The following is a 576,716-nucleotide window of genomic DNA, read 5'->3' as shown; positions in this document are numbered from 1 at the left end:
CTCCCCCCCCCACCCTTGGTAACCACCACACTCTTGTCCATGTCTCTTAGTCTCATTTTTATGTTCCACCAATGTATGGAATCATGTAGTTCTTGTTTTTTTCTGATTTACTTATTTCACTCCTTATAATGTTATCAAGATCCCACCATTTTGCTGTAAATGATCTGATGTCATCATTTCTTATGGCTGAGTAGTATTCCATAGTGTATATGTGCCACATCTTCTTTATCCAGTCTTCTATTGAAGGGCTTTTTGGTTGTTTCCATGTCTTGGCCACTGTGAACAGTGCTGCAATGAACATGGAGCTACATGTGTCTTCACGTATCAATGTTTCTGAGGTTTTGGGGTATATACCCAGTAGAGGGATTGCTGGGTCATAAGGTAGTTCTATTTGCAGTTTTTTGAGGAACCACCATACTTTCCTCCATAATGGTTGTACTACTTTACAGTCCCACCAACAGTGAATGAGGGTTCCTTTTTCTCCACAGCCTCTCCAACATTTGCTATTACCCATCTTGTTGATAATAGCTAATCTAACAGGAGTGAGGTGGTATCTCATTGTAGTTTTGATTTGCATTTCTCTAATAACTAATGAAGCTGAGCATCTTTTCATATATCTGTTGGCCATTTGTATCTCTTCCTGGGAGAAGTGTCTGTTCATGTCCTCTTCCCATTTTTTTATTGGATTGCTTGTTTGTTTGTTGTTGAGTTTTATGAGTTCTTTGTAAATTTTGGATATTAGGCCCTTATCTGAGCTGTCGTTTGAAAATATCAGTTCCCATATAGTTGGCTGTCTGTTTATTTTGATATCAGTTTCTCTTGCTGAGCAAAAACTTTTAATTCTGATGTAGTCCCATTCATTTATCTTTGCCTTCACTTCTCTTGCCATTGGAGTCAAGTTCATAAAATGTTCTTTAAAACCCAGGTCCATGATTTTAGTACCTATGTCTTCTTCTATGTACTTTATTATTTCAGGTCTTATATTTAGGTCTTTGATCCATTTTGAATTAATTTTAGTACACGGGGACAGGCTGTAGTCGAGTTTCATTCTTTTGCATGTGGCTTTCCAGTTTTCCCAACACCATTTGTTGAAGAGGCTTTCTTTTCTCCATTGTGTGTTGTTGGCCCCTTTATCAAAGATTATTTGACCATATATATGTGGTTTTATTTCTGAGCTTTCTATTCTGTTCCATTGGTCTGAGTGTCTATTTTTTTGCCAATACCATGCTGTTTTGATTATCGTGGCCCTATAATATAGTTTAAAGTCAGGTATTGTAATGCCCCCAGCTTCATTCTTTTTTCTTAGGATTGTTTTGGCTATTCGGGGTTTTTTATAGTTCCATATAAATCTGATGATTTTTTGTTCCATTTCTTTAAAAAATCTCATAGGGATTTTGATGGGAATTGCATTAAATTTGTATATTGCTTTGGGTAATATGGCCATTTTGATTATATTTATTCTTCCTATCCAAGAACAAGGAATATTTTTCCATCTCATTGTATCTTTTTCGATTTCCCTTAACAGAGCAGAAGTTATTTTATGAAAAGCCGAGGGACTATATAAAGAAAAGAATGCCTGATAATTAACATAAAAAATTAAGCCACCCATGTCTAGGTTTCTTATTTTTAAAAATTCTATGAAAATATCTAACACCTGTACATAAGCTCTAAATTTCCCTGCTCTTCTTAAGAACCTAGCATAACTTTTCAGGCACCAGGTGTGGCTTCCTATCCTCCCCCTTTCTCTGCCTGCCTCTCAGTCATGTATTCTCTGGGTACTGGTTTTTTTTATTTTGTTTGTTTTTTTAATTCATTTTTAGGGAGGTCAGGTTATGGGTGCCACCTTCTTTCCTGGTACAGGGAAACTGGCCCAGCAGATATATTGTGTTCCATGTAAGGACAAACTCCAGTTTCATTAAAACTCAACCTTCTAGAACCTCTTACTAGCCTCTCATTTTCTTCTAATACATGCTAGTATAAGGGCACTCCTAGTTCACAGCAGAGCAGCTGGATAAAACTTAAGCCCACCCTACAGAGCCTTTGGCTCTGTCTGCTTTAGAAACATTCTGTGATGATTCACTCGAGTGAGTCCCTACACACAAAGAAAGGTCTTGTAAAAATTTCCCTGTTACAGTCTCACAACATGATAATAACCACACAGTAAGCATTCCATTTATATAGTTGAATTAGTACATTTATAGTATTGAGGAAGGTCATCCTCATTTATGAGATGGTAAAATCTTGCTTGCAGGGTACATGTTGAGTAAGCTTGGGAGTAGCTTTGTCTGTAAGCAGGTGAAAGCTTGAGATACTGTTTCAAGTTTTTCTCTCAACAAGATGGTTTAAAGATTTAAAAATACAATTGTGTGACTGTCACCCTAATAAATTTTTTTTTTTTGTATTTTTCTGAAGCTGGAATCGGGGAGAGACAGTCAGACAGACTCCCGCATGCGCCCTACCAGGATCCACCCGGCACGCCCACCAGGGGCGACGCTCTGCCCACCAGGGGGAGATGCTCTGCCCCTCCGGGGTGTCGCTCTGCTGCGACCAGAGCCACTCTAGCGCCTGGGGCAGAGGCCAAGGAACCATCCCCAGCGCCCGGGCCATCTTTGCTCCAATGGAGCCTTGGCTGCGGAGGGGAAGAGAGAGACAGAGAGGAAGGAGGGGGCGGGGAGGAGGGGGCAGGGGTGGAGAAGCAAATGGGCGCCTCTCCTATGTGCCCTGGCTGGGAATCGAACCCGGGTCCCCCGCACACCAGGCCGACGCTCTACCGCTGAGCCAACCGGCCAGGGCCTAATAAATTATTTTAAAACCAATTGTACCTATGTTGAACTCAGCATAAGAATCTTTGAAAAATCCAACTCAAAGTGTAAGTAATTTAAACTCCTTTGGTTAAAATACTAATTACTGTTTATAATAGGTTCTAGGGGTAATTCAATTTGTATGAGATTGAGGGTGCTTTTTGTGTAGCCTTCTCTAAGGTAAGGGTCTATATCAGGTGTTGTCTCAGCTCTGTGCCTTTGTTCAGTTCTATGATTCTGACATTACAGTCTTTGAGCTTCTGTTAAGGGAGACCCTTAGGAAATCCCTTATGGGCCTGAGACCCCCTAACACTACCAAGAAATGATTGTACCTTCTTGTGGGAGGCATAGAAAATGAATAAATTCATAATTATATATTTATTTTACAAACTGTTTTATAGTGCTTACTATGCATTTGGTATTGTATGAGTAGTAACTCATGTCAGCCTTCTAACAGCAAGTCCGAGGTAGAACAATAATTAGTCCCTTATAGTTGAGACACAGAGAGGTTGCAGGATATACCTAAAGTCCCAGAGTTCATAAGTGGCAGAGCCAGGATTTGAACCCAGTCAGTCCAGTGAGGCTTCAGAGTCTATGTTCTTTCAACAACATGTTATGGCACTCATCTATCATAATCACGATATATGAAAACTTAAGATCTGAATGCTCTTCTCAGAAGATAGGCTGATAGTTGCAATAACAGAAGAGAACTAACAATGCCTACGAATGTCCTGTTAAAGTAGCTCTTTGTGTAGAAATCATACATGCTCTTAAAAAATTTTTAGAATAGGGAAGCACATCCTTACAGGCCCCATGTGGTATGAGAGTTGTGATGGGCTGTCACCATCGGAGGACAGTTCGGCTGAGGAAATGAGTCAATAGGGCAGGACCATCCCTGGCTGACAGAGGCCCGACCACGGGCAGGGCTGTCTCCTTGTCCTCAGTCCCAGTCCCAGTGAGCCGCAGTGTTGGGGCCAAGGACCATTGAGATAACGGAAGTACCTCACCCTTGGGCTGAGGATGGGAATAGTGTGAATATTGCTTAGTGCTGTATTTAATAGGAAATAAAGGCAAAGTAGAATTTTTCCAGTCAGTCTTTGTCTTAAGGTTCTATAATATCTATTTCATTGCTCTACATGGGAGTGGAAGTGCCATCTAGGCCAGAGGATAGATTGCCCCTAATTTTGCCCGTCCTTAAAAAAGCCTCCCTCAGCTTTGCATACATATTTTGAAACTTGGAAAAAAATTTGTATTATGTGGTGGTATACTCAAGTACTAGGGTCTGTCTGGAATATATTTAAGACACTGTTTTGAACGTAGAGAGTCATAGTTTTGCCTTCCTATCACGTCTTGCTAGAGAAATAACACGTATGTATTAAATGCAGTTATTGATACTGCTTCTGTTGTAAAGGTTTTTCTGTGAATGCACAGTTATCTTCGCCTGTTGTCCTTGCCACTGTTCGGAGGACAGGTTTCAGAGCAGAGGAGTTAGTTTTTATTTGAGAGATTGAATTAGAGTTTTGAACGGCACTTGATGCAGATGAAAGTAGAAGAAAAGCATGAGCTCTGAATGGTTTTGCTGACTACGACTCGGGTCAGGTGCGTGCTCAGGGACATCTGTTCACTGTGTCGCCGCTATGCAGTCCCTCACGCCGACCGGCCCATAGGCAATAGACGCCTGGCGCTCCCCTGGCATCGGCAGAGATGGCTGAAGAAGCAGCTCCCAGAGGACCCCACACTGAGTTTCCTAGAAGGAGATATTCTCAGAAGGGGCTACCTATCCAAGGGCAGAGGAGAGGCTCTCGAGGGCCCGCTTTGAGGACAACCAGGAAAAAGGAAAGATTTTCTCAGTAACTGTGGCTGAAAAGGTAGAGCTGGGGGTTAAATTCTCCAGGTTGTAGAATGACACTCGGCCCCCTGTGTAGGTAAGACATTCAAATCTTTCTGGGTCTGCCTTTAGGATGTCAATGAGAGTCCGGTAGTGACTTTGGAAGAGCCCTGGGGCCCGGGTGTCCTCTGGGTCCAGTGTAAACACGCAGGTTCTTCAGCCATGCTGAGCCCCCAGTTACCGCCTCCACCCACGTTGCAGTAGCATCCGCCTGATGAGACCCAGGGCCAGGGCCCGGCACACAGGAGGAGTAGGACAGCCTCTCTGGGTCGGGAGGCACAGACAGGCCCACCTGTGTTTGTTCTGCGCAGGTTACCTGCAGCGTGGAGGTACGCACTGGCAGTTTCTGGACTCTCGTTGTCTGAGGAGAGAAGGGAAGCGGGAGTGTTGGGAGGGCAGCTGAGGGCAGGCAGGAGGTCAGTTTGGGAAGTGGCCTTGAGTCCTGACAAGGCTGTGGCAGGCTGGGCTGCCCTCCCCAACTCTCCCAGGGCAAGGCCCGAGCCAGGCCTGCTCCAGCTCAGGGTGAACTACTGGCTGACAGAGAAACCCTTACTTTATTTTATTTTTTAATTGGTTTTAGAGAGAGAGGGAGGGGAAGGCAGAGAGAAATGAGAGAGATGGAGAGTGATATAAAAAGAAAGACAGTGATTTGTTGTTCCACTTTTTAATGCATTAATTGGCTGATTCTTGTATGTGCCCTGACTGGGGATTGAACCCGCAATCTTGGTGTATCGGGAAGATGCTCAAACCAACTGAGCCACCTGGTTGGGGCAAGATACTTCTAGCTGGCCTTGCTTTTCCTCTCTTAAGAGAAGGAAACCCTGGGAAACCCAGGTGTGGCTCAGTTGCTAGTGGGGGTGTAGTCAGCATAGGACCCTCAGGCTACCTGCTGGATCAGTAGGGCCAGGATGAGGGCAGGCTAGCAGTGCCTATGGCAGTGAGTTTAAGGAGGTGTTCCCTCTTAGGGTCTGGCAGGTGCCCCATTCCTGAAGTTCTGGCCCCTCTCCCCAACACTGCGCTGAGTAGTCAGGAGAAAATTTATCGGGCTTGAGCTTTACTGCCATTCTGAGGCCACTGGCCAAGCTCAGCCTGACAGCTCTTCCAGATCCTCTGCTCCCTCCTCCCTCCTCCCTCTGCTCCCTCCTCCCTCTGCTCCCTCCTCTCTCTGCTCCCTCCTCCCTCTGTTCCCTCCTCCCTCCTCCCTTTTCTCCCTCCTCCCTCTGCTCCCTCCTCCCTCTGCTCCCTCCTCCCTCCTCCCTCCTCCCTCCTTCCTCTGCTCCCTCCTCCCTCCTTCCTCTGCTCCCTCCTCCCTCCTCCCAGGCCGGATTCCCTTCCGTCCTCCCTCTCCACCATGAACGTCAACAACCTTAGCTAGGTGTTTTCCTTAAGAGTCTTGAGACACTTGAGGACGACAGGATTGTGAGAGGAGCCCTGCCTGGCGCCCCCTCTGCAGGCTCATGGCAGCCAATGGCCGTCAAACCTGTCCCCAGATCTGCTGGGCTTGTCAGAGCTTCTATCCCTGCTCCCTTCTAGAAGTAACATGGCCGGTGCCTATTGAGATCGCCTCACCGGACTTGTTATTCTGAGCAACTCACCTCCCGTTTCCTCCAGGGTGGTCCAGTTCTCCAGGGACAGAAAAAGGAAAATGCTTTGAGCTTTCAGCCAACAGGTGCTTCCCACATATACTTTCCTTTTGAGCTAAAAAAAAAAAATTAAAAAATGTCAGGGCTGCTTCTCAGCTGCCAGAAGAAGCCTGGCCTCCCACCTGTTTCTAGATCAACGTTGACCAGCAGAGAAAGCTGGACTTTCCATTACCTTTGAGCTCACGTAGGATAGGACTGAGCTGTTTACCCCTCCTGGAGAAAACATGGATTCTCTTGACCAGTTTAGTTCACTTGAGGACTAATGGTTTAGCTTTAATGTTTTCAGCCCTAGGAAGAAACGCAGGTCTCTGCAAATCAAAGACGACTTGGTTGACTTCTTAGGTAGCAGACAGAAGGGAGCAGACTGAACGCTGCCCCCCAGAAGCAGCACGTGGGCAAGAGGGATGTGACCTAGGATCTAGCCCTGCCCACACACCGGCAGGGCCTGGGGCCAGAGAACAGATGGAGTCCCGCACGCCTCGTGCCTACATCATTTAAAAAAAATTAATTAATTTAAAAATATTTTATTTATTGATTTTAGAGAGAGGAGGGGGGAGGAGCAGGAAGCTCCAACTCATAGTAGTTGCTTCTCACATGTGCCTTGACTGGGCAAGCCTGGGGTTTTGAACCTGCGACCTCAGCATTCCAGGTCAATGCCCTATCCACTGCGCCACCACAGCTCAGGCCTACCTGTGTACATCTTTAAAAGTTACACATCAAGCCAGCACACTGCTTAATAAAACAAGTTGTATCCTCCTACCTTGACATGTATACTTTTATAACAACTTAGAAGGCCAGGTTCAGACAGAGAATTCTTGGACTTCCTGGGGTTCTGCACAGGCACATGGCCACCCAGGGAGTGTCTGCCCCAGACCCCGCCCAGCCTTTTCCTTCCCGTCCTGGCTCTATGCACGGCCAGAGGCCTGTGCACAGCAGTGTAGATGTCCCAGTCCGCATGTCCCAGCTCCATCCATATGTTGCCCCTTGGTCACCCCTTGGATTTTGGAAACATTTACTTCTGTGGAGGTCTGTGTGCTTAGGAGGACAGACCCAGAGAAGGGGACAATGCAAGGCCTGGAGGCAGGCTCAGGGCTCCTGAAGCAGGAGGTTCTGGGAGTGTTATCTAGAAGAGGGAGCTGAGACTTGGGTGTGCAATGAGCGTATGGCTTTGGCCCCGAGAGAGGGCAGCAGCCAGTGGAGAGCCAGAGAAGGGACTTCTAGAGCATGGGGCCCAGGGCAGGCGTGCTTCTTGTCCAGGTCAGTACTGCAAGGAATAAACAGCTCCCCTTCCAGGACCTTCCTCTTCTATGAAGACACAGTCTTCTCCAAGTCCTTGTCCTCACAAGTGCTCTGTCCACCAGGGAAGAGGTCAGTGGGGAGGCACTGGGACAGAGTTTAATGCCACATAGACACAAGTCTATGAGGAATTCAGTAACTCAACTTCATATCAGCTCCCAGGCCTCCAGTAATTGCTTGTGACGAATGCATTGGACCAGAGCCACTACCCCAATGGAAACGTGGTCATTCCCAGTATATAGGGGACGCAGCCAAATGCCTTATATGGAATGGAGGTAGAGGTAATGCGGTTAATCATGTTTGGACCTGCCAGGCTAACTGTTCATCTTGAGACCATCTTACTCTTTCGTTAGGGAAGCAAAAGCAAGACATTGTGATGACACCTCTGTCCTTTCCCCTCGGCCCATCTCCCCTCACCTACGTGTTTAAGGTACTCCTGCTATCTGTAAAGAAAACAAAGATGACGCAGGTACTTTCTGAATGCCAACTCCAGCCCCGTCCTATGTAAGACTTCCTGATTTCTCCTAGATAATCCTCAGCCTTCTTAACAAAGCAGATGGAAACTCACCCAGCACCTTTGTTTTATAGGCTACTTTATGACTGGAAATAACTTGCTTATTGTAAATCTCTCCTCTGGGATTCACAGAGGTGTCGTCTGTCCTATTTTTCTGGCTTTTTCACACATTTATTTAACTTTACTCATCACTCAGTAAGAACATTTTGAATTCTAAGCCTTAATTGTGTAAGAAAGAAATATTGTACCACAGACATGGCCCTTACTGTATTGATTCAGGTTTTTTTTTTTAAATTTAAAAGGTAGGGTTTCTCCCCTTTTGTAGATTTCCAGCTTTTTAAATATGCTTCCTCTATGAAGCCCTAAAATCGGTTCAGAAGAGTAGTGTGTTCAAGCCTGGGGGCTTCCAAAAATGTAAAATGCTTTCTTTTTCTTCCTCCTCCTCCTCTTCTTTCTTTTTTTTTTTAAACTATTTTTTTCTTCCTTTTCCAAGTGAGAGAAGGGGAGATAGAGAGACTGACTTGCACATGTGCCCTGACCAGGATTCATTCAGCAACCCCCATCTGGAGCCAATGCTCTGCCCATCTGGGGCCATGTTCACAAACAAGCTATTTGTAGCACCTGAGGCGGAGGCTCCATGGAGCCATCCACAGCTCCCGGGGCTGATGTGCTCAAACTAATTGAGCCATGGCTGAGGGAGGGGAAGAGAGAGGGTAGGGAGGTGTGGAGAAGCTGATGGTCACTTCTCCTGTGTGCCAAGATCAGGAATCAAACCCAGGACATCCACATGCCAGGCCAACACTCTGCCACTGAGCAACTAATCAGGGTCATAAAAATGCTTTCTTCAAGCAATAAACTGAAGTTTATTATTGCTCCAGAGTTTTACAAACTATCTTCTGTGCAAGGGAGGGACAGAAGTACATTCTAATGTTCCTCAATTGCTAACTCTTTCAGTTGATCCCTGACTTCCATATCTGCCTTTGATCCCAGGGAGTTGAAGGGCACTTTCAACCCTTCTCTTGGCACTTGTTGTATGTGTGCATGTGTAAAATATACATGACCTATAATTGACCATTTTACCTTTTTTTGTGTGTGACAGAAACGGAGAGAGATGGAGAGAGAGACAGATAGGGACAGATAGGAAGGGAGAGAGCTGAGAAGCATCAATTCTTTGTTGAGGCACCTTAGTTGCTCATTGATTGCTTTCTCATATGTGCCTTGACCGGGGGGCTACAGCAGACTGAGTGACCCCTTGCTCAAGCCAGTGACCTTGGGCTCCAGCTGGTGAGCCTTGCTCAAACCAGATGAGCCTGCACTCAAGCTGGTGACCTCGGGGTTTCGTACCTGGGTCCTTCATGTCCCAGTCCAATGCTCTATCCACTGTGCCACTTCCTGGTCAGGCTATTTTAGCATTTTAAGTGGACAATTCAGTGGCCCTAAATACTGTCACAGTGTCATGTAACCATCCCCACCATTTCCAGCACTTCCTCATTACCCCGTCAGAAAATCTGTCCTCATTAAGCAACAATGTTGCCTTTCCAGGCATGCCGACCCCAAGCTTGTGCAGTGTTTTCAATGAATACGCTTTAGAGCCAAGGAACCTGAGTTGGAATATTGGTTCCACCTTTTTCTAGCTCTGGGACGTTGAATAGTTTGCCTGGTCTTTTTAAGTCTTGGTTTACTCATCTACAAAATAGAGCTGATAGGAATCAGAATTACAGCCTTCTCAGAGTTGTTATGTGCGTCTAACACCACACACAGAGCTGCCTCATCAGCTCTCAGGAAGCACTTTGTCTCCTTCTTGTTGTCAGTGTCTCATTGCATCTGGGTTCTCGGCTCTCGTCCCCCAAAGCCCTAGACCTTCATTGTCACCTGGGCTAGACCTGGTCTTCATTGTCCCTCTCTATCCCTTTAGATAGGGCTGGAAGGAGATTGGGCATCTCTTAATCTTCAAAATAATAACAAACATTTGTTAAGTGCTTACAGAGAAGCCCTGGCAGGGTAGCTCAGGTGGTTAGAATGTCATCCCCACACACCAAGGTTGTGGGTTCAATCTGCTGTCAGAGTACATACAAGAATCAACCATTGAATGCATAAGTAAGTAGAACAACAAATCTCTCTCTCTCTCTCACTTTCCCTCTTCCCCCTTTCTTTCTCTTTCCCCACTCTCTAAAAAAAAAAAAATTAATTAATTAAAAACATTTAAAAAAAGAATCAACTAATGAATGCATAAATAAGTTGAACAACAAATCAATGATTCTATCTCCCTTCATCTCTCTTTCTTTCTAAAATCAATAAATAAAATAATTAAAAAAATATTTTTTAAAAAAGTACTTACAGACGAGGAAACCGAAAACAGAGATAGATGCCACGTAACAGCAAGACGGGATTTGAATGCAGTCTGGCATCAAGGCCCGAGTTCTCCACCACTAAACCACAAGGCCTTGATATGCTAATAAGCGTCTGGTAATAATGATGGCTGAAGCAGAACTGGGAGAGGGAATTGTAAGCTAACTCAGCAAGTCAGTGGCACCCCCAAGGCAACAATCTCTGTCTTCTGACTCTCCACCCAGTGCCCCAGCCACTGCTCTGGCTGTGCTGCAGTATAATTAGTCTCAGTCAAAAGTAATCAAAGAGCCAGATAATCAACTTCCCTTTCCTTAGAGTGAGGTCTGAGGTCTTCAGGGAGCTTTTAGACATGAACAATACTAATGGCTTCCCTCTTGGAGTACTGCTTTGACGGCTTCCCTCGTATATCTTCTTACAGGTCAGCCAAACCACACACTTAGAGTTGCCTAAAGATGAATGTCACTAGCCACTCACCACCTACCGCCACCATCCTGATTCGCAGTCCCTGAAAACATCCACCTTTAAGACTTTATTGACCGATTGTGGGTGGTTGAGGAGAGACCTCCCTCTCACTTAAGACTATATTCACATTTTCATGTTGGTTTTTTAAAAACGGTTTCGTCAGTGTCCCTCATTTGAAACGGAAGGCTTTGTTCCTTGTTCTCTGGAATCGATGGAGTTTCTCAAACTCACAGGTGGCTTTCTGTATTCAGTATGTTTGTTTCTAAAACAGATTGCGGTAAGAGGTCATGTGAACACTGAGAACCATCACATGCTCTTCCCTGTTCATCATTGCCCCCAGATGCTGCCCTGTCATCTCCCCGCTGTTTGATTTTGTTCCCATCACCTACCCACTCTAAGGGAATTTAAAAAGAGACAAAACATAAACATACTTATGACTTTAAAATGGATGTCATGCCATGTGATTTCAAACTGCGTTTTTGCAACTCTGAGGAGATCTCCAGCTATCGTAGGGGATAATCTTAATTATGAATGTCTCAGAAAATTAATCTTAATTCATTTTTGTTCAAAAAAATAGATGTGCCCAGGTATTTCGAAGAGGAGAAGGGGGGGGGTGTCATGAAGTTAAGAACATGTGTCCGTGGGTGTAATGGGAAGACCGGGAATGAGTGAGTTACTCTTTACAGCGTGTGGGCGTCTGCTTTGTGGTTCGGTTCCTTGGCTCTGGTGTTGGGCTCTAGGGGAGTATCTCTGTCTTAAAAGGCACACATGGGAAGAGTTCAAGGAACATGACTAGTACTGCTGTGTCCAGACTGTATTCCTGACAAATAACAAGATGACTCCCGTGCGGAGAATGAAGGACCATATAAGGCAGAAGACAGGCATCCCGGAGAGTCAACCTACTGGAACAAGAAGGTGTGTGCTGGGGATGGTAGCAGTTGTGAGATCATTATCTACCACCAGGAGCTGAAGCATCAGGAACTGGAACCATCTAAACCACAAAAGGTAATAATGCTTTTTAAAAAATAGCCCAAATATAAGATGATCAATTGGAAAAAATTCAGAATCGACAATTCTTAAGGTAGAGAAACTGTATCCAATTTGCATTTTGTTACAAGTAACTTTTTTTTGGTCATCTTCTAAGTCGGGCGACTGGCCAGCCACTGCCTGCTGGACAAGAACCATCTCACAGCCTGTTTTGGTCTGGCTCTTGAGCTAAGAATGGCTTTTATTTTTATTTTATTATTCATTGATTTTAGAGAAAGAGAAGGAGGGAGAGGAAGAGAGAGAGAGGAAAAAAACATCGATTTCTTGTTCCATCTAGTTGTGCATTCTAGCTTGCGCACGGGCTCACTAGCTTGAGCGTGAAGTTGCTGGCTTGAGCCCAAGGTTTGCTGGCTTGAAGCCCAAGGTCGCTGGCTTGAGTTCAAGGTCACTGGTTTGAGCAAGGACTCACTCACTCGGCTGTAACCCCCCCCCCAAGGCACATATGAGAAAGCAATCAATGAACAACTAAGGTGCTGCAACAAATAATTGATGCTTCTCATCTCTCTCCCTTCTTGTCTGTCTGTCTGTATCTGTCCCTCTCTCTGCCTCTCTCTCTGTCTCTGTCTCTTTCTTACACACACATAAAAAAATCTTACCAATCTGTTAAATAAGACAATGCTTCATGGAAATCTACAGAAAATAGTGGGGGAGGAGGGGAGCAGAATTCCAAACTTATGGGCCATGGAATCAATCTCTCTCTCTCTCTCTCTCTCTCTCTCTCTTTAATGGGCCCTTTTGTGGGACTTATGTCTCCAGGGACATGACTTTTGGTAAATATTGCTGAAAAAGAATTGATGATTTATATATATACAATGGGGAGGGGGGAAAAAACTTGCTACTTAAAAAACTGGTAGAAGAATTTCTCTCAGAGGGAAACCTGGTTGTTGTTTTTTAATGATTTTTAAAAAGTATTTTATTTATTGATTTTTAGAGAGAGAGAGAGAGAGAACGGGGAGGAGCAGAAAGCATCAACTCCCATATGTGCCTTGACCAGGCAAGCCCAAGGTTTCGAACTGGCGACCTCAGTGTTCCAGGTCGATGGAAATCTGATTTTTGTCCCACAAAACATGTTCGTAGGTTATTTGGTCGTGAAAAGTTAGGTTTTTAGGCACTCAATCTGGAAGATAAAAAATGGGAAGAGAGAGTATTAAATAATTCTGTGTGGTACAGTGAGAGCAATTTGGAATTTGGGGCTATTCTACAAGGACGGATTGAGTGGTGAACAGGACAGAAAAGGGAGATGAGAGGGGAACACGGGAGCTTGAGAGGAAGCCAAGTGGTAAGGGGGCTCGTGAGCAAGTCCCTCTGCAGAGCGCTGAGCGCTGGAACAAGGACGGCCGAGACCGCGGAGCCCGTTGCCAAATGAAAATGAAAACGTTCAAAATGCAGCAAAAGGTGCTGTTAGAGATACTAAGACATGAAGCTTTCCCTTTCAACTGCCCACTCGCTCTCTCTCCATCTGTCATGCTGTTTTTAATTTGCTAGTTAATAGCCGTGTTTCCTCGGGCGGGCGTATAGAATCCAGGAGCACAGAGCCTTCCAGCCACCGGGTTCCTGCGCTGTGACTGGGGCCTGTGTGTGCCGCCCGCCGGCTGCAGGCCGCCACTCTCACCAGTGTCTGCACCTGGATGCCCTGGCCAAGCTGCAGGGAGTCAGATTTGGCATCTCTCTTTCCCTTGTGACTGCCACTTGGAACCGTGATGGACTGTGGAGAGGCAGGAGGTGGGAGTAGGTCATCGGGTGAGCATGCGAGGGCATGGGACACCAGGCAGAGATGGAAGGTGGTTGGACGGAGTGGCAGTCTATCCTAAACCTGGCCCAGGAAGGCAGGAAGTCAGTGGGAGGCAGGCCTGAGTGTGAGTAGAGGCTCAGAGACCCTGGCACATGCACTACTGATGTATCAGACGTCACTTACAAACACAGATTCAGAGATAAAATTATGAAGCATTTCAAGAAGATGACCAGAAAGCATGAAACCACTAGTTCGGGACCCTTGTGAGCACAGGGTCTTGTGAGACTGCATTAGTTGCACACTCATGAAGGCAGCGCTGGTGATGCCTGATCCCTTTTACTTTTTATTTATTTAAAGAAATGATCTCCACACCTTTATTTCTACACCCTTGGTGCAAAGCTATTGCATGAACAGCCCTGTGTTGGGCCAGCAGTTGCCTTGGCAAATTAAAAGCAAAAGGGACTGATTTCCCTGTTTGGGTCCATGCCAGCTGAGGAAACAGAACGGTAGTAATCAGGCAAGGCTGGAGGGAGACTCAGATTTCAGCAAAAACAAGAAACGGGACGAGAGGTGGCCGTGAGAACACAGTCCCTCTGGGAGCATGCAGACATTTTGGGTTTCCAACCATGCCAGTGACCAGAGCCAGCTGGAGGACCTGGAGACAGCCAGGTGGCCAACACTTGGGTTTCTCATAGTATGACTTATGTGTACGGGGATCATGTTAAAACTATGTAAAAACCATCTGAGGCTATCTAGTAGTCCATTTTTACTGTGTGCATTTCTCTGCGCTAGAAGTAAATTTAACTGTGGTCTTGTGCTCCTTTAATTTGTCACTGTTAATCACTAGTGACAGGAATTGGCAGAGAGGGATGGTAATAAATCTTAGTTTACGTTCTGGCTCCTACTTCATGCCTCAGCTTCCATGTAACTTGAGGGAGAAGCTGGCCTTATGCCAAGAGTCACCCTCACCAAATAGAAGTGTATATAATACATCTTTTACAAAAATAAAAAAATTCTAAGGCTAGACAGGGTAGAATCACACCTGCCCAAGCAACCTGGCATTGATCAGAATAGATTGATGGAGAACCTGGGTAAAGAAGAGCGGTGATCATGTTTAGTTCACATGCCCAGGCTGAAGGCACTGAATAAATGACAAATAAATAACTGATATAAACCACTATTTATTAGACACTCTCCAAATGTCAGCCGTTCTGCCAAGTTATTCTCATGCATTATCTTATTTAATTGCCACATTGATTGTATGAGGTGAATTATCTCCTATTTTACAGATGGGAAAAATTGAAGCTTAAAGAAGTTATACTTGCTTATGGTCACACAGCCAGTAAGTGCCAGAGCCCTGATCAAACCCGGGTCTGTCTGCTTGCAAAGTCCAACCTCTTCAGTCACTTAGAAGAAAATGAGCTTATACAGGCTTTGGCCAAGAGATGAGAATCTTCTTACTCTTAAATATCCATATCCAGGAGGTTCTGAAGCCTTTAATAAATAAATTTTATCAATAGTAGTAACCTAAGACAAATCACTTTTCCAAACACCAAACATAAAATACAGTCAATGGCTCGACCAGGCGGTGGCGCAGTGGATAGGGCGTTGGACTGGGATGCGGAAGACCCAGGTTCGAGAACCCGAGGTCACCAGCTTGAGCGCGGGCTCATCTGGTTTGAGCAAAAGCTCACCAGCTTGGACCCAAGGGGTTACTTGGTCTGCTGTAACCCCATGGTCAAGGCACATATGAGAAAGCAATCAATGAACAACTAAGGTGTCACAGCAAAAAACTAATGATTGATGCTTCTCATCTCTCTCTGTTCCTATCTGTCCCTATCTATTCCTCTCCATGACTCTCTGTCTCTGTAAAATAATAATAATAATAATAATTATTCACAGTCAATGGAGGAGACTGGTGAAATTGGTATCTATTCTTTCTTTGATTTGAAGTGTTTTACATCAAAGATTGAGGACTGAGCTCAGGTCCCTAATGTCTCATTATATCAATGTCTTATGCATAATAGTTATTCAATAAATGCTGAAGAACATGATGCCTACAGAAGGGCCTTATGATTGTTAGGTCTTTTTGAAACTTTTGGTAAATAACATGATATAAAGTTGTTTTAGGACATAATAACTTATAAGAAAAATATTGACTATAATTTGTTATTGAGTTATCTATGGATTTAAATAAAATAGTATTACAATGAGATATCACCCCACATCTCTCAGAATGGCTATCATCAATAAATCAACAAACAAGTATTAGGGAAGATGTGGAGAAAAGGGAACCCTGTGCACTGTTGGTGGGAATGCAGCTTGGTGCTGCCACTGTGGAGAGCAGTATGGAGGTTCCTCCAAAGTTTAAAAATGAAACTGCCTTATGATCCAGCAATTCCACTTCTTGGTATATAATCTGAAGAAATCCAAAACACAAATGCTTCTCTATTTTTGTTGCAGTGTTATTTACAATAACCAAGTTATGACCTGACTAGGCGGTGGTATAGTGGATAGAGTGTCGGACTGGGACACAGAGGACCCAGGTTTGAAACCTGAGGTTGGCGCCTTGAATGTGAGCTCATTTGGCTTGAGCATGGGTCCATCAGCTTGAGTGTGGGATCATAGACGTGACCCCATGGTTGCTGACTTGAGCCCAAAGGTAGCTGGCTTGAAGCCCAAGTTCTCTGGCTTGAGCCCAAGGTCGCTGGCTTAAGCAAAGGGTCACTCGCCCTGCTGTAACCCCCCCCTCCCCGTCAAGGCACATATGAGAAAGCAATCAATGAACAACTAAGGTGCTGCAGTGAAGAATTTATGCTTCTCATCTCTCTCTCTTCCTGTCTGTCTGTTCCTATCTGTGATTCTTTCTCTATCTCTGTCAAAAAATGAACAAACAAACAAACAAACCTAAGTTATGGAAGCAACCCAAGTGCCCATCAATAGACAAGTGGATAAAAAAGTGGTGGTACATACAATGCAATATTGCTCGGCCATACAAGAAATGAAATCTCACCATCTGTGATAGTATCAATGGACTGAGAGTATTTGCTAAGTGAAATATGACAGAGAAAGAAATTTTTATGAAATGATTTCACTTACATGTGGAATCTAAAGAGCAAAGTAAACAAACAAAATAGAAACAGAGTCATAAGTACAGAGATCAGACTGACGGTGGCCAGAGGGGAGGGGTGTTGAAAAGCTGGGTGAAAAAGGGGAAGGGATTAAGAAGTACACATTGGCAGTCACGAAATATTCACAGGGATGTAAACTACAGCACAGGGGACATAGTCAATAATGTTGTAATAATTAGGTACAATGCCAGGTGGGTACTTGAAATATTGGGGTGACCACTTTGTAAAGAATATGATTGTCTAATCACTATGCTGTATACCTTAAACTAATACAAAATAATATTTTAAAAAATTATAAAATCAAATTAAATGGTATTTAAATAAAAGTGATTTGAAATAAAAGAGTAAACATTTAAAAAAAATTCCCAGCTCATCTTGGCCAGTCAGCTCAGTGGTAGAACATCAGCCTGGCATGTGGAAGTCCCAGGTTCGATTCTTGGCCAGGGCACACAGGAGAAGCACCCATCTGCTTCTCCATCCTTCCTCCTCTCTTTTCTATCTGTCTATCTCTCTCTTTCCCTACTGCAGCCGAGGCTCCATTGGAGCAAAGTTGGCCTGGGCACTGTGGATGGCTTCATGGCCTCTGTCTCAGGCACTAGAATGGCTCCAGTTGCAACAGAGCCACACCCCAGAAGGGCAGAGTATCACCCCCTGGTGGGCATGCTGGGTGGATCTCGGTTGAGCACATGTGGGTGTCTGTCTCTGCCTCCCCACTTCTCACTTCAGAAAAATACAAAAAAAAAAAAAAAATCCTTGCTCACCCTCTTTATTGTATAGCAAGATAACATTGTCTCTCTGGAAGGGACAAATGGCTGGTCCAAGTTTCCTACTCAAGTCTCAGCAGCTCACTGGCCTTCTGCTTCACGGAGGTTACACAAGCCATTCAGGCTCAGTCTAGAAATTTGGGATTTGTCCCCTCCTTCAAGCTCCACATACACTTGTCACCAGGTTCTATCACCTAAGTGTCTTTTGAATCCATCCCTTTCTATCCTTGCCCACAGACACTACCTATTTTCACACAGACCATATTTCTAATTTGGACTATTGCATTAGTGCCTGTGCTCCAGTGCGCCCTGCACACCTGAGTGTGGTATTTCTAAAATGAAAAGCTGGTGTGCCTCTCCGCTTAGAATTCCCAGAGGCTCCTGAGAATCTCAAGCAGCTTGCCCAGAAGAGCTTTCTGTGATAATGGCAGTGTCCAGTACGGCAGCCACTAGCTATATTTGAGCACCTGAAATATGGCTAGTATGACTGGGAATGGAGTTTTTAATTTTACTTAATTTTAATTTATTTAAATACTTGTATGTGGCTAATGACTACTGTACTGGACAGTACAAGCCTGGGCTGACATGCTCACTAAGCATGGTCCTGGGGCCCTTCATTTTGCTCCTGTGCCCCGCTCTTATCTTCGTTTTCTACAGCTCCCCCCTCCACACTCTGGGTTCCAACAGAACTGCTTGCCTTTTTCTAGATGCACAAACTACATTCTTCCTGGTTGTTGTTTCTCCTGGAATACCCTATCCGACTTTATTTGCCTGACAAAGTTCCTACTCAGTTTTCAAGACTCAGCTAAAATACCCTTTACTCTATGAGGCCTTCCTGTTCAGGATGAACTCATATTCCTTCTCTGGGCTCCACTGCGGCCACTGCACAATTGCAGGGGACACCATTTACACTGGAGTCCATGTGAATGACACTTTTTGGATTGGTGCAGTACACAGTATATGCAGCCTTCATAGTGATCAAAGTTCCAACTTCTTAATGCCTGACCTGTGGTGGCACTGTGAATAGGGTGATGTCTTGGAATGCTGAGGTTGCTGGTTCGAAAACCCGGGCTTGCCTGGTCGAGACATATACGACAAGCACCTACAAATTGATGCTTCCTGCTCTTCTCCCCAACACCTTTCTCTCGTTCTCTCTCCTTTCTCTAAATCAATAAGTAAAATCTTAAAAAATAATATGTTGCTATTTTTATATAATACTTTTATTCAGTTCATTTATTTATTCACGAGGCACTAGGCATGGCTCGCCTATAACTGTTGTCTTTTGTTTCTATGTCTACTGCTGTGTGACTCTGTTCCAGCATAGGAGTGACCTTGTATTCCTAAGACCTGGCTTAGTGCCTGGCACATAGTAGACACTCAAATTTCAGTTATCACTCTATTAAATGTGAGTAATTCCATAACGTACCAATGTTGATGCTAGCTCTTCAGTCCACTAATCACTATGTAAATAATGGTCGACATCGTGACCAGTGAACAGTAATGTCACTTGTTTTAAGTCTGTTGGTTATTGGTTACTGAGCATCTGTTATTCACAGGCAGCAAAGCAAATGGCTGTGTTGCCTCCTTTTCTCCTAATGATAAAGCCACATAATGTTTTACAGAAATGATTTTTCAAAAGAGGGAAATGGCCCACGAAGATGAAAGTGCAGCAAGGAAATGAAAAGTGGTAACACCAGAAGTGAAACTGGATGTGATGTGATTAGAAGATTGGAAAATGGCGACAGCAAAGCAGAGGTAAGATGAGATCAAAACCCGCACAAAGCTATGGCACAGACTGTATTGGAAAAGTCCAATGAAGATAAAAGCAAGCTGAAGTCACTTCAACATCTTCTAGTTTAAGTTGCACTAGGAACAGAAAGCTGCATGTGGCTGAAGGGGAGCGTTGGCTTCTGCTTTTGATTACGTGCAGCGTGGCATTGCTCCACTGTGCACATCGCTCTGAGGACTTGAGTCGCATATGAATGGAATTAGAGAAACAGGAATGATGACACTGCCACCGTCAGAGAGACTCTAGATCTGAGGTCAGAGGAACTTGGTGAAGGTGGAATTGTTGGCATAAACGAGAAAAGTGGTTGTGATAAAAATGAGGAAGATAAAATGAGAAAGTGACAGGAGCAAAAAACAAAAACAGAAACGAAAAACTTTACATTTTTTTCAGGGAACTCTGAGAGATATCTCCCAGCATTGAAAGTGCAATGGGTAATATGTTGGAAAGATCCAAAAGAGCAGGAAAATCCGTGCAAAGGATGCTTGCTCCGTAGTGTAAATTGTATAATTATGTAATGAGAAAAAAGAAGCAAGCACAATTCAAACTACTCTTCTTAAGGTTTTTCACAAAGAAATAGAACACATTCATTTTTAACATTTCTAATGTTTTAAATAACAATGTACTATATAAATATTAGAGTTACTATTTTAAAAATACCTCTCTACATTTATAACTGACAGAGGGCTTTTACTTGATAGAAAATGTAAAGGTCACAGAACAATCATAATTTTTCCAGTTTACTATTCAGGTCATTTTGAATAGTTTCAGCTTGCATGGTCACTTTTACTGTCCTGCATGTCCATGCCAAGCGAGGACTGCTCGTACTTTCTCATAGAAGAGTGCATATCAGACTCTGGTCGTTGATTTAAATTGTGGCAAAATGTCCATAACATACAAGTTAACTATTTTCACCATTTTTGAATGCACCATTTACTGACATTTAGTACACTTACAGTGTTGTGTAACCATCACCACTGTTCACCTCCAGAGCTTTCTCATTATATCAAACTGAAATTCTAAGCCCATTAAACACAACTCCCTATTGTCCTCTCCCCCAGCTCCTGGCAACCATTTTTCTGCTTGCTGTCTCTAGGATTTGCCTACTCTAGGCAACTCATATGAGTGGCAGCATACAAGATTTGTTCTTTGGTGGCTTGCTTCACTCTGTACAATGTCCTCAAGGTTCATCCATATTGTAGCAGGTGTCAACATTTCATTCCTTTTTGTGGACAAATAATATTTTATTGTACATACACGTCAGGTGTTGTTTACCCATTCATCTGCTGATGGACCCTTTTTGGCGTTGCTTTACCTTTTTGGCCATTGTGAACAGTGTTGCTATACACATGGGTGACCTAGAAGAGGCTTTTAAGAGTCGTTATCTCTGAAGAGGAAACAAGGTTCAGAGAGTACTGTTACTCTTCATTTTAGATCCTTCTATACTATTTAACTTCAAGGAAAAAGTATAAGCACACGAAAGTTTAGAAATAAATGTATAATATTGGAGAATTTGAAAAACCGTACCACGTAGGCTTGGGTTGTGCATAGTATGTGTGAAGGTATCAGGCTTGGAGCTGGAGGACAGAAAGCACATGATGCCTGCTACTAACACGGCAGCCAGAATCCCAGCTGCTCCCCTCGGGAGAGGGCATGGGAGTGCCTAAGACCTGCAAGAGGGCAGAGCCCAAGGATGGAAGTCTGGGGATGCATTAGATTTTGCTTTGGTGACCTATTTGGAAGCTGTTACCTCCATTTTGGTTCCTTTCCAAGAAACCCAAGGCCTACGGCTGCTCCCAGCTTCCCATCTGCACTGCCACCTGGGCTGGTCCTCCTCAACTGCCCACACCAGGTCTCAGGTAGCACACCATGCTCAAACCCTTCCTTACACAGTCCCTGTCCTGACTCCTAGACCCTCAGGACTCTGCCAATATGGTCACTAGTCGTAACAGGCTCTTGTGGTCTCTTCTGGACCTACAGTTGCACTGTAAATGGGAAAAAGACCATTTTTTTCAAGGACAACAACTCTATGGGAAACCATTGGCACTTCTTTTCCAGTGCCCATGACAGACACTCGCTGATTCCAGCATCCTCCTGCTGAGCCCAGACAAGGCCTCAGAACATTGCAGAAACACATTTGCTCTCAATAATTTGGAGTTGTAGTGAAATTTATTTGACACCCCTATAACCCAAAGAGTGACCTTCTTGGTCTAAATTTCAGGTGCTGGGGTAGGAGTATAGAAGTAAGATTTAGGAGGCAGACCTTGCTGTGCCTCTAAACTCATGCTGTGGAGTTAGGGGCTACTCACCGATGCATCGCACCTGTAGAGCTTGAGCGCTGTGGTCACTCATGCCGTGGAGTTAGGGGCTACTCACTGACGCATCGCACCTGTAGAGCTTGAGCGCTGTGGTCACTCATGCCGTGGAGTTAGGGGCTACTCACTGATGCATCGCACCTGTAGAGCTTGAGCGCTGTGGTCACTCATGCCGTGGAGTTAGGGGCTACTCACTGACGCATCGCACCTGTAGAGCTTGAGCGCTGTGGTCACTCATGCCGTGGAGTTAGGGGCTACTCACTGACGCATCGCACCTGTAGAGCTTGAGCGCTGTGGTCACTCATGCCGTGGAGTTAGGGGCTACTCACTGACGCATCGCACCTGTAGAGCTTGAGCGCTGTGGTCACTCATGCCGTGGAGTTAGGGGCTACTCACTGACGCATCGCACCTGTAGAGCTTGAGCGCTGTGGTCACTCATGCCGTGGAGTTAGGGGCTACTCACTGACGCATCGCACCTGTAGAGCTTGAGCGCTGTGGTCACTCATGCCGTGGAGTTAGGGGCTACTCACTGACGCATCGCACCTGTAGAGCTTGAGCGCTGTGGTCACTCATGCCGTGGAGTTAGGGGCTACTCACTGACGCATCGTACCTGTAGAGCTTGAGCGCTGTGGTCACTCATGCCGTGGACTTAGGGGCTACTCACTGACGCATCGCACCTGTAGAGCTTGAGCGCTGTGGTCACTCATGCCGTGGACTTAGGGGCTACTCACTGATGCATCGCACCTGTAGAGCTAGAGCGCTGTGGTCACTCATGCCGTGGAGTTAGGGGCTACTCACTGACGCATCGCACCTGTAGAGCTAGAGCGCTGTGGTCACTCATGCCGTGGAGTTAGGGGCTACTCACTGACGCATCGCACCTGTAGAGCTTGAGCGCTGTGGTCACTCATGCCGTGGAGTTAGGGGCTACTCACTGACGCATCGCACCTGTAGAGCTTGAGCGCTGTGGTCACTCATGCCGTGGAGTTAGGGGCTACTCACTGACGCATCGCACCTGTAGAGCTTGAGCGCTGTGGTCACTCATGCCGTGGAGTTAGGGGCTACTCACTGACGCATCGCACCTGTAGAGCTTGAGCGCTGTGGTCACTCATGCCGTGGAGTTAGGGGCTACTCACTGACGCATCGCACCTGTAGAGCTTGAGCGCTGTGGTCACTCATGCCGTGGAGTTAGGGGCTACTCACTGACGCATCGTACCTGTAGAGCTTGAGCGCTGTGGTCACTCATGCCGTGGAGTTAGGGGCTACTCACTGACGCATCGCACCTGTAGAGCTTGAGCGCTGTGGTCACTCATGCCGTGGACTTAGGGGCTACTCACTGATGCATCGCACCTGTAGAGCTAGAGCGCTGTGGTCACTCATGCCGTGGAGTTAGGGGCTACTCACTGACGCATCGCACCTGTAGAGCTAGAGCGCTGTGGTCACTCATGCCGTGGAGTTAGGGGCTACTCACCGACGCATCGCACCTGTAGAGCTTGAGCGCTGTGGTCACTCATGCCGTGGAGTTAGGGGCTACTGACCGATGCATCGCACCTGTAGAGCTTGAGCGCTGTGGTCACTCATGCCGTGGAGTTAGGGGCTACTCACTGACGCATCGCACCTGTAGAGCTTGAGCGCTGTGGTCACTCATGCCGTGGAGTTAGGGGCTACTCACTGACGCATCGCACCTGTAGAGCTTGAGCGCTGTGGTCACTCATGCCGTGGAGTTAGGGGCTACTCACTGACGCATCGCACCTGTAGAGCTTGAGCGCTGTGGTCACTCATGCCGTGGAGTTAGGGGCTACTCACTGACGCATCGCACCTGTAGAGCTTGAGCGCTGTGGTCACTCATGCCGTGGAGTTAGGGGCTACTCACTGACGCATCGCACCTGTAGAGCTTGAGCGCTGTGGTCACTCATGCCGTGGACTTAGGGGCTACTCATTGATGCATCGCACCTGTAGAGCTAGAGCGCTGTGGTCACTCATGCCGTGGAGTTAGGGGCTACTCACCGACGCATCGCACCTGTAGAGCTTGAGCGCTGTGGTCACTCATGCCGTGGAGTTAGGGGCTACTCACCGACGCATCGCACCTGTAGAGCTAGAGCGCTGTGGTCACTCATGCCGTGGAGTTAGGGGCTACTCACTGACGCATCGCACCTGTAGAGCTAGAGCGCTGTGGTCACTCATGCCGTGGAGTTAGGGGCTACTCACCGACGCATCGCACCTGTAGAGCTAGAGCGCTGTGGTCACTCATGCCGTGGAGTTAGGGGCTACTCACCGACGCATCGCACCTGTAGAGCTAGAGCGCTGTGGTCACTCATGCCGTGGAGTTAGGGGCTACTCACTGACGCATCGCACCTGTAGAGCTAGAGCGCTGTGGTCACTCATGCCGTGGAGTTAGGGGCTACTCACCGACGCATCGCACCTGTAGAGCTAGAGCGCTGTGGTCACTCATGCCGTGGAGTTAGGGGCTACTGACCGATGCATCGCACCTGTAGAGCTTGAGCGCTGTGGTCACTCATGCCGTGGAGTTAGGGGCTACTCACCGATGCATCGCACCTGTAGAGCTTGAGCGCTGTGGTCACTCATGCCGTGGAGTTAGGATACTCACTGAGGCATCGCACCTGTAGAGCTTGAGCGCTGTGGTCACTCATGCCATGGACTTAGGGGCTACTCACTGATGCATCACACCTGTAGAGCTTGAGCGCTGTGGTCCTTTCCTGATCTGAAGATGGAAAGGTCACCTTGTGAAATCTGAGCTAAAAGGGAGGTCTTAAGCTGCCAATGCTGGGTCTGTCTCCTGACACTACAGTTAAGCCCTAAGACTGTGAGATGCATCATAGCACCCTCACACCTTCCCTGCATCTTCTGGGAGAAGCAGGAAGGCTTGTAGCCCAAGTTACAGCCATGAGGACGCCTGGGAAACTGGGCCATGTTGTGCAAATGCTCCCCTGTAGCTTCTGCTGGCCATTCCTGTGAATAAATGAGTCCTAGTCCTTGCAGATCCCACCCGGGAGGATGGTAGAGAGAATTTACTATATATATAAAAAAAGGAAACAAGAAATTAAAAAATCAAATTGTCTGCTTTTGTCACAATAGAGCATGTTGTGTTGATAGCAGGACCAGGAGGTCCACACTCTGTGGGGTTTGCCTTGGCCAGCTGAACAAGGTGAGTGTTCCCAGTGGGTCTGGCTACCGACTTCCTAGATCAAGCTGTGTCCACTGAACATTCTAGGAGAAACCATTAGCACCCTACTATTGGCAGTTTTAAGTTTGATTTTTTTATCTAAATCTTTGTTCTTGGACTGGAGGTTCATGTTCCATAGGGACTGGCCTTGGAAACCAGGCTCTATTTCTTCAGAGGCTCTTCCACCCCTAAAGACAGTATAATAAACAAAAAGAGTGGCAATCATTAAGCGTTTACTATGTGCCAGGCACTGTGCCAAGTGCTTTATAAACATTACCTCTTTTAGTTCTTACAATAATCCTAAGAAGTAGGAACTCCCATCATTTTATATATAAAGGGATGGAGATCCAGACAGGTTAAGATATTTATCCAAGGTTTATGATATGTTGGCTATTATAGGGGAAGAGGCAGAGAATGGGTTTGAATCTATATGACTTATTCCAGATCCCAGACTCTTAACCACTAGGCCAATTGAAAGAGATGACTTTTTCCAGTAAAGCTTTTTTTTTTTTTTTTTTTTTTTTTTAATTTTTTTTTTCTTTTCATTTTTCTGAAGCTGGAAATAGGGAGAGACAGTCAGACAGACTCCCGCATGCGCCCGACTGGGATCCACCCGGCACGCCCACCAGGGGGAAGCTCTGCCCACCAGGGGGCGATGCTCTGCCCATCCTGGGCGTCGCCATGTTGCGACCAGAGCCACTCTAGCGTCTGGGGCAGAGGCCACAGAGCCATCCCCAGCGCCCGGGCCATCTTTGCTCCTATGGAGCCTTGGCTGCGGGAGGGGACGAGAGAGACAGAGAGGAAAGCGCGGCGGAGGGGTGGAGAAGCAAATGGGCGCTTCTCCTGTGTGCCCTGGCCGGGAATCGAACCCGGGTCCTCCGCACGCTAGGCCGACGCTCTACCGCTGAGCCAACCGGCCAGGGCCTCCAGTAAAGCTTTTAATGCTCTGTGCACATGATGGACAACTATCTGGTGGCTTCCACTGGGGAGACAGTCCAATCCCCTAAAAGCAGGCATTGTCCCTCAGATTCCCTTCCCTCCCTGTCTTCTTCCCCCCTTTTCCTTTCCTCTCTCTGCCCATCTCCAGTTTAAACCCCCTTCTCCATCCCTCTCCTCCAGACCATGCTGGCCCACGTAATAGGAATCCTCACTCTGCTCAGCTGGCCCAGGAGAAATCCGCAGAGCAGGGGCCTCCTGGTCCTCCTCACCTGTGTCCCCCAGGGGCTGCTGACAGACCTCGAGGTGCAAGGACCCTTTCTCCTCCAGCTCTGATAGCAGCTTGGTGACATCCAGCTGCCTGCTGGGTTTGGAGCCCTTGGCCTGAAGGCTCTGGTGGCACTGGGGACAAGGGGGCAGAAGGGGCTGGTGAGCCCCCCACCCCCCCACCCCCGTGGCGGGAGAGGCAGGCCTGGCGGAAGCTGTGGCCACACTCGGAGATGACTGGGTCTGGCGTGTATTCGAGGCAGACGCAGCGGGAACTTCCTCCTTGGGGTGGGCTGGCAGGTCAGCAGCAGCCATGCTTTGGAAGCCAGAGGAACAAAAGGGCTGTTTCAGGTTCCTGTCTCCACCCTCTCTCCATCCTTTCTGAGCCGAAAGCGTTGGCTGTGGCCCTGCAGACCAGCCCCTACAAGTCATCTGAGCCTTTGGCTTTTGGTTCCTTCACTTTGTCAGAAGCGGCTTCTCTCAGTCCTGCCGCTTTCCCATCAGCAGGCTTGGGGGCCTCTGTCACCGGGGCGACACTGCCTTAGGTGGGGAACCAGCGGGGCTTATCCCTTGTTACCATTCTGTGGGCCCGGGGGCACCCCACTTGTCAGATCTCGATCTCTGCGAAGGGTGCTGCCCGGGATGACGCGGGCTCAGGAGGGCTGCAATGGCCGTTTTCCAAAACAGCTCTACTGACCCCACCAAGCTCTGGCTGCTCCCAGGGCTGGGGGAGGGGCCGGAAGTCTGGTTTCCTGAGGGTCAGGAAGGGCTCGAAGAAGTTGGCAGGGTGACATTGTCTGAGTCACATCTCAAGAGAATTTAGAAGAAATGCTTTTCTAAAACTTTTCTTCACGGAAAATGAGACTTTGCATTCAACAGGGAGACAGGAGGCAGCAGGGAGGGTGTGCTTTTCCAGATGCAGCATCCCCATCAGTGATGCCTGAGCCTCACGGGGGAGAGAACCGGGCTCAAGGGACGAGTGGACATCCTGGGTTCTGGCGGTGGCCGCTGAAGGATGTAATTCAATTCCTCTGATGATCTCAGGGCTGGGAGCTCCTGACTCCACGTTGACTTCTGCCCCGGAAGGGAGGCTGGGCGCATGTTGGTGGAGAAGAGGGTGAAAGGTGGAGGGGTCTTGTCCTGTTTTGAAGTAGATTCTGGAGCCCTGGCCCAGAATCAGAACAGCTGTTGTTAGGCACTGGGCCGTGAGCCCGCAGAGAGGAGCTCATAAGGAGGTGGTGCGCTTTCCCAAGGAGTGAGCTAGAGATGGCCCAACGCCTCCACCTAGATGGCAGACCCTGAGGGGTCCTGGGTGAGAGGCGGGAGGAGCCTCGAGCTTGGCCTCAGAAGCTCAGCTCAGCCAGAGAGAACAGTCCTGGCTGGGCGGTGCTACCTTTGGGAGAGTGGTGATCAACAGGACTGTGTACTCTCAGTGAAAAGAGACAGGTGGCCTCCGGGGTGAAGGAGCAGTGGGCACCCTTTGGGCTGGGCCCAGCCAGACCGCTGCCACTTTGCTCACTAGCAAAGTGTTGAGTGGCCCGTACCACCAGCCACAGTCTGTCTCATTACCATTCCCTGAGGACTTAATGTGACCCAGGTAATTTTCTGGAATTGCAGGCAAATGAACCTCTGGACACACAGCCACTTTTCTTCAAGCTCAGGAGGTAGAGGCACTTGCTTGAAGACAAACTTCCTGGGAAGCGGTGGAGTCAGGATTCAAGCGCAGGTTAACTTGAGGTCAAGGCCAAGGTTTTTCACCATGAACACTAGTGACCCGGCACACACTGTGAGGGCGTCTGCAGGTGTCAGACAGGCTCTGTCCTCGGGGTGGGGCTAAACATTCTCCTAGGAGACAGAGGTCACCGAGACTTCTCTTTCCTTGCAGCAGCACAGAAAGGACTGTCTTTGCCCCTTGTGCCTCTGCACATCCAGAGAGAAGCAGTGTCAAGAAGCTGCTTGCCTTGTTCCAGGCGTTTGAGGGGAGGGTGCTTGCCCTGCTTTTCACACCTTGTAGGCTGAGATAGCTGGACTGGAAATATTTAGCGACAAGCTCTTCTGATACATGCAGCCACCAGAAGTGGTATTGCAGTCTTGGCTTTTAGGACACCTTCTCCCAACTGCACTTTAAGTCATGTGAGCATCTGCTGCCCCTCCTGAGGGTTTGGAGACCCGAAGTGACCCCCCACTCCAAGTTGGACTGCAATATGGAATTGTTGGGGGAGGTGGATGCAGGCCAAGGGCCAGCTGTTATCATTATAGGGAAGGGACCCATGCAGTTTCTGACAGCCAAGGAACACCTGTTTTAGGGTTGATGTGAGGGAAAATCTTGGGAACATGGATGGAAAGATGACATGTTGTCAGATACCAAGAGAAGCCAGCAAAATAAATTTGCACTTACGTTCTACATGGGTTCTTCTGGTGATTCATGGGTCAGCCACAGAAAAAAATGTGTGCGGTTTCAAAAGTATTTCCTACAGCAAATTTAGTTGCGTGCTGAACAGGGCCTGGGACGAGCATTTTGACATGGCTACAGTGATATAGCCTTTACTAAATGAAAAGATTCCCAATTTTAGTTTTTAAAAATGTGCCTGGGCCGGGTAGGTCCGTTCGTTAGAACATCAGCCTGAAGCACAGAGGTTGTCGGTTCCATCCCAGGTCAAGTGCACAGACAGGAACAGATCAATGTTTCTGTCTTTCTCTCTCTCTCTCTCTTCCTTCCTCTCTGACTAAAAATCAATAAATAAAAGTTTCTCAAAATGCATTTGACAAACTAGGCAAGGCAGTCAAGGTGATTTGTAAGGGCAGGGCATGTTGGTCTTTCCAAAACGACTTGCAGAGTGAAAAGTTTGAAGGGCTCCGCTTCAAGCTCTCCTTGTATGGGACCAGTCAGCCTCGATTCAACAGTTTTAGTGGGAGAATAACTCTACCTTCTCTCCCACTCGGGGTGGGGGGCTAGGGGGCTGGGGGGGGGGGAAATGCCACTGTCAGGTCTGCAGGTTGGTGAAGGGAGGAACCACTGCCTTTGACTTGTAAGTGTCCTTTATCTGTTCCTCTAACAACATTGTACATATATACACCCATAGAAAAAGAGACCCGGGGAAAACAACTGTGCATGGTGATTAACTCTGGGTGATTTTAATTTTTTTATACTCAAATGCATTTTTCAAAATTTTCACAAAGCGTGTATGTTCCATTTATGAGGTGAGAGAAAAAAAAAACGTAGTTAATACCTCTCTCAGGTAGAAGAATAACAAACATTTATATCAGGGGTCCCCAAACTTTTTACACAGGGGGCCAGTTCACTGTCCCTCAGACTGTTGGAGGGCCGGACTATAAAAAAAACCCAACTATGAACAAATCCCTATGCACACTGCACATATCTTATTTTAAAGTAAAAAAACCAAAACGGGAACAAATGCAATATTTAAAATAAAGAACAAGTAAATTTAAATCAACAAATTGACCAGTATTTCAATGGGAACTATGCTCCTCTCACTGACCACCAATGAAAGAGGTGCCCCTTCCGGAAGTGCGGCAGGGGGCCAGATAAATGGCCTCAGGGGTCTGCATGCGGCCCGCGGGCCATAGTTTGGGGACCCCTGATTTATATAACATTAATTTATAATGTCCTTTTCACACCCATTCTAATTTAATTCTCTCAACAACCGTCTCTGATAATTATGTATATTTCTATTTAGGCTCCAGGACACACACACCTCAGGAGGCTTGGAAACTGTCTCAAGGACATCCAAGTAGCCAAGCCAGAGCAGAACCCAGGCTTCTATGTAGCTTTCACCATCCATCGGGATTCTAGAATATTGGGATGAGTGGATGGAGGCTGCGGAAGGAAATCTGAGGGCAGGTTGAGAAAGAAAGCAAGAGAAATGCTAACCTCATGAGAGGTGGAGGTTTGGCAGCTGCTGTTTGAATAACTGGGGTCATGATAACTTGGTGAGCCCTGAAAAATTTCTGGGCTACTCAGGAGATTGGTCCTCTGGGGCTCCTAGGAGCTGGGTTTGGCTCTGCCCGGCTCACCTCTCTAGATGGAAACAATTGGGAATTGCTCCCAGGTCATGCATGTCTCTGCACATTTCTCCTTCTTTCCTGGGCCCAAGGTAGAACCCTGTTCCTTGTGTGTGTGACAAAGTGAGAGGCACAGGGTTCAGGGTTGGCCAGCTTCCTCAAACCAGAAGATTCTGGAACTCCTCCAAGAGCTAGGATGTGCTCTCTGCTGGGGGCAGTGGGGAGGGCATCCTAGCAGAGGCAGGTCTGTGAACCAATCCACAGGGAAGGAGTTTGGAGATGAGGCGAAGTGTGAAGGAGGTTCTTTTTCAGAGCTGGGCCATGATGTTCTGGGCGTTCCCGCTTTCCACAGTTGTTTAGAAATGAAAAGAAATGGAAGGAGGTAGGGAGGAGAAGTGGATTATTGGCTAGAACCAGCTCAGGATGCTGAGGGGACATTCCAGGTGGCACTCCCCATTTTGTTCGGGGTTATCTTTGCTGGGGTGAGGCTGATCTGACCTTGTTCACTGATATGTGCCAGCTAGAATAATTCTGGAGTCCAGTTAATTGGGAAGGAGGTATATTTTTCTATTGAGATAAAAGAAGTCGTATATTGGGGCCAGCTCCTATCAGCTTGCAAAGGGCTCGTTGTTAAATTTTCAACAATCTTCATGAAATCACAAAGTGAATCATCATGTTAGTAGCTTGAAATTGGTCATAATGGAAATATATTATATTTACACCCTGGAAAATGGTAAACACTACAAATCAGGGCTTCCCTCTGCCAGAGATCTGATTGTTAAACATTTGCCTTCACATTTCTGGACAGGAGTCCCATTTACTTCATAGTTTGGGGTTCACTGTGGTCTTTTGAGGGAGACGATGACAACATTGTGGGGGGTTTGGCTTCCTCTCTTTGATGTCATGATGAGAAGTGGAGTCGTCTTTGCCGTGGCTTTCCCTGATTTGCTCTTCCTATACCTAATAAAGGGTAGGCTTGTCTTGAAAGGGACTGCACATGTCCTCCATTTCTACTCTCTGGGCCATGTGGCAGCAAGTATAACACCCAGGACAAAGTACAGGTCGGTACTCGAGAAACAGTTGTTCAAGGGACCTGAGGAAATCAGTAGCATAGGCCATTAGAATTTCGTGACATTGCTGACTATCATCAGCAGAGGGCACTACAGGACTGACGGTTTGTGAGTTATAGCTTTCTCTGATACTCTTTAAAAGGAGCAAGTAATCAATACTATGAATGAATTAGGATGGGGCCAAACTGAATAGGCAATATTTAAGTAAAGCATCAGGGTTTTGTTGTTATTGTTGTTTGTTGTTTCTTTTTTTTTAGAGAGAGAGGCAAGGAGAGAGACAGAGAGAAAGAGAGGAACATTGATTTACTCCTGTGTGTGCCTTGACTGGAGACCAAACCAGCAACCTCTGAGCTTTGGGACAATGCTCCAACCAACCCAGCCATCCGACCAGGACTGGTAAAGCACCAATTTTGAAAAAAAAAAAAAAATAGTGCTAGGGTTTAAGTGCTAATAGTGAACAATGCTGTAGTACTTCACAACTCACACAAAGCACTTAGCTTATGTTGTCTTGTGAAGTTCTCACAATAATCCTGCGAAGCAGGTGGAAGCACCACACTATAGTAGATACATGTGTGGGCTCTGGGGTCAGTGTCTGGCCTTCAAATCGTGGCTCTGTCAATTACCAACTCTCTGACTTGGACAAGTCACAAAACATTCCTGTGCTTTGGAATAACACTGGTATTTGACCTTGGGCTTGGTGTGAAATGAGAAGATACACACACAGTACTTAACAGACTGCTTTGTAGGTAATAAGCACTCAGCAGATGTTAGTTCTTACTGTTCTTGTTACAGCACCAGGCACCTGATCTGAGGGTAAAGGAAACACCTAGGTCATAACGCTAGGAAGGGCAAGTCCCACTTCTTCCAGCCTAGGGTCTCTGCCTCCGGCCCCTATCCACTCCCTAGCTCTCATGGCTGACAGATCTCCCAGCTGGACTAATAAAGCTTGCCCTTACTGCCAAAGTGCTTGAAAACAACTTTTTAAAAAATTCCCACTTGAGGCAACTTCCCTGGCCTCCATCTTTCTTTCTTCGGGGCCAGGGAACCTTGCTGGGCGGGATGCTCTGTACTCTGTACTCAATGAGGCCGTTTGCTATTCCACACTTTGTGGCTCTGGCCCGTTCCTTCCTTCTCGGCGGGGAAAAATACCTTACATTTTGGCGCCGAAAACCTGGAGGGAGTTGGAGGTCCGCAAGGACCGCTCCTTTCCTTTCCCCTCCCCTCCGAGAAAGAACCAGGAGAAAGAACCAGGATCTCCGACCTTACACCCTCTTCAGTGCACGGTGCGGTGGGTCCCCTGCCTCCAGCCTTCCTCTCAGTTCTTTATTCTGAGACTCCCTGTTCGAAACCATAGCTACGTCAGGGAATTCTTTTCTATTCCGAGTGAGTGTGTGCTTGTGGACCTCCCCAAGCACATCCACTTTCGTCCGTGGCTGGACCTTGAGTTTTTAGGACGCTAGTGCTCAGGTCTGACCACTCCGAGAACTGAGTGCGGCTGTTGGGGCACAGGGGTCTCCCTCCCTAGAGAGGAAGAAACTGTTCTACTCTGCTATGGCCAGGCCACAGAACCCACTCAATTAGCCTCCTGAAGGGACTTTCGGTTTTAACACCCTCACCAATTTAACTATCACTAAAAAAGCTAGGAACTGATTGGAGATCTCTTACATACACGGGTTCCAATTATTCGCACACCTGTCCTTAATCTCTGTGCTGCCTGTTCTACCTCACGGGCCTTTTTCTGGCCAGAGAAACCTCACCTAAAACCTCCACTCCTGATCTTTCCTTCTCCACAGACTCCCAACCCTCTCTCCCTCCTGTGTGACCCCCGGGGGCACCCCTCTCTCGGGACTTTTCTCTGGTCCCTCTGCGGACCTCTTTTGAGCTCGGGTCTCTCTTCCCTCTGAGAGCCCTCTCCCCTCCCTTCTCAAAAACCTGTTTCTTATTCGCCATCTACTACCATCTCTCTTTCTCCTCCCCTGCTTGCCAGGGGCCCCTCCCGTCACTGTGTTCTCTAGTCCCTTCTCTGTCAGGCCTTTCTCAGCCTGGCATTGGCTCTTACACCGGTTTTCAGAATGTACAACCCCAATTTTCTTGCAGTTTTAAAAAAAGAAAGAAAAAAAAATTCCCACTTGAAATCCTATTTATGCTATTAATTTGCTTAGTAAGTTATTTTTCTTAAAGACCTCACAGCTCAATTAAGCTAGTACTCTCCAGGCCTCGTGATCTGAATGTGAATGCTCAGAACCAGGAAGGTTTAGTGTCCTAGACGGTTGAAGCCTGGCGTCATGAACTCCAACGACCTCGGTGTCAGTAGGTGTGATGAAATAGAAACTGTGGGGGTTTCTGCCCTGTGTGAAGTAGGAAGTGGTTTTGTGGCTGTCCTTCTCCAGGTACCCGGTGCAGCCCCGGGTAGAGGTTTAAAGACCCTTTGGGGGCTGCTCATTCGCCTTGGGTGGGGGGTGGTCGGGCCCGCTGGGGAGTCGGGAGGATATGTGGCTGAGTAAGGTCAGAATTTCTAATTCCTCAAGAGAATCAAAGACTTCACGTTTTTGCGTGAAATATCCAAGTTAATAGATCTTGTCAACTAATTTTAAGTTTTTTTTGTAAAACGTAATGGTGGGACCGTATCAAACATGTTTGTAGGCTGTGTCCTGGCTAAGCCATCAGTGGGGGTGGAAGTGGGGATGGATGCGGTTGTCATAACACGTGGTCCGTGTCCCCAGGGGCGACAAGAGCAGTCCCACTTCTGTCTGGAGAGCCTTGTCCCAAGTCAGTGTATTTTGCTAAATTGATCATTTTCTCCCTTTAGCTGAGTTAAGTAGCCGTGTTTGCTCTTTCTGTAAAGAATCAATTCCTTGTCTAAGTAGAGCTGGAAGTTTCTGGAGGGAGAACCAGAATGACTGGAATCTGTCTGCAACCCTGTGGTGTGACTCCAGGCCAGTTTCAGCCCCTTCCCACCGTCCCCACCGGCACAGCCAATGCAGCTGGGTTTCTGCCCTGTTGTGATCAGCAGCGGCTATGTTCCCCACCTCTGTTCAGAAACTTGCTTAGAGGAGCAGGCTCCAGTTTCTAAGTGCCAGGCCAGAAGCCTCCTTATTGGTCTACATGAGGTCCTCTCCACCCCCAAATTTTGAATTATTATTTTCAGTGTTTGTTGTTCTTTTAAATCTTTTTTTTTTTTTTTTACACATAGAGAGAGAATCAGATAGGGACAGATAGACAGGAACAGAGAGAGATGAGAAGCATCAATCATTAGTTTTTTTGTTGCGACACCTTAGTTGTTCATTGACTGCTTTCTCATATGTGCCCTGACCATGGGCCTACAGCAGACCGAGTAACCCTTTACTCAAGCCAGCGACCTTGGGTCCAAGCTGGTTGAGCTTTGCTCAAACCAGATGAGCTTGCGCTCAAGCTGGTGACCTCAGGGTCTTGAACCTGGGTCCTCTGCATCCCAGTCCAACACTCTATCCACTGCGCCACCACCTGGTCAGGCAATGTTTGTTGTTCTTGACATCTGTGGTGTGGTCCATGCAGTAAGGTAAGGCAGGTGTAAAAAGTGTGTCATTTTGGGTTATCTGAGAAACAGATGCCAAGACAGAATTAGGTATGCAATAAATGTATTGGGGAGAACACCAGTGAAGGATAAAGGGTGAAGGAGAGGGGAGGGAGAGGAGAGCCTTTGGACAACAATGCAGGCCTGGCACTTGCCAGGGAGGGGGGACAGGAAGGGGGGTTGGAGAGCGGGAACCTCAGACTACAGTGCAGTTTCGAGAAGATCTTGGCCAGGTTGTTGGGAAGACGGAGAGCTGGCTCAGTACTCCTGCCGGCCTCCGTGTGAGGCTGCAGGGATCCGGAAGCTGCTATGGCCGGAGAACGTCAGCTCATTACACCCCTTGCAACAGGTTCTCCCCAAAAGGGAGTCTGGGTAGTGCTCTCTTGTGACCTCCACAATCAGCAAGATTTCCTAGATCCCGTAAATGAGTGGTGTTACTTATTTTTACAGAAACAGAGAGAGTAGAGTGTGGGGGGTTCAAAGTTAATCCTAGGTTTGTGGCTCTACCACTGTGCTGGCTGTGACATTAGGTAAGGAGTTAAGTTCCTCCCCCCTTTTCAGGCTATATATTTCAGTTGTGTTGTTTTTGTGTGGTTGGTTACTGTTAGGTTATTGAGAAAAAAAAAGTTTCATATAAACAAGAGTCCTTTGTCTGATGAATGCTTCTGCATTCCATCCTTCCTCTTTTGTGTTTTTGTTGTCACAGGTTATCCTTATATATATTGTAACCTTGTTGGAGCTTTTACTTGTAGTTTTGTGTTGTTTTGTTCTTTGTATCCTGTAGAACAGTGGTCCCCAACCCCCGGGCCGTGGACGGGTAGCGGTCCATGGGCCATTTGGTACCGGTCCACAGAGAAAGAATAAATAACTTACATTATTTCTGTTTTATTTATATTTAAGTCTGAACGATGTTTTATTTTTAAAAAATGACCGGATTCCCTCTGTTACATCCATCTAAAACTCACTCTTGACACTTGTCTCAGTCACGTGATACATTTATCCATCCCACCCTAAAGGCCGGTCCGTGAAAATATTTTCTGACATTAAACCGGTCCGTGGCCCAAAGAAGGTTGGGGACCACTGCTGTAGAATAACCCCCTTGAGCATTTCCTGCAGTGGGTTTTATGGTGATAAATTCTCTCATCTTCTGTATGTCTGGAAAAGTTTTTATTTCTGCTTCATATTTGAAGGATAACTTTGATTGATATAGTAATCTTGGCTGGTAAGTCCTCTCTTTTAGTACTTTGAATGTTTGGGTCCATTCTCTTCTGGCATGTAGAATTTCTGCTGAGAAGTTTGATGATAACCTGATGGACTGTCCTTTATATGTTATATTCTTTTCCTAGCTGCCTTGAGGATTCTTTCTTTGTCATTGACTTTTGACATTTTTTCTTACAATGTGCCTTAAAGAAGGCCTATTTGGGTTGAGGTAATTAGACATTCTGTTAGAGCAGTGGTTGGCAAACTCATTAGTCAACAGAGCCAAATATCAACAGTACAACGATTGAAATTTCTTTTGAGAGCCAAATTTTTTAAACTTAAACTATATAGGTAGGCACATTCCTTATCGAGGTAGCGCCCGCATGTGGTATTTTTGGAAGAGCCACACTCAAGGGACCAAAGAGCCGCATGTGGCTTGTGAGCTGCAGTTTGCCGACCAGGGCATTAGAGGGTCTAACTCTTTCCATAGACGTGGGAAGTTCTCATCAATTATTTGTTTGAATAGGCTCTCCATTCCCTTCTCCCCCTCTTCTTTTTCTGAAATGCCCATTATTTTTATATTGGTCTTTCTGATGGAGTCAGACAATTCTTGTAGAGCTCTCACATTTTAAAAAATCTTTATTTTATTTTTTAAAGGGTTGCACATTTGTTTTTTAAGACTTTATTCATTTTAGAGAGAGAGAAAGTGCATGAGAGAGAGAGAGAGAGAAAAGGGAGGAAGAACAGGCAGCATCCACTCCCATGTGTACCTTGACCAGGCAAGCCCAGGGTTTCGAACCAACGACCTCAGTGTTCCAGGTCGACACTTTATCCACTGCGCCACCACAGGTCAGGCTTGCAGTTTTTAAATTCTTGCCTCTCTTCCCTTTGTATCATCTCTAGTTGCCTGTCTGTGATGTCACTGATTCTCCCCTCTATCTGGCCTGTTCTATTAGCTAGCTCATTTTGCAATTTATGTATTAAGTTCTTCATTTCTGTTTTTCAAGTTTCTGTCTCCTTGATGAAGTACTCATTTTGTTTTATAAGCTCATGAAGTTGTCTGTCAGTGTTTTCTCACATCTTGTTGAGTATTTTCAGAACTTCAATTTTGAATTCTCTATCGTTTAATTCCTGGATTTCCATGTAATTGAAATTGCTTTCTGGAGATTTTTAATTTTCTGAAGTGTCTTTTTCTTGGATATTTATTTTTTCTGCCTTGAGGGCATTCGAGAGTAGTATTGTTAGGAAATCAAGCAAAAAAACCCCACCCCAACAAAAAAGAAAAATTGAAAATAAATTAAAAACTAAAAATATAAAAGAGCAAAACCACACACAAAAAATAAAAATCAGTTATCAAAAACAAGCAGAACGCCTGACCTGTGGTAGTGCAGTGGATAAAGCGTCAACCTGGAAACGCTGAGGTTGCTGGTCAAGGCACATATGGGAGTTGATGCTTCCTGCTCCTCCCCCCTTCTCTCTCTCTCTCTCTCTCTCTCTCTCTGTCGCTCTCCCTTCTCTATAATGAATAAATAAAATCTTAAAAAAAAAACCAAGTAGAAGGAAAAAAAAGCAACCAAGCAGAACAAAAACTAAAGAAAAAAAAATCCCTCCCAAACACCCAAGCCAACTGACTTCCAGGAGGCTTTTCTATTTTGTTTCCAGCAGGTGGTGCTAGATTACTAGTTTTAGCTCTGTGAAATTCCCAGGCTGGTCTCTGCCTAGAAGCAGAAGTCCTGATGATAGAGGCAGGGCTGCAGTTGCAATGATGGGTGGGGCGTGCTTTAGTCCATTCTGTTTGTGGATCTTTTAGGCAAGCCCGCAAGCCCAGCTGAGGTTCCTTTGCTGAGTTATAGCTGTTCAATTTGTTGAAATTTGAAGGGGAGAGATCAAGCATATCTCTCACACCATTACTCTCTAAATTTCCTTATCTGTTCAATAAAAATAATGAGAGTAACTCTGCTATGGAGTTGCTATGAAAATCATAGAATATATGTCAAGTGCCAGGTACTTTGCAAGTGCTGAATATTTTACCTTGGAATAGACTATAAGATGAAATATAGGCTACCTAGCCAACAACCTTTTCTTTGATTTTTAGAGGTCTTGTCTTCTAAAATGACATTGTTAGGGTGAGTCTGGTCAATAGGTCAAGTAAGGATGCATTTATGGACAATGGCCATCCACAGCATTCTCCCATCATCTCTGTGAGGTAGGTTCTATTATTATGTTATCTCACAGATGAGCAAACTAAGACCTAGAAGGGTCTTGGTGATTTGATAGAGCAAGTGGCTCACGTGTGACCGGTAAGATCACTGCAATACACTCCCTTGTTTCAGGAATGGGCAGGAGAACCAATGAGAGCCAAGGAGATATAATGAGACAGAACAGAGTAGCAGCAAAGATGTTGAGATTTTTTTACTAATAGGCTTGAACCAGGGAAGGTGTGAGGCTGGTGATGCTGAAACTGTCTTACCTCCACAAAGGTAAGCCCCTTGAGAAGGAGGCAGGTGCATAAATAATTGGTTGGTTAACATAACACTCATTCAAACTCTTTCTCCTATAACTGCTCTGGAAAAAGTTGCTAATTATCCTGAAATAAATTCCCACTCTTCATGTTAGGAACAGAACTCCCCAAGTTTTAGCTAAACATAAGGATACTAAAAAATCTGCATTTCCCAGATTCCCTTGCTGTTAGTTTTGATTATGCGGCTAGGTTCTGACCAATAGGATGTGAGCAGAAGAGAAATAGAAGTAATGAGTGCAATTTCTGTATTACATCCTTTAAAAGAAGCTTCTTGCTCTTCTACTTTCTCCCTTCCTGGTTAGGAAATGACAAAATGGAGCAACTAATGAAACCCTGTGATGCAGAGGCATAATCATTCTACAGTCTTGGTGTGACAGCTCTTTGGGCATTATATGAAGAAAATACAACAAAAACAAAACCTGTCTCTACTGTAGGGTCCAGAAAAACCTAAAAAACATGCTTTCTTAGCATCCTCAGTGGCAAGGTGATCATGCGCATGTATCCAACCAATTGAAAGCAGAGATCAGCTACAAGCTTTGAGGAAGGATTTGCTTTTCTGGATAAAAGCATCAGATATAGCTACTTTTTTTGTGACAGAGACACACAGAGAGAAACAGAGGGACAGATAGGGACAGACAGACAGGAAGGGAGAGAGATGAGAAGCATCAATTCTTCATTGTGGCTCCTTAGTTGTTCACTGATTGCTTTCTCATATGTGCCTTGACCTGGAGGCTATAGCAGAGCGAGTGACCTCTTGCTCAAGCCAGCGACCCTGGGCTCAAGCCAGTGACCTTGGGCTTCAAGCCAGTGACTTTTGGGTTCAAGCCAGTGACCATGGGGTTATGCCTGTGAGCCTACACTCAAGCCCAGTGAGCCCCGCTCAAGCTGGATGAGTTCGCGCTCAAGCTGGCGACCTCAGGGCTTCGAACCTGGGTCCTTTGCATCCCAATCCAATGCTTCATCCACTGCACCACTGCCTTGTCAGGCAGATATAGCTACTTCTTTCTGTCTCAAATGCCTGGAGCTGGAACAGTCCTCCTGTGATCCTAAAACGGGTGGAGCAGAAATGAAGAAAGAGGCTGGTTCTTGGTAACATTGTTAAACTACTGTAATACATATGCCTATTCTGGGCTACTTGTTATCTAAGAAAAATAAACCTATCTCTGGATTTTTTTTTTTTAAGCAAGAGAGAGAGTGAAGAGACAGGAAGAGACAGGAGGAAGGGAGAGAGATGAGAAGCATCAATTCTTTGTTGCGGCACCTTAGTTGTCCATTGATTGCTTTCTTATATGTGCCTTGACCAGGGGGCTACAGCTGGACCAGTAACCCCTTGCTCAAGACAGTGACCTTGGGCTTCAAGGTAGTGACCTTTGGGCTCAAACCAGCAACCATGGGGTCATTTCTATGATCTCATGCTCAAGCTGGCAACCCTGCACTCAAGCTGGTGAGCCTGCACTCAAGCCAGTGACGCTGGGGTTTCAAACCTAGGTTCTCAGCATCCCAGGGCTGATGCTATAACTACCGCGCTACTGCCTGGTCAGCCTTTCTCTAGATTTCTTATGTAAGAATAACAAATCACATTTTGTTTAAGGCTCCATTAGATAAGTTGATCTTATTGCAGCCAAAACACCAAAATATCAGTAGAACTTGGTGAAGTAGAGTCCAGATGATGATGTCACCTGGTCTCCTGAACACATCTATGATTAAGGCTAGCCCAAACCCCTTGACTTTTCAGTTATAAATGACAATAAATTCTCTTTTGCATTAACAGTTTAGGTTGGGTTTTCTGTTGCCTGCAATGGGAAGACTCTTGATACAACTATTAACAAATAGCCAGATAGACTGAGTTTTCATCTCCTCTCAGTCCCACCTCCAAATTTTGAAAAAAATGAGTAAAACTTGCCCTGACCAGATAGCTTGGTTGGTTAGAGCATTGTCCCGAAGCACAGAGGTTGCTGGTTCAATCCCCAGTCAGGCACCTACAGGAACAGCTATATATATATATTCTCTCTCTCTCTCCCTTTGTCTCTTGCTAAAATCAATCAATAAAATTTTTTTAAAGTGAGTAAAATTAAAGGGAGGAAGGAAAACAGAAAGGATAAAACAAAAAGGAAAACTAACAAACAGTAGTTAGACTTGAGCTAAATTAATCGAAGGATTTTATGTTTTTATAGTTTCTTGTTCAGAAACTTGGGTCCTAGTTTTGCCTTGACTCATGATGTAGCGAGACCATGTTAGTTAATCTGTGTCCTGAACCAATCCAATTGTTCTCCCGGGCTACCCTTAAGTCCACGGGCCATAACCCTCTTGTACTTACTGATCTCCAGGGTTTTCATCACTTCTGAGAATGGACCATTTAGTCCAACCTTGGTGCAGACCACATTAATAGGCAATTGCCACAGGGAGATAATACAGGAAGAAAAATGGCTAAAAATACTCAGTGAATCACAGAAAATTACATCTCTTAAAACCTACCGTGTGTTCCTATCCCCATAGCAACCCCTGGCTAGTAAAGACAAAGCTGATTTATTGCAGGCTTTCCCCAGCATTCGATTTGGCCAGGAGCACATCTGGTCTACGGTGCCAGTCCCAGTGAGGAGAGGGATGGGGACATCACAAACCCAGGATTTCTCTCCTTCATCCCTTCCGCTGGTGTTCCGTGGTGAGGAAACTTGGGTTCCTTCAGAACAACCCAGAAAGCCACTTTTCTGCGATGACTGTCTCTAATCTCTAACAGAGCATTTTGCTTTCTTCCAACACAAATGGTTGCAGCAGCAGAGGGCTGACTTCCTGGAGGGGTCGGTGTGAGTGAGGGGACTGAAGAGGCTGTAGGTGCCAGACCAGTCTGCATGAATGAGGAGAGGATTCCTCCTTCCTTCTTCCTTTTCCTTCTTTTCCCCCTCTCTACCTCCTCTCTCCTTCCCTCACTTCCCTGACTCTTCTTTCTCCCCCTGCTATTTCCTGAGTAGGTCCTCTGTGAAATGACCATCCTCATGGTAGGACTAGGAGAGGTGATTGGGGGCCAAGCCTTGATTTATCAGGAAGTCTGCTATATAGAAAGACAATGAAATATATGCAAATAAACATTTTGTTATTCCATTGGCGCTCTAAAATTCATTGGCATAGCATGTGTATATTGATATAATATTAAAAATAAGATTCTTGAATGCTATTTAAACTCTCATGATTTGGAGGAATATTCTGGACGACAGTTCTGGAGCATTCTCTCTCAAAAATATTCCTGCCTGAAAAATAAACAAATGGGACTAATGTTAAACTAAAAAGCTGCTCTATAGCAAAATAAACTGCCAACAAAACAAAACCAACAAAACAAAAAATTCAAAACGGTAACCAACTGAATGGAAGAAGATATTTGCAAACAACAGCTTTGACAAGGCATTAATATCCAACATTAATATATAAAAAACTCATGTGACTTAACACCAAACAAACAATCCAATTAAAAAATGGGAAGAGCCTGACCAGGTGGTGGCGCAGTGGATAAAGCATTGGACTGGGATGCGGAAGATCCAGGTTCGAGACCCTGAGGTCGCCAGCTTGAGCGTGGGCTCATCTGGTTTGAGCAAAAATTCACCAGCTTGGACCTAAGGTCGCTGGCTCAAGCAAGGGTGTTACTGGGTCTGCTGAAGGCCCATGGTCAAGGCACATATGAGAAAGCAATCAATGAACAACTAAGGTGTTGCAATGCGCAATGAAAAACTAATGATTGATGCTTCTCATCTCTCTCTGTTCCTGTCTGTCTGTTCCTATCTATCCCTCTCTCTGACTCTCTCTCTGTCTCTGTAAAAAAAAAAAAAAAAAAAAAAGGCCCTGGCCGGTTGGCTCAGCGGTAGAGCGTCGGCCTGGCGTGTAGGAGTCCCGGGTTCGATTCCCAGCCAGAACACACAGGAGAAGCACCCATCTACTTCTCCACCCCTCCCCCTCTCCTTCCTCTCTGTCTCTCTCCTCCCCTCCCGCAGCCAGGGCTCCATTGGAGCAAAGATGGCCCAGGCTCTGAGGATGGCTCTGTGGCCTTGCCTCAGGCGCTAGAATGGCTCTGGTTGCAACAGAGCAGCACCCCAGATGGGCAGAGCATCGCCCCCTGGTGGGCGTGCTGGGTGGATCCCGGTCGGGTGCATGCGGGAGTCTGTCTTACTGTCTCCCCGTTTCCAGCTTCGGAAAAATGAAAAAAAAAAAAGGTAGATAACTTGAATAAACACTTCTCCTAAGAAGACATACAGATGGCCAACAAATATATGAAAAGATGCTCAACTTCACTAGCTATTAGGGAAATGCAATTCAAAATTACAATGAGATACCACCTCATACCTGTTAGAATGGCTATTAGCAACAAGACAATTAATAACAAGTGTTGAAGAAGTTGTGGAGAAAAAGAAACCCTTGTTCACTGCTGGTGGGAATGTAAAATGGTACATCTACTATGAAAACAATATGGAGGCTCCTCAAAAAAATATTTATAATAGTAGAGTTACCATATAACCCAGCAACTACTCTTCTGGATATCTAACCCAAAATTTTGGAGACATTTATTCACAAAGGTATATGTTCATTGCAACATTATTCATGGTGGCCAAGATATGGAAACAACTGAAGTGTCCTTTGATAGATGATTGGATAAAGAAGATGTGATACATATATACAATGGAATACTACTCGGCCATAAGAAAAGATAAAGTACTGCCATTTGTGACAACATGGATAAGCATTGAACATAATATGCTAAATGAAATAAGTCGGAAAGAAAAAGTCAAGAACCATATGATTTTACTCTAATGTGGGATATAAAACTGAACGCAGCAAATGAACAAACAAGAAAAACAAATAGATAAAAACTCATAGACACAGATGGAGGGTTACCAGAGGGAGGGGGGTTGGGCATAGTAAAGGGTAATATGGATCAAATATATGCTGATGCAAGAAGATTTGACTTTGGGTGGTGAGCCCACAATGCAATATACAAATTATGTATCATAGAAACGTGCACTTGAAACCTATTTAATCTTATTAACCAATGTTGCCCCAATAAATTTAGTTAAGAAGAAAAAAAATTGGAGGTAAAAAAAATAATAGCATTGCCTGGACACATGAAGTGGATAAAGAAGACAGCTGGAAGGAGCTCCCACTGTTCAAATCTGTGACAATCTGAACTTCAAAAAAAAATAGTGATAGTAGTATTTTACAACCCATTAAATAAAATAAGAAATATAAATGTATATTGATATAAAAATAAATAAATGGAGGTAAAGAAAAAGCCCTTTTCTATGTAAAATTTCAACTAACAAATAAAGAAGAAATGATGGAATTAGCAAATCACCAGTCAGCAGCCTTCACAGTGGTAATTGATTCGGGCAAAAGTGATCAATGGATGTATAAAAAAAAGTGGGTAAAAGTTTGGTGAGAAACAGTGTATTTATACAGTCTTAAAGTATTTTCTCACAAAGTACTTATTGATTTCAAAGAGAAGAATAGTAATTCATAGTGGAGAGGCTTGACAGACTCCACCTGAACCGAGTGTTCAAAGTTAACATCGCAAGGGACACATGGGACACATCAATATCATGCACCGCCTGATGTGACGAGCGCAGAAGGGCATAGTAGCAGCACTGTGGTATTCCTGTCAAAAACGCACAAGCTGAATCTCCTTGTGAGGAAACATCAGACAATCCCAAAGTGAGGGACTGTCTATTCAATAAACGACTTCTATTCTTCAAAAATGTCAATGTCTTGAAAGACAGACCGAAAAACTATTCTATCTGAAGGGACCTAAAGAGATATGACAATATGTGATCTCGGACTGAATTCTGGGTCAAAAATTTTTTCTCTTTTGCTATAAAGAACATTGTTAAGAAAACAGGTAAAATTTGAAACAGATGTGTAGTTTAGATAATAGTATTGTATCAATATTATAATAATTTCTTAATCTTGATCATTTCTTGGTGTTATGAAAGAGAATGTCTTTTTTTTTATTAAAGGAAATACAGTTCAAATATCTGGGGATAAAGGAGCATTGTATCTGCAACTTATTTTCCACCAGTTCATGGGGGAAAAAATGTATATTATATACCTAGAGAGAAATTGATAAGCAAATGAGATAAAGTATACAGGAATTCTTTGTACCTTGGAGCTTTCTGTAAAAAGTACTTTCCTGTTAGTCTGAAATGATTTTAAAATAAAGATTTAAAAAATAGCCTCATCTGCAGACTCAGTCCTTTTGAGTGAATTTCCTTCGCACTCTTTTCTTTTCCTCGCACTAAAGCTTCAGCCTAGTATTTAGGTCCTCACAGTTTCCTGCACAAAGCAGGAGAATCCTACCTTGATTGGGGAGTATGAAGAGGATGTGTGTACATGAGTGTGTGTGTGTGTGTGTGTGTGAGGTAGATGCAACTACTCCCTCAGGGTGCCACAAAAAGCCAAGCAGAGAGCTAGGATAAAGTCATCTGTTACAATGCCCAAATCAGACCAGTGAATGGAGTCAGAGGCCCCTTAGTGAGTCCTTTCAGTTTCTGAGGGAAGGGAGGTTGTGGCCTAGGCGGATGCACTGACCCAGCTCAGCGGGAGCCAAGAACCGGATTGTGTTATGAGACAGCCCAGGACTGAGCTCATGTTCGTTCACTCTCTCTCTCTCTCACACACACCCCTTTCTTCTCCTTTCCTAGAATCTTTTCAAACACTGTGGTACCTGGTAAAGGGGCATTTCTATCTGGGGCAAAACATCTCCCCACAGAAGGGGGCACTATCTTCCCCAAAGGGCACATATTCTGAAGCCCTAACTTTGAGACCCAGTGCTGCCGCCCCCCCCACATGCAGTCCAGCCTGTTCAGAGTCTTGTATCCAGGCCCACGGACCCGATATACGAGTCCTAAGGTGCTTAACCCAACTTCTAGACAATGGGCATGACATGAAAAGATTCCAAAGGGAGGGTTGTCATAGATACATTAAAACATACTCCCTTAGCCTGACCAGGCAGTGGCGCAGTGGATAGAGCATCAGACTGGGATGCAGAGGACCCAGGTTCAAGACCCTGAGGTTGCCAGCTTGAGCGCGGGCTCATCTGGTTTGAGCAAAGCTCACTAGCTTGGACCCAAGGTAGCTGGCTCGAGCAAGGGGTTACTCAGTCTGCTGAAGGCCCATGGTCAAGGCACATATGAGAAAGCAATCAATGAACAACTAAAGTGTCACAACGAAAAAACTGATGATTGATGCTTTTCATCTCTCTCCGTTCCTGTCTGTCTGTCCCTATCTATCTGACTCTCTCTGTCTCTGTAAAAAACAACAACAACAACAAAAAAACATACTCCCTTAGATTCCTCAAAAAGTTAAAAATGAAACTGCCCTTTGACCCAGCGATCCCACTTTTAGGAATATATCCTATGAATACCAAATCACTGATACAAAAGAAGAAGTGCACCTCCATGTTTATTGTAGCATTGTTTACAATAGCCAAGATCTGGAAACAGCCCAAGTGTCCGTCAGTGCATGAGTGGATTAAAAAGCAGTGGTACATATACACAATGGAATACTATGCGGCTGTGAAGAAGAAGGAAATCTTACCTTTCGTGACAACATGGATGAACCTGGAAACTATTATGCTAAGTGAAATAAGCCAGACAGAGAAAGAAAAATACCATATGACCTCACTCATTTGAGGAATCCAATGAACAGTGTGATACGAGGAGTGGAATAGCAGCAGAGGTGGTATCAAAGGGACCAGAGGGAAAGCGGTCAGAGGGAAGGTAGAAGAGAGGATGGGATCAGAGAAGGGAAAGAGATTAATGAAATTATATATACATAACACAGCATTATAGAGAGCAGGACAGCAAATCCTGGAGGGAAGGGGGAAAGGCATTGGGGGGAGGAGGGAGGAGGGCCAAGGGGGAGAAAGGGGGTGGGGGGAGATATATTCGGCGGGACACTTGAATCTATGTAAACACAATTTAAAATCATAAATAAAAAAACAAAACAAACAAAAAACGTACTTCCTTGCTTTCTCTAATAGCTGTTTCATTAAATTCACTCATCTCAATGTCCTGAGCTGCAGTGAAGCAGAAAGTGGTTTTGCTATTTCTAAATGATCCTGATTAAATGAAACAATGTCTGGATTCCTTCTCAGTTGTTAAGGGACAATACAAGAGAGGCCCAAGGGATGGGGAGGGGGAGAGCTCCCTCCCCCCGGGAGTGGGCACCTTCCCATCCTCCAGCTTCTAGAATACTGCTTCATGGTTGAAGAGAGGCAGAGGGAAGGCAAAAAAATTGGAGTCATTTTCAGTTCTGAAAAATGATATGTCTCAATCTACCAACATCAGCTGGATATGAGTTATACAAATGAAACAGGCACAAGGCTTCAGGCTGGGCTGTGAAAAAGAAACTTTAAATATTTAAGAGTTGGTCAGACCTGATCTCATCAGTTTAGAGTGAAAATAAAGACACTAAGTTTAAGCCTCTCTCCTTTTTTCCTTTTTTTAAAGAGGCCATAGTCTGTACATTTCTGTGGTGAAGGTGGACCTCCATGGCTGGGCCAAGGTTGTGCATAGATTACAGAGGATACAACCTGCTGCCCGTCGTTTGGCCCATTTGCCCACATACAACCCCCAAACGGGTTTCACAAATACAGTAGTACTTTGACACATGAGTTTAATTTGTTTCATGGCTGAGTTGGTGACTCAGTTTGCTCATGTGTCAAATTGAATTTCCCCATTTAAACTAATGGGAATGCAATTAATCTGTCCCGGCCCCCAAAACCACACAGATTTTTTGTTTTATATAATTTTAAATAAAAAAATTTACTTTCTAAATAACAAATATATATATATGAGAATTTAAAGAAATAAACTAGTTTATGAAGTGTATTTACCTTCAAGGTCAGATGAAGAAGCTGGCGGAGGGGAAGGAGACTGGTGGAGGAGGTTTTCATTCATTTTGTGTGCTATTGCTTAACATAACTTACTCTCTACACACTTAATGTTACATTTAATTGCAAATTTTACCTTACACATTACGTATGATATGTAACTTTATCGCTAAACTTAATTGCTATTTTTTTTTTACTTTGTTTAATCATCATTATTTTCTTCACTGACTTTTGGCTTTTTTGCCACACTTTCCTTGCTTTCACTTAGAGGCCGTTTCAACAAAAACCTTACCATAGAAGTTTGTTTCTTCCTCCCTTTCAGAACGTTTGGCAGGCCATCTAGTGGAGGGTGGTGGAAGCTCGTGATTCAAATATCTGCTCATGACTTAAAGCAGGGGTCAGGAACCTATGGCTCGCGAGCCAGATGTGGCTCTTTTGATGGCTGCACCTGGCTCGCAGACAAGTCTTTAATAAAAAAATAATAACGTTAAAAATATAAAACATTCTCATGTATTACAATCCATTCATTTCCTACCGCTCATGTTCATGGTTGCGGATGGCTGGAGCCAATCACAGCTATCCTTCGTGACAACACCAAATTTTTATTGGATAATGCGTAACATACACGGGTCGTTGTATGGCTCCAACAGAATTACATTTTAAAATATGTGGCATTGGCCCTGGCCGGTTGGCTCAGTGGTAGAGCATCGGCCTGGCGTGCAGGAGTCCCAGGTTCGATTCCCAGCCAGGGCACACAGAAGAAGCGCCCATCTGCTTCTCCACCCCTCCCCCTCTCCTTCCTCTCTGTCTCTCTCTTCTCCTCCTGCAGCTGAGGCTCCATTGGAGCAAAGATGTCCCGGGTGCTGAGGATGGGTCTGTGGCCTCTGCCTCAGGTGCTAGAATGGCTCTGGATACAACAGAGCGATGCCCCAGAGGGGAAGAGCATCACCCCCTGGTGGGCATGCCGGGTGGATCCCGGTTGGGTGCATGCGGGAGTCTGTCTGACTGCCTCCCCGTTTCCAGCTTCGGAAAAATGAAAAAAAATAAAATAAAATATGTAGCATTCATGGCTCTCTCAGCCAAAAAGTTTCCGGACTCCTGACTTAAAGCAAAAAAATCCCACGAGTGACTGCTCGTCTCTCAAGTTGCTCGTGATTTAAAGTGTTCGTGTGTCAAAGTACCATCAGGTAGCAGTGTATTTTATCAATCAAGTGGGAATCAGGCAATGAAAGACTTGATATTAAATTTAGGCCATTTCTACTACCTGGATAAGCCCGTAAGAAACAATAAAACTAGTTTTCTGAGGGGAGTGGGTAAGCCCACGAAATTCTCTGAACTATCACAACTGTGAGGGGGATAGCCAGGTTCTCTCCACCCGGGTGATTCACTCAGACCTCCAGGGCCCAAGGACTTGAAAGGGATTTTAGTAGTTTTCAAGGCCTCATGTGGGGGATATTATTAATTCTGAAATGAGAAACTCATTCTTTTCATGGGGTACCCTCTACCTTCTTCTCTTTTGCTAGTCTGAGGCAGTGTATCAACACTTCCAGAGCCAGTATCGATAATTTCAGCAGAAAGCGTCTCACAAAGATCCCACACTCATATAACCCAGGCTTGGGAAAGAATGCCTCTATATAAGGAGTGAGGAATCTGCAAAAAGAGAAGCAGGTGCCTTGCTAGAGCCCAGGGGCAAGTGAGGAAGAGGGAGGAGTTGGGCTGAGATGTCTGTGTCCCAGTGCCTTTTCCAGCACTGTGGGTGGGGACTGCAGGTCAGGATGATTGTCACTATTGTCCACCAGGTGTGAGTTCTGCCAGGGATTGCATTTCCCATGTACCACCCTGGTAATGCTCTCTTTTGCTTATTGCTCTGAACTGGGGGGGGGGGCAAACTCTTCTAGCTGGTTGAGCCCACACTTAGGACTTGATGGTATGCAACACAATAATGTTCCATGTTTCTCGATTACAGAAGAATGCTGTAACCCCTTTGTCTTCAAAGTAGGTGGAAGATGACTGCAAATTCTTTACTTCTCCAGTAAGAGGTAGAGTCTCTCTCATCATTCTTTGAATCTAGACTGTCCCCAAGGCTGGCTTGGACAAACAGAATACACTGGAAATAACAGAGTTTAACTTCTAAGGGCTGGGCCATAAGACATCAGCATCTTCCAGTGTTGTCCTATGTGGGAGTAGTTGCCATGTCAGAAGTCTGGCTACCCTGAGACTTCCATGCTATAAGGAAGCCCAAGCTACTCATGTGGAGAGAGAGAGAGAGAGAGAGAGAGAGAGAGAGGCCATGTGGAGAAGAAGCACTGAGGTGCCTGACATGCAAGTGATCTTCTTAGACTTATCTGTTCAGCCACCAAGTAAATGAAGTCAAGTAACTAATCCCAGCCAATGGCACATAAAAGAGAATAACCACCCATAATGCTGACTCACAGAATACAAGCAAATAAGATGGTTGATTTACGCCAGTAAGTTTTGGGGTAATTTATTACCTAGTTAGTTAACTGAAGTATATACAATCAAATCTCATGGAATTAGTGACCCACCCACCACTACCACACAGAAACACCAGGACCTAGTTGGATAAAGCTTCTTTATATCATTTGAATACCAAAAACTCCACTGAGCTGGGAGCAGAGCCCAGAAAATTTCCAGGATTCCAGCTGTGATCTACATGGTGTCAGACAGAAATAATATTTTTCTGAGAGCAGCTTTTCTCTTTTATAGTCCCTTCTCTATGCTGTGCCCCAGATTCTGACCCTAACTATTTGGCCATTATGCCTCCCTACTATAATCCTATTACCCAAGGGTACATTCTTTAACTTTTAAATGTCTCCAGAGAATACTATAAAAGTAACATTTGTAAACAGTTTAGCTGTTCAATAATATGAAACTGGGTAAATAATTTATGGTACATCTATATAATAAAAAACTTAGATTTATCAAACTTGATTCTATGGAGAGGTATTCCCAGTATATATTATAAAATAGTATGATCCCAGCCTGATCTGTGGTTGTGCAGTGAATAAAGCATTGAACTGAAATGCCCAGGTCACCAGTTTGAAACCCTGGGTTTGCCTGGTCAAGGCACATACGAGAAGTAACTATTATGAGTTGATGCTTCCTGATTTTCCCCACTTCTCTCTCTGCCCTCTCTCTAAAAAAAAAAATGATCTCACTTAAAAATTTTATATACAGCCTGACCAGGCGGTGGTGCAGTGGATGGAGGGTCGGACTGGGATGCAGAGGACCCAGGTTCGAGACCCCGAGGTTGCCAGCTTGAGCACAGGCTCATCTGGTTTGAGCAAAAATTCACCAGCTTGGACCCAGGGTCGCTGGTTCAGGCAGGGGGTTGCTCGGTCTGCTGAAGGCCCATGGTCAAGGCACATATGAGAAAGCAATCAATGAACAACTAAGGTGTCGCAATGCGGAACAAAAAACTAATGATTGATGCTTCTCATCTCTCCATTCCTGTCTGTCTGTCCCTGTCTATTCCTCACTCTGACTATCTCTCTGTCTCTGTAAAAAAATAAAATAAAATAAATTAAAAAATTTTTTATATACAATAATCATATATACCTAGAAAAGGATGTGAGGAGTTGCAACGAGGTTGAGTAGGATATGGGGGCTGAGTGTTTTTATTTGAGTTGCCTGAAATATGTACAGCAGGTCCTCAAATAACATGACTCCTTCAACGTCACTTTGTTATGATGTTGTTGAGATGCCATAGGAACTTAACTCCTTTATATCAATTAGCCTATAGTAAAATTGATTTCATTATGTGTCCTTTCCCTTAAAGTTCACAGAACCGACTGACAATATTAAGGGAGGATTCACTGTATGTATATAACTTTTCTAATACGATGAAACAATAAGATTTAGGAGGTAGAAGTAGTGATGGGATGGCAGACAGTCTGCAAGGCCCCTAAGGGAAGTGGAATCGGGCTGAAATGATGTTGTGACTTAGATCGAAATACCTGTGGTTTCTTGCAGCCCCCATGTGCCACGTGGTACTTGCCCTCCTGTGCCCAGAATCCACATCAGGCAGCCTACGGACAACGTGGCCTCTATTAACAGCAGCTGAAGTCTAGGCTCGTGCAGGTTCTTAAGGGGGATAGGAAACACAGTCAGCATTGTGGTTATTAAGTGAGTGACCTTGTCAGAACTTAATCATCAAATAGTATTTATTAAACACTTTCTTGCTTTAACGAGTTAGGAAGTAGGGTTCTCTTGCTTTATCATTTATAACTGTATTTCTCAGCAAGACTAGGGCTCATTTCCTAAAATGGATCAGGACTTTCATTTTCCTGAAGCCATAATACTAGGCAGAGTTTTCCAGGGAAGGAAAGTGTTGATTCAACCGCAGACCACCAAGCACTGGTCACTCTCTGGGACTTTTTATCTGGCTCCCATTTCTTTTTTCTACATCCAACCAGAAATACAATAGTAAAATCTGCCTACAGTGGACATCTGTTGTCCAGTATTTCCTTCTCCTTTTCTATTGGGAACATCACCCTGCATTTCTTCTAGGGAACCCCCTCTGCTCATTCTGTTTATGTGGTTGAGGACAGAATGACCTCATCACCTGGCTCTAGGCAGGAGGCACATGACTCAGGCGTGGACAGTTGGCATATTCTGCCCTCCTGGCCATAGGTGAAAGGGCCATAAACAAGCAGGCACATGACCCAGATCAGATCGCTAAGACTTAATTCTGGCACTTTGGCTGGAATTATCAAGAAAAGGGTGAACTATTTCCATTGGGTTGCTAAGCTGATAGGTTGCAAGCCTAGAGCTGCTTATGGTCATCTTTGCCACTTCAGAGGGTAAGCCTGCCAGACAGTAAAGACAGCACAAAGGAGAGCAGAGCCGAGAGAGGGAGGGAACCAGATTTTTTTTCCCCCTGCAGTTAGAGAGAGAGACAGACAGGAAGGGAGGGAGAGAGATGAGAAGCATCAACTTGTAGTTGCATCACTTTGGTTGTTTAATGATTGCTTCTCATATGTGCCTTGACCAGGGGGCTCCAGCCAAGCCAGCGACCTTGGGCTCAAACCAGTGACCATGAGGTCATGTCTATGATCCCACACTCAACCTGGTGATCCTGAGCTCAAGCTGGCGACCTCAGGGTTTCAAACCTGGGTCTTCAGTGTCCCAGGTTGGTGCTCTGCCCACTACACCATCACTGGTCAGGCAGGAATCAGATTTTTTAAATTCATCTTTTGGAAACCTGGATCCAGTTACTCCAGAATTTACTCCTAGATTTTTTAGTTGCAAGAGCTAATAAACCCCCCACCCCCCCAGACTTAAAGACAGTTTCAGTTGGATTTCTGAAACAGAAAAGGTGAGAGAGTGTGGGACTTGAGTGAAATCTGCAAGATTAGGTAGAGTAGTAACCTTGTGTTTTTGTGTAGTACTTCACAGCTTTTGAAGCATAGTCACACATAATCACATTTGAAACTCACCACGACCTCATGAAGGAGGCACAATCTTTATTATCATTTCCATTTTACAGAAGAGGAAACGGAAGTCCAGGGAAGTTAGGTGCTGTGCACAGAGGCAGGCACAGGGCTGGGGAACAAAGCTGGAGCGCAATCCAGGCTCTGTCCAGGCATGGACAGGCTCGTGAAGATACATCAGATTTGGGTGGGCAGAGAGGAGACGGGGTGGGATTTTAGAGGAGTCCTTGGTGACAGTGACGATTTCTGCTCTTTTTGCCTCTCCCATTATTGCTTGATATAGCACTAAACACAGATGCTCCTCGATTTACAGTGGGGTTACACCTGGCTAAACCCATCCTAAGTTGCAAATATGTTGAAAATGCACTTAATATACCTAACCTATCCAACATCACAGCTTAGCGTAGCCTACTTTAAGTGTACTCAGAAGAGTAGACCACAGGTGATCAAACTCATCTAACACAAGGAATACACGATGTAGTATTGGTTGTGTACCTATAACGCAGTCTATAGCTCGCTGCTGCTGTCTAGCATCGTAAGAGTATCATACTTCATATCTCTTGCTGGGAAAAGATCAAAATTCAAAGTATAGTTTCTATCACATGCGTATTGCCTTTGTACCATTGTAAAGTGGAAAAAAAAACATAAGTGAAACCCTCATAGGTCAGGAGCCATCTGTATGTGATAAAATAACTAATATTTATTGGTTGCCAGGTGCCCAGCATTGGGCAGAGTAAGCACCTTACTTGAATTCTCTATTTCTTTTTGCTTTTTCCAACATTTATGTGAAGACTTTATTATTACTAACTTCACCATCTAACTAACTAAAACGAAGTTACTGAAACTCAAAAAAGCGAAGCCACTCGCCCAAAGTTACACAACAAGTAGATGGCAGAGCTGGGACTGAAATCCAGATCTGACCTTAAAGAACCCTTGGCCCCCTCCTAATCACCAGACTGAACTGGCCCCAAGCAAGGAATATATTGACACTGTCAGCAACTCCTGGTTGGCCTTTTGGACTTCTAAGTGGTTCTAGTTTTCTTTTTAATTTTAATTTAATTTTATTTATTATTATTATTATTTTATTATTATTTTTTTTAACAGAGACAGAGAGAGAGGGATAGACAGGGACAGACAGACAGGAATGGAGAGATGAGAAGCATTAATCATCAGTTTTTCGTTGCGCATTGCAACACCTTAGTTGTTCACTGATTCTTTCTCATATGTGCCTTGACCGCGGGCCTTCAGCAGACCGAGTAACCCCTTGCTCGAGCCAGTGACCTTGGGTCCAAGCTGGTGAGCTTTTGCTCAAACCAGATGAGCCCGCACTCAAGCTGCTGACCTTGGGGTCTCGAACCTGGGTCCTCCGCATCCCTGTCCAACGCTCTATCCACTGCGTCACCTCCTGGTCAGGCCTAGTTTTTTTTCTTTTCTTTCTTTCTTTCTTTTTTTTTTGTATTTTTCTGAAGTTGGAAACGGGGAGGCAGTCAGACAGACTCCTGCATGCGCCCGACCAGAATCCACCCGGCATGCCCACCAGGGGGCGATGCTCTGCCCATCTGGGGTGTTGCTCTGTTGCAACCAGAGCCATTCTAGCACCTGAGGCAGAGGCCATAGAGCTACCCCCAGAGCCCGGGCCAACTTTGCTCCAATGGAGCCTTGGCTGCAGGAGGGGAAGAGAGAGACAGAGAGGAAGGAGAGGGGGAGGGGTGGAGAAGCAGATGGGCGCTTCTCCTGTGTGCCCTGGCTGGGAATCGAACCTGGGACTCCTGCACACCAGGCCAACACTCTACCACTAAGCCAACTGGCCAGGGCTAGTTTTCTTTTTAAGTGTACTTCTCCCTTCCTGAGCATGGGGCTGTGTTCTGTAGAACTCTACGAGGGACACACTCCCTCCCGGTACTCCACTTCTCAAGCTGCCTCTACCTGGCTGGCCCACAGAACCCATAGAACCCGTGCAATTTCCTAGCTTCCAATTTCCAGGCTCCTGCTGGTGTTCAGAAGCCCAGTGTGGTTCTGTAGGGACAACCAGGGAAGGAGGGTCCCTGCAGGAGCCGGCCCTGCCCGCCCACACTCAGATGGTTTCTCCCTGTGTCTCCTCCCAAGCGGCTTCTGCTCCTCCATCTCCACCCCACCGGGAAATGCAAACAGCTCATTATCTCTTTATTTTATAAAGTGCTGCCCATGGTGTTCAAATCGCCTCAGGACACAGAGCACACAATTTAAAACAATTAAAGGATATAAAACAGAGAATTGGTGATGACCAACAGTTTCTAAAAATCAGCAATAAAATCCCAGTTCGAGAAGTGCTGCCTCCCCCTGCTGGCTGCAGATCACCTGTGGGGGTCTGGCAGTGGGCGGGGCAGGGAGGGATCCCCCCACAGCCTGTCTGAGCTGCTCACTCCGGAGCCCGGTGATCCCATCACCTTCCCTCAGACTTTCCCATCTGAGGCGGGTTGACAGCTGGGCCGTGGCTGCTGGAGAGAAACCTGTGTGATACTGAAAGATCGGAAGATGTTTCTTTCCCTGAGAGATCTCTCCAGGTGCCTGGCAGATAGACCGTGGTCAGTAAATGCTCACCAACGATTATTTGCATTTTGAAAACCAGAAACCTGTAACGAAGCATTAAAAGGGCATTATACCAGTTTCTTCATTTGATCCTGGGGAGGCTAACATCCAGCCAGGAAAAGTGACTTGCCCGAGGCCATGCGGGTACTGATGAAGTTGATTGGCCCCCACCCCCAATCAACTTCCATCTCCTTCCTGGGCCGGGCTGTGGGAGGCTTCCCGGCCTGTGGGGTCTGACAGGGACCAAGGTGCAGGTCTGCCCTAGGTGCCCCGCATGGGGGGGGGGGGGACAGCTTAGCTGTTCGTGTGTCATTGCCTGGGCCTAGCCAGCAGTTGGTGACCAAATAATAATATTGATCATGACAATATTAATAACAAGAGCTGAGCTTGTCTGAATAATCTGCTCCGTGAAGGGAGGAATGTTGGCTCATTGTGAAGTTCTCTTCAGCTCTGAAAGGTATTGATGAAAAGCAGAGGGGCGGAAACAAGGCGAGAGCAACCATGTTAGTCAGGTTGGAAGAGAACTTGGGAAAAGGAAAGAACCTGGTTGAAGTCATCTTAGCTTCAATGAGGGTTGCGGTGCAGCTGGGGCTCCTGCAGCAAGAAATAGAAAAATAGAAACACTGTTGATTGCAGAGAGGTCTGCCTAAAGAGCGAGCAGGCCTGGGCAGCGGCAGGGCCCACAGAACCCATAGAACCCGTGCAATTTCCTAGCTTCCAATTTCCACACTCCTAGCAGCTGAGCTGCAGTCCCAGCTTCTTCAGTACCGGCATGGCCTCGGGCAAGTCACTCTTCCTGGCTGGATGTTAGCCTCCCCAGGATCAGATGAAGAAACTGGTATAATGCCCTTTTAATGCTTCGTTACAGGTTTCTGGTTTTCAAAATGCAAATAATCGTTGGTGAGCATTTACTGACCACGGTCTGTCTGCCAGGCACCTGGAGAGATCTCTCAGGGAAAGAAACATCTTCCGATCTTTCAGTATCACACAGGTTTCTCTCCAGCAGCCGCAGCCCAGCTGCCTCTTCAAGGTAAAAAAGGGGTGAGGGGCTGATGGGGGGCTGGTGGGGGGCTGATGGGGGTGGGGAGAAGAAGCGTCCTTTGGCTCAGTTATGCATTTATTGAGCACCCGCCTTCTCCACCCTCCGGGCTGGTGGGTGACATTCAGTGGTTGTTCCATTTGCTCCCCATGCAACCGTGCTGTGAAATTCCCTGGTTACCACTCCACCTGAAGCACAGCCCCTGCCCCTCTCTGGACAGTAATGAGGTTTCATTTCCAGTCTTACGCTGGCCTACTATCTTTCATCCTGCTGAGTGTCCCCCTGGCTGCATTCATTTCTCTCTCTGCCCGGGCTTATCTAGCTCTGTTCTCCTCTGTTCCGCAGGGTATCTGTCACAGGAGGCTGTCACAGCCAATTAGAATTCACTTTATCTTTCCCTCTGCCCTATTTGCTGAGCAAACGTGTGCATCTGGCATTTCAGCCATAGAAATTCTCCGACTCTCTTTGCTCTTTCCTAAAATGGAAACCTCAGTGGCTGTGCAGAAAAATTTTACGTTCTCTGAAACCTGAACTCAACAGCCATTTGTTGAATACTTACGATATGCTTACTTTTGTCATGCCCTCCGGAGGCTTATAATGTGGTTAGTGAAATGAAACAGACACATGTGAGACAATCTGAAGATAGCAAAGCACAGTAGTGTTGTCAGTATTATCATTAGGGTGCCAGAATGCGTGGCACTATAATCCGCCACCAACACTAGAAGTCGATGCTGACATGCCCGAGCACTTATGCACATTTCATTTAAACCTCATACCAAGCCTATGAGTTGGGTATTATCATCCCCATTTCACACATCAGCACACGGAGTGACAGAGAATTTAATTGGCCTGCAGTCTCGTGGATGGTAAGACAACTGGCTGTTTTCTACTCCAAAGTCTGTGTGCATTTAAAACCCCAACACGATGCTCCACCAGGGCTCTAAGGCTCCAAGAAAGTGGGGTCCTAGGTGCTCTGCTCATGGCTGTTGTCCTGGGCCATTTTCCCAATGCTTACCGTAATCACTGCTCAATTAAGAAAAATGAAAATATACTCAGATACATCATACATATTGCATGCTGCATCTCTTATGAGCAGAAAAGACAAAACGATCTGTTTTCTAGAGTCAGAAGTGGGAGGAAATATGGAGGCGTTTGGATTATGAAGATCAAATTCGGCCATCACAGGAGCCCGGGGGAATGAACCTGATGATAAAAGAGAGAGAGAGAGAGAGAGAGAGAGAGAGAGAGAGAGAGTGTGTGTGTGTGTGTGTGAGGGGGGGAACCAGAGAAAGTAAAACCTGAACAAAACAAAAAGCCCCAAAACATATGACAATGACCAAATGCGCACAACAACACTGGGCCTCTTCTTGAGGCCTTAACTGCTGCAGCTCTTGACCCTGCCCTGTCCCCGCTGCGCTCCCAGCTCCCTCCTGTGAGGGCGGGGTCAGCGGGTGTGCGTCGCTTAGGTCCCAGTCTCTCCCAGAACTGCGGGCCTCCGGAGGGCAGGGGCTGGCGTCCCCTCCTTCGTGCTCCCTTGTGGGCTGGTCCCACAGAGCCAATGTTTGTTGAAATAAATTGAAATTAGAAAGTGTCTCATCTCACCGAGCCTAAATCTTTTAGTCTTTTTTTTTTTTTTTTTTGCTCCGTTTCTTATATGACGCTCTTCGGGAAGAAGCAATGCTATAGGAAGAAAGAACTGTAAGAACCCCCCTTGGAAGTTATACAGGGAAATGAATGTGGTGCCATTATTTCTAAGACCTGGGTCTTATCTGTTTCAGATTGAATTCCCATTCTTAGGAGAAAAGAGGAAAAGAAATGGAGCCACATGTCCCCATCTCGTCTGCCTCAAAGAAGATTGAGGGAGAAGTGTTCAATTTTATCGGTTTGCTCTGCTGGGCCCTTCTCTCTAGGACACTGTTTAGTGCACCGAGCGGAGTGGAAAATGAAGACCAGGTGAGCAATCAGCTGTGAAAAGCTTTAATGGGCCCTGCACCCCTTGGGGAATGAGGCAAGGCTCTTGCTGGCACAGGGACCAGCTCTCTTCCAGTTCAGTGGGCTCTGTTTTTGTAATGGGAATTTGACTCCCTCGGGTGGCCCCAAATGGAGGGATATTGCAGCCTCCAGCAGCAGTGGGACTACAGCTTCTTTAAAGAGAACTGAGGTGACTTTCCTGGAAGGGGCCCCTGGCTCAGTGGGGGCCCTTGCAAATCTTAAACTTCCTAGGTGGCCAGGGAAAGCGGATCATATGACCACGTGAACAGTGACGCTGTGACTATCTGGGGAAGAGGGGACTGTGGGTTGGTGTGGATCCTGTCCCAGGGGGCTTGGGACCAACACAGTGAGAGGCAGGGTGGATAGGTCTCTTTTAAGCTTTTAAGCTCCCTGGAGAGTTCGATAAGGAATGAGGCCTTGGGTTTGGGCTGGGAGGTTGGGAAAGTCTGTCTATCTGACGGAAATGAAGAGGAGGAGCAGGAGGAAGAGCAGGCATTCTGCGTTTCTGGACTGTGGGCTACGTACCTTATTTATTAATGTGTGAGAGTGATGCCTTCACTCCCACACTAACAAAAATATAGTCTTTGTTAATTAGCTTCTTCCAGTCTCCTGCCCTTGCAGGGTTTTCCTGGCTACTGAGCTTTTAAAGGTATCGAGTCAGGGAAATGGGTTGTAGAGAGGAAGGATCAGAGAGGCAGGGTAGGGGGAAAGGAAACATTCCTCTAGTTGGGCCATCTCTGAAGCTCTCCTTTGCTGTGGAGAATGCTGGTGTTGGGCGAAGTGTACGTGAAAATTTTAAAATGGAGTGAGCGAGTCTTACTTAATGAGCCAAGTGAACCTACATAACAAACACGGGATGGAAAGGCATGAAAGCAGGAGAAAGAAATGCGTGGGGTGGGTGTTAGGTAGGGTTTTCAGATAAAATACGGGACACCAGTAGCATTTGGATTTCAGATAAACAACAAAAGTCCCAAATATTGCATGGGAAATATTTTTACTAAAAAAATGATTTCTCATGTATCTGAAAGTCCACTGTAGCTAGGCATTCTTTCTGTTTGTTTTGTTTTGCTAAATCTGGCAAGCTAGTGTTGGGGAGAGTTTGTGAGATTTCTAGAGTTGAGATTCTGGAGTAGTGGGTGGGTGGGGAGGGAAACGGGGCAGAAGAGGAAAGGATGTTTTAAGAAATGTTGCCTGACCTGTGGTGGTGCAGTGGATAAAGCGTCGACCTGGAAATGCTGAGGTTGCTGGTTCGAAACCCTGGGCTTGCCTGGTCAAGGCACATATGGGAGTTGATGCTTCCTGCTCCTCCCCCCTTCTCTCTCTCTCTGTCTTTCTCTCCTTTCTAAAATTAATAAATAAAATAAAAACAAAAATTAAAAAAAAAAGAAATGTTGCTGTGATTTACAAATTGGATCCCCTTTTATGTTTTTTTGAATGATGCTAGTAAGGTTAGACAATTTTATAAATTATATTTGGTTTTAGAACTGTCTTCTTCAAATGTAACTCCATACAGAAACTGGGTGATATGAGATCCTGGCTTATATCTGGGGTATCTATACATTAGCTCATTAATCCTTACAATTATACAAGGTGGGCAGTATTACACTTGATTTGCAGATGAGGCATTTAAGGCTCAGAGAGGTGGAATAACTTGCTCAGGGTCACACAGTAAGTAGTGGAGCTCAGTTCAGTTGACATCCTGTGCTCGAAACCTGAAGCCTAAATAACCCACAGTCAAATTCAATCTCTACTTCCCAACTAAATGCTACTGGGACGTAGTTGTAAAAAACACTTGAATATAATATATTAAATGTTTGTAGGATAGACTCTTGGATTTTAACGTTCCTTTTTTAGTTGAAGAAACAGTTTCTAGAATATAAGGGTCACACAGGTAGTTACTGGTATAGTCATGACTAGAACCTGGACCCATACAGGAGACACAGGGGTTGAGCACTCCAAGGAACAGCTATAAAGAAGTAAAGCAAGTCAAATTGACTGCTCCTTTATTGTCGACCTCCGCCTGCCTCAAATACACCCTTCGTCCCTCCCTCTCCAGGCATTGAGCTGTGTCCCGTTTCTACGTCTTCCTGCTCTGAGCCAGCTGTTGTAATCCCTGCAAGGTGTGAGCTGATAAGAGCCTGCGGGAGAATCATGAAATGTTAGCCCAGTGGAGGATATTAAAGGCTGTGGAAGTCCAAGTGCAGGTGTGCGCTGAGCCAGAGGTTGCAGGAGAGGCCAGCGGGCCTGGCCACCAGGTAGCCCGAGGTGGCATTTACCTGCGGGCATTCACTGTGGTCCGGCATCTGGTCTGTTCTCAGCCTTGCTAGTCCAGACGCTCTATCTTCTCATGCCCAGAGTTTGACCAGATGCAACAGTGGTGACTCAGAGTAGCAAAGCTCAAAGAAAGAAGCACAAACAATGTAAGCCAATTTATTATTTTTTAATTTATTGATTGATTTAGAGAGAGAGAAAGGGAGAGAGAAAGAAAGAGAGAGAGAGAGAAACATCACTAATTTTTGTCCCACTTATTTCTACATTCATGGCTTGATTCTTGTATGTGCCCTGACTGGGGATCGAAACCAACACTGTGGTATCACAGGACGATGCTCTAACTAACTGAGCTACCTGGCCAGGGCTAAAAATCAATGTATTAACGTACAATGAGACATAAATCTGCTAAGCTGACTTTTGTCTGACCAGTGCCTTCCCTCTGGTGGGGTGAGAAGCTACATGGAGAGTCAGGTAGCACTAATTGTTCAGGGCTCGGAAACAGTGCAGGAGCGAGGTAAAGAAGACCAGGGTTTAATGGCATTGAGCGCTAAGTCTGGGGCTATCGCCTCCACAGTGGCAAGGTGCATGAGCCCATCGAATCAGGTATACTCTCTTTTGGACAGTCTGAGATATGGCAGGTATCAGACTGGGTCCAAGAAGAAAATAGTCAACACACTCCAAAGGAGTAGTGATTGCAGAGTTTAATGAAGGGATTCTTTTCAAATGTATAATATTTCAAAACCCACAAGGGATAATGCACCCCCCCCCCCCAGCTAGTCCTACTCTAGCAACCCTTCAAGTTATTACCACCTCCAGGACAGAGGAGGAAGCAGTTCCCAGAGTCTGGGGAGCGCTGTGGCTGTGGCTCTGAGGGAGGGCGTTTCCGCAGGAGCCTTGGCCTTTGGGAGAGGTTACAGCTCTGCTCAAAACAGTCTGGCTGGGAGGGGACGAGGAGAAGAAGTACTCTGGCCTCTCTCCAACTGTCCTCTGATCCTGCTGCCTCTCATTGGCTGAACACAACAGTAAGCCAGAGGGCTTGGTGCTGACGGTCGAGGTCAGCCTCTGTTCACAGAGCACAGTAGAGAAGGTGCAGAGAGGATCCGGATGGGCAGAGCTGCCTGGCACACGGACCTCCTCTTCCCTGTGCTTCCGTGCCAGACCACCCCGCTACTGCCTGAAACAGTCCAGCGTAATTCCTGGGATCAGATTACACACACAGGGGTCTTTCCTGCACTGGCTCTGATAGCCATTTCCTCTCTTTAAGATGACTTGAGCATCTCTGTTCTGATCAGTTAAGGGATGAATTCATTAATGTAATCTTATAATCTTATTTTCCTTGTTAACTCATGGTTTTTGGGACCAGGGTAGGTGAATGGCCAGCGGTCGCCACCGTCGTGGCCATTCACATGCAGGTTCTCATTGGATTCTCATTGGTAAAGAAGCAGTGAAGCCAAAAAATGAGGGGCCATTCCTTTATTAAAGTCTCGCATCAGCTGATAAGCAAACACACAGGGCTCCCAATGCCACTGACACATTCTCTGGTTCCACAACCAGGAGAATCTTCTCTGGTTTCTCCTAGAATTAAAGGCCCCACCAGTCTCAGCAGAGCTCGCAAAGCCCCTCACCTCTGGTTCCCCATCTGTACACCTTCTCTCCTCCAGCACGGCTTCCTCTTCAGCACTCTGCATTCTCTCTGCTCTCCCTGCAAAACATGGCTTCTCTCTTCCTTCTTCTTTCTCTTCTTTTTCAAAACCATTTGGCTCAAAAACCTCTGCTCCAGCAAACCTTAGCAAAACAATGGCCCTTCCCAAGCAGGAAGGTAATTTGCAATTTCACAGACCCACATATACCTGGTGTTGCCCAGCCCCCAATGAAAACTATAAGCGAACAAACATAAAAATCATATTTTAAGAACTTACTTGACCAACGGTAGGGGTACCTCACAGAAGCCTCAGTAAACCAACCTAGTTTGGCCTCACTGGATAGAAGAATTAAAGGCAGAGGGAACTCAAGAGCAGGCCGACGCTCTCTCCAAAACTCCTGCATCGCCTTTACCAGGAGTGTGTGCCTTTTGAAAAGGACTCTTAAACATATGAAATATAAGACCCAAAGGAATGTCTCTTAATTGGCAATATTTCAGTTTAGTAGTAAGGAGGTGTGGTGAGCTGGAAAATGTCCCCTCCCAAGGATGGACATGTCCCAGACCCCAGAGCCTATTGAATATATTGCCTTATATGAAAAAAGAGATTTCACAGATGTGATTAAATTAGGGCTCTTGAGATGTGGGGATTATCCTGGACTCTGGGTAGGATCAATGAAACTGCCAGGGTTCTTATGAGCGGGAGACAGGGGGGTCAGAGCTGATGGGGGTGTGATGACAGAAGCAGAAGCTGGTTTGATGCCCTTGGAAGATGGAGGAGAAGGGGCCATGAGCCCTCCAGGCGGCCTCTAGAAGCTAGAAAAGACAAGGATGCGTACCTAGATCCTCTAGAAGGAACACGGCCTCTGGTTTTTAGCCCTATAAGACACATTTCAGACTTCTGACCTCCAGAACTATGAGAGAATAAATTTGTGTTCTAAGGCACTGAATGTGTAGTAATTTGTAGCAGAGGTCATAGAAAACTAACACAGAGGATATATTTGGGATAGAGGCTCCTTTCTGACATCTTTCAGTCACAGGTTACATGAAGACTTCTTAGGAAAGCCTATTTTTCTTTCTTTTTTTTTTTGCCAAGCAATTTTGAGTCTTTACACAGACACCAATGAACTGGAAATCCTGACCGTAAAAGTGATCGTGGTCCCATGACATGCACAACTGAGGCTAAAGTGAGTTTCTGCCCTGATAAGCAAGTTCCCAGAGTTGGTGCCTCGCTGCTCACCAGGCCCGGCATGGCTGAGGCCTCCTCCTTCCGAATGGAGAGCCCTGGGCTCCCAGTGAAAGAGGCAGGCGAAGGTGGCGGGGAGGCCTTTCCAGGCAGGGATCTGGAGAAAATAATTAAGGAGCGACACAAAGGACATCTTTCCTCTTAGCACTCCATTGCACAAGCAGCCCAAGGAAAGGGCTTTGACTCTGCTTTGAACTGGAATACTTGGGGGAAAATAATTCGTGATATGAATTTCATGTCATTTAGCGGAGTTCTTTAGTTCTATTCTCTACCCCTGCGGTGACCCCAGCAGGCTCTCTGGAAGAGGTCCTTCTCTGTTAAGCTGTTTTCGTTCTTTTTCAATTAAGTCTCACACACTAAATGGAAATGAAGAGGGCGTTGCTTAAACCATGCTTTTAGAACCAAATGGAATATGAAAAGGCTCAAATCCATTTCAGAGACAGCCCCTTCTGTCAGAAATCAATACAGCCCTGGCATTCCACAATGTGCCAGTTCATAAAGTAGAAATGGCTCAAACTGTCCATTTAACATTTTCAAAGCTGATATTAAATTTCAAGATTTCATATCTGCTGTTGCCCATTTAGGACCAAGTTATAAATCTGAAGTCTCTTCCCAGCTTACAGGTCTGGCAGTGCTCGATAAAAACTTTTATAATCAAGTTCGATAAAGAATCACAAATCTCCATCTTGTGATTTTTAGCTTATAACAATCTTCATAAATAACATTTCCAGCCTTGATATTTGTCAATATTTGTCATTTTTTAAAAAAGAAATGAAATAGAAATACTATGTAAACTCTTACCTCTTAAATGGAAATTACTGTTAAGAAGAGAGTCAATAAATAAGATGTCTTCATTGTGGCATTTTTAAAGAATGACTATGAAAAGTCAGAAGATGGGATCTTTAGATGGTATTCACAGGGAAACAGAAGACAGGCCATCATCTGGAAGTCTTAAAAAAGACTCCCTTTTGCTCATTTGTATTTAATCTAGTCCTGAAATGGGCAGCCGTGCACACATCCTTCTAAATTATCCTTAGGTAGAAATAAAGACACCAGTTTCACCTCCAGGCCTGTGGTTTGGTGAGCTCCTTTCTTCAAAATTAGAAAATTAATAAGAGATTTTTTTTTTTTTTTTTTACAGAGGCAGAGATAGACAGGGACAGACAGACAGGAACAGAGAGAGATGAGAAGCATCAATCATCAGTTTCTCGTTGCGCATTGCGACTTCTTAGTTGTTCATTGATTGCTTTCTCACATGTGCCTTGACCGTGGGCCTTCAGCAGACCGAGTAACCCCTTGCTGGAGCCAGCGACCTTGGGTCCAAGCTGGCGAGCTCTTTGCTCAAGCCAGATGAGCCCGCGCGCGACCTCGGAGTCTCGAACCTGGGTACTTCCGCATCCCAGTCCGACGCTCTATCCACTGCGCCACCGCCTGGTCAGGCATAAGAGATATTTTCATTTGAGCAAGTTGGACTCTGAGTTCTCTGTGTTTTCCTATCTGTAAAAAGAGGCTAGAAACATATGTACATGTATGTACACACATATACATACATGTACATGCCATGTGTAACATATACTAAAGTTATGAAGGTAAGTGTGGAGAATAGTAAACAAACTTAAGATGGCAGTCACTTCTGAGGAGGAGAAAGGGGATGTGACAAAGGGGATACACAGTAAGCTTCAGGTGAATTTTTTCAAACTGGGTAGTTTCCAAATGCTCATTATATTATTGTTTATGCCTTTTTTTATATGCTCATCTGCCATATTTTATGATTAACACATAAAACTATTAAAGTTTTTATTTATTAATTTTACAGAGAGAAGAGAGGGGTAGCTAGAAGTATCAACTCATAATTGCTTCACTTTAGTTGTTCATTGATTGCTTCTTATATGTGCCTTGACCAGGCAAGCCCAGAGTCTCAAACTAGCGACTTACCTCAGCATTCCAGGTCAATGCTCTATCCACTGTGCCACCACAGACCAGGCAATTAAAACAAATTCTAAAGAAAGGTTTAGGGTTGTATGATGGTTAATTTTATGTGTCAACATGACTGGCCTAAGGGATATCCAGATAGGTGGTAAAGCATTACTTTTGGGTGTGTTTGTGAGGGTGTTTCTGGAAGAAATCAGCATTGGACTCAGTACACTGAGTGAAGAGTCCCCCTCACCAATGTGAGAAGGCATCATCCAATGCGCTGGGCACCTGAATAGAACAAAAAGGTTAAGGAAGGGTGAATATTCTCTTGTTCTTGAGCTGGGACATCCATCTTCTCCTGCCCTTGGACATTGGAGCTCCTGGTTCTCAAGCCTTGGGACTCTAGACTTATATCAGTGGCTCCCTAGTTCTCAGGCCTTCAGATTTAAACTAAATTATACCACTCACTTTCCTTGTGCTTCAGCTTATAGATGGCTAATTGTTGGATTTCTTGGCCTCCATAATCTGTGAGCCAATTCCTAGAATAAATTTCCTTATCTCTCTCTCTATCTATCTATCTTCTATTGTTTCTGTTTCTCTAATATAGGTTGGATCATCAAAGAAATGGGAAAATGAAGGAACAGTTCAAATTCCATTCAAATCAACATGACACTTTCACCCTGCTCAAGCTTGCTTTCCTGACTGCATAGTGAAATGGGAACCAAAACATGCTAGTGACAGTGAAAGGCAGAATGGCAGGCTGGCTCAAGAATTTTGCAAATTGTCAGTTAAATACCCATTATTAAATATTAAATTATATCAGCATATAATTAAATTATATTAAAAACAAAGGTAATAAATGGTTACAACTTATCACATCTTAATTATTTTAGTACAGTTTACTATTATCTATGCTCTCAAAGTTCTTTTTCTCTGTTGTATTTATATTATAGAAATGCTATATAATGCACATGTTTTCACAACTCTGCATTTGGTGACATCATGTTCATAGCTTGAAATTGGCCACGATAGGCATATTTACATCATGAAAATTGTCAGGTCTCCCTGCTCTGCCCCTCCAACTCTTGAGAACCTGTAGTTAAACATTCACCAGCATGCCGCTAGACAGACCCCCAACTTCCTCAATAGCTTCTGTGCTCTAAGTTCATTCTGAACGTTCTGACTTCCCAATCACTGAGAAAAACGCATTACTCATTCCTTCACTAGGTCTGAATGACTTCTACAAAATGAACTGAGCTGGTTCTTGAGGTATTAGGCAATTGGGCGAATTTTCAGAAGGGAGATGGTCTATACACTCCCTGTACTCCAAAGTATCAATTGTCAATGTCCCTCGTAGTCTCCTGTCAAGGGTGCATATGTCTGTTGAAGTAGTTCAGTCCTGGATGTCACATTGTCAGGCCAGTAGCCTCTGTTTGGCTATCCCTGTTGTAATTCTCTTTCCTTTTGCAGTCTTGACTTGTCTTCAGCTAGTGACTCCGTGGAAGCCCAAGACTTTAATTTATATAATATGAGGAAATTTTCATTGCAACGGGAAGCTGACCTGCAGGAACTCTGGGATGTGTAGTCTTGCGGATATGCCCAATAGCCAAATTCCCTGCTGGGTTGAAAGTGTGCCCTTTGGCTGACAGCTCATGGGTACCTGGAGGTTAGACAAGGGCAAGCAGGAACTGATTGAAGAATTACTGCCCTGCCCCACCCCTCAGTAATGCCTGGGCCTGGATTTCCAGGCCCCTGAAAACCAGTTAGAGTCAAAAGAACAGGATCAGTTCTAAAGAGGTTGAAGGGAGGTTGGAGAGATGCTGCCAACAGAAGTAAAAAAGAAGTTACCTCTTGAAGTGGACTCTGATTTTCTTTTTCTCTTCCAGTTCTTCTCCAAGCCATTTCAAAAATAAATTCTATAAAAGATGGAAAACCACCTAAATTTCCATTAATAAAGGATAGATTAAGTATATTTATCATAAGAAGGAAACTATGGATCAATTGAAAATTCTTTCCTTTTGACTATTGTATTATATCCCAGTAATAGCTGTGAAAAACATAACATTAAAAAAAACCTCACCAAAACTGTAAATAATTATGTTGTAGAAATCACGTGGCTCATGAACAATCTACCTTCTATTATTTAACACTGTATTTAAAAAGAAAAATGGAACTGTTTTAAGTAGAAATAACTGTTCCACTTGAGGTTTAGGATAAAATTTCCAGTGACAGGGCTGGCCTGTGGTGGCACAGTGGATAAAGTGTCGACCTGGAATGCTGAGGTTGCCAGTTCTAAACCATGGGCTTGCCTGGTCAAGGCACATATGGGAGTTGATGCTTCCTGCCTCTCCCCCTTCTCTCTCCCTCTAAAAATGAATAAATAAAATCTTAAAAAAAATTCCAGTGACAGCAAATAGATTCAAAAAATGCTATAAGTCATGCCTTGGCTGGTAGCTCAGTGGATAGAGCATCAGCCCGGTGTATGGATGACCTGCATTTGATTCCTGGTTAGATCACACAGAAGTGACCATCTGCTTCTCTCCCCTACTCTCTCCACTTCTCTCCCTCTTCCCCTCCCACAGTCAGTGGCTCCATTGGTTTGAGCATGGCCCTTGGCTCTGAGGATGGCTCAGTTGGTCTGGTTGGTCTGAGCAAGTCATCCTCAGGCACTAAAAATAGCTCAGTTGATTTGAGCATCAGACCCAGATGGAAGTTGCTAGGTGGATCCCGGTCAGGACGTATGCAGGAGTATGCCTCACTATTTCCACTCCTCTCACTTAAAAAAAAAGTGTTGTAATTCAAACAATTTAGACAGAAGAGTAGATAAGGTACTTCAGAAAACTGTGAGATGATTCAGTAAGTGGCTGTGGGGAAGACAGAGAAATGCATGTGAAAGAGACATGAGAAGAGTTAGAATAAATTATGTCATGAAATGTGGAAATGGAAAAAAGTCTCATTTCTACTTTAGTATATTATTTTATATGGCATGTGATTTTAAAGATGTATATGGAACTAAATCAATGCATAGTTTAAGTTAAAAATCATGTTTTAGGCCTGACCTGTGGTGGCGCAGTGGATAAAGTGTCAACCTGGAAACGCTGAGGTTGCCGGTTCAAAACCCTGGGCTTGCCTGGTCAAGGCACATATGGGAGTTGATGCTTCCTGCTCCTCCCCCTTCTCTCTCTCTCTCTCTCTCTCTCTCTCTCTCTCTCCTCTCTATAATGAATAAATAAAAATCATGTTTTAGAAGGCCAATGACATGAGGAAAAAGGTCATGGCAGTGATAAATCTATATAAAAATTTTTGGTCTATAAAGACTTTAACTGTAAGTATAAATGTATATGAAAGGAAATTAAATGTATATCAATCTGGAAGGAAAGTCGCCTAACAGAATCAATGGTTGTATTTTTACATAAGATTACAGGTAACTTTTATCTTCTTCTTTATACATTTTTATAGTTTCCAAACTTTACAAGAAGAGTCCTCATTATTTTCTAACAAAAGTATTTTTAAAAACAACCCAATAAAATATCTGCCAGCAGCCCCCACTTCCACAGTCTCTCCCTGTGGATCCTCTGAAGTGCATTAGCGTGGAGTAGAAATGAAAAAAATGGCTAACTTTTATTGAGTGTGAGTCATAAAGCCAGCACTGTGCTGAGCACTTTGCATGGATTATTTTAGCTTATCACTACCCAGTCCTATAAAGTTGGCATGAAAATCCTGATTTTGAAGGTGAGGAAACAAGAATCAGAGTGGTTTAGTTCTTTGCCTAAGTCACACAGATGGTGAGTCAGGGTGCTGGCATTTAAACCCAGGCAACCTGACTCCAGAGGGTCATACACTCAGCTCTCTCTGCTGTGCTGCCTCCCAGCACTTCAATACCCGTCTGGCAGGATTTCAGAAGCTGTAATGGGCCAGCCCATGGGAAAATTCCTAGCTTAGTGTCCTGAGCACTTTTGCTTAACCTCATACTTCAAGGAACTGGAAATTTTAATTGATCGAAGCAAGTTTCTTACCTGGTATTGTAACATTTGCATGAGTAAAGGGATGAGATGAGCTTGTTGGATAACATAATTTTACCTACTTCTTTAGGCAGAAAGACTTCTAAAGGTATGGGAATATTGGGTGTGCTGTGAGGCTGTGTATGGGGCTACTTAGGTGCCAAGGAAGAGGACTGACCAGACCAGAGATGGAGAACCAGGTGAGGGGTCTTTAAGCAGTCAGGGGCGGCAGAATCAGGGAAGCAGAAGAAAGATGGGCGAGGGGCCGAAGACCAGCTTTGCCTGGCAAAGGAAGAATCATTAGCACTTACTGAGCATGTACTGTATGCTGGGTATTCAGATTTGCTTTTTCATTTTACCTTCCCAACAATCCTATTTGATAGCTGCCATTTTCTCCACTTGACATTTGGAAAAGCAGTGGCTCAGAGAGAGATGAACCTATCTGAGGTCACACAGCTATTGAGTGGCAAAGCCAAGATTCAAATTCTGGTCTTCCTGGTGCTAAAGTGTTTCCAATGGTTCCAGTCACCGTTCCAGTAGAAAAAGCTCAGATGGAGCGATTGGGAAGTATTTAACAAAGGGGCTGGTTACAAAGCTGTGGCCAGGGGATAGGGTTCAGGACATGCTACGCCAAAATATAGCACCTTGACACACTGAATATCTTAAGCTGAAGTTTGAGAAAATGACAGAAGTGGGAAGGGCACTCTGACCTCTCCCCCTCCCCCTTACTCTTCTTCCCTGAAGCAGGTCATTCAACTCCCATGTGACAGGTATCCTCACTGTACCAGAAGGAAGACATTCTTATCACTACAGATGAGGAATTTGGGGCAGAGAAATCTGTACAAAGAATCCTTGTGCAAGAGGGTGAAGCAGGTACCAGAATCTGGAAATAGTAGGGCTACTGGACAGGAGCTGTTATCTTTCATAGAGGTACAGCCAACCTGTGGCCTTGCAGGTGCCCTGATGGTGTCTCCTGTTGGCTTAACCTAACTGGGAAGCCAGGGGGCAAGGGAGCCTGATGTTGCTGTCCATAGAGGCCAGCCACTTAGAGACTGGAACAGGGCAGAAAAGGGTGGGAGTGGGTCTGGAGTGGAAGGGCCAATGAGAAATACCTTGCATCCTTTCCAGGCAGCAGTAGTCTGCCGAGTTAATATTATATACTCAAGAACCTCCCTACTGCATGTGCCAAAGGACACTATCAAAACAGTGTTTTATGGAAAAGACAACTCCCAGATGTGAGAACACATTTGCAAATCATATATTTGAGTAAGGGATTAGTATTCAGAATATATAAAGAACTCCTACAATTCAACAACAAAACAATGCAATTCAAAAATGGACAAAAGATAGATGTTTCTCTAAGTTAAATCACATTGTGATACCACTTCACACTCATTAAGATTTCTATTAAAAAAGTGGAAAATCAGTGTTGGTGAGGAGGAAGAGAGGTCAGAACCCTTGTGCTTTGCTGGTGGGGATGTAAACTCATGCTGCCACTGTGAAAAATAATTTAATGATTCCTCAAAGTGTTAAGCATAGAATTACCATATAATTCAGCAGTTCCATTCCAAAGTATATACCCAAAAGAACAGAAAACAAGGGCTTAAAAATATACCTGTACGTTAAGGTTGATAACATTAGTCACAATAGCCAAAAGATGAAACAGACCAATTTATCCATCAACAGATAAATGTATAAACAAAATGTGATATAGCTATACAATGGACTATTATTCATCCATAAAGGACAAAATCTGACACATGCTACAACATGTATGCTAATTGAAAACATTATGCTACATGAAATAAACCAGACACAAAGGGACAAATACTATATGATTCTACTTACATGGGATACCTAGAAGAGAGACATTTGTAGAGACATAGAATAGAGGTTACAAAGGACTGGGCTGATGAATAATGGGGAATTATTATTTAATGGGCACAGAATTTCAGTTTGGGAGTGATGAAAAAGTTCTAGAAATGGATAATGATAAAGTTGCATAACAGTATGAATGTACTTAATGCCACTGATTAAAATTTTATATGTGTGTATTTTGCCTTCTTCCGCCTTCTTCAACACGCACTGCCCACTCCAACAGGATGCAGATTAACAGACCTTAGGTTTTCACCACAGGGTTTAATGACTCTCTGAACTATTGCATCATTTTCTACTTTTCAAAAAATTAACAAAGAAAAAAAATTCCCTCTTTAGCCTGACTCAAAATTTTTCAGTGGAGCTCTCTAAGCCTGGTGGCTTTTTGATAATGACATTTTGTGAACTGACAGCCTATGGAAGGTGAATCCTATTTTTCCCCTTTTCTTGGTAATGAGATACCCCACCCCCACCCCAGTAGCTGCTGGCAGCCTGTTGCCCCTGCTGCTGCTGGCGGGGAGATAAGTGGGTCTGAGCGCCTGCCTGGGGATAATTCAGGGTCTCAGGAGGTTCCCCAAGAAACTGCTGCTCTGAAGTTACTCATCTGATGGGAAGAGGCTAGTGAGAGAAGGAAAGAAATTTCTGGTAATGTTTTGGCCTGAATCCTGCAATGAAAATAGATTTTGACAGCTCCCAGTGCATAGCCAACGGGATTAAAGGAGGTCATTAACAGACCAAAATCGTAATTCCACGGACTCCCATGGACCCTCTGCTGGGAGAATGGGGGATGGGGACCTTGTGGGTTGAGTGGGTTTCTGGGAGCAGCTGCACAGGGTCCCAAGGCCAGAGGGCCCCATGCTTGCTTTAGTGCTCTGCTGTTGCCGTCTTGAAATTCTTCACAATTTTTATAAACAAAGGGCCTTACATTTTTATTTTGCACTGGGACCTGCAGATCGTGTAGCTGGTCCTGCCTGTAGAGCATCAGATGGGAGAAAGTCTACCCGAATTCATTGGGCTAGCAGGCCAGGTGGGAAGGAACAAGGAGCTCCAAGGTGCAGGTACAGTTAATAGCAAACAAAGCAGAGCAAGTGCGCTGGAGACGGGATGGCAGTGTGGGGGAGAAAAAGTGTTCCCCTACCCTTCAAGGTTCTTTTGGTTGATCTAATACTTAAATTGACACGAGACAGATTAACAAGAGAAAATCACCTAATTTAGTTGCATACACCTGCATGCCCATACATGAGAGAGTCAGAAACCCCACACACATGAGTGGTTCATGGACAGAAAGGGAAAATGAGGTATGTATGACATTCTGAGTTAAGTAAGAGGTAGGTAAGGCACCTTGGGTCTCAGAGGGTCATTGCAGGATGAGGGGAAGGGCAGATGTTCAGTAATTAGTAGTACAGTATGCCCTGCTCTACCAATAGGTCAAAAAATGTTATTTCTGGTGATAACTCTTACTATGGGCTGGTGATAACTCTTACTAAGGTTCTTAATATAAGTTCTTTAAGGGGGAGGTCAAACCTGTAAGGTTTTGGTTGTCTTTGGCTCAAAATAATCAGCATACCACAAAGACGTATCCTGGGGTGACTCGCTTTGAACCCTTTTTCTCCATCAACCCTTTTTATGAGAAAGCTCTCCCGGTAAACCCCGGACTTTGGGGTCGGGGAGGCTGGGTGGTGAGCGTGGCTCCACTCTCTGCCCGGCCAGGCCTACTTTGTTTTCTCTTTTGCTTTGTTGTTGGTTTCAGTCCCAGCCTGGACCTGTGCCCATTCTTCACCATTAGAGTTTTCATACCCAATGTTTCTACTTGCTCCTTAAATTTGTTTCATATTGCTTCTGTCTTATCTCTTTCATTCTACTTGAGGCTTGTTTTAGATTTTTGGTCTGTTCTTGTTCTTTCTAATCCTTCTGTTTCAGATAACACAAGCGGCTTGTGTGGCTTGCTGTTTTCCTTCTGACGGAGTGACAGTGCCCCAGTTTGGAGTGTGCACTCCCCTGGAGCACTGGCTGCTGGGTCTGGCACTATGTACAGGAAAGTAAGTGCCCAAAGCCAGGCCCTTATCTGAGCCATCTCTCCAGAGGCTTCTCACACCTTGTTGCTGTTGTTGTTTTTGTTTTTGATTCCTGGAATCCCTGTTGTTTCTCCAGCCTGGATTTGAGGAAGGCAGCCAGTAGCTCTGCTGGTCTGCCAACTTGGCAGACACTGGAAGTCTCTTTTGAGCTCACTTCTGTTCCTTGTGTTACCTATCCAAACCACATTCTCCCTCACTTGTAGGTGGGTGGAACCTATTTCACTGTAAATTGCTAGGTATGGATATTTCTCTATATCACTCGGTCCATTTCAATGCATTTACAAAGGGCCAATCAATCAATTGCAACTGCCGTTTAATTACAACCCCAACAGTGGAGGCTTACAAATAAGGTGTGTATGAGGAGAATGAAATAATTTCTGAATTCTGATTGGCTGAATGTCCTTGAAGTCTGATTGGTTAAAATGTCCAGCAATTATGCAGGAAAATGTTCTTACTTTTTGGAGAGAGTATTTAGGGGTAAAAAAAATACCAAGATGTCTATAATTTACTTTAAAATGCTTCAGCATTAAAAAAAGTTAAAAAGTAAGAATTGTAGCCTGACCAGTGGTGGCACAGTGGATAGTGTCAACCTGCAATGCTGAGGACCCAGGTTTGAAACCCTGATGTCCCTGGCTTGGGCAGGGGCTCACCAGCTTGAGGATGGGGTTGCCAGCTTGAGCGTGGGATCATAGACATGAGCTCATGGTCACTGGCTTGAGCCCAAAGGTTGCTGACTTGAGCAAGGGGTCACTGGCTTGGCTGAAGCCCCTCCCCACTCTTCCTGGTCAAGGCATGTATGAGAAGCAATCAATGAACAACTAATGTGCTGCAACTATGAGTTGGCACTTCTCATCTCTCTACCTTCCTGTCTCTCTCTCTTCCTAAATAAAGAAATAATAAAAATAATTGTAAGTTGGCCCTGGCCAGTTGGCTCAGCGGTAGAGCGTTGGCCTGACGTGTGGGGGACCTGGGTTCGATTCCCGGCCAGGGCACATAGGAGAAGTGCCCATTTGCTCCTCCACCCCCCACCCTCCTTCCTCTCTGTCTCTCTCTTCCCCTCCTGCAGCCAAGGCTCCATTGGAGCGAAGATGGCCCGGGCGCTGGGGATGGCTCCTTGGCCTCTGCCCCGGGCGCTAGAGTGGCTCTGGTTGCGGCGGAGCGATGCCCCGGAGGGGCAGAGCATCGCCCCTTGGTGGGCAGAGCGTCGCCCCTGGTAGGCGTGCCAGGTGGATCCCGGTTGGGCGCATGCGGGAGTCTGTCTGACTGTCTCTCCCAGTTTCCAGCTTCAGAAGAATACAAAAAAAAAAAAAAAAAAGAAAAAAATAATTGTAAGTTTATGGTATTATAGCTACAAAAGCATAGGCTGTATAAATCATTCTTGTAGGGAAGTAGTATTTCTATTTTATATTGTATAAAATCTGCCTTATTTTTTACACAAATATGTTATTTGTTCTACAGAAATGCTATGGTCTGAATGTTTTTGTCCCCCTCCCACCCCAATACAGATGTTGAAATCCTAATTCTCCAAAATTAAGGTTTGGGAAGGTGAAGCCTTTGAAAGGAGGTTAGGTCATGAGGCTAGAGCCCTTATGAGTAGGATTAGTGCCTTGCAATAGATGCTCCAGAGAGAGTCCTGTCTTCTTCCACCATGTGAGGACACAGCCAGAAGGTGTCAACTATGAACCAAGAAACGAGCCCTCATCAGAATGCGACCAGGCTGGCACCCTGACCTGGGATTTCCAGCTTCCAGAACTGTGAGAAATAAATTTCTGTTGTTTCAGCCACCAAGTCTGTGCTATTTCATTATAGCAGTCTAAAGGGACAAAGACAGTAAATATTTCACAATATCTAATTTGATAAATTCTGCAGAAGTAATGCACATTTGGCAAATGAGAAAACCAAGGCCCACTGAGCTTGTGACTTGCCTGGTGCCACCTATAAGATAAGAGCCAAGTCCTGTTGGGCATAGATCTAAGGCATTTCCACCCTGACCTGCCCATTCATCAGGAGTCAGAGTCCAGGCTGACCGGCCCAGTTCAGCCACTTTGCCTTCAGAGCCACGGCGTCTCCTTGCACAAGATTCATCCCCGGTGATGTTCAGAGGAAATACATCACAAAAGCTGATTCAGATGTTTCAAGTCAAACACCTACAAATTGGTTGTTATTGATGGGGTATCTACAACCCAGGTTGGTAGGCTGCTGTTCTTTTATTCTGTCTAGTCCTTTAAACATACTATTTTACATATACTTGTTTAGATATACAAGTAACATCAGTTTATTCAAGAAAATTTGAAAATACAGGTAAGACCAAAAAATACAAAGTGAATATCACTCATAATCTCTCTCTGTGAATAACATTTTGGGGATATATTTGTCATCAATTGCTGCATAATAGAGCACCCCAAAATTTAGTGGCTTAAAACATTAAGATAGTTATTATCTTGGCATTTCCATGGGTCGGGAATTCAGGAGTAGCTTAGTTGGTGGTTCTGGCTCAGGGTCTCTGATAGAGTTGAAATCATGTGAGTGGAGGTTTGCGTGGGACTGCAGGATCTCACTCCAAGATGGCTTACTCACAAGGCTGCTGGCTTGAAGCCTTAGCTCCTTACCACAGGGACTCTCCATGGAACTGCTTGAGTGCCTTCACAATATGGCAGCTGCCCTCTCCCAGAACAAGTGATCCAAGAGACAGGGCAAGCAGAAAGCTTCAATGCCTTTCATGATCTAGTCTTGGAAGTCACACATGGTCACTCTGCCCCATTCTGTTTGTATGAAGAAAATCACCGAGTCAACCCCACATGTAAGGAGAGAGGATATAACTTCCAACTCTTGAAAGGAGGAGAATTAAATAAGTTGTGGACATATATTCAAACTACCACAAGGAATTGTCCAGTCATATTTTTTAAAAACCAAAATGGAATCTTACTGTACATACAGCTTTATAGCCTAACTCTTTGTGTCTATAAACTCAGATATCCTGGATTTAAACCCAGGTCCTCCACTTAGTAATGTCAGGCTAGTTATTATCCTCTTTACCTCAGTTTCCTTATCTGTAAAATAAGGGTAAATTAAAACATACCTGGTAGAGTATTAGTGACAATCACATGAGTTTATATATTTAAAAAACTAAGGATCATTTTTGTCAGAGGATAAGCATGATGTGTTAGCTCTTATCATGTTAGCAAGGATATTTAAAAATATATTAATAGGCCCTGGCCAGTTGGCTCAGTGGTAGAGCATTGGCCTGGTGTGTGGAAGTCCTGGGTTCAATTCCTGGCCAGGACACACTGGAGAAGCTCCCATTTGCTTCTCCACCCTTCCTTCTCTCCTTTCTCTCTCTCTCTTCCCCTCCTGCAGCCAAGGCTCCATTGGAACAAAGTTGGCCGGGGCGCTGAGGATGGCTCCATGGCCTGTTCCTCAGGCACTAGAATGGCTCCGGTGGCAACAGAACAACAGCCCAGATGGGCAGAACATCGCCCCCTGGTGGACATGTCAGGTGGATCCTGATCTCTCTCTCTGCCTCCCTACTTCTCACATCAGGGGAAAAAACAAAACAAAACAAAAACAAAAACAAAATTATACACACACATACACACACACACACACACACACACACACATACATACAGTGTGTCCATAAAATCATGGTGCACTTTTGACTGGTCACAGGAAAGCAACAAAAGACGATAGAAATGTGAAATCTGCACCAAATAAAAGGAAAACTCTCCCAGTTTCATACCTATTCAGTGCAGTTTGATGTGGGCTCATGCACAGATTTTTTAGGGCTCCTTAGGTAGCTATCCCGTATAGCCTCTACAGACTCGTCACTGACTGATGGCCTACCAGAACGGGATTTCTCCACCAAATTGCCGGTTTCCTTCAACTGCTTATCCCACCGAGTAATGTTATTCCTATGTGGTGATGCTTCGTTATAAACGTGCTGATATTCACGTTGCACTTTGGTCACAGATTCAAATTTAGCGAGCCACAGAACACACTGAACTTTCCTCTGTACCATCCACATCTCAACTGGCATGGCTGTGGGCTGCTCCACTGTATACACGGTGTTACATCATCATCTGCGCATGCACACATGCTGCCACATCATCCTACAGAAACTGGGAGGGTTTTCCTTTTATTTGGTGCAGATTTCACATTTCTATCATCTTTTGTTGCTTTCCTGTGACCGGTCAAAAGTGCACCATGACTTTATGGACACATTGTGTGTGTGTGTGTGTGTGTGTGTGTGTGTGTGTGTGTGTATTAATAGCTTCTGAGTGCATTATCATATGGACATTCTGTACTTCAATTCCATTTTTTGACATTTGGATTATTTCTATTTTTTCTTTCATTACTGTAGCCTAATAAGAAATATGTATTTGGTCTCTGCCCGCAGTTCCTGACACAGTATTGTTAAATCCCTTGGGATTTCCCAAATGTCTTTTTTTTCCCCCCAGATGTCTTTTGTTCTAATAAGGAGACTGTTGGTGGGCTCCGTGATAGCTTTCGGTGTATCATGTGGGCAGCGCATCTACAGTGTGGGTGCCCAGGCCTCACCTCTGAGGGTTTGACTCAGGTCTGAGGTGGAGCTCAGGATTCTGCATTTTTAAGGCTAGTGGCTCACAGACCACCTATGTTCATTCAGGACCACTGAAAAGCAAAGACCAAGATGTGATTGGAGTCTGACTGGTGGTGGTACAGTGGATAGAGTGTCAACCTGGGACACTGAGGTCGCAGGTTTGAGACCCTGAGGTCACTGGCTTGAGCTCAAAGGTCGCTGGCTTAAAACCCAGGGTTGCTGGTTTGAGCAAGGGATCACCGGCTTGGTTTGAGCCCCCTGGTAAATACATGTGTGAGAAGCAATCAATGAACAACTGAAGTGATGCAACTATGAGTTGATACTTCTCATCTCTCTCCCTCCTTGTCTCTTGCTTAAACAACAACAAAAAACAAAGATGTGATTGGACATAAACGAGATTTATTGGGGAAATGACTTTGAAGAATAAAAGGGTGGGAGTCCAGGCAGGGGGTGAGCTTGAGCCTCGCTCAGGATCTGTCCTCTGAGAAGAAGAAGGCGAGACAGTGAGAAGACTTAGACAACTTCGAAGTCTAAGGAATAGTAGCCACAGTTCTGCCCTCATTATGAATACCAACTGCAAGTCCAGAGGTCCACAGGACTGCCCTTGAGTTGCAATAATTTGCTAGAACTCACAGAATACACAGACAGCTATCATACTCATGATACAGTTTATTGCAGGGAAAGGATACAGATCAAAACCAGCTGAAGGGAGAAGCGCAGAGGAAGGAATACAGGGAAGGACCAGACCCGGAGCTTCCACGGTCCTCGCCCCGTGCAGTCAGGTGGTGTTGCTTCCGTGGCACGGATGCATGACAGTAAGCACGGAGTATTATAAACCAGAGAAACTCACCTAAACCCTGGGATTAAGAGATTATACTGGGGCACCGTCGTGTAAGCATGAGTGACTGATTGCCTGTATGTTTGATCTCAGTTGCGGTTGGCTGACCCTGAGTGACCCAAAGTCTCACCCTAAATCATATTGTTGATCTTTCTGGTGTGGCCAACCCCCACCCTAAGTCACGTTGTTACTCCCAGCAAACCCAAGACACCCAGACAAACAAGATTATCTTCTAGGAGCCAAGAGCAAAGTCCAGACTTCTTTTGGGACAAGGTTAAATTCTTTACTACACCGGCAGGAAGTCTTAGACAGTGGCATGGCTCTGAGAAAGGTGCAGGCAGGTCGCTGGGGAGTCCTCCATTTAAGCCTACCTGTTGGAGGAGTCCCGGGTTGAAGGAAAGGCCTGGATAGTGCCCTCCATGCCCCGTGCTGAGCACTGGCTGGGGGTCGGCCTGGGGAGGATGGCATCAGTGTGAATGTGCGGTGGGTCTGCAGGGGCAGCAGTTGGGGCTCCAGCCAAACCTGCCCCCCCGCCCCCCGCAGGACTGCTGAGTGGCACAGGGGCAGTGGTGGTGGGGTCGGGTGGAGCTGGCTCACTAGCCCTTTGGCTGTGATGCAGTGCAAGGCTTTCTTGCCTGAAATGACTGTGTCTCCTCACGCCCCCTGCTGCTGTTACCCGACAGGAAATGGGCCCAGAACAGATTTGCCTTGGGCCAGCCGGTAGTGTGTGGGGTATTGTCTGAGGCACAGGACACAGAGGACACAGAATAAGAACAGAACGGGAACAAAAGAGGTTCGGGTATAGATTGTCTTCCATGAGGGGTCTCTCCTGTGACTTCTGCTTTGGCTGCTGCTTTCTTGGTGTCCCATAGCTTTGCCTCAGCCTGTCACAGGAGAGCTCTCATATGAGTGTGCTTGAGGGTTTGTGGCTCAGGGTTTCCTGCCCTGGGACCATTAAAGGCACCCAGAGCAACTGACCTGCTGAGGGGAGCAGGAGCTCAGGAGGCAGCCAGAAGGAGCCCCCCCAGGAGCCTCCACAGACGGAGCTGCTCTCACAGACTCTTCAAGTCTTCTATCGATTTCTCTTTCTTAAATTCCACAAGCTGCCTGGGCGTGAAACCAGGTGGGGAAAACTGAGATGACAGAGAAAGTGTGGCGTGAGGACCAAGCAAGTGGAACCAGGAAGGGGGATGACTCAGAACAGGATGTCAGTGCGAAGTGTGCGTGCTTTCTGCCCAGCGCAGCTGGGCCTGCCTGTACTCTGGAGCCTGGGTCCTTCCTCCACTTTTGCTTTCACTTTGTCTTAGTACCTTCCTCTCGGCGGTCAGATTCCAGCTCTGAGGATAATGCACTGTGCTTTTTAAAATTCTTTTTCTTCTTTTTTTAAAAATTAAATGAGAGGAGGGGAGGCAGAGAGACAGACTCCTACATGTGCCCCAACTGGTATCTGTGAGGTTGGTTGGCAATAGGGGAAGGTCACGTGAGGAACCAGGTCTGAGACTTTGGCTGGAACCGCCCACACCCATGCCCACCAAAAGAAACTTCCCAGGAACACTGGAAAAGAACGACTGTCTGTCAGCCAATGAAATTTCACCACGTCATATCAACCCGACCAGCCTGCCGACGCTATAAATTACCCCTGGTTGGGAGAATCCGTGCAACTTCTCTGGCCTGTCTCGTGGACCAGAGAAACTTGTCTGGGATGCGTTCTGAATAAAGCTTTCACTATTCCACACTTCGTGGCTACGTCCTTCTTTCTTCCTCAGTGGGGAAAGTACCTTACAGTATCTACCCAGCAAGCCCCCTGTGGAGTGATGCTCTGTCCATCTAGGGCTTAGCAACCAAACTATTTCTAGTGCCTGAGGCAGAGGCCATGGAGCCATCCTCAGTACCCAGGACTAACTTGCTCAAACAGATTGAGCCATGGCTGTGGGGGGGGGGGGGTGGAAGAGAGAGAAGGGAGGGGGAGGGATGGAGAAGCAGATGATTGCTTATCCTGTGTGCCCTGACTGGGAATCAAACCCAGGACATCCACATGCAGGGCCGATGCTCTGCCATTAAACTAACTGGCCAGGGAGCACTATGCTTCTAATTGAAGAATGATGGCCATTCTTTGCAAACAAAATTGTCCAGGCCTGAGTCATGCCTGCACCAACAGAGTTCAGGGGTAGGGATGGGTGGCCTCCATAGTCACATACATGACAGAATCCCAACCCTGGAACATGATCTGGGGACCTGATACTAGACCTGGAAGCTGGTGTCCTGGGTCCTAAAAATGACTTTGCCATTGACTATTATTACTTCATTTCTCTGATTCTCAGACATCATTGATTGTAAGATCAATTTAGTAACTGCTTTTAGGGGGAGAAAAAACATGCAAATGCACACATCAATTCAAGTATGGTACTCATCCTGATTCCAGGACTGTTAACATATAAAAAATGTGGTGTATATTAAATGTGAAATCAAAATAGAAAAAGCAGAAGTTATAAAAAACTAAATAAGAGAAAGCTTTTCTAATTCTGGGATTGAGATACAGAACCAATATCCACCCACATTTTGGAATAGCAGTAGTAATGAGATTTTACCATGTGCCATTGCTATTTTTTTGAGAGAAAGAGGACATGAGTTGACCTGATAGACATTTACTTAAAAGGGTTGTGTATTAGTGATACTTCATTCAGCAAGTTGTGCAGCGCTACGTTGGTTACCAGATATTTGCATTTTTTAACTACACAGCTTCAATAAGAGAACTAAAGGATATTTCGGTTTTAGAATAATAATAGCTAATGTTTGTGGAGTGCCTTTTCTTTTTTTTTTTAATTTTTTAATTTGTTTATTCATTGTAGAGAGGAGAGAGATTTAGAGTGAGAGAGAGAGAGAGAGAGAGAGAGAGAGAAAGGGGGGAAGAGCAGGAAGCATCAACTCCCATATGTGCCTTGACCAGGCAAGCCCAGGGTTTTGAACCGGTGACCTCAGCATTCCAGGTCAACGCTTTATCCACTGCGCCACAACAGGTCAGGCTGGAGTGCCTTTTCTGTGCAAGTGCTGTTCTAGGTACTTCATGTGTATTAACTGGCTTAAGTCCAGGGAAAAGTCTATGGCTACCTCTATCTTAGAGATGGAATCAACGAGGCATAGAGGTCCCATAGTTAGGATTTGGACTTGAACCGAGGTAATGTGGTTCCAGAGCCCACTCTTAACTGTATAATCTCTCTTAATGCATAAGGGAGGGAAATAAGGCAAACACAACAGAGTATTTCTAGTCATTGTAGGCAGAAGAAAATGGATTGGTCTACCAGCAATAGTGTGCTGGTAAACTTCCCCTCCCACTAAAAAAGAAAGAAAGAAACAAAAAACCCTTGGTTTATGACATTTGCCAATTTCCTTGGTATAAGTACTTCTACCTTGGATGATTTCAATATATTAGCTATCTGATAAAATTCTTGAGTGTTTAATAATTATCTCTCAGGAGTTGTTATAAGCCAGCTCCAGCATACCACCACTGAAAGTTATTGTTCAGGTGGATCTGGGGCAGTTTGGCCAGTGTTGACATGAGAATGTCCAAACCTGTAAATAACTTTTTTTAAGTGAGAGGAGGGGAGATACAGAGACAGATTCCCGCATGTACCCTGACCAGGATCCACCTGGTGAACCTTGTCTGGTCCAATGCTATGCCCATCTGGAGTTAATGCTCGCAGCCGAGCTATTTTTAGCATCTGAGTCGGAGGCTTGATAGAGCCATCCTCAGTGCCCCTGGGAGATGTGTTTGAACCAATCAAACCATGACTGTAGGAGGGGAGAGAAAGAGAGAGAGAGAAGCAGGAGGGTGGAGAAGCAGATAGTCACATCTTCTATGTGCTCTGACTGGGAATCAAACCCAGGATTTCTACACCGGGTCAATGCTCTACCACTGAGCCAACTGGCCAGGGCTGTAAATAATTTTTATAAGAGTTTATTTGAGACAAACTGATGACATATACCAGGGGGCAAGATGTCAAATGATCCAGAGAGTAACAGTTTGCAATTTCTTTTATGCACTTGAAATTAAGGAGGGACCATGAAGAAGGTTATATGGAGGTAAAGAGAGCAACGTGGGATGAGATTATAGAATAGTTAACAAGAGTATGTGCTCTTTTGAGGGTGGTTATGGTTTATTTTAAAGGTGTGTTAACCTAGATGCACAGAAACAATGGACAGGGCTTGCTTAAGGCAAAGATAAACCTGCCTGGGGTATGACTACCCACCATGACCTGCCCAGTTAGGAATTTGTAATCTGCTTACTCTGTGAGGCTACTATGCATTGGACACCTTTTTTCATCCCCACCAGAAAAGTGTTTTGCATGAGGTTCAAGTAAGGCAACCCTGGGTGGGGCTCAGCATGTGTGCTCAGATCTTAGAAATGGTTTCTTCCCCCCACCCTCGCCCCCACACCCTGTTCCCCACTTGCCAACCTGGCAGCCAGCCCTGTGTTGGTCCCCGGGAGGGGTGAGTGCGTGCTCTCCATGCCTCGGCAGGCCTCCCTGAGTGTCTGTCATACGCGAAGCTGAAGACCAAAGTTCCCCCTCAAAGGGAGGCAGTTGTCTGACTCGTGCTCAAGAAGGAGCACGTAATGGTGACCTAAGGGCCTCCTTCTAGAAGCAGAGTGGCAGTGGTAAAATGAGACGGAAGAGAAGAAAAACATGAGGTGAAGCAAGAGGCAGAGGGCCTGTGAAGTGGTGACACTGAGGGGTTGGGAGGAGGCTGGTGAGCTGTGCTCAGGGAGGGCAGAGAAGAGAGCAAGCCCTGGATGGCTGAATAGCTGGGAAATGCGTCAGTCACTCTGCGGACCGCTCTACAAACGAAGTCAGGAGGACGGAGCCGCAAACTCAGATGCCTACAGGTGCCAGGCAGATAAGTTAAGTGGGCAAGTTAGATAACCTATGATGAACTAGAGGGGAGTGGGCACATTGGGAAATTGAAAGCAAGTTCCAAAAGACATTGAAGTGCTGTTTTCATTTTGTTTTGTTTTTGAACATTGTAGACCAAACAAAATAAGTCCCTGACTTGGATGCGGGCTTCTACTTTGTGACTTCTGTCACCAAGCCTCACCTTGAAAGATTTTGAAAGCCAGACTCTACTGGGCAGTGGGGCCCCAGGGGTGAGGCAGGCAGTGGGATCTGCCCATCTTAAGTACAGGCAATAAGGGGGCATATTATCTGTAACAAATTTTATTATTATTTTATTTTTTTATTTTTTTGCATTTTTCTGAAGCTGGAAACGGGGAGAGACAGTCAGACAGACTCCCGCATGCGCCCGACTGGGATCCACCCGGCACGCCCACCAGGGGCGACGCTCTGCCCACCAGGGGGCGATGCTCTGCCCATCCTGGGCGTCGCCATGTTGCGACCAGAGCCACTCTAGCGCCTGGGGCAGAGGCCAAGGAGCCATCCCCAGCGCCCGGGCCATCTTTGCTCCAATGGAGCCTTGGCTGTGGGAGGGGAAGAGAGAGACAGAGAGGAAGGTGCGGCGGAGGGGTGGAGAAGCAAATGGGCGCTTCTCCTATGTGCCCTGGCCGGGAATTGATCCTGGGTCCTCCGCACGCTAGGCCGACTCTCTACCGCTGAGCCAACCGGCCAGGTATGTGTAACAAATTTTAAAACAAACTAAAATTTAGTCTGCTTTTTATTATCAACATGTATTAACAATCCTGAACAATGTCAGTGATAAAAATAGCCTTGAAAAAATAATCTTTTGTTGGTCTAAATTCTAAATAATTTCTATGGTTGTTGTTGAGTTTTAATAATATATATGTAAGCTTCATATAAACACATATAAGTAAATTATCTATTAATGAACATTAGTTTTTACATGGAAGTTAATTGAGAATTAGCCCTCAACTCAAGTGGAATCACCCACAAGCATTGCTTTCCAGAATAAATACCTAAGGATTTGGAATCTTGCAGTTCTGAACACTGTGGAACTTCATATTCCTGCTTGTAAATAATAGATCCAAAATAAATAATAGCAAATGATTGTAAACATGCCGAAACAAAATATGAGTCTGTTAATTCCATTTTGTTGTTCCATGTGATCATGCCAGAACTCAAAATGGCAATGTTTTGGGGTTTTTTTTGTATTTTTCTGAAGTTGGAAATGGGGAGGCAGTCAGACAGACTCCCACATGTGCCCGACCGGGATCCACCCGGCACGCCCACCAGGGAGCAATGCTCTGCCCCACCTGGAGCGTTGCTCTGTCGCAACCAGAGCCATTTTAGCACCTGAGTCAGAGGCCATGGAGCCATCCTCAGCACCTGGGCCAACTTTGCTCCAATGGAGCCTTGGCTGCGAGAGGGGAAGAGAGACAGAGAGGAAGGAGAGGGGGAGGGGTGGAGAAGCAGATGGGCGCTTCTCCTGTGTGCCCTGGCTGGGAATCGAACCTGGGACTCCTGCACGCCAGGCCGACGCTCTACCAGTGAGCCAACCAGCCAGGACCAAAACGGCAATGTTTAAATGCCTTGCTTGCTTTCATCTAGAGCAACATATCAAATAATTTCACTGTCACTCAGCCATTTTCTCTGATTTTTACGGAAGAAAGACTTCAGAGGTTTACTAACTGCAATAGAAATTCATGGTAAATTTTCTGGTGAAGGTATTTTAGAAGAAAGTTTTTGACTGAGGGGACATTTGAAAGCAGCTAAAATTGATCCCAAAGAAACAAATACCCGAACAGTATTGCAAATTCTGAAATTAACTATGAGGTGGGATGTTTTTTGCCTCTGACAAAGCTATTCTTAAGTTTAAGGCTTCCTATCTATAGCATTTGTATATCTGTTGGTCCCTGTAAAATAAATTTTTCTGAATGAAATTTAACTATGAATGAAGATATATCAATACTCCTATGGAACATGAATATGTGAAGATCAGTTTTGACAAAGTCATTAACAAATCTGTAGAGGCTGAGCCTGGGAAACAGAAACTGTAACACAGTCGTCCCTTGCCATATCACAGTTCACTTTTCACGACCTCACTGTATCGTGGATTTTTAAATTGTATACATCTAATTTTGTATTGTGGATTTTTCGCTGTATCCCGGGATTTTGCGGTATATAGGTATTTTTACATATTTGTTATTTTAATCATTTTTGTGGTAAAATAAGTATTTTCTAGCCTAAAAAATTAAAAACAGTATAAAATATTAATTAAAACATTAAAAGAATATTAATTGAAATAAAATACGTAGCATATAGCAGATGAGCTGTAATGCTCTCCTTGGCTGTGCAGTACATTCATTTCATCATCATCAGTACTGCACAGCTAATTCATCGTCATCATCATCATTCAAGTTGTAATACCCCTATAGAATTTTATATGTTGTTAAAATAATATAGGTTTAAGAATATAGAAAGTGTTTAAGAGCATAAAGCCTGACCAGGCGGTGGCGCAGTGGATAGAGCGTCGGACTGGGATGCGGAGGACCCAGGTTCAAGACCATGAGGTCACCAGCTTGAGTGTGGGCTCATCTGGTTTGAGCAAAGCTCACCAGCTTGGACCCAAGGTTGCTGGCTTGAGCAAGGGGTTACTCTGTCTGCTGTAGCCCACAGTCAAGGCACATATGAGAAAAAACAACCAATGAACAACTAAAAAAAAAAGTGCCACAACAACAAAAAAGAGCATAGGAAGTGTTTATAAGAGTGTGGGACAGGTTAACAACAGTGTGGGAAAGGTTTATAAGAGTGTGGGGAGTGCTTGACCAGGTGGTGGCGCAGTGGATAGAGCGTCGGACTGGGATGCGGAAGACCCAGGTTCGAGACCCCGAGGTCGCCAGCTTGAGCATGAGCTCATCTGGGTTGAGCAAAAAAAAAAAAAGCTCACCAGCTCGGACCTAAGGTCCCTGAGCAAGGGGTTACTCGGTCTGCTGAAGGCCCACGGTCAAGGCACATATGAGAAAGCAATCAATGAACAACTAAGGTGTCACAACGAGAAACTGATGATTGATGCTTCTCATCTCTCTCCATTCCTGTCTGCCTGTCCCTGTCTGTCCCTCTCTCTGACTCTCTCTCTGTCCCTGTAAAAAAAAAAGGAAAAAAAAAAAGAGTGTAGGGAGGGTTTATAAAGCCTTAAAATATATATAAATAATAAAATAAATATATATATAAATAATAAAATAAATATAAGATCTCTACTTTGTGGATTTTCGCCTGTCGCAGGGGGTCCTGGGGCTCTGGAACCTAACCCCTGCCATAGACGAGGGACCACTGTGTTATTATTCATGACTCAACAGATTGATATGTAAGCATGTTTATTCCAGTTTTAAAAAGTATTGATATAATTAAAACATACCAATTCATTGCTTTTTTGTCTTATAACATAGATTTATTTATTGTTACTGCCATAATTTTATATATATGAAGCTCAATAAAAGAAAACTTTTACTGTTTGCCTTCCTTTTCTGGCAACTATTATAACTTGTTTCATTCCATAACTGCTGCTGGGAGTTGTCACGTAGAGAAGGGGGATGTTAAAAACACCTGCCCTTTAGTGTCGTTACATGCCACTGCGTATCTGCCTAACCTCTGGGCAGCAGACACTCCTGGGCCCTTTTACACAGGGACCATGTGGGGAGACAGTTTCCCCCCAACATGTTATTTAAAACTTTTTCCAATGTAGAAACAATTTTTAGAAAACCCGATCCTGACCATTCAGCACTCTGGTTGGAGAGTCCATCTTGGCAGCAAAGAAGGGGCTTTGGAGCAACCACGGAAATCCTGGTATTTAAAAGTTTGGTCCCAGGAGTGGTGGGTCTTATTCTCACTTGAGATGAAAACACTGTGGGGATCTTTCTAGTCACCATTCCAAATAGGTGACATAGCGGTTGACACAGGCACGATGCCCGGTCATTGGGGAGAGAGACGGAGGTGACTTTGCACTGCTGCTGGCTCCTGGTCCCTAGCCAAACCGTTTTGCTGCTGGCTCCCTTGTGGTTGCCCTTGCAGAATGAAGAGGTGGGGAGTTACCAGCCTGATGCAGGGACAGCGTTAAGACAGTGAGTATGATCCCTAAACTAAGCCTGGCAGACAGGGTCAAGCCGAGCCCTATTGCAGCCTGCAGAGATGGCAGCTTTCCCTGAGGTATAATTTGAAAGGTTATTGGCTCAAGATAAGACCCCTTACCCATCCTCATCCCCCTGGACCAGGCCTGAAATTCTCACCACTGCAATTACTCATTGAGGTATTACATTACTGCTACCACGATTATTACTGCTGCCATTTTCCCTCTGCTTTCTAGCTATTCTTGTGAATGCACCAAAGTGCCACCTGGAGGGACTACCACTTTCACCCTCAAAATGACAAGGAAGACCAGCTCCTCTATGGCCACCTTGGAGGTGAGGGTTGCAGAGCAGGGGTGGTCTTATAGGGAGTCTTGGATGAGGAGAGACCTGGGACAGGGAACAGGGGAAAGAGAATGGTAGAAGGAGGGAAAGGTCAGGACTGCCAGGGCTGGGAGGAGGGCCTGATGCCCAAGGATGGGACAGGCAGAGGTGTTAGTCTTCACTGCCTCTCTTTAGTCCAGGAGTTGGAAAGCGGTGGGTGCCAGGGAGAGCAGGTGGTGGCATGGGGACACTCCAAAGGCAATAGATTTCTTCTTAGAAGCTGTGAAGGTTATTGATTACCGTTATGACAGGTTCAAGGGCACTAAGAGATTCTTGCAAAAGGGAATCAAGCTGCTTCTCCAGGTGAATACTGCTTTTCATTTAAGCAGGGGTCTAAATCTACTAAGGTGAAAGCTACTGGGTCTCAGCTCTGGAGGAGTAATCTGGGGAGACCCATAAAACTTATTGATTGGACTCACTTAACTTACACTGGCCAATAATAAAACAACTAGACCCATCAATCAGTCCCCAGACCTCCCAAGAGAGCGATTACAGGGAGGATTGATTCCTTCTCAGAGATAGAAGTTAATGGGGAAAGCAATGAAGGGGTCAGGACAATAGATGCTGCATAATGAAGCCACTTCTCGCCCAGGTGAGCATCCTGGGAGAGAGTCCAGGATGTCTTTGGGAATAGGCTGCAGGCCCATCTGGAAGGTGATGGGAAGCTGCAGGGTGTATGTTTGCCAGATAAGAAAGGGCAAGAGAATGAGGATATTGATTCAGAGCAACTAAGTAGGGCTGTATGGAGAGGAGCAGGGAGCTGAGATAACCGAGTGGCCACCCCCCTGCCTTGAAGTCCGGTGTGGGGCATTCTAGATGGCATGCTGTGGGCCTGCCTTTGTGCCACATGGAAGGGCATTGGAGGAGTTATTCAATCCAATTCACCAAGTATTTCTCTTGTCCTGAGAAGTAGGACATGTCCTTACTGGAGGTTATTTACAGTCTTATTGGGAGACAAAATGTTCCCACTTGAAAGAGATAATGACCTGGGACCTTGAACAATGAAATGCCGAGTCAGTGGCACACGTGGCAAGTGCTATGAGAACTCAGGAAAAAGGGTGCTCTGTGAGGGCTGGAGGCTTTGGAGAGGGTCTGGGAGAAAAGTTGAGACTTGAACTAGGCATCCCTTGTCTAATTGAGCAGCTCCTGAAAGGTGATTGTTAAACACTCGTGAATTTTATCAGCTACTTAATAAAATTCCTGAGGAATTTTATCAGCTAGTTAGTATCTTGACTAGCAGTCAAGGTGGAAGTATTTACACCAAAGAAACTGGCAAATGTCAGAAACTAGGCTGCTCTGGGGGAAGTGCAGTTTAACAGCATAATACTACTTTGAGCCCAGCCCAACATTTTTTTGCTATCCACAGATAATGACTAGGAACTTCAGTGTTTACCTGGTTTAGATCTTTCTTTTATGCTTTGAGAGCGGCTGTATAGTGCAGTGAAGAAGTGGACTCTGGAGCCACACCACCTGGGTTCAAGTCCACACCCTACCTGTGAGACCTTGAGCACAATGCTTCATCTCTGTGCCTCATTGATTCTGTCTCTAAGGTCGTGGTAGTCATAGTACCTTCTCATAGAATTTCCGTGGGTTTAAACAAGTTAATACACGCAAAGTACACAGAGCAGTGCCTGCGCATAAAAGAGACTCCACAAAAATTAGCTTTTATTATTCTAAAACTAAAATATTCTTTAGTTCTCTTATACCTAAGGACCGTGGGATAAAATAACAGTGGTTAAATGTGTGAACTCTGGTGTCCATGTTTGGTGTCCAGTTTGGGCTCTACCAATTGCTATCTCTATAGGAAAGTAACTTAATATCTACAAGCTTTAGTCTCCTCATCTATAAAATAGGAATAATAAAGGAAAGTGTTTGCAGAGATTGAATGAGACAGATGTTTGTAAAGCAACTTAACACAGTGCCTGCAGCAGAGAAAGCATTCAGTAAATGACAGTCTCACTGCCATTATTACTATTATTAGTGGTGCTAATCACTGTATTCAGATTGCCACCAGGTTCTGGAATGCTCTTTCTTACAGACTGCTTGCAGGAATAGACACAAGGTAAGAAGGAATTCTCTCTCCATTCTGAGGGAGATGATATAGGGAACCATATTCAAAGTTTGAACTTGTTTCCCAATGGAAAGAACTTCCATGGAGTTCCAGGAAATTAATTCTTTATCTTCTCAGGTCCAGAATATCCTCCCTGGTCAATTGTCCCTCCCTTCCTGAGCCAATTCTAGCTCTCCTTCTCCTGAAAGCTTCCCTGGCAGCTCTAGACACCAGTCTCTCTCTTTCCTTGAATATGTGACCTTTGCCTCTCTGTGGGATGAGGACAGAGGGCTGATGTCTGTCCTTTTCAGTCTCTTTTAGGGCCGTGCTGTGCTTCCCCAAGAAGGTGCATGTTTCACAAAAGTAGGAACTGAACAGAGCATGTGCTCCATGGACCTTAGAAGAATTGAATCTTGCTGAGGCTGCAGACTTTGTTCTTTGTCGAGATTGAAGGGTTTGAGTTCTCTCTTCCATCCCATCCCCAGTCTTTTTTCCACCAAGTGTATGTCTATTTCTCAGCTCCTGGAACCCGGGTGCCCTGTGAGGCTCTGCTCTGGATCTCCACGAACTTCCCAGGATGCCTGCGCCCTACTGGGGAGCAGCCCCACGGAGTGGGAAAGGTGGCACTGGCCAGGCTGGGCTTCTGTGAGTGATGGGCAGAGAAGGAGCTGCCACTGCCCCAGGCCCAGATTCGTTCTAATTTCCTGCTTGTTTGGGTTTCCAGAGAGGGGGCCATTCTAATACCAAATGGGTCTTAATAAGTTTCCAACGGAGAGCTGTGAGTCCCAGTCCAACCCGAAAGTGAGGCAGACTGGGCTCTGTGCTGGGAGGATGGAGAAGGCACCACCTTCTCGCTCTTCTTGCGGCTCTCCATCCGGGCTGGGAACACCCCAAAAGCACCTTCTGTAATGTGGTTTTCAACAGTCACCTGTCCGGAAAGCAGATTATCAGAACCATTTCTGTTCCTCCCACCCCTGCCAGTGATTTTCAACCTTTTTTTTTCATGGCACAAACACACACTAACTAATTACTAAGGTCAGTGCCCTGACTAAATACAACCATTTTCATCTCATGGCACAAATAAATTAGTTACTAAGGGAGAAGAGGTCAGGGCCCCTTTTTCTTTAGTAATTAGTTTATGAGTGCGTGAGAGACAAAGGTTGAAAATCACTGCAACCCACAGGGTTAGGTTGTTTTTTGGGGGGGGGGAGGTTGACACAGAGATACATTGCAGGATAATGAGAGAGAGGTTTCTGGGCCACCAGAAGAGAGGACAACTGAATGGGAAACACCTACATCAGGAATAAATCATCTTAAACATTATGCACTCACAGGTGCACGCAGGCCAACGGCAACCAGTCAGTCATATTAAGGATGAAAAAACAGAAGTCTGGCCCAAATCCTTGCTTTTCCAAGGAGAGACATTTGGGCCCAAATGTCATGTGGATTGCTACATATATACGGGCCCCAGTCCTGGTTAATATTTCTGCAAGCCTTTGCTAGCCTCTTTGAGTGATATGAGTTGTTCTTGCTTAGAAACTGGAGGGTGGGGAGAGGAGGTCCAGAATCCTACTGAGGTGGACAATGGCATATCATAGCCAGCAGTCAGCTGGTTTAGTGCCTACGAGACAGTGATAAATGACCCCTGACTGTTATAGGGCCTCCCCCAAAAGGCACCATTGGAAAGATGGCAGGAATATAATGGGGAAAGAATGATACTTCAAGTTTTGAATTTGAAGTGACCTAGAGAATAAATAAGTAGAAGAGACTCAGAGATAGTCCTTTGGGGATGCAACAAGGGCATGCCTAGAAGCTCTGGCTCCCCACAGCAGCAATTATCTAAAGGATGCCTAACCCTCTGTAAGATGACAATTAACTCATCACCAGTGCATGCCAGAGTGCCTTAGGTGATATTTACAAACAGCTTCAGAGCTGGGAAAAGGAGCAAGACCTCCTCACCCGCCCTCTAGCTCATTTCTTTTGCTTTTCCCTGCGCAACCAAGTGGCAAGGCTAATATGCCACCTGGAATGGGGACAGAGGGAACTTCTGGAAGCAGTACTTGCACAGAGTTGGTAGGAGTTAGCCAAGATCTTTCAGAGGTCAAGAAATACATGAGCCCCTTTTATTATTTTAATGCTCTAGGTATATATAAAAAAGTAGAAATGGCAAAACAGAATTCTAAAAATTGAGATTTTTGGAACGTTGTATTTAATTAATTGGTATAATTTAACACCAAAGGTATGGAGTTATTCACAAGATAATTATAGAACTTTTGAAAAACATTAATTCACATGTACTATGGGCAGTCTGATCTGGTAATGGGGACACATGTCAGCTACACGAAGAACGTCATCTTTCACCGTTGCTGTGGTGTGCCTCTGAGACTACATATAACCTCGTTTGAAAAAGAGTCAAATATTAAATTTGAGGCCGTTGGTTGGCCTGAGATGGAAGGAATAAATGGTTTCCTCAAAACACTCAGCACCCCCGCCAGCCTGTAGTAGCTCTGGCTTTAGCAGAAGTGGTTTATGTAAGTGTAGCCGTTTATGACAATTCAGAAATTTTAGATGATATTTAATAAAGAGTCCTCTGTTGAGGTAGAGATAATTTAAAGAAGGGATTATCATGGCTTCTGGGATAGCATTTTGGAGGGGATTTTTTTTTTTTTTTTACTTCTCAGGCCCAAATTTCATGAAAGCATTGCCGGTGAGATTCAGTTACACACACCTATCTCCAAGAAGAGCCTGAAAAGACAGAGATAAGACGTGAAAGGGAGGGAAAATGTCCCTCCTTACCAAAGGATGTGTAACACACCTCCTGTGAATCACATTAGAGCTTTGCTCCTCCCTACCCCTTATCCCAGCTGTGTGCAGTGCTCTGTGGTGTCAGCCAGTTCGCACAGGTGTGCTGACCATGACCCAGCTCAGGATCACTCTTTGTGCTTCTTGCTTTCTGTCTCCAGGTATCTGAGTGACACTGTATGTGAGGCCCCCCGTGGTAATGTCCTTGGACCTCATGCATGGGCAACATAGACATCCATGGAGAGAACCTAGCCCAGTGATCCAAGGGGGCCAATGGGGAACTTGGCCCCTTTCTTCCCACTTTTGTTGGTGCTAAGATACCTCTTAAACAGCAACTCCATGGTTTCCAGGGATTGTATGAGTAGTGGCCAGTAGAAGGGCCAACTCTATACCATACCCCTGCACTGGTTCTTTTCCTTCCCTCTTCACTCCACCGGTACCTCACTTCTGTTCCTTTCACTTTCCAGGAAAGACCTTGCACTTAGACTCTCTGTAAAACCCAAAACACTTTCATAAGAACTGAGGGTATACCTGATCTTCCTCAACTATTTTCCTGCAATTTATTTTTTAAAACTTAAATGCAGGTTTTAATATGGAGAGTTGTACCATCTATTAAAGTGTTTTTAATTCTGATTTGTCATTTAACAGTGTTAGCTATCCTTCCTAGCCTTAAGTTATCTACAAATTTGTTCATAAAATGTATTGGCTGTTTAATAAAAGCCATCAACAAACCAACCTCTGTAACCTCATCTCATGCTTCAGTCTCCTTGATAACTATCGCCTGGCAGCCTTACCTCCTACAAGCACACAAATGGGCTAAGCTCTAACCCTCAGGGCCTTGTATTCCTTATTCTTTGAGGATTTCTGCTTGAAATCCTCTTCCCTCAGACTCGACATGAACATCTTTTTTTTAAAAAAATGTATTTTTAAAAGATTTTATTTATTGATTTTACAGAGAGAGAAGAAAGAGAGGGGGGTGGAGGGAGAAGGATTAACTCATAGTTGATTCATGTTAGTTGTTCATTGATTGCTTGTTGTATGTGCCTTGATCAGGCAAGTCCAGGGTTTTGAACCAGCAACCTCAGTGTTCCAGGCTGACATTTCATCCACTGCACCACCACAGGTCAGGCCCGAGCATCTCTTTATCACGCTTTAGGACTCAGCTTAAATGTCACTTATCAAAGAGGACTTTTATGGCCACCTTGCTTTTGTCACAGCATTTATCTTAATCCATGGGCATAGATCCATCCATTAGTTTTTTTTAAAATTGTTCATGACCCTAATGAGAAAAAAGTCTCCAGACAGAAAAGGATGTCTTTGCTGCTACATTGCTAGTACCTAGCCAAGGTTCTGACATCTGGAAGGAGCTCAATAAGTATTTGACTGCTTCTCTCCACTTGTGTACTAGATCCATCCCCTCGCACCTGCTCAATCAAGGCCATTGCTCTCCCCCATCCTCCCCCCTCTTTTCTATATCATCATTATCCCCCTCTTCATTGAATCATTCCCATCAGCAGACAAAAATGCTGTAATTTTGAGACAGGCTAGGAAGCCATGACAAGTAGCACAGGGAAACCCAGACAGTTAAATGACCAAGCAGTTTACAGCCATCTAGTAAACTGCAAAATTCTATCTTCCCTAACCAAGGATACTTAAGAGTAAGTGGTTTATACTTCTCCCCAAACAGAAAGTAAATAGCTTAAGTCACCCTACTCAGGGAGATAGATAGCAGAAAGCCAATTAGTGCCATTTGTGCCAAACACACCCAAGGATGGATGAAGTAGGGAATAAATGTCATTTTGATGCATCAGCATTAAGCTGATGAACAGTCTATTGAGAGTCTCTCCTAAGACCTCTCCTAAACTCCCAGCCTTTAAACCCCTCAAGCTGAAGGACCAACATACACTCTCCCTCTTGGGACATGCCCACACTTCTCCCTTTCCCCTCTTCTTCCCTCCATGTGCATTACCTTTGCGTTTCTTTCTCCTGAGGTCAAAGTGCCCTTCTTCTGCCTCTGTATCTGGCAGGAGCTCAATAAATATTGCACTATATAGCCCAGTTAGCTTACTTCTATGACCACTATAACTTTCTAAGTAAACTGGTATAATTTCGCCACCAACATCCCTGATAACAATTTCTCTTGTCTTAAAAAGCAAAACAAAACAAACCAAAAAACCTATCTTGGCCTACATTCTTTTGACACAATACATATTTTATTTGTTGTTTGTGTCCCTACTAGATAAAAAGCTCCATGAGTGAAAGATTTCTGTCTGTTTTTATTATTATTATTGTTATTATTATTGCTTTATTCTTAGTGCCTCAAAAATGCCTGGCACATAGTAAGCACTCTAAAATTTGTTGAATAAACGAATCATTTTGAAGAATGAATGACTAAAATAATAAAGCCTGTTTTTTTGTTGTTGTTTTGTTTGTTTGTTTGTTTGTTTTTTTTACAGAGGCAGAGAGAGAGTCAGAGAGAGGGATAGACAGGGACAGACAGACAGGAACGGAGAGATGAGAAGCATCAATCATTAGTTTTTCGTTGTGCATTGTGATACCTTAGTTGTTCATTGATTGCCCTCTCACATGTGCCCTGACCGTGGGCCTTCAGCAGACCGAGTAACCCCTTGCCCGAGCCAGCGACCTTGGATCCAAGCTGGTGAATTTTTTTGCTCAAACCAGATGAGCCCATGCTCTAGCTGGTGACCTCGGGGTTTCAAACCTGGGTCCTCAGCATCCCAGTCCGACGCTCTATCCACTGTGCCACCGCCTGGTCAGGCACCTGTTTTTTAATTACCAGAAAAAAATCAGTTTATCTTTTTTCCCTAATTTTTTTTTTTATACTTTTCTGAAGCTGGAAACGGGGAGAGACAGTCAGACAGACTCCCGCATGCGCCCGAACAGGATCCAGGGGGTGATGCTCTGCCCCTCCGGGGCGTCGCTCTGCTGCAACCAGAGCCACTCTAGCGCCTGGGGCAGAGGCCAAGGAGCCATCCCCAGTGCCCGGGCCATCTTTGCTCCAATGGAGCCTCAGCTGCGGGAGGGGAAGAGAGAGACAGAGAGGAAAGAGAGGGGGAGGGGTGGAGAAGCAGATGGGCGCTTCTCCTGTGTGCCCTGGCCGGGAATCAAACCTGGGACTTCTGCACACCAGGCCGACGCTCTACCACTGAGCCAAACAGCCAGGGCCTTCCCTAATTTTTTTTTATTATCGATTTTACAGAGAAAGAAAAGATAAAGATAAAGAGAGAGACAAACATTAATTTGTTGTTCTGTCCATTCATGCATTCATTGGTTCTTGATTGTTTGATTCTTATAGGTGCCCTGACCGGGATAAAACTTGTCACTTTGGCATATTCAGACAGTGCTCTAACAAACTGAGCTACCCTATCAGGGCAATCAGTTTATATCTTGAGCAATGTCTAAATAACTTAAAGGATCAACATTCAACTCAGAAAGCAAATATATATAAGACAGCTCTGTAGAGATATATGGTGGCTATGTGGCTATTAATTGTGTAAGTGATCTGGGGAAGACTTCTCTTCCATTCCTTGTCTTCTAATGTGGAAAGCTCGACAGGGTAGTTCAATGGAGAAGGGAAAACCAGTGAGAGACTCCTTAGCATTTAGAGAATGAAAAAACTAAGGCCAATGCCACTCTCCCTCCCAGAGCACACGCATTTCCCTAGCCCTTCTCTTTCCTCTTCCTCCTCTTCTTCCCCCACAGGCATGCATCTCCTAAACTCTAAGGGTCCTCACAAAACTTGCAACCAGCAGAGGGCTGTGGCAGCTCATCCAGGGCTAACTCCCTGAAACTGTCTCCGCAGCCTCCTTTGCTCTGACTTTCCAATGAGCCAAGCAGCACTGTCCAGGCTCATTTCTTCCCTGTACCATTTCCAGACAGCCAAAGCAGCCCCACCTAGGCTCTCCTGTTGCTTCTTCTATCCTGAGCCCTTTATTTCACTTTCCCTGGCTTTAATAAACATACTCTAAAAAAACAACAACAACCAAAAACCTAAGGCCAGAACTAATAAGTTTTCCCAAACTCTGCATTCTCCCCTCTATGATCTGGGCATAATCCTCTACAAAACACATCCATATAACTAACTATCTCACAGTAAAATAAAATTTCTTCTCCTTAGAATTGCTTTCTAGAAAATTGGCATGCAATAATAGTGCCAGCCAGGTGATGGCGACTCACCTTTCTCTGTAGGAGGGCTATACTCCAGGTGGCTTCAAAGGGTAAAGAGCAGCTGGGACCTGGCCAGGTCAGCTGGCTGGGTGAGCCAGGGGCCTCTCAGGAGGAGAGCCCGGAAAACAGGGCTCTGTCTCAGAATGCCTCCTTCTTGTTGGCTGGGCCCTCAGGAGTAAAAGAACTGTTGCTGAAAAAAGATACACGTTTAAGGCCTCAGGTGTAAGAGCAACTACAAATCCTGTGTGGTTGGCAGGTCCACAGTCAGGATATTTATCTCAAATTCAGGGAGTTTGAAAATCTAGGGCAGCTCCTTGGCAACCCAGCACTGACGGGCCTTTTCTTGGACTTTGCTTTGGTCTTGAACAAGAGCCTCTGAGAGCCAATGAGATTTTTTCCAAGATGGAGACTCAACCTGGCCAATGTCTGCCAGTTGCTACGATGGTAAAATTGCATGTGAGGGTTGGAGGTGGGGGATGTGCTGATACTTAACAGTTTCTAGAGAGGCAGGTCACTATTTTCATGTCTCCCAGAGGACTCCATAATTCAAAAAGGGTTAAGAAACTACTCCCAAAAATTCCCCCAGAAACCTCACTGATTCTCTGTTCTAACCCAGTTGTGGCCAACAGTTTTTGCCCCCGGGCCAGATTAGAAAGAAAACATTTTTCATGGGCTGGATAAAATATTAAAATTAAAAAATGTTAAATATAAAAACAATTTAAGTAAACAAAATTTTATTATGTAATTTGTTTATGAATAAATGTGAGTGAAAAAAATTTTAATATACAATATTATTTTAATAAAAATATATTTTAATAAAAATATAATTACATACCGTATAAATATCCAAACTGTATCACAATCAATCAAAACAATATTTAATTAATAGAATGAGCTTGAAGGGGTTATATCACAAATAAAACAATTATTTTGTTTTGCAAACAACCTGGACACGTTTTCAGTTATCAACTGCAGCTATTGTCTGTGCTACAATGCCACTTGATTCAGCACACTTGACCACAAAAATAACGAACTGTTGACCTTGGGTGTGCACACTGGCAAACTCCGCCTAAAAGAACGTGGGTTTCACATTGTCGCAAAACGTCAAACAGTTCGTATTGAGTACAGATGGGTACAAAAGTTGTAAACTTTTATAATGGAATTTTTTTTTTAAATAAAGAAGGATTGGTCAAATCCATTCGACCAATTATTAGAAGTTAACCCTGGATTAGTCACACACGGAATTCTTTTCTGCGTATCACTATCTTCTTAAATATCTCGATTTCCAATAATCAAAGACGCTTCTGCTTCTGAGTAGCTGAGATTTTAAAGTAGCGGAGAATATTAAAAATTTAATTGTGGGCCACATAAACTCATTACACGGGCCAGATCTGGCCCATGGGCCGTATGTTGGCCATGCCTGTTCTAACCAGTCCCCTGAGATACTCTATTTCTCCACTTTTCATTAAGAGGTTTATCAGTCAGGGACCGTTCAGGAGACAGAAGCATCATTAGTTATTTGAACAGAGAAGGTAATATAATAACTGTTAACTAAGTGTGAGGTTGTCAGCTAGGTTTGGGAGGAGGTGGGAATTAATGAAACTTAGAAATCTGGAAGTCAGACTTTGGGGAGGAGGCGCTGCTCAGCTGAGTGGCCTCTCAGTTTCCTTGGCATGAGGGTGGATAACTTCGACTTAAAGTAGAAAGTTATGAGACTGAATATTTCAATCATTACATTTATACTGTGTGATTTGAAGTGACCAGAGGATTATTGGTATTACCGAGTGTGACCAGAAACCTATGAGGTGGAGAGGGGCCCCGTGGGTACATGGGGCCTCCTGGAAAGGGGGAGTCTGGTGAGTCTGGTACTGTTAATGTTGGGAAAACTGCAAATTGCATGCAAATGCTGTCACAAGAAGGAACTGCCACTGCCCGGGTGACGTGTTTAGGAAGGGGAAAGCCGTGGGAAGCAGGCAGGAAGGACTGAATCCTAACTTTTCTCTACTGTCTCCCATAGTGCTTCCCCTCGGAAGAGCTAACATGGAGCCAGCTGGGGACGCTGAGATGGTTTGCAGAGTTGTAGCTCCGGGATCACAAGGCTGGGCGCAGAAGGGGAGATTTCGAGCTGAGAGGCAGTAAGTTCAGAAGGTCTTTGAAAACATTTTATTTACTGTAATATTCATAGCCACTATCCAATCCATCATCCAAAGGGAGTCAAGCTCTTACTAGATTCATCATTGGGTCTGGGGGACACATGTAATGGATTGTGTGTGTGTGTGTGTGTGTGTGTGTGTGTGTGTGTGGCAGAGACAGAGAGAGTCAGAGAGAGGGACAGATAGGGACAGACAGGAAGGGAGAGAGATGAGAATCAATTCTTTGTTGCGGTTCCTTAGTTGTTCATTGATTGATTTCTCATATGTGCCTTGACGGGCGGCGGGGGGGTGGGTACAGCAGACCGAGTGACTCTTTGCTCGAGCCAGCGACCTTGGGCTCAAGCTGGTGACCCTTGCTCAAACCAGATGAGCCCGCACTCAAGCTGGTGACCTCGGGGTCCTGAACCTGGGTCCTCCACATCCCAGTTCAAGGCTCTATCCACTGCGCCACCGCCTGGTCAGGCTGTAATGGATTTTTAAACTGAGTTTGGGATTCCCCATGGTTAGGCAGTAGCAGCCATCTGCCTCCATGGTCTTTCAGTGATGAGAGCAGTAGTGGCTCTCACCATTTCCAATCTTGGCATCTAAGCTGGGTGTGAAGCAATGGAGACCTCTTGACCATGGCTCCATAGTGGCTGTTGTGAGGTCGGTTGGCAATGGGGGAAGGTCATGTGAGGAACCAGGCCCAGGAACTTTGGCTGGAACTGCCCACATCCATGCCCACCAAAAGAAACTTCCCAGGAGCCCTTTGAAAAAGAATGACTGTCTGTCATCCAATGAAATTTCACCACGTCATATCAACCCGACAACCCTACCGACACTATAAATTACCCCAGGGTGGGGGAGGCAGCGCGACTTCTCTGGCCCCTTTTGCAGACCAGAGAACCTCATCTGGGATGCACTCTACTGAATAAAGTTTTTGCTGTTCCACACTTGGTGGCTATGCCCTTCTTTCTTCCTTGGCGGGGAAAATAGCTTATAGCTGTGGACACTGGTCATTTATATAGTTGGTGTCACCTCTCCCATGAAGTCTTCTAGAATTCTGAACCAGACTAGCTCACAAACCGCAGCCCACTCTTTCCCCAGGCACTAGGAATCTCCTCGTATTAGAAATAAAAATGATCATCACGCTGAATAAACATGACTCATGGAGTGTAATCAAAGTAAATTTGTTTTGGTCTCCCACTTTCTTTCTAATTTATTCAGGGGACTGAGCTCTTCCCCATCCCAGATAAAATTTAAGTCAAGTCCCATAAGTTTCTGGTCACACTCAGTAATACCAATAATCCTCTGGTCACTTCAATTCACACAGTATAAATGTAATGATTGAAATATTCAGTCTCATAACTTTTTACTTTAAGTTGTAGTTATCCACCCTCATACCAAGGAAACTGGTAGATGTCATAAACCAGGGTTTGTTTTAGGGGAGGGCAGTGTGGGCCAACTTACCAGCATATCACTACTGTTAGCCCAGCCTACCATTTCCTTTTACCCACAGACAATGACTAGAAACTCTCAGTTTTGTTTGGTTTATTTCTCTCCCTTATGCTTTGAGAGAGGCTGTATAGTGCAGTTAAGAGGTGAGCTCTGGAGCCACACCACCTGGATTCAAGTCCACATCCTATCTGTGGGGCCTTGAGCATGTCACTTAATCTCTGTGCCTCATTGATTCCATTTCTAAGGTCAAGGAAGTCATAGCACCTTCTCATCGGATTTCCCTGGGCTTAAACCAGTTAATACATGTGAAGTACCTCAAGCATCGCCGGCTCATAAAAGGTGTTCCACACGCATTAGCTATTATTATCCTGAAACTGAAATATCCTCTAGTTCTCTTATTTCAGCTGTGCAGTTAAAGGATGCAAACATCTGGTAACCAATTTAATCCCTGCATGGCTTGCTGAATGTATGTGTCCCTAGTATACTACCCTTTTGAGTGAGTGTCTATCAGGTCAAATCATGTCCTTTTCCTCTCAACAACAACAACAACAACAACAACAAAGAAAGAAAGAAAGAAAGAAAAGAAAAAAAATTTATAGCAATGACACATGGTAAAAAGCCTAGTACTACTATTATTCCAAAATGTGGGTATTGGTTTTGCATCTCAATACCTTCACTGCCTACCCTATTTTGGGTGAAGCCCTTACCTGGCTACATACTCACATATCCTCTGTTGTGACAAATTTCGGGGCGCAAGCTATTGTAGCTACCTGCTTTTGACCTTCCCTCTAATCCACAATCAAAGCCATAACCAGTCCATCACTTGTCCTTTAGATTTTCTTTTTTTTTTTTTCTTTTTTTTTTTTTTACACAGAGACAGAGAGAGAGTCAGAGAGAGGGATAGACAGGCAGGAACGGAGAGAGATGAGAAGCATTAATCATTCGTTTTTCATTGCGCGTTGCAATACCTTAGTTGTTCGTTGATTGCTTTCTTATATGTGCCTTGACTGCGGGCCTTCAGCAGACCGAGTAACCCTTTGCTGGAGCCAGCGACCTTGGGTCCAAGCTGGTGAGCTTTTTGCTCAAACCAGATGAACCGGCGCTCAAGCTGGCGACCTTGGGGTCTCGAACCTGGGTCCTCTGCATCCCAGTCCAACGCTCTATCCAGTGTGCCACTGCCTGGTCAGGCTAAAAGCATCAATTTTATTAAAGCTTCCAAACCTGAGTCAAATGGCCAGACAGGGTCTTTTTAGGTCCATGAGGGGGTGGTCAGGTAGAGGAAAGATGCTGCAACCTCCCCCCCCCTCCCCGAATCATTTCCAGTGAAATCACTCAACTGTTTCTAATCCTGTGTAGAAGGATCGAACACTCTGGAAATGCTTCAGAGGACTGTCAAGCCCTCTGGTTCACCACAGGATCAGATGAGATCATACATACACAAGTATTTTGTAATTTTGCAAACTGGAAGGCACAATGCACAGACATGCACGGGACCATCATGATTATGGATACTTTAAGGGGGCCTTGATTATCTAGAATTTCCAAAGACAGTTCTGAGCAGGCACTCACAGTTCAAAGAGGAAACTGCTCTTTAAAACTATATCCAGAGCAACCAATAGGGCTGTTTTGCAAGTGTTTCTGAGAAAAAAATTCACCTAGAGTAGACATTAGCAACAGTGGGAGATTATTGCTTAGCTGGCAGGTGGAGCCCCACCCATATATCCCTGGTCTAACCCCCTGTCACCTGCCAACCGTTCCCCAATGTACCAGTAGTTCCTGCTTCTTGCTGCCCTTAGGTATCCTTTGGCCCCTGAGTTGGGTAAGACGTGTATGCCCCAGGAGCAACCCTTGCTCCTGGGGGATGAGTTTGAGGGACCTAGACCATTCTGAGGTGTGTTCCAAACAATTTTCCAGAGAGTCCCAGTGGGACTGATCCCTCCACCCTACTCTAACATCCTTTATTGACTTGTCTCCCTTACCTACCTCACTCTCCCTATTCTCTCACTTTTTAAATTATTATTTATTCATTTTAGAGAGGAGAGGGAGAGAGAGAGAGAGAGAGAGAGAGAGAGAGAGAGAGAGAGAGGAGAGACAGAGAGAGAGAAGGGGGAGGAGCTGGAAGCATCAACTCCCATCTGTGCCTTGACCAGGCAAGCCCAGGGTTTCGAACCGGCGACCTCAGCATTTCCAGGTCGACGCTTTATCCACTGTGCCACCACAGGTCAGGCATTCCTATTCTCTCATAGAGCTTTCTGGAATCGCCACCCCAATCAACTATTTGCAACATGAAGGAAAACAGTCTTCTTTTGAGGAAAAGATTCAAACTGAGGCAGAAGAGTCTGGAGGGTTTGCCTTTGAGAGGAAAATGTAAATTACACTCGCTGAAATAGTAGCTACTTGGTAAATATAGCTATTGGGTGCTAGTAGAAATTAAGTAATACTAATAACTTGCATTTATTGATAGTTTCCATCATGCCTAGGATGACTCAAGCACTTAAAATTTTTTTTATTGATTTTTCTGAGAGAGAGAGAGAGAGAGAGAGAGAGAAGGGTGAACTCGTTGTTCTGCTTACTTGTTCCATTTAGTTGTGCATTCATCGGTTGCTTTTCATGTGTGCCCTGACTGGGGCTTGAATCTGTGATCTTGGTACACCGGGATGATGCTCTACCCATTGAAACACCCAACCAGGGCTGATCCAAGCACCTTTCACATAGGTCACAAAGAATAGTTCTTTGAAATCTGATAGTCAGGGATTTGAATCTTAGAATCTTTGCTGTTTATAACTTTTTTTTCCCTCTTAAATCACCTGGGGCATATTATTTAATCTCTCTAGTCCTCGGCTTTCTCATCTATAAAATGGGGATAACAATGGTGGAAAGAGCTAAATAAGGCAATGCACATAAGTGCTTAGCATAGTTCAGCACATTTAAGTGCTTAACTACTGCTACTACCATTGATTTTATGAGAGAAAAACATGAGTATATGGGGGAGGAAGAAACTTTTCTCTACCATTCTAGGTTATTTTGGCTGGTCTAATAACCAAATAGACGTAATATAGATTAACAAGAGAAAAATGACCAAATTTAATTACATTCATATGTATGGGTATGGGAACTCATATACATGAGAAATCAGAGACTCCATAGACAGAAATTTAGAAACACTAATGGAAAATGAAGTATACATGACATTCTGAGCTAAGGATGAGGTAAGGTACTCTGTGACTTCAGAGAGGAGAAGTTTATTCCCAGGACAAGAAAAAGAACAGATGTTCAGTAGCTACAAGTCCACCCTGCCATATAGATAGCCCATAAAAAGTTATTTCTGGTTCCTTATTGTGGATGAGATTGCTAACTTAAACCCTCTAAGGGAGAGAGGAAATTTTCACCTGAGCCCTCGGAGTCTCAATTGCCTTCAGCTCAAAATAACTCCTGTGCCAAAGTGACAGACACATCTTGGGGAAGCTTGTTCTGCACACCTTCCAGCCCCATCCAAAGACAGGAAGAAAACAAAGCTGATTTCACAGGATATGTAAGAAAGAAATTAACTGTTTCAGCTACTTAAGAGAGTGAGAAAGCCCCAATTCGTCATTACAGCCTCATGTACATTCAAATTCTGTACACCTTGCTGAAGAAAGGGATAAAGAAGGTTTAAAGGGAAAATAGTTTTGGAAGCCATTATTGAAAGCAGCAATGATGTAACACAAAAGATAGAACCTGTAGCAGTGAATGCACATGGGCTTCTTAAACATAAAAGTTTTTATTTCTGAATTTTGGTCCTTCCTTGAAAAATAAAAGAAGGAAGGAAGGAGGGAAGGAAGGACAGAAGGAAGGGAGGGAGGGAGAGAGAAAGAAAGAAAGAAAGAAAGAAAGAAAGAAAGAAAGAAAGAAAGAAAGAAAGAAAAGAAAAAGAAAGAAAAGAAAGAAAGACAGACAAGGTGAGGGTGGGGGTGAGGGGTGGTGAGCAGGCAGGAATGCAGTGTGCTGAATTGGGAAGGAAATAACAGGACTAGAAAGATCTTCCTCTCTAGCCAGGCATGGACTTTGAAAGGAACGAGGCAGGGTGAGAAGTGTGGGCAAGAAGGGCAAGAGGATTGGAGACAGGCAGGAAATGGTGAAAAAAAAAAAAAAAAGAAATAGCAAGCTGGTGTGGGCCTCCTACCTAGAGGCAGGCACCTGATGAATTGATACCCTCCTCACCCAACCCAGGGCCTCATGGGAGAGAATCTGCTAGGTCTCCCTGACTCTGGGTTTAGGAGGGCTTAATAGCCTATTGGAGACTCAGCACTTGTTAAGTTGTCATGATATAAAAGAAAGGAGAGAGGCCTGACATTTTCCCAACCCCTGAAACTGAAAGAAGAAAGGGTTCTTTATGTTCAGGGCCACATCCTGAATGACAGAGGTCAGTGTTTGCAACTGATCCGTGTGGGCGCTGGCTTCTAATTATTTCCTGGATAACCTGTTATCTATTAGCCATCAGGCTGCTTGCCAGAATATGCTAATGTCTCCAGAGTTGCTGGTCTGGATTCTGAAGAGCAGATTGTTTTGTCTTTGTGTTCTTCGAGGGGAAGTAGGAGTTGGGCAAGCAGCTAGCTCTGAGTTCTGTTGGGAGAAAGGTTGTCTTTTCCTCTGCCTTTAGCCTATGCTGAAGGAGAGAGTGCCCAGGAAGACAGGGCACAACCACGCTGATGCCAGTGAGGAACCCAGCAGTGCCTCCCCTTTTTCTGGCTCCTTGACTCACACTCCTTTGGGAGATTTGGCTTTATCAGAACATTCTGGCCTGACCTGTGGTGGTGCAGTGGATCAAGCATTGACCTGGAACCATGAGGTCGCCGGTTCGAAGCCCTGGGCTTGCCCGGTCAAGGCACATGTGGGAGTTGATGCTTCCTGCTCTTCCACCCTTCTCTCTCTCTCTATCTTTCTCTGTCTCTCTCTAAAATGAATAAATAAAAATAATTAAAAAAAAAAAAAAAAGAACATTCTGGAAAAGCTTTTGAGATAAATATATTTCTGGACTGATATCATTTGCTTAGAGAACAAGGGAACTTTTCAAATGATTGGGAAAAGGAGGGAAGGGAGGTTATTAGAATTCAGTAGTCCTGTTTTACTGTTGAGGAGGGGCAGAACTTGGCCATCACCCAAGTGAGCTTATCATCAACCATCAGTTATATTCATAGCCTCTATATTTGTTCTAAGACACAATGAAATGTCATCAAATGGGAGAGGTGCACAAATACAGGGCATAATTCTTTTCCTTATTATAAAGGTAGCATATGTTCATTATTTAAGATTTAGAAAAACGAACAACCCCCCCCCAAAAAAAACCCCCCCCAACAAACAAATACCCACTCAAAATTTCATTCCTTGTAGATAATCACTGTTAACCTCTGGGTATAGCTTCTTCTACTTTTTTCTTTTTTATGCTAATTTATACCTATCTATGAAAAAATACAATGGATTTTTGGATTTAAAAATGCAATGGGGCCCTGACCGGTTGGCTCAGCGGTAGAGCATCAGCCTGGTGTGCGGGGGACCCGGGTTCGATTCCCGGCCAGGGCACATAGGAGAAGCGCCCATTTGCTTCTCCACCCCCCCCCCTTCCTCTCTGTCTCTCTCTTCCCCTCCCGCAGCCAAGGCTCCATTGGAGCAAAGATGGCCCGGGCGCTGGGGATGGCTCCTTGGCCTCTGCCCCAGGCGCTGGAGTGGCTCTGGTCGCAGCAGAGCGACGCCCCAGAGGGGCAGAGTATCGCCCCCTGGTGGGCAGAGCATCGCCCCTGGTGGGCGTGCCGGGTGGATCCCGGTCGGGCACATGCGGGAGTCTGTCTGACTGTCTCTCCCCGTTTCCAGCTTCAGAAAAATACAAAAACAAAACAAACAAACAAAAAATACAATGGTAGCCCTGGCCAGTTGGCTCAGTGGTAGAGCGTCGGCCTGGCGTGCAGGAGTCCCGGGTTTGATTCCTGGTCAAGGCACACAGGAGAAGCGCCCATCTGCTTCTCCACCCCTCCCCTTCTCCTTTCTCTCTGTCTCTCTCTTCCCCTCCCACAGCCAAGGCTCCATTGGAGCAAAGTTGGCCTGGGCACTGAGGATGGCTCTGTGGCCTCTGCCTCAGGTGCTAGAAAGGCTCTGGTTGCAACAGAGCGATGCCCCAGATGGGCAGAGCATCGCCCCCTGGTGGGTGTGCCGGGTGGATCCCAGTCGGGCACATGCGGGAGTCTGTCTGACTGCCTCCCCTTTTCCAACTTCAGAAAAATACAAAAATAAATAAATAAATTAATTAATTAAAAAAATACAATGGTGCCCTTTGATCTTTTGGAAACAGCTGGAGAAAATATGTTCCTCAGCACTGAGATTTGTAAATAGCTCTCTGTAATCCTCAGAGACCATTTGGAGGTGTGTTCCAAACAATTTCTCAGAAGGTCCCAGTGGAATAATACTTAAAATTAAAATATTGACAATACCAGATGTTGATGAGGATGTGGAACTACTGGACAATCATACATTATTTTGGAAACCAATGTGGCAGTTTCTCATAGTTAGACATGCACATCTCTATAAATCAGCAATTAAAAATTTTAAGCATTTATCCAAGAGGAAGAACAACATATGTCCACAAAAGACTTGTACAAGAATGCTTCTGGCTCTGCTACTTAACTCGATGAGTGATCTTAAGGGTGTGACTTTACCCTGATGTAAAATGGGGTTAATATCAATGCACTGACGCTGTCTGTCTATACAGCCTGAGAGAAAAGTAGCACACCAGTCTTTTTCCAATGGGGCTGCCACAGCTTATGCAGCATGATTTGCTGGTGACCCAACTTTACTCCACTGGAGCAGAAGACAAGTTGAGGAGGTCTGGGGCACAAGCTGGAAGCAACCTCAGAATGGAGGTTTGGCTAGACCAGAGCTGATGTGAGATTTGTCTGGTGTAAAGCCAGTAGCCACGGCCACAATCACAGCTGCCTGACCCATGCAGGTTCACATTAGATTCAGACAGACGGTAATGAAACAGCAGAGCCAAGAACTGGTGGGCCATTAGCTTTAATCCTAGCTTGCACCTGGTGGGCAAGAAATACACACAGTGGGAAAACAGTTCCCTTTCCATTCAGGGCTCCCAAAGCCACTGACTTATCTGAGTTTCCTAGAATCAAAGGTCTCTAATCTCACCAGTCTTATTCACCTCTGTTCCCCATCTCCTTCTCTCTGCACAAACTGGCTTCTCCCTCAGCACTCCACCATCTTGGCTGCTTCTCCTGGCCTCCTCCACGTGGCCTTTCTTTGCTCTCCTCTCCTCCACATGGCCTTTCTCTGCTCTCCTTTCTTTCTTCTCTCCTCTAGTGCTAATCTCAGGAACCCGGAGAGAGCAAGCTCCCAGTCTGCCCCATTTTATAGGGTAGAAATCAAAACCTTTAATCCAATATACAAACAAGGAAGTCTCTGATACAAAGTCACTTATCTGAGGCATAATGGGAGTCCTCACAAGAGTGTACCACCCTACATCATGCAACAGTCAAGGGTGTGGGGAAAAGCTTAGTCTTAAAACTAAGCCTTAGGCTATAACCACCCTGTCTGCTTACAGCCTGTCCCCCACACCCAATGCAAACTATAAGCGAGCAAACATATATCATATTTAAAAACTTATTTGACCAACATCTGGCATAAGGAATATGGCTTACCCCTCCTCCTAGGCATATGTTCCTCTGAGGAGCTGTTTCTGCTGAAGAATCTCCTGGGAAAGAAGTCTTGAGCAGCATTTGCATTTGGAATTCAGAAATTCATAAGTAAGTCTGAGAGCCTTCCAGGCTATAGAAGAGAACGCTACGGCTCTTGAGAAAGCATTTAACATAAATGAAGAAGAATCCAACTCAACCATGGGGAGGGAAGGTGTCTGTATGACCTCATATAATGAGGACTGAATATGCCATAGTATTTATATTAGTCTGACTAGCCAAATAATAGAATTAAAATAAGAATATACCAATAAAATAAGCTTATAAAAGAATTTCTGTAAAGCTACTTGTGGGTCAAATAAGTTTGCTAATATAACGTATATGTTTGCTCGCTTTTAGTTTGCATTGGGTGTGGGGGAACAGGCTGTAAGCAGTCAAGATCCTTAAGCTTAAGGCTTAGTTTTAAGACTAAGCCTTTCCCTCCCTTTTAATACCAAGATCTTCTCAAAACTAAGCTTTTCCCCACACCCTTGACTGTTGCATGATGTGGGGTGGTGCACTCTTATGAAGAATCCCATTTATGCCTCAGATAAGTGGCTTTGTATCAGAGACTTCCTTATTTGTGTACTGGCTTAAAAGCTTTAATTTCTACACTATAAAATAAGGGAGACCAGGGGTTCTCTCTCTCTTGGTTCCTGAAATTACCATTGCAGAGGAGAGGCAGCCAAGATGGCGGAGTGCTGAAGGAGAAGCCAGTTTGTGCAAAATCTGTGCAGAGAGAAGGAGATGGGGAACAGAGATGAATAAGGCTGGTGAGGTAGAAACCTTTGATTCTAGGAATACTCAGATGAGTGAGTGGCTTGGGAGCCCTGAATGGAAAGGGAAGTGTTTTCCCACTTGTGTATTTCTCGGCCTCTGGGTGTGAGCTAAGATTAAAGGTAATGGCCCACAAGTTCTTGGCTCTGTTGTTTCATTACCATGGTGGCTGTGGCTACTGGTTTTACACTACTCATGTCAATCTTAGTAAATATTAAATCCAGCTTGTTACTCTAACTGTAATTATGACTTAATATTTCCAATCTTGAAATCAAAGCCATGTACAGGGGTCCTCAGGTTATGACAGTCTCAACATACGATGTTTCAAGTTTACAATGCTCACTGCCATAAAAAATTTAAAAAAATTGACCCGTGAGTGTTTCGGCTTACACCTTTAATGTTGTACTTTCTTTACACTAATTTTTGGTCATTTTTTTCTGTTACTACAATACAGTGTACAGTATAGTATATTTATGTACTTTTCCTTTTTCTGTGGCTTAGTTGTATTTCTATATTCTATATCAGTGGTCGGCAAACTCATTAGTCAACAGAGCCAAATATCAACAGTACAACAATTGAAATTTTTTTTGAGAGCCAAATTCTTTAAACTATATAGGTAGGTACATTGTTATTAACTTAATTAGGGTACTCCTAAGCTGGCCTTTGAGCCATACTCAAGGGGCCAAAGAGCCACATGTGGTTTGCGAGCCGCGATTTGCCTACCACTGTTCTATATTATGATTTTACAACTGTGTTAGGATAGGTAAGTGACTTAGGCTAGGGTGTGTTTTGACTTACACCAAAATTTGGGTTACGTCACTGTCATAGGAATGGAACTGTGTCGTAACTCAAGGACCTCCTGTATTCTGTAACAAATCAAAAGTATATAATCAGTCTGATTGGTGGTGGTACATGGAAAGATCATCAACCTGGAATGTTGAGGACTCAGGTTCGAAACCCCAAGGTCACTGGCTTGAGCGTGGGCTCATCAGGTTCGAAAGTGGAATTGTCAACATGATCCCAAGGTTGCTGGCTTGAGCCCAAAGTCGCTGGCTTGAGCAAGGGGTCGCTGGCTTGGCTTGAGCCCCCTAGGCAAGGCACATATGAGAAGCAATCAATGAATAACTGAAGTGACACAAGTATGAGTTGAAGCTTCTCATCTCTCTCCCTTCCTGTTTCTCTCTCTCTCTCGAGGTTAAAAAAAAAAGTATATAATCAATTCTATGCTTTCACCTCTGGCTTAGTTCTTATCACAGTTCAACAGCTTGTTCCCCTCATGGAATAAGGAACATTAATGCTGGTGACAGATTACAGATATCCAGCTGATGCACATCAAGAGTTAACATTGGCCTGACCAGGCCGTGGCGCAATGGATGGAGCATCGGACTGTGATGCGGAAGGACCCAGGTTCAAGACCCTGAAGTCGCCAGCTTGAGCGTGGGCTCATCTGGTTTGAGCAAAAGCTCACCAGCTTGGACCCAGGGTCGCTGGCTCCAGCAAGGGGTTACTCGGTCTGCTGAAGGCCCGCAGTCAGGGCACATATGAGAGGGCAATCGATGAATAACTAAGGTGTCGCAACGCGCAACGAAAAACTAATGACTGATGCTTCTCATTTAAAAAAAAAGAGTTAACATTGGAGTGAGAAAAATGGACCCTCAGCTCCCCTCCTCTCTCTCCCACCACACTAGGCTTACAGTTTTGATTATCAGACAAGACCAAGAGGACAACCTGCCTGCAGGAATGTGGAGGCATCAGTTTCAAGAGAACAATAACCCCAGTTTATAAGTTATTTGCTAGCTTCAGTTCCAGTTACAAGGCCAAGAGGACCACAGAAGTCCAGCCAGCCATGAAAATAAGAAGGTCCCTTCCTCGTGAGAAATTGTACATCTGCCCTCCCGCTGAGGGTTATTGCTCTCCTGAATTCCCTAGACCCCCATATAATCTGGCCAAAGAGTCTGAGCTGTTAAGATGGGATTTTAAGGACAGGATTCCCCCTATCTTCTCAGGTGGCCAGCACTTGAATAAACCTCTTTCCTTCTCACCATCACCTGTGTCGCAAATATTGGCTTTTCATGCTGCAGCATGCAGCTGGACCTGGGGGTCATTTTCTCCGGTTACACTCACAGTGAGCAAGGCTGTATTTAGGAGGTAAAAAATACTTTGTCAGTGTTTTTTATGGTTTCCTCTTTAGCTTCCCTTCAAGCCAGCTGTGGATGATCCCATTCCCCTTGCCAGAGATTGGTTTAAAAATAGACAGGCACCCAACTCTGCTCAATGAGGCATGAAAGGAATTCTACAGGGGACTTTTGAAAAAAGTTTCTGTGCTTCTAAGAAGCAGACCTAGGAACAGCATCCTTTTCTTTCTTTGGATGTTATTTTGTTCCCTAATCACAAAGGGGCCAGCTGGTGATCAAAGCTAACATCTTAAGGATAGCAAAGAGGAGAGATACAGACAAACTGTGTCCTTGACACCTTGAACTACTTACTGTACTACACCTGGAACCTACTACTTCCGGAATTCCATTAGTGAGATACAGTACTACATATATTTCCTTATATGTTTGAATCCTCCTTATATAACAGGTTTTCTATTACTTGTGGCTAAACCATCTGTTGGGTAAACAAATGTTTTTAGGTTTGCTTGCTTGTATTGGGGCAGCACTCTATGTGTATAGTCTATGGAGGGCTAAGGGTGCTTGCCCGTAGGGTGACAGATTGCAAATTGTGGATTGTCTTCCTGCTTGGGAGGGGCAATTGTTTGCTGGAGAAGGTTGTTTCCCTCCCGCCCCCCCACTCTGTTTTTCAGGGGAGTGCAGAGAGCAGAGAGTCCAGAAACAGTCTGGAGGGTGAGTCCAGAGAATGAACCGGAGACCGAGTTTGGGCTTGGGAGCCCTGATTTCCACCTGGGCTGTTTGGCTGGGGAGTGCTGAGGTTGGTGGGTTCTGAGATAGGAGAGAGGGAGGTGGTCTTCCCTGCTTGTTTGCTTGTCTGCCGATATAAGACTCTAATAAACAGAATGGCCCACCATCTGCTGGCTCCACAGTCCCTTTACCGTCTGCCCGAATCCAATAAGCACCAGCACAATGATGGCCATGGCCGCTGGCCTTACACCATCCTAACCAACAGAGCATGAAACTAGAATTCTGCCGTTAGCTGGTGGGAGCTTAGAGGTGATAAGACTTGGGTTAAGGGAGCATAACTGGTATCATCACAGGTTGGTGACAACAGGACAATAGGTCATACATGCTTCTATACATGTCAGGTGTAACTCCTTCTTTACAGCCCAGCTGAACCGGGAATATTGTATTGCTCTACCTTTTTTTTCTTTAGTCAAAGTAAATTTGACTCTGAGTTCCCAATCCTGTTCAGTGGGCAGATAATTAATCTGTCATTCTGAGGGCTCAACCTTTCGAAAGACTGTGTCTAGTGGGAAAGTGTAGAGGCATCCCATCCATTAGGCAGCCAATAATTCACAGCAAGTTTTCCTCTGCTGCTTCAGGTCTCTTCCAGTTTGGTGGTTTTGCTATTTCTGAGCCCTTTTTGGGGACCAGGAATATTTGAGAGGGTGTGTTGGTCAAATAAGTTTGTAAATATGACATATGTGTTTGCTCACTTTGGGTGTGGGAAACAGGCTGTAAGCTGGCAAAGTTATTATAGCCTAAGGCTTAGTTTTAAAACTAAGCTTTTGCCCACACCCTTGACTGTTGCAGGATAGGGGGCGCTCTTATGAGGAATCCCATCATGCTTCAGATAAGTGACTTTGTATTAGAGACTTCCTTGTTTGTATATTGGATTAAAGGTTTTGATTTCTACACTATAAAATGGGGCAGACTGGGAGCTTGCTCACTCTTAGTTCTTGAGATTAAGCATTAGAGGAGAGAACAGAGAAAGGCTACATGGAGGAGAGGAGAAGCAGCCAAGATGGCAGAGTGCTGAAGGAGAAGCCAGTTTGTGCAGAGTTTGTACAGAGAGAAGGAGATGGGGAACAGAGGTTAATAGGCTGGTGAGGTAGAAACCTTTGATTCTAGGAAACTCGGATAAATCAGTGGCTTTGGGAGCCCTGAATGGAAAGGGAAGTGTTTTCCCACTGTGTGTATTTCTTACCCGCCGGGTGCAAGCTAGGATTAAAGCTAATGGCTCACCAGTTCTTGGCTCTGTTGTTTCATTACCATCTGTCTGAATCAATTGTGAACCTGCATGTGATGGTGACCGTGGCTACTGGCCTTAAAGGGTAAAAACCCAAAGTATGAGGCCCATGTCCTCTGAGATCTGGTCCTTACCCAGGACCCTGGAATTCATTACATTCTTATCATCTGAGTTGTCTTCTCTCTCTTTCTACCTTTCTGGTTTCTGAGCACTCGGCTTTCTCCTTCCTCATTCTTCAAAGCATCCTGCCTCCTTCTCCCCCTGGCTGTCTGTATCATCTCATCAATGAGCCAGGACTTTTATAAAGACAAGAAGATCTATTAGCTTCAAGAAGCTCTGCTTTCTGTCCTGCAAGAATTCCTAAGACAAGAAAAAACAAAAAGGCTGATTAGCAATGCCTGCCTGAAAAGAGAAGGCAATGGAAAATTATAGCAAATGAATTAGTACCTCAATTATATTGTTATAGGTACCTCAGAGGTGACATGGAGAACTTAGCTCAATGGGAGGCTGGCTCCATGCTGACTGGCAACCAGATAACCAATGAGAGTTGGAAAAAGAGAAAGAAGGTGGGTTCTGAGCACTGTGGGGAAAATTTGCCTAGTAATTTGTGAAGCCTACTTCATAGCCTGGAATTGAGAGCCAGGGGTCTTGGCTGCCTCTTTCCTTTCCTGGGGGTGCCTGGGTGTAAGGTCAATGGCTCTTGCCACTGTGGCCACACAGTTCCACATTGGATTTGGGCAAACGGTAAAGGAGCTGTGGAGCCAGAAAACGGTGGGTTCTTGTAAAGCCAGAAGCCAGGGCCAGGGCCAGAATCACAGCAGCTGCCTGGCCTATGCAGGTTCGCATTGGATTCGAACAGTCAGCAAAGAAACAATGGAGCCAAAAACTGATAGGCCATTTTCTTTAATTCTAGCTTGCACCCGGCGGGCAAGTAAAAATACACACTGGCTCCAAAACCCACTCACATTCAGTGCTCACAAAGCCACTGACTTATCCAAGTTTCCTAGAATCAAAGGTTTCTAGCTCACCAGCCTTATTCTCCTCAGTTCCCCATCTCCTTCCTTCTCCAGCGTCAAACTGCACAAACTGGCATCTCACTCAGCACTCCGCCATCTTGGCTGCTTTTCCTGGCCTCCTCCATGTGGCCTTTCTCTGCTCTCTGCTGTGATCTCACATGCTAATCGTCCCAGGAACCAAGAGAGCAAGCTCTCGCTCCATCCCCATTTTATAGTGTAGAAATCCAAACCCTTAATCCAATATACAAAATAGGGAAGTCTCTAATACAAAGTCACTTTCTGAGGCATGATTGGATTGTACCACCCCACATCAAAAAAGGTGGGAAAGGCTTAATCCCAAAATCAAGCCCCAGGCTACAACGATCCTCAACACACATTAATATCACCTGGACGACGGCCTCTTTAACAAAGTTAGCATAATACATTTTATCTGCCCAACAGTCCTTTTATTTATTAAAGTCTTGTATGGCCTGACCTGTGGTGGCGCAGTGGATAAAGCGTCAACCTGGAAACGCTGAGATTGCCCGTTCAAAACCCTGGGCTTGCCTGGTCAAGGCACATATGGGAGTTGATGCTTCCTGCTCCTCCCCCCTTCTCTCTCTCTCTCTCTCTCTCTCCCCCCCCCTCTATAATGAATAAATAAAATCTTAAAAAAAAATTAAAGTCTTGTATGGGTGGATGAGCAAACAGGCAGGACTCCAAGCCCCTCAGCATTCTGGACTCAGCTGGACTCACAGGCCTCCACCATCCTCAGCACTCCCCAGCCAAACAGGCTGGCAGATATCAGGGTTCCCAAACCCCGACTCAGTCTCCAGTTCCACAGCCCAGACTCACCCTTTGGATTCCTCTCTCTCTCTCTCTCTCTCTCTCTCTCTCTCTCTCTCTTTCCTCTAGCAAAACTGGCTGGGGGAAAAACCCCTTTTCCTGCAAACAATAGTAATGCACAATTTGCAATCTGCTGTCCTGAGGGCAAGCACCCGGCAGCCTTCCATAGACTATACACACGTCCCTGGCCAGGTCAATGGAAAATATAAGCAAGGAAACCTAAACACATGTGTTTCACACTTGTTTGCTAAATACTGAGTGTGCTTAAAAATACACTTCCATTTGTATAAGCATGGTGTTGGTCAAATAAGTTTGTAAATATGATATATATGTTTGCTCGCTTATAGTTTGCACTGGATGTGGGGAACAGGCTGTAAGCAGGCAGGGTCGTTATAGCCTAAGGCTTAGTTTTAAGAATAAGCCTTTCCCACCCTAAGTGACTTTGTATCAGAGACTTCCTTGTTTGTATATTGGATTAAAGGTTTTGATTTCTACACTAGAAAACGGGACAAAGGAGCCCATGCAGGGGGAGAGCAGAGAAAGGCCACGTAGAGGAGAAGAGAAGCAGCCAAGATGGCAGAGTGCTGAAGAAGCCAGTTAGTGCAGAGTTTGTGCAGAGAGAAGGAGATGGGGAACAGAGGTTAATAGGCTGGTTTGGTACAAACTTTTGATTCTAGGAAACTCAGATAAGTCAGTGGCTTTGGGAGCCCTGAATGGAAAGGGAAGTGTTTTCCCACTGTGTGTATTTCTTGCCCGCTGGGTGCAAGCTAGGATTAAAGCTAATGGCCCATCAGTTCTTGGCTCCGTTGTTTCATTACTGCCTGTCTGAATCTAATGCAAACCTGCATGGGCCTGGTGGCTGTGATGGTGGCCGTGGCTACTGACCTTATACATGGTCTCTGTCTCTGCCTTGCCGGCACACTTGGGGTGACTGTAAATACTGAATTCACTAGGGAGTGGGTGATAATGTGCAAGAAAGGTTTTTGAGTTGATAATGAGTAGGAAGATGCTGGCATTCCACCCAGGCTTGGAGCAGCTCCCGGGTCTTCCCAGCCTCCTCTGTGAAGGCCAACTTGTGAACTTACCCCAGAGGTGACAGTAGAGCAGAAGTACCTGCAGCGGAGGTTGAGACAGTATCTTCCCAAAGTAGCTAAAAGGACCTTTGCCATCATTATGGCCAACTCCCTAGTTTCACAGATAAGGTCCCTGAGACTCCCACAGGCTAGGAGGCTTGGGTAATTTCAAGTGAAATGATAAGGGAACTCTTGGGTACAGAGAATTTTTGCTCCCAGCCCTTTCTTCTTCTTCTTTTTTTCTTCTTCTTTTATTTTTTTATAAGAGAAAGTTTATTTAGAAAGTCACAGATGTAGCAGAAGTGAGTGGTAGAAGACATGGGCTCAGGAAACAAGTTGCAAAGGCAAAAGAAGGGGCCCATGGAGTTAAGGTAAGAGAAGGATAAAGGTAATGCACCTTGGTTGTGGGTAGGGGAGGAGGGGGGAGGAGGGGGGAGGAGAGGGGGAGTACAGGGGGTGGAGAAAGGCCTGGGTGATCTTGTATTTCTGGGAGGGAGAGCACAGATCCCAACTCTTTAGTATCACCCTGATCTCCCAGTCCTGGCCCTGCCTCTAGGTCCTGAATGTCCCGTCAGGTGATTTTAAGTGATTGGCCTGCACTGTCTTGTTGCTGACTTGGAGGCCAGCATGCATTCTGCTGAGGGCTCTCTTCTGGCTGATAGGCTATGGCATGATTAACCCAAGGACTATGAAGGCATGTGGAGCCCACAGTACTCTGGTCTTGAGCTGGGTTATCTCAGACTCTGTCACCCGTTGAGCATTTTGGGAAAGAAATGGGATGGTGGGTGTAAAGCCAGTAGTTGCGGCCACCATCACAGCTGTTTGGCCTGCGTAGGTTTGCATTTGATTTGGACGGACAGTAATGAAGCAACAGAGCCAAGAACTGGTGGGCCATTACCTTTAATCTTAGTTCACACTCAGCAACCGAGTAAATACACACAGTGGGAAAACACTTCCCTTCCCATTCATGGCTCCCAAAGCCACTGACTCATCTGAGTTTTCCTAGAATCAAAGGCCCCACCAGCCTTATTCACCTCTGTTCCTCATCTCCTTCTCTCTGCACAAACTCTAAACAAACTGGCTTCTCCTTCAACACTCTGCCATTTTGGCTGCCTCTCCTCTGCAATGCTGATGGCAGGAACTGAGAGGAGAGAGCCTCCAGTCTGCTTTATCTTATAGTGTAGAAAATTAAAACCTTTAAGCCAGTATACAAATAAGGAAGTCTCTGATACAAAGCCACTTATCTGAGGCATAAATGGGATTCCTCATAAGAATGCACCACCCCACATCATGCAACAGTCAAGGGTGTGGGGTAAAGCTTAGTTTTGAGAAGATCTTAGTATTAGAAAGATGTTGAAAAGATCTTAGTATTGCCTGACCATGCGGTGGCGCAGTGGATAGAGTGTCAGACTGGGATGCAGAAGACCCAGGTTCGAGACCCCGAGGTCACCAGCTTGAGTGCAGGCTCATCTGGTTTGAGTAAAAGCTCACCAGCTTGAGCCCAAGGTCGCTGCCTCAAGCTAGGGGTTACTCAGTCTGCTGAAGGCCCGCGGTTAAGGCACATATGAGAAAGCAATCAATGAACAACTAAGGTGTTGCAACGTGCAACGAAAAACTAATGATTGATGCTTCTCATCTCTCCATTCCTGTCTGTCTGTCCCTGTCTATCCCTTTCTCTGACTCTTTATCTTTCTCTCTGTCCCTGTAAAAAAAAAAAAAAAGAAAGAAAAGATCTTAGTATTAAAAGGGTGGGAAAGGCTTAAACAAACTTATCTGACCAATAGTGGGTTGCTCAGAAGATAGCATTTCCAAGTTTACACATATCTTCTGGGCATTCTCATATATGACTTTCTGACTGGAAGCACTTCAGCTGGGAGTTAACCTTCAATCAAACCTTGTGGCAAACAGGTCAGAGGTCTTTTGATTCCTATAGTCTCAGACCAGTCTAGCAATCTCCTCAGGGCACTTTTTTTTTTTTTTTTTGGTGGCAGAGACAGAGAGTCAGAGAGAGGTACAGACAGAAAGGAAGGGAGAGAGGTGAGAAACATCAATTCTTCATTGTGGCTCTTTAGTTGTTCATTGATTGATTTCTCATATGTGCCTTGACAAGGGGGCTACAGCAGATCGAGTGATCCCTTGTTTGAGCCAGCGACCTTGGGCTCAAGCTGGTGAGCCTTGCTCAAACCAGATGAGCCCGCACTCAAGCTGGCGACCTCAGGCTCTCGAACCTGTGTCCTCTGCATCCTAGTCTGATGCTCTATCCACTGTGCCACTGCCTGGTCAGGCTCAGGGCATTCTGATGTAGGTAGTCTATGGGGCGCACACACTGAGAAACATCACTGTGTTGGGCTGCGAGTGTGGACAAAGGCTTTAGCCTCTATAAAATGGGGATGGGAATGATAAAGGGGCCACATGCTGAACCTGACAAGCTCAGGGGAGGCTTGCAAACTCAGAGACCTAATGTAACCATAACCATAACCGTGCAGGGTGGTCTGAAATGAAAACTTTCTAACTAAAAGCAGTTCTTGGTGGGAAGTCATGTCACAGGGCGGTCTTTTTCTCTAACAAAGGTCCATGCTTACCTTAATAGAGCCTGTCTGTTATCTTTTGCATTTATAATTAGGTACCTCATAACTACCTTTGAAATCTAAGGGTAATCTTCTTTTCCTGCCATTTCAGGGCACAGCCACCCCACTTCATTGTTACTATTATCATGTTAATTGTTAATATTCTTATGCCTGCCTATCTAAAAGATGTTTGAGTCTATATATATATTTTTTTCTTTTTAGTCAATCCCAAGAATTCCCCTCCCCCACCTTTGCTTTCTCCCACCTTCCTAATCTACCATCAATAGATTTCATATAACCCCTTACTTCTTCTCCTTTGATTCTAATGCAGTGGTTCCCAAAGTGTGCACCAGGGCACACTGGTGTGACCTATATTTCCAAGTGCACCCTATGGTATTCCAGAGAAATATGTGCCTGTTGGGGACCAAAAAACCAACAGGGTTTTAGGAGTTTGGATTTTTGGGGGACAGAAGTGTGGAGAATTGGCTGTAAGCTGACAGTCTGACCAACCCCCCACCTCACTTGCATGATTAGGTTGCAAAAGGCTGTTAATCTGTGGTGCTGGATTGTTTACACTGCTCCCCATGTTCCCCGGAAAGACTGGAGGTAAGTTTCTTCTATCCTTTCTTTGGTGTAAAGTTAAGATGATATGTATGATGGGGGTTTTCTGCACTCAACGCAATTAAGAGTTAAAAGAGAGGAATTCTTCTATGTATTGACGAGGAAATGAGAGTTTGTCTTTCAAATATATGCCCAAACATTGAAGAAATTGCTAGGACACATCAAGCTCATGTTTCTCATAAACACAAGTGTCGCGGTCCAGCTGGGATGAGTCTATTACGGGGTCTTGAATGGGAAAAGGCATGAAATTGAATAAATGATAGACAGAGACTTAAAGATATATATATATATATCTTTAAAGAAAAAAATATATATGGGAGGATGAGTTTGGGAGGATGACATGGAGAACAGTCTCTACTGTTCCTCAGCCATAACGTGGCTGCTTCAAAAAGCAGCATCTGTCTTTATTCAGGGAAAAAACGTGGTCCATTAGCAATTCAATTGTTTCTTAGACAACTCAAAGACAACCCCCACCATACCATTCAAATCTAACTTTACACCAATAAGAAACTAGCTTCCAGCCTCTTCTGGAGAGCATGGGTGGGACAAACGAGAATCAGGTATAGCTCTTTGTTAACTAGGCAGGTGAGGTTGGGGATTAGGCCCAGCACCTCTGTCCTCAAGATATCCAGATTGTAAAAATACCCTGTTTATATTTCGGTCCCCAACACACAAGAATGAAAAAACTTAACACATTTCTGCCAGGACCTGCTGAATCTACTAAATCTTACTAAGAATGTATCTATATATATAAAAAGAAAACTTTTTTGTCGTTTTTTTATTTTTTAACCCCTCTTTTTTATGAATTCTAAAAAGCACAACTCAAAAAAATGTAACATAAAAATGTTTTTTAATGTCAGAATAAATTTAGTTTTTTCATATTTATTTCATTTAATTACCATAAAAGCACGCTTGGACTTTATATTTTTTTCTTTAATATGACATAATTATTATAACATATTTCTCAGAAATTTGTATATAGTGTGCCTACAATTATCTGTAGGAGTTTAAATGCGCCCTGACTTCAAAAGTTTGAGAACCACTGCTCTAATGTATAAAAAAAGCAAAACTGCCAGAGCATTTTCTCAATCTGTTGAGACTTTGCTTCCCAGCAATTGTCAACAGTTTGGCTCAAATAAACTCATAAAAATTCTTACAGGTTTGGACGTTGATAGAGATAAGAATACCTACTTCATTGTGGTTGTGAGGATTAAATAAGATGATGGAATGTTAAGTGCTTAGCACAATGTTTTTACACATAAGCACTAAACAAATGTTAACTGTTATTGCTATTATGGTTATTTTAATCATGGTCTGAGAGATCTGTGAATCCTCTTGCTCTTCCCAATCCCATCAACTAGATTTTTCATCACTTCCTCTCCAACAGAGACTAAAATGCCTGGACCTCCTCCCCTCCCTCCACTCCTCCTCCACACACGGACACACACACACACACACACACACACACACACACACACACAACCTGTGCTCCTGCTCCGCACATTGCATCCTGCAAATCTGGTTGTCAAGGTATTGAGCATACTAACAGAAGTTGTCTTTGGGTGGGTGAGATTTGTAGGTGGTTTGAAAAAAAATTCCTTTCTTTGCTTGTCTGTATTTTCTGATATGTTTGATGTTTGTCATGGGCATGTATTGCTTTTGTACCAAAAAGATATATTATTTTTAACTTTTACAAAATCTCACTAACTCGAACAAAGTTTCCCTGAAGGGTTCTATCACATTGTGAGTACTCCTTTTATTTTTCTCTATTATTATTTTTTTATTTATTGACTTGCGACACAGAGAGGAAGGGAGAAAGAGAGAAACATGAATTTGTTGTTTTACTTATGTATGTATTCATTGGTTCTTGTTTATGCCCAATCAAATTCAACCTTGGCGTATTGGTAGGATGCTCTACCAACTGATCTATTCAGCCAGGTTTCAGCATTCCTTTTAACTTCCCACCCCTTGGTATTCTTTGTGCTTTCTACTATATTTGCTTTGTTCGTTTGTAAGTCGTTCTGTGGATGTTCTTAAGGGGTTCAGCATCCGTGCACAGGTAGTACAGGCTGTATTATCTCTTCTGTAGAAATAGCTTGAATGTTTCTTAGCTGTAAGGTGACAAACATTTTTTACAATGAAAAAAGGAGGGCAAAAATAAATTGAAGAAAACAATATCGTAAATAAAATAAACATTTTATTCATTTCAATAATAATACACTATAATATGATAAATGCATAATAAAAACATTTGTAATATTTTGTATTGTAATTATGCTTACATGCCTACTAATTTTTAATAATAACTGTTAGAAAAAGTACTTGTATAGATATTATCTAAATGAGTACTTTTCCATTGAATGAATATTTTTTGTCAATGTATCATCTTGTAACAATATATTAGAAATATCTGAACAAGAAATATTCTTCATATTGAATTTTATGGCAGGTGCTGCAGCTAGAGTATAAACATTCAATCTCAATTTCTCACTTGTCCAAAAATCATTAGCAATTGAAAAAACTCTTTCAACTGCTGCATTAGTTCCAAGGCAGCACAATATAAATTGAACAAGAATAAATAAATTTTCACATGGAAAATGTTCATTTTTGAAATGACTGAATATTTCCACCCATCTTTTATCAATATCAACGTGTTCATTTTCCCATTGTATTAATTTTTCAGAATTTAAATATCCATTCAGTCTTCTAATTTTTTCAAAGAGACAATTGTCATCTATTTTGATGTCTGGCATTTCTTTAGATAAAAACTCAGGACAAGATTCAATATCTGTCCAATATATATATACTTACAATGAAGTAAAAAAAAAACACCATTGAAAACTGTTATTTCCCCTGATGTTTGTTTCAGACCATTCTTTTTTTTTTTTTCTTTTTTTCTTTTTTTGTATTTTTGTATTTTTCTGAAACTGGAAACGGGGAGAGACAGTCAGACAGACTCCCACATGCGCCCAACCGGGATCCACCCGGCACGCCCACCAGGGGCGACGCTCTGCCCACCAGGGGGCGATGCTCTGCCCATCCTGGGCGTCGCCATGTTGCGACCAGAGCCACTCTAGCGCCTGAGGCAGAGGCCACAGAGCCATCCCCAGCGCCCGGGCCATCTTTGCTCCAATGAAGCCTTGGCTGCGGGAGGGGAAGAGAGAGACAGAGAGGAAAGCGCAGTGAAGGGGTGGAGAAGCAAATGGGCGCTTCTCCTGTGTGCCCTGGCCGGGAATCGAACCCAGGTCCTCCGCACGCTAGGCCGACGCTCTACCGCTGAGCCAACCGGCCAGGGCCCAGACCATTCTTTGATATATTGAAAACATCTCTGGTAAAAATTCTGCACAGGGCCTGACCAGGCAGTGGCGCAGTGGATAGAGCGTCGGACTGGGATGCGGAGGACCCAGGTTCCAGACCCCGAGGTCGCCAGCTTGGGCGCGGGCTCATCTGGTTTGAGCAAAAAGCCCACCAGCTTGAACCCAAGATTGCTGGCTCCCGCAAGGGGTCACTAGGTCTGCTGAAGGCCTGTGGTCAAGGCACATATGAGAAAGCAATCAATGAACAACTAAGGTGTTGCAACGTGCAATGAAAAACTAATGATTGATGCTTCTCATCTCTCTCCATTCCTGTCTGTCTATCCCTCTCTCTGACTCACTCTCTGTCTCTGTAAAAAATAATAAAAAAAAATCTGCACTTCTTTGATAAACTTTTCTATTATGCCCAGATTTGATTTCTTTAAGTCTGACAATTTTCTTTTTATAATTAAAGGAAGAAACTTTTCTTCAAAACAAGATTATATTGCAGGATAAAGTCATTCAAAATAAGACTGACTTCTGTAGCTGAAATGTGTTCACCTTCAACCTTTTGAATCATTTTGTGAAAAATAGATGCTTGATTATGTACAAAATACATTAATATCTCAGATATTTTATTATTGAAAAATAATTCCAGGATTTTAGGACATTTGTCTAAACTTAAAAAATATGAATGGAGAGGCTCAAATAATTATAGAACATGCTCTATAGCAGATGTTAGAGCAAGCCATTTAACTTTTGAATATCCTAAAAGCTTTTTGTATTTAACATTTGCTTCTTCACAAAATTGTTTTAAATTAGCAACACAAACAGTAAAACAATTAAAATGAAATAAATTGTAGTTATTAAATTTAAAAATTATTTATTTATTTATTCATTTTAGAGAGGAGACGGAGAGACAGAGAGAGAGAGAGGAGAGACAGAGAGAGAGAAGGGGGGAGGAGCTAGAAGCATCAACTCCCATATGTGCCTTGACCAGGCAAGCCCAAGGTTTCGAACCGGTGACCTCAGCATTTCCATGTTGACGCTTTATCCACTGCGCCATCACAGGTCAGGCAAATTGTAGTTATTATTACTTCTATATCAATTGGCATGGCACATGATGCTGTGTTGATTGCATTTGACAAAATTTGAGGCATTACAACGTATTCCTAGTATTTTCTTTTGGAGTAACTCTTGTAATTTTACATACACATTATTCACCCCTTTGTATCTTCACCCACCAAAATTTGTATTTGTATTATCAACCATTTGTGCAACAATCTTGGATTTCAAGTTGTTTTCATTTATTACTCTGTATAGATGGTTTGACAAAATTTCAGAAGTTTTGCCCTCAATGGATTCTATATTTTTTAATTTTTATTCATTTATTCATTTCAGAGGAGAGAGAGAGAAAGAGAGAAGGGGGAGGAGCAGGAAGCTTCAACTCCCATATGTGCCTTGACCGGGCAAGCCCAGGGTTTTGAACTGGCGACCTCAGAGTTCCAGGTTGACGCTTTATCCACTGCGCCACTACGGGTCAGGCTCCTCAATGGATTCTAAATTTAAAATTTTTACTTGAATGCCCTTGGTAACATTAAAATATCTTACTATTATTGGATACTATTTAATTTCATTATGATTTGATGCATCAGATAAAATTGTTATGAATGCTACAGTTTCCAAGTCCTCTGTAAGTATTTTGTCACAGTAGTTTTCTGTGGTTTTTTTTTTTGTATTTTTCCGAAGTCGGAAACGGGGAGGCAGTCAGACAGACTCCCGCATGTGTCCCACCGGGATCCACCCAGCATGCCTACCAGGGGGCAATGCTCTGCTCATCTGGGCGTTGCTCTGTTGCAACCAGAGCCATTCTAACGCCTGAGGCAGAGGCCATGGAGCCATCCTCAGCACCCGGGCCAACTTTGCTCCAATGGAGCTTGGCTGCAGGAGGGGAAGAGAGAGACAGAGAGAAAGGAGAGGGGGAGGGGTGGACAGATGGGCACTTCTGTGTGCTCTGGCCTGGAATCGAACCCGGGACTCCTGCACGCCAGGCCGATGCTCTACCACTGAGCCAGTTGGCCAGGGCTTGTCACAGTAATTTTTAAATACTGATTTCAAAATAGCCTTGCATTCTTTCCTGGCACATGAAAATTTTGCATTGTGAAACTTTTTTAATAATTTAGTTGTACAGCCTGACCAGGCAGTGGCGCAGTGGATAGAGCATTGGACTGGGATGCCGAGGACTCAGGTTCGAGACCCCGAGGTCACCAGCTTGAGCGTGGGCTCATCTGGTTTGAGCAAAAAGCTCACCAGCTTGGACCCAGAGTCACTGGCTCAAGCAAGGGGTTACTCGGTCTACTGAAGGCCTGTAGTCAAGGCACATATGAGAAAGCAATCAATGAACAACTAAGGTGTCGCAATACGGAACAAAAAACTAATGATTGATGCTTCTCATCTCTCCATTCCTGTCTGTCTGTCCCTATCTATCCCTCTCTCTCACTCTCTCTTTGTCTCTGTAGAAAATAAAAATAAAATAAAATAAATAATTTAGTTGTACAATCCATACTACAAAAACTTTGATTGTGAATTATGGTATGAAATGCAAATGTTCCCTCCATTGCAGCCAACTGTTTTTCATCTTCAGAATAATTTGAAGTTTTAAAAATAAACTTGTTACTTTACAACTGAAAGCTGATGCATCGAGTGATTGCTTCTGTTTGTTGGTGGTCAAGTGTTTCATTATGGCTGCTCTGTCCCCAACTGCAATATAAAATTCTTTGCTGCAAATATTGCAGAAAACAATGGTATCTTTCTTTGATATGAGGAATGAAAATTCCTTTTTCAATTTATCGTTGAAATGGCATTTTTTCTTTTTCTATTTTAAATAAAATTAAAAATAAAATATAGAGCTACACGAATGATGCAAGCACATTAGGAACTGAAAACGTTACATCACGGTAGGCGAATTTTCCGGAAGCTAAATGAACAAAACTAAATATCAATCAAAACCACTAATTTGGAGTGATATTTGGATGTATTTATCATTTTCTAATTAAAAAACATCTGGTTTATGCAACTATTTAATCAAAATGAGTTATTGCCTTACCAGGTGGTGGTGCAGTGGATAGAGCATCGGACTGGGATGCGGAAGACCCAGGTTCAGGACCCCAAGGTCGCCAGCTTTAGCACGGGCTCAGCTGGCTTGAGAAAAAAGCTCACTAGCTTGGACCCAAGGTTGCTTTCTCGAGCAAGGGGTTAACTCGGTCTGCTGAAGGCCCACAGTCAAGGCACATATGAGAAAGCAATCAATGAACAACTAAGGTGTCGCAACAAAAAACTGATGATTGATGCTTCTCATCTCTCTCTGTTCCTTATCTGTCTGTCTGTCCTTATCTGTCCCTCTCTCTGACTCTCTCTCTGTCCCTGAAAAAAAAAATGAGTTATTAATAGATATGGTTTGAGGTTAGACTTCCACTTTAAAACTCAAATTTTGGGAAAATACTTGTAAATAAAGTTACACGTATTTGGAAATTATTAAATAGATAATGAATTAATAAAACATGAATTGTGCTTACCTGTCTATGATTGAATATTCACTGAGAAAGAAATAATCGTGAGTCTACAATGTCATATGTGTCGTGTCGTATTTCAGTAAGAAGTACACCAAGCCATTTGCACGCTCGGTATATCGCGCACTCTCTCAAGGTCTCCTGTGCGGAGCGCATGAGTCTCATAATCGTGTCTCCCTGCACCTTACTGATCTTTGACGAATTTTCATGTCAAATACAAATACGTCACATTACACGCAATGGATTGAATCTGCATCTACGGACATTTACAGATTAGTCTTCCAATATCAAAAAGGGGGACATGTAGGAGGACACTTTTCGAGGGAGGACAGAACTTACAAAAGAAGAACTGTCCTCCCTAAAGAAGGACGATTGGTCACCTTATTAGCTGACTTCAGCTTTCCACCCTTCTCTGTGCATCATCTGGCCAGGTAACTGAGGGGGGTGAAGGGTGCTTGGTTAGATTAGAACAGGGCTTGATTCTATCCGGCTGAACTTCCTGTTCCCATTTTACAGTCCCCAATGCTGGGGCTAGAAGCAGAGTGCGGTTTCTGGGGAACCCTGATGGATATTCTGGGCAGCTTCCAGCAGCGATTGGCTGCATCATGGGGCTTAGGGCAGTATCTTAGCCTGGGCATAAATTTAACCTGGATCTTGCAAAATCTCCAAACAGCTACTTATGTGATACAGAGTGAGTCTAATGTAACATAGCCGCAGGCAGGAGAGAGTGAGGGGCATGCAAAATGCTGTAATGCTTGGAGCATCATACTAATGGAAACGGTCTGGGAAGTCTTCAGAAGGGAAGTAAGCCTTGGATGGGCCCCAAGGGACAGGTGCAGATGAAGAGAGGTGAGCTCAGCACAGAGGAGAGGGCATGTGGGCTGGAGCTGGCTGATGGGGCTGTTGTATGCAGTAAACACTAGTGGATAAGAGCTCTACCTCTGGAATCAGAAGGACCTGTATTTGAATTAACTATGTGATCTTGGGATAAAACTCCACAGGCTTGGTTTTCTTACTTGTATAACCCAGCTACTGGTAGGTAGTGCCTGCTTATTAAGATTTTTATGAAGAGTTAATGGAATAATGCCTGTAAAATATTTTTAAACATTCAATAAATGCTAGCCAATGTTACTGTGATTGTATTCTGTTAATGTTATAATTGGCATTTGTTTTCCAGGAGAATTTCATTGCATATTCATGCAGTCCCTTCTTTCCTATGCATTTGTTCACCTGCATTCATTCAAATAACACATAATATATAATACATATATATTATGTAATAATATAGTCATAGCTAACATTTATTTATTTATTTTTATTGATTGATTTTTAGATAGAAGAGAGAAAAAGGAGAAGCGGGAAGCATCAACTTGTAGTAGTTGCTTCCTGTATGTGCCTTGACTAGGCAAGCCCAGGATTTCAAACCAGTGACCTCAGCATTCCAGGTCAATGCTTTATCCACTGTGCCACCACAGGTCAAGCCATAGCTAACATTTAAATAGCATGTTCTATGTGCTTAGGATTATTCTAAGTACTGTGAATGTGTGACACTCATTTAATCCTCCCAATAATGCTATGAAGTAGGTACTATTATCATCAATGTTTTATAGAGAATGAAATTTAGAGAAAAGTTAAGCAGCTTGCTGAAGTTCATACAGCTAGGAAGTGACAAAACTAGAATTTTTGGTTCCAAGGAATCTGGTTCAGAATCCATGCTCTTAACTATTTAGCTATTAAACATCTATGCTATTTTCAGAGACTCAGAGAAAAATGGAAGGACAAAAATAGGAATGAAACAGGGAGATAGTAACCAGGAGGAGATGAGACACTATAATATCATACTTGCCTAAGTCACTGTGATTATAGCTACCTGGACGTACAGGTAGAGCCTATGTAGGCCTCTCGGCGTTCTTGGGTTGTCACCTGTGATCAGTTTGGGTCATCACGTAAAGTCCTTGGTGTAGGCTCTGTAAGAATACCCCACTAACTTAGCACATTGCTGATACTTTTGGCCACAGTTGGTGCCTCCTGCCCCATGAAAGGGTTGGATGACAGAATGTGATTGAAAGGGTATAAACCCAACCCATTTCTGATTGTAAAAGATAACTCAGATTACAGTGCCTACTGAGTGCAGGTTGGGTCATTGAATTATCTACTGGTTGACCACCTGTTTTTTCAGTTCCATGCTCTGTGCTGGATATTACACTGAAAACCATGTTTGGTGTTGTTTTTATATATTTTTTCCCCTCCTAAGCACACTTCCAAAGTTCCTAGGATATTCCACTTGGCCCATCATAGGTTCAAGTGACTAATCCTTCAGTATAAACCTTTGGAGAAAGTTAGCTCTAAAAAGACTCAAGATAGTGGCATTCTGGCATTGACTCATACCAACTTATAAGAACCTATTATTAAATTTTCTGGAATTTTGCAAGCCAATTGTTAAATACAACCTTTAAAAAAAATAGAATGGTATAAAAATAATTAAGGTGCCGCAACTATGAATCGATGCTTCTCATCTCTCTCCTTTCCTATCTGTCTGTGTCTGTCTGTCTGTCTCTCTCTCTCTCACTATAAATAAATCAAGTAAAATAAAAATAAATTTAAAAATTGAATGATACAAACTTACAATGACATAAATTACATTAAAAACAAAGGTAATAAATACTCAAAACTCTATTTCAGAAGGATTTCACTGTTGGTATGCTGCAGCACGTCCAACTCTGCGTTCAGTGAGGTGACTTTGGCAGCTTGAACGCCGCCGTGGTGGTAGTATTCACGCCACAGAAATCAGCAAACACTACAGATCAGCACCTTTCACCCCCAGGCCTGAGGTTAGACATTTTCCTGCACAAAAGCCCTAGGAAGACATAATCGAATTTGGCAATTCTCACCAGGTTTCAGCCAAGGGGATCGACTGAGAGTCGCCCTCAGTCCTGAGCTAGGCTGGAGATATGTTTATTTGTTTGTTTCTGATATGAACTTATATATGTAAGATTTCATTTGAGTAAAGTTCTTTCCACAGTTAAAACAATTGAAAGAGGCCCTGGCTGGGTAGCTCAGTTGATTAGAGCATCATCCCCATATGCCAAGGTTATGGGTTTGATCCCTGGTCAGAGCACAGACAAGATTCAATCAATAATGAATAAATAAATGGAACAACAAATTGATGTTTCTCTCTCCCTCCCCCTTCCTCTCTCTCTCTCTAAAATCAATCAACAAACAAAAGTGAAAATAAAATTAAAAGTGGTGAATCTCATTTGACCTTGTTCTACAGTTCAGGAAGTGGAATTTTACAGCTCAGATCCAGAGGAGTGAAGTGACTTAGTCTACGTCTGCCAGAGCCCAGTCCACTGCTTTATATGAGAGCTGATGCACCCACAGTGGGAGACAGACTGCTGCAGACACTAACCAGGACTTCCCTGGACCCCTGAGCATCAGAGAGACTCTCTCATTGCTCCTCTCAGAGAGGTATTTGTCCCCTGAGCTGTGTCCGCTATTCCACTTTGCGCCGGAAATGGGGGGGACTCCCAACCAAATCTTTTTTTTTTCTTTTACAGGGACAGAGAGAGCGAGAGTCAGAAAGAGGGATAGATAGGGACAGACAGACAGGAACGGAGAGAGATGAGAAGCATCAATCATCAGTTTTTTGTTGCGACACCTTAGTTGTTCATTGACTGCTTTCTCATATGTGCCTTGACCACCGGCTTTCAGCAGACCGAGTAACTCCTTGCTCGAGCCAGCAACCTTGGGTCCAAGCTGGTGAGCTTTTGCTCAAACCAGCTGGCAACCTTGGGGGTCTTGAACCTGGGTCTTCCACATCCCAGTCTGACGCTCTATCCACTGTGCCACCGCCTGGTCAGGCCCAACCAAATCTTGCTGGTACTTTTCTCCCATCACAGAGATCCCTGGTTGCCCAGAATGCCTGGCTGCTTTTCTCAGCCCACCTTCCTTGACTGATGTGAGGCCAAGTTGAAAACATTACCCTCATAAACAGGTTTTAAAACTTGTTCCTGAACTTTTAGTTGGGGAAATCCGTTTAAAGCCATAAGAAAGAAAACAAACAAAACGGCTATTTTATTTTCCATTAAGTAAAGCCAGAAATGGATCCAGGGCCTGCTGGAGGGCAAGTGGACGTGGTGGGGGTGGGGTATGGTTGATAGGGAAGAGCAGAAGGGTGGCAAAGTGGGGAAGGAAAAATATGGAAGTGAAAAGAAACTTTTAAAAGGATCGTTTTTAGTGATAAGAAAATTTAGCTGCAGGTGTCAAGAGGTATTTAATTTCTTGAGACTTTGCACAGTCTTGCCAGTTGCTTCCTTCTAGCAAAACCCAATCTCGTGTGTTATCAGTCAGTTATGTTCTATTACATAACCGCAATTACACAGTGCCCAGTACAGTGAATGTGTTGCACAGAGACTTCTTTGTGGTAACACCATGCTGAAGAAGAATTCTGTAATAAATGTATTAGTTTGTTAGGGGTGTCATACTATGGACTGGGTGGTTTAAATGACAGATATTTGTTTTCTCACAGTTCTGGAGGCTAGAAGTCCAAGATCAAAGTGTGGCTAGGTTTGGTGTCCTTTGAGGCCTCTCCTTGTCTGCAGGCGGGTAGCATTTTGCTGTGTCTTCACGTGGTCTGATGTCCCTGTGTCCAAATTTCCTCTTCTGAGAAAGATACCAGTCAGATTGGATTAGGGCCCACCCTAACGGCTTCATGTTAACTGAATCACCTCTTTAGAAACTTATCTCCAAATACTATTACATTCTGAGGAAACTCATCTATCTGAGGTAATTCCTACAATGAAGTTAGGACTTCAACATATGAATTTGGCGATATATAATTCAGCACATAACAAATGTTTAGGAACCATTTATCCAATATACATGACTAGGACTCCAGTCACATACTTAGATGTTAATGGTGCTTTCTCATCGATACAAACAGCGATGCTTTGGGCTGAGAGCTCATCAGATGAATACAATTAAAAAACCAACAAACTTCCTGCTGGCCTAAAACTTTTGAAAGTTTCCTCTTTCCTTCAAACTGTCTTTGGTTTTGTTTTTACAGAAATTTTCACAGGTGGGATGGCCTCAGAGGATCTGAATATTAGCAAAAGCTACTGATGACATGGAAAGAACTATGGTGGCTGAACGCAGCAGAAAGTAGTAGCAAGGAGCGATCAATGGTCAAAACAGACAGGGCAGGTGAATGTCAGATTGTCCCCATCAAAAACATGTACTGCCTGACCTGTGGTGGCGCAGTGGATAAAGCATTGACCTGGAATGCTGAGGTCGCTGGTTCAAAACCCTGCACTTGTCTGGTCAAGGCACATATGGGAGTTGATACTTTCTGCTCCTCCCCCCTTTCTCTCTCTCTCTCTCTCTCTCTCTCTCTCTCTCTCTCTCTCTCTCTCAAATGAATAAATAAAAGAACGATAAATAAAAATAAAACGTACTGAGTACTTGCTCATGTGCTGTGTCACACACGTCTTCATTCTTTCCTGAATCTAGTAGTATTTATTTGTTGGCATCTAAAATGGGCCAGGTCCAAGACATGGAAACAACCAAAAAGCCCTTCAATAGAAGACTGGATAAAGAAGATGTGGCACATATACACTATGGAATACTACTCAGCCATAAGAAATGATGACATCGGATCATTTACAGCAAAATGGTGGGATCTTGATAACATTATAAGGAGTGAAATAAGTAAATCAGAAAAAAACAAGAACTACATGATTCCATACATTGGTGGAACATAAAAATGAGACTAAGAGACATGGACAAGAGTGTGGTGGTTACCAAGGGTGGGGGGGGGAGGGAGGACATGGGAGGGAGGGAGGGAGAGAGTTAGGGGGAGGGGGAGGGGCACAGAGAACTAGATAGAGGGTGACGGAGGACAATCTGACTTTGGGCGAGGGGTTTGCAACATAATTTGATGACAAAATAACCTAGACATGTTTTCTTTGAATATATGTACCCTGATTTATTAATGTCATCCCATTACCATTAATAAAAATTTATTTAAAAAAAAAATGGGCCAGGTAACTACAGATATACAGGTGAGTGATGTTATCAAGTCCCTGCCTTTATGAATTTACAGTTTGGCTGTATTAGCTATTAAAGATGATTCAAATAATCATGGTTCTTGCCTTATAAGCAGAGAGGATCCTAATGGGATCATGATCAACAATTCTTTTGTACCTGAAATAGTGGGTTTCATTCAGTCTCCAGACAAAGACTTAAAATGTTGCTGTGTAAGATTTTTTATGAGCTAAAGTAAAATTCCTTTCTGTCTCCCCAAACACAGTCAAATGAATCAGAAATATGAATCATCTCTTTAATGATCTGGGTAGTGAAAAATAAATAAGAAAAGCATGGCTAATGTATTTCTTGCCCCCCTGCCCCATCAGATTAGAAACCACTTGGGATAAAAACCAAGGTGGCTACTCTACAGCCCCAAATATTCTTTGCATGAAGTGGATACTCAATGTATAATCACTGAATCTCCAAGAGAAAAGACAGTTTAACCAAAAATAATATTTATACAATACTAAAAACATGTCATCACCCTCTCAGACTGCAGAATGAGAAGAGGCCTGATTTCTCCAGGAAGTAAAAACCCAAGTGATGGGAAAGTTGACCCTCTTCTTACTTGAAGGGCACCAACCATTTGTTCTTTAAGTAATGAGTGGGAGACAAGAGGCTGGTGGTGAGTTCCACCTGAATTTCTTACCACCATTCCAAAGTGTGAACTTGAATACCATATAACTTTGGTGTGATTATTCTGTGGTCTACTTTCTGAGACTGCAGGGCTCAGAAATTAAATCAGTTTAACCAGTATGTATTATGTAGTTAAGACAAGAGTGCTCACAATCAGCTTAGTTTATAAGTAGAGAAGAACCTAGGAATTTGAACAGGTGGTTTAAAAGAAGATTATTAGCCTTTAGATATTAAAGGTTCCTCTCTAAAATACACACACAGGACCCAGAGCAAAAAATAAGTAGAACGCAGGCTACTAGATGGGAAAATATAGGTCTGAAAAAGTGGAACACTCATTATTCCATACTGGTAATATGATGATTAGTGTAAGCCAAACACGGACTTTATGTCTCTTTGGCCCGTGATAGTTTTAGGTATAGGCATGTGACCCAATGCTTGTCAATAATAATGAATTGATGAAAGAAGGTGGGAAGGGGAGAGATGAGAGGAGGAAGGTTTCTGGGAAAAACTAATATGAATAAAATGTTCTTCAATTATTGTTAGGTTTCAGATAGTAGATACCACTTGAACACTGTAGGCAGAAAAGGATTTAATTTAGGAAATTAGGTGCTTAAACATTTGTGGGTGGGCTAAGGAGCAGGTCCTGGACTATGCCTCCAGCAGTAACCAGCAGAATAGTGCAGAAATGTCAAATAGGGTGGCTGCTCCCTGTCGCAGTCATGAAGCTCAGGGAATCACAAGTATGGCTCCAGAATTACATCACTTTACCTACATCTAGGGATCAGCAAACCACCTCTAGGGCCAGACTGTCATGTCTGTTTGATCTGCTTGGACAAAATGGATGCCCCATTTCCTGTTTCTCTGTACCCAGGAAGCCACAGATAGACGAGGCTCTGGTTCTAAGAGTTCTGCAAAAGTTCAGTGCCTCTGCGGCCATGTTGGCTAGAAAACAACACCCAAAACAGACCACAGCTTCCTTTCAGATCTCAACAGGGTGCTTCTGATGTGCTCTCTTCCACACAGGAGGAGCTCTATTAGTGTGACACTCTTTCCCAAGGAAGTGGAGTGACATGTCTGATTGGTAGGTTTGGAAGAAGAAGCCTGACATGTATGAACCAGTTCCCAGCTTTTCTCTTTCTTTTGGAAGTTGTCTATGTTTTTTTTTTGTTGTTGTTGCACAATCCCAGGGAAATGCTTTCTCCTGCAGGGGAAGAAGGTGGTTTTCCAGAGTTGCCTGTGACTAGCTGGGTAAACTGGCCTAATATTGCAGTTCAGTATTAAGCTCACTTGCCTACAGTTATACTTGCTGATATCAGATGTATCAGGAATAAGAGTAATGTTTTGACCCTCTACATGCCAACTTTTTCTTTTTCCTGTTTCTCTGTTAATTCAGGAATCTGGTGGGAAAACTACGGCCGGAGAAATGGAATCAAACTCTCCTGTGGCTGCTGGCTGGTATCAGGCAAGTAGTGTGTCAGGATTCCTCCTGTTTGTAGAACTATCAACAGTTTTCAAAGCATTTCACACCTATATCTCAGTGATCACAACAACCTGTTGACAAAGGCAAGACAGGATTTATACCGATCACAAAAATTAGGGGATATTTCAAAAATGAATATGAAGAGATAAAATATCCCCTAATTTTTTTGAGCCGTATATTAGCTGAGGAGCGAAGGCTGCAACTAGTAGTGCTTCCAACATTTCCCATATCATGATACAGATAGGAAAATGAAAAAAAATGTACATGTACACATACATACATTATATCTATATCTATATATCTGTATCTGTCTCTAGCTCACTATGGGAAAAGGATGAGTCTGCTGACACCAGAGCTGATGAGCCTAGAGATTCTGGCTGCCCTTGCCTGGCTACTTCAAGTATTGGGAAAGATCAATATCTCAGCATATCTGCAACCCATTGCTTGCCTACCAGTAGGGAAGTTCTAGCTAAGAGAAGTGTGTTAACTAGTTCGAGGACACAGGTTAATATAGAGAAGTTTAAACCCAGATCCTCTGAGTCCAAATCCAAAGAATCTCAAATATAGTCTGAGGTGGGGAAGGCACTAGTTACCATCACATTTCTTACTGGGTCAGGATGGTCCAAGGGATGGCTGTACTCTGGTCTACGTCTACTGGACCAAGCTCTCTTCAGAGATGCAGTCTGCATCCCATCAAGTCTCTTCCTTTATGAACTGGAAAAGACTGCTCTAGCTAACTTCAGGAGCGGGGAGAAGAGGTCTCCTGATCTGGGCAGCCCTCTCCTGATCTGGCCCAGCACTCTACTCTGGGGAGGGCAGTGTCTGCTAGACAACCAAAGCACATTCCTGTTTCTGAATATAGGCAAAGCTGTCTTTTCCAATGTGATCTTGACAGGAAATGGTCCATTAATTTAAAATATTGTTAAAGGAGTAACCAAGAGAAACATACCTTAAGTATCTTATTTTAGCTTAAAGCCTAAAGGTATGTTTGAACATCATTTTTTTTTAGGTGCTCAGGACACTATTTTGGAGCAGGCTTCTTCTATTAATTGGAGTTCTGCTTTAATGCTCTTGTATTAACAGCACCCACAAGTTACTTATGCCACACATATTTATGGTGTTCCTACTCTGTACCAGGTATATTCTAGGTGCTGGGTCTTCGCACCCATCCAGCTTATATTCTATTGAACTCATCTGTAAGTTCCAGTTTAGGTTCCTTTAAAGTTGGGTGAGAACTTAAAGACACAAAAGCAAACAAAATACAGAAATAGTTTAAGATGTTTATGACTTTTGCCCCAGTCTTTTTTCCACATGTCTTTCCTACATCAACTCAAGAGCATTTACTTGTGTTACTAGGTCCTTAGCAAGCCTTTCTGAAGCATACAACATATAGGTCGTCACAGGAACAAGAACTCTTCCTTTGCACTCACATTTCTTTGGCTTTCACAACAACTAAGTCAGTTGTGTAGTTGGAATTGCAAGGACAACAAGCAGAGATGGGTTTGGGAACAGATAGCCCTGACCCTTGGTGAGCACTCAGCTCAGTTTGTGGGAACAGAAGTGCCTGAGAGCATCCCTGCTAGCTGAGGCTCTGGCATGCCGTGGGCACTCGCGGGTTTTACAAGGAAACGGCACCTGTTAAGCAGGTGACTTGGTTAGTGGAGGTCAGTGGCGAGAGCTTCTCCATAGTAACTCACCAATATTCTCCAGACCAAACAGATATTGATTGGACTTTGAGAGTGGCTTGTGCCACTCAGGACTGGCCTCTTTCCAGGGGAAGGTAAATATACATCACTACCACAAAAATGTGGATTTCTTCAGACAACAACACCATTTGGACTTTTGCCCTGGCCGGATAGCTCAGTCAGTTGAAGTGTTGTCCAGATAAGCCAAAGTTGCAGATTGTATTCCCCAGTCAGGGCACATGCAAGAAGCAACCACAAAACGCATAAATGAGTGGGACAACAAACTGATGTTTCTCTTTGTCTCTCTCTCTTTCTCCCCCATCTTTCCCCCCTCTCTCTAACTAAAAATCAATCAGTAAAGAAAAGGCATATTGCTCTTGTTATTATGACTTGGCCCTGATTTCCTGGCCTAGATTTCCTGACAAAAACCCCCCTTCCATTAACTATAAATGCTCCTTCCAGAACCATTTGAGACAAATGATATTGTGTTCAAATAGTATATCTCTGATGCCCAAGTTTCTCCCCATAGTAGAGGTGGAGTTTCCATTCACCTTCTGTAATGAAACACTGGCTCTATGGCAGAGCCAGCTGCCCTCCCATTTGTAAACAATAGGAAGAGAATATGTACCTATATGTCCCAACAGCAGTGCCCCAGAAAGAGCAAGCCATATTGAAACAAAGAGGCAATAAGAAGAAGTCAAAGATAAAGATTATTCAGTGTCCCACAGTGCTCCTAAAATAATAGTGAGATGCTAGAGATTATTTAATCCAGCCTGCTTATGTTATAAATATGGAGACTGAGACACTTGGGTGAAATGCCTTGTAGAAGACAGAGCTAGCTGGAGGCCAAGCTGGGGTCAGAAGTCTCTGACATTTAGTCCTTTGTTGCATCTACTATACTGTCTGTTCTCAAAATGTGTTCCACAGACCCCTGAGGATCCCTGTGACACTTCTGAGGTGTTCATGATTTAAATCTATTTTCATAATAATACTGTGATTTCCTCTCCCCCCTCTTCACCATGTTGACATTTGCACTAAAGGAGCAAAAGCAATGGTGAGTAAAACTCCCGGCATCTGAGCAGGAATCGAGGCAGGCACCAAGGGGTATAGTCATGGCCACATACTTGCAGTGAAAAACAAATGCCAGTGTCATTTAGACAGTCATTGATGAAGCAGTGACAATGATTAATCTTATCAAAGATTGACACTTTTCAAAATATTCTATGTAACAAAATAGGGAGTCTTCATAAAGTACTTTTCCTGCATTCCAAAGGAAGAAGTCTGTCTCTAGGAAAAGTGCTTCACGGTAGAGCTGCGAGAGTGGAACTGGCCATTTTTTAATGGAACTTTTTCTTTTCTTGCTTGAAAGACTAAATGACAAAGAATGCTTTTTCACACTGGGTATTTGACATTTGACAGACATTTTCTCAAAATGAACAAAGAGAGCCTGTCACTTCAAGGAAAATAACTGATAGTATTTATTGCCAATGCTAAAATTTGAGCTTCTAAGAGAAAATTAGGATTTTTGAAAACTTGTATCTAATATTGTAGAGCTTGACAGCTTGCCAATACTCATGGACTATTCTAATGAGATCGATGGTGATATTAACAAACCATGATTTTATTGATATTATATAATGAAATGTGTCAAAATTTTGGAATATCTGCATAACTCAATAAACCAGCATTTTCCAGTGACCCATGCATGGTATTATGAAACATACATAAATCTAAAAGATTTGGTAAAAGATCTAATCAAAGTAAAAAATAAAGCAACACTTTTAAAAAAATTTTTAATTTTAAATTTTTTAGCAAATGAGCAAGTGAGCAAGAGAGAGACAGACAGACAGGAAGGGAGAGAGCTGAGAAGCATCAACTCATAGTTGCGGCACCTTAGTTGTTCATTTATTGCTTTCTTCTATGTGCCTTGATGCGGGGAGCCTCCAGCCAAGCCAGTGACCCCTTGCTCAAGTCAGTGGCCTTTGGGCTCCAGCCAGCCACCATCGGATCATGTTGATAATCCCATGCTCAAGCTAGCAACCCTGTGTTCAAGCTGGTGACCTCGGGGTTTTGAACCTGGGTCCTCAGCATCCCAGGTCAATGCTCTATCGAGTCTATCCACTGTGCCACCACCAGTCAGGCAAGCAATGGATTTTAATGTAACAGAAAACAAAAATTCATTGATATGCTTTCAGATTCCACATTGCAACTAACCTTTAAGAAGCTTGTCACATCTTAATGCAGTTCCAAAAAGAACACCTACAATTATTTTAAAAGATTATTAAATACTTTTTGTTTTTCCATCTACATAGCTGTGCAAAGCTGAATTGGTTTCATATAATAAACCAAAACAACATATTGCAGCATATTAACTGCAGTAGCAAATATGAAATTACTTTCTATTAATCCAGACCTTTTTTTAACTGTAAAAAAAGTTAAAAAAAGTCAGTCTTTTCACAAATTTATTTTTGTTTTATAAGATATGTTTTTTTTTAAATGACAATGTTATTTATGTTACTATGTAATGGTTTTATTGTTGTTATTTTAAAATTACTTGATAAATATTTTAGATACTCTACTGACAGACATAATCTGCTTTAATTTCAAGAGTGTTAAGTGGTGCTGAAACTGAAGAGTTTGAGCACTGCAGCATTACATCTTTCTGCCTTCCAGGCCGTGGGGGGAGGGAGGTACGTCTTTCCCCTTTACTCAGATAACCCAAATAAGCCAATGCTGTTACTGTTTTATTTATTTATTTAATTTTAATTTTTTTTTTTTTTTTTTTTTTTTGTATTTTTTCTGAAGCTGGAAACGGGGAGAGACAGTCAGACAGACTCCCGCATGCGCCCGACCGGGATCCACCTGGCACGCCCACCAGGGGCGACGCTCTGCCCACCAAGGGGCGATGCTCTGCCCCTCCGGGGCGTCGCTCTGCCGTGACCAGAGCCACTCTAGTGCCTGGGGCAGAGGCCAAGGAGCCATCCCCAGCGCCCGGGCCATCTTTGCTCCAATGGAGCCTTGGCTGCGGGAGGGGAAGAGAGAGACAGAGAGGAAGGAGGGGGGGGGTGGAGAAGCAGATGGGCGCTTCTCCTGTGTGCCCTGGCTGGCCGGAAATCGAACCCAGGTCCCCCACACGCCAGGCCGACGCTCTACCACTGAGCCAACCGGCCAGGGCCCTGTTTTATTTTTAAATTCAACCTGTCCTGATACTCCAAAACTGTTAAGTAAAGAAAACTGCAAAATAACTGCAGAGTCCCAAAATCAAAGGACCCAAAACAAAGAGAAAAGGCAAAAGAAGTGAATAATGACCAAGCTTCCCAAGAGCCTTGCAAGGCCAACCCAGGACCACCTCCCCTCCTGGCAGCCTGGTAGAAGTTGCCTATTTCTTTTTGTTTCATTGGCCTGACCTCACACCACCCACCCACTCCCACTCACTATGTCTCAACCCTGATCCTGGAATGCTATTGTTTTCTGAGGCCTCAAAACATAAATGGCCTTATGAAAGCTTTGTCCTGGTCCCCACCCCCAGTCCCCGGTTTCCCCGAGACCACTCTGGGCTTCCAGTGCAGAGAGGGGTACTTTCTGTCTGTACCTCCATCAGCCCCCTGTTCTCGGGCTTAGGGCTGAGATGACAAGGGAAGGCCCGTTTCCGGGCTGAAAAGGAAGTGTAAATCTCTCCCAGGCCATGTGCCAGAAGCTGCCAGGAGACCATTTCCCTGTTAGTAAACAGGGCCTCCAGGGCCATCTTTCTCTTCTTTAATAACCTGTGGGGCACCTATTGATTGCACATGTTGGTCTCTCATAAATTAGAACAGAGATGCCTTCCGGTTGCTCTGGAGCTGCGTGGATGGTGAAATTGGCTTGCTAATACTTGATGCTCCTGGAGCAGAGTGCATCGCGCCACATAAACATGAAGGCTATTTATCATCAGGCACTGAGAATGCACAGGAAGCCGCTCTGGCGGCTGCAGAGTCTTCTGGGCATGCTGCAGACTTTAATTAGGCAGTTTCTCGCACTTGGTTTGGGGACAGACAGAAACGCTCATGGCAGGCCTCCTGCTGCAGTGCGCTCTGCTTTCAAGTTCTGGTGGGTGAGGAGATGGGCTTGCTCCCATCTCTACCCCCTCACCAGGATGGGTGCCAGAAATTTTCTGCTGGAAAGAGCATCAAGTTAGGAATCAAAAGACACTTTCCAAACTCTATCTAGGTTTAACCACTTCCATCGACAAGGTCTTGGGCAAATCCCTTAATCTCTCCTGAATCATAGCATCTCATCTGAAAAGCAGAGGAAGTAATAATGCCTCGTTGGGCCTGACCTGTGGTGGTGCAGTGGATAAATCGTGGACCTGGAATGCTGAGGTCGCCGGTTCAAAACCCTGGGCTTGCCCGGTCAAGGCACATATGGGAATTGATGCTTCCTACTCCTCCCCACTTTCTCTCTCTCTCTCTCACTCTCTCTCCTCTCTAAAATGAATAAATAAATTAAAAAAAAAGATATACACAAGAGATTAAATGCTTCTAGCTAAAGAGATCAGTTGAGTAATTAAGAAAAAAAAATCTTTAAAATGCCTCGTTGGTTGTGAGGTTAGAGGAAAAGAAGGCCTGTCTCATGCTCTGTAAGCTCTCCATATATACTTGAATTCAAGTCAGTTAGAGGACATAGTAACAGGTATAGGTCTGAAACTGTCTTTTGCTCTCCCCTCCGTTAGGAATCAATAACTTTCCACCATCACCCCCTGGCTAACACCTTGCTCTTTAAGTAAGAAGTGAGGCCATGGAACACATAGCTTGAAAAATTGGGTATGTTTCTCCTTTCTGTCTTCCTGTGCCCCACCTAACTTAGCTTAGGACTTTAAAATTCGTATCACAGAGAATATCTCTAAAGTGGAGAATAAACACAGAAAAACATGCCAATAGAGCTTACCAGTCTACTAAAAAAGCCTGGCACTGCCTGCCCACCCTTGGCAGAGCCTTCAGAATTTCTTCAACTTTAAGCAGACCCTGGGCCACTGGGGCCACTGGTGGTTTCCCAACATAAGAAGCACTGTCCCCACAGTTCCACCACGGTCCCTCCCTTCTGTGATCATTGATTAAAATGGGCCAGAAGGACAGTGTGCATCATCATATTTTTCTACTCTCTACCTTGGTCCTGGAAAAGACACCTGCTGCTGTAGGGTGAAGTGTGCAGTGGGTTGAGTGGTGGCCCCCATCAAAAGTATGTCCACATCCCAGGACCTGTGAATGTAGCCTTACTGGGAAAAAGGGTCTTTGTAGATGTAATTAAATGAAGGATTTTGAAATGAGACTGTCCTGGATTATCCTTTAGGGTTCAGCCCTAAAGTCTTATGAAAGACAAAAGCCGAAAGCACAGACACAGAGAAGAAGTCCACGTGAAGACAGAAGCAGACTGAGGCAGCCACAAGCCAAGGGGCTCCTGGGCCCCCGGAGGCTGAGAGAGGAAAGGAGTGATTATCCACTAGAACCTTTGGAGGGGGCGTGGCCCTGACACCACTTGGAGTGGAGACTCTGGCCTCCAGAATTGTGAGAGAATACATTCTGTTTCCATGCCTCCCAGTTTGTGGCACTTTGTTACGGAAGATCTGGGAAACTGCTGCAGGTGTGCCCTGTGAGGGTGGACTGAAGCTCAGGTTCATCCTCCACAGCCACCAACCCTCGGGGAATCCCTACATCTACATGGGGCTGTGACTGAGGATCCACACGGGGAAAACATCCTGGGTGCTTCCAGCATCCATCGGTGGGCAAGGCACAGGGGAAACAGCCTGAATTTTGAAATTAGACTTTTGGTTTAAAACTCAATTTCACTATAGGCCATGTGACTTCAGGCAAACTACTGCCCTCTCTGTGTTTTAAATTCCTCATTTATAAAATAAGAATAACAATGCCTATCTGGTAAGCAGGGGCAGATCCAGGAGCTGAGGAATGCATAATTTTAGGGACCATTTTAAAAGAAAAGAATACAAAGAAAAGAATCCAAAATTAGGAATGATGTTTTGAAAGGGCCTTTGCAAATGAGGGACCCTGAGGCTTAAAGTAAGCTTACCTCTGTCACAGAGTGTCCTGAGGATTATGCATTAAAAACAAAAAGCCTTAGGCAGTGCCTGCTCCTAGTGGATGCTAAAGAGGGTAAAGCTGTCTGGATGAGGAACCCAACACTTAAATGTTTATGGAAAGGTACATAGATATGGTCGCAACACAGAGAAAAATGTCTGGTAGGATACATTCCATGACAGGTTGCTAGTTGTGTCTTGACATCCATTTTCGCTTTTTTTTTCTGTAACAAAAAAAATGACTTTTGAGGGGAATGGCCATGTGCTCAGCTAAAGCCTACCTTCCCAAGCATCTCCTGCAGCAAGGTCTGGCCATGAGACCAAGTTCTGGCCAAAGAAGTGTAAGCAAATAGGTGTAAGAGACTTCCCTAAAATCTTTCTGTGGGAGAATGTGATGAGTTACGTTGAGTCTCCCCAAAATTCATATGTTGAAGTCCTAATCTCAGTTACCGGCTCAGAATATGACCTTGTTTGGAAATAGGGTCCTTGCAGATGTAATTAGTTAAGATGAGGTCATTAGGGTAGGCCATAATACAATATGAATGGTGTCTTTATGAAAAGGGAAAATCTGAACACACACACACACACACACACACACACACACACACACACACACACACACACGGAGAACATCCTGTGAAAATCAAGGCAGAGAATGCAGTGATGCTTCTATAAACTAAGGAATATCAAAGATGGCTACAAATTTCCAGAAGAAAGGAAAAGACATAGAACAGGCTTTTCCTTACAGCCCTCAGAGGGAGCCAATCCTGCTGACACCTTGATTTCAGACTTCTAGCCTCCAGAATGCTGAGACAATAAGTAAATTTCCGTTGTATATGTCACTCACTTTGGAGTACTTTGTGACAGCAGCCCTCTGGAGCTCATACCGAGGGATAAGCTCTTCACCACTTCTCCATCCTGCTGCCCAGAATGCAGATAAAGAAGGCTGATCCTCCCTTAGTCACTTTGGTCTGTGAGGATGAGGGGCCCTAGAAACTTCATGGAGCTGTCACACTGGCCTTGGGCTGCCTACCTTTGGACTTGTTTTTCTGAAAAAAGAAGCAAACTTGAAGCTTTTGTTATTCTTATTGTTTTGTTTGTTTTTAAAACATGCATCCAAACATAATCTTAACTGACTGACACAGACATTGGATACATTAATTACTCATTGTGTGGAGAACTAGGATTAAAATATCAATGATAGGAAAATTTCAGCTTTATCTGTCATGTCTTAGTTTTGATCTCAAGAATTATTTATGGTCCTGCCTGTGGTGGCACAGTGGATAGAGCATCGACCTGGACCACTCAGGTTGCAGGCTCAAAACCCTGGGCCTGCCTCTCAGTCAAGACACATACAACCAGCAAGCAATGAACAACTAAAGTGAATCAACTATGAGTTGATACTTCTCATCCCACCCCTCTCTCTTCTCTCTGTAAAATTAATAAATAAAATCTTAAAAAAAAGAGAATGTACTTATGCATTCTTTTGTGACTTAAAATAAATTTATTTTATGTATTTATAATTTATATATTGATACTTTATTTATATATTTATAATGTTATTTTATAATAAATAAATTATAAGAATAAAAGAGAGGTGAGAACCTGTAGATTAAAAAAGACCTAAGAAATACATCAACCGCCCTGGCCAGATGGCTCCACTGGGTAGAGCATCACCCTGAAGCACAGAGGTTGCCGGTTCTATCTCCAGTCAGGGCACAGACAGGAACAGATGGATGTTCTTGTCTCTCTCTCTCTCTCTCTCTCCCTTCCTCTCTGGCTAAAATCAATAAATAAAAATTAAAAAAAAAAAGAAATCAACCAATTCCAATGTATAAACCTTATTTGGATCTTTAAAAAAATATATATTTTTTTTGGTATCTTTCTGAAGTTCGAAACAGGGAGGCAGTCAGACAGACTCCCACATGTGCCCGACCGGGATCCACCCGGCACGCCCACCAGGGAGTAATGCTCTGCCCATCTGGGGCGTTGCTCTGTTACAACCAGAGCCATTCCAGCACCTGAGGCAGAGGCCATAGAGCCATCCTCAGTGCTCGGGCCATCTTTGCTCCAATGGAGCCTCGGCTGCGGGAGGGGAAGAGAGAGACAGAGAAGAAGGAGAGGGGGAGGGGTGGAGAAGCAGATGGGCGCTTCTCCTGTGTGCCCTGGCTGGGAATCAAACCCGGGACTTCCGCATGCCAGGCCGACACTCTACCACTGAGCCAACCGGCCAGGGCCTAAAAAAATTTTTTTTATTGGTTTTAGAGAGAAAGGGGGAGAGAGAGAAGCACCAATTTGTTGTTCCACTTATTTCTGCATTTATTGGTTGATTCTTATATGTGCTCTGACGGGATCAAAGGCACAGCCTTGGTGTATTGGAATGATGCACTAATCAACTGAACTACCCAGCCAGGGCTGGATCTCAACTTAAACAAAAAACTTTAAAAAAATTAGAAACAATCAGGGGAACTTTATTACTAATTGGATAATTGATATTGTGGAATTATTGTTAGTTTTTATGTATGCTAATAATATTGTAGTTATTTATTTTAAATGCTCTAATCTTTTAGACTAAAACATGGTTTTCACCTCAGCACTATTGTTATTCTGGGCCAAATAATTCTTTGTTACTCAGTGCAACTCGGCCATTGTAGGATGTTTAGCAGCATTCCTGGGTTGCAGCCACGAGACACCAGTAACACCCCCACAAACAAGTTGTGACAGCAGTGTTTTTGGATATGGCCAAATATCTTCTGGGGGGCAAAACTGGCCTGCTTTGAGGATCACTACTTTAAAATTTAGAGAAATTTATTGGAATATTTATGGGTGAAATGATTTAATGTTTGGGTTTTGCTTCAATACAATCTCAGTGATGGGTGTGGGTTAAAGTAGTCCTCAATAAAAAGTTAAAATATATTTAAAGACTTTTTGCAAAAGTCTATTTGGACTTCTCTAACAACATGGTAGACTCATTCTGAAATATTTTCTCACTATAAAATCCAAATACAAAGGATAAAATATAGTAAATATCATAAATATTTACCTTTCTGGGCCCAAGATCTTGTCTCGTGTGTCCTACATAACCATTATAATCTAAGGCTCTAGGTCCCAGATCTGACTGAGGGCAGGGCAGGCCCTCTCTTCACATCACTAACTCAGTCACCCTGGCATCCTTGACCAGGGGCTCCTCTTGGGCTTAATTCAGTTGGCTGGAGACCTAAGTCCTGAGTCATGCCTACCTACTCTGCCTCCTCCCCTAGACCCTGAGCTCCAACCCAGAGAGAGTGCCTAGTTAAAGCCAGCTCCATTAGGGCCTTGCCTTGCCCAGGCCTTGGAAAGTCGAGCCCATTAGCTTTCTGCTGTTTGCAGAAGCCTTATGCCCTGCACTGTGCCAGCCCACTCCCTTTAAACACACCACACTTGTACGCATTTTCTCCACCAGCTGCTTCACTTGGCCACCTGCTCAGGATACTCTGGACCTCCCTGATGCTCACCTGGGCATCTCTGCTGAAACTGACTTTCAGGCCCACCTGCTCCGCCCAAGGCACCCTCATAGGCTATGTCCGTATCACCCGAGTCCACCAGGGGTTGGTCAGGGCGCAGGTCGGAGGAGGGGCCTGTGAGCTGGAGGCAACTGGGAGTTGAAAGTTCTCTGCTGAGGGGCCTTGGTGGGGCTACACGCTCTGCTCCCAACACGAGGTCGGAAGGGAAGTCAACTCTGTTCCTGAGGTGTGGAGGGAGCGTGAGGAGGGCTGAGCCGCCCTGTCAGTGCCGGAGGTGGTGGAAGCGGCATGGGCACCCAGTCAACCAGGACGGCACATAGTCTTTGGCCCGAGCCCTGGAGCAGTGTGGGGTAAGATCGGCCTGGCTGTTTCTACAGGACACAGGCACTCTCTGTTCCAACCACAACAACAGCTTTTACAGGTGGGCGGTAGTGGAAGGATCTTTGAGGCGAGAGCGTGGCAGGGGGCCCAAAAACCACCACTTCCTCTACCTTTATGAGTGTACCTTATCAAGTCACCAATCCTGGGTCTGCCCCATTGTTCTGCCCCTTAAAGAAGTAGAATGAGGCCCTGGCCAGTTGGCTCAGTAGTAGAGCGTCGGCCTGGCATGCAGGAGTCCCAGGTTCAATTCCCGACCAGGGCACACAGGAGAAGCACCCATCTGCTTCTCCACCCCTCCCCCTCTCCTTCCTCTCTGCCTCTCTCTTCCCCTCCCATAGCCAAGACTCCATTGGAGCAAGGTTGGCCTGGGCACTGAGGATGGCTCTATGGCCTCTGCCTCAGGCGCTAGACTGGCTCTGGTTGCAACAGAGCAACGCCCCAGATGGGCAGAGCATCGCCCCCTGGTGGACATGCCGGGTGGATCCCGGTTGGGCGCATGTGGGAGTCTGTCTGACTGCCTCCCCATTTCTAACTTCAGAAAAATACAAAAAAAAAAAAAAAAAAGTAGAATGAGGTGGAATCAGGCCACCTGGTGACCTGGGAAGTAGTCCTGGCTGCTGGTGAATTTCCAGTCTGTCAGAGCTGTGGATAACTTTAGGTGAGGAGCCATTTCCCTCCCCCTCATAGGAAATGTGGGTTTACAACTGTGCTTAGGAGTCAGAGAGCTCTTGCTTCAAATCTTGGATCTTCTACTTATTAGCTGTGTCAAATAGTGGACAACTGATCAACATCCCTGTGCCTCAGCTTTCCATATTTGGAATGAGAATATTCCTACTACTTCACTACTTCATAAGGTTGTCGTGTATTAGATGAGATTGAACACACACACACTGCTGAAGCAGGCCAGGAAAGAGTAATATGACCTCCCTCAACTGTTCTCAAACTCCTGTTATTAATGAACCTCTTTCACATCAGTGGGTGAAGGATTGTCCTCAGTTTACACAAGAGACTGTTCCTTTCCACCACAGTCTCAGTAGCCTCCTACTTGGGATATTTCAGGGGTCAGTAGGACTGCCTGTGCACATGACCACAGATATCTATAACAACAGCTAGAGTTTGTTGAAGGCCTGCTCATAGAGACAAAGACACTTTTCATCCTCAGGCCCTGTTGTCAAGCCGGTGCAGTAGACCTAGTGAAGGAAGATTGCTGACTGGTAAGGGGGGACAGCAGAGAGCCGTTTAAGATGTTGGAGCAACAGCTTCATGAAATCAAATATATGCACAACAGGACTAAACATGTTTTAAGGTGGAGGGCTACTGATTATTCAGATGCATTTGGGGTTAGGACTCACCAAAGGTGCTCCTGGCCTTTGGTTATGGACATTTGTTTTTGCCTACCTTTCATCCCTCCCCCATCCTCAATACAAAATTGTCCTTTGGAAACCACTATTTTCCAATCTCTTTCCATTTAGTGCAAGTGGGGATGGCTTGATACTTCCCCACACCTGGCTCTAGGGTTGGTGTATGACCCAGGCCTGGCTAACCACAGTCATAGTGATTGATTGAAGAGTCAGTCCTTTGTCCAGGGAGGGTCAGTGAGACTCAGCATGGGGACTTGTGCTGAAAGAGGCAGTCTTTTCCACCGGCGGTGCTAAACTGAGAAGATGTAAGCTGAAGCAGGTGGTTGCCATTTTTGCCACTGTGTGGGCAGAGTCTGCCTGAGAATAAAGACAGCAGAGAGGAAAAGCAGATCTGAAAGATGGAGACATGTAGATTTCTTGTTGCCCTTGCTGAGCAGCTGGAACTAGCCATTCCTGAAGGTGCAGAGTTTTAAATGATATGAACTAACACGTTACTTTTTCAAAGACAGCTTGACCTGGGTTTTTGTTAATGACAACCAACGGGATTTGGACTAGTTCATCTTTCTATTTATTTTTTACTTTAATGAAAAAAATTGCAGTTTTTACATTGTGGCATAGAAAACAGAAGTCTGACATGTTTGACAACATATTTTTGACAGTTCTGTCTATTTCTGACAAGGACATGCTGATGGGAAGTTGTGGGAACACATCCCCTGTGTTCATTCCCCTCCTCTTAAGTACATGTTTATTCAGAGCTGCATAAATATATGCTAATGACCTTAGGAGGATGCCAATCAGAACTGTTCTCCAAGAAGATTATAGCAGTCATGAGTAGGATCACAGGAGGGAGAGACAAGAGGGAAAAAGACTGCTCAGGAGGCCAATATAATTCAAATGAGAAGTAATGAAAATTTTTACAAGGTGGTAGCCACAGAAATGGAAAGGAGAGACCATGAGGAGGTGGGATTATCGGGATTATCATGGTTTGGTGACAGATCGGAGTAAAGGAGTCAAAAGGAGCCTTCATCTCCAAGGCCCTACAGGTCCTGGCTCCCTGCGCTGTCTCTGACTTACTCTCACCACTATTTCTCTTGCCCAGTCTGCTCAGCTACCCTGGCCTTTGTACTCACGGTGCCCTCTGTTTGGGATGCTCACTCCGGATAGCTCCCTCGTTCATTCCTTCACCTCCTTTGGGCCTCTCGTGAGAGGGCATTGCATCAGAGAGGCTTCCCTGAACCCAACCTGAACCCTTCCTTCTATAACCTCAGCCCCCATCCTAGCACATTTTTACCCGTTTCATTTTTCTCTATAGTTTTTAACCCCTCATCAACTATGTATAGATTTCTTTTCTGTCTCCCTTGACTAGAAAGCAAGCTTTATGAAGGCGGTGACTTTGTTCCCTGCTGAGTCCCCAGAGTCTAGGACAGAATCTGGCACAGTGTAGGTATTCGGTGAATGTGAACAGGGAAGTCTTGAACAGCTGGGACAGGGATGTAGCATTGACCGAGAACAGAAACACTGAGAGATGAGTGGGGCCAGGGTTAGTGGACTGGAGGGGCGAGGCGCTGAGTCAGTCTAGAGCCCGTGGGATTTAAGGTTAGATATGCAAATGGCACTGTCAGGCCCGTGGCTGAAGTGCTGGTCTGGTTGCTCGGAACCAGAGGTAGGGATCTGGTGGGGACTTACGCATCAAAGGTGATGAAGTCCCTCAGGAGACCATGAAGCGAGAAATAAGACTTGGGAACAGAGCAATATAGAAGGCCTAGGGGGACTGACTAGTCCTGGTTTGCACAGGACTTTCCTGGTTTAAAAATTAAAAGTCTAGCTTGGGAACCTCCTCAGTCTCAGGCTGGCTGAGGTGTTGGTCACCCTAAGAAGGCCCCTTTCATTGAGGGAGGAGGAGGGGAAGGACGGGCTGGAAAGAATAGATGAGACGCAGCCTGGAATTTCCTCACAGGACCCAACGAAGAGGAGGGGGCTCTGGTAAGGATAGGTCTCCCTTCCTCTTCCGCTCCCCCAGGACCAGGTTGGTCCTGACCTTCTGAGCCCAGGAAGGAAGAATTACCTCTGAGCTTGCGCTTGATGGCTTCCTGGTAAGCCACGTAATTGAGTTGGTTTCATGGCTGGGGTCCCAGCTCAGACCAACTAGAACAAGGATGAACCTTTAAATTCTTGTGTCAGGGAGTTTAAGTGATGCCCTAGGTAAGGGATTCTCAGTCAGCGATCATTTTCTGCTTGTCCCAAGGTGTAGTTTGAGAGGGTAAATAACTCTGCATTTGCCTACTCCCTGTGGCTAAGCAAACAGGAAACTGCCTCTCCTATTGTAAACAATGCCAGCCAAGATTAGTAGTACTTATACGTTGCCAGCGCTTAGCAGTGGGCACTGAGATGTGTCCAGGACTAACTTTCAGGTAAGGGAAATGATTGCTGGGTACATAGAAATACAAAGGAACCCCAAGGGACATTTTCAAACCTCTTTCTGAACCTGATAGTAGAGTGAGTCCTGAACCAAGTATTTGGAGACTTGGTTATTGTAAAGAGCAAATGAAACAATGAATTAGAACGTATCAAATTGTATAATTTAATTGTACAGAATCATGTAATTATTTTAAATAATTATATAAATACCAGGTCTTATTACTGGGTTTTCTTTAAAATAAAGGAACTAGCAATATGATCTATAGAAAAACACGGTTCCTGTCCTCAGACAACTTTATGGCTTACCTGTGGAGACAGGGCATATACCAAGTTTATGGTACAACCTTAACTGTATTTATTAAGCAATATATAAGGAAGTAGGAATAAATGTTATGTCAACTCCCTGACTCTCTCACCCCTTCCCAGCTCCTTAACCTACAACATACATATCCACCTTCCTAATGAGTATGGAGGGAAGAGCCCTAATTCCTCCAGGCCAGAGTGCAGTCTTGTTTCTCGCCGCCTTTCTTTTCCTGCAGACCTGTTCAGGGAAGAAGGGGTCAGGAATGTGGTCTATGTTTAAATACATTACCTAGAAAGTTAATTCAGTAAATATTTATAGACCATCTGTTTTGGGCCTAATACGACATTAGGCCCTGTGGGGAATCTAAGAGCAAGTCCTGCCCTTAATCTCACTGGAGTGAGAGAACGAAAGTTCCCCCCAGAGAAGTCCTCTATTATTAATGCCAATATTAGTTATAACTGCAATAAAATTCTAGAAAAGAGAAACATTCATATTTTAAGCAAACTTTCTATTTTCTGGAGTCTGGGCCATGAACTGGACAGAGTGTCAAGACAGCAGGAAACCTGATGAGTCAGGGTGTAATAGGATGAATGAGTATGGCATTTGGGGAAACTGTGGCCAGACTTCCTGCTGAGACCCAGCTTGAGAAGGAAGGGGAAATGTTTTATCGTTCTTTTAAAAATATGGTTTGCTGCCTGACCAGGCAGTGGCGCAGTGGATAGAGTGTCAGACTGGGACACAGATGACCCAGGTTCAAAACCCTGAGGTCACTGTCTTGAGTGTGGGCTCACCAGCTTGAGTATGGGGTCGCTGGCTTGATTGTGGTATCATAGATATGACCCCAAGGTCACTGGCTTGAGCCCAAAGGTTGTTGGCTTGAAGCCCAACATTGCTGGCTTGAACCCAAGGTTGCCGGCTTGAGCAAGGGGTCACTCACTCTGCTGTAGCCCCCCAGTCAAAGCACAGATGAGAACGCAATCAATAAAAAACTAAGTTGCCGCAACAAAGAATTGATGCTTCTCATCTCTCTCCCTTCCTGTCTGTCGTCTCTATCTGTCCCTCTCTCCATCTCTCTCTCTCTGTCTCTGTCACACACACAAAAATAAGGTTTTTGCTTCCAGTAACATAAAAAGAATCCATGGCTCTTAAGGACTTAAAGAACTTAAATGAAGGAACCTCTACGTCCTAAGATTTGAGCAGATAATCTGGCACTTAGACATTTAAAATCCCAAGTCTTTCTGGAATATGAAGGTCCATTGTGTTGGGAAGAAGCAGCTGTAACTGATTTATATAACTTTATAAATTCATCAGGATAGGTAAGGTTATACTGTGGTAACAGTGAACCTCTAAATCTCAGCGTCTTGATATGATAAACATTTATTTCTTGCTCGTGTTACATGTCCAACATGGATAAGGGTGGGGTGAGGGTGGTGGGGAGGAACTCAGCTTCATATAATCTTTCAGGGACTCAGGCTGATGAAATTTCACCATCTTGGAATGTTGCCATCTTATCATGTGGCTTCCGGAGTTGCTGTAGCAGGGGACCGAAAACTGGGGTATCATTCAAGATGTTTTAAAACCCATGGCTTACATCACTACTTCCAATACCCAATTGGCTAAATGCAACCAGAAGTTCAAGGAACAATGGGATATATCATCTTCCTTTGTGTCCTGAAAAAGAAAAAGTAAACTAGGGTTTGGTATACACCTAGCATCATACTCATCATGACCAAAGAATCTTACTCTTTTAATAATAGCTAAATACACACACACACACACACACACACACACACACACACACACATACACACATACACATACATTTTAGTGTGAGAGAGAGTGAGATAGAGAGAGACAGACAGGGAGAGAGATAAGCAACAACTTGTAGTTGCAGCACTTTAGTTGCTCATTGATTGCTTTCTCATACATGCCTTGACTGGGGGGCTCCAGCTGAGCCAGTGACCCTTTGGTCAAGCCAGTGACCCTTTGGGCTCAAGCCAGTAACCATGAGGTCATGTCTATGATCCCGTGCTCAAGCCAGCAACCTTGGGGTTTCAAACCTGAGTCCTCAGCATCCCAGGTTAGTGCTCTATCCACCGAGCCAACACCTGGTCAGGCACTAACACTTATATTTTGATAATCCTTGTAAAAAACCTGCGAGGTAGCTTTTATTATTTTCTCCATTTTAAAGATGAGGAAAGTGAAGCAAAAAAAGTTAAATCACTTATTTGAGGTCTCACAACTAGTAAGTGACACAATAGGGATTCACACTTAAGTAGTTCTCTACAGAGTCCACACTCCTGACCACTGAGCTATGCTACTTTTGTCATAGATTTTTGTCAAAATGGAAATCAAGTCATGATCCCATGTAACCAGCATCTCTTGCATTGGGGTGTAGAAGCTTCTAGCAATATTGTTAAGCTTGATTTTCACCCGATCTCCCTTGACAAAATTCCCATAGCGTCAGTTGTATAAATATATTCACAATGCTCTTGATCTGCCTTTCTTGGTATCCCTTCTGTTCCAAGGGATGTGATAAGAACTTGATTGTGTATTAGCTATCTGGGTAGGTGCTGTTTCTAATTGCAACACGTTCCCACATAGGCATCAGCAACATCAAAAACATTGTATCCTCTATTTCTGCCCTTGAGTGAAGCATTTTGGTTCCTCTGTCCTTAACCACTCTCCAACGCAAGGTCTTCTCATTCTTTGGAGAACAAAAGTTATATGAACTATATTTTTCTCTTAAATAAATATAATGGAGCAATTTATATACAGACAAATGGTGGGGGAGACATTGGCAGTCAGTCCCAAGGTGGCTGAGTAATGTAAGTACTCAAAGTCCAAGTTATCTCAACCCTCAGACTTATTCAATCCATGTGTCCAAGGTCAAAGATCCTGGAAACATTAAGCTACAATTTTAATAATATCTATATTTTAAAACTAATGTGAGCACAGACTTTGTTTATTTTGTTCACTGCTATATGGTGAGCATCTAGGATAGCACCTGGCATGTAGTAGACATGCAATAAATATTTGTTGAGTGAATCTGTTGACTAAATTCTGATCCTCTTTAAGGATTCTAGAGTCTACTGTGAGAGCACTGACTTTAGAATCACAAATCTCACAAGCTGTGTGACTCCTTGTTAATTATTTACCCTCCTTGACCTCTTCCTCACTGGTAAAAGCTGAGGCTAATATTACCTACCTCTGGCATGGCTATGAGAATTAAAAGTATTCATTCACATCAAAATACATCAAACACTGTAGGGAGCTATGGCTTTTGCTTCTACCAGAAAAATGCCTGGTATACTTCAATGTTCCCTTCAAACATTCCTGAGTCCTCAGGGGTAATTTAGGTGCATTCACTAGTTGGTGTTCTTAGCTACCAAATCTCACACTTTTCTTGGAATCCCACCAACCTCCTCTTCTACTGCTCTGGTTTCTTTTGGTCTTGTCTGATGCTGAGCTCTCCACTGCCATTTTTCAGTGCCTACCATGTAGGATGCTAGTGTCTGAGCTAATGGCGCTGCCTCCCACTTGAAGCCAATGATGTCACCACTGATTTAACAGCACTGAGTCCACCCCCAGAAGCTTTAGGTGTTTACCAAAGGCACTTTATTAGAGCTGCCTTCAATAAAGTTGCCTTGTGCCTCTTTGCTGAGCCACCTCACTGGGCTGTTGCTTCCTCAGACAAGGGTGCATCTGCTAAAGCCGGAAGCATTCCTAGGCTCCTATTGCATGGATCCCACGTGGCTCTGCAGACTGAGGACTATCCCCGATCCACACTCGCTTCCACTTGTTCCCAATATCTGATGGAAACTTTGTGTGACTGTGCCTGTGTCAGCTCTCCACACCCTCAGCCCCCTCTCCGTAGGACTTAGTCACAGCCACAGGGAGCTGGGTGGGGAACAGTCTGAGAGGCACACACAGGCTGTTATTCAAAACCACTCCTTTCCCCAGAAGTCAAGAGCATTATCCTCAGATTGTGTCTGCCAGTTTCTCTCTCAGATTCCTTCCTCAGGAGCTCCTTGGTCCCTCATATAAACAGTTCTGAAAAAGCCTCTCCACCTGTCTCCTAGATCAGTGGTCCCCAACCCCTGGGCCGCAGACTGGTACCAGTCTGCAGAGAAAGAATAAATAACTTACATTATTTCCGTTTTATTTATATTTAAGTCTGAATGATGTTTTATTTTTTAATTTTTTTTTTTTTTTTTTTTGTATTTTTCTGAAGCTGGAAACAGGGAGAGACAGTCAGACAGACTCCCGCATGCGCCCGACCGGGATCCACCTGGCACGCCCACCAGGGGCGATGCTCTGCCCACCAGGGGGCGATGCTCTGCCCCTCCGGGGCATCACTCTGCTGCAACCAGAGCCATTCTAGCGCCTGGGGCAGAGGAGCTATCCCCAGCGCCCGAGCCATCTTTGCTCCAATGGAGCCTTGGCTGCAGGAGGGGAAGAGAGAGACAGAGAGGAAGGAGAGGGGGAGGGGTGGAGAAGCAGATGGGTGCTTCTCCTGTGTGCCCTGGCCGGGAATCGAACCTGGGTTCCCCGCACGCCAGGCTGATGCTCTACCACTGAGCAAACTGGCCAGGGCCATGTTTTATTTTTTAAAAATGACCAGATTCCCTCTGTTACATCCATCTAAGACTCACTCTTGATTGACGCTTGTCTCGGTCACATGATACATTTATCCGTCCCACCCTAAAGGCCCGTCTGTGAAAATATTTTCTGACATTAAACCGGTCCATGGCCCAAAAAAGGTTGGGGACCACTGCCCTAGATAAGCCTAGTTGCGTCTGAGTGCCAGGATGAAGTTGGCTGTCTCCAACCCCCAGGTCCACATCGCTTTTTAGAGGGAACAAAAGACAGCAAAAGCATAATTTTCTTGGGGACTTCTGAGTTGATCAACAGAAAATACTGAAATTACAGAATGAAGACTTCTTGGATAAACATTGGGAAAACTAAGGGAGCACCAATTGATATGATTTAGTGAAAAGCAGAGGTAGAAAGCCCTAGCCTTTAAGAACAGATGGGCGAAATTATACCAAAACCAGTAGCAAAGAAATGATCTGCCAGCTGGCCTAGATCTGAGAATGCTGATGAGGCTGCTGGAGAACTCAGAGGACCTGGAGAAGGGCCTCCTCTGGGACTTTTTGATAAAACAAGGGCACTTACAGTGCTGGGGCCTGTGGTGCTGGGAGCTTCTCATGCGCTATCTCTAATCTTCAAATAATGGCTGTGTTGCTGGAAAAAACCACCTGCCCACAACACTCCCTCCCCTACTCACCAGACAGGGCCTGGAGGCAAAAGAGCCTGTTTCTCAGAGGAAGGTAACTTGGGCCCCTAACAAAGTCCAACTGGCAGTTTGAAAGCCTTAGCAGAGTCCTTGCCCACGTTGAGGGACAGCAGCATTTCCAGTAGGGACGGAAGAGAGACGAGTTGGTTGCATAAGTAAGTAGGAAGACTCTGTTTCTCCTCTTGAGAGTATGGCAGAGAGGAAAGAGGGCGAAAGGGAAAGAAGAGGAGGTCTTGCGAGCGCTGTAGGAGGCCAGAGCCAGAGCCACTGAAGAGCCTGGAGACCGAGAGAAATGATACTCATTCTTCAGTACGCTTGACTGGCTGTAAATTCCCCCATGCTCTATGCAAAGGCATTGGGTGAGTAGGTTTTGTCAGAATTAACAAAAGGGCTGATCTCCACAACTGGACTGACACAGCACAGACCTGAGGCAGCCTGTGCGGATGATGAGATATGAGTGCAGAATTCAAATAACCCCGGGGAAGCGAGAGCTCACGGACAGATCATGCACAGCTCCAGAAAATTTTCTCAGGGAGAGCATGAGACTGTCCAGACCTGTGTGATGGGTGTTTGAGCACATCTTACCGAAAAATTAAGGGACAAGAAGACCCTCTGACAGACCTCTGCTTATACCTGAGTCACATGGTATGTATGATTTTTGAATCACTTGTGACATTTTGCATTACATTTATAAACATTTCTAATGTCACTAAGTCAGAAACATCTTTTAAATTTTTTGTACAATATGGCTGCGCCTTAATTTTATCTCCCTTCCTCCCTTCTTCCCCCTTTCCTCCCTTTTTCCTCCCCTTTTCCTTCCTTCCCTCCCTCGCTCCTTTCCTTCCTTCCTTCCTTCCTTCCTTCCTTCCTTCCTTCCTTCCTTCCTTCCTTCCTCCCTCCCTCCCTCCCTCCCACCCTCCCTTCTTTCCTTTCTTCCTTCCTTTTTATTTTGTGAGGGGAAGAGAGAAAGAGAAGCACCAACTGATTGTTCCACTTAGTTGTTCCACTTAGTAGTGTACCCTATGATTGCTTCTCATACATGCCCTGACTATGGCTCAAACCGGTGACCTCAGAGCTGAGCCAGCAACCCTGGGATTGAGTCCATGAACTTGGCACTCCAAGACGATGCTCTTTCCACTGTGCCACTGGCCAGGGTTTAATTCTTTTTAACACCAAAAAATTGGATACTCTGGTTGCTTCTACACTTGTTTTTTGTTTGTGTAGAAATTTTTACTGAGCAGTAGTATAATCATTCCCAAATGAAATTAGGTTATCCAGATTAACCAGGATTTTCAAATTTACTCTCTTTTACAAGGCTGATAATACAAATGAACAGCGGCCAGACGGTATATGAAAATTCAACTCTGACTCAACACCTCTGCAGTCACCAGTCCAGGAAATCAAACCACAACTTCTTTAGCAATCAGCTCATAATCTCCAACTTCCCTAAAATTTTCCCCTGCTTCCAACTCAGGACCACCTACAGAAAGCCAAATATACTCTTCAAGCCAGTCACAGAGGGTGCCCTGCCCCTCGAGTTAGCCTGCCTCCAGTGTCCCCATGCCAACACCCTCTAATCAGAGCTCACCTGAAGCTCTTCCTATTTTTCACTCTGAAGCTTTCCCACTCCTCTACCTATCTTTGAGTTTCTGTCCAAAGCAAATGATGGTGGCTGACTCCATTGCCATAGCAAGCTCTGAAAAACAGCCTCTGCTTGTTCTCCTTCGGGTGCTCTTTGTTTATGCCCACACACCCCTTTAGCGTTTTTCTCAGACTAACTTGGTAGACACTGACCCCAAAGGGAGATGTCACAGCCAAAAACATAGCATCAAAGCTTTTCCACCATGAGCCGTTGGAAAATAGCTGGCTACGTCCAGAAGGAATGTAAGAGAATAACATACTGCACACCCCATGCGACCTATCAGAGAGAAGGCCCTGGGCTCAGTGACTTGTCTGACTACTCCGTGCCAACAGATACACATATATACAAGCAGCAGCAGACCATAAATCAGCGTCTGAGTTCAAATCGCGCCAGTCTGTCACACCGCTGCGTGGTCAGCCCATGGTGCTGTGCCAGTTATCACCACAAGCACCAAAGTCACTTTCAAAACATGGTCAAACAAACTCCAGCAGGGCCAGCCAGGCATTAAAACACTCAGACTCAAGTATCAAAGCAAAGAGTTACGTGCCGGTAAATGTGAGCCTGGGCTCCAGTTAAGCAATCACCCAGATGACAGCCTGAAGGTTAACCCTGTGTGGACAGACAAGCCTGTCCCTGCTTCAGTGGGACCCAGCTAAAGAGAGGACAGAGAGACTCGGGGTGAGAGGGACCAGGGATGGGATCCAGACGGAAACTTGGGTGATTTTCTGTACGGTTGTCTCTGGGCAGCCACGACTATGGGGGAGGTGGAGGCTGCTGTCAGTTTCAGTCATTTGGGAGGCAGGGGTAGATGTCCACGTACTTTCTTAAGCCTCATGCATTTGCCCAGCACCATCTCCGGTGTGCCCGGCACTGAGGCCCCTTTAGGGCTGTCCATGTAGGACACGTGCCAGGAGCCCTACCTTTATCTTATCCAAGCTCCTTCTTGGGGCTCTGAGCAGGGCCACCATGCTGGGCTGCCAAGGAAAATTCTAAAACACTCCTATGTAACCTCACATCCTGAGAAATGATGCTGGCTAACATTTGAATAGGGTTTTTTTTAAAGTTCTTTAGGGGTTTATTTTTATTATTTTTTTCCTTTTTATTGAACTTATTGGGGTGACACTGATTAACAAAATTATACAGGTTTCACATGCACAACTCCACAATATATCACCCGTACACTGTATTGTGTGTGTTCACCACCCCAAGTCCATTCTTCTCCCATCACCGTTTATCCCGCCTATACCTTCTGAATAGGCTTTTAAGGTCTATTAAGCACTGTTTAGAAAACTCACTTGGTTTACTCTCTACAAACCTTCCAAGTTGGTATTTATCATTATCCTAATCCCTCTTCTAAGGCTCAGAGAGTTTAAGTTACTTGGAAGGTTGGGAGGCAGGGTTCTTCTTTCGCTGAACTCCACAGTGGTCTGGTACTTTAGAGGTGGGCGGCTGGGGGCTGGAGAAGGTAGGTATTGGTAGGATATCCAGCTCACACTATAGCCCCAGCAGTTTGCCCTGAGCTTCCTGATGCTATGGAGGATGGTGAGTTTGAGGCAGCTTTGAGGTGGGGTTCACAGTGCTCACCGGGAGGCCTGGGGCTGGAAATAGCCTCTGGGCTCTCTCCAAGCCCCAGAAAGGGAGTGCCTAAGTGAAACAACTGTTCTGGCATTTCCATGGAACGGAAGCAGGAAACACAAGGAGCTAGCTGGTTGCTGGGGCTGCCCCTGAGATATACTTTAACTGTACCAAACGGGTCATTTCCTGAATGTAAAAGAAAGGTTTAAGAAAAAAAGTGACAGAGGGGGCTCTCAGTCCAGCCAGCTGCAGGGAGGGAAACAAATGAGCTTCTATAGATGGAACCCTACTTTTGAATAGAGGTTAATTTTGGCTGCCATTTGCTTGTACCCTTGAGTGGGGGAGCTAACCGTCAAGGCTGTAACTAGGAGCCCCTGGCGGAATAACCACTGTTGGGACCCAGGAGGGAACCACTTATAAGATTATAACCACTTATAATTCACCATTGTGAATCTGGAGAAATCAAGAGACCGAGTCAGATGTTGTAAAGAATAAGGAGCCTATGGATCTGGGAGTGAAGGGACATTTTGAGTTCCCCTCCTTATTCTCTTTCTGTGTGTCATGTAGGTAACAAGACCAAGTAATAATAAATCCAGCCCCAGCCAAGGTAGGAGTACCCTGAGCAGCAGGCAGCCTGTGCAGGGTCCAGGGGTACTGGCTGAGTGCAGGGACACTTGCAGAGGAAAGGCCTATTTCCTTGCCCCTCCTGACCCAATACCATTACCCACCAACATGGTGAGTGAGTGCCTCCAGGGGGGATAGAAGACCCCACCCAAGTCCTCCCCTGGCCCTCAGCCTCTGCCACTGCCTCTGCACAACTTACTCCTCCCAGCTCCTCACACCTCCGACAGAGCACAAGCATTAGGTTGGTTCTGTACTTCCTCTCCTTCCAACCAAGTCATACAGGACACGTTCTCAACTCCCTCCTGGCCTGGGAGGGAGAGAGAATAAGGAACTGGATGTGAAGGAAGCCATTTTTCTGCCTTTCCCGTTCTCTGGCCCTATCCTTTACTAGCACCCTGGCCATGTTGTGACCTATGAGTGGCAGTGTCCTGCTGGTCAGCAACTCTCACGGTGGAACCTGCGTCAGGGCATTAGGTGGTGGTGTGGGGTGACAACCATCAATGACATAGATGGGGATGGTGATCTCTCAGTGCCACCTTCCCAGGGCTGAACCACGTGCTTCTCTTAGGAGAGGGAGCACAAAATGCTTGAGCTGGGACTGAGTTTGGCCTGAAGACCTTTGAAATCTTTGTGAAGAGAATAGAAAACACAGATGGCAAATCAACAATAAACCCACATTTTAACGAGTCCATAAGTGAGCCTTGGGTTTTGCAAGAGGCCAGACTTTGATACAGCTTTTAAGCAGATGGAAACTTAATTCTGGGGAAACTAATGTAATGTCCTAATTAATTATGCAAATGTAGAGATACAGTAGCTGAAAGGGAAAAGTGCTCTGGGTGGTAAAGTGAATGGAAGTGTGTATGTTGGAGTCTGTATAGGTTTCTGCCAAGCTTCTTTGGGAAAAACTGGATTTGCTGAGAATGTATCCTTTGGCAGACTGATGTCCCACTAAAGCTTGCCTATGTGAAGCTTTATCCCAGGTGAAGGATCTACTCTTGCAAGGGCTTTGTGGGTACCCAGGCACATGCCACACAGGGTCAGGGGATTCTGTGTGGAGCCCAGCCCTACAGGCTGCCCTGGTATCTCCAGGACAGACCCCTTTGTCCAGGACATTGACATTCCCATGATGGGCCCCATTGATGAGCTTCTCTAGTTTCAAACATTCACTAGACAAGGCGCAAGAGTTCTTACCTTGAGTTTTTGGCCCCCCAATGGGTCAATGAATAGAATTCAGAGACTCTATGTATTTGAATAAAAAAGAAAACAAAATTTTAAATTAATTTCCAAATAAAATTTAGCATTTCCCTCAATAATGATGTAGGGATAAACTGTAGTAGTATTAGCAGGACCTGTGATTTTGTCACCAATAGAAGGCATAGCTATCCATATGACTTTGTTGTTGTTGCTGTTATCTTGAAATATATATACTTTTTTATATTCAGCGCTACTTCAGAATTACTATTAGACCACCATTAGAACCTGGCAAGATTAAATCAACCTTCTAGTTGAGATCAGGTATTAGAATCATTTGTAAGTGACTCACATTGGACCAGACTAAATCCTTGGTTTGGGACAGTCTGAAGGGCATCAGCTACTGAACTGTTTGGGAGAAGGTAAAAGTGCCTACACAATAGTTTTAGTCAACACACTTACCTGGCATTCAACTCAACTTACCACTAATATCTAACATTTACTATGCTAATTTACAAGCCCTCTGATGTTAATACAGATAAAGGTAGTTGAAGTTGTTGAGCTACTGTCTTCTTGTTAGAGTCATTTTTTTTTTTTTTGGCTGAGAGTTCTGCTTAGAGTCTTTCAGAAACTATTCATCTCTGAAGAGTACCTCTCTTTTAGGAGACTCCAAATGTTAATGAACTGCTCCTATGGTGTAGATGACATGCATATCATATTAACGATGCTGATATTTTGAAGTATGTGATAGCAATATAATATAAATCATGGCTGACTGTGAAGTTTGGTTGAAATTGTAGGCTATCTCTGGCACTCTATGAATATTTGTGCTTCATTTGGGTAGCTGAACATCAAACTTCTCCATGAATTTACAGTTGAAGCCACTTGGGAGACAGCATCAGGTATATGGGCTCACATGCCACTGAACACTTTGGTCATGGATGAACAGCCTCCAGGTGAGGCGTGGCAAACTCTACAATGCCAGGTAATCTGAAAAAGAGTTTCCCCTGCATCCCCTTGTTCTTTCTTTGGAAAGAAGTGTGAAGTGTGGTATGTCACAGAAAGTCTGCCTGACCCTGCTCTTAGCTCTGTATTGCAGGTGTCTTATTCCCAAAGGTACTAGATCTAGCTAAAAATAGCCAAGGTACTGAATCCAAGAGCAGGGGATGCTAATCTTCACCACCCTTGGTTTCATTTTCAAGTGTAAAGAGGCTCAGTGCCCTTTAGCAACTAGAGCTACAGGATTCAGTTTTCTCCCTTTTGAAATTAAACTGCACTTTGGCTAGAAAAAAAAAGAAGTTATTTAAAACCTTAACATTATTAATGCAGGAAGGGACTGCAAAGAACATTTGGGCCAAGTTCCCCATTTAACAGATGAGGAAAAAAAGCCAAGGGAGATAGTTTAATAGCTACATAGCAGGCATGCTTACCAGTCTGAGAGGATCGTCCTTCAACACAAAAATCTAGTCCTTTTGAGATTAGACAGTGGGAGGTGATGAAATTGAATCTTCAAAGTAAGCATGTAATCTATATACTCGCAATAACCACTCAGAAAATGCAATGGGAAAAACATCTCATAGTAGCAACAAAAAATGGTTTACACTGCTCTTAAGGAGGTTTTCCTTTTACATCACCCACAAAAATAACTTCTGGATGTATTAAAGATCTAATGTAAAATCTTCAAAAACCAAATGATAAAAATGCTAGGAGAAAAGGTAGGAGAATATTTTAATGATTTTTTTTTTTTTTGGTAGGAATGAATGACCATTCTAAGCAAGACTCAAAACCCCAAGTCACGAATGAAAACATCTACAGATATGACTGAAGAAAAGTTAAAAATCACTGTAAACAAAGGCAAATGAAAAGCAACAAATCAAGAGAAAAAGATTGTAACACATACAGCAAGCAGAAGGTTAATATTTATAATATACAAAACATTTCAATAAATAAATACAAAAAAATACAAACAATTCAACAGAAAAAATAGACAAAGAAAATAAATTGGCCTATCATGTAAGAAATATGAATCATCATTGAGCATGTGAACAGATGGTTTTAGGGAAACAGATTTAAATTGTGGTTTTCAGACAACATTCAGTTTCAGAACCATTCAGACACGGGGATTAAACTATAGGCAAGGGATGATCTTCAGGGAAATGGGCTTTGCAGAACGTTGGAAAGGTGTAGATAGAGCTGTTGTTCAAGGAGACCCGCTCTTGTTAGTTTCAAGAACCAGGAAAGCCCCAGTCTGATAAACCTTCTCTTTGACAGAAATATGACTTATGTGTTTAAAGATGACAAAAATCCAGAGTATAACAAGGTTAAGGCATAATAAGACTTGAAACTTTCCACATCTGGCTTGACTCCCCTTACAGAGAGACCCCAGGCCCCTCAGGGTCTGGGGACCAGGGAAAGCTGGGGACCACTGAGACATCCACTTTTGCTCCATGTGGCTCCCCCACTGCTGATAATATTTTATATCATTGGCTAATTAAGTCCAGACATTAATTTTTTCCACATCGGGTGTGTATGTTATGTTTTGTGTGTGTTCGCTTCCCTTCAACTGACAACTACCCACAATGCTGCAATGTTTATCCAAATTAATCTAAGATGCAAATTAAAACATGATACATCTATTTTTGTCTAATGATCAGAAAAAAAATTTTTTTTTAAAATAGTTATGCTATCCACTGTTGGCAAGAGGTGGGGGAAGAGTACACTCAAACAAACTGTTGGTAAGGCTGTAATAAATAAAGCCGTTTAGGAGGCCAGTTTGGCAGTATCTCTTACATACCAAATGTCATTACCTTTGACCTAACAATTATAATTGAGGAGTATGTGCATGTGCTTAAGTCACATGGATAAAAATTGTATTGCAATGATATTGCTATTGAATATCAGAAACAACTTAAATGAACATTAATAAAAGATGATTAAATAAACTAGAGCATATCTATGCTATCTTAGATTATGTTCTTCCAGAAGCAGATCCTGTGACTAGGACTTAAGTGTGTGTGATGCTCTGGAAATGTAAGTAGCAAAATGGGGGAGTGATACAGGGAAGGGCAGATGGCCGATAAGGGTGTGTTGTAAACCAGCTACCATGGTGAGTAACTAGAGTTTAATCTTTCAAGGAAACTCCAAAGACAGGGTAAAGCACATGCCAGGGAGCTACGGTATTTATACTTTTACAACTTTTAGCCATTGTTAAAGTCTGTCTCTCAGAGGAACATTGATTCCCAAGTACTTCCAACCAAACATCCATGGGTAAATTGATTTCAGTGGCTAGCAGGCGCCCCCAAACTATGGCCTGCGGGCCGCATGTGGCCCCCTGAGGCCATTTATCTGGCCCCCCGCCGCACTCCCGGAAGGGGCACCTCTTTCATTGGTGGTCAGTGAGAGGAGCACTGTATGTGGCGGCCCTCCAATGGTCTGAGGGACAGTGAACTGGCCCCCTGTGTAAAAAGTTTGGGGACCTCTGGTAGAGGGAGCTATTCAACAAAGATGGAGGCACTGGCCACTGAAGTCAGGCTGTTACGTGTGAAAATGATAGGGTTTCTGAGGGGATATGAATAAAGCATTGACTATCTGCCACTATACATGCAACAAATATGTGACTAGAACAGGTCCTTTATGATCAATGTGTGTGACCAGATGAGAGAAGAAGCAAATACTTTTCTTATGAAATTTCCAGCCTAGTTGTTCAGGACTAACATGATCAGAAAACTCTTCAATGTTTTAAGAACCATGGATCAAAGCCATTGGCGTTCCCTCTCAATCGTCCCCAGATTATTTCAAAGTGTTTGTTCACACCTGGCAGCAGGGTAGAAAAGAGGGCTTGAACTGGCATCTAGGGAGATTTGCAGGCTTTACTTTTATTGGCAAAACTTCACCCTGTGAAGAAGGGATAAATTCAGCTATTTCAGGAGCAGGGATTAGAGATGTGACCCTGGCTCAGCTCTGATTAACTGCCTAGAGTTCCCAACAGTATTGAGAAGAAAGGAAAATCAAAGTTAAAAAACAACACAAAAACCTCGCAATATAGTTTATAAACCTGCCAAATGCTTAATTAGCTTCTTTATAGGTCTCTGGCCCCCTTTCTTCCAGGAAGTGTCAATGTAGGACAGCAATGTTATCGAATTTAGTGGGATAGGGAACTTGGCTCTGGTCCCAGCTCGGCTACCTTATTAGCCAGGTGACTATGGGGAACTCATTCATTCAGCAAACATTTACTAAGGTCTTTTTATTTATATATTTATTTTATTATTATTTTTTTTAATTTATTTTTTTCTTTTCCAAGTAAGAGGAGGGGAAATAGAGAGACAGATTCCTGCATGTGCCCCAACCAGAATCCACCCAGCCACCCCCATCTGGGGCCAATGCTCTGCCCATCTGTAGTCCATGCTTACAACTGAGCTATTTTTAGTGCCTGAGGCAGAGGCTCTATGGAGCCATCCTCAGTGCCTGGGCCAGTGCACTCAAACCAATTAAGCCATGGCTGTGGGAGGGAGAGAAAGAGAGAGAGAGAGAGAGAAAGAGAGAGTGAAAGAAAGAAGAAGGAGGGAGAGGAGTGGAGAAGCAGATGGTTGCTTCTCCTGGGTGCCCTGATCAGGAATCGAACCCGGGACATCCATTTGCTGGGCTGATGCTCTACCACTGAGGCAACTGGCCAGGGCCTACTAAGGTCTTTATCTTTGAAAATTATAAATGACACAGTTTCTGCCCTCGGGGAACATACAAAAAACTGAATAGAAAGAGATGAATAAGTAAATATTATATTACAGCATGATAAGTGATAACATAGGGGTCTCATGAGGGGAGTATAAAGAAGAGGTACATAGTTTAGTCTGGAAGGAGTGGTCGTCTCCTAACCTCTTTGAATTTCCATTCCTCTGCTATAACATGAGAAGGTTTTATGTATTTGTGGGGGAAGTTAATATAGTATTGGGGTACATCTGACTTCCCAGATGAAACTCCCTCTGTGACTGGCATCTGACTGTTTGTGAATGAGAAAGAAAGCCCAACATGCCCCTCCATCCCTCATGAGGACGCTCCTGAGGAGCAGCTCTTGCTTCTCCCTGCTCCTGCCTCAGTTTCCCACACAAACTATGTCCTTCCCTGGCTAGCCATAGGATCCTGAGGGACTTCCTATGTGAATGCGCTAAATTGAGAGAGATGTGATCTACTGGATTGGCAGGAGCTAGGGCTGCTGAACAAAGGGAGTCAAAACTGAGCTGGGGTGAGGGAGACAAAGACCTGGGGTAATGGGAGGGGGTGGAAGGGTGGGAACTGGAAAGACTGGAGGCAAATTAGAGCAGCTCTCGTGGGAATCCCAGGAGCCTGACCTGTGCCCAGACAGGAACGAAAGAGGTGCCTTGAAATTCAGGACTGTTTGACTCCGCGTGAAGATGAATAGAAGCCGGCAGAACTGTCTCTTTTCAGCAGCCAGATTTAGTTTAGCGAAAGCTGTGTCTTCTGAGGGGGTAAAAGCAAGATGATAGGAAGACGTGAATGCTTACTCCTTACCTAATTGGGGACATGATACCACTGCATGTAAACACTTATGCTTTTCTTCAAAGGCAAATCTAAAACTCTGCATTTCCCATTCATTAACATGTCTGTTATTATTCGTTCAGTGCTGATGCTGAGGGGCATACAAAGTTGCACCAGCCTGACTTTTATTCTGGTAAACACTTCACTTTTATTCTGGTCAACACTTCCAGAGCATCCACTCTGTGTGTTAGGCACTGGACTCCATCCTGGAATTTGAAAAAAAAAAAAAAAGAGCACAGTTTCTTACCTCAAGGAGCTTATGGTCTAGTCGACTTGCTAATACAATGTCCTTCCACTTAGAATATTCTAAGGCCCTGGCCGGTTGGCTCAGTGGTAGAGCGTCGGCCTGGCGTGCGGAAGTCCTGGGTTCGATTCCCAGCCAGGGCACACAGGAGAGGTGCCCATCTGCTTCTCCACCCCTCCCCCTCTCCTTCCTCTCTGTCTCTCTCTTCCCCTCCTGCAGCCGAGGCTCCATTGGAGCAAAGATGGCCCCGGGTGCTGGGGATGGCTCCTTGGCCTCTGCCTCAGGCGCTAGAATGGCTCTGGTCGTGACAGAGCCACGCCCCGGATGGGCAGAGCATCATCCCCTGGTGGGCGTGCTGGGTGGATCCCGGTCTGGCGCATGCGGGAGTCTGTCTGACTGCCTCCCCGTTTCCAGCTTCAGAAAAATACAAAAAAAAAAAAAAAGAAGAATATTCTAAACACTGACTTGAACAGATACGTATATTTTTCTTTCTTGTGATTCTGTCAGTTCTCTGGCCCTTGTTGGGAGAATAAATCCTGTGGATTTATTTTAGAAGCCTGATAGTTCAACTGTAAGCTCATAGTTATTTGTGAGGGAGGGAGAAAAAAAATGGTCTGTTTCCCTATCTCTCCCCTACAGGTTTCACACCATTCCTGGCGGGATGGGGAATATCCGCTCTGTTCCCAAATGGAGTGGTACATACACTGAGTCATTTTTCTGGCTTTCTAAAAGCTCGATTCAAACTGCCAATTTCTTACCTTCCCCTTCCACCTGCTTTGTTTAATAATTAAGCTACTTAATAAATACTTTGGATAAAGAGAAGGGAGGAGGAAGATGATGATTGTTACCACTCCCTGGGGAGTATAGCAGTTTATCTGCCTGGGTCATCCTATTTTGAGTTGTTCCCTAGGCATCTTGCTGAGTGAAAACACCAGAGGCCTTTCCTGCTTCAGGGCCTAGGTCTTCAGGGCCCTGACTGGTCTCGGGTCATTCTGTCCCCAAGGGCCTGACAAGAAACCAGGTCTGGTTCCTGTCTCTTAGCCTCCTTGTTGTTCCTGCTCCTAACTTAGCCTTCATTTAACTTTCTTGGCACTTTGATGAACCGCAGACAACCACTGCTTTTCAAGTACACACACTGGGCTGGAAGATAGAGTGCAGATTCTTTGTGTATAGGTAAGGGGAAAAACTCCAGGCCAACTTGTGACAACACAGAAGCAGCAGAAAGCCTCACTGGAGGAGGGGCACGTTTCTGAAGGAAGGCCCTCAAGGCATGGGCTTTGGGAAAAGAGGTGATGAGTACCTCCTTATAGATAGGAGATAAGGGAGAGGGGAGAAAGGAGAAGAGAGAAGGGGGGGGATGGAAGAGGACAGAGGGGAGGGGAGAGGGGAAAAGGTTAGGGAGAGGGGAGAGGGGAAGAGAAAGAGAGAATTTCATATCAAGAGAGGCCACATAGCTTAGGGAAAGAACATTGGTTTTGGAATCACAGAGATGTGAGCTCAGATTCCAAGTCCACCATTTACTAGCTACAGGATCTTAGGAAAGTCACTTAGCCATCTCTAGCTTCCATTTCCTCACCCATAAAATGGAGCAAGTAAAACCTATCTTGCATAGTCATTGTGGGAACCCGTAATAAAATACAGGGGTGGGCAAATGTAGGTTTAGAGTTTACTTGGCATTTATTCAGCTATTATTATTTATTATTTTTGTATTATTTATTTGTATTATTTGTCTTTTCCCATACAAACAACTGTAAAGTGACTGGCATGCAGTAGACACTCAGGAAGTGGTAGCTCTAGTTATTATTACCTTTTCTGTACTAGGTACTCTGTGAGGCTTAGGGATATATGTAGAAAGTATGGCACAACAAGTAAGATTGAGCAATGAACGGTCCCAGGAGCTTTCTCTGGGGTTGCCTGGTGATAGGCTATCTTCCTCTTTTTCCAACAGGAGGAGCTGGCTGTATGTAACCTTAACTTCCTATGGGACTAGAGACCTCAAGGCCTTTAGCTGGTCATTTCAAGCACTTCCCTAAACAGTAGGTCCTTAAGCTAATACTACTTAGTATCTAAACCCCAAAGTATTTATCTCCCCCACCCCAGCAAAGCCCCTCTGAAAGCTAATCTATAAAAAGAAAGAGCAACATGAGATTTCTCCTCAAAAGTGCTGCCATGTGGTGCCCCCTGCTGCACCCCAACCTGCCCCTGCCTCTCTGCAGGACCCAGGGAAACAGGCACCTGAATGCCTGCCCCTTTCTTGAGTTTCAGCTGCAGCAACGATGCTACTTGTACTGAGTCCTTTGTCAGAGCAGAAAGGCAGCCTCATCTTAGGAAACAACAGCTCTAATGTGTGATAAATACTATGATAGAGTATTTTACATGGTTCTATTGGGGCACAGAGGAGAGCCATTGACTCGCCTTTTCAAAAAGGTGCTACTTGAACTAACTTTGAAAGAAAAGTTGGCTTGGCAGGTGTAGGGTGTTCATGGGGAGGAACATTCCATTAAAAGGGAATAACATATGCATTATTTCTATATAGTGTCACTTGAGATGTGTATATGAAATAATCCTGTGATGTAGATACTATCGGTCACATATAACAGAGAAGAAAACTGTAGCCCGTAGAGCTTAAGACTATTCCCATGGACACAAGTAAGTAGCAGTACTAAGGTTCAAACTCAGCAGTGCCAATTTAAACTCCTTATTCTTCCCACTAACGGAATTACCTCGCTGGAGGCTGGCACAGGACTCGCCGTCATTTTCTGTTTTAGTCATAACATTTGCAAGATGTGCGATCAGTTGGTCAGAGTGAGAGCATGTATAGTCTCACACTTTCAATCTTCTGACTCAAACATGGATTGAACCACCCATGGATGAATTTGAGTTGTTCTCTGGAACAGAAGATGTCCCTCTCCAATAACACCACTGTCATGCTGGCCCTCGGCAGTATAGAGTTTGTCGGGGCCATGGGGACAAACTACTAGAGTGGGGTCTTGCCCTCCCTATTGAATCCTTCTTCTTGCTAAGGTCTGTCTCCTGAATATAGCACAACTCAGACTTTTTAACAACACAATAACCAACTGTCTTCTCTTAAGTGAGGGTGAAAAAAAGAAATGCTAACACCAAGTAGCCTTTTGTATCCCCTTATCTCTCTCTCTCTCTCTCTCTCTCTCTATCTATCTATCTACTACCTATCTATCAATATTTTTATTGAGGTAAAATGGACATAGAACATCAGTTTTAGGCATATAGCATAGTGGTTTGATCTTTGTAGACATTGTGAGATAATCACAATAAGCTTTTTACTTAAATGTACCTCATTACAATGTTTTAGTTGTAAAATAAATATAAATATATGCAAAACAAATAACAAAAATAATGTTCATTATAAAATTGTCTAAATGTATATGAACATTTGAATGTATGTACATATACCTATAGCTATATAGAGAGTGGGGCAAAAGTAGGTTTACAGTTGTTCATATGGAAAATAATAAAATAATAAATAAATAACAATAAACTCTGTGTTTTGCATACTCACAACTATAATATATATATATATTTTTGTATTTTTTCTGAAGCTGGAAACGGGGAGAGACAGTCAGACAGACTCCCGCATGCACCCGACCGGGATCCACCTGGCACGCCCACCAGGGGCGATGCTCTGCCCACCAGGGGGCGATGCTCCGCCCCTCTGGGGCGTCGCTCTGCTGCGACCAGAGCCACTCTAGCACCTGAGGCAGAGGCCACAGAGCCATCCCCAGCGCCCGGGCCATCTTTGCTCCAATGGAGCCTTGGCTGCGGGAGGGGAAGAGAGAGACAGAGAGGAAGGGGGGGGGGGGCGGTGGAGAAGCAAATGTGCGCTTCTCCTATGTGCCCTGGCCGGGAATCGAACCCAGATCCCCCTCACGCCAGGCCAATGCTCCACCGCTGAGCCAACCAGCCAGGGCCAACATACTCACAACTATAAACCTTCTTTTGCCCCACCCTGTATCTGTGTATGTGAGTATAGATACACAAATGAAGCTATCTTACACAGCCATACCCATATTTCTTTTGCACATGTGGGTTCACACTGTACAAACTATCCTGCACTTTGCTTTTTTTTTCAGTTATCAAATAAACTGATAGTCTTTGTAAGATCATACTGATGGGTTTTTCCAGCAGAGACAAGTTCTGGAGCATGGCAGTTCCTCTGCTGTTCTTGATGTTTCATGATAGTCACATGTCTTCATAAGGCTTGTGTGCAGCTAGATCAAATAAGAGCATGTATGTGAGAGCGCTTTACAAACTGTAGGGTGCTGTTCTAATGTTAGTTATCAAAATATATGTAGCGTGAGGACAACGTATATATAGGAGTGGATTGCAAGCTTCTCGCAATGTTCTTGTGCAATAGCAGGGGAAAATGTTTGTGCTCCTGACTGTGTGAGAACAAACACTGAGGTTGATACATAGTTGATCACACCTGCTGTCCAGGCCCACTGAAAAAGGAACCTATAAAACCTTACTTCTGAATGCCTATGTCCCCTAAACCATCCACGTGATTATTTTGAGGTTTCCTCACCACCTCTGTTTCACCAAAGCATAATGGGAACAAGGATTCCTTCCAACTTCCCCTGGGAGCCTGGAATCCGAGAGAGAGCCCTCACTGCCACATAGGAGGGCTGACTTGGTCCAGAACATGAGGGCAAATGTAGCATCTTCTTAGCTCCATAAAACACTCCTTGAAATATTCCAAATCTCTTTTGGGTTTAATTTAACATTTTACTTTTTGCTACGTCTAGCTGATAGCTTGAGAAAAACCAAATTGGTGGTTGACTGGTTGGGTTGTTGTTGTTGTTTTTTTTAACCTAATGACAAACCTGGTTTAGAACTATTCAACCGTTTTTCAGCTCCCAATACTGTTTGTCTATAAATAAACAGGTATATATATTATCTACTTTTGTTTACTTCTCCCCAAATGAAAGTCCATTAATTACCCAATATATTTTACAGAATGTCTTGCTTGTAGCCAGCACTGGGAGAATATATTAATCCTTAGTCCTGAAATGTTTAAGTCGGAAAATAATGGGAAGTAGAAGAGATGGAAGGACCGAGGCGACTCATTTATCTCAGATGTTCACCCTGAACTACTTCAGAAATGCCAGCGATGAATTAAAACCAGAATTCTAGAGGAATGACCTAAATCACATCTCACCGGAGAGACTCTATAGTTCCTTCACAAAAATTGCACTTTGTGTCTAGAATGGAAGAGCTCAGTGATGGTTTGAGTCACGTAGCAAGAGCTCAGCTCCAACTGGTCTGGGAATAAAGAATCAATATTGTCTCTCTATGGGTAGAAACCTGTTTAGAAGATGATGAAGGGGAGCCACAGTCAAGTGTAAGACACTGACACCCTGTGATATGTCAGTGCTACAAAGCAGAGCTGGCGGAGGACGAGCAAGATTTTTCTTGCTCACTGAAACAGAAACCAGATCTGCGCCTCTGCTTCTTCTGGGGCGCCGCCCCCCTGCTTTAATTTTCCCTGGACACAAACAAAGTGGCCCTGTCGTCCTCTATCACCTGACTGTTCTATGCAGTGATCTGAAGGCTGGGGAATCTCAGAGGGCAATGAATGATAAAGACTAGGATTGTGGATTGTGACTGGGGCAAAAATCGGGGAAAAGGAACAGAGAACTACTTTGTTTAAAGTTAATAAAAATTCATATTTAACTAGCTCCTGCAGGGAAGCGACTAATCTTACAACATAAGAGATGTTGTTGATAATGTTAATTAGTTCTTTGAATGCCACCAAGAAGTGGTTTTCAATGTTATTGTCCAAGTTGTAAATTTGGTCTTGGAATTAACAGGTAACAAAGACCTAGGAAACCTAGGGAGGTTATCTGGTTTGTGCATTAATGAAGAAAAGGATTTGTGTGAACCCTGACAGGTAACTCTGGGCTGATGGTTTAGGTGAGCCTTCCATGTGTAGCACTGTTAATTAAGGTGGTCTTGTAGCCAGGATCAGCCCTTGCATGTACAGAACCTTCATTTTATCAGTCCACCTGGCAGTGCGCAGGATCTATAGTAGGCTTGACAGAAAAAAATATAGTGCACCCAGATACATTGGAATTTAAATGTGCCATGAATAATTTGTTAGTCTAAGGATGTCTCCTACAATTCTTGTATTTTTATTTGGTAAACCTGTCAGCCCTGTCTAGGAAGCTTCCATTAATTAACTCACCAGTGACTTACTTATAAATTAGAATGCCAATGTGTGGATATCCAGGGCAGGGCTCACCTTTCCACATATCAGAGCCCTTTGGTCTACTCTCTATCTGCTCTCTTTCAGGTGTTTGGAAAACCAAGTTTGTCAATGTTTGGTGAATGCTAAATTGTGGTAAAGCAAGTTAAGTAGGCACATGGACTCTGTATCCAGATTGTGGGGACGTGGAAACTCTGGATGTTTGAAGGCAGGGACACCACCCAGAACCTGGAATAACGATCCAGTCAAACAGATACAGTGTCTCACCCCCCAGCCCCCGCCCCTGCCCCCAACAGTGCTGCAATAATGCTGAGTTTCAACTCTCGTTTTTTAATATTTATTTTTCAGCTTTTAAATATGTCGCCAAAAATTTATTCATCATAAACACTCCGCCATTTCTAAGGTGTCTGTTGATCAAATCCATTTTATATTGATTGTTGTGCTACAATTGAGGGAGACATTCTAGATATCTTGCTGAGTTTTAGGAAAGGTGATAGCCTTCATTAGTAGATATTAATTTTACAAGATTGTTTCAGATGTGTACCTCTGTACCTTTGATTTTCTAAAACAACATAATTTTTATCTCAGACTCTCATTTTGTGTGATGCAGAAGAATGAATCTAGTAACTGCCAAGGACATTAATTCACACCCACACATTCTCCCTGCTCTCCTTTAGACGGAATATCAGTGATAGAAGAAGGAGAGAGGGAAGCCCATATAATGCTGTGTGTCTGAGTTGGTGGCTCCTGAGATGAATAACTGCCCCATTTTGTCTTTGATCATGGGATCCCCATCCCACTGGAGCCCAGCATTATCCTCTAAGGTGGCTTCATTCCCATCTGGTTCGCTCAGTTCTTTCTGCCATCTGAGCTGAACTTATGGTTGTTCCTGCATGGCATGACTCCTTTGGGTTGCTGGCTGTCACTCTCAGCTTATTTCTGAGAAGTTCTCAGGGTTTGAGGAGGGTCCAGCTACTCTCCGACACCTCTTTGGGGCCACAGAAAACAAAGTTGTCATTGAGTTCTCTTCTCCTATCATCTGCACAAACACCCCCTCTCTGTTACCTCATGTCACTGTGGGGTTAGCTGCCCTTGGTGACAGGAAGTAGACACAAGCCTCCCTATTCTGTTTTCTCAAAGCGTATCTGATGTTCTACTTCCAACCACAGGTCCCAGTTTCCTCTCTTCCAAGGGGATTCATCCTGGAAAGATGACAGGGCACTGAAGCTTCTCTCTCTCTCTCTCTCTCTCTCTCTTTTGTTGAAATTATAGGGGTGACACTGGTTAACAACATTATATCGGTTTCAGGTGCACAATTCCATAGCACATCATCTGTGCATTGTATTGTGTGTTCTCTACCACAAGGTTGTCCGAGTCAAGTCTTCTTCCATCACCACTTATCTCCCCTATCCCCTCCTCTACCTCCCCCATCTCCCTGGGGCTTCTTTTAGAAACCGTGCATCCCTACAGCCCAGGTAAACCTACTGGAGTTCCCGAGGGCTGGTTATCTTGGATGGAGAAAGGGGAAGGAGTTCTTATGAACCGGTCTTGTTTGTCTGCTGGTTAGGCCCAAATATTTTCTGACTGCTCAGAAATTTTTTTTTCTCCCAAGTCTAGGTCTTGGGTTCAGTAATCTCATTTGAATCTCAAAAGTTAAGCAACTGACTTTCTTTTGTGTGGCCTTCCATTTGTAGCAGCAACCCTGTTTTGTCCCTGGGGCAGGGCATGTCTTAGACTGCAGAGCAGGGGAGGGTGAAGTGTACGGTGTTGTTGGTGGTATCCGGGAAGACCTGGCTAATGTCTCAGAATGTCCTTCTGCTGTCCTGGCAATGAACCAGGAGGGCTGAGTGCCAGCTTAGACCCATGTAATCCTCAGGACAATCCCCGAACTGAGTACTATGACCCTCATTTCCAGACAAAGAAATGGAAGCTCAAGGACAGGATAGGTAACTTGCTCAAAGATTCCAGTTATGAGTGGTAGAGAAAAGAGGTGAATCGAGGATAATCTAATTCCAAAGCCTTCCTTTGAAATCCCAACAGTAGTTTCATTACCATAGTGAACAACTGAGTCTCCAGGGAGTTTGTTAAAATAATTTTGATAAACACCCCTCCCCCCAATCAGGAGATCCTGATTTAATGGGTCAGTGATGGGGCCTGGTTGTCTCTGTAGGTAATTCAGATGCATATGAAAGTTGGAGAGCCAGCTTGGGAACTTGTTAACTCCGTGATTTGGAACAAATTACTTCGCCGCCCAGTGCCTTGGTTTCCTCAGTTGTTAAATGGGGAATGATAACAGTATACACCACTGAGTTGTGGGAATTAAATGAGTTTGAAATGAGAGCACTAGGAAGAGAATATAGCACATGAGTGCTAGATAAGCATTAACGACAATGACTTTTGCTGCCTCTTAGCAGCAACTTACTTAGCAAACGTTTTTAGGAGCACTATTTCCTGGGCAGACTACATAAGAGAGTCATTGTCTGCATTTACATAGATTTTAAAAAAAAATTTTTTTTTTTAACAAAGAGTCAGAGAGAGGGATAGACAGGGACAGACAGGAACGGAGAGATGAGAAGCATCAATCATTAGTTTTTCGTTGCGCGTGCGACACCTTAGTTGTTCATTGATTGCTTTCTCATATGTGCCCTGACTGCAGGCCTTCAGCGGACCGAGGAACCCCTTGCTCGAGCCAGCGACCTTGGGTCCAAGCTGGTGAGCTTTGCTCAAACCAGATGAGCCCGCGCTCAAGCCGGCGACCTTAGGGTCTCTAACCTGAGTCCTCTGCATCCTAGTATGACGCTCTATCCACTGCACCACCGCCTGATCAGGCTACATAGATTTTTAATAGTCTGTATCTCAGAGAGCCATTCTTTTGTTTATTTTTTTTTTAGCTCTTTCCCCCAAATCTAAATTTGTAACCTAATTGGGATTCCATAGTCTACTGTGGTTCTACTCACCTGGATGCCACGTTATTGGTAAGGTAAATTAAAATTAAACTGGAGATAGAATGACAATGGCAGGTAAAAGAGAAGTAGATCATGAATGGTTATCAACCTTGATTGTGTCTTAGAAATATCTGGAGAGCTTTAAACAATGCTCAAGTCACAACCATTACCATTAATATCAGAATCGTTGGGAATAGGTTCCAGCTATCAATATATTTTAATCGCTAGATGCTTCCAATGTCTGTCCATTGGGCTCCACCCCAGCTCCACTGAGTAGACACTTCAAGGGTGGGACCCAGTAATCTGTGTTTTAACAAGCCTTTTACAAACCTCAGGACTTTTGGTGTGAACCGTTCCACATCCTCCCCATGTCCAGGTCTTTGTTTTTTGCCTCTCTGCTGAGTAGTGTATGACAGGAAGGCAAGAGAGAAGGTGTATTAAACCTTATTTCCCTTAAAGTACAAGTAGATCAGTACTACATATCAAACCGATATTAATTCTAGCCAGACCTGTCCTAGACTGGAAGAATGAGGGTCCTTCATCCTGAATGCCTGCTTTGCAAGGGGCAGATGCTTCAATTAAGAGGGGCCCCACTCTCTCAGAATGGAGACCCTGTCAGTATATGCCTAACATACTCCTTCTCTCTAGTCCTAACTCGGCCTGCCCTGGAAGCTTCATAAGGGCCAATAATGTGTAAACAAGTTCCAAACCAACCCATCTGCTTTTCATTTCCTGCTCTGGGTGCTAAAAAGAGTCTTTTAAGGTTGCTTAAAATACGTCCCTCTTCTCAGGCCCTGCCCCCTGGGGCATTTGCTCTGTGTCCTCAGACCACCTCATCTCCTGCCTCCTCCTCCACCTGGGTCTTTTCTGCACAGATTTTGGCTTCAAACAATGCTCACAGTTATTCCTGGCACTTGCTTTTTGGCTTAGCGCACATCCAATGACATCTTTTTCTTCCTCTGTTTAAAGCAATGTCTTCAGTCTCCTCATTTGTCCTTTTCTCCTCTGGCAATTGTACTGCTATCGACATTTGAAAATGGCCTGATTCCCTTGAGCCTGGTAAATGGTCTTTGCTGCTAGATTAGTGTGAGAGAACTGTGTGCAGAATGCAGAGCATGGGCTAACGGGACCTGCTCTCCCGGGGCTCAGATGACCCTCCTGGGACCTCCGCGGTGTCCTTGGGCGGTTGTAGTGCCCTGGGGCTGTGGAGATGGCACCTGGTGGGTCCTAAATTTGAGCAATGACTTCATGTGACCTTAAACCACTGCTGCTTTGCTCTGCTTCTGTTTAGCATCTGTTAAGTAGAGACCTTTGCTACCAATTAATGAGAGAGAAGCCCTATTCAGTTGCAAAGAACTGCTAGGTTGTAAACAAACTTGGAAAGACCGGCTCCTGGTGCAATTGTGGGGTGGGAAAAGTGCCCCTGCACTCCCCTTTCAGTATCAGCGGGATGCTGACTCCTCTTTCTCTAAGACTTAATTTGGACTCTTTTTAAGGGCACAGTCCCAAACCCCACACCCTCTCCTGAATGTGCTACCCTCTACCGTACTTCACCTTCTCCGGGTCCTGCCAACTACAGGTTAGGTAAAATTATAACAGCTGTTACTGCCCTAATGTATCTGCCTTCCGAATCTATCAGCAATACAAACAGGCCTCTTGATGCCAGGCATTGTGCTTTAAGACTCAGCTCTGGCCCTTAAAAAGCTTATGTTCCCATTAGAGACAGGATGTGTACACATGCAAAGAACAGCTTGAGACCTTGCCAAATGAAGCAAACAGCTCACAAAGGTTACAGGAAAACACAGTTATTCAAAGAATATATATTAAGTACCTATTACAATAATTACATGTTATGTATTATTGTAAGTACTGAGGCTAACCCAGTGAACAAAACAGATGGATCTTAGGTTCTAATCAGACAAGACTGAGTGTAAGTGAATAAATACATAATACATCAACCTGTGATAAGAGCTTTGAAGGAAAATGAAGCCGAGTAAAGTGGATTTTTTTTTTTATAATGAAGGTCACAGAAGATCTCAGTTAAGGGGAGTTTGAGTCAAATCTGGAGAAACAGAGAGAATAAGTCACCTGACTATCTGGAAGAATTTTCCAAGCAAACTGAATAGCAAGTGCAAAGGCCCTGAGAAGGGAGTATGCTTAATGTGTTCTAAGGACAAATAGGCTAGTGTGTCTGGGGATCAGTAAGCAAGAGGGCATGGGGACAAATAAGGTTAGAGAAGTGACAGGTAGATCACAGAGCATCCTGCAAGCCGTGATAAGGACTTTGAATTTTCTTCTGAAGCCATTGGAGGGTGTTGAGCAGAGAGCAGTGACGTGATCTGACTGACATATTGGAAGGATCACTCTGTGTGAGGACAGATTCCAGGGGTCCAAGAGAAGAAGCCCGAGGCCAGTGAGGAGGCTGTGGCAATAACCCAGGGGTGAAGTGATGGTGGCTTGGACCAGAGTGATGGGACAGAGGGTGGCAAGATGAGGTTGAATCCTGAAAGTTTTGAAGGTAAACAAGAAAACTAAGGCATGGGATTATGAATAAAGAGAGAAATTAAAAATGACCCCCAGGTTTTTGACCTGAAATTAAGGTTTTATGCTCAGAGAAGGGAGTGGCTACTTCTAGTTAAGATAATCAGAGAAGGATTAATCACATTGGAGCTGCACTTTGAAAAACCAGTAGGATTTGTGGCTTATAAAAACCCTCAGTGTTCCCTGACCAGGCAGTGGCACAGTGGATAGAACATTGGCCTGGGATGCAGAGGAACCAGGTTTGAAACCCTGAGGTCACCGGCTTGAAGCCCAAGGTCGTAGGTTTGAGCAAGGGGTCACAGGCTTAGCTAGAGCCCCCCTATCAAGGCACATATGAGAAAGCAATAAAAAAAAATAAAGAATCAATGCTTCTCATTTCTCTCCCTTCCTGTCTGTCTCTATCTCCTCACTTTCTCTCACTAAAAAAAAAGAAAAAAGAAAAGAAAAACTCTCAATGGTTTATTCTGAGACCATTTTGTCTTTGCCAAACTTCCTCCCAACCTCCTTCTCAATCTCACTTTTTTGTTAAGTTTTAGCAACCTCTACACCAGGAGACCAGGGAGTCACCCACTGGTAGGGAGGTGCATCTTTTTTTTTTCTTTTTTTTTTTTTTCTTCTGAAGCTGGAAACAGAGAGAGACAGTCAGACAGACTCCCGCATGCGCCCGACCGGGATCCACCCGGCACGCCCACCAGGGGCGAAGCTCTGCCCACCAGGGGGTGATGCTCTGCCCATCCTGGGCATCGCCATGTTGCTACCAGAGCCACTCTAGCGCCTGGGGCAGAGGCCACAGAGCCATCCCCAGTGCCCGGGCCATCTTTGCTCCAATATGCGGGAGGGGAAGAGAGAGACAGAGAGGGAAAGCGCGGCGGAGGGGTGGAGAAGCAAATGGGCGCTTCTCCTGTGTGCCCTGGCCGGGAATCAAACCCGGGTCCTCCGCACGCTAGGCCGACGCTCTACCGCTGAGCCAACCGGCCAGGGCGGGAGGTGCATCTTGATATTTAAGCTGATCAAGTATTTTCCTTGCTCTTGCCAGTAATTGGTTTAGAAATGTACGGTTTTAGGAATAGGCATATGCTACAATTCTAGACAATGGAGCATAAAGGGGATGTCTGCAGAGGGACTTCTGGGAAATTCTCTAATTCTTTTCTTTATTATTAATTTTAATGGGGTGACATTGATAAATCAGGGTACATATGTTCAGAGGAAACATCTCCAGGTTATTTTGACATTTGATTATGTTGCATTCTCATCGCCCAAAGTCCAATTGTCTTCCGTCACCTTCTAGCTGGTTTTCTTTGTGCTCCCCCTGCCCCCCGTAACCACCACACTCTTGTCCATATCTCTGAGTCTCATTTTTATGTCCCACCGATGAAATTCTCTAATTCTAAGATGCTCTGGACTTGAGGTGTTGTGTAAAGACATAGTGCTTCAGCTGCGGTCACCATCTTGCAAACGTAGAGAGGAAAGTTGAGGTCAACAGCCGGCGTGCTGAGGTGGCAGAGAGGAAGGTTGGAAAAGCGTCATTCCTTAAGGTCAAATTTGAGCCACTGAGTTATTCTACCTGGAACTGTGACACTTCTAGATTTCTTATTATGTGAGATTAAGAAAATATATATTCCTGTTATCAAATTTTTGAGTTGGGTTGTACTTGAAGTAGAAAAGCACATCATTTTAGAAAAATAATAAAAACTCTAGAGGGGAAGACACAGCAAAAGCAAAAAATCTTTAAGGCAAGACTTTCTTTGAGTCAAAAAAAAATTCAAAGCATATTTAGGGAACAGTAGGTGGAATCATCCGGCATTTGTTTATAGACTCGCCGAACAAACATTGTGGAGCCTCTAAGTGTGCACCAGGCCCTGTTGTAAGAACTAGGCTGCTGTGGTGAACGAGATAGATGGGATCCCTCCTCTCAGGGAGTTCCTTCACAGGGTATTGTGAAGGAAAGATGGCTGGTCCTGAAGGAAACACAACAAGAATCATTTCAGGAAGCTATAAGTGTAATGAGGAAATAAAATGCATGATGTAACAAAAAGTGATTTAGAGGGCTCACTTTAGCTTGGGAATGCTACACTTAGGGAACTTAAAGAAGGGAAGAACTTGGCCAAACTGAGAGTGAAATGAGGCTGGTGTGTCTGGAGCCTGGGAGGGAGAAGAGAAAAGAGGCCAGAGAGAGAAGCAAGGCCAGGTCCCACGGGCTTTGGGACCAGCACAGGCATGTGGATTTTATTCTACGTCATAAAGGAAGTCATTGGAGAACGTTAAGCAGGGGTGTGATATGACTTGTTTACATTTGTAGATCTGTCTGGTGGCATCATGGATGGACCTGGGGAGGGGTGTGGAGTCAGACGGATATAAGTCTGGAAAAGCATCATCTTGACATGCACTCATTATAAAAATGATTAATGATCTATTTTTCTCTTTTTGAAATTTGGTGTGTATTTCATACTTATAGACCATTTCAGTTTGGCTAGCCACATGTAGCTAACAGCTACTGTATTGGGTAGCAGAGACATAGAAAGATGGTCTTGGAAGGCCTCATATGGGGAGGCCATGGCAGGATGGAAGACTGGATTTGGCAATAGCTGCATACTTCTGCTCTGCTCTGAACTCATTCTCTGAGATAAGTGTATTAGGTCTAAGGACATAAACATTTTTAGGACTTTAATTATTTTTGTAATTGATGACATTGATTTAATTGTACCCACAATGAAAACAAGTGACAATATTGCTGGCTTCAGATTTGGGATTTGGGATTTTAATTTGGGGGGAAGGTTAATTTAGTAAAGTTAACTTATTTAATTTAATGGAAAAAGAAATACCATACTTCTTTTAATCTGCTTCTCTTTGATAACTAGTAAAATTGAATATTTTTTCATAAATTCACTAGCATTTGTTCTTTTGTGAATTGTTTTGCAACTAATCTTTGTTTAGTTATCAGCTGAAATATTAAGATTCTTATGAACTTGTATGAATTCTTGAGATAATAGTAATCTTTTTTGGTCATTTTTTTGTAACTATATCTTCTATTATGTTATTTGTCCTGTATTTTGGTAATATTTTTACAAATAAAATTGCTTATAAAAAACTAAAGTTGTCAAATATTTCAATCTCTTCTTTGTGGTAATACTATTGCTTCTTATAGCAATAATATAAATATTATAAGTCACCTTCCCACAGTGTTTCAATTCTATTTTCTTCCAGATGTCATGATTTTAAGTGTATTTCAGTTTTTAAATTAAATAGAATTCATTGTGATGGGTAGTTTAAAATGTGAATCTAAATTCTTCTTTTTCTCCCAAATTATTGATTAGTTGTTTCCACCATTTCTTGATAAAAACTTTATCTCATTGTATTGTGATGTCTTCACCATATAGTAAAATGCTTATGAAAGTTAGAATGTATTTCTGATCTTTCTATTATCGTCCAGAAATCTGTCTATTCTTACACCAAGACTTCACTATATTATTTTTGTTATTTTATAGGTTTTTACTTTTATTTTTTATTTATTGATTGATTTTAGAGAGAGAGGAAGGGGGAGAGGGAGAGAGAGAGAAACATCAATTTGTTATAACACTTATTTATGCATTCCTTGGTTGATCCTTCTATGTACACTGCCTGAGGATTGAACCTGCAACCTTGCCATGTATAACTAATCATGTTTGTGATGTGAGGATCTTAATAATTTAATTTTGAGTTTAGCTTTATTTCTAGTTTCTTGGGAGACAGCTTACTATAATCTTCAAGGACTGACAATAGCATCTACAAAATCATCCTTTAATATGATGTACAATATTAGATACTCTTTATTATGGCAAGAAGACTTATTCTATCTCTATTAGCATTTTTTTTTTTACAGAGACAGAGAGAGAGAGTCAGAGAGAGGGATAGGTAGGGACAGACAGACAGGAGCAGAGAGAAATGAGAAGCATCAATCATCAGTTTTTTGTTGCGACACCTTAGTTGTTCATTGATTGCTTCCTCATATGTGCATTGACCATGAGTAACCCCTTGCTCAAGCCAACGACCTTGGGTCCAAGCTGGTGAGCTTTTGCTCAAACCAGATGAGCCTGTGCTCAAGCTGGCGACCTCGGGGTCTCAAACCTGGGTCCTAGTCCAACGCTCTAGCCACTGTGCCACCGCCTGGTTAGGCTCTATTAGCATTTTAAATGAATAATGTTATATACCATTTTTGCATTTAAAATTAATTTTTTTCTAGTTTAATATCCTGTGATGGTCTTCAATTAAGATGTTCTTTTATTATTGAGGTTAACCCTTCCTTATAGTAACAAATCATTATGAATAGTTAATATATACAATGGCACAAAATTCTGAAGGTGTAAAGAAGACTATAGTGAAAGTCAGTCTCTCTTCCTTTTTGTCTCCCTTCCACTTAGTTCCCCTCCTAAGGCAGCTGATATTATCAGTTTCTTGTGTATCATTCCGGACAGGGTTTACACATTTTCAAATATTCTACCACCAACCCCCAGCATATAAACAAATAGCAGCATACCACTGTGTACTAGTCTGCATATGGCTTTTCTCAATATTTATTTGATATATTTCTTTTTCTTTCTTTCTTTCTTTCTTTTTTTTTGTAAAAGAGAGAGAAAGAAGAGACAGAGGCAAGAAGGGAGAGAGATGAGAAACATCAATTCTTTGATGCGGTTCCTTATTCTCCTCAGTTGTTCATTGATTGCTTTCTCTTATGTGCCTTGATGGGGAGGGGGGACTTTGGCAGAGTGAGTGACCCCTTGCTTAAGCCAGTGACCTTGAGCTCATGCCAGCAACAACCATGGAGTCATGTCTACGATCACATGTTCAAGACAGTGACCCTGTGCTCAAACTGGATGAGCCTGCACTGGGTTTCGAACCTGGGTCCTCTGCATCCCAGTCCGATACTCTATCCACTGTGCCACTGCCTGCTCAGGCTAATGTGATTTATTAAATGGTCCCCTACTGAGTGAAAATTGGGTTCAATTTGCATTTACAAACAATGCTGTAACTAGTATCCTTGAGCATGTTATTTTGTGCATATGGAAATGTATCTGTAGAATAAATACCTAGAAGTAAAATGGTTGAGTCAAGTACATTTTGAGTTTTGAAAGTTACTCTTTTCATAGATTTATACAACCTATAGTCCCATCAGCAACAAATGGGTATGCTGGTTTCCTCTTGACAATATTGGGTGTCATCAAACTTTTTGATGTTGGTCAATATAGAAGTGAAAATGGCATCTTATTGTAGTTTTAAAGTGCATTTCTCTTTAAGAGTGATGTTGAATTATTCACATGTTTAGCATATGTATCTCATCCTGAAGCTAAAGTTTGTAGATAGTATTATCTGGTTTATGTATCCCAATTCCTGCCTTGCAGAAACCAGAACATGCCTTTTATATCTCCACAGTTTTAGTATCAGTTTAGGTTCATTTTGACTGCAAGTAACATAAAACCCTCACTCAACTGACTTTAATAATAAGCAAAATCTTTTATCTTATATGACATCATGTCCTGGGATAGAGTGGTTCTAGCATTGTTTAACTACTTAGCAATGTCATTGCCACCCTCCTACTAGATGACCTCATTGTCACAAAATGGCTTCCCATTGAGATAGTAAAGAATCCAGTAGAAGAAGGGCAGGTGTTTTTTTTTGTTTGTTTTTGTTTTAAAATATGTTATTTATTAATTTTTTAGAGAGAGAGGAGTGAGAGAGAGAGACAGAGAGAGAGAGAGAGAAGGAGGAGGAGCAGGAAACATCAACTCCCATATGTGCCTTGACCAGGCAAGCCCAAGGTTTTGAACCGGCGACCTCAGTGTTCCAGGTCGACGCTTTATCCCACTGCGCCACCACAGGTCAGGCCAGGGCAGGTTTTATGCCCATTCCTAAATGAATAACTAGCAGGTAGCCCCTACCCCCCAAAAAAGAAGTTGGGACACTGCCAACAAGCAACATGTGGATTGGCTATAGGGGAACAATTAACTGTGACTGCAACAACTTTGTACGTTATTCTCTTTGTCTGATATAACCTTCTTCTATTTATCCTCCAGCCTAACTACTATTTATCTTTCAAGTATAGGCTTGAGCTCCAAGGGAACAGATAACTCCTCTCTGTTCCCATGGCAGCCTGTGCCACCCTCATTGCACTGCACTCTAATTATGGCTTCACTTCTCAGTTTCCCACCACAACCCACCTCCTTGAGGGCAGGGATGGGTCTGATTTGTCCCTGTGGCTGGAGCCCCTAGGGCAGTGCACAGTACAGAACAGACTCTTACCTCCAGCTTGTGGAATAAAAGCCATCTTCTAGTATTTTACTTTAGAGTTTCAAGTCTAGAATTCCACCAGAGATCAACTTGTAGCTTTGTATTTGTGTATGCCTTGTTTGTTGAGATTTGGAATTAGGATTATCTCTTTTACATAAAGCAAACTGGAAAGTTTCCAGAACAAATTGTTTAACTTGTGGATTATTGGTTCTTTAAACGTCCAGAAGTTCAACAAGTATTTCCTGAATACACACTGTGCTTTGAGTACTAACCCAGTTGGCTCTTTACAAGAGAGCAGTCTGGGAACTCATCTCTGAGTGTGGAGCTGGTGTTTCCGGACAGCACTTTGCAAGCAGCAGGTCAGATCTGTTTCTGGGCAATGAAATCAATTTTGTGGGTCAAAACCATCATCAAAAGGGAAAAAAAGAATACACTAGAGTAGCACAAAATGTATCAGAGTGCATCAATCTTGGTAAAACTTTCGGTATATATCTATACTAAAAGTATATATATTTACGGGATGTCCTGGGTGAAGATATAAAATGTGTTTTTTATTGTTTTCTACTCCTCGTGCCTGGGTTCCCTAAAAAAAGGAAAAAAATGGCTTTGAGATTCTGTGTCTCCCCCCAACCCCCAAACTCCCAGCCTTAGACTCGGTGAGCCTGGCACAGAGTTTTGAGTCAGGCAGAAATCTAATCTTAGGCTCCAGGATTTAGCAGCCTTGGGCAAGTCACTGAACCTTTCAGAGCATCTGTTTCTCTCCGGTGAGATGGAGATAACAATACCTGTTCCACAATTCGACTCCCTCCAGTTCCTCAGAGGAGAAAAGCAAACTTAGCCCTTGGTTTAAAAAAAATCTGTCTCCTGAGAATGGAGGAAAGACCTCAGGGAATGGACCTCTAGAGAAAATTAAGAGGGGACTCCAAACACCTAGGGGCTGTAGGTGTTTAATAAAAAGGGGGGGAGGGGATCAATGGGAAAGGCCAGGGTTCTCCCATTTCTCCAACAAGCAGTTGTTTTTTATTCCTTGTGGAGTACAGTGTCATGGGGTTTTGTGGAGGTGCTGACAGTGTGCCCTGCTGCATTGGGAGGAAGAGTTGCTGACAAGGTTCCCTTTTCATAAACTTCAGAGGAAGGACCAGGCATTGGACTCTGTCCTCTCTCTGCCCTGGTAGGAGGTATGCTGGGGTCATCCAGCCCGGAGCTCACTCAGGCTGGAAACTGTGGTTCAGGAGTGAGGTCGTTTGGAGGGAGGGAGGGGAAGCCGATCTGAGTGGTTGGTCTGACTCAGGAGTCGGGAACCTATGACTCGCGAGCCGGATGTGGCTCTTTTGATGGCTGCATCTGGCTCGCAGACAAATCTTTAATAAAAAAATAATGAAGTTAAAAATATAAAACATTCTCATGTATTGCAATCCATTCATTTCCTACCACTCATGTTCATGGTTGTGGGTGGCTGGAGCCAATCACAGCTGTCCTCTGGGACAACACCAAATTTTTATTGGATGATGCTTAACGTACACGGGTCGTTCGTTGTATGGCTCTCACGGAATTACATTTTAAAATATGTGGTGTTCATGGCTCTCTCAGCCAAAAAGGTTCCTGACCTCTGGTCTGACTTGAGGGTCATTCCTCACACATCTGAAATCCTCTCTTCTGTGACTGTTTCCAAAAAACCAGTCACAGTGGACAAATTGGGCACAGGCTGTCCTGCTTGCGCATTTTCTTGAGCTGTCAGCAATGTGCCTCCCTGGACAACTCTGGGCTCTCCTGCTCTCAGATGTACAAACAGGAAGCCATAGATGTGTTTTCTTAAGGAAAAGTTAGTTTTACTTGTTTGTTTTTATCCCTGAATTGTTGAGACTTGAGATTTGCCTGACCCTCCCCCTCCCCCACCCCAGATAAGATGAAGAAGATGAGAAGTTGGTTTGCCTTGGCTGGCAGCTAGAGACAACTGGAGACTGATACCCAGGCTAGGATTTATCCTTAACTATCCCAAGGAAATGCAGAGCAAAGAAAGAGGGAATTCCAAGAGTTTTAGGTGAAGACTGGAGATCCCCCAGAACCTGGTGCTGTTCTTTGCTTACTTGTTTTATTATCTCCCCTCCCCCGCCCCAATGATTTTGTCCTAAAGGAGGTCTATCTAGGATCTTGGCAACTCATTCCCTGTTCTCTTTTAAACCAGCTTTGGCCCTGAAGGTGCCAGGAGTCACCAGCATGCCCAGTGAAAGGAGGTAGGGAAACGGGAGGGCAGTCTTATTGGCTGCCAAAGGCAGGAGGGAGAAAGCTCTCAGCCACGTGTGAACAGCTGCAGCTCTCTCAATCGCCAGCAGAGCCTGTTTTTTTTTGGCCAGGTGGTGGGGAGGTTGAAGGGGGGGCAAACATTTGTCTCTACTTGTGATTTCTTGAAGGTCACTAGTGACCTTTCAGTCACCAAGTCCAGTGGCTTTTTCTCAGGCCTCATCTGCCAGCTGACAGCCCCTCTTTCTTAAACGGCCACCTCAGAGAGCTAGTTCTCCCCTACTGCTTTCAAATTATTTCTGTAGTTCTTTTTTTTTTAATTGATTGATTTTAGAAAGAATGAGGAAGGGAAATAGGGAGAGAGAAACAATGATCTGTTGTTTCACTTATTTATAGAAATTCATTGGTTGATTCTTGTATGTGCCCTGACAGGGGATCGAACCTGCAACCTTTGAGTATGGGGATGATGCTCTAACCAACTGAGCTACCTGGCCAGAGCAATCCTTTTCTTTCTCTACTCTTACTCCTCTAGGCTAACTAACTAAGTAGTATTTTAGTTGAGACTTTTTGGTTTTCAAGTAATAGTAACTAGCTTGGGCAAAGGGAGGGTTTAGATTATAAGGTGTCAACAGAGCTCAGTGCAGAAGTGGGTGTGGGTCTCAGCCAGGGCTGAACCGAGGACCTGGTAGGCTCCCAGGAAGCCAGGCAGAGTTTGCTGAGGTGCTGATCTCTGCCTTTCTGCATGTCTGCTCACATTCTGTTTCCTGATGTCTATCTTTCTCCTCCTCCCCTTTCCTGGGCCACCATCTTACCTGAAAGCTTCATGACATCTTTTTTTTTTTTTTTTTTATTCTTTTTTGTTTTTTTTTTTTTTTAATTTTATTTATTCACTTTAGAGAGGAGAGAGAGAGACAGAGAGGGAGAGAGAGAGAGACAGAGAGAGAAGGTGGGGAGGAGCTGGAAGCATCAACTCCCATATGTGCCTTGGCCAGGCAAGCCCAGGGTTTTGAACCGGCGACCTCAGCATTTCCAGGTCGATGCTTTATCCACTGCGCCACCACAGGTCAGGCCGCTTCATGACATCTTTAGTGACTTCCCCACTGTTGGTCATGTCCTTCATCCAAGCTATCTTACCTCAACAGTATGCCCTCTGCCTTGGGTACCCTGCTTTAGAGGGCCCCCACCCTGGTTCACTTTGGCTGTACGTTTCCAAGGAGCGCATCAATGGGATGCTCCCAACCAGAGCTCCTGTTACCTTTCTAGAGCCTATTTCCTGGGACGGCCTTTCTCCAGATACATTCCCCTGAGGTCAGACCACACCACTGTTGTACTTACTCCTAGGCCTGACAGGTGCCCAAAGAGGAGCTGTTTGTTGGAGAGGTGGGAGTAAGAATGTGGATGGAGCTTGGCCATGGCCATGTGAACATGCTCAAGGTCCCCTGCCACTGGGGACAGTGCCTGGGCTGCGAAGAGAAGTGAAGCTGGAGCAGGGGCCAGCTTTTCCTCATTCTACCACGTCGCAGCATGGGATTCTGAAATTCAGGTATTATATATTTGAATCTGGCCTTTCACATTGTTTTGAAGGTTTATTTTTCAGTGTAGGAGTATGGAACATATTTTATTTAATAGTTTAATCAGTTTGATTTATAACTCTTAGACATGTGGCAATGTGGCATGTGGGGCTCCATTTGTGCTACTGCCCTGGGCCCTACAGATCTTAAGGGCAAGTCAGGATTTCAGTATGGCCAGTTAAAACAAAAAAAAGAATATATATATATTCCCTAAACAAAGCTCTAATTGTATCAGCACTTGCCTCAAAGCTTTTAATGATAACTGCTACTGCTTCCTGGGAAGTCACTGCTCTGGACGTTCATTATTCTGTGTCAGATGAAGCTGACAATCAGGTGGGACCTGCCTTTCATCAGAAAAAGGGTCAGGTCAGGCTTGAGTCGGCAAGGGAGCAGCTTGCTGCTCAGAGCTCACTGGGGAAGCTGAGAGGACAGAAGCCGGGGCAGCCTGACAACTGGCAGTTGGAGCCTCAAGCAGAGATGGTGTACGTTCACACAGACAAGGGACAGAAAATCAAAGGCAAGTTTAAGGTAAGCTGTCAAGAAGTGGCCGGTGTGAAGTTGTTGAAGAGAGCAGGGCATGCACCAAGGTAAAAGAGACTTAATTCCTGAGGTCACTTTTGGCCTCTGTTCCAGGTTTTCCCATAGTTCCCACATGCTGGAATGTGTCCTAGCCTAATCCATGTCAGACTCTTCTATGGCATGGACAGCAGGAGCCAAGTGTAGTACTCAGCATGACACAGCAACAGCTTCTAACGAGCATACTCTATTTGTAATCAATCTCCTTTGGAATATCCCTAAATGGATCAGATTTGAAAACGAATTCATTTAGACCAGGGGTCCCCAAACTACGGCCCACAGGCCACATGCGGCCCCCTGAGGCCATTTATCTGGCCCCCACTGCACTTCCGGAAGGGGCACCTCTTTCATTGGTGGTCAGTGAGAGGAGAATAGTTCCCATTGAAATACTGGTCAGTTTGTTGATTTAAATTTACTTGTTCTTTATTTAAAATATTGTATTTGTTCCCATTCTGTTTTTTTTACTTTAAAATAAGATATGTGCAGTGTACATAGGGATTTGTTCATAGTTTTCTTTATAGTCCAGCCATCCAACAGTCTGAGGGACAGTGAACTGGCCCCCTGTGTAAAAAGTTTGGGGACTCCTGATTTAGACCAAGGGAAAGAATATGTGATTAGGATTAAAGTCAGGGGAGCTAGACAGAGCAAGATGACGTTCCATAACCTTCTACCCACTTTCTGAGGTTGAGTCAGGTGCTCGGGCTGGGAAAGGAGATGCCAGGCTGAACCCAGGCAATGGCTTGCTTTGGCTGGGCACAGCTCCATCTGCCAGAGCATGGCAACTGGTGGCGTTCTCCTTCCTGGTGTGTGAGCGAGGAGCAAGAGCTTCCCGGAGGAGCTGTTGTTGAGCTTGAGAGACAATAGATAATTTTTAAAGTAGGGAACATGGGAGAATGTATATTCTAGGAAAAGCCATGAGTATAAAACAAAACAAACAAACACACAAACAAAAATGTCATGCACACCTTTCCAGGACTTCAAAAACAGGCATTAAGGACAGACTCTCCAAACTCCAGTTGTCAGGCTGTTCTTTTACAGAAAATTGTTTTATCTCAAACATTGATCTGGGCCCTTAATAGAGAGACACCCTGGCACTTTGCAAGAGATGCTGTTATTAAGATGGGTGTCTTTTAAGGAATCTAGTCACCTGGTGCTTCTTAAACCAGCATGCATCAGAACCATCTGCTTGTTCAAAATGCAGAATTTATAAGAATATAAAGTTTTCTCTTCAAAGCAACTATAGTAAGAATCTTTCATTTAATGATAAGCCAAAAATTATTTTATACATTTATTTATTTTTTATTTTTTAGGTAAGAGGAAGGGAGATAGTGAGGTAGACTCCTGCATGTGTCCCAGCTGGGATCTACCTGGCAACCCCATCTGGAACCAATGCTCAAGTACTAAGCTATTTTTAGCACCTGAAGCTGATTGCTCCAACAAAGCTATCCTCAGCACCTGGGGCCACGCTTGAAGCAATTGAGCCACTGGCTGTGGGAGGCGGAGAGGGAGAGAAAGGGAAGAGGGAGGGGGGAAGAAGCAGATGGTCATTTTTCCTGTATGCTCTGATTAGGAATCGAACCTGGGATGTCCATATACAGGCCCAACACTCTATCTACTGAGCCATCAGCCAGGGCCTATTTTATACATTTAAAAAATGTAAATGACTAAAGGAATTTTTTTTTTTTTTTTTTTTTTCCAGGTTATCTTGTCGTTTAATTATGTTGCATACCCATCACCCAAAGAGAGATCGTCCTCTGCCACCCTCCTTCCAGTTCTCTCTGTACCCCTCCCCCTCCCCTCCCCCTCTCCCTCCTTCCCTCCCCCCACCCCCCTTAGCCACCACACTCCTGTTCATGCCTCTCAGTCTCGCTTTTATGTCCCACTAATGTATGGAATCCTGCAGTTCCTGTTTTTTTCTGATTCGCTTATTTCACTCCGCACAATGCTACCAAGACTCCACCATTCCGCTATAAGTGATCCATTGTCACCATTTCTCCTAGCTGAATAATATACCATGGTGTATATGTGCCCCGTCTTCTTCATCTAGTCCTCTATTTTTTTTACAGTGATTAAAAGCCTTTAAGCAAACTCTTGGCCAATACAGCAAGAATCCATAAATGAGTAGTGTCCTTAACATGTTCCCCAAGTCCAAGTTGGCCCCCTCACCATGCCAAATCCCTGAAAAATGCAACCCAACCACAGTTCAGTCTGTTAGGAGCTGTCACAGGGAGCAGGAGTCCAGGAAAGTTCCCCACAGGAAAAGTCCGTATGGCACTGGAATTGTTGTCACCATTCTGTACTTTGCAGCTCATGTCCAAGTCCCAATGACCGCTGCTTCTAGCTGGTAATGATTCAGGTAGACTGGAAAAAGCCATTTGCAGCATGCGTGGATATGGAGCTTCTGTTCTCCTCTGCCTGGAGAGTTGAGACCAGGTTGCTTTTCCCTGGAGCTCTGTGACTGTGGCCTGGTAAAGAGAACCTTGGGATACACTAAGCTGGGTGGCAAAGGTAAATTCATAATACAAGTTGGCAAAAGGAGGAAAGAGAGCTCTAAATTAAGAGTAGGTCCCAGCCTGAAATATGAGTGGGGCATTGAGGTAGGAGGAATAAAGGAATCACTATATATTAAGCAAATCAGCAGAAAATAGGACTATCAACACCTACAACAGAGATCTTTGAGGGAAGAATAAAGAACCTGACTATTCAGGCAAAACATAGTTAAGTGGCCCTTGTGCAAATGAGATCAGTTTACCTGCTTCTTGGAAGAAATACCCTAGGCTCGTCCACAGTGTCGTAGATGGGGTCGACGGCCCTGGGCACCTTCAGCCTTCAGTGGCAAACCCCAGCATTCTGGGCAAGGTTAGGTCATAGGTGGCTGGAGCAGGCCTGGAAGAGACTGAACCCTCCCTTAGAGGAGCGAGGGGGAAGCCTACCTTCCAGTGTCCCTGTTTTCTCACAGCAGAGGTGTGTAAGCCTGGCAGGCTTTAGCTCAATGACCTTCCTTTCCACTATTGAAGCAGGACCCAGATGGCATCCTATGAGACCCCTTTGGGGTGCTGGAGCCTTTAAGGGTGTATCCTAAAAGCTGGTAGTTCCCCCTGATCTCTATTGGGCTTTTTCTGCCTCTAGGTATCTTAAAAGCCATTCTCAGAAGATCTCGCTGAGGGGTTTGAGGATCCCCATCCGCCTATATGAATCTTTTCCATATATCTGGAGCTATTTGGAAAAAAGACAGAACAGTGTTATTAGCTAGATCTAAAAAGAAGGTAGATTTGGTGTCTCCTGTTCATCAGCTTTCAAAAGAAATGTAAATTTTTTTTTTTTTAAGTTAAAAGCATGATATGGTAGACCCGTCGGAGTCATTGGCCTGGTGTGCAGAATTCCCGGGTTCGATTCCCGGCCAGAGCACACAGGAGAAGCGCCCATCTACCTCTCCACCCCTCCCCCTCTCCCCCCTCCTGGTCCCTCTCCTCCCGCCCACAGCCAAGGCTCCACCGGAGCAAATCCACCCTGGGCACTAAGGATGGCCCCATGGCCTCCGCCCCAGTTGCTAGAATGACTCCGGTTGTAACAGAGCAACATCCCAGATGGGCTGAGCATTCCCCCCCGGTAGGCATGCCAGGTGGATCCCAGTCAGGCGCATGCAGGAGTCTGTCTGCTTGCCTCCCCATCCCCATCCTCAGAAATATACAAAAAATAAATAAATAAAAGAAAAAATACAAAAAAAAAAAATAAAAAAAAATACAAAAAAATAAAAAATAAAAAAGGGGGGGAGGTCATTCCCTTGTGCTAAAGCACCAGGGAGCATGGAGTGAGCTTGAGTATGTCCTATGAAACATGGAGCTCTATGTTTACATATAAGACTTTGAAGAAGGAGGAACTGCTGAAATAGTTTGTCAGCATTTGTCCCTAAGACAGCAGTCTTTATAGGGGGAACACCATACGTAAATATTTGCTGTCTGTCTATAGATTAAGGGGGGAATATGGCAAATGCTGAAAAGCCATGATCTTTGTGCCCCTCCCCTCCCCCAACCCCCTCCCTCTCCTCCCCCCACCCTGTAACCCCAACACTGTTGTTCATGTCTCTGAGTCTCATCTTTATGTCCCACCTATGTGTGGAAACATATAGTTCTTAGTTTTTTCTGATTTACTTCTTTCACTCAGTATAATGTTATCAAGGCCCATCCATGTTGTTGTAAAAGATCCTATGTCATCATTTCTTATGGCTGAGTAGTATTCCATAGTATATATATACCAAAGCTTTTTAATCCACTCATCCTCTGATGGACACTTGGGCTGTTTCCAAATCTTTGCTATTGTGAACAATGCTGCCATAAACATGGGGGTGCATTTCTTCTTTTCAAACAGTGCTATGGTGTTCTTGGGGTATATTCCTACCAGTGGTATAGCTGGGTCAAAAGGCAGTTCGATTTTTAATTTCTTGAGGTATCTCCATACTGTTTTCCACAGTGGCTGCACCAGTCTGCATTCCCACCAGCAGTGCAGGAGGGTTCCCTTTTCTCCACATCCTCGCCAGCACTTATTCTGTGTTGTTTTATTGATGAGCGCCATTTTGACTGGTGTGAGGTGATATCTCATTGTGGTTTTAATTTGCATTTCTCTAATCATTAATGATGTTGAACATTTTTTCATATGCCTATTGGCCATCTGTGTGTCCTCTTTGGAGAAATGTCTATTCATTTCTTTTGCCCATTTTTGGATTGGATTGTTTGTCTTCCTGGTATTAAGTTTTCCAAGTTCTTTATAAATTTTGGTTATTAACCCCTTATCAGATGCTATGTCAAATATATTCTCCCATTGTGTAGTTTGTCTTTTTATTCTGTTCTTATTGTCTTTAGCTGTGCAGAAGCTTTTTAGTTTGATAAAGTCCCATTTATTTATCCTGTCTTTTATTTCACTTGCCTGTGGAGACAAATCAGCAAATATATTGCTGCGAGAGATGTCAGAGAGCTTACTGCCTATGTTTTCTTCTAAAATGCTTATGGTTTCACGGCTTACATTCAAGTCTTTTATCCATTTTGAGTTTATTTTTGTGAGTGGTGTAAGTTGGTGGTCTAGTTTCATTTTTTTGCAGGTAGCTGTCCAGTTTTCCCAACACCATTTGTTGAAGAGGCTGTCTTTACTCCATTGTATTGTCTTACCTCCTTTGTCAAATATCAGTTGTCCATAGAGCTGTGGGTTTATTTCTGAGTTCTCTGTTCTGTTCCATTGATCTATGTGCCTGTTCTTATGCCAGTACCATGCTGTTTTGAGTACAATGGCCTTATAATATAACTTGATATCTGGAAGTGTGATACCTCCTGCTTTTTTCTTCCTTTTCAGGATTGCTGAGGCTATTCGTGTTCTTTTTTGGTTCCATATAAATTTTTGGAATATGTGTTCTATGTCTTTGAAGTAAGTCATTGGTATTTTCATTGGTATTGCATTGAATTTATAAATTGCTTTGGGTAATATAGACATTTTAATGATGTTTATTCTTCCTAACCATGAGCACGGTATATGCCTCCACTTATTCGTATCTTCCCTGATTTCTTTTATCAATGTTTTATAATTTTCTGAGTACAAGTCTTTAATCTCCTTGGTTAGATTTATTCCTAGGTACTTTATTTTTTTGGTTGCAATGGTAAAGGGGATTGATTCCCTGATTTCTCTTTCTGACAGTTCATTATTAGTGTATAAAAATGCCTCTGATTTCTGAGTATTGATTTTATATCCTGCCACCTTGCCAAATTCTTTTATCAGGTCTAGTAGTTTTTTGACTGAAACTTTAGGGTTTTCTATATACAATATCATGTCATCTGCAAATAATGATAGTTTTACTTCCTCTTTTCCAATTTGGATGCCTTTTATTTCTTTTTCTTGTCTGATTGCTGTGGCGAGGACTTCCAGAACTATGTTGAATAAGAGTGGTGAAAGGGGGCAACCCTGCCTTGTTCCTGATCTTAAGGGGATAGCTTTTAATTTTTGCCCATTGAGTATTATGTTGGCTGTGGGTTTGTCATAGATGGCCTTTATCATGTTGAGGTATGTTCCCTGTATTCCCACTTTGCTGAGAGTTTTGATCATGAATGGGTGCTGGACTTTATCAAATGCTTTTTCTGCATCTATTGAAATTATCATGTGGTTTTTCTCCTTTCTTTTGTTTATGTGATGAATCACATTGATTGATTTGCGAATATTGTACCAGCCTTGCCTCCCAAGAATAAATCCTACTTGATCATGGTGTATGATTTTTTCCATATATTGCTGGATCCGGTTTGCTAATATTTTATTGAGGATTTTTGCATCTAAGTTCATCAGGGATATTGGCCTATAATTTTCTTTTTTTGTGTTTTCTTTGCCTGGTTTTGGAATCAGAATTATGCTCGCCTCATAAAAGGAGTTTGGAAGTCTTCCTTCCTCTTGAATTTTTTGAAATAGCTTGAGAAGAATAGGAGTTAGTTCTTCTTTGAATATTTGGTAGAATTCACTTGTGAAGCCATCAGGCCCAGGACTTTTCTTTTTTGGGAGTTTTTTGATAGCTGTTTCAATCTCATTTGTTGTAATTGGTCTGTTTAGGTTTTCTGATTCTTCCAAATTGATTTTTGGAAGATTATATGATTCAAGGAATTTGTCCATTTCATCTAGGTTGTCTAGTTTTTTGGCGTACAGTTCTTCATAGTATTTTCTTACAATATTTTGTATTTCTGTTGTGTCAGTTGTTATTTCTCCACTCTCGTTTCTAATTTTATTTATTTGAGTCCTCCCTCTTTTTTTCTTGGTGAGTCTTGTTAAGGGTTCATCGATCTTGTTTACCTTTTCAAAGAACCAGCTCCTGGTTTCATTGATCCTCTGTATTGTTTCTTTAGCCTCTATGTCACTTATTTCTGCTCTGATCTTTATTATTTCCTTCCTTCTACTAGCTCTGGGCTTTACTTGCTGTTCTTTTTCTAGTTCTTTTAGATGCAGGGTTAAGTTGTTAATTTGAGCTTTTTCTAGCTTCTTGAGGTATGCCTGTAATGCTATAAACTTCCCTCTCAGGACTGCTTTTGCTGTGTCCCATAAATTTTGAGTTGATGTATGCTCATTATCATTTGTTTCTAGGAATTTTTTAATTTCTTCTTTGATCTCAATGTTAACCCATTCATTGTTTAATAACGTGCTATTTAGTTTCCAAGTGTTTGAATGTTTTTCAATTTTTCTATTGTGGTTGATTTCTAGTTTAATGCCATTGTGATCAGAGAAAGTGTTCGATATGATTTCAATCTTCTTAAATTTGTTGAGCCCGCTTTTGTGCCCTAACATGTGGTCTATTCTAGAGAATGTCCCATGAGCGCTTGAAAAGAATGTATATTCTGTTCTTTTAGGGTGAAAGGTTCTGAAGATATCTATTAAATCGAGTTCATCTAATATGTCCTTTAAGTCTGCTGTTTCTTTGTTAATTTTCTTTCTTGAGGACCTATCTAATGATGTTAATGGGGTATTGAAATCTCCTACTATTATAGTATTGCTGTTGATCTCGCCCTTTAAGTCCATCAAAGTCTGCTTTATATATTTAGGTGCTCCTATATTAGGTGCATAGATATTTATAATGGTTATATCTTCCTTTTGTATTGCTCCCTTTATCATTATGTAGTGACCTTCTTTATCTCTAACTATGGTCTTTGTTCTAAAGTCCATTTTGTCTGATATAAGTATTGCTACCCCAGCTTTTTTTTCATTTCCATTTGCGTGAAATATTTTTTTCCATCCTTTCATCTTCAGTCTGTGTGCATCTTTTGATTTAAGGTGTGTCTCTTGTAGACAGCATATGTATGGGTCCTGTTTTCTTATCCACGCAGCTACCCTATGTCTCTTGATCGGATCATTTAATCCATTAACATTTAAGGTTATTACTGATATGTAATGGTTTATTGCCATTTTTTTCTTTAAAACTGTTTTTCTCTTTTGCTATATTCTTTTTTTCCTTTGATCTGTTTACCACAGGTCCCTTAGCATTTCTTGCAGCCTTGGTTTGGTTGTAGTGAAATCCTTTAGTTTTTTTTTGTCTGTAAAGCTTTTTATTTCTCCTTCAATTTTAAATGATAGCCTTGCTGGATAAAGTAGTCTTGGTTGTAGGTTCTTATTCTGCATTACTTTGAATATTTCTTGCCATTCCCTTCTGGCCTCAAATGTTTCTGTTGAGAAGTCAGAAGTCATCCTTATGGGGGCTCCTTTGTAGGTGATTGTCTTTTTTTCTCTAGCAGCTTTTAATATTTTCTCTTTATCATTTAGCTTTGGTAATTTAATTATGATGTGTCTTGGTGTTGGTTTCTTTGGATTTCTCCTTAATGGAGTTCTCTGTGCTTCCTGAACATGTGAAATATTTTCCTGCCTTAATTGGGGGAAGTTTTCTGCTATAATATGTTTGAACAAAGTCTCTATCCCTTGTTCTTTCTCTTCTTCTTCAGGAACCCCTATGATGCGGATGTTATTTCTCTTCATGTTGTCACAGAGCTCTCTTAGAGTTTCCTCAGACTTTTTGAGTCTCTTTTCTTTTTTCTGCTCTGCTTCCATGCCTTTATTTATTGTGTCCTCTAACTCACTGATTCGATTCTCTGCTTCATCCATCCTGCTTTTAATTCCTTCCATTGTATTCTTTATTTCAGATATTGTATTTGTCATTTCTGTCTGATTCTTTTTTATTATTTCAATGTCCTTTTTTATATTTGTTATCTCTTTATTTAGGTTTTCGTAATGGCCATCTATGGTGGTTCTAATATCTTTGAGCATCCTAACAATCGTTATTTTAAACTCTGCATCTGGTAATTTGGTTATATCTGATTCACTTAGGTCCTTTTCTGGGGATTTCTCTTGGTTTATTTGTGTTGTATTTCTCTGCCTCCGCATTTTCTCTTCACGAGAGTGGCTGTGATCACGTGCTCAGGTGCACAAGGGTTGGTGGCCTTGGCCTTTGCCCCGCCCCCGTGTGTGACGTTATGCTCGGTCCTGAGGGCACTGGCGAGCACCTTTGCTCAGCTGCGGGTCTCAGCCTGTTTCCGAGCTTTCGCCCTGCCTTTGCAGGATGATCCCACTCAAGGAACAGCTGCTAGCCTTGGCTCTACCACCAGGAAAGGCTGCGTGCCCAAGCTCAGCTTCGTAGCGGAACTCCGCCTCTTCTCGAATTTTTTTTTTTTTTACTAACTTTACTAGGGGGAACTAAAGTCCCACTTGCAGAAGCTTAGGAAAGGGCAAAATTAAGTAAAAAATTTCTTCATATTAACAAATAGTAATAAAAACAAAATGTTCTAAAGGTTCCATCAGTCAGGGTGCTGGGAAAAAATAGCTATATATTGAGTCATTGGGAAGAGTGTAATAAGGGCACTCGTTACATAGCATGGAAAGAAAAAGGGATGGTACACTGCACTTGGGCTGCTAAGTGCAGGAGCCACTACCACCAGTAGGCCTGGAAGGACAAGGGAGCTGAAACCAGTTAAAGGGCCCTAGAAAGCAAGCTGATGAAGACCTGGCCAGATAGCCTGGTTGGTTAGAGCATCATCCCAAAGTGCAGAGGTTGCCAGTTTGATCCCTGGTTAGGGCACATACAGGAACAGATGGATATTTCTCTCCCTCTGTCTTCCTCTCTTGCTAAAATGAATTAAAAAAAATAATAAAGCTACCCTGGCCGGTTGGCTCAGTGGTAGAGCATCAGCCTGGCGTACAGAAGTCCCGGGTTCGATTCCCGGCCAGGGCACACAGGAGAAGCGCCCATTTGCTTCTCCACCCCTCCCCCTCTCCTTCCTCTCTGTCTCTCTCTTCCCCTCCCGCAGCCAGGGCTCCATTGGAGCAAAGATGGCCCAGGTGCTGGGGATGGCTCCATGGCCTCTGCCTCAGGTGCTAGAGTGGCTCTGGTCGCAACAGAGCGACGCCCCAGATGGGCAGAGCATCGCCCCCTGGTGGACATGCTGGGTGGATCCTGGTCGGGTGCATGCGGGAGTCTGTCTGACTGCCTCCCTGTTTCCAGCTTCAGAAAAAATAAATAAATAAAGCTGATGGAGAGACCACCTGGCAAAAGGGAATCAAAGGAATAAATACACTAGTCCTCCATTATCCATCAGGGATATATTCCAAGACCCCCAGTAGATGCCTAAAACTGTGGATAATACTGAATCTTATATATTCTATGCTTAAAAAAATATTTTTTTAAATTTTTTTAGTGAAAGAGAAACAAAAACAGAGAGGAAGAGAGAGGGGGACAGACAGGGACAGACAGATAGGAAGGAAGAGCAATGAGAAAGATTAATCCTTCGTTGTGGCGCCTTAGTTGTTCCTTGATTGCTTTCTCATATGTGCTGTGACTAGGGGGCTCCAGCAAAGTGAGTGACCCCTTGCTCAAGCCAGTGACCTTGGGCTCAAGCCAGTAACTATGAGATCATGTCTATGATTTTACACACAAGCCAGAGACCCCATGCTCAAGCCGGCGACATCGATGTTTCAGCATCTCAGGCCAATGTTCTATACACTGCACCACCACCTGGCCAGACTATACTATGCTTTTTTTATGATAAAGTTTAATTTATAAATTAAGCACAGTCAGAGATTAAGAACAACAATAATAAAATAGACTAATTATAAGAATATACTGGAATAAAAGTTATGTGAATGGTTTGGGGGCCATTAAGTAGAATAAGGGTTATTTGAACACCAGCTCTGTGATACCATGATCTGACAACCAAGACGGATGAGTGACTAATGGTGGGTAATATACTATACAATGTGAATACACTAGACAAAGGGATGACTCGTGTCCTGGGCAGGTTGAAGTGGAATGACATGAGATTTCATCGTGCTGCTCAGAATGATGTATGATTTAAAACTTAAGACTTATTTCTGGAATTCTTCATTTAGTACTTTCAGACTGTGGTTGACTATGGGATAATTGAAACTGTGAATAAAGGGGGACCACAATATGCCAACCTCATTGGCCAACCCTCCCAGAATCTGGAGAGCAAAGGGAACCCACTGATGCTGTCCCTGTGGCTCAGCCTCTTGGGAAAAAGAGCAGGGATAGAAGGGCGGAGAGTGGACCATGAGGGGAAAATGGGGAGAATCCAACATCCATCATAGATAGCTAAGGGACCGGAGTGGAGCGGCTATTGTGTATCTTAACAAGCACTGAAGAAAACAGTAAAGCAATTTCCGTTTTTATCATCTTGTTTATATTACCCTGTAGTATGTTTATAAGAAACACATTGTTGCGTTATGGTCTTGTATTGGAGAAGGGGAACAGAATCATTTGCCTTATACCAGGCCTACAGAATCAAGTCTTATTTTGGAAGGGGCGCAAAAATCTGCACTTTAAACAAGCACTCCAAATGATGCACATCCAACATTCAGAACCACTGAGCTATAAAATTGAAGGCTGAGCAGCAGTAGCTATCTTCTTAAGAAAGTGGTAACAGTTATCTGGGCTGAGAAAACAATTCTGCACCAAGTATATACCCATGTGGACAAGGGCAGAGCAGGGGAGCAGACAACTGAGCATGATTGATTAGTAAGGGTGCTCAGAGTTCTGAAACTTTTTGATATGATAATGTTCATCTAAGAGTTATTCAATTTAAAACACCTCTAAAAGAACCCGGAGCAGGTGAAACATCAGGTCACGACAAGGGTTTGACCCCAACCCTGAAGAGTCCCTGGAACTCAACCACAGTATCTCACTTCTCCTGGTTCCTCTCAGGGCTGCTCAGCTGCCCAGTCTCCCAAGCCAGCTTAGTCCTGAGCAAACATCTGGAGGAACATCTGTGATCTGGCTTCATAGGACCCCACAAGTCCTTTAGGTACAAATGGGCAGTCAGCTACCACTGGTAAGACTCTACCTTACCTGGGCTGAGTGGCTGAACCTTTGGTGCTTGGGCTGAGGATACCCTGTCTATTAGTTTTCCTGTCAGCAGTTTCACACGGTGAAAGTTACCTGCCCAATGTAACCTTAAACTGCAACAGAAATAACCCTTGGCGCTAGAGACAGAGAGGTTGTTCTACAGAGGCAGCGGGGCTCTGGCGGCTGTCCCTACAGAGGTCCTGGGGTGGACTTTCTTCTTCTCCTTGAAGTCCTCTTTCTTTGGTCTGCTGACAACCTGTGCCCCCGAGGCAGGGCAGGGGAGGCCACAGAGGGGGCCTGGCTTCCCCACGGAGGCTAGTGAGTTGCCTGCAAAGAGGAAGTTCAGCTTGTAAGCTTCAGGGCAGGGAGAAATGCCCTCACAACCCCAGAAGCCAGGAAATGCTCATTATATTCTGTGTAAAGGGACCCCCTGTGCCTTTGGAGCTGACGCAGAAAAGGACTATTTATTTCTCAGTGATGCTTGTCTGAGTTGGCAAGCTTGGGCTAGAGCAGGAGAAAGCCGATCCAAAACAATCATGTGATAGAATTACACCTGCTGAGATAAAGAACCGTGTGGATCCCCAAGCAAACATTCTTGCCGACTCTGCACGGCAAACTCTGGCTCAAGAGGCACTGGGCTCATCTGTCTTTTGCCAACTAAAGGCAAACGAAGGAGGGCAGGGCCTGGCAGCTTCTCCAGCTGCTGGTGATTCGAGGGATCATTCTAACCACTCCCCTCCCCTGCTGGGGCCTTCCCACTGATGCCTCAGTAACAGGAACGAGGGTGCTCCATGTCGTCAAGAAGCAGGGAAATATGCATTTCTTTATTTTTCCAAATCAGCTGAAATCAAGCTCTGAGCCCCACCTTGGCCCAGCTGGTGGGATCCTCGATGTTAATTCTTACCGATATCCCGTCTTTCCTTCCACTGGGCAGGACTAGACTTGGTAATAGAAAAATGGGACAGAGGTCTGCGATAGTTACTAAAATAGCCAACATTGTTAATATTGCTTCTTTTGTAACAAGATGCAGCTATGGGACTAAAATGTTTCTAATCATAGTATCTACTCAGGCTCTGCCGGCTCTGCCATAGGGGCCCTTGTCCACATTCTCAAGGTCATATCATTACACATTGCCCCTGAGGCATTAGTTATATGCCGTTTGCAGAGGAGGTAGGGTAGGGGAGCTATGAGGAAACTTTAGACCTTCCTCCCACCATAATCTGGGTTAGTGTCCCCCATTTTTCACTATAAATATTTGCTCATTTCCACGTGTATAGCCTTGTAAACAGCTTAGAGCATCTTCCTCCTCTCCCAGACTGCCGCCTCTAAGCCCTGCCTACAGAGACATTTTGGAGGCCTGATTGCCAGGCCCAGCTGTGGCTCAAGAGCCTACAACCTCCAGAGCCCGGAACAGAAGAGGCACAGGTCTCTACCCCTCAGGGATGTCTCTCCTTCAGTGTTCTCCCAGGCTTGTAGACTCCAAGTCTCTCCCTTACTCAGGAAGCCCCAGCTTCTCTCCACCCATTCCCACCCATCTGTTGGGCATCTCCAGTTTCATTCTTTCTTGTGCCTGGGCCCCGAATTATTGAGAAGCCATTACCTAACTGCTGTCACCCTCACCCCCAAGACAAAAGAAGGAGCCAAGACCACTGAACACAAAACCTTGGCTGATCTGTGGGGCTAGGAGGCCAGTGAAGAGGAACAGAGAGGGACAGATAGGAACAGACAGATACGAAATGAGAGATGAGAAGAATCAATTCTTCGTTGCATCATCTTAGTTGTTCATTGATTGTTTTCTCATATGTGCTGTGACCAGGGGGCTCCAGCTGAGCCAGTGACCCCTTGCTCAAGCCAGAGACCTTGGGCTCAAGCCAGCGACCTTGGACTTCAAGCCAGTGACCCTGTGCTCAAGCTGGTGACCTTAGGGTTTTGAACCTGGGTCTTCTGCGTCCCAGGCTGATGCTCTATCCACTGCACCACCACCTGGTCAGGAGAGATTTTTTTTTCTTATAGCAGGAAGGAAATAAGCCTCATTTGATTATCATATGTATGGCCAGTAGCCGTGGCCACCATCTCAGCCGTCTGTGCAGGTTCACATTTGTTTCGGACAGATGGTAATGAAACAACAGAGTCAAGAACTGGTGGGCCATTAGCTTTAATCCTAGCTTGCACCTGGCGGGTAAGAAATACAGTGGAAAAACACTTCCCTTTCCATTCAGGGCTCCCAAAGCCACTGACTTACCAGAGTTTCCTAGAATCAAAGGTTTCTAGCTCACTAGCTTTTATTCACCTCTGTTCCCCACCTCCTTCTCTCTGTGCAAACTCTGCACAAACTGGCTTCTCCTTCAGCACTCCGCCATCTTGGCTGCTTCTCCTCTCCTCCATATGGCCTTTCTCTGCTCTCTTCTCTAATGCTAATCTCAGGCACCAAGAGAGAGCAAGCTCCCGGTCTGCCCCATTTTATAGTGTAGAAATCTAAACCTTTAATCCAATATACAAACAAGGAAGTCTCTAATACAAAGTCACTTAGGGTGGGATAAGCTTAGTCTTAAAATTAAGCCTTCGGGTATAATGACCCTACCTGCTTCCAGCCTGTCCCCCACACCCAATGCAAACTATAAGCGAGCAAAGCTATATATCATATTTACAAACTTATTTGATCAACATTATGCCTAAAATTCTGTTACCAGTCATTCTTTTGGGTGGGATATTGCTGACTCCAAGGTATCCTAAAATGCCACCCTTGGGAGAGGTAACAAAGCACCTTACTGTGAGGGATTTGTTTGACATTGCCACAGTAACAGGTGAGAGAATATAGTATAGGTGGTAAATGTGTATGAGGCCTAAGTCCACCACACTTTACAGTTGGGTCCAGCTGCTGACTTTATGACTATATAAGGTCAAGCTGACCAGAAAGCTTTCTCCTCTCTCTGTTCAAGATAAGCTTTTATGTGTCCGGTGATTTGTTAGGGCTGGGCCACCACATCCTAGTCAAGGAGTAAGGGGGGGAGGGGTGATTAGCTTGGATAATAGTCTGGGAGTTATTGCTGTTTTGTAAGAAATAAAGACACACAAGGCCAAGTTTAGAACAAGGAAGGAATCAGAACACAGGTTACATATCTGGCAGAGGCACTAACGGTAGAGGCCTTCTTCAGTGCCACCAGGGTGGGGGAGGGAAATGACTTTATTAAACTCACATGGTCAGGGGCAAGCCCGGAGACAAAATTCTCCCCAGGACCACCAAGAGCCACAAGGCAGCTCTCGGCTCGCATCTGGATTAGCAGAAGCTACCAGCATACTCTGGCTGGAATCAGGTTTCTTCACTTACTATCTGTGCAGGCTTGGGCACTTACAGCCTGTGCCTTGGTTTTTCCATCCCCAAAATGGGGATAATAGCATACCTATTCCATAGGAGTGCTGTGGGGATTTGTCAGTGTACTTATACACTTAGAAGAGTGCCTGACACTAACCAAGTGCCATGTGAATGTTAACTGTAGAAATTGTTGTGGTTGCTGTCTAAAACCAGGTGGATCACAGGGCCAGGAGCCTCGGGCAAGTCTCTGGATTATTTATACTTTCTCCCAACCTGCCTAGGGCTGTAGATGAGATAATAGTTATAAACACTTGAAGTGTCCCTGGGAGAGGCAATATATGCAGATTCACAGCTAGAATCCAGGTGGCAGAAGCTATTACTTTGTGGCTGATTTTGACCATGGTTTGAGAGACTTTGAAAGGCTTTTTTGGTCCCAACACGGCTACATTGTGGGCTTGCTGCAATCCTTAAAAAAATGTTTCTCGTGTTTGCAGGAGTTCTGAAGAGGTGACTTAGTCTTGCAGCCAAACTGCATGAGTCCTGATTCTGTCCTCACTGCCTGGGAGTCTCCGAGAAGTTACTTAATCGCTTCACCTCAGTTTGCTCATCTGTCAAAGTGGGACTAATGAAAGTACCTTCTTTATAGAATGTGTGAGAATTTAACAAAATAGTAGGTGTAAATGGTTAACAAACTGCCTGGTATACGCTGAACCCTCAGTAACTGGTGATGATAATGGTTTGACCAGAGAAGCCATCAATTAGTGATTTAATAGTTATTAATCCAAAAATTCTCAATTCTAAAGTATTTTATAATAAACACTATAAGTAAATAAAAATGTTGAAAAAGTAATACAATGAACACCTTTACACAGACCATTTAGATTCAATAATTGCTTTTTCTGACTTGGACATCTTTGCAGTTATCTGCACTTTTGTAGTTATTTTGCTCTTGTGTGTATGTACATATATATATATTATATAATGTATATATATAATATATTTCTCATCAATCATTTGAAAGTAAGTTGCAAGCATCATGACCCTTCACCCCTAAATACTTTAGCATGTAGCTCCTCCAAATAAGGAGATTCTCCTATATAACCACAATACAATGACCACATATAAAACAATTAACAGGGATTTTTAAATATTACCCAATGCTGAGTTAATAGTCACACTCTTTCTGTTGTTCCCAAAATGTCTTTTAGAATTGTTTTTTCCAACTAGGAGCCAATCATAGTTTATGTGTGCATTGTGTTTGGTTATGTCTCTTTAAATCTAGAGTACCTTCCCCATCTTTTCATATTTAGGGGCACTGACTTTTGAAGAGGCCAGGCCATCTGTCTTACAGAATGTTCCACCTTCTGGATTTGTCTTATCGTTTCTTCCAGTGCTGTTTGCAGTGAAAATTTTGAAAAAAGATGAAATAAGCTGGAGCTGAAACTGGAGTCCCTGGGCTGTCCTGAGGACTTATAACCATACCGTCCATAAGAAATGAGGGAAGAAACCAAATAACAAGGCACACTCATTTTCTTTGAAACTCTAAAACTGTTAAACATTAATTTCCCATTTCCCCCTCCCCCAGCCCCTGGCAACTACCATTCTAATTTCTGTCCGTATGAATTCCACATAAGAGGAATCAAACAGTATTTGTCCTTTTGTGACTGGCTTATTTAATTTAGCATAATGTCTTTAGAGTTCATCCATATTGTAACATGTATTAAAATTTCTTTCCTTTGAAAGGGTGCATTGTGCCTTGGCCAGTGGCATGGTGGATAGAGCATCATCCCAGAGAGCCCAGGTCACAGGTTAGATCCTGGGATTTTCGGCTTGAGCCCAGAGTCACTTGTTTGAGCCTGAGGGCACCAGCTCCATTCCTAGAGTGCCAGGTGAACCCTGAGGTCTCTGTTTCAAGCCCTGGTCAGGGCTGGATTCTGAGGGCACTGACTTGACTCCAGGGGTCATGGGTTTGAGCCTTTCAGTCAGGGCACATATAAGAAGCAATCAATGGCACAACTAAGTAAAACAACAAGTTAATGCTTCTTTCTCCCTATCTCCCTTCCTTTCTCTCAAAATAAATAAACACATAAATAAATAAATAAATAAATAAATAAATAAAGGCTGCATTGTATATGTATACACAATACCATAAAATACATAAAATATCCCAGATTTTGCTTGTTAATTCATTTGTTGACGGACACTTGGGTATTGTGAATAGTGCTGCCATGAACATGTGTGTACTAATACTGTTCACATCCCTGTAAAGCACATTCATTTTTACCTCTTGTCCTGAGGCTATCCCTCATTTAGCCTCTTGTAACTAGCAATTTTAAAACTCATTTTCCTTTCTATTATTCTCTTCGTTTTACCAAATACTAATATAAAACTGCTCTTTCGTTCCTGCCATTGTCTGGACCCCACAGCCAATGACACCAATAAGGAAAATCTAAATCACTAAATGCAAAATGCCAGAATACCCTTTTAAATCAACTTAACAAATTTTCAACCTGTTAGGCTTCCATACTTAAGGGAGCTGGCTTTTATTTCAAGGCATTTATTCACAGATTCCAAATTAATATGTGTGGTTTTTGTCTAGCCACCCACCAACGATGAGAGGAAGCAAGGCAATGTACAGCAAACCCTGATCTAGACGTCAGGAGATAGGAATCCAGTTTCAGAGTTCTGTTTATAACCAAAAGACCTGGGGCAAAGCCTCAACTTTACTGTATGTAAGTGCTTCAGTTTTCTCAGCTGCCAAATGGGAGGCTGACTTATGGCTCCCAAATGCTATGGTTGCCTGAGCTACATTTTATTTATTTTCAAAACTCAATAAGAGGGAGGCAGGTGTGGAAATAGGAAAGCCCTGAAGTTGAGTTCCAGCTTCTTTACGAATTAGTTGGGGGGTCTCCAGCAAGTCTCTTAATTTTATGAGCCTAAATTTTCTCACTTGCAAAATGGGGATGAGAAATATGGTAGCGCAGAGAGAAAGAATGTAAGTAATGAAGGATGGTGAAAGGGCATTGTGATTTTAAGGTGCTTTAGGATCATAGTGTGGAGGATTTTAAGCCTTAAAGAGCTCTACAAATAGAAGGGACTACTTCATAAGGAAGAATGCTATCCTTAATGACTTGTATAAACTCACAATATTTTACGTTAAAAATAGATTACAGAAGGCCCTGGCCAGTTGGCTCAGCGGTAGAGCGTCAGCCTGATGTGTGGATGTCCCGGGTTCAATTCCCCACCAGGGCACACAGGAGAAGGGCCCATCTGCTTCTCCACCCCCCCTTTCTCTCTATCTCTCTCTCTTCTGCCCCTGAAGCCAAGGCTCCATTGGAGCAAAGTTGGCCCGAGTGCTGAGGACGGTTCCATGGCCTCCGCCTCAGGCGCTAGAATGGCTCCTGTTGCAACAGAGTGACGCTCCAGATGGGCATGCCAGGTGGATCCGGGTTGGGTGCATGTGGGAGTCTGTCTGTCTGCCTCCCTGCTTCTCACTTCAGAAAAAAAAAAAAGTTTATAAATCCCACTTCCTTCTCCCAAAGAGTTCATTCTATCTTGGCCCTGGGAATTTCCTTAAGTTGATTTGGATGTTGTGGTGGACTCCCCCATTCCTACTTTATAAACAGCTGTTTGAAAATACTTGCTTTATTTTGCTCCAGAACTTGTTGCTACATATCTTGTTTCAACAATACTCCAGCCTGCCAATGGAGCTTTGGTTTTGCCAGTTGTGATGAGTCTAAAGCTCTTTGTTGTTTTTTTTGTTTTGTTTTGTTTTTAGTCCTGGAACACTTGATCAGCTAGTCAGGTTGTATGTTGCTTTAGCCACTGAGGAGTAGATTCCTAGGCTTTGCCATGTTTTACAATCTGCAAATTAATTAGGAATTTTTAACAAGTGTTTCTCACTGTAGCTTCAAATAGTTTCTATTAACATTTGTTCATTCTTCTCTTTTCAACCACACAACCCTCTCTTCAATGAAACTTTCTGTTTCCTGTTCCCAAGGGAGGACTATTTGAGAAAAAGAATATAAGAATAGAGGAGCTCAACATTAAGGCCATGACTCAGTGGATTATAAATGGTTTTAAAGTTTAGAGTGGCTGCCCTGGCCAGATAGCCTGGTTGGGGAGCATCATCTCTCTCTATACACCAAGGTTGCGGGTTCGTTCTCCGGTCAGGGCACATGTAAGAATCAGTCAATGAGGCCTGACCCGTGGTGGCGCAGTGGATAAAGCGTCAACCTGGAAACGCTGAGGTTGCCGGTTCAAAACTCTGGGCTTGCCTGGTCAAGACACATGTGAAAGTTGATGCTACCTGCTCCTCCCCCCTTCTCTCTAGCTCTCTCTCTCTCTCTCTCTCTCCCCTCTCTATAATGAATAAATAAAGTCTTTTTTTTTAAAAAAAAAAAGAATCAGTCAATGAGTGGAACAACAAATCAATGTCTTTCTCTCTGTCTCTCTCTCTAAAGTCAATATAAATAAGTAAGTAAGTAAGTAAATAAATGGAAGCGCTTATGCCCGTGCAAGGCACTGTCATCCTTGTCAGCATTCTCTCAACAGAGCAGACCCCAGCCGGCAGCTTTCCTGCTCATCTCACTAGGCTCTGCCCCGTATTTCGTGGGGGAAAGAAAGGGAAGCCCTGCTGGCCTGTCTTGTCTACTTGATCCGTACAGGCTCACCTAGTTTTATGCTCTTCTTAATAGAGTGCTATAGGACCACACACATTTCCATTTGAAATCTTGCCAAAAACGGATCTGGGATGACCCTCCTAAGGGGCCCACATTCTCCTTGAAATCGAAGCACATCTGCATCATTAATAATCTCATTAATTATATTTCCTACAGTGTCACCTCATTACGGGGCCCACACAGGTCTTCTCTTGGAGACAGGGCTTATCCCTGCGGGCTTGCAGTCCACGCCCACCACTCGTACTTTGGCTGTGTTCCCAGGTACAGTATGTACCTTTTGAAGTTTAGAGTTATCAACTTGACATTAATCTTTTCTCCATCTATTCTAATCACTTTGGCAAGCACTTTTCCGGGGTATTCTACCGTTTTTTGGCCACATTCAGTTAGAAATAAAATAATAGGAGTAACATTTCCAGTTAAAGACAACGTTGAAGTTCAAAGACACTGCTCTTATCTTTTAGATATGTAGGGCAGCCTGCCTGTGAGGACTTAAATTGCACATAGCTTTGTTAAATATTCTGAAAGTTCCCTTTTTCTTTCCTCTTCCTCATGACTGTCTTTAAAATTATTTCTTATTTAAAAGTTTTTTAATTAAAAAATTTAATTACAGTTGACATGTAATATTATATTAGTGTCAGGTATATAACATAGTGATTAGATGTTTATATAACTTTCAAAATGATGACCCTAATAAGTCTAGTATCCATCTGACACCAGAATATTCTGAAATTAAAAAAAATATATATTGATTTTAGAGAGTGAGAGAGAGAGAGAAAGAGAAATATCTATTTGCTGTTCAACTTGCTTATGCATTCATTGGTTGATTCGTGTACATGCCCTGACCAGGGATCAAACCCACAACCTTGGCATATTTGGAGGATACTCTAACTAACTGAGCTACTCAGCCAGGGCTATTCTGCAGTTTCTGGCGAGTGTCTGAGCATTTGCAATTCCTGTGATTCCCTAAAGAGCAAAGAAGGGCATGTTTCCCCTCCTAAGGCCTGACCCATTCTTCCCTTGCTTGCTCCCTCTCATTCATTCACTGGTTCATTAAACAAGTAATTACACCTAGTATGTGCCAAACATTAATGATAGCACAAGATAGACAATATTCTTACCCTAGGGAGTTTATGTTCTCATGGGGAAGACAGACAGTTAATAAAAAAGAGAACTTAAGGGGCTCTGGCCAAGTAGCTCAGTTGGTTAGAAAATCGTCCTGATATGTCACAGTTGTGGGTTTGATTCCAAGTCAGGGCACATACAAGAATTGACCAATGAATGCATGGATAAGTGGAACAAAAATTGATGTTTCTCTCTCTCTCCCTCTCTCTCTCTAAAATCAATAAATTTAAAAAATTTTAAGTGTAAAATAATAAAAAAGAAAATTTTAGGGAATGGTACATATGAAGAAAGTGACACACTGTTATGCTATGCAAGGGTAAGCGGGGCTGGGGAATTGCTACTATAGACTGGGTCATCAGGAAAGGCATTTCTGTGGAGGTGACATTTAAGGTGAGACTTGAATAAATCAGCCTTGGAAAGATTGGATGCTAGAAAACTATTACACAAGCTTTTCCTCTAGTGCTTCTGTGTTTTTTTGCAGAGAAAAGAAGTGATGTCTTCTTTTCTGCACTGGATCTTAGCCAAAAGGCTGAAAAGCATTTGTGATGTCTTATTTTCTGATCATGACATTATTACAGGTTACTGCTAAGAGATACGCAGTAGCCCACCAGAATGAGTGCTCAGCATATAGCCTTCCATAGCTCTGGGCCCTTTCCAAAGCACTGCTCTGGTTAGCAGTGGCAAGTGAACCAAAGGAACCCTCAGAATAGACCACTGAAAATGTATCTAATTAAATTAAGCATTTTACCAATGTTTTATGCTTTGGGAATCCCAGGAAAGGACTTCCAACTCTCAACATATCCTGGACTTTCCAACTACACTCTGGAGATTGAAATTCTTCTTAATCAGTTTTTCATTCTACAGTCAGTTGAAGGCTTAAAATACAATACTTGTTATGGTTCTAAAGAGAATATAGACTCTTTCTGTAAGGGGAAGGGAGGAGAGAGGAAGATCCACGCATTTGAGAGAACTAGAAAAGGAAAGTTAGGGAAAAGAGAAGAGCTGAAAAAAGGGGAAATGGAAGGGAGGGAAGTCCGTGTCCTTGAGCAATTTACTCCCTAAGAGATTGCTGTTTCTCTAGAATTACCTGAGCTTGAGGAAATCGGGTGGACTTGGAGTTGGTCAAAAGCATCTCATTAAGCTAATGATTTTTTATCTTTGAGAGAGAGCCTAGTACAGTGGTTGGCAAACTCATTAGTCAACAGAGCCAAATATCAACAGGACAACGATTGAAATTTTTTGTGAGTGTCAAATTTTTTTTTTTTTTTGTATTTTTCCGAAGCTAGAAACGGGATGTAGTCAGACAGACTCCCGCATGCACCCGACTGGGATCCACCCGGCACGCCCACCAAGGGGAGATGCTCTGCCCATCTGGGGCGTCGCTCTGTTGCAACCAGAGCCATTCTAGCGCCTGAGGCAGAGGCCACAGAGCCATCCTCAGCGCCCGGGTCAACTTTGCTCCAATGGAGCCTTGGCTGCGGGAGGGGAAGAGAGAGACAGAGAGGAAGGAGAGGGGGAGGGGTGGAGAAGCAGATGGGCGCTTCTCCTGTGTGCCCTGGCCGGGAATCGAACCCGGGACTCCTGCACGCCAGGCCGACACTCTACCACTGAACCAACCGGCCAGGGCAAATTTTTTAAACTTAAACTATATAGGTGGGTACACTCCTTATCGAGGTAGCGCCCGCACGTGGTATTTTGTGGAAGAGCCACACTCGAGGGGCCAAAGAGCCGCATGTGGCTCACGAGCCGCAGTTTGCCTAACAGGGGCCTAGTAGGTAAGAAAGCCTCAATGGGATGAAATCTCCATTAGTATGTAACCACTGTCACCTGTCAACCCCACAGGAATGCTGGGGAAGGTCTAACTGGGCAGGAGATGAGGTGGGGTGAGGTGGGGGTGGGAATCTAGAGGAGCCCTTCCAGCACTGATCAACCAACCAATCCTCATATTGGTATCCGGAGCCCCAATTGGAAGAGTGAAAAGAATGGGGAGAAGCGATGGGAAGAAAAGTCCTAAGGCGCTTTGTGAACTAATTCCATGAATATTAAAAAGATTATAGTAACCCAAATGAATCTTGAAGTCCTCAGAAGGCTCAGTTTCCCAGAATCATAATTAAAGAAGGTAATGCAGAAGCCAGGAAGAAATTAAACCTGCATTTCAATCTTTAGCGATACAAATCTCTAAAAGGACACTAAAAGGAATCTGATTTGTAACCTAGAACACGTCTCAAATTCCCTTTTCTCTCCTCCTTAATTTGCATCTGACAGAGACTTTAACCCACCAAATCCCCCAAGTTGTCCCCGACACCCAGACCATGCATTTATTCCCCTTCTCTATTTATCCCCTCTCTTTCCTCCCACCTCTCCAAGCCCATTTGATTTGAAAAGACAGGACTGTCCTTAGAGCAGTGCTGTTCAGTGGAGATAGAAGGTGAGCCACATATATAATTAAAATTTTTCTAGTAGCCACATTTTAAAAAATAAAAAGGAAAAGGTGTTGTTTTGTATAAGCATGAGGCACTAAGAAGCAGCAGATAGGAGCTTAGGGTAAGGTGTGGAGATGCCAGATAAAATACAGAATACTCAATTCTATTTAAACTTTAGATAAACAACAAATAACTTTTTAATATAAGTACATCCCAAATATTGCATGGAACATATGTATGCTAAGAAATTATTTGTTGTTTCTCTGAAATTGAAATCTACCTGAGCGTGTGTTTTTATTTGCTAATCCAGACAGCCTTGGTGGGATCAGAGTCAGCTAGTAAAACCCCAGTTTTTCTTTTCTTGGGCCTATCAGTTTTCTCAGAGAAAAACTCTTCAGCCTTCCCTGTGGGGCTCTAAATCCAGCTGCTACTGTGGCACAAGCTAATTGTGGGTTGGGACCAGAGTACAGATTGTCTCCAGTGCCACTGAGCCCTCTTTAAATTGTGTCTAATGTCTCTTTGGAAAATAATCTTGGAGGAGTGGAGGAGGGGCAGTTACCTGGCCCCAGGGGGGGGGGGTTTGGGAGAAGAATCAGAAGTACTGTATTTCCCCATGTATAAGACGCTCCCATGTATAAGATGCACCTTAATTTTGGGGCCTGAAATTTGAAAAAAAAAATGTATTCCATAAAGTTATTGAAACTCAAGTTTTATTCATCATAAAATTCATACAACTCCTCATCCACGCGGAAAAGCCAGAGATGCAAGTAAAAAAAAAATCTACAACCACTTTATAAGATGCACCCAGTTTTTAGACCCCAAACTTTTCGAAAAAGAGTGCATCCGACACAAGGGAAATACAGTAATCTAAATGAGTGTAATACAATCTTTTCAACCAGTCCTCCTGTTTCTAGGCCTACCCTGCACTTCAAGCTTTGGAGATACCCATGGTCCCAGAGCCTTGAGTCTCTCTGGGGCTCTGAGACTCTAATTGATTTGTTTCTCCTAAAGGTTTCAGCTTTCTGTGAATATTGTTTATTTCTCTTGACTTGCTGTGTCTTTGTCTAGTGTTCCTTTAGTCGTTGTAAGTTTATGTCACTGTTGATGTAAGAACATCAACCTATTAAGCGTTTTTATTTAAGAATTTATTTGAGCCAAACTGAAGGCATTGCCGGGAAGCAAGAGCTCAGTTGCTCTAGTGAATAACAGTTTTGCAGTTTCTTTCATTAAGGAGGGAACATAAGATTATGAGAAGGTGGGAGAAAGCAAGGCTGAAATTGCATTACAGGATAGGTAACAAGATTATATGCTCCCTTGAGGGTGGTTACATTTCTGAGGGGTCTGAAAAAGAGGCATTTCAAGGGTGTGTTAATCTAGATGCACAAAAACAATAGACAGGGCTTGCTTAAGGCAACGATAACCTTTTAGTAGGGAAGTTATAGGCCTGGGGCATGACTACTCACCATGACCTGCTGGTTATGAATTTATGATCAGATAACCTGTGAGGTTACTTTCGGTTAGAGTTATTATAGAGGCCCTGGCCGGTTAATTCAGTGGCAGAGCGTTGGCCTGGTGTGCAGGAGTCCCGGGTTCGATTCCTGGCCAGGGCACACAGGAGAAGCACCTATCTGCTTCTCCACCCCTCCCCCCTCCTTCCTCTCTGTCTCTCTCTTCCCCTCCCGCAGCCAAGGCTCTATTGGAGCAAAGTTTGCCCGGGCGCTGAGGATGGCTCTGTGGCCTCTGCCTCAGGCGCTAGAATGGCTCTGATTGCGGCAGAGCAACGCCCCAGATGGGCAGAGCATCGCCCCCTGGTGGGCGTGCCGGGTGGATCCCGGTCGGGCGCATGAGGGAGTCTGTCTGACTGCATCCCCGTTTCCAACTTCAGAAAAATACAAAATAATAATAATAATAGAGTTATTATAGAGCCGCTTTTTTGTCCACATCATTAAAAAAACCCAAAAAACAAAAACCTCCTTTGCTGAATTTGTTTTGTGAGAATAGAGATAAATGTAAATGTTCAGTCAGCCATGTTTAACTGAACAATGATTTTTCCATTTATTTTATTGGCCAATGTACCTGAAGGAGAAAAGTTGTCTCTAATGTGTTGCATGCAAATGTCCTGGGACAAAGGTGTCTGAATAAACCCCGAATTTTTCTTCTCCCTTTTCTCCCCTGTCTCCAGTGAAAGACCACAGGTGACCCTCATGAGTTATTGGGCCTTCCAGACTTACTCTTGGCTCTCCAAAAAGAGATGGAGTTGAATGCATATAAATCTTCAATCTTTACCAACTGTGAGTTATAACCTAACCATTCCCTGCAGGTCTGTGGTTTAGAGCAATGAATTTAGATAAGGGCAGGGTTTATTGTTGTTTATTGCTTTACAATAAGTGCTGTTTGCTCATGGTAATTGTTTTACAAAAGCTCTTCAGACACTAATAAATAAACCCCAGGGTCATTTGTTAAGTTGAAAAGTGAGGGATCCCAAGACTCACTGAGGACTGAGATCCCTGGACTTTGACCACTTCCTCGTATGTGCCCTCTGAAATGAGCCAGGACATTTCAAAAGTAATCTGATCATATTTAAAAATTATTTTCTACCAACTCATATTGTCATCATTAAACTAGTTGGTACATGTGGCAAATATTGTAGGCAGTAAAATTCAAGCTGATTATCACCATAGTCAAGGAAGGAAAGTGAATAACAAGGTGTAAAGCCAGTAGACAGGGCCACCATCACAGCAGCCCGGCCCATGCAGGTTCGCATTGGATTCGGACAGTCGGTAAAGAAACAATGGAGCCAATAACTGATGGGCCATTATAATTAATTCTAGCTTGCACCCGGCGGGCAAGTAAAAACACACACTGGGCTCCAAAACCCACTCACATTCAGTGCTCACAAAGCTATTGACTTATCCGAGTTTCCTAGAATCAAAGGTTTCTAGCTCACCAGACTTATTCACCTCTGTTCCCCATCTCCTTCCTTCTCCCTGCATAAACTCTGCACTAACTGACTTCTCACTCAACACTCCGCCATCTTGGCTGCGTCTCCTGGCCTCTTCCACGTGGCCTTTTTCTGCTCTCTGCTCTGCTCTCACTGCTCTCTCATGCTAATCTCAGGAACCAAGCCCCAGGCTACAAGGATTCTGCCTGCCCACAGCCTGCCCCCAACACACATTAATATCACCTGGGCAACAACCCCCACGTGGGCAGCAGCATCTTTAACAAAGTGAGCATAATATATTTTATCTGCTCAACACAAGGATGGAGCAGGAATACCAACAGCCCTACAACTGGACTTGGCCGAGCTTCACAGATGATGAAATAATCTCAGGAAGCCGTGTAGCAAGTAAATGGTGCCACTGGTATCTAAATTCATATATGTCAGGCACTGACTTTTAGGGATTTATACCCTGTTTGCATTTAAAAATCTAAAAGGCCTGTATTCATTCTGGTAAAGCAAAGGGTAAAAACCAAAGAACTTTCTGCAGAAGGAAATTTCCAAATTCTATTTGCCAAATGTGGTTTTCCACAGTGACTTGTTTCTCTAGCAGATAGTGCAGGGCAGTTGGATCAGGAGGAGGGTGGTCAGGAAGCCTTCTGTTTTGGTGGTAGTATCAGCCAAACAAAATTGGGAAGAATATATGATGGCAAGAAGCAAAAACTGGAAATCTCTCTTGGTTCAGTTCATAGTTAAAGAGCCCTGATTTTCACATATGGTGATGTGAAAAATAATATAAACAGAGCCTCTTTAAAAGAGAGTCAGAGCTGCCATCCCTGAGGGACTACCTTGCTTCTCTTTGCTTCTCTTATACCTCAAACCTTTGGAATGTTAAAACTGGACAAAATAACCTTTGGACTCAGCCTAAAGTAGCATTGTATTCCAAACAATGGTTTATTTATTTTTATTTTATTTTTTATGACCAGGGACTGAAAATTAAAGACATTCTTTAGAATTAGCATCACGATGTTAGCTTATCTGCACCTATAGAAATTGCTTTTCTCTATGCATGTAATTGTTCCCTTTCCCTTTCTCATAAATACTTTTTGCTTTCACCTCTAATCGGAACACGTTCTTCCTGAATCAGTGCTTCTAGAATAGCTATTCTTTTGGATCTCAAATAAAGGCTTCTTGCCTCTCACTTTGGCCTTTTATTTTTAGGTTAACAGTGGAAAAGCTCATCCAGGAAAACCAGGACACCTCTTCCTTTGACAAAAAGACACCTCCAAGCTTGATGGGACTCAGACAGGGCCCGACTGTTACCTCTAGGTAGGGAGGTATTAGAGAAGTGAGTTCCTATAAAGAGTTTCACGTGAGGGGGAGAAGGATGGATATGTCAGTTACTCTCAGACAGTCCAGAAAAGTCTGGCAATGTGAGATTTTTAATGTCCATTTGAATTGTTTTCATGTCTTAACCTAGTAATAAATTGTTAGTTCATCACTTTTATGCAATAATAAAAGGTGCATAAAATGTTAGTGTTGCTTTCTGCTTAGTGTCGCGTCCCCAGCCTGGAGCTTTACTGAAACACATTCCATTCAGGTAAGCTGGCAATTTTATCAGAGCATAGAGGAGGGTACTGACAGTTACCCCTCACATTGCAGCGGAAATATGATATAAAAAGCCTGTGAGTCGTCATTCCTTCCGGTGCCAAGAATATATCTTCCAGAAGGAGCAGCTTTGGTGGCCATGGCGTGTTTGGTCCCTGTGTTCCTGCTTCAGATCTTAGAGCCTAGGGATCAGAAAATAGGGAGATAAGTGATTAATAAATGTGATTAAACGGGCATTCTGTGTTAAATCTAAGCTGTATGGGTTTTTAGTTCAGGTTTACATAAGAACGTTCTTGATTTGGTTCCAATTACTAGTGAGGTCAGGGTGTCCGTGGAAAGCTATTCTGCACAGTCGCTGGAAAAGCAGTCATTCTCAGTATGACAGTGGATGCGTTTGAGTTTTAGTTCCTTGGTTTAAATGGAGAAGAGAACCCTCTTTACAAGGTTACCCTATAGAGCAGTAATTGTCACTCTTGATTTTACACACACAAAAAAGCAAGAGCCTTTCCAAGGTTGTTGCAAATTCTCAAGCGATTTCAATCTATCCCGGTGCACCCCTCCCACACAGTGCATGGCAGCAGGAGAAGCAGTTGTGCAATTAAACAATGATGGGGTGATGCAACTACACAAAGGTTGGAAATCCTTGATATAATAAGGCCATAAAGCTACAGAGTAAAGGAAGAAGTGACTTGACTTTACGATGACTGCTCAGATGACAGCTGCAGTACTTGCCTCGGTTGCCTTTGCTGAAGGAGGAGGAGGGAGAGAAGACGGGGAGACAGGGGCGGAGGGAAGACTGCCTTAGTTGTGACAGTGCTACTAGACCGTAATTTAAGCTAATTATTAGCAACAGCTGTTACTTATTATTTAATTCAGCAGTGATGTTCTGTAGTTCCACAACTCTTAAGTTGGCAAAGCATGTTGTAATGGAGCTATATAAAAGATCCTATATAAAATTAAGTTTACTATTCCTGTTATAGTTGGGAGTCACCCCACTGAGCCATTATAATCATCAATTAAGAAGGCGTGCTGCTAAGGTAGAGGCTGAGAGAGAACCGAGGCTTGTTTCAAGCTCATTGTCTAGAATTCCAACCACCAGGAACAGGGGCTCAGTGGATAAAAATGAAAAAGGATAAAATCTGCAATAAAACCAAAAAGTGTGGGTTCTATTTACAATTTTGCCATTATTTTTATTTATTTATTTATTTATTTCTGAAGCTGGAAACGGGGAGAGACAGTCAGACAGACTCCCGCATGCGCCCGACCGGGATCCACCCGGCACGCCCACCAGGGGCGATGCTCTGCCCCACCGGGGCGTCGCTCTGCCGCGACCAGAGCCACTCTAGCGCGACCAGAGCCACTCTAGCGCCTGGGGCAGAGGCCAAGGAGCCATCCCCAGCGCCCGGGCCATCTTTGCTCCAATGGAGCCTTGGCTGCGGGAGGGGAAGAGAGAGACAGAGAGGAAGGAGGGGGGGTGGAGAAGCAAATGGGCGATTCTCCTATGTGCCCTCGCCGGGAATCGAACCCGGGTCCCCCGCACGCCAGGCCGACGCTCTACTGCTGAGCCAACCGGCCAGGGCCTTGCCATTATTTTTACCTTTTAGAATGGATATGAAGTGAAAATGTTTGTCTTGTATCTACCTATCTGCCCAGGATGTAACAGAGAAGTAAAGACTCTTAAGAGAGAAAAGAAAACTCCCCTAAAGAAGCTATTAAGTAAATGTCAGGTTATATAACCCTTGAAGGTCCTCTGGCCACAAAAAATTCACTTACTAGCTATTTATTTAGAAAACAGAAAGCAGAAAGCCCTGGGGTTTCAGATTAATACTTCCTCGGTGCCCCTATGTTAGAATATTTCCAGGATGATAACAAAATAAATTCACGGGAGGAGTGGGCAAGTGTCTGCGTGTCTACATAGTGACTCTTAGAGCATCAGAGATTTTCTTTAACTATTCCATGTAAGGAATTATGAAAAAAAAATAGAGTATTACTTTTAAAAATATTTACCAAGGAAATTTTTAAACAAATAAAAATATGTAGAAACACAAGAAAGTAGAATCATATGAGCAAAGTTCAAATATTCAATAGCTATCTAGTGAGCTCCAATTATCTTCTGTACCAGGCCCTGTTCTCGGAACTGAAATCATAGAGGTGAGTGATGTCAACCAGGACCCAGTCTCCACAGAATTTAAAATCTGAAATCTGGTGTTTGTTTTTTTGTAAGTAGATTAGACCTAATAATAAATGGTATAGGGATGGAATAAAGTAGTCTTTGGTGGGAGGGCTTACGGCAAGGAGTCCAAGTGCAGCTTTGGAAATAATTTATAGCGGTTCAGTGTTCAAGCTGTGGAGAGTCAAGTAGAGGTCTTCTAACTTCATCCCAGCCATTCTGAGCCTTCTGCAGCCTCCTCCTCACCTCCACTGCTGCTGGATTCCTGGGGTCCTCCGAGGCCCATTCAGGTAGTTTGGTCAAATTTCCTGCTTTTCTTTGCAGGTACTCCCACTTCCCAACTTGGTTCACTGGGAACTTATGAAGGAAACCTTAGGCAGCTACTTCTGAATGTACTGATCCCAGTTTTGGAAAGTGTTTTCAAGAGAAAAGGACAGCCAATGTCAGACATTTCCCATTTAAAGGCTCCATTTAAATCAGGAAAATTAGGCCTGATCTGAGGTGGCACAGTGGGCAAAGCGTTGACCTGGAATGCTGAGGTCACTGGTTCGAAACCCTGGGCTTGCCAGTTCAAGACACATATGGGAGTTGATGCTTCCTGCTCCTCCCCACTTCTTTCTCTCTCTTCTCTCTAAAATGAATAAATAAAATAAAATCTTAAAAAAACCAGGGAAATTGGAAGCCATCAAGCTTGCTAGCCTGCTGGGCTGTACCAAATGGCATGGCTAATAATGGGAGGGACTGGCAATGAAGGATGGCTTGACCCTCAGTTGATAACCACTGAAAATATGTAGAAACACAAGAAAGTAGAATCATATGAGCAAAGTTCACACAATTGTCTAGCCATTGGGGAGAAGAAGTGGCACACTCCTGGCTCCTGATGGATTAGTAATCTAAAGTAACATGTTTTACATTTAAACTTAAAAAAATAATTATTGATTGATTTTTTTTTTCTTGAGAGAGCAAGAAAGAAAAAAAAACAGAGAAAAATCAATTTGTTATTCCACTTATTTTTGCATTTATTAGTTGTTTCTTGTATGTGCCCTGACTGGGGATCAAACCTGTAACCTTGATATATCAGGATATGCTCTAACCAACTGAGCTACCCGGCCAGGGCACATGTTTTGCCTTTAAAAAAGGAACTTAAAGCCTGACCAGGCGCAGTGGATAGAGCGTTGGACTGGAATGCGGAAGGCCCAGGTTCGAGACCCCGAGGTCGCCAGCTTGAGCGTGGGCTCATCTGGTTTAAGCAAAAACCCACCAGCTTGAACCCAGGGTCGCTGGCTCCAGCAAGGGGTTACTTGGTCTGCTGAAGGCCCGCGGTCAGGGCACATATGAGAAAGCAATCAATGAACAACTAAGGCGTTGCACTGCACAATGAGAGACTAATGATTGATGCTTCTCATCTCTCTCTGTTCCTGTCTGTCTGTCCCTGTCTATCCCTCTCTCTGACTCACTCTCTGTCTCTGTAAAAAAAAAATAAATAAATAAAATTAAAAAAAATAAAAGGAACTTAAAATATGCAGGTTAATTCCACTCTCTTAATATTTATTGATTGCTATTAACTTGGACCATTAAACACTATTTTTTTGAAACCCCATCTCTCTACCCTCACTAATAGAGCATTCTCAATAATAGGCTTTTTTCTTAAATGTTCTTCTACAGCTTTTCCCTTTAAACTAAACTAAGGAAATATTAGCATAACTCATATCTTTCCCTGTTCAACTAGAAATGAGCATTTAACTTAAAACAAATTGCAGGCCAAGTTTTAAATAGCTATTAATTAGTAATGGTGGCAGAGGAGCAAAGTGACTAGATGGCTGAAATTGGGCAGAACAGGCCTAAGTTTTACTTCTTATTCCATTTGACGTTCGTCCTCCAAAAGCACACCTGATGACTGGATGAGGCAAGGTGAGAGAATTTCAGCATGGTGCCTGGCTCATGGAAAGCTCTCAGTAAGTGTTTTCCATCCTGTCTCCCTCTCCCTTCCACCTTCTTTGCTCTCAGCAGTCACCCATACTGTCCGCTTCATTATGAAAATAATAGCTTGAACTCTTTCAACAATTCTCAACTTAAAGCTTATCTGTTTGGTATTCCTTTCCTAGTCTGACTCCCGGAAAATCTTGACGCTACCCTCTCCAGTTTCCTCTGTAGCCCCACTCTGCCGGTTACCCCTTTTTTATTGTGTCTTCATTCTCTCCCACTCTAACGTTTCTCTTGGTTAGTCAACTGATGTGTTCTATCACAAAATCCAAAAAACTTTCTCTCAGTTGTCTTTCTCCTCAACTTCTTCTTCTACCTATTGCTCCAAGCTTCTTAAAAGAGTAGTTTACACCATGTCCCTCTAGCTCCTCATCTAAAATCTGCCCCATGCCTATTGCAACTTGGTTTCTGCAGCTACTAAAACTGCTTCCCCAAGTATCAGCGATGGCCCCTCTTTACCAAACCCAGTGGCCTCTATTCCTCTTCCACCTCTGTGACATGTGAGGTGCTTATACACTCTCCTATAAATTCTTCTGACTGCCTTTCTCTTCATCTGCCCTCTTTATCACTTAAATGCTGGTGTCCTCAAGTGTCCATTCTTAGTTACTTCTGTTTGCTCTGGATTAGTGCTTCTCAATCTGGATGCATGTAAGAATTACCTGGGGACTCTTTAAAAATACACAGATTTAATCTGATTAAATACATACCAATTAAATCTGATTTGCAATCCCATTCAGAAGTCAGATTTAATTGATCTGGGGTTGGAACCTGATGTTTATTATTTAAATGCTCCTCTCATGATTCTCAAGTATAGCCAGGACAGAGAACCATGGCTCTAGAATACCTACTTTTATGTTCAGTTCTTACACTATTCCTGATCCATATCCTCAAATTCCCAGCTCTTTGTGAAGCATCTCAGTATGAATACTCCACAACACTTCACTTTCCAGGTGGTTTGAATCAAACTCATGTTCCTGATTTTAAAAACCATTTCCTGCCCTGGCAGGTTGGCTCAGTGGTAGAGCATCGGCCTGGCGTGTGGAAGTCCCGGGTTCGATTCCTGGCCAGGGCACACAGGAGAAGCGCCCATCTGCTTCTCCACCCCTCCCCCTCTCCTTCCTCTCTGTCTCTCTCTTCCCCTCCTGCAGCCAAGGCTCCATTGGAGCAAAGTTGGTCCAGGCACTGGGGATGGCTCCATGGCCTCTGCCTCAGGTGCTAGAGTGGCTCTGGTCACAACAGAGTGACATCCCGGATGGGCAGGGCATCACCCCCTGGTGGGCATGCCGGGTGGATCCCGGTCGGGCACTTGTGGGAGTCTGTCTGACTGCCTCCCCATTTCCAGCTTCAGAAAAATACAAAAACAAAACAAAAAACCTCTTCCTCATTAGGCCATTCTGCCCCATGGATTTTAATAAATCACACACCTGTTATACAGGTTGGACTTTTGGTGGACCTGTAATTCTTTTTTTTTTTCTCTTCCTTTTCCAAGTGAGAAAAGGGGAGAGAGACAGACTACTACATGCGCCCCAACTGGGATCTACTTGCCAACCCCTGTCTAGGGCAGATGCTGTGCTCATCTGGGGTCATGCTCTCAACTGTGCTATTTTTAGCGCCTGAGGCAAAGGATCCAAGGAGCCATCCTCAGCAAACGGGGAGATGCGTTTGGGCCAATCTAGCCATGGCTGCAAGAGGGGAAGAGAGAGAGAGGGTGAGAGAAGTGGAAGGAGGTGGGGTAGAGAAGCAGATGGTCATTTCTCCTGCATGGCCCGACCATAAATCGAACCTGGGACATCCACACTCCAGGCCAACACCCAATCACTGAGCCAACTGGTAAGGGCCTAGGCCTACAACTCTAATAAATTCCAATAGTAACCTGTCTAACAGTTTCATTTTAGAAGAACTTCCTAAAAGTAAACACCAAAAACTTTATTACATCAGCAGAGCTGTTAAATTGAAAAGTCAAGACTGGGTTACACTCCTAGATTTCCTGTTTGTCAGCAGTAACTCCAGGGACAACACATACTCAGTTTGGTCTGTTTGACAGACTTTGTCTCAGGATAATATCAACAAAGAAAGTTGGCTGAGCTGGCAGAGAGCTCTTCTTCTCTGTCTTCCAAAATATCACCCACCCCCAAACTGAATTCCAGTTCAGTGTATATTTCAATGGACAGTGCCATCCTGTTTGTCAGGAAGGGAGCCACACTGTGGTGTGGCTCAGGGAGTCAGACCCTCCAAATCCTCCATGAATTCCTTCTCATTCTAGTTTCCAGGATCTCACCTTTTCTGTCAGCGTTCAATTTTATACAGAGAAAGGAAATTTCATGAGTCAGAGAACAAAACTTCTGTACCTCCGGTCAACAAACGATTACTATTTGGATTTGGACCTCAGCATTCTCAACTCTTCTTTTCTCTTCCCTCATCCAGGAAAATCTTGATGGTAGCAATGCAGATTTCTTGTTGGTACTCAAAAAAAAAAAAATCAACATAATCTGTTTTAACAGTCTGGGTCAAGTTGAGAAAGAGAAATGTGGACACAGTAATTTGAACTGAGAAAGTTTAGTATAACTAATTTTTAACTTTAATAGATTGACATAAGAAGTAGAGAAATCTAAAGAATATAGGGTTGAGCCTGACCGGTGGTGGCACAGTGGATAGAGTGTCAACCTGGGACAATGAGGTCCCAGGTTTGAAACCCCAAGGTTGCTGGCTTGAGGGTGGGTTCATCTAGCTTGAGCACGGGGTCTCAGAGTGAGTGTGGAATCATCACTGGCTTGAGCAAGGGGTCACTGGCTTGGCTGGAGCACACCCCGCACCTCTGTCAAGGCGCATATGAGAAGCAATCAATGAACAATTAAGGTGCTGCAATTATGAGTTGATGCTTCTCATCTCTCTCCCTGCCTCTCTCTCTCTCTCTTGCAAACAAAATATATACAATAAAAAGAATTTAAAAAAAATTTAAAAAACAAAACCCTCTTCCTCAATGTTGATAGGACTACCATTCTCCTGTGCTGTGGAGACCTAGAAGTCATCTGTAAAAACTTCTGCTTTGCCCCTCAATCTCTTATTTACCATGCCCTGTAGATTTTATTGCTGACCAATTTCAAATACATTCTCCTTACTACCACCCAATGCCTCATTTTAGGACCTTATTGCAATAACTTCTAACCTGGCTTCCTTGCTTTCAGTCTTTCCCCTCTTTGCTTCATCCTCCACGTGCTAGTAGGGAGATATTTCTGAAACATAGAGTTAATTGTATCCACTCAATAACAGCCATTGGATTACTCTGACCCAAAGATGAAGTCCAAATTATTTAGTAAGGCCCCCACAATCCGGTCCCAATCATCTAAAAGCACTCTCCTCTCTCCTAGATCCCCACTCCGTGATGTTCCCTATGATTCAGTTGTGAATCATGATACGTATTTCTTCTTGCTTTTATTCTCTGCCTAGAACGGGACTTACCTCAGATGGTTCAAATAAAGAGATGGTTTGCAGAGTTAAGGTAAAGGGAAGCCACAAGAGCAGTTGAGACATCCGGAGAATAGCCGAGTGAGAAGCTTTTACCTTTCCTAGGTCTGAGGGGCCAAGGGCATGAAATTGTGTTATCACAGCTCAGTGACCACTAGAGCCACGGAAAACAGGGCCATTAGTAGGAGCTTTAGGCAGGTAGGGCTGCAACCACTGTTGAAACCACAGGGCTGAAACAGAGAGGTAACAGTGAATAAACATCCCACTCTCTCTTTCCTTTTGCACTCTAGTCTCCAGCAAGTGTCTTTGATGGACTAAATGCAACTAGAAGCTAGCCAGCCAACCACCAAGGATGGTCAAATGAGGCAGATTACAAAGCTGATCATAGAAAGGCAGAGAATAAATGATGGTATGAGGAAGGGGAATATTAAATGGTGAATAGCCCCATAATCCTCACTTATAGATATTAAAATTCCGCCCTGGCCATTTGGCTCAGTGGTAGAGTGTCGGCCTGGTGTGCAGGAGTCCCGGGTTCGATTCCTGGCCAGGGCACACAGGAGAAGCGCCCATCTGCTTCTCCACCCCTCCCCCTCTCCTTCCTTTCTGTCTCTCTCTTCCCCTCTCGCAGCCAAGGCTCCATTGGAGCAAAGTTGGCCAGGGTGCTGAGGATGACTCCATGGCCTCTGCCTCAGGCGCTAGAATGGCTCTGGTTGCAACAGAGCGAAGCCCCAGATGGGCAGAGCATTGCCCCCTGGTGGGCATGCTGGGTGGATCCCAGTCGGGCGCATGCAGGAGTCTGTCTGACTGCCTCCCCGTTTCCAGCTTCGGAAAAATAACAACAACAACAAAAAATCCCTTGTATCTTTTAGGACACAGTTCAAATGTCACCTTTTATATGAAGTCTTCCCTCATTTTCCTACCCTAAGATCCTGTTATTATTTCACTTCTCTATGTTCCCTTAGATGTTATGTCTATATTATTGCAGCTACCAGTCTGACTTATGATACAATTATTTGTGTATCTGCATCCATCTCCTGCATCACATTTTGTACTGCTGGAAGAAACGGACAGTACTTCATTTGGTGGCGTCTTGTAGGTAACAGCCACTTAGTAACTGTTGGTTGACTTTAATTGCATTTTCATGCTATCTCCTTCTCAGCTTCTGTCAGGGAGATTCGGATATACTTATAAACCACAGTCCTCACTTTTTTTTTTTTTTTACAGTCTTATTTTTCAGAGGAATTCCTTTTTGGGTTCTACTTTTACTTCTTGCTTGATTTTTCTCCTCTGACCTACATTTCTTAGGTTATATACTTCAAACTGCAGCTCACCAACAAATTGTTGGGAATCCTGTCATCACTGAACCTGGCAAGGGTCAAAAATCTCTAGCTTTATTCCATGTCTTAAGTGGTGCACATAACTTTTTTCTTTAATTTACACGTGTCACAGCTTCAAAATGAAGTCACAGAACCTAATTTTTCGTTCTCATTGGACTTTAAACTCTTCTGAAGAGAAGTTATGTTTGGCTTGACATGTTTTACATATAGTAAAGGCTGTGCGCTTCTATTCTTTGCAAATACCAATAGCAAGCGCAGCTAACATATTTTTACTATGCAAACACTATTTTACGTTGATAGTTTTGAGGCATATTGGTATGTAGCTTTGAGATTTTTATATGAAAGGGAGTAGTTTTAGACTTGATGAAAATATTATTTTATCGTTGTGATATTGATAATAACAGAAATAATAGTAGTCCTCGCTGGTTGGCTCAGTAGTAGAGTGTCAGCCGACGTGTGGAAATCCCAGGTTTGATTCGCAGTCAGGGCACACAGGAAAAGCGACAATCTGCTTCTCCATCACTCCACCTCCTCCTTCTCTCTCTCTCTCTCTCTCTCTCTTCCCCTCCTATAGCCAAAGCTCGAATGGTTTGAGCAAGTAGGCCCTGGGCACTGAGGATGGCTATTTTTAGTGCCTGAAGTGCTCCTTGGTTGATGAGAAACGAAGCAGCAGCCCAGATGGGCAGAACATCACCCTATAGGGGGCTTGCCAGATGGATACTGGTTGGGGTGCATGCAGGAGACTGTCTCTCTGTCTCCCCACCTCTCACTTAATAAAAAAAATTTAAAAAGAGAAATAATGGCAAAAATTCTAATTTCCACAGCAGTTCTGAGTTTTCATCTCAAAGGTGAACTTCAGTTTTTTCTTTACATCTTTCCTTTCTCTTCTTAACATACCCACTGGTTTCTCTACTTTTTTTTTAACATATGGAACACAGTTATAATAGCTGTTTTAATGTCTTTGTCTACTAATCTTACCACCTATGTCATATCTGGATCTGTTTATTGATTGATTTGGTTTTCCTCATTATAGGTTGTATTTTCCTGCTTCAATTTGCATATCTGTTTAAAAAAGTACCAGTAAAACTGGATTTCAGGCACTGTGAATTTTACATTGTTGGGTGCTGAATTTTTTTTATTTATTTATTTGGGGGGGGTGGTTTCCATTAATTATTTTTGAGTTATGTTCTGGGACACAGTTAAGTTAGTTGGAAACAGTTTGACCTTTTGAGGCTTGCATTTGAACTGGAATAGGCAGGAGCATAGCAGTCTTTCGGGCTAATTTGGCCTGATAATAAAGCAATACCTTTCTGAGTACTCAACAGATGCCCAGTGTATTAGAAAGTTTTTCCATTCGGGCTGTTGAGAATATGAACCATTTCTATCCAGCACTGTGTGAATGCCAGTAATTGCTCCTGGCAGGTGTTTCTCTCCCTGGGTGCAGGTGATTTCCTCAAACATGTGTGCTGATCAGTACTCAGCTAAAGAATCAAAGGTAAGCCCCTGCAGATCTCCAGAAAACTATCTATCTACCTATCTACCCCCCTCTCTCTCCTGTTCCCTTCCCGGGAATCAATCCTACAAATTCTAGCTGCCTTAGCCAGTCTGAATTCTTAACTCCATCTCTTCAACTCCAGAAATTGCTAGGTTTTGTTGAGGTTCCCTTGCCAGTGCTGTAGCCTGGAATCTCTCCAGGCAGTAAACTGGGGAGATTATGGGATCACTTAATTTGCTTGAATTCTTTCAGAGGTCACTGTTTTGTGCTGAATAGTATCCAACATCTGAAAACTGTTGTTTATATTATATATTTTGTCTGTTTTTTATTTGTTTAAGGTAGAGGGTAAATCAGGTCCCTGTTATTTCATCATGGCCAGAAGTGAAAGTCACAGTTTTGATTTTTAAATGGGGCATAGGGAGATATACTGAACCAATTTTATAGCAGAAAAATAAGACCAAGTATGATGATGGTCCAGTCATTTAGCTTTACTTTTGTCACCTATAAAAGGAAGAGGTTAGTCTGTATTACCATTAGGTTCTTTTCTGGCTCTTAAATTTTGTAAGTCTAAAATTAAGCACAGGTGTATCTTTGCAGAAAGAATTGGTATGTACTGTCCAAAGTGATAGTTTAAAGATTCAGAACTATGGAACCCCCATTTGCCATAGGAAAGTAAATTTAGAAGAAAAACTTATGTTTTAATATATGAAGGAAAAGTCTTTGGTTTCAAACTTGGGAGGGACAACACAAATCTCATAGTATCAATACATGCATGTAAAGTGACCAAACAATTTGAAGAAGGGAAGATGTATAAGAATGTTCTTAGTTTCATTATTGTTTATAGGGCTTAGGCATTGTGCATTGGACATGGTAGGTGTTTAATCTATTGAATATCTCAGTGATACTTGAAGCCATTTTCCTAACAGAGAAAAGTAATTTAAAATGCTTTCACTATAGCAAAAGTTGGAAACAACTTTTTTGGGGGGTGGGCCATTGGTTAGTGATAGTTATATAGTGATTTTGAGCAAATAAGTTTGTAAAATTTGTATTTTTTTAGTTTGCTCACTTTTACTGTTAGAAAATGGGGCTGGGCAGCCAGTGTGAGCTTGCCCTCAGAGCAGGGCAGTTGATTGCAAATTGCAGATTACATTCTTGCTTGAGAGGGGTCATTATTTTGCTAATGTTTGCTGGAGAAGGGGTCTTTGTGGGGCCAGGTAGTTTTTGCAGGGAGAGCAGTGAGAGAATGTAGAGTGCTGTAGAAGAGGCAAGTTTGTGCCGAGAGAAAAGGTGTGCAGATGGGGAACCAGAACTGAGGGGCTTTGCGAGCTCTGCTAAGACTGATGGGGCCTATGATTGTAGGAGAAACCAGAGAACATTCTCCTGGTTGTGGAACCAGAGAATGTGTCAGAGCTTTGGGAGCTCTGAATGAGAGGGAAATGGTCTTCCCTGTGTGTTCACTTGTCCACCAATGCGAGACTTTAATAAAGGAATGGCCCACCATTTTTTGGCTCCACTGTTTCTTTACGGTCTGTCTGAATTCAATGAAAACCTGCACGTGGATGGCCATGATGGTGGCAAACCCCTGGCCCCACAAGTGGAATATTATACACCAGTCAACAAAACTGAAGCAGAGTGGTATCACTAATATGGAATACTTTCAGAGATATAGTGTCAAAATGAAAAAAATGGGGTCACTATAATTTTATACTTTTATTTATTTTTAATATTTTTATATTTTTTTCTTTGTTTTTTATTAAGTGAGAAATGGGGAGGCAGAGAGACAGAGAGACAGACTCCTGCATGCACCCTGACCTGGGATCCACTTGGCAAGCTCCCTATGGGCCAATGCTCTGCCCATCTGGGGCCATTGCTCTGTTGCTCAGCAACTGAGCTATTTTAGCACCTGAGGTGAGGCCACGGAGCCTTCCTCAGCTCCCGAGGCAACTTGCTCGAATGAGCCATGGCTGTGGGAAAGGGAGAAGGAGGGAGAGAGGAGAAGGAGAGGGAGAGAGAGAGAGAGAAGGGAGGAGTAGAGAAGCAGATGGTCACTTCTCCTGTGTGCCATGACCAGGAATCAAACCTGGGACGTCCACATGCTGGGCTGATGCTCTACCACTAAGCCAACCAGCCAGGGTTATTTTATATATTTCAAAATAAAAAAAATTTAAAAAGTAATTTAAGCCTGACCAGGTGGTGGCGCAGTGGATAGAGCGTCGGACTGGGATATGGAGGATCCAGGTTCGAGACCCCGAGGTCACCAGCTTGATTGTGGGCTCATCTGGTTTGAGCAAAGCTCACCAGCTTGAACCCAAGGTCACTGGCTTGAGCAAGGGGTTCCTCGGGCTGCTGAAGGCCCACAGTCAAGGCACATATGAGAAAGCAATCAATGAACAACTAAAGGTGTTGCAACAAAAAATTGATGATTGATGCTTCTCATCTCTCTCTGTTCCTGTCTGTCTGTCTCTATCTATCCCTCTCTCTGACTCTCTGTCTCTGTAAAAAAAAAGAAAGAAAAGTAATTTAAAAAGAAATGTGTATAATAGCATATTACTATATATAAATAAAATCTGTTTTAAAGAAATATATACAGCCTGATCAGGTGGTGGCACAGTGGATAGAGCGTTGGACTGGGATGCGGAAGACCTAGGTTCAAGACTCCGAGGTCTCCAGCTTGAGCGCGGGCTCATTTGGCTTGAGCAAAAAAAGAAAAAAAAGCTCATCAGCCTGGACCCAAGGTTGCTGGCTCGAGTAAGCAGGGGGTTACTCGGTCTGCTGAAGGCCCACAGTCAAGGCACATATGAGAAAGCAATCAATGAGCAACTAAGGCGTCGCAACGAAAAACTGGTGATTGATGCTTCTTATCTCTCTCCATTCCTGTCTGTCTGTCCCTATCTGTCCCTCTCTCTGACTCTCTCTCTGTCCCTGTAAAAAGAAAATATGTACATATATGCTTGTATATTCAGAGAATACATCTAGAAAGAAAGAAAGAAACTGGTGACACTGGTGCCTCGGGGAAGAGAACTAGGGGACAGTGCATAAGAGAGACTCACATTTCCCTTTGTGCCCTTTTACATGCCTTTTAAGAATTTAAAAATGTGTGTATATGTGTGTGTGTGTGTCAATAAACTTTATTAAATAATATATTTCCATACCAATCCTATCTTCTGAATATGGTCTGAAATGGTTTGCTGAGCTGAATTAAGCCTTTCTGCGATCTCCGATGTTGTCGGAAAAGGATCTTGCTCCAACATGGTCTTAACAACATCATCATCATCGATCAAAGATGGTCGCCCAGAACGTGGCTTATCAGAAAGGTCGAAATCCCCCCTTTCGAATTTTTCGAACCATCTCCTGCATGTCCTATCAGAAACTGTACCTTCACCAAACACTTTCAATAAATTTCTACATGCTTCTGTAGCATTTCTTCCTTGTTGAAATTTGTATACAATACAGTGGCGTAAATGAACTTTATCAGTAGCCATGGGTACACTATCGCTTCACACATAAGACTAACGTGAATCAACTTTGTTTTAGTTAATTTGCTATGTCAGTATGTATACATTAAGTGATAAAAATAGAGAGGCACACATGCGCCAAATAAACATGTGCTTACGTGTCGAAACTTGTTGTGATAGAAACGGACAGAACTTTCTGCTAGACCTTATATATTCCTCCCCCCCCCCCCCAGTGAAATAACTCTTAAAGGGTTAGATTTCCATAAAACAGAAAATTTCCCTATCTTTAGATTATGTGTTTAAAGGAGGAAGACCATACCTATTCTTTCTACTATTATTCTAGGAAGGTACAGAGCACCTCCATGGCTATGATTAATTCCTTATTCTTCAGGAAAAGAATCACCATGCTAAATATATACTTAAGTGACTGGTAACAGGAGGATAATGCTTGCTTGCATATGGGTACTTGAGAGAAAGAACAAGACCATTTGTTTCTAATGATTTTATATACATTTTGTGGTATTTAATTAACCTTTGTAATCTAACCCATCTATCTTTCTGGCTTCCAGAGAAGCTACCAAGAAAGCACAGGGTGCAGGAGCTAGATAGTGAGGCTGTGAGATTCACAGGATGTTAAATTGTGGTCAGTATGCTACTTTCCAACACTAAAGGTCATGTGTAAATGTGTTTGGAAGTGTGAAATAAAACACACCAGTGGGGATGCTACCTTTTATGTTTTAAGGAGAGAATTACACCTCTGGCAAGCTTTCTTAAAAGAATGACTTCTAGCCATAACCTGTGTTCTTACTAGTATCTGATGCTCCAGAGGTAAACCCAGTCAAGTATTTCCTGGAAGACATATGGAGATATTTGGAAACATATGTGCAAGTCCAAGATTAAAAATCCATGGCTCATTATGCAAGCCAGAAAAAATGCTAGGATTTGCAATTATATATGCCCAAGGCGCTTCCTTCTAATTCTGTTATCTGCTTTAAAGTTTCTGGCTCTGTTGCTGGTTTTGAATTCTTGAAATGCCAGTGTAGCAAGTAGAGAAAGCCAGAAAAATGCCTCTAAGATTCAGCCAGCCAATGTAAGAATATGAAGAATAAGATTCCTGACTTCAAGAAACTAATTGTTATCATATGGGAGATATTATTGTGTAAAAGTTACTATAGCACATGAATAATAGGAAGAAAACATTGCTGTTGAGGGGGAAAATGTTATATAAAAGAGCAATTTTAGGACCCTGGCCGGTTGGCTCAGTGGTAGAGCATCAGCCTGGCATGCAGGAGTCCCTGGTTCGATTCCTGGCCAGGGCACACAGGAGAAGCGTCCATCTCCTTCTCCACCCCTCCCTCTCTCCTTCCTCTGTCTCTCTCTTCCCCTCCCGCAGCCAAGGCTCTACTGGAGCGGGGTTGGCCTGGTGCTGAGGATGGCTCCATGGCCTCTGCCTCAGGTGCTAGAATGGTTCTGGTTGCAACAGAGCAACGCCCCAGATGGGCAGAGCATCGCCCCCTGGTGGTTATGCCGGGTGGATCCTGGTCAGGCACATGCGGGAGTCTGTCGGACTGCCTCCCGGTTTCCAACTTCAGAAAAATAAAATAAAATAAAATAAAATAAAAGAGCAATTTTAGTGGATTACATTGGCAGGAAGAATCCTGCTTTCACACCCAATCTGAGCCAATGGTAAAAAAATTTAACAGATTTTTAATGTTCATCTGGCTATTTTAGAGAATTTTTATTTTATAGTATTATAATTAAAAGATAATGCACAAAATACTAATAATGGTTTTTATTTCTGCCATAGCAGTCCCCGAAATAACTCTTCTATTTTCACTGGTCTTCCGGTATAAAAAGGTTGAAAACCACTCGGTATGGGGCATCTACTGCATGCGATGGAGGGATCAGTGCCCCGCACACATCCAGTGCTCCTCTATATTTCCCAGACTCCCGTGTCATTAATTCAGAGCTATATGACTTCTGTTTCTACTACTTATATATTAAACATTCATAAACTTTGTTTCAACATACAGTATTAGCTAAATAATATTTGTCTACAGATCAGCCTTTAAAATGTTTGCCTTTCTTTCTTTTTTTATTTTTTGGAAGATTTTATTTATTGATTTTAGAGAGAGAGGCAGGGGGAGAGGGGAGGAGTGGGAAGCATTAACTCATACTTGCTTCTTGTCTGTGCTTTGACTGGCAAACCCAGGGGTTTCGAACTGGCGATCTAAGCGTCCCAGGTCAATGCTTTATCCATTGCGCCACCACAGGCTCTGTTTTCCTTTCTTTTTTTGTGTGACAGAGAGAGACAGAGAGAGGGATAGACAATGACAGACAGGAAGGGAGAAAGATGAGAAGCATCAATTTTTGTTGTAGCACGTTAATCGTTCATTAATTGCTTTCTCATATGTGCCTTCACCAGGGGGCTACAGCAGACTGAGTGACCCCTTGCTCACGCCAGCGAGCTTGGGCTCACGCTGGTGGCCTTGCTCAAGCCAGATGACCTTATTCAATCTGGCGACCCTGGGGTTTCAAACCTGGGTCCTCCACGTCCCAGTCGATGCTCTATCCACTGTTCCACTGCCTCATCAGGCCATGTTTTCCTTTCTTATGTGAAGACAGTTTTGTCCCATTATCAAAGGGCTTTCACTCATTTGCCAATTTTAAAAGGAGCAATTAGTATTGCATTTATATAACATAATTTCTCCTGAGTTCATCTTGTGACCAAAGCAATGTAAGGGGGGCTGAGTCATTTAGTTGGTGAGAGAGACAGAGACATACATGGAGGAGCAGGTCTCCAGTTGCCTCAGTATCTGATGGTAGTTCAGCCCCAGGTAAGTTTCAATTCATGTGTTTTGAACTGAAAAGAGTTCAAAGTCCTTCCTTCCTTGAAGTAACCTGAGTTACCTGGTTCCTTGCACCTTAAAGAGCTCAAATAGTTTGAATGGACTGCTCAGCCATTTGACAGGTCAGTGTAAGAACCCAGAAGATTGGGAATGTATTTTAAACTAAATGATCAGTCTTGAAATAAATATGTTGGCTTCACCTGACCCTACCTATGTGAGTTTACAAGTCTACTTGTAAATTGTGCCAACACATATTAGAGGAGATTATTTTTAGAACCTTTATTCTTTGTTTTGAATACCAACAGTTGTGTTATGACACCACAGAACTAAAATGACATTCAGCCTTTGGTCCCCAAACTTTGTCAATCGCCTATTTCCTTTTCCTCCTGAGATTCTGTTTTCATGTTATCTTGACTTTGGAGTTAGATCAGATAATAACGATAGTGTTCACAAAAGCTTGGCTTTAGTTTAGAGTTTTTGTAGAGTATAAATGGTTCAAGAAGGCTGAAAGGGCTCCAGTCATCACATCAGGTCCCGGTAACAAAATGGAAAGAAGTGATAAGAAGGGTATATCCCCTTCCTTTTCATGACAGTTTTTTTTTTTAAACCAGAAGTCCCAGAAACATTTATTTATTTATCTTTTTTCTTTCTTTCTTTCTCTTTCTTTCTTTCTTTTAAAGATTTTATTTATTGATTTTACAGAGAGAGGAGGGAGGGGATGCGAGAAGTAGCTGCTTCACTCTAGCTGCTCATTGGTTGTTTTATCATATGTGCCTTGATCTGGCAAGCCCAGGGTTTCAAACTGGAGACCTCAGCATTCCAGGTCAGTGCTCTACCCACTGCACCACCACAGGTCAGATCCCACACAACATTTCTTCTTAGATATCAATAGCCAGAATTTAGTCATGTGACCACACCCATGCAAGGATACTGCAAAGTATTAGATTTTAGCTGAGTGGTAATAGGGCAATCTAAAAATCAGGGGTTGGTTATTATGGAAGAGAATAGATATAGGGAGGTAATTTAAAGTCTCTGTCGCAGGTACTTTATATATAATTGGAATTTAATAAAGACTTCTTGATTTATTTTTATGAACTTGATCATATTCTTAGAGGTATCATTCAAGTTAATAAAGATAATAAATCTAAGGATTTTCCCTCTTTTTTCTTTCTTTCTTTCTTTTTTTTTTTTACAGAGACAGAAAGAGAGTCAGAGAGAGGGATAGATAGGGACAGACAGACAGGAACTGAGAGAGATGAGAAGCATCCATCAGCAGTTTTTCGCTGCGGCATCTTAGTTGTTCATTGATTGCTTTTTCATATGTCCCTTGACCGTGGACCTTCAGCAGACCAAGTAACCCCTTGTTCGAGCCAGTGACCTTGGGTCCAAGCTGGTGAGCTTTGCTCAAACCAGATGAGCCTGCGCTCAAGCTGGCGACCTCTGGGTCTCCAACTTGGGTCCTCTGCATCCCAGTCTGATGCTCTATCCACTGCGCCACCATTTGGTCAGGATCTTTTATCTTTTTTTTTCATTTAGGTGAGAGGAGGGGAGATTATGAGGCACATGCACCCCTACTGGCATCCACCCAGCGACCCCATCAGGGGCTGATGCTCGAGTACTGAGCTATCCTCAGGGCCTGGGGCCATGCTCCAACCAATTGAGCCACTGGCTGTGGGAAGGGAAGAGAGGTAGAAGGGGGAGTGAGAGGGAGATGGGTGCTTTTCCTGTTTGCCTGACAGGGAGTTAAACCTAGGATGTCCACACGCCAGGCTGATGCTCTATCCACTGGCCACCAGCCAGGGCCCTTATTTTTTCTTTTTTTCTTATTTTTTTATTGATTTTAATTTATTATGTTTACAGAGATTCTAGTGTTGCCCCAAATGCATCCTCCCTTCCCCTTATTTTTTCTTTATAATAACATAATATAGCCATTATTGCCTTAATTGCACCTCAAATAAACCCATCTGGAATTAGCTTATGCGAAGTGGGGAATATATTGGAAGGCTAGGGGGTAACCCTGGGAAGAGGAAAGCCTAAGCAGAGGGAAGGACAGACTTGCCAATGGTCAAGAAAACCTGGAATTGAGAATCCCAATGTAACAAAGACATGTTCTTCACCCTCTCTGCTTCCCTGTGTCCATTGACTTTATTCTCTCAATGTAAAATGTGTATTTCCACTTGGCAAAAAACAAAACAAAACATGTCTAAAGATATCTCCTAGATTTTCTATTTAGGTGAGGTTTGAAATGACCTCTCTTCTGAAACTAAAGGTCTTGGAAGAATGGCTACACTGGCCCACTTTGGGTCAGGTGTCCAGCTTTTGACCAGTTAGCTGTGGTCAAGGGACAGCCACTAGTAACATGGCTTCTCTTGCTGCCATAATGCAATAGAAGTGTGGAAATGGGAGGAGTTCCTATAGAAAATTGGCTAGATGCTGGCTATACATTTGTATAGGCTATCTTATATATATATAAAACACAGGTCAGTGGTCTGAATTATGTGAGTGGTAAAGGTGAACAGGATCAATTCTAAAGCAAAAAGTTGATTTAGCTATGAATAAACATCATTTGATAAAACTGTACTATATAGAATGTTTACTATTTGTTAGGCATTATGCTAAATGTTTTTTTATATGTTGAATCATTTATTCCTCACAACTCTATGAGCCAGACACTATTGTACTTTTTTATAGACAGAAAAACCAGAGCTCAGAGAGGTTAAATAACTTGTCCAAATCATATAGCTAGTAAATAAGCTATATTTGTCTTAGGTTCAAAGTTTTTAACTACCAGGATAATATACTGTCCTGTTACTTTCCTATCTTGAATGGAAAGCTATGGTCATTTTATTTTTTATTTATTTTTATTTGTTGATTTCGTAAGAAATGAAGGGAACGAAAGAGAGACAAGAATATCAATCTGTTCTGTATGTGCCCCGACCAGGGATTGAACTGGCAACTTCTGTACCTTGGGACGATGCTCTAACTAACCAAGCTACCTAGCCAGGGCTATGGTAATTTTTATGAAGTATTTATTACTTTTCATTTTCCCCCCCTCAATCTGCCATAGCTAAGGTATATGGACTTGGTAAATCTTTTACTGTGTCTGGGTCTTAATGTCTTCATCTATAAAAAGAATGGGTTGAATCAAATTACCATTTCTCCTTGTTAGTGCAAGTAATATTTTATTTCTGAAGGCAAGAGTATCAGCTATTATATTTAAAAAATTTTAATTCATCTAATATTTTTTAGTGCTTCTTGAGCTGAGATCTATGTTAGGAACTCTGATGAAATTAAAGATATACAAAGATAAATATTACTGCTTACCGTGCCATGGAGAAACAAGCGAACAGAATCATCATTTCACAGAATTAGAGGTCTAGAGAGGAATAGCCTTCAGGAGTGATATAGCCATTCTTGTGGTTGTACTAACAACCACGTAGGTTGTTCCTACCTATGGCAATCTGGGTTATAGCTGACTTGTTCATATCTTGTAGGAAAGAAAATCTTCTTCCCTAAGTATGGACTAAAAATCTTTTCCTTTTATTCTGATTGGGCCAGTTTATTCCAGGACTATAATGGTTTTCAGTGGTTTTGTTTAAAATAGTTTAGGACCTAGCATAACTTAGATTCTAGGTCATACTGCAGTTAAAAAAAAATATCTCCAAATACTAGTGGCTTAAACAAAAAAGCTGTATTTTTTACTCAATTATACATCCTGACTTACTGAGGGTGGGAGGTGGACTCTTCTACATTGTCTTTTGTTGGGGACCTAGGCTGACAAAGGTTTTAACATCTTCAACAAGACAGGTCTTGAGGCTGAGGCAGAATAAACACTGTAAGGACCTATACTCACAAAAAATGTCTTACCTGGAAGTGACACATACCACTTCTACCCACAACCCATTAGAGACTAGTGACTATAACTAGTCACATGGTCCAGTCAACAACAAGGGAGGTTTTGGTGACAGGAACGTACATGTGAAAATGTAATCTCTGTATATGCCTGGAAAGACAGGGTAAACATTTAAAATCTCTTATCATACCAGGAAATTCATTAGCTGATTGACTCAGCTAATTGAGTTGCCCTTTTGTAGCCGGATGTTGGATGGTTACCTAAAAAACAAACAAAAACAAAACAAGCAATTCTATTAATAAGAAAAAATAGGAATGGATTTTGAGTAAGAAATCAATAATGTGATACTTTAGCCCAAAAGAGAAGAAAGAAATTTCAGCCATGGAGGTAAGTCATAGAGAGAGATAGTTTGGCTAGTTTCATCAGCCTCTAAATCAATCACTTCATTTACTCTTCTGATTGGTAAGATCAGCTTTGGCTCTTTAATGACTGGGTGTAGATAGACAGCTTCTTTTTAAGGAGTAGGTCCAAAAGTGACTTAAAACATTTATTGAATTTGAAAATATAGGCTGTTTTTCCATATTTCATTGTTGTAGGTACTATCAAACTGGCTAGATATATAGTTTAGAACTGGCAAACAACTAAAATTTATCTAGTTAAAATAAAGTTATCGCTGCCTGACCTGTGGTGGCACAGTGGGTAAATTGTTAACCTGGAACGCTGAGGTCACTGGTTTGAAACCCTGGGCTTGCCTGGTCAAGGCACATATGGGAGTTGATGTTTCCTGCTTCCCCTCTTCTCTCTCTCTCTCTCTTTTCTCTAAAATGAATTAAAAAAATAATAAAGTTATCCCTTTATTTTACAGATGAGAAAACTATAGCCCAAATGGGTAAAATGATGATCTCAGGGTCACACCTTCTCGTATGTGGCAATATAGTGCTGTCCTTTAGATGATCTACTGCAGTGGTAGTCAACCTCGTCCCTACTGCCCACTAGTGGGCATTCCAGCTTTCATGGTGGGCGGTAGCACAGCAACCAAAGTATAAATAAAAAGATAGATTTAACTATAGTAAATTGTTTTATAAAGATTTATTCTTCCAAACTTAGTGAAAATCTGACATAAAGTACTTGGTAAGTATTTATTATTATATGCTTTAACTTGCTGTAACTCTGCTTTATAAATTTTATAAAGTAAAGTTACTTCCCTACTTTATAAATCACTATTACTGTGGAACTGGTGGGTGGTTAGAAAATTTTATTACTAACAGAGATACAAAAGTGGGTGGTAGGTATAAAAAGGTTGACTACCCCTGATCTACTGCAAAATGGAACGCTCTAAGTAAAATGTAGCTAGAGCAACAATTAGAAAACAAGAACAATGAAAAATTATTAAGAATGTTTCTAGGGCTGATAGCCACATTAGTAGAGATGGAAAACTTTCGAAACTATTTGGTAGCTGCTACTGAACCTCCTAAGAGACTCCTCAAGCCTCTTCTGTGACCACAGAGATCTCCACTTCCCGTAATAATAGGGTCTACCTCCCAAGGTTTGATTTGAGAATTAAATGATGGCAGTAAAGAGTTTATCATGCGACCTGGAACTCAGCAGTATTGCACCTTGGATATAATTTTATTAGTTATTCATAAAATGGTATTAAATTTCATACTGGTTCCTACAAGAATGTTCACAACCTTGGAAATGTGGTAGTATTCAAGTTCATTAACTTTGATCTAGCTAATCTGAATAAAATGGCTACTCAGGTACTCACTTAACTTTCATTTTGATATTTTCCACTGTCTAATGGTTGACTCCTTCTTGTCCCACCCACAAGACCCCCCACAGCTTTGGTTGATGATTAAGAATTTGATAGAGACTGTTGTATGGCCAGTATCCACGGCCACCATCATAGCCGCCTGGCCCATGCAGGTTCGTATTGGATTTGGACAGACGGTAATGAAACAATAGAGCCACGAACTGGTGGGCCATTATCTTTAATCCTAGCTTGCACCTGGTGGGCAAGTAAAAACACACACTGGGATCCAAACCCCACTTTGTTCACAAAGCTACTGACTTATCCGAGTTTCCTAGAATCAAAGGTGTCTACCTCATCAGCCTTATTCACCTCTGTTCCCCATCTCCTTCCTTCTCCCTGCACAAACTCTGCACAAACTGGCTTTTCCTTCAGCACTCTGCCATCTTGGCTGCTTCTCCTGGCCTCCTCCACGTGGCCTTTCTCTGTTCTCTGCTCTCTCCTCTAATGCTAATCTCAGGAGCCAAGAGAACAAGCTCCTGGTCTGCCCCACTTTATAGTGCAGAAATCAAAACCCCTTTTAATCCAATATACAAAATAGGGAAGTCTCTAATACAAAGTCACTTATCTGAGGCATGATGGGATTGTACCACCCCACATCAAAAGGGTGGGAAAGGCTTAGTCCTAAAACCAAGCCCCAGGCTACAAAGATCCTGCCTGTCCACAGCCCGCTCCCAAAACACATTAATATCACCTGGGCGATGGGCTTCCTTGTGGGCAGTGCCATCTTTAACAAAATGAGCATAATATATTTTATCTGCTCAACAGCTGTGTAAAAGAATACGGTGTATTTAGAAGCTTCTATTAGTTTTCCTTAGAATGTCATAAAGAACATTCTGTATAATGTTTTGCTGAGCAGAACTTTAAGTTCTTGCATAAGCAAAGACAGGCCTAAAGCCCTAGTTGGTGAGGGAGGAGTGGAGGAAGTGGTGGAACACTTCTACTTTCTTAAGCAAATACCTGAAACTAGGAGTGATGTGAGGCACAGGCAGGCAGCTGGGGTGAGAAGAGAGAGTGAGAGGGCCCAGCAATAGAGAAGGAGGCTGGGGCTTGTAGAGAAAACATCATTTGACAGAGATATGTTCTGGTGACCAGTGATGTGTGGAACGTTTTGGGGATACTTTCTCAGAAATTCAACCCGACGGGAAAGGCAGAGCTTCAGTAATATTCCTCTTTGGAGAGAGTAAAAGAAATGTTTTTTAAAAGCTGGGTTGTGAATTTTCTGTAAATTCAATATTAGTCTGGCACTTAATGTGTAAAGATTTGTTATCAAAAGCCAGTTGTTTAACTGATACTTCCAGTTCTGAGGTGGCAGCTAAATCCTAGGCAAGTCCTGGAAAGGGCTTTGATAACAGTGTTTTGTCACAGGCTGAGAAGAACATTGACTCAAGCTGAAGAACTATGGCGTTTCTGAGTATATGCTAGAGACACCAGTTATTTAGTATTTTAATATATATTATGCTATGTTATAAAATTGCACCAAAACTTGGACAAACATTCCTTGGGCATATTTTTTTTTTTTTTTTGAGCAAGAGATAGAGTAGATAACTATTTTAATCCCTAGGTTTCTGGAAAGGAAAAATAAAGACCAGATATAAAACTGGATATTTTGAGGCAAATGTAAAGCTTTGCACTTGATCTTGATGTACAGTATTATATAAAGTAAGCTTTAAACATGCTTGCTAAAATGCTATTAAAAATGTTTAAACTAAAAAGTAAATATTTACCCCACTTCTGACTTCTAAAAATTAACTAGGGTATGACTTATAAAACTTTGGCCCTTAGTCCATCTTACTATGGCATAAGCCTAAAATTTATGTTCATTTCAACAACCAAAGCCTGCAGCCCTAATAGCGGAATTTTATTCTGTTTATAAGCTTAGTGCAGAAATCACTTCAGTGGAGGATAGCAACCTTGCATTCAAGTAAATGACTGTTGAATGATGACTAAGCTGAGCTGGAAGATAATTCTGACTTTGCCAGTGTATTTTTATTTTTATTTTTTACCTAAAACAAGTCACTCTACTTTTTTTCTTAGTTTTCTCTTCTTACAGGAAAATAATAAAAATAACTGTAAACCACTTCACGGAGAGCTTTTTGTTTAAAGGACTGCCAATAAATACGTAGTCAGAAGGTCTCACAAACCTCGGAAGTTGAGCTTCTTGAGGGATAGGGAACTTTTATTTCTCCTTTGAATCAGCAGTATCTTATTTGCGTTTCTATAGTACAGTTCCTGGCCTTTAAAAATGTTTCAGTAAATACTATAAATTTATGAACGTTATTAGGCAGGTTACAGTCTTGGAAGGCCACCGCCTCTTAAAACTCTTTTCTGTGATCCTTCTCACAATCAGCATCTAAAAATCTGCCGCTGTTTGCTCGAAGATAAGTATCTAAGGCAATTACTGAAAAACACTCAAGTCTAGAGAAATAATTCTGTTTCTAGGGCACCTTTTCGCAGCACTACACCCCAAGCTTGGGATCTGGGTCCGGAGGCACAGCGAAGAGTTCTTTACGGGAAGCTCATCTCTCCGTCCCCTGATTGGCCGGCTCGCACTCCACTCACGCAGCTCGCTTCTCTGATTGGCCATCGTGTCCCCCGCCCCCCCTCGCGACTTGTCCCGCGACTACTTTGTGCGGGGACAGCGAGCTCAGGTCCTGAGTCTCAGCTCGCTGTCTGGGTTGGTGCGAGCTAGCTCTCCGGCCACTGTTCAGCATCACGGGCGCCAGGAATTTCCTGAGTTCGAGCGGGTAGGCAGCATCCTAAGGAAAAGCCCCCCACTCCTCCGTCCTGCGTCCTCTTTGCCGTACTGAATAAACTTCCGCCTCAGAGGGGCTTTCGCAGCCGCGGGTCGGTTTAGAGGCCAGGCATCGGACTCAGGTCCTTGTGGGGATCTTTCTGTCTGGGCGAATGTGGAAACACAGTTCTCACAAGATAAAGTAGGGCTTCGCTAGTCGCATGCGGGTGCGATGCCATTCTGTGTTGGATTGCAAGCTGCAGCCGGGCAGCAGCGATCACCCCTAACAAGTGGCAGAGTCTGCTTCCACTCTCCAGTACCGGTGCTCCTTTGGGGCTACGACTCAACTGGCACGGGCCAGTCCGTCCCGGCGATCGAAAATACGGCATTCCCTGGAGGTGGCGCTCCTGGGAATGGGAGCCGGCTAGACTTGCGTCCATCTCAGCCTCCGGCCTTCAAGCGGTAGAGGGCGGCCTACGCTCGTGTTGGAGCCGGCGCCCGCGCGCGCAGCTGCTGCACTGTTGGAAGTCTCCCGGTCCCGCTGTGACCCGCGGCTCTGCCTGGCCGTGGATGCTGCGGATACGCTAGGCAAGGGTGCAGCGAGCAGGGGGCGGGGAGAAGTCCTGGCACATGCCAGGGTCGCCGTAGGTGGCTGCGGCCAGCGCATGCGCGCCCTCTCCCAGAAGCCTGGAACGCTGAGGGGCGCGCGCCCCAATTCGCGCGCGCACGCTTGCGCTAGCCTGGGTTTCCCCGCCTGCTCCCCTTGTCAGAGTCACTCCGGCGCGTGCGCGCGTTATCTCCGGCCGACCCGAGTGGCCGGGTTCCCTCCGCTCCAGGCCCCCGCCCCTCCCAACCCCCCTCCCACCCCCTCAGTCAACCCGTCCCCTTCCTATCCTTGCGGAATGGGGCCCGCGCTGCTCGTGGTCGCGCGCCTGGGACCCGGCTCGCGCTCGGTCTCGCGCTGTCAGCGGCTGCCCGGCTCGCGCCGCCTCGCGCTCTCCCTCAGTCACTGGCGCCGAAGACTCCGTTAAGCGGCGGCGACGGTGGTTCCTGTTTCCGTTTCTTCCTCTCCCTTCAGTCAGGAGTAGCATCCTCCACCCAACCACCCCTCCCACTCCCACAACGCAGGGCAGCTGCGGCTGCGGGCTGTGGCGGCAGCGACTGGGGAACTGCGAGACTGCCTCTGCTCCCGCCTCGGGTAAGGGGGCGTTCGGGGGTCGGGCCGCGCGCGCCTCGGGGTCTGGGGCTGGGCGAGCGCAGGGTCCGATGAGGCTCCAGGGATGTGACTGGTGGCTGTCGCTTGTCTTTTTCCCAAGGCGATCCCCGGGCCTGTTGCTGCAACTGCTGCTGCTTATCCAGCGGCTCCGGGAAAAGTGGGCAGGGAGCCCCCGGGACGCTCTGGCGGGTGCCTTTGCGCGGCCGGGAGGGCGCGGGCAGGGGATGAGGGGAGCCCGCCGCTCGGGCCGGGGCGCGGAGCGGCGCGGCCACTGTCCTCAGTGTCGCGCATCCTTGCATAGGGCAGGGGCCGAAGCCGAGGAGAGAAGGGATGGGGGCGGGGTAGGAGGTGTCCCTCTTCTCTCCTGTACACCTACCTGCCCTTTCGCCAGCAGCTCTGTCCCTGTGGTCACAGACTGGGCAGGAGTATGCCTGTGTGTTATGGGCTTTCGAGAGCGGTTCTCGGGCTAGAAATCTGGGAGTGGACCCATACAAAGATCCACTTCCAGCGAGGGGCCAGTGCCTTGGGCACTTACGGCGTGAGTGCCCCTGCACCCCCCGTTTGATGTGGAAATGATGAGCTGGTGGCCTTTGAGTATCTAAACTTACTTGGGAAGGTTAGGTGAGAACATGTTTATTAGTTAAAGGAGGTTTGTCATGCAGGAGTGAGTGGATTGTAGGTTGCAGCACCTGTTCTCTCACCGTGGGGATTGCAATCTTCGACAGTCACACAGAGCGTCCGAGTCGCGATGTATTTCTTAAGTTCAGTGACAGTATGGTTACGGTTTATCCCTGGTGAACTTTTAGCGTTTTGCCATATATTAAGTTGCTTATTTATTTATATAATAGTTGTAGAAATGTAGTATATTTTCTTTAAGAAATTGAAAACGGAGAAGAAAACGCCACTGGACATCACTGATATGTCAGTATAGATTAGCAGGAAGAAACACTGTGATAACCTTGTCTCTTATACCAAAAAGGTATTCTAGTTGGAGCTTTAATAATGCTTACCCCCTTTTTTTTTAAACTAGATGCTTCTTTTCCGTTTCATCCTTTTCCACATTTCATGTCAAAGAATTGGTACAGCCTTTAAAACTTCATTAACAGGAACAAATCTAGAATCCACAGATTTCTTCTCAAAAGGCACTCTAATCAGATAGCCCGGCAGTTTCATTCTCTTGAATTAATACCCTAGCCATGAAAAAAACTCAGTAGGACACAGGCAAATTCAATCAATAGAAGAAGAAATCTATTGAGTTTTGGAAGGTTTGGTGCATTGAATGGGTCTAGGATTATGAAACCTAAACCTCCCATTGTAAACAGGAAGCTGGATGCGAGACCTTCCATAAAATGTTGTCCATTTACCGTGTAGGCCAAAGAAGCTAATGGTCTCTGATGCCCATGTGCATCAGTCATAGAGCCAAGAGCCAAGACTTGGAGGTTCAACAATAACATAATAAATGATTCCTCTGGTGAGGAGAAAGGAAGACACCACCACCAGAGTGTACACTGTCATGGCCAAGGGCACGAGCACCCAGGGCAGCTTGTTCCACTTCAGGCTGGGGCATTCCAGCACTAAGAATGGGACTTGGTACAAAGTCTCCATGTTGGTGGTGCTGGCAAGACAGCTCTCGGTCTCTATATTATCTTTTTGATTGAGGCCTGGGATAAAAGCAGGGAGAGGTGTTGTTCTACTTCCTGTGTTTGAATTAATTTACAGTTGACTTAAGCCAACTCAAGAAGGTGGACCTAGAAAACTAGAATCTCCCACAGATAACCCCAGCCTCTAGTTAACGCAGAACAAATGTCAGCAAAAGTTTTTTTGGGGTATCAATTTAGAATCAAACTCATCACAAGTAATTGACTCAACTTAGACTTGGCTCTCTTTAGAAACTGTAGGCAAGGTTTCATTATACTAGTTTTTTTCCCTTGTTATTCCTGGGGTTAAATGCATATTTATTTTCTTGGTTCAATTTTATGTTTTCATGCATAATTTTTTTAAAGGACATATAATATAGAAATAATTTTAGGAGATAAATTATTTAAGCACAACAGAGCTACACTGAAATAATGAAGTGGGTTGCATTCTCCCTTATTTAAAATAAGTTAAAAAAACCAAAAATGTTGTGCCAAATAGTAAGGCCCTGTATGTTGCTAACCATGTCAAAGGTACAATAAAAAATGTATAGAAAGTCTTGATTTATAAATGTAACAGTAAGAATAAGGTTGGGATTCAAACATTTGGAATTGTGATTTTACAATTTAATATGTAAAAATGTGGGGAGCTAAAAATAAGGTTAGAAGGAAAATAGACAGATAGTTTGGAGGCATGTATTATTCTCTTGCTGCTCTATGAATTGAGAATTCTACTTGAAGAGCTAGCTGAACAGCTGGAATGAAACTTGCATAGACTGCAGAAACATGCAAAAATGTATCTTTGATCAAGTAGTGAATGAGCTAACATGAAGAGTATATTGTGGTTTATTAGGATAATGTTCAAAATAATCTCCATAAACTATACCGTGATACAGATTTATTTTAGGATGTTTTTAAATTTTGAGTCCCTTGAAGTTGTTTTCCTGCAAGTCAATTTTGTTTGAGATGTATGAAATTGAAAAAATAATTCTTATTACATTCTGCAATGTTTGATTACAAATTTTAACTGGTTATTTTAAGGAATTATGGTGAATTTTGAAATTTGCTAGTGATGTGGAAAAACTTGTGTTTGTTTATTTTTTTTAAATGCAGTTGTATTAGCAGGTTGGTCTGGAGGGGGAGCTAGTGCCAAAGCAAAGTATCGCTTAATATGTTTGAACTTTTAGAACAACCCAAGCCAGATTTTTATGGCTAGAAGAAATACACATTTTTAATGAAAAGAGTAAGAGAATAGATGTGGGCATATATTTGTGGAGTATATATATTGTGTATTACAAATTAATTAAAATACCGTTTTATGATCTGAAATAATGGAAAGTACATGTTTCCATTGAAGATTCATTGAATATCTTACTTAAAATTCCTGAAAATATGTCCCCATATGTGTGATAATATATAGTTTCTTAACCTTTTGCAGTGCATCAGAAGAGAAGGAGAATATCTTGATCGTTGGTGCTTATTGTGTATTTTTAAATGTTTTCATTGTAATATCTATAGGCTTAAATATAAAAAAAACCTTCAAGGGAGTCTTATGGGCAATGATAGCAATTGTGTAGTGATACAGTTATTTATTAAAAGTAGAGGTACTTGGCCCTGGCCTGTTGGCTCAGTGGTAGAGTGTTGGCCTGGCGTGCAGGGGTCCCGGGTTCAATTCCCGGCCAGGGCACACAGGAGGGGCGCCCATCTGCTTCTCCACCTCTCCCCCTCTCCTTCCTCTCTGTCTCTCTCTTCCTCTCCCGCAGCCGAGGCTTCATTGGAGCAAAGATGGCCCTGGCGCTGGGGATGGCTCCTTGGCCTCTGCCCCAGGCGCTGGAGTGGCTCTGGTCTCAACAGAGCGACGCCCCGGATGGGCAGAGCGTCGCCCCCTGGTGGGCGTGCTGGGTGGATCCCGGTTGGGCGCATGCGGGAGTCTGTCTGTCTCTCCCCGTTTCCAGCTTCGGAAAAATACAAAAAAAAAAAAAAAAAAAAAAAAAGTAGAGGTACTTTCAATTAAGGAATGAGAAATGGACCCTTGAGACATCTGTAGCACAAGGATCCCAAGGTCATGTCTCCTGCAATATAATGCAGTGAGTTCAGTGGATTTACTAAATTGTACTTGTGCTTTTTAATATGAAGCAGTTATTTTTTTGGTCTATGGCACTTAATTTAGATATTTAAACTTATCTGTTAGGTATGTGAATTTACTTCTCACCGTTCATATTTGTTAAATTCAAGGCTAGATATTGATAATGCATAATATTAAAATCATTAGAATGTTTAGTTTCTGAGGATAGTGGTTGGGCTGTGTGCTCTTCATTATGTAAATAGAATCTCAATGATGATAAGTAAAAAAAAATTGGTTCTTTGAAAGGAATGAAGCCTGACTAGGTATTGTGCAGGGCATAAGAGCATTGGCCTGGAACGCTGAGGATCTAGGTTTGAAACTCCGAGGTCACTGGCTTGAACGTGGGTTCACCCTCCTTGAGCGTGGGCTCACCAGCTTGAGTGAGGGTCGCTGGCTGGCGCATGGGATCATAGATGTGACCCCATGATTGCTGGCTTGAAGCCCAAGGTCGATGGCTTGAGCCCAAGGTTGCTGGTTTGAACAAGGGGTCACTCACTGGCTCTGCTGGAGAGAGAAAGCTGTATGAGAAAGCAATCAATGAACAACTCAAGTGCCGCAACAAGTTGATGCTTCTCATCTTCCTTCCTGTTGGTCTATCCCTGTCTCTCTCCTCCCCCTCCCCCCCAAAAAAAGAAGAAGAAAGAATGAAAATATATGTGAGAATAATGAGGTGTTTACCACATTTAAGGGGTTAATGCTATAAATTAAAAAGTTTTTAAAGAAATGCTGGAATATTTTTATGTACGTTTTTAAGAAAAGATTTTTTAAAATTTTATTTTAGAGAGGAGAAGAGAGAGAAAAGCGTGGGGGAGGAGCAAGAAGTGTCAATTCATAGCTGCTTCTTGTATGTGCTTTGACTGGGCAAGTGCAGGGTTTTGAACCGATGACCTCAACGTCCCAGGCCAACGTGTCACCACAGATCAGGCTTTTATGTATCTTTTACCTTCTTTTTTTTTTGGTGCTGAAATCCAGGAATGAACTATTATGATTTTTTTTCTTAAGTGAGAGGAGGGGATATAGTGAAATAGACTCCTGCATGCACCCTGACTGGGATCCACCTGATAACCTCCCCCCCCTTGATACTTGAATCAACCAAACTGTTTTTAGCACCTGAGGCTGCCACTCTCAGACCAGTTGAGCCATTGGCTAAGGGTGGGGAGGAGAGAAAGAAGGGGGAGAGGGAAGAAGGAGAGAAGGGGGAGAGGGAGGAGAAGAGAAGCAGATGGTCGCTTTTCTTGTGTGCCCTGACTTGGAATTGAACAGGGACATTCATATGCCAGGCTGATGCTCTATCCACTGAGACAACTGGCCAGAGCTCATTATGATTTTAATTGTTATTTATTTTTTAATTGAATTTATTGGGTGACATTGGTTAATAAAATTATATAGGTTTCAGGGGTACAATTCTATAATACATCTGTATTGTGTGTTCACCACCCCTAGTCAAGTTTTCTTCCATTACCATTTCTCCCCCCTGCTTATTCTCTTTTTTGACCCCCACCCCCGTTTTTCTTTGGTAATCACCATTCTGTTGTCTATGAGGTTTTTTTTTTCCTCTTAACCTTTTTCACCCAGCCTCCCAACCCTCTCCTCTCTGACAGCTGTCAGTCTGTTCTCTGTATCTATGAGTCTATTTGTGTTTTTTTTTTTTTTTTTTTTTTTTTTACAGAGACAGAGAGAGGGATAGACAGGGACAGACAGACAGGAACAGAGAGATGAGAAGCATCAATCATTAGTTTTTCGTTGCACATTGTGATACCTTAGTTGTTCATTGATTGCTTTCTCATATGTGCCTTGACCACGGGCCTTCAGCAGACTGAGTAACCCCTTGTTTGAGCCAGCGACCTTGGGTCCAAGCTGGTGAGCTTTTGCTCAAACCAGATGAGCCTGTGCTTCAGCTGGTGCCCTCAGGGTCTCGAACCTGGGTCCTCCACATCCCAGTCCAATGCTCAGTCCACTGCGCCACTGCCTGGTCAGGCAGAGTCTATTTGTGTTTGATTAGTTTATTTTGTTCATTAGATTCCACATATAAGTAAAATCATATGGTACTTGTCTTTCTCTGGCTGGTTTATTTCATTTAGCATAATACTCTCCAAATCCATGCATGATGTTGTAAATGGTAAGATTTCCTTTTTATGGCTGAGTAATATTCCATTCTATAAATATACCACAGCTTTTTTATTTTTTTTATTTGATAGAGACAGAGAGACTCAGAGAGAGGGGTAGATAGGGACAGACAAACAGGAAGAGAGAGAGAGATGAGAAGCATCAATTCTTTATTGCAGCACTTTAGTTATTCATTGATTGCTTTCTCATATGTACCCTGACCCAGGGGCTACAGCAGACCAAGCAACCCCTTGCTCAAGCCAGTGATCTTGGGCTCAAGCTGGTGCGCTTTGCTCAAGCCAGATGAACCTGCGCTTCAGCGGGGTTTTTGAACCCGGGTCCTCCGCATCCCAGTCCGGCACTCTATCCACTGCGCCACCTCGTGGTCAGGCCTACCACAGCTTTTTTATCCACTCATTCACTGATGGGCACTTGGGCTGTTTCCAGATCTTGGCTATTGTAAATAACACTGCAGTGAACGTTGGGGTGCATATATTCTTTTGAATTAGTGTTTTGGTTTTCTTCAGATATATTCCCAGAAGTGGAATTGCTGGCTTGTAAGGCAGTTCCATTTTTAAGTTTTTGAAGTAACTCCATACTGCTTTTCACAGTGGCTGTACCAATTTGCATTCCCACCAACAGTGCTCAAGGGTTCCCTTTTCTCCACATCCTCACCAACACTTTGTTGACTTATTGATGGATGTCATTCTGACAGGTGTAAGGTTTATTTTTCATTTCTTTGATAATTAGTGACATTTGGCATTTCTTCATGTCTGTTGGCCTTCTGTATGCCCTCTTTGGAGAAGTGTCTATTCAGAACCTTTGCCCATTTTTTTTTTTTTCCTGAAGCTGGAAACGGGGAGAGACAGTCAGACTCCCGCATGCGCCCGACTGGGATCCACCCGGCACGCCCACCAGGGGGCGACGCTCTGCCCACCAGGGGGCGATGCTCTGCCCCTCCGGGCATCGCTCTGTTGCGACCAGAGCCACTCTAGCGCCTGGGGCAGAGGCCAAGGAGCCATCCCCAACGCCCGGGCCATCTTTGCTCCAATGGAGCCTTGGCTGCGGGAGGGGAAGAGAGAGACAGAGAGGAAGGAGAGGGGGAGGGGTGGAGAAGCAGATGGGCGCTTCTCCTGTGTGCCCTGGCTGGGAATCGAACCCGGGACTTCTGCACGCCAGGCTGACGCTCTACCACCGAGCCAACCAGCCAGGGTTCTTTGCCTATTTTTAAAATTGGATTTTTTTTTTTGGAGTTGAGTTGTATAAATTCTTTATAAATTTTGTATATTAACCCTTCATCAAATGTATCATTGGCGAGTATGTTCTTCCATACAGTGGGTTGTCTTTTCATTTTGTTGATGGTTTCTTTTGCTATGCAAAAACATTAGTTTGATGTAGTCTCATTTCTTTATTTTTTCTTGTTTTCCTTGCACAACAAAATATATCAGAAAATATATTTCTATGAGAAGTGAATGAGATTTTAATGCCTATGTTCTCTTCTAGGACTTTTACGGTTTTGAGTTTTACATATAAGTCTTTAATCCATTTTGAGTTTATTCTTATATATGGTATAAGAAGGTGGTCTAGTTTCATTTTTTGCATGTATCTGTCCAGTTTTTCCAAAACCATTTATTAAATTGACCAGTGTTTTTCAACCACTGGTGTGTGGACTGGTCTGCTAGAAATTTTGTGCTGGTCTGTAAAAGAGTTAACCACCCTGATGTTGTATGACGATCAGACCCAGTGATCTTAGTTGACTTCTCTTATGCTAACAGTGATTTCTGCCTTAGTGGTCCCTGAAATAATTCTCCTATTTTCACCAGTCTTCAAGTATAAAAAGGTTGAAAACCACTGGAATAGACTATCTTTATGCCATTGTATGTCCTTGCCTCCTTTGTCAAATATTCACTGACCATAATGGCATGTGTTTATGTTGTGTTCCATTGATCTATATTCATGCTGGGTTTTTAAAAAAGTGTGTGTGTATGTGGTATGTGTGTGTGTGTGAGAGAGAGACAGACAGGAAGGGAGAGAGATGAGAAGTATCAACTTGTAGTTTTGGCACTTTAATTGTTCACTGATTGTTTCTCATATGTGCCTTGACAGGGGGGGTGGAGGGCCTCCAGCCCAGCCAGTGACCTCTTGCTCAAGCCAGTGACCTTGGGCTCAAGCCAGCAACCTTGGGCTTCAAGCCAGTGACCTTTGGGTGCTCAAGCCAGAGACCGTGGGATCATGTTGATGATCTCATACTTAAGCCAGCAACCCTGAGCTCAAGCTGGATGAGCCTACTATCAAGCTGGCAACCTTGAGTTTCAAACCTGGGACCTCAGTGTCCCGGGTCTGTGCTCTGTCCACTGCACCACCACCAGTCAGGTAGAACTATGCTGTTTTAATTACTATGGCCTTTTAATTGTCAGTTTTGATTTACTAAAAACTGTATTTAGTAAATCTCTTGGTTTAATTAAATGGTAAATAAATTCATTTTATACTATAGCACATTTATAAAAGAGTCTCCATTTATAGTCATAAGAGTAAATATAAACATGTAAATAAATATTTTTTCATAAAAAGAAAACAAAACTAAGATTCTAAACAACTCTGAAACTTTCAAAGTGTTACCATTATAGTACTTTTATACCCTTCATCAGTACTGGACCTTTCGTACTTTTCAGCTGAGATATCTACTTTCAGTCTTCAATAGTCAATGGTAATATAGTAGGTATAGTATTTAGAGGACCAAGAAAAGGTTTCCTTTTGTTCTCCTTTCAGTGATTCTCTGGCTCATATTTCTTTATCATAAAGTATATGATTTCTTTTTTACAATTTGAATTGTTATTAAAATACAGTTTGTTATAATGTGACAATCATGTTTAAAAGTAAAAGATATTTGCTATTGATTTTTTAAATTTAAAAAACTTTTAGAATTAATTGTAGAGAGAGGAAGGGGAGAAAGAGAGGGAGAGAGAGAGAGAGAGAGGAAGAAACACTGATTGTTGTTCCACTTATTTAGGCATTTATTGGTTGTTCCTTTTCTTAGTTTTAAAATTTTTTATTTATTGATTATAAAGAGAGAGAGGAAGGGGAGCGGGAGAAAGAGAAACATCAATTTGTTGTTCCATTTATCCATGCATTCATCAGTTGATTCTTGTATATGCCCTGACTTGGGATTGACCCTGCAACCTTAGCATGTCAGGATTTGGCTTAGTCTCAAGTCTCAACCTTACTTTTTCTCTACGTTCTTCTCTCTTGCCTACATATCCTCTTCAGCCACCCTCCATGATCCTACAGCTTTCTCTTTGGATTAATTAAGAATCAAACCAATTAAATGAATCATATCACTCCCCTGACATAGATTTTTCTTCCGTGATTAAATAACTTTATTTAATCTGTACAGTATTCTAAACATATAACCTATTGGTGTTCCTTTTTTTAGTTTAAAAAATTTTTATTTATTGATTATAAAGAGAGAGAGGAAGGGGGGCGGGAGAAAGAGAAACATCAATTTGTTGTTCCATTTATCCATGCATTCATCAGTTGATTCTTGTATATGCCCTGACTTTACATTTTCCTTTTAATTGAAGAAGAGGAAATAGGACCAATGGGATTATGCCATGTATTTCAATAGAACAGTTACTTATACCCCCTATAGAAAGCAGATCTAGTCTGACCTGGTGGTGGCGCAGTAGATAAAGCGTTGGCCTGGGATGTTAAGGACCCAGGTTTGAAACTCCAAGCTTACCTCCTTGAGTGCAGGCTCATCTGGCTTGAGCAGGGGCTCACTAGCTTGATCATGGGGTCTCCGGCTTGAGTGTGGGATTATACACATGACCCTATGGTTGCTGGATTGAGCCCAAAGGTTGCTGACTTGAATTCAAGGTTGCTAGCTTGAGCAAGTGGTCACTGCGTTGGGTGGAGGCCCCCGCCCCCCCCGTCAATGCACATGTGAGAAAGCCATCAATGAACAACTAAGGTGCCACAGCTATGAGTTAATTCTTCTCATCTCTCTTCCTTCCTGTCTGTCTCTGTCTTTTTCTGTCTTTCGCTGAAAAAATAAAATAAAAAAAGCAGATCAATAGTGTTTTTTTTTAATTGTTTTATTTATTTTTTATACAGAGACAGAGAGAGAGTCAGAGAGAGGGATAGACAGGGACAGACAGGAACGGAGAGATGAGAAGCACCAATCATTAGTTTTTTGTTGCGTGTTGCAACACCTTAGTTGTTCATTGATTGCTTTCTTATATGTGCCTTGACCGCGGGTCTTCAGCAGACTGAGTAACTCCCTGCTGGAGCCAGCGACCTTGGGCTCAAGCTGGTGAGCTTTTGCTCAAACCAGATGAGCCCGCGCTCAAGCTGGCAACCTCGGGGTCTCGAACCTGGGTCTTCCACATCCCAGTCCGACGCTCTGTCCACTGCGCCACCTCCTGGTCAGACGAGATCTATAGTGTTAACTTTATTTAGGTTTTCTTTTCTTTGAAAAAATTATTAAAAAAAATTTTTTTTGACAGAGACAGAAGTACAGATAGGGACAGACAGACAGGAAGGGAGAGAGATGAGAAGCATCAATTCTTCATTGCAGCAACTTAGTTGTTCACTGATTGCTTTCTCATATGTGCCTTGACTGGGGTGGGGGAAAGGGCTGCAGCACAGTGAGTGACCCCCTTGCTCAAGTCAGCAACCTTGGACTCAAGCCAAGGACCTTGGGCTTCAAGCCAGAGACTTTGGGCTCAAGCCAGAGACCATGGGGTTACATCTGTGATCCCACGCTCAAGCCAGCAATGCCACGCTCAAGCTGGTGAGCCCGTGCTCAAGCTGGATGAGCTTGTGCTCAAGCTGGCGACTTTGGGGTTTGGAACCTGGGTCCTTGGCATCCCAGTCCCATGCTCTATCCACGGCGCCACCACCTGGTCAGGTTCTTTTTTAAAAATTTTTTTTAATTAATTTAGGTTTTCTTTAAAAAGATATTAATTGCCAAACGTAATAACTTACCTACTATTTAAAAAAAATACCTTTTGTGATAATTTTCTTTTTTTCTCAGAAAATGACATGTGAAAGAAAAATATGTTTTGAAAAAATCTTTTTAATTGACAAATTATACCAATATAAGGCTAGTACTGATATTGCCTTTGCTATATTTTTCTCTTCTTTTGTATTGGTTCTATGGTATAACCTCTTCATTGAAATACTGGAATAAAACTAAAGATCACAACTGAAATGCTCCTTATAGTTGTTGTATCTTAGAAGTTGGGTTTTCACATTTATTTTTTCCAATGAAATAAACTGAATTAATATGACAACATATTTATATTAAGAAGATCAGACTTAACAGTTTTCCTTGTTACAGTCTTATAGTTAGTGTAAATAAAATTTAATGTTATAAATCAGTGATTTTCAACCTTTTTCATCTCATAAAACACATACACTAATTACTACAATTCTTCAGCACACCATAAACTATATTTTTTGCTGGTCTGACAAAAAAAAAATAGGTATAATTTGATTCATTCACACAGATGGCTATTGTTGTATTGGCTGTTGTCATATTTTTATTTGACATTCTAAGGGAAAAGAGGTCAGTCAGTGTCCCTTCCTAAATAGTCAGGTATTGTATATTTTAAAAATTCTTGCGGTTTACCAATTAAAAATTGCTATTATAAACTAATAAAATGTTGATATTAATCCTAGATATAAATGGGAAAAGCTAATATTTACTTTAGAATCTGATTATGAGAAACATTACATGATACAAACTTTAAATGCTATGACTTTAAAAAAATTGCTATAGCTTTCTGATATAAATGAATAAAAATAAAATGAAAGATTCTTCTATTTGATTTATCTCAAACATACAACTAAAATGAACCGGTTTTATGCCTGTAGTTGTGGCATGTTAGTTGTCCATTGATCGCTTCTTATATGTGCCTTGACCCGGGGGACTCAAGCCGAGCCAGTGACCCCTTGCTCAAGCCAGTGATCTTGGGCCTCAAGTCAGTGACCTATGGGCTCAAGCCAGTGACCCTGGGATCATGTCGATGATCCCATCCTCAAGCCAGTGAGTGACCCTGTGCCTAAGCCAGATGAGTCCATGCTCAAGCAGGTGACCTCGGGGTTTCCAATGTGGGTCCTCCATGTCCCAGGTGGACACTCCATACACTGCACTACCACTGGTCAGGCATGTCTATGTAAATCTTATTCTATCAAGACTATTAATAACCCTTGAATGGCCCTGGCCGGTTGGCTCAGCGGTAGAGCGTCGGCCTAGCGTGCGGAGGACCCGGGTTTGATTCCTGGCCAGGGCACACAGGAGAAGCGCCCATTTGCTTCTCCACCCCTCCGCCGCACCTTCCTCTCTGTCTCTCTCTTCCCCTCCCGCAGCCAAGGCTCCATTGGAGCAAAAATGGCCTGGGCGCTGGGGATGGCTCTGTGGCCTCTGCCTCAGGCGCTAGAGTGGCTCTGGTCGCAACATGGCGAAGCCCAGGATGGGCAGAGCATCACCCCCTGGTGGGCAGAGCGTCGCCCCATGGTGGGCGTGCTGGGTGGATCCCGGTCCGGCGCATGCGGGAGTCTGTCTGACTGACTGTCTCTCCCCGTTTCCAGCTTCAGAAAAATACAAAAAACAAACAAACAAACAAACAAACAAAAATAACCCATGAATGAATTGTAAATTTTTACTAATTTTGTGGCTGATTATTTATATCAGAGCCCTTAAATGAGATATCACATCTCATTAATACCTAGAACCAGAATAAATTTGCTTTAGTAAAAATAATATTTATAAGCTATCAAACTGTAAAAGCATACCAAAGTTATTAACTGAGTTAAGTCAACATTTCATAAGTTGGTTTTTAAAATAATTTTTGTAATTTATAAAATATAATTGATTATAATGCCTTGATTAGTGGTAAAGATGGGAAAATACAATTTGTAGCTTTTGTATTATATCCTTTATCTCAGCCCTTAGCTGCACTTGGGACAGTCAGTGAAAGGAAGGGGATTGAAGGAGGCAGCGGATTATACTGATTAATGGGTATTCCTTATTTGAAGGCGAGGGAGATGTTTTTCTTCAGTTTTTCTCTCCTTCTATATTCTTATTCTACCAGTTTGTCATCTTTCCTCTCACAGCAGAGGTGGGAAATGGGGGAGTTGACCATGTTTATAGGATTTTTTTTTCTTAGAGTTCATAGAACATGGCCTGGTAAAACATTATTTTTTATATTATAATAAGGTTTATTCTAATGATTTTATTTCCTTTTGTGGCCATAGGCAAGAGGTCACTAGAGAATGTCAGTTTAGTATTATTTACTAAAAAACTGATTTTGTACCTCCTTATAAAAAGAGATTATGAGAGGCCTGGCCTGTGGTGGTGTAATGGATAGAATGTTGACCTGGAATGCTGAGGTCACCAGTTTGAAACCCTGGGTTGTCGGGTCAAGGCACATATGATGAGCAAGCAATGAATAGCTAAAATAAAACAACTATGTGTTGATACTTCTTGTTCCTTTCTCCCTCTGTAAAATCAATAAATAAAATCTTTAAAAAAAAAAAGGAGAGTAGGTTATGGGAGATGTTGGTTCATTGTTAAGGGGCCCATATCAGTCACATTATTGTTCTACTTAATATTTAATATATTATAATTCCCTCTTTCAATTTCCTGAAATGCATTCATATTGTCTCCTGTGTTATTTCTGTTTTCTACTATGTATGGAGTTTCTGACTACTACAAGGAATTTGTTTTTAGAACATCTCTTTACTTTCTTCTGTGCCTCAGTGTAGTAATATAATGTAACAAAAAAGATACTATGTCCATTGATGAGAACTAACTCCTAAACTTAATTTAATAGGAATGTTCTCCATTCATGGGAGTACTATTAGCAGGTTTAAACCACTTATTATGAAAAGTACACAAGGAGAAAGTATGTATTTGATAATTAGGCCCCTAATCATTTGGGATCTGAGTGATTCAGTTTCTCTAGCACATGGAATTGTACCTATCCATGAAAGAGAGATATATTCAATAGAAAGTGTTATATTTTTCATGTCTTGATTTCTTTGAATATCTACTTAATTCATATAGTTAGTAAATGTCAAAAGATGGTAATTTTGAGAAAACCGATTTAAAGTTAGAACTTAATCCAAGGTAAACATTTTGCTTTCTTTCTATAAGTTTCTGTTTTTTTCTTTCACTTTTAGAAAGTTTAGTAATACTATAGGGCTTAGGAAGGTGGTAATTGAAATTCTTGAGGCCAAAAGGTCTTTCCTTAGCCTTGGTAAACTTAGCCTCAGCAGCATGAGAAATGTAGATCCTGACTGCTGCTTCTGACATACTTATAGATATCTGGGCCTCCACTAATAAAACTGTTTATTTTTAAGGTTTAAACAGTAGAAGGATCAGCTGAATACTTTTCATAGGGGTAAAACATTCATAGGATGAGAGAGAATGTTATTTTTAATTGGTAAGGGAACAAAGAATATGCTGTCAGTGCTGAGTAAGTTGAAGAGATACATGCCTACTAAGGATGCATAAATAATAAGGAAACTTGCTAATATGCAATTAGGAATAGTTCCTCTCAATAAAAAGACTCTATTGAAATTATAATGACAAAAAGATATCATGAAAATAAAATCACCAAGGAGTTCTGTTTTGGAGCAGTTTGTCAGGCCAGAAAACACACAGGAAAGCACATCCTATTCCAGTGAAAAACATTGTTCTATAACTGTCTGCAGAGGCTTACCTAGAGCAGTACAGATCCTACCTAAAAGAAAATAATGATCAATAGCGGAAGCGTTTCACAGGAATTCTGCACATTTCCTATGTGTATATTTCTGCAGTACCTGTCACTTTCTGTTTCCATGACAGATGTAAGGTTGGAAGGTAAGGTACTTAAGTTTTAGAAATTCTGAGGGAAAAAGGACCTGAAGTTTGGAAAAGAAGCTGGTTTCATTGTGTCTTAGTTATATCTTGACATATTCTGAGAGTTCTACACACTTGAAGCTAAAATCTGAGTTCCTTAGTAATTTTTGTGGAGTAGCTTTATTAAAGTATAATTTACATACTGTAAAATCACAGTTCAAGTTTTATCAAATGTATATACAGTTGTGCTACAGTGATCACAATCCAGTTTTAAAATATTTTCATCCTCTAAAAAGCTCCCAGTTTGCCCAATCCTTGCTTCTACCCTCAGCCCCCGGCAACCACTAATCTGCTTTTTGTCTGTATAGTTTTGCCATTTCTAGAAACTTGAGATTTTTGGAATTTTGTATGGAATCATATAAAATTAGTTTTTTGTGTTTGGCTCCTTTTATTTAGCATGATCCTGTTTAGTTATTTTAATATAAGGCTAAGGTAGAAAAGGTTTGAACTTGGAATCAGGAGACTTGGATACTAATGTTGGCTCTGCCACCAAATGTATAACCTTGGGTAAGCCACTTGCCCCTCTGGGCCTCTGCTTCTTTCTTTATAAAATGAATTATTTTGATTTTCTTCTATTCCAGTTATCACAGCTGGGTAGACATTCACTGACCGTTTCCTAGAAAGTACTCTAACTCTTCTCTTAAATGCAGTCACTGTTTATTTATTTATTTTTCCTGAATCAAAAACGAGGCTTATGGGTCTAACAGATGATTCAACAGTGGATAAGTTGGGACTCTCTTGAATCAAATGGCTAATTAAACTTTTTCTTGGGCATGTTCTAGTTTTTGTGCATAACTTTGAGAATAGAGATAATCTTAAATGCTGAGTTAATGAAGCTTTTTGAAGAGAATAAAGGCAAAGTTGAATAATTCTCAGAGATAGGGCTTCAAAAGCGATGGAAGCTTCTTATGAACATAAGAAAAACAATGTTTTTTATTTATTTATTTATTTTTGTTTTGAAATAGAAGTTGGGGTGGATTGATTTTAGTTAAGTTTGGACCAAGTTAGACTCAAGGCAGCTGAGTGGGATTAGATTGTTTTTCAAAGATGAGTCAAAGGAAATGTATGGCTAACATTAGATTCTCCTAGGGCTCATCTGGAGGCAAAGCCAGTAGGTAACATTCAGGGTTCAGAGTACAAACTAGGAAAAAAAAATTCATCTATAGGGAATTAAAAAATAGAGATGTGGGCCCTGGCCAGTTGGCTCAGCGGTAGAGTGTCGGCCCTGTGTGTGGAAGTCCTGGGTTTGATTACTGGCCAGGGCACACAGGAAAAGTGCCCATCTGCTTCTCCACCCTTTCTCCTCTCCTTTCCATCTTTCTCTAACCCTCCGGAAGCCAATGCTCCATTGGAGCAAAGTTGGCTGGGGCACTGGGGATGACTCCATGACCTCCGCCTCAGGCTCTAGAATGGCTTCAGCGGCAACAGAGTGATGCCCCAGATGGGCAGAGCATTGCCCCCTGGTGGGCATGCTGGGTGGATCCTGGTCAGGCGCATGCGGGAGTCTGTCTGACTACCTCCCCACTTCTAACTTTGAAAAAATATATAGAGATATGCATGCCTGACTCATGGTGGCGTAGTGGATAAAGAAAGCATTGACCTGGAATGCTGAGGTTGTCAGTTTGAAACCCTGGGCTTGCCTGGTCAAGACATATACGAGAAGCAACTACTATGAGTTGATGCTTTCTGCTCCTCTCCATCCACTTTTCTCTCTTTCTCTTCTCTCTAAAAATCAATAAAAAGATAAAAATAGGGATGTACATGTGTATATAAAATATGTGTAATAGGAGTAGACAACTGACTGAGTAGGGTGATATTGGATATATGCCAAAGAGGTAATGTGCATTTTTAGTATAGAAAAAAAAAAAAGGGCATTGAATAACAACTTGCTAAATTAAAAAATGAGAGTGCTTTAACTACTTACAAATATTAAATAATTTGACTCTTAGAAGCCATCAGAGCTGCTTTTATTACTCAATAGTAAGCATGGCTATAAAATGGTGGACCTTTTATTTATTTATTTATTTTAATTGGTTGTTTTTGTTTTGTTTTTTACAGAGACAGAGAGAGAGAGTCAGAGAGAGGGATAGACAGGGACAGACAGACAGGAACGGAGAGATGAGAAGCATTAATCATCAGTTTTTCGTTGTGCATTGCGACACCTTAGTTGTTCATTGATTGCTTTCTCATATGTGCCTTGACCGTGAGGCTTCAGCAGACCGAGGAACCCCTTGCTTGAGCCAGTGACCTTGGGTCCAAGCTGGTGAGCTTTTGCTCAAACCAGATGAGCCTGCGCTTAAGCTGGCGACCTCGGGGTCTCAAACCTGGGTCCTCCGCATCCCAGTCCGACTCTCTATCCACTGTGCCACCGCCTGGTCAGGCTGGACCTTTTATTTTTATCAAACATACTAGAATGCATGAGTGGTAACCTACAGAACAGACATTGTAGAGGATGGGACTATATCTATAAATACATTTTAATGATGGTGTCATTATAGTAGCATAAGAAAATTTGTTTCATGTGTTATAGTCACACTATTGCTCAAAAGTTGTATTTCTAATTTAGATAAATCACCTTATAACAAGAAATATCCCCAAGTCAAAGCTATATTTAATGAATGAAGATTTGTCACTTTTGACATTATTGTAAAGATTGTGTTAAGACTTTAAAGGAGTTCCAAAAGTTGAATCCCAAAGCTTATGCAATGGTAGCATTTTAGGAATAAGTATAGAGCTTTCTAAGGGGACTAATTTCATTGCAACAGTATTCTTTTTTTTTTTTTTCTTTTTCTTTATAGAGATAGAGAGAGAGTCAGAGAGAGGGATAGACAGACAGGAACAGAGAGATGAGAAGCATCAATCATCAGTTTTTCGTTGCGTGTTGCAACACCTTAGTTGTTCATTGATTGCTCTCACATGTGCCTTGACTGCGGGCCTTCAGCAGACCGAGTAACCCCTTGAGCCAGTGACCTTGGGTCAAAGCTGGTGAGCTTTGGTCAAACCAGATGAGTCTGCGCTCAAGCTGGCAACCTCGGGATCTCGAACCTGGGTCCTCCGCATCCCAGTCCTACGCTCTATCCACTGCGCCACCACCTGGTCAGGCAACAGTATTCTTTTTAATGTATACTATGTCATATTTCTTTTTAAATGTCCCACTGAATTTGTAGTACATATAAAGTATCTAAATATGATTATGTAATGGGAAAAATTTCAGTGTAAAGGAAAACAGACACTTCTTTTTGTAATTACTGAAGCTTCAAAATATTAAAGATGATTATCATATTTTCCCAGGGCATTTTATTTTTAATCATAATAAATGAGCAGCTGGCAGAAGATATAGCCATTTCTAGGTTTAGAATTGCTGTTCTTTATATAGTTCTCTCAAATACTTATCTAGAAAATTGATATTAAGGATTTCTTGAGTAATCAGATTCTACTTTGATATTTAAGCAAAGCATCAAAGCAAGACTAAAACCACAGTAAAGCATTAAAATTAGTTTAAAAGTTTTGTAACATAACAAAGAAAAAGATGGAGTAATACACAATGGGAAAGACAGAATATCATCACCTAGGATCAGAATATAGAAGGCTGTCTTTACAAAAGAGTATTGATCAAGTCAAATAGACTAAAGAATTTTTGTCCTTTTGCTAGTTAAGTGAAAATGAGATGAACAATTATTTAGAAACTGTGCTAGAAATATTGCCAATTGGTTGGCATTTCTTTTCTAGTTGACTACAGGGGCTGTTTCAGACAGCCCCCTTTCTAACTCCTGACTCCAGTATACCACTGGTCCCAGCTTTATGATGGTGTATAAGCAATACACATTCAGGAGAAACCATACTTCAAATTATGAATTTTGATTTTCCTGGACTAGCAATATGTGGTAAGATGTTTTCTTGTGATGCAAGCCACAGTTCCCAGTTAGCCATGCAATCACAGTAATCGTGAGGGTAAACAACTGATAACCCTACAGTGTACTGTGTTGCGAGCATTTTTTTGATATTTGGTTTTTGGGTTTTTTTTGCATCTCATCATGTCTAAAAAATGCCCATCTGTGTTGCTTGCTTCTGATGAGAAGAGGAAGCACTTGCTCTTGAGATGCAGCTGAAGATATATGTCCAACTTTAGACTCATGCATGTATTCTGAGCAAGTATTTTTTTTTTAAGCAAGAGAGAGACACACACAGAGACAGAGAGAGACAGAGTTAAGACATACAGACAGGAAGGGAGAGAGATGAGAAGCACCAGTTTGTAGTTGTGGCATTTTCATTGTTCATTGATTGCTTCTCCTATGTGCCTTGACGAGGGGCTCCAGTTGAACCAATGACCCCTTGCTTAAGCCAGCGACCATGGGATCATGTCGATGATCTCACGCTCAAGCCATCAACCTCACGCTCAAGCTGGTGAGCCTGTGCTCAAGGTGGCAACCTTTGGGTTAGATTTGTAATGATTAGCACTTGCTGCAACATACCTGATTTGTATTATTTCCCCTTGATAAAAACCTAATTTACCAAGCTTATCAATGACTTCTGTGTCCTAAGGTCAACAATTACCTTAAAATGCATCCATCCAGAGTCCCTCTTGCTGAGAAAGACTTAAGTTCCCTGGTGATTTAAGGTCTTTTTTTTTTTAAGGTGAGAGGAGGGGCGATGATGAGGCAGATTCTGCATGCACCTTGACTGGGATCCACCTAGCAACCCCATCTGGGGCTGATGCTAAAGTACTGAGCTATTTTTAGCACCTGAGGCTGATATGCTCCAATGGAGTTATCCTCAGCACCCAGGGCCACGCTCAAACCAATTGAGCCACTGGCTGCAGGGGGAAAAGAAGGAGAGAAGGGCGGGGGAGAAGCAGAGTGTCACTTCTCCTGTGTACCCTGAACAGGAATCGGATGCAGGATATCCATACTCTGGGCTGATACTTTATCCACTGAGCCACTGGCCAGGGCCTTTTTTTTTTTTTTTAAACTCTTAGATTTTATGACATCTGTGGCTTGTATCTAAGTCACAAGCATTAGAGTTTGTCATATATCGTAGTCCATTTATCTCATTTGTAGATGAGAAGTAACTTTGACCTAAGTGACATTGAGGAGAAACTTATGCAGCAATTTATAACAATGAAATATTGTAGTAATTATTTTAGTCTCAAGGTCACAGAACTAGAATTGTATTTTATAATATAATAAAAACCATATCTGCCACTTAAATAAGAGGAAAATATGAATAAATATAAGCAAATTATAAAGAATGAATGTATTTTACATGAATTTTTAGTAGTTAATTTCTTATTTAGATAGATAAGTGACAAGATATTTTTTAGAGATAATAAATTGACAAGTAATTAATTTTATTTATAATTTTTGTAATTTATTTCCTTCCTTACTTGGTATGTGGAGACCTTGTAAACAGGTTGTGAAGTTAGAGGACTGCTGGTATAGATCTCAGTTTAATTATAGTTTATAGTACTGTACCTTAGAATAGTGACCATTTTCTGTTTTCATTTGTAGGAAATATACATGTACATTGATTAGTACTTTTAAGAATTTCAACAAGCTTTGTTTCACAATGAAATTTATTTAAAGAGTAAATTTTTTTATGTTTAAAAATGAGTATGGCCTGACCAGGCAGTGGTGCAGTGGATAGAGCATCGAACTGGGATGCGGAAGGACCCAGGTTCGAGACCCCGGGGTTGCCAGCTTGAGTGCGGGCTCATCTGGCTTGAGCAAAAAGCTCACTAGCTTGGGCCCAAGGTCACTGACTTGAGCGGGGGGTTACTCAGTCTGCTGAAGGCCCGTGGTCATGGCACATATGAGAAAGCAATCAATGAACAACTAAGGTGTCACAATGAAAAACTGATGATTGATGCTTCTCATCTCTCTCCGTTCCTGTCTGTCCCTATCTATCCCTCTATCTGACTCTCTCTCTGTCCCTGTTAAAAAAAAAAAGTATGGTATAGAGGAGTGTCCTACTTGGTGCTCTTCATCACTGTCAAGTCATTAAAGAAAAGGGAAGTCTGAAAAACTGTGAAACCAGGAGGAACCTAAAGGGACATGACAATTAAATATAATGCGGTATATTGGATAGGATCTTGTAACAGAAAGAGGGTATTAGGTAAAGATGAAGGAAATCTGCATAAACTATGGGCTTTAGTTAATAATAATATATTAATATTGGCTTATTAATTTTTAACAAATATACCACACTAATGTAAATTGTTAATAAGAGGGGAAAACTGATGGGAGGGTGGTATATTGGCACTCTGTGCTATCTTCTGAATTTTTCTTTGAATCTAAAACTGTCCTAAAAGAGAAAGACTATTTTAAAATAACAAGGAAGTAGTAAATTAAAAAAAATTATGAATACTTTATTTGAGGACAGGGTCATTTGACTTAGTGTATTTGTATAGTTAAGGTCTAGCATATTGCCTAGCACAAAATAAGCACTCAGTAAATGTTGAGTGATAATGTTACACTTAGGTTATTTTATGGAAGGAGCTTCTGGAAAGATGAGTAGAAGGAAGTTGAAAAAGAAGCTATTTTCTCAATTAAAAAAATTAATTGACTTTTTTAGAAAGAAACAGACAGAAGGGAGAGAGAAGGAGAGAGATGAGAAGCAACTGGTAGTTGCTTCACTTGAGTTGTTCATTGAAAGCTTCTCATGTGTGCCTTGATGTGGCAGGCTGCTCAACCAAGCCAGTGACTCCTTGCTCAAGCGAGCCACCTTGGACTTCAAGCCAACGACCTTGAGATTATGTTAATGATCCCATGCTCAAGTTGGTGACCCTGTACTCAAGCTGGTGACCTCAGGGTTTCAAACTGGGACCTCAGCATTCTGGGTTGATGCTCTGTCCACTGCACCACCACTAGTCAGGCATAATTTTCTCAGTTTTTATTGAAAAGCTACAATACAAAAATCAGTTTATTACAAGTTGAGTTTATCTGAATCCATTTAATACCTAATGAATTGAAAATGTTTGCATAAATTTTTTGTTATTTCTTGTGAAGCCAATTTGAAATCTTTAGTCTTGTAAATGAGTGTGAAAAGACATCAAGCTTAGTTTAGTTTATAAAACTATTTCACTCCATTAACAGGCTGAGTGCTAAAATATTAAACATAGTCCTTTAACAAGTTGAATTAAATATAATAGTGAAAAAAAAAAAAAAGAAACTGAGTCTATCAACATCATTAGCAATTAGGGAAATGCCAATTAGAACCACAAAGAGCCTGACTGGTAGTGGCATAGTAAGCGGATTGAGCATTGTCCTAGAGGATGCTGAGGTCCCAGGTTCAAAACCTCGAGGTCTCCAATGTGAGTGTGGACTCACCAGCTTGAGTGAGGGGTCGCCAGCTTGAGGGTGGGATCTTCAACACGATCCCACGGTCGCAGGTTTGAAGCTTAAGGTCATTAGCTTGAGTCCAAGGTTGCTGGCTTGAGCTAGGGGTCACTGGCCTCACTGGAATCCCTGGTCAAAGCACATATGAGAATCAATCAATGAACAATTAAAGCGCCACAACTATGATTTGATGCTTCTCATCTCTCTCCCTTCTTCCCCCACTCCTCAAAAACATCCACAAAAAGATATGACTACATACCTATTAGAATAGCAAAACAAAACCAATCAATCAAAAAAAAGGAAAAAGCATTTGACAGTACTTCACTGGCAAGGATGTGTAGCAACTGAAACTCTTACACAATACAAAATTATATAGCTACTTTGCATAACAATTTGGTGGGGGCTTAAAAAGTTAAACATACAGTGTGTCCATAAAGTCATGGTGCACTTTTGACTGGTCACAGGAAAGCAACAAAAGATGATAGAAATGTGAAATCTGCACCAAATAAAAGGAAAACCCTTCCAGTTTCTGTAGGATGATGTGGCAGCATGTGCGCATGCACAGATGATGACATAACACGGTGTAAACAGCGGAGCAGCCCACGGCCATGCCAGTCAAGATGTGGATGGTACAGAGGAAAGTTCAGTGTGTTCTGTGGCTCGCTAAATTCGAATCCGTGACCAAAGTACAACGTGAATATCGGCGCATTTATAACGAAGCGCCACCACATAGGAATAATATTACTCGGTGGGACAAGCAGTTGAAGGAAACCTGCAGTTTGGTGGAGAAACCCCGTTCTGGTAGGCCATCAGTCAGTGACGAGTCTGTAGAGGCTATACAGAATAGCTACCTAAGGAGCTCTAAAAAACCTAGAAATCCTACTTGCAGGTATTTGTCAAAAAGAAATGTGACTGTGTTACCTCAAAAACTAGTACCAGAGTGTTTATAGCAGTTGTATTCCTAGTTGTCAAAAATTGGAAGCAACCCCAATGTCAGTGTGTGAATGGATACACTATATAATACTACTGAGTAATATAAAGGAACCAACTGTTGATAGATGCAACAACTTGGATGAAATCTTAAAGCATTATGCTTAGTGAAAGAAGCCAGTCTGTGATTCCATTATATTCTTGAAAATATAAACTTATAATGGTGGGGGACCAGATCACTGGTGCAGAGGTTTTGGGTTCAGAGAAAGTGGGCTATAGAGATAGTATGAGGGAGTTCTTTGGTGTGATAGAACTGTTCTTTGTCATGAGTAGGGTGGTTATACACACTTAGATAGGTGTTGAAATTCATAGAACTGTATACTCCCACTCCCCTCCGCCAAAGTCAATTTTACTCTATGTTAATTTTAATTTTTTTATTTATTTTATTTTATTTTATTTTTTACAGGTACAGAGAGAGAGTGTCAGAGAGAGGGATAGACAGGGACAGACAGACAGGAATGAAGAGAGATGAGAAGCATCAATCATCAGTTTTTCGTTGTGAGACCTTAGTTGTTCATTGATTGCTTTCTCATATGTGCCTTGACCGCGGGCCTTCAGCAGACTGAGTAACCCTTGCTCGAGTCAGCGACCTTGGGTCCAAGCTGGTGAGCTTTTGCTCAAACCAGGTGAACCCGCGCTCAAGCTGGCAACCTCGGGGTCTCGGACCTGGGTCCTCTACATCCCAGTCCGACGCTCTTTCCACTGCGCCACAGCCTAGTCAGGCTACTCTATGTTAATTTAAAAAGTAAAACCAATGATATATTTATATGTCTTTTTTAAGGCATTTGGTGTAACTACTGGCTAAATAATCTTATGTAAGTATTAATACTTTCTGATGTTTTCTCAGATATTTTGTAACTTTCAAGGATTTACATGCAGAGTGACTGGTAATGCTGAAAATCTTTTATATTAAAACAATTAGTACTATAATCATTGCGTACAAAAATTTGGGTGGTCACCCTATACAACTTCACAGTTTTTAAATAGGTAATAACTGTCATTTATTGAAATATTGTCTGTTGGGAAGTTTGCTAAACATTTTAACTATACTTTGCTTATAATTACGGTTAAGTATTATTTTCCTTATTTTACACATGAGGAAATTGAAGCATAGAGGTATTAGAAGTCTTGCCTAGGAGCACAGAACAAGAATGCAGTAGCTGGAATTTCAACTATGTCTGTTAGAATCCTCTCTTTTTTTAAAAACTATTTTATTGTAAAATGAAGCTCAGATTCAGAAAACCACACAAAACAAATGTGTTTAATATATTGAAAGTGAACAACTATGACTACCATCCAGGTCAAGACGTAGAACTTTGCCCACTATCTTAGCAGCTCTCCGTGTACTCTATCCCAATCATAACTGCCTCTTTCTCCAGTAGTAACCATCATTTTATTTATTTATTTATTTATTTATTTATTCATTCATTCATTCATTCATTCATTCATTTATAAGTTTAGTGAAAGAAGGGGAGGCAGAGAGGCAGACTCCAGCATGCACCCCAACCGAGATCCACCTGGCAAGCCCACTAGAGGGCGATGCTCTTCCTCTCTGGGGCCATTGCTCCATTGCAACTGGAGCCATTTTTTAGCGCCTGAGTCAGAGGCCATGGAGCCATCTTCAGTGCCTGTGGCCAACTTTCTCATGCTAATTGAGCCATGGCTGTGGGAGGAGAAGAGAGAGAGGAGAGTGAGAAGGGGAGAGGTGGAGAAGCTTATGGTCACTTCTCCTGTGTTTCCTGACCAGGAATCAAACTCGGGACCTCCATATGCCAGGCTATGCTCTACTGCTGAGCCAACCAACCAGGGCCTTATTTTTTTTAATTGAATTTATTAGGGTGACACTAGTTAATATAGTGAGTGATATCTATGTGGAGGAATGCTTTCTCTTATATGATCAGATTTTCCAGCAGGTACTATTAATTAATTACTCTTTGACCTTAGGTTCTGCTACTGAATACCTGCCTCTCTGCAAGGTTGTCATGCTGCCACTGGTGTCAGGGATATCTCTGCTCTCATTGACAAACAGGGAGGCAAATGAGTTCCTGGAATTACAATTTAGAACTCAGAATATTACCCCCCCCCGCACGCGCGCGCACACGCGCGCGCACACACACACACACACACACACATTTCTGTATTTATATATATATGTGTGTGTTTATATAGTTGATGAATTACTATTTAAATGTGGGCTAGCCTGGAAATAGAATTACCATTTTTAGTATTGTTTTTATATAAAAGGAAAGTGCATTCTGAACTCTGAATATATAATATTTTGGAATATCCTGTTCATTTGTGCTGGCTTGCCTATTTTTATATATGAGATCCTTGTTGCTTGTCAGAAGCCAAATATGAAATGTTTGGCATATTACTAGCTTGTATCCATCAGGGATTATATATTTTGAGTTTAGGATTAAGCCATGTACTGCAGATAATTTACATTTTTGTATAATTGAGACTGAATGATAGTATTACTGATATTTTATTAATTAATGATAGAAACCTAACTTTTAATCTATATTGTAATTTGGTAGAGTGGAAAAAACCTATGGTTTTGGCGTCAGAGCTAAGTCCAAATTCTAACCCCACCATTTATTAACTGAATTTGTCTCTTCAACTTTAAAATGGAGATGAGCCTTGCCCAGATGGCTCAATTGGTTAGAACATTGTCCCAAAACACAGAGGTGTGTTTAGTACCCAATCAGGGCATATACAGGGGCAAATTGATGTTCCTGTCTCTCTCTCTCCATGCCTTTCTTACTAAAAATCAATAAAATAAATAAATAAATAAAATGGAGATGATAATTATGGGTAGTTATGAGATTTTAAATGATTTAACAGTAGCTTATGTAAAGTACTTAATTACGGCATTTGGTATATATTAAACACTCAGTAGCATACCATTAGGTCCTTAATTCCTTATAGTTAGTTCTTTAGCAACTTGACATGCATAAAAGTGATCATTTTAGTGAATTACGGCATAGAATTATATTTTAAAAGGTTAATAGTAAATAGGTATTATAATATTCTTGTATCTCTTTGACTATAATTAAGGATGGCTTATTTTAATTTTTCACATTTTTTAATGCCCATAAAAAGCATTTATTGAGTTATATATTAATGAAAGTTCAAGTAGGAAGTAAAAACAATGAATAAAATAATGTGCTGTTTATTTTTCAAATTATTTTATATAGCAATGTTTGGTTTGGCAGGAAGTCTTACTTTATGGGGTTATTGGTTAAATTTTTATTTCTTGTTACGAAATAGTAAATTTTTGAAATGTATCTATATTTCTGAAATTTAGATGTAGTTTCTCAATGTCCAGGACTGAGCTACAAAGTTATTTCAGGAAAAGAGAAATAGAAACCTTAGAATGTAAATGAATTTGATAATTGTTTTTTATGAATCTGATGATATAAATATAAAAATTTATAACTAATGGAATATGTTTATAGTCCAGTTTCAGGTTAATAAGCTAAGCACAATTAAACAAAAAAAAAGAATAGTGTTCCTGGCCTTGAACACTGAAAATGGTTTGTGAGAAAAGTTTGTCTTAGTTACAAATGCTTCACTTTAATACTGTTTGGCTAGGCCATAGTAAATACGAGATGCCTATAGAAAATTTGTTGATGGGTATTGTACTTAAAATGTCTAGCCAGCCCTGGCCGGTTGGCTCAGTGGTAGAGCGTCGGCCTGGCGTGCAGGGGTCCCAGGTTCGATTCCCGGCCAGGGCACACAGGAGAAGCGCCCATCTGCTTCTCCACCCCTCCCCCTCTCCTTCCTCTCTGTCTCTCTCTTCCCCTCCCACAGCCAAGGCTCCATTGGAGCAAAGGTGGCCTGGGCGCTGGGTATGGCTCCTTGGCCTCTGCCCCAGGCGCTAGAGTGGCTCTGGTCGCGACAGAGCGATGCCCCGGAGGGGCAGAGCATCTCCCCCTGGTGGGCGTACTGGGTGGATCCCGGTCGGGCACATGCGGGAGTCTGTCTGACTGTCTCTCCCCATTTCCAGCTTTGGAAAAATACCAAAAAAAAAAAAAAAAATCTAGCCAGCTTTGTGGAATGTAGAGGTAGTTACTAATGACCATTTCATTTGTCGATCAGTCATGATGATTACTTCTGTGCCAAACATGGTTGTAGATGATGGAGCGGCAGTGAGAAAAGAAGTAGGAGATAGGGTCTCTAATGAGAAGATGAAATGAGATAGCACACATATAAGGCAGCAGAATATTCTAGCAAGGATTAATGGAGTATACAATGATTATATCAGCTTTCAAGAAGGAGTGGAGTGACTGGATTTTGAAAAATTTCACTGATGTGTATTGATTGACAAAGAGGTAATGGAGAAAAAGTCCCTGTTCTAAAAAGAAGGAATGATATATTATTGCATGATGACAGCTGAGAATGCCGAAAGTTGTTCTGTGGAAAGTAAGCAAATTAAATTGACTTGATGGAAGTTTGTGTAGAAGATTGTCAGAAATTAGGTTGCCTAGCTAATTGGAGTGGGGGGATATAGAAGATTTTAAGCATTAATATAAAAGAGACATTTCAGATTACCCTATATTTTAAAAAGTAGACAAAATTAAAGAATTTTGTACTCACAAAGCAAGCTTTATAGGTGTAGACTTATTTTAAGATGAATTATGAAACAGATTAAGACACTGAATGTTACTATATTTGAGTGAAATTTGCAAAATGAAAACCTGTTTTTTAATTGGGGATTGAAAAGCACTGCTTGCAGAATAAATGAATATACAAACATTTTACATGTTATGACTGGCTACATAAAGAAAGAAAAAAGGGATTAAAAAAACTATAATAAGCTCAACTGAAATTTGGTTAGGTCTTAATTTTATGTATTTTTTCTTTTATTCTAGATTGCTGCTTTTGCTAAGAGAGCACCCATGACCCTGATGGTGTTTTCATTCAGAATAAAGTGGTTTATTGCCTTTGTTCATTAACTGAAATTCAGGTTAGTACATTTTGTGTACAGCACTTACTTGTTCCAATTATATGTTGATATTTTGAGAAATGATTAGTTTTGTGTTTGAACCTACATATGTATGTACCAGTGAAGTAGAAAGACCAAGTCAGTCTAAACCGTATTAAATTATGTATTAGTTTAAAATTTTTCTGACTACTTACTATGTATAATATGTAATGCATGAAAAATGGTTTATTTCCTTTGTAATATTCTGCTCACAAAAATTAGAGGATATTTTATTGCTTCATATTCATTTTGAAATACAGTCATCCCTTGCCATATTGCGGTTTACTTTTCACAGTCTCACTATATTGTGAATTTTTAAATTGTATATATCTCATTTTGTATTGCGGATTTTTAGCTATATTGCGGGATTTTGCAGTATATAGATATTTTTATATATTTATTATTTTAATTATTTTGTGGTAAAACAAGCAAAGTAAGTGTGGGAAAGGTTTATAAGAGTGTGGGGAGGTTCCTGACCAGGCGGTGGCACAGTGTATAGAGTGTCGGACTGGGATGCGGAAAAAGAGACCCCGAGGTCGCAGCTTGAGCGCGGGCTCATCTGGTTTGAGTAAAAAAGCTCACCAGGCCCTGGCCGGTTAGCTCAGTGGTAGAGCGTCGGACTGATGTGCAGGAGTCCCGGGTTCGATTGCCGGCCAGGGCACACAGGAGAAGCGCCCATCTGCTTCTCCACCCCTCCCCCTCTCCTTCCTCTCTGTCTCTCTCTTCCCCTCCCGAAGCCGAGGTTCCATTGGAGCAAGGTTGGCCCGGACACTGAGGATGGCTCTGTGGCCTCTGCCTCAGGCGCTAGAATGGCTCTGGTTGCAACAGAGCGATGCCCCGGAGGGGCAGAGCATCGCCCCCTGGTGGGAATGCCCGGTAGATCCCGGTCAGGCGCATGCGGGAGTCTGACTGCCTCCCCGTTTCCAGCTTCGGAAAAATGCAAAAATAAAATTAAATTAAAAAAAAAAAAAAAAGCTCACCAGCTTGGACCCAAGGTCACTGACTCAAGCAGGAGGTTACTCGGTCTGCTGAAGGCCCTCAGTCAAGGCACATATGAGAAAGCAATCAATGAACAACTAAGGTGTTGCAACATGCAATGAAAAACTGATGATTGATGCTTCTCATCTCTCTGTTCCTGTCTGTCTGTCCCTGTCTAGCTCTCTCTCTCTCTGTAAAGAAAAAAAAAAAGTGTGGGGAGGGTTTATAAAGCCTTAAAATATATATAAATAATAAAATAAATATAAGGTTGCTACTTCGCAGATTTTCGCCCGTCACGGGGGGTTCTGGAACCTAATCCCCCACGATAGACAAGGGACCACCGTATATCCCCTAATATTTGTGAGCAGTTATAGTTTTGTACTTTAAAGTAAGAGGCTGGATTAAAAATTTTGTGGCTGAGTATGTATGGTACATTGTACTTTTGACATTGTTATATGGCAAATATGCTACTGAAAATAGCTCATCTTAAAATTTTTGACTGTAGCTTACTTTTAAAAGTTTCATTCTTGCCAGATTTCAGTCATACATTAAAATTTTTATTTGTATTTAATGTTGAGTCTGAGTTTTGACAAATGTATATTCATCACCATAATCTTCTAAATTCTCTCATGTCCACCTAAATCCTGAGCAATCCTGATGTAGTTTTTGTCCTGTTAGTTTGCCTTTTCTAATATGTCATTTAAATAGAATCATTTAATTCTATTAAATGATTAATAGAATTTAATCATTTAAATTCTTGAGCTTTTAAAGTCTGGCTTCTTTCACTAGGCATGAAAGATTTGGATTCATCCATGTTGTGCAAAGTAGTAGTTCTTTTTTTATTTTTATTTTTCTACTTTTTTTTTTATTATTGTGTGTGGATATACTACAGTTTTTTATTGTGTGGATATACTACAGTTAGCTTATTCATTTACCAGCTAATAGGCATTTGGGGAATTTCTTGTTTTTTGTAGTCATTGCCATCATACTTTTTTCCCTTTTTTTATTTTGGTAAAATACTCATAACAAAGTTTACCGTATATGTTTCAGATTTCTGATCTGTAGAATGAACATAAGAATATTTATCCCAAGGATTGTAATGAGAAGTAAATAGAATAAATTCCATAAAACTACATAGCAGTGAGTTAGACTTTTTTTTTTTTTGACAGAGTCAGAGAGAGGGACAGATAGGGACAGACAGACAGGAAGGGAGAAAGATGAGAAGCATCAATTTTTTGTTGCGGCAGCTTAGTTGTTCATTGATTGCTTTCTCGTATGTGCCTTGACCTGGGGGCTACAGCAGACCGAGTAACTCCTTGCTCAAGGCAGCGACCTTGGGCTCAAGTCAGTGACTTTGGGCTCAAGCCAGCGACTTTGGGCTTTTAGCCAGCAACCTTGGGCTTTAAGCCAGCAACTTTTGGGCTCAAGCCAATGACCATAGGGTCACGTCTATAATCCTATGCTCAAGCCAGCAACCCTGCGCTCAAGCTGGTGAACCCATTCTCAAGCCAGATGAGCCTGTGTTCAAGCTGGTGACATCGGGGTTTGGAACATGGGTTCTCTGCATCCCAATCCGATGCTCTATCCACTGTGCCACTGCCTGGTCAGACGAGTTAGACTTTTAATAAATGTTTCTCTTTGTCTTTATTATTTTTTTAAATGACCAGTGGAAACTATTGCCTGTTTTTCTCTAGTAAGTCTATATGGACATAGAAATAGTGCCCACAGTTACCTTGGAACCCATCAAAAAATTAAGATGAAGCAAATTCTTGTTGTGATGACCTCCTGGAACATTTCACAGTTTAAAAGAACATTGCGCAGGCCACTGTCAGCATTAGACTATATTGGAAAATGCTGGACACAAAAAGGCTCAGGAGGAGAGTTGTAACTTGGGGAAGGATAGTAGACTTTTTTTATAGAGCTTTAGCATTAGGGGCTCAGGCATAGCTCAACTAGTTTGGGGATTAGTTGGTCAATGATGACTGTCAGAGAAGTGATCTTGTAGACCAAGGGTAGTCAACCCTTTTATACCTACCGCCCACTTTTGTATCTCTATTAGTAGTAAAATTAACTAACCACCCACCAGTTCCACAGTAATGGTGATTTATAAAGTAGGGAAGTAACTTTACTTTATAAAATTTATAAAGCAGAGTTACAGCAAGTTAAAGCATATAATAATAATTACTTACCAAGTACTTTATGTCGGATTTTCGCCAAGTTTGGCAGAATAAATCTTTATCAAACAACTTACTATAGTTAAATCTATCTTTTTACTTATACTTTGGTTGCTCCACTACTGCCCACTGTGAAAGCTGGAACGCCCACCAGTGGGCGGTAGCGACCAGGTTGACTACCACTGCTGTAGACTAACAGCCATTGTACGATTTGGATTTTACCAAGAGGGAAGGGGAGAAGCAGCTGTGGGGCGAAAGGACCCTGGCGAAGGCCGGTGTAAAACTTCCATTTTTTAGTGTCTTCACTGTAGATTTTTTTTTTTTTACAGAGACAGAGAGAGAGTCAGAGAGAGGGATAGACAGGGACAGACAGACAGGAATGGAGAGATGAGAAGCATCAATCATTATTTTTTTGTTTCTCATTGCAACACCTTAGTTGTTCATTGATTGCCTTCTCATACGTGCCTTGACCGTGGGCCTTCAGCAGACCGAGTAACCCCTTGCTCGAGCCAGCGACTTTGGGCTCAAGCTGGTGAGCTTTTGCTCAAACCAGATGAGCCCTCTCTCAAGCTGGCGACCTCGGGGTCTTGAACCTGGGTCTTCCACATCCCAGTCCGACGCTCTATCCACTGCACCACCGCCCGGTCAGGCACTGTAGGTTTTCTATCATTGTCTCTTGCCGTCTTCTCCCAACTACCTCACCAATCTCCACCCCAAGTAGAAAGACAATTTATCCTGGTCATAATTTTAGAGTGCTTTCTATCTCTTGATTTCAGAAGGCAGTATCTTTATGATACCTCAAAGAACAATGAATTAAGTATTTCGTAGTGCTGGAAAGTTCTCTCAGGTTTTGCTCCCTGCCTTCTTTGCACAGTGTTTTGGATCCTGTTATGTAGGTGCTCTGCAGTAGATGAAACAGTGATGCATGATAATGAAAAGCTTCAAAGTAGACATATGGTTAGAAGGCAAATTTGAATAGGATTTTGCTGCAGCTATTTTAGTTGATGATACATCTTCAACTTAAATTGCAGTTGACTTTTAAAATTCTGCCTTATTCTTCTGTGATGATTCTAGTAGAAGTCAAGTGAGATCATTTTTGATAGCTGGTTTGCAAACTTTGGTATGTATGCGTACCAACCTTCCAAAGTCTACCTGTACTTTTCAGGGCGCTCAGCTTGTGGCTGAATGGATCAGCTCTTCTTTTGTATCTTTTTAATGCATTCAGGGTTCTAGTAGCTAGGTGCTTAACACTGTTCTTTTTTGAGTTTGGTGAATTGTTGTCTCAGCTTCATATGATTTCTTTTTGACTATAGGTGAATCCATCCCTTGTAAATATAATTTATGCTTTAAAATTAAATGGTGTTGCCCTGGCCGGTTGGCTCAGTAGTAGAGCATCTGCCTGGTATGTGGATATCCCGGGTTTGATTCCTGATTGGGGCACACAGGAGAAGCAACCATCTGCTTCTACACCCCTCCTTCTCTGCTTTCTCTCTCTCTCTTCTTTTCCTGCAGCCATGGCTCGGTTGGAGCAAGTTGGCCTGGGGTGCTGAGGATGGCTCCATGGCCTCACTTCAGGCGCTGAAATACAGTTGCTGAGCAATGGAGAAATGGCCCCAGATAGGCAGAGCATCACCCCATAGTTGGTTTGCTGGGTGGATCCTGTTTTGGGCACATGTGGAAGTCTGTCTCTCTGCCATCAAAGGGACTAGAGGAAAAGAGGACAGAGGGAAAGGGGATGATAGGATGGGATAAACCTGAAGTGAAGGAGGGAGGGCATTGTGGGGAGGGGGACAAGGGTGATGTTAAGGGGAATATGGGAGAGGGGAGGATGCATTTGGGATGACCCTAGAATCTATGTAAACACAATTAATTAAATAAAAAAAAAGAAAAAGAAGAAAAAAAAATTAAATGGTGTTTGTCCTGTTTTAATATGTACCGTATTTTTTGCTCCACAAGACGCACCTGACCATAAGACACACTTAGGGTTTTAAGGAGGAAAATAAGAAAAAGAATATTCTGAACCAAATGGTGTGTTAAAATATTTAATAAAATATCGTATTTTTCTCTCTATAAGACGCACGGGCATTTCCCACTTCACTTTTAAGGGAAAAAAAATGCATCTTCTAGAGTGAAAAATACAGTAAATCTTATTACCAGCTTGTTTTCCACTTGCTTTATGGCTTCCTTTATTTCTCTTGGATTGTTTGCTTAGTTTTTAATTTTAATACAGTTTGTTAGCATTCATAGAAAACATTGACCTATGCAGATATTAGGAAAATAAGAATATTTGGCCACCATATTTAGGATTATTGAGGCATTTCTTTTCAACTTTTTATAATATAGAAAGAGAAATAAGTTTCTTATTCTTTTCTAATTAAGCTCCCCACAGATCTTGTATTTTTCAAAACTAGCTTGAATGGAAAAAAGATATATGAAAAATAATATATCTGCTATTTCAACATGTATATACACATCACAGCTATGGAAAATATATTTGATTTATTGTGAGGCTCACAGGGTAAGTGGGTCATATGTAATACTAAAATATGTATTTTAGTATTGTCATATAATTAAGTACTTTTCTATAAATTATGAGAAAATTATTTATGATTTTCTGCAAAAAACACAAGATTACAATAATATAGCGTTTTCTTTTTGAGATTCAGAGAAAGTTAGATTAACAGCTTTGTCTGCAGTTAAATAGTAAATAACTGGTAAGAATCTATTCTTTGTAATATATTATTTTGTTCCTTGAACCTCATTTACCTCCACTTATAATATTTGGTAATATGAAGCATATCTTACTATCCTTGTTTTCTTTAAATTTATGGGAAATAAATTTTTTTTTTGTCTTGATATCTTTGAATTTTGGGAACCCTGAATGGCTTTATCCTTTTTTATTTCTTCTCAAGAAAATAGTATCTTCATTTACTCTTGAAATTTTTTATAGAAATTACTGCTACCCACAGATAGAAATAAAAACTTGCAATAGAGCCCTGGCCGGTTTGCTCAGTGGTAGAGCGTCGGCCTGGCGTGTAGGGGTCCCGGGTTTGATTCCCGGCCAGGGCACACAGGAGAAGCGCCCATCTGCTTCTCCACCCCTCCCCCTCTCCTTCCTCTCTGTCTCTCTCTTCCCCTCCCGCAGCGAGGCTCCATCGGAGCAGAGATGGCCCGGGCGCTGGGGATGGCTCCTTGGCCTCTGCCCCAGGCGCTAGAGTGGCTCTGGTTGTGACAGAGCGACGCCCCGGAGGGGCAGAGCATCGCCCCTGGTGGGCGTGCTGGGTGGATCCTGGTCGGGCGCATGCGGGAGTCTGACTGTCTCTCTTCCGTTTCCAGCTTCGGAAAAATACAAAAAAAAAAAAAAAATGCAATAGAAAGTAGTTGTTTAGGACACTTTTTTTTTTTTTGTATTTTTCTGAAGTTGGAAACAGGGAGGCAGTCAGACAGACTCCCGTATGTGCCCAACCGGGATCCACCCGACATGCTCACCAGGGGGCGATGCTCTGCCCCTCCGGGGCGTCGCTCTGTCGTGATCAGAGACATTCTAGCGCCCGAGGCAGAGGCCACCCGAGCCAAACCCGAGCTAACTTTGCTCCAATGGAGCCTTGGCTGCGGGAGGGGAAGAGAGAGAGAGAGAGAGAGGAAGGAGAGGGGGAGGGGTGGAGAAGCAGATGGGTGCTTCTCCTGTGTGCCCTAGCCGGGAATCGAACCGGGGGCTCCTGCATGCCAGGCCTACGCTCTACCACTGAGCCAACCAGCCAGGGCCTGAGGACATTTTTTTTTAACTGTGATAATTTTTTAAAATCTTATTTTTATTAATTTTAATGCAGTGACATTGATAAATCAGGGTACATATGTTCAGAGAAAACATCTCCAGATTATTTTGACATTTGATTATGTTGCATACCCCTCACCCAAAGTCAAATTGTCTTCCGTCACCTTCTAGCTGGTTTTCTTTGTGCCCCTCCCCCCCCCCACCCCCCCTCTCTCCTTCCTTGGCCCCTGGAAACAGCCCAAGTGTCCGTCAGTGGACGAGTGCATTAAAAAGCTGTGGTACATATAAACTATGGAATACTACTCAGCCATAAGAGATGATGACATTGGATCATTTACAATAACATGGATGGACCTTGATAACGTTATACGGAGTGAAATAAGTAAATCAGAAAAAATTAAGAACTATATGAATCCATACATAGATGGGACATAAAAATGAGACTCAGAGACATGGACAAGAATGTGATGGTAACTGGGGGGGGGGGGAGGGGGTGTGTGTGGAGGGGGCGAGGAAGTAGGACATTTTTTAAATTAACAAATCAGTTATTCAAAAAAGTTCCATAGAGCCTGACCTGCAATGGTGTTGACCTGCGATGCTGAGGTCCCAGGTTTGAAACCCCAAGGTCGCTAACTTGTGTATGGGATCATTAAAATGATCCTGGGTTGCTGGCTTGAGCGAAGGGTCACTTGCTGAGCTGGAGCCCCCTCCTCCCCTGCCAACCCCCCTCCCCCGTCAAAGCATGTATGAGAAGCAATGAACAACTAAAGGGCTGCAACTATGAGTTGATGATTCTCATCTCTCTCTCTTCCTGTTTCCTTCTTTCTTTAAAAAAAAAAAAGGTTCCATAAATACATGTGATTTTTTTCACTTTTTCAGCTTTATTGAGGTATAATTGACAAATAAAATTTTAAGATATTTAAAGTGTGTGTACATAATAATTGTTAGGTCAGATGCTGAGAGGAATGAGGCCAGAGAGGTTTTTTTTTTTTTCTTGAATTTTTTTTTTTTAATTTTATTTATTTTTTTACAGAGACAGAGAGTGAGTCAGAGAGAGAGATAGACAGGGACAGACAGACAGGAACGGAGAGATTTGAGAAGCATCAATCATTAGTTTTTCATTGTGCATTGCAACACCCTAGTTGTTCATTGATTGCTTTCTCATATGTGCCCTGACCATGGGCCTTCAGCAGACCGAGTAACTCCTTGCTCGAGCCAGCGACCTTGAGTCCAGCTGGTGAGCTTTTGCTCAAACCAGATGAGCCCGCGCTCAAGCTGGTGACCTTGGGGTCTCGAACCTGGGTCCTCTGCATCCCAGTCCGACGCTCTATCCACTGCGCCACCGCCCGGTCAGGCCAGAGAGGTTTTTTAAGGAAAAAGTTTATTAAAGCCTCTGCCAGCAGATGGGCTGAGACCAGAAAGGCACCAGCCCCGAGTTATAGGAGGGAATGTTAGATACATGGACTAGGGGTGGCTGCCACAGGCATCTGGTGATGTGGGGGTTGGTAAGCCTAATGCTCAAGCCAGAGTCCTGGAGGTTTCGAACTTGGGACCTCAGTACCCCAGATCAACACTGTATCCACTGTGCTACCACCAGTCAGGCTGTATTTTCATTTTTTTTCATCAGTGTCTTATAGTTTTCAGTAAATAAATTTTTCACCTACATTAAATTTATTTGTAGATATTTATTCTTTTCAACTCATTTGTAAATGAAATTGTTTTCTTAATTTCTCTGATATTTTGTTATTAGTATCTGTAAACACAACTGGTTTTTGTATCGTGTCACTTTAATGAATCTGTTGTTTTAAGTTTTTTGGTAGAGTCTTTAGGATATTCTATATGTCATTGGCAACTAGTGATAGTTTTACCTCTTTTTTTTCTGATTTGGATACTTTTTTCCCCCCTTTTTCTTGCTTAATTGTTCTGGCCAGGTGTTCTAGTGCTGTGTTAAATAAAAGTGGTAAATGGTCATCCTTGTCTTGTTTCTGATCCTAGAAGAAAAGCTTTTCTCTGTTGAGCTTGATGTAGCTATGGGCTTGTCATACATGGCCTGTATTATGTTGATTTACATTTTTTATACTCACTTTGTTGAGGGTTATTTTTGTTGTTGTTGTGTTATCATGAATGTATGTTGAATTTTGTTAAATGATTTCTGCATCTGTTGAGATGATACATGATTTTTATCCTTCATTTTTTTGTGTGTGGTGTATCACAATGATTTATATCAGGGGTCCCCAAACTTTTTACACAGGGGGCCAGTTCATTGTCCCTCAGACTGTTGGAGGGCCGGACTATAAAAAAAAAACTATGAACAAATCCCTATGCACACTGCACATATCTTATTTTAAAGTAAAAAAACAAAATGGGAACAAATACAATATTTAAAATAAAGAACAAATAAATTTAAATCAACAAACTGACCAGTATTTCAGTGTGCTCCTCTCACTGACCACCAATGAAAGAGGTGCCTCTTCCGGAAGTGTGGCAGGGGCCGGAAAAATGGCCTCAAGGGGCCGCAGTTTGGGGATCCCTGATTTATATATATTTAAGCATCTTTGCATGCCTGGAATAAATTCCACTTGATCATGGTGTATGATCCTTTTAATATATTGTTGAATTAAGTTTGCTATTATTTTGTTGAGGTTTTTGCATCTATGTTTGTCAAAGATGTTAGCATGTAATTTTCTTTTCTTGTAGTGTTTTTGTCTGGTTTTGGTATCAGAGTAATATTGACTTCATAAGATGAATTTGGAAGTGTTCCAGCCTCTCTTTTTTGGAAAAGTTTGAGAAGGATTGATATTAGTTCTTTATAAATGTTTGCTAGAATTCACTAGTGAAGCCATCTGGTCCTTGACTTTTCTTTGTCGGGAGGTTTTTGATTGCTCATTTAATCCCCTTTCTAGTAATCAGTCTATTCAGATTTTCTGTTTTTCATGATTTGGTCTTAGTAGGTTGTATGTTTTTAGGAATTTGTCCATTTCTTCTAGGTTGTTCAATTTTTTTGGTGTATAATTGTTCATTGTAGTCTCTTAGGGCCCTTTGTATATATGTGGTATTAGTTGTAGTGTCTCCTCTTTCTTTCATAATTTTGAGTCATCTATTTTTTTGGTAAGTCTAGCTAAAGATTTGTCAGTTTTGTTTATCTTTTCAGTAAATCAGCATTTAGTTTCATTTAACTTTTCTATTGCCTTTTTAGTTTCTATTTCATTTATATCCATGGATTTTTACTTCTTTTTTTTTAATAATTTTATTTTTTTAATGGGGCGACATCAATAAATCAGGATACATATATTCAAAGATAACATGTCCAGGTTATCTTGTCGTTCAATTATGTTGCATACCCATCACCCAAAGTCAGATTGTCCTCTGTCACCTTCTATCTAGTTTTCTTTGTGCCCCTCCCCCTCCCCCTTTCCCTCTCTCTCCCCCCCCCCCCCCCCGTAACCACCACACTCTTATCAATGTCTCTTAGTCTCACTTTTATGTCCCACCTACGTATGGAATAATGCAGTTCCTGTTTTTTTCTGATTTACTTATTTCACTTCGTATAATGTATCAAGATCCCACCATTTTGCTGTAAATGATCCGATGTCATCATTTCTTATGGCTGAGAAGTATTCCGTAGTGTATATGTGCCACATCTTCTTTATCCAGTCATCTATTGATGGGCTTTTTGGTTGTTTCCATGTCCTGGCCACTGTGAACAATGCTGCAATGAACATGGGGCTGCATGTGTCTTTAAGTATCAATGTTTCTGAGTTTTTGGGGTATATACCCAGTAGAGGGATTGCTGGGTCACAAGGTAGTTAGTTCTATTTTCAGATTTTTGAGGAACCACCATACTTTCTTCCATAATGGTTGTACTACTTTACATTCCCACCAACAGTGTATGAAGCTTTCTTTTTCTCCACAGCCTCTCCAACATTTGCTATTACCGTCTTGTTAATAATAGCTAATCGAACAGGTGTGAGGTGGTATCTCATTGCAGTTTTGATTTGCATTTCTCTAATAACTAAAGAAGATGAGCATCTTTTCATATATCTGTTGGCCATTTGTATTTCTTCCTGGGAGAAGTGTCTGTTCATGTCCTCTTCCCATTTTCTTATTGGATTGTTTGTTTGTTTGTTGTTGAGTTTTATGAGTTCTTTGTATATTTTGGATATTAGGCCCTTATCTGAGCTGTTGTTTGAAAATATCATTTCCCATTTAGTTGGCTTTCTGTTTATTTTGCTATCAGTTTCTCTTGCTGAGCAAAAACTTCTTAGTCTGATGTAGTCCCATTCATTAATTTTTGCCTTCACTTCTCTTGCCTTTGGAGTCAAATTCATAAAATGCTCTTTAAAACCCAGGTCCATGAGTTTAGTACCTATGTCTTCTTCTATGTACTTTATTGTTTCAGGTCTTATGTTTAGATCTTTGATCCATTTTGAGTTAATTTTAGTACAGGGGGACAGACTCATTCTTCTGCATGTGGCTTTCCAGTTTTCCCAGCATTATTTATTGAAGAGGCTTTCTTTTCTCCATTGTGTGTTGTTGGCCCCTTTATCAAAAATTATTTGACTATATATATGTGGTTTTATTTCTGGACTTTCTATTCTGTTCCATTGGTCTGAGTGTCTATTTTTCTGCCAATACCATGCTGTTTTGATTGTCGTGGCCCTATAATATAGTTTGAAGTCAGGTATTGTAATGCCCCCAGCTTCATTCTTTTTCTTTAGGATTGCTTTGGCTATTCAGGTTTTTTTATAGTTCCATATAAATCTGATGATTTTTTGCTCCATTTCTTTAAAAAATGTCATTGGAATTTTGATGGGAATTGCATTAAATTTGTATATTGCTTTGGGTAATATGGCCATCTTGATTATATTTATTCTTCCTAACCAAGAACAAGGAATATTCTTCCATCTCATTATATCCTTTTCAATTTCCCTTAACAATGGTTTATAGTTTTCATTATATAAGTCCTTTACATTCTTTGTTATGTTTATTCCTAAGTATTTTTGTTGTTGTTGTTGTTGCAATCGTGAAGGGGATTATTCTTTTGAGTTCGTTCTCAATTGTTTCATTGTTGGCATATAGAAAGGCTATTGACTTCTGTATGTTAATTTTGTATCCTGCTACCTTACTGTATTGGCTTATTGTTTCTAGTAGTCTTTTTGTGGATTCTTTGGGGTTTTCGATGTATAGGATCATATCATCTGCAAAAAGTGATACCTTTACTTCTTCTTTTCCGATATGGATGCCTTTTATTTCTTTGTCTTGTCTGATTGCTCTGGCTAGAACCTCTAGTACCACATTAAATAAGAGTGAAGAGAGTGGACAACCCTGTCTTGTTCCTGATTTAAGGGGGAAAGCCTTCAGTTTTGTGTCATTTAATATGATGTTAGCTGATGGTTTATCATATATGGCCTTTATCATGTTGAGATATTTTCCTTCTATACCCATTTTGTTGAGAGTCTTAAACATAAAATTGTGTTGTATTTTATCGAAAGCCTTTTCTGCGTCTATTGATAAGATCATGTGGTTTTTGTTCTTTGTTTTGTTGATATAGTGTATTATGTTAACTGTTTTACGTATGTTGAACCATCCTTGAGATTCTGGGATGAATCCTACTTGATCATGATGTATTATTTTTTTAATATGTTGTTGTATTCGATTTGCTAGTATTTTGTTTAGTATTTTAGCATCTGTATTCATTAGGGATTTTTACTTCTTTATTTTTAGTTGTTTTACTGACTTCGGGCTTCTTTTGTTCTTTTTAAATTTTCTTCAGGTATAAATTTAGGTTGTATATTTGAGCTCTTTTTTCTTAATGTGGGCATTTATTGCTTTGCTGCATGAGTTTTAAGTATGTTGAATTTCCATTTTCATTTGTCTAAAGATATTTTTTAATTTTTCTTTTGATTTTTTTATTAACACTTGGTTGTTCAGAATTATGTTCTTAAATCTCCACATATTTGTGAATTTTTCAGTTTTCTTCTTGTAATTAATTTCCAGTTTTATACCATTGTGGTCAGAAAAGATGCTTGATATGATTTCAGCTTTCTTAAATTTATTAAGAATTGTTTTGTGGCCTAATGTATGTTCTCTTCTGGAGAATGTTCCGCATGTGCGTGAGAAGAATGTATATTTTGCTGTTGTTGAATATTTTGTAATTATCTGTTAAATCTGTCTGGTCTAAATGTGTAATTTGTCTAATGTTTTCATAGTAATACTCTTTCAGGGATGCTCTATGCATTGTTAAAAGCAGAGTATTGAGGCCCCTTACAGTTATCGTTAGGCTGTCTTTTCCTCTCTTCAGTTCTGTTCTTATTTGCTTTCTATATTTAAGTGCTTCTGTGTTGGGTGGATATATATTCTCAAATGTAATCGATTGGATTCACCCCTTTATCATTATATAGTAAATTTCTTTTTCTTTTATTAGTCTTTAGCTGGAACTTATAATTTTGTCTGATATAAGTGTAGCTACCCCTGCTTTCTTTTGATTTTCATTTGCATGGAATGTCTTTTTACATTTTTTATTTTCAGTCTCTGTGTGTTCTTAAAACTGAGTGTGTCTCCTGTAGGCAGCATAGAGTTGACACTATTTTTATTTTTATTTTTTATCTGTTCAGCCAGTCTTTGTCTTTTGATTTGAGAACTTAGTCCGCCTAAATCTAAAGTAATTATTGATAGCTCTGGGCTTATTTTTACTATTTGGTTACTTGTTTTCTGGCTATTCTATAATTTCTCTTTTCCTTATTTCTTTGTGCCTTTTGTGATTTGATGATTGATGATTTTCTGTAGTGGCATGCTTATATTTTTATCTTTTGTGTGTTGAGTATAGGTTTTTGCTTTGTGGTTACCATGAGGTATGTATAAAACATCTTTTATTTGGAAGTCTATTTTAAGTTAAAACAAGGTATGCTCAAATGCATAATATAGCTCTATATTTTTATTCTATCCCTTCATGTTTTATGGTTTGATGTCAGAATTTATATCTATTTTTGCTTTTCTCTTTTAGCCTTCATATTAGATTTATATTTACCCATTTCATTACAAATGAGATTCATTTGAATTAAAGTGTTATTTATTTATTTTTTTAAGGTAAGAGAAGGAGAGATAATGAGGCAGACTCCCACATGTGTCCTGACTGGGATCCACCCAGCAACCCCTTCTGGGGCTGATGCTTGAGTGCCAAGCTATTTTTAGCACCCGAGGATGATATGTTCCAATTGAGCTATCCTCAGCATGGGGCCACCCTTGAACCAGTTGAGCCACTGGTTGTGGGAGGGGAAAAGAGAGAAAAGGGGAAAAAGTGGGGGGAGAAGTAGATGGTCATTTCTTCTGTGTGCTCTGACAGGAATTGAACCTGAGACATCCATATACATACCAGGCTGACACTCTATCCACTGAGCCACCGGCCAGGGCCCACTGTGTATTTATTTTTACCCGTGAGATTTATACTTTAATGTGTTACTAAATAGCATTCTTTTGTTGAAGCTTGAAGAAATCTTAACATTTTTTGTAAGTCTGGTCTATTGTTGATGAATTTTTGCTGTTTTTATTTGCCTGTAAAATGCTATCTCTATATTTAAGGAGAACTTTGATAGGGAGAATATTCTTGGTTGGCAGTTTTGTTTTTTTTTAGCACTTTGACTATATCATGCCAGGATCTCCAATCTTGAAAAACCTTTTCATATTGTTTTAAATTGAATTTATTGGGTTTTCATTGGTTAATAAAATTAAGTTGGTTTTAGGTATACCACTCTATAATACTATATATCAATTGTACATTGCACTGTGTATTCACTGCCCCAAATCAAATCCTTTCACCACCATTTAAAAATTTTCAGATTTTGCTGAAAAAATCTGTTGATAATCATATTTCCCTTTTATAAGGTCATGCTGTCTTTTGCTACTTTTAAGATTCTTTTTTTCTTTAACTTTTGACAGTTTAATTATAATGTGTCTTGGTTTAGTTTTATTTTATTTGAAGCTCTATGATATTTCTGGATATCTGTTTTATTTCTCCTGGTTTAGAGAACTTTTCAGCCATTATTATTATTTAGTTTTTAGTGAGGGAGACAGAGACAGGAGAAGGGACAGATAGACAGGAAGGGAGAGAGATGAGAAGCATCAGTTCTTTGTTGTGGCACCTTATTTGTTCATTGATTGCTTTCTCATATGTGCCCTGACTGGTGGGCTCCAGCTGAGCCAGTGACCCCTTGCTCAAGCCAGCGACCTTGGGCTTAAGCCAGCAGCCTTTGGGCTTAAGCCAGCGACCATGCATTACATCTGTGACCCCACGCTGAAGCCAGTGACCCTGTGCTCGAGCTGGTGAGCTCACTCTCAAGCTGGATAAGCCTGCACTCAAGCCGGTGACCTCGGGGTTTTGAACCTGGATCCTCTGCATCCCAGGCCAGTGCTCTATCCACTGCGCCACTACCTGGTTAGGCTATTGTTATTATTTTCAAAGATTTTATTTCTTGATTTTGCAGAGAGTGGAGGTGGTAGAACAAGAAGTATCAACTTGTAGAAGCTTCACTTTAGTTGTTAATTGATTGCTTGTTGTGTGTACTTTGACCAGGCAAGCCCAGGGTTTTGAACCAGTGACCTTAGCATACCAGGTTGATGCTCCATCCACTGTGCAACCATAGGCCAGGAAGCCATTATTTTGTTGAATAAGCTTTTTGCTCCTTTATCTTTCTTTTCTCTTTTTGGAACCACTATGTGTGTATTGTTGATCTTGATGGTGTCCCACAGATGAATTCTACTGCCCTGTCTTCAAGTTTGCTGGCCCTGTCTTCTACTTGATATGGTTTGCTTTTGAACCTCACTATAGAGTTTTTTTTCATTTCACTTATTGTATTGTTCAACTCCATTGTTTCTGTGTGGTACTTTCTAATTTTTTTAGTTTCTTTTTTTAAATTCTTATTTTGTTTATGCACTGTTCTCCTGCTCAAGGTGAGCATCTTTATGACAATTATTTCAAACTTTTTAAAGGTAAATCTCTTATCTCTATTTAATTAAAGTCTATTTCTGGAGTTTTTTTTTTAAAAAAAACAGAGACAGAGAGAGAGTCAGAGAGAGGGATAGATAGGGACAGACAGGAACGGAGAGAGATGAGAAGCATCATTCATTAGTTTTTCGTTTCGACACCTTAGTTGTTCACTGATTGATTTCTCATATGTGCCTTGACCGTGGGACTACAGCAGACCGAGTAACCCCTTGCTCGAGCCAGCGACCTTAGGTCCAAGCTGGTGAGCCTTGCTCAAACCAGATGAGCCCTCGCTCAAGCTGGCGACCTTGGGTTCTCGAACCTGAGTCCTCTGCATCCCAGTCCAATGCTCTATCCACTGCGCCACCGCCTGGTCACGCTATTTCTGGAGTTTTATCTTACTGCTTTGTTTGGAACATAGTCCTGTGTTTCTTCATTTTCTTTAACTGTTTTGTTTTCTCTTCATTAGACAAAACAGTCACCTCTCCAGTTGACGGAGTTATCTTGTATAGATGATAAATCTTAAGATTCAGTGTGGCCCCTAGCTGTTGGTTGTCTCTCAAACCATTGATTGTCCAAGTTGGCTTTCCTGACTTTCAGTAGTAGGGGAATGCCAAGACTTGTCAGTGTCTCAAAGGGAAGGACCAGTTAGCACCTGTATACAGGGTGATTGGAAGCTGGACTCTCATGTATCAGCTTTTAAAGTATGCAAATAGAAGTCTTTCAGGAAAAGACTGGGATTAGATTTCTGTCTGGTCCCTCTGTGCTAAAACCTGGGGGTTAGCCCCTAAAGAACTGTTATTTATTTGTTTTGTTAAGGTCTTGTGGGGCCTGTGAAAGCAAGCCTCCTCTTGCTACCTGAACCAGGCAGTCAAGTGGTGTATCCCCTGGGTGACAGCCCCAATAGTTAGGGTGCAGGATGTGTGTGTAGCTCTTTCCATGGAGATATTGGTGATTTGGAGTGGTCTACAGAGAGAATGCAGAGGTGGTGGTTGCTGGCTTCCTGTTCTCCAGGCTCCAGGAAGCATATGTCCCTAGATGCTTGCTAAATTAGAAGCCTGACCCCCCCCCCAACCTCTCTTTTAGAGAATGGCTGGGGTATGGTGCTTTTGTTTGCTTCCAGGTGAGCCCTGGGGAGATAGCCAATTAAAAACTATTTCTTTGCTGCAATCCTTTTGAACCTGAGAAAAAAAAAGGCTATCAGGATAATTGTGATCTAGGCAGCAGCTGAAAATTCAGGCACCAGACTTATGCATGAACTCTTTTCAGGGAAATACTGGTTACCTGTAGCCTAGGCAAAAGTTTAGGCAGGGGGCTTATTCAAACTGGCACCCCCTGGCCTCTCTGGTCTCTCAATTGGCCTCTATACAGCTTTAAATAAGAAGGCTGACTCTCTGGCTGCAGCCTTTCAGGGAAACACTGGGAGATGGGCATTGCTGTCTGTTTCTGTTGCCTCTGAGGTGAGCCCTTGGTGATAATCATAGTGAATCCTTTGTTTACTATAGTTTTGTGGGTCTTCTGGATGCTTGCCTCATTACCTTTCAGAGCTAGGTATTTGGGGGACATATTCCTCAGATGGAAGTCCTAAAAGTTGAGGTGCTAGATGTTGGGTCCAAACCCTTCATTCTTCAGGGAGAAGCTAGTAGTTGTGAATTCCCTCCCAATTCTTTGTTGCTGTGCTGGGGCTGGGGTTATGGCAAGAGGGTTTTAGTCCATCCTCCCTGTTTGATGTAGGTTTTTTCTTGTTTAATAGTTGCCCAGCTAGTTTCTGGATTTCTTTCAGAGGCCCTTATTCCCTGTTTAGTTGTACATTCAGTGTGTCTGTGGGAGGAATTGAGTTCAGGAGCTCCTGTGTCACCATCTTGGACCAGAATCAGATTTGTGATTTTTAAGTAATTGTCCCTTTTTGTTGTAATGTAACCAGCGAATGCCACAGAGACACCAAGGTAGGTTATAGAAGAAATTTTAGGGGGAGCTTTATTATTAAGCCAGCGACATGCACGGGTCATAATCTCAAATCATGCAGTATGGATCACAGTTCTGAGGCTACTTTTATACTGGTTGGAGAAAGGGAAGGGGAGCATGGTACAAAAGTCATTTGTTAACAAGTTTATTGAATTTTTGATGTCTTGTTACAACATTTATCTATAGGATCTATCAAAAGGAAAAAACATTCTTACACACTAAGACCATAAGATGACACAGTAGTGATGAATGTTTTACATACCTGACAAAGACATTCCCAAACCTTCTAAGATTTAAAACTTATCCCTGTCACCACAGTAGTGGGAAATGTTTAGTTTACAATAAGGAGAGAAGCTAAATGAAGTTACTTTTGCTAAGAGTGTTGGGGTTAGCTTATTAGGAAGTCTAAAGCTAGTCCCTGCTTGCTTAGTTTACAAGTTTTGCACATACAAAGAATGATAATTCTTTGATATGCAAAATGATAATTATTAGAAAGCATATAAAATGTTACAGAATACAGATTTGTCATGCAAGGGGTGAGGGGGCTCGTGATCCCTTTGTCTAGTGGTACATGTTGCTCTTATGACTCCAGGATGAGTCAGGATTAGTGTAGGAATTTTTAATTAAGATACATAAACATTGTTTCCTAAAGGTTTTTAAGAAAGGAGAAGAGGAAGGGGTTTTCAGATAGGTTCTATCTTCTTTGCTGTGTCTAGCAAGTGGCATCAGTCCTTCCAGCGAACTAGAGGAACTAGTTAAACTATGACTAGCTGACTTTTGCCCCTGCAAGCTCTTCTTCTTGTATTCTTGTTTTTTCTTCCTCAGAAAGGAGGGGTAAGGGGGGCCTGGTTCTTCCTTTTAAAATACAAATTTTGCCTGACCAGGCGGTGGCGCAGTGGATAGAGTGTTGGACTGGGATGTGGAGGGCCCAGGTTCGAGACCCCGAGGTCGCCAGCTTGAGCGCGGGCTCATCTGGCTTGAGCAAAAAAAGCTCACCAGCTTGGACCCAAGGTCGCTGGCTCAAGCAAGGGATTACTCACTCGGTCTGCTGAAGGCCCCTGGTCAAGGCACATATGAGAAAGCAATCAATGAACAACTAAGGTGTCGCAATGAAAAACTAATGATTGATGCTTCTCATCTCTCTCCATCCCTGTCTGTCTATCCCTCTCTCTGACTCTCTCTCTGTCTCTATTAAAAAAAAAATTAAAAAAAATAAAATAAAATACAAATTTTAACAGTTTTACAGTTCCTTGGCACCTTATCACATTTTAATGAATAATTATCCAGAGAATTAACTGAGATGCTGATCATATCTAAAATATAACACAAAAAGTGGGTCTTAAATGTATATACTTTCATTTGTGTTGATTAATGATGTAGATTTCTTTTTATAGTAAATATACTGTAAAAAATATATTTAGAAAGGATTATATGTCTTGACCTGTGGTGGCACAGTGGATAAAGTGTTGACCTGGAATGCTGAGGTCGCTGGTTCGAAACCCTGGGCTTGCCTGGTCAAGGCACATATGGGAGTTCCTGTTCCTTGTTTTCTCTCTCTTTCTCTCCTCTCCTAAAATGAGTAAATAAAATCTTTAAAAAAAAAAAAAAGGATTCTATATGTTATTTATTGGTATCATACATATATGTAATTTGGATCATGGACTTGTTTCATAGTTATAAGTAATTACTATTAATTAATTATATAGTAAAAAATAGCTTTTAATTATGAAGAAGTCATCCTGTCAAGGTCTTCAGTATTTTATAACCACTGTTAGTGTTTTTAAAATAATGTATTTAGGCAGTTCCAAGAAAAGCTTCAGAGAGCTGTAATTACAGCTGCAGATTTAGTCAAAATAGGGGTTTTTAAAGGTGCCTTACTCCTCTTTTGCATCTCTTTCCTTCATTCCTAGTAACCCAAATTTATTTGTAAAAGTGTTAATAAGCTCGGGATACCCGGAATTGGATTGCCATATGTTATAACTTGCAGATTCAGTGATTATATGTGACTCTTTATTCAAGTTCCTGGAACATATTTTAGTAAGTTTGTTTCTGCATTGAATTTAATAGATATATGTGTATTCTAAATATAGTTTAATGATTTTTATCAAGGCTCATGCAGCTGCTAAAACTAATTATAGGGATAATAGTTTTTTAATCTAAATTTGAGCTAATGTTGACATTACAACTTCACTGGAATTAGCTGCAAAACCTTGTATCTATTTTTGAAAAACCATTTCTTCAAATTTTACCCTAATAGGAAATTACTTGTTAGAAATTACCGATTAACTTTGTCTAAAAACAAATTTGGTAAACCTCTTAATTTTTGGAGCAAATTCTCTTATAATAAATCAGAAGTTAAATCCACATTCATGTTTGTGCTCTCCTCTCCTTTCCTATAGCTTTATGATCCAGGGATGTCATCCTAACGTCTAGTTTTTAGTTAATCAGTCAGGTAAAAATTTGGATTTTTACCAGAATTTTACAGTGTTACCTTCTCAGAATTTCATTCAAAATTTTAGTGATTTGCTGTTTAGTCAAATATAGGGAAATCAAAAGACTCTCTGCCAAAGCTAGCAATTTAATACTTTCAAGTAGAAAAGCAAATGAAACATGCTTGTATGTGCATAGCACGACGTTTAAAGGTTTATAAGAGAGCCAACATGTATGGTTCTTACCTTCAAGTTACATTGGGTAGAAACACTCAAATATGCACATTAAAATAACAGATCAACTTTTAGAGGATAAATAAACATGGATTTAAATCCTCAGAGTAAGAAAGTTTTTTAAAAAAAAGGAAAAAAGAAACTGCTTAGATCTTGAAGAAATTCAAAAGATATAAACCAACTTTCTTTTTTTAAAAATGTTTTATTTATTGATTTTTAGCAAGAGAGGAAGGGAAAGAGGGAAGGAAGGAGGGAGGGGAAGAGAGAAAAGAGAAAAAGGAAGAAAAAAGAAAGGAAAAAAGGAAAGAAAAAGGGAGGGAGGGAGGGAGGAAAGAAGGAAGGGATGGAGGGAGAGAGAGAGAGAGAGAAAGAAAAGAAAAGAGAGAGGGACGGAGGGAGGAAAAGGAAGGGGAGGAGAGGGAAGGGAAGAGAGAAAGAAGAGAGAGAGGGAGGAAGGAAGGGAAACCCATTTGTTGCTGTATGTGCCCTGACTGGGGATCGAACCAACAAACTCTGTATTTCTGTATCAATGTTCTAACCAACCAAGCTGTACGGCCAGGGCTAGACCAACTACTCATTTCAGAGAAGTGGAGTGAATTACTTTAAGTCATTGATTACATAGGACATTTACAGGACATTGTAAATACAAACTCGGGAGTGACAGATAATAGGTAGTAAGTTAACTTTGCTTTTATAATCTTGGATGTCAGCTAATGCTGATTGATCGTTGTAGGTACTTTTAAAGAGAAACTGCTGGTTTTCTTCTCATGAATCTAATGGGAATGTCAGCAGAATATGAGCTTATATAGCAGGTTATTTTTAGAGATGGTAAAATTGAACAAAAGCAATTTCAGAAAATACTGGTGAATTCAAATGAATAGTAAAACGTTCATTAAGACAGAATAAGGAAACTATTAACAAAATTGCATAACTTAAAATACACTGCTCACAAAAATTAGGAGATACTTCAAAATGAATATGAAGCTATAAAAAAAGAAGCATTTGATTTTTTTTATTAAACAAGAACATCAGAAGAGCAAATGACAAGTCAAAGAAAGTTGTTCAACTATGCAAATGAGATGCAAAACGAACTTTTATTTTATTGGTAAAAATGCACTATACAAAAAGCTGAAAGTACTGGAGTATCTGCACGTTCTCTGATCTTGAAAGTGAATTTTGAAATATCCCCTAATTTCTGTGAGCAGTATAGATGGCTTGTAGATATGAGAGAAGATAGGTAAAATTTCAGATGGGGTGTAATTTTGATGATGAAGGTACAACTAATTACATGAGAATAAAGGAAGAAACTTAAACTTTTAGGAAAGAAAGTAAAACTTTGAGATTTTAAGATAGGAAAAATGAAACGTGAATAGCAACTTAATTTTTATTTAGGGATTGTCCATACATTTATCTCATTATCCAAACTTGTTGTTACTGTCCTTCATCTATTTCCTTCCCCAGCTGATTCTCGCTGAGAAAAGCTCTCGTGTGTAGTGGTGTGATACAGCACTATGCATTTCTGGCTTCGTTCCTGAGACTTCTGAGCCTCATTTACTTCACAAACAATGAGACTATGTCTCTGATGTGAATATAGGATTATCAGGACAAATGAAATCACGTAAAAATGTTTTAAACACTGAGGGCTTCACAAAGTAAATAGTATTGTTTTTTATAACTATAGATTCAGTCCAGCATGAAAAATACTTGGGTATTTAATATGTCAGAATCAGGGTTGTAAATTTTTGAATTTAGGAAGATATATAATACTTGCCTTTAAGACACTTCTGTCTAATTTGGAGAAGGAACTAAAATATATATTACAAATGTCTATAATATATGACAATATGAAAAGGAAAAAGAGAGGTTCAGCTGACCTAGATTTTGGCTATAAAGAGCTACCCACCTGAATCTGCTGAAGTCCGTGAGACTTGGTATGCTGCCAGAGACCAAGTAAGCATTTTGAGCTTTTAGGTAAGAGTGGACAGAACTTCTCTCTCTCTCTCTCCCCGCCTACACACACTGTTTATTATTATTATTATTTTTAAATATTTTTGAATTTATTGATTCAGTAAGAGAGGAAGGAGAGAGAGAGAGAGAGAGAGAGAGAGAGAGAGACAGGAACATCGATCTGATCTTGTATATGCCCTGAGTAGGAATCGAACCAGCAACCTTTGTGCTTTGGGACAATGCTCTAACCAGCTGAGCTATCTGGCCAGGGCCTGTTTATTATTATTAAAATATAGTTGACCTATGCTTGGCCAGGCAGTGGCTCAGTGGCTAGAGCTTCAGCATGGGATGCAGAGGTCCCAGGTTCAAAACCCTGATGTCGCCGGCTTAAGCTCAGGCTTATACAGCTTGAGTGTGGGGTGGTTGGCTTGAGTGTGGGATCATAGACATGACCCCCAGGGTTGCTGGCTTGAGCCCAAGGTTGCTGGCTTGAGCAGGGGGTCACTGGTTTGGCTGCAGCCCCCCCCCCCTCCATCAAGGCACATATGAGAAAGCAATCAATGAACAACTAAGGTTCCACAATGAAGAATTGATGCTTCTCATCTCTCCCTTCCAGCCTGTCTGTCCCTATCTTCACTCTGTCTCTCTTGCTAAAAAAAGGAAGAAAATATGTATGCTTCAAACATATAGTTGGACAGATTTTTATTTATTTATTTTTATTTTTTTTATTTTTTATTTATTTTTTTATTTTTTATTATTATTTTTTTTTACAGAGACAGAGAGTGAGTCAGAGAGAGGGGTAGACAGGGACAGACAGACAGGAACGGAGAGAGATGAGAAGCATCAATCATTAGTTTTTTGTTGTGCGTTGCAACACCTTAGTTGTTCATTGATTGCTCTCTCATATGTGCCCCGACTGTGGGCCTTCAGCAGACCGAGTAACTCCTTGCTGGAGCTGGTGAGCTTTTGCTCAAACCAGATGAGCCCGCGCTCAAGCTGGCGACCTCGGGGTCTCGAACCCGGGTCCTCTGCATCCCAGTCTGACGCTTTATCCACTGTGCCACCGCCTGGTCAGGCTAGTTGGACAGATTTTTAAATTTGCGTTGCTGTATAGTGAAAGTCTATACTTGGGCTCTCAAATAGCTGTAGATAGGAGCTTGTTGACTTTTTAGGTGTACAGTAAGAAGTCAGTAGCTAAGTCAAGCAGCCACAAAATATGTGCAGTTTTTAGATTTGATGAGTATTGTCAAAGGGGTAGGTTCCAGATTTTCACATCTGAGTTGAATACCTTGATAGGGGCTAGAGGATTAAAGGGAGGCTTTAGGAATATTTACTCCCTACTTGAAAGATACCTTTTACAGGGTCCCGAATTAGCTTGACTTTTTCTCATAGTAAGGAATCTTTCTTTTATGTGACACGGTAAACTTTCTTCCAGGCTCTGTGTTTGCAGTTTCTCTCTCTCTCTCTCTCTCTCTCTTTCCCCCAAGAGAGGAGGGTAGGTACAGACAGGGACAGGCAGACAGGAAGGGAGAGAGATGAGAAGCATCAGCTCACAGTTGCAGCACTTTAGTTGCTCATTGATTGCTTTCTCATATGTGCCTCGATGGAGGGGCTCTAGCCAAGCCAGTGACCCCCCTGCTCAAGTCAATGACCTTGGGCTCAAGCTAGTGACCATGGAGTCATATCTATGATCCTGCACTCAAGCTGGTGAGCCTACACTCAAGACACATGTGCCTGTGCTTAAGCCAGTGACCTTGGGGTTTCAAACCTGGGTTCAAACCTTGGCCAGCATCCCTGGCCAGTACTTTATCCACTGTGCCATCACCTGGTCAGGATGCAATTTTTCATTTTTGTCAGCTCCAAATGGGGCCCCCTTACCTTCATTTGTTCTGTGTTCTTTACATTTTATTGGATACAGGCTTGATTGAGGAGAGAACCCGTTGATAGGGCAGCCATAAACACAAAAAGGAGAATGATAGATTTAGGAAGTAGGAAAAAAAGGCAATAATGATAACAGTAATAGCTAATATTTATTAGCATTGAAGTCCCAAGTGCTGTTCTAAATGCTTTTTCTTATACTTTATCACAACAACCTATGATATTGATATTTTAATATTAAATATTAGTTGAATGAAATATTAATTCAATACTAAGCAATAACTTAATAATAATATAATATTTACTTTTGTTACAAACTAAGGAACTGAGCTCTAGTGCTTTGCACAGTGGGAGGCCATGTTCATGCTAGGGCTATTTGATTCTAAAAACCAAACCCTTAACACTGCCACATACTGCTTCTTAGAGATAATCTGGAGGCTCCTTTGGGAAGTATTCTCTGCCTCCCCTTCTCTAAGTGTGATGGCCATTAGAGGTAAAAGGTGAATATTTTAAGGCTAGTAACTTGGGTAGGGTGGGGTAGTGGAGGATGTGAAATATAATAGAATTTATTCAACATTTTAAGGTTGAGTGAAGGTATCAGAAAGGAAGGAAACTGAATATTTATTTACTTTGTAAGTCAGGGGAGAGGGAAGTTTGGTTAGGCTATGGTAATGCTAGATTTTATGGTGTTGTAAGCATTAAAATTTGATATATGAATATTTTAGTAAAGGCTCTTAATCACTGGTTTACAGATTAGCACTGTCCAACAGAAATGAAATGTGAATCATGTATGTAATGATAAATTTTCTGATAACCGTATTAAATAAGAAGAGGTGAAATTAGTTTTAATAATATTTATTATTTAACCAATGTATTAAAAATATTTCAACAAGTAATTAATATAAAAAAATCAGGCCCTCAGAGGTAGAGTGTCGGCCCGGTGTGTGGATGTCCCAGGTTTGATTCCCAGTCAGAGCACACCGGAGAAGCGCCCATCTGCTTCTCCACCCTTTCCCCTCTACTTCCTCTCCATCTCTTTCTTCCCCTCCCGCAGCCAAGACTCCATTGGAGCAAAGTTGGCCCAGGCACTGAGGATGGCTCCATGGCCTCCGCCTCGGGTGCTAGAATGACTCCGGCTGCAATGCAATGGAGCGCATCGCCCCTGGTGGGCATGCCGGGTGGATCCCAGTAGTGTGCATGCGGGAATCTGTCTGACTGCCTCCCCGCTTCTAACTTTGGAAAAATACCAAAAAAAAAAAAAAAAAAAAAAAAATCAGTGAAATATTTTACATTCTTTTATTCCTTAATAAATTGGTGTGTATTTTACACTTTATAGTACTTCTCAGTTCAAGCTAGCCATATTTCACATACCTAATGGCCATATTTGCCTACTGACTACTGGACAAGTGCACTTATATACCATTAGGAGATCAAGGATTGATGCTGTTGCTGTGTTCTTAAAAATTTGTGCTTAAATTACAAAAAGATGGCTTATTCTCCCTCTGTGTATAGTAAACAAAGAGCGAAGGGCAGTATGGTGCTGCAAGATATCACCATTCAGTTGTGTTCAGAGAATTTGCTCAGGAAGGTAACATTTATTTAAATTTAGTGTTTGATTTTTAAAAATTTTAGACATGGTGTCATGTACTTTACATGCAGTATATCATTTCATTCTTATGTATATTACAGATTATGTAGATGACTCATAGTAATATATGTCCAGTAATTGGTTGCTATTATTTTTTTCTGTGTTAGTTCTAAGCATGTACAATAGTTGAATCAGAAGTTGAGGGTTTTAAGATGAGGGGGCTCTAAATTCTGATGAGACTTAAAGGACATTGGAAAGTTGACAGTGGTTTGAAAATGAAGTATATGGGTATATTAAAGTATAGTTTAAGGATAGTCTTCATGATAATCACTTAAGAAGCTTACTTAAATATAGAGTTTTGTCCCTGGCCGGATATCTTAGTGGATATAACGACCTGGTGCACTGAGGTCACGAGTTTGACGCCTGGTCAGGGCATGTATGAGAAGCAATTAGTGAGTGTACAACTAAATGAAACAACTAAGTGGAACAAGTCGATGCTTCTCTGACTCTCTTTCCCTTCCCCTCTCTCTGTCTCTCCCTTTCTCTCTTTCTTTCAAGTCAATGGGAAAATAATATAGAGTTTGGGTTTATCCTCAGGAACTCAGACTTTATAAATTAGAATCTCTGGTCATGGAGCCCAGATTCTGTAATTTTACTAGCTTAATACATAATTCTGATTCACTTTGAAGTTTGAGAATCTTCTTTTTAAGACTTGGTTCCTATTCTACTCAAAGTCTTCCAAAAAATTGAAGAAGAAACAATACTTCCAAACACATTTTATGAGGCCAACATAACCCTCATACCAAAACCTGGCAAGGATGGCACAAAGAAAGAAAACTACAGACCAATATCTCTAATGAATACAGATGCTAAAATACTAAACAAAATAATGGCAAACCGAATACAACAACATATTAAAAAAATAATACATCATGATCAAGTGGGATTCATCCCAGAATCTCAAGGATGGTTCAACATACGCAAAACGGTTAACCTAATACACCATATCAACAAAACAAAGAACAAAAACCACATGATCTTATCAATAGATGCAGAAAAGGCTTTTGATAAAATACAACACAATTTTATGTTTAAGACTCTCAACAAAATGGGTATAGAAGGAAAATATCTCAACATGATAAAGGCCATATATGATAAACCATCAGCCAACATCCTATTAAACGGCATAAAACTGAGGACTTTCTACCTTAAATCAGGAACAAGACAGGGTTGTCCACTCTCTCCACTCTTATTCAACGTGGTGCTAGAAGTTCTGGCCAGAGCAATCAGACAAGACAAAGAAATAAAAGGCATCCATATCGGAAAAGAAGAAGTAAAGCTATCACTTTTTGCTGATGATATGATCCTATACATCGAAAACCCAAAGGACTCCAAAAAAGATTATTAGAAACAATAAACCAATACAGTAAGGTCGCAGGATACAAAATTAACATACAAAAGTCCATAGCCTTTCTATATGCCAACAATGAAATATTAGAAAACGAACTCAAAAAAATAATCCCCTTCACGATTGCAACAAAAAAAATAAAATACCTAGGAATAAACATAACAAAGAACGTAAAGGATCTATATAATGAAAATTACAAAGCATTGTTAAGGGAAATCGAAAAAGATACAATGAGATGGAAAAATATTCCTTGTTCTTGGATAGGAAGAATAAATATAATCAAAATGGCCATATTACCCAAAGAAATATACAAATTTAATGCAATTCCCATCAAAATCCCTATGAGATTTTTTAAAGAAATGGAACAAAAAATCATCAGATTTATATGGAACTATAAAAAACCCCGAATAGCCAAAACAATCCTAAGGAAAAAGAATGAAGCTGGGGGCATTACAATACCTGACTTTAAACTATATTATAGGGCCACGATAATCAAAACAGCATGGTATTGGCAAAAAAATAGACACTCAGACCAATGGAACAGAATAGAAAGCCCAGAAATAAAACCACATATATATGGTCAAATAATCTTTGATAAAGGGGCCAACAACACACAATGGAGAAAAGAAAGCCTCTTCAACAAATGGTGTTGGGAAAACTGGAAAGCCACATGCAAAAGAATGAAACTCGACTACAGCCTGTCCCCGTGTACTAAAATTAATTCAAAATGGATCAAAGACCTAAATATAAGACCTGAAACAATAAAGTACATAGAAGAAGACATAGGTACTAAAATCATGGACCTGGGTTTTAAAGAACATTTTATGAACTTGACTCCAATGGCAAGAGAAGTGAAGGCAAAGATAAATGAATGGGACTACATCAGAATTAAAAGTTTTTGCTCAGCAAGGGAAACTGATATCAAAATAAACAGACAGCCAACTATATGGGAACTGATATTTTCAAACGACAGCTCAGATAAGGGCCTAATATCCAAAATTTACAAAGAACTCATAAAACTCAACAACAAACAAACAAGCAATCCAATAAAAAAATGGGAAGAGGACATGAACAGACACTTCTCCCAGGAAGAGATACAAATGGCCAACAGATATATGAAAAGATGCTCAGCTTCATTAGTTATTAGAGAAATGCAAATCAAAACTACAATGAGATACCACCTCACTCCTGTTAGATTAGCTATTATCAACAAGACGGGTAATAGCAAATGTTGGAGAGGCTGTGGAGAAAAAGGAACCCTCATTCACTGTTGGTGGGACTGTAAAGTAGTACAACCATTATGGAGGAAAGTATGGTGGTTCCTCAAAAAACTGCAAATAGAACTACCTTATGACCCAGCAATCCCTCTACTGGGTATATACCCCAAAACCTCAGAAACATTGATACGTGAAGACACATGTAGCCCCATGTTCATTGCAGCACTGTTCACAGTGGCCAAGACATGGAAACAACCAAAAAGCCCTTCAATAGAAGACTGGATAAAGAAGATGTGGCACATATACACTATGGAATACTACTCAGCCATAAGAAATGATGACATCAGATCATTTACAGCAAAATGGTGGGATCTTGATAACATTATAAGGAGTGAAATAAGTAAATCAGAAAAAAACAAGAACTACATGATTCCATACATTGGTGGAACATAAAAATGAGACTAAGAGACATGGACAAGAGTGTGGTGGTTACCAAGGGTGGGGGGGGGGGAGGGAGGACATGGGAGGGAGGGAGGGAGAGAGTTAGGGGGAGGGGGAGGGGCACAGAGAACTAGATGGAGGGTGACGGAGGACAATCTGACTTTGGGCGAGGGGTTTGCAACATAATTTGATGACAAAATAACCTAGACATGTTTTCTTTGAATATATGTACCCTGATTTATTAATGTCATCCCATTACCATTAATAAAAATTTATTAAAAAAAAAAAAAAAAAAGAGAGAGAATCTTCTTTTTAATTAATTCTTCCTTATGATGAAGAAATGATTCTAGTGATTTTTAAATAGTTATTTTTCACTGATATAATAAGCTTTCTATTTTATGGTAGAAATGGTAAATTTTTTCCACTTAAATTTTACATGTGATATACAGTGTGTCCATAAAGTCATGGTGCACTTTTGACCGGTCACAGGAAAGCAACAAAAGATGATAGAAATGTGAAATCTGCACCAAATAAAAGGAAAACTCTCCCAGTTTCAAACCTATTTAGTGCAGTTTGATGTGGGCTCATGCACAGATTTTTTTAGTGCTCCTTAGGTAGCTATCCCGTATAGCCTCTACAGACTCATCACTGACTGATGGCCTACCAGAACGGGGTTTCTCCACCAAACTGCCTGTTTCCTTCAACTGCTTATCCCACCGAGTAATGTTATTCCTATGTGGTGGTGCTTCGTTATAAATGTGCCGATATTCACGTTGCACTTTGGTCATGGATTCAAATTTAGCGAGCCACAGAACACACTGAACTTTCCTCTGTACTGTCCACATCTCGACTGGCATGGCTGTGGGCTACTCCACTGTATATACAATGTTACATCATCATCTGCACATGTGCACATGCTGCCACATCATCCTACAGAAACTGGGAGGGTTTTCCTTTTATTTGGTGCAGATTTCACATTTCTGTTGTCTTTTGTTGCTTTCCTGTGACTGGTCAAAAGTGCACCATGACTTTACGGACACAATGTATAATAAATATGATTTTTCTATGTTATAATTATTGTAGATGTGTTGATATTTATCCATTTAACCAGTATTTAGTAAATCACTTGAGATATATTTTTATTTTTCATATATATATCATATTTTACTTTATTATTAAAGTACTGTCTTTCTAGTACTTAATAGGGTAGGAAAGAAAGGCAAATTGAGGACCTACCATTATGAAACTACGTGAGAGGTGAAGAGAGTAGTTTTCTGGGCTAACTCTAAGGGAAAAATAACTCAAATAATTTACATGACTAATATGAATAATTCAAATCTAATGAAAATTTGCAAGAAGTTTTGGTATTGGTCGTTTTGTTAGTCAGATTAAAGAGTCGTATCAGGCCCTGACCAGACAGCTTCATCCTGAAGTGCAGAGGTTGTTGTTTGATCCCTGGTCAGGGCACATACAGGACTGGATCTATATTCTTATCTTTCTCTCTGTCTATCCCTTCCTCTCTCACTAAAATCAATAAAAAAAAAAAAGTCATATCAGGAATGCTCAGCTTCTGTGTTTTTTGACAGTTGCTTTACCTCCCAAGAATACTCTTGGTTTTTTTCTGTGTTGGCATCCTGGAAAGTCTTAATTCATTCTTTGGGAAATCAAGTTGCATCCCTACAGAGCTTCTTCATATGGACCTCAGCTTTCTTAAATTTGTCATGTAAAATCTCATGTAAAGAAGGGACCAATGAATTACTTTGAATTCATAATTTTAAACTTAGATGTTCGGAAGACTACATTTCAGTGAGTCTTTGCATTGATATTTTCCGCCTCCAAATCTTTCTGCCTGCAGCATCCACTTTAATAACATTTATGGGTTAAGGAATCTATTTTTAATATCTGTTCATTCTCAGAAACTAGGTCATCAGGGCTTTGTCATTGTTAATGGAAAAGGTATTGTATGCTTTTTTCTTTTAGGGGCATGCTTGGTCTGATTGAAGCTAAAACATCTTAGAAATTGTTGCTCTGCTATATAACTACTCATATAACTTTGCATAGCTTAAACTTATCCTAGCCCTGGGGATAGCTTGGTTGGTTAGAGCATTATCCCAAAGTGCAGAGGTTGCCAGTTCAATCCCCAGTCAGGGCACATACAGGAACGGATTGATGTTCCTCTCTCTCTCTCTCTCTCTTCCTCTCTTGCTCAAATCAGTCAAACAAACAAACCCTCATTTTATTTGCCAGTACAATACTATTGTTTGTCTCTTGAAACTTTGGCTATTCTGTCATGCTATTTATAATTCACATGAATTATTAAAACTTTCTAGTAGGTCTTTTATTGACAGCCTTTGACCTCTCCTTTAAAAGTTATCTATAACATTTTCAGAAGTAACATTTGGGTCTTGCTGAGACTGGAAATTTTATTTCTATAATGACAGAGCAAATTGGAAATTTTTAGAAATTAGGAGCAATGAGATACAGAAGAGGAGAAAAACCATATTAAATTTACATCGTGCCTGTTTCATTGTGAAAAATAATAATAACCTTATGTACTTTACTTTTCTATAGGGGTGAATTAAAGAGGCATTGAGGAAACTATCTCCTAATATGGGGTTTCAGTTATTTCCAAATGTAGATAACAGAGTGGTTATTACTAAATTTTTTTCTTCTATAGGGTAGCCTCACGTACATATTGGTATGTTTATCACTTACCCCAAAATATTGACAATTTTGGCATTATAGGTAACCTCTTGAGATACTATCTTCTTGGTTTTAAGTGTAGGCCACAGATTCATATAGACTTTTCCTCTCTGCTTACACGATAGCATTTTGGTTTTTTTGGTCTCTTTCTTTGCCACCAGAACACCATACGCTCTTAGTGTCTAACATTTGGAATGAGAGAGTTACTATTGTTTTACAGTTAACTTGTTTAGTTAATGTGATTTGGGGGCATGAGACAGGACCACTTGCTGTAAGGTAACTCTGTCGTAGCCTTTCTTGGGACCTGAGATTTAATCATTAGACACTTAATTTCTTTGGGTTTTGACAGGTTTCTGTTTTTCAAGACTTTTTTATTTAAAAAAAGTAAAAAATTGTGGTATGAATAAAGATGCTATAAACCAGAGGTTAAAAATTGGTTGCTTATTGGCCAAATGGCGGCTTGTAGTGGGAACCAATCTTTGAATAAGAGGATTATACCTTCTCTTTCATTCTAATATTCTTTCTGAAGAGCTTCTAAAATTTTAATGTGTAGCCTGATCATGTGGGATAGGATGTTGGCCTGGGATGCTGAGGACCCAGGTTCAAAACCCTGAGGTCACTGGTTTGAGCATGGGCTCACCACCTTGAGCATGGGATCATAGACATGACATTATGGTTGCTGGCTTGAGCCCAAAGGTTTCTGATTTGAAGCCCAAGGGTGCTAGTTTGAGCCCAAGGTTGCTGGCTTGAGCAAGGGCTCACTGGCTCGGCTGGGGCTCCCTGGTCAAGGCACGTATGAGAAAGCACTCAATGAATAATTAAGGTGCTGCAGCTATGAGTTGATGTTTCTCCTCTCTCTTCATCCCTGTCTGTCCCCCCCAATCTCCTTCTCTCTTTCTCTCCCTCTCTCTCTCTCTCTTTCTCTCTCTCTCTCTCTCTCTCTCTCTCTCGTGAAAATAAATAAATAACTAATTAAAATTTAACGTCTACATGAATTATTTGGGGATCTTGTTAAAATGCAGATTCTGACTGAGTATGTCGCTGGATAGGGCCAGAGATTCTGCATTTCTAACAAGCTTTCAGGGAAGGCTGAAGTTGTTGATTCCTAGATCAGACTTTTCTTCCTTTCCTGCTTTAAGAACCACTGATCTGGCTTGGATCTGGGTTTGGGTGTTTGAATGGTGAATGATCTTCAGGAGTTTCTTGCAAACCTGCCTGACTTTCTAGAAATATTTTGAACAATCTTCGTTAGAGGTATTAAAATATAATTGTTTCTTTCCAGGTGGGAACAGAAGGGTATATACCTCTGAATAAGTTGACTATTCTTCCATATTTTTGATGCTGTTTTGAATACAGAGTTTCAGTAGTAGCATATATGTTTAAAAGAAACTAATAGGAGGTAGAAGGAGAGGGAACAAATTCATGCATCAGATGCCTTGCCTTGATTAAGTAGGAGTATCTATAGGTTTCAAAAATTGCATTTGGTTTGAATTTCATACTATAGTTGACCATTGAACAATGTGGAGGTTAGGGGTGCCTGACTTTTGACTCTTGAAAACCTTAACTACTGTTGACTAGGAGTCTTACTAACAGCATAAACAGTCGATTGACACATATTTTATATGTTATGTGTATTATGTGTTGTATTCTCACAATAAAGTAAACTTGAGACCCAGGGGGACTATAGCAGAGCAAGTGACACCTTGCTCAAGCCAGCGACCTTGGGCTTAAGCCAATGACCTTGGGCTTCAAGCCAGTGACCATGGAGTCATATCTATGATCCCATGCTCAAGCCAGCAACCTCGTGCTCAAGCTGGGTGAGCCCATGCTGAAGCCAGATGAGCCCGTGCTCAAGCTGGTGACCTTGGGTTTTGGAACCTGGGTCCTCTGCATCCCAGCCTAACGCTCTATCAACTGTGCCACCACCTGGTTAAGCAATGGTAGTCTGTCTTAATGGAACTTTGAATACAGCCCAAATTTATGAAGCTGTTAATTGTTCTTTGCATTTGGTTTTTACTCCACTAAGGCATACCTGATTGCATTAATGAAAAGTTTTTTTTTTTCAGCTGCCATTCTTTAAGATGCTGTCTCTGCCCCCTCCCTCCACCCCTGTTGAGTCTTTCTTTTTGTCTTTATGTCTTTTTTTTTTTTTTTTGTATTTTTCTGAAGCTGGAAACAGGGAGAGACAGTCAGACAGACTCCCGCATGCGCCCGACCGGGATCCATCCGGCATGCCCACCAGGGGCTATGCTCTGCCCACCAGGGGGCGATGCTGTGCCCCTCCGGGGCATTGCTCTGCCGCCACCAGAGCCACTCTAGCGCCTGGGGCAGAGGCCAAGGAGCCATCCCCAGCGCCCGGGCCATCTTTGCTCCAATGGAGCCTTGGCTGCGGGAGGGGAAGAGAGAGACAGAGAGGAAGGAAGGGGGGGGTGGAGAAGCAAATGGGCGCTTCTCCTATGTGCCCTGGCCGGGAATCGAACCCGGGTCCCCCGCACGCCAGGCCAACGCGCTACCGCTGAGCCAACCGGCCAGGGCCTTTATGTCTTTTTTTTATTAAAAAAATTTTATTTAGAAAATTAAATTTAACAGGGTGACATTGATCAATAGGAGTATATAGGTTTCAGGTAAACATTTCTATAGCATTTGATCTGTTGATTATGTTGTATACCCGTCACCCAAAGTCAAATTATTTTTTGTCACCTTATATTTGTTCCTCTTTACACCCTCCCCTATACCCCCTCCCCCACATCCTCACATCCCCACATCCCCCTCCCCCTGGTAACCACTTCACTTTTATTTGTAACCATGAGTCTCTGTTTTATATCCCACCTATATGTGAAATCATACAGTTCTTAGCTTTCTCTGATTTACTTATTTCATTCAGTATAATGTTTTCCAGGTCCATCCATGTTGTCATAAATGGCACTATGTCATCAATTCTTTTTTTTTAAGGCTTTTCTTTCTTTCTTTCTTTTTTTTTTACAGAGACATAGAGAGAGTCAGAGGGATAGATAGGAACAGAGATAGGAACGGAGAGAGATGAGAAGCATCAATCATTAGTTTTTTGTTGTGACACCTTAGTTGTTCATTGATTGCCTTCTCATATGTGCCTTGACTGGGGGCCTTCAGCAGACTGAGTAACCCCTTGCTCAAGCCAGTGACCTTGGGTCCAAGCTGGTGAGCTTTGCTTAAACCAGATGAGCCCGTGCTCAAGCTGGTGACCTTGGGGTCTTGAACCTGGGTCGTCTGCATCCCAGTCCGACTCTCTACCCACTGCGCCACCGCCTGGTCAGACTCATCAATTCTTATAGCTGAGTAGTATTCTATAATATATATGTCAAGACATGGAAACAACCAAAGTGTCCCTCGATAGAGGATTGGATACAGATAGATTTTCAAACTTCCTAGGTAATTTCTTTTTGTCTCTTGATGCTTTATATCAGTGTTTTTCTACCACTTGTTTGGACCGGGGTTGAAAAACACTGCTATATATAAAAGTTATCCTTAAAATTTTCATCTGACCTGTGGTGGTGCAGTGGGGAAGGAATTGACCTGGAATGCTGAAGTTGCTGATTTGAAACCCTGGACTTGTCCGGTCAAGGCACATATGGGCAGTAACTAGGAGTTGATGCTTCCCACTCCTCCCAGCCCTTCTCTCTCTCCCCTCTCTTTAAAATGAATAAATAAAAATCTTTAAAAAAAGTTTTAATTCAGTCAATGGATAATAATTAAGGCTATAAATAGAGGCATGATTGGTCTGTTTATCAGTTTAGGTAAAAAGAGTTAAAATGAAAGTAAAAGATCAGGGGATTCCTATAAAAAAGAAAGGTGAAAAAAAAAAGCCCAAGTTTAGGAACCTAAACAAAACATTTTGATTGGCAGATAGAGAACCTTGCATGCACACAAATGTTCATATTTGAATATTTATAGAAGGTAATCTGTCAAAATTACTGTTATTTTAATTTGCTAAGCTTGGCTGATTGCTGCAGTTGTATGTTGGTTGAATTCTAGATGAGGAACTGTAAATATAATATGGTGTGTAACATGCTTTTTGTCCTTGAAGCTGTTTGGATATTCCTGTCCTGTTCCCCGTTCACCCCCTCCCCTGCCTTTTTTTTTTTTTTAAGTGGGGCCTTTTTGTATTAGTTGAACTTTCATATTCTTTTTTAGAAAAAAAATTAAAGTGGGATAATGGTAAATATTAAAGAAAGTTTTTTAATTAAACAAACAAACAAACAAAACCTTGATCATTGGGTGATCCAGAATTGTTTAAATAGAGTTAATTATTTGTTCAGTCTCTGTATCAAAGGAGCTGTCCCTGGAGAATTCAAACTTAGGAACAGGTATCTCATTTGAATGACCTTATGAGGTTTTATATGAGATATGTTTCATGTTAACAACAAAAGAAATGTATAATCGTAGATAATTAATGTTACCCCTTTCTTTTGTCTCATTTTGAACAGTTGGTAATTTCAGTGACCCAGATTCAAGCAATAATATCTTTCTTTGGAAGTATCATGTGGTTTCATCAGCTTCTTATATTTTAGGGGAAGGAAGGTAAGCCATTTTCACATTTAATATTAAAATAACTTTGTTATTAAATCTGAATTTTCTCTTTTTAAAAGTTAGGAAACCTTTTTCTCTTTAGGCATAGAAAACACTGTTATTTATTGATGCTGTATCACTTTCTCAAAAGATTCCACTGAGACTACATTATTTAGCCCTAGTGATGATACACTGACCTAAACATCATTTTTTGGAGCAGGATTACATTCTGTGCTGTATTTTCTAGGCTATCTTATCTCTTACACAACCATTCTCACCTGAATAGTTAGTTTGTTTTTACATATGTGACCACCCAACATGACTAAGTCTTAATTTTTTTTGGTTTTTTTTTTGCATTTGATATTTTCATTTCTTCAGCTCTTATGAAATGACATAGTTGGATTTATTTTGTTGGTTATTACTTTAGCTAGAAACTATGTTAAATACTAAGTCTCAGTTTCACTTAAATACTGACTTTGTTTTGGGGTTTCAGGAATATATTTTATATTTAGTAGATTGAGTGGAACTTTTCTTTTAGAGTGCTCTTTTCTATCATTCACAAGCATCCATCTTCATTCTTATTTGACAACTGTTTTTTTGGCAGATAAATCTTTTTTCTAAGAGCTTATATATAATCTTTCACTTGTTACTGTGATCACTTTTCCCAGTTCTTTTTGTGACCATCACTCTAATTCCTCATCATCCCTGTAGGAACATTATCCAAGTCTGTAGCTATCCTCTGGCTGAAGAGCAACATTATTAATAATTCCTTAGCATGTTACCCTAGCTCCTAATGTTGTAATGGTGTACCCACCATCTGTTCACTGTATAAAGGCCTAGAAATGCCTATTGTGTACCTAGTGGTACACAATATTATTCCCAGATGTGGAAATAATAAAATAAAATTTACATATGTGTGAAGTGAATTAATGCTAATATGTTCTCTTGGGTTTGACCATTCTCATGTTGTTGCTATGTTTGGAGGCTTTTTTTGCAACATATTTTAAATTTCTTAAGGTGCATTAGATACACTCATCTTATTTAACCAGCATGCTTTTGGTTAAGTATGTTAAAATTCAATTGAATAAAATTTAAGTCAGTAATATAAAAGGTAATGAGTTGTTTTACAGAGTGATCTTGAAAAAATATAAATGTATTTCTTGCTATAAGAACAGGCAGCACTCTACAGTGGATAAAGATTTCCTAAGGAAATTAAGTTTGATACAGGTTAATTCCACAATAACAGCAAATTTTGGGAATTTGACATCTAAATGTCAAATTTCACATATAGATTTTCACTTTCTACTGATTATTTTCTTCCAGAGGAAGATTCTTAAAGTTTTATTTGTGTAGAAGGGATTGTAATTCTATTTTAGGAATGAAGAAATAGGCTTTATTTTTCACAAATTAATTGAACAGTAAGGGTAGCCAGTGAATTTTAGTATGTACTCATAGATTTTTTAAAGAAGTCCTTAATGGAAACTTAATATTTAGGTCTTTATTTAGGAAATATTTTAGTTTGTAATCATGATTTCTACAATATTTGTCCACATGTTTTAACTGCTTCAGAAAGAACAGATGGAGAAGCCCTGGCTGGATAGCTCAGCTGGTTACAACATTGTCCTGATACTCAAAGGTTATGGGTTTGATCCCCAGTCAGGGCACATACACATACAGGAATAGATCCATGTTTCTGTCTCTCTCTCCCACCCTCCTCCCTTCTTCTCTCCCTAAAATCAATAAATAAATTAAAAAAAGAAAGGATGAAGTATATTGTTTAATAATGGACATTTTAGCATTATATAAGGTCTGCCGGAAAGTTCTGTCCGTTTCTATCACAAGTTTTGACGCATAAGCAAGTTTATTTGGCGCGTGTGTGCCTCTCTATTTTTATCACTTAATGTATACATACTGATGTAGCAAATTAACTAAAACAAAGTTGATTCACGTTAGTCTTATGTGTGAAGCCATAGTGTACCCATAGCTACTGATAAAGTTCATTTACGCCACTATAATTTTTACGAATTTCAACAAGGAAGAAATGCTACAGAAGCATGTCTGTCGCATCCACCATATTCCCCAGACTTAGCACCCTCTGACTATCACTTGTTTTTGTCCTTACAAAATTTTTTGAAGGGCAAAAAAATTCAAAAATGCAGAAGATATCAAACAAGCACTGGTTCCATTTTTCGCATCAAAAGAGAAAACATTTTTCAAAAATGGGATATACAAATTGCCCTCACACTGGCAAGAAATCATTAATAATAATGGCAATTATATTATTTAATAAAGTTTACTAACGGTAAGAAAAATTTGAATTTTGTTTTATTCCAAAAACGGACAGAACTTTCCGGTAGACCTTATATATAAGGTAAACACTATTATTAATCATATTTTGGGCAATTAGTATGCCATTGAGACAAATTCGGATTTTCATTTTTTCCTGTTAATATCATAAGAATGTTAACACTTTTATCAATTATTAAATGTGAAGGTAAAGATTGAAAATGGAGATTTTTTTTGTGTATGGTTCTTGGTTCAGCATGTAAAGAACTGTTAGGAGTTATCACTATATTCTACTAACAAGTAGAAAAAACTGAACATACTGAAAATTTAACAGATCTTCTTAGGTATGTCAGAGAAGTGAGGTCACAAGGAAACTGCTGCCCCCTCCCCCAAATTGGAAAGACAGGTGAATAAAGAGAATGATAGTTCACCCTAGCAGAAACTCAGGAGTAGAAACCTCCAAGGGAACCAGTACTGGGTAGGAAAACATAAAGTGTAATTGGTTACAACTCTAGGGAGACCCAGTAATAGAAGACTACCACACTGTCATGGTTTTACTTCTAGGTCTTCACAGTGAGTATTAGAGAAAAATTCCCTAGTGCTTCCTGTAGTGGGAGGGGGAAATAACCATTTGGAAATATGTCAAAGCTTTCTGTTTTTCTTAATAAGATCTAGCATCAGGAGAAAGCGTTTTACCAGAGCCTTAATCTGTTACGGAGTTATCTGAGCCTAACAGACCAGGAGGAAGAGAAATAACCATCTCTAGCCTGTTCTAGCCATTTTGTCCATAATGGTGGGAGTGGGGAGTGAGAGACTGAAAAGAACTTATTAAGGTCACAGCCTTGGAGCACAGGCTCACTAAAAGACAGAGACCTAACTATAGGATTATAGAGCTTCTCCCCTCACTCCTTACCACATTACTAAATACCTATTTGATACAGTTCCTTTTACTCAGTGCATTTTATCTGGCTTCCAACAAAAAATTATAAGGCATATTAAAAAGCAAAAACAACAATAACAACAACATAGTTTAAAAGAGACAGCAATCAGGCCAGGGCATACAGGAGAAGCACCCATCTATTTCTTCATCCTTCCTCCTCTCCTTTTTATCTCTTCCCCTCCTGCAACCAAGACTCCATTGGAGCAAAGTTGGCTTGGGTGCTGAGGATGGCTCTGTGGCCTCCGCCTCAGGCATTGCAACCAGAGCCATGCCCCAGATGGGCAGAGCATTGCCCTCTAGTGGGCTTACCAAGTGGATCCCAGTCGGGCAAATGCGGGAGTCTGTCTCTGCCTTTCCATTTCTCATTTCAGAAAAATACAAAAAAAAAATTACTTAAAAAAAAAGCAACCATCAGAATCAGATTCAGATATGGCAGAGATATTGACATTATCAGACCAGAAATTTAAAACTATGATTAATATGCCAAGGGCTCTAATGGAAGAAGCAGACAACATGGAAGAACAGATAGGTACTGTAAGTTAGAGAGATGGAAATTGTAAGAAAAAAATCAAGGAATGCTAGAGATAAAAAAAAACTGTAACAGAAATGAAAAATGCCTTTTATGGTATCATTAGTAGGTGGGACACAGTGGAGGAAAGAATATCTCTGAGAGCTCTACTAGAAAAGCCAAATCCCACAGTGGATTACAAATAACAGCTGATGCTAACACAAGAAGACCTAGAAATAACACAACTGAAAACTGGAGGCAGACAACACCAAGCCTAGACTCAACCAGCTCTAGAAACAATATACCCAAACACACAGACATAATGAGAAGACAGAGAAGTGCAATCCAAATGAAACCACAAGAGAAACCTCCAGGAAATGAACTGAGTGATATGGAAAAAACCAAACTTCTGGATGCAGAGTTTAAAATAATGATTGTTAGGATGCTTAGGGATCTTAGAAAAACAATGGATGGTCATTATGAACACCTAAATAAAGAAATAGCAAGTATAAAAAAGGACATTGAAATATTAAAAAAGAATCAGTTGGAGATAACAAATACAATATCAGAAATGAAGACCACAATGGAAGGAATTAAAAACAGCATGGATGAAGCTGAGGATTGAATTAGCGAGTTGGAGGACAAGATAAATGAAGGCATGGAAGCAGAACAGAAAAAAGAAAAGAAACTCAAAAAGTCCGAGGAAACTCTTAGAGAGCTCTGTGACAACATGAAGAGAAATAACATCGGCATCATAGGGGTTCCTGAAGAAGAAGAGAAAGAACAAGGGATAGAGACTTTGTTCAATCATATCATAGATGAAAACTTCCCTAAATTAAGGCAGGAAAAACTCTCACAAGTTCAAGAAGCTCAGAGAACTCCATTAAAGAGTAACCCAAAGAAATCTACACCAAGATACATCATAATTAAAATACCAAAGCTAAGTGATAAAGAGAAAATATTAAAAGCTGCTAGAGAAAAAAAGGCTATCACCTACAAAGGAGCTCCCATAAGGATGGTATCTGACTTCTCAACAGAAACACTTGAGGCCAGAAGGGAATGGCAAGAAATATTCAAAGTAATGCAGAACAAGAACCTACAACCAAGACTACTTTATCCAGCAAGGCTATCATTTAAAATTGAAGGAAAATAAAAAGCTTTCCAGACAAAAAAAAGCTCAAGGAATTCATTACAACCAAACCAATGCTGCAGGAAATGTTAAGGGGCCTGTTGTAAGCAGATCAAAGTGGGAAAAGAATATAGCAAAAGAGGAATACAGCTTTAAAGAATAAAATGGCAATAAACAACTACATATCAATAATAACCTTAAATGTAAATGGATTAAATATTCCAATCAAAAGACATAGGGTAGCTGCATGGATAAGAAAACAGGACCTGTACATATGCTGTCTACAAGAGACACACCTTAAAACAAAAAATGCACATAGACTGAAGGTAAAAGGATGGAAAAAAATATTTCACACAAATGGAAATGTAAAGAAAGCTGGGGTAGCAATACTTATATCAGAAAAAATGGACTTTAAAACAAAGACTGTAGTAAGAGATAAAGAAGGCCAGTACATAATGATAAAGGGAGCAATCCAACAGGAAGACATAACCATTATAAATATCTACGCACCTAATATAGGAGCACCTAAATATATAAAGCAGACTTTGATGGATTTAAAGGGCGAGATCAACAGCAATACTATAATAGTAGGGGATTTCAATACCCCACTAACATCATTAGATAGACCTCAAGACAGAAAATCAACAAAGAAACAGCAGACTTAAAGGACACACTAGATCAACTCAATTTAATAGATATTTTCAGAACATTTCACCCTAAAGCAGCAGAATATACATTCTTTTCAAGTGCTCATGGTACATTCTCTAGGGTAGACCACATGTTAGGGCACAAAAGCAGTCTCAGCAAATTTAAGAAGATTGAAAGCATATCAAGCATTTTCTCTGATCACAATGGCATGAAAGTAGAAATCAACCACAACAGAAAAACTCAAAAATTCTCAAACACATGGAAACTAAATAGCTGGTTGTTAAATAACAAATGGATTAAGAATGAGCTCAAAGAAGAAATAAAAAAATTCCTAGAAACAAATGATAATGAGCATACAACAACTCAAAATTTATGGGACATAGCAAAAGCAGTACTGAGAGGGAAGTTCATAGTACTACAGGCATACTTTAAGAAGCTAGAAAAAGCTCAAATAAATAACTTAACCCTTCATCTAAAAGAACTAGGAAAAGAACAGCAAGTAAAGCCCAGATATAGTAGAAGGAAGGAAATAATAAAGATCAGAGAGGAAATAAATGACATAGAGGCTAAAGAAACAATACAGAGGATCAATGAAACCAGGAGCTGGTTCTTTGAAAAGGTAAACAAGATCGATGAACCTTTAACCAGACTCACCAAAAAAAAGAGAGAGGACTTAAATAAAATTAGAAATGAGAGTGGAGAAATAACAACTGACACAACAGAAATACAAAATATTGTAAGAAAATACTATGAAAACCTGTATGCCAAAAAACTAGACAACCTAGATTAAATGTACAAATTCCTTGATACCTACTATCTTCCAAAAATCAATCTGGAAGAATCAGAAAACCTAAACAGACCGATTATAACAAATGAGATTGAAACAATTATCAAAAAACTTTCAACGAACAAAGTCCTGGGCCTGATGACTTCACAAGTGAATTCTACCAAATATTCAAAGAAGAACTAAGTCCTATCCTTCTCAAGCTATTTCAGAAAATTCAAGAGGAAGGAAGACTTCCAAGCTCCTTTTATAAGGCGAGCATAATTCTGATTCCAAAACCAGGTAAGGACAACACAAAAAAAGAAAATTATAGGCCAATGTCCCTGATGAATTTAGATGCAAAAATCCTCAACAAAATATTAGCAAACTGGATCCAGCAATATATGAAAACAATCTTACACCATGATCAAGTGGGATTTATTCTTGGCAGGCAAGGCTGGTACAATATTTGCAAATCAGTCAATGTGATTCATCACATAAACAAAAGGAAGGAGAAAAACTACATGATAATTTCAATAGATGCAGAAAAAGCATTTGATAAAATCCAGCACCCATTCATGATAAAAACTCTCAGCAAAGTGGGAATACAGGGAACATATATCAACATGACAAAGGCCATCTATGACAAACCCACAGCCAACATCATACTCAAAGGGCAAAAATTAAAAGCAATCCCCTTAAGATCAGGAACAAGGCAGGGGTGCCCCTTTTCACCACTCTTATTCAACATAGTCCTGGAAGTCCTAGCCACAGCAATCAGACAAGAAGAAGAAATAAAGGCATCCAAATTGGAAAAGAAGAAAACTATCATTATTTGCAGATGATATGATATTGTATATAGAAAACCCTAAAGTCTCAGTCAAAAAACTACTGGACCTGATAAATGAATTCAGCAAGGTGTCAGGATATAAATGAATACTCAGAAATTAGAGGCATTTTTATACACCAACAGTGAACTGTCAGAAAGAGAATTTAAGGAAAAAATCCCCTTCACTATTGCAACCTAAAAAATAAAGTACCTAGGAGTAAATTTAAACAAGGAGATTAAAGACTTGTACTCGGAAAATTATAAAACATTGACCAAAGAAATCAAGGAAGATAAAAACAAGTGGAAGCATATACCACGTTCATGGTTAGGAAGAATAAACATCATTAAAATGTCTATATTACCCAAAGCAATTTATAAATTCAATGCAATACCGATTAAAATACCAATGACATACTTCAATGATATAGAACACATTCTAAAAATTTATATGGAACCAGAAAATAACATGAATAGCCTCAGCAATCTTGAAAAGGAAGAATAAAGCAGGAGGTGTCATACTTCCTGATATCAAGTTATACTACAAGGCCATTGTACTCAAAACAGCCTGGTACTGGTATAAGAACAGGCATATAGATCAATGGAACAGAACAGAGAACCCAGAAATAAACCCACACCTTTATGGACAACTGATATTTGACAAAGGAGGTAAGAGTATACAATGGAGTAAAGACAGCCTCTTTAATAAATGGTGTTGGGAAAATTGGACATCTACCTGCAAAAAAATGAAACTAGACCACCAACTTACACCATTCACAAAAATAAACTCAAAATGGATCAAAGACTTAAATGTAAGCCATGAAACCATAAACATCTTAGAAGAAAACATAGGCAGTAAGCTCTCTGAAATCTCTCGCAGCAATATATTTGCCGACTTATCTCCACAGGCAAGTGAAATAAAAGACAGGATAAACAAATGGGACTATATCAAACTAAAAAGCTTTTGTACAACAGAATAAAAAGAAAAACTACACAATGGGAGAATATATTCAACAATACGTCTGATAAGGGGTTAATAACCAAAATTTATAAAAAACTTGTAAATGCCAGGAAAACAAACAATCCAATCAAAAAATGGGTGAAAGAATGGACACTTCTCCAAAGAGGACATACAGATGGCCAATAGGCATATGAAAAAATGCTCAACATCACTAATCATTAGAGAAATGCAAATCAAAACCACAATGAAATATCAGCTCACACCAGTCAGATTGGCGCTCATCAAGAAAACAACACAGAATAAGTGCTGGCGAGGATGTGGAGAAAAAGGAACCCTCCTGCACTGCTGGTGGGTATGCAGATTGGTGCAGCCACTGTGGAAAACTGTATCGAAATGCCTCAAAAAATTAAAAAAAAAATGGAACTGCCTTTTGACCCAGCTATCCCACTTTTAGAAATATACCCTAAGAACACCATAGCACTGTTCCAAAAGGAGAAATGCAGCCCCATGTTTATGGCAGCATTGTTCACAATAGCGAAGATCTGGAAGCAGCCCAAGTGTCTGTCAGTGGACAAGTGGATTAAAAAGCTTTGGTACATATATACTATGGAACACTACTCAGCCATAAGAAATGATGACATTGGATCATTTACAATAACATGGATGGACCTTCATAACATTATACTGAGCAAAAGAAGTAAATCAGAAAAAACTAAGAACTATATGATTCTATATAGGTGGGACATAAAAACGAGACTCAGAGACTTGGATAAGAGTGTGGTGGTTACCGGGGGTGGGGGTGGGGGTGAGGAAGGAGAGGGAAGGGGTTGGGGGAGAGGAGGGGCACCAAGAAAACCAGATAGAAGGTGACGGAAGACAATTTGACTTAGGGTGAGGGAAAAAAAAAAGAATATCTCTGATCTTGTAAACAGAAACTTTCAAAACTGAAAAGCAATGAGAAAAAAGACTGAGGAAAAAGAAATGGAAGAAACATGTCCCAAGGACTGTGGGACAACTATGGAAAGTGTAACATGTATAGTGGAAATGTCAGAAGCATAAGAAAGAGAAAAAGGAACAAAGAGATTTTTGAAGTACGTAATAATGACTGAGAATTTCTTCAAATTAATGACAGATTTCAAACCACAGATCCAGGAAGTTCAGAGAACACCAAGGAGAGTATGTGCATAAATAACCTCAACTAAGCATATCACATTCAAACTGCAGAAAATCCAACATGCAGATAATTTTGAAAGAAGCTAGAGTGGTGGTGATAGGAGGGACCCACCATATCTATAGAGGAGCAAAAGAAAGGATTCATCTTACTTCTTTCCAGAAATCATGCAAGCAAGAACAGTTAAATATTTAAAGTTTTGAGGCAAAACTTCCCAACAGTCTAGCATTCTGTGTCCTGTGAAATTATCCTTCAGAAGTGAAAGAAAATAAAGACTTATGTTACCAGTCCAAAAGTTTGTGTGCACAGTGTTTCAAAAAAGGCCATTGTTCAGAAACGTCAGAGTTTAGAGTAAGGAAAGATTTATTGATTGAGATGGCTCCAGCTGCAGAAGATGGGGGTGCTTCTAGGTTCTCAAATCCATGTAAGGCAAGCACAGATTTCAGGCTTCTTTTTAATTAAGGGAAAGGAAAATGGGAGGGGCTGTTTTTAAAATCAAGCCCTAAGCAGAATTCCACTAAAATTATCCTGTCTAAAAGCAGGAGTAATAACGCTTTATGAATACGAAGAAGGCTCCAACAAGATTGTGTCAGAGAGGCTGAATACTCTTATACTTAGCAAACAAAAATTCAGGGAATTTGTTGGTAGTAACCTGCCTTGCAGGATATGTTAAAGGAAGTTTTTCCAAGGCACATATGGGAGTTGATGCTTCCTGCTCTTCCCCCCTTCTCTCTCCTCTCTAAAATGAATAAATCAAGTCCTAAAAAATTTTAAAAAAGGAAATTTTCACAGAAAGAAATTGTGTAGCCAGAAATTTGGATCTACTTTATAAAAAAGGAGTAACATCAGAGAAAGAATAAGTGAAGGTAAAATAAAAGCTTTTACCCTGGCCGGTTGGCTCAGTGATAGAGTGTCAGCCTGGTGTGCAGGAGTCCTGGGTTTGATTCCCGGCCAGGGCACACAGGAGAAGCTACCATCTGCTTCTCCACCCCTCCCCCTCTCTTTCCTCTCTGTCTCTCTCTTCCCCTCCCGCAGCCAAGGCTCCATTGGAGCAAAGGTGGCCCAGGCACTGAGGATGGCTCTGTGGCCTCTGCCTCAGGCTCTAGAATGGCTGTGGTTGCAACAGAGCAACGCCCCAAATGGGCAGAGCATTTCCCCCCTGGTGGGCATGCTGGGTGGATCCCGGTCAGGCGCATGCGGGAGTCTGTCTGACTGCCTCCCATTTCCAACTTCAGAAAAGTAAAAAAATAAAAAAGTAAAAAAAAATAATAATAAAAAAATAAAAGCTTTTATTTTTCTTAATTGATCTAACAGATAACATAAGTTGTTTAAAATAATAACAATATTTTCAATGATTATAACTTGTATATAAGTGAAGTGGATCATTGCAATGATACAGGGTTGTTAGGGAGGAATTATCAATATTCTGTAGTATTATAAGAAACTTGCACTACCCAGGAAGTGTTACAGTGTTATTTGAAAATGAACTTGGACTACTTGTAAATATATGTGCAAACTAGGGCAACCATTAAAGTGAAAAAAGAAATATAATTGACATGCTAAGGAAAAAAAATGGAATTATATAAAATGCTCAATTAAAACAACAAAAGACAGAAAATGAGTGGAAGACAAAAATAAGAATGAAGAAAAAGGGCAAGAAATAGAGAACAGTAGCAAATATGGTAGATATTTATCCAAGTATGTCAAGAAGTACTTTAAATGTCTGTTATCTAAGTACACCAATGTAAAGACAGAGACTGTCAGAGTGGTCAAAAAGCTGGATAAAGATATTCTGAGACAGTATAGGGACTTGAGCCCAGGAATGGAAAAATACTCGGTGGTCAGCAAGTCAAGGTAAGACCAGGTGGAGCCCCACCAGGCCATAGTGCAGTGGATAAAGCGTCGGACTGGGACACAGAGGTCCCAGGTTCAAAACCCCAAGGTCACCCACCGACTTGAGTGCAGGCTCACCAGCTTGACTGTGGGGTTGCTGGCTTGAGCGTGGGATCATAGGCATGACCCTGTGGTTACTAGCTTGAGCCCAAAGGTTGCTGGCTTGAAGCTGAAGGTCACTGGCTTGAGCCCAAGGTTGCTGCTTGAGCAAGGGGTCACTCGCTCTGCTGTTGCCTCCCTCTCCCCAACCTAGTCAAGGCACATATGAAAAATCAATCAATGAACAACTAAAGTGCCTCAATGAAGAATTGATGCTTCTCTCCCTACCTGTCTGTCTGCCCCTATCTGTCCCTCTCTCTGTCTCTGTCTCTGTCTCTCTTTCTCTGACACACACACACACACACACACACACACACACACACACACACACACACACACCAGGTGGAATGTGTATAAACTGATGGCAAGAATGTTACCATACCTCCACTGAAAAAAATTTTTTTTAAAGTTCCCTTTTACTTTGACATGGACAATTCCATAAGCCCACTATTTTTTTTTAAAGCTTGTCTTTCCATGCAAGCCTACTTTGTTTCCACTTTATAAAAATAGCCAAGCAGAGCCATCTGCCTGAGCTAGGTCAGAAGACATTCCTTTACTCTGTGCTACCTCCCTTGTGCTTGAGCATAGCTTAATAAAAACCTGTCTAGAAATTTCTCTGGGGTTTCCTCATAATTCCTTATCTTGGGGAGCCCAAGAACCCCAACCCTGGTAACAATACCATGCTAACATTAATCAAAAGAAAACTAGAGTAACTAGCTCTATTAATTTCAGAGGAGATTTTAGAGCAAGGAAAAATTTCAAGGATAAAGGGGAGCATTATAGAATGATAAAGGGGTCAATTCTTTAAAGAGACATAACAATCTTTAATGTGTGTTCACCCAACAGTATGTCATCAAAACACATGAGGCAAAAAACTGATAGAGTCCCTAGCTGGTTGACTCAGTGGTAGAGCTTCAACCCAGCCTGTGGATGTCCCAGGTTGGATTCCCGGTCAGGGAACACAGGAAAAGTGACTATCTGCTTCTCTGCCCCTCCCCCCTCTCAATTTCTTTCTCTCTCTCCCTCTCCCTCAGCCATGGCTTGATTGGTTTGAGTGAGTTGGCTCCAGGTGCTAAGGATAGCTTTGTGGCCTTGACTCAGGTGCTAAAAATAGCTCAATTGCCAAGCACTGGAGCAGCACCCCAGATGGGCAGAGCATAGCCCCAAAGGGGGCTTGCTGGGTGGATCCTGATCAGGGTGCATGAGGGAGTCTATCTCTCTGCCTCCCCTGCTCTCACTTAATTAAAAAAGAACTGATAGAATTGCAAAGAGAAATAGAATCTGTTGGTGAAAGAATGGCAAGAGGTGTTAGATCAGTGAAGTCAGACTGGACCTTGGTTCAGCAACCACAGTAATTAGGTTCTGACTGAGAAAGAATTCAGAGCCAAGACTCAAACTATAAGAGATAATTTATTTAGAAAGTCACAGAGGTCGTCTACGGCCATACCACCCTGAACGCGCCCGATCTCGTCTGATCTCGGAAGCTAAGCAGGGTCGGGCCTGGTTAGTACTTGGATGGGAGAAAGTCACAGAGGTAGAAATGAGCTGTAGAAGAAATGGGCTCAGGAAATAAGTTACAGAGGCAAAAGAAGAGCCCTTGGAATTTAGGAGAAAGAGGCAAGGAAAAGTGCATTTGGGGAAAGGAGTAGAGAAAGGCACAGGCTTGCTCCATGGAGCAGCACTGTGTCCTCTGTCTTGAGGCTGTTTATCTGTAGGTCTCAGAGGAGGGTCTCAATAGAATATTCATTAGCTTTCCGGTTGTGTCCTTTTAGGGCTGTATTCTTTACTGATTGGGCGGCACTACAGCAGAGCATCTTTAGTCAGTGCAGCTGGTCCTGATGTCAGTCATGGCATGATCTGAATTTGCTCCTTTTCTGGGCCTGGAGCTCTAACACAACTGAGGCTTAGATGTTATCCCTAGAAGTTAATGCTTAAGGGAGTGGTCGTGTAAGGGCCTGCATGGGAGTGGCATGAGGCTACTCTGGCCCCGTGTTCCTCCTCCAAGGGGGTCTACTGCATGACTAGTGACATGCCAGGGTAAGAAAGGCCAGGGTGTCTAACCATATGACCAGCAATATGCTAGGGGAGGAAAGTTTATGTTGGGGTGAGGGTTTTATTTTCCCAGTTTTGCCTATTGTTAGGCACCCAGGGCTTTCTGTCCTCATGACATTCAGTACCTAGCCCATTGTCCTTCCTCTCTTTGCTCATGTCTGTCTGTCTACTACAAATTCACTATTTTAGTTAGATACCTTAACACTCTTGTATCAGAAATGGACAGATCTAGCAGGCAGAAACTAAGTAAGTGTGAGCTCAACAGTAACACCCATCAAATGGATATGATTGATATCTATCGACTACTTCATCCAACAACAGCAGATACATGTTCTTAAAAAGTGAAAATGAAATTGAGAAACTCCAGGATTTTTTTTTTTAGTGTGTGTGTGTGTGTGTGTGTGTGTGTGTATTTTTTTTTTCATTTTTCCGAAGCTGAAAACGGGGAGGCAGTCAGACAGACTCCCGCATGTGCCCAACCGGGATCCACCTGGCACACCCACCAGGGGGGGACGCTCTGCCCACCAGGGGGCAATGCTCTGCCCCTCCGGGGCTTCGCTCTGTCGCGACCAGAGCCACTCCAGCGCCTGGGGCAGAGGCCAAGGGGCCATCCCCAGTGCCTGGGCCATCCTTTGCTCCAATGGAGCCTTGGCTGCGGGAGGGGAAGAGAGAGACAGAGAGGAAGGAGAGGGGGAGGGGTGGAGAAGCAGATGGGCGCCTCTCCTGTGTGCCCTGGCCGGGAATCAAACCCGGGACTTCCGCACGCCAGGCCGACGCTCTACCACTGAGCCAACCGGCCAGGGCCAACTTCAGGATTTTTTAGGCTACTTTTTTTTTTTTCTGTAGAATTTACATCATAAGTGATCAGAGAAAAGAAAAATGATGAACTTTTTTATTTTTTAGAGAGAGTGAGAAGCATCAACATGTAATTGCTTTTACTTTAGTTGTACATTGAGCTTCTCATGTGTTCCTCATTGATTACTTCTCATACATGCCTTGATGTGGGGGTTCCAACCTAGCCAGTGACCCCTTTCTCAAGCCAGTGATCTTGGGCTCAAGCCAGTGAGTGACCTTTGGGCTCAATCCAGCCACCATGGGATCACATTTATGATCCCATGCTCACGCCAGCAACCCTGTCCTCAAACTGGTGAGCTTGTGCTCAAGCTGGCAACCTCAGGGTTTCAAATCTTAGACCTCATCATCCCAGGCCAACGCTCTATCCACTGTAGCACTACCCGTCAGGCAAAATGGTAGTGTTTTGAAGGGACCAAAGTTTTGCCTTTTGGGATGTTGATCTTAATCTGGTTATTAAGAAACAAAAGATTCAGAAAGAACCTTTGACCTTCCCCCTTTCCTGCCTAAGAGATTCGGAAGGAAAAGCCTAAGAAAATTTTAGTAAATTCTCTTTAGCAGACTAATTTGAGTTAAGTATACTGTACTAGGTTTTCCCCTGTGTCTCATTGTTTCTGAGTTGCTCTTCCTCAATTACCTGTAAATTGCCTACTTCCTTTTAAATCTCAAACCCTAACCTTCTTTTCTCCTTTGTCTAAAATGGTATATATACGTACACAGTTTTACCTCACTGTCTTTGGAATTTTCAAGCATATGTGAATTCCTCATGTGAACATATTAAAATTTGATTTTCTCATGTTAATCTTTCTGTTAACTTGATTAATAGTCCAGCTAGCAGACCTTAGAAGGTGGGAGGAAAAGCATTTTTCTTTTTTAGTCCCCACAGTTTCTTTCCCATTTTAAGAGCACCCTTTTCTTACTGCTCTTCCTGTCCTTTAGAACTATGCTTGGGAACAGGATTATAGGCTTAAATTAGTGGAATGTATGGGCACTGGGTAAAATGGGAAGTATTTCAGCTTTCTCTAAACTTTAATTCTCATCCTTTGCTGCTCAAAATGGTGTTTCAAGAATTGGCACCTGGTTCAAGAGGAGGATAATTCTTTGCAAAGCTATTCTAATGATATGAGGCATTCACAATGTTTTGGTACTGGATTGTTGGATTAATATTGGTTTGACATCTACTGTATTTGCATGCTAAGTACTGTTGTCATTGTTATCTTTTGTCTGCTGGGTAGTCTTGGTAGTTACCCTACAGGGATTACCAACATATATAGGATTCCTCAAGAAATTAGAAATCTTGTTAAAATTAACTTATTGAAGTTATTCCCTTTTTTATAGAAACAAAATAAAACTGAAAACAAAAATAAAACACATTATCCCCTCCTTGGCTCACAAGTAGTAGTTTGAGGACAAAAATCTATCAGTGTGTAATTCCTGGGTCTCTGTTTTGTCTTGACTGTTGACTAGTTATATGAACCTTGTCATGTCATTGTCATTATTTATTACCTCAGTTTCCTCATCTTCAAAGTGGAGATAGTACCTATCTTATAAAGCAATGGTAAGAATTAAATAAGTGTGTGCAAATGCCTAACTCAGAACTGACATGCAATAAGTGTTACTTCTCTTCCTCTTTCCTTTTGGCATCAGTAATATCTGGATTCCAGCCCTTGAATTCACTTGTTATAAGTTGTGAGAGCAAATTATTTATTCTCTCTGAAAGTCATTTTCCTTTAACATAACAGTAATCAATACCCTATTTATATTGTTGTGGTTGGAATTCAGTTCCTAGTGTAGTCTAGGAAGTATTTGTTGAATCTGAATTTGTATGTTATACTGCCAAAATTATATACATATGTGAGGTTTTCTGGATCTTTTAGATACCAAATTCACTATATATATATTTAAGAATATGCAGTAGGAGGAATATAAACAAGGAAAAGTAAATCTTTTTTCTCTTTTTTATGAAAGGCCTCTACAGTAGCTTACTTAAACTTTTCTTAAATATAATTCATTGGGAAAGTAGGGATGTCATGGATCAAAGGATTTATTTTACTTGAACAGGTATCTAGAAGAAATAGGCATAGGGCCCTAAGGAAGTCAAACTCTTGAATATACCTCTTTGCTTTTAATATTTTTCTCTTAGGTTGCTTTCATTCTTTAATGAGAGACTTTAGTATACAATAATGGTTTTGTGGGTAGATCTTGGAAAATTCCATACTAAAAATTTTCTAGATAAGTGATTACCGGAGAAAGAACTAATACATCACTATTAAAGTTAGTTTGGTAAATTAAGATCAAGACTCATGAATGAATCATGTTAAATGAGTTATGAATTAAATCAATATTATTGTTGAATTTAACTATGTGTTAAATCAATATAATTTCTTTCACATAATCACAGAATTGAAATTGATATATGTAGTGTATTGTATTGAAGGTAGGCAGAGTGATGAACTAGGGAGTTTGTAATTTTAAAGATGTATAGTTCCATTAATTTCAGGTAGATTTGTTTGAAAGTGAGTCACTTTCATAAATAATCAGCAAAATATCATTGCCTTTGTATTTTGTAGTTGAGTCAGCCTTTTTATCTACTTAGATGAATGTAAATTTTAACTTAGTATCTTATACATTTCCCAAAGTTGAGGAGATAATTGGGCATACAGAGCATTAATCACTTTTTATGAGTTCATTTTTTTTGACATGCTACAGCTCTTTATTAGGTGCTTGTTAACTACCCTGAAAATGTTGCATGAAGTAGAGAATAGTCTTTGCATGCATAGCTTTTATCTGCAAGGAAAAAAAAGCCACATTATGTGCAGGAAAGCTTCTGCTGGTAAAAATAGAGATAAATTTATAGGTGAATGTTAAAGACATGTGGATGTGTATATTGGGGCTGTAGTTAAGTATTTTTGTTGTAAGGCGAAGGATTAACAGAGTTAGAATACATGCATTGCATGGGTATTGCTGAAATCAAAATAAGTATTTTTTGCTAAGGTTTTTGTTTATTTTGTATTTTATCTATGTCTAGCTATCTATCTAATCTATCAGTCTATCAGACAGAAAGACAGGAAGGGAGGGAGATGAGAAGCATCAACTTGTAGTTGAGTCACTTTAGTTGTTCATTGATTGCTTTCCCAGAAAAAATATTCTGAGAGAGAGAAAAAGACCACTGAAACACTAAAACATACCAAAATGTTTTTAGTTGTTCATATGTGTTTTGACCGGGGAGCTCCAGTCAAGCCACTGACCCTTTGGTCAAGCCAGTAGTCTTGGGTTCAAGCCAGTGACCTTGGGCTTCAAGGCAACAACGTTTGAATTCAAGTCAGTAATCATGGGGTCATGTCTATGATTCCACTCAAGCCGGCAACTCTGTGCTCAAGATGGTGAGCCCATGCTCAAGCTCAGTTACCTAGGGGTTTTGAACCTGAGTCTTCAGCATCCCCGGTTGAAGCTCTATTCACTGTGCCGCCACCTGCTCAGGCATGTTTATTTTTTTTTAAGGAACAAAATACTTAAATATAAAAGTGAGTAATTATTTTTTAACTACTTTTTTCTTAATAATTTAATGTTAAGAATTATTAGAATTCTGTGATTGTATTATACATTTACAAAGTATTATCCAGGCAAGTCATTTATAAAGTAATATGGTAGTAATATATGTTTTTTATCTTTTTTATTATATATATATAAATTCACCATTTAATCATTTTAAGTGTATAATTTAGTGGCATGAAGTACACTTATTGTTACCAAACCATCACTGGTGTCCATCTCCAGAATTTTTTCATAATCTTGAACTGGAATTCTACCTATTAAACACTAACTCTGGCATGGCCAATAGTTTTTGCCCCCGGGCCAGATTAGAAAGAAAACTTTTTTCACGGGCTGGACGAAATATTAAAATAAAAAAATGTTAAATACAAAAATGATTTGTTTAAGTAAACAAAATTTTATTATGTAATTTGTTTATGAATAAATGTGAGTGAAAAAAATTTTAATATACAATGTTATTTTAATAAAAATATATTCTAATAAAAATATAATTACATACCGTATAAATATCCAAACTGTATTGCAATCAATCAAAACAATATTTAATTAATAGAATGAGCTTGAAGGGGTTATGTCGCAAATAAAACAATTATTTTGTTTTACAAACAGCCTGGACACGTTTTCAGTTATCAACTGCAGCTATTGTCTGTGCTACCATGCCACTTGATTCAGCACACTTGACCACAAAAATAACAAATTGTTTGACCTTGGGTGTGTACTGGCAAACTCCGCCTACAAGAATGTGGATTTTACATTGCCGCTAAATGTCAAACAGTTCATAATGAGTACAAAAGTTGTAAATCTTTATAATGGAATTTTTAAAAAAATAAGTACTGCGAATCCATTTGACCAATTATTGGAAGTTAACCCTAGATTAGTCACATGCGGAATTCTTTTCCGCATATCATTATCTTCTTAAATATCTTGATTTCCAATAATCAAAGACACTTCCACTTCTGAGTAGCTGAGATTTTAAAGTAGCGGAGAATATGAAAAATATAATTGCGGGCCACATAAACTCATTATGCAGGCCGGTTCCGGCCTGTGGGCCATATGTTGGCCATGCCTGCACTAACTCCTCATTTCCCTTCTTCCAGTCCCTGTAACCACTCTTCTGTTTTGTTTCTATGAATTTGATTACTCTAGGTTCCTCTTGTCCTTTTGTTTTTATGACTGACTTACCTTACTTAATGTAGTATCTTCAAGGTTGTCCATATTGTAGCACGCACGTATCAGCATTTTGTTTTTGTAAAAACTGAATGATATTGTTTTATGATATACTACATTTTATTCATTCATCTGTCAGCATTTCTACCTCTTGGCTGCTGTGAATAATGCTGCTATGAGTGTTGGTGTGCAAGTATCTGTTTAAATGTGGTAATAAGATTTTTGCATGTCATCCTAACCAGTTAGGAGGCAAAATACATGGCCATAATCAATATGCATACTCTGTTCAAGCATATGTATTTTACATATGTATTAAACATTAAAGCTTAAGTTTTGGGGAGATTATACTAAAATGGAAGTTAGATTATGACACTCTTCTAAACAATCCTTTCCAATGACAGCATCCTTAAAATGACATTCCTTTTTCTAAACTCTCACCTTAACTTTGACCTTATCTCCTCTCCCACCCCTACCTTGAGCTGGATAATTCTCTGCTGTGGATAGATTTCTTACATATGTGAACTGGCTTACGTGTATATGTGCTCAAAGGCAGAAGGATGAATGTCATATACATATACTGGAAAGGTTCTTTCCAGATTTGTGATTCTAGTTTAATTCCTGTAGTACCTGAATTTTTTGAATGAAAGAATACAGAGTAAGCATGTTTAGAGGTTTTGTGATAGATCTATTTCATAGTAATTTTAGAGGCCAAAAATGGATTTAAAAACATTTTGGTATGTTACAATGTTTCAGTGGTTTTTTTCTCTCTCAGAATATTTTTTTCTGGGGAAGCAAAATAAATTTTTTATTATTTCAATAATAACTTTGCCCCTTATCCCAAGTCCTTCACAACAAAGATACTCATTTAGTGGAACATAATAGACATTTAAATATATTTGAATAGATGAACATCTGTATTGTGAACAAGGATTTGGGATAAGGGGCATTTTAGTGAAGAAATGTGGAGTGTCCCCTGCATTGTATTAGAGATATTTAAAAAATGGAAACAAATGGAAGGGAACCAAAGTTTGCCACTCTGAAGCTGCCTTTTGGGGATATTGACTTGAAGCTGTTTTTTGAGAAACAAGACTCAGAAAGAACCTTTCACTCTACCCCCTTTCCTGCTTAAGAAATTTAGACTGAAAAACTTCTTTAAGAAGGAGATCTTAGGATGTTCTCCTTAGCCTGATTTTCTGTTGGAATTTAGGATTAATTTTCAGGTGGCTATTTCTGTGATTATCCAAATGAGAGAATAGTTAGGTGCCATAGAACCTCAGGACTCTTCTGCTTCTTAGTTACACAGTAACTTCCAGTCTGCTGCCCGTAGCTAACTCACAGGAGCGGGCACTTCCTTGGGGTCTCTGTTGTGCCTACCCTAGAACTAGCCCCTCTTCACATTCTCCCATCCTCTTTGTCTATAGCTAATGTAAATCTTTTCAGGACAGCTTACATCTTTCTTCCCCCTTCTTAATATATAAAACCGCTTGCAAGACTTTGGGATGATGGACATGTCTTTCCTACCTGCTGGTGGTTTAGATTTCATGCTCCAAGACTGGTCTTTTGTTGTTGCTAGCAATGGCCTAATAATTCAGCTGTGGAAGTCAAAATTTTTTGTTTAATACCGTGTGCCACCATTAAAAATTAATTACTGTATTTCTCATGTATTAGACACACCCTTCCCCCCAAAATTTGGGGTCTAAAAACTGGGTGCGTCTTATACAGCGGTTGTAGATTTTTTTACTTGAATTTCCCGCTTTTTTGCATGGATGAGGAGTTGTATAGTTTTATGATGCATAAAACTTGAGTTCAATAACTTTGTGTAATACATTATTTTCTTCAAATTTCAGACCCCAAAATTAAGGTGCATCTTATATGTGGGAGTGTCTTATATACATGGGAAATATGGTACGCTAATTTAAAATATTTTTTAATAAATTGATTTTTTAAAAAGTTTTATTTATTGATTGATTTTAGAGAGAGAAGGGAGAGAGAGAAAAAAACATAAATTTATTGTTCTTCCCATTCATATACCCTTTGGTTCATTCTTGTATGTGCCCTGTCGAGGGATTGAACCCACGTTGGCTATCGGAGCAACCCTCCAGCAACTGAGATAGATACCCACTCAGTCAGGGAGATAAATTGGTTTTTTAACTTAGCATCTGTATGAAACATATTTACTCATTGGTGATTTATAGTCTTGTAAATGTAGAATATTTTACATCAAGGAATTCTGCATTTTTTTTTTGGAAGAATACACCACAGGGAAATATTTACCTTTAACATTTAATATTTACTTTTATACTAAGGGTGGGTTTTAAAGTGAACAACAACATTTTTATAATGTTTGTAATGGTAAAATACTTAATAATAATTATTTTGTTTTGTAGGTACTTTGAGGAATGTCTACATACAGTAATTAGGTGATGGAAAACTGAGAAAGTTCTTTAGTTTTTTGTGCATTTGAGAACTTAGGATACTGTTATTAATAGCTTTTAGATTGAACTGAATTTTTATCTGAAAATTGGTTTTGCTCTTTCCTTTGTATAGTATGACTACTGATTTTCTTAATTAGGGGAGTGAATACATGTGTTTTGGGAGTCTTGGTTATATCTGGTCAGTAGTCTTAAGTTTGCATAGTATAATAGGACAGATCATATTAAATTATTACTTCATGACTATTTTTTTCTTAATTTCTTGCAATAACTTGTGTTTTTATTAGGAAAAATTAATGGGCTCATGAAAAATGTTTTCTACACATGGATTGTTAATAACAAATTCATTTTATTAGCTATATTATAGCAACTTTCCCTTTTTTATCCTCCGGAAGATCATGCTGACTCTAGTTGTTAGAATTTCATACACTGTAGGATTTAATTTGAACACTGTCTCAGGGTCTCTTTACCTTTTTAAAGGATATTTTTAAAAATTGTTTAAATGATAATGTTATGCCTGGCCTGTAGTGGTGCAATGGAAAAAGCATCAACCTGAAATGTTGAGGTCGCCAGTTCAATTCTCTGGGCTTGTCTGGTCAAGGCATGTAGGACAAGCAACAAATGAACAACTAAAGTGAAGCAACTATGGCCTTGGCTGGATAGCTTAGTTGGTTAGAGCATCAACCCGATATATGAAGGTTGTGGGTTCGACTCCCTGTCAGGGCACATAAGGAATAGATCAATGTTTCTTTGTCTCTTTCTCTCTCTATTTCTCTCTCTCTAAAATCTGTCAATAAATTTTAATAAAAAATAAAATAAAATAAAGTGATACAACTATGAGTTGATATTTCTCACTCCCTCTTTCCCTCTGTAAAATCTTTTTAATAAAGAAAGATAACATTAACCTTTAAAGGTTAACATTGTTTAGGTATAAATAAAAGTATTATTCCTTTTCAAAACAAGAGTTTTGTTAGGTCTTTTGATTTGTGATATCCTAAATTTGAAGCAATGATTTTTTTCCTAATCTTTAGCTTTAAGTGCCATGATTGGGTATAATCTTCACAAACTGAGGATACAAAGCAAAGACATCAAACTATAAACCTTAGAAGGCAGTTTTACATCTTTGTCTCTTTTTTTACTTTTGTATTTCTGAAAAAGAAGATGCTTGGTCCAGTTCAGCAAATATGGTAATATCAAATTCACATAGAATAGATTTCATTTTGTGTTCATTTTTTTTTTTTTTGTATTTTTCTGAAGTTGGAAACAGGGAGTCAGTCAGACTCCCGCATGTGCCTGACCAGGATCCACCCGGCATGCCCACCAGGGGGCGATGCTCTGCCCATCTGGGGCATCGCTCTGTTGCAACCAGAGCCATTCTGGCGCCTGAGGCAGAGGCCACAGAGCCATCCTCAGTGCCCGGGCCAACTTTGCTCCAATGGAGCCTTGGCTGCAGGAGAGGAAGAGAGAGACAGAGAGGAAGGAGAGGGGGAGGGGTGGAGAAGCAGATGGGTGCTTCTCCTGTGTGTCCTGGCCGGGAATCGAACCCGGAACTCCTGCATGCCAGGTCGACGCTCTATCACTGAGCCAACCGGCCAGGGCCTTGTGTTCATTTTTTTAAATATTTTATTTATTGATTTTTAGAGAGAGAGTAAGAGAGAGAGAGAGAAGGGGGAGGAGCAGGAAGCATCAACTCCCCATATGTGCCTTGACCAGGCAAGCCCAAGGTTTCAAACTGGTAACCTCAGTGTTCCAGGTCGACGCTTTGTCTCACTGCGTCACCACAGGTCAGGCTAAGGTAAGATAGTTTATACAGTGGAGAGTAAATTGTTTTGTTAGATGTTACCTACTTTCTAGTATAAAAATATGAATCTTTTTAGTAATAAGTCACTCTACCTTAAATGTTTAAAAATAATTTATAAGAATAGAATTATAGAAAAAAACAGAGCAAAATGCTTATATACCACATGCACAAATAATAGATAGCATTTATAATTGTTATTTTAATTATTACATGTTTACATTTATATAGATAAAACATTGTATACTTTAGTCTAAGTGAAATTAATGGTTTCTATTTTTATACACTCACAATACTTGTATTTTCCTTTATTCTCATTTATTCGTTACTGAATTATTGATACATATATATTCTCATTTATTCATTACTGAATTTCATATATACATACACACACATACATATATTTTAGCAAGAGAGAGAGGGAAGAAGGGAGAGAGATGAGACTCATCATCCTGTAGTTGGGCCACTTTAGTTGTTCATTGATTGGATTGCTTCTCATATGTGCCTTGACTGGGGGGCTCCAGCAAAGCCAGTGACCCCTTACTCAAGCCACTGACCTTGGGCTTCAAGCCAGTGATCCTGCACTCAAGTTGGTGCACCTGTGCTCAAGCCAGTGACCTCAGGATTTCAAACCTGGGTCCTCAGTGTCCCAGGTCAGTGTCCTATCCACTGCATCACCACCTGGTCAAACATTACTGAATGATATTAAATGTCTTCTATAAAGGTACTGTTCTAGCCTGACCAGGTGGTGGTGCAGTGGATAGTGTCAGCCTGGGATACAGTGGATGCAGGTTTGATACCCTAAGGTCACCGGCTTGAGTGCGGGTATATCCGCTTGAGCAAAGGCTCACCAATTTGAGGGCAGGGTACTAGCTTGAGCGTGGGATCATAGGCACGACCCCAAGGTCACTGGCTTGAGCCTAAATGTTGCTGGTTGAAGCCCAGTCAAGGCACATATGAGAAAGCAATCAATGAACAACTAAGGTGCTGCAACTATGAGTTGATACTTCTCATCTCTTTCCCTTCCTGTCTACCTGTCACAATCTGTCCCTCTCTCTATCTCTCTTGAAAAAAAAAAAAAAAAGGCATTGTTCTAGACTGAGTGATACCAGTCAACAAAACAAATTATTGATCTCATGGAGCTTATATTCTAATATGAATACTGCTATTAAACAAATAAGTATGTCAGATGGTGATGTGTTCTAGAGAAAAGTAAGTATATCAGGGAAAGTATTAGGGAATGTGGGAGCAGAGAGTATACCATTTTTGTATAGAATGGTCAGGAAAAGTTTCACTGAGAAGGTAAATATTTGAGTGATGACCTGAATTTGAGTGACAGAGTTATGGTGGATATTTGGGCAAGTGTGTTTCAGAAAGTTCAAAAGCCCTATTTTGAGTGCAGGCCTATCATATTTAAAAGCATAAGAGATTAATTGTGTCATTTTTTTTTTGGTTGTTTGTTTCATCTTTGCTTTTCCAGTAGATTCTAAGATCCACTGAAACAGTGGAGATTATCTTTGTCTTGCTCATCATTGTATCTCTAGCAGTATAGAGCCAACCACATGGTAGGCAGTGGAGCAGGAGATGAATATGGATGAATTCAGGAATGATGAGGGGGAATTTTTTTTTTTTAAAGTTCACACTACTAAAATGTTTTGGCCTGACCTGTGGTGGCACAGTGGATAAAACATTGACCTGGAATGCTGAGGTCAGGTTGCCAGTTCGAAACCCCCGGCTTGCTCCGTCAAGGCACATATGGGAGTTGATACTTCCTGCTCCTCCCCCCTTCTCTCTCTCTCCCTCTGTCCCTTCTCTAAAAATGAATAAGTAAAATCTTTTAAAAAAAATGTTTGAGCTTCAAGCATTTTTATATGTCATAAGAAAACAAGAGAGCTCTTTTGCTAGAATGATTCTTCTAAAAGTCACTGTTAATTAGTAGTAGCTTTCTTTGGCTGGCAAAGATTTTTACCTCTTATTCTATTAATAGAGGATCATTTGGGTTCAGATGTTTGGTCTAGACATGGGAAGATACTGGCTGTGGAAGTCCTTACAGTAGAGTCTAAAGTTAGATAGCTGGGTAGAAATTCCTCTGTGACACTTACTGTGTGACATCATTCCCCTCTCTGTGCCTCTGCCCCCCTTATTTTACCTTTAAATGCCCTGACTTCCTTATCTGTAAGACATACATTGCTATTTTCTTTCCAGTATTCTTTACACCATAAACATTTTATCTTGCACAGTAGGATTCTTTTTCATCAATCTTCTAATATACTAATGCAGATTATTCCTCTTTTTTTTAAAGGAAGGTATTAAGAACATAGGATTTTGGAATCAGACATACTTGGGCTCAATGAAAGCTTCCTTCTTAAAGTTACATGTTAATATATATTAAAGTTTTATCTAACTAATGAGGGAGACAATCAGGAAGGCAGAAAACTGCTTCCAAGAATATTTGAACATCAGGAATTCAGGTATTCCTTTAGGAGAGGATGCCTAGATAACATTGCTAAGTTACATGGAAGTTGACATAGAAAGTTAGAAATGGGGAGGCAGTCAGACTCCCGCATGCGCCCGACCGGGATCCATCTGGCATGCCCACCAGGGGCTGATGCTCTGCCCATGTGGGGCATTGCTCCATTGCTGCAGGAGCCATTCTAGCGCCTGAGGCAGAGGCCATGGAGCCATCCTCAGCACTGGGGCCAACTTTGCTCCAGTGGAGCCTTGGCTGCGAGAGCGGAAGAGAGAGACAGAGAGAAAGGAGAGGGGGGAAGGGTAGAGAAGCAGATGGGCGCTTCTTGCTTCTCCTTTGTGCCCCAACTGGGAATCAAACCCAGGACTTCCACACGCCAGGTCAACGCTCTACCGCTGAGAAAGTGGTTAACTTTTTATTTTTATTTTTTTTAACAGAGAGAGGGATAGATAGGGACAGACAGACAGGAACGGAGAGAGATGAGAACATCAATCATCAGTTTTTCATTGCAACATCTTAGTTGTTCATTGATTGCTTTCTCATCTGTGCCTTGACCATGGGGCTATAGCAGATCGAGTGACCCCTTGCTAGAGCCAGTGACCTTGGATCCAAGCTGGTGAGCTTTGCTCAAACCAGATGAGCCCATGGTCAAGCTGGTGACCTCTGGGTCTTGAACCTGGGTCTTGCACATCCCAGTCCAATGCTCTATCCACTGTGCCATCGCCTGGTCAGGCGAAAGTGGTTAACTTTTTAAAGTTCAAGGAAGCTATATCACCTTTGGGTGATCCTTAGAAAACTTGATATCAATTTTGATATAGTATTCAGTATTATCAAACTGGATATCATCATTATCTTAAGCATTAAATATATTAGTCTCTTAGATTTTAGCATGTTTTGGAAGCTTTCCATATGCCTTCAGATTTACACCTTCATCCACACTGTATTTTAAAATCACACCAGGTTTGTTATCCTGATGGTCTGGTAGACCAACCAATATAATTTCTGAGGTATTTATTTAAACCATTTTTCTCAAAAATTTTTTATATGACATAACCTTTTTACACCATAAAAACACATTGATTCTAATCTTTTCCCCAACATTTTATTACCTAGTCATACTCTTACTCATCCTTTTTATCTATATACCAGCTCCCTTTTCCCCCAGATTTATTCTCATTTGTACCCTGCACCTGTTTTTACCTCCTTTACCTTTATTTGTAGGCATGGCAGTGCCCGTGGCATCGGAATCCTTTTCTTTGTTGGCGTGGAGAGGCAAAGGTTGCATGTGGCATGAAGTAGAACTGCATGGGTGGGAGACCGAAATTTTCTGAGATATGATCATCAGCAGCGAGTTTCTTTTCTTTCCTCTTCTTTTTTCCATGTGTTAATCTTTCTTAAGGTTTTCTAGGGCAGGACTAGAGTAACCTTTACTCTTGTGCTTTCTTAGCTTCATTTCATTACAAAGTGGGCCTCTCATTTTGGATCTTTACTGAATGCCCCAAGGATTCAAGGAGGACTCTATCTTTCTTGATCTAATTTGAATGATTCTTGGCCCTGTGTAAGCTCTGGGAGTTAGTCAGCTTTAGCTACCAGGTAATTTTTCTTTCAAGAAGTTGTTTTTGCTCAACTGTATGGGTTTTCACCCTGTGCATACATAGATTAGTATTCAAGGGGGTCCCTTCTTTTCCCTAAAGGTCTGGTGCAGCTCTCTCACTTACAGGATTTTTTCCCCAAATAACTTTTTGCCTTGGTTTTTCTGTACAATGACCTCTGTCTTTTCAGTTCAGCAACACACTGTATTCTATTTGTGCTTTAACCCTCTTACATACTGCAGTCCCCAAAATGCTTTCAGAAAGACATCCCAGGTAATGATAGGGCTCACCTGTTTTGTTTGCCTTTTCTTAGAAGTCATTTTTGAGCTGCCTGTTGTCCAAGGTCAGATACATAGTTTGTCCAGTTTTCTAGTTGTTACTGGAAGTTAATTCAGGATCCTATTTCTTCCTCATGGAAGTTAAAAGTGTTAAGTTCCCAACACTTTTAAAATGAGCAGTGGTATTCTGAGCAAGTGATATGTTCTACCTATTTTAAATGTGTTCAAGTATTATTATTTGTAAAAATCCGATTTTTAAAATGTTGCCTAAGTCTTAACATTTCTATTATTCTTCAATACATAGTTGTAAATAAGACCTGTTTTGTCTGCCTTTCACCTAATATTAGTTAATAGTCAACTGATGGTTTAAAGTTGGTGTCACTAATGATTTATAATAGCTGGTTCTTTTTGGTACATTTATGCCTCACTGAATATTACTGACTGTTTTATGGTCACCCTTTTTGTTTTGTTTTGCTTTACGAATAGGATTCAGTATAACTAAAAAAAATAACCAACTTAAATCTTAATTAGAATAGTAATAGCTAATTAATAAAAATGTTTTATATTCCATCTACTGAGGTGCAGTGAAATGGTATTACTTTAGGACTGTTCATTATTTCTTTAAAATTCCTCCAATTAGTTTAAAAGCTGGTAATTAGATGAATTGAGAATATCTCATTAAGTTTGGAATTACAAAAAAAAGGATGTGTTTGGTGAGGAACACATTGATCTAATGTATTTTGGAAGAATATGAGGTGCTCTTGAAGGAGTTAATGACTCATGGATATAGTTGGCCCAGTTGGTCAATGAACTTTGTTTTTTATCATAAGTGTTTATAGTGTTTTAGTTACTATATTATGTATTGATACCCTGCCTGATAGTCATTGTATATCTTTGCTGTTCTTGGAAGAGAGACTTGAAATCCTTAGGGGAACGTTTATAATAAGCCATTCATAGTATTATGATATGCATGTTGTGTGCTCAGGTTTAACAAAGGCATTTTAAACTCTATCAGAACTGTACGTTGTAAATCTTAAGAAAAATACTGAAGAATATTATAGCCATAATTTACATTTCTCTTAAGGGATGAGGGTCAGGGTTGTAATTACACATGAGAGAACTATAAATTCACTAATTCTGACAGATGACAACAAATGTCTTAATTTGATTCTGTTACTTTTTATTATTTCTTGAAAAAAGTTTCTGATACCTTTGAAAATTACTGTTTTTAGACGTATTCACTGATTTTGGTGTTTATGCTTTTTTTTGATAGTAGATAGATGTAAAATGCAGACATCTAATTATTCAAGACCTTTTGCATACTAATGACTATTTACTTGTGAGAAAATTCAAACTGGTATATGATAGTCAATAGATCTGTTTGCCAAAGCTGCTTTTGTTTTTGATCTGTTATTACTAAAAGAGATTGATCTACCTGTAGGGTTACCTAGGCAACACAGATGCACTACATTTCATTCTCCCAAACTGCTTACCATTGAAATTCATGGATTATCTCTGTTACTTTGGTAATGTGTTCCCTTGGAACTCTGTCCCTGAAGAGTAATAATCCCTTGGTAAGTCAGGTCTATTGCTTTGATTCATCTGGAGTTTAGAACAACTTTTCATAGTTAAATAGATCTGGCTCCTCCTGGTTTTGTGAGTTAAAGCAAGTTACTTGCCCTCTGCTAGTTTATTTGCTATCTGTATAGTTTAGTAGTTAGTTGAGTGGACTCTGGAGCTAGGTTGTGAGGATTTAAATTCTGACTCTGCTATTTTTACAAGCCATATGATTTGGGGTGAGTTACTGACTTTTCAGTCTCCTCTTTCTCATCTGTACATTAGGGATAATAATAGTATTTTAGCTATGAAACACTGTGAGTAAACCTGACACATACATAGTAAATAGTCAATAAATGTTTGCTATTACCTTCAATAAAATGAAGATAAAAATAACATAGTAGGGTTGTTATGATACCTGAATGAATAAAATAAATGAAACACTTTGTATAAGCACCTAGTATTTATACATATTCAGTAAATGATGATACTACAGTGGGATGGATGATAATTATGATGCTGCTGAGATAATGTCTGTGGAGTAAGCATAGATCCAAGATTTGTAACTGGGGAGACTATATTGAATGGAGCTCCATTGCATTATTAATCAGTCAAGACACACAGAGTGGGTTCCAGCATTCTGTTGTGCAAAACAAATCAACTTTTCTATCCTAGCACAAGATTGTAGATGAAAAATCCTATTCAGTCAATCTTCAGAATTATAATCTTACTATACCTATTGTGATATCAGTACAGTTGAACATTGGTCACACTCCACAGATGGTCAAGGAAGTAAAAGCATTAGTTGAGAAAAACTTTTATGTTAGCTTTATTAAATTAAAGGTATGATATAAAACTTTTCCCATAATCAATGGTTATTTAGAAGTTGTAAGAAATGGATAAGGAGTCATTTTGCAGGCTGCTAGTATTCTGCCCAACCTTAAAATCTATTTCCTTATTTATATATTTATTTATTTATTTATTTGAGAGAAGCAAGGAGAGAGAGAGAGAGAGAGAGAAAGAGAGAGAGACAGGAACATCTGGCTGCTCCTGTATTTGCCATGACGGGGGAATTGAACTGGCAACTCTAGCCAACCAAGCTATCTGGCCAGGATTTTATTTATTGAATTTTTAGAGAGACAGATAGAGAAAGGAAGAGGAAGGGATGGGGAAGGGAAGCATTTATTTGTTGTTCTACTTAGTCATGAATTCATTGATTGTTTCACATGTGTGCCTTCACTGGGGATCGAACCCACAACTTTGTTGTTTCAGGGTGATGCTCTTAACCGACTGAGCTAACCAGCCAGGGCCCCCTTTTTCTCTAGTCATGCAGTCGTGATTAAAAATTATTTTTAGCTAAGCACATTGATGCCTTTAAGAAAAAACTGTATTTCTCACCTTAGCAGTTCTGGCAAAAGAGGTGAAAGCAGAAATATTATGTGTGTGCTTGTAAGGGACAATGATTTAGCTGAAAAAGACCCATCAGTTTCTCTTTTTCTTTTTGACCTTTACTGAAGACATTGCAGCTGGAGCTTGAACAAACATTTTGAACCATAGGTGATCTAGCTGATGGAAGCCAGGTACCTAGTATGGTGGAAGAGAAAGTTAGAAGCTTGGATCACTAAGGATATTGTATGATCAGTATCTCTACACTGCTGTCTCTAGACTTCTTTTACTAAAGGAAAAAATAAACCTCAATCTTTTTTTTTTATGATAATAAACCTTTATCTTGTTTAAGCTAAGCTAGTGCTCTGTTGGAGTATTCTGTAATGTGCAGAACCTTATCCTTATACTGAGAGGAAGATGCATAACATAAATAATAAAATGCCATTGAAATTTAATGGTTGTGTACAGAGGTGTGTCAGGGTAATGAAGATATAAGGAGAATTGAAGGAGAGTAGCGTAAATGACTAGGGGGTTGAGAAGATTGTAGATCTACTTTGATTATACTGATGAAATTTTATTAGATTAATGGGAAACAATGAAACTTCTTTTTGGAGGGGAAGGAAAATATTTAATTTGGTGACATTTAAATAGCTAGTTACCAAATTACATTTTGTTGGATGTCGGGGTTGGTTAGAAGAGCTGGTTATATTATTGGGGGAGGCATAAGTCATTCTGGTCTTTAGATTATTAATAGTATTTTTTATAGGTTTCTATTGATAACTTGTTCTGCCATTGTTAAATGAAGCAGTTATGACTATGTAGATTTTTTTTTTTTTAGTAAATTCCTTCTTAATGACACTGATCAAGTTTCATCTCAAAATTTTGATTGGCAAATATGAAAAAAATTAGAAAACGTTGGATTAGCCATTTTCTGTGTAAGATGTTGAGAAAAAATGGTTTTGGAGCCTACACACCAAATGGTTTGTAATCTTTTACTCTTTTACATAAAGATGATTCTAAAAATTTATGTATTGAAACCTGGGCCCTCACTTTTTCTTTTTTTCTTTTTTCTTTCTACTTTTTTTTTTTTTTTTGCATTTTTCTGAAGCTGGAAACGGGGAGAGACAGTCAGACAGACTCCCACATGCGCCCCACCGGGATCCACCCGGCACGCCCACCAGGGGGCGACGCTCTGCCCACCAGGGGGCAATGCTCTGCCCATCCGGGGCATGCCATGTTGCGACCAGAGCCACTCTAGCGCCTGAGGCAGAGGCCACAGAGCCATCCCCAGCGCCCGGGCCATCTTTGCTCCAATGGAGCCTTGGCTGCGGGAGGGGAAGAGAGAGACAGAGAGGAAGGAGAGGGGGAGGGGTGGAGAAGCAGATGGGTGCTTCTCCTGTGTGCCCTGGCCGGGAATCGAACCTGGGACTTCTGCACGCCAGGCCGACGCTCTACCACTGAGCCAACCGGCCAGGACCTGGGCCCTCACTTTTTAATTAATCCTGTGACACCAAAATAATTGCTTTATTCATGTTGCCTAATTTATGATTTGGTTTTACTTGGCTAATGTGGAATTCTAGGCTTACAACGACTACAGGAAATCATGTATTTCATTGTATTTTATCAAATGTAGTTCTTTTACAGTTTTGGCCTTTTTTCCCCCACATGAATCTATTCACTCTTTTCCATATATTTCTGATCATTTACATTTTGCATGCAGACACTTAGGTTGTTTCTATGTCTTGTCTGTTGTAAATAACATTGCAGTGAACATGGGGGTTCAGATATCTTTTTCAAGATAGTGATTTTTTTAAGTAAATACCTAGAAATGGAGTTGCTGTATCATATCTTAGTTGTTTTTTTTTTAATTTTTTGAGGACCCTTTATTCTGTTTTCTGTTGTAGTGGCTGCGACAATCTATATTCCCACCAAGTTCAAAAGGGTCCCCTATTTTCTACATCCTCACCAACACTTGTTATTTCTTATCTCTTTGATAATGGCCATGCTAACAAGTGGGAGGTGATACCTCATTGTGGTTTTAATGTGCATTTCAGATGATTAGTGATGTTGAATACTTTTTCATCTGCTTGTTGGCCATTTGTATGTTGTCTTTGGGAAAATGTCTAATCAGATCCTCTGCCCATTTTTAAAGGCATTTCTTTTTTTTTTTTATATTGAGTTGTATGAGTTCTTTACATATTTTGCATATTAAGCTCTTATCAGATATATAACCTGCAAATATTTTCTTCCATTCCATACATACCTTTTCATTTTTATGGTTTCCTTTGCTGCACAGAAGCACTTTTTTTTTTATGTACTCCTACTTATTTATTTTTGCTTCTTTTGCCTTTGCTTTTGGTGTCAAAAAAAAATGTTGCCAAGACTGATATCAGAAGGTTATAAGAGGTTATGGTATGAAGTCTGATTAAGGAAAGGCTAACCATAAATTTTTTTAAACATTTTGTTCATTGATTTTAGAGTGAGGAGAGAGAGAGGAGTGAGGAGTGGGAAGCATCAACCTGCAGCAGTTGTTTCCCATATGTACCCAGACTGGGAAAGCCTGGGGTTTCAAACCAGCGACCTCAGCATTTTAGGTCAATACTTTATCCACACTGCACCACCACAGGTCTGGCTAACCATAACTTTTTTATTTACTAATAAATAATTGCAGTTTTGTTTTATTTAATTTAATTTCACTTTATTTTATTAAGTGAGAGCAGGGGAGGCAGAGAGACAGATTCCCACATACTCCTCAACCAGGATCCACCTGGCAAGGCCCCTGTGGGGTGATACTCTGCCCATCTGGGGAGTTGATTGGTTGCTCAGCAGCTGAACTATTTTTAGCACCTGAGGCAGAGGCCATTGAAGCCATTCTCAGCACCTGGGGCCAACTTGCTTGAGTCAATTGAGCCATGGTTCAAGGAGGAGTAAAAGAGAGGGGGGAAGGGGAGGAAGGAGAAGCAGATGGTTGCTTCTCCTGTGTGCCCTGACCAAAAATCCAACCTGGGACATCCACATGCTAGGTTGACGCTCTACCACCAAACCAGCTGGCCAGGGCCAAATAATTGTAGTTTTTATTCATCAAGTTCACACTAGATGCCACTAATCATGACTAGGACTTTATATACTTACTTAAGTTTAGACTACTTTATTCATTTAAACTAGCAAAAATAAATGAATTAGAGTTAATAGTCTGATTCAATGAAAATATAATTATAACGGCTTTACTAATTGTAGCTAATATGTTTTAACTCTGGTCCAACATGAATGTTATTAACTAATTTACAGAGAAATTACATAATTTAGTCACAGTCACACAACTAGAAAGTAGAGGAAATGGGAAAACACTCTTTAGTTCATTCTAAAACTCACTATTAAACCTCTAATGACTATATTGCTAAATATTATTGAGTGTATCTCTTTGTTTAGGTATTTTAGTAGTTGCTTTAGGTATTGCATTAAAAATACATAGCACAGTCTACTGGTGTTGATGTTTTACCAGTTTGAGTGAAGTGTAGGAACTTCTACTTCTTTGAGTCCCATTACCTGCTTTTATTTAGGATATAATTATCTTAAATAGCTCCTCTGCATATATTTAATAACATAACTGAGTGTTATTTGCATCAACTCTCAAACATAATGTCGAAAACTCGAGAAAGGAAAGTCTGTTATATTTACCCATATTTTTATACTTTCTGTTCTTTTTTCTTTCTGGGATATATGAGGCAAAAAGAAAAATTAGAGAATTCACTGACATATTGTTTCTTAAGTTCCTTGATCCCTAGCATATCTGCCTTTTTTTTTTTTTACCTTTCAGAGTGTTCTTATATTCATTTTATATAGAATGCTCAGGGTTTGTAGCTGTTCTTAGTGGGACGGAGAGAGAGAAGTGTGTCTTTTCTGTCATGGTCTGAAACTGAAAGTTACTTCACTGTGCCTTAAATGTAAAAAAATGAAGTGAAATGAAGTTTATGTTATCTAGTTTTCCTAAGAGTGTGCCACTTGGAAGGAAAAGTTTGAGGCTTGTTTAAATCTCTGGATTAAATTATACTTGACATATCTTAGTTATATATTTTGCCTTCCCTTGGGTTAAAGAATATGGGTAGAAGATTTTCTTCCCTAGCAATTCTTAAAGTTAGTAGGTTCTTAATAACAATAATAAACAAAAAAATAGCTATATTTGATTTTGGTTCTGCCACTTACTGGTTTTACAACCTTGGGAAAGTTATTTAATTTCAATGTGCCTTAATTTCCTTTACTACAAAATGGGGATAACAGTCCTTATGTCATAAGGTTGTTGAGAATTAAATATTATAATTGTGAAGCAATGAGAAACATACCTTGCATTCAGTAAACACTAAATAAAAAGTTATTATCATCATTATACTTAGAATGATAGGCTTATATGATAGGAAATGCTAAAGTCATTTCAAGGATGAAAATTTCATGCTCACAGAATGTAAGATTCCCTACCTGCTTCTTTATTGGCCCAAATCTATATTGGTATTACCAGGATTTACATCCACTTCTTTCTGACTTAGAGCTTACACTTTCTAAGGTATTATGCTACCTGTGCACATTATCAAATCCCTCTACATCCTGCATTTTCACCTACATTATATTATGCATAGTTTTCTTCATACTTAACATTTTAAAGTGAGCAATAATGTCTCACCAATGGTTGTACCACAATTTGTTTAAATTTCTCTTATTTTAGAATGTATAAATTGTCTTTATGCCACCTATCTGGCTCATGTATTAGTGAATTAAATACTAGGCAATATATCATTTAACACTTTTCATGCATGCAGTAGTAAAGATTAGCTTTTATAGGGATTTCGTGCCTCTTATATGAAGATTGAAATGTGTGTTTTTTAAAAAAAATACTGGTAATTCCTACTGGAATATTCAGTAGCATAAAATGTTTATTACACTTTTGAATATATTCTTCTGTAGACAGTTTTAAATATGTTGGGATTTTTAAATTTATATTGTACTTCAGAAAGTTTTCTAGAAAAATTCTAGATTTTTATTCATTATTTGTATTGTATATGGCTTGGGATTTTTTACAATACATTTATCTACTTTTATTAAGTATTAATGTAATGTTTGTTTAAGGACTCTGCAGCTAATCAAGAGTTGGCTTGAATGCAAGTCTAGTTCAAAATTATATTTGGATAGGTCTGACCTGTGGTGGCGCAGTGGATAAAGCATTGACCTGGAATGCTGAGGTCGCCAGTTCAAAATCCTGGGCTTTCCTGGTCAAGGCACATACGGGAGTTGATGCTTCCTGCTCCTCCCCCCTCACTCTCCTTTGCCTTCTCTCTCTCTCTCCTCGAAAATGAATAAATAAAATCTTAAAAAAAATAGTTCGTTGAAAACAAAAAACAAAACCCTAAATTATATTTGGATTTATTTCTTTCTGAGTATCTATTTTTGGTATTTTCTCTATATAAAAATGAATGAACATATGAAATGACTTTGAATCTTAGTTCTAATTATTCTAAAGTATGATTTTATATTATTTTGTCTAGGATTTTGACTGTAAGTTTTAAATAAATATGAGTACCTCTGGGTGATATTCATACCTTCAATTTTTTATTTGACCAGTACGTATTAATATGGTACCTGTTTTAGATACTGTATTCTAAGTTCCCTGCTCTGCTGGTACATACTGTGTTTGTTTGTTTTTTAAAGATTTTATTGATTTTACAGAAAGAGGAGAGAGAAGAGGGTGGAGTGAGAAGTAACACATAGTTGCTCCACTAGGTGTTCATTGATTGCTTGTCATATGTGCCTTTACCAGGCAAGCCCAGGATTTCGAACTAGCTTCATGTGTGTTCCAGGTCAACACATTATCCACTGCACCATCATAGGTCAGGCATCTGTTGGTACATAGCTGTACCAACATATAGGAAATAAATAAATCAATAAGTGTTGTGATAGGGGATAATGGGGATGGTGAGTGCTTTTAAAAAAAGATAGGTGTTGTAGCATTCTTGTAGAGTCTTGTAGTCATTCTTTCATTCTGCTTTGAGAGTCTCAATTTTGTTCTGGAGCCTGCCCTGAGGGATAAATTCTGATTAGTCTAAGCCATAATAGTAATCCCATTCCCTTTGTCAGTGATTGATTTTGCAAGGGACAGGTGACTCAATCTTGGCTAATAAAACATGTACATTTTTCTCTCCCTTAAAATGAAACAGACCAGAAGAAACTGGCAATTGTTTTTTTACACATAATTACATGTGGTTGGAATTGAGGCAGCCAACTTGCTACCATGAAGAGAGCTAGCAGTCTTGAGTACAAAAGCTGACATGCCGACTCGTAGAATAGAAAGATAAAAAGAGATCTTTGACTATTTCACCGAGAGCTTGATTTAACTACATTTTTCTCAATTGAGAAATTCCAGGGTTTTTTTTCTAAGCCATTTTGAGTTGGGTTTTTGATTATTTTTATCCTGACATGTTATAATTTATGCAAATTGTCAGGGACTTCCTCTTAAAAGAGGTGACATGTAAGTAGAGATCTGAATTACAAGTATGGACCACAGGAATTGCAGTTCAGGGAGAAGAAACAGGAAGAATGAGGGCCCCGTGATAGGTAAGAACTTGACATATTCTGGTACCTGGCAGGAGACTTGGTACATTTAGTTTTTAGTGAATAAAAGAAAGGTAATAATAGTAACTGGTATTTTTAAATTGAGGTATAGTTTCCAAATCACTTTTACATATATTTCATGTGGGAAATATATACTTTATTTCCATTTTATTGTTGGGTAAACTGCCCATATGTTATAGCTAGTGATTGATTTGAAATGGTTGCTTTTTCTACTGTATCATGCCGCCAATCAAGTATATTTATTATGTATATGACCAGATAAAATGCTAAAGGATATATTTCATTTGAGTTTATTAGTATTACTATTTGGGGCAGTATTAATTTATTCAAGGCTGAATGTAAAGATGTCAAAATCAGATTTTTGGACCCTTTGAGTAGTATAAATTAATTGCATCAGGAAATACAACCTTATGTGTATCTTGAGTTAATGTGAATGATATGCTCCTAATGGACACCTCATAAATATGACTATTTATACTTCATAAATAGGATGATAATTTCTAAGATATTGACTATTTTTAGTGAATAAATATGAGTGTTTTCTGCTCATGTATTCAGAATGCCTGGCATTTAAAATTCATATATGTATATGCTGTGACCTTTCTGATAAGCAGTGTGGAAGTATGATAGATGACTCTGTAAGTAATGAAAAAAAATTGAATCTTATAATCTTGGTAAGGGGCTATATGAAAATTTTTTCTCTTCTCCTGCCTTTCCTTCCTTTCTCCTCCTGGGCCCCTTCTCTTCTCCCTCCCTCCTTCTTTCCCTTCTACATTTCAGTTTAGTTGGTTTCACTAAGGTAAGGTGACCAACTTTTTTACAGTGAAAAGAAGGACAAAAATAAATCGAAGAAAACAATATCGTAAATAAAAGAAACATTTTATTCATTGCAACAATAATACACTATAATATGATAAATGTATAATAAAAACATTTATTATATTTTATATTTTAATTATGCTTACTTGCCTATTAATTTTTAATAATAATTGTAAGATCATTATTATTTTGAATATTTATTTATGATCATTGGTTTTGCTCTGAGAGAAGGTTAGGCTAAGAAAATTTAGCAGTGTTTCTCTGTGGTTTGTTAATTATATTACTATTAATATAATTGGTTGATTCTTACTGTCTATGAAATGTGAAAAATAAAATTTTTACATTAACATTTGTATTGAAGTTGATTATATCTATGGAATAATTTTGACATTTTTGCCATTAGAAGTAAGAATGTACAATGACAAATTTGGTGAAAAACTGTCTTATTGAAAGGCAAAATGCAGTCACATAATTTAGCCATTTAATGAATTAGCAACTTCAATTATTGGTATTTTCAATTACATTCACAAAATAGTTTAAACAAAAAATTTTTTCTTTATTGAAGCATATAAAATCTACCCATATTATATATATATAGTTAGATGATTTTTCTCAAATATTTGCCTTCATGTAACTGTCATTCCTCTTTTTAGTCACATGCTTGCTCCCTGGCAAACACTGGTCTGATTTTAGTCACTGTATATTGTTTGTTTGTTTCTTACATTCCAGATTGATGCTTTATCCACTGTGCCACCCCAGGCCAGGCACAATCTATTGTTTCTGTGTACTAGAACTTCATATAAATGTATATTCTTTTTTTGTCCCTGGCATCTTTTGCCAGGATTTTGTTTTGAGATTCATTCATGTTGTTGTTGTTCTTTTTTACCACTGAGTAATATTCCACTCTATGAATGCGTCACAATTTGTTTATCCATCCCCCTGTTGGCAGATTCTTGCATTGTTCAAAGTTGTGGCTGTTATAAACAAAGGAGCTGTGAACACTCTTGTACAAGTTTTGGTATGAATATATATGTCTTCATTTCTTTTGTAAAAACCAGAGAGTGAAATTATTGAGTTATATGGTAAGTATATGTTTAGCTTTGCAAGAAATTGTCAAACTGTTCTTTTTTTTATTTTTGGGAAAAATTTATGTAGAATTGCTTTTATGTCTTCTATAAATGTTTGATAGAATTCACACATAAAGCCATATGGATCTGGAGTTTTCTTTTGTGGAAAGTTTATAAATTAAACTTTTTTTATATAAATTAAAACACATTTAACATCTTTAATAGTTATAAGGCTATTCAGTTTATTTTTTAATTGAATTTATTGGGGTGACATTGGTTTGCAAAAATCATAAAGGCTTCGAGTGTACAACTCAATAAAACATCATTGGCACACTGCATCGTGCACTCATTGCCCCAAGCAAAGTTTCTTTCCATTCCCATTTTCCCTCTCTTTGCCCACCTCTGCTTACCCCACCTCCTTTTCCCTCTGGCTATCAGCACATTGTTGTCTGTATTTATATGTTTTGTTTTTAGGTTAATCCTTACACCTTATTTTTTTTATTTTTTATTTTTTTGTATTTTTCTGAAGCTGGAAACGGGGAGAGACAGTCAGTCAGTCCCGCATGCGCCCGACTGGGATCCACCCAGCACGCCCACCAGGGGGCGATGCTCTGCCCACCAGGGGGCAATGCTCTGCCCCTCCGGGGTTTCGCTCTGTCGCAACCAGAGCCACTCTAGTGCCTAGGGCAGAGGCCAAGGAGCCATCCCCAGCGCCCGGGCCATCTCTGCTCCAATGGAGCCTTGGCTGCGGGAGGGGAAGAGAGAGACAGAGAGGAAGGAGAGGGGGAGGGATGGAGAAGCAGATGGGCGCTTCTCCTGTGTGCCCTGGCCGGGAATCGAACCCGGGACTTCTGCACGCCAGGCCGACGCTCTACCACTGAGCCAACCGGCCAGGGCCATCACCTTATTTCTTCTTGATTGAGTTCTGATAGTTTAAGAAATATGTTTATTTCAGGTATGATTTCATATTTATTGATCCAAAGTTGTTCATAATATTCCCTTATTATCCTTGTGTAGTATCTGTAATGATGCTTCCTCTTTCATTCCTAATATGGCCAACTTATGTATTCTTTTTTTCCCCTTGATTAGTTCAGGTGGAATATTACCAATTTTATTGATTTTTCTTTTTATTGTTTTTTGAGAGAGAGATAGATAAGAAGCATCAACTTGTAGTTGTACTATTTTAGTTGTTCATTGATTGCTTCTCACTGTGCCTTAATGACTAGCCTTGAAATTCATTTTGTTCACATGTTAAAATGCATTTTATATAGTATAAATTCCTGCTAGTGGAGTTTTCCATCAAAGGGCATGTTTATGTAAATATTTTATATATAATGCCATATTGCCTTCACATAAGGTATACATATTTATATTAGTTATTTTAGTGCTGAATTATTTTTGAGTTTAGAAGGCAACCCTCTTATAAACTTGGTTTATAGCAGAACATGCCACACTCATAGTCATTTGGTTCTAAAGCAAGTTGTCACATACTCATCTTTTAGGCACATATGAGAAAGCAATTAAGGTGCTACAACTATGAGTTGATGCGTCTCATCTCTCTCCCTTCCTGTCTGCCTCTCTCTCTCTCTCTCGCTTAAAAAAAAAAAGAATAAGAAATACCAGTTTCACATGGTCAGATGCTGAAAAAAGTGGCTACCTGTATTGATCATTTTATTACAAGAACAGTCAACTTAATAGTTTTGCAAATGGTGCTGTATCAGTCAGTATGTTAGATGGTGTAAGAAGAAGCTTTTGGAGGGTTGTTCTAGTAGAACTACTTCCTTTTGTAATTAGAATTCATCTCTTGAGGGCAGAGATTTTTGTCTTATTCATTGCTACAACCCCAATTTTATGTGTAATAGAGTCTTAATAAGTATTTTTTGAATGAATGTGTGAATGAATCCTGATTTTTTTTATAGAATTACATAAAATACAAGGTACTTTTCATTATAATGTTGATAAGAACCATGCTGTACATTTTTTTATAGTACAGTTTTGCTGGCACAGAATATTTTTCAGCTTTTTTTTCTGGAAAAGTCTATTTTTGAAAGTTTTTTTCACTGTATAGAATTCTCAGTATGGTAGCATATATTGTCAGAATGAATAAACAGAGAGAATGTGAAGTTTCTGTCTTTTTTAAACTTATCTTAGAAGTGAACTCCTATCACTTGCTTAAGAAGTAAGTCACTAGGTCCAGAGCACACACAAGAGGAGGAGATTACAGAAGGGCATGAATGAATACAGGGCACAGGGATCATTGGCAGCTGTTTTAGAAACAATACTACATGGTATTGATATATAAATTATATAAAATATTACAATTGGGTCTATATAATAATGTAATAGTATTGATATTAACCTGTGGTATAATAACAGTTTGCTATTTGTGTGCAAAATGCTTCCCGTAGATTATTTTAAGCCTCTCCCAGTATTCTGTGGGAAAAGTAGTATTATTATATCTATTTTACAGAAAAAGAAATTGAAGCTCAAAGAGGTTACCTAGCTATGATATAGTAGAATCAAGACTCTAAGTTTTTCCAATTCTAGCACTCATATTTTTAATCTCCATGTTTTGTTAGCATTAAGTAGAATTACTTTTATTGAGCACCTCTTATGTGTCAAGTATTATAGTAAATGCTTTATGTATATTAACTTCATTTAAGTAACTCAATTTAAGCTCCTGATCTTAGTGATGACATATTATAACTTCCAGATTCAAGAAATCACTTAGAAATATTACATATATTTTTTGTTATAGAGACAATAAGCAGATAAAAAAAAACCAAAGAACCTCTGTAAATACCAAAAGAAATGAATAATTTAAATACATACTACCTTAAAAAAGGTGGTATCACTAATTAAATAAATTTGTGGAAGGAAGCCTGACACATTTCAATCCATTTAATATTGTGCAGATAAAAGTAAGTGAATCTCAAACAGGGATGAATTAAATACTTGAAAACAACCCATGCTGAGAAGACATCTCAACAACATTAGTATATAAATTGTAGTCACATATTAGCTCACGTAGTTAATGTTGAAATATTTTTACTAATAAATTTGATATTTATAATTAATATTTTCACTAGTAAAAGCTTCCACAAATAAATCGAATAGCTTTCATATCAAAAGCTATACAGTACATACATTCTTCAGTCTTCCCATTGTCTTTGCAAAGTGAATCTTCTAGATGAGGAAAATAAGACAAAGAGAAATTATTTTCTCATGGTTAAAAAGCAGCCATATGACTGTTGACCTTATGACCTTTTAGGCCAGTTTATTTTAATTATATAAGGGGTATTTTGCAAAATTTATGTTGACAATAATAAATTCTAAAGTTTATGAATGATTTTATTTTTGAACTGTTTTCCCTATAAAATAGCATTGTCTTACTTTCGACATCTATTGTAGATTTGCTTTTTTTTAAAAAAAATTTTTTTTGACAGAGACAGAGAGAGAGTCAGAGAGAGGGACAGACAGACAGGAAGGGAGAAAGATGAGAAGCATCAATTTTTTGTTGCGGCACCTTAGTTGTTCATTGATTGCTTTCTCAAATATGTGGCTTGACCGGGGGCTACAGAAGACCCAGTGACCCTTTGCTCAAGCCAGTGACCTTGGGCTCAAGCTGGCGAGCCTTGCTCAAACCAGATGAGCCCATACTCAAGCTGGCGACCTGGTGACCTCGGGGTCTCAAACCTGGGTCCTCCGCATCTCAATCCGACACTCTATCTACTGCACCACCGACTGGTCAGGCTAGATTTGCTTTTTAAAGTGGGGCATAAAATGCAGTTGAAGCTGATGTGCTCAGATTCTGTCATTTGTCATACTAATATGTGATGTATCTTATCTTTCACTTCACTAATTTACTTATTCATTTGTTTAAAAATAATTTATTATTGCTTACTAAGTGCAAAACACTGCTCTAACTACTTGGCATATACACCAGTGAACAAAGTGGACAGAAATCATGGACTTTATATTTTTGTAGGCATGGTTCAAACAATAAAAAAATGAAGTAAGCAGGCATTTTTTATGGGTAGGGAAAAACTTTATAACTGTTCTTCTAAATCATGCCAAAGAAAATTGCATAGAAAAAAACTTGGTTTTTAGTTTGGTTTGTTTTTGTTAATCTCATTTTTAAATACTGCTAAGAACAACAAAATTGAGGAAGCGTTCTTTCCAAAAAACTGTTAAAATAATGCTGTTAATTAAGAAAATGATCACTTTTGCTCCTATAATAATTTCTTGCTTTTTACAACTGAGGTAATATTAATAGTGCTGTAAAATGTAATAATTTAATATATTAGTTTGAGTGTGGTTTATAAAGTACTTTGTATAACAAAATTTATGTTTCTGTAAACTTTTGTTTCTATTCAATTTATATTGTACTTTTGCTGATTTTGAATATGATAATTTTTTGTTGTAATTCTAGGTAAAATGTTACAGCACTTCTTTTTAGTATTTAAATTATTCTTTGGAAAGCTCTTTCTTTTAGTACAGTTATCTTCCTAAGTTAACTGTTACTATGAAGGGAAAGATAAACTTTTAATATCCTATTGGAATAGCTTGGAATTAACTAGGATATATTTTCAGCATATGGTTATGATAGCATTTTATAGTGTTAGATATGTTGTCACAACCTTATTAACTCAACTGTTGATACTTATTTTGTTGACTTAATTTATCTCTTAGACCAGTGGTCCCCAACCCCTGGGCCACAGACCAGTACCGTGCTGTGGGCCATTTGGTACTGGTCCGCAGAAAAAGAATAAATAACTTACATTATTTCTGTTTTATTTATATTTAAGTCTGAACGATGTTTTATTTTAAAAAAATGACCAGATTCCCTCTGTTACATCCATCTAAGACTCACTCTTGACGCTTATCTCGGTCACGTGATACATTTATCCGTCCCACCCTAAAGGCTGGTCTGTGAAAATATTTTCTGACATCAAACCAGTCTGTGGTCCCAAAAAGGTTGAGGACCACTGTCTTAGACCATCAGTGTGGATTTATTTTTTGAATTTGTTTTTAAACAGGAAGCCCTGAATATCTGTATTCTTTCTGTATAACATGAAAAGTAGAACTCACATATCTGGATCTTTTATCTGAGACATTGAATAGACTTTATTCTTAAGTTTTAGTGAATAGATGGAGGGTATCTGTGATTAGAGGAACAGTTTAAAACCCTGTTCAATAAGAAGAGTGTTCTCAGTAGACTTATTGTTAAAACTACACACAAAACATCAAGTTTTCATTTAGATTATTGCTTTTTTTAGTTTTCAAACAATTCTAAGCAAGTATAATTTTTTTTATTCTGTGTTTTAGCTAGTGTGATCCAGTAACAATGAAAATAGTGTAGGAATAAATGGGAAAGAAGTAGAATGTTTCTAGGACCTCATTTGAAGAGGTTTTTCTTTATTTATTTGCCTGTTTGTTTATTAAGTGAGAGGAGGGGAGACAGTAAGACAGACTTTCGCATGTGCCCTGACCAAGATACCCCTGGCAACCCCTGCCTTGGGCTGATGTGTGAATCGACCAAGGTATCCTCAGTGTCTGGGACCGATTCTCAAACCAGTCAAGCCACAGAAGAAATGAAGAGAGGGTGGGGGAGAGGGAGAGGACAAGAAAAAGATGGTCACTTCTCATGTGTGCCCTGACTGGGGATTGAACCCAGGACTTCTGCACGCCAGGCTGACGTTCTATTTACTGAGCCCACCAGGCAAGGCCAAAGTTTTCTTCTCTTTGAATACTTAGTCATTTAAAAGCAATTGAGATTTAAGGTTTAAAAGCAGAAAAAATAGCAGTTCTGTGCTCAGATTTCCAAAGCCTCTTCTCTGACTTTTCTATCTAGTCTTTAATAACTGTTTAGTTATTTGATGGTCAAGTGTCCATCAAATTCAGTTTGTATATAGAACTTTTTTTTTCTGTTTTCTTTTACAAGGAACTGTCCCTTAATATAAGACTTTGCTAATATAGCCCTAGTATTATCAAATGGTGTTCATATTACATCTTTGCTTGCAAATTTTCTCTTTGGGAAGAAAATTGTTTTGTTTCAGAAGGGAATTCTAAGCCTAATCGTGACGTTACAAATGCAATGCATAACCAGGCTTGAGAAAGCATGTACATTTGTAGTTTAAGATAAACAGAAGTGATATTAAATTGTTGGCATTTTAAAATAAATTTGAGGAAAGAAGAATCCAGCTTAAACCATATGAACCTTTGCTTGTGATGTTTGGAATGGTTGTCAGCTGCTTAATGGCCGTGATAACCTTTGCTTGACTAATATGTGTGTTGTTTTTGAATTTATCCTAAAAATGACAATTTGCCTGTCACCTGCAAAGTTAAGTGGTATAATGGCAACTGAACAGTGGAAGCGAGGGGGATGGAGTTGAGATCTTAAAAGAATGAGAAAAGTGCCTGACCAGGTGGTGCGCAGTGGGTAGAGCGTTGGACTGGGATGTGGAGGACCCAGGTTTGAGACCCCGAGGTCGCCAGCTTGAGTTCATCTGTTTTGAGCAAAAGCTCATCAACTTGGACCCAAAGTCGCTGGCTCGAGCAAGGGGTTACTCGGTCTGCTGAAGGCCCGCGGTCAAGGCACATATGAGAAAGCAATCAATGAACAACTAAGGTGTCGCAACAAAAAACTAATGATTGATGCTTCTCATCTCTCTCTGTTTCTGTCTGTCCCTATCAATCCCTCTCTCTGACTCTCTCTCTGTCTCTGTAAAAAAAAAAAAAAAAAAAAAACTAGAATGAGAAAATCTCATAAGGAGAAAATGTTTCTTTTGGGGATAGTGAAAGATTAGCTCAGAAAATGTAGTTGAATACATCTTGTTTGGTTTTGATTGATTATTCAGAGATAGTCTTTTAATCTTCATATACGCACAATTATGTAAGTAAGAAAGAAAGGTGGTAATGGTGCTTAGAGGACTTTCAGTATTAGAGCTAATTAATTTATCTGTTAGAGCCCTAATGTACATGGTAGATTTAATATGCAGACTTAAAAGCTTTTGATTTTCACTTGTTATTATAGGCACTCAAGTTATTTGCTAGCCTGTTGGCTAATCAATCCCAATGTGTTTCCTTTGACTCTATGAATCTCAGCATATGCTATTTTTATATATCATAAATAATTTAAATACATGTCTTACTCTTTCTACAGCATATAGAGCCAATGAAGCACAGGACAGTAAAGCTTCCTACTCATACCACCAGGAGGATTTCTTTGAAAGATTCACCACAGGACTACCAGAGACACTTTTTTGTCTGAATCATCATGTGTTGAAACAACAGAAGGCTACTACCTTTGCACTAACAGGAAACTAAGTTTAAGATGTTTGCAATTCTTTGAGCTCCAGAAAGCCAGGGGAGTGAGTTGAAAATCTGAAAATGCGGCCATGGACTGGTTCCTGGCGTTGGATTATGCTCATTCTTTTTGCCTGGGGGACCTTGCTATTCTATATAGGTGGTCATTTGGTACGAGATAATGACCACCCTGATCACTCTAGCCGAGAACTGTCCAAGATCCTGGCAAAGCTTGAACGCTTAAAGCAGCAAAATGAAGATTTGAGGCGAATGGCTGAATCTCTCCGGTAGGTTCTAAAAAACTGAAGGAAGAGTAATGAAATATTATACTTTGTTTTTATGTGCAGGGTTTCATTCAGCTATTAAAAAATACATAATGATTTTTATAAACTATTTTTGCAAAAATTTAAATATCTTAGTAGGGTTCTTTTTATACTAATAATATCTGTATATTTAACATAGAGAATTACTCAAGGGTGGAAAATCTTTATTTTGCATATGAATTTTAATATAGAAAAGGTATGCTATTTAATTTATGTACTTATATTTTATTTATAAATATATTTGGCATTTTGATAGTCTTGATATATTAAATGTAAACTTTTTATTTTTTATTTACAGAGACAGAGAAAGAGTCAGAGGGAGGGACTGATAGAGACAGATAGACAGGAAGGGAGAGAGATGAGAAGCATCAATTTTTCGTTGTGGCACTTTTAGTTGTTTGATTGCTTTCTCCTTATGTGCCTTGACCGTAGGGCTATAGCAGACCGAGTAACCCCTTGCTCAAGCCAGCGACCTTGGGTCCAAGCTGGTGAGATTTGCTCAAACCAGATGAGCCCACACTCAAGCTGGCGACCTTGGGGTTTTGAACCTGGGTCCTCTGCATCCCAGTCTGATGCTCTATCTACTGTGCCACCACCTAGTCAAGCTTAAATGTAAATTTTATATGATTTAAATTAATGTATATTAAATTTTTTATCATATGGACTATGACAAAAGCATTATCATTGAGAGGTTGAGTTAACTATAATATTAAAATAAAGAAACAAAAATTCATGTATAATTAAAATGACTGAATCTGGAATTTAGAGAATTATTATCATTGCTACTTCTAGTTTATTAAAAAAATGTGACCTGTATCTGTTAGAAGGCAGTCCATATGACCTTACTCACAGGTTTGGTGATTATCTGGGGCCATCAGCTTGTTCCATTCCATATGGCTTCTCCAAGAGGATAGCCCAGGTTTCTTATCTAGTAGTGTTCTAAGAGGGCAATAGCAGGAACTAGAAGTCTTCTTGAGGCCCTGCATCAGAGGTCAGACAGTGTTACTCTATCTACATTGTGTTAGTCTGTGCATGTCAAAGGGACACTCCATATTTAGGAAATAAAGAGAGGAACTGCAGAGGATTTGTGGCAATAACACATCATTCCCTTCTCCAGAAGTAATGTTGAATAGATTAGAATAGGTCAAATCATGGTGGTCCTGAACAACCAAAGCTTAGTTTAGACTTGTTTGATTGATAATAGGGAGCCATAGTTGGAATGTTCAGCTGAGGAAGGACCCAATGAAAATGGTTGAGGAAGATTTAAAAATTTTTAAAGATTTTATTTATTCATTTTTGAGAGATAAGAGAGAAAGAAGAGGGGGGGGGTAGGAGCAGGAAGCATCAACTTCCATATGTTCTTTGACCAGGCAAATTCAAGATTTTGAACCAGTGACCTCAGCATTTCAGGTTGACACTTTATCCACAGTGTCACCACAGGTCAGGCCTAGATTTAGATTTTCAAGTGGTTTGGTGCATATGCCTAGCTGGAGTGAAATTAACTGGGAGATACAGTGTTATTCTAGGCATGAGGTAGTACCTGGATTAGTTTAATGATTGAATTTTTTGGCTTTTGTACCAGACATATGGGCTTATTTACTCATGTTTTCTACATACTTTCATTTGGCTTTCCCCAGACATCTCTTTCTTGTTCATTGCCAGCACAGTAGGTATACATATGTGCTGTAAGCTTTCTTTTAAAAATTTAGAAATCATCACTTTCTCAGCCTCTCACTCTACAGAATGACTTTCAATGCTTCATGTTTGTTTTGTCTTAATGTTTAGTAATGTGAAATTGTTGTCAGTTCACAGAATCTTTGCTTTTTGAGATTTGAACCTGCTTCTCTACCTCTTAGGTTGAAATTCAGCTGAAAGCAGCTAGAAAATTATTGAAACTTGTTTAGAAACCACTTGAGCAGTAAACCTTAAACTTGAAAGATATCAGAACAGGACAGAATTTGTAAAATCTAAACAGCACACAATTGACAGCTTGCTTTCCTCTTAATTTAAATCCTTGTTTTTCTAGGTTTGTTAATTTTGGAAATACAATTTTAAAAAATCAAATGTGACTTTGTGACCAATTAACAAGGTTTATTTTGTGTCCTTACTTCTTTTTGTTTGGTCCAGAAAGGCAGAAGAAATTTCTTCTGGAATTTATATGTCAGCTGTAAACTGTATATTTACAAACCACAAAGAATATACATATAATTAACTTATGATTACCTGTTTTTCTGAGCTATGTAGTAATCTGTCCAGATATATTAGAGCTAAAGCATGAATCTTCTGGTGGAACAATTTGTCCCAGGCAATAGAAGTATGGGATACTGACATGGGTAGAAAGAAAACTGATGTGGTTTTTCACAGGTCTTATCTTACTTCTCTTGTTTGAGAAACTGGTATTAGAAAGTAGAGATGCCTTTGTTTCTGTTGGTTAATTGGAAAATATGGTCTAGGCTCTCTTCTCTGTAAATGTTCATCACTCCTGTACACAGTGTACTTATATTCCTAGAGCAGGTGAGTAGATTGGAATGCATAGAGCACTTGCAATCAATCTATATATAACCTTCCATTATATATGGTTTTGTTTTTGCCACTCAACATCCGTTATTCCTTATGCTTGTGGTTCTCAAACTTTTTGAAGTCGGGGTACATTTTAATCCTACAAATAATTGTAGGCGCACAATATACAAATTTCTGAGAAATATGTTATAATAATTAAGTCAAATATTAAAGAAAAAAATATAAAGTCCAAGCATGCTTTTATGGTAATTAAACAAAATAAATATGACAAAATTAAATTTATTCTGACATTAAAAAACATTTTTATGTTACATTTTTTGAATTATGCTCTTTTAGAATTCATAAAAAGGAGGGGTTAAAAAATAAAAAAATGACAAAAAAGTTTTCTTTATATATATATACACACACACACACACACACACATACACACACACACACACACACACACACATTCTTAGTAAGATTTAGTGAATTCGGCAGGTCCTGGCGTGAATGTGTTAAGTTTTTTCATTCTTGTGTTTATGAGAAACATGAGCCTGATGTATCCTAGTGATTTCTTCAATGTTTGGCATATATTTGAAAGGCAAACTCTCTTTTCCTTGTTCAATGCATTGAAGAATTTCTCTCTTTTTACTCTTAATTGTGTTGAGGGTAGAAAATCCTAATTCACATAAATAGGATGTTGAAAATTGTAGTAAAATGTTCAAAGCTTTTTTATTTTATTTTATTTTATTTTATTTTTTTACAGGGACTGAGAGAGAGTCAGAGAGAGGGATAGGTAGGGAAAGACAGACAGGAACGGAGAGAGATGAGAAGCATCAATCATCAGTTTTTCGCTGCAACACCTTAGTTGTTCATTGATTGCTTTCTCATATGTGCCTTGACCGCGGGCTTTCAGCAGACCAAGCAACCCCTTGCTTGAGCCAGGTGAGCTTTTCTTTTTTTTTGCTCAAGCCAGATGAGCCCACGCTCAAGCTGGCAACCCTGGGGTCTCGAACCTGGGTCCTCCGCATCTGAGTCCGACGCTCTATCCACTGCACCACTGCCCAGTCAGGCATTCAAAGCTTTTTTAGATATTGCCACATATTCTTCTTTTATTGAAATCCAAAAGGCTTCAAGAGACAATTTCTTATGTTTAATCATCAATCCATGATCAGTGGATATAGGTGCCAGTTCTTCTTCTATTAATGTTAAACCAAAATTACTTGAAGCTTCCATGAATGGGTTTCTAATCCAATCGTATTGTTCAGTGTTAAATAATGGAAAATGCTATAAATTAAATTCTGCTGTGAACCTTCAAGTCCTATTTTATTTACACTTAACTTTTGCTCACTTCCAGAATCGGATTCTTCAATATCACACTTCTTTTTGAGAAATCTATCCATTTTATTTGGGTGTATTTATCTAAAAATAATATAATGATGTGTTAATAATAAATATAATAATGATGTGTTAGCAAAAAGAGCGGTATTTCCTTAATGAAATGGTATAATGGAGTAACTATATTTATTTTTATATCTGGGCATATGCTGCGAACCAGCACAGCTAGTAATTCTAGGTCCTGAGAGAGAACAGTGCGGAATTAAGAAAATACATAGAATTAAGAAAATATGGGGTCAGGAGGGCTCTGTAATTACTGCTGGCAAGAACAAAGCATGCCCCAAAACCGCATCTTGCTTTATTTATAGGGCAAAGTGAGGCCATTAGCAAATCTTAACTTTACACCAAACAAAGGATAGAAGAAACTTGCTTCCAGTCTTTCCCAGGGAACATGGGGGGTAGTGTAAACAATCCAGCACCACAGCTTAACAGCCTTTTGCAACCTAATCAGGCAACTGAGGTGTGGGGTTGGGCAGACTGTCAGTTTACAGCCAATTCCCCGCACCTCTGTCCCCCCAAAATTTAAACTCCAAAAACCCTTTTGGTTTTTTGGTCCCCAACAAGCACATACTTCTCTGGAATACCATAGGGCACACCTGGAAATCTTCTAGGGCATATCAGTGTTCCCTGGAGCACACTTTGAGAACCACTGCCTTATGCTATCAAGAATGTCTTAAAAAAAAAAAATGTCTTAATTTTTCTTTTTGTGTGTGTGTGTGTGTGACAGAGACAGAGAGAGGGACAGATAGGGACAGACAGGAAGGGAGAGAGATGAGAAGCATCAATTCTTCGCTGCAGCACCTTAGTTGTTTGTGCATTGATTGCTTTCTCATATGTGCCTTGACCTAGGGGCTACAGCAGACCGAGTGACCCCTTGCTCAAGTCAGCAACCTTAGGCTCAAGCTGGTGAGCCTTGCTCAAACTAGATGAGCCCTCACTCAAGCTGGTGACCTTGAGGTTTTGAACGTGAGTCCTCTGTGTCCCAGTCTCATGATCTATCCACTGCGCCACCACCTGGTCAGGCAATAATATTTTATTTTTTCCTAGGCAAGAATATTGTATTGGGAGTTTTAATCAAGATTCCTAGCCTTCTCAGTCTGAAAATGAGATGCTTTCTTCCTGGAGTTTGTATTGCTGGATTAAATTCTCCAGTGTTTTATTTTGGATTTGTTTTCTGTTTTAACAGGACATATTTTATAATGTAGTTTATCTTTCTTATACTGTGTTTTGAGTTGTGCTATCAAGGTTATGCAGTGCAATTCTCTTCTGTGGAAGCGTTTATATAAAATTGGTATTCATTCTATTTTAAACCTTTGTTAGAATTTTACTGATAAAACCATTTGAGCCTGTAGTTAATTTTCTTTGGTAGAGTGTTGTTGAGGCTTGATTGGAAAGGGAAAGGGTACATGTGGGAAGGCTTTAAAATTCTGGATTTGCTCTTTTGATAATAATTAGACTATTTAGATTTTCTATTTTTATGTTAACTTTGGTAAGATGTATTTTTCAAGGAATGTGTTGATTTTATCAACATTTTCATATTAATTAGCATAAAGTTGTTCAAAATGCTTTTTAAATTTTCTTCTCCATACCTGTAATATCTGTAGTAAATCTTTTTTATTCATTTGTGTTTTCTCCTATTATCTCACTAAGAGTTTATCAATTCATTTACCTTTTCAGAGAACCAATTTCTGGTGGTGGTAGTTTTCTCTTCCTATTGTTTGTTTCTGTTTTATTGATTTCTACTCTTAGTTTGATAATCTCTTTATAGTCTCTTTTGTTTTGTTTTTTTAAGATTTATTCATTGATTTTACAGAGAGAAGGCCAACAGAAATGGGAAGTATCAACTCACAGTTGCTTCACTTTAGTTGTTCATTGAGTCCTTGTTGTATGTGCCTTGACTGGGTAAGGCCAGGGTTTCAAACTGGTCAGCATCCCAGGTCAATGCTCTATCCACTGTGCCACAACAGGCCAGGCTAGTCTCTTTGGGTTTTATTGCTGTTCTTTTTAAAGTTTTTTTAGAAAGAATTTTATGTCATTGATTAAAACCTTGTTTCTTTCCTAATGTATGCCTGGAAAGTTTTAAATTTCTCACTAACCACAGCTTTAAGTCATATCCCATAAGTTTTGACAATATCCTATTTTAAATGTCATTCAACTAAAAGTATTTTTAAAGTTTATTGTGGTTTTATCCTTTGACCCTCAAGTTATTTAGGAATGTGTAGCTTAATTTTTAAGTGCAGCTATTCAATTTATCTTTTTATTTTGATTTCTATTTTGTTCTTCAGCCATATAAACTTATATTCTGTTATTTTATTTTAGTTTTTTGAAATTTATTAAATGGCTCAGCAAATAACATGTTGGTGAATATTTTAGGAAAAATGTATATTCTGCTGTTTTTGGTATGCTCTTCTGTACCTGTCAATTAAGTTATGTTGGTTAATTGTGTTATTAATATTTTCTAAATGTATATAGATTTATTTACTTATTTAATCTGCTTATTCTATCAGCTAATGAGAAAACTCTTTGTTAGTGGTTGAATATCTAGTTCTTTGCACTTCTATCACCTTTTGTTTTATATATAAATAAAGCTGTTTCATTTGGTGAATGTAAATATTGGACTCTTATTTTCTGTGAATTGACCCTTTATTATTAAATGCTTTCATTTATCTCTAGTAATACTGTTGGCTAATAAGTCTAGTAGTATATATAGCAGGGGTCCCCAAACTACGGCCCACGGGCCACATGCGGCCCCCTGAGTCTATTTATCCGGCCCCTGCCGCACTTCCAGAAGGGGCACCTCTTTCATTGGTGGTCAGTGAATGGAGCATAGTTCCCATTGAAATACTGGTCAGTTTGTTGATTTAAATTTACTTGTTCTTTATTTTAAATATTGTATTTGCTCCCATTTTGTTTTTTTACTTTAAAATAAGATTTGTGCAGTGTGCACAGGGATTTGTTCATAGTTTTTTTTATAGTCTGGCCCTCCAAAGGTCTGAGGGACAGTGAACTGGCCCCCTGTGTATAAAGTTTGGGGACCCCTGATATGTAGTGTAAATGTTGGTATAGCAGCTTTCTTTCATTTATGGTTTGCATGCATATTTTCTCCATCTTTTAAATTTTAACCTTCTGTGTCCTTATAATAAATATATTTAAATACAAATTTAAATATTTAAAGTGTTTCTTGTAAGAATAGGGTTGGATCTTGTTATTTTATAGTCTAGTTTAATGATCTTATTCTTCTTTTTTTTTGTCCACTTATATTTAATATAATTACTAGGTTTAAATCTTACCACATTGCTATTTTTTTCTGTTTGACCCATCATTTTTAATCCTTATTTTTCATTGTTGCCTTTTTTTGAATTGATGAATCTGTTTTTTATTGTTCTATTTTTTCACTTATAATAGACTTTTAGTTATGCATTTTTATTTATTCTTTTAATGGCTACCCTAGATGTTATAAAATAGTATTTTTTATTATAGTCTATATTGAGTTAATATTTTTGTCATTTCTAGAGTAATGCAAGCATTTTTTCCTACTTAAACTTTTAATCCCCCCCAATTGTCTTTTGTTCATTTTACTGTCATATATTTTAACCCAGGGTTTGTTATAAGTGGCACAGTGTTATTATAATTTTGATTTTAATTATCTTTTATAATTTACCACATATTTATTTTTTCTAATGTTCTTTATTCCTTCTTGCAGTTTAATTCCTCCATTCAATCATATTCCTTCAACCTAAGAATATCCTTTAGTATCCTTGGTAGTACAGATTTGAAGGGTAAACTCTCTTAGTTACTCTTTTTCTGAAAATATTTTTAGCATTCATATATGAAAGATATTTTTACTAGTATAGAATTTAGTTTCAGAGTACAGTAGTCTCCCCTCTATCCACAGTTTAACTTTTCATGGTTTCAGTGACCCATGGTCAATGGCAGTGTGAAAATATTAAGTAGAAATTCCAGAAATACACAATATAGTTTTTAAATTGTGTGCCATTCAGAGTACTGTGGTGAAGTCTCACCCCGTCCCGCTCTGTACTCCCACTCTCCCACTCAGGACATGAATCGTCCCTTTGTTTAGCATATCCATGCTGTATATGCTCATTAGTCATTTAGTAGTTATCTCAGTTATCAGATCAACTGTTGCAGTTATCACAGTGCTTATGTTCAAGCAATCCTTAGTTTTGGTAATAGCCATTCTAATAGGTGTGAGGTAGGATCTCATTGTGGTTTTGATTTGCATTTTCATTATAGTTGGTCATGCTGAGCACCTTTTCATGTTCCTCTTGGCAATATATATATATATATATATATATATATATATTCTTTGGAACAATGTCTATTTTACTTCTCTGCCTATTCATATTAAAATAGATAATTTGTTTTTATCTAATGAGTTATATGAATTCTTTATATATATATTTATATTTATATAATTTTTTAAAGGAATTTTTTTTTAGATTTTATTTATTCACTTTTAGAAAGGAGAGAGAGAGAGAGAGAGAGAGAGAGAGAGAGAGAGAGAGAGAGAGGAAAGAGATAGAATAGGGGGAGGAGCAGGAAGCATTAACTCCCATATGTGCCTTGACCAGGCAAGCCTGGGGTTTTGAACCAGCAACCAATCTCAGCATTCCAGGTCGATGCTTTATCCACTGAGCCACCACAGGTCAGGCGAGTTCTTTATATATTTTAGGTGTTATTTATATATTTATCAGATATGATTTGCAAATATTTTCTCCCATTTCATATATTGCATTTTCATTTTGTTGATTATTTCATTTGCTGTGCAGACATTTTAGTTTGATGTAGTGCCACTTGTTGATTTTTGCCTCTGTTGCTTGTGCTTTTAATGTTATGTTAAAAATTATTGCCAAGACTAATAGCAATGAGGTCTTTTTTTTCCCTGTCTTAAGAGTTTTATAGTTTCAGCTCTTAAGTCTTCAGTCATTTTGAGTTAGTTTTCGTAAGTAGTGTAAGATAGAGGTTCAGTTTCATTCTTCAGCATATGGTTACCTAGTTTCCCCAACACCATTTATTGAAGAGATTATTCTTTCCTGGTTGAGTATTCTTGGCTCCCTTTTCAAATATCAATTGACCATATATGTAGGTTTATTTCTGGGCTCTTGATTTTTTCTCATTGGTTTATGTATGATTACTGATGGTTTGTAGTACAGTTTGAAATCAGTTAAGTATGATGCCTCCAACTTTGTTCTTTTTTCTCAGGATAATTTTGCCTATTTGGGGTGTTTTAGAATTGTTTTTCTATGAAGAATGCTATAGAAATTTTGATGGAAATTGCATTGAATTTATATGACTTTGAGTCGTATGAACATTTTAACAATACTAGTTTTACTGATCCATGGACAGTATGAAAAATAACATACCAATAGTACTTGGAGTTGGAAGTGTGAATATTCTTATGAACGAGTTAATAACACCTATAATTTAAAAAGATGGGCTTATAAAATAATTACTCCATCCTATTATTTTTTCATGATTTTTTAACCTTAGATCTTTTAGAAAAAACCCATTTGAAATGAAGAAATTCATGTATTTTCATTGAACTCTTCTATTACAGTAAAATGAAATGTATTTATTTTGTTTTTAATTTTTAAAAATGTTTATTTTATTGATTTTAGAGGGAGAGGGAGGGAGATAGAGAAGACAGAAACATTGATCTCTTCCTGCATGTGCCCTATCAGGGATCGAACCAGCAACCTCTGTGCTTGCAGCCGATGCTCTAACCAACCAAGCTATCCAGCCAGGGCTAAATATATTGTATTTTAAAAGCACTGAAAAGGTCATCCAATTTTTATAAAAGCTTTTTTATCTGTTTTCACATAGATATTGAAATGGCTAGAATTATGTCAACTAATGTAAATGATAACTATTTCTGTGTGCTAGTAGTAGAGGTTATTCTCTACATACTCTAATTTATTTCTTCCAAAGAGTATGCACTGACTATTACAAAAAATTATAAAGTAAATATAAATTTTGGGAAAAGTTATTTACTATAGAATAAAGTTTTTTATATATTTAGGGAAAAGTCATGACTCTCACAGATGGAAAAAAAGTGAGATTCAGAAATGACATGACTCGCCTGACCAGGCGGTGGCGCAGTGGATAGAGCGTCGGACTGGGATGCAGAGGACCCAGGTTCGAGACCCCAAGGTCGCCAGCTTGAGCGCAGGCTCAACTGGTTTGAGCAAAAGCCTACCAGCTTGGACCCAAGGTCGCTGGGTCCAACAAGGGGTTACTCGGTCTGCTGAAGGCCCGAGGTCAAGGCACATATGAGAAAGCAATCAATGAACAACTAAGGTGTTGCAACGTGCAATGAAAAACTAATGATTGATGCTTCTCATCTCTCTCCATTCCTGTCTGTCTGTCCCTCTCTCTGACTCTCTCTCTGTCTCTGTAAAAAACAAAAAACAAACAAACAAAAAGAAATGACATGACTCAAATCACATATTTAGTTTCTTTTATAAGTAGGTCAAGAGTCCAAGTCTTCTGGTTCTTTGTCTTATCCCCTTTTTACTCTTTTATACAAATAATAGATGGAATTAAGATATTTCTAGGGTAGTAGTATATAAATCCACAATTTTTCACAAAGAGAGTAAATAATAGCCTTGTGTGTGAGTGCACACATCTATGTGTATAAAATAGGCTAAAAATTTTTAGTAAGGCAAACTTATTTTAGTACATGTGCTATTAATATTTATAAATAAGTTATATTGTTTAGGTAAGATTTAGAAAACTTTACCAAGTAGGTGTAAAGGATGACAGCACAATTTTAACACAAAATCTTACGCATTTTTGGACTGTTAAAATATTGCTAAATATAAATATTACAGGGGCCTAAGACCCTGGCTGATTGGCTCAGCGGTAGAGTGTTGGCCTGGTGTGTGAAAGTCCGGGTTTGATTTCGGGTCAGGACACACAGGAGAAATGACCATCTGCTTCTCCACTCCTCCCCCTCACTTCCCTTTCTTTTTTTTTCTCTCTTCCTCTCCCACAGCTATGGCTCAAATGGTTCAAGCAAGTTGGCTCTGGGCACTGAGGATAGCCCCATGGCTTCACCTCAGGCACTGAAATAGCTTTTTTGCCAAGCAGTGGATGGAGCAGCTGCCACAGATGGGCAGAGCATTGCCCTGTAGGGGGCTTGCTAGGTGGATCCTGGTCAGGGCACATGCCTGTCTCTGCCTCCCCGACTCCCCGCCTCTCACATTTTATATATATATTTTTTTTTTTACTGGGTCTTAGATTTGCACAGTTACTTTGTGTGTGCATACCTAATTTATTAAAGCAAATGTGCCTATGTATTAGTTGTGTCATTAAACATTCATAATTTGCTTGTTTGAGGGGAAAGTAATCAATCTGAATTAATTACAATTGAGAATTACATATATTTGATGATAATTACAGCTGTATTGCTTCTGAATTCATATAAACCAAAGTAAGACTAACAAATTATTTCCAAGTAGAGAGCCCACTGGACCTGATATAGTTAATAGATAAGGGAGTTGGTAAATGGAGCCATCCATTTACACACTAATAATAAGTATATTTGTGTTCTGAAAAAATTTGTTTTTGTAAGTTAAAATACTTACAAACCAACTGTCACTCCAATGACTATGTAGACAATTAATGATATACTATTTATATAAGTTTTACTTAACATTATATATTAAATAATATATAATTAATTTACTTTTAATGTAAACATTCTTCTATGGTTTAAGAAAACTGCCCTACCCCTTCAGCTTAATTTCACACTACTCTGTCTTCCACCGTAACCTCCCTTTTTCATTTTTATTTTCTAGTCTTCTGTGTACCATATACTCCAGTCATAAAATTGTATTCATATTTTCAGCCCTGCCTGGATAGCTCAGTTGGTTATTGTCATTCCTATAAACCAAGGTTGTGTGTTTCCTGGTCAGGGCACGTACAAGAATTAACCAATGAATGCATAGATAAGTGGAACAGCAAATAGATATTTCTCTTTCCCTGTCTTTTTTCCCTCCCTCTCTCTTCCTAAAATCAATAAATAAAAATAAAAAAATTATATTCACATTTCCTGAATGTATTGTGCTCTTTCATGCTGCTATTATTCCTTTGCTCATGCTCTTACTCCTGCTTGAAATTTCTTTGCCTTCATCATCCTACCTACTCTTTCTTAAGTTTTAGGATGGTCCATGTGTGGCTTCCCTTTTTAAGCTCCGAAGCGACATCAAATGCCTATTCTTGCTCTAGTCTAAGTTCATATCTGTTGTTACATGTGATCTTTGGGAAAAAGATAAATTGTTCCTTCATAAGAATAGTTGTGTTGAATACATTAGTTACTTACATGAATGTGGAGTCAGCTTTAAATTTTTCCATTTCAATGTAAAGAAATTCAAATTTACCTTTGAACTTTATTAATAATCTATGTGGCTTTCTCTTGGTCTATCACTTGCCATTGTTTTCTTTTTTTTCTTTCTTTTTTTTTTTTGTATTTTTCTGAAGCTGGAAATGGGGAGGCAGTCAGACAGACTCCCACATGTGCCCAACCAGGGTCTACTCGGCACGCCCACCAGGGGGTGATGCTCTGCCCATCCGGGGCGTCGCTTCTGTTGCGAACAGAGCCACTCTAGCGCCTGAGGCAGAGGCTATGGAGCCATCCCCAGCGCCCAGGCCATCCTTGCTCCAATGGAGCCTTGGCTGCAGGAGGGGAAGAGAGAGACTGAGAGGAAGGAGAGGGGGAGGGGTGGAGAAGCAGATAGGCGCTTCTCCTTTGTGCCCTGGCTGGGAATTAAACCCAGGACTTCTGCACGCCAGGCTGACGCTGTACCACTACTTGCCATTGTTTTCAACGAAAGGCAAAAACAAAAGTGCAGGTTTAGATTGAAGTGTTTAAGAACCTGAAAGGGGCATACAATTCTTCTTCTGAAAGCTTAATACATTATATCTTTGAACTTCCAACTTCCTTGTTCTGACAGTTGTGTTATACCTCAGCCAGGCAGCAGGATGGCACACAAAAATAGATGAAGTCTTCCTTCTAAAGGATTAAACCTCTGTTGTTACCTCACTGGGGTTTTGTATAGATTAGTTAGCATTAGCAAAGCAGCTTGATACCCTTAGATGAAATGCATTTATTAAAGGTTGAGTAGTAGTATTATGATTGTGATTTTGTGAACCAGTAATCATTTTTGGATTGGTTACATGAGGGGAAGATGGCTGAGGAGAATTTTTATGTTGGTCTTACTCTCTCCGGTAGTGTAGTTTGAAGCTAGAATTCTTTATGAAGTGGGTCCCATCTTTAATATGTCAGCTCAAAATTAGTTGTTGTCCTTCTCTTAAATTACCCTGGTACATTAATTGAGAAAAATGTGTGTGTGTAGGAAGTGGTGGGGAGGGAAGGTGAGAAATGGGAGGAGGGAGAGAGGAGTGTGAGTTGTATAATCAAGTAACAGCCCACTTTACTGATATGGTTAACACTGCAGGCAAGTCATAGATTGATTATAACAAGTCTTTGCATGACTTGGTTTTGACTAAAAAGGTGTAAAATCTATAGCAAGATAATAAAAAATATTTTTTTAACTGGGAATAAACAAAAGGTCATTGCTTCTAGACCTCACCCTCTAGCTCTTCAGGAAGTTTCCAGTTGCATATTAACTGAGCGATTAATTATGAAGACCTTTCTGCAGCTTTGTGCATTTGCAGCCTTGTGTACAAAATAGGCACGAATGCCTTTGTATATATATAAGGATTTTTCACTTTTTTTTGTCATACTTGTTTCTATGCTGTAAAGTAGTTCACAAAAAATGACTATTTGTGACTTAAAATAAAGTATACATTTGTAATTAATGGACAAAAGAATTGACTGGGTTTGATGGGGGAAGGGAGTGTGATCTATGACCAAATTATTTCCTTCATCCAAGCAATGGCTTCTTATAGGGGTGTAATTGTGTCCTCTTAGAGAATGAATACACAAGTGGTGAGGTTGTCTTTAGTTATCAAAGATATAAAGAGTTGTTCAAAATTCAACCAAAAAAGGATGAGAGGATGGGTATGAATTTAAGGAATGCCATTCTTTCATGCAGATAACTTAATTCTAATATTGATACTAACATTTCAATTTATCATAGGACAGTTAATTCTCTAGGATACCACCTGAAACATTTTTAGGCATGCTCAGTCATCTTTTCTCCTAAAATAATCCCTGGTGATCTATACTTTTCATTGATTTATTGCAACTTTGAACCTGAGTTGGGTTAATAGCACGGGAATAATGAACTATGTGTATTTCTCTCTTTTGTGGAAAGTATTTATATTTTTCTGTCTTTACTTGTTGGGAAACTGTAGTCATTCTTGAATGCATCATTCATTCGATAGGCATTTCTTGAGCACCAACTATATGCTAGCACTTGGGTTGGGCCATGCCATATTCATGGAATTAATTAAGGCATGATAGCTGCTTTTGAAGTGGAGAATTATTATTTGTGGATATATATTGGGTGTTTTGCCCTTTCATTTGCCTTTTCCTTCCTCCCTCCCTTCCTTATTTTTAAACAGCAGCTAAAATTTACAATTATATTAGCTTTCATGTGCTGCTGCATATCTTCACTGGGTCTTTCAGAAGTTTCTTAACAATGGTAACATAGTAGTTAGTATTTATAAATGTTGGGTTCTTTATTTTTTAAGATTTTATTTATTGATTTTTAGAGAGGGGAGAGAGAGAAAGGGGGAAGCAGGAAGCATCAACTCATAGTAGTTCCTTCTCACATATGCCTCGATTGGGCAAGCCCAGGGTCTTGAACCAGCAACTTCAGCATTCCAGATTGATGCTGTATCCACTGCGCCACCATATGTCAGGCTGTTGTTTTTATTTTTTCAAATGAAAGTCAATCATATTCCACAAACTGAATAGGAATAATGAGAATTCAAAAAACATAAAATTTTTTTTGAGCAGTTTTGGCATACTGTTTTTGCTCTGAAGAGTAAATACTACCACTTCTAGTGTATGGATTCAATCCACCAACACCTTTTTTTTTCTCCTAGTGGGCAGGTTATCCCTTTGCCCATTTTCTATGGATGGCTGGCAGTTACCAATCAAGTATGTTCCAGTGCTGAGACCATATCTATCCTGCTACTCGGAAGGTTGTTGGGCTTACTCTGTGGTCCTCAGCCGAGTTCCAAATAGGTCAGGCATTATGAACCACCAAGTACTCAGTATAATTAGTTTAGAAGTATTATATTAACCAGTCCCTGTTTTCCTTAGTCTTCATTCTTTCTTGTTAGATTCAAGAGCATTGATTTAAACTCTGGCTGATCTTCAGAATTGTCTGAGTACATTTTAAAATTAGATTTCTGGATTATTTTAAAGGATCAATACTGTTTGTGAGGGTAAAATACCTGATTGCCCTCACCTCCACTATTCATTGTTTTTCTATAAAATTCTGTCAGTTGTTATTTAAAGGCATTCTTGATTCAGTTAGGAATCTAATTCTCTAAATTGATTAGAGAGTAAGGTTCCTGGAATCTCAGCTCTTTTTTTTTTTACTTCTTAAACATTATTTCACTCTACCTCTATTATTTTTGATAATTATTGTACTGTGGACTTGTTATGGAAGTAGGAGAGCAGAAAGAGAGTACTAGTTTACCCTTTAAAATACAGCTCATGCATTATCTTCTCTGTAAAGCTACCTTTGCCTCTCCTCAGTTCCTCTAGTCATCCACAGTGTTAATCACCTCTCCTCTCCATCACTTAGACCCAAATCTGCTATCGTACTTTCCACACTGGGTTGTAATTGTTTGCTCATTTGCCTGTCCTTCCCTACTGGATTGTGAACTTAAGGGTAGGGTAAAGGTAGGATCCATGCCTTACCTACTCTGTTATCCCCAGGAGTTTTCCCAGTGTCATATGTGATTCAAGCCCACAATAAATATTTATTGGAAAAAAAAATGAATTGGTATAAAATTGAATTGGGCTGAAAACCAAACAGAGAAAGAGATTAAAATACTCTGAAGTCATTCTGAGGCCATACTGAGGCTATTAGTCAGTGGAGAACCCCTAAAAATTATACCAGAAAGCAAAGTGATTGACTTTTATGAGCAGAGTGTGTAATCTGGGATTCCAGACTCTTGACATTCAGAAATGGGATATAGATTACTCCTTTTAGGGAAGGATACATTAAATGGTAGCATTGATTTACCAGTAATGTACAGGGTTGTAAGAACATAGTCTCTATAGAGCAAGTTCTGTGGGTGGTATTTTGACAGTTTCTTTCCCATTATCTTCACATGTCGTGGATATAGCTTCATGTTTTTCAACTAGTGTTCAAGCAATTGGTCAGTATTTCTAGGCTTCAATAATGTTTATAATCTTCAACATAACTGCAAAGGATTTCAAATTTAATCCTATATTACCTGTTGATTTCTACCATATATTTTTCTTGAATCACTGTAAAACACAGTTACTTGCATACCAATCCTTTTGTGAATCTTTGTCAATGCTTTTTATTTATTTTTTGAATGAAAAAGTGGAGTTAGAAAAATATCCACTATTTTAAAAAAAGGATGATATAAGGTAACTAAAATGAATCTTGAAGTTAAGTAGGAAATCTATTACATTTATTTTGAAGTAGGGGTAATTGCTCCTTTAGCAAAGAAACCAGATGTTTCTTTGTTCTTGAAATGTTTAGATTTTATATAGATTTTATAATTTATAGAGTGGGATATGGGCTAAATTTGCCTACCTAACACGCATGTAAGGGAATGTTATAGTCATACAGAAATTAAAATAGTTGTGTGATGATGTGCTTTTCTAATCAATTTCACAGTGCCAGTTTTATTTTTAAGGAAGCTCTATTAAAAGTAATTAGATATAATTAAAGTGAGAAACAGCTTTCAATGTAAATTCTTAAAATATAAATTAGTATACTTAATTTTTGCTAATGCCATTTAGCACATTATATTTACTGTTATTAATTAATAATCCTTAAATCTATGTAATTGTCTGAGTATCGTTAACATGAGATTTAATAACTAGAATTTCACCAGCCTGATTTCAAAAGTATTTAGACGGGGACTTTTCTTGAATCCTGTTGTGTCTGTCTATTTTTATACGAACTTAATATTAGAATTTATTTTTTGAAGTGAAATAATAAAGTTTGTTTCTCTCTGGGGTTGACTTCAACTCTTTTAAAAGGAAAATATTATGTTTCTTCATTTTCATGCTCTATATACCTTAGTTTGGTTTGAAACTTCCAGTTTAAAACTAATCACCCGATTTTTTAGAAGAAAGGCCACTTTGAATTAAGTAGAATTGACACATATACTCTATCAAAGAACTTAAGAGTGATTTATTTATCCTTCAGAGCATTTCTTCTATTAATTCAAGCCTAAAACATTACTGCCATGGCTGATAATTCCTTTATCTCATTATTCTTAAAGTGTCAGCATAAATAATATCACCTGGACTAGAAAATACAAACTAAGCACAAACTTATTTAATAACAATGGAAATGAAGTTTATGCAATGACATGACAAACTGGTGATCTGGAATCTAAAACCTTTATAGAAAACTTTAAATTAATTTTTGTCCTCTTTATATTCTGTTGACTTTTATTTTGCCCTTTTAAAATATTATTTTTTGAACTAGATTAAATAAATGTACACAGATGATCACATGCACATATGTGTGCAAAATGGAAAGTTACAATTTTTATGTGTTATACTTTCATGTATAGATCTCCTATAATAAAAACCACATATTTTTACTTGGATGTGAATATGCATAGTTTGAAGGTTATTAATCACTGCTTTGACAGCAGCAGTGTTCATTTAGAATTCTTGGTGTTGTCCTATAATTTATATAGTATTTTTTATGTTTTCTTTAATATAACCATTAATTTTAATGGGGTGACATTGATAAATCAGGGTATATATGTTCAGAGAAAACATCTCTAGGTTATTTTGACATTTGATTATGCTGCATTCCCATAATCCAAAGTCCAGTTGTCTTCCGTCACCTTCTGATTTTCTTTGTGCCCCTCCCCTTACCCAATCCCCTTTCTGTCCCCCCCCCACCCCATAACCACCACACTCTTGTCCATGTCTCTGAGTCTCATTTTTATGTCCCACTTATATATGGAATCATATAGTTCTTAGCTTTTTCTGATTTACTTATTTCGCTCAGTATAATTTTATCAAGGTCCATCATGTTGTTATAAATGATCCGATGTCATCATTGCTTATGGCTGAGTAGTATTCCATAGAATATATGTACCAAAGCTTTTTAATCCACTTGTCCACTGACGGTCACTTGGGCTGTTTCCAGGTCTTCACTATTGTGAACAATGCTGCCATAAACATGGGGGTGCATTTCTCCTTTTGAAACAGTGCTATGGTGTTCTTGGGGTATATTCCCAAAAATGGGATAGTTGGGTCAAAAGGCAGTTTGATTTTTAATTTTTTTCTTTTTTTTTTTTTGTATTTTTCCGAAGTTGGAAACGGGGAGGCAGTCAAACTCTCCCATGCGCCCAACCGGGATCCACCCGACATGCCCATCAGGGGGCGATGCTCTGCCCATCTTGGGGCGTCGCTCTGCCTCAATCAGTGCCATTCTAGTGCCTGAGGCAGAGGCCACAGAGCCATCTTCAGCGCCCTGGCAAACGTTACTCCAATGGAGCCTTGGCTGTGGGAGGGGAAGAGAGAGACAGAGAGGAAGGAGAGGGGGAGGGGTGGAGAAGCAGATGGGCACTTCTCCTGTGTGCCCTGGCCGGGAATCGAACCTGGGACTCCCACACGCCAGGCCGATGCTCTACTACTGAGCCATCCGGCCAGGGCCAATTTTTAATTTTTTGAGGAATCTCCATACTGTTTTCTACAGTGGTTGCACCAGTCTGCATTCCCACCAGCAGTGCAGGAGGGTTCCCTTTTCTCTACATCCTCGCCAGCACTTACTCTGTTTTGTTTTGTTGATGAGCACCATTCTGAATAGTGTGAGGTGATATCTCATTGTGGTTTTAATTTGCATTTCTCTAATGATTAGTGATGTTGAGGATTTTTTCATATGCCTATTGGCCATCTGTAGGCTCTCTTTGGAGAAGTGTCTATTCATTTCTTTCACCCATTTTTTTATTGGATTGTTTGTCTTCCTGGTATTGAGTTTTACAATAGTTTTACAATACAAGTTCTTTATAAATTTTGGTTATTAACCCCTTATCAGACATATTGTCAAATATGTTCTCCCATTGTGTAGTTTATCTTTTTATTCTGTTCTTATTGTCTTTAGCTGCACAAAAGCTTTTTAGTTTGATTTAGTCCCATTAGTTTATCCTGTCTTTTATTTCACTTGCCTGTGGAGACAAATCGGGAAATATATTGCTGCAAGAGATGTCAGAGAGCTTACTGCCTATGTTTTCTTCTAAGATACATACGGTTTTATGGCTTACATTTAAGTCTTTGATCCATTTTGAGTTTATTTTTGTGAATGGTGTATGTTGGTGGTCTAGTTTCATTTTTTTGCAGGTAGCTGTCCAATTTTCCCAACACCATTTGTTGAAGAGGCTGTCTTTACTTCATTGTATGCTCTTATCTCCTTTGTCAAATATCAGTTGTCCATAAAGGTGTGGGTTTATTTCTGGGTTCTCTGTTCTGTTCCATTGATCTATATGCCTGTTCTTATGCCAGTACCAGGCTGTTTTGAGTACAATGGCCTTGTAGTATAACTTGATATCCAAAAGTGTGACATCTCCCACTTTATTCTTTCTTTTCAAGATTGCTGAAGCTATTTGTGTTTTCTTTTGGTTCCATATAAATTTTTTGGAATATGTGTCCTATATATTTGAAGTATGTCATTAGTATTTTAATTGGTATTGCATTGAATTTATAATTGCTTTGGGTAATATAGATATTTTAATTATGTTTATTCTTCCTAATCATGAGCACAGTATATGCTTCCACTTGTTTGTATCTTCCCTGATTTCTTTTATCGATGTTTTATAATTTTCTGAGTAAAAGTCTTTAATCTCCCTGGTTAAATTTATTCCTAGGTACTTTATTTTTTTGGTTGCAATGGTGAGGGGATTGTTTTCTTTTTTTTTTTTTTTTTTTTGGGGATTGTTTTCTTAATTTATCTTTTCTGACAGTTCATTGTTAGTGTATAAAAATGCCTCTAATTTCTGAGTATTGATTTTATATCCTGCCACCTTGCTGAATTCATTTATCAGGTCCAGTAGTTTTTTGACTGAGACTTTAGGGTTTTCTATATACAATATCATATCATCTGCAAATAATGATAGTTTTACTTCTTCTTTTCCAATTTGGATGCCTTTTATTTCTTTTTCTTGTCTGATTGCTGTGGCTAGGACTTCCAGAACTATGTTGAATAAGAGTGGTGAAAGGGGGCACCCCTGACTTGTTCCTGATCTTAAGGGAATTGCTTTTAATTTTTTCCCATTGAGTATGATGTCGGCTGTGGGTTTATCATAGATGACCTTTATCATGTTGAGATATGTTCCCTGTATTTCCACTTTGCTGAGAGTTTTGATCATGAATGGGTGCTGGATTTTATCAAATGCTTTTTCTGCATCTATTGAAATTATCATGTGTTTTTTTCTCCTTCCTTTTGTTTATGTGATGAATCACATTGATTGATTTGCAAATATTGTACCAGCCTTGCCTGCCAAGAATAAATCCCACTTGATCATGGTGTATGATTTTTTTCATATATTGCTGGATCCAGTTTGCTAATATTTTGTTGAGGATTTTAGCATCTAAATTCATCAAGGATATTGGCCTATAATTTTCTTTCTTTGTGCTGTCTTTGCCTGGTTTTGGAATCAGAATTATGCTCGCCTCATAAAAGGAGCTTGGAAGTCTTCCTTCCTCTTGAATTTTTTGAAATAGCTTGAGAAGGATAGGAGTTAGTTCTTCTTTGAATATTTGGTAGAATTCGCTTGTGAAACCATCAGGCCCAGGACTTTTCTTTGTTGGGACTTTTTGATAACTGTTTCGATCTCATTTGTTGTAATCATCTGTTTAGGTTTTCTGATTCTTCCAGATTAATTTTTGGAAGATTATATGTTTCAAGGAATTTGTCCATTTCATCTAGGTTGTCTAGTTTTTTTGGCGTATAGTTCTTCATAGTATTTTCTTACAATATTTTGTATTTTTGTTGTGTCAGTTGTTATTTCTCCACTTTCATTTCTAATTTTATTTATTTGAGTCCTCTCTCTTTTTTTCTTGGTGAGTCTGGTTAAAGGTTCATCGATCTTGTTTACCTTTTCAAAGAACCAGCTCCTGGTTTCATTGATCCTCTGTATTGTTTCTTTAGCCTCTATGTCATTTATTTCCGCTCTGATCTTTATTATTTCCTTCCTTCTACTACCTCTGGGCTTTACTTGCTGTTCTTTTTTTAGTTCTTTTAGATGCAGGGTCAAGTTGTTTATTTGAGGTTTTTCTAGCTTCTTAAAGTATGCCTGTGGTGCTATGAACTTCCCTCTCAGGACTGCTTTTGCTGTGTCCCATAAATTTTGAGTTGATGTATGCTCGTTATCGTTCGTTTCTAGGAATTTTTTTATTTCTTCTTTGATCTCATTGTTAACCCATTCATTATTTAATAGCATGCTATTTAGTTCCCAAGTGTTTGAGTATTTTTCAGTTTTTCTGTTGTGGTTGATTTCTAGTTTTATGCCATTATGATCAGAGAAAGTGCTCAATATAATTTCAATTTTCTTAAATTTGTTGAGACCACTTCTGTGCCCTAACATGTGGTCTATCCTAGAGAATGTACCATGAGCACTTGAAATAAATGTATATTCTGCTGCTTTAGGGTGAAAGGTTCTGAAGATATCTATTAAATTGAGTTGATCTAGTGTGTCCTTTAAGTCTGCTGTTTCTTTGTTAATTTTCTGTCTTGAGGATCTATCTAGTTATGTTAGTGAGGTATTGAAATCCCCTACTATTATAGTATTGCTGTTGATCTCGCCCTTTAAATCCATCAAAGTCTGCTTTATATATTTAGGTGTTTCTATATTAGGTGCATAGATATTTATAACAGTTATTATATCTTCCTGTTGGATTGCTCCCTTTATCATTATGTAGTGACCTTCTTTATCTCTTACTATATCCTTTGTTTTAAAGTTCATATTTTTTATATAAGTATTGCTACCCCAGGTTTTTTTTCATTTCCATTAAATATTTTTTTCCATCCTTCTATCTTCAGTCTATGTTATTCTTATGTTTTAAGGTGTGTCTCTTTCTTTTAAATTAATTTTACTAGGGTGACATCAATAAATCAGGGTACATATGTTCAAAGAAAACATGTCCAGGTTATCTTGTCGATCAATTATGTTGCATACCCATTACCCAAAGTCAGATTGTCCTCCGTCACCTTCTATCTAGTTTTCTTTGTGCCCCTCCCCTTCCCTCTTTCCCTCTCCCTTCCTCCCCCCCGTAATCACCACACTCTTGTAAATGTCTCTTTTTTTTTTTTTTTTTTTTTTATAATTTTATTTTTTTAATGGGGTGACATCAATAAATCAGGATACATATATTCAAAGATAACAAGTCCAGGTTATCTTGTCGTTCAATTATGTTGCATACCCACCACCCAAAGTCAGATTGTCCTCTGTCACCTTCTATCTTGTTTTCTTTGTGCCCCTCCCCACCCCCTATCCCTCTCCCATTCCCCCCTTCTCCCCGTAACCACCACACTCTTGTCAATGTCTCTTAGTTTCAGTATTATGTCCCACCTACGTATGGAATAATACAGTTCCTGGTTTTTTCTGATTTACTTATTTCGCTTCGTATCATGTTATCAAGATCCCACCATTTTGCTGTAAATGTTCCGATGTCATCATTTCTTATGGCTGAGTAGTATTCCATAGTGTATATGTGCCACATCTTCTTTATCCAGTCATCTATTGATGGGCTTTTTGGTTGTTTCCATGTCCTGGCCACTGTGAACAATGCTGTAATAAACATGGGGCTGCATGTGTCTTTACTTATCAATGTTTCTGAGTTTTGGGGATATATACCCAGTAGAGGGATTGCTGGGTCATAAGGTAGTTCTATTTGCAGTTTTTTGAGGAACCACCATACTTTCTTCCATAATGGTTGTACTACTTTACATTCCCACCAACAGTGTATGAGGGTTCCTTTTTCTCCACAGCCTCTCCAACATTTGCTATTACCTGACTTGCTAATAACAGCTAATCGAACAGGTGTGAGGTGGTATCTCATTGCCGTTTTGATTTGCATTTCTCTAATAGCTAAAGAAGATGAGCATCTTTTCATATATCTGTTGGCCATTTGTATTTCTTCCTGGGAGAAGTGTCTATTCATATCCTCTTCCCATTTTTTTATTGGATTGTTTGTTTGTTTGTTGTTGAGTTTTATGAGTTCTTTGTATATTTTGGATATTAGGCCCTTATCTGAGCTATTGTTTGAAAATATCATTTCCCATTTAGTTGGCTTTCTGTTTATTTTGTTATCAGTTTCTCTTGCTGAGCAAAAACTTCTTAGTCTGATGTAGTCCCATTCATTAATTTTTGCCTTCACTTCTCTTGCCATTGGAGTCAAATTCATAAAATGCTCTTTAAAACCCAGGTCCATGAGTTGAGTACCTATGTCTTCTTCTATGTACTTAATTGTTTCAGGTCTTATGTTTAGATCTTTGATCCATTTTGAGTTAATTTTTGTACAGGGAGAGAGACTGTAGTCCAGTTTCATTCTTTTGCATGTGGCTTTCCAGTTTTCCCAGCACCATGTAAATGTCTCTTAATCTTGTTTTTATGTCCCATCTACGTATGGAATAATGCAGTTCTTGGTTTTTTCTGATTTACTTATTTCACTCTGTATGTTATCCAGATCCCACCATTTTGTTGTAAATGATCTGATGTCGTCATTTCTTATGGCTGAGTAGTATTCCATAGTGTATACGTGACACATCTTCTTTATCCAGTCTTCTATTGAAGGGCATTTTGGTTGTTTTCATGTTTGGCCACTGTGAACAATGCTGCAATGAACATGGGGCTGCATGTGTCTTTACGTATCAGTGTTTTTGAGTTTTGGGGGTATATACCCAGTAGAGGGATTGCTTGGTCATAAGGTAGTTCTATTTTCAGTTTTTTGAGGAACCACCATACTTTCTTCCATAATGGTTGTACAACTTTACATTCCTACCAACAGTGAATAAGGGTTCCTTTTTCTCCATAGCCTCTCCAACATTTGCTATTACCTGTCTTGTTAATAATAGCTAATCTAACAGGTGTGAGGTGGTATCTCATTGCAGTTTTGATTTGCATTTCTCTAATAACTAAAGAAGATGAGCATCTTTTCATATATCTGTTGGCCATTTGTATTTCTTCCTGGGGGAAGTGTCTGTTCATGTCATTAAGGTGTGTCTCTTGTAGACAGCATATGTTTGGGTCCTGTTTTCTTATCCATGCAGCTACCCTATGTCTTTTGATCGAATCATTTAATCCACTTACATTTAAGATTATTATTGATATGTAGTTGTTTATTGCCATTTTATTTTTTAAAACTGTATTCCTCTTTTGTTATATTCTTTTTCTCCTTTGATCTGTTTACAACAGGCCCCTTAGCATTTCTTGCAGCATTGGTTTGGTTGTAGTGAATTCCTTGAGTTTTTTGTTTGTTTGTTTGTTTTTGTCTAGGAAGCTTTTTATTTCTCCTTCAATTTTAAATGATAGCCTTGCTGGATAAAGTAGTCTTGGTTGTAGGCTCTTGTTCTGCATTACTTTGAATATTTCTTGTCATTCTCTACTGACCTCAAGTGTTTCTGTTGAGAAGTTGGAAATCATCCTTATGGGGGTTCCTTTTTAGGTGATAGCCCTTTTTTCTCTAGCAGCTTTTCATATTTTCTCTGTATCACTTAGCTTTCATATTTTAATTATGATATGTCTTGGTATAGATTTCTTTGTGTTTCTCTTTAATGGAGTTCTCTGTGCTTCTTGAACTTGTGAGACATTTTACTGCCTTAATTTAGGGAAGTTTTCAGCTATGATATGTTTCAACAAAGTCTCTATCCCTCGTTCTTTCTTTTCTTCTTCAGGAACCCGTATGATGCGGATGTTATTTCTCTTCATGCTGTCACAGAGCTCTCTTAGAGTTTCCTCAGACTTTTTAAGAGTCTCTTTTCTATTATCTGCTCTGCTTCCGTGCCTTCATTTATCTTGTCCTCTAATTCGCTGATTCAATTCTCAGCTTCTCCATTCTGCTTTTAATTCCTTCCATTGTGTTCTTCATTTCTGATATTGTACTTGTCATTTCTGACTGATTCTTTTTATTATTTCAATGTCCTTTTTTATATTTGCTATTTCTTTATTTAGGTGTTCGTAATGATCATCTATTGTTGTTCTAAGATCTTTAAGCATCCTAACAATCATTATTTTAAACTCTGCATCTGGTAATTTGGTTATATCTGACTCATTCAGGTCCTTTTCTGGGGATTTCTCTTGATTCATTTGTGTTGCATTTCTTTGCCTTCTCATTTTGTCTGTGTGAAAGAAGGTTTTGACCAGTGGAGTCCACTGGGTGTGGCCTCTGTGTTCCCTAGGTGTGGTCTGTCTGCAGGCCCACCATCCCCTCTGCTGTTGCTGCCTAGTGTGTTCGGGTATGGGTGTTTCCAGTGCCTGCCCACTGGGGCTGTTGCTGTGGTTTCCGCCTCTCCTTCACGGGAGTAGCTGTGATCACATGCTCTGGTGTACAAGCCTCAGTGGCCTTGGCCTTCACCCCGTCCCCTTGGGTGGCATTATACTTAGCCCTGAGAGCAGGGGTAAGCACCTTTGCTCAGTTGCGGGTCTCTGCCTGATTCCAGGCTTTCGCCCTGCCCCTGCTGGTGGAACCCGCTCGTGGGACAGCTGCAAGCCTTGGTTCCACGGGCTGGGCGGGACTGCATGCCCACGCTCAGTAGTGGGACTCTGCCTGTTCTGGGCTTTTCACTCCACCTCCACAGAAGGAGCCGGCTCCCGTGTCAGGCCACAAGCCTCGGTTCATCGGGCGGGGCAAGGCTGTGCTCCTGCGCCCTTGCTTACAGGTGGGTCTCTGCCCCTTCTGGGGTTCCTGCCCTTCCCCCGCAGGCTGGATTGCAGGCAGCCTGCAGCTGGGCTTGAGCATTTTCCCACATCCCCTCCTCCCCAGCCAGGCCAGACTGAGCTCACACCTGGGCCTCTGTTGTGGCCAGCCTGCTTCTGCCCTTGCCGACAGAACTGCGCTTCCACGTCCCACAGCCACCTGCCCTCGGGCAAGCCCTCAGCCATGTGGGTGGGGGCGCTTCAGCTCAGACCCGAACACTCACTACTATAGTCCTGAAATTTCTCTCCTTCTAAGCGACTCTGCTCTGATTGCCGCAGGAGAGCTTGTTTGGCTGGTGTCCTGCTTCCCTTTGCTGGTATTGCTGTTTCCAGGGGAAATATTCACTTCATATTTGGGGAGTGACTCGTCCCAGGGGTTAGGGTGGCTGTCTCTCCAAACGTTTCTTCCTGTGCCTCCTAGATTATACTCTCTTCCCGCTACTCTGGTCCTCCTCTCTCTCCCCATCCCCCTGGAGTCCCGAGTGAGTGGTTGTGAGAGAGGTTTTCTGCATGGTTCCTTTAAGAAGAATCCTGGGTCTGAGAAATCAGTCTCTCACAAACAATATCCTGACTTGTTTACAGCTAAATATTGTCTATATACCTCTTCTGGGCTCTGGGGCTGCAGGCTGGGGCTTTGTTCCTGGGACTCAGGACCCTCCCCTCTCTGCTAAACTCACTCCCGCCATGCGAGTCTCTCCCAGCTGCCGTTTGCTCCAGGGAGCTGTGCAGCCCTCTCCGCATTTCTGCTTTTCCTACCAGTCTCAGTGTGCCTTCTTCAGTGTTCCTTGGTTGAAGAGTCCTCTTAGTTTAGTCCAAAGTTGGTTTTTCCAGATGATGGTTCTTAAAATTAGTTTGTAATCCACTTTGGTTCTGGGAGGTGGAAGTTGGTACGTCCGCCTACTCCATCGCCATCTTGTGTAACTAATTTATATAGTATTCCTTTCAAAGCTGTTAATTCAATGATAGCAGTTATCAAAACTATTGTTCTAGAGAAGGACTGTCTTCTTTTCTTACATGATGAAGTATTTGAATGTGTGTAAAATTTTTCAAAGGTATATTTCATTCTATTGCATATTTTCCCAGGAGACTGTGATGTAGGTGTGCAGAATATCTAGGGAAGTAACTTAATTTTATTGTTTTGATAGTTTTCAACTAACATCTTCAAGATAGTATAATGATAAATCAGATAAGAAATGACACAGTTCTTTGAAGACCCTAAGAGATTATTATATTTTTAATTCTAGCTTTAAATTTAATTATTTTCTTTCATAAAACTTACTATATTTTAGTATATTCAGTTTTCCAAGCATGGTTCTGTGTAAACCTTTACTTTGATATGTAGAATTTTATTTATTTTTTCTAGACAGGTCATTTAATTTAGTTCAGCAGCATAATTCATAAGGTGAAGCTGTCATCATATGCTTTTAAATCTTTATAAAATTTTAGGGATGGACCATGGAGATACTTCACAGTGTTCTATGATGTTCTACAATACAACAAAATAAAAATGTTAATAGTTCACATTTATTGAGCACCTACTATTTTGGAGAAGTTAGTCCTCAGAATGACTCTTTGTGGTTCTATTGTTAATTTTTGTAGTATAGCCTGACTGGTGGTGGTACAGTGGATAGAGTGTTAACCTGGGACACTGAGGTCCCAAGTTCAAAACCACAAGGTTGCTAACTTGAGTGCGGGAGTCCAAGGTCACTGGCTTGAGCACGGGGTCACTGGGTTGGCTCAAGCCACCCTCCTCCTCCCTTTCAAGGCACATACATATGAGAAAGCAATCAACGAACAACTAAAGTGACGGAGATATGAGTTGTTGCTTCTCAACTTTCTTCATTCCTGTTTGTCTCTCTCTTAAAAATTTTTTCATAGTACAGATAAGGAAGTGGGGTCTTGGAAAGGTTCAATAATTTGTTTACAGTTAAATAGCTAGTAGGAAGGATCCTGATCAAGTTTGCTTTCCTCTAAAACCTGTGGTTTTAACCTCTGTAGTGCTGCCCTAGATAATATACCTAACCAGCAGTTAGAAAGGCGCTGATTTGAATGATCTTTACAGTGATAGTGATGAATTCATCTGATTTATCCACACTTAATAGAATAATGTATACTCCAGAGTGGCTTGGCTTGGGATTAAAGGGCATGATAGTATGATAAAAGTTACCTATGGAGGCCTAGAAATTTTTTATAGCTATCTTAAAACAGCTGAGGATGATTGGCCCGAGGCATCACTGATCAATATGGACAACTAAATCTACCGAGTCAGATATTTACAGCTTATGCCATTTTCCAGTGAATTTGTTCTTAATATGTTTTATTCTGTTAACTAATGGAAAGGAAGAATACTAAAAGCTTGGATTCTAATTCTGGTTACACCACTTACAAGCTTTGGAACCCTGAACAAAGTTGTTTAACCTTTCTGAACCTCCATTTCCTCATCGGTAAGGATACCTTTTCTTCATGGTTATTATGAGTTGTAAATGAAATAATTATTTTATTTAATAAATGCTAAATATAGCACCTTGAAGTTAATGGGAGTGCCATATATGGCAATAGTTGTTATTACTGTATTATTTTTATTATTGATGTTAGAACAAACAAGAGTAGGAAATAAATTAGAAAAATAAAACTTGTTTTACAAATTTGAGATCTTTGGAGACCAGCAGTTTGGTGAAAGCATTCAGATGGATTAATGTTCCCTACTCTTACATTTAAAACATTATAGTCATAGCAGTCTGTCAATTTGATTTAAAATAGTTCTATCATGAATGTGAGTATGCATTTCTATTTTTAGATGTTTCTGTGTATATATATTTCTACATGTTGGGTTTTTGGTTCTTTTTCTTTGAGAAAAGAGTATATGTATACATTTATTTAAATTCAGACTTAAAAATTTAGTTTTAAGTGTTTTATTTGTGGAAATCTTATCCCCATTTCTCTAATTCAACTTACTTAGTTTACTTTCATCATTGAATTGTGGAGGAAAATAATGTCATGTTTCCATAGTAGTATATTTATCTGTTCTAAAGATTGAAATATTGTTTGAACATATTTTATTAAGAAGTTAACATAAAATTTACAAATATTTATTGGTTTTAAAAATAATTTTATAAGCCTCTGAACATAAAACTTAATTTTTCTTGAGCCCTGCTTCCTACCTTAGAGATGAGAAACAGGTAAAAAGAAAATCAGTTATCTGTACTAGTAAAATAGAAAACATGTATTCAGAAATGTTGTTTGCTCTGGTATCAAGTATATAAGTAAGATACAGGCCTGATAACTGGGCGGTGGCTCAGTGAATAGAGCGTCGGACTGGGATGCGGAGGACCCAGGTTCGAGACCCCGAGGTCTCCAGCTTGAGCGTGGGCTCATCTGGTTTGAGCAAAGCTCACCAGCTTAGACCCAAGGTCGCTGGCTTGAGCAAGGGGTTACTCGGTCTACTGAAGGCCCATGGTCAAGGCTCATATGAGAAAGCAATCAATGAACAACTAAGGTGTTGCAACGAAAAACTGATGATTGATGCTTCTCATCTCTCTTCGTTCCTGCCTGTCTGTCCCTATCTGTCTCTCTCTCTGTCTCTGTAAAAATAATAATAATAATAATATAATCATTTTTCTGAAAAGAAATTGGAAGAGGAGAGGAAAAAGAAAACAATCTAAACTCATTGACAATTAACTTTGTTTTCCTCCTCCTTTCCTGCACACTTTTTTTTTTTTGTATTTTTCTGAAGCTGGAAACGAGGAGAGACAGTCAGACAGACTCCCGCATGCGCCCGACCGTGATCCACCTGGCATGCTCACCAGGGGCGACGCTCTGCCCACCAGGGGGCGATGCTCTGCTGCGACCAGAGCCACTCTAGCGCCTGGGGCAGAGGCCAAGGAGCCATCCCCAGCGCCCGGGCCATCTTTGCTCCAATGGAGCCTTGGCTGTGGGAGGGGAAGAGAGAGACAGAGAGGAAGAGGGGGGGTGTAGAAGCAAATGGGCGCTTCTCCTATGTGCCCTGGCTGGGAATCGAACCCGGGTCCCCCGCATGCCAGGCCGACGCTCTACCACTGAGCCAACTGGCCAGGGCTCCTGCACACTTTTAACAGTGGTTCACCTCTAGCATTTTTTAAAAATATTTAAAGTGTACTTTAGGAGACAAAAGTGCCCTTTTGAAAATTTATTTCCCAAAACAATATTATTTATTTTAATATTATTATTTATTAGTTGGGTATGAGTATTTTCTGAAATGCTGTACATTCTCCCTCATGCTAGGGCATGGCTGGCACAGGGTGTTAGCAGTCTACTTTAGTTTTGGCCTATGTCATGTAAAAAAATACCACCATGTTGCAGGAAGCCTATGCTTAGAAGAATTGAAGTGTACATTCCTGGGCCAGATGTCAGAGATACTGTGCTTTGCAAACTTTCTAGGTCTCTTTTTAATATTTTGTCTTAAGGGTTCTGTTTCACTTAGTAAACTAGGAATTATAGTGTCACCATTTTATCCTACCTTTGAATCTTACATCTAAAAGATTTTCAATAGTGTGAACTGGCAGACAACCAAGGTCTTTTCATTTCTTAATAAACCTATTTACTGATTTTTTAATTTGTAAGAAGAGATTTCCAACAATATTTTATTTATCAGGTCTACTTGGTACATAAACTCTGATAAAAATTCAGTAACCTGCTGTTAATTCAGTGCCCAAAAGATATTCTCACTATAGATTCTTGCCCTTTTGAGTATATGAAGAAAATTAGCGCCTGACCTGTGGTGGTGCAGTGGATAAAGCGTCGACCTGGAAATGCTGAGGTTGCTGGTTCGAAACCCTGGGCTTGCCTGGTCAAGGCACATATGGGAGTTGATGCTTCCAGCTCCTCCCCCCCTTCTCTCTCTCTCTCTCTCTCTCTCTCTCTGTCCCTCTCCTCTCTAAAATGAATAAATAAAAAAAAATAAAATTAGCTATTACTATTGATAAATGTTATTGGAATATAGAAATTTCTCCCAAAACCAATAGATGTTAAAAAGTAGTATAACTTGAGATCAAGCCACTATTGGATGCCTTTTTTTTTTTTTTTTTTTTTTTTTTTAAGTGAGAGGAAAGGAGATACTGAGACAGATTCCCACATGCATCCTGACTGGATCCACCCAGCAACCCCTGTCTAGGACTATTGCTCAAGTCAACCAAGCTATTTTTAGTGCTCAAGGCTGATGCACTCAGACCAATCAAGCCATCCTCAGGGCCCAGCCAACACTCAAACCAGTGGGAGGGGTAGAAGGAGAGGGGAGAGAAGCAGATGGTTGCTTCTCCTGTGTGCCCTGCCTGGGAATTGAACCCAGGACATCCATACACTGAGCCGGCACTCTATCCACTGGACAAACTGGCCAGGGCCTGGGCATTTATTTTAAACAATAAAACCTAGAATAACATGTCTAAATTTCCCACAACAAACCTGTACCTTAGGCATTTTCTTCTGTTGAAGCTATTCATGTCTCAATACAAAGCACAAGTCTAAAAAGTGTGTCAATTGGATTTTTGAATAAGTAATTGGATTTTTTATTTACTCATTTTTTAATTACACAAATGCTTTATTTTCACTTCTGACTGATCTTTAGCTGGCTGCATGACAGAGTTTTGTTATTCCCTCACTGCTTTTGCTACCTCATTCTTTTTCCCCTTAGCTCTGATATATACCATATTTCCCCATGTATAAGATGCACCTTAATTTTGGGGCCTGAAATTTGAAAAAAAGACAACAAAGTGCGAAAAAGCAGGAAATGCAAGTAAAAAACTGTCTACAACCACTGTATAAGATGCACCCAGTTTTTAAACCCCGAATTTTTCAGAAAAGGGTGTGTCTTATACATGGGGTGAATACGGTAGTCAATTGTTTATTAGTTCCTTTTGAATATACATATATGAAATAGTTACTGTGTGACAGCAAATGTATCAGGTGCTAGATATAAAATAGTATTCTGGGCCCTGGCTGGTTGGCTCAGCAGTAGAGCGTTGGCCTGGCGTGTGGAAGTCCTGGCTTTGATTCCCGGCCAGGGCACACAGGAGGAGCACCCATCTGCTTCTCCACCCTTCCCCCTCTCCTTTCTTTCTCTTTCTCTTTCTCTTTCTCTCTCTCTCTCTCTCTCTCTCTCTCTCTCTTCCCCTCCCACAGCCAAGGTTCCATTGGAGCACAGTTGGCCTGGGCGCTGAGAATGGCTCCATGGCCTCCGCCACAGGCGCTAGAATGGCTCCGATTGCAACGTCCCACCAGGGGGTGGATCCCAGTTGGGCGCATGTGGAAGTCTGTCTGTCTGACTCCCCCTGCCCTACCCTTCTCACTTTGGAAAAATACAAAAATAAAAAAATAAAAAGATAAAATAGTATTCTAACAGATTTGACTGTAGTACAGAAGAGAGACATAAGCACTCACAGTAAATTAAGTGGTTGTAGAAACTAAATCACTATCAGTAGAGGATGGGTTAAATAGGTTATGTTTCCATGAAATGTATTTTATAACTATGTATATTATATTTAACTATATATATAACATGTAAAATATATATTTACACACATATGTGTAAAATATTTCTAGAAAAATACATAAGATATTGTCATCAGTGAGTGCCTCTATTGAGGGTACATGGGGACTGGATTTGTTATTCGTTATATACAATCTTGTATCTGAAAATTAAAAAAGAAACCTCATTTCATGTATTGTATCTTCATTGTAACTAAGTAAATAAGACTTGAAGAAAACTAACAGTACATTGAACAAGCAAATAAGCAATTATACTTTTGTCCCCCCCAAAAAAATCTAAAGGTAAAAACCTTGAATTATTAAAACAGTTACTATTGCCTCACCAGGTGTGGCACAGTGGATAGAGTATTGGACTGGGACTCGGAGGACCCAGCTTCAAAACCCTGAAGTTGCTGACTTGAACACGGGCTCATCTGGCTTGAGTGTGGGGCCGCTGGCTTAAGCATGGATCACAGATATGACCCCATGGTCTCTGGCTTGAGCCCAAGGTTGTTGGTTTGAGCAAGGGGTCCTTCGCTTTCCTGTAGGCACCCCCTTCCCAGTCAAGGCACATACGAGAAAGCAATCAATGAACAACTAAGGTGGTGCAATGAAGAATTGATGCTTCTCATTTCTCTCCCTTCCTGTCTGTCCCTATCTGTCCCTCTCTGTGACTCTCTCTGTGTCTCTGTCAAAACAAACAAATAAACGAACAAAAACAACAACATAAAACAAAAAAAATAGTCACTGTTATCCTCATTTGTAAGTTTTGTCCACAAAGCCTTTTTTTTTTTTACTAGGGGTGTTGTCATATCTGAAGTAAGCAGGGACAGCTCTCAGTCAAGATTATTCTATTCTATTTTTGGCTGCTGAATGATGAAAGGATGATCTAGTTCGGTGGGCCCCAACCTTTTTTGGGCCATGGACCGGTTTAATGTCAGAAAATATTTTCACAGACCGGCCTTTAGGGTGGGATGGATAAATGCACAAAATAAAATTATACAATCAGCGTAAAAACTGTGATATTTTTAAATATAATTGTCGAACTTACGAGACAAGCGTCAAGAGTGAGTCTTAGATGGATGTAACAGAGGGAATCTGGTCATTTTTAAAAAATAAAACATTGTTCAGACTTAAATATAAATAAAACGGAAATAATGTAAGTTATTTATTCTTTCTCTGTGGACCAGTACCAAATGGCCCACAGACCGGTACTGGTCCGCGGCCCTGGGGTTGGAGACCACTGGTCTAGTTTATACTTTTCACTTGTCAAAATAACATGGTCACAGATTTCCTTGGTGAATTGAGCCCAAGACCTATTTAATGTTGATATCACAGTATGTTAGAACTGAATTTGGATACAGATTATCCCATGAGATTATTCCAGTAAAACTTAAATTGTTGGCCCTGGCTGGTTGGCTCAATGGTAGAGCGTCGGCCTGGTGTGCAGAAGTCCCGGGTTCGATTCCCGGCCAGGGCACACAGGAGAAGCTCCCATCTGCTTCTCCACCCCTCCCCCTCTCCTTCCTCTCTGTCTCTCTCTTCCCCTCCCACAGTGAGGCTCCATTGGAGCAAAAGATGGCCCGGGCACTGGGGATGGCTCCTTGGACTCTGCCCCAGGCCCTGGAGTGGCTCTGGTCGCAACAGAGCAACCCCCCAGAGGGGCAGAGAATCGCCCCCTGGTGGGCAGAGCGTCGCCCCCTGGTGGGCGTGCCGGGTAGATCCTGGTCGGGCGCATGCGGGAGTCTGACTGTTTCTCCCCGTTTCCAGCTTCAGAAAAATACCAAAAAAAAACAAACAAAAAAACACCTTAAATTGTTGCTTAATCATTTTACTTCATTTTGAGTTTGATTTTGAATTTTTGCACATTAGGTAAAAAAGGAATAAGATAGCCACAAGAAGCAGTTTCTTTGAATAAAATGTTATTTTCTCTCAATAGGCTGACTCTTTCATCGATCTAATTTGACAGACTCTTGGCAAAGCTTGACATCTGAATAAATGTAATTACATTTTGTGTTTTTGCTGGGATTATTTTAGTCCCATGAGTGGTCATTAAAATTCTAACTGAAAAAAAACACTTGTAAGTTGTTAAGTATAATTTCCATTTTAGCCAGTTTATATTTATAAATAGTCCAAATTTATGTTACTTGTAGCAGTTTATTGACAGGATGCCACTATTATAGATTATGTTCATAGTTTTCTTTTTTTAATGTATAAATTATTATTTTTTAAATTTTTATTTATTGATTTTAGCAAGAGAGGAAGAGAGTGAGAGAGAGGGAAAGACAGACAGAAACATTGAGCTACTCTTATATGTGCCCTGACCAGGGATTGAACCAGCAATCTCTGTACTTTGGGACCATATTCTAACCAGCTGAGCTATTTGGTCAGGGCGATTGTTTTCTTTCTTTCTTTCTTTCTTTCTTTCTTTCTTTCTTTCTTTCTTTCTTTTCTTTCTTTTCTTTCTTTTCTTTCTCTTCTTTTTTCAAAGTAAAAGGAAAGGAGATAGAGAGACAGACTCCCACATGCGCCCTGACTGGGATCCACCTGGCAACCCCTGTCTGGGGCCAATTCTTGAATCAGTTGAGCTCTGTCCATCTGAGGCCATGCTCACAACTGAGTTATTTTTAGTGCCTGAGGCGGAGGCTCTACAGAGCCATCCTCAGTGCCCTGGCTGATGCATTCAAACCAATCAAGCCATGGCTGCAGGAGGAGAAGAGAGAGAGAGAGAGAGAGAGACAGAGAGAGAGAAGAGGGAGGGAGAGGGGGTGGAGAAGCAGATGGTCACTTCTCCTGTGTGCCCTGACTGAGAGTCGAGCCTGGGACATTCACATATAATTGTTTATAGTAGTTCCTTATGATTTTTTTTAAATTTCTCAGTATCCTTTATAATGTCTTCTCTTTCATCTACAATTTTGTTGTTTTGTGTTTTCTCCTTTTTTCCCTTGTTGAGTCTAGCCAAAGGCTTGTGAGTGTTTTTTATCTTTTCAAAAAAACCAACTCTTAATTTCATTGAGGTTTTCTATTGTTTTCCTTTTTATTTCTGCTCTGATCTTTCTGATTTATTTCCTTCTAAGTTAGGGTTAGTTTTTTCTTTTTTCTGTTTCTTTAAGGTTTAAATTCAGGTTGAGGTGTCTCTTTTCTTAATGTAGATTTCTATCATTATTAACTTCCCTCTAGGGTTTGCTTTTCTGCATTGTGTATGTTTTGATATGTTTATCTACTTTTTTTTATTTAAAATTGAAGAACTTAAAAAAATTTTTTTTTCTTTGATCCATTTTCATTCAGGAACATGTTTAATTTCCACATATTTGTGAATTTTCCAGTTCTCCTATTATTGATTTCTAGTTTTATACCATTTTGTCAGAAGACATACTTGGCATGATTTCAGTCTTTTAAATTTGCTTAGCTATTTTTTTTCTGACCAATATATGATCTGTCCTGGTGAATGTTGCATATGTTTTTGAAAAGAATGTATATTCTGCTGCTGTTGGATGGAATGTTCTGTATAGTCATGTTCCATGTAACATTTCAGTCAGCAGCAGGCTGCATGTACAATGACGGTCCCATAAAATTTTAATGGAGCTGAAAAATTCCTATCACTTAGTGATGTCATAACCATCCTAACATCATAGAGCAGCACATTGTTCACATGCTTGTGGTGATGCAGATATAAACAAACTTACTGCACTGCCAGTTGTATAAAAATATAGCACATACAGTTATCTATATAGTACATGGTACATAATAAATATAATAAATGACTATGTTACTGATTTATGTATTTTACTAGACTCTATTTTTATTGTTATTTTAGAGTGTACTTTTCCCACTTATTAAAGGAGCAAAGTTTTCTGTAAAACAGTATGCTGAGTTATGCTGAGAACATCCTCATACTTTTCCCATTTACTGTGTCTCTTGATTGTATCACTTTCTTTTGGCTTGCTTTAATCTCATGTTTTCATACAGTAACACATTGTACAGGCTTGTCCAGTAGGAACAATAGGCTATACCATATAGCCTAGAAGTGTAGTAGGCTTTACCATTCAGGTTTGTGTAAGTACATTCAATGATTGTTTGCACAACGTTGAAATTTCCTAACAACACTGTTCTCAGAACATGTCCTCATCATTGAGTGGTATATAGCTGTATATGTCTAGGAGGTTCATTTAGTCTAAATATAGGTCAAGTCCAATGTTTTCCTAGTGGTTTTTCTGCTTGGATGATCAATCTGTTCTTGAAAGGGGTCCCACAGTAGTAGTGAAATCCACTGCAGTTACTGTATTGCTATCTATTTCTTCTTTCAGATTTGGTAGTATTTGCGTAATATATTTAGCTTAATACTGTATTTACATAGTATATTTAGGTTCTCTGATGTTTGGTGCATATATACTTATAAATGTTATATGTTCTTGAAGAATTGACCCTTTTCTATAATTCTGTAATGAACTTCTTTGCTTCTTGTTACAATTTTTGATAAAGTCTATTTTGTCTGAAATAAGTGTAGCTACCTCTGTTCTACGGTGTGTCCGTAAAGTCATGGTGCACTTTTGACCGGTCACAGGAAAGCAACAAAAGATGATAGAAATGTGAAATCTGTACCAAATAAAAGGAAAACTCTCCCAGTTTCATACTTATTCAATGCAGTTTGATGTGGGCTCACGCACAGATTTTTTAGGGCTCCTTAGGTAGCTATCCCGTATAGCCTCTACAGACTCGTCACTGAATGATGGCCTACCAGAACGGAGTTTCTCCACCAAACTGCCGGTTTCCTTCAACTGCTTATCCCACTGAGAATCTTATTCCTATGTGGTGGTGCTTTGTTATAAACGTGCCGATGTTTACGTTACACTTTGGTCACAGATTTGAATTTAGCAAGCCACAGAACACACTGAACTTTCCTCTGTACCATCTACATCTTGACTGGCATGGCCATGGGCTGCTCCGCTGTATACATGGTGTTACGTCATCATCTGTGCATGCACACATGCTGCCACATCATCCTACAGAAACTGGGAGGGTTTTCCTTTTATTTGGTGCAGATTTCACATTTCTATTGTCTTTTGTTGCTTTCCTGTGACCGGTCAAAAGTGCACCATGACTTTACGGACACACTGTATTTTGGTTACCATTTTCATGGACTCTTTTTTCATCCCTTCATTGTGAACCTAAGTATAACCTTAAAGCATACACTTGAGGCCACATTGCAATCAAGTGGAACATCAGGCTGTGTTCTTTGGTTAGAAGGGACTGTAGGCTATGCCTTAAAGTTGGGCAGGGCTACTGGCTGGGCTCTGCAAGTGAGGCTGCTTGCTGGCAGTGCACTCCACTCTTTGACAGTGTCTCTTGCTGGATTTCCTGTTCAGGCAGGGCTACCAGCTCTACCCCTTGCTGGATGGGGCTGGAGGTTGTGTTTCACAATTGGCTGAGTGCTTTCTGGGCTCACTGGTCAGGTGGGACCACAGGTTACACATTAAGATTAGGTAGGGTGGTTGGCTGGGTGCTCTGCCTGGGTGAATCAACAGATAATACTCAGCAATTGGATGGCACATAGACTGTGCTATGCTATTGGATAGGGCCATAGGCTGGGCTCGCCTGCCAGTCAGTACCTTAAGTGGAGCTTTGAGGCTGCCCAGAGTCACCATTTATGCTCTCTGGTCACGAAGAGTCAGTGGTCATGATCAACAGTTGGGTGAACCTGCTGGCTTGGCTCTCTGCCTAAGAGGGACTGTGGGATGGGCTCCAGAGCTGGCCACAGTCTCTAGGTGGGCAACCTGGTGAGCAGGACTGGAGGCTATGCTCCATAGTGCTGTTGGCTTGGCTTCCTGCCTGAAGGAGGCTCTGTGACTACCTTAAGTTCCTGACTAGGTTTCCTATCAGATTGGGTTGAGGATTATGCTTGTCTGTTGGGTGGATCTGTTGCCTTGCATTCTTGTTCTAACAGGCCAAGGATGTGCTCTGTGACTGCTTAGTATCTTTGGCCAGGATTCTCTATTGAGTGGAGTTGGAGGCTATGCTCAGCAATAGGGTATGGCCAGTAACCTGCCCCTACTTAATGGGCTGTAGGATGTGCTGCGTGGTTTCCCTGCATTTTAGGGCAGCCCTTCTCCTCAAGTGGGGCCTAGAGGCTATGCTCAGTAATAGAGTTGAGTAGGCCCTGCTGACTTGCTTCCCTGTATAGACTGGGCTCTAGAATGAGCTCCTCTACCAAGGCAGCCCTCTAGTTGGTGACCCAAACTAGGCAGATCTGATAATCAAACTTTTTATAGAGTTGGGGCCAATGACTCAGCTATGCAAATGATCAGAACCACTGATTGACATCTCCCCTCAGGCCCCACTACTGGCAGGAACACAGTCTATGAAGGTCTGTGCACCTGTAAGCCGTTCGCCTCTTTTCTGTCTTCTGTTGACTTATTTTCCCAGTAATTCCTGAGCCTCCCAGGAAGCATCCAGAATGCTAGGGAAGCTTGATGTCCACTTTATGCTCTCCTTTTCCCACTGGAGAAACTAGTCCAAGGGGTTCCATTCCATGCAGCGCTGTGCTGACCTGGGGGAGGAGCAATGTAGACACAGTAAAACTGCTCCTCTTACCCTTCCTAATGCAATTTTTCTTTGGTTTTGTAGTCCAACAGTTGCTTTAGCCTTACCCTAGTGTTCTGGGATCTTTACAAAGGTATCTTGTCTATGGATAGTTAATAGTTGCCTTTCTCCTTAGAGGGAATCACCTATTTTGCCATCTATCAGACATCTGTTTCCTGATTCTAGTTTTGTTAAGCCATTGTTTTGTACATTGTGTCTAGGTTTTCATTTGTTTCAGGCATAATGGTAAGTCTGATCTTTGTTATTGCATCTTGGCCAGAAGATGTCATATATATATACACTTTTTTTTTTGCATAATGAGTGTGATATTTTAACAAATTAATTCCTTAAATATTCAGATAAAGAGACTATTCTTACAGATTAACTCTTTTCTAATTGGGGTTCTAATTGAATACTATTTTTTGCATTTGCTTCTTCATTATTTTATTTTATTTTCTACAGGGACAGAGAGAGAATCAGAGAGAGGGATAGACAGGGACAGACAGACAGGAACGGAGAGAGATGAGAAGCATCAATCATCAGTTTTTCGTTGCGACACCTTAGTTGTTCATTGATTGCTTTCTCATATGTGCCTTGACCGCGAGCCTTCAGCAGACTGAGTGACCCCTTGCTCAAGCCTGCCACCTTGGGTCCAAGCTGGTGAGCTTTTGCTCAAACCAGATGAACACGCGGTCAAGCTGGCGACCTCGGGGTCTCGAACCTGGGTCCTCTGCATCCCAGTCCTACACTCTATCCACTGAGCCACCACCTGGTCAGGCTTCATTATTATTATTTTTTTTAATCTACAGTTTATCCACAGTTGGATTAGATTATTGTATAAAATAATGTAATATAAGTCACTAATACATTCATGTTTTATGATTGTATTTAGTACTTAATGGAAGTCTGCTGAAAAGATCTTATGCTATTTTTCATGCTTGTTTCCCCCTAATGTTATTCTACCAATGCATGAAGAAATGAGATAAAGAGGATCTATCCTTCTCAAGCTATTCCAAAAACTTCAAGAGGAGGGAAGATTTCCAAGCTCATTTTATGAGGCATGCATTATCCTAATTCCAACACCAGGTAAAGATACTACAAAGAAAGAAAACTATAGGCCAGTATCCCTAATGAATGTAGATGCTAAAATTCTCAACAAAATATTAGCAAACTGGATCCAGCCAATACATTAAAAAGATCAGACTTCATGATCAAGTAGGATTTATTCTGGGGAAGCAAGGCTGGTACAATATTCCCAAATCAATAAATGTGATTCATCACATAAACAAAATGAAGGATAAAAATCACATGATCATTTCAAAAGATGTGGAAAAAGCATTTGATAAAACCCAGCACCCATTTATGATCAGAACTCTCAGCAAAATGGTAATACAGGGAATATACCTTAACATAATAAAGGCCAGATATAACAAACTGACAGCCAACATCAAACTCAATGAGTAAAAATTAAAAGCAATCTCTTTAAGATCATGAACGAGACTGGGGTATCCCCTTTCACCCCTCTTATTCTACGTAGAACTGGAAGTCTGAGCCACAGCAATCAGACAAGAAGAAGACATAAAAGACTTCTAAATTGGAAGAGGAGTAAACTATCATTATTTACTGATGACATAATGCTGTACATAGAAAACCCTAAAGACTCAGCCAAAAAACTACTAGACCTGATAAATGAATTTGGCAAAATAGCAGAATATACAATTAATATTCAGAAATCAGTGGCATTTGTATGCAACAGTGAACTGTCAGAAAGAGAAATTAAGGGAACATTCCCCTTCACTATTGCAACAACAACAAAAACGGTACCTCGGAATAAATTTAACTAAGGAGGTAAAAGACTTGTACTCGGAAAATTATAAGACATGAAAAGAAAAAGAATTCGAGGAAGATACAAACAAGTGGAAGCATGCACCGTGTTCATGGATAGGAAGATTTAACATCATTAAAATGTCCATGCTACCCAAAGCAATCTATAGATTTGATTCAGTTCCTATTAAAATACCAATGGCATACTACGCAGATCTAGATTCCAAAAATTTATCTGGAACCAAAAAGGAACCCAAATAGCCTCAGCAATCTTGAAAATGAAGAACAAAGTGGTAGGTATCACACCTCCTGATATCAAGCTGTACTACAAGGCCACTGTAATCAAAATAGCCTGGTATTGGCTTAAGATCAGGTGTTTAGATCAATGGAACAGAACAGAGAACCCAGAAATAAACCTATCCCTTTATCGTCAATTAATATTTGACAAAGGGGGCAGGACTATACAATGAAATAAAAATGGTCTCTTTAATAAATGGTGTTAGGAAAATTGGACAAGTATATGCAAAAAAGTGAAACTAGATGACTAACTTATACCATTCACAAAAACAAAATGGATAAAAAACTTAAATGTAAGTTATGAAACCATAAAAATCTTTGAAGAAAACATAGGCAGTAGACTCTGATATCTCTCTTAGCAGTATTTTTGCCAATATATCTTCACGGGCAAGTGAAATAAAGTACAAAATAAACAAATGGGATTATTTCAAACTAAAAAGTTTTTGCACAGCAAAAGACACCATTAAGAAAACAAAAAACAACCCACTCAGTGGGAGGACATACTCATTGATATGTCTGATAAGGGATTAATAACCAAAATTTATAAAGAATTTCTAAAACTCAACAATAGGAAGGTAAACTATCCAATTAATAAATAGGCACAGGACCTGAAAGACACTTCTCCACAAAAGGAAGGGACATACAGATGGCCAATAGGCATATAAAAAATGCTCAACCTCACTAATCATCAGAGAAATGCAAATTAAAATCACAGTGAGATACCACCTCACACCTGCCAGAATGGCACTCATTAACAAATCAACAAAGAAGTGCTGATGAGGGTGTGAAGAACACAGAACCCTCATGCACTGATGGTGGGAATGCAGATTATTGCAGCCACTGTGGAAAACAATATGTCGTTTCCACAAAAAATTAAAAATGGAACTGCCTTATGACCCAGCTATTCCACTTTTAGGAATAGATTCTAAGAATAACAAATCACTAATTCAAAAGAAGATATGCACCCCCATGTTCATTGCCCCATTGTTTACAATAGCCAAGGTCTGGAAACAGCCCAAGTGTCTGTCAGTGGATAAGAGGATAAAAAAGCTGTGGTACATTTACACAGTGGAACACTACATGGCCGTGAAAAAGAGGAAAACCTTCCTTTTGCAATGGCATGGATGGCCCTGGAGATTATTATGCTAAGTGAAATAAGCCAGGCAGAGAAACAAATATGTGCTCTCCTTATATATGGAATCTAATGAACACAATAAACTGAGAAACAAAATAGAAACAGAGGCAAAGTCACAAGAAACAGATGGACAGCTGTCAGAGGAAAAGGGGAAGAAAGGATGGGATCAAAGAAGGTCAAGGGATTAGCCAAATTATATATACATAACACAGATACAGAAAATAGGGTAGCAATAGCCAGAGGGAAAGAGGGGGTAGAGGTCGGGGAAGAGGAGGCAAAAGGAGTGAATGGAGAAAGAGACTTTGCATGGGACATAGGGGGCATGATGTGGTGTGTAGAGGGTGTTATACTGAGTGGGACTTGAAATCATGTCAATGCAATAAATTAAAAATAAAAATTTTTAATTAAAAATAAATGAGATAGAGGAGAACCTAGATATAGACATATCTTTCTACCAGCTGAAATTCTGTATCACTGAAGTGTATTCTGGAAAAGGACATCCTTGTCCTGTGGCATATTGCTGCCAAAATAAATTTCAAGAGGTAGTAGTTTTATTCTGTTTTCAAATGATTTCTTAGAAAGCAGTCATCTAATTTAGAAAGAGATTAAGAGCCAAGTTTTAAAAACTATATGCAAGAAAATGCCTTATTTATGAATGTATACACACGTGTGCTTATAAATTGGGTAATTGGGCACCTAACAACTCTATTCATTTTATCATTATTCATTGTGTGTATAAAAATGAAGGCTTTTAAATTCAAGTTCTGTGGCTTGAAACATTCATAATTGGGGCATGGTTATTTTTTATGTTTTTTTAAAAAAATAATTTTTTAAAGATTTTATTTATTGATTTTAGAGAGGAGGGAAAGAGAGAGGAAGGAAGGGAGGGAGGGAGGAAGAAAAAGAAAGAAGGAAAAAAGAGAAAGAAGGGAAGGAAGGAAGGAAGGGAGAGAGGGACAAAGTGAAGAAGGGAAGAAAGGAAGGGAGGGAAGGAGGGAGGGAGGGAGGGGAGTGAGAAGCATCAGCACATAGTAGTTGCTTCTCTTAAGTGCCTTGATCTTGCCTAGGCAAGCTTGTATTTCAAACCTGCATTCCTGGTCAACGCTTAATCCACTGCACCACCATAGGTCAGGCTCTGTTCAATGTTAATACATACAATTTCATGGAAAGATTATAGAATACTTTATTTACTCTGGTGTAACTATAGCAAGAGCTGCTTTACTTAACATGTATTCTGAAATGGTATAGGTAATTAATAGTTAATCTGGCTTCATCTGTTACATAAAACATGTTAGGAAAGGTATTTAAAAATCTGTATTTGTCTTCCATCAGTGGACTAAGTTGACATCTGAATTGAAATTCTGCCAAATATAACTTAAAAATTAAGTTTCTTTAAAATTATTGTGATGATTAAAATACGTATCCCAGACATTTTGAGATTATAGCTCATCGCTAAAATGATTGACCCCAGATTCAGTAGTCCTGATAAAGTTTATTGACAGACACTATGCTAAATTCTGTTTTAAACATTATATATGTATATTAGTTTCCTATTGCTGCTGTGACAGATACCACAGGCACTGTAGCTTTAAACAATAGAAATTTATTCCCTTACCGTTTGGGAGGGCAGAAGTTTGAAATGAGTTTCACTGGGGCAAAATCAACCTGTTAAGCAGGGCCACATTCCCTAGGGAAACTCTAGGGGAGAATATGTTTCCTTGCATTTGTTGTTCATGACCCCTCTCTCTTTTTTCAAAGCCAATATTCACATAAGCTGCTTCTTTGTAGTAAAATCTTCCTCTGCCTCTCTCTTATAAGAATACCTGTGATTACAATTTTGGGTGACCTAAATAATGCAAGGCTGTCTTCCCACCTGAAGATCTTTAACTTTATCACACGTTTATAGCTTCTTTAGTCATATAAGGAAGCATTTACAGGTTCCAGGATTAGGATGTAGAAATCTTTTATGGCCAAAATGAAGTACAGAATATTGCCAAAAGTCACATAAAAACAAAACATGTTAGAAACCAGTACATTTGGGAGAAAAGTTTTACAGATAGATTGACAATATAAGCAAGAGATTATAGAGTTCCTCTGCTATGTTCTAATATTTTGTATTGTTGACTGATTTTTTTGTTTCTGATACAAACCAACAAAATTAATCTTCATTTTTTTCCTGATATTCTTCGTCTTCTACTCTTGTCTTACCCTATAAAAGTAATGCTTAATGATATAAGGTCACAAGTTCATGAATTAGAGCACAGATTTACATAGCCTGATACTATGATTAATTTAGAAATAATTTATATTAGATATTTGATCATAGACACATGTTCAGATATGTGCTTTCTTATTTCCTTTAAATCTTTTCATCACCTTCTCCTTTGTTATTCTGAACACTAATGAAGGATTGACTATTTTACCACTGATGGCCAAGTTTTTCTAAGCCAATGTGATGAGAGAGTTCTAAAGATTCCTTAATTTCTAGATTATAGATCTCTGAACTAGATTATTTTTTTCTGTTTTTGTTCAGTATCATTCCAGTGTTTATGTTTCATCATAAACATTTGGAGAGAAAATTTCATTTGGTACCTCTAATACAGTATATGGTTCAGGGGCTTCTAAAGTTACTAATAAATATGTTTTAGCATGTAACTTTAGTAAGCACATATTTTGTTGCATAATTTATAAGCTAAATGTTTACATTTTCTCCCCTGAACTACAGAATACCAGAAGGCCCCAATGATCAGGGGCCAGCTTCCGGAAGGATTCGTGCTTTAGAAGAGCAGCTTATGAAGGCCAAAGAACAAATTGAAAATTATAAGAAACAAACTAGAAATGGTAGGTGATTATACAGTATTTTTTCCCCTTTAATATATTGATATTAGCATAAATAATTGAAATATTTTTTTTCATCAAAATATTGGAAATGCTGATACTGTTTATTCATTTACTGCAGGTCTGGGGAAGAATCATGAAATCCTAAGGAGGAGGATTGAAAACGGAGCTAAAGAGCTCTGGTTTTTTCTACAAAGTGAATTGAAGAAATTAAAGAATTTAGAAGGAAATGAACTCCAAAGACATGCAGATGAATTTCTGTCAGATTTGGGGCATCATGAAAGGTACTCTTTTTACATTTCATTTGGGTTTTAGTAGAGATTATAATCTAAGAGTGGGAAACTGGAATTTTTGGTAATTTTTCTGCTGAATGATAAATGACGTCTATCATAATTAGGAGCAGGAGACTACCTGAGATATCAAAGGACAATAATTGCCAAATGTAGTTCATCAACTAAAAATTTATTACTGGAAAATATTATTTAAGATATATTTATATAAATCTTTATACCCTAAGTAAACTCTGATGGTATCTTCCTATAAATTTTCATCATATATGTTGATATTTGAAATGGAGTCTGCAGTTTTATATTACAATATATTGGAAGGCATACTGAGGCTGGCAATTAAGTTTCTCATTCAAACATTAAAACTTTAAATAGCCTCTCTTTAAGGTTTCTAATTAGAGATGAACAAGTTTTTGGTAAAGAGGAGCATTCTGTTCTTTGCTCTTCCATTTATTTGCTAGAAAGATGAACCTGAAACATGCCTAATTAAATGTTTCTTCTGTTTGCACATTTTTAAAAGTACATACTATGTTACCTAGAAAAGAAAACATTTTGGTGCTTATGGGTTCATGCAGATCAAAATGTATCTCAGAATCATTATAAATACAGTGAAAACTGTCCTTAGCCCTATTATATTTATGTCTGTATTCCCAGTAGGATTGTGATGGCAATTAATGTCACATTAGCGAACAATAAATGAAAAATTGTATTAACAAAACCTACTACTGTGAAGAGGAAAAGAATTACCCCATGACAGGGTTTATATATATTAACATCATCAGCAATATTGTAGTGATTTTGAAATATTGCTCTGCTTTTTTAAGTGAAATTACAAATAAAATCTATCAGTTTATTGGAATGATTTGAATATTAATGAATCTATAGAAATAAGTATAAATTTCTAGGGGCATTGAGTTATTGCACCACCCATTTGACAGAACCTTTGAAATTTTTAGCCTAGTTTGCATTAAGCAGTAGTTAGACCATTAGACAAAATGATGACTAATTCTGCCCTTAACACTTCTCTACCTTAAAGCTGATTCTAGGTACTATGTCTATGTCTATTAATTGGAGCTGTGTGCTTGTGTGCTTTATTTATTGCAGATTTATAGGAAAATCCAAATCTGAAGAGAATTTGAGTTGGGTAGACTATGGCATTTAAAGGAGAATTTTTATTTATTCATTCATTTTTAGAGAGGAGAGAGAGAGAGAAGGGGGGAGGAGCAGGAAGCATCAACTCCTTATGTGCCTTGATCAGGCAAGCCCAGGGTTTCGAACCGGCGACCTCAGCATTTCCAGGTCGATGCTTTATCCACTGCGCCACCACAGGTCAGGCCTAAAGGAGAATTTTGACTATTGACTTCTGATGGAGATTTTAAAGTTTGAGTGATTTAATTAAATTACTTGAAAATTTGCCTGACTGGTGGTGGCAGTCTAGAACACTGAGGACTCAAGTTTGAGGCCCTGAGGTTGCCAGTTTGAGCACAGGGTCACAGGCTTGAGCGTGAGATCATCAACATGAACCCATGGTCACTTGCTTGAGCCCAAGGTCTCTGGCTTGAGCAAGGGGTCACTGGCTCTGCTGCAGACAGACACTGGCTCTGCTGGTCAAGACACATATAAGAAGCAATCAATGAAAAACTAAAAAAAAACACATCTGCAACTACAAGTTGATATTTCTCATCTCTCTCCCTGCCTGCCTGCCTGTCTGTCTTTCTATCTCTCTCACTAAAAAAGAAATTACTTGAGAATTTAATTTTTATGTCTTTTTAAAATCAGAATAATTATTTAAAGAATTATTTTGTGCATATAGTTTGTTACTATATGTAGAAGCACTATACAAATGAACAAATAAAAAAAGACCATGAATAGTTTATGTAAATCAAGGTTAATTTTTTAGTAAGCTGAATTATGATTCCTGACACTACCTTTTCATATATGTTAAATAATGTTTCACAAAAATGGAAAAGTATACAAGGTACAAAGGTCAAGCTGTCTTGTGCAGAAATTATTATGAACTTGGGATACAACTTCATAGGGTAATAATTTACCTCCAGGCAGCCAGATTAGAATGTAGTGATACAAATAATAAACAAAGCACAATAAAAAACTAGAAAAATAACTTTTAATGGATATACAAATAGAAAAGATTTGTATGTATGTGTATATATGCATATAGACTATGCCATCTTACTGATAATTTCAGGTCTTTAAATGTAAAAATTAAGGTAGACATTTATGTTTGCCTTGTGATTTTTACATTAGACAAAAATCTTTTTTTAATCTTATTTTTATTAATTTTGATGCAGTGACATTGATAAATCAGGGTACATACGTTTCGAGAAAACATCTCCAGATTATTTTGACATTTGATTACGTTGCATACCCCTCACCCAAAGTTAAATTGTCTTCTGTCACCTTCTATCTGGTTTTCTTTGTGCCCCTCCCCTCCCCCCACCCCACCTCCCATTACCATCACATTCTTGTCCATGTCTCTGAACCTCATTTTTATGTCCCATCTATGTATGGGTTCATATAGCTCTTAGTTTTTTCTGATTTACTTATTTCACTCCGAATAATGTTATCAAGGTCCATCCATGTTATTAAGATTTTATTTATTGACCTCAGAGAGAAGGGAGAGAAAGAGAGAAAGAAGGGGCGGGGCAAGAGCAGAAAGCATCAACTCATAGTAGTTGCCTCTCATATGTGCTCTGACCTGGCAAACCTGAGGTTTCGAACCGGTGACCTCTAGCATTCCAGTTGATGCTTCATCTGTGCTACCACAGGTCAGGCCACAAAAATCTTTATTTCATTTTTATACTTACCCAAATTATAGGGTCTAGGTTGCCTCTGGACTTGAAAGCCTGTGTTCTCTGAGAAGTCAGAGGTTGAGTCTATTAGTTTTTATGTTCAAATTTCCCTAAGAATCACTCGTGTATTGGTTCAGAATGACATCAGTTATAGGGAAGAAACTTAGGCTTTTGTTTCTTCAGAAGGGGTTTCTTCCAGTCTTAGAACTTTGATAGAAACACTGATTCTCTTTCTTTTTCCTTTCTGAATCAACTTTATTGCAGCATAATTTATATATGATAAAATGTCCATATTTTAGTCTGTAGTGCTATGTGTGAGTTTTAATGTTCATAGTTTTGGAACCACCACCATAGTCAAGATACAGAACATTGTTACTGCCCCAAGAAATTTCATCATGTCCCTTTGTAATCAGCACCTCCCCCACCTGGCAGTAACCAGAAATGTTCCTGTCCCTACAATTTTGCCTTTTCCAGAATTTTATGTAAATGCAATCATACACTATGATTTTTGAGTGTGGTTTCTTTCCCTTGGCATAATGTATTTGAGATTCATTCAGGTTGTTTTGTGTAGTGGTAGTGCATTCCTTCATATTGCCAAGTAATAGTCCATTGAATGGATAAATCACAGTTTATTCATTCACCAGTTGAAGGGCATTTGAGTTGTGCTCCATTTTTTGGTTATTTACAAAGCTACTAAAACAGTAACATACATATTTATATAGAAACATGTTTTCATTTATTTTGACTAATATCTAGAAGTGGAATTGATGGGTCACAAGTTGAGTGTATGTTTAATTTTATAACACTGCTAAACTGTTTTCCAAAGCGGTAGTACTATTTTACGTTGTCACCAGAAATAGTTTAAGAGTTCCAGTTGTATTATTTCTGCACTTGTTATTCCTCTGCACCCCCTACCATTCTAATAGCACTATAGTGGTGTGTTATTGTGGTTTTATTTTGCATTTCCTTACTAATAATGTCAAGCATCTATCAATGTGTTTATTTGCTATTCATCTATCATCCTTGGTAAAATGTCTGTTCAAATCACATGCTTAGTTTTGAGGGAATTGTTTGTTATTGAGATTGAAACACTTATTTTTAATTTATTCTGGATACAAGTCTTATTGGTACATTTTAGAAAGCTCATTTTGAGAGCCATGTGAAAGAAAGCACGGTGCCAGGAAATTAGAAGAATTTTGCAGAAGTACGCATAAGTGATAATGAGCTTCTGGACTTGGATAGTTGCAGTAGGGATAGAAAGGGATAAATGTGTGAAAAATAGAAACTGCAGGACTTGGGTAACAGATTTTATGTAGGGAGATGGGGGAGTCCAAAGTAATTGAGATCTTGTATTTTGCTAGGAGGATAGCTTTCATAAATGGAAATTATTGTTTCTTGTGTACTAATTTTGCTTTTCTCCTTGACAAATTTTAATCTAAGAACTGGAACTCAGACTTAAACATCTCTACCCCACGGTGCTAAGCAACTCACTGTGTAGTTAGTATTAAGTAAGTTACATTTTTCCTCTTGAGTGGGGAGGCAGGTATGTGCATTTTTTGAGTGATTATTCCACACTCTACTTTGTGCCTTCTTGTATAAACAAAACCTTGTTCCATTAAGGGATTTATAAAAATTAAACTAAAGAAAATTATGTAATTGAGATAAAAATATTCTCCAGTAATTGAACATTCTAAAAGTTGTGAAGAACAAGTTACAGGAGAAAAGTCATTTACCCTAAATAAATCTGGAAGCTCTAATTAATTTCAGCATGGTTTCTTCAAAAGAGAGAGTATCTATTGGAGTCAACTAGTGTATAAAGGAAGAAATGAAGCGGGATTGTGCTGGTAGGGAGCATGGGATTAAAAGGAAACTTGACATTTTTGTATCCAGTACTTTTGAATTCATGTTTGATTCACTTTGGAGAACTTAAGTGATACTATATTTAAAAGTTGTTTTAAGACATGGTTATACATAAATCCCTAAAAATAACAGTGTTTCTGATTTGGAGTTTTCTGATGCTAAGCAATGGAGAATGGACTTTCTTTTAATTGAATGTACATGATAAAAAATATTATTACTTATTAAATATATCTAGTCATTTGTATACAATTCACATGGCACTACTTTAATAAGTAGTAGTTCTTTACTATGGGATTTTCTTGCTTGAATTACCTCTGTTCTGTGCTGGCCCTCAGGGAATTTCACTCTTGAACATTTTGAATCAGGTATAAGCAAAATATTCTTTTTGTGGTTCTTCAGTGGCATAATTGAGACAGAATCGGGCATTTAAAAGAATTTTTGTGAATATTAAAATATAAAGATAGGAAATTTAACAGAAAATACAAAGAATGTAGAAATAGAGGATTTGTTGCCTGGCGTCTCTGGCTTGCTGTCAGAGTCATGGAGTCATACTGTTCTAGTCTCCCAATTGTCTTCAGTCACCTGTACTCTGCCCTGAAATGATTAGTGCTATTTTGCTGGTACTTTTCCTGGGTTTGTATTTCCCAGGCTTTGACCTAGCCTCATACCAGGCCTTTAGAATTACCACCTACCTTCTCTATTTTCTGAAATTTGCATAGTCAAAATCAAGATAGCCAGATTTTCATTCAGCTTTTGGTATACTTAGATCTGATTTCAGAATAGAGTCGCTGAAAAGCAAGCATTTCTGCAGACTTTTTCAGTCACTGGGTTTCCCAATATGGGCCACACCTGAAACTTTCTGTTTGATTATTCTCATGTCTTTGGCCAAAAGATGATAAATTGTGCAGGATGGTAACTTCTCAACATTACTGACTCATCAAAGAGCTAGTTTGATTTTAATGTCATATCCTGGACTTGCCTTCCTTAATGACCTCCAATGGGAATGTCAAGAAAAAAAATATTTAAAAAGCAAGTTTAATTTTGGTTGATTATTGTGTGCTTCTTTTTAAAATTTTTTTAAATTATTTATTTATTTATTTTGGTGTTTGGCTTTTGAGTTATAAACATGGCTATTCACTTCCTATACAGATTGGAATGGATATAATGAATTGCCAAGACTTAGTACTGATGTAACTTGGAAAAACATTCACATTTATGTTTTCAGTGTTCTAATTTATTTAAAAAAATACAGAGATGAGATTTTATTCCCAGTGGTAAAGGAATGGATTGATTACTATGATATGAAATCCTAAATTAGGCCAATTTTTACATTTCAAAAACTTTTTCTCCTAATTAGATCTAATGTGGTTTTTACCTGCTTGAGGCTATGTAATTCCATCAGAGCAGTGTAATGCTATTTGTCTATGTTTATGAATATGTTTAATGTAAAGCCATAAAGAGCATATTAAACTTCCTTTCTTCATTTGCTGATAGACTGTTTTTTTTTTTTTTATTCCACTGTACTACATCTCCAGAAATAATACTGCTATTTAAAGTCGAAACTTACAGCAAATTTTGTGATTGCTTCTATTTGATGGGCACAAAAAAGCAACTGACCATGTTTGGATATGATGAAACCTATTAAATATAAATAATAGTAAGTGTGATGAGAGTTGATGGGAAAGAGACTTACAAAACTGAGAAAATAATTTTTAAAAACTTCGAGCTTAGCCCTGTAACACCATTATTATTAAAGACTGCTTGTGTATTTCCTTGATCAACTCAGATAGTTTCCTATTGGCAGTGACTTTTTCCCCAGTAACTGTAGGCTACATAATAGTCCACGGAGGCCTCAGTTTTGTAATTTGGAAAAGCTTAAAAGTTGAACCTCTGTCAGTCTGTGTGTAAGACTGAAAGTTAATTTCTTAAAGAGACAATAACTTGTAGGTTTGTTTTTTTTCAACTAAAATTATTCTTTTTCTTAAAAAGAAAATGGTTTAGATCTTAAGTGAGAGTAATAAATATAAAAAAGATAAAGCATCACATATTAGACTCTCGCCTTGTTTAAAAGGGTAAACATGCAGCCTGATCAGTGTGACACAGTGAATAGAGCATTGACCTGGGTTGCTGAGGACCTAGATTTGAAACCCCAGGTTGCTGGCTTGAAGCCCAAGGTCACTGGCTTGAGCCAGGGGCCACTGGCTTGGCTGGAGCCCCCTCGTCAAGGCAGGTATGAGTAGCAATCAATGAACAACTAAAATGAGTTGATGCTTCTCATCTCTCTCTCTTTCTGTCTGTCTGTCTCTGTCTCTCTGTCTCTAACTCTCTCACTAAAAAAAAAAGGATAAACATGTAAATAGTAAAGCTGTAAAATATACTGTGCATGGATAACATGGGTAATGTTGACATTATAAATAAATGCCTAAAATGCTTCACAGGTGGTCTTTTTATTCCAAAACATTGTAAAAACTGTTCTATTAGCTGGGTGAATATTCTAAACTGTGGCTATGATTTTTAATTTTACTTGTATATTATTGTTTTGCTTTATTCAAATGGGCTATTATCTTACCAGGTATTCTCTGTTAATTGTATATAGTTCTAATGGTTTTCTTTTTTTTATTGAGAGGGGGTGAAGTAGAGACAGACTCCCGCATGCACCCCAACTGGGATGCGCCTGGAAAGCCTCCTACCAGGCAATGTTCTGCCCATCTGGGCCACTGCTCCATTGCTCGGCAACCGAGCTATTGATATTTTAGTGCCTGAGGCAAGACCATGGAGCCATCCTTAGTGCCCCAGGTCAATTTGCTTGAACCCTTTGAGCCATGGCTGCAGGAGGGAAAGAGAGGGAGGGAAGGAGAGAGAGAGAGAGAGAGAGAGAGAGAGAGAGAGAGAGAAGAGGAGAGAGAGGGGAAGGAAGATGGGGGGGGGGTAGAGGGAGAGAAGCAGATGGTTGCTTCTCTCATGTGCCCCGATGGGACTTGCACATGCCAGGCTGATGCTCTACCGCCGAGCCAACCAGCCAGGGCCTAATGTAATGATTTTCTGTGATAATAAATAAGACTTTAGTATTCCTGTGGATGGCCACTGTTTTGTTATTAAATGGTTTAACGTCTAGTTAAAAACCAGGAATAAGAGAGAACTGATGTACTCTTAGATAATCTGTAATTGTGAGGGCTGGTTTCATCATCTGCTAAATGAGTTGTCACTGATTAATCCCCTTCTTCAGGGTGTTCTAAGGCACTGGGTTTTGGATTATTTTTCTGACTGACCTTCAGTACCACATATTACTGTCATACCCAATGGATCATTACTCTTAGCTGTGGAATTATTAGTAGGTACACTTTAGAGACAAGGTAAATGATCTGAAACAACTCTCTGAAGTATTCTAGTATAAATAGCAGTGTTTTAGTCTGTTCAGCCTGTTAAAACAAAAATACCAAACACTGGGTATTTTAAACAACAAAATTTATTTCTCACTGTTTTGGAGTCTGGGCAGTCCAAGAACTAGGCGCTGGAAGATTTTGGAGGCTGGTGAGGGCCTTCTTTCTAGTTCATAGACGTCCTCTTCTTATTGTGTCCTCACTAATGGAAGAGGCTGGGGAATTCAGTTGGGTCTCTTTTTTATAAGAGCACTAATCCCAGTCACAAGGGTTCTACCTTCATGACCTAAGCACCTCCCAAAAGGCCTTGCCTTTTTTTTTTTAAGTGAGAGGTAGGGAGATAGACTCCTGCATGTGATCCAACTGGCAACCCCTGTCTGGGGCTGATGCTCAAATCAACTAAGCCATCCTTAGCACCTGAGGCCAACGCTCAGACCTGAGCTATCCTCAGTGCCTGGGGCTGACAGTTAACCATTTGAACCACTGGCTGTGATAAGGGAAGAGAGAGAGAAGGGGAAGAAGGAGGGAAAGAGAAGCAGATGGCCACTTCTCATATGTGCCCTGGCTGGGGATTGAACCTGGGATGCTCACAGGGCAGACCAATGCTCTATCCACTGATCCAACTGGCCAGGGCTGGACCTCACCTTTTAATATTATCATATTGGGTAGTATTAAGTTTTAAGATACGAATTTTGGGGGGAGACACAGATATTCAGTCTACAGCAAGCTGCCATTATATATATTACTACTTTGTGTATATTAACACTAATCATGTTTTAGAAAACTATATAGAAAGTATTATAGTACTTACTTTAAAATGAAGTAACTTAGTCTCAAGAGATGTTGAAATAATTTTCCTAGAACGCAAAGTTAGTAAAAGGTAGAGTCAAAACTAGGAAATAGCTCTGTCTAGCTCCCACAGCTCTTTCTTTTATTCAGACTTTCTGATTTTGTATGTTTACACTGAATAGAGTCCACATTTTGTACTCTTGATCCTGCACTTTGATATTTGTTAGTGCCGAAGCCTTAGAATCACACGGCTTAGGTTTGAATTTTGACTCTTCATTTCTGAACTTTGTGACTTTGAGCAAATTATTTAATCTCAGTGCCTCACATTCCTTATCTAATTTATAATGTAATTTTGAAGATTAAATTAAATAATGTAAAGCACCAAAGTAGGTGTCTGGCCCATAGTAAGAGCTCAATACCTCTTCATTGATATTATTATTTAACGTTATAGATCAATTTTCTCCAAGTATTTTTTAAACCTCCAGCTAATGTTTTATGTTTCTAGTTAATATCGTTATTATAGGTGATTTCTAGAAGTGTATGTGTGATATATTTTATTTGTATATATATGTATTCTTTCTAACAAATAGAAATATATTTTTAACTTTATAATTTTCACAAGCAAATAACGCATACTTGTAAGCATTCCTTGAACAGAAGCATTAACACAAAGTGTTGAGAAGAGTATAGAGAAGGGATGAGGCTGGAACTGTAACTAAAGATTATTCTCCAAACCTTTCTACCACAAAATTAGATTTGTGAAAGGTAAAAATTATCAACATCATCTCATTAAAATTCTTGAAAAATTTTTTTTGCCACTTTTTTTATTCACTTATCTATTCAAAAAAGCTTATTGAACATTTTCTGTATGGCTAGTTCTATTATAAATGATGAAAAAAGAAAACATTTTCACAAACCCTGCTCTTATGTAGTTTAAATTGTAGTATGGGGATGAAGATAATAAAGTAAAGAAGTAACAACATATGTTAGATCAGGCTAAAGAATAAATAACTTACATTATTTTCATTTTATTTATATTTAAGTCTGAACCATGTTTTATTTTTAAAAAATGACCAGATTCCCTCTGTTACATTCGTCTAAGACTCACTCTTGACGTTTGTCACATAAGTTCGACAATTATATTTTAAAATACTACAGTTTTTATGCCAGTCGCATATTTTATTTTGTGCATTTATCTGTCCCACCCTAAAGACCGGTCCGTGAAAATATTTTCTGACATTAAACCAGTCTGTGGCCCAAAAAAGGTTGGGGACCACTATGTTAGATGATAATAGCTTAAAGAAAATAAAACAGGGAAGAAAGAGGGAAACATAAGGGAATGGTGATGGTGATTGGGTATTGAATTTTTTAAGTGAGATAATATGGGGAAACCTTATGGGGAAGGTGACATATGAAGGACATTTGGGTGAACCATGTGTCTGGGTATCTAGGAAACAAGCATTCCAGGAGACTGAAGAGCAAATGCAAAGGACCTGAAGTAGGAACATGCTTGTCTTGTTCAAGGGTCACTGTTGTTGACTGATTGTTAACAATGAAGACAGTAGTAGGAGATGAAATCAAAGATAATGGAGGGCCATATTATCTGGGGCCTTGTAGTTGGTCAGATAACTTTGGATTTGATTGAGTGTAATGAAGATTCCACTCATTGTTAAGAGGAAAGAAGTAACTTTGTATGACTGATTTTTAATAGGATATAGCTGCCGTGTTGAAAATAGACTGTAGAGGTAGGCAAAGTAGAAGCAGGGTGTAGACTTATTCAAAGGCTATTGAAATAATACAGGTGAGAAAAGATGGTGGCTTAGTTGATAACCAGTGGCGATAATGTAGTTAGAAATTGACTAAATGTTTGCTGATAGTATGGTGGGGGAATGTTAGCGAAAGAAAGGAGTCTTTTTTTTTTTTCTAGTAAAAGTTAGTCATGGCTTCTATTTAATGCACTATAAATAAAACTATCTGTACCAGAACTAAAGTTTCTCTTGTTAATGTACTGGTATTTTAGTTTACTTTGTAGGAAATCCACCATATTGTAATTGAAATTACTGATGCTACACAAAAATGGGAAAGAATCTTAATAATCATTTTATTAGTTTAGACCAAGTATTGTCAAATTAGGGCCCAAGTGCCAAATCTGGCTTATAGCTTGTTTTTGTGAAGAATGTTTTATTGGAACACAGGCACAGCCAGTTATTTACATATTATCTATGTAGCTTTCCTGCTCTAAAAGCAACAGAGGCCCACAAAACCTAAAATATTTACTACCTGGTCCTTTATAGAAAAAATTTGCTGACCCTTGGTTTAGAGACCATTGTTTAAAGTTGTGTCAAATTTTTTTTCTGATTTTTCTCCAGCTATTTAGTGTTAAAGTTAAAAGAGAAAATTTAAGAGGGGATAGGGAATGACAGAAGACAAAACAAAAAGGTAATATTCAAATACTGGCACTAACTTAATTTCTTTCCCTTATGTTAATCTACTTTTTTTTTTTTTTTTGCCATGGGTGTCCACTTCCCCCTAGTCTCTGTAGTGCTGTGTTGGGAAGTAGGTACAGCTGACTGGCCAAGGGGAGGGGGGGTAGGTTTTCCTTAACAGTAAAAATTTACAATAGCAGTGCATCTTCGATGTTAGAGACTAATTGTTGAATTTCACAGCCTCGATAGAAAATAAAAGATGAGTATCAGCATTAGTGTGAGCATCAGTCTTTATGAAGAACTTGACTCTCTTCTTATGTAATCTTATGATGAAGTAGAAATAAGGCCTCCAATGTTTGCTTTTATAGGTCTATAATGACGGATCTATACTACCTCAGTCAAACAGATGGAGCAGGTGATTGGCGGGAAAAAGAGGCCAAAGATCTGACAGAACTGGTCCAGCGGAGAATAACATTTCTTCAGGTAAGAAGGTTAAGAAATACACTTGAGTGAAAAAGAAGCAAAATCATAATAAAAATAAGAGTTACTGTTGGTTTTTAGTCTTCCTAGCCCTTGCTTTTTAAGAGTACATGCTACTTCATTTTACATATTTATTCAAACAGACTCTCTGTGATGCCTTGAGTGGAATTCAAAGATGGCTAAAACCAGGCCCCAGCTCTAGACAGGGCAACATGCACACGCCACACACACATACACACACACACACACTATATGATGCAAAATCGAAAGCTCTATATTTTATATGAGAGATATAGATGAAATCCTCATTGGAGAAAGAAAATGTTAAGAGTAGTTTTGTGGAAAAGATATTATTTGATCTGAACTGTAAAGGATAATTAGGTAGGATTTGCTGACACAGAAGTGGAAGAGGAGAACATACTAGTTGGAACTTATGATGTGAGTAATGGTCCGCAGGTGGGAAAGGGCAGTACAGAAGCCCAATGGGATATGGATACTTTAGTTTGTGGGGGTTTTGGATATGCGAAAGGAGGGGGGAAAATAAACTGGAAAAAAGGTAGATTGAGGAGCCAGATTGCAGAGGTCCTCGGGTACAGGTTAAGCTTTATGGTGCATAAGTAGTAAGTGGTTAATGAAATATTTATTGTATAAAAATTATTTTAACAAAAACTAGCAAATAAAACTCAAGGGTAAACCCAAGTCCCACCCTCTTTTATTTTCTTTATTTTTTGTTGTTTTTTGTTTGTTTGTTTTATTAATGTGCATATCCAATCTTATGTATTTGTTAGGATAGAATTTGTTTACTTTAAAATTTTGTTTTTGCTTTACCTGCCATTAGCTTATTTTTTCTATTTTGGAGTCACAACCTTCTTTTGAAAAATTTTTACATATAGGAGTGGCATGATGAGAGTGGTGCTTTAGTGATATAATTCTGATGGTTGTATTTTGGTTAAACAGGGTTAGTATTGGAGGAGAGTAGAAGCAAGATCATTTAGAATATGAGAACCACACTGCAAGTGAGAAATATTGAAGTGTGTGGCAGTTTGCATTGGATGTGAAGAACACATTTGAAAGAGACTGGGAAGATAAAATTGATAGGCCCTTCCAAGAAGGTGAAAGAGATGAAGTGACTGGGATAATGGAGGCATCATTAACTGACCAGGACTTACGGATAGAATAGTCTTCAGGGGAAACGAATGTTAGTAAGTAGAACTCTTCAATACTGCAGTTGAGATTACCATGCCTATCCTTTTCAGTACTATTGATGGTATACTTTCTCTGTGCAATCACTCTGCTTTCCTTTTAAGGTCAAAAGCAGAATAATAGCCAGTGACTTGAGTCTGTATAAAATGCACATCTTCTTATACTTAAATAGGAAAAAAATAGAAAATCAAGTGATTAAAGATATCATTAAAAACCAGACTGGCCCTAACTGGGTAGCACAGTTGGTTAGAGCATAGTCCTGATAGCCAAGGTTGTAGGTTTGATCCCCAGTCAGGGCACATACAGGATTCAACCAATGAATGCATAGGTAAATGGAACAACAAATCAATCTCTCTCTCTCTCTCTCTCTCTCTCTAAAAATCAGTTAAAAAAAAGACAAGCTTATCTTGGCATGCTGTCTTTGTCTCACCTCCCATGGCCTTCATCGGGGGTGTTTATAGAATGAGAAATACTTGCCTCCTATAGGGAAGAGGTAATTATCTCCTATCAACTAGAACCTCATTCAATGAACTATAAACAGCTGGTGGTGCAGAACGATCATCCTCATTTAAAATGGAAATAACTATGGTTTCTGAGTTTCTTCCACATATTATTATATTTTCACCCCTCAAAATTATATTTATACTATGATTTGATCATAGTTTAGCTTTCCAGACTGTAATAAGAAACTGTTTTAATTTCTTTTTCCTGTTAATTTTTAAGTGGCCAGGTGCTTTTACCTGCAGTGCAAATTTGATCCTCTGTGGACTGATTCTCTGTTTCTATAATAGAGAATTTCACTTGTAAGTCATACTAATGAGTTAAAACTACACTGGCTTTTTTAATCTTTTAGGCGATAGCAAAATAGTATTTCACTTGAAACAATGTCAGTTCAAATATTGCTATTTAAAAATTTCTTTCACGCTTTTTTTCCATTGAAAAAGAAAAGGTGATTTTTAGTATTCAAGGAATCAGTGCAAGTCTTAGTAGAAAAAAATTGTTTAGAAAAATAATTTTTTAATTATTCAGTGTATTCATGGTCACTTGTTTCTATGTATTCTAAAAGATTTTTGAAGACAAGAACTATATATATATATATATATATATATATATATATATATTTTTTTTTTTTTTTTTTGTATTTTTCTGAAGCTGGAAATGGGGAGAGACAGTCAGACAGACTCCCGCATGCGCCTGACCGGGATCCACCCGGCACGCCCACCAGGGGGCGATGCTCTGCCCCTCCAGGGCGTCGCTCTGCCGCGACCAGAGCCACTCTAGTGCCTGGGGCAGAGGCCAAGGAGCCATCCCCAGCGCCCGGGCCATCTTTGCTCCAATGGAGCCTTGGCTGCGGGAGGGGAAGAGAGAGACAGAGAGGAAGGAGGGGTGGGGTGGAGAAGCAAATGGGCGCCTCTCCTATGTGCCCTGGCCGGGAATCGAACCCGGGTTCCCCGCACGCCAGGCCGACGCTCTACCGCTGAGCCAACCGGCCAGGGCAAGAACAATATTTTTGACATCTTATTTTTTAGAGGTTAAAGCTGCCAGTTATGTTTTATCTTCTCTGGACAGAGGTGAGTAAGTTCTCCCATTTCAACAAAATTAAACATCTAACTAGAATATTTATTCCTAGTGTACTTTTAAGCACAACAGCTATTTTAAAAAGAATGATTTTTCACTGGTTTAATGACATGGGTCAGAGAATTTAATCAGAAGAGTAGAGCTATTTAAAAAGTGGATTTTAAAAAGTGACATTTTTTTCTCATTACAACTTTTTTCTTGGTATTCAAATCTATTGGGGTTTCCATACTATTACTTTAACTGAAGTATTACTGTAAAAAAAGATATGTAAGCAATGTAGAATCTTACAGACTTCAACAGAGAATGAGTAGCATAGTAGGAACTAAAGCTAAAATGGGGGACAGAGAAAAAGAAATCTTTGACCTTTGATTCCTGTATTCAAAATAAAAAGCAGTTCATGTAACTTATTAGTAGAGACTTTAGTCTATTCTTGTTTAGCTCATCAGCCAGCAGTTATATAAAGGATGATAATTTGTATATAAGTAGGAAATAATAGGAGAAAGGTACAATAAAAACAAATGCTTTTAATATTTTAAATCTGTTTGGGAGAGGCCCTGGCCGGTTGGCTCAGCGGTAGAGCGTCAGCCTAGCGTGCGGAGGACCCGGGTTCGATTCTGGGCCAGGGCACACAGGAGAAGCGCCCATTTGCTTCTCCACCCCTCCGCCGCACCTTCCTCTCTGTCTCTCTCTTCCCCTCCCGCAGCCAAGGCTCCATTGGAGCAAAGATGGCCCGGGCGCTGGGGATGGCTCTGTGGCCTCTGCCCCAGGCGCTAGAGTGACTCTGGTCGCAACATGGCGACGCCCAGGATGGGCAGAGCATTGCCCCCTGGTGGGCAGAGTGTCGCCCCATGGTGGGCGTGCCGGGTGGATCCCGGTCGGGCGCATGCGGGAGTCTGTCTGACTGTCTCTCCCTGTTTCCAGCTTCAGAAAAATGAAAAAAAAAAAAAAAATCTGTTTGGGAGACTTTAGTCATTTAAGTACCTCTTTGTATTCCTGATAAATAATTCAAGACTTTATGATTTATTTTCAATGATTGGTTTGGGTAGTTGAAAACATTTTCAGTTTTATTAGATTTCAGTTTCATTCATATTGAGATTTCTTATGAGTTCTCATTATCACCAATATGCATTTTTAAAAATCCTGATGTATTTGAGCCCATTTTTCTTGAACAGGACAAATTCTTTAAAATGGAGGCAGGTATAGGGGTGATAAATGTCAATGAAATGAGACTGGACTTGGGGTGGTGAACACACAATACAATGCACAGGTGATGTGTTGTGGAATTGTGCACCTGAAACCTGTATAATGTTAACCAGTCTCACCCCAATAAATTCAATAAAAAGGAAAAAAATACATTTTAAGCCAGAATATAATTATGAACTTCAGTATCTATCAAGTGCTCGCAATTAGATCTCGAATGCCTCTTTCTTTTCTGATTCCAGCTGGCACATCCCTATAAGGTAGAAGCCTTTGCTGCATCACCTTGAGTATCACTTTACTTGTGTGGGAAATTAGAGCAATAGCCCTACAGTTATTGCGCTCCTTGACATCTTCTTAAAGACTGGGATATGCATTAAACATTTCCAGTGTGTGTATAGGACATTGTTATGGTTTCCATATTTGTTGACAGTTTTGTTAAGCTTTTGACAAACTAATTTTATTAGTATCCCATCTACCCCTGGTGGTTTGTTTCTCTCCAGACTGTCAGGGCAGCTTTCACATTGCTTTCTAGAATTACAGGTTCTCCTTCACAGGAATTTTCTTCTGAGGGAGCTTTCTTCCTTTTGTCTTTTCTATATAGATTTTCAGTACACTCTTCCCACTTTCTGTTTATTTTCTCCTGATCAGATAATATGCTTCCTTGTTGGCTGTTCAGCATTCCCAATCTAGGTTTAAATTTCTTTTTTATTTCTTGACTCTTCTGGTAGAGCTGTTGTTGTTTTATTCTCTTGTATCTCCTTACAGTGACATAATTGTTCTCTTTATCTATAAGAAATAATCTGACAAATTGCATTCAAGTTTCTAACCTTTCCCTGGCCGGTTGGCTCAGCGGTAGAGTGTCGGCCTGGCGTGAGGGGGACCCGGGTTCGATTTCCGGCCAGGGCACATAGGAGAAGCGCCCATTTGCTTCTCCACCCCCCCCCCCTCCTTCCTCTCTGTCTCTCTCTTCCCCTCCCGCAGCCAAGGCTCCATTGGAGCAAAGATGGCCCGGGCGCTGGGGATGGCTCCTTGGCCTCTGCCCCAGGCGCTAGATAGAGTGGCTCTGGTCGCGACAGAGCGATGCCCCGGAGGGGCAGAGCATCGCCCCCTGGTGGGCAGAGCGTAGCCCCTGGTGGGCGTGCCGGGTGGATCCTGGTCTGGCGCATGCGGGAGTCTGTCTGACTGTCTTTCCCGTTTCCAGCTTCAGAAAAATACAAAAAAAAAAAAAAAAAAAAGATTCTAACCTTTGGCCCTGGCCGGTTGGCTCAGTGGTAGAGCATCAGCCTGGCATGCGGGAGTCCCGGGTTTGATTCCCGGCCAGGGCACACAGGAGAAGCGCCCATCTGCTTCTCCACCTCTCCCCCTCTCCTTCCTCTCTGTCTCTCTCTTCCCCTCCCACAGCCAAGGCTCCATTGGAGCAAAGTTTGCCCAGGCGCTGAGGATGGCTCTGTGGCCCCTGCCTCAGGCACTAGAATGGCTTTGATTGCGGCAGAGCAACGCCCCAGATGGGCAGAGCATCGCCCCCTGGTGGGCGTGCTGGGTAGATCCCGGTCAGGCGCATGCAGGAGTCTGTCTGTCTGACTGCCTCCCCATTTCCAACTTCAGAAAAAGAAAAAAAAAAAAGATTCTTACCTTAATTTTGTTACCTTTTACTTTTCCCTCTTGCCTGTCTTTAATAATTTTTAACATTTCTCTTGTCATCCACTCAATTTTTCTTTCCTTTTTACTTCTGACATTGTCTTCTCACATCCTTCCCTAATTATATGTCTAGTGTCAGTCCACAGTTCTAGTTATCAGTTAAGTTTAACACTATAGGTATTTTTTATGTGAACTTTAGATCCATCAGGAATGTATTTACATTATATTTTGGCACTGAGTCTTTTAGTCTCTTCTTCAGCTTTACTGCAATGTTTGATATAAACAGTTTGTGCTCAGCACAGCAGTCTGCTCCTGGTCTTGTTTTGGCAAAGAGAATACAGCTTCTCCATTTCCTGCTTCCAGTTACATTGTCTGTTTGATTTTTATGTTGGCCATCTATTTCAGTATAGAGAAACACATAGAGATTTCAGTATAGAGAAGTTTCCTTCTATTCCTACTTTGTTGAGTATTTTTATCATGAAAAGGACTTGAATTTTCAGAGGCTTTTTCTGCATCAATTGAAATGATCATGTGGTTTCTTTTTTTATCTTGATGTGGCATATTGTATTGATCATCTTTGCATGTTGAAGCATTTGAATGGGTAGAAACAGTACCATTGCTTGTTAACTGTTTTCTCTCAACTATTTCTTGTCTTTCTCTTAACTGCTGTACTTTTTCTTTTCTTTCTTTTCTTTTTTATTTTTTGAGAGATAGAAGAAGGGTTGTAGATAGAGACAGACACAGAGGATGGGAAGAGAGGGAAGCATCAACTCGCTATTCCACTTAGTTGTGTCATTGATTGCTTCTCATATGTGTCTTGACTGGAGCTCAAACCGGCACCCTTGGGGTCAAGCCAGTTCCCTTGGGATTGAGCTGATGACCCCAGAATGGAACTGGTGACCCTGGGATCCAACCAGTGACCTTGGTGTTCCTGGGCGTTACTCTGTCCACTGCGCCTCCGGCCAGTGCACTGCTGTACGTTCTCTTCCTCTCTATCTGTTGGCATAACCATGATTTATTGTTAAACAAACTATCACTTATAAAAATCCAACAATTTTATATACACATGTACCATCATTTCTTCTATTAAGTTAATGCGTATCAGAGGCTATCTGGGATTGGTGGGAACAATTCTAGTTAATGTTCTGCCAATAAAATAACCCTGTGGCCTTGGATTTTTCTCTTGCTCAGATCTACCTGACGTTGGTGGGATTTTTGTTTGCTTTTTGGGGGTTGTATTTTTTGTTTGTTTACTTATTTTCCATCTTGGTTTGATTTCTCTTTCCCTGGAGTGATTAGCTGGACAGCCTGGGTTTGGAAGTGTCAGGGCTAGTAAAGGAGACCATATCTTGAAGCTGCAGAATAATTAGAAATAAAGAGAAGAGTTTTATAGTATACCATATGAGAGGGTTGATTGTGTTTAAAAGGGTTAAGGAAAGGATGGATACTTTGCTTGGCTTTGCAACCAAAGGATCCAGTGCCTTGCACTTTGTATTTATACAATGGATAAAAAAGGAAATGAAGCGGAACCCTGAGAGAAAGCTTCTAAATTTAAGGAGTCTTTTCTGTGTTCAAAGCCTGCATCCTAAAGAGGCTTTAAATAATCTCTTTAAGAGTTCACTGCTAGAGTTCTTCAAACAAATGTTATGTTTTACTTTTGCATAAGAAGATACAGTACCATATTGTTCTCAAGATTGAAATTGTTTAGTAAAAGTTGGCTTATTTTTAAAAGGAAGTTATATGAGAAAATGCCACTGGAAACACAAAATCATTAGTTTGTCAATAAGTAAATAGCATAGATGTGAGTTGAATGTGCATTACATATTTAAAAATATGTCAGGTTTAAACTACAGGCTTCTGTTTCTGGATAAGATATAGTGAATACATTATATACTATTCTTCCTGCTAATTACAATGGAAAGTGATCCTGTACCAAGCAAATTTCCTGTTCTGTTTGTTTCTTTCTTTGTTTGTTTTGCCTACTGTGTATCTTTTTTTTTTTTTTTTTGTATTTTTCCGAAGCTGGAAACGGGGAGAGACAGTCAGACAGACTCCCGCATGCGCCCGACCGGGATCCACCCGGCACGCCCACAAGGGGGCGACGCTCTGCCCACCAAGGGGCGATGCTCTGCCCCTCTGGGGCATCGCTCTGTTGCGACCAGAGCCACTCTGGCGCCTGGGGCAGAGGCCAAGGAGCCATCCCCAGTGCCCGGGCCATCTTTGCTCCAATGGAGCCTCCGCTGCAGGAGGGGAAGAGAGAGACAGAGAGGAAGGAGAGGGGGAGGGGTGGAGAAGCAGATGGGCGCTTCTCCTGTGTGCCCTGGCCGGGAATCGAACCCAGGACTTCTGCACGCCAGGCCGACACTCTACCACTGAGCCAACTGGCCAGGGCCTGTGTATCTTATCTGGGGTGTTGGAGAATATTCCAACCTAGAAATACCAGTGGATTGAGCCAAAACAAAACAAAAAAGACCAAAACAACCTGTTTTGATATTATCTATACACTATTCCAGGAAACTATCATGAAAAGTTGCTTCTTGCCTTTCCTGGGTGCCACAGCTGTGGAGACTGAACAATGGCCTTGTCACCATACCTGCCCTGAAAGAATGAGGGCACCCCTACCTCTTCCAGCTGCAGAGACTTTGGGCAAGACCCACCATTGCCACACAGCAATAATGAGGCAGTTCCCAGTCCTCTTCCAACTAGTTGATGGAGGGTTAGGAAGAGGAGGGAGTTAGAGAAAGGGATTTTTAAGATGTGTGTTTGAAATCCCAGGCAGACCTCTGAAAGTACTAGGCCCGAAACGGATCAGAATCAGTACAGAAAGGGGTTTGAGAACTAAACTCTGGTTTACTCTACCACTCAGGCTTCAGCATGGCCTCTAGGTATCCCACAAGTAGGACAGAACAAAATACCACTGAAAAGGCTTTTAACAAATTGACATTTGAGCTACAGTCCATAAAAGTGAGCTAGGAATCTAAACAGATTGCCTACCAAAATAGAAAGCAGAGTCTCATAACATAATATTCATCATTGTAACAGCACAATCTTAATTCATATAACAAAACATAATCAGTAGACACCACACTGAGATGAGACACAGATGTTAGAATTACCTGATAAGGATTTTAAAGAAGCTGTAATAATAAAAATGCTTCAATAAGCAATTACAAACTTGAAATAAATGAAAAAAAATAGAACGTCTCAGCAAAGAAATAGATGATACAAGAAAAAAACAGAGGAAAAAAATTTAAAACTGAAAAATACAAAAATCTAAGTAAAACGTTTGCTCATGGCAGAGTAGCTGTGACAGAGGAAGGAATCAGTGTCCTTGAAGTTAGAGCAAAGACGTGATCCAGTGTGGCTACAGGGAGAATAAAAGTTGAAAAAAAAGTAAGCAGAGCCTCAGGGACTTTTGGGGCAGTAACAACAATTTTTTTAGTGTTTATCTTTAGAGTCCCATAAAGAGAGTGCAATGAGAGTGAAGATTTGAAGAAACAACTGAAAACTTTTTAATTTGATAGACCATTCAGACAGAAAATTAATAAGGAAATAATGGCCTTAAATGTCATGTTAGACCAGATCAACTTAATAAACATTTTATAGAACATTTTTCCAAAACTGCAGAATACATTTTCTTTCATGAGTACATGGAATATTCTCCAGAATAGATCACATATTAAGTGACATATGAACCTCAATAAATTCAAGAAGATTGAGGTCATATCAGGCATTTTTTCTGACCACAGTGGCATGAAACTAGAAATTATCTACAGGAAGGAAACTGGAAAAAAACACAAGTCCAAAGAGTTTTAAAAGAAACAAATGATCAAAGGGGAAATCAAAGAGAACCTTAAAACAAGTGGAAATGGTAACACAACTTTTCAAAATTTATGGGATACAGCAGAAAGCAGTTCAAAGAGGGAAGTTCATAGCTGTACAGACATACCTCAAGAAACAAAGAAACAAAGAAATCCCAAGTAAACAATCTAATTTTACACCTAAAGGAACTAGGAAAATAAGAACATACAGAACCCAAAGTAAACAAAAGAAAGGAAATAATTAAAATTAGAGTGTAAATAAATGAAATAGAAATGTAAAACAACAATAGGAAAGAACAGTGAAACTGAGAGCTGGGTTGTTTTTTTAATTAACTTTATTGGAATGCCACTGGTTAACATTTTATATAGGTTTCAGGGACACAATTCTACAACACATCATCTGTACACTGTACTGTGTGTTCACCACCCCAAGTCAAGTCTCTGTTCATCACCATTTATCCCCCCTCTACCTCCTCCACCTCCTTCTGTTCACCTCACTCCATGTCCATGAGTATTCCTTTTCTTCCCCTTTTGCTCAGTTTTTCCACCTTCCTCCACCCAGTTTGAAAAGTTAAACTAAACTGGCAAAACTTTAGCCAAACTTATCAAGAAAAAAATAGAGCCCAAAGAAATAAAATGATAAATGAAGGACTTTACAACTGTCTGACCAAGTGATGGCACAGTGAATAGAGCATCAGCTGGGGACACTGAGTACCCAGGATCAAAACCCCGAGGTCTCTGGCTTGAGTGCGGGCTTGCCAGCTTGAGCATGAGATTATAGACATGAGCCCACGGTTGCTGACTTGAGCAAGGGGACTGGTTGGCTGGAACCCCCTGGTGGAGGCACGTATGAGAAAGCAATCAATGAACAACTAAGCTGCCACAACTATGAGTTGATGCTTCTCACTTCTCTACCTCCCTGTCTGTCTGTTTCTGTCTCGGTCTCTCACTAAAAAAAAAAAAAAAAAAAAAAAAAAGATTTACAACTGACAAAATAGAAATACAAAGAATTATTAAGGAATACTACAAACAATTATATGCCAACAAATTTACCATCCAGAAGAAATGGATAAATTTCTAGAAGCATATTAACTCTCAAGACTAAAGAAGAAATAATTAGAAAATGTAAACAGACCCATTGAAATTGAAGCAGTAATCAAAAAACTCCCAATATACAAAAGTCTTTGACTAGACAGCTTCACATATTACAAATTTTATATACAATTTACAGGTAACATCACACTTACTGATGACAGACTAAATGCTTTTCCCCTAATATTAGGAATGAGGCAGGGATGAACACGGTTACCACTCCTCTTCAACACACTATTGGAAACTGAGCAGTGCAGTATGGCAAGACAAAGAAATAAATGGCATATGGACTAGAAAGAGAAAATTACCCCTATTTGCAGGTGAATGATTGTCTACAAGGAAAATCCCAAGTAATCTACTATACAACAACTACATGACAATAAACTCAGAGCAAGTAAATGAATTTAGTGAAGTTATAAGATATGATCAGCACACTAAAATACATCATATCTTTACATCCTAGCAAGAAATAATTGGAAACCAAAATTTTAAGGCACAATGCCATTTACAGTTGCTCCAAAAAATGAAAATGCAATACTTAGGTAAAAATTCTTATCAAATGTTGATGAAATAAAGAAATCAAGACATAAATGAATGACTGGGCATACTATGTTCATGAGTTGGAAAACTCAACATAGTAAAGATGTTAGTTCTTTCCAAACTGATCCATAGGCTAACACAATTCCTATGAAAATTCTAGCAAATCTTTCATATATAGATAAATTGAAACAAAATTGATATAGAAAGACAAAGGAACTAAAATAACTAAAACAGTTTTGATAAAGAAGAATGAAGGTGGAAGAATCATTTTTTAATATGAAGACTTACAATTAAAACTATAGTTATTAAGATAGTGTATGGTATTGGAGGAGGAGTAGACATGCATATCAATGGAACAGAATAGAGTCCAAAATTGACTCATATAGGTATGCTAACTTGTTTTTTTCCCATTGAGGTGAAATGTACATAACAAAATTAACCATCTTAAAGTGAACAATTTAGTGGTACTTAGTGCATTCACAAGGCTGTGCAATCAGCACTTCTATCTAGTTCCAAAGTATCTCACCAACTGAAAAGAAAACCTGTTACCCGTTAAGCAGTTGCTCTCCATTCCCCCATTCTATCTTCCCTTGACCCCTGAGAACCACCATTCTGCATTCTGTTTGGATTTACCTATTCTGAATATTTCATATAAATGGTATCATACAATATGTGACCTTTTCTGTCTGGCTTCTTTAACTTAGCATGGTTTTGGGTTTTATCCACATTAAAGCATGTATTAGTACTTCATTTCTTTTTATGGCTGAATAATATTCCATTACATATGTATACTGGAATTTTTTCATCCGTTATTTGTTAGTGGACATTTGAGCTATTTTCACCTTTTCTATTTGAGAATATTACTTATGCAGATATAACTTTTTTTTACATATATTAATATTTAAGTATCAGTTTTTATCTCTTTTGAATATATACTGTATTTTCCCATGTATAAGACACACATGAATTTTGGGGCCTGAAATTTGAAAAAAAAATGTATTACATAAAGTTACTGAACTCAAGTTTTATTTGTCATAAAATTTATTGAGCGCAAAAACAAGCGTGAAAAAGCAGGAAATGCAAGTGAAAAAATCTACAACCACTGTATAAGACAAACCCAGTTTTTAGACCCCAAATTTTTTGGAAAAGGGTGCATCTTATACATGGGGAAATACAGTACTTATGAGTCAGCAGTTGAGAAGGATGCAAAAGCAAGTCAGTGTAGGAAACACAGTCTTTTCAATATGGTATTGAAATAATTGGACATATTGTAGGTAAAAAAAGAAGCTTGATCTAAACCTCACACTATATAAAATTATCTCAAAATGTATAATCTGACATTAAATAAAGACCATGTTGTAGAGGAAGAAAAGACAAGCCACAGAGTGGGAGAAAAAAATCTTTGCAAATCACATATCCAACAAAGATCTTATATCCAGCTTGTATTAAAACTCTCTAATCTAAACACTAAGAAACAATCCAATTAGAAAATGAGCAAAGGTTTTGAAAAGAGGATATATGGATGACAAATATGCCCAAGAAAAGATGTTCAAAATCATTAGGGAAATGCAAGTTAAATATGTGATGAGATAGTACTAGGTACCTATCAGAATGGCTAAAATAAAAAATACCAAGAAAGTAGAGTAACCAGCTCCCTCATACTAATGTAAAAAACAATACAGCCATTCTGGAAAACAGTTTGGCAGTTTTCTGTAAAGTTAAACAAACCCTTACAGTGCAGTCCAGCAATTATACTTTTATATATTTATCTTAGAAAAATGAAAACTCACATTCACACAAAAATTGGTACACTCATATGTATAGTAACTTAATTTGTAATAACCAGAACCTGAAAACCCAAATGTCCTTCAATGAGTGAATAAATGCTGGTACAATCCATGAAAGGAATACTACTCAGTAATAAAAAGGAATGAGTTATCGACACACGCAATAACTTGGATGGGTCACAAGAGCATTATGCTAAGTGATAAAAAGCCATTTCTAAAGGTTAAATGTCTGATTCCATTTATAACATTCTAAAATGACTAAATTATTCTTCTATGATTCTAAGTGAAGTAGTATAAGGGGATTTCTGTTTTGATGCAATAGTTTGTATCCTGATTGTGGTAGAGGTTACACGAGGCTGTACATATTATGAAATTTGAGAATACTGTACCTACCCACCCACCCCAAAAATAGTGCATGTAAAAATTGGTTAAATCTAAATAATGCCTATATTTTAGTTAGTAATATTGTGGAATGTAAATTTCCTGATGTTAAATTATGCACTGTGGTTAAGTAAGACGTTCTCATTGGGGGAAACTGTGGAAGGTACACAGTAACTCTACTGTTCTAGCAATTTATTGTGAGACTTAAATTATTTAAAAATAAACGATTAAAGATTTTGAAAGGTAAAGAAAATAACATGAATTAGTTAGAGCATTATTAAACTGAAGCAGTGAGAAAAGGTTTGTTTGTTTTTAAATAAAAAATAAGAACTGGGGATTCCAAAGAAATTTGTGCAGTTAACATTGGATTCTCAGTGCATGTCTAGCTGCGTGGAGAAATGGAACAAAGCCTCTATCTGACAGAAGAGGTAGCAAGATTTGACATCTGGTTTAATTGTTGTTGATGGTTTGATTTAAAAAACAGTGCGTAGACATGTGTTCTAAGTACCAGTAGTACCCTGAAGAATAATAGCACTTTGCAGAATGGAAGAGCTGGCAAAACAGTGTAAATTACTCTAACTTTTATTTAAAACAAAACAAAACATCTGCAGCAGCTTCTGCACAAGAACAAAGTTTTAACTAGGGTTTCACTTTTGTGTCTATCTCCTTGATCTTATGTGAAACAGGGCTACCCATTATGGAGCTTACTTTTACATTTCTCCTTCTCCCTTTTTTCTCTTTACCTGTTACCCATTTTTTCCTCTCTTTCTTCCTCTCCTTTGCCCCTTTCTTCCCTTTTTCTCTTTCCCTAACCCTCTTTTCCATGCTACTTTCTCCTCACCCACTTTCCCTCTCTCTTCTTCTTTTTTTAAAGAGCACCTGCCATATCATCCTGCATTTTGGTTTTGAGGAAAGAAAAGCTAATGGATCCTGTTAAATAAAATGATGGTGGAGAACCTTTCTGAAATCCAACCTTAATTTTGTGAACGTGCTATTTTTAACATGACCAGTTAAGCTGGTTCTCAGATCAGCTTATCAGCCTATAAACTTAAAGAGAAAAATTAAATGTGCCTGATGAGATTTCTGTGCATATATGTAGGATTGGCAGAATCTGGCTCCTTGGGTAACTAACTTTTCTAGTATTGGAAGGATTTTTGTTTACATTAGATTCTTGAATGAGAGAATTAGACTTGAATGCATCTCATTCTTTTTCTGCCTTTTCTTTGAGGCCTGTATCATAGCAGAAAGTATTACCAAAGTTGCTCTAGTATGCACACTTCTTGTCCCTGGAGTACAAGGGGTTTTTTAGAGAAAAAGCCTGGAATACCTAGAGATGACAGAATATTGTCTCAAGGACCCTCAGTGGAAGAAATGCACCACATTTATTTGTTGCATTCTACTGAATTTGTAGAAATTTTTTTCTTTTTTTTTATGGCTTTAAAATACTCAGTAGAGACTTCTAGGCAAAGAGCAAGTCTTGCCTGACCAGTGGTGGCACTGTGGATAGAGTGTTGACCTGGGACGCTGAGGACTGAGGTCACTGACTTAAGCACGGGCTCATTGGCTTGAGCACAGGCTCACCGGTTTGAGCATGGGTTTGCTGGCTTGAGTGTGAGATCATCAGTATGATCCCAAGGTTACTGGCTTGAGCAAGGGGTCTTTGGCTTAGCTTGAGCTTCTCAGTCAAGGCACAGATGAAAAGTAATCAATGAATTTATGAGAAGTGATCAATGCACAACTAAAGTGAAGCAACTATAAGTTTATACTTCTCTTCTTCTCTCTCTTCCTTGCTCCCCCCTCTCTAAATAAATAAATAAATAAACAGCAAGTCTTGAAAATGTTTTTAAAGCAGGCCAATTGTTGCTTTACTTACGAAGTTAAGCTTTCCCCTTCCATAACTGTATAGTAACTGCCTTTGCTTCAGTCTGCCAGGATAACAGTCTGTAAACCATATATCTTGATATCTTTTCTCCATTAAGTTTTCACACTTAAAGTTTTATAAAACACCCACAGGGAAATTGGTTTCCTGAAGCACTTAGTAGCCTATTAAGTGCCTCAGCTATTGTGTTGTCCTTACTGCTTCCAGCCAGTTCTCTGCTAGAGGGGTGGAGAGAATACCTCGACACTGTCTTAACTTTGAATGAAAATATTCTTGCTTAATATGTTAAAAGAAAATCATTTCCAGTCTTGGCTTTTAAAAATTTGAATGCTTTTTAACTTTTCCTTTCATGATTATTAACCGTGCTCAGAGTCTTCATTTTAATTACCACTGTGCCGTACTTTAGTTCTCTTATTTGCTTCATTACCTTTTCTGCTTTGGTTTTGAAAATAATTTTAGAGAAATAAAATCAGATTGTTTTCAATATAATGAAACACTTTCACCACACTGTTATTGAATCTTTTCCTCATTACCAACGCAAAGCTAGATGTTGCAATTTTTTAAACAAATAAATTAAAAATTATTTAGTCCTGTATTATGCATGCAAAAAAAAAAAAAACCACCCACAATAAAATTTAACTTACCTGGCTCATTCATTTGGTGTTTTCTGACCTCTCTTTATTGGGAATAGGAGCTATCGCTGGCTTAACTCTTCTCTACAGAAGGAATGTTGTTAGTGCCACAACCAGTTCAGCAATGGGTGTGCACGAAAGGAAGGTGCTGGAGGATCTAACAGCGTCCCCAAACTACAGCCCGCGGGCCACATGTGGCCCCCTGAGGCCATTTATTCCCCCCCCCCCCCCCGCGGCACTCCCGGAAGGGGCACCTCTTTCATTGGTGGTCAGTGAGAGGAGCACTGTATGTGGCGGCCCTCCAACGGTCTGAGGGACAGTGAACTGGCCCCCTGTGTAAAAAGTTTGGGGACCTCTGATAGGAAAAACACACAAGATACAACATACAGAAAAGATAGGTAAAGGGGACTCCTAGCCTCTAGGACTGAGAGCCTAGATCTCTGCAACCTCATTGTATTTATTGGTCTCTTTGCTCATCAACCCAGAGCCTGGGTCAAATTAGTCTACAATGGATTCAGATGCAGAGAAAGATGACCAACCGATGCCACACAGGCATGCAGGAAAATAGCTATAGGGGCCAGCTGCTTCCTATAAACAATCTTAGTAGCGCTTGCCAGAGCAGCGCTCTGCCCCCGCAGGACTTGGCATTGCAAAGTCCACACCAAAGCCTTGTCTCAAGGCTGCAGTTTAATCTCTCAACCATTTTCCCAGTTATAGAGGAACTGGAAGGAGCCCCAGGGTTTGGATTTTTAATCCTTAAGTGTAAGTTCTTCAACCATAAAAAGACTAGAATAACATATAGGGGGAAAACTCCTTGACATTGATCTTGGCAGTGACTTTTTTGGATATGACACCAAAAGCACCAAGCAACCAAAGCAAAAATCAACAAAGGGACAATGTCAAACTGAAAAACTTCTGCACAGCAAACAAAACAATGAACAAAATGAAAAGGTGATCTGTGGAATGGTAGAAAATATTTGCAAACCATGTATCTGATAAGAGGTTAACATCCAGATTATATAAGGAACTTAACTCAATAGCAAAACAAAGAAACAAACAAAAACCCAACATAACAAAAATATGGACTTAGGACCTGAATTGATATTTCTTAAAAGAAGACATGAATGGCCAACAGATCATTAAGCACCAGTGAAATGCAAATCAAAACCATAATGAAATATCACTTTATACTGTTAGAATGGCTGTTACCAGAAAGAAAAGGCCCTGGCTGGTTGGCTCAGTGGTAGAGCATCGGCCTGGTATGTGGAAATCCCAGGTTCAATTTCCGGCCAGGGCACACAGGAGAAGTGCCCATCTGCTTCTCCACCCTTCCCTCTCTCCTTCCTCTCGAACTCTCTCTTCCCCTCCTGCAGCCAAGGCTCCATTGGAGCAAAGTTGGCCCAGGTGCTGAGGACTGCTCCATGGCCTTTGCCTCACTAGAGGCACTAGAATGGCTCCAATTGCAACATAGCAACGCCCCAGATGGGCAGAGTATCATCCCCTAGGGGGCATGCTGGATGTGGGAGTCTGTCTCTCTGCCTCCCCGCTTCTCACTTCAGAAAAATACAAAAGAGAGAGAGAGAGAAAGAGAGAGAAAGAGAGAGAGAATTACAAGTGTTGTTGAGGATGTGGAGAAAAGGGAACCCTTATGCACTGTTGATGGGAATTTAAATTGGTATAAGTCATATGGAAAACAGTATAGAAGCTACTCAAAAACTTAAAAATAGAACTACCATATTATATATCAATCCCACTTGTGAATATATATCCAAAGGAAATGAAATCACTATCTTGAAAAGATGTTTGCACCCCCATTTTCATTGCAACATTATTCACAATAGCAAAGATATGGAAACAACTTATGTGACATACCCTCCATGGATAAACAGATAAAGAAAATGTGGTGTGTGTGTAATGGAATATTATTCAGCCATAAAATAAAAGAAAATCCTGCTATTCATGACAACACAAATGAACCTGGAAGACATTATGCTAAGGAAATGAGACAGAAAGATAAATACTGGATGGTCTCACATGTGCAATCTAAATGAGTCAAATTCATAAGAGAGAGGGAGGGGGAATAGTAGTTACCAGGAGCAGAGAGATGGAGGAAATGGGGGGAGGTGTTGGTCAAAGGGTACAAAGGTTCAGTTATGTGGGATAAATTCTAGAGCATGATAACTATAGTTAGTAATACTGTATTGTATACTTGAATTTGACTAAGAGTTGATTTTAAGTGTTCTCCCCACTAAAAAATGGCATTGCTTTTGTTTGTGCACATGAAATTCAGTTTAACTAATAATTTATTTTTTTATTTTTTAGCGAGAGACAGAGAGAGGGATAGATAGGACACAGACAGGAAGGGAGATGAGAAGCATCAATTTTTTGTTGTGGCACCTTAATTCATTGATTGCTCAACTAATAGTTTATCAAGCATTTACAGTTGGCAAAATGTTTAGCTTATTTTGACTAAATGTGTTTTGTTGTTAATTTAGCCTTCTAATTTTAAATTTTTTTATTTTATTAAGTGAGAGGCAGGGAGGAAGGGAGGCAGAGAGACAGATTCTCGCCTGCATCCTGACAGGAATCCACCTGGCAGGCCCTCTACAGGGTGAGGTTCTACCCATCTGGGGCCGCTGTTCCATTGCACAGCCCCCGAGCCACCTCAGCATGTGAGGCGAGGCTGTGGAGCCATCCTCAGTACCTGGGGCTCACTTGTTTGAACCATTTGAGCCATGGCTGTGAGAGGAAAAGAGAGAGTTAGAGAGAGAGAAGGAGGAGGGGTGGAGAAGCAGATGGTTGGTTCTCCTGTGTGCTCTGACTGGGAATCAAACCTGGGACATCCACAGGCTATGTTGATGTTCTACTACTGAGCCAACCACACACCGCCTATATATTCTTGCTTATGAATGAGACATACTTTGAAGCCTTTGGCAGACATCAACAGGAAAATGTAAAGCGAGATCAGTAGTAATGGACAAAGACTATTTAGTAAGAAATTTGAAGATAATATATATACATAACAATGGATATGTTTCACATTCAGACTCCTATAAATCTTTGTTGCTACTCTGTAACAGTGGTGGATAACAAAGACTTAGCTCCAATAAGGGGTTCCTTTCCCAATAAAGCTCCCTTTCCATCAGAATAAATCTCTGTCCATGTCAGAATTGTTGCCTTGCTAACTTTATAAGCACTTGCTTACTTTTTTAGATATTTATTCTGGTGAGCTTTTCTTGTGTTAAGAACACAGATACTGTACTTTTTTTGTTTCTTACTATCTCCTGGGTTCGATTCCCGGCCAAGGCACACAGGAGAAGCGCCTATCTGCTTCTTCACCCCTCCCCCTCTCCTTCCTCTCTGTCTCTCTCTTCCCCTCCTGCAGCCAAGGCTCCATTGGAGCAAAAAGTTGGCCCGGGCACTGAGGATGGCTCCATGGCCTCTGCCTCAGGCGCTAGAATGGCCCTGGTTGCAATAGAGCAACACCCCAGATGGGCAGAGCATCGCCCCCTGGTGGGCATGCTGGGTGGATCCCGGTCGGGCGCATGTGGGAGTCTGTCTGACTGCCTCCCCATTTCCAACTTCAGAAAAATACAAAAAAAAAAAGCACCCATCATATAATTTTCAATAAAACCTTTTCTTTTGGAACAGTTTATAGATGTACAAAATTATTGCAAAGATAGTTCAGAGATCCCACATACTTCATTACAGTTCCCCTATTTTTTATATCTTATATTAGTCTTCATATTTAAGAGAAAACATAATAAAAACATCCAGCCTTTAGTTTTAAAACTGTATCTTATTTTATTTATTTATTTATTTGTGATGTGAGAGGCAGGGAGGCATAGAGACAGACTCCTGCAAGCTCCTGGAACCAGGATCCACCTAGCAAGCCCATTAGGGGGTGATGCTCTGCCCATCTGGGGCTGCTGCTCTGTTGCTCGGCAACCAAGCCACCTCAGTGCCTAAGGCAAAGCCATGAAGCCATCCTCAGTACCTGGGGCCAACTTGCTCAGACCATTTGAACGCATGGCTGTGGGAGGAGAAGACAGAGAGAGAGAGAGAAGGAGAAGGGGAAAGGATGGAGAAGCAGATGGTGCCTTCTCCTGTGTGCCTTGACTGGGAATTGAACCTGGGACATCCATATACTGGGCCGACTCTCTACCATTCAGCCAAATGGCCAAGGCCTACAGATTAATTTTTTTATAAACTCACTTTTGCATTAAAAAAAACATATCTACTGTGTTTCTTGAGAGGAGACTTCAATTAGAACTCAGTGCTTCAAGCACAAGAACTAAGGTCCAAAAGAAAGAGGATAATTTATGAAATAAAGCTTAATTCACAAGTCTTAGTGTGTCTCAAGTGAAACAGAAGTGACACTATATTAAATCTTTCTATTATGTAATAGATAACATGGAGAAAGGGAAAAAAGTCCATTGTGTTTGGTTCTAGAAAGAGAAATATCTACATACACAATGATAACCAGAGGAGGACACCAAGGCAGAGAGTGATAAGACAAGAGAAAATGAATGACTGTTTGGAATAACAATAAATAAAACACTGAAAAGGCTCAGTGCCACAGCTCAGTTTTTTATTTTTACAAAAGTAATTTTCAGAGTCTAGAAAATTCAAAGGATCTTTTTCATAAAAGAGTACCAAAAAAGCAGAGAGAGATAGTAAGAAACAAAAAAAGTACAGTATCTGTGTTCTTAACACAAGAAAAGCTCACCAGAATAAATATCACTGAGTTCTAATTGAAGTCTCCTCTCAAGAAACACAGTAGATATGTTTTTTTTTAATGCAAAAGTGAGTTTATAAAAAAATTAATCTGTAGGCCTTGGCCATTTGGCTGAATGGTAGAGAGTCGGCCCAGTATATGGATGTCCCAGGTTCGATTCCCAGTCAAGGCACACAGGAGAAGGCACCATCTGCTTCTCCATCCTTTCCCCTTCTCCTTCTCTCTCTCTCTCTGTCTTCTCCTCCCACAGCCATGCGTTCAAATGGTCTGAGCAAGTTGGCCCCAGGTACTGAGGATGGCTTCATGGCTTTGCCTTAGGCACTGAGGTGGCTTGGTTGCCGAGCAACAGAGCAGCAGCCCCAGATGGGCAGAGCATCACCCCCTAATGGGCTTGCTAGGTGGATCCTGGTTCCAGGAGCTTGCAGGAGTCTGTCTCTATGCCTCCCTGCCTCTCACATCACAAATAAATAAATAAATAAAATAAGATACAGTTTTAAAACTAAAGGCTGGATGTTTTTATTATGTTTTCTCTTAAATATGAAGACTAATATAAGATATAAAAAATAGGGGAACTGTAATGAAGTATGTGGGATCTCTGAACTATCTTTGCAATAATTTTGTACATCTATAAACTGTTCCAAAAGAAAAGGTTTTATTGAAAATTATATGATGGGTGCTTTTTTTTTTTGTATTTTTCTGAAGTTGGAAATGGGGAGGCAGTCAGACAGACTCCCACATGCGCCCGACCGGGATCCACCCAGCATGCCCACCAGGGGGCGATGCTCTGCCCATCTGGGGTGTTGCTCTATTGCAACCAGGGCCATTCTAGCGCCTGAGGCAGAGGCCATGGAGCCATCCTCAGTGCCCGGGCCAACTTTTTGCTCCAATGGAGCCTTGGCTGCAGGAGGGGAAGAGAGAGACAGAGAGGAAGGAGAGGGGGAGGGGTGAAGAAGCAGATAGGCGCTTCTCCTGTGTGCCTTGGCCGGGAATCGAACCCAGGACTCCTGCACTCCAGGCCGACGCTCTACCACTGAGCCAACCAGCCAGGGCTTGCTTTTTTATTTATATGAATTTTAGTGATATTAAAATGCTGTATTTTTTACACAAAGTATGAGAAATCTGACAAATGACAGTGTTCTTTGCCTTTTTTGTTGAAGTTGAATTTATTGGGGTGACATTGGTTAATAAAATTATATAGATTTCAGTTGTACAATTCTATAATATTTATTTGCTTTCTTGATAAACTGTTGAACTAATAATAAAGCTTTGGATCAGTTTGACATTTATTTGCAGGGTCCTAGTATGATGTTGTACATTGTACAAAAAGTAAATGATATTGGTCTCCCTATACACATAACATCATACCCTTTGCCCCTCTCAAATCTTTTGTGGCTATAGCAACTGGAATGAGAATGCTTACTGCCATAGGCATCTGCTATAAGTTCAGAGTCTTAAGTGAAAAGAATAATCAGCTCTAGGACTTGATTGAAGAAGTAGTGTTGACCAATTCTTACTGAATTTTTTTGGGCCCTCTTGGATTCACAGGATTCGTAACTCTTCAGAGGACTCTTGAAGGGTATAGCTCAGGAACTGGTGTGCCACAAGAATTTTTAAAGCAAGCAATACCTGAGTATTTAGTCAGGGACACTTACCTCTTCCTTTCACTTGTCAAATAAAAAAAACAATAGCCATCTGTTGTGAATTAATCAAAATTATACACTTTTTTGGTCAGATCAGCAAAAAAATATATTCATTGGTATGCCATGGAAATTTAGTAATTAGTTGATTTGCTCCAATAGATGAAAAAGGTTGAAAATCACTGGTGTAGGTTCTGCTGTGATATAAAAAAGCCAGCCTGCGGTGGCACATAGAAACATGAAAGAAAACTTCTTCTGAAAGCAACCGTTGCATTTTCCCTTCTCAGCTTTTTCTTCAGAAACATTTTATAGCTTCACTGTCCTAGCTTTTGTTTCTAGGGATCTCCCTGCTTGACAGAACAGATAATATTTTTAAAAAATAATGATAGATTTGTGATATGGCAACTGCTTTATTAGAGGCTCACATAAATTGAGAACGAGTTCCTTTTGTTCCTGCTTTGTGGGAGAGAAGATTCTGTTCCTGCCTGCTTTATCTTCCCGTTCAGACAAAACAGCTTGAAAAACTTCTTGGGCCAAGGAATCCTTGGCAAAAAAAAAAAAAAAAAAAAAAAAAAAATATTTGAAGAACTAAGTTGTCTAGGGATATTTAGCAACAGCTCATATGAATTATAGGAGATTTGATATGTTAGAATGGAAAAAGGAAGTTCTCACATTAGCCAAGCCCCTCGTACCCACTGTTAGATAGTATTTAGTGTTTTAATCCCTATTACTCATCTTGTAGTAAATATACAAAGAGGAAAATGAGTCCTGATTAAAAGTGGCATATCATATTTTCAAGACCATTAGTACAGAACATTTTCTACATTTTATTGTGAAAATTACTAGTAACTATCAAAATTGTTTTGTTTTCTTTTTACATCCTGTGACATATTTTGTAATTGTTGAACTCAGATACCCTTTCACTCAGTGGCTTTACTTCCATAGTGATTTTGTTTGTGCCATCTAGAACTCTGGAGATGGAATTAATAGGTGTATTGTAACTTTTTCTTTAAGATGATTTGCATGTCATCAGGGAAGGTCAGATCAGAATGCTGAAGTGCAGTGTGCAACTTTGAGTTCAGAGATGATCACACTTGCATTTTCTACTACATGATAGGGAAGTGAAAAGAGTATTCTTTTAAATGTAACTGTTTAATTGCACATTTGTTTAGTGATGTTTCCAAAGTAACTATTGTTTTTCACTGTCATCTCCCTAAGTATGCACATAAAATTTTCAGTCGAGCCTGACTGGGCGGTGGTGCAGTGGATAGAGCGTTGGACTTGGATGCGGAGGACCCAGGTTCGAGACCACAAGGTCGCCTCCTTGAGCACAGGCTCATCTGGTTTGAGCAAGGCTCACCAGCTTGGACCCAAGGTCGCTGGCTCGAGCAAGGGGTTACTCAGTCTGTTGAAGGCCCATGGTCAAGGCACATATGAGAAAGCAAACAATGAACAACTAAGGTGTCGCAACAAAAAACTAATGATTGATACTTCTCATCTCTCTTCATTCCTGTCTGTCTATCCCTCTCTCTGACTCTCTCTCTGTCTCTGTAAAAAAAAATTTTTTTTCAATTGATTCTTTGAAATTCAATCTTTACAGCTGGATTCTTTGCTTTATAAAATACTGGATCAGTCCTGGCTTATATGAGTTATGCACTTATCACTATGAAGAGAAGTTGCTCTGTACAGCTTATCTTCACCTTTATTTCATCTCCTCCTCCCTGACAGAATCCCAAGGACTGCAGCAAAGCCAAGAAGCTAGTGTGTAATATCAACAAAGGCTGTGGCTATGGCTGTCAACTCCATCATGTGGTCTACTGCTTCATGATTGCATATGGCACCCAGAGAACACTAATTTTGGAATCTCAGAATTGGCGCTATGCTACTGGTGGATGGGAAACTGTGTTTAGACCTATAAGTGAGACCTGCACAGACAGATATGGCATCTCCACTGGGCACTGGTCAGGTAAGGAGCCTGTGAGGCAGTTCAGATCCTCTGGGTTGAACTGCGGCATAACCAGAGTATCAGATTTCTTTGTACAACTTTAGGGCTCATAGTCCTCTTTTTCTCTGGATCTATGAACATTGTTATCCAGATAAAATCTAGACCAATATATCATTTAAAAAGTATTTCATGATTTATTTTATTTCTGATGTTTATTTTCATCTGGATTTAGCAAAATCACTAAACTTTTTCAAGGACTGCAGTTCCCTCCTCCTCCTCCTCATCCTCCTCCTCCTCCTCCCCCTCCCCCTCCTCCTCCTCCTCTTCCTTTTTCACCTCCGATGATGATATGCCTCTCACTTTTAAGTGTGCTTCCACATTATGGACCTCAGTTAATTGTCATAATTATAAATAACGTAGACCCAGGGTTTTTAAACATCAAATGCCTGAGAATCACCTGGAAGGCTTGTTAAAACTCTATGCTCTTATTCAGTAGGTCTGGGTGGGACATGAGTATTTGCATTTCTGAAAAAGTTGCCAGACCCAGGGACCAAACGTAGTGAACCGCTGAGGCACAGTTATCTTTTTACAGTTGAGAACAGTGAAGTCTAATTTGTTCAAAGCAATTTTACATTTTATTTAGAAAACATTTGATGATGAATAATGTGACTAAACTACTATACTAGGCATTATAAGGGATATAATGATTAGCAAGAAATTTTCCTTCTCCCCTAAGATCTGGTGGTAGAGGGGATAGAAAATATAGAGTGTTTCTTTTTTTTTTTTTTTTTTCAGAGAGAGAGAGGGATAGACAGGGACAGACAGACAGGAACGGAGAGATGAGAAGCATCAATCATTAGTTTTTCATTGCGCGTTGCAACACCTTAGTTGTTCATTGATTGCTTTCTCATATGTGCCTTGACCGCGGGCCTTCAGCAGACCGAGTAACCCCTTGCTCAAGTCACCGACCTTGAGCTCAAGCTGGTGAGATCTGCTCAAACCAGATGAGCCTGCGCTCAATCTGGTGACCTCGGGGTCTCGAACCCAGGTCCTCTGCATCCCAGTCTAATGCTCTATCCAATGAGCTACCGTCTGGTCAGGCTAGAGTGTTTCTTATTACAGCTCTATTATTCTTTCTACAGTGATCTTTAAACGAGATCTAAGATTGGACTACCTTTGTTAAAAATGGGGGCTTACCATTTTGTAATCTTGGGGAAACTACTTAACCTAGGCCTTAGTTTCCTCAGGCTTTCGTTTCCTCATCAGTAAAATGAGAAGTAAAAATTCCCTTACCTCTGAGTTGTTGATAGGATTAAATGAAACAATATATGTAATGCACTTAGCACAGTACCTGATATATGAGCTCTAGTAATTGTTAGCTGTCATTAATATCCTTTATTCATTACGTAGATACACATTGAGTTCCTACAGTTCAGAAAATACTGAAATTAAGTTACTAGGTAAAATTTTAAGCAAGACAGTAGACTGTCTCTGTACTCACATCTTGTGGGGAGTCAAACTTTTTTCAAAAGGCTGAGGCATTTCAGTTAATGTAATATCTCATGGAGCTGGCCACTTTTTTTCACAAGTTGAAATACTAGATGTGCAATAGGAGCTATGTCACTGACAAAGTGAGTAACTTTAGTGCCTTTGTTTTTTTGTTTGTTTATTTTTTGTCTTCATTGGAAAATATCATGTAATACCTGACGCTTCACAGAAATGGTCAGGAAAGCTGATTGGATATTTTCTATAAAATGCTTTAAATGGTCCTATATGGATTTAAAGAATTATTTTGTGATGTGAGTTTTGTCTTCATTAGGATGATTTTAGTAGCCTTATTCTATATATCAACATATGTTTTTCTTTGTAACTTACTTCAAATTTTAAAGTGAACCTTTTAATAGAACCTAGCTGAGCTTTAGTTTTGGGGTTACATCTTTTCTTGGTCTGCTTTGTAGCTTGCAGCTGGTGCAAACGGGTTAGGTATTAAGATTAGAAAGATACAGGAAAAGCAACTTGTCAGGCTCACTGAGGCTTTTTCATTTTGTGGGCTTAGTTCACTTTTAAGCTTCTTTCATTATAGCCAGAGTAGCATGAGGTTCTCATGGAGTCTTCTTTCTAGGGAGAGGCAACTTTTTGGATGGTAGTCAGTTAATAGAAAAGTGTAAAGTTGGCCTCACTGGATTTAACAGATTTAGTATATAATTTGGCCCTGCTTATATACTACAGCTAGTTATTTGGTTTGTTTGACTTTTAATCCTTAGATATTTTCTATGTAGAGGGTATGAATTAAAATGGCTTGAATTTGAAACATTCAGAATTTCTTAATGTTATAATTAAACAGATGCTAGAAATCATCCTTTAGTAATTTATATAGCTTATAAATAACAACTATTGTTAGTACATTCACTTCTCCATTTTAAGTGTTTCCCAGTAAACACATGCCAAATGCCTTACCTAGCAGAATAATAATTAGAGGCATACAACTCCTCAATGTCTAGGAACTAAATAAAATGACTGATTGCAATATCTCTACCCTTTTGCTCCCCCCATCCTGCAAACCTTTTCCAAACCTGCATATAATTTCCAGTACTTAAAAGTTGTCAGTGATATTTTCTTCTTAGTCATTTACAGTCCCTGATTAAAGAAGTTATTTTATCATGGTAGTACAGAATTATAATTTTAATTAAGTAGATCTTTCCTTTATTACTTACAGGTATTGTATAAAATCATATATTTTTTTCAGGCTAATCAATTAAACTGTACCTTTTGGACACATTTAATTAAACAACTGATTATTTTCAATATGCTTGCAGTACTCATCATAACTAAAATAATTTAGATGCTAATCTTGTATTCAAAAGAAGAGATTTATGTTTGAGCATAGCAAAGTATAGTTGCCCTCTACTTCTGTTTTTGTTTATTTACATTATTTGTGTATGTGCCTTTTGGAGACACTAACCTATTCTGGATTTAGAAAACAAAGAATGAAATTTAATAAACTCTATGACATTAATCTTTTAATTAGCCATAAATCAACTGCATCTTTTAATTGTTCTGAGTTGTACAAAGAATATTGGGATATATCCCTTGGCATGACTGTCATGAAATTATTATTGTTCATACACACTTGACATGATGTGCCTGCAGGTGGAATTTAGTGATTTCTGTTCCAATCTGTCACCAGGGCAGGAATTGGTATACATATCTAATCATTTCAGTAGTTAAATCATGCCTTGTTGTAGGTTGAGTTCTATTTTCCTTCTTCATTATTTTATGTATGTGAAACCATATCCTGTGTAGTAATTTGGTTAAGTGAAGCAAAAATATTAAAAATTATGCTTCCAGTTAAAAATTATAATAATCTTTCCCATTATCTATTGACATGTATTCTAAAGTTGCTGATAAAATGGTCAATTTAATTTTCTGTATCACAAGACATTTCCTAAACCTGAACTAACTACGTGTAATAGACCTGAATCTTCCAAGTATATTTCTTATGGTAATTCAGAAAGAAAATCTTAGTATTTAATGGTTTGAAGTGTCTTTTAACTATTACCGACTTGTTTAAAGTATATTGACTGTTGTAGGCTATATATGAAGACCGGCTTCTAAAATGCTTTTATTAAAAAAATAATAATACAATAAAAACAACAACAACAACAAAAAAAACCAAAATGCTTTTATAATTGATATAAACACATCTGAATTAATGATTTAGCAATAGAGAACCTCAACCATTTAAACTTAATTTTCTACATTTTTTTAATTCTAAAAATTGAGCATTTATTCAGATTAGCAGTCACACCACTTGGGCTATTTTGTGTTTCCTTCTTGCCTTTTTCCTACTGTCTCAATAAATAGGTAATAAATTGAACTGAACTGCTTAATTTAGTAACTCTAATTGATAAACCTTCTTTTAAGTGAAATTGACTTTCTTTAAATGAAAATAATGACAAGAAACAGTGTTTGTAAATGTGATAAAATTTAATGCCCTTGAGGTGCCTAATTTAAGTACATGTTTAGGTAGATTGCCATTAAGTAGATTGCCATACCAAGTTTCAAAAAGCTTTTGGTCAAAGAGTTCAATTTGGTATCCTTATATGAAGGAAGCCTTAAAATAGTAATTTAAGAAAAGAACTTGGTATATGCTGGGTACCATGCTGGGCTACATGAAAAGGATGGTCACAGCCTGACTAGGTGGTGACACAGTGGATAGAGTGCTGACCTGGGCCACTGAGGACCCAGGTTCAAAACCCCAAGGTTGCCAGCTTGAGCACAGGCTCATCCGGCTTGACTGCGGGGTCACTGACTTGAGCGTGGGATCATAGACATGACCCATGGTCACTGGCTTGAGCCTGAAAGCCACTGGCTTGAGCAAGGGGTCACTGGCACAGCTTTAGCCCCCCAGTCAAGGCACATATGAGAAGCAATCAATGAACAACTAAAGTACTAAGAGTTGATATTTCTTATCTCTCACCCTTCCTGTCTGTCTGTCTGTCTTTGTCTTTTTCTGTCTCTCTCTTGCTAAAAAAAAAAAAAAGGCACAGTTCTTGTTCAGTCAGCTGAATGAACACAATGTACAAATGATGCATTATGGAATTGTATACCTGAAATCTATATAATTTTATTAACCAATGTCACCCCAGTAAATTCAATAATTTTTTTTAACATATGTATTGTGATGTGGGTAAGTTGATAGTACTCCAAAGCACATATCTAACACGTATCAGTGATTCTCCTGGAGGAAGTGATTTTTAAGCTAAGACCCAAAGTATGAATAAGAGTTAGCTAGGTAGAGATATGGTAGAAGAATTTTTTGTCAGTAGACACATGTGAAAAGAGAGACAAGAGAATATAGAGTCATTGGGGTAACTGCAGGTAGTTTATAGTACAGTTTGAATATTGAGGGACTAACTAATCTTTTGTTTTGAAAATATGTGTCACTTAGGATTTTTCAGTGGTGTGTGACTTAGTCCTCCCTAAAATCAGCAAGTTTAATTCCACAGTCAGTGCTTTTTGTTTTTGCTTCTGAGAGTGGGCAGAGTTAAAAAGTCAAATTGCTTTCAGCTAACTGGCTCTTGGTGTTATTTAGGAACCATTAAACTTTTTAAAAAATTAAAAATTTTATTTTTATTATTTTTTAGAATTCACTCTTGATAAATTTTTAAAAGCTGACAAACTTAGAAAATCTAGAAAAAAGCAACATGATATTTTTATTAATTAACTGCCTAAAACACTTCTCTAATGTTATTTTTTCTGCATTTTAAAATTTGGATAATCTCTCTATATGGCAATAATTTTTTCATTATCTTTTTATATAGAGAGAATAGGAAGATAATTCAGTGTTTTAACTCAGTTTATTACATTTCTTTCCAGTTTTATTGAGATGTAATTGACATATAACATTGTATTAGTTTAAGATATAAAACATAATGACTTGATATATGTGTATTATGTGAAAAGATTACACATTTAATTTAGCTAAATCCATCACTTCACATTGTTACAAATTTTTTCTTATGATGAGAATTTTTAAAGTTTGCTCTCTTAGCAACTTTAAATTACAATACAGTGTTGTTAACTAGTCACCATGCTGTACATTACATCCCCAGGACTTCTCTTTAACTGAAGTTTGTATCTTTAGACCAATACCCTTTCCCCCACTCCCTGCCCCTCCCTGTCTCTGCCAGCCACCAAACTGTTCTCTGTTTCTTTGAGTTCATTTTTTTAGCTTCCACATATAAGTGAAATCACACAGTAATAGTCTTTTTCTTCTGATATATTTCACTTAGCATAATGCCCTCAAGGGCTGTATGTGTTGTCACAGGATTTCCTTTTTTTCTCATGGTTGAATAATATTGCATTGTAGGTAGGTAGATAGATAGATAGATAGATAGATAGATAGATAGATAGATAGATAGATAGAGGCGTAATATACTAATTAGGATAGGCTATGGATATGCTTCTATGTAGTATTTTTACAGTAATATTTCCAACCTTTGGTGATCAGTTGATAGAAACTTGAAATAAATAAATACATATACTATTTTAGATTTTTTATGCTGATAAAACATCCTGATTTTCTGTTTGGGTAACATGAGAGAAGAGGAAAGGATACTGGAATATGAATTTTACCATATATGATCTCAGTTCTCTTGTTTTTAGCTTTCACATTTTCAGCAAATATGGCTTCTGAACCCCAATTTTGCTTTTAAAAAATAGCTCATGAGCCCTGGCCAGTTGGTTCAGTGGATAGAGCATCAGCCCAGTGTATAGACATCCAGGGTTCAATTCCTAGTCAGAAATCAAGAGAAGCAATCATCTTCTTCTTTCCCCCTCCCTCTTCCCCCTCTCCCCCTCTTCCCCTCCTGCAGCCAGTGGCTCAGTGGGTTCAAGCAGAGGCCCCAAGTGCTGAGGATAGCTCGGTTGGTCTGAACACATCAGTCTCAGGTGCTAAAAATAACTCAGTTAATTCAAGTGTTGGCCCCAGATAGGCCCTGGGTGGGGCACATGCTGGAGTCTGTCTCACTGTGTACCCTCCTCTCACTTAAAAAAAATAAAGTAAAATAAAAAAATAAAAATTTTAAAAAGCTCATTATACACAATATCTCCCTATCCACTTTTATAGGTCTCTAATCACAAGGGAAAATGAGTAACAGGCATAAAAGGTATTAAGATGATTTTTACATACGGCTTAGTTTCATTGTCTGTCTATGTTTGGTTCCAAACTTAAGAAACAATATTCTATTCCATTTTTAGCTGTTTATTTTATCTTGAGGGAGCTTCCAGATGGCCACAGAGCCTATATCTTCTGCATTATTTACACAATGTTAGCCACTTGACTAGAGCACAAGAAAGGCAATAAAAGAAACACATAAAACCCACCTCTCCTGTATCCCAGTCTAAATCTCAAACTATTACCCTGCAAGCTATGTGAGGCACTTTTACTAAATTGTGAATTAAAAAAAAAAATCTCTTGCTAAGAATGAATCTGTTTAGCAATATACCGTATTTTTTTGCTCCATAAGACGCACTTCCCCCCCCCCCAAAAGAGGAGGGGAAGTTGCTCATGCATCTTGAGTGAAAAATACAGTATTTTATTAAATATTTTAACACACCATTTGGTTCAGAATATTTTTTTTCTTATTTTGCTCCTTAAAACCCTAGGTGTGTCTTATGGTCAGGTGCATCTTATGGAGCAAAAAATTGATATTTTGCCCTTTTTAGACAAGGTTTTGGCAAGATGAGTTTAGAGATTAAAAGAGGTATGATTCAGGAAGTAAGAACACATAATTATTATCAAAGTCACTGTGGAGTAGAAACAATTTCATTTGAAAAGTTTTCAAAAATCCCTTTAGTCTGTTTAGAACCGATCTAGGGTTGCTAGAGCTAGAAATAGAATTCAGGTGCTCTTATTTCTATGGGATGTCTGGGCCACAAAGCCTTGATACCCATCTCAGAAAAGATGGGTGTTTTTGTAAATACTGATAATGCCTTTGATGTTACAAGTGAGTTTCTTAAAGAGTTGCTACAAATTGAATTATATATCAAGTCATGTTTTAAATATTTTAGTGGTGCTATGTAAATGATTCCCAAAGGAAATACTTTCATAAAGTAAAAAATCTTTTTTCTAGTATAGGCTAATAGTCTCTTGATTCATCACTAGTTTCTTCCCTCCCTTCTTTAAATGTTTGGATATTTCTGTTTTCCTGAGGCACACCTATGTAAGTCTTTGAGACTCAGTCATATTTGACTTTTTTTCTCACAGAGAAAGAGACAGAGACAGACAGACAGACAGGAAGGGAGAGAGAGGAGAAGCATCAGTTCTTCATTGCAGCACGTTAGTTGTTCATTGACTGCTTTCTCATATGTGTCTTGACTGAGTGACCCCTTGCTCAAGCCAGCGACCTTTGGACTGAAGCCAACGACCATGGGGCCATGTCTGTGATCCCATGCTCAAGCCAATGACCCTGTGCTCAAGCTGGATGATCCCACACTCAAGCTGGCGACCTCAGGGTTTCGAACCTGGGTCCTCTGCATCCCAGTCTGACACTCTGTCCACTGCGTCACCACCTGGTCAGGCAGTCACATTTGACTTTTGATTTAAGCATCAAAGTATGTAAAAGAAAGAAGGTGATCATTCAGTAGCATTTTGTAAGTTTTATTTGTTTACAGCACATAGGTTGCATTTAAATTCTACAAATGATTCTACAAATAAGATAATTGTTGGAAAGCTAAAGAAAATTAAGAATGCCTCTTTGATTAGTTTTTTATGCCAGAGATCTGGTTATAATATAAATCTTAAATTTTTATCTCTCTCTCTCTCTCTCTCTCTTTCTTTATTTGGTGAGAGGTGGGAAGCAGAGAGGTGAGACAGACTCCCGTATGTTCCCCAACAGTGACTCACCTGACAAGGCCCCTACAGGGCAATGCTATGCCCATCTGGGGTCGCTGCTCCATTGCTTGGCAACCAAGCTATCTTAGCACCTAAGGTGAGGCCATGGGGCCATCCTCAGTGCCCCAGGCCAACTTGTTCAAACCATTCAAGCCGTGGCTTCAGGAGGAGAAGAGAGAGAGAGTGAAGGTGGAAGGGGTGTGGTAGAGAAGCAGATGGTCACTTCTGTGTGCCCTGACTGGGAATTGAACTTGGGACATCCACACACCAGGCTGACACTCAATCCCTTAGCCAGCTGACCAGGACCTTCTTATCTCTCTTCCTCAGGAATATGTAAATTATAGGCTAATTCCTTAATAAGAAACAGTAATAGTCCATGAGCTTTAGTAGAATTGTATATATTCTTTTTGTCCCTCCAAAAGAGTGTTGCTCAGTAAAAAAACTCAATAAAGGTTTATACATTTGCTGACAGTATAATATACATTTTATATATATGTAACATTTAAAATAGACTTTCCTTTTCACACATTTTTCTTTCCATTAGGAGAAGTTCAGAGCAAATTACAGAATTATGAACATTCCTACGTGTTAGTTTAGGAATGAGGATTCTTTCTCCTGTTTTGCTTCCCAGAATTTAAGGAATAAAAACACACCTGGCAATATTGAAAAGGATTAGAGCTCAGTTTCCCACCTTTTCCTGAAGAGGTGCTCCTTTTGCTCAGTTAAAGTTCAGTCTACCAACATAATATGAGAAGCTTAAACAATGCAGGTTGTATTCCCTGGAAGCAGGATGTTGTAAATGGAATATTATAAGGCAAGTTGATTTTTCCAAAAGATATAGTATTACAATTAAGATTATTTTAATTAAGGTTTAGAAGTCTAATGTCTAACTTTATTTTTTTAAAGTACAGCTACTAAACAAATACTGTATATTTTAATGGGCACATTTTATATTTATAATGTTTTATTATTATAAAGTTTCTAAGAAATGGGTCACCCACATATATAAGGAAGTGTACTAGTCATCAAGTAAAAATTTGAGTGTTTCTTGATACTATGGAAGATATAAAGATAAATTAGACCCAGACCTTGTCCTTTAGGAACTTTCATTGAGGGTACATTAAGATCTGTATGCATAACAAAGATGGGCTATGTTAAATGAAGTGTCTTAAGAGAAATGTAAAGGCCGGTGGGTCATCCGAGGATAGAGAAACTGTTTCTGGAGTTAAAGGAGTTATTGGGAGCCTAAGCTGGACCTTGAAAGAATGAGGAAAAGCACAGTCTGGAAGGACAGATCAATGTTGTTGAGGTGGAATTAGAAGTTATTAACTGTGTGACTTTAGCTTGTGTCCACGACCTTTCTTAATATCTTGTCTATATACCATACAGAGTTATTATGAGGATTCAAAGTGATAATTTACTTCACAGTGCTTTATATATTCTGAATCACCTTTATGTTTCTATTACCACTTTAATTTTATGGGAACAGAGCAAAATAACAATAAAAACATAATTAAGTCATGGGATTTCAGCCAGACTTCTCTTGAGAAACTTTACAACCAACATTAATGAAAGTTGGAAGTACCTGATGGCTTTTTTGTGAAATTTATTCAGAAATGTAAATGAAAAGAGAAGAGGTAAATGATGATAGAGGAGCCAAGTGAAGGTAACCATCCCCCCTGCTCATCCTCCCACGGAGAGCCAGTTTTAGCTCCCCAGCTTTCTTGGTCCACAGGAGGATAATTCCCCATTTCTCTTGGATTTTATTTAGGTTATCCAGTAAAATCCCAATGTCTAGACTGATGAGGCACCACAAATATGTTCCTGTCAAGGAAACTTGACCAGTTCCCTAGTTTGGGTTGCCATCTTAACATGAGCTATCTCTGACCCCTGTGGGAGCACCCTCCTGACCAAGCAGTCAGTCTTCAGTTAATTTTTAGCCCTCCACACTGACAGGATGACAATTTGGAGCTGAAAGAAGGGGACTTGGAATAAAACATGCTGTCTTGGAGCATGTTTAATGTTTAATATGTGCATACTACTAGGAGAAACAAGAATAAATTTCTGTGAAGTTCTATTCCATGGGAACTGTGTCAGAATTAATGCTTAAGAATATGAACATATACAATATGTTAATCAAGTAACTTGCCTAAAAGTGAAGAATAGGCTTCAGTGAAGAAGTTTTTTCAAAACACTAACAGTGATTTTGAGCAAACACTAAGGATCTGAATATTAGAAATACATACAAGTGAGGTCCTCTGACCATTCCTCTGGTACCTGTGTGTTCACTCAGTAGAACTACATGTGCTAGAGCAGAAGAGATTATGCTTAGGTAAGCAACCCAAAATATAGCATTGTGGCTTGCTCCTCTCCTCTCTAGTTTTTTGCTATTAAGTATATTTTAACCTGTTTTTATTCTGGAAGAGTGTAGTATGTCTAGGTTGTGCTAGGTATAAACTAGCCTAGAATACACAAATGGGATTTGCTAAGGCATGGTGGAAAGAGAAGTTGATAAAAGGGTAGATCACAGTATTTTCCTTTTTCTGCTGTCACTTCCCTTATTGCTGTGTCCACTGAAATTTGACAATAGCACAGGAATTGGGGAATAGGCTGGGTTAGTAGCTGCTTCTGCTGCTACCTCTGGCCAATCTTGATCCATGTGGTTCAGAATATTGAACAATAGGATTAGCAAAGTATACACTACCCTCTCTGCCCCTTCTTTCTATGTTATATCCAGTACCAACCATGGGGTCACCAAATTGAGCTTTTAGAATCTATAGAGCAATCTCTCTGTATCCTTGGGAAATGTCTATGGTCTTTAGTACCTGGATTGAGATCAGAGGGTTAGATAGATAGCCTTTTAAGAATATGATACCAACATTTTTAAAGTGATGTGGTATCTCTATTTCAGAGGAAAAATGATCTTAATGCTTGCTATGAATGACCATCTTAGAGGTACCCATTTGTATTATAGATGTGTTAATAAGTGGATATTTAGTTCATTCACTTGTATTTTATTGTATATTTGTGCTATGATTTATGTATTCCTTCATTAATGGACATTTAAATTATTTCAAGTTTTTACCATTATAAACAGTGATATAATGAATATTTTTGTGCATGTCACCATGCTCATGCGTGTTAGTTTCCCTAGGGCAGTGCTTATCAAACTTTTTCCCATTATACTATATGTTAAAAGATGTTTTTACTGCCCATATTATGACCTGGGAGGTGGTGATGTATGGTAAAGCTACAAAGATCTCTCTGACAGTAAAATCATATGCTCTAACAAAATAGCTGCCAAACTGTGGTTCTCAGTGAAACTCAGCCTACCACCTATTTTTATAAATGAAGTTTTACTGGAACACACACCCATGTCCATTTGTTAACTTACTGTCTATGGCTACTTTCATACTACAGTGGTAGAATTGAATAGTTGCAACAGAGACCGCATATCCCTCAAAGCCTAAAATATTTGCTATATGGCTTTTTACAAAACAAGTTTGCTGACTCCACTCTAAAATAATAATTACTGGACATACATAGTTTCAGCCATTGTAAATTTATGAATAATATTCTTAAAAATCTGTTTTCCTCAAATTAATAAGCTCCCAATCTAAATAGGAAATTAACACAATCACTTAAACATTCTATCTCATGAGGCAATATGTGGTTAGCAGTGTTATAAAGACTGAAACAAGAACCCCAAAGGATTGGGAGGTACAGTCATTCCAGCCAGAAAACTGAGAAGAAATGTCATTTGAACTGGTCTTGGAAAAGTTGTAAAAAGACCAGAAATCGAGTGTTTTACTTGATTATGTGTTTTACTCTAATAACTACTATGCACTTGACTATCTATTTATACATGCTACTCTTTATTTTAGATATAGAATTCTGCACACTTGGAGTAGTTGATGGATGATGATAAAAGTGCGTAGGTGCCTGTCGTATCTTACGTATTAAAGTATCAGAACTCCTGGACATTATTTTTTTTTCCTTTTATTTTGTATTTTTCTGAAGCTGGAAACGGGGAGAGACAGTCAGACAGACTCCGGCATGCGCCGGACCGGGATCCACCCGGCACGCCCACCAGGGGCGAAGCTCTGCCCACCAGGGGGCGATGCTCTGCCCCTCCGGGGCGTCGCTCTGCCGCAACCAGAGCCACTCTAGCGCCTGGGGCAGAGGCCAAGGAGCCATCTCCAGCGCCCGAGCCATCTTTGCTCCAATGGAGCCTTGACTGCGGGAGGGGAAGAGAGACAGAGAGGAAGGGGGGGGGGGGGGTTGGAGAAGCAAATGGGCGCCTCTCCTATGTGCCCTGGCCAGGAATCGAACCCGGGTCCCCCGCACGCCAGGCTGATGCTGTACCGCTGAGCCAACTGGCCAGGGCCTGGACATTATTTTTACTTCTGACTCTGGTTTCCTAAATTATGTGAAGAGATCATTAAGCCATCTGCCTCTCAGTGATCCTTAAGCAGAGAGGGACTAAAAAACCAGTCTGATAGCTGATTTAGTATGCATTTCTCAGTGGACTCCAAAACATTTGATAGAGGGTGTTTAGGTGCAAGTTTTTTTTTTAGTTGTAAAAATATGAAAATGATAGTGCTTTAGATAAAACAAACCTTGTTTTTTGTATGCATTATTTACTGTCATAGAGTAGGTGAAATTGTAAACCAATGTTTACATTCAGAGTAATTGCAACCTTTATGATAGGCTTTCTTAAACATGAATTTAACATGTAATTTTATAACACATTAGCAGTGATTGGGGGAAAACAGTAAATAAATACAACGATGCTTTTGAAGAATATCAAGTTAATATAGAATTGCATGGTTATTATTACTCAATCCTTTATTGGAAGGATATAAGCAATGAATGTTACCCAGAAAGATTTATACTTTTAAATTAAGTACATAGAAAAGTATTAAATTACATTGGGAGGTACATTTCTGCTAAGATAATTTAGAATGTGACAGTTAAATAATTAATCAAAAGGTAGGACATGAAAGAATTTTTCTCAAAGAAAGAAAAGGATACGTTTCTCAAGTCAGTTGAATAATACTCTGAACACCAAGCATACAGGTAGGGGAGGCATGAAGATCCCCTAATTTGGCAGTTTGTTCAGGCTAGCATCCATTGTATGAATAATAAATGTTATGTCTGTATTCATGACAGTTTTAAAAATCTGATAAAAGCTTTTAGCTACTTTTTAAAAATATTATTCTAATATTTTATTATTGAACTAAGTGTATATAAGGGTAAATCACTATTTCTTGCTCTGCTGTGGATATATAATTTAAATTACATGTTTCTAATTTGATTAAATGAAATCTTTTCTTGACATTTTTCTTAACCTGAAAAGAAATACACATTAATAATAAATAATAATTTTAGTTTCTGTGATTTTATATGAAATAACTATGATTTTGTATAAAAATGTATATTTGATGCATTTTCAATTGTTTAACAAACAACTAAAATGTGTTTTACTCTCATCACTGTACTATGCACTTGAATATTTATACATACTACTCGTTATTTTAGTAATGGAATTACCTTTGTAATTGAGTAAAAACAGATTGGCCACAGATATGTAAGAAAACATTTGTGTAAATTAATGTGTTTGCCATAGCATTTCATAAATACCAGTTTGCAGTTCTGTCTCATGGAATTGAATTGCCTGGGTCTTTCGGGTATGATGAACAGATTAAAGAAAAAGGGTGGAGGAAAGAATCACATGGGGAAGATTTGAATGCAGTCTTTGTATTATGTCTAAATATAATATCTTGAACCCTCTATCTAACCACGTCATTCTTTAAAAATAACAGGGAAAGAGCTCTGGCTGGTAGGTCAGTTGGTTAGAGCATCATACCAATGTACCAAGGTTTCTCTTCTCTATATTTAGGTTGGGGGCTATCAGAAATGAGAAAGTAAAAGGTCTGAATCTTTTATTTCCTTATTTGTTATTTCACAATCTCTTTTGTCATTGGAATGTGAGACAACACATTTTTGCAACCTGCCGCCAGTATCCCAATTCAAAAAAAGAGATTTGGACACATTTTTCCCTAGCAGCAGTAAAGGGAAGAATTCACTTTCTTTCAGTGGCCATTATATAGAATAGTAAGAACAATGCAGTCAACTCTCTCCTAAATTAACTAAAAGAGATGTAATTGTAGGTAATTTACCCCTAACCAGGTAGATTAGTTGATTAGAGCATTGTCTCGCTATACCAAGGTTGCAGTTCAATCCCCAGTCAGGGCACATGCAAAAATCAACCAATGAATGCATAAATAAGCAGAACAACAAATCAGTGTCTCTTTCTCTGAAATCATTAAATTTAAAAAAAGATATTTAAAACAATAGTTTGCAAAAAAAATCACTTTGTTTTTACTTTGAATAGATTTATGGCTATGCTATGATAACTTGACCCCAGGGTGTAGAAATGATGGGCAGGGGCTACAGTCCACTGTGTGGGTAAAACGCACCAAGAAATAGAGAGCTTTTGTGTTTTGTTGCATGGTGGTGAATAGCTGCAGCGATAGCAAGCTTGCCCTTTGTAACAGCTGGCTTTACTTAGCATTTTTAAAAATTGCATCCTATTATGCCGCTGGTGCCTGGCATTCTTCAATTAAAATTTTAAATGTTTTCTTATCATTTTCTAACATAAAGCTCACTTATGCTATTTCAAATCTAGCTCAAGACACATGTTCTTGTATACTTTTTTTTTTTAAAGTTCAATATGAAATAAATCTCTGTGTTATGTCATGCTGGAATGAAAGAAAGCACACACATTGTATTGGAACCCAATCAAGCTGCCTAGTGCAGGGGTCCCCAAACTACGACCCCCGGGCCGCATGCGGCCCCCTGAGGCCATTTATCCGGCCCCCGCTGCACTTCTGGAAGGGGCACCTCTTTCATTGGTGGTCAGTGAGAGGAGCATAGTTCCCATTGAAATACTGGTCAGTTTGTTGATTTAAATTTACTTGTTCTTTATTTTAAATATTGTATTTATTTCAGTTTTGTCTTTACTTTAAAATAAGATATGTGCAGTGTGCATAGGGATTTGTTCATAGTTTTTTTTATAGTCCGGCCCTCCAACGGTCTGAGGCACAGTGAACTGGCCCCCTGTGAAAAAAGTTTGGGGACCCCTGGCCTAGTGGGCTTGAGTGAAAGGTTGAGATCTATTAATGGATATGAGATATTATTACATGAGAGCCATTTCAATAAATATTGTATTAATATTGTTGAGTTGCTTTTGTTAACCACAATAAATAGGGAAAGAGACTTGATATATCACCTAGACTTCTTTTAATTCCATCCATTAGCAAAAAGTAAGAAACTTATATATAAGGGCAAATATAATGTATCTGTATGCCATAAAAGAAAGAGGACTTAGAAATAGTTACACTTCCACTTATATCAAATTATAGCCTTCATATCAGTATTGACCAGAAAACTCTTACAGTTGTTAACTTGAAAATACCTACACTGAAGTAGAAATTAAATACATTCAGGTAGAATAAGTTTCTTTTCAGGGGAGAGAGGTATCAGGTAACTTGTGACTCATACTTCATTGAATTTAAATTGTTTCTCCAAGTAGCCTTACAGTTGGACTGAAAAAAGCCTTTGATTTAATAGGAAACTCCTTTGCTGTTTCTAATTTGTAAATCAGAGTAGCCTTTGTTAGTTAGAGGTTTCTTTGGAACCCTTTCCAGGCATAACTGCTTCTTTATTAAAAGGAAACACCTTATCTTTTCCCATCATTAGTAAATTTTAGCAGTGTCAGTGATATCTTTTTAAAATTTTTAAAGAATATCCTCATTTATTCTCTCTAGAAAGCAAGCCTGGGGGATGGGTAACATGATTTTTAATTAATATATGACAAGAAAAAGAAAGATTACATATTGTGTTAACTGGACAACGGTGTGTATGAACACACAATTTTCTGTGTTTAACATCATCTGAATGATATTGTCATTCTGTTAATGCCTAATGTATTCATTCTGTTTGGCATAATTATTTTAAAATAATTTTTTGAAAGATTTTATTGATTTTACAGGAAAGAAAGAACAGGGGAGCAAGAAGTATCAATTCATAGTTGCTTCACTTTTGTTGCTTATTGGTTGCTTATTGCTTGTCATATGTGCCTTGACCAGGCAAGCCCAGAGTTTCCAACTGGTGATCTCAGCATTCCAGGTTGATGTTCTATCCACTGTACTACCGCAGGCCATGCTAAAATAATTTCTTAAAACTATAAAGCAATGAACATCTATTGCAGAAAAACCCAGAAATGTAACAAAGAAAAATACCTTAAATATATGTGTGTATGTATATTCTTTGTCTTTTTGAATGTGTGTATTTTTTTAGTTAATATACATTATTTTTTAGATTACTTTTAGGTTTACAGAAAAATTTATTAGGAAGTATAGTGTTCTGGCCTGACCAGGCAATGGTGTGCAGTGGATAGAGCATCGGACTGGGACCTGGAAGACCTGGGTTTGGGGCCCCCAAGGTCACTGGTTTGAGTGCTGGCTCATCTGGCTTGAGCACGGGCTCACTAGTTTGAGCGCAGGGTCACCGGCTTGAGCACAGGGTAGCTAGCTTGAGCATGGGATCATAGACATGATTCCATGGTCTTTGGCTTGAGCCTAAAGATCACTGGCTTGAGCCCAGGGTCGCTGGTTTGAGCATGGGATCATAGACATGATTCCATGGTCTTTGGCTTGAGCCTAAAGATCACTGGCTTGAGCCCAGGGTCGCTGGCTTGAGCATGGGATCATAGACATGATTCCATGGTCTTTGGTTTGAGCCTAAAGATCACTGGCTTGAGCCCTGGGTCACTGGCTTGAGCAAGGGGTCACTCGTTCTGTTGTAGCCCCTCCGATCAAGGCATATATGAGAAAGCAATCAATGAAAAACTAAGGAGACTAAGAAGCCGCAACAAAGAATTGATGCTTCTCATCTCTCTCCCTTTCTGACTATCTGTCCCAGTGTGTCCTCTCTTTGTCTCTCTCTCTCTGTCTGTGTCACCAAAAAAAAACTTCCAAAAAACCAGAAAAGAAAGTATAGTGTTCTGCCTGACCTGTGGTGGCGCAGTGGATAAAGCATCGACCTGGACCACTGAGGTTGCCAGTTTGAAACCTTGGGCTCACCCAGTCAAGGCACATACAGGAAACAACTACTATGAGTTGATGCGTCCCACTTCTCCCCCCCCCCCCCCGTCTCTCTTTAAAAAAAAAAGGAAGAAAGAAAGAAAGTATAGTATTCCCATGTGCTCCCTCCTCTTCATCCTCCTCCCCTCATTTCCATCGCCCAGTTCTCTTATTAACATTTGCATTGGTTTGGTACATTTGTTGAAATTGATGAACCAATATAGATACATCATTATTAACTAAAGACTGTAGTTTATCATTAGGGTTCTGTTTTTGTGTTATATAGTCCTAAGGGTTATGCCAAATGCATAATGTCATGTGTTCATCATTACATAATCATATAGTCTCACAGCACTAGAAATCCTGTTTTCACCCCTAGTAACTCCTTCTCCTAAGCCCAAGCTCTGGCAATCACTAATCTTTGGTTTTTTTGTCTCCATAATTTTACATTTACCAGAATGTCATATAATATCAAATCATACATTATGAAGTCTTTCCTGACTGCCTGCTTTAAAAAAAAAAAAAAAAAGTTCCTCCATGTCTTTTTGTGGCTGATAGCATATTTCTTTTTATTGCTAAATAATACTGAATTATATGGATGTATCACAGTTTGTGTATCCATTCACCTAGTGAGGGGCATCTTGGTTGCTTCCAGTTTTTAGCAATTGTGATTAAAGCTGTTATAAACATTTATGTACAGGTTTTCATGGGCATAAGTTTTCACTCATTTGGGTAAGTACCTAAGAGAGGGATTGCTGGGTTGTATGGTAAGACTATGTCTAGCTTTGTAAGAAACTGCCAGACCGTCTTCCAAAGTGGCTGTCGTAGTCTGCTTGGGCTGCCATAACAAAATATCAGACTGGGTGGTTTAACCAACAGATACTATTTTTCACAGTTCTGGAGCCCTAGAAGTCTAAAATTAGAGTGCCAGCAAATTCGGTTCTTGGTGAAAGCCCTTTCCTGGCTTGCAGATAGCCTGAGGAAGCTCTTGTGTCTCTTCCTCTTCCAATGAGCACAGTATTCCCATCATTGAGGCCCCACCCTCAGGACCTCAACTAAACCACATAAAAATTTGGGGAAGACACAAACATTTGGCTCATAACAATAGCTGAGCCATTTTGCATTCTCATCAGCCATGAATGAAAGTTCCAGTTGCTTCATATCCTTCCCAATATTTGGAGTTGTAACTGGTTTAGATTGTAGCTATTCTAATAGGCATGTAGCAGTATCCTGTTTAAAGTTATGATGTGCTAATCCATAATGTTGATCATCATATTCTTATTCGCCATCTGTATATCTTTGATGAGTTGTCTGTTCATCTTTTGCTCATGTTGTAATCGGGTTGTGTTCTTATTGCTGAGTTTTAATAGATCTTTTTATTTTTGGATATAAACCCTCCAGCAGGTATTTTGATATTGATTCTCTCCTTGGTCATGTTCAGTCTATTGATAGCCCATCAAAGGCATTCTTTATTTCTGTTATAGCATTTTTAGTTTCTAGCATATACTTTTTTGATTCTTTCATAGAATTTCTATATTTTTGCTTACATTTCTCATCTTTTCTTGCATATTGTACACTTTTTTCCTATTAGATTCCTTAGCATATTAATCACAGTTATTTTAAATTCCCAGTCTGATAATTCCAAAGTCTCTGCCGTATAGGAGTCTGAATCTGGGGTGGTTTTGTCCCTTCTGTCTTTATTTGTTATTTAGCATATCTTGTAACTTTTTGTTGGAAAATTAACTTGCTGTATCTGCTAAGAAGAAATTGAGCCTGACTGGTGGTGGCACAGTGGATAGACCTGGGATGCTGAGGTCCCAGGTTTGAAACCCCAAGGTGAGGTTACCAGCTTGAGTGTGGGCTCATCTGGCTTGAGTGCAGGCTTATCAGCTTGAGCTATGGGGTTTCCAGCAATGAGTATGGGATTATTGAAATATTCCTCTGGTCCTTGGCTTGAGTCCAAAGGTCTCAGGCTTGAGCCCCCTGGTCAAGGCATGTATGAGAAGCAATCAATGAATAACTAAAGTGACACACTATGACCTGATGCCTCTCATCTCTCTCCCTTCCTATATCTCTCTCTCTCTCTCTTTAAAAAAAAGAAGAAGAAGAAACAGATATATAGGTCTTTAGTGTCAGGTTTTATGTTTATCTGGCTAAGAGTTAGCCTGTGTTAACTGTTAGTTATTGCCATGATATCAAGTGCTAAATTTTCCTCCAGTATCTTTTTGACTGTCCTGTTATTTTTAGGTTTTCTCAGACTCCTTAACAAGACTGACCAGGTAGTGGCACAGTGGATAGAGTATTGGCCTGGGGTGCTGAGGACCTCAGTTTGAAACCCTGAGCGCGGGCTCATCCAGCTTGAGTGCAGGGTCGCTGGCTTGAGTGTGGGATCATAGACATGGCCCCATGGTTGCCAGCTTGAGCCCAAAGTTTGTTGGCTTGAGCCCATGGTCACTGGCTTGTGTGATGGGTCACTGGCTCAGCTGGAGCCCCCCAGTTAAGTCACATATGAGAAAGCAATTGATGAACAACTAAGGAGCCACAACAACGAGTTGATGCTTCTCATCTCTCTCCCTTCCTGTCTGTCTGTCCCTGTCTGTCTCCTATCCTTGCTAATAAATAAATAAATAAATAAATAAATAAATAAATAAATAATAAAAGAAAAGGAAAGGAAAAAGACACCTTAAATAGGTAGTTCTTTTATCTGTAATCCTTTGTTACTACTACTCAGTAGCTTTATTGATATGGTGGTGTAGTATGGGGGAAGGGAAGTGTTCTGTTCTATGATTGTCTTTTAGTGAACCTGAGATGGGTATATTCCTTCCCCCAGGTTGGTTAGGCTTTGATAAAATCTCCTAAGTAGGTTAGACTCTAGTAAAATAGTTTTTTCTTGAAGGCAGGTCTTAGAACAAAGAATTTTGTTGCAAATGCACTGAACTAATAAGTGAAAATTCTCTGAAAATGAAAAAAATCACAATATTTTATTATAATGATAGTAATGATCACAAATAGCAATTACTAGGGATATGAGAATGTTAATTTTAAATAACATTATTTTTACTTTATGTTATGTATGAAAATATTCTAAGTAAGATTCTTACAAATTAATTTTATTATCTATTTCAAGTTAATACTCAATGTGAAACAAATAAAATTCTTAAGGACAAACTTTGTTGTAGCAATAAAACATGCCTACCATAATTTTCAGTTTCATCAGGCTCAGTACACCGTGTAAAAATTAACTATAAATTTTGATGTTTAATAACTAAAATATATTCTATAGTGTTTGTAAATCTCGAAGGTAATTCTTTAGGCCCCAGAAACTAGATTTAGCTCCCTGGAAAAGTATACGATGAAATCATAACAAAATAACACAAGCAAGAATGTTATCTTCTTTCTGAGCAGTGTGTTACTCGGGTACTGCCTTTATTTAAAAACATTTCCAGTTTCTTAGATAACACATATCTGAAAAATTACATATTATTACTTGCTAAGCTATATTTTTATAACACCTATATTCATATTTTGTATCTTAAAGCAGTAAAACTCGTGATAGTCTCAAATCTCAAAATTAACTCATAATGTGATCGTAATGCTAAATGGTGAGCTCACCTATTAACTAGTTAAGTGATTGTTTTCTACAGGAGACTGTGGCATCCATATTAATTACAGTCTTTCATATAGTCATCTATTCAATTAAACACTTATTTTGTGCTTTCTATGTGTCTGGGATAGTTGTAGTTGCTGAGGCAACAGGATGAATAGGTTAAGGTTTATATCCTCATTCCAGACTTGTAAGGAAGACAGATATACCCAAAGACATACTTATCACATAGCTTGGCAAATGCAGTGATTGCGATACACACATAGATGGTTGGGTCCTATGCTCTGAGTGTTGAAATACTAAAATCTTAAATTCCTGAAAGCCAAAGTTTTTGCTATATACTAGTTATTAACTCCCCACACAGCATCTAATAATATCTGTTTGGGGAATACAACCCACTCCTCAGTGTCTACACACATGCGCGCGCACGCGCACACACACACACACACACACACACACACACTTTATAGGTCATGATGATTACCTGACCCTAGGAAAATAATCCTTTGGGCTGGGCTGTGTCAATAAGATTCCCTGTTGAGAGGTAATCTAATCTTGTAGTTTAGCTCTCCAACTCTGTAGTCTGATGGATCTGGATTCTAACTCCTCCACTGGTCATTTATAAGTATATTTTCCCTGTGAGGTCAGTTTGGTAATTAAAAGAAATAATATTTATAAGCATTTAGCACAGTACTCTGCACATATTCTCAGTAAGTGTTAGTATTATTACAAAACAGAGACTCTAGCTTATACGAGGGTGAGACTAAGTAGTAAAATATTGTAAACTGAAGCTGATGTCTTCAGGATTGGCCCTGAGCAAGAAAGCAGTCAGTTTGCAGAAAAGAAAACGTAGCTGACCCGCACAGACCGTGTGGCCACACATGGTAAAAATTGCTGGTTTCCCATTTCCTATAAGATACAGCTTCCTGCTTGTTGTTTCTTGGCAATTCTCTTGTATTCTTTCAGTAATCTTTTCACTTGAGTTAATATGACTAGGTTTTTATTTCTTGCAACCAATGATACTTGAATAAAAACAGTTCTCATTAAATATTTTTTGATTGATATTGTTGAGAGAAAATAGTTATGTACAACTGTATGCAAGTTTTGTTCTAACGAAAGTTGATTAAATAGTACTAGCTTCAGAACTCCCATATCTTTTAGTTTATGAATTTTATATTCTACTCTAACCAAATGAACAGTATCAGCAGGCATAAGTAATATTCTGTTTTTCCTCCTTTTATCCTTTTCTGGTTTCTGTGGTATATCTACCTCATATCTCTGTGCTTCAAGGAAAAGAAATAATAGTTTGTTGGTACATGAAGGAAAACATTTTTTAGAGCCAAAATATAACATAGTTTCTTGTACACTGAGGCCTAAGAAGGGCCTTCTGGGTCATATCACTGATTCATTCAGTTCAGTATTCTGATTTTTTTTTTTTTCTGAAGCTGGAAATGGGGAGAGACAGACAGACTCCCGCATGCGCCCGACCGGGATCCACCCGGCACGCCCACCAGGGGCGACGCTCTGCCCACCAGGGGGCGATGCTCTGCCCCTCTGGGGCGTCGCTCTGCATGACCAGAGCCACTCTAGCGCCTGGGGCAGAGGCCAAGGAGCCATCCCCAGCGCCCGGGCCATCTTTGCTCCAATGGAGCCTTGGCTGCGGGAGGGGAAGAGAGAGACAGAGAGGAAGGAGTGGGGGGGAGAAGCAAATGGGCGCTTCTCCTATGTGCCCTGGCCGGGAATCGAACCCGGGTCCCCTGCATGCCAGGCCGACACTCTACTGCTGAGCCAACCGGCCAGGGCCCAGTATTCTGATTTAACAGTTGTTCTTATGACATGTTATAGGAGTTATAGTTGCCATTCTTGATATCAAGGTCTAAACATTCATATTTTTCCCTAAACATATCATTTCTGGCTTTCATCTTTGCTTGGAATAATGAATTCTGTAAGAATTCTACCTATTATGTAGCCCTGGCTGGGTGCTCAGTGGGTAGGGTGTCATCCTGGTGCCCCCATGTTGCCTGTTCAATCCCCAGTCAGGGCACATATGAGAAGCAACCAGTGGGTGCCCAACTAAATGGAACAACTAAGTGGAACAGTGAGTTGATGCTTCTCTCTCTCTCCCTTTTTCTCCCTCTCTTTCTCTCAAATAAATGGAAAGATTTTTTTTTTAAAGAATTCTACCTAGTATATAAAATTAGCCTTTATTTTTTTCTTAAACTGCTTTTTTAAAGCACCAGTGAAAGGTCCTTAATTCTAAGATTTGGTGAACACATTCTTGGACATTTTGTCTGAATCTTTCATCATTTTATAGGCTTTGAGTATATCCCCTCTTGGTTCTCATCTTTCCAGATAGAAGAAAATTGTCCCATTGTTGTTTGGAAGATCTCTATCTTCCTCTTTGTTTTTTTTTTTTAATTAAGTGAGAGGCGGGGAGGCAGAGACAGACTCCCACATGTGCCCCGACCGAGATCCACCTGGTAAGCCCGGTACCAGGCGATGTTCTGCTCATCAGCGGCTGATGCTTTGTTGCTCAGCAACTGAGCTATTTTTAGCACCTGAGGTGAGGCCACTGGTGCCATCCTCAGTGCCTGGGCCAACTTGCTCAAACTGTTTGAGCCATGGCTGCAGAAGGGGGGGGGAGAGAGAGAGAGAGAAGAGGGGAGGGGTGGAGAAGCAGATGGTTGCTTCCCCTCTGTGCCCTGACTGGGAATTGAACCTTGGACATCCACACACCGGGCTGATGCTCTACCACTGAGCCAGCCAGCCAGGCCTCTATCTTCTTAAGTAACATTATTTCTCTTTATTCTTGAAATGTAGTAGTTGAATTGCACAAATTTATTCATTTATAAACACAATTGCGATTGTCCTCATTCATGTGTGTTCACTTTAGTAATCTATTGAATTAATTTAATTAGTTTGTATCACCTCAGAAAGTCCTTTCTCTGATGTTTATTTTTTAATTAAATTTATTGGAGTGACCTTGGTTAATAAAATTAATATAGGTTTTAGGCATGCAATTCTATAGTACATCATCTGTATATTGTGTTGTATGTTCATCACACCAGTCAAGTCTCCTTCCACCACCATTTATCCCACCAAACCCTCTTCACCTCCTTCCAACCCTCCTTTCCCTCTGGTAATCACCATACTGTTGTCTATGTCTCTGAGACTTTTTTTTTCTTAATCCCTTCACCCAGCCCCACAATACCCCTCTCCTCTGACAGCTGTCAGTCTGTTCTCTTTATCTATGAGTCTGTTTCTATTTTGTTTGTTAGTTTATTTTGTTCATTAGATTACACATATGAGTGAAATCATATGGTACTGTCTTTCTCTGACTAGATTATTTCACTTAGCATTTTTAATGTTTTAAATTTCACTGACATGAGTGAAGAACCACGGCTGAAATTTGTTTCTGAAAATATAAAATATTCATATTTATTGTGTGATACATTTTGGATATCATCAGTTATTATGGCCTACATTTTGAATCATATCATCTATCAGGAGTACTTTAATTTATAAGGTCTTTATGAGGAAATTGAAATTTATTTTTATTTATCCCTAAATATACCACTAAACAAATTAAAGGAGGAAATGCTTTAGACTGCAAAATATTTTTGCCTTTAATAGTTGAATGAAATATGTAAATAGATAATGGAGAGAATGATTTATAAGTTTAATAAATCTCTTTATGATAACTTTGCTTCCAGATTCTTTGTTCTGAAGTAAGCTATTTCTCCTTCATGAAAAGCTTATTGTGTAATTATTAGGAAATAAGCTGTCATAGGTTGGCTGATTCATATTCCCTCTTTACAATAAAGATGTGAAGGTATATGAATTCTTTTTTTTTTTTTCCATTTTTCCGAAGCTGGAAACGGGAGGCAGTCAGACAGACTTGCGCATGCGCCCGACCGGGATCCACCCAGCACGTCCACCAGGGGGCGATGCTCTGCCCCTCTGGGGCGTCGCTCTGTTGTGTTCAGAGCCATTCTAGTGCCTGAGGCAGAGGCCACAGAGCCATCCCCAGCACCCGGGCCATCTTTTGCTCCAATGGAGCCTTGCTGCGGGAGGGGAAGAGAGAGACAGAGAGGAAGGAGAGGGGGAGGGGTGGAGAAGCAAATGGGCGCCTCTCCTGTGTGCCCTGGCCGGAATCGAACCCGGGACTCCTGCACGCCAGGCCGACGCTCTACCACTAAGCCAACCGGCCAGGGCCAAGGTATTACGAATTCTTAACCATGAGCTTTAAGTTGACTAAAAAGCACCCTAATTGTTTCATACAAATAATTTAAATTTGAGTTAAGCTGTTTTTAGCTTTTACTTTTGTTTCTTCAGGGATCCCAGTATGAACCCCAAATGACAGTTCAATAAAATTGCTTTGTTCATACTTCACATCTACTAATTATATGGGCACATATGATCGGTATTTGAAGTTTATGTTCTTTACTTAATATTAAATTCCTGGAGCTAGTATATACTGTAGAGAGAGCTGGTCTCTGGCTTCTTCTGAAACTTTAATAGAGAAGGATGGAGTAAGACTTCAAACTTGGGAATCAGAATGACTGGGTTCAACTCCTGTTTCTGACTGTTAACTGAGAGACCTTGTAAAAGTTATTTAACTTCATCTGTAAAATGGGGATAAGAGAATGCTCACCTCATCAAGACTTTGTGGGTTAACTGGAATAATGTATGGGAAACGTTTACTGTAGTACCTGGCATGTAGTTGGTGTTTGGTAAACGTTAGTTCTTAAGTTGCTGATAGAGAGGTGAGACTGGAAGGGGGTTGATGCAGGAAGTGTTTTAGAAGTGGCTAATAGCACGGCTCATTGAGAAGGAGTAAAGTATATGGAAAGAACAGACTCTAAGCCCTCATCCCTGCCCGATTCTTTATGATCTGGGGTGAAGTGAGATTATCATAAAATGATGGCCTCTGATTCAGAAATCTGCCAGGTAAAGACTCTGTGGCCTATTGACACATAACTGTCTAAAAATATGTTGAATATGATGAGAAACTAGATAACCATCTTGGCGAGGTAGTGACAATATTTTCGCAAATTTTAGTCCAGGTTCTAAAGAAAGTTGATGTGGTGCTTTCCCTGTTTTAAGCATAAATTAAAAATGTCATAGGAACCATAGTGTATCAAATCTGTACAAAGTATTATATTTTTAAGCAATAAAAAATGAAAGACTACTTCTTGTCATCTCAAACATCTCCTTGCCCTGTCTGCTACATTTATCTTACCCCTTCCTCTCCTTCCCATGCTCTGTTAGTTAAGGTTTCATGTCTGTTGTCTCAAAGTTTTTTTTCTTCGTTTATGGATGTTCCCTGCTCTTCTCCCAGTTAAACCAAAAAAGGTAAACTAGAGCCATTTTTTTGAGTAATGTCTTTACAGTATTTATCTTAGCTATTCCACCAGAGGTGATAGATTGTAAGTATTAGTTCTCTTTCTAGTTGTGTAACGGCCCAGAAGAGGAGAAAGGAAGGGTTAGGTGACATACCAGATGGGCACCAGCAGTGATCATAGGAGCTGTGGCTTGGCACATAAAGCCACATGTACCTTCCTCCATGGTGGAAAAGAAGGCAGCTGGGAAGGAGGACATATTCTGCAGTCTGTGATGGCAGAATGAGTTTAAGATGAGAACTGTGGCAGGATGACTCTTGGAGCTGCTAGTACTTTATGGATTGGTCCAGCATACAATATGAGGGAGATTTGCTGCTCCAGTCCCTGGTTTAGTAGGCTGAGGTGTTTGTGTGTTTTATCATCCCTTTGCATAGTGCCTTAGCAACGTGCTACACGTAAGTGTCGTCTCTCCTTAAATCCCACAAGAGTCTTAATTGTTTTGTAATTATTTCCTTCTTCCAACAAGACTCTGCATTTTTATTTTTTTCTTTTATGGCATAGCCAGAATTTCTAGTTATAATTCTTTTATCTTAAGGTACTAGGATTGACCTTTATCCTATCAACCAGGAAACCCAAATTAAGCCTTCCTGATTTAATATAATTGGATAGTAACTTACTAGAGAAATTACAAGTGGCGGTAAATCAAACATGAAACATTTTACATTCCTCACTTTCCAGCTATGTGCTAATAACAGAGGCAGCTAGAAAACTCCCTCAGAGCAGAAGGGACTATGGCACGTCCCAAGTGACGGCTCTGTCCTGTGAGGTCCTGACGGTGTACCTGCACACCAGCCACACTTACCAGGGGTCCTCAAGGGATAAAAGGCCATTATTACCAGACGTCCTTTCTCCTGGCTATTTCTTTCAAGGAAGCGTGACGTGTGATGAAGGAGTAAGAGACCTGTGACAGTGGGGTTGTGATTTTTCATGAGAAGATTGGTGCAGTTGGACTGTTTAGTAAATTTGATGAAATTAAGTCTTGTCATTCTTCCCACTGTTTTCACTCCTCTTTGCTCTTGTTTCTTGACAATAAGAGTAGCTGTTCTAGGGTTCTTTAGGATCCTTTGGGTTGGAAGGAGCTGCTAACTTAGGGGAATATGTTAAATTAATAAAAAAAAAATTCCCCCAACCTGTAGCCATGGATGGAGTTCCAGTGCCTGCAGTCTGAGTCATCAGAGGAACTGTTGGTAGCACCTCTTTACCAGCAAGCTGTCTGAGGACCATATGACACCTTTCGGTAGAGTTAACATATATATGTATATAAAAGTCAAATGACTAAATTTGTTTCAGAAGCATTGAGAGTGGCTTCAGGGAGCCTTCCGTTTAGTGGGGAGAAGCGAACAAGTCTCTTTGGTCTTTTTTCTTTTGACACACTGTCCTGCCTGCCTTATCCTGGTCTGCATAATTCACTAAGATACTGTGTATTTTCCATTAGCTGTTTCTCTAGTCCCCTTTCCAGAGTTCAGTCTGTCCGAATATCATCGAGGTCAGTGAACCATGAGTCCAGTTGCCTTTGCAAGGCATTTCTCTTTCTGGTAAAGGCAGCAAGCCCCTCATTAGAATGCTGCACAGTCATTCCCATAGTATGATATGCTAATTTTTAAGACTGTCGCTAACACTGCACTGTGTTTTATATGATTGAATTTAGAACCTTTCACTCAGTTGGTTGAAGGCTTCAAACTGGCAATAATAACAGTCTTTTGAGTTGTTGTTTAAGTAGAGCAGCGATGGAATTCGTACAGCAGATGACAGTTGCTTATTCAAGAAGAGACCTCTATTATCATCAACCACAGTGATTGAAAAACAGAAAGAAAGTCTCCCAGATGTTCACATTTTAATGGTATATCTTTCCTCCATATTTTAAATTAGAACAAAGCTCAGTCATTAAATGAGGATATATATATTAATGTCATCACTGTTAAATCCCAAAGAATGAACTTCACATATTTATGTGATTTATTTTAATGGCTATCATTTGAGTCCACATAAAAGTAACAAAGCTCCCCCGTGCCTTCAGAGGTCTTACAACAGCTAGTTAGCTTTAGGTCTTGATTTCCTTTTACTTTGTCTCCTCTAACAGGTGTCAGTTTGATAAGAATTTAGTTAAAGTCATTATTCAGCCACACAGAGTTAAAGAAAATATAAACCCAAAAAATCTGGGTAATTTTTGTGGGTATAATTTAAGGAAACAAATTCCTTTGCTATAATATAGGAGCAGGAATTATTGCCAGTTATTTTGTCCTTTTAGTTTAGAACAAAATTTTGGTCAAGTTAATGATGATAATCCTGTCAGACTTTCAGATAGCTCAGAGTCGCTGCTCTTCAGTCTGAACATTTGTTGAATACTTTGAAAAAACAAAAGCTGTTCATTGTTCTATTGCCTATGATAAACAGTATGAGTAAGATTTCCTTAGGGTGTATGTCTTATATCTCCTTACAGCTAATATATTTGGGGTTATATTTTTGGCTCACTGAAATGAGACACTTTGATATATTTTTCAGAGAATATGATATTTTGGCAAATAATCTCTTCCTGGACCAAACTATAGCTAGCTTCTTGAGAATTGTTAAGCAGAATTTATCCCAGGATAAAGAATGGACATTTTTTTAGAATTATTTACTATATATCAGGCTTCATGTTCAGCTTTCTTCATGCAAGAGCTTAACCTTAAAGTGACTCCATGAATAAGATAGTATCATTAATCCCATTTTACAGAGAAGTAAGGTGCTATTATTATCAATACCATTTCCCAGATGAAGAAACTGGGGTGAAGTTAAATATAACTTACAACTATCACACACAACTGTTAGTGATAGAGGATTGGATCACCAGTTTTGGTGATTCCAAAGTTTTTACTCTTAATCACTATGCATGCACTACATGAGTAAACATTTGCATTACTATATTTTGTTTGATGTCTCTTCTTGCTCCAGCCTCAAATGGAGCCATGAGTCTCAGCAGTTGGTATTGTCCTTGGAATCGCTGTTGGGTGTGATGGCACCTAGCAACTATCACCATTCAAGTCAACCCTTAGGGAATTAAAACTTTATTCTACCCCTCTCCTCCTATTTGGGGGAAGTATGGACCTATGGGGGATTGAGGGAAACCTTTTTAAGAGGCTTGAGTTCAGAAAGCAAGGGCCTGGCCAGGTAGCTCAGTTGGTTAGAGTGTCATTCCAATGCACAAGGTTGCAGATTCAATCCCTGGTCAGAACACGTACAAGAACCTGGTTGTATAAATAAGTATAGCAATAAATAGACATTTCTCTCCCTCAAATTAATCAATAGTAAATTTTTTTAAAAAGAAAGCAGACAATTTCTAGTTCAGAATCTCCAAAAGTTACTAATCAGCTCCCTTCCCCCCAAGTGAAATTTAAGTTCTAAGTTAGTGATGTTTTATTGTAGAATTTTCTCAACTTGGCAACGCTTTCAGACCTCTTTGCCTTGACCATTCAGAACTCTGTGACTTCTGTCTTCAGGAGAGTTCCCCCTCCTGAGTTCTTCTTTCACAAATCAGAGTGATAACAGTTGCTTAGTAACAACTAAAGAAAGAAGACATGCAAAAGAAATCTCATGGACTAGGACCCAAAATCTTTTCTACCCTTGAAACATTCTTTGTTATAGCAGAACCTGTTCATCCAAGGAAGATGTTAAGCTTCTCAAAACTTTTCTATTGAGTCTTCTGAAGACTAATTACTCTAAATGACTAGCTCTAAGGCTAATATCTCTGTCTTATGTCATATGGAATGATGGCAGAGTAATGCTTTTAAATGGGGCTGTTATGAATTGACTGATAGAGAGCTTCTATAGAGGAACTTGCGTGGAACTCCTCCTGGAAGAGAGCTATCCGTGTACTAACAAGCCTTTTGAGTCTTATGTGCCTTTACTAAAGAGAAATCACATTGTAAAACAGGATTATCAACAAGAGGAGGTAGTCTTGAAAATGAGTTCCTGAAATAATTAACATGATCATATCAATTCAAGTTGAACTGATAGTCAATTGTGAAACGTCCAGGCTACTTTGCACTGATTCCTTACAAATGAATGTATATGACTTATACACATAAAATATTCTCTTGCTGGGAGGTTGATGCAGTGCACTTTTCCCCCCAACACTAAAGTTTTAATAGAATTCAGGGTACTCTTGCCTGACCAGGTGGTGGCGCAGTGGATAGAGTGTCGGACTAGGACGCAGAAGACCCAGGTTCGAGACCCTGAGGTCGCCAGCTTGAGCGCAGGCTCATCTGGTTTGAGCAAAGCTCATCAGCTTGGACCCAAGGTCGCTGGCTCAAGCAAGGGGTTACTCGGTCTGCTGAAGGCCCACGGTCAAGGCACCTATGAGAAAGCAATCAATGAACTAAGATGTTGCAACGAAAAACTAATGATTGATGCTTCTCATCTCTCTCCATTCCTGTCTGTCTGTCCCTATCTATCCCTCTCTCTGACTCTGTTAAAAAAAAAAAAAAAAAAAAAATCTTTGAATATATGTATCCTGATTTATTGATTGTCACCCCATTAAAAAAATAAAATTATAAAAAAAAAAAAAAAAAAAAAAAAAAAAATTCGGGGTACTCTTGAATGACCAAAGGGGCCATACTTAAGTGATTTTAAAATACATATATGATTTATGACAACAACAAATATATATATATGTTTATGTATGTATATATAGGTTCCAGAAAGAAAAATGTAATTTAAGTAATGAAATAAACACTAGAGTCTGATCCTAGCCCATTTATTAGCTGTATTGTCCTTGAGAAATTCACTTTAACCTCTCTTAATCTGTTACCTCTCTCAAATGAGGGAATTTAAATAAATCTGTGTTTTCCAAATTCTGAAATTTATAACAGAGTACTAGAGATGACTTTAGGTGTTATATGAGATAATTTAAGGCAGTTTCCTGATAAAACACTAAAATAAACATTGAATCACATAGTTGAGAAAAATTTTTCTTTTTCAGTCTTTCTGATTATGTCAAAGACAGAGTCTCAATTTGGTATTAAGATATCTTTAATAGTTGTCTAACTCTGGATTTTTGTTTGAGGGTAGGGGTGCAGGTGGATGGGGGCAGGCCCTGCAAATTCTTCTTCCCTCAAGAGTTTTCATACAAGGCAAATAAATTCCATTCCTTAGAGGGAGGAAAGTACAGAAGTGCTTGTTTCCTCTTTCTGTCCACCTCATATCCCTTCCACTTAACAATGAAAGTAGCGTGCTATAAGGAGGAATCGAACATGTGAAGCACAACCCTGTCTGGCTTCTCTCGTGTGGCCCATTCTCAGAACACATGCTCCTTCTGCACTGTGTAGTAGGGCTTGGTTAACAAACTGCTTGTGACTGGGTGGGAACTATTTGGAAACTCATGAGACTATAAATTAAAAAAAAATAACCACACTGTCCGTTTCATCCTTATTGGTAGTCAGGCTGATATATTTTGGTTGCATTTTATTCCTCTCTCTGTTTCTCATTTAGGTTCAAACTTACAAGAGATATAAGGGGAAAAGCAGTCATCACTCCTTAAAACATCACTAATAATTTCCTTTCTAAATAGAAATCTGGCTTGAGCTCAGAGCCTTTTAATAAGTAATAGCATCTATATTAAATTCGATAAAATGGTTTTGTTTTCAGTGAAGTTATATTTATAGTTACCATCTATAAAATAAATTCATTTAAGTTTTAAAATGCGAATTTTTAAAACATTAAATAGTACAAGTGGTATACAGATATAGTAAAAAAAAGTTATAAAGGTAGTACTTAAGTGACTAAAATTTAGGAAGCACTGAATGAGATTGTCTCTATGCTCTATTCAAATTTAAATTGCTTTGGATGTATATTCCAATATAATAAAAAATATATGGTAAACTAAGAAGGCACCTTCTAACATAGCATGTATTATTTTCTTTCATTTTGAAACGTATCATTATTGAGGAAGCTAAATTTTTACACTATGCCAGTTTCTTCATTTATAAATATAAATATCCTTTTCTTAATATTTTACTAAGCAGTGGATTGGTACCTTTTTGATAGCATATTGTTAGAGATGGTGTTTTATTTTTCTTTCACTGAAAGCAGTCTAGTTCTGGGTGAGGTTTTTGAGCTAGAAATCATGGAGACGAACAGTGTTTAGCACATAGTAATGTACAATAGATATTTGAACAAAAATAAACCAAGTTCTCTGTCATAAAGATACAGATATAGTTTTTGTTTCTTTCTGAAATCTGGCATTAAGGCTATCTGTAGGGAGTATGATACCAGAAGCAATCATAGGGTAATACTTTCATGTAAGTGCAATTTGGTGCTGGTTATATAGAACATTTAGAATAACCTTGTTAGGAAAAAAACACAAAAGGAATATAGCCCTATTAATTTTGCTTTTGTTTCTGGTCATATATGAGAAGCTAGAGTCTTCCTTTTTAAAAAATTTCTTTTGTTTTTTATAAAAAAAAGAACTACACGGCCTGACCTGTGGTGGCACAGTGGATAAAGTATCGACCTGGAAATGCTGAGGTCGCCGGTTTGAAACCCTGGGCTTGCCTGGTCAAGGCACATATGGGAGTTGATGCTTCCTGCTCCTCCCCCCCCCCTTCTCTCTCTCTATCTCCTCTCTCTCTGTCTCTCCCTCACCTCTCTAAAATGAATAAAAAAAAAAGAACTACACATACCTTTCTCCCTTTTATTCTCTCTGATATGTGTACTACTTTTATCTCTGCCTCAAGAAAACACCCCAATTTTCCTGGCGTTAGGGAGACTTAGAGTTTAATTGAAAATGAGGCTCACTCTTTCCTCACACAGTCTTAATTACAATTTCTCACATGATAAAGGTGACCAACTCCTTCCTTAGCTGGCACCATAGCTGAACTGCCATACTGGTGGTAAGTTTCTTTATTACCATTTATTCCTGCAACAAATGTCACGTTTCAAGGCTTTTGTTTTATGAATCCTGAACTGAGTTTTACGTATCAGAGACAGAATATTAGCCAGACGCTTTTAATTCAATAGTTATACCACTGACTTTAACTATGTAGTTGGTTTGAGTGACTACATTACCAGAGAGTATACAGAGGGTGCTCAAAGTATGACAGTCTTGACATATGACGTTTCAAATTTACTACGTTCACTCCCATAAAAACTTGAAAAAATTGAGATATGAGTGTTTCGGCTTATACCGTTAACGTCGTACTTTCTTTACACTAATTTTTGGTCATTTTTTTCTGTTACTACAGTTCAGTGTACAGTACAGCATATTTATGTCCTTTTCCTTTTTCTGTGGCTTAGTTGTATTTTTATGTTCTAGATCAGCGGTAATCAACCTGGTCCCTACCGCCCACTAGTGGGCGTTCCAGCTTTCATAGTGGGCAGTAGCGGAGCAACCAAAGGATAAATAAAAAGATAGATTTAACTATAGTAAGTTGTTTGATAAAGATTTATTCTGCCAAACTTAGTGAAAATCCAACATAAAGTACTTGGTAAGTAATTATTATTATATGCTTTAACTTGCTGTAACTCTGCTTTATAAATTTTATAAAGTAAAGTTACTTCTCTACTATATAAATCACCATTACTGTAGAACCAGTGAGCGGTTAGAAAATTGTACTACTAACAGAGATACAAAAGTGGGCGGTAGGTATAAAAAGGTTGACTACCCCTGTTCTAGATTATGGTTTTACGACTGTATTAGGATATGTAAGTGACTTAGACTAGGGTGTGTCTCGACTTATACCAAAATTTGGGTTACGTCACTGTTGTAGGAACAGAACTGTGTCATAACCCAAGGACCCCTGTAATTTATTTTAAAACATTTGCATATATGCAGAAAAACAGAATTTGAGGACTGTGTTTTATTCTGGTGAATACATTTTAAATACATTCTTTAATGGTTCAGTGATTGTGATTCTAATCCATTATGTATAATGACAGTATCTTAACTGGAGTTATTTTATATGTTCAGGTTAATATTTCTGTTATTGAGATTTTTATTCAGTACATTTTATATTTGTGAAATCTCTCTGCCTGTTATCTTTGTATCTTCTAGTTATTACTGTGTGATGTTTAATACATAAAGTAAACTTTTGGGTGCTGGCACTTTGGTTCTCAGTGCATTAGAAAATTGATAAAACAGTAACATTTATGACAAATAGAAATTGGATTCTGCAACTAATCATCATCCACAAAAATTAGCATCTAATCTCTGTTGTAACTTTTATATCCAGGTAAACACAGATTTTATTATTATCGTAATTGAGAATATAATAGGTCTGTTTTGGCCAAGGGGGGGAAAAAAGACTTGAGAATTATCTAATTTTTTTTTCTTGAAAAGGTATAGATGCTTGGCTAATAATTGTAATCTTTAGGTATCTCTAGAGTCTTTTGCTCTGTGGCAAAACTAATGCCGGAGCCATTTGCTGTAATAACAAGCTGCAAGTTTTGAGAACACTTTGTGTCTAATTAAAAAAAAAGCCACACAATTACACAAAAACAGAACTTTGCCTAGCTGGCTGTGTCCACTGGGGATATGGTTATTCTCTAGTTAGATACTTTGAGTGCTGGAGACCATCCTTATCTGGGGGAGAGGTATTGATTTGGCAGCATATTATGATAGAAAAAGGTATGAACTTGAGAGGCACACCAATCCAAATGTGAACTTCAGCTCCGTTAATTTTGCATTAACACCTTGGTCAAGTTACTTAACTTCCTGTGTAAAGTGAAAATTATAATACTTCTCTAGAGTTGCTATGACATGAAAGCACCAGAGTGAGTTCTTGTTTGATAGTAATTGTACGAGAAATACAGTGAAGTGATGATGATATTTTGATATTCTTTCAGGTGAAATAAAGGACAAAAATGTCCAGGTAGTCGAGCTCCCCATTGTAGACAGTCTTCATCCTCGTCCTCCATATTTACCACTGGCTGTGCCAGAAGACCTTGCAGATCGACTTGTTCGAGTCCATGGTGATCCTGCAGTGTGGTGGGTGTCTCAGTTTGTCAAATACTTGATCCGCCCACAGCCTTGGCTGGAAAAGGAAATAGAAGAGGCCACCAAGAAGCTTGGCTTCAAACATCCAGTTATTGGGTAAGAATCTGATTGGTTCCTCATAAAGTGATACGAAGTAGCAGGGATATATATCTCACAATGCGTTGTGAACTTTATAATATATAGTTTAACTTCCGTGGCTCCACCAAAAACAGGTTCTAGTGTCCACCTTAAGTAACAGGAAGATTATTATTCCTTTGTTTACTTAGAATGGCTGAGTCATCATACTTTGTCACCCTTATTTTCTTTATTTATTCCATAAATGTATTAAGCCTATATTTCTGAAATTAGCTGGTTCCCCTGGGGAGACCAGCAGGGTTTTATTTTGGGGGTGAGTATTTTGGATATTATACACGACAGGGCCATGAGAAAAAGCTGTCACATTTGTAGATTTTTAATTGCACCTTATTCTAGGCTTCATTAATTGTCACTGGTGATAATTTTGCTGCTTTGATGTTCTATTTTCTTTTCTGCCCTGGAAGCTATTTTGAAAATAAGGTTATCATTTTGTACTATAAGGTAATGTTAAAATTATTATCTGAAATTATCTCTTGGCCCATTTGGGAGTCACAATGTACATACATATTCAGTCCGGTACTTATGTTAAAGGAGATATATCAGGAAATCCTTGGAGCAAGAAATATCTAAAAGAACGTCTTTGCTCACAAGTGTATGATCCTATACATATCCATAAAAAGTTATGGAAAAAGGAGTTTTTATCTGGTTCTGATGCCAGATTTTACACCAAGGAAAATGTTCTTTGCCTAATGCAGGGGTAGTCAACCTTTTTATACCTACCGCCCACTTTTGTATCTCTGTTAGTAGTACAATTTTCTAACCGCTCATCGGTTCCACAGTAATGGTGATTTATATAGTAGAGAAGTAACTTTACTTTATAAAATTTATAAAGCAGAGTTACAGCAAGTTAAAGCATATAATAATAATTACTTATCAAGTACTTTATGTCAGATCTTCGCTAAGTTTGGCAGAATAAATCTTTATAAAACAACTTTGTGTAGTTAAATCTATCTTTTTATTTATCCTTTGGTTGCTCCGCTACTGCCCACCATGAAAGCTGGAACGCCCACTAGTGGGCGGTAGGGACCAAGTTGACTACCACTGGCCTAATGAAAAGAATAGTGGACTGCAAGTTAAGTGATTTGGGTAATATTCCTGACTTTTCCCTATTTCTGGGCCAAGTTACCTAATAATAGTATTGGGCTTTGATATTTTTCATCTCTAAAATGGGGTAGGTAATACCTGCCCTAAAAAGATGATGTGATAATATAAGGATTAAAAGAAGATTTTAGTTCTGTGGGAAAAATGCACTGTAACATGTTATCACGTTTCAGGGAGACTGATGCTTAAATAATTCCTGAAAATAGAATTGTAGACTAGACTATATGGCATCCTGTAGCTTATAATGTTTGTGATAAAGTCAGCTATTGATTAATATTAACACATTGCTGAGTCATTCACCTATTTGCAAAACATGTATTGAATACCTGCTACTGTGGGAAACAGAGATTTTTTTCAAGTTGGCCCTGGCTGGTTGGCTCAGTGGTAGAGCGTCGGCCTGGCGTGCGGAAGTCCTGGGTTCGATTCCCAGTCAGGGCACACAGGAGAGGCACCCATCTGCTTCTCCACCCTCCCCCTTCTCCTTCCTCTCTGTCTCTTTCTTCCTCTCCTGCAGCGAGGCTCCATTGGAGCAAAGATGGCCGGGGTGCTGGGGATGGCTCCTTGGCCTCTGCCCCAGGCGCTAGAGTGGCTCTGGTCGCAACAGAGCGACGCCCCGGAGGGGCAGAGCATTGCCCCCTGGTGGGCAGAGCGTCGCCCCCTGGTGGGCGTGCCGGGTGGATCCCGGTCAGGCGCATGCGGGAGTCTGTCTGACTGTCTCTCCCCGTTTCCAGCTTCAGAAAAATTAAAAAAAAAAAATTTTTTTTTCAAGTGGCTTCTTCCAGCTCATTTTAGCCCATGGGATAAGAATCTTACTATAACTAACATTATATGGGTAGATTGTAAAACATACCATGAGAGAAATGTTATAAGTATTTTAAGAGGTCAGGAAAGGGGAAATGGATTCCTATCTGAATCAGGAAAGGCTTCGTAGTTGCAGTGTTTGAACGAGATCTTGACAGATGGAAAAAGATAACAGTACAGTATTTAATTAACCAAAACACCTTCAGCTACATTATCTCATTGGTTCTATAACACAGTCCTGTGAAGTGGGCAGTGATCATTATTTTACAGATGAGGAAAGTAAGTAAAGAAAATCTGTGCCTAAAGTTCCAGAACCTCTTTATAACTTGGGATTTCCTGTAGTTTTGCATACCAGAAAGCAACTCTTACTAATTTTCCATGGACCATCCATCATATTGAGAATTGGCCAAATGTGGAAAATTGAAGTAGCACAGACAATAAGTTATTTGCACACTGAGGTGGTGTGCTATTCCGAAAGAGGAGTGTGCTAGGGTTCAGGAATCTGAGGGTCCCACCCAGCGCCCACCACCAACGAGTTATATGAGTTTGGGTGACTGGCTTGCTCATTCAGGGCCTGCATTAATTGTCACTCTTTCCTCATTTGTTAAAAACAACTATATTAGATGGTAGTTAAGGTTTTTATACTAACATAATACTAAACAATTAGATTTTTGCTTCCACCCATTATTCATTCATTCATTCATTCATTTATTCATTTCATTTGGCAAAGTTATGAGTAAATAAAAGCAGATTTCTGAGCCAAAAGAGTTTTATATCTAATAGTGAAAATCAGTCAGGTATACAAATAACTTTTACTTTTGTGAAGATGGGGTTGAACTGCTTTATATTGTCTTTGCTCATTGAAATGCCTTCAGAAGTGTCAGTGTCCTTAAGTGTCAGGTGAGTTACATTAGATTAAATGACTTCTAATATCTTTCACAGGTCTGACACACTGATTTTTCCATTTTATTATGGTCCTTGTCAAATTATTGTTTTGAGCCTAATTTCGGGAGTGCGTGGAGAACTGAGAACATTGCTTAGCCCAGTCCTCTGCCACTGCTTCAAATGCTTCTCTTCCTTGGTTCTTCTTTTATTACATCTCTCCTTTGTTTTTATTTTTATTGTCATAACTCCCACTCCTAATTCTTTACTAGTGCCTTAGCCTTCATATATACAGAAGTTACTGACCCCTATTCCAAATATTCGGAGTTTCAAATGTGTTTCTTTTCATGAAAATTTTCACTGAAATTCAGTGGAATTGTTTTTTGTTTTGGTTTGGTTTTTTGTCCCTCTTCATCTCTTTGGAGCATGGTTTCCTGAGAGAGGCAGTGATTAAGAAGGAAGTGGGAAGGAAATAGGATAGAAGAGTTCATACAGCAGTATTTACATCTGGGCTGTTGTCTGGAATACAAAGAAAAGAAGAGCCATGGAGAGATGTCAGAGTAACTTCAGTGAAACCAAACCCCCTCTTCCAGATAAAACGGTGGCCTTTGCTTGACCTAAAGGGAAACAAGTCTACCTTTTCCTTTTTCCACATACAAATAGTGGTTTAATCATTTGGGGGAAGGAGGGATACAGAAAGGGCAAATTTCTGGAGAGTAGTAATTTATGAAAACAGGCAGTGATTACTCTTGTTCTTATTGTCATTAAAATCTCTTTGAAAGCACTAAGATGGGAGGAGACTACTGTGGGAGTCAGTGCCTTCTTCAGTGCATAACAGTGAAAAACCTCTATGTCCCCAATTTTACAATTTTGGAGCTTTTCTTAAATAGGACAGATGAGATAGATCATTATCTGCTTGTGTTTAATAGAGTGAAAAATGGAGGAAAGAAACTCACTGTGCACACAACAAAGGGGCAGGAATGACTCCCCAAATCTAAAGATAGTAAGAACCCTTAAAAGGTTTGCCTGCTTTGTGCTATAGGAACAATGCATACAAGGTCTGTGTTTTCTTTGGGCAACTTTAAATTCTACAAATGTGCAGTTACAGAGTGACTACCAGGGTAAAAGGAAGAGAAAGAAAACTTGGCATTAAAATGTTATAAGCAATAAATACTGCTCACAAAAATTAGGGGATATTTCAAAATGAATTTAAAGCAATAAAAAAGAGCATTTGATTTTTTTTATTAAACAAGAATATCAGAAAAGCAGATGACAAGTCAAAGAAAGTTGTTTGATTATGCAAATAAGATGCAAAACCAACTTTTGTTTCATTGGTGAAAATGCACTATACAAAAGGCTCAAAGTACTGGAGTATCTGCATGTTCCCTGATCCCCTAATTTTTGTGAACAGTGTATTTAACATTCTATAATAACAACTGTGAATCTTGATATCATTGGTTGTCAAAAATCTTAAAAATCATATTCAGTTTTTTCGAAGGCTTGGTGATATTTTACTTCCTAGTATGAAATATAACTCTGGAATCTTCACTGTGTTCCTTATATGCCAATGACTTTCTCTGAAAGAAAGCATTCTTTAAAGGCTGTACTCATGCCCTGGCCGGTTGGCTCAGCGGTAGAGCGTCGGCCTAGCGTGCGGAGGACCCGGGTTCGATTCCCGGCCAGGGCACACAGGAGAAGTGCCCATTTGCTTCTCCACCCCTCCGCCGCGCTTTCCCTCTCTGTCTCTCTCTTCCCCTCCCGCAGCCAAGGCTCCATTGGAGCAAAAATGGCCCGGGCGCTGGGGATGGCTCTGTGGCCTCTGCCCCAGGCGCTAGAGTGGCTCTGGTCGCAACATGGCGATGCCCAGGATGGGCAGAGCATCGCCCCCTGGTGGGCAGAGCGTCGCCCCTGGTGGGCGTGCCGGGTGGATCCCGGTCGGGCGCATGCGGGAGTCTGTGTGACTGTCTCTCCCTGTTTCCAGCTTCAGAAAAATGAAAAAAAAAAAAAAAAAAAGGCTCTAATCATTTCTAACTCTCTTTGTGTTAACGTACAAATATATTTAGAATATATGTGTTTGAATTTTAAAATTATTTGTTTATTTTTCAATGGCAAAAAATGAAAGAAAATTTGGTTTTAAAATGTTCATGATGCCACTATGAATAGGGGTGTACAGTTGAGTGCCCTGAGAGCACCCAGCAGGTCAGAACATCACCAGCAGAGCCTGACTTTGTCCCTGTGCCCCCCAGAGTCCATGTCCGACGCACAGACAAGGTGGGGACAGAAGCTGCCTTCCATCCCATTGAGGAGTACATGGTGCACGTGGAAGAACATTTTCAGCTTCTCGCTCGCAGGATGGAAGTGGATAAAAAAAGAGTATATTTGGCCACGGATGACCCTTCTTTATTAAAAGAGGCAAAAACAAAGTAAGTTAGATTCTAGAGTGGGACTCTTTTCAGTTGAAAGGAATCCTTAATTCCCATGACTTATGATTCTTTTTATAATATTATTACTGACTGTTGGGGTTTTTTAATTCAAACAACTGTGTACTTGTGTAACTTGTTAATATAATCAAAGCAATTGTGAGGTGCTGGCAAAGTGTACATTTCTCTTTTCTTGGCTCGTGGGCAGCTCCCATCTCTGTCTGCTCACATGACCTTTGTGTGCTTAGAAGAAAGAGCAAACTTTCTGTTGTCTCTTCTTGTAAAGTCACTAATTCCATTATGAGAACCCCACCCTCATGCCCTTAATTAACCCTAATTTACCTTTCAAAGTCTCTATCTTCAAATACATTCACATTGGGGCTTAAACTTGAATTCTGGGGGGACACAAACATTCAGTCCATAACACTAACCAACTATACAGGCCTGTTAGCAATAAAACATACCAGGTGCCTGCCCTTTTGCTCTCGTCTCTTCACTAACAATTGTAGGCAACTAAGAACATACAGAAGATAAGTGTTCATCTTATAAAAATTTCAGGAATTTGGAAGTTATATTAAAGAAATGTAAAGAATCAAAAGATAAGTTTGTAAGTACAGTAAAAGGACTACTAGTATATAAAGAAGAATAACTCTCATTTATTGACCCTACCTCTATTTCATGTACTATTAAGTGCTGGGTATCTATAATAAGCAGGACACTCTCTGCTCTCAAGTAGTGCTATTATAGAATTAGCATCAGGTGTTATGAAAACACATAAACCACTGATCCTAATTGGGAATTTATCATAGGATCTGGATGAACCTGGAGTTGGTCTTTGTTTACTACAGATAAAGAAAGGATGACTTAAATATATGTGAAAGTAGGGAATGGGGGAGAAGAAAACTGCAGTCTTAGCTCTGCTTAGATGCCATCTATTCTAGAAATCGTTCCCAATGCTTAAGTGTCCCTCCACTGTGCACTGCTATTGGTGTTAGCACTTGCTTATTTCTGTCCCCTTTACTAGACTTTAAGCACTCATTCACAGTACCCAGCTCTAGTGCCCAGGAAATACTGAATTATGTTTACTTCAGTGCCATCAGTGTGAAAAGCATTTTATTAATCACTTAAACTATTTGTCTAAATTTATGATTATTTGTTGGTCCCTTTTTTATGTCACAAATGGAGGTTGGACAAAAAAAAAAACAAATTTAGAATGAAGACTATAATGCAGGTGTTTCTCCAAATCAATGGATAATTTAAATCATCTTTCTACCTCCTAAGAATTCAAATTAATCTGATATAAGTCGCTCTTTTTCTTAAGTCTCTATTGAATACACACACATACATAGTTATAAACAAGAACAAAGAAATTCACCAGCTAAGTATAAGCCAAGTTATATAGTTATAATTCTTGACCTAAAAGTTAGGGTTTAAGTGAACATTTGGGCACAAAACACAATAAAAAATTTTCACAAGTACTTTTCCAGTTTGATATCTAGACCTATTAAATAAAAGTCGAAATTACTCACCATGCTCTTTCATTTTAAAATACCAGACTGAATTTGTAGTTTGGTTGAAGAAAATATTAAAATATTAATTTTATCTACTCTTTTATTCTTGAATGTATTATAAGATTTTTCCCCTTTTTTTCTTTTTTCCTTGATTAGCAAAATAATTCATGCTCATTATACAATATGGAAGTTGGTAAGTATACAAGCAAGGGAAAAATTACCCACAGTCCTATTAGTGGCAGTAACTTTCTTAATTTTGACATATTCCCTTCAACCATTTAAATACTTATACATTTTAGTAGTTTATCATATTCTATAAATTTGAACTCTTTTTTGATTGATGCAACAATAGATCTATTTTGCTAGGTCACTAAAAACACCGTTATAAGAATCTTTCTTAATAACTCCATAGGCACTATATGAATATTTCATTGCTTATTTGACCGTTCTCCTAATATTGGATAATTGGGTTATTTGTGGTTGTTTCATCTTATAAATGGTGCTATGATATGTGCCTAAAATGATCCCATTGTTTTTTTTGTGTTTTTTTTAATATTAATATTTTTTTATTAAATTTAATGCAGTGACATTGATAAATCAGGGTACATATGTTGAGAGAAAATATCTCTAGATTATTTTGACATTTGATTGTGCTATATACCCCTCCCGCAAAGTTAAATTGTCTTCTGTCACCTTCTATCTGGTTTTCTTTGTGCCCCTCCCCTCCCCTAACCCCTCTCTCCTTCTTCACCCCCTCCCCCCTCCCCCAACCCCCCCGCCCCTGTTGCCATCACATTCTTGTTCATGTCTCTGAGTCTCATTTTTATGTCCCTTCTATGTATGGATTCATCTCAGTTTTTTTTCTGATTTACTTATTTCACTCCGTATAATGTTATCAAGGTCCATCCATGTTATTGTAAATGATCCGATGTCATCATTTCTTATGGCTGAGTAGTATTCCATAGTATATATGTACCAAAGTTTTTTAATCCACTCGTCCTCTGACGGACACTTGGGCTGTTTCCAGATCTTCACTATTGTGAACAATGCTGCCACAAACATGCGGGTGCATTTCTCCTTTTCGAGCCGTTCTATGGTGTCCTTGGGGTATATTCCTAAAAGTGGGATAGCTGGGTCAAAAGGCGGTTCGATTTTCAGTTTTTTGAGGAATCTCCATACTGTTTTCCACAGTGGCTGCACCAGTCTGCATTCCCACCAGCAGTGCAGGAGGGTCCCCTTTTCTCCACATCCTCGCCAGCACTTATTCTGTGTTGTTTTGTTGATAAGCGCCATTCTGACTGGTGTAAGGTGATATCTCATTGTGGTTTTAATTTGCATTTCTCTAATGATTAGTGATGTTGAGCATTTTTTCATATGCCTATTGGCCATCTGTATGTCCTCTTTGGAGAAGTGTCTATTCATCTCTTTTGCCCATTTTTGGATTGGGTTGTTTGTCTTCCTGGTGTTGAGTTTTACAAGTTCTTTATAAATTTTGGTTATTAACCCCTTATCAGACGTATTGTCAAATATGTTCTCCCATTGTGTAGTTTGTCTTTTTATTCTGTTCTTGTTGTCTTTAGCTGTGCAAAAGCTTTTTAGTTTGATATAGTCCCATTTGTTTATCCTGTCTTTTATTTCACTTCCCCGTGGAGATAAATCAGCAAATATATTGCTCCGAGAGATGTCGGAGAGCTTACTGCCTATGTTTTCTTCTAAGATGCTTATGGTTTCACGGCCTACATTCAAGTCTTTTATCCATTTTGAGTTTATTTTTGTGAGTGGTGTAAGCTGGTGATCTAGTTTCATTTTTTTGCAGGTAGCTGTCCAATTTTCCCAACACCATTTGTTAAAGAGGCTGTCTTTACTCCATTGTATTTCCTTACCTCCTTTGTCAAATATCAGTTGTCCATAGAACTGTGGGTTTATTTCTGGGTTCTCTGTTCTATTCCATTGATCTATATGCCTGTTCTTATGCCAGTACCAGGCTGTTTTGAGTACAATGGCCTTGTAGTATAACTTGATATCAGGAAGTGTGATACCTCCCACTTTATTCTTCTTTTTTAAGATTGCTGAGGCTATTCGTGTCCTTTTTTGGTTCCATATAAATTCTTGGAATATGTGTTCTAAATCTTTGAAGTATGTCATTGGTATTTTAATTGGTATTGCATTGAATTTATAAATTGCTTTGGGTAATATAGACATTTTAATGATGTTTATTCTTCCTAACCATGAGCACGGTATATGCTTCCACTTGTTAGTATCTTCCTTGATTTCTTTTATCAATGTTTTGTAATTTTCCGAGTACAAGTCTTTAGTCTCCTTGGTTAAGTTTACTCCTAGGTACTTTATTTTTTTGGTTGTAATTGTGAAGGGGATTGTTTCCTTAATTTCTCTTTCTGACTGTTCATTGTTGGTGTATAAAAATGCTTCTGATTTCTGAGTATTGATTTTATATCCTGCCACTTTGCTGAATTTATTTATCAGGTCTAGTAGTTTTTTGACTGAGACTTTAGGGTTTTCTATATACAATATCATATCATCTGCAAATAATGATAGTTTTACTTCTTCTTTTCCAACTTGAATGCCTTTTATTTCTTCTTCTTGTCTGATTGCTGTGGCTAGGACTTCCAGGACTATGTTAAATAAGAGTGGTGAAAGGGGGCACCCCTGCCTTGTTCCTGATCTTAAGGGTATTGCTTTTAATTTTTGCCCATTGAGTATGATGTTGGCTGTGGGTTTCTCATAGATGGCTTTTATCATGTTGAGGTATGTTCCCTGTATTCCCACTTTGCTGAGTTTTGATCATGAATGGGTGCTGGATTTTATCAAATGCTTTTTCTGCATCTATTGAAATTATCATATGGTTTTTCTCCTTCTTTTTGTTTATGTGATGAATCACATTGATTGATTTACGAATATTGTACCAGCCTTGCCTCCCCAGAATAAATCCCACTTGATCATGGTGTATGATTTTTTCCATATATTGTTGGATCCGGTTTGCTAATATTTTGTTGAGGATTTTAGCATCTATATTCATCAGAGATATTGGCCTATAATTTTCTTTCTTTGTGTGGTCTTTGCCTGGTTTTGGAATCAGAATTATGCTCGCCTCATAAAAGGAGTTTGGAAGTCTTCCTTCCTCTTGAATTTTTTGAAATAGTTTGAGAAGGATAGGAGTTAGTTCTTCTTTGAATATTTGGTAGAATTCCGTTGTGAAGCCATCGGGCCCCGGACTTTTCTTTGTTCGGAGTTTTTTGATAACTGTTTCGATCTTCTTTGGTGTAATTGGTCTGTTTAAGTTTTCTGATTCTTCCAGATTGATTTTTGGAAGATTGTACGTTTCAAGGAATTTGTCCATTTCATCTAGGTTGTCTAGTTTTTTGGCATACAGTTCTTCATAGTATTTTCATACAATATTTTGTATTTCTGTTGTGTCAGTTGTTATTTCTCCTCTCTCATTTCTAATTTTATTTATTTGAGTCCTCTCTCTCTTTTTCTTGGTGAGTCTACTTAAAGGTGCATCAATCTTGTTTACCTTTTCAAAGAACCAGCTCCTAGTTTCATTGATCCTCTGTATTGTTTCTTTAGCCTCTATGTCATTTATTTCTGCTCTGATCTTTATTATTTCCTTCCTTCTACTACATTTGGGCTTTACTTGCTGTTCTTTTTCTAATTCTTTTAGATGCAGGGTTAAGTTGTTTATTTGAGCTTTTTCTAGCTTCTGAAAGTGTGCCTGTAGTGCTATGAACTTCCCTCTCAGCACTGCTTTCGCTGTGTCCCATAAATTTTGAGTTGTTGTATGCTCATTGTCATTCGTTTCTAGGAATTTCTTTATTTCTTCTTTGATCTCATTCTTAATCCATTCATTATTTAACACCCTGCTATTTAGTTTCCATGTGTTTGAGAATTTTTGAGCTTTTCTGCTGTGATTCATTTCTAGTTTCATGCCGTTGTGATCGGAGAAAGTGCTTGATATGATTTCAGTCTTCTTAAATTTGTTGAGAGCACTTTTGTGCCCTAACATGTGGTCTATCCTAGAGAATGTACCATGAGCACTTGAAAAGAATGTATACCGCCTACTCTGCTGCCATCTTCGATCCCATTGTTTTTTAAGCTATATTTCTGTTAGATAAAACTATCTGAGGTTCAAACAGCTCTGATCCATAACACGGAGTTCTAGTTTATATCGCACAACCCTTGTAGTGCAGTTGGCAGTACCTGGATTATGGAAATAATAAAACTTGAATCTTTTTTGTGCTCAGCAGCTAGTAACTCCTTTCCCCATTGTAGTCCAGGCAGCAGTTTCCTTCATATTTTATTATAAATGGAGTAGACTTTTATGCATATTTTTTCTCTTTGAAAATCCTTTAATATTCATTTTCTGAGCCATGAAGAGGAGGAGTATTTCCCTCAGTCTGGAGAAAGACTGAAGAAAAGAAAGTTTGATGCTAGTTTATAACTTCAAGTTAGTTTTTTGTGGGTGCTAAAAAAAATAATTTCTCATATGGTAGAAGAAGAAAACCTTTTTTTTTATCAATGCCGATCTCTGCAACTTCACAATGGAAGATTCCTCTCCTGGCATACTTGTGGACGAAAGACAAGCAAGAAGCATGTTTGTACAGAAAGTTCCATGCTCATTATTGGAGGTGCAGACTCTCCCTCTCCCACTCTTCCCTTTGTTTCTTTGTTTTGTCCACCCTTGGTATCTCTCATCAAGTGGTCTTTTGCATGTGGAAATAAGGCCTGAAGAGCGTAGATGCCCTTTTGACTTGGTTCCAGGTAGGGGCCTTTAAATGAAGAAGAGCATATGTATCCCTTCTCAGTAAAAGAAAGGATCACTCTTTGTTTCACTGAGTACCCAAGCCATGCTAACAAAATCAGTCTTTACTCAAGGATAAAGCTTTTGCTAGTGTGTTTTAGCAATTCTCCCTCTCCTCTACCCTCCAGCCCTTTCATATTTATTTATTGCTGTTTTTGTCCCATGCCTGGATATGCAGGTTTGCAGGAATCACATTAAAAGTCTTTTTGATTGTTTTCTTTTTAGAACAAATGTGACATTTCCGTCATCTCCCTGATTTGGAGCTGAGGAGGGCAAAATGTCAAAAATAATGAGGCCAAGTGGATCTGAATACCAGAATTGGAACTGAATACCAATCTGAAACAGTGCTCAGAGACTTCACCTTCACGGTCATTTTAGAGGCAATGAGAGAGAGCTCAGCAGTGGCTGTGAAATGAAGGGAAATCTGAAGCAGCTGTTAGGGGACTAGGTAAAAGCCCCAGACGCAGATAGCAGTCACTTGCTCGTGTATTTTTTTCTCATAGCATTGTGCGGGATATAGATGCTGCGATGCAGAGAAAAATAAGGAGTAGTCCCAATTTGGGGGAAATACTGTGTGAGAGACAGATCAGTAAACTGACTCGTAACAAATTCTTGCTTATCCTCTATTATACCCCAGATGCTCTTCTGGGTTCTGAGAATAATAGAAGTGAACAAAGCAGATGAAATGCCTCCTCAGTTAGGGATGAAGGAGGTGGGGAATGAATGGATGCAGGTAGGAAATAAACAGTAAATATATCTTATGTCAAATGATAATAAGAGCCATGGGGGAAAATTAAGCAGGTAAAAGGGATATGGATTGCCAGAGTTCTTACTAATAAGGCTCTATTTGAACAGGGATTAAAAGGAAGGAATAAAACCAGATGGATGTCTGGGGGAAAATATTTAACAGTCACAAGCAATATTTATTGAGCATTTGCTACATGTCGGATACTCTTCTGAGTAGTTTATATTGTTAAATATATTTAGTGCATATGAAATTATAAAATAAGGACAATTATTATCTCCTTTTCATGTAACTTTCCAGACTTTGCATTTTAACTCTGAAGGTCTACCACATGCACTGAGAAAACTAACTCACTTTTTCCTGGAGTATAATTAAACCTCTAATTCAGAGTAGAATCATTTGAACATATGGTAGAATTTTTAAAAAGATATCCTGTTTTAATAGTTTTAAATATCCTATCTCAAGACTACCAAAATGTTACTTGGGTGGACATCTACAAGGAATTGGCATTCATAAATACAGTGTGTCCGTAAAGTCATGGTGCACTTTTGACTGGTCACAGAAAAGCAACAAAAGATGATAGAAATGTGAAATCTGCACCAAATAAAAGGAAAACCCTCCAAGTTTCTGTAGGATGATGTGGCAGCATGCGCAGATGATGACGTAACACCGTGTATACAGCAGAGCAGCCCACGGCCATGCCAGTCGAGATGTGGATGGTACAGAGGAAAGTTCAGTGTGTTCTGTGGCTCGCTAAATTTGAATCTGTGACCAAAGTGCAATATGAATGCTGGCGTGTTTATAACGAAGCGCCACCACATAGGAATAACATTACTCGATGGGATAAGCAATTGAAGGAAACCGGCAGTTTGGTGGAGAAACCCTGTTCTGGTAGGCCATCAGTCAGTGATGAGTCTAGAAGCTCTACAGGATAGCTACCTAAGGAGCCCTAAAAGATCTGTGCATGAGCCCACATCAAACTGCATTGAATAGGTATGAAACTGGGAGAGTTTTCCTTTTATTTGCTGCAGATTTCGCATTTCTATCGTCTTGTGTTGCTTTCCTGTGACCAGTCAAAAGTGCACCAAGACTTTATGGACACACCGTATATTAGAATGGTTTTATATTAGTGTTATTGGTTAAAATGGTGCTTCAAGGGTGATGGTTAGGAGACAAGTCTGAATTATTGCAAATTCTGAATTAAAAATTTAAATGATGTTTAATCATGATATTTATATTCTAAAGGAAAAGCTCAATGACCAAATATGAAAGCAGCTTGAAAAACCTCTTAGCAGTCACTCATTACAAAGAAAATAGGAGCCTCTGTTTTCAACTCTCATGAATTGAGAAGGGACATTTCAGTGCAGCAATGTGTTATTTTATGTGGCATGCCAATGACATTTAACATGCAGGGCACTCGAGAATGGTTTCTGTCCCATTTTTGTGGATTCAAATATTCTTCATTGACTACTCTCTTGAATGTTATAATTTCAAAGAAAGAGAGTAACTCTTGGTCAAAGGAGCAGGTCTGCCTCCTGCTGATAAGATACTACCTCCTGAGAGAATACTGTGATTTCAGTGACTATTTATAAATGTATTTCTTTTTCAGGTACCCCAGTTATGAATTCATTAGTGACAATTCTATCTCTTGGTCAGCTGGACTACACAATCGATACACAGAAAATTCACTTCGGGGTGTGATTCTGGATATACACTTTCTCTCCCAGGCAGACTTCCTAGTGTGCACTTTTTCATCCCAGGTAAGTAAGAGGACAGTATTTTTAAGTGGACAGTACTTTTGGGTCATATTGGGGTTGGGAAGTTTGTGAGTCTTTTGTGTGTGTTTTAATGTTATGATGGAGGTGCAACTTTCCTAATATTTGGGAATGATCCCTTTTGTAAAAATATTTCCCCCAGAGATAGCTATTAAATGCATTGAATATTTAGTTGTATGCAAGCAACAGTTGACTACGTCTAACTGAAGGCAGCTACTGGAGTTGTTCAGAGTGCTTGGCTTGTTTGTGGCATTTTCACAAACAGCAAGTAATTAAGCTTAGTTAATACTTTCTGATTCTGTACACAGTCAGTATTTAACCAGAACCCATCCATTTCCAAACATCGATGCACTGATACTGAAAGGCTGAAATGCCCAGCATTTGCCTCACTTTATTGCTTTACAGATAATAAGAAAGAGAAAATGTAATTACTCTTCAAGTCCTATCCTACCAAGCAAGAAACTGTACATTAAGTTTAAGCAATACTGTCTTATAATCATTCTTTGAGTTTAATTGTTGCAGATAATTATGTGTTATGGGTTTGGTGTAGGTGTTTTTATGAGTAGTCCAAGCAGCCTTATATTTCCCAGTGGAATATCAGCATAGCCATATTTATTGTGGATTATATTCTGCTCTTTCATGTATGTGCATATTATTGGTTAGTTCATTCAACAATCTGTTAAACGACTATTGTGCTCAGAATTATACTAGGTGCAAAGGGGATTTCAAAGGAGATTAAGGTACAGATCTTACCCTAGTCCAGAACCGTGTGAGCAAAATAGTCACATGAAATAACTACCAAGCAATATAAATCATGTAAGAATAATATATGCCTAAAAGCTTAGGAGAAGTTGAGAAAAGAAAATGTGAAAATGAAAGCCACATCATTTTCATGAGAATATGCTTCAGAGTTTAAAGAAATGGTGGACAGTTTCTATTATGTGACAGTGCACATTGTCACAGTGGGATGGTGATAAGATGGTTGGAAAGATACCTACTCCAGCAAAGACTGTATGAGTTTCTTCAATATGGAGTAAGAATACAACTTACTACCCAAAAGACAGGTACACAGGACAGCAGTCGCATAGGCAGCAATCCTAGTCAGAAGGGAAAACTTCTTTGGCTTTCAGGTTTCTATGAAGGCATCACTGCTGATGTTTCTCCCTAATTAGAGTCAGGATCCTGATTTGAGAAGCTCCCTTTTTCATTTACAAGACTGAGAGGAAGGTTTACAACTACTTGGTTTCTCTCAACTGTTTTTGACAATCTGGCTATGTTCCTCTCTGATCTATGGGTACAAATAACTAGTGAAAACCTCCACACATTTTTGAATGTATATTGTTAGAACAAATAAATCAAGAGTCACCTCCTCTGTGGGTCTAGACCAGGGGTCTCAAACTCAACTCAGCATGTGGGCCGCAGAGCAAGATCACAGCCATTAGGCAGGCCGCACTAGGTCTACAAAAGGTAACTGTTACGCAACACTTTTCTCACTGCAGTTGAAAACAAAAAAAAATCAGTACAACAAGCACAATCGTACATGCAGTTTACTCAGTGTCACAAAACGACCAGAAACTGTAGTTCACATCACAACTGCTGTTAACTAAACTAATATCTAGCTAGGATGCTAGAGAAACGAAAAATACAAGTAGGCCCCTAGGTTTACTTAATTTTATCCAAAATATTTTGAACTTCATGGATTAGTCTGCGGGCCGCACAAAATTGTTCGGCGGGCCGTGAGTTTGAGACCCCTGGTCTAGACTGTAGGTCTGTCTAGTTTGTTCCTCTCGGCGAGGGTTTCTGAGCCTCAGCACCATTGACGTCTGGGGCCAGATAAATGGTTGTGGGGCACTGTCCTGTGCATTGTAGGATACTTAACCTCATCCCTGGACATTAGTACCCCCACCTCAACTTGTGACAACCAAAAATATCTCCAGACATTACCGAATATCCTGCTGAGGCAAAATCGCTCTTACTGAGAACTACTGCTCTAGTCATAAAGCTCTAAAATGAAATAAACGTATACATGTCTGAACATTGACCAGCTCTACATGCATGCACTGGGACTTACGGGAGGTGTTCAATGATCTGCTTTCCTTCCTCCAGCATTAAAATCAACATAGGACAAAATTGCCTGTTTTCCCCTTCTGACACTTCCCTTTGTGATACCTAAAAACATTCTTGTGACACCCTTCTTTGTCTGATTCCAAATCCACACACAGTATAAGTGGCCTCACGACACTTTGAATCAGATTTTGGAAAGTGTAGTGGGAAAAACCAGATATTGCATTCATTCTATTCCAGCCAGATGGCTCTGGATTGGGATTTCCATCAAAGTATGGCTCATGAAACAACGGTGGATACCGTTTTCTCGTTGAATCACAAAACAGAGTATTTTACAGGGAAAGTGCATAGTAGTCTTTTTTAGCTTTTTTGCATTTAATTGCCCCCTGGTTAATATAGAAAAAAATTTTAATTACTCAGAGTGTTATATATGAATCTTTTTTTTTTTTTTCAGAGAGAGAGGGAAAGGGGGAGGGAGGGACAGATAGGCTAGAAGGGAGAGAGATGAGAAGCATCAGTTTTTCATTGCTGCATCTTAATTGTTCACTGATTGATTTCTCATATGTACCTTGACCGCTCCAGCAGAGGCAGTGACCCCTTGCTCAAGCCAGGGACCTTTGGGCTCAAGCCAGCGACCATGGGTTCATGTCTAGATCCCACGCTCAAGCTGGTGACCTCAAGGTTTCGAACCTGGGTTCTCAGCATCCCAGGCCTTAGCTGTATCCATTGTGCAACTGCCCTGTCAGGTTATATATGAATTAAGGATTAAATATCCCTTGTGGACTTGCATTTCCACTGCTGGGCAGGTTTTAAGCATGGAGCAGTAGTCATTCAACAGATACCATATTTCCTCATGTATAAGACACACCTTTTTTCAAAATATCTGGGGTCTAAAAACTGGGTGTATCTTATACAGTGGTTGTAGAAGTGTGGCATTTCAAATGCCATAGATGGAACTGAGGATGAGGCAATATTTGAAGACAGTGATTCATCATCAGACACAGATGAGGACAAGCTAATGGATGGGAGTTTTTGTATTTTTCTGAAGCTGGAAACGGGGAGAGACAGTCAGACAGACTTCCGCGTGCGCCCAACCAGGATCCACCCGGCACGCCCACCAGGGGCGAAGCTCTGCCCACCAGGGGGCGATGCTCTGCCCCTCCGGGGTGTCGCTCTGCCGCGACCAGAGCCACTCTAGCACCTGGGGCAGAGGCCAAGGAGCCATCCCCAGCGCCCGGGCCATCTTTGCTCCAATGGAGCCTTGGCTGCGTGCGGGAGGGGAAGAGAGAGACAGAGAGGAAGGAGAGGGGGGAGGGTGGAGAAGCAAATGGGCGCTTCTCCTATGTGCCCTGGCCGGGAATCGAACCCTGGTCCCCCGTACGCCAGGCCGATGCTCTACCGCTGAGCCAACCGGCCAGGGCAGGATGGGAGTTTTGATAGTGATGAGTTGTATGAATTTTATGATGAGTAAAACTTGAGGTAATAACTTTATGTAATACATTTTTTTTCAAATTTCAGGCCCCAAAATTAAGGTGCATCTTATACATAAGAGCATCTTACACATGGGGAAATACAGTACTTACTGAGTACCTACTCTGGGGCAGGCACTGCTCTAGGTATTAACTTAAGGTAGTTTAGTCTATGGTTGAGAGCCTGAAAGAGTACTAATTGTAGCTTTGCCTATTTACTAGCTCGTTTCTTCTTCTTTTTTTAACTTCTTAGAAATTTATTTAATCTTTCTATGGTTTAGTTTCTTCAACTGTTAAATGCAAATAGTGATAGTAGCCACCTCATAGGGTTCTTGTGAGTTTTTGAGTTAAAAGAGAATGCACACAAGCACACTCTTAGAACAGTGCCTGGACCACAATCAGTGCTCGCTCAGCTGCGATCATTATCACTATTATGAGAAGGACAAAGGACCTTACCTTGGTCCACCTCAGTGTCTGAAATATCTACCATTCATTATTTCTTTGGCTTAAGAAAATATATAAGTCATCTAGCAGTCTAACACAGCAACTATTGATACCAAAATATGAACTGATAATTAGGATTATTCCCCCTAAAGAAGGTTCCTAGGGTGTAGAACTGAGGCTAATGTTTTTATAAGAGTAAGATATTTCATGGTGGAGAAGAGGAATACAATAGGGTTCATTGCCACAGTGGGCATTGTCCTCCCAAGGGCAGTCAGTGCAAGGTCATGCTTTTCTTATCAGGAATAGTAGAAGAGTGAGGGGACAGGTGCTGAAAAGACTCAAGTTTGCTCAAGGCTGGCCTTATGTTTTCTCTTTCTGGTGTTACAATCCAAACATGAAGGACAGGCTCTATAAGAAAAAATGTGTTTACCAGTTAACTAGCACACACAGACTACCTGGGTTCAAAACCTGAATCTACCACTTACTGGTGTATCCCTGGGAGAAGTTCTTAATTGATCTTTGACAACTATACAATTAGCATGGTGGAATTTTATGGGAAATTAAATTAGATGATTCATAAAAACAATATCTGACAGCAAAATTCAGTAAATATTATCCTCTATCATTGTTATTGTCATTTGCTATTGTTATAACTGCTTTGTTTTAATTATTAAGTTTCTTTCCAGAGTCTCCACTTGATTTTGCTTGTCCTGTGTGGGCCTTTGCCTGAAATCAAATTTCAAGTTTTAAATTTTTTCAGCCTTATTTTGTTGTAGTCTGAGTATTCCACTAGTGTTCTCAATCATACTATGACATTGCCAATATAAAATTAGTTTGTTGATGAAGTAGCAAACTTAAATCAAAAGTCATTATCTTGGTTCTGTGTCTAATTCTATGTCTACTGGCATAAGGACAATAAAACTTCATTAACTGAGATAACCACAACTAGCAATTTAGGAAAATTTGATCTAAGTTCAATTTTCTGTTCACAATGTATATTGGAAGAATTTTCTAAGCAAAATGAGAGTATTTTCTCTTCTTTCTTCACCTGTTCTTAGAAGAGTTTCTGAAACCTATTTATGCTTTAATAAATACATTTATTAGGCCCTGGCCGGTTGGCTCAGCGGTAGAGCATCGGCCTGGCATGCGGGGGACCCGGGTTCGATTCCCGGCCAGGGCACATGGAGAAGTGCCCATTTGCTTCTCCACACCCCCCCTCCTTCCTCTCTGTCTCTCTCTTCCCCTCCCGCAGCCAAGGCTCCATTGGAGCAAAGATGGCCCGGGCGCTGGGGATGGCTCCTTGGCCTTTGCCCCAGGCGCTAGAGTGGCTCTGGTCGCGGCAGAGCGACGACTCCCCCCCCCCCCCCCGTAGGGGCAGAGCATCGCCCCCTGGTGGGCAGAGCGTCACCCCTGGTGGGCGTGCCGGGTGGATCCCAGTCAGGCGCATGCGGGAGTCTGTCTGTCTCTCCCCGTTTCCAGCTTCAGAAAAATACTAAAATAAAATAAAATAAAATAAATAAATACATTTATTAACTGAAAATGTTAGCAAATATATTTACTAGCTTAAAATGTTATACCTCCATGAGATAGTTATATTTTAACTCAATCACCAAGCATTAAGCACAGGGATTGAAGTTCAGGCTGTGGCATTTCAGCTGCCATCCAGTGGGCATGGTAGGTGTTCTTTGGACAGAGGAATCTTTTAAGTAGCACTAAATGTATCAGGTAGAGGTATCTCCCCAAAGGCTAGTCCATCTTATTTCAGTCCTAGAATGCTACTAGCTACACAGCACACTTAGAACTCTTTAGGATAGAAATAGTAGATATGTTTTAGCTCACTTGCCAGTGCTAATTGATTGTCACTAATTATAAGAATTTCTATTAAGAGTTCTGAGACCAAGTCCAAATTAGCAGAAAAGAGTATGTATTGATTAATACTGAGTGAAGGAAAGGGAGCTTCAGCATTTTATAATGTATTTATAATCCTTATACTAAAGCTTAAATTTTCCAAGGGCACAAACTATGTCTTACTCATTTTTGTACCACCTATGCCCAACATGGGGTACTGTGTGGCTCTTAATTAATGTTTATTAAAATTAACTGATTCATATTTTTAAAGTACTTTGCACTGTATACAGGGGTGAAAAAAAGTTGGCTTATTGTGACATACTTTTGAGTTAATAAAGCTATTGCAATAATCATAACCTGCATGTCTTTTTCCATCCAAGCAACTGTAAAACGACTTTTGCCCACTCTTGTATATTTTTTCCTCCCAGAGACCTTAATTGTAATAATCTTTTATGGTTAAAACTATATATGTACGAGCACAGAGATAAAGAATGGCTTATGCTGTGCCATCGTCTGAGAGCAAATGGAATGAAAACTTGGGACTAGAACCCAACACTTCTCATTCTCTCAGTCCCAGCCCTAGTCTAGTTCTAGACTCTTTGGCTGAGGGCTTTGAGATTGCTGTGAAGGAGATCTGACGTATACTAACAATTTTTTTTTAATTCTTTCGCAAGGTCTGTCGAGTTGCTTATGAAATCATGCAAACACTGCATCCTGATGCCTCTGCAAACTTCCATTCTTTGGATGACATCTACTATTTTGGAGGTCAAAATGCCCACAACCAAATTGCCATTTATCCTCACCAACCTCGAACTGCAGATGAAATTCCTATGGAACCTGGAGATATCATTGGTGTGGCTGGAAATCACTGGGACGGCTATTCAAAAGGTGTCAACAGGAAACTGGGAAGGACGGGCTTATATCCCTCCTACAAAGTCCGAGAGAAGATAGAAACCGTCAAGTACCCCACATATCCTGAGGCCGAGAAATGAGGCTGAAAGTGGAGGAGGAGGACAACCAAACTCAGTTCAAACCGTTTGAGCCCAGCAGTAGATGAAAAAGACCCTGACCTAACAACAACTGGTTAAATGAGTAGACACCTTCAGCACCAGGAGCAGCTGAGAACTGACAGATGCTTTGTTGGTGAAATTCCTCGTTAACAAGGGCTACAATGCCCAGAACCCATGCACAGCCCAATAATGTACTCACATATAACATACAGACAAGTTGTTTTCTACTTTGCCCCTTCTTTCAAAATTATGTCCCCATTAAGAAAACACTGCCACATTGTGTAATTTAAGTGACACAGACATTTTGTGTGAGACTTCAAACATGGTGCCTATATCTGAGAGACCTATGTGACCTAATGAGAAGATCTGAATAGCTCCCTACTGTGGGAGGTTGATTCTTAGCTAGTGGTGGTATTATAACCACTGAATTCACTCCAATCAGCAGATTCAGAATGAGAATGGACGTTTTTGTCTGGAATTTTTTTTTTAAGTATATGATAATTGCATCAGTTCACCCACCTCATCTTTAATAAATGAAGGAGTTACATCAAAATAAAATATTCACTCCATTAGGAACTTTTGTAAAAGGATGCCATGAACAGATTCTTTAGTATTCAATGTTTCTGGACATTCTCTTTGATAACAAAAAATAAATTTTAAAAAGAGGAATTTTGTAAAGTTTCTAGAATCTTACATCATTGGATGATGTGGTTAGCTTCATAGTGGGAAAACTATAGGAAAAGAGGAGTTTTATGATTATTCTGGTTTTTTTCCTCTTTCTAATCAAGTGATTAGCCAGGTCTTAACTCAGAGAGTCATTGTTTCATTTTAACACTGAAAACTGAATTTAGTTGGTAAACATGACAAGGTTGCTAAGAATGCTCGTTGGGGGATTTTATGCTCCTATTTTGGACATTGGGGGGGGGTTGTTTGTTTTCATTGAATTAAATGATCATACCACTTGCCCTCAGAGGAACTATCACCTCCATTTCCAAAATGAATAATTTCAGCCTTGTGGGTAACCTTTCTTACTGTAGCTATTGTCACTTTTTGTGAGTTGTGTCTTTTTGTTTTATCCAGGAACCAATTTGTGCCCTTTTCTTTTTGAAAGTACCAGGAGTCTGGGGTTGGGAAGCTGGCTCTGTTTCTGAAATACGAGTCTCACAGGATATAGAATTCAGTGAACAAAGGAAAGAAGAACCAGTGTGAGACCCAAAGTGGACCTGGGATTGTCTTTTCAGAATACTTCCTTTTAGTAATTTCTTGTTAGAATCACTTCAGGAGACAAGGCTTTGACGCTCTCTGTGCTTTCTCTCTGAACATCCCTTTCCCCTTGTAAAAGCACTGTCTATTTTCTGTAGCCTGCCTCTTTTAAACAGCTGGCAGGAGTGTTTCATAGCATGTGTTCTACCTTCTAAAGAAAAAAAAAATTTGATCTGCCTGAGAACCACTCTTGGTATTGGGATTGAGTATTAGGAATCTCAGACAGGAAAGCTCTGTCCTTTACATCCTCACCAAATGAAAGTACCTCTGTACAAAATCTCTTCACCAAACTTTCCTAAATCCTTTCTCGCTCTCCAGTCAAGTCTCCCAAAGAGCAAAAATTGTAGAGTCAGTAATTTTCAGTGTAGTTTTGGTACAAATAAAAGTTACTTGAAACAGAAATATCCAACTGAGCAGAAGTACTTTTGAATATGAGTTATCCTCTAATTAATTGCTCACTTTTCATCAGAAAATCAGTATCTGTGGTCTACTGGTAATAACTGCTTTGTATTTCTCTGTAGCGTTTCTGTTTTTATTCATTATAAGCATGTTTTTCTTTATTTCATCGAACATAGTTAAAATAACTGTTTTTAAAAGATTCTTTTCTGCTAAATCCAACATCTGAATCATCACAGAGTTGGGCTCCATTATTTGTCTTTTCTCTAAAGAAAGAATAATATTTTTCAGGTTCTTCAAATGTTGAGTGATTTTAGATTGTATCCTGAATGTTGTAACTGATTATATTGTTCATTCTTTTGTATTTATTGAAGAGTACTGATTTTTGTTTGTTTGTTTGCAGGCACTTAACTTCACTGGACTCAAAGTGTAAATTTTGTCTTGGGTAGCAGCTCAAATCTCAATCCGTTTCTTTGATCATTAGCTGGAGTCTATCCCACACATTTATAGTTTAGGGGTCAGCGAGAGATGTGGGTAGAGTTGATGCACAGAATTTAGGGCTCACTCTCCTGAGATTTCTCCCCTTACTTTCCAGAAGCCTTAGTTGCTCTGATTCTTCAACCAGAAAGACTGCAGTTTTCTATCAGCCATAAAAATGAGGACTCACCTTCTGCCTTTCCCTTCTTCCAAGTTTCAACCTCCCTCCAGAATTTACCTACTTTTTTGTTTAGTCGCCAGTGCCTTCAGGTAGTTTTTTTGTATTTTGTCAAGAGTTTATAGCTGATATCCATTGGAAGATCTGTTCAGTAGACACTTAAACTCCACCATACATGAAATGAAAGTTGAGGCAGAGACTTAAAATAAAAAAGTGGAGTGGGGAGGAAGGAGCTTAGTCCTATGACAGCCTGGGCTTAAACTCCGGCCTTCATAGCTCAGGAGCCAGTAGCTAAAGCACGAAGGAAAATGAAGAACTAACCAAACTGTTAAACCAGCAGGTGCAAAGGGCTAAGGAATACTGCCGACCACATCTTACAGAAAAGCTTTTCTGAGCCCCTTTTTGCAAATCATCACATACATGGTGATGATTCCTCATTTACATGCTGCCGTGTTGGAAGGGCTGATGTCCCCTCACCACTGTTATATTTCCTCCGTGAGGACTTGGTACTTAAAAAATCTTCATGGTTTTCAGTTGAGTGATTAGTGCTAGATTAGGAAGACCTGGATCTTTTTCTTGTTACAACACCCATCTTTCAAAGAGCCTTACATAGAACCAAATTATTAGCCTGATTCACTGAATGTGGGAAGCAGGATTCTATGTATTAATGACAAAGCAGTTACAAAAGTGTCTTACCACGCAAGGGTTTCCTCGTCCTACCACTCAAGTCTGATGTAGTGTGAGCTGGAGAGTTCACGCCTGTTGCAAAGGGCGCTCAGCCCTAATTCAGTGTCTCTTTGTGTCAAATGTAGGAGAGGAGTTGCTTCCCTTTCTGAGCTTTTGTTTTTTTCTGTTATATAGAGCCCATCCTGTTTCCTGAGTTCTCACTTAAGGAAATTGAGACTTAGCTTCTGAGGGGGTTGGGGGTAAAAGAGAAAAAGCACATTTAAAATTATACCTCATAGAGTGATTATTGTCATCATTATTTAGTTCTGAAAGAATACAATCACTGTATATTCAATAAGCAAGAAAAGACTTGGAGTCTGAATGATAGATACTTCTGGGAAGAATCTTCTCTGCCAGAATGAGAATATATCTTACTCGAAGGGTAACAGACAAGTCCTTTTTGACCCTAGCTATCGGCCTGATACTTATTTGTGCTTCTGGGAGGCCATGCACTAGCCAGGATGTAGAAGACCCATATGGAATACATGTGTGGTTGGGTTTTGATGAATCTTGGAACTTTGCTGTTACACCTTAATTTATGCCAGAGACAGGCTTTAGGGAGTTTTTAAAACACATTGCCCAGAGAGAAGCACAAAGGAGAATTTGCCTCTGTTCTTATTGGTTCCTGGCAGCAGTCTTCCTCATGAAAACATGGCTGAGTTGTTCCAAGATCCTTGGCAAGGCAAAGGCAGACCTTGGCAAGTTCTTTGGCTTCAGCTGCCATTGACATTATGCATGTTTGAGCACTTGCCCTTTGACAGTGTACTTATTTTTGTTTTTTGTTTTTTTATACACATCAGAATCTTTGACTCAGTACCTACTCAGCTAGTCAGCCTTGCCATCTTTGGTCCAGTTCAGTTGCCACCTGCTTTCTGCTCTCATCCTTAAGTAAGACAATCTTGATTTTGTATTCTTGCTACCTTTATAGAGTATGATCTTATGTGAATGGTCCCCCTGTTACTATTCCATTCCTCATGCAGTTTCAATCCTTATTACTTAAACTATAATTTTGTTGTTGGCATCTTCAAGATATTTCCTTGGACAGTTTTAGATAAGATGTTCCTGGACCTATGGTGTAATGAAGCTATGTTACTATATATTCATGGCCATTTAAGCTAAAGATTTCAAAGATTTTTACAAATCAATGTTATTACACTCAAGGGGAGCATAGCTAGGGCATTTTTTTGTGTAAAACAATGCCAAGCTGGACAGAGTCTGTACTTTTTAAAAGCAATGTATTGGCATTGACATTTCAGGTAGAGTTCAGAGCTCCTGCTGACCTCCTGTCATCTGTAACTGTTCTCTCTAACCCCTCCCCCTGAGTCAGTGTGCCATGGAGGCTGTAGTTCCCTAATTACCCGTGTGGGTAGGGAAAAGGCCAGTAACAAAGGAAAAAGTAGCATGTTTGGTCATAACCCAGCTGAGTATGGAGAGCATCTGTGGAGGCTGGGAATGTGCAGAGCTTTATATCCAGAGCACAGATACTTTAGGCTGTGGGTGTGGTCAGCAGCCTGAGAAATGCTGGGACATTAAATTTCTGCCTAGTCTTACCATAGTAGATTACAGCCCCTGAGAATTTCTGGCCCAGCAAAGGGAATGCAAGGTAGTGGGTGCAAAAGCAGAAGACCTAGATCTCAGTTTTGTTCCTCTTTGTCATTGTGCACACAAGCTGGTGATGTCCCAGTATCTCAAATCTCCTTGGGGAAAGATCAACAAGGCTCAGTGAAGATCTCGGAACTTGGATTTAGAACCCGGCCTTCTGAATTTGACTCTGACATTCAGTGTAGGCAGGTCAAATAGGTTTTCAGAGCTCCAGTTTCTTCATCGGTGGAATGAAATGGTTGGATTTAATCAGAGTTTGCAAGTATTAATGTCTGGTTAGATTCCACGTATCTAAAGAGGGCAGCCACTACTACTTAGCCTAGGCTGCTGCTTTTTCTGAGGACATAATGTGGCCAGATCTTTTTTTAAGATGAGCAAAATCTATTTTTATGCCAAGTCTTCATATTATTAAATATTGACTAATTCAAAAATATAAGGGAGGCTAATAAGACATCTGTGGCTATTTTGGTCTATGGTCTATTAGTTTACAACCTCTGGACTAGATCTAGAAGATTCCTTCCTAACTTCAAGATTCTGCCTCTGGAAAGGATTGGTAAGATGGTAACAGCTGTACCATGGTCTCTGGTTCCCCTGCTGCACTGATCCCAATTCTTTGGAGATGTCTGCGAGCTGGCTCTTATCCTTGGGCTCTGAAGTAACTTAGTAGCTGAAGGACTAAGTTACTGACCCTGGGCCCCTCTCAGGCTTGGCCTTGAGGATCCAAAGCAGCTCTGTTTCAACTGCCTGACCACCAATCTTGATTTCTTATACTCAGCCTCACAGACAGGTGATGACTCAATAGGCCAGAAACTGAGGTGTTTCCTCTTAGGGAGTTACTGCTGGTTTTCTTCATTTTACCCAAATATCAAGACATCAAAGTATGTTTCATGTCTCTGCCTCGCAGTGTGGAGCATGATATCAAGACTCCTGGTGGTCTTTAAGGAAGCATGGTGAACTATGAAATGCTGAATTATTGAAGATGAGCAGATACTTATTCTTTTTTTTTTAAAGGGAAGGGCCTGACCAGACAATGGCGCAGTGGATAGAGCATTGGACTGGGATTCAGAAGACCCAGGTTCAAAACCCCGAAGTCACCAGCTTGAGTGCGGGCTCATCTGGTTTGAGCAAGGCTCACCAGCTTGAGCCCGGGGTCGCTGGCTTGAGCAAGGCGTCACTTGGTCTGCTGTAGCCTCCTGGTCAAGGCACATATGAGAAAACAATCAATGAACAACTTAGGTACTGCAAAGAAGAATTGATGCTTCTCATCTCTCTCCCTTCCTGTCTGTCCCTCTCTCTGTCTCTGTCTCTGTCACTCATGCGTGCGCGCGCGCACACACACACACACACAAAATGAGAAGATCGATTGCCAACATATAGATTGATAAATGTGACATCACAAGTAAGGTTTTAGACTAAATTATTTAAAAAGTAGTAACTGTAAGAACCAGACATACTAGACTGTGTATCATTTTCATATGAGAAGTACAATAACGGCTAGTATTTATTGAGCACTTTCTATGTACTTGAGGTTTTCCTAAGCACTTTACCTGAGTTACTTTATCATCACTATAATCATAAGGCAGATACTATCATAACCTGAAGCACAGAAGTCTTTAAATGATTATAGTGGCAGAGACAGGATGCCGATAGCTTTTAACCACTTCAAGGACTACTGTGTTTATGCATTCTTCCTCTAGGATTTCAGCATGGTGTTAGCTATGTTACTGTGGACAAGCGAGGATAACTGAAGCTGCCTGAGCATAGGTAGTTGTATTAAGAATTAACACTTTTTATTCAAAGGTTTGATTAATTCAAGCATTGCTGGTTTGCCATACAGCTCTATCCTGACTTGCTCATATAGTTTATTATTGCTTTGGAAAAGGGCATTGATGGGAACAATATGATATTAAAAGTATGACTTCCACTTGATCAGGTGGTGGCGCAGTGGATAGAGCGTCAGACTGGGATGCAGAGGACCCAGGTTTGAGACCCCAAGGTCGCCAGCTTGAGTGCGGGCTCATCTGGTTTGAGCAAATCTCACCAGCTTGGATCCAAGGTTGCTGGCTTGAGCAAGGGGGTTACTCGGTCTGCTGAAGGCCCACAGTCAAGGCATATATGAGAAAGCAATCAATGAACAACTAAGGTGTCGCAACGAAAAACTGATGATTGATGCTTCTCATCTCTCTTCGTTTCTGTCTGTCTCTCTAACTACCCCCTCTTTCTGACTCTCTCTGTCTCTGTAAAAAAAAAAAAGTATGAGTTCTCTTGCCAATCTGCTTGGGTTCAAATCCTAGGTCCAGCCCTGGCCAGTTGGCTCAGTGGTAGAGCATGGGCGGGCATGTGGATGTCTGAGATTCGATTCCCAGCCAGGGCACACAGGAGAAGTGCCCATCTGCCTTTCCAGCCCTCTCCTTTTACTTCTCTATCTCCTCCTCCCCTTCTGCAGCCATGGCTCGACTGGAGCAAGTTGGCTCCAGGCACTGAGGATGGTTCCATGGCCTTTGCCTCGAGGGTTAAAAAAATGGCTCCAGTTGCAACAGAGCAGGGGCCCCAGATGGGCAGAGCATTGACCCCTGGTGGGCTTGCTGGGTGTATCCCTATCAGGGCACATGCAGTAGTCTGTCTCTGTCTCTGCCTCCCTTCCTTTCACTACATAAAAAAGAATACTGGGTCCTTTACCTATTGACTCTGCAGCCTGAAGCAAGTAACAACCTTTGGGTACCTTTGTTCGCCCATTAATAACAGTAACTACTTCATAAGGTTTTTGTGAGGTTTATATAACATATGAAAATCTCTTAGCCCAGTTCCTGGGATAAACTCAGCTAATGTGAGCCATTATCACTATTCTTACTGCATTATTATCAAATTTTTTATTGACTAAAACTGACATAACAGCAAATTATATTGTTTGAGAGAATCAGTATCCCTAAGTTTGCTTAAAAATTGAAATGAAAGGGTAAATCGAGTATATACTCAGAGCTAAGAATCCCTGTATTGGATAATGAATACCAGAGCACTTAATATACTGCACAGCTTACAAAGGTAGATTCTTAGATCCAGAATGCCAGGTGTGCCTCAGTTTAGCCTGTGGGAGATAGAACTAAAGACTTAAGTTTGTTGTCCATAAACTTAGTATTGCCAACAGTGTGCTGTGACTCCCCTAATCCCTCAAAAACGAAAGTCTCCAGACAGGGAAGGCATTGGGCTATTAAATCTCACCTTGACTCCTATGCTTGGTATTCCGTGACAGCATCTTCAGACATTGGTGAGACTGCCATGTCAGAAATCTAGCAGGGTTGTTTTAGGTGACTGGAAGTGTGAAGAAGCAGCAACAATGAGAGCAAGTTTCACTCACATATGAAAGAACTTCCTAATCGTGTTGGTGATGATAACACAGGCTAATATAGGTGACACCTTTCTGTCCTTATAAGAATGTCCAAGTAGAATTGGATGCCAAAGGGAAGGTACCTTAAGCATGTAACAGGTCAGATAACTTCCAACTTCCTTCCCAGCCCTAAATGTCTAAAAAGGTCATGGATTTATGGTCGTATTATAGAGACTGAGATTCCAACAAGGTCATAAATGGTGCCAAGCTGAAGCTACAGAAGTCTGGACAGCTTGATCTGGTAGCAAGAGGAACAAGGGCTTATCTGTCCGCTAGACCAGGTGACTTAGTCTTTTTGTAGATCTCCATTTCAATCGAGGGACTCCATTTCTTACCCAATGTAACAGGCTTTGTAAACCTACCTGTTTAAATTTGGAAACTCCTCTTTTGTTTCCTTTCCTATCTTTGTTTCCTGGTAAACCTTCTTTCATAGAATCACAGCTCTGTTTTTATCTGAACTAAGGCAATAGCAGTTTGTAGAGACAAAGGCCAAGAGAACTGAGGAGCCAGTTTCCTCGGAGGCCAAGAGTGAGGGTGACATCTCCCTCTGGACTAGATCTGACTTTGCCTTCCCATTCAAGAAATCAAAACAATGTGTGAGTCTCTTCTGAGCTATTTCATTTTTAAAGTAGTATCCACAAACATCGGAGGTTGTTGACCAACATACCTCCCAACTGACTACTGCATCCTGGTGGGTCACCAGCGTGCCAAGAATGAGAACACCTGATATGTGTTATGATTAAAGAACCAAGGGTTTGAAATCACTTCTGTTTTCAAGTTTTGTCTTCTCACCTATTAGCAGGTTCCATCTAAATGAGGTAATGCTCTTTCAAGAAATTCTTATTAGTAATTCAAGTAACCATAATTCCCTACGTCAGTCATTGGCAAGGTTTTTGCCCACTGCCTTTTTTTCTAAGTAAAGTTTTATTGGGACACAGCCACACCCATCATTTGCATATTGTCTAGGGCTGCTTTTAGGCTCCAGCGGCAGAGTCAAGTGCTTGGGACAAAAGACTTACTGTACCACCCTCAAGGCCTAAAATAATTACTGTCTGGCGGTTTACAAAAAAAGTTTGTTGATCACCACTGTAAGTATTTCTATCTTTTAGATTCAAATTGATAATCCAAAGGGACTCAACATCCCAAAATACGGTTTGAATCATCAGAGAAAACCTTGTTGTGATAGGGCCTCTATCTGGTATCTTTGTGCAAATAGGATAAAGGTGCTCCTTTAGACAATTATTGTAATATACTTATTTTTATGACAAAACTTTTACTGCCATCTCCCATAAAAATAGCTCATAAGTACACAAGGAAGGCTATAATATGAACCACACTTCCCTGTACAAATGTCTGCAGCAGCCCCTGTGCAGTGAGCCTGCAGCCTCAGTTCTGCCTCCAGGCCTGAAACCTGCCGCTCTCCTGCGCAAGCCACAGAATCTGTGCAGGCCGCTGTTTTCTTACCTTTAAAATAGAAGTAGCTTCCAGTTGTTTTGAGAACTTAAATAAAATAGACATAATATTGCTTTGTGAAGGCTTACAGCTCTACAAAATCAACCTTCAGCCTGACCTGTGGTGGCGCAGTGGATAAAGCACTGACCTGGAAACACAGAGGTTGCTAGTTCAAATCCCTGGGCTTGCCTGGTCAAGGCACATATGGGAGTTGATGCTTCCTGCTCCTCCCCCCTCCTCTCTCTCTCTCTCTCCTCTCTAAAATGAGTAAATAAATAAATAAATAATCAACCTTCAACCCCATTCTGGATGGCTTCTCCAGCTCTAGAACTGTGGTAGGTCCTGAATAGGGTGGAATCTGTTTAAAGAGCTTATAACCTAACCAGAAGTTGTGCATATTGGAGCTGCACTGGGAAGTTACAATCTAACATAAAAAGTTAGCCTGACCAGGCGGTGGCGCAGTGGATAGAGTGTCAGACTGGGATGACGGACCCAGGTTCGAAACCCCGAGGTCGCCACCTTGAGCATGGGCTCATCTGGTTTTGAGCAAAGCTCACCAGCTTGGACCCAAGGTCGCTGGCTCAAGCAAGGGGTTACTTGGTCTGCTGAAGGCCCGTGGTCAAGGCACATATGAGAAAGCAATCAATGAACAACTAAGGTGTTACAATGATAAACTGATGATTGATGCTTCTCATCTCTCTCCCTTCCTGTCTGTCTGTCCCTTTCTGACCCTATCTCTGACTCTCTCTCTGTCTCTGTAAAAAAAAAAAAATGTTATAGACATTTGAACCAGATAGAGCAGTAGCAATGCTGGTTTTCATTTACTAGCATCTTATTTTATGCCAGATGTTGTACTAAGCCCTTCACTTGCTTTACCTCACATGTGTGATCTTCACATCAGCCACATGAGGTGAGTATTACTATCCACATCTTACAGGTAAAGAAAAATAATAACCAGCTTTCATTATTCATATACTATGCTCCAGGCACTCTGCTAAGTGCTTTACATATTTTAACTCATTTCATGCTCACATAACCCGATGAGATATACACTATTATTATTCCCATCTTTCATTGGAGAGAATTTATTCAGAGATAAAATTAGTGCTTTCCAATCTCTTTCACATGATGGCACACATCAAAAATTCTGATAGTTGTTTGACATTCTGAAATAAATTTGAGGGGATGTGAGGCATCTATATGGGGCTTGGTGAAAAGTTCAGTCCATCCTGACTGACTGAGATGATGCAGTGGGTTAAGAGAGGTGAGTGTCATCACCCCAGCCTGCTCTCTGATCAATAGGTTAACACTTAAACTATATTAAAGAAATCTCATAGGGAACCATATAGATAATGTTCAAATGTAACTTCCAACTTTTAAAAAGAATAAATGGTTACAAAATTGCTTTAAAATTTTTATCATTATAAAAGGATTTACAACCAGCATCATTTTGTGGTGCACCTGCCATCTCTTCTTGCCTGGCAAGCTCTGAGTTAAATTACTCGCAAGGCAAGTTAATGGTTGAGTAGAAACAAGACTTGAATTCAGAACTGTTTGACTCTTAAATCTATTCTTCTGGCCTCTTTATGATCTTGCTTTTCTGCAGTGAAGAGTCACACTGTGGGTCCTGTACTTTATTTATCCTTAAAGTATTTGATTATTTGAAGTTTGATCATCCAGGCTCACTCTAAGGGGTGAACTTATGATTAACCATAGTTTTTAATTAACTTTGTTCCCCTAACCCATTCTCCAAAAATTTTAGAACGAGCATTCCATATTTCTTTCTATTCACTTTCTACCCATATGCAAGCAGGACATAAATGGTCAGACGAGACAAGTGAGGATTCTGAGTCGATAGGCAGTAGGCTGCGTTCTGAAGATACCTGCTGGGGCTCGGTCTCTCTCCTTGCCTGCATCCCCTGGAAGGTGAGTCCTAACAGAGTGTCCATTCCCAGCTTGGCCTGCTGTGCTCACACAGGGATGCTAACTTATAATAAATAACTAATTCAGCTATTACCCACCCTAAATGCAGAAGGAACTATAGACATGATTCTCTTTGCCTTCTGTTCTCCCAAGTTACATCTCTGAGTGGAAGCAATTACCCTGTTATGTTTCAGATCACCCACTGTACCCATGCACATGAATATTCTGTGATTGAAGTTGATGTTGGAAATGATAGATAGTTAGATGATAGATAGATAGATGATAGATAGATAGATATTGATATTGATATTGATATTACATGTGTGTCTTGCCTAAAGGTTTGTCTAATTTCCAAGACCACTTGCATTTGAGTTTCATACTCCAGGCTCCTAAAGGGAGGGGGAAGCTGAAGGAGGTAGAAGATCCGGATGGCATTTTATTCCTGGCTTTGTCTGGCATGCTGAATGGCTGGTGTGCAGGTGGTGATATGTGGAGGACATCTGGGGCAAGGTTAGTGACCCATTAAGGTGTCCTGAGCTCTGATCAGAGAGAGCTGGGGAGCCAGTAGAGCTGTCAGCACTCGGTTACCTTTTGATTAAGGTTTTACCTCTTAACCCCTGGAGGCCACTTATCCTTCCCACTTCTAAGAAAAGAGTTAAAGCCTGAGGTCATTGCTTTGTGCAAGCCCCAGGAGCTGACGGAGCCAGAAGGGGCCTCTGTCTGCAGTCATTCCATTATCAGACTTTTCTACTGACAAGTGAGCTCCCGTCCAGTGATCCTCAGAGCTCCTACGCTGAAATGGCTCTCAGAGGAGCACCTTCTCAGGGAAGAGTGAGGATGCTTATGGAAACCTACTGGTGAGATAAGAAAGTCAGGGAGACCTTAGATTATTAATTATTGTGGTCACTTTGGCTGTTTCAAAGGTGATTTTTTTTTTTTATTTTTTTTTTAGTTTGTGCTGGAGGATATATCCTCCCTAATAAGTTGAGAGTTCTGATTTCTATTCTCATTGTGATTTGGTCTAGCTTATCTCAATGAGCTTTAGTCTGTTAGCTCCTCACTCAGCTGCAGTTTTTTAAAGACAAAAATTTTATTTTATTTATCATTGCATTCCTAATGTAGGTGCAGTGACTAGCACATAGTCAGTGTTTGAAAATGTACTGGGCTGAAATAGTTATAGGTTTAATGGTATAATATCTCAGACTTACCTTAAAGTAATGTGGGAGGAAGGGGGGGGGCTGGGTGGAAGATGAAGCAAGAGTAATCACGATGAAAAACTGTGTAAGCCAGATGACAGTTCACAGGGGTTTGTTATACTATTCTTCCTAGTCCTGTTTAATATTTTCCATGATAAAAAGTTTTAAATTTATATCTTAAGTATAAAAAAATGTTGAAAGATGTGGCAAATACTGGCCCAGTGCTCTCCAATAAGCCTTACTTTTATTTTATTTTATTTTTATTTTTACAGAGACAGAGAGAGAATCAGAGAGAGGGATAGACAGGGCCAGACAGACAGGAACGGAGAGATGAGAAGCATCAATCATTAGTTTTTCTTTTTTTTTAATTTAGATTTTTAAATTATTTTTTTTATTTATTCATTTTAAAGGAGAGAGAGAGAGAGAGAAAGAGAGAGAGAGAGAAGGGAGGGAGGAGCAGGAAGCATCAACTCCCATATGTGCCTTGACCGGGCAAGCCCAGGGTTTTGAACCAGTGACCTCAGTGTTCAAGGTCGAAGCTTGATCCACTGCGCCACCACAGGTCAGGCAATCATTGTTTTTTGTTGCGCATTGTGACACCTTAGTTGTTCATTGATTGCTTTCTCATATGTGCCTTGACTGTGGGCCTTCAGCAGACCGAATATCCCCTCGCTCGAGCCAGTGACCTAGGGTCCAAGCTGGTGAGCCAGATGAGCCCGCGCTCAAGCTGGCGACCTCGGGGTCTTGAACCTGGGTCCTTGTCATCCCAGTCCGACGCTCTATCCACTGCGCTACCGCCTGGTTAGTCTAGCCTCGCTTTTATTTAGTCTTAAGGCATGTAGCTAGATTGCACTTTGTAGTGGGGCCATGTGACTTAAGTGCTAACCAACAGAGTGGGGACAGAAGTGGTGGTAATCTCTTCCAAGTATGACTCTTACTCTGCCTGATCCTCTAAGCCAGTGGTAGTCAACCTGATCCCTACTGCCCACTAGTGGGTGTTCTAGTTTTCATGGTGGTGGTAGCAGAGCAACCAAAATATAAATAAAAAGATAGATTTAACTATAGTAAGTTGTTTTATAAAGATTTATTCTGCCAAACTTAGCGAAACTCTGACATAAAGTACTTGGTAAGTAATTATTATATGCTTTAACTTGCTGTAACTGTGCTTTATAAATTTTATAAAGTAAAGTTACTTTCCTACTTTATAAATCACCATTACTGTGGAACCAGTGGGAGGTTAGAAAATTTTACTACTAACAGAGATACAAAAGTAGGCTGTAGGTGTAAAAAGGTTGACTACCCCTGCTCTAAGCTGTCTTTCATCCATTGCCTCTAGGCTGGATGCAAAAATTAGGGAAGAACTCAAACTCCTAGGCAATGGTGGAGCCTCAGTGAATGAGCCTGGACCTCTGAATGACTCCATGGAGCACAACTACCTCCTACACTCTGCTGAAATAGATTGTGATGTGACTGAGAGATGAACCTTTACTGTGCTTTTTTGTTTGTTTGTTTTTTAAGCACAGCAATTGAATTACCCATAATCTGACACACCAGGTTTTGATTCTAGCTGACACTGGAGGAGGCTCTTAGTAGTTATTTGACCTTTTAGGGCATCCAGAGCTATAATTAAGTACCTCTGAAGATGATGATAATTCAACTAACATTTATTGAATAACGGCTCTATGTCATGTGCTATTTTAAGTGCTTCATATGCATTAGCCTAGTTATTCCTGACAATAGCCCTATGAGGGAGAAACTAACATCATCATCATTTTGTAGAGCAGGAAACTGAAAGAATAAGTAACTTGACTATATCAAACAAATTATTCATGGCAGAGCCAAGAGTCAAGTTAAGTCTGACTCCCAGGCTCTGCCTCTTTGCCAGCCTGCAACACTGCCTCAGTATTTGGGACTTGGTCACGCAAAGTGAGTACAACTAGCAAGAGGTAGTATCTGGGCAGCAAGATAGATCACCTGCAGTACTGGGCCCGCATTCTGGAGAGGAGTACAAACCAAAGTCTGCTCTCCCCTGCTCTTGTAAAAGCTGTCCTAGTAAACAGAATTTAATGATAGTATCCTTAATCATCTGGGATAAAAGCAACTGTGAAGGCTTCATTCACTCTTAATGGTTTTCTTTTTTTAAATAAATTTTTATTAATGTTAATGGGATGACATTAATATTTCAGGGTACATATATTCAAAGAAAACATGTCTAGGTTATCTTGTCATTAAATTATGTTGCATACCCCTCACCCAGAGTCAGATTGTCCTCCGTCACCCTCTGTCTAGTTTTCTCTGTGCCCCTCCCCCTCCCCCTAACTCTCTCCCTCCCTCCCTCCTGCGTCCTCCCTCCCCCCACCCCTGGTAACCACCACTCTCTTGTCCATGTCTCTTAGTCTCGTTTTTATGTTCCACCAATGTATGGAATCATGTAGTTCTTGTTTTTTTCTGATTTACTTATTTCACTCCGTATAATGTTATCAAGATCCCACCATTTTGCTGTAAATGATCTGATGTCATCATTTCTTATGGCTGAGTAGTATTCCATAGTGTATATGTGCCCCATCTTCTTTATCCAGTCTTCTATTGAAGGGCTTTTTGGTTGTTTCCATGTCTTGGCCACTGTGAACAGTGCTGCAATGAACATAGGGCTACATGTGTCTTTACGTATCAATGATTCTGAGGTTTTGGGGTATATACCCAGTAGAGGGATTGCTGGGTCATAAGGTAGTTCTATTTGCAGTTTTTTGAGGAACCACCATACTTTCCTCCATAATGGTTGTACTACTTTACATTCCCACCAACAGTGTATGAGGGTTCCTTTTCATCCACAGCCTCTCCAACACTTGCTATCACCCGTCTTGTTGATAATAGCTAATCTAACAGGGTGAGGTGGTATCTCATTGTAGTTTTGATTTGCATTTCTCTAATAACTAATGAAGCTGAGCATCTTTTCATATATCTGTTGGCCATTTGTATTTCTTCCTGGGAGAAGTGTCTGTTCATGTCCTCTTCCCATTTTTTTATTGGATTGTTTGTTTGTTTGTTGTTGAGTTTTATGAGTTCTTTGTAAATTTTGGATATTAGGCCCTTATCTGAGCTATTGTTTGAAAATATCAGTTCCCATTTAGTTGGCTGTCTGTTTATTTTGATATCGGTTTCTCTTGCTGAGCAAAAACTTTTTATTCTGATGTAGTCCCATTCCTTAATGGTTTTCTGATTTAATTTTCTTCCATTTCCACTCAACTGTGCCCACTCCTGTATTTGTGACAAGGAGAAAATATCCATTATCTGTTCCATTAGCATCTTCCCTCCCCTACCCCCCAACCTGGCCCATCCTTTGTGATTCTCCTCTCCTTGGTCCCAGCCCAGAATCTATAGCTCTTCTCTCTTCCAGGCACCCCTGAGCACCTATTAGGGAAGAGAGTCATGTAGATGTTCATTAAATCTCTGAATAGCAGCCGTAATGAGTAAATCCCTTGCTTTCTGAGCTCACATGCCTACAGATGCTGCCAGACCTCAACAGCCAGCAGAGCCGAGCATGGGGTACCATCAAGCTTTTGCCAGTGCTCCACCTAGGATGTTTGCAAAGTGCGCCCCCATGGAGGGGCTCCAGGGGCCGCCTGAGAAGCTGGGGAAGGGTATGGAGAATGTTGAACGAATGGGCCTCCAAAACCCCCAACCCAGCTTATCTCACAACAGTTCGCTATTTCTGCTCTGTGTAAGATTGCATTCAGACAATTGTTCCACTCTTGAAACAGATAGAAGAATAGCCTTGCTCTGGAAGATCCTTTGAGTATCTAAGTCTTTGAGCCCTTCTTTATGTCTTAAACCTCTCAGGTATATCATTCCTGCCTACCAGGAACAGAGGTGGGTAAGAAACCCAGCTGAGTGTTCCAACTTTATTTATTTATTTATTTTTAAAATTTTTTATTTTTATTTATTTACTCATTTTTAGAGAGGGGAGGGAGGTAGAGAGAGAGAGAAGGGGGGAGGAGCTGGAAGCATCAACTCCCATACGTGCCTTGACCAGGCAAGCCCAGGGTTTCGAACCGGCGACCTCAGCATTTCCAGGTCGACGCTTTATCCACTGCACCACCACAGGTCAGGCCTGTTCCAACTTTAAACATCCCACTCCCTAGGCGCTGGAGCCGGGGGAAATTGCAGCAGAACAGAACTCGTGGGTGGAGAAAGCAGCTGGGTTGCTGTTTCACCCAAACCCCCTAGACAGACACAGGTCCCACAGTTCTGAGCCTCATGCAGAGTAGGTGCTAACGAACAAGGCATGAATGGATGGATGAGCCAATCTCCACTGGTCTGCATGCAGTTTCAGTCTGTGTCCAACTGACCTTGGACCTCAGAATGGCCACAATATTTACTCAAGATTCAGAGAGGTAGTTTGGCATAGACATTAGGAATGTGAGATCTAGAATAAGACGGGCTCTGCCACTTTCAAACTATGCGTCTTTATCATTGTAAAACACGAGCAGTATTTCCCTCGTAAGGCTGTTGGGAGGAATGAATGAGTTAATATGTGTGAAGCACTTCCTGACACGTTAGCGCTCAGTAAACATTAATAAACGCTAGCTCTCATCATGTTACCCTGTTCAAACACTGCTGCCTGACTCTCCTAAGCACAATTCATTCCTCTCTGCACTTGCTCTTGCCTCTGATGAAACTGTGAGGACTTTTTTTTTTTTTTATTCCAAATCAAATTAGACGGTGGGGACAATAAAGCAGATTCTTTGAAATCAAGATTCATAGATATCATAAGCGCAGCTGCTGCGCCTGCCGTAGCGATGATGGCTATGTGTCTGTCTCTCCCGCTAGGCCACTGGCTCCTGTAAGGCAGACCGCACATTTTATCCATCTCCGTGTCCCCAGGGCCTGGCGGACTGCAGTATGGTCGAGTGGGTGAGCAGCGTTGGCTCTGTCCGGAGTAGGGACCCTGACCATGGCCTCCTGACCTTCCTGTCTGCCTCGCTTCCCAGAGGCTTAGCTCCTTTCTTTGCCCCAAGATGAGGATGAGGTTGAGAGTCTGGGCCGGCTCCAGGGCCCTCTTCTGCACTTGGCTGTGAGGCTGTGGGCACTGAGAGCCTGCAGGAGGAAATAACATTTGCTCAGGACCCACCGCGTTCCTGGAACTGAGCTGGGCTCTTCCCAACATCTAAGTCTCACAGCAGTTTCGTGGAAGTATATTTTTTGTTAGTCCCGTTTTTCTAGGTCAGCAAACTGTTTAATCACACAGCTGATGTGACTGAGGCGGAATTCAAGCCCGGGTCTGCCGTCTGCGTCACACTCTTCTTGCCACTGTCCTGCGGGCTCCCACAGAAGCAACTGACCTGCAGCCGTCCCGCCTCCCTGGGCCACTCCTCTCCACCCAGTCTTGTCTCTGTTCCTCCATATTACCCTCCCTAACATGATGTTTCATCCTGAGTTGGCTTATCTATCACTTGGCCACATCTCCTTATTAATATATACAACCAGAGCTTAGACATGACGCATCCCCACTGCCTCGTTTGCCAGCGCGGCGCTGAGCGCTTATGAGCCCACGATTAGACTGAACCCAAAGGGGCCGTAACATCTGCATCTTCAGCTGCTTTCAGAGGGGACTAGAGTAAAGAAGAAAGGACGGCCGTTCATATTATATACAGTCCTTCATGTTATATGCATGGGCAGGGGGACCAAGGTGGGGAATTGGGATGATGATACCACCAGGCATTTCTACCTTGGGGTATTCACCCTTAATTCAGAGTGACCTGTGTGTGGCCTGGGGCTACGAGCCTTCAGAAGACCCTACGCTCATTTCTGCCAAACAGCCCCCTTCTATCTTATTTCCATGCCTGGTATCATCATCATCAGCAGCAGCAGCAGCAGCCACCACTCATTTATTGAGTGCCTACTGTGTGCTTTATACATGTCTCACTTGACCCACACAACAATCCCGTGAGCTGGGTGTTAATATGCTCCATTATACAGATGAGGAAGCTGTAGCTCAGAGAATGTGAGTAACTTGTTCAGACTCACACAGCTAGCAAGTGGCAAAAGAAGAGAAAAGGGCAGAAAAACCTGAAAAGTATGGAAGAGAGGTTGAGGTGAGGGGCAGTTGGCCATCAGAGTAGGCAGACCCCTCAAAACTGCCCTTGGTTGAGCATCTGTCCAGGTAAGCTGACAGAGTACAGGAACTGTTTGAATCCTTAGAGATAGAACAGAAGGCAAAAAGATTCCTACCCTCGTCGAGCTTGTAACCGAGGAGGGAGACAGACAATAAAAATAAGTATGTCAAGTGACAAGAATTAAGGAAGAAGAGCAGAGAAGGGATATGAGGAGTGCTACAGTGCAGGAGGAGGGGTAACATTTTAAATAGGGGAGCTAGAGACGGCCTTACTTAGAAGCTGACCTTTGAGCACACAGCTGAAGGAGACAAGGGAGTGAGGAATGTGGCTAACCAACTAGGGGAAGAGCATTCCATGCAGAGGGAACAGCGAGTGCAAAGGACCCAAGGCAGGAGCGTGCCTGGCCTGTTCAAAGAATCGCCGGGAGGCTAGTGCGACTGGAAAGGAGAGCGGCAGCAGGAGAGGTTAAAGAGGTCATGGAACGCTGGAAGGTGCCAACCAGCATAAAGACTCAGACTAACTGAAATGGAAAGATGCTGAAGGTTTTCAGCAGTGGGATGACATCATCTGTTCTGGTAGCTATCTTGAGAATAACCTGTGAAGACAGAGGTAGGAGCAGGAAGACCAGTTAGAAGATATTGCAATTATCTAAAAGCAGGAATAGAGCTCGGGTATTAGGAACAGTCTTTGAAGCCAGGCTGCCTGGGTTCAAATCACAACTATGCCACCTACTAGCTGCATGACGCAGGGCAAACAACATATTCTATCTGTGTCTCAGTTTCTTTGTCTGTGTAATGGAGATAATAATTGTACCTACCTCACAGGGTTTTAGTAAGGGATGAATGTGAAACAAGTAGAATAAAGAATTGGTGTGAGGATTAAATGAGTTAAAACTCTTGAAACAACATATTGTAAATGCCACTTCTGTATTTGATATTATTGGTATTATTATTACTATCTGAGTTAGAGATGGTGAGTCAGGCCAGAATGGTCATAATGAAAGAAAAATGGTCATATTTGGAGAATGTTTTGAATGTAGAGTCAACAGGATTTGCTGACAGACTGGAGGTATGGAATGCAAAGAGAGGAGTCTCATCCACCACCCTCATAAGAGAATGTTCATAACAGTATTTTTAAATATAAAATTCATTAAGTAAATGATAATATCTCCATATTAAACAATATTATTAAATAATAAACTTAAAATTATCTTGTACAAGAATAAGTGTTGACATGGGAAAATGTTCATAATATGGTGGAAAGTGAGAAAAGTTACAAAACAATATAAACACTGATTCTATTTTTATAAAGACAACTGTAGCCCTGGCGGGTTGGCTCAGTGGTAGAGTTTCAGTTTGGCATGTGGATGTCCCAGGTTCAATTTCTGGTTAGGGCACACAGGAGAAGCGACTATCTGCTTCTTCACCCCTCCTCTCCCCCGTTTCTCCCTCCCTCCCTCCCCCCTTCTCTGCTCCTCCCACAGCCATGGCTTGATTGATTTGAGCACATCAGCCTGGGTGCTGAGGATGGCTCCGTGGAGCCTCCACCTCAGGTGCTAAAAATAGCTCAATTGCAAACATGGTTTCAGATATGGGCAGAACATCAACCCCAGAAGGAGGTCGTAGGGGTGGGTCCTGGTCAGGGTGCGTGCGGGAGTCTGTCTTCGTAGCTCCTCTCCTCTCACTTGGAAAAGAAGAAAAAAAGAGAGACAGCTATATACCTGAAAGGCTTTATACCAAAAATTTTAATAGTAGTTATCTCTGAGGGTAGTTGGGATTACAGTTGGGTTTGGTTTTTATGCATTTGTTTTTTTATATTATATGTGAGTTTCTCAGATTTTTCTGCATTGAGTATATACTACATTGGTAACTTTTAAAACATTACATAAAAAATGGAAAGTAGAATTCATTAGGATTGAGAGAAGTAAATTAGACACTATGTGCAAAGTTCCTGTTATACTTTCAATAAATGAGAGTTCCCTTCCATATTCACTTAAAAATAATTTTAGACTATTTTATGTTTGAGTAAAAAGTCAAATTCAAACTTTTAGGAATATAAAGGTGAATATTCTTTCTCCTAACCCAGACCTCCAGCTGCTCACTTCCTTTTTCTGTGGGCAACGGATGTTACTGGTTTCTTACAGACCCGTTAGAGGAAATGTGTACATACACAGTGTGTCCGTAAAGTCATGGTGCACTTTTGACCGGTCACAGGAAAGCAACAAAAGACGATAGAAATGTGAAATCTGCACCAAATAAAAGGAAAACTCTCCCAGTTTCATACCTATTCAGTGCAGTTTGATGTGGGCTCACACACAGATTTTTTAGGGCTCCTTAGGTAGCTATCCCGTATAGCCTCTACAGACTCGTCACTGACTGATGGCCTACCAGAACGGGGTTTCTCCACCAAACTGCCGGTTTCCTTCAACTGCTTATCCCACTGAGTAATGTTATTCCTATGTGGTGGCGCTTTGTTATAAACTCGCCGATATTCACGTTGCACTTTGGTCATGGATTCGAATTTAGCAAGCCACAGAACACACTGAACTTACCTCTGTACCATCCACATCTCTACTGGCATGGCCGTGGGCTGCTCCACTGTATACACGGTGTTACATCATCATCTGCGCATGCGCACATGCTGCCACATCATCCTACAGAAACTGGGAGGGTTTTCCTTTTATTTGGTGCAGATTTCACATTTCTATCGTCTTTTGTTGCTTTCCTGTGACCGGTCAAAAGTGCACCATGACTTTACGGACACACTGTGTATTACCAAACAATACTATGCATTCTATCCACTCCTTTTTACAGAAATGATAGTGTGTTATACTAAGTTTATGCCCCTTTGCATTTTTATTTTATATATATATATATTTAATGATCTTTCCATATGATATGTATATGGAGCTACTATAATACTTTGCAGCAGCACCATCATATTTAATGTCCCTGTGCTGTGGGTGGAGATTAAACCCAGTGATACCTCCTGGAGGTGGCCCAGATTCGAGCCTGCACTTTAGGAATGACTTGCTGCCTCAGCCTCTTCTGGGCGTGCAGTTATCCTGCTTTCCATCGACTCTGGTCGTGTCTCCGCCAGGTCTCAGCTTCAGCACTGAGGCTGCGCGGCGCCGCGAGACCCCGTACTGGTTACGGCTCAGACCCCACGCTGGTTGCAGTCTTTTCACCTAGATTTTTTTTTTTTTTTTTTTTTTTTTTTGTACTGGCTGGGTCTGGCGTGGTTCTGCAGATGTTCTGTGGAGGACCTAAGCGCCAACAGCCACGTGCCATGTGTTAGTAATCCGTTCCCTCCGTGAGGCTCTCCTACGTCCCTGTCCACTTCCGTGCCGCCCCACCCTCGGTCTTTCCTCCTGAGACGTCTGTGACCCACGAACCCCAGAGCCTTCTCACCCACCTTGGTGTGCCCCTCTTCCTCTTGACCATCTTGGAGTGCCTGGAGATAGGACTCTGGTGTTGTCACCTAACCTCACACCTTTGGTGACAAATGGAGCGTAAGGCCAATGACGAGCCAGGCCAGGGGGCACAGTGGTGACAGGAGGAGGTGGCAGTTGGGTCTGCTGGTGCCCTCAGATGATCAGGAACGTGGCGGTACGGGGTTCAGTGAGGAGGGCTTAGCCCATTCAGTCTTCAGGAGAATCTCTGGTGGTGGTTTGGGGGAGGTAATTAGGATCTAAGCCAATAAGAATGGTTTAATCCCTATCCTTACATAAAGCCTGGATAGAGAGAATCCTTTGGGTCATTGGTTAATTTCTTGATTAAACTGATATTGATTGAGTACCTATTACATGCAAAGCACTCTGTTAGGCGGTGCTGCAGTCTCTAGTTTATCGTTTTACACAGTATGGTTTTGCCTGTGTTGCTGGGGTCACCAAGGCACGCGGGCCCTTTCATTACTGTTGCCACAAACTTTTGTGGCCTTTCAAGGCCTGTGAGTCTTTTTTCCCCAGGACTCAGCCAGTAAGCCAGAATGCAAGTCCTTGAAAGTCACAGTTTAAATCAGGACAGTCACAGAAGTAGACATCTGATTAGGATGGCACACAGAACAAGCTTAATCAATGTTGTTTCAACTGAATAGATTGGGGTCAATGAAAGTCCTTTTGGAGAACCAAACGGGGCACCCATGCCCTCACTCACTGGGGATAATGGACTTGGGAATAATTATCAGCCTAATTTCTTTTTACATCAATGTAGATTTGATGTCCAGTAATATATGAACTGTACCTTTAATGGCCTTTTAATGATGAAGAGGATCAGAAGCATTTTAGATCTGAACCTGCACCATTAGTTTCCATTCCAGAAACCCACTGTAATTGCCACAGCTGCTTCTCCAGACCCTGCAAGAGCACCGAGCTCCTGTGAGCATATCTGCCCAGTTCATCTCAATCAATGCTAAGCCAGGTCTGATGCAGGTTCCAGGGGGGTGGTAGCTGAAGGTGGAAAAGGATGGGGGATAAGGGGGTTAAGAGAGGGCTGAGAGGCTGAAGCATTCAGGGCCTGGAGTGTCAGAATCTCTCAGAACAGGGGTTCCCTCAGCCCCAGGCCTCTCCTCTCTCCTCACGGAGAGTTCCAGGCTTACAGAGTAGAATATTGAGTTGTTATAAAACCCTGTATTGGGTTCTACCAGTCATAATGGAAAATAACCCACTAAGGATTCTTGGTAATTCTGCACTCTCCCCCCTGCCATTTGTGAAGGTTTGGCATAGGTAGGGAGGGTGTGGGGCATATGAGGCAGGGTGCCCAGCTGGGGGAATGAATCCAGATAGGTAGAATTTGGGAGAAGGGAGATATTCAGATGAAATATTTAATATGCTATTGAGTCCTTTGAATACCTATCCCCAAGGTCCATTTCCTGCCATTCTCTGTGCCCTGGGAGGCTGATCCCTGTGGACTGCATCACCCAAGCTCCCTTGCCCTCTGGCTTCCTGTTGGCTTTGGCCATAGAGAGGTCTTGGCAGGAGATCTGAGGTTAGAAGGAGAGAGAGTTCAGGGTATTTCTCCCTCCACTCCCTTCCTGCTCAGGTATTGCAGTTCTGACAGTGGTTGCATCCTCTACACCTGTGGCTATTGCCAGGAAGCCTGTCTTCTGTGGCTCCTGCTCTTACTGGGCTCTAATAACATGTTTTGCTTTCCTTGCAATTAGGGTGGTATAGCTTCCTGTTTTTGCTGGTCCCTAATAGATTCCCTTAACCCCATTCATACCTCTGCAAATAGCATCTTTATTAAATTTAAAATCCCAACTAAGTGTGCCATCTGTTTCCTGGGAAAACCCTAATTGATACAGTAGATTTGTCAAACAGAGACTGGCTAATGTTTCCCAACATATTCTATTTCCTGAACACACAGGAAGAGTGACTACATTTCTCATTCTCCTTTGCATGTAGGTTGAGGCTATGTGACTGGATTCAGACCAGTGGGGTGGTATATGGCTCTTCCAACCCAATGCAACTGGCCTCACCCTCTTCCTCTTCCAAGTCAACACTGTAAACTCTATGTTTAAGGCTGCAGTATCTTGAGTTAGAAAAGAAGTGTGGATCTCCGAGTCACTGCTTGGAGGAGAATTGCCCAACTGTATTCATCTATGATATGAGTGAGAAATAAGTTTTTGTTGTGTTGTGCACTGAGATTTTGAGAGTAGTTTGTTGCTGCAATTAGGGTTAATTACTTTGACTAATTCAGTGGAGATATTGAATGGAGAGGCCACTTAAAGCAATGGAGGATCCAAGCCATAGATATAAGGAAGCCTATAATATAACTTGGATGAGTCCACAATGAGGGTTAACAAAGAGTATAACATTATTGCTTGTGAAAAGAATTTGAATTGCAGACTTGAGTTTAAATCCAGGCTTCACCACTTCTAGCTATGTAATCTTGGGTAAGTTACTTTACCTTTTTATATGTTTTCTCTCTCTCTCTGTTTCTTTCTTTCTTTTTTTTTTTTTTTTTTTTTTTGACAGAGACATGGATGGGGACAGATAGGGACAGACAGACAGGAAGGGAGAGAGATGAGAAGCATCAATTCTTTATTGCAGCTCCTTAGTTGTTCAATGATTGCCTTCTCATATGTGCCTTGACCCAGAGGCTACACAGATTGAGTGACCCCTTGCTCAAGCCAGTGACCTTGGGCTCAAGCTGGTGAGCCTTTCTCAAACCAGATGAGCCCACGCTCAAGCCGGTGACCTTGGGGTTTGGAACCTGGGTCCTCTGTGTCCCAGTCCAACACTCTATCCACTGCACTACCAACTGGTTAGGCTGTTTTTTTATCTGTAAAATGGGGAAATGATGCCTGTTTCACAAGGGTTTTTGTGTATAGGTGATTTATTTTAATAAGAGTTGGTATTCAATAAACATTTCTTCTTTCTCTTTTCCCAGCTGTGAATTCTAAACTCAGTGCCTCCAGTTAATTGGAAAATAATTTCACTTTGGGTGGAGCACCTATTTTCTAATTTCTAATGGCAAAGGACAGTTCACATTACCCTGACCATCCTGGTAAAACGTTATTGACCAGGAAAGGGGGATTTCCTTTAGGTCTTAGACTGAAGCATTAACTCTTTCACTTCTCTGCCCCTCAGGGCCCCATCTTGAAATTTGCAGGCCACCTAACACATGTATCAAGTCAAGCAAAACTGAGCCTATAAGTCCCAGTGCCCTCCTTACCTCATGACTGAGTGTGGATCCTGGGGCTAAAATGTCCTCTGAAAAATTAAAGAGAGAGGACACTCCATGGAAACTTTTTCATCATCAAGAGGGCTTGTCTGAAGCCCTGGCCAGTTGGCTCAGTGGTGGAGCATCGGCCTGGCCTGTGGATGTTCTTTGTTTGATTTCTAGTCAAAGCACACAGGAGAAGTGCCCATCTGCTTCTCTACTCTTTCCCCTCTTGCTTCTCTCTCTCTCTCTCTCTCCCCCTCCTATAGTCATGGCTTGATTGGAGCAAGTTGGCCCTGGATGCTGAGGATGGCTTCGTGATCTCCACCTCAGACACTAAGAAGAACTTGGTTGCTGAACAACAGAGCAAAGCCCCCTATTAGCTTGCTGGTTGGATCCTGGTCAGGGCACATGAAGGAGTCTGTCTTTCTGTCTCCCTGTCTTCTCACTAAATTAAAAAAAAATAATAAGAGGGCTTATCTGTTTATACATCCATTCATCCATCCATAAAATAATTTAGTGCCTAGCATATGTAAGGAATACTTTTAGTCCCTGTAGTAGATACAAATATGGATTACAGATCCTTCCCTGAATAGCTTATATTTTTTCAAAAGAGAAGATAAATTATCTGCATAAATAATTGTAAGACCAGGATGTGATGAATATGGAAGACAAGATACAAGTGGCATGGAGGGATTGGTGAGCATCTGAGTAAATCTTGAAGGTAAGGTGGGATTTAGACATATGGTGATGAGGGAAGGGTCAAGCATGGGAAAGTGGAAGAGACCCCTGGGAGAAATTGTGGCTAATACTCTGGCTATTAGTTTATTAGTTAAGAGAAACAGTTTTAGAAATGTCTACAAGAACAGATTATGTAGAACCTGAATTTTAGGTCAAGATGCTTATGATGAGGGCAGGGACCAGTTTCTCAGCACTGGAGTGGTGTGTGCCCTGGAAGGTTATTTGGAAAGCCATGTTCAGCACCTATTGGAGGCAGCAGGAGACAGAGATGAGGCCAATTAGAAGACCCTCAGCCACCAAGATAAACTTTAATGTGAGAGTAAACTAGGATAGAATCTATAAGAGTCTAAAGAATGTTGGAGAGAGTCATTCAGCATAGTCTATATTATGTATCTACTAATTCTCTGTCAGTCATTGGCAGGGGGTGAAAACTCTTGACACACAACTCTTGCCTTCTCAGTGTTTAGTGTATGACTTGAGGGATAAATTTGTCCTTTTAAAACTCTTCCCCTTTATGGCCACACAGCATAAATATGAGTTCACTTAGTTCTCCCCACCTGCACTCTGCACACTGTCAAAGCATCCCACCTCGGCTCTGGCCTCATGGCCTTGGGGGTGGTTCCATCATGGCATCAATGCAGAAACAACTGCAGAATGAGCTATTGGTTTTGCAAATTGACCCACCTTCTGGTAAGACTTTAAATTAAAAGAATGTTCAAAATTTAATTACACAGAGGATTGTAGACATGGAAGGTGCACCAGGCACCTTAATGAAAGGTGAAAATTTCAACTTCTATTTAAGTTTAGTCCTTGATATGCTTTTGATTCTCCTCAGGCCATGTTTACTAGTGAAAATATTCTCATTCATCCTCATGTTTATAACAATGGTTATATCTGTCTATCCATTCTAACAGAGGACTGGTCCCCAGGGCTCTTAGTCCAATCAGTTTGTTTTAGCATTATTAGCATGCATTCCAGCTGCAAAGAAAAGAGAGGACCACCAGGTAATTCTTTTTATGATAGAATATGTAAAAAGACACCAAAGAAAACAATATGGTGATATTATGATGATACTTGTTGATCACACTATTATCATCCTCCTACTGGAAGACAGTCCTACCAAGAAAATGACTACTTTGTCATTCAGTCTCTGAACTTTAGCCTCTGACTGGAAGTGACCCACAGGCAGTGAAGACTGCTTCCTTAGACTGTGCATTCTGGGCACATGTTGATCTCTCGTTCAGTCCAGGCAACTGACATGCTTTTATTAGTCATACAGCATTAATGCAGGTGTCAGGAAATGTCATCTATAATTCCATTTTTTATTTTATTTTTTTTTTAAAGCTTTTGGAAAAGTTCCAGGTCCTCATGTTTTGTGCAATATCGATGACTTCCTTGGCGGTTTTGGGATGTTCATTGCCAGCAATAAATATCGTAATTGAAAAAATTTTATTAACTCCTGCCACCCAATGATTAATGCATGATGGGGCCTATGAAATGAACTTAACCAGTTCTGGTGGGGTTATAAATAGAGCGAGGAATCCAACATTACTTTGAAAGTCACCCCAACTCATTTCTACTTGGATTCTCTGCACTGTGATCCTAAGGTTAACGGCATGAATTACATGCATCTTTAAAGGATTGTAATTAAAAATCATAGAGTACTTATTTAATTTTTTGCATCTGCTGTTAAATTGTTTTGATATGGAAGATTTTAAAGTAACATTGGCAGAGAGGTACACTGTGTTATCCCTATGGTGAAATTAACTTTTTTTTATTGTTGTGTACAGTTCCTCAATCTCTGAAGTAAAGGTATGAGTAATAGGGTATGAATAGTTTAATCAAGGCTTTATTTTGGAAGCAGAAAGAATGGCAGAGATGATTAAACTGCTGCAGTCCATAATTTGGGCTTCTTTGTATATTAATGATTTTTCCAAGCAGAGTACACGCTTCCTTCCTGCTGACCATCATCAGCATGAACCCTACCACCTAAAAACACTGTTTCATTTACTTATGTTTGAAAATCTATAAACATTTGTGTTTGGAATTTTATTTTATTATATATACTGCTCACAAAAATTAGGGAATATTTCAAAATGAATATGAAGCAATAAAGAAAGAAGCATTTGATTTTTTTTATTAAACAAGAACATCAGAAAAGCAAACGACAAGTCGAAGGAAGTTGTTAAATTATGCAAATGATATGCAAAACCAACTTTTATTTCATTGGTGAAAATGCACTATACAAAAGGCTAAAAGTACTGGAGTATCTGCACATTCTCTGATCCCCTATTTTTGTGAGCAATGTATATATTTTTTTATTTTGTTATATTTTAAGTCAAGTCAAGTTTGAATGTCACAATACTTTTTTTTTTTTACAGAGACTGAGAGTGAGTCAGAGAGAAGGATAGACAGGGACAGACAGACAGGAACGGAGAGAGATGAGAAGCATCAATCATTAGTTTTTCATTGCGCGTTGCAACACCTTAGTTGTTCATTGATTGCTTCCTCATATGTGCCTTGACCGCAGGCCTTCAGCAGACCCAGTAACCCCTTGCTGGACCCAGCGACCTTGGGTTTAAGCTGGTGGGTTTTTGCTCAAACCAGATGAGCGCGCGCTCAAGCTGGCGACCTCGGGGTCTCGAACCTGGGTCCTCTGCATCCCAGTCCGACACTCTATCCACTGCGCCACCGCCTAGTCAGGCTGTCACAATACTTAAACTGAAAAGTTTTTGTCTAGTTTTTTCTCCTAAATTTCCTTTGCTTGCACCATCTTATCCTTTAATCCCATACTCTAAAATAAGAAATACATTTTGACAAAGGCTTAATTTTTTTTTTAAAGCATCCCAGGCCCTGGTTGATTGGCTCAGCGGTAGAGTATCAGCCCAGCATGTGGAAGTCCCGGGTTCGATTCCCAGCCATGACACCTAGGAGAGGCTCCCATCTGCTTCTCCACTTCCCCCTCCCCCTCCATTCTCTCTATCTCTCTCTTCCCCTCCTGCAGCCAAGGTTCCATTGGAGCAAAGTTGGCCCGGGCACTGAGGATGGCTCCGTGGCCTCCACCTCAGGCGGTAGAATGGCTCTGGTTGCAACAGAGCAACAGCCCAGATGGGCAGAGCATCTCCCCCTGGTGGGCATGCTGGGTGGATCCCAGTCAGGCACATATGGGAGTCTGTCTGTCTGCCTCCCCGCTTCTCACTTCAGAAAAGTACAATAAATAGATAGATAGATAGATAGATAGATGATAGATAGATAGATAGATAGATAGATAGATAGATGATAGATAACAAAAGCATCCCACTTTTACCCCCAAAACACTAAAGATAAGATAGGGTTACAGTTTTAAGATGTGGTCTGCTATCCATTCTTAGTGAACAAACAGCACTAACCATATGTACCATATATTTTAAGAGCTTTATAAATACTATATCAGAAAAGAGTGTAATTTACCTAAGACCTAAATAAGTAAGTATTTAAGTAAATAGTATATCAGTTTAACCTCTAAGGTAGATACTGTAATCATCACCATTTTAGAAATAAGGACCCTGAAGCAGAGAGAAATTAAATAATTTGCCCAAAGTCATATAGCTAATAAGTAGCAGATCTGAGATTTACAACCGAGGGAGTCTGGCTGCAGAATCCTCACACTTAACCATTATATCATACCATCTCCCCGCATCACTGCTTTCCCTATCCCCCCTGCAATGAGTCGCAGCCAGAAGGGAACTGCCCTGGGATCTTACCCATCCCCACTGAATCAGTTCTCTCTTCCTGGCTGGCAATGCTGTCCCAGCTCACAGCCATAGCTAGAAGTAGCTGACTAACCTCTGCCGCAGTTATAGGTGCTGTCAGTGATGAGCTTCATTGCCCCTCTCTGCTGGGTAACCAGCCAGGAAGGTGGATGCGACAACTTAATGCGTTGCTGAGAGACAATGGTCTTATGATGGGTGGTCCTGAACCTGCGGCATTTTTCACCCTCTCTTTAGAGCCACCTGGTAATGTCGCCGTTTAGCACGCCCCTCCGGAAGAGGCAGCTGCCATGGCAGCACTTAGAGTGGGGACTGCGACGTCTGTTCTCCGTGGGTGCTTGGACAAGTTATTCAATTTCTCTAAGCACCAGTTTCTCTGTCCATGAAATGGGTGTGGGGGGGGGGGATAATTACATAGGATTTCCTTCATCACACTGTGGTAAAGAGTAAATGAAACCGTTTCTGTCATTTCCTTCATCACACTGTGGTAAAGAGTAGATGAAACCGTTTCTGTCATTTCCTTCATCACACTGTGGTAAAGAGGAAATGAAACCGTTTCTGTCCAGTGCTAAGCACAGTGCCAGACATCCAGCAAGTGCTCAGGAGATGTTAGCTGTGGCCATCCTGCCCAGTGAAGGACAAACTTTCCCCAAGATTCACGATGGCAGACTCAGAAGGACTTAGAAACCCAGGGTGGCTGGTTAGGCCCTTACTCAAGAAAAGAACTAAAATGTCCCAATAACCTTTTGGGGTGGAGGAACCGCAGCTTTGGGCCCCACCACGCAAAGGTGTGCGGGCGTCCTAGCGTGGCATTGCACGCTGGATTGCAAGGCAGTGTTAAATCGTGGTTAACTCACTAGCCCTGGAACCAGGCAGCCTGGATTTATTCTCAACTTTGCCATTTACCAGCCACGTGACCTCGGGCAGCTTCACATCCCTGAGCCTCAGTTTCAATGTCTGTAAAATGAGGAGATGATGCTAGCCTCCTCAGGGGGTTGTTGGAGGATAAGTAAGTTAATACATGTAAAGTCTTTATCACAGTACTTGGCACACTGTAGGACTCGATAAGGATTAGCTATTATAACTGCATTAATTTGCATAAAACTAACAAATCCTTCTTCTTCTAGAAAAGAAGGCTGGGGCAGATTTTGTTCTTTACTGGAAAGAGATAACCCCAGCTGGGAGATGGGGGAGGAACCCAGGCCTTCTAAGACAAGGAATTTACATGTAAACCTGGAGTGAAGGCAGGGTGACCCCAGGCAGCCACACTGAGAGGGGACCCCCTAGAGGCCAGAGTGAAGAGGGAAGTGAGCTTTCCTCAGGGTGTCCCATGAGGAAGGGAGTGAGTAAGTACGGCTGCCTCTCCTTGGTCTTCCTTGTAGACAACAGAGGCTTTGAGCTTCTGGTGTCCTCTTGACCACACTGGGAATGGAATGCTCATTACATAAGCCTCTCACCGCAGGCCTGTGGCGGCTTCCTCTGTCCCTCAAAGAGCCGCATACAAGATGTAGAGCAGGAGATGAGGCACACTGATGACCCATGGCAGTGTGTGCTACGTGACAAAGAGGGACTCTGGGATCAGGAAACCTGGGTTCTCATTCCACCTGTGCCACAAGCTAGCCGGTAAGCCTTCGGTAAGTCACCGCACCTTGCCAAGCGTCGCTTTCCTCGCTGTGGAACACTCCCGTCCCAACTCTCAATGCACTGGATTATCCGTAAGTAACATCCTCTCAGCTCGGAGACCCTGTAAGTGCTCCGGCAATTAGGAGTTTAAAGAAGGGACAAGCCTATGGGGGTTGAAGTGGTCGAAGGTTCCATGGAAGACATGAGCCTGGCAGGTTTGTGTAGGCAGAAGGGAGGACGTTTTCTTCTTGTTCCCGTGGGCCCCCTGACAGCTGGCCATCTCTGTGGGCCTGTCTGTCAGTCCAGGAGAATCTCTTCGGGGAGTCTGAGCCCACCTCCTCACTTTATGGTGTCATAGGGCCACACCAGGGGAATTAGCAAGGCTTCAGGCTGTGTAAGCTGACTGATTGAGACTTGCCTGCAGGCCAGTTGGACGGTTTCCTTTGTAGTCCTATTTGTCTCTCATAACCGAAGCACTGCCCAGGTCAGGAACAACAAACTTTCCCTAGACTGGAGAGCTTGTCTTGCAACAAGACTGAGGCTCCTGACCAGGGCTGGATCCCACCGTCCTCTCTGAGGGATGCTGCTCATTTAAGAGCAGGGCTGTGGGTAAAATGTTTCACTGGACTTGACATCCCTCCTTCTTATCATCATTTCCACGAAGGCTCACTGAGGAAGCTGTCCCGGACACCTGCTGAGAAAGAAATCTAGCCCTTTATATCCTTCCCCTAAAACGGCTCCGGCCGTCAAGCACTGTTGGCCTTTCTGCCAACCCCAATTTAATTACACAAAAGACCCTGGCTCTCTTTCCAAGCTAATTAGAAGCCCACATAAGGTTGGAAGGAAAGGAGGTAAGTCAGACCCCAAGACAACGGTGTTGTGAGGGTTATGTTGTAAAGTACCGTTTCGCCGGGTTTACGTAGAGACCCCAAGTCCAAATGAATTTTTAAGGAGTTTTATTAAAAGGAGGAAATTTAATATGCCGGCTGCATATGGCTAACACGGGGCAAAGCTGACCCAAATCGTACGTGCTGCGCACAGCCCTGAGGCAGGTTATATACCTTTGATCACACACAGGTTGGTGGGAGGAGGGGGAGGGGGAGTGATGACACAATACATTAACAAGCTTATAACACTCGTCTATAAAATTTATAAAAAAAACATTTCTACATATTAAAACTTATAGGGTAACACCATAGCGAAAAATATTGTTCTACATATTAAAAGATATTTCTAAATTTTTCAGTGTTTATTTGCTATTCCTTTGTTTAGAGGTATATGCATTAACTATACGCTTTCAGGATGGGGCAGGGAGCCTACATGGTGCCAGGGAATAAGCTTTTGCAAATGGCCCATTAAAGAAGGAAGAAGAAGAGAAGAAAAAGATTCGCTTAGTCTTTTCCTCCCCCGCCCCCCCGCACCTGGCTAGGTTTTACCCTGTTTCTCACAGAAGTAGGGGGAGGAGGAATTTAAGTCTCCTTAGCACAAAATTTTTTTACAATACTGTTGTCTATCTTGAGTTGGTGCAAATCACACACAAGTATAAAAATCATATTTACAAAATCTCTCTCTATGCCTGGCCTAAATTATAAAATGCCCTTTAAGCTTCCTGGTTAAAAGGGTCTCCTACACAGTATGTCTCTGCAAGCTAGGAAACTTTCACATTCCTTTACTTTCACTCCCTACAGAAAGGAGAGGACAAGAAACCTAACTATTTCCCCTAAAATATTAATATTAATTTCCTATTCTTTGGTACCTTACCACAGTATCACAGGAAGCTGATGGGAATTCAACTTTGTGTTGTGCTATCTGCCTTTGCTCTGACCTCACTTTTTTATTCCCAGCTCGTCTTGGGGGCTCTTTTCCACCCCCTCAAAACCCAGCACAGTGGGGTTATTCTTCATGACAGGGGCCATTTGCCTATTCCCTATGTTACAGGGTTTTCTTTTTTCCTAAAGGTCAAGCTAATACACTCTCATGCGAGAGTCCACCGTGCTTGTCACGGATGACAATGGGGCCCTGATGAATGTCCAGTGGTCGCAACAACTCCAAGATAGGAACCTGCCCCTTTTGGGTAAGCAGCCAGGGGGCTTGGTTGCTTCAGGCTGAGAGGTTGAGTCCGAGTGGAAGTTCAGGGTCCCACGGTGACAATTGCTCCTCTACAAACCCTCCTGACGGTGGGTTTACTGCAAGTGCACCCTTCCAGCTGAGTTCTCCTGCTGACCTCCAGAGTCACTCGGGAGCGGCCCGGCCCCATTAACTGTAGTTCCCTGGGCTCCAGACCTTGAAGCCGCCCTCGGCTTTTCCCGGCTTGCAACACGCGGGGTTATCCTTTCAGATGTCACGGACTGAGGGTTGTTCAGCCTTGTTTTTTCTTTCACCACCAGGAGACTGCTGTGGGGAACAGAGGTCCCCTTCTGGATCATTTATTTTTTAATTACACTTCACAATGAAGATCTTAGTTCCTCTCAGGCCACTTTATTTTCTGAAAAGGAAGGGTCATTAATGCTGACACAAGAGCGTACAGAAGAACGTGAGTAATGATGCCTTTTTTTCATGATGAGAGCACTTGCTCCTAACTTTTCCCCCCAACACCTCTCTTTAAGAGAAAAGCCCACAGCCACAGATTGACCCAGCTGGAAGGAACTTTAGAATCATTCGGTGTAGCCTCTCATATTCTAGATGAGGGGATGAGGTTCAGAAGGGTAGAGCAGAGGGGTGAAGTCAGTTAGACATTCAGAAACTATGGCATTGGAAATGTGGCTCTCAGACACCCTCCTCCTCCTCTTCTGTGGCCAAGGGAGAGTTAGATGCTCTTCACGTTTCTACTTTTGGGGTCTGGCTCTGTCATCTTGGAAAATATATATATAAAACAAGGATGATGTGAAAAAGAGAGTAATATTTTCACTTCAGCGTCTCATGATAAGAACACTTCTCCCCTATTCCCTTTCAGCTCCACACACTCTCCACCCTCTACTTCCAGATGCCCATCTCAACACGTTCTGGATCCTGGCTGGCTGTAGGAGGCATGCTTGGCACTGCTTCTCTCCCCACCCCAGCTGAGACCCCCGGTACAGCTGATGGGAGCAGAGAGAGACACCTGACCCTACGGAGTTCCATTCATAGACATAACCTGCTGTCAGACGTTGGAATTGTGGTTAGTTGGCAGTCGGTGCCGGACTTGGAAGGCAGCACAGATCTGAGCATGACAGTGGCCATTTTGGGCTTTGTGCAGAAATAGTAAGTCTATTTTTTAAAAAAAATAAGCAAAAGGATGGGATCAGTACAGGACCACATGGGGATAAGCTACCATGTTCCCCAGAGAAACAGAAAGCAGGGCCTCCGGTCCTGGTGATTGTTGCTGTCGTGTTGCTTCCTGCAGTTCCTACCCTCGGCTGGCACAAACCTTCACGATCTTCTCTCCCCATCTTTTATTTGTATTGGCCTTAGCCCCTTCCAGTCACAGGATTTCTCACTGGAGCATTATCCTGCACCATCCACATGTGCAAGTCTTGCTCCTCAAACCAGGAACAAGATCTCAAAGGCCAGAGGTTTATGTCTTAGTCTTTTAAAAAATCTTTCCAGGTAACTTGACTATGACAGCGGTTGAGAGGTTGGGCTGAAAGGCTTTCTGAAAATCCATTTCTGTGAACCCTTTTAAACATTTACATCAACTGGCCCCCGGGAGGCCTTTTTGAGCTTCCCAATATAAGGCGATGCAGTATTAACTGCAATTATCATGTTAAGGGAAATGAATTCCAACGTGTCTTCTTCAGTCCTGATTTCCCCAGGCCTCTCTCGCCGGCAGGTTGTGGAATGACAGCGATTGTAATAATACAGACGTCAGTGGCTCCTGCAGCACCTCAGGCCCGGAAAGGGCTGCCTTTGCTGTGTTTGAGGGCTCCAGGCGATGCCTCACTTGGCTGCCGATCCACCTTCAGCCTGTCCTTCCAGTACCTTCCTCCCTCCTCATTCAGTCCTTTCCCTGCTGCCACCTGGCTGTCTCCCAAGTGCTTCACGCCCACCTGTGGCACATACTGTTAGGCGCTGGTGCTTGGCCCTTCTCAACACTGTCCCTCCTTGCCGGCAGAGCTGGCCTCCTGTGAGAGATGCCAAAAGTGCCAAATACAGACCCTCCCACACTGCCTGGCAACTAGGGCTTAGGGATGTAACCCCGTTCTGACCAACTGGACCTGAAAGTCTCCGGAAAACCTGTTCCTCCGTAATAGAAAAGACACACGGGGAGAGAAATCCCCCCTTTCCTGCTGTGGGATGTTGTGTGTTGGAGCCACGATGTTCGGACCTCCACTCCGATACTGTGATTGTGGGGGGAAGCCGACCCGAACCCTACACCGAAGAGTTCCTGAAGCTCTCTGCTGCTGGACTCTTTATTGTATGAGAAAGTGAAATGTTTTTGTAACTTAACCACCTTTATGTGGGCCCTCTTGCGTTACTTACAGGCAAAAGCAACCTAAGACTGTTCACAGATTCCTGGAGGGCAGAATTCGAAATGTGGGTACGCAAGGCCTTCACAGTGTGCCCCGTATCCTGCTCCACCGTTGTTCTGGGCAAACCCACCTTGCACTCCCATTCCCCAGCGACACCAAACTGTTTGCCCAACAGACTGAGCTGCATGAGCCTCAGCTGGGATGCACTCACTTCCCTGCTTGTTTGTGCTTACTCATGTTACAAGACCCAGCTCAACTTTCCTCGACACCTCGCACCTTTTGTACAGTTGAACTTCCTGTCCCTGTGCCCTCTGTGCCTGTTAAAACTTCAAGAGTGGCACCTGTAACACCAGTTTCTGTTGACGTGCCTGGCTCCCCTTCCAGCTGTAAGTTCTCTTGGGCGAGGCCATGTTTTGTTTTGTTTTTTTCCAGCTTGGTAGGTCCGGTGCAGATACTCAATACATGTTTTCATCAATAAATCCCTAAGTAAATAATTGAATGAGTAATTAAATTAGTTGATCCCGATTCTCGACTTTTCTTATTAACAGAATCGTTTTAGGGTTTCGGTGTTGTTCGTTTTTCAGCGTGTGAGTGTCAGTTTTAGCTCAGTGCAGCTCCCACTCCCGCGTGCCTACAAGTCACCTGGAAGCCTTGTTAGCATGCAGATGATGCAGCGGGTCTGGGTCTGTGTGAGCCTTCCAGTCTGCATTGCTAACAAGCTCCTGGTGAAGCTGCTGGGGCTTGCTGGGTGGGGGAGCATATTTTGCAGAGCAAAGTCATCAGGGCAGCAGGGTCCTAGGGGGCAGAGTTTGGGCCCGCCCACAAGTGGAGACTTATTGAAGATGCAGATTCAGTGACAAGGAGCACACTTTGTCTCCTCCATTCCCATCCAGGAGCTCTGGTCTGCTCTGCGGAGTTGGGCTCCTTCAGCGACGGCCTGAGCTTGTCTGGGGCTCTCTCCAGCTGGACTCCAGCCGCGGGCACAGACACTGCTCCCTCCACACCTTTGACAGTTGTCAGGAGCTCAGATGAGCTGGGAGAAAGCACTGAGCTGTCAGAGTCGCTGATTAAAGCAACAAACAAACCAAAAATGAAAGCGTTACTGTGATAGTATAAGCAGGCGTCTAAAACTGGAAAAGATGGCCTTCCTGTTCCATTGTCCCCCGTGGAAACGCACACCAGCCCAGGGTCAGTGGTCAGGGTGAGTGTGGGCGTGGTCTAGCTGCTGAGGGAGCTCTCAGACAAAAGACTTCAGTTTTATGGACCTTGAGGCCGTGGGCAGGGTGAGGGGGAAGGGTTAGGAGTAGGAATAGGAATGTACTGGGCAACTGAGTCACAATGGGGAAAGTGTCTTCACGGTTTTCCCTTCCACACTCACCTCCCACCCCTCAAAGGGACCCCCGCAGAGATGGGCACCCGAAGAGGACCTCTGCCCGAGGCCTCAGATAGCCCTGGGAATGAAGGCGCCTCTCAGGCAGTGATATAAATGTGTGAAGAGCATGACCAACCAGGGGCTCTGAGTGTGACGGCACCTTCTAGAGTCTGTGCAGGGGCCGATGCCATGGCAGCATGGGGAAGTGGGGAGGGCACTTCCCCTGGGCCTCCCGGGCAGAGCCTGTGACCACACAGTCACACGAGGCTGTTAACCAGCAGCTGGACTCCTCAACACTTGAAATTCATTCATATTCATTCTCTCTCTCTCTCTCTCTCTCTCTGCCCCTCTACCTCCTTTCCCCCATCCCTCACCCCCCCACACACACACACTCCTACTCACCCTTCTCAGCTGTATTAGTTACTTACTGTTACATAACAAATTAGCCCAAAATTTAGTGGCTTAAAACAACAAACACGTACTATCCCACAGCTTCTAGAAGTCAGAAATCAAAGTGTGGCTTGGGTAAGTGCTGCTTCTGGTTCAAGGTCTTTCGTGAGACTAACAACTGTCACCCAGGGCTACGGTCCCATCTTGACTTTGGGGAGCCGCTTCCAGGCTCACCCACGTGGTCATTGACAGTGTGCAGCTCCTTGCTGGTACTGGCCGGAGGCTGCGAGAGCCTACCCTTAAGGGCATCTTATAACATGGTGTAAAGCCAGAAGCCACAGCCACTATCAAAGCAGCCTTCTGGCCTATGCAGGTTCGCATTGGATTCGGACAGTCGGCAAAGAAACAGCGGAGCCAAAAACTGATGGGCCATAGTCTTTAATTCTAGCTTGCACCCGGCGGGCAAGTAAAAAATACACACTGGGCTCCAAAACCCAGTCACATTCAGTGCTCACAAAGCCACTGACTTATCCGAGTTTCCTAGAATCAAAGGTTTCTAGCTCACCAGACTTATTCACCTCTGTTCCCCACCTCCTTCCTTCTCCAGCGTCAAACTGCACAAACTGGCCTCTCACTCAACACTCCGCCATCTTGGCTGCTTCTCCTGGCCTCCTCCACGTGGCCTTTCTCTGCTCTCTGCTCTGCTCTCTCCTGCTAGTCATCCAGGAACCAAGCATCAAGCTCCCGTTCTACCCCTATTTTATAGTGTAGATTCAAAACCCTTAATCCAATATACAAAATAGGGAAGTCTCTAATACAAAGTCACTTTCTGAGGCATGATTGGATTGTACCACCCCACATCAAAAAGGGTAGGAAAGGCTTAATCCCAAAACCAAGCCCCAGGCTACAAGGATTCTGCCTGTCTTTAGCCCACCCCAACACACATTAATATCACCTGGGCGACGGCCTCCTCATGTTATCTTTAACAAAGTGAGCATAATACATTTTATCTGCTCAACACATGGCAACTGGCTTCTCTCAGGGCAAGAGGGCAAGTGAGAGAGCAGGCAAGAGTGATCACCTCAGATTGAAGGTACAGTCCTTTTATAACCTAATGTCAGAAGTGATATCCCATTACTTCTGCTGTATTCTGTTGGCTAAAACCAGGTCATTAACTGCAGCCACGTGGGTGGGGATTACCAGGATTGTTCCAGTATGAATAGCAGGAGGTGGGGATGTTGGGGGCCATCAGGGAGGTTTCCTATCACGGAGGCCCAGCCGCCATCTTGCCTTTACCTAGTTATTCCTTTAACACCCCATAGAGTCTGTTTTCCCTATAACCGAGCATCTGATTTCATTCTATTCTGTAGAGTTGCCATATTACCCCGTGTATCTGAGGCTTCTCTTCATAATGGAACTCCCAGCTCCCTCGGAGCAAAGGCCACCAGGTCTTGTCCCTCACTTCTCTGTCCCAGGACTAGAGCTCTGACAAATATTTGTTGATTATGATAAACTCTCAACTTCAACTTGTTTACACTTTCCTCTTTTAGTCTAGCTTCCTGGGGCTTTGAGATTTCTGTGTGAACCTTTATATTCAGAGCCTTTTCCTGCTGAGCAAACAGGCTTGTCTGGGTCGATAATCCTTGCTGGGAGGGTGAGGCAGGGCTCCTGTCCATACTCCAGCGCTGTCTAGTAATGCCTTTAACGTTGGAATTTAGCTATTGAGAGAAGTGGGAATGATTTGGAGCCCTCTAGAACAGCAAAGACGAAAGGCAAGAGAGCTAGCACTTTATGTTGGCATCTCATCGAATTCTCCCAACAAACACGAGGTACAGTTTATCATCTGCATTTTCAATATATAGAGTCTGGAGCCCCACAATTAGCAAGGAGTAGAGCCAGAACCTGAACCCAGATTTCAGTGTCTCTCCCTCACCCCTGCCCTCTGCTTCTAGGTATGATCTCCAGAGTGATTTACCCCTCAAATCAGGGTCCTTCTTGCTGGGGCTATTTGCAATATCCAACCCCACTCACTGTGACTTCTGTGGTCCATTTATGTGTCCTGAGATGCCCAGTAAATCCCTGAGGTGTGAACTCTTGCACCTTTGGTGTGGGAATGCCTAAAGGGCTTCCACATTTGCTCCCCGGGGCCAGGCAGAACATGAACACCTCCCAGCAGTGTCCCTGGCTCCAGGAGGGGAGGGGAGGAGTGAGGCGGGAAGGAGCCATGTCGGGTGAAGTGTGGCAAAGAAATCTTATCAGCAGTTTTTGACACCCCAGGAAGAGAAGGTCCCTTGAAATGCACACATATGTAAATGTATGACTTTGCTAAACAGATCTGTTTGCCCTTTTCTGAGGGGTCCTGGAGTAGCCTTGTCCTTGAGTGGGACTCTTGGTGGGGGCTGTGGTTGCAGGGGACACGGGAACAGACCCAGGCAGGCATGCAGAGAGAGTGAATACAGCAGAGTGAATACAGCAGAGTTCGCCTAAGACTGTTAACTTTGGAAAGACCTGCTTACAGGGTTGGCCTCTGGAAACCTGGCTTTCAGGAGAGTTCCCGCCATAAGAGGGCTCATTGTTCCTAAACTGTGTGTGTGCAAACAACGTGGTTTCTGCTCAACTACTTTCCTTCTGGAAGTCTGGAATTTGAGGGTATGCTAGACAGAGGGTGCTTCTGTGACCAAACCCCAATAAAAATCCTGTGCACTGAGGAGGACCGGACCCCTATGGTAGTGTTGGTGGCGGCAAGAACACCACCAGGTACTGGACCAGTGGAGGCAGACCGGACCTTGGTTCAGCACCTCGGTACTTGAGTTCTGGTTAGGAAAGAATTCAGAGCCAAGTCTCAAACTATAAGAGAAAGTTTATTTAGAAAGTCACAGCGGTGGAAGAAATGAGCTCAGAAAACAAGTTACAGAGGCAAAAGAAGGGTCCTTGGAGCTTAGGAGAAAGGGAGAAACATACCTAGGGGGAAGGGAAGAGGGGAGTGACCTAAGGACTTTTTTTTTTAAATTTTATTTATTCATTTTTAGAGAGGAGAGAGAGAGAGAAACAGAGAGAGAGAAGGGGAGGAGCAGGAAGCATCAACTCCCATATGTGCCTTGACCAGGCAAGCCCAGGGTTTCGAACCGGCGACCTCAGCATTTCCAGGTCGACACTTTATCCACTGCATCACCACAGGTCAGACACCTAAGGACTTTTAAGGGTGGAGATTTTAGGGGAGGTCTCAGGGGAGGACCCCAGTAGAATATTCATCAGCTTTACAGATGTGTCCTGTCAGGTCTCCACTGATAGGTCGGTGCCAGGGCAGGGGTCCTAAATCAAGGCAGCTGGTCCTGAGGTCAGCTACAGAGCTGCTCATCTGGTTTTGCTACTTCTCTGGGCCTGGAGCTGGCCCATCGTCCTTGCTCTGCTCGTGTCGGTCTAACTGCCTACCACAGTAGGACTGTACCCTACATATTGCCACTAGCTGTTGCCGAAGGAATTAAGTGTGTCCTGTATTACTCGACAGGGATAGCACTCTTGACAACTTGTGCTTGGTTTCCCTTTCCTGACTTTGCTTCATATTTTATTTCTCTAATAAATTTTAGCCATGAGTATGACTAAATACTGAATCATGTGAGTCTTCACGGCAAAATATTGAACTTGAGGTGCTCTTGGAGACCCCTGACACAGCAGGAAAGGAGAAGTGGAGGGTATGGGTTGGGGAGGAGCTCTCCCTGCCCAGATGTCCGCAAACACTCTTAACAACTGCCCAAACTTCTCCTTCCTGAACTTCCCCTTTCCCTCTGGTGGCCTCCCCTGTCTCTTTCCTTCATTGAATGGTCCCATTATTCAAAACAAACTCTTGAGGGCATCCCCCTGTGATCCAGCCTAGTCTGAACTCTGATACCTGGAGAATGAGGCCAGGGCTTCGTGATATAAAAAAATCTTGAATCCATTAATTAATAAGCAAAATGATAATAAAATACCTGTTAGCGCTCCATTTAAAATTCTCCTCTTCTTTAAAATATCTCAGTGGTGTCTGTAAGGCCAGTAGTCACAGCCATCACAGCCAGGCAGGTGCAAGTTCCCATTAGATTTGGAAAGATGGTAAAGAAACAACGGAGCCAAAAACTGGCAGCCCATTCCTTTATTCTAGCTGCGCACCTGACAGGCGAGTAAACACAGGGCTCCAAAACCCACTCATTCAGCGCTCACAAAGCTTCTGACACATCCGGGTTTTTCTAGAATCATAGGTCCCCACCAGCTCAGCCACCTCTGGTTCCCCATCTGCATACCTTCTCCCTTCTCCCCTCTGCACAAACTCTGCAAAAACTTGGCTTCCTTCTTCTCTTCTCAAAATTTTTTGATGCAAAACCCCTCCTCCAGCAAACATTAGCATATCAATGACCCTTCACAAGCAGGAAGGCAATCAGCAGCCTCACCTGGGCAGCACCATTCACGTGGGCAGTGGCCATTTTTAACAATAAAAGTGAACAAACCCAGAAAATACAGATTTTTACAAACTCACTTGCCCAACAGTGTCCTTCTCCTCTTAAAATGTAGATGAGTGTCACCTGGAGGGGTGTCACAGAGCAGAAGCAGTGTCATTTGGCATAGATATAGAAGCCAGGATCACTGATGGGACCAGTCGAATGTCCCCAGGACTTAGAGCCAGGACCTAGACGTCCCAATCACTCCCATCAGGGTCTCCCAGGCAGAATGCTCTTGAGGTAGTTGGGGGATGTGACAGATGGAAGGCTACTTCCCCCAAACCCGGGAAGGGACCAAAATGGGAACATAGCCAGCTCCTGTGAGTGATGGAGGACTTTTTCACAACTTTGAATTTCAATTCTGGTGCAAGGTAGGGAGGTGGCTGGGAGTCACTGGATGGGTTTTAAGTGAGGACTGAGCTCTTCCCTATCATTTCTAGTTCAAAGACTATACACATGGATACTCGGATATCTCAGACCATTCCTGGGGAGGCTCAAGGCCACTTTGGAGAAATTGATGCTGTGCTTTAATGTCCTTTTATTATAATTTCTGGGAGATGAGAGTCACTGAATCATCATCAGGAATCCTGCCTCATTTGGCACTCTCCTTTCCTCCCCACCATCTTCACTTTCTCTTTAAACACAGAGAAGTAGTCTGTGATGAAAAAAATCAGAGTCTTCATTATTTTTCCCCTCCACAACATTGTCATTTAAATTAAGTCATTTGGTAAATGGGTTTATGATTTGCATTTAAAAGAACATCTTCATTTAACTAGAACAGTTGGGTGGTCAATCAAAGGGAACTAATCTCAGTGATTTCCCCTTTCTCAGTGGAAGCACTGCAGGGACTGTTCACCGTCCCTACTCAGACACTGACCTTCTCCTGTGGTTAAGGCGCATTTGCCCTCTGAGCACAAGTCTAGCATGGGTTGATCAAGTGTGCCATCGTGAAATAGGCATGCCATTAAAGCAATTTAATGGTGAAATAAAAATCTTTCAAGAAGTTAAGGCTAAACTTAACATTTGTAATAGAATCTTCCCCTTCTGACACAAAGTGACTTTGTAGATTAATTTCATTTCTTTCTTTTTCTTTTCTTTTTTTCCTTTTTTTCAAATTGAATGTATTAGGGTGATGTAAATCCAGTAGCTGCGGCTATCATCACAGCCGCCTGGCCCGTGCAGGTTCCCATTTAATCTGGGCGGATCGTAATGAATCAATGGAGCCAAGAACTGGTGAGCCACCTTTAATTCCTGCTCACAACCGGTGGGTGAGAAAATACACACGGGCACCAAAACCCATTCACATGTCCTCCTGTTCCACAACCAGGAGAATCTTTCCGGTTTTTTCTAGAATCAAAGGCCTCACCAGCCTCACTCAGTCTCCTCGGCATGCCTCCATTTTGGTTGGCTCCTCTCCACCTGGCCTTTCTGCCCTGCTACGACATGGTCTCTCTCCCAAAATGGCCTCTAGCTCCTCCTTTTAAAACTTTTGGTGCAAAAACCCTCTCCCAGCACACATGAACGTAACCGAGCCCCTTCCCAAGGATGAAAGGCAATCAATTGTATCACGTGAAAGCATCATCACATGAGCAGGGGCCATCTTTAACAAAGTGAGCAAAACCAGAAAATACAGATCACAAACTTGTTGGCCCAACAGGTGACATTGGTTCACAAAGCCATACAAATTTCAAATGTATAACTCAACAAAACACCATCTGCACACAGCACTGTCTGTCTGTCACCCCAAGCTAAGTCTCTTTTCAACTCACTCCCTCACCCTGTTCCACCAACCCTCCCCCCAATCCCTTTTCCCTCTGGCTGACATATTATCTGTCTTTATGTGTTATGTATAAATATGTTCCTTTGCTTAATCCCTTCACCTTCTTTCATCCAACTCCTGAATTTTATCTCTTAAATATTTTATTGTGTGCTTACTATGTGTCAGACACCATCCTAACACTTTTTCTGTGTTATTTAATTCTCACAACAACCTTTCTTTTGTGTGATGAATTATGACTTCTCTGTGATGGTTAATTTTATGTGTCAGCTTGACTGGGCCATGAGGTGCCCAGATATTTGGTTAAACATTTCTGGTTTGTCTTTAAGGATGTTTCTAGATGAGAGTAACATCTGAACTGGTAGACTGCAGATTGCCCTCCCCATTGTGGGGGTGCCTCATCCAATCCGTTGAAGGTATAAATAGAGTAAAGGCTGAGTTTATTGCTTACGTCTATGAATGAGACCACTGCCTCAAAAATCTTTGTCAATGACTCCAAGAGGGGAAAGTAAAGTCAGAATTTACTGATAAGAAAAGATTGGTTTACCTAAACTTCCAAAACCTGTGAGTGATTGGGTTCCGCATCCTGCTCCTCAAAGTGGCCGGTTTACCCTGCTCATGACGCTGCGGCTGTGGTCCAGCTGAGGTCAGCAAGAAAGTGAGAGCCCAGTGGTCCTCGCCCCTCGCTCCTCACCGCCCTCTTCTCCCTCAAGCAGAGAGACACACTCTATGGAGTGGGAGGTCCCTCCCACCTCTCTGGCCCACTGGCAATACCACCAACTGGATCCTACCAGATATTTGTGATCAAGATGCTAAAGAGCTGCCAAACACTGCTGCCACTCCTGTTTCCTCATTGCCGCTTGTCACTGCCTGGTGCTCCTGGTGAAGGCAGGGCCGCTGCCGCCTCTCCTGGCTGTGAAGACACCGCCAGCCCCTTCCAGAGACTGCCTCTGATGTCGCACTGGGTGATGGATCACCAGGGGGTTCTCTCGGGTTCTAGCTCCTGGAGAATGTTGTGAGGAGCTTATATCTTTTAAATGGTGTTCGTAAGGAAATACATGTTGCCCTTTTCCCCAAGATGTAGAGGGAAACTATCTTGTTATCTAGGCCCTGCTCTGCTGTGTATCTGAGCTATGTTGTATATTCTGCTGCCCTGGCTTCATTAAAAGTGATTGGAAAGAGAAAAAAAAAAGATTGGTTTAAGGCAAGTCTTTCAATGGAGGTGAGGAGGGGGGTGACACTTGACTAAGATTGGGTAAGAAGCACTCCATATTCCAGGGTTGAGGGAAACAGTGAGGGAAGATTTTGAGGGGAGGGATTCAAGAAATCTAGGACACACTCTGCAGATGGTTTCATTGAAGAGGTTTTTGAGAGGTTCTTGTAAAGAACAATCAAACCTTTTGCTTATGCAGGCCAGTGAAACAAAATCAGGCCTCTAAGCCACCGAGCAAAGATGGAGTTTGTTGATAGTTTCGGTCTAAATTATAATGAAGTTAAAGTAGATTTTAAAGGTTGATGAAAAATAAGGATTCTTCAGGCAATTAATTTGAATACATCACATAAACTACAGCTTAAAACTTCTCTAATGGATGTTCATCAGAGCATCATTAATAACAAACAACTCAGAGCTCCAAGGCAGGAGAACTGGTTCAGTAATGTGTGACGCAACAACACAGTGGTGTTTGGCCATTCAGCCATTAAAGAAATGATTGTATGACTCTGCTAGTGTGATTCAACACCATGCCTAGGTGTCGTCTTCTCCTTGTTCTTGCTCTTGTTCTTGTTCTTGTTCTTGTTCTTCTTCTCCTCCTCCTCCTTCTCCTCCTCCTCCTCCTCCTCCTCCTCCTTCCTCCTCTTCCTCCTCCCCTCCTCCTCCTCTTCCTCCTCCCCTCCTCCTCCCCTCCTCCTCCTCCCCTCCTCCTCCTCCTCCTCCTCCCCTCTTCCTCCTCCTCCCCTTCTCCTCCTCCTGCCCTCTTCCTCCTCCTCCCCTCCTGCCCTCCTCCTCCTCCTCCTTCTTCTTCTTCTTCTTCACCTTACAGTCACCCAGGTTGGCACTGCAGAGAGGCACTCTCCTGGGTAGCTAGAAAGTGGCAGAGTGAAGCCACACGTGAATCTGGTGTGGATGGGCACTGCTCCTATTATAGGCAGTGTGTTCTAAATAAAGAGAAACTCCAGTTTTCTGGGGTGCAGGTGATAGAAAGCCCGGGTGTGGTAGACACAGACTCTGATCCCACACAGCTCCTGGACAGCGTGTGCTCCCTGCCCCCTCACCTGGCACCCCCAGGGCAGCCTTTGCCATTCAAAGCCCACTCTTCTAGCTCAGTGCCCCCCCCTCCCCAGCATTAGGACGGTCTCCCTCTCTCCCCTCTCCTCTGGGGTTCCTCTTTCGGTTAGATAACTTCTACTCAGCATTTGTGAAGCGTACGTGCTCTTCCTATGTATTTATCTCTATCATAGAACTTACCCTCCTGTCTGATGATGTGCTCTTCCTCCATCTCCCATCACATTGTGAGCTACTTGAGAGCAGGGTCTGTGTCTTTGTTCATTATTCCTGGTACTTGGCATATAGTGGTCATTCAATATATTTTGTTAAATAAAAAAAAAATACATTAATATCACTCATTAGATTATTTGAGGAATTATCCTTACTTTTTATGAACAGGTCATAAGACTATTTCACAGGGGTATTTTATTTCAGATTTCTCCTTCATGCAGAAGCTATACAAAAAAGGAAGTCCTTCTGATAGCAGTTCCCAGCTGGTCCCCTGTGAGGAATTATTCAAATGGCCTAGCTCTCAGGCTTTCTAGTTCTTTGGTCCCAAGGTAGCATGTATTCTGTGTCTAAAGCACTAGGGTGGTGTCTAACGTGTGAGGAGGTTTTTCTACACGTCTGAGAGAGAGACAAAGGAGAAGATTCGAGCAGGAGCTCTGGGTCTTCCTGATTTCTCTCAGAACCTTGGATCAGCTGTGAGGCAACAAATCTGAAAAAAGAATTAAAAAAAGAGTCTCCCAAGGGGCCTGCACAATTCTAGAGAGAGAAAGGTCCTGGAAGGAAGCTAAAGAAGAGAACTTTGGAGAAACAGAAAAGTGATGAGGAATCTGGAATAGGCATTGGTTCACTGTATTCTTTCTCTTTAATGTTTTATTTTTATTGATTTTAGAGAGAGAGGAAGGGAGAGAGAGAAACAGGAACACCGATCTGTTCCTGTATGTGCTCTGACCTGCGGTCAAACTGGCAAATTCTGCGCTTCGGGAGGATGCTCTAACCAACTGAGCTATCCGTCCAGGGCGACTCACTTTATTTTTGTATTGTTTGGGGATGTGGTAGAGAGGTAATGTGAGGGGGAAGTGGGTACTTGGGTCGCCTGCTTCCTTTGCCACTTCAGAAGAAATACAACCTGATCTTTGAACGAACTATGGTCTGAGGTCCAGGTGGCAGAACAGAGAGCTCAGAACATCTGCCAACATCACTGGTGGTGGTGAACTCAATGCAATAAAAGTGGTTTTAAAAAAACAAACCTTGTAAATCTCCTTCATTTTGGGGGGTTGGACTTACCCGTGTTCCTTCTTCAATTTCCTTCTTTGTGGAACATTTCTCAAAGGAACAGCAGATTGAGCTGTCGGGATTGAGGCTTGTCATACATACAAAAGAAGAAAAAGAAAATTAGGCTCCCGTTTCTCTCTTCAGTATTGTACCACTTAGGAGTTTTGCTTATTGAAGAGGCCTTTCATCTACGCCTGCATAAAATTATAGGGCTAAGTTACTTTATCAGTCTACTGTGCTATCTTTCCATCTCTCTTCCCCTCCTCCTTTCTGGGTTGATCGGAAGAAGTTGGCACACAGCAGAAACTCTGAGGTGCTGAGAAAACCCTAACCTGGCCAACTTTTCAAAACAGCAGAAGTGATGGATGGAACACCTCTGAGCACTGCCAAATGATTTAAATTATTTAACTTTGAGTTTAAAATTTCCAAGAAGTGACCCTTCATTGGCTTTGGTGTCTACTTCTTTCCATACATTTGCGTTTTTGAGAAAGAGGTGGACTATGAAAATGAGAGAGCCTCTATAATGAAGACAGCATTCAGCTGCCACAAAAAGAACAGTCTGGGCCCTGGCCGGTTGGCTCAGCGGTAGAGCGTCGGCCTGGCGTGCAGAAGTCCCGGGTTCAATTCCCAGCCAGGGCACACAGGAGAAGCGCCCATCTGCTTCTCCACCCCTACCCCTCTCCTTCCTCTCTGTCTCTCTCTTCCCCTCCCGCAGCCGAGGCTCCATTGGAGCAAAGATGGCCCGGGCGCTGAGGATGGCTCCTTGGCCTCTGCCCCAGGTGCTAGAGTGGCTCTGGTCATGGCAGAGCGACGCCCCGGAGGGGCAGAGCATCGCCCCCTGGTGGGCAGAGCGTCGCCCCCTGGTGGGCGTGCCTTGTGGATCCTGGTCGGGCGCATGCAGGAGTCTGTCTGACTGTCTCTCCCCGTTTCCAGCTTCGGAAAAAAAAAAATAATAATAATAATAATAAAAAAGAACAGTCTGATGACAATGGTTTAAACAAGCAGGGATAATTTTTTTTGCAAACAAGAAATCTGAGATAGCTGATCCCTGATGTGGGTTCAGCTATTGCCTGGCACTTGTCTCATGGTTGTCACATGGCTACTCAAGTCATCATTCCTCCATTCAAGAAAGAAAGCAAGCAGAAGGAACAAAAAAGGTGTTACTTTTCTTAATTGAGAAAAATAATAATCTTCCAGGAGGTCCTAGAAGACATCACTGGCCAGAATGATGTCACGTGGCTATTCCTATATTCAAGGAAGGCTTGGAAAAAAGAGGGGTTAGCCTTCCCCATCTTTGTAAGAGATCCTTTCAAGAGGATGGGCTAGAAATGTGTGTGGGTTCCTACCTTTAGCTGCGAGGGTCCCCACAGCCCTGGGATGGAGACATTCTGTCTCTCTCCTGCTTATAGCTTGTTGTTCTGCTTGACAGTTCGCTGTAGTCAGCACACACAGATAGGCTCAGGTTTTAGATCCTGTGAATTTTAGCTGACAGATTTAACAAATCTTTTTCAGAGGAGAACACACAATTGTATAGGGACAGAGGAGTGCAGAGAAGGCTGGACAAGCCCACGGAGAAAAAGCTTTAGAGGAGGGCGGCCTCTGAGCGTGGTTAGACATCAAACCATGTCTCCCCGACATACTTCTTGTCACTCCACAGACAGGCACGGCCAGTCTCGGTGCAGACCAGACTTAGAAGTTTATAGCTTTGGGTGTGCTGTGGGAAAGGTGGTCCCCCAGGAGTCTATCAGAGGAGAAATTGGGCTCCTTTTCAAATCAACTGAATTCAGAACCCTCCGAGGCAAATTGCTCATTTCTTCAGTACATCCTTGTAGGCCCATTAGCACATAATGGAAAAAAGACTCCACCAGAGCCCGGATGCATGCTGAGAAGGGCCAGGTAATGTTTAATCTGAGTGAGGAGAGGCTGACTTCCCATCAGAAAGGCTTGGCGGGAGTGTGGAGAGTGGGCTGAATGAGCCAGTCATTTTCTCAAATGGGGAGCCACTCTGGCGCTCTCTCTACACCCATCTGGCCATAACTTTGCAACTCAATGCTTTCCTCAGCACCAGCGGCTCCTGCCCCCTGATGATCAGAATTGTCCATCACCATAGCAACCTCCAAATGGCTTCAAATAAGATCTCTTTGATCCTTGAGGATGCCAGGTGTGTTTTCCTTTTTCTTGTCTGTTCTTCTCTTTTTTTTTTCCCCTCCCCCTGAGGCAGGGCAGGGCAGTGGTGGAAGTACAATAAAAGATAAGGCTGAAATTAGTTGTTGAAGTTGCTCACTCCAACGAGAACTGGCATATGCCTCCAGGCAGAGGATGAACAGATGGTGTGCAACTTGTACTATCAGCCTCTTGAAGCATCTGCACTCACACAAATCCTCAGCTCCTCTCACAAGGAAAGGGGGATTTGCATTACGGCTACAGGAAAAGAGGAGAGATGGGATTGCTCTCCTAGGTGGAATTTTGATACATAAACAAGAAAATAGGAAGAACATTTTTTTTGTTGGTTATTGCTCTCTCTTGTGCTTACTCGTTTTTCAGAAGCAGCCTGGTTTATGTGGAAACGTTCGACAATTCAATAAATTCGGTGGACTTTTATGGAGTGTCTTCTCTTTATTTTTATTCTGTGGTTTATCTCTCACCTCTTCCAACAGGAATCCCAGGCGGCTCACAATCAAGGACAGAAGAGACAGGATGAATAAAATAGAATATCAGGACCAAGAAAAGAAAAAAGCAAGCATTTTAACCATCAGGGTCAACCTAGTGGTAATAGAGGATTAAAATTGACCATTAAGAATCCTAAACACAGGGACAAAAAGAAAATTTATATTCTTATCAGTTTCTCTTGAAGAAAACAATTATGTCATGATCTGCTCAAACCAGTGAGTGGTGAATTTTTTTTCAGATACCTCAGTGTGTCTGTAGTGCATTGCAGCCTCACAGATCGTGGGGGGGCTGGAGGGGACAGTAGATGCTGTTTTCACCCAGAAAATCCTCTGACACGAGCACTCGCAGACCTCCAGCCCCAGACACACGAGACGGAGTGACCTGGTGCCAGTAGCGGGCTCTTAGCATGAGCTCCAGAGGGCAGAAGGGCCTGTCACCAGAAGGGAAGTCTGTTCCCAAATATTTTTGCCTTAGCTGAGATGCCACACAAATACTGTGACACCAGTGAAGGGCTGCAGTGGTCTGAGCAGCCACGCTTTCTTTCTCTCTCTCACTTTTGCGCTGAGTCCTCTGCATAGGTCTTACGGTCATGACCTTCGGAGAATCTGGCAGCCCGCCTCCTGAGTTCTGCTGAATGGTGCTTTCTCTTGAGCCGACACCCACCGTCCTCCAGCATTGTCCACATTTCGTAGATGAAATATTCCCTCCCCCAAAGGCAGTGGCCCCGCACGGCTCTCCCTGACTGCACCCCCGTCCTGATTTGCATGGGCATATTTGAAATTTGTCACATTCCTCTTCGTAACAATCATGAGACTGTTTGTCCAGAGCTTGTGTGGTGTGTGGAACTGAGAGACCCACGGGAATGAATTCATTTAGGGCTCCGTGCTACAGGGTCGATAGATGGTTATTGTCGTTTTACATGAAACAAAACGAAGAATCACAGAGGCCGCATCACTGCCCAGGGCCCCGTTACTAATAAGTGGCAGAACTGGGGTTTGACCCTGCGAGTCCGACCCCAGCGCCTGGCTGGGCGCCGCTACACGCTGCCTCACCGCGCCCCATTCAGTGACTGCCGCCACGGGGAGTGTCGGGAGCTGGTTTGCACACACCACCACACGTTACTTACATGTGCGGAAAAGGCAGTTTTCAAAATCAGCATATTACTCAGTTTTAATTATGGATATTAGGTTGTATTTCCACACATTGTCTTTTTAACTGTTTGTGGATAGATCGCCACCCCAGCATGTGAAAAAAATAAAACCCTTGTTAAATATTTTGTTGAAAACCATTTTGTGTCGCTGCCAAAGCAACAGACAATAATTAAATTCCTTTGCATTTTATAATATCATTTACATAAGCAGTCACGCTATTCCTCTCTGTAAATGTCAAGCATCCTAGTTCGGGTCCCCTATGGAAACCTGTGTTGATGTAATTACGACTTCAGCGCTGTGAGCCAAGGGTGGGTGGTGACTTGGCGGTTCATTCGACACACAGGAGTCCCTGACTAATTCTGGGAAACTGACAGCACCGACCTGGGCTGGGAAAAGGTCCTGTCGGTCCCAAAGCCCTGAGAAAACACAAAGCGAAGAAAGGTCAAGGCCAGCGCCCTGGCTGTTCCCCGGCCGCTGCCCGCCCTGGGGTCAGTGCTCAGGGCATCACCACTGTTGCTAACGCCACGCACAGCATGTTCTGGAAAAGCCCAGTGGCCATTTCTTATTCTGTGTATGACTCCCAAATTTGACCTTGAGCCATCTTATTTTCTATCTGTATCTAGCTTTTTTTTTTCTTTCTATTTTTACAAACCATTCTCCACTTCTCTATGAGGATTGGCAGTTTTGTGAAAAGCTTTGCATTCAAGGAGAAAGGGCACTCTTCAAATAAGAAAACAAACCCCGCTGCACTGGTAGCTGAGTATTTTCCCTTAGTGTTAGATACAACTGAAAGTTGTGCTTCCATTCTTTGTGTTCTAGGGGTCTGGGGGGGGGGGGGCGGCGTGGGAGGGACTAAAGCAGAGACAGCAAGGACAGAGAAACAAACTCCAAATGGCTCAAGGACAGGGAAAATAAAATGTCCTGTTTCTTCCTGAAAAGCTTGCAGTTCAGCAAAGCTGACTGTCTCTGCTCCACAAAGGGGCTGTGGGTCGGTCGCACCGACCTCCACGGCTTCTCCGGCCTTTATCGGCCACGTTAGTTGTATTAACACCTCGTCGGCGTGCAGCGAGAGCATGCTGTTTGAAGCGTTCTGAAAATTTCACCAAGCCAACTGGTAATGGCTCGGCTGCTGTGTCACAGGTCGCCGTAAACACAGAAGCTAACAGCAGGACACGTGCAGGGGTTTAACGACAGCTATCTACTGGGAGACCCGTGCAGCATCCTAGAGAAGGGAAGACGTTTTTATGACTCGGAAAGAAGACAATGCAACCCGCTCTAAGCCTGCTGCTTCCTATTAGGAAGGAAATGATTGGGAAACTCGGGAGCCACAGGGAAGCTTCGGTACCAAGGACCGTAAAGCAGGAGGTTCAGCAGGAGAAGAAACGATTTCCCCAGCTCCAGACCTGGGGTGGGCAGGAGATGGGGTGGAGAGAACAATGATGGGAAAAGAATCAGAAGGAAACCATAAAACCAGAAGGGAAATTGGAAAAGACAAGCTCCCTAAGCAATTCATGAACAAAGGGACTTACTTACAGGTCAATCTTTCAGGCCTTTCCACTGAAATGAGGAGGGCACCCCATTTCTGCATAGACTTCAGGGAAGTGACTCCATCCTGACTGATGGCTCAGCCACCCGGCCTCTCCGGACTAAGGCCTTCAGAGCCTTACCCTTCAGCCACAGACAGGTGCAGGGCTGACGAGGGATGACTAGGGACAGAACAGCCTTTCCTGACAGAGGATACAGAGACCTCCGCCTCTCTAGTGGGAGTCTGGTTCTTTCGAAGGGTAATCCAACCTGAGCTCGATTCTTTAATTTTGCAGGTCAGCAACTTGTGGGGCCCAGAGAAGAAACATTCAGCAATCAAACCCATGGGAGCCAGACTCTGAAATGTTCCTAAGGAACGGGAGCTAGAACAACACTGGGGCAGTGTGGGTCCTTAGACTGCTTTCCTCTCCTGCATGCTCTGAGGACCAGAGACCAATCAACGTTTATAATTAGAAGGGTTTGTAAAAATCCTTTCTGATTGGGCCTGGACACTTATGGCTACTGTGCAGTTCAGAACCTGCTTGCAAGGTGAGAAGATTTCTCCTTTCTTCTCTTTTTTCTTTTGAAAAGTGCCTGGACACTTATGGCTACTGTAGAGTTCAGAACTTGCTTGCAAGGTGAGAAGATTTCTTCTTTCTTCTCTTTTTTCTCTTGAAAAGTGCGAGGGTAGGCCAGCATGGGGAGGGAGACGAGCTGGCAGAGGCCTTCCGAAGCCTGAGGGTGTACATTTTAGGATACAGGAAAAGGGCACTTGGTTTAGTTTTTCTTTGCGAGACAGTAATCCACAATGGTTTCTTAGCTTGTAGACAAGTTACAATGAGTCTATATAAACGACTTACAATATATTCAAGTGTGTGTGAGGATGTTTAAGCATATCAGTCTATCCTGAGGCCACATAGCATAAAACAAAACCAAGATGTCTAATAAGATACGATTAAGGCAACAGAAAAAGAATGGCTATTACAGAGCAGATAAAGGAATATTTGAATAATCTGAACCTATGTAAACAAATAAATCATCTTGCCTCCTTGGGTGATGATAAAAATCATATAATAAACTGCAGGATTGGAGAATTCCTGTGATTGCACGGAACTAAAGGGGGGGGGGAGCCTAGCATGGTTTTGATGTTCATAAATGTTATTAGTACTGTTTTAAAATTGTAACTGAAGAGCTATACTACTGGCAATTGAGTAAAACAGGTAAAACTAGGGCAATGGGAAAATAAGAACCTGTTACAAAACTTTCAAACAACATAAGTCTTGCAAACAAAATATGGGGATTTGAGGCGCTCATGGTGCAGTGGAGCCTGACAACATGTTGTAGGCATCCAGGTGGGTGGTGCAAGGTTAGAAAGAGTCACTGTGGCACTGCCCAAGCAAAGAGAAACTTCTGACTCTGCTACTCGCGTGATACTAGGTTCAGAATTCATTTATTCATAGATTTATTTATCCCTCCAATATTTGTTAGTAGATAGGGCATATCAGACTTTGCTCTGAGTATGGGGGAACATCAGAGTGAGTAAGACGAACAATGTCTTGACTACCATAAACTTACGTTCTGTGGGGAATAGATTGAAAATACGCAAGTAAGGTCATGAACAGACAAGATAACATCAGATAGTGGTAACTGCTATGGAGACACGACAACCAGGTGATGGGATAGAGTGTGACTGGGGGGTGGTGATAGGAGCTGCTGTTAGATAAAGAGGTTAGGGCAGGTCTTTCTGGGAAGGTGAGTGGCATTTGAACAGAGATCTGAATAGCAAGAAAGAGATGGTCATGTGGAAATATTGGGGAAAGATATTGGAGGCAGCAACAATGGCACATGCAAATGTCCTGGGGAGGCTAAAAGCTTGGTGTGCTTAAGAAACAAAGAAGACCAACATGTCTGGCAAGGCCAAGGCAGCCTGGGAAAGGTCTGAGAAGCAGGCAGGGGCTAGGTCTGGGAGGGCCTTATAAACCAGAGTGATGATTACGGGCCTTAGTCTAGGTGTCCCGGGAAACCAGAAAAGGTGGGATAGATGTGATCTGGTTTACCTTGACAGTCGGGCAGCACATTTACAATTGGTACTTCTGGGGGCCTCTCCAGCAAGAGGGGGAGTTTGGAAAAAGGAGGAGATGGCCTTGGACATGGATCAGGCCTCCACAGACCTCAAGGGTAGGCTCCCACCCAGGCTGGCCAGAAGCACGGTAGCAACCAGAGGTTGCCAAGAGGATATGCACTCACAGCCTAGACCAGGGGTCCCCAAACTACGGGCCGCATGTGGCCCCCTGAGGCCATTTATCCGGCCCCCGCTGCACTTCAGGAAGGGGCACCTCTTTCATTGGTGGTCAGTGAGAGGAGCATAGTTCCCATTGAAATACTGGTCAGTTTGTTGATTTAAATTTACTTGTTCTTTATTTTAAATATTGTATTTGTTCTCGTTTTGTTATTTTACTTTAAAATAAGATATGTGCAGTGTGCATAGGGATTTGTTCATAGTTTTTTTTATACTCCGGCCCTCCAACAGTCTGAGGGACAGTGAACTGGCCCCCTGTGTAAAAAGTTTGGGGACCCCTGGCCTAGACAGTTGTCTCAAAGAGAGGACTGAGACAGCCTCTGGACCAGTGGCCGTTCGCTGTGCTTTCCACCTTGTGAACAGAATAGCAGGGAAAGCCATGCAGAGAGAATGGTAACAGCTAACACATGCTCCATGCTCCTCTTTGCAATGCTAAATGCTTTACATATTATTAACTCATTTACCCTATTCTGTCCCTGTTTCAGATGAGGCCAAAGAGGTTACGTAAGTCACCCCAAATCATACAGGTAATAAGGCTCTGCACCCAGCTAAGTGAAGGAGTAAAGAAGGTATTGCGGAGAGAAAAGTTAGAAAACAAGATCTCGGTTTTCCAGCCTTCTTGGAATTCTCGCTTTTGTTTCAGGAAATGCCCTCCTCCCTTTTCCTGCCTCTCCCCTTTCTGCCAGCCTTGGCCAGAGTGGATTCCCTTTGTATGCAATTAAGGACCCCAGCGACGGAATATTTAAACTTCTAGCTGTGGCGAAAAATCCAGTTTCTATGTGAAAATACAGTCTATTCAGTTACTGTCTCAGAGAAAAAGGGACACGTCCATCTCCTCCACAATTATAATGACAACATCATTAATCCCAAATAACATTTGTGGCACACTCCCAACATACCAGGCTCTCCTCTGAGTTCTCTCCAAGCACTAACTTAGCCAGTCCTCACAAACACCCTAAGCAGCAGGTGCTAGTATTTTCTTACTTTACGGAAAACGTAGGCACAGAGTGTTGAATTGTGTCCTCTCGAAAGACGCGTTGAAGTCCTTACGCCACTAACACCCCAGAACAACCCTATTTGGTAATAGGGTGGTTACATTAGTCATACTAAAGTAAGGTTGGCTTCTAACCCATTATTATGACTGCTGTCCTCACAAGAAAAGAGACACACAGGAAGGAAGCCATGTGCCGATAGAGGCAGGAACTGGGTGGTGCGTCCACAGTCGAGGAGCACTGGGGATGTGGGGAGAGGCGTGGGCCAGATTCTCCCTCAGAGCCTCCAGAGGGGACCAGCCCTTGTTGATTTTGGACTTCTAGCCTCCAGAACTACAAGATAATAAATTTCTGTTGTTTTAAGTCACCCAGTTTGTAGTACTTTGCTTCAGCAGCCCTAGGAAATAAATACAGAGAGATCAAGACATTTTTTTTTAATCTTTTTTTTTTTTAATTTATTTATTAATTTTTAGAGAGGAGAGAGAGTGAGAGAGAGAGAGAGAGAGAGAGAAGGAGGGAGGAGCAGGAAGCATCAACTCCCATATGTGCCTTGACCAGGCAAGCCCAGGGTTTTGAACTGATGACCTCAGCGTTCCAGGTCGATGCTTTACCCACTGCGCCACCACAGGTCAGGCAGAGAGAGATCAAGACATCTGCCTGTAGTCACACAGCTAGTCAGGTGGCACAGGACAGGTAAGCCGGGGCTTGTGTCTCGAGCTGACATGTTCACCTTCTTTGTGGTAACATGCTCCCCAGCCGTGCTGAATGTCGTATTAGAAGGGACCCCGAATCAGATGGGCAGCCACGAGCCACGGGACAGTCAGGGCTGCCTTTCCCTCTTGTCCTGTCTACTCATCACGTCGGGGCTAAGGCAAGAGTGTAAACAGTTAACAGGTACAGAACAGTCTGGATGGGGCAACTCCGCTGGAGGGAAGGCCATCCTGCCATCCTGTCCCGACAGATGGCCGCCCAGTGTCTCCCTAAACACCTGCAGGGAACAGCGCCTCCGGCAGGCATGCAGGGGGGCAGTCCCACTGGGCTTGAAATCCTGCCCGGCGTCCCCTTGACTAGGTGACCTTGGCTGAGGGGCCGGGCTCCCCTGAGCCTCAGTTTCCTCGTGTAGAAAATGACAAGTCCACCGGCCAGTGTTGTGAAAGTGGCCATGCCAGAGCCCAAAGAAGGGCCTTGGAGATCAGAGAGAACCAACAGGCACCCTCTGATCTCACTCCTCGTCCCCGAGGTGCCACAGGGAGAGCCTCCCTCTCTCCTTGGCTTTGTCTCAGCCGGCCAACTGTGGCTGCCCAAGCCCGGCTCTTAATATATGCAGCCCTTCCCTCAGCTTCTGAGTGGGATAATCTGCATGAAAAATTAATTGTGCATTTGTTTCTTCTTTTTTTTTTTCAAGTGGAGAAATTATTTAGGGCTTTGGGGAAGGCGGGGCAGCTACTTGCCATGCAGCCCCACTTCCCCTTAGCCGTCACCCCTGCCATGTTCAGCAAATGATTCCTCTATTCTCTTCCCGGCAGGTGGTCTCACAGCGACATGTGTTCCACGCATCCAGCAGGGTGCTCCCGGGAATGCAACGTGGCGACGACTGCTGTTTCTAATTACTGCCGTATCAGGAGGCGAGGGAAAGAGACGACTCCGCCGGCCTGGCGGCCGCAGTGCAAACACCAGCATCCTGGTTATCAGGTGCGGGGGCCGGCAAGGCCTGGGTACCTGCCTGGCCTCTTGGGAGTGAGACTTTGCCTTTTCCCAAACAAATGTAACACCTGAATGATTGACAGGGACACAGTAATCAGTATGCCCTTATTTATCAGGCACCTGGAATACTCTTGGTTTTGTGCTAAGCACCAGGGCTGGGGGAGACACAGGCAGCAATAAACACAGCTGCATCCTTCAGGAAACTCACATGATAGCTAGGGACAAGGACAAAGAAACAAAGAAAACATAGCTCCATTCGTCCGTCCAGTGGCATTTATTGAGAACAGTCCTTGTGGAGTGTAGAGTCTAGTGGGGGAGAGAGGAATGTAACACTGTCACAAGCAGGCAGTTACAAACCACAGCCCGTGCTCGGAAGGAAAAGTATAGGGGCTCTCAGAGCATAAATGGGACCCGACTTGTTCTGGGCTGAGAGGGGACTCCTGGCTGAAGTGCTTGTAAGATCCGGTGGACGGAATGGAAAAGGAAGGTGGCACTCAGGAAGTGTTCGCCTGGAATTGACAGGCTGTGTGGAGAGCAGAAGGGGTGATGGAAATGGATGCTCAAAATGACCTCTGTGTTTCTGGCTAGAATGACTACAAATCAAAGGAACTCTTGTCAGACAGTGCAGTGGAGGGGCGTCCATTTTGCAGGGGGAGCAGCAGAGAACAAAGCAAGTTCCAAGGACAGATGGAGGGACTGGCAATACTGTGCCGAGTGGGAGGCAGGTGGGCGGAGCCGGGTGGAGGGGCGTCGGGGGCTGGGAGAAGGCAGACTCTATGGGAGACAAGGCTGCACAGAGGTAAGGACTGGGAACGGCTCGCAGCCGGGGCTCGATGTGGGAGCAGGGGAACTCACACTAACGTACACGAAAGTGTGCCTGGTTCTGTGCGGGGTATCCATACACGGCCATTGTGTGGGATTGTTAAGCAGCAAGACTCAGAAACTCACTCAAGGTGATTTCAGTAAAGTGTGTCATGTATGGGGTGGTGTAGTGTGTGTGCGTGTGTGTGGATGTATGTGTATGGTGCATATGCATATGGGTGTGTGTGTGTGTGATGTGGTTGGTATATGTGCATGTGTGCTGTGGTGTTTGCGTGTGTGTGTGCTGACTGTAGTGTTATTATATCCCAGGGCAGTGGTGGGATTCAACCAGTTTGCACCGTTTCAACAGAACCGACACCTAATTTTTTGTTGAGTTTGGCGAACCGGTTGTTAAAATGGCACTTGTAATCAGGGTTCTCTCCAAGGTGGATGCCTGGGCAGCCGCTCAATGTGGGAATTAAAATTTACATTCCTTACTCTTTTTTAACGTTCATCTGCACAATAGTGTATTCTAAGTGCCCATAGCAATGTTCATTCTGTCCATAGTTGAAAAAATTGCAAGTGAGGACGCCAATCAAGAAGCAATATGGAGGCCCTGGCTGGTTGGCTCAGCGGTAGAGCGTCGGCCTGGCGTGCGGGGGATCCGAGTTTGATTCCCGGCCAGGGCACATAGGAGAAGCGCCCATTTGCTTCTCCACCCCCACCCTCCTCCTTCCTCTCTGTCTCTCTCTTCCCCTCCCGCAGCCAAGGCTCCATTGGAGCAAAGATGGCCGGGCGCTGGGGATGGCTCCTTGGCCTCTGCCCCAGGCGCTAGAGTGGCTCTGGTCACGGCAGAGTGATGCCCCGGAGGGGCAGAGCATTGCCCCCTGGTGGGCAGAGCGTCGCCCCTGGTGGGCGTGCCGGGTGGATCCCGGTCGGGCGCATGCGGGAGTCTGTCTCTCCCCGTTTCCAGCTTCAGGAAAAAAAAAAAAAAAAGCAATATGGAAATATCTTAAATAACAGTTTTATTGTGTTTTGTCCGGAATTATTTAATTTTTTTATTAATATTTTAAAACTCTTATAATCTAGTTTTGTGTATGTCTTTTATTTTTCTTATTTAAGTATGAATGAAACAATAAACTACCTTTCGGCATATCTTTTTTTTAATACTTAAAATGGTCATTAGGACAGAGAACTGGTTGTTAAATTATTTGAATCCCACTGCTGTCCCGGGCATGAAACAGCTGGACCCACCTGGGACATGACCTTGGCAATCAGGAGTGGCAGTCCCTTCATCCATCTTTCTTGAGACAAAAAGTGTGTCATCTGCTTTTCTCTGTGTGTCTGTCCCATTTTCCTGCCTCTCTCTGCTGACTGCTGGGTGCCTTCCTGCTTCTCTGTGGCCTTCCTGTTGCTTTTTCAGTCAAGAGCCCAATATTATCCAGGCAGTCGATAACTTATTACAATTTATTGGACACGTACTATACATCAGTCAGTACTTTTAGGCACTGAGGTTACAGCAGATATCAAAGCAGTTTCTTATATTCTCGTAGAGGAGACCATGGTAAACAAATAAAGATACAATATTTCAGGTGTCAATAATGTTACGAAGAAGAATTAAGCCTAGGGAAGATCTGGAGAGTGACTTTGGGATGGGAGTCCGGGTGGAGGGCTGTTTTTGTAACTGTTATCTGGGAAGGCCTCCCTCCCTTGGATCCAGCGACTTCAGAGCAGAGACAGGAAGAAAGTGAGTGAGTGAGTGATCCTGTTTAGGTATATGGGCAAGAGGGCTTCTGGCAGAGGAGAGAATGAGGGTGAGACCCTGAGATGGGGCATTGCTCGAGGTGTTCACCAAGGAGCATGGAGACTAGTGTGGCTTCTATGAGGGGCGAAGGAAGCGTCGGAGGAGGTGAGCTCTGAGAGGTGACATGGGGGCCACCTCACGCAAGGCCTATAGGCATTGCAAATCACGAGACGGAGGCCGGTGCGGGGCTGGGAGTGGAGCGAGGACATGGTGTGACTTGCGTTGTAACAGGCGTGCTCTGACGCAGTTTGGGACCAGGGAGAGCAGTCCGGAGGCCACTGCAGTGATCCAGGTGAGAGATGACGGTGACTAGACAAGGCTGGAAGCTGAGGAGGCGGCCAGATGAGATGAGATTATGGATAAGTTTGAAGGTGGAGCAATTGCTGATGGATCTGATTTGTTTCTGGATCTTTTAGTTCAACTTGGTGGATGAACTGACCAGAGGCAAGTAGCCTTCGGGCAAGTGAGGGAGCCATGTTCTCAGATAAGGGCATGGGCGGTCCTTCGGCTGGCTTGTCCCCTCCACCCATGCCAGGAGGTTTAATGATGCTCCAACAGTCTACGTGGGAGGCATTTTCATTGCAGTCTTCTAGTTCCAAAGCCGGGGCTCAGAGAGGACGAGTAGCGTGCTCACAGACACAGAGCTGGCCAAAGAAGAGCCTGGACCTGACCTTTGGGATTCTGTCCGATTCCCAAGCCTGTGCTGTATCTAAAGCAAGCTGTCTTGGGAGGCGGGGGGGGGGGGGGGGGGAGGAGAGAAATGCCAAAGGAGCAGGCAGGGAGGGGTGCAGGTTCTAGTCCCCAAAGGAGCGTCGAAAGGATGAGAAAGTGGCTCACGGTACCCACGCTGCAGAGAAGCCAGGAAAGTGACAAGCGAGAGGCTGTTTTTGTCGTTGCCCAGTGGACCTCGTTGCTGTAACGGAGAGGGTGGGGGTGGGGCAAAGATGACGGCAAGAGGCTGGAGAGAGTGGAATGAGGAGTTCTGGCCCTGCAGGTAGAAGGACGCCACACCTGCTGGCAGCGTCACCTTGTGGCAGCGTCACCTCAAGCAATTACCTGATCTGTGCCTCCGTTTCCCTTATTACCCTGTCAGTTTAAACCAAGTTATTCCGTGTTAAACCACAACAGTTTACTTCTCTTTCATGTTCCATGTTCACTGTGGATTGGTCTCAGCTCTGCTAGTCCATGTCATGGTCACTCTGGCCCAGTCTCACATATGGCCCCTGTCCAGGACCTTCTATTTCAGTGGCGGAAGATGTGGATGTGGGGGTGAGGGAGGGAGAGAAAGAAACAGAGAAGGGGCAGAGGGGTGGGGTAGAGAAGAGAGACTATCAACAATCAGTGTCCCAGTGAATGGGAGAGGAGAGTACCATCCCCAGGGAAGGACAGTAACTGAACAACAGTTCCCTCTCCCCCAGCACCGACCTCCAAGTGTCAAAAGGTTATAAGAAGCACTTAGTATGGCATCTGGACACATAGTGAGGGCTCAAAAATGATAGCTGTTAACTATTGTTAACAGGCCACAGTGCCCTGGAAGGCCATTTGATGGTAGCACCCAGGAAAAGCTCTCATCATTTTCATTAAGCAGTTTGTCACTTAGAAGGGACAATCGCTATGTTAGAATATTCATCATTATATTTAACTTGTACAACAACCCTGAGGAATGCTGACTGGGGCAGTCTTAGCTCCAGTTAGCAGATGAAGAAACTGAGGCTTGGAAAGAGAAAATTCACTCAAGTTCCCACAGCTCCTGAATGGCAGAGCCAAGGTGCTGGTTAAGCAGTACTGCTTGTGGTGGACTGATCTTTGAGATGGACTGATGCTTGAGATGAACTTGGGGATAAGGTCAAGAGGAAAGCACACTGGGCCTGGGGCCAGCATGTCCAGGGCCACATTCCAGCTCTGTCACTTCCAGAGTTTCTCAACACAACCCAGCTCCCATCCTTTAAAATGTCGACACAGTCCTGGCTGGTTGGCTCAGTGGTAGAGCGTCGGCCTGGCGTGCAGGAGTCCCAGGTTCGATTCCCGGCCAGGGCACACAGGAGAAGCACCCATCTGCTTCTCCACCCCTCCCCCTTTCCTTCCTTTCCTTCCTCTCTGTCTCTCTCTTCCCCTCCCGCAGCCAAGGTTCCATTGGAGCAAAGTTGGCCTGGGCGCTGAGGATGGCTCTGTGGCCTCTGCCTCAGGCACTAGAATGGCTCTGGTTGCAACAGAGCGATGCCCCAGATAGGCAGAGCATCACCCCCTGGTGGGCATGCCGGGTGTATCCCAGTTGGGCGCATGCAGGAGTCTGTCTGACTGCCTCCCTGTTTCCAACTTCAGAAAAATACAATAAATAAATAAATAAATAAATAAATAAATAAATAAATAAATAAAATGTCGATGCAGCCACTCTGGATGGTTGTAAGGCTCTGTAAAGCCAGCAGCCACTGCCACCATCACAGCCGCCTGGCCCATGCAGGTTTGCATTGGACTCAGACAGATGGTAATGAAACAGTGGATCCAAGAACTGGTGGGCCATTAGCTTTAATCCTAGCTTGCACCGGTGGGCAAGTAAAAACACACACTGGGTTCCAAAACGCACTCATTCAGTGCTCACAAAGTTACTGACTTATCTGAGTTTCCTAGAATCAAAGGTTTCTAGCTCACTAGCCTTATTCACCTCTGTTCCCCATTTCCTTCTCTCTGCACAAACTCTGCACAAAGTGGCTTCTCCCTCAACACTCTGCTATTTTGGCTGCCTTTCCTCCACGTGGCTTTTCTCTGCTCTTCTCTAATGCTAATCTCAGGAACCAAGAGAGAGCGAGCTCCCGGTCTGCCCCACTTTATAGTGTAGAAATAAAAATCTTTAATTCAGTATACAAACAAGGAAGTCTCTGATACAAAGTCACTTATCTGAGGCATAATGGGATTCCTCATGAGAGTGTACCACTCTACATCAAAAAGGATGGGAAAGGTTTAGTCTTAAAACTAAGCTTTACATATATACTATGGAATACTACTCAGCCATAAGAAATGATTACATCGGATCATTTACAACAAAATGGTGGGATCTTGATAATGTTATACGAAGTAAAATAAGTAAATCAGAAAAAATCAAGAACTGCATTATTCCATACGTAGGTGGGACATAAAAATGAGACTAAGAGACATTGATAAAAGTGTGGTGGTTATGGGGAGGGGGGGAGGGAGAGGAAAAGGAGGAGGGGCACAAAGAAAACTAGATAGAAGGTGATGGAGGACAATCTGACTTTGGGTGATGGGTATGCAACATAATTGATTGACAAGATAACCTGGACATGTTTTCTTTGAATATATGTACCCTGATTTATTGATGTCACCCTAGTAAAATTAATTAAAAAAAACAACAACTAAGCCTTAGGCTATAAGAATCCTGCCTGCTTACAACCTGTTCCCCCACATTCAATGCAAACTGTAAGCAAGCAAACATATATATCATTATTTACAAACTTATTTGACCAACAGGCTCAAACAAAACAGAGAAGACACCAGTAATGCAGGATGTCCTGCTGCACCTGCCGCCGACCCAGAGAGGACCCATGATGTTGTCACTTCTTAATGTAAAGGGCAGAAGTCTCAGTGGAGGTTGGAAGCAACATTTCTACTCAACTCCACTCAGCTCAGCAAACCCTGAGAGCCAGCTCTGTGCCTGGATTCGTGCCTGGTAGGCAACAGAAGAATCTTGGTGATTTCTCCTCATTTGAAAGGGCAAGAGAAGTGCATAAAATGTGCAAGGCAACACTTCTACCCTGCAGCACAAGAAACAGTGGGAATGAACAGTACAATGGAGATGTCCTTTCCCATGAACTTCAAAACCTGAGAGATGGCTGGATCAATAGACTGTCATTTTGAAAACAGCTAAAAGGACAGGAATATGATGATAATCAGCAGGGCACACGGGTTTACCAGATACAAATCATATAACACTGAAACAATTTCTTTCCATCACAAGATAACTGGCTTTGGCCTGGGGCAACAAAAAGGAGATTTAGAGGAATATTGAACCTCAGTGAAGAAACAACTCTTACGTTAGCTTTCTCGGAATCCTAACTTGCAGAAGCGGCAAATGCACTAGTTGTTCTAAATTGGGGGAGGGAGAGAGAAAAGGGGAAGAAAAACTTTTGCTCGCTCGGTTGGAATCTGCTTATCTTGAGAACATGGCCAGTTCAAACCCCTTCCCCCCCCCCACCACCAAAGGTGAAATCCTTCCACTGAGGCAAGGTTGTCCTGGGGCTGCTAAGCTGTAGAGAAAGAAAGTTTATTGATTGAGTTCATGCATTTTACAAGGAGAGAAATGTTCTGAATTGCACAGAATCTCTTTTTTTGGTCTATTTCTGATAGCGAAGTATTTTGCTTTTTAAGCATTAGCCTTTCTTAGGCTGGTGGTCCTCTGTTGCCTCGGGCAACTATTCTGTTTTTCTAAACCAGATACCAAGAAAATTTAGGGCAGATGTGCAGCCCTCTTTCTCCATAGGCTCCCTTCCCTGGCCCAGCCCTGAAGCAGGGTGAGACCTTGAGAAACATTCCAGTTCCAGGGTGTAGCTCTCTCACTTAGCCCCATAGTACCAGATGTAGCCTGGCCTCCGGCACCATGGGTGTGTGCCAGGGTTGACTGTTTAATCTTGTACTGTCTGTCTGATATATGAGTAGGAGGATCTGTCAGATGGGGTTTATCTTGCCTCACAAATAAATGCAATAAAGCCTTGACAGGTCATGGCTTATAGCACTTGAGGCTGATAAAATGTCTACACACATGGAGGAGCAGATCTGCCCATATGGTGCTTACACAATTATTGATGGTCTAGGAGTGAGTCTTGTCCTTCATCCCTCCATCCATCATTTATGAAGCAGCTACCATGTGCCAGGCACTGTGCTAGAAGATGCTGATATATAAAGATAATGACAAGACAGCCCCAGCTCTTAAAAGCCCAGAGAAGGGAAGGAAGACTTATACAGTGTGGTGAATGCAGGGGAAGAGTGTCGCAGGAGAAAGCAGGAAACTGCTGTCCAGGGTCAAGAAAGGCTTTCAGCCTGACCTGTGGTGGTGCAGTGGATAAAGCGTCGACCTGGAATGCTGAGGTCGCCGGTTCAAAACCCTGGGCTTGCCCGGTCAAGGCACATATGGGAGTTGAAGCTTTCTGCTCCTCCCTTCTCTCTCTCTCTCTCCTCTCTAAAATGAATATATAAAGTCTTTAAAAACCAAAGAAAAGAAAGGCTTTCAAGAAGATTATTTAGCCTGACTAGGCAGTGGCACAGTGGATAGAGCATCAGACTGGGAAGTGGACGACCCAGGTTAGAAGCCTCAAGGTCACTGGCTTTAGCACGAGCTCACCGGCCTGAGCACGGGGTTACTGGCTTGAGCCTAAGGTCACTCGCTTGAGCAAGGGGTCAATTGCTCTGCTGTAGTTCCCCCCCCCCCGTCAAGGCACATATGAGAAAGCAATCAATGAACAACGAAGGTGCCACAACAAAGAATTGATGCTTCTCATCTGTCTCCCTTCCTGTCTGTCTGTCCCTATCTGTCCCTCTCTCTGTCTCTCTCTGTGTGTCTCTGTCAAAAAAAGAAAAAAGATAAAAGATTATTTATCTGGGTCTTAAAAGACTCAATGAGTGCTTCTCAGGTGGTCTAGCTTGGAAAGCCTAACAGGTGGGATGTGAACCACATGGACTGAGGGAGGTGGGGGGGTGTGAAGGACCCTTGAGGAAAATCAAGGTGTTACAAAAAATAAAAAGATAAAAATAAAAAGATGAGTTGCATGCCAGTCAGGCAAAAACGATAGCAGAGTTTAACCTCTTGAATTTCCAACAAGATATCAAAGCTTTGAGCTGGAAACTTGGATTGCAGCTTTATCTTGACTCCTCCATGGCAAGTGGTGCCCATGAGAAACACTTGCTGTGACTCAGCCTGGCTCTTCAGTGGCAGAGTGGTGTGTGGCCTTTGAGAAGCATCTGCCAACACCGACTTGCAGAGAAGAGGTTGGGGAGTTGCCCTTGATGTCCAACCTCTTTTGTACCTCTCACCGGCTCTCTGCTTGTGCCTCACGGACTGCAAGCACCCTGATCTTTCCACCAGGGGGCGCCCTCACTGTCTCGCTCTTTAGGCGGCTGTACCTGGGGGCTTAGCTGGGCTCACCTCCTGATTCATCCCTGATGCTCCTCAGTGGCTCCTCAGGACCATAGAGAGCTGCATAAGGATTTCCCCCACTTAGAACTCAAGCATCTTCCAATTTATGGGAACTGCTGCTATAGAAAACTTCAGAAACATACTTATCATTAAAGTGACAGGAAAGTACTCAACTCTCAGCTAAAATTGTCTCTAACAGATGATTAGGGTTTTCAGGCTTCATGACTGAAGGCAGATTGGGAAGAAAAGGGGGCTGGGCTTGGCCGTGGAGACCACCCTGGTGGAAGGGAGGCCTTTGCAAGCAGGGCTCCACAAGGGACGGGCCACGGTCAGAGCCACCAGAGCCTGTGTCACAGATGACCCAGTTTCTCAGATGCCTCTTTCAGTGGTTTCTGGGCCAGGGGAGAAAGCCTGCAGCTGAGAGGCAAGGGCACCAGACCGGGGGGACTGGGACTCTGACGTCTGGGCCCAGCTCTGCTCTGAATTGGCTGAGTCACTTGGTTCAAGTCACTTTCTGTGTCAGTTTCCTGATCTGTGACGTGAGCCCTGGCCCACCCACGAGGAGTGCAGGGACGGTCACTCAGGTTGTTAGGTGCTCTGAGCTTCCTCTACTTTTTTTTATCTGTCAGTGAAAGAGTTTGGCTCAATCTCTTGGTGCTTTCCGGCTCTAAAATCCAATAGCTATTACAAAAAAACTGAAACATTATGATATAAATACTTGATATTATTGTTATAGTTGTTATTATTCCAAGTGGTAAACTAAAGGTCTCACTAAAGTGCCAAACAACCTATTCTCCACTGGCCAGTGTTTAGCAAAAGGGAGCGAGGCAGCTCAGAACTTACGACTGACCAGATGCTTCTTTGTGTAATAACAGTGTGACAGCCTGCTAACAGAGAGGACTTCTATGGCAAAGAGCATCGATAGGGAAATTGCCAGCATTTCCCCGTAAAGTTATTGAGACTCATTTAACAGCCAAAATGATATTTTTTGGTAAGGAATAGTTATCATAGTAAAAACAATTAATCTGACTTTTGCTAGATTTAAAAAGAAAATCCTCTAAGTGTGGACCCCTGCAGTGTTACAGAGAGAAACAAGACAGGAGCCTTTGTTCTCATGCTGGGGAAGCAGGACCCCTGAGCCTGAAGCAGGTGATACGTGTAGGTTAGATGAGACTGTCATGCAGAGCACCCAGGAGCCACAGGGCATTTCATGGCTAGTTGGTGAACAAAGGACAGAGAGTGGTCTTTGAGCGTGGGAAACAGAGGTATTGTTAGGAGCCAAGTTCATGAAGCTTGAGGTTGAAGGACAGACAGTGAGTGGTCAAGATGGCCATCTTGCTGGGTCCTTCAGTAGCAGAGATCCAGGCTGGCCGATAAGAAAGGGAGGAGGCATAGAGCTTCCTTATACTAGAGAAGTCCTTTCCCCTATATCAAGGCCTTCTTGTGGCTTCTACTTCACAGAATTCACTCGGAGACTTGGCAGATTTTGACACCTCCCAATAAATCTCTCAGGAGAGAGGCCTCTGCTTTAGGAAATGGTTTGTCCCTTGTGGGGAAGTCGCTTGTTTGTATCTTCCAGACTTCCTCTCAGAATGACTAGGAAGCAGGAGTGGAGAGACGTACCATGCAAAGAACACTCAGCTCCAGGTGTCCTTGTCTTCCAATCTCGGACTAGTTCCCTAAACTTTCAGGGTCTCAGTTTTCTTATATGTAAAATGGGGTTAATTCTCAGTCAGTGTGAGTCTCTGAGTCAAAAGGAAATACTCTTTGGGAGAGTTTTGTCAACTCTAAAGTTATTATTGAAAACCAATAAATCTGGCTAGCTGGCTCAGTGGTAAAGCATCAGCCCGGCATGTGGATGTCTCAGGTTTGATTCCTGGTCAGGGAACACAGGAGAAGCGACCATCTACTTCTCCACCCCTCTCCCTCTTCCTGCAGCCTTGGCTCTATTGGAGCAAGTTGGCCCTGGGCACTCAGGATGGCTCCATGGCCTCACCTCAGGCATTAAGAAGAGCTCGGTACCTAGCGTGCGGAGGACCCGGGTTCGATTCCCGGCCAGGGCACATAGGAGAAGTGCCCATTTGCTTCTCCATCCCTCCGCTGCGCCTTCCTCTCTGTCTCTCTCTTCCCCTCCCGCAGCCAAGGTTCCATTGGAGCAAAGATGGCCCGGGCACTGGGGATGGCCCTGTGGCCTCTGCCCCAGGCGCTAGAGTGGCTCTGGTCGCAACATGGCGACACCCAGGAGGGTCGCAACATGGCGACGCCCAGGATGGGCAGAGCATCGCCCCCTGGTGGGCAGAGCATCGCCCCCTGGTGGGCGTGCCGGGTGGATCCCAGTCGGGCGCATGCGGGAGTCTGTCTGACTGTCTCTCCCTGTTTCCAGCTTCAAAAAAATGCAAAAAAAAAAAAAAATGCAAAAAAAAAAAAAAAAAGAAGAGCTCGGCTGCTGAGCAGTGGAGCAAGGGGGGGGGGGCAGATGTGCAGAGCATTGCCCCCTAGTGGGCTTGCCAGATGGATCCCAATTAGGGTGCATGCAAGAGTTTGTCTCTGTCTCCCCTCTTCTCACTGAATAAAAGAGAGAGAAAAAAGAAAACTGAAAAACATTTTCTGATATAGCTCTCCACTCACTAGTTCATTGTGTCCTGGTTCCTCGTTTTTCAAATGGAGAGAATGACAGCATTGCCACGCAGGCCATTCTGCAGAGGAAACAAGATGATATGCATGAGGGTCTAACATGCAGCTGGCTCGCAGTGATGTGGAAATCATGTTTGTTCCTCCTTTTCTTCACATGAATCAAAATTTGGTCATGCCTGACCAGGTAGTGGTGCAGTGGATAGAGCGTCGGACTGGGATGCAGAGGACCTAGGTTCGAGACCCCGAGGTCGCCAGCTTGAGTGCGAGCTCATCTGGTTTGAGCAAAAAGCCCACCGACTTGAACCCAAGGTTGCTGGCTCCAGCAAGGGGTTACTTGGTCTGCTGAAGGCCCCTGGTCAAGACACATATGAGAAAGCCATCAATGAACAACTAAGGTGTTGCAATGTGCAATGAAAAACTAATGATTGATGCTTCTCATCTCTCTTCGTTCCTGTCTGTCTGTCCCTGTCTATCCCTCTCTCTGACTCACTCTCTGTCTCTCTAAATAAATAAATAAATAAATAATAAGTAAAAAAGAAAATTTGGTCATAAGGAAAGTTTGAAGCCTTGTTGGCAAAAGACTCCATTATAAACATCCTGGTGACTGTCACCTCTGGAAAGGGTCTAAGAGTTAAAAAAGCATTTGGTTGCCTGTCCAATTGGCAATATACAAGCAGATAGATATCTTTAAAGAGAGAATTGACAGATGGGAGGAGGGTTTGGGGGGATGAGTAAAAAAAGGTAGAGGGATTAAGTATTTATACAAACAGGTTGTTACAGAATAGTCTTGGTGATGTAAATTATAGCACAGAGAATAAAGTCAATAATATTCTAATAACTAGGTATAGTGTCAGATGGGCACAAGATTTATCAGGATGATCACTTAGTAAATTATATAATGTTTAATCACTGGGGTGTATACCTGAAACTAATATAATATTGTATGTCAACCGTAATTGAAAAAAAAAAGATAAAAAAAAAAATACAGCTGACTGGTGGTGGCACAGTGGATAGAATATCGACCTGGGATGCTGAGGTCCCAGGTTCTAAACCCTGAGGTCGCCTGCTTGAGGATTGGCTCATCTGGTTTGAGCACAGGATCTCTGGCTTGAGTGCAGAATCATAGACATGGTCCCATGGTCGCTGGCTCGAAGTGCATGGTTGCTAGCTTGGCTTGAGCCCCTGGCCCCTGGTCAAGGCACTTATGAGAAGCAATCAGTGAATAACCAAAGTGATACAATTACCAGTTGATGCTTCTCATCTTCCTCCCTTCCTATCTCTCTCCCTCTCACTGCCCTGCCTCGCTATATATATATATATATATATATATATATATATATATATATATATATATATATAGAGAGAGAGAGAGAGAGAGAGAGAGAGAGAGAGAATTCTTTAGCAAACTGTGGTGCAGACAGCAGCATACCCTGATCTCCCCCCCCCCCCCGCCTCTTTTTTTTTCTGGGCCTCTGATCCAGGCAAACAAGGAGCAGATTACAAATGGTGTGAAGCCATCAGAAAGGACCTTCAGGGTCTTGCCCCCCATGAACAGTCTGCCCACCTGTCCACACTAAGGTGGCCCCTGTGTGGTACGGCAGCTACTCACTGAGGACTGGAGGTGATGCCAAGTGGTCCTGCCAGCCTGGAGCTCCATGGTGACGGGTAGTCAAGTGGTGTGAGTTCTGTGTCAAGCAGGCCAGAAGTTCTGGTTGGTTTGACCAGCCTCAGCAGTAGCCCGTGCTTTGCACTGGCTCGGGGAACCTCAAATTATCTAGCATTGAAGCTTACGTTGCCTTGGGCACTTGCTTGGAGTCTTTGAGGCTCTCTCTGCCATTTGAGAGATAGTCCTGATTCTACCCATCTGGCCCCATTTCCTTCTTCATCATTCACCTGTATGGGCTACACTGAGCTTCATCGCAGGTTGTCTCTTCTCTCCTCATGGCCCACGGGCAATCCCACCCACCAGCTTGGCTCCCATGCTGATAGCCAGATTTTTGTCTCCAATCCCCACCTCTCTCCTGAGCTACATGCCCATATCTCCAGTTGCCTACAAGGTAGGTTCACTTGCATGCCCCTTATAAATTTCATATCCAAAATACTGCAGACCACACTCACTGTTTCTCTTACAGTTTGGTCTACATTTAGGAGCTGGATTACATGCCTCACAGAGTGACGTTTCAGGTGAATAGGGCTCAGTGTGTGGCCATGACACATATTCCTGAAGATTTCATTTTTACTGGAAAGTAAGTAAAATGCTATAGAATAGAATGCAAAATCTATATTAAAGATTAAGGTGGGTCTTAAGACTTTAAGGAAAGTGTGTTTGCCTCAGACTATGCCTTCTGTCCTCAATGGAGCACAAATTTGTTCTTCCCATAACACCCCGAGTTACCTTGAATTAGAGCATAGACAGGCAAAGTCACCAATAGGAGAGAACGAAGAGTTCCCAACAAGCAGGTTGTCATTGACTGAAGGTGTTCACCGGAGTTGGTCAGCAGTGGAGCCCCAGAAGAAGAAATGTGTTTCCACGTACTAACCAGGGCAGGGGGCATCTGGCCAGCAGACAGGCAGGCATACATAATGTGGAGACTGGGTGTGCAGGACTCATGCCCAGCCAACTGTGAATGTTCTACACTGTTGACCAGAACATGCTAATAGTACGTTGTGGGCTGCAGGAGAAATTTTAAATTTTTCCTCTTTTTTTTTTTTTTTTTTTTTTTTTTCACTTTTCTGAAGCTGGAAACAGGGAGAGACAGTCAGACAGACTCCCGCATGCGCCCGACCGGGATCCACCCGGCACGCCCACCAGGGGCGACGCTCTGCCCACCAGGGGGCGATGCTCTGCCCATCCTGGGTGTCGCCATGTTGCGACCAGAGCCACTCTAGCGCCTGAGGCAGAGGCCACAGAGCCATCCCCAGCGCCCGGGCCATCTTTGCTCCAATGGAGCCTTGGCTGCGGGAGGGGAAGAGAGAGACAGAGAAGAAAGCGCGGCAGAGGGGTGGAGAAGCAAATGGGCGCTTCTCCTGTGTGCCCTGGCCGGGAATCGAACCCGGGTCCTCCGCACGCTAGGCCGACGCTCTACCGCTGAGCCAACCGGCCAGGGCTAATTTTTCCTCTTAATATCTGCTCAACTCATTTTTATTAGTAGCTCCATTAATGCTTGAGTCTCACCTTCCCTCATTCTAAGGGCCCATATTTTAGGTATGGTCTGACCCCCACCATAGGGGCAGAACATGAATGAGCCTAGGCTAGTCAGCATGCCCCCCTCCCCAGATTACAGTGTGGGGATCTTAAAACCTCTGGGGATCTTCAAGAGAAGAGGCTGTGTTCTCGCCTAGTCTTGGAGTTGTGAGTGTGAGAGGAGGTGCTGCAGCCTCCTCGCCACCAGACGGAGAGAATTTGTCTGAAAATGGAGTCAACCGAGAGGAAGCAGGAAAAAGGGATGTGAAGAGAGAAACCGAATCCCTGTACATTCCTGCATCGGCATGCCTGAGGTCTGCTCTACTTCTGGCTTTCTCAGTAGTATGAACCGGTAGATCTCCATGTTCTCTAAGCCAGTTGGGTCGGGTTTTCTGTCACTTGCAACCAACCATAAGAATTCTAATGGTACATCAGACCATCTAAGCCTCATGGCAACTACACATTTTTTTCTTGTCATGTTCCTTGATTTCATTCATTATTATCAAGCTGCCTTCTGATTCCCATTGATTTTCTGAGTGGGTCTTCCCAGGGAGAGTGAATGCACTGATCACATATGTTCATAGATATTTTTCCGTCTAAGTAAGAGGTTTTAAAAGTTATTGTAAGGGAATAAATGGGTTTTCTGACTTTTATAATTTGGTCACTTGAGCCTGATTCTTTAGAAAAGGTACTAATTGGACTAATTGGCTTAAAAGATTGAGGGTCAGATTCTGGACCTTGGAAAACTGACCAGAGGACTAGATTTAGTCTCCAGTTTCCCTTGAAGAGCAGCCTGATAATACTGTGCAGCTGTCTCAACATCAGAATCCTTTGCCCTCCTGTCCTTTAGGGGCCATCTGACACTCTCCTCTTCCTTTCCTATTCATCCAATGATTATTTACCAAGCTCTGTGTGCACATTGTGAATAATACTGACAAAGGCCAGTTTATATTCTAGCGAGGGGAGGCAGGCAACAAACAAGATAAATACGTAATACAAACAGTAATAAATGTGTGTGTGTGTGGGGGGGGGGCTGAGATGTTTTAGTCCGGGTGATCAGAGCAGCAACTCTTGACCAAAGACCTAAGGAGAATGATGGAAGTAGCCAAGTAGTCACATGGTAAGAGTGCCCCCTAGAGGGAGCAGCCAGTGCCAAGGTCCTGGGGCAGCAGCTGACCTGGCAGCTGAGGGCTGAGTAACAGGAGATGAAGCTAAAGAGAAGGAGATCCAGGGCATGGGGGCATGTGGGAGTGAGGTTGAGGGTATGTGAGGGGGCAATTGAGGACTCTAAGCAAAACAGCAACATGATCTGACTCACATTTGGGCAGGATCCCTCTGGTTGCCATGTTGTGGATGGATTACAGTGCCATGGCAGAAGCAGGACACCAGTTGGGAAGTAATGATGGTTTAGACAGGAATAGAGGCTGACAAGACAGGATTTGTTGACAAACTGGATCCAAAATGAATATTGAAAGATGGTACTGGGGTTTCATTTTATGAATTCATGAATACACGTATATATATATGAATGAATGCATGCATGTGTATGTATGTATATATATAATATATTTAGTCTCAGTACTGATGTGTTAACTCTGTTTATGTTGCACTGAACTCCTGGTAATACTCAGTTACTTGAGTCTGTTCTTTCCACTGGACTGTGGGCTTCTTTAAGGTGAGTGCCTTTTTCATCTTTGTTTACCCCAAATCTGTGTGGGAGTCGTTCCTGCAGGGAGAAGATTGTGTGACACAATGGAAAGAATCACATGATGGACGGAGCAGCTGTCCTGTGGGAACCCCTCGGGAGTGCTGAGCAGGGGCTGGGGCGGTGTTTCCTGACTGGCTGGGACACAGGCTGCAGTGCCGCAGTGGAGGGAGAACCCAGGACCAGGGTTTGGGGGAGCAGACTCAGGGAGAGCCAGGCTCGGGTGGGTGGACCAGGCATGGTGTCAGGAGCATGAATGGGTGATCTGTGGTAGCACGGAGCACAAGAGAGACTAGCCTTCTGGAGAAATTGGCAGTGACAATGGCCATGAAGAACACCCAGGTTGGCAGCCTGGTAGAATGAGGTACACAAGGCATGAGTAACCAGCTAGGGGCAGCAGTGTGACAGCAAATAGTGGGGTAGAGGACAGGACAGAGACTGGAGTAGGACTCTGGCTAGAAATGAAAATACAGTGTAACCCAAAGGCCCTCCATCCCTTTGGAGATTCTTGAGCAGCTGCATGATGGCAGGAGACTTTGCAACTAGGTAGTACAAACTATTAAAGTGACCCTGCCTAGGCTAGGAGCTAGGGGGTTCTTGGTTTATAAGTGTTGTCTCTATAGAGCAGTTCTGTTGCTAGCAACCAGTCTCCCCTGTTCTCTGGGGGTATTAGTAGTGCTAAGATGGTTTGTTTCTGGTATCAAAACTCCTCTTCATTTGTCTTTGCTTTAGCTCTGCTGTTTGTTGATGTCCCATACTGACCCATGTCCCTTGCTGGCCCTTTGCTGCTCAGCACTATATTGGCTGCTCCCCTATATCAAAGCTTATTACAAAGATTGTTGTGATTTCTCAGTCTGCCCCCAAATGTTTGTAAAGACTAGGCTTCAATATGCAGGATGGAGCAAAAGTAGGTTTACAGTTGTGAGTATGCGAAACACAGTTTATTCTTGTATTATTATTTATTTATTATTGTATTATTTTCCATATGAACAACTGTAAACCTACTCTTTCTCCACCCTGTACATAGACTTCTGCCTCACTTGGATAGCTTTAATCAGTTTGGCTTTCTTTCTTTCTCTCTCTTTCTTTTCCTTTCCTTTCCTTTCCTTTCCTTTCCTTTCCTTTCCTTTCCTTTCCTTTCCTTTCCTTTCCTTTCCTTTCCTTTCCTCTTTCCTTTCCTTTTCTTTCCTTTTCCTCCCTCCCTCCCTCCTTCCCTCCCTCCCCTCCTCCCTCCCTCCCTCCCTCCTTCCTTCCCTTTCTTTTCTTTCTTTCTTTCTTTCTTTCTTTCTTTCTTTCTTTCTTTCTTTCTTTCAGATCTATTGTTTTCTGATTACAAAAGGGATACAGGCCCATTCATTGTCAAATGCAACTGATTTTCTAGAGCTCTGATTTTAAGTTTGCATTCACAGGGGATGCCTACCTAGGCAATTTTGGAGATGCTAGGGGTCGCTCTTCTTGGATGCAGATGCATCCTGTGCAGCCTTGGCTGGTGAAGGGGCTTCTGGGGACCAAGTGTTCACAGCTGAGTGCTGCCTGGACAACCTTCCCCACTGTGCAAACATCCTGCCCTTATAGTTGTTTTTTTGTTCCTCCCTTTCAGACATGCTTTTAACATCAACAGCTGGAATTAAAAAGCATGCACGTCCCAGAAAATAGGGTCTTGCAGGGGCTTTGCTGCTTACTTGTTTCATGTTCTTCACTTGGGCAGTTTGCTTGTGATTTGAAGGGCTACCTCTTTTGTGTACAGTTTTGTAGTTCATCTATGTGCTGACCTTACTGTGTACACTCCTTGGTTTCTGACTATGCAAGGTTATCATACTTACGTTCATTTGGTCAGAGTAGGAAGAATTAGATAGTTAACAAAGCCTAGTTGCTTGCGTGCTACACATCTTCTTGTACCTTTTTCCTCTTCCTGCCCTCATTAAGTACCATGGGTCACATGCATGATGATTAGCAGTGCTCATAAATGCTAAGGAGAAGAGAATAACATTTATGGAATATCTAGTCTGCCGCCACTCACGTATCTTCTGTGACTCAGAATCCTCATCGTGACTCTGAGGGTAGTATTGTCCCTATTTTATTTTGTTTTAAATTATTTTTAATTTATTGATTTTATAGAGAGAGGAGAAGGGAGAGACAGAGAGAGAGAAATAAAGAGGAAGGGAGAGGAAGAAAGAGAGAGAGAGCCTGGCCAGATGGCTCAGTTGGTTAGAGCATTATCCTTATATGCAAAGGTTGCTGGTTCGATCCCCGGTCAGGGCACATACAGAAACAGATTGCTGTTTCTGTCTCTCTCTCTCTCCCTTCCCCTCCCTCTAAAATTAATAAATAAATTTAAAAAGAAAGAAAGGGAGACTTCAATTTGTTGTTCCACTTATTTATGAATTCATTGGTTGATTCTTGTGTGTGCCCTGACCGGGTATCGAACCTAAACCCTTGGCATGTTGAGAAGACTCTCTAATCAACTGAGCTTCCTGGCCAGGTTGTCCCTATTTTAGAGATGTTCCTGGTAGCTGAATGAAGAAACTGGGACTCAGAATATTGAGTTTGGGCACCGCAGTTGCTGTGACTTTGTGGAAGGGCTAGGGCCATAAAATTTGCAGCTCAGGGAGAACAAGTTAAACTGTTTAATTGTTAAATTGCGAAGACCAAAGGTGTTGATTTTCTGTCCAGATTATTTTTTTCAGCTCTTTCTCGACTCCACATTTTCTTCTTAAACAACCTGACCAGCCAGTTGCCCAGGGGCTGACATACAGCTGGGAACAGATTTGTGTGAGCATAGACAAGGCAGCCCAAGGAAGACCTACTGGCCTGGCTGGTCGGGGTGACAGCTCACTAATGGACCTCTGCGAGTGTATATATGAATTAAGCACCTTTCATTTCCGTTGCTGCAAAAACATCAATTAAGCTTGAGTAATCCATGGGTTTTCCTCATTTTGGGGCAGAAGAAAATCAGCACAGATTGGCTGCATTTTTTTTTCCTAGGCTTTGATCATTAATCGTCTTCAGCTCTTTACTGCCAGCCCCATCTCGAAGAAACAAAACAAAACAACCCCCCCCCCACTGCCACTGGAACCCACCACAAACATTTACTAGACAATTTGTTCAGTCTTGAGTATGATGAAGATATGCATTCAATGTTTTGAAGGCTGAGTCCGTGGGGAAGGTGCCAGTGTATTCTGCTTAAGGTTGGTGGAGGGCTTAATTGAGAGCCCTTTTGTGCAGGTTGGCCAGGTTGATAGGCTTTAAAATCACAATCTGGTCCCTGGCTGGTGCTGCCCTGCACTTGAGCTAAACAGATGTGTCTCTGCAGGCCTCTTCATCTAATACCAGCTAGAGAAAGCCTCGTTTGTCTTTGAAAGGCCTCCTTTAACCCATACACATTTTTTTTAAAAATGATGCTGGAAATGTTATGCTGTGAGAATTGATAGCAGCAGGTACTTTTCCCCCATCTCGCCCGCTATCCCGATGGTTTGGGTGATTCTGGACCCACTTGATGGGCTACCTGAGCTGAGCAGACCTCCAGAGGCCTCTGGCTCCTCCTGTGCTTCTTGGCAGGGATACACCCAAACCTTCTGACCTAATGTCTTAGCTTTTTCCCCCATAGATGGAACCTGTGAAACTCCTGATATGCTGCCACCTTTGTCCTGGAAAAGAGACAGTTTCATGAGATTCAACCTAGCAGGTATTATTAGCCTCATTTTTCCAGATGAAAAGTGGTTGACAATTTTTTTCTAATAAGTGGAAACTCAAAGTGTCTACCCAGAGTTGAGTGATTCTAAATCCCTCTGTTTTTTATTTTTATATTTAAAGTTGTAAAACATTTTAAACATATAGAAGCATGTTTATGTAGACATCATATTTCATACGTAATTGAAGATTTCCTTTCATTTCCTTTCCTCTCTCCCCAGAGAGACGCACCATCTGACAGTGGTATATATCACCCTCATGTGTGATTTACACTTTCACTCCATGTAAATGTATCCACCAATGTGTGAGTGCAGTGTTTTGCTTCTCCAAATTTTATTTAATTGCTATCAGACTGTAATTTGCTTTTCTTTTTTTCCTTCTGTGACTTGCTTTACAAATGTTAGGTGTCTACCCAGGTTTCTCTGAGTAGTTCCAGTTCATTTATTGTAATTGCTGAATAGTGTTTCATTATTTGATAAATCACAATTTTATCCATTTTCTGGTTGGTGTGCATTCTGGTTATTTCCAATTTCCCAGTATTACCAATAGTGCTACAGTGAACATTCTTACATGTGTCTCTGGGTGTACATTTGAGAATTTCTCTGGGAGTGGATTTCTGGGTCATAGAACATGCACAGCTTTAATTTCATTGATTATTTATGAATTGCATATCAAAACGGTTGCATCAATCTGCACTCCCCCTAGCTACACAAGAGAATTTTCTTTTGGCCACATGCTCAGTGCATGGTACTGTTAGACTTTTACGTTTTGCTGAGGTGATGGTGCAAAACAGTATCTCACTGTTGTTCTCCCCATTCTCTTTTCACCTTTCTTTTATAACTTCAAGAGATGCCACACTTGCAAAGATGATCTCTTTGCGTGCTGATCTGTTTTCTTAAGAGAGAGAAGGAGTCGTCTTGGGTTTGGGTTATGATGAACCAGCCACATGGTTTGTTGCTCTGTTCTGTGGACATCTGAGATCCAACCTGGCAATGCTCATCATTTTTCCTATGCTTGAAGAATTTCTCATATTATGAGTCCTGCCTCCCTAGGTTGAAATCATAAACCTACTTCACCAGCCTCCTAATGAACCAGATTTTAGACAGGGTTTACAATCTCTCAGTCAGACGTACTTGTATAATACAAATTTAGAAAGTGCAGAAGGAGGAATGCTGCTTGGAATCTAGTCTGGTGAGACAAATAGAGACATCCTGATTTTGGAAGCCAAGGTGATGGAGCTCCCAATGCTAGTGTCCTCCAGCCACGCTCAATCCTGTCACTGCTCAGGCAGGGTTTCCACTGGAGCAGTCTAGGGGTGCAATTGCACACTATTCCAGAATGCAAGCTATTCTCTGGCCCTGTTACATATTCCCTGAGCTGTATTTTATTACGTTTCTTTGCTGCATAAACTTGCTGAAGTACATCCTGTTTGCAACTAAGAATCCCATCGTCACACTCTTTTTGAGGCCTTACTATTTGCCAGTGCTTCACCTGCTTATCTCTACCAATCTCTCAAGCACTCTGCAAAGTGAGCATTCATAGCCCTGTTTTGGAGATGAGGAAACCAAGGCACGCAAGTGGTGGAGATGGGATTTGAACCAACACTAACTGACTGCAGAGCCCATCCTCCCACCACTGGTTGTTCTCTTGCTTTTATTTTTTTCATAGCACTCACACAAGCTGAAATGATCTTATTTATAATTTTATGTATATTCTGTCTCTTCCAACTGACAAAGTTACATAAAGCACAGGGACCCAATGTGGTTCACCATTGCATGTGCAGTCCCGAAATCATGCTTAGCACAGTAGGCAATTAGAAATATCTGTTGGATAAATAAATGAACTGAACCAATCTACCATGAATTTCTTTGGGGAAAATAATCCAACCTTATATTTCTACCAAGCTCAAAATACTTTCAATACTCTCTTGCATGCATTCTTTTATTCAGTAGTAACAGATAACAACCTCACACCTCTTTGAAGTTGAATCTAATGCCTGCTTTTCTTTCTTCCTAGATATCTCAAGTCCTTCCATTGTCTATCCAAATGTGCCACCATGCCTATCTCCTGGGACTGTACCCCCACAGTCAGTGATAACCCCTGTAACAGAGCTGGAAAGAGTAGTGCTGGAGATTGCTGCAGTTGACAGGTGCTCTTTCCTTTACTAATTGCATCTCTTCCAAAGCCCCACTATGAACCAAATCTCAGCCTTTGTGTGTGAATGAGTTACTGGAGTCAGGATATCCTCAGCTTTTCACCTGTGAAAATCTTGAGGCCACATGGTTTCCATGAATCTGTCAAGCATCTGGGTGGTGCCAGCCATTCTGTTTCTTCTTTTTTTTTTTTTCCCTGAAGCTGGAAACCGGGAGGCAGTCAGACAGACTCCCGCATGCACCGGACCGGGATCCACCCGGCACGCCCACCAGGGGCAACGCTCTGCCCACCAGGGGGCGATGCTCTACCCATCCGGGGAGTCGCTCTGTCGCGACCAGAGCCACTCTAGCACCTGGGGCAGAGGCCAAGGAGCCATCCCCAGCGCCTGGGTCATCTTTTGCTCCAATGGAGCCTTGGCTGCGGGAGGGGAAGAGAGAGACAGAGAGGAAGGAGAGGGGGAGGGGTGGAGAAGCAGATGGGCGCCTCTCCTGTGTGCCCTGGCCAGGAATCGAACCCGGGACTTCCGCACGCCAGGCCGACGCTCTACCACTGAGCCAACCGGCCAGGGCCCATTCTGTTTCTAATTCCATTCATTTCACTCAAGCCTCCTTCCTCTCATTATTCTTTCCCTTCAATCCATGCCTTTTGGGCTAGTGTTCTATGACCCCTCGCTTACAAATAAACATGACTAAATGTTGTTGCTCCATGCTAGACTCCTCTTCCAACCAATTCTTGAAGATAGTTTGAGTCGTCTCTTCTCTTTCTTTTTTGTCACCTCTCATTCACTCTTAAAGTCCAGAGTAGAGAATTACGGTTGTTGACCCAGAATTGTAAGACCAAGCTCTGATTCCCTCCTCTTAAATCCACTCATGCAGTTAAACCTTATACTAGAACATTGAATGGGTAGAGAGAACTTTGGGAAAAAGAAACCATGAAAGGCAAAGAAATACTAACTAAATCATTCATGTTTTAGTTTCCCCTAGACTTTGTTACACAGTGAACTACCTGAGATCATCAAAAGAGTGTGTGCTTTTGGAGTTGTCCAGGCCTGACTGAATTTCTTTTATTCTGCTTCCTGGCTATGTAATCTTGGGCAAATTACCAACCCTGAACCTCTTTGAGACAGTTTCCTCATCTGTAAGCAACTCTTGTGGAGTTGCGCAGTTTAGAGATTACGTATGTAAATCACTTTCAGATCAGGCATAGCTCTTACCAAAGCCAGGTCAACACGTCACTGGGAACACACTCCAATCCTGGCTCTGCCCTGCCCAACACAGACACACACAGACACACACCTCCCTCCCATATATACACTTGTCCTCACATCACACGTACACATACACACTCTGTATGCATACTATATCCACATACCCCAGACACATACACATATACATATACATACATCCTTCTCCTCACATACACACACTCCTTCCACACACATACCACATAAGGCACACCATACACATACACACAACACACACACACTCCTCCCACATACACTGCTCACAAAAATTAGGGGATCAGGGCACGTGCAGATACTCCGGTACTTTCAGCCTTTTGTATAGTGCATTTTCACCAATCAAATAAAAGTTGGTTTTGCATCTCATTTGCATAATCAAACAACTTTCTTTAACTTGTCGTTTGCTTTTCTGATGTTCTTGTTTAATAAAAAAATCAAATGCTTCTTTTTCTTATCACTGCATATTCATTTTGAAGTATTCCCTGATTTTTGTGAGCAGTGTACTTGCCCCACTCACGTCTCCCCACCCCTGTGCACATATACACGTACACTAGCCCAGGTTCCCATCTGCTCAGCTGGCTCCGGGAAAGAAGAGAATCTGCTACCATTTGAACCTCATCAAGGCCATTTTGATTTCACTGGGAGAAGACAGGGTGCAGTTTTGCTGCTATACCTGAGGGGCTCAGGGAAGTAAGTGGGGTGGGGGGACAAAGGAAAAATTCAGGAAAGAGTTTCATAAAACTAATACATCCCCCCACCAACTTTGCTACTTGGTTAATAGTTCTGTTTAAAAGGTCTTGGGGAATAGCAGGCCGAAACTATAGCCTAGAAAAGCGAGGGTTTGGGTGATGGCTGTCAGCTTCTCTCACAGGCAGGTTACATCAGCTCCTTGTTTTACTCAGATAGACTTACTGGAAGAGATAAGGACCCTAATAGTAACATCACCTCCAGGCTGTATTGAGTGTTATATTCTTTCAAATGCCTTGGATGTTGTTATGTCATTACGGAGCAATTCTTGGGCTGTGTCACAGCTGACAGCCAGCTGCTCTTGTCAAGCCCCATGAGCTTTGGCAAAAAAAGCAACTTGTTCAGATTCACATTGAATTATGGTTCGGGGCCCCCGTCACTAACCAGGCAACGTGAAACACACACATACAATTTATTGGCCTATCTTCAAATTTGGGGGTGGGGGCAGAATAAACAGATGTACCCTTCTTCCCAAGGAGGGAATTTAATTTCCTGAGCACTATGGAGCTTAGCCCCAATACAACATCCCACACAAGATGGGTACCATCTCTGTCCCCATTTTTACAGATGACAAAACTGACTCGGGTAGATAACCTGCTCGGGGCAACACTAGTACTCAGTGGTAGAGTCAGGGTTCCCACCAGGTAGCTCCACATGAACCCATGTCCCCCCCCCCATGCTGTACCAGATGGCATCCAGTACAGTGACGCTGGGGTGTGCTATTGTCAGGAGCAAGGTCCAAGTCACGCTAGCAGGAGGAATTGGCCTTCCTCATATGAGATTAGACTATGTTTTCTGTTAGAACAATTAATGTTCAATTAAAGTTCACGTTGGAGAAACCCGCTTGCTCCTCATACAAACCAGTGAGGAATTGGCCATGACTCAGGGTGGGACAGCGTGGGGCCCCCTCCCGTCTCTGCTCCCGTCTCTGCTCCCGTCTCTGCTCCCACTCTCAGGCACCCCAGTGGTCCCTATCGGGATCATTGGCACTTGGTACGGAATAAGACTGTCCCGGTTATTGTTGGATATTTAGCACCCCTGGCCCTGAGGTACTGAATGCCCATAGGGTGCTCAGTCACTGTGGCTGATCCAAGTGCCCTCTCCCCATTTCCCAGTCCTCCCATCCTGCTTAAGAGCCAAAAAGAAGGCATGTTGCTGGAGGCTGAGATGCTGGGGTCCGAGGGGACAGCACCTCCTCCTGTGGGGAGAGGTGGAGTTCCCACTGCACAGAGGAGGGGCAGAGGCAGGGACTGGGGACCTGAAGGAGGGGGCTGCACAGAGGGGGTCAGGGTGGGGAGGAGAAGAGAGACTGAGGTCTAGGGAAAGGGGCCACTGGAAAGGCTCTCCGGTGTAAGCTGCTGCTTAGAACAGCCTGCTGCTTTCTGAGACTGTAGTCTGCTCTGGGCTTGACCTGGAGAAGGCTGAGTGCGTGGAAGGTGTTCTGGAAAGGGGCCATGGGTACTTCCACACCATCTTGCAGTGGCTCCAGTCAAGAAGGAACTGAGCAAACCCCATTCACCTCATGGCAGGATCATCTCTCAGGGATCTCTGGCCCTGCTGTGGTTCAGGGACTCCTCTGAGAGACAAGGGCATTGTAGACAAAGCTGAGAAATTTCAAGGGGCTGCCCCAGTTAGGAGGAAATTTCAGTTGGAAAGTCCTATTTAAAATTGAGTTATACATCCCTTTCAGGCTAATCTCAAGACCGTTACCTGAATGGTTCCATTAAAATAAAAATCTTCTGCTCAAAACCCTCCAATGGTTCCCTATTTCACTCAGAGTAAAAACAAAAGTCTTCACAATTGCATCCAACATCCTACGCTTGTTTTCAATAATTACTTCTCTGACCCCAGCTCCTTATACTATGCCTCCTCATTCACTCTGCTTCAACCACATTCCTATCCCTTGAACATAGTGTGCTGCCTCAGGGCCTTTGCACTGGCTGTCCCTCTGCTTGGAATGTTCTTCTACATACCTGCTCTCTCTCTCACCTTTTTAAACTCTGCTGAAATCTCACCTTCTTTAGGAAGACCCATGCTGACCACTCTTTCAAATAGCACACAGTCCTTCCCAGATCTGTAATCAATCTTAGTCTCCTTAGTTTACCTATTCTTTCCCACAGCAGCTGCTTCCAAAATCTAACATATAATTAAATGATGTGTCTATGTCATATATTAGTCTGTGTCCCCTCACAAGGACATAATGTCCATGAGAGCAGAGATTTTGTCCAGCTTATTCACTGATGAATCTAGTGCCTAGAACCGAGCCAGTAGGAGCTTAATCAATACTGTTGAATGAAATGTTTCCTTTAAGTTGGAATTCCTTTGGAGAAAGGGGCCCTAGGGATCTAATTGAAATGCTTTTCGATGCTTCTCACGTTCATACTTGCTGGTCCTTTCAATGCGTATGCTTTCGATTTAATCCCTGTCCAGCCACTGTACCCGAGAATCTAAACGCCCTCTCCACCACCTTGACTGCTTTCTCCGCTTTGCCAAATAGGTTGCTGGGATTCGGCGAGCTGCCCTTTGGAGCTCGCCTCAGCCGGGTTACAAGCTTGCTGTGGGGAACTCTGGAATGGTCTCTCCCAGCCTGCATTCTCTGCGCTCCCTGGTCTCCTGCCCAAGCCTCTACCTGACAGTCCTGCAACAGAGTCCTCAACCCCCCCGCTCCCCTCCCCCACCATCCTGGAGTGGCCATTCGCAATGCACGTTCATAGCTTTTCTAGAGTTTGTCTTTTTTTTTTTCTTCTTTGAGCCAGAGTTTGGGAACTGAGGGGCAGAAACATGGCTGAGAAGCAAAGCGTGCGGCCACACAGTCCCAGAAAAGAGAGTTAAAGGATTTCTTTTGGGCTGGGGGTGAGATGCTTTGTGTGGTTAGTAAAAATGACAGAGAGGCCTGAGTTAAGACAAAAATAATAATTCAGAA

General features: G+C 41.4%; 1 protein-coding gene, 3 long non-coding RNA genes and 3 pseudogenes across 7 annotated transcripts; 4 read left to right on the top strand and 3 right to left on the bottom strand.

The window, feature by feature from the left end:
* Positions 1-88,216: 88,216 nt before the first annotated feature.
* On the bottom strand, positions 88,217-97,626 carry LOC136334473 (uncharacterized). The gene is made up of 3 exons (XR_010731159.1): positions 97,299-97,626; positions 92,974-93,044; positions 88,217-91,227 (listed from the first exon to the last, which is right to left on the bottom strand). It is a non-coding gene; the product is annotated as an uncharacterized lncRNA (long non-coding RNA).
* Positions 97,627-116,634: 19,008 nt separating this feature from the next.
* Positions 116,635-162,717, top strand: LOC136335344 (uncharacterized). The gene is made up of 4 exons (XR_010731299.1): positions 116,635-116,796; positions 119,527-119,598; positions 134,589-134,657; positions 162,480-162,717. It is a non-coding gene; the product is annotated as an uncharacterized lncRNA (long non-coding RNA).
* A 51,760-nt stretch (positions 162,718-214,477) lies between these two features.
* On the top strand, positions 214,478-218,113 carry LOC136335343 (uncharacterized). Its single transcript, XR_010731298.1, has 3 exons — positions 214,478-214,589; positions 216,458-216,584; positions 217,825-218,113. It is a non-coding gene; the product is annotated as an uncharacterized lncRNA (long non-coding RNA).
* A 23,768-nt stretch (positions 218,114-241,881) lies between these two features.
* Positions 241,882-493,322, top strand: FUT8 (fucosyltransferase 8). 4 transcript variants are annotated; one of them, XM_066275888.1, is made up of 13 exons: positions 242,876-243,193; positions 271,183-271,277; positions 307,476-307,569; positions 346,304-346,436; positions 353,587-354,016; positions 399,094-399,209; positions 399,328-399,490; positions 411,127-411,241; positions 435,093-435,330; positions 470,683-470,929; positions 475,999-476,175; positions 484,857-485,007; positions 491,522-493,320. In XM_066275888.1, exons 5-13 carry the CDS (start codon positions 353,814-353,816, stop codon positions 491,837-491,839), a joined length of 1,728 nt encoding a protein of 575 aa, XP_066131985.1. In that variant the 5' UTR covers positions 242,876-243,193; positions 271,183-271,277; positions 307,476-307,569; positions 346,304-346,436; positions 353,587-353,813; the 3' UTR covers positions 491,840-493,320. The 4 variants fall into 4 exon arrangements, with proteins under 4 accessions (XP_066131984.1, XP_066131985.1, XP_066131983.1 ...); XM_066275887.1 differs by lacking the exons at positions 242,876-243,193; positions 346,304-346,436 and adding an exon at positions 241,882-242,008; XM_066275886.1 differs by lacking the exon at positions 346,304-346,436.
* On the bottom strand, positions 244,280-244,816 carry LOC136335407 (oligosaccharyltransferase complex subunit OSTC-like; annotated as a pseudogene).
* On the bottom strand, positions 333,871-334,329 carry LOC136335406 (eukaryotic translation initiation factor 1A, X-chromosomal-like; annotated as a pseudogene).
* A 25,266-nt stretch (positions 493,323-518,588) lies between the features above and the next one.
* On the top strand, positions 518,589-519,055 carry LOC136335792 (ubiquitin-conjugating enzyme E2 W pseudogene; annotated as a pseudogene).
* The last annotated feature ends 57,661 nt before the right edge of the window (positions 519,056-576,716 follow it).

Source organism: Saccopteryx bilineata, chromosome 4, assembly GCF_036850765.1.
Source record: "Saccopteryx bilineata isolate mSacBil1 chromosome 4, mSacBil1_pri_phased_curated, whole genome shotgun sequence".
Lineage (NCBI taxonomy): Eukaryota > Metazoa > Chordata > Mammalia > Chiroptera > Emballonuridae > Saccopteryx > Saccopteryx bilineata.
The sequence above is the reverse complement of the archived record's forward strand: the minus strand, read 5'-3'. Positions and strand labels throughout refer to the sequence as shown.

What these genes read in the sequence shown, in the direction of transcription:
- FUT8 (XM_066275887.1), top strand. Translation starts at nt 353,814, where the DNA reads ATGCGGCCATGGACTGGTTCCTGGCGTTGGATTATGCTCATTCTTTTT. An exon ending in GATTTGGGGCATCATGAAAG is followed by an intron (nt 399,491 to 411,126) that starts GTACTCTTTTTA and finishes TTGCTTTTATAG; the next exon opens with GTCTATAATGACGGATCTAT. An exon ending in TGTGCACTTTTTCATCCCAG is followed by an intron (nt 485,008 to 491,521) that starts GTAAGTAAGAGG and finishes TTCTTTCGCAAG; the next exon opens with GTCTGTCGAGTTGCTTATGA.